At 43.3% G+C, this 564,981-nt stretch overlaps 7 protein-coding genes and 2 pseudogenes across 29 annotated transcripts; 5 read left to right on the top strand and 4 right to left on the bottom strand.

Moving 5' to 3' along the window:
- The first annotated feature begins 19,704 nt into the window (after positions 1-19,704).
- Positions 19,705-98,145, top strand: TMC5 (transmembrane channel like 5). 3 transcript variants are annotated; one of them, XM_027527663.1, is made up of 22 exons: positions 19,705-19,839; positions 33,924-34,146; positions 42,902-43,715; positions 47,083-47,243; positions 51,024-51,113; positions 56,231-56,330; positions 58,917-59,004; positions 59,767-60,015; positions 62,563-62,714; positions 66,653-66,797; positions 67,672-67,827; positions 71,138-71,289; positions 76,445-76,523; positions 77,764-77,861; positions 79,274-79,369; positions 81,253-81,328; positions 81,509-81,642; positions 86,931-87,104; positions 89,545-89,623; positions 95,562-95,666; positions 96,853-96,895; positions 97,658-98,145. In XM_027527663.1, the coding sequence occupies exons 3-22, from the start codon at positions 42,958-42,960 to the stop codon at positions 97,702-97,704; spliced, it is 2,982 nt and encodes a 993-aa protein (XP_027383464.1). In that variant the 5' UTR covers positions 19,705-19,839; positions 33,924-34,146; positions 42,902-42,957; the 3' UTR covers positions 97,705-98,145. The 3 variants fall into 3 exon arrangements, with proteins under 3 accessions (XP_027383464.1, XP_027383462.1, XP_027383463.1); XM_027527661.1 differs by lacking the exon at positions 19,705-19,839 and adding an exon at positions 24,598-24,734; XM_027527662.1 differs by lacking the exon at positions 19,705-19,839 and having other exon boundaries at positions 33,662-34,146.
- Positions 98,146-106,096: 7,951 nt separating this feature from the next.
- GDE1 (glycerophosphodiester phosphodiesterase 1) lies at positions 106,097-131,876 on the bottom strand. Of its 5 annotated transcripts, XM_027527229.1 has the most exons (7): positions 131,455-131,867; positions 131,144-131,230; positions 115,786-115,961; positions 113,915-114,020; positions 110,709-110,801; positions 107,931-108,142; positions 106,097-106,725 (listed from the first exon to the last, which is right to left on the bottom strand). In XM_027527229.1, exons 1-7 carry the CDS (start codon positions 131,713-131,715, stop codon positions 106,578-106,580), a joined length of 1,083 nt encoding a protein of 360 aa, XP_027383030.1. In that variant the 5' UTR covers positions 131,716-131,867; the 3' UTR covers positions 106,097-106,577. The 5 variants fall into 5 exon arrangements, with proteins under 5 accessions (XP_027383030.1, XP_027383031.1, XP_027383032.1 ...); XM_027527230.1 differs by lacking the exon at positions 131,144-131,230 and having other exon boundaries at positions 131,455-131,876; XM_027527231.1 differs by lacking the exon at positions 110,709-110,801.
- Positions 121,360-123,309, top strand: LOC113883481 (annotated as a pseudogene).
- Positions 131,877-137,531: 5,655 nt separating the features above from the next.
- CCP110 (centriolar coiled-coil protein 110) lies at positions 137,532-160,437 on the top strand. 8 transcript variants are annotated; one of them, XM_027526630.1, is made up of 17 exons: positions 137,552-137,741; positions 139,406-139,551; positions 140,734-140,781; positions 141,403-141,558; positions 142,013-142,141; positions 144,540-146,184; positions 148,456-148,586; positions 149,078-149,255; positions 149,807-149,946; positions 150,354-150,470; positions 150,811-150,912; positions 151,095-151,211; positions 154,005-154,078; positions 154,626-154,688; positions 155,329-155,388; positions 155,893-155,978; positions 158,266-160,437. In XM_027526630.1, exons 4-17 carry the CDS (start codon positions 141,418-141,420, stop codon positions 158,316-158,318), a joined length of 3,036 nt encoding a protein of 1,011 aa, XP_027382431.1. In that variant the 5' UTR covers positions 137,552-137,741; positions 139,406-139,551; positions 140,734-140,781; positions 141,403-141,417; the 3' UTR covers positions 158,319-160,437. The 8 variants fall into 8 exon arrangements, with proteins under 8 accessions (XP_027382437.1, XP_027382435.1, XP_027382434.1 ...); XM_027526636.1 differs by lacking the exon at positions 155,893-155,978 and having other exon boundaries at positions 137,532-137,741; positions 140,626-140,781; positions 158,266-160,037; XM_027526633.1 differs by lacking the exon at positions 140,734-140,781 and having other exon boundaries at positions 137,535-137,741.
- A 3,569-nt stretch (positions 160,438-164,006) lies between these two features.
- On the top strand, positions 164,007-302,317 carry VPS35L (VPS35 endosomal protein sorting factor like). Of its 5 annotated transcripts, none has more exons than XM_027528171.1 (31): positions 164,007-164,107; positions 173,979-174,078; positions 180,075-180,242; positions 184,029-184,151; positions 186,801-186,825; positions 189,945-190,021; positions 193,860-193,988; positions 199,881-199,965; positions 206,538-206,597; positions 212,193-212,289; positions 213,000-213,047; positions 214,246-214,339; positions 219,088-219,165; positions 219,634-219,756; positions 232,690-232,736; positions 233,547-233,658; positions 234,186-234,302; positions 237,504-237,557; positions 240,511-240,591; positions 246,228-246,290; positions 252,859-252,944; positions 254,060-254,140; positions 256,086-256,149; positions 258,585-258,683; positions 260,242-260,319; positions 261,147-261,261; positions 279,518-279,657; positions 287,573-287,738; positions 294,469-294,587; positions 300,943-301,089; positions 301,761-302,317. In XM_027528171.1, the coding sequence occupies exons 1-31, from the start codon at positions 164,091-164,093 to the stop codon at positions 301,857-301,859; spliced, it is 2,892 nt and encodes a 963-aa protein (XP_027383972.1). In that variant the 5' UTR covers positions 164,007-164,090; the 3' UTR covers positions 301,860-302,317. The 5 variants fall into 5 exon arrangements, with proteins under 5 accessions (XP_027383972.1, XP_027383975.1, XP_027383976.1 ...); XM_027528174.1 differs by having other exon boundaries at positions 300,943-301,094; positions 301,761-301,849; XM_027528175.1 differs by having other exon boundaries at positions 164,082-164,140; positions 301,761-302,307.
- On the bottom strand, positions 178,263-179,406 carry LOC113883951 (annotated as a pseudogene).
- Positions 302,318-302,916: 599 nt separating the features above from the next.
- On the bottom strand, positions 302,917-319,409 carry KNOP1 (lysine rich nucleolar protein 1). 3 transcript variants are annotated; one of them, XM_027528179.1, is made up of 6 exons: positions 318,994-319,319; positions 315,539-316,440; positions 314,375-314,485; positions 313,272-313,340; positions 309,743-309,820; positions 302,917-307,464 (listed from the first exon to the last, which is right to left on the bottom strand). In XM_027528179.1, exons 2-6 carry the CDS (start codon positions 316,436-316,438, stop codon positions 307,153-307,155), a joined length of 1,470 nt encoding a protein of 489 aa, XP_027383980.1. In that variant the 5' UTR covers positions 316,439-316,440; positions 318,994-319,319; the 3' UTR covers positions 302,917-307,152. The 3 variants fall into 3 exon arrangements, with proteins under 3 accessions (XP_027383980.1, XP_027383978.1, XP_027383979.1); XM_027528177.1 differs by lacking the exon at positions 318,994-319,319 and adding an exon at positions 319,326-319,408 and having other exon boundaries at positions 306,600-307,464; XM_027528178.1 differs by lacking the exons at positions 314,375-314,485; positions 318,994-319,319 and adding an exon at positions 319,326-319,409 and having other exon boundaries at positions 306,602-307,464.
- Positions 319,410-319,414: 5 nt separating this feature from the next.
- On the top strand, positions 319,415-482,715 carry IQCK (IQ motif containing K). Of its 3 annotated transcripts, none has more exons than XM_027528182.1 (9): positions 319,416-319,658; positions 336,549-336,613; positions 339,188-339,317; positions 340,080-340,177; positions 372,797-372,849; positions 372,985-373,062; positions 395,648-395,732; positions 444,802-444,913; positions 445,185-445,541. In XM_027528182.1, the coding sequence occupies exons 1-9, from the start codon at positions 319,475-319,477 to the stop codon at positions 445,244-445,246; spliced, it is 867 nt and encodes a 288-aa protein (XP_027383983.1). In that variant the 5' UTR covers positions 319,416-319,474; the 3' UTR covers positions 445,247-445,541. The 3 variants fall into 3 exon arrangements, with proteins under 3 accessions (XP_027383986.1, XP_027383983.1, XP_027383984.1); XM_027528183.1 differs by lacking the exon at positions 445,185-445,541 and adding an exon at positions 480,123-482,715 and having other exon boundaries at positions 319,472-319,658; XM_027528185.1 differs by lacking the exon at positions 372,985-373,062 and having other exon boundaries at positions 319,415-319,658; positions 445,185-445,550.
- On the bottom strand, positions 482,567-504,082 carry GPRC5B (G protein-coupled receptor class C group 5 member B). Of its 2 annotated transcripts, none has more exons than XM_027528180.1 (4): positions 503,897-504,082; positions 493,251-494,264; positions 485,443-485,555; positions 482,567-484,130 (listed from the first exon to the last, which is right to left on the bottom strand). In XM_027528180.1, exons 2-4 carry the CDS (start codon positions 494,254-494,256, stop codon positions 484,086-484,088), a joined length of 1,164 nt encoding a protein of 387 aa, XP_027383981.1. In that variant the 5' UTR covers positions 494,257-494,264; positions 503,897-504,082; the 3' UTR covers positions 482,567-484,085. The 2 variants fall into 2 exon arrangements, with proteins under 2 accessions (XP_027383981.1, XP_027383982.1); XM_027528181.1 differs by lacking the exon at positions 503,897-504,082 and adding an exon at positions 494,688-494,780 and having other exon boundaries at positions 482,568-484,130.
- Between the last annotated feature and the right edge of the window lie 60,899 nt (positions 504,083-564,981).

Raw genomic sequence — 564,981 nt, 5'->3', positions numbered from 1 at the left:
CTGGGAGGCTGGGTGAGAAAGGTTCAAGGAAAGATTTTTCAGTTTACCTCGTTTATCTTTGAACTTTATCCACGTTTCCTCTCTGCCTCTATCCGTGGATAGTTTAAAAGATAAAATGAAAACGAATTACGAAATATAAATGCCAAATAAAGAAATGTAATCGTATATGCAGAGTTCCGAAGAATAGCAAGGAGAGATTAAAAGAGCCTTCCTCAGTAATCATTGCAAAGAAATAGAGGAAAACAATAGAATGGGAAAGACTAAAGATTGCTTCAAGAAAATTAGAGATACCAAGAGAATATTTCAGGCAAAAATGCGCACAATAAAAGACAGAAGTGGTATGGACCTAACAGAAGCAGAAGATATTAAGAAGAGGTGGCAAGAATACACAGAAGAACTATACAAAAAAGATCTTCATGATCCAGATAACCACGATGGTGTGATCACTGACCTAGAGCCAGACATCCTGGAATGTGAAGTCAAGTGGGCCTTAGGCAGCATCATTAGGAACAAAGCTAGTGGAGGTGATGGAATTCCAGTTGAGCTATTTCAAATCCTAAAAGATGATGCTGTGAAAGTGCTACACTCAATATGCCAGCAAATTTGGAACACTCAGCAGTGGTCACAGGACTGGAAAAGGTCAGTTTTCATTCCAATTCCAGAGAAAGGCAATGCCAAAGATTGTTCAGACTACCGCACAACCGCACTCATCTCACATGCTAGCAAAGTAATGCTCAAAATTCTCCAAGCCAGGCTTCAACAGCATGCGAACCGAGAACTTCCAGATGTTCAAGCCGGATTTAGAAAAGGCAGAGAAACCAGAGATCAAATTGCAAACATCTGTTGGATCATAGATGAAGAGAGTTACAGAAAAACATCGACTGCTTTATTGACTACTCCAAAGCCTTTGACTGTGGATCACAACAAACTGTGGAAAATTCTGAAAGAGATGGGAATACCAGACCACCTGACATCTCTCCTGAGAAATCTGTATGCAGGTCAAGTAGCAACAACTAGAACTGGACATGGAACAACAGACTGGCTCCATATCAGGAAAGGAGTACATCAAGGCTATATATTGTCACCCTCCTTCTTTAACTTATATGCAGAGTACATCATGCAAAATGCCAGGATGGATGAAGCACAAGCTGGGATCAAGATTGCTGGGAGAAATATCAATAAGCTCAGATATGCAGATGACACTACCCTTATGGCAGAAAGTGAAGAAGAACTAAAGAGCCTCTTGATGAAAGTGAAAGAGGAGAGTGAAAAAATTGGCTTAAAACTCAACATTCGGCAAACTAAGATCAGGGCATCTGGTCCTATCACTTCATGGCAAATAGATGGGGAAACAATGGAAACAATGACAGAGTTTATTTTCTTGGGTCCAAAATCACTGCAAGTGGTGACTGCAGCCATGAAATTAAAAGACACTTGCTCCTTGAAAGAAAAACTATGACCAACCTAGACAGCATATTAAAAAATAGAGACATTACCTTGCCAAAAAGGTCTGTCTAGTCAAAGCTATGGTTTTTCCAGTAGTCAGGTATGGATGTGAGAGTTGGACCATAAAGAAAGCTGAGCACCGAAGAACTGATGCTTTTGAACTGTGGTGTTGGAGAAGACTCTTGAGAGTCCCTTGGACTGCAAGGAGATCTAACCAGTCCATCCCAAAGGAAATCAGTCATGAATATTCCTTGAAAAGACTGATGCTAAAGCTGAAACTCCAGTCCTTCGGCCACCTGATGCGAAGAACTGACTCCTTGGAAAAGACCCTGATGCTGGGAAAGATTGAAGGCGGGAAGAGAAGGGGATGACAGAGGATGAGATGGTTGGATGGCATCACCGACTCGAAGGACACAAGTTTGAGCAAGCTCTGGGAGTTGGTGATGGACAGGGAAGCCTGGTGTGTTGCAGTCCATGGGGTCGCAGAGTGGGACACGACTGAGTGACTGAACTGAATTGAATCATGTATAGGTTTGTGTGGGGCTTCCTGGGTGGCACTAGTGGTAGATAATCTACTTGCCAATGCAGGAGACATAACAGACCCGAGTTTGATCCACTCAGCACATAGCACACATACGTTTGTATATAATACAGGTAACTGCCAAATTAAATAAATGGGAAAGTGAAAGTGAAGGTCTCTCAGTCATGTCCGACTCTTTGTGACCCCTTGGACTATACAGTCCATGGAATTCTCTAGACCAGAATACTGGAATGGGTAGCTTTTCCCTTCTCCAGGGGAATCTTCCCGACCAAGGGATCGAACCCAGGTCTTCTGCATTGTGGGAGGATTCTTTACCAGCTGAGCCACAAGGAAGCTCCAGAATACTGGAGTGGGTAGCCTATCCATTCTCCAGTGGATCTTCCCGACCCAGGAATCAAACCGGGGTCTCCTGCATTGCAGGCGGATTCTTTATCAACTGAGCTATGAGGGAAGCCTAAATGGAAAGTGAGGTAAACTGCCTATGCAGAAGAATTCTAATAAGTTATGCAGATACGTCAAGGAGGTGGAGTGTGGCTACCCAGTCTTTAAGTGTGGGCTACACACAGGGCTCCCTTCCAAGGAGGATTATGGAAAGGGAGGGCGGGTTACGGCAAGTAACTACCTGCAAAATACCTGATAAACACTTCCTCAGAGAGATGATCAAGGTCAACATCAACAGCTGACATCTTCCCTTCCTCCCTAGAGTCCACTTCTCAGCCCCTGATCCCAGCCCACAGATTTAGAAGTAGATGGATGGAGGCTCCCAACTCCGGGTACTGTCTTCCTCCTATGTCTCACCTGGCACATGGTCCTGGCTTGGTCTGCATCCTAAGCCAGGAGAGGCCCTGGGTTCTCTCTGGGGCAGGGCAATGAGCCCCGATCCTGAAGGAGTGTGCAACTCATTAGTGTCTGACTCATTAGAAAACACCCTGATGCTGGGAAAGATTGAGGGCAGGAGGAGAAGGGGACTACAGAGGATGAGATGGTTGGATGACATCACCAACTCAATGGACATGAGTTTGAGCAAGCTCGGGGAGATGGTGAAGGACAGAGAAGCCTGGCGTGCTGCAGTCCATGGGGTCGCAAAGAGTCGGACACGACTGAGCAACTGAGAAACAACAACAATCCTGAAGGAGACTCATTCCTTTCAGGTGATCACTGATTTTACAGGAACAGAAATAGGGTAGTTCATTGGGAAAAGGTCACAGAACTCTCCTGTTGGGAGGAAGTAGAAGGGGGAGAAAGGCTGGTAGCCGGAAAAATGGAAATTCAGACGGAAGGATGGCAAGTAGGACAGAAAGGAGAATCCAACATGGAATTCTTGATTCCCTTTCAGTTCAGATCAGTCACTCAGTCGTGTCCAACTCTTTGCGACCCCAGCAACTGCAACACACCAGGCCTCCCTGTCCATCACCAACTCCTGGAGGTTGCTCAAACTCATGTCCACCAAGTCCAAATCTCACATCCATACATGACTACTGGAAAAACCACAGCTTTGGACGGACCTTTGTTGGCAAAGTAATGTCTCTGCTTTTTAATATGCTGTCTAGGTTGGTCATACCTATTCTTCCAAGGAGCAAGCATCTTTTAATTCCCCTTTCAGTTCAGTTCAGTTCAGTTGCTCAGTCATGTCTGACTCTTTGTGACCCTGTGAATCACAGCACGCCAGGCCTCCCTGTCCATCACCAATACCCGGAGTTCATTCAAACTCATGTCCATCGAGTCGGTGATGCCATCCAGCCATCTCATCCTCTGTCGTCCCCTTCTCCTCCTGCCCCCAATCCCTCCCAGCATCAGGGTCTTTTCCAATGAGTCAACTCTTCGAATGAGGTGGCCAAAGTATTGGAGTTTCAGCTTCAGCATCAGTCCTTCCAATGAACACCCAGGACTGATCTCCTTTAGAATGGACTGGTTGGATCTCCTTGCAGTCCAAGGGACTCTCAAGAGTCTTCCTCAACACCACAGTTCAAAAGTATCAATTCTTTGGTGCTCAGCTTTATTCACAGTCCAACTCTCACATCCATACATGACTCCTGGAAAAACTACAGCCTTGACTAGATGGACCTTTGTTGGCAAAGTAAAGTCTCTGCTTTTGAATATGCTATCTAGGTAGGTCATAACTTTCCTTCCAAAGAGTAAGCGTCTTTTAATTTCATGGCTACAGTCACCATCTGCAGTGATTTTGGAGCCCAAAAAATTAAAGTCTGACACTGTTTCCACATCTATTTGCCATGAAGTGATGGAACCAGATGCCATGATCTTCATTTTCTGAGTGTTGAGCTTTAAGCCAACTTTTGCACTCTCCTCTTTCACTCTCATCAAGAGGCTTTTGAGTTCCTCTTCACTTTCTGCCATAAGGGGGGTGTCATCTGCATATCTGAGGTTATTGATATTTCTCCCGGCAATCTTGATCCCAGCTTGTGCTTCTTCCAGCCCAGCATTTCTCATGATGTACTCTGCATAGAAGTTAAATAAGCAGGGTGACAATACACAGGCTTGATGACTCCTTTTCCTATTTGGAACCAGTCTGTTGTTCCATATCCAGTTCTAACTGTTGCTTCCTGACCTGCATATAGGTTTCTCAAGAAGTAGGTCAGTTGGTCTGGTATTCCCATCTCTTTCAGAATTTTCCACAGTTTATTGTGATCCACACAGTCAAAGGCTTTGTTTGGCATAGTCCATAAAGCAGAAATCGATGTTTTTCTGGAACTCTCATGCTTTTTCCATGATCCAGCGGATGTTGGCAATTTGATCTCTGGTTCCTCTGCCTTTTCTAAAACCAGCTTGAACATCTGGAAGTGCACGGTTCACGTACTGCTGAAGCCTGGCTTGGAGAATTTTGAGATTACTTCACTAGCGTGTGAAATGAGTGCAATTGTGCAGTAGTTTGAGCATTCTTTGGCATTGCCTTTCTTTGGGATTGGAATGAAAACTGACCTTTTCCAGTCCTGTGGCCACTGCTGAGTTTTCCAAATTTGCTGGCATATTGAGTGCAGCACTTTCACAGCATCATCTAGCACTTTATTTTTACTACTTGTTTTGTTTCTCACACTAGAATACAATGTGAATAAAACTATGGTGAGGTCTCTCTCTTATTATTAGAATAATAGTAATAAGTGCTGCTTATCGGGGACTTACTCTGTATCAAACTTTTATCATTCATTACCTCATTTAGCTTTCATCTTCCCTAAGAAGACAGGAGGAACCTTCAGTCTCCCTTTTTAGAAAAAAGAACCATGGTGTAGAGAGGCAGAGTGGAATCGGCCCACTGCCCTCCTTCCCCACCAGTGATCACCTAACCCAAAGCACCACCACCTCTACCAAGTCAAGGACTACCTCCTGACTGTCTCCCTGTCTTGTCCAAGCCTTGGTCACCCAGCAGTCAGAGCCAACTTCTCAGAAAGGAACTTGATCTTGTGATTTTCCTGCTTTAACATTCCCTTCTCTGGTTTCCTCTTGCTTGTTAGAACCTGCACTCTCCTTATCATGTGTGGAGCAGGCTTTGCAGGACCTGTCCAGCCCCACTTCCCACCATCACTACTATGGCTGACCTCTGTTCTACTCCTGTCTGTTCCTGCCTACAAGGTTATTTGCTGTTTCCCTCTTCCAGGAGCCACACCTCACACGTGCCCCTGATTTTGTCTGTTTCTGCCTTCACATAGCAAAAGATGGCCACATGGCAGCCCCAGATTGACATAAAGGCTGAAAAGATTGGTAAGAGGTCTCCGAGTCCCCACATTCTGGCAAGGACAGCCTGATGTGTTTGACTTGAATAAAAAGTAAATTCCTGACCTCGTTGACCATGTTCTCAGTCTAGATTGTCTTGGTGCATCCTGTTCCCTTTCCCCCTTCTTTCCATCCCCACTGACTGTCATTCCACAAATGATCTATTATGACAACAGAAATGCTTTGTAAACTGCAAATCTCTAAATAAATGTTAATATGGTAACTGTGGCTATGTAAGCCCTAACTGTGGAGTTGCATAATGGGACCAAAAGGAGGGCATTTTGTATATCATAGATGCATGCAAATAAAGTTCATTTTTAGTTCATTTATAGAAAAAGAATCAGCCAATACCTTTGCTACTCTGAATTTTCATGGAGAATTTGAGTTTGCTGTTGGTTTGCCTTTTTTTTTTTTTTTAACTCATTTGGATGATTTGTCTAAACAAAGCCTTTAGCAAAACATTTTCCTCATCTTCTAATGTGTTCTCTGTCTTGCACCAAAGTTCTGGCACCTGCTGATTAAAGAAAGGTTATTGTAAGGATCACAGCTCCTGTATTTGCCAATGATGATAACCCGGTCTGTTCTGTCAAGGGATAATGAGAATTTATTAGAAGAATACTGGGCAGGATGTGATTGACCCTCAGGATAGGAACCAAGGGCTGGAGGGAACCCAGAAAGACCATTCTCTCTCCTCTTTTCTGATTCCGAGGCTGCTTGTTCCTTCTCACACTACGCCCCAGCTCTCCACCAGCAGGGGTGGAAGATGACTAGCGGTAGCTGTTGGAGCCAACAGATCTTCGTTGTTGCTGTCTCTCTCTACTTTTCTGATTAATTTCCAAATCAGGAATTAAATGTGACACCAGCCTCATTTTAAATCAAGTTTGGGAGATATTTTCATGGAGGACTGTAGAATTTTCCCACATGTATCACCTCAGGAGGAGAAGACAGCTGTGGGTGCAGGTGTCCATTACCATGGACAGAAGAGGGAAGCGTTTGTTGTAAGCTTGTAGAGCTTGCTAAGCCTACAAGCTTGTTGTTGTTGCTAAGCCTTGGCCCTACCAGGGATCTTCCTCTGAGAGAGGCTGGAACAGAGCAGTACGTGTTGAAGTGTTGTGGCATACATTTGAGTCCAGGACTTGCTTTTTCTTCTTTGTAAGAAGCGTGTTCAGTAATTGCAAAACAAGTAAACATAAAAATAACAAAATTAGGTATATATTATTCTAAGGAGCCTGTATTAAGAATGTTTTCATTTGCAAGTAACAGAATGCCCATCTTAACCTTTAAGGGCATTTTAAGTTATTTAATAAGATATCTCAAGATGAGTTTGGTAGATCATCAATGCCATCAGAACTTATATTCTATTTTTCTGCTTTGTCCATAGCATGTTTGCTTTTTGTCTTCATGGTTGCAAGATGGCTGCCACAACTCTGAACATCTCATTGATGTTAAAGGTGGTAGAGAGGGATAAAAGACAAAGCCAGCATCAGTTCAGTTCAGTTCAGTTGCTCAGTCATGTCCGACTCTTTTCGACCCTGTGAATCACAGCACGCCAGGCCTCCCTGTCCATCACCAACTTCCAGAGTTCACTCAAACTCACGTCCATCGAGTCGGTGATGCCATCCAGCCATCTCATCCTCTGTCATCCCCTTCTCCTCTTGCCTGCAATCCCTCCCAGCATCAGGGTCTTTTCCAATGAGTCAACTCTTCGAATGAGGTGGCCAAAGTATTGGAGTTTCAGCTTTAGCATCATTCCTTCCAAAGAAATCCCAGGGCTGATCTCCTTCAGAATGGACTGGTTGGATCTCCTTACAATCCAAGGGACTCTCAAGAGTCTTCTCCAACACCACAGTTCAAAAGCATCAATTCTTCGGTGCTCTATACTGTCACCCTGCTTATTTAACTTCTATGCAGAGTACATCATGAGAAATGCTGGGCTGGAAGAAGCACAAGCTGGAATCAAGATTGCTGGGAGAAATATCAATAACCTCAGATATGCAGATGACACCCCCCTTATGGCAGAAAGTGAAGAGGAACTCAAAAGCCTCTTGATGAGAGTGAAATAGGAGAGTGAAAAAGTTGGCTTAAAGCTCAACATTCAGAAAGCCAGCATAGTTTGGCATTATGACCACCCTTAGTGTCTAGGAGGGTTGGGGAAGTGAGGATCTGGTTTTTTACCTTCTAGAATGGGGTTAGGAATAACTATTGGGTGGTCCAGCCAACATTGTCTTCTCTAGCTCTTCTTCAAAAAAAGTACTACAGGTGTTCATAAGAGGCGGTGATTGCATTAAACCATCTCTGCCCTGACTCCTCTTTTCAATCCTCTCACTTCCTGTTCCTAGAGGAGATGGGAAATCTTGGCATAAAGCAGTTTAAAAGGTTTCCTGGGCAGCAGGCCCTCTCACACTGACTGTGTTTTCTCTGAGGTCACTCTTTCTGGGACGTGCTAGGAACAGTGTTTCCGCTCCTTCTTTTCCTTATTGTGGGATCTTGAAGATGTTCTAGGGTGGTGAATGTAGAATTCCAGGGTGAAACAACCTTGGTACTATTCATGAACATCCGTGTCTGGTAGAACAGAAGCCAGGCTAATGTGGAAGAACATGAGCTCAAAAATACATCTCCAGAACATGTAGATCACTCACAGGGGCCATAGCAGGAAAAGTCAACTCTCCAGCTTGTAATAATTATGATAAATCTCAATTGCTGATCATATCACCAGAGAATATAAAAAGTCCTGTTAGCCTGTTCACTTTATTTTTAGAAATTTGCCTTAAGAAAACATAATGCATGTTCACAAAGAGTTACAAGGAGGAAGAGGATGGTGGCAATGACGGCAATGAAGCCACATTGAGTGACTCTGTTCTGAAGGCTAGACATCATTGTATGTACTTTGTGTGACTAATCCATTTAATCCTTGTAATAGTCCAGTGAGGTAGGGACTTCCGCAATCCCATTTCCAGATGAGAAAAAGGAGCTCCCAGAAGTTAAGTATCCTTTCCAAACTTCTGTAAGGAAGTGATAGAATTGAGCTTGGATCCCAGGAAGTCTGAATCCAGAATTCACATAGTCAACCACTGTGTTTTTATGATGATCCTATTTAAAACAGAGAACTCTCTGGAAGCCCAGTGGCTAGGACTCTGTGCTTTCACCACTAAAGGTCCAGGTTCAATCCTTTGTTGGAGAACTAAGATCCCAAAGCCACAAGATTCAGCCAATATCAGTTCAGTTCAGTCACTCAGTCGTGTCCGACTCTTTGCAATCCCACGGACTGCAGCACACCAGGCTTCCCTGTCTGTCACCAACTCCCAGAGCTTGTTCAAACTCTTGTCCATTGAGTCGGTGATGCTATCCAACCATCTAATCCTCTGTCGTCCCCTTTTCCTCTTGCCTTCAGTCTTTCCCAGCATCAGGGTCTTTTCCAATGAGTCAGTTCTTTGAATCAGGTGGCCAAAGTACTGGAGCTTCAGCATCAGTCCTTCCAATGAATATTCAGGACTGATTTCTTTAGAATTGACTGGTTGGACCTCCATGCAGTCCAAGAGACTCTCAAGAGTCTTCTCCAACACCACAGTTCAAAAGCATCAACTCTTCAGCACTCAGCTTTCCTTATGGAAAAACCATAGCTTTGACTAGACAGACCTTTGTCAGCAAAGTAACATCTCTGCTTTTTAATATGCAAGCGTCTTTTGAAATCATGGCTGCAGTCACCATCTGCAGTGATTTTGGAGCCCAAGGAAATAAAGTCTGTCACAGTTTCCAGTGTTTCTCCATCTAAGTCTTCCCAAGTGGTGTTAGAACCTGCTTGCCAATGCAAGAGACATAAGAGACCCAGGTTCAATCCCTGAGTTGGGAAGATCCCCTGGAGGAGGGCATGGCAACCCACTCCAGTATGCATGCCTGGAGAATCCCATGGACAAAGGAGCATGGCAGGTTACTGTACCTAGGGTCACAAAAAGTCAGAGAGGACTGAATCAACTTAGTACACACACACACACACACACACACACACACACATGTATAACAAAAAAGAATGTCCAATAGATCAGTTGGATCAATTATCCTTTGAAAGGAATACTAACCAATCCTTAACAATGATATTTTAAAAGAATTCACATAATGAGGTGAAAAAAATTTTCACAGTATTTAAGTGAAAAAAAAAGGAAACGAAATATAAAAAGAAATAAAGACTATAAAAGATATAATCCTATTTTAGTAAAAATGTGTGTGTGTACATGTTTGTATATAAATTAGAACAACCACACCAATACATTAGCAGTTATTTTTAGAAGTCATTTTTTTCTTATTGCTTTTCTGTATTTTCTAACTTTCCTACAAAATTGCATTCATAGTCAAGAATTGAAAGTTATTTTGAAACATATTATTGGACACCTGTGCTTTTAGCCCTATGTTTCATCTTGGATCATACTCGTAATAGAAAAACATGAAAATACTGAACATGTTTTTTTCCTCCCAGTTTTATTGAGATAAATTGACATACAGCACTGTATAAGCTCAAAGTGTACAACATAAGGGTTTGACTTATATACATCATAAATGATTGCAATAGGTTTAGGGCACATCCATCATCTCGTATAGATATAAACTTTTAAAAATAAGACAAAAAATTTTTCCTTCTGATGAGAACACTTAGAACTTACTCTCTTAACAACTTGCATTTATGGTATGTACTTGTGTGCTTGCTAAGTCACTTCAGTTGTGTCAGACTCTGCGACCCTATGGACTTTAGCCAGCCAGGTTCCTCTGTCCATGGGATTCTCCAGGCAAGAATACTGGAGTGGGTAGCCTTGCCCTTCTCCAGGGGATCTTCCCAACCCAGGGATGGAACCCAGGTTTCCCACATTTCAGGCAGATTCTTTACCAGCTGAGCTCCCAGGGAAGCCTAAGAATACTGGAGTGGGTAGCCTATCCCTTCTCCAGTGGATCTTCCCGACCCAGGGATTGAACCAGGGTCTCCTGCATTGCAGACAGATTCTTTGCCAGCTGAGCTACCAGGAAAGCCCCATACTGACTAAATTATTATTGTTTTTGTCCTGTTTGACTGCTTTTCTTTGTCTCTGCATTTCTTACTTCTCTGATTAAACTTATTCCTTGGTTAAAGTTTTTTTCACAGACAAAATGTGGGCTGAGAACATAGGAGCAAGAACCTTAAGGTCCTGTTCCTTTTCATTGCCATTTGTAAGATAATAATCTTTCAATCTTTAACTTAGGATGCCCCTCAGAATCATCTGGATTTTCAGCTTAATATTGCCTTTTATTTATTTATTTTTAATATAAATCTATTTATTTTAATTGGAGGTTAATTACTTTACAATATTGTATTATATCAACATGAATCTTCCATGGGTGTACACGTGTTCCCCATCCTGAACCCCCCTCCCACCTCCCTCCCCGTACCATCCCTCTGGGTCGTCTCAGTGCACCAGCCCCAAGCATCCTGTATCTGCATTGAACCTGGCAATTCGTTTCATATATGATAATATACATGTTTCAATGCCATCCTCCCAAATCATCCCACCCTCTCCCTCTCCCACAGAGTCCAAAAGACTGTTCTATACACCTGTGTCTCTTTTGCTGTCTCACATACAGGGTTATTGTTAACATCTTTCTAAATTCCATATATATGCGTTAGTATACTGTATTGGTGTTTTTCTTTCTGGCTTACTTCACTCTGTACAATAGGCTCCAGTTTCATCCACCTCATTAGAACTGATTCAAATGTATTCTTTTTAATGGCTGAGTAATACTCCATTGTGTATATGTACCACAGCTTTCTTATCCATTCATCTGCTGATGGACATCTAGGTTGCTTCCATGTCCTGGCTATTATAAACAGTGCTGCAATGAACATTGGGGTAATATTGCCTTTTAAAATAAAACTGTCTTTTGAATTTATAAAAATAATAATGCTTGTTCATGGACTTCCCTGGTGGCCCAGTGGTAAAGGCTCTGTACTTTCAAAGCAGAGGACATGGATTCAGTCTCTGGTCCGGGAACTGAGATCCCGCATGCAGTGTGGAGCAGCCAAAAAGAAAAAAGAAAAGAATGTTTGTTCAACTTTTCAGAAATATGTATAAACATACTTGTTTCCAATGACACAGAAACAAGAATAAAAACTAACATCCCTCTTCATACCCTATCCTGTTTCCCTCTCCAGAAGTAACCACTTTTAAGCTTGTGTTCTTCTGACCACTTTATCTTAACTTACACACATGTTATTGTTGTTGTTGTTGTTTAGTTGATAAGTCCTGTCCAACTCCTTGCAACCCCATGGATTGTAGCCCCCCGGGCTCCTCTGTCCATGAGATTTCCCAGGCAAGAATACTGGAGTGAGTTGCCATTTCCTTCTCCAGGGGATCATCCAGACCCAGGGACTGACTCGTGTCTCCTGATTGGCAGGCAAATTCTTTACCACTGAGCGACCATGCTGGTTTTGAGAAGATGGGATTCTAGTGTATATAAGTCAGTGGTTTAGAAATTGGTGGAACAGTTTATCTTGGAAATCATGCATGTTATGTCAGTGCATTCAGACATCCGTCAGTCTGCTGCTGCTGCTGCTAAGTCGCTTCAGTCATGTCTGACTCTGTGTGACCCCATAGACGGCAGCCCACCAGGCTCCCCCGTCCCTGGGATTCTCCAGGCAAGAACACTGGAGTGGCTTGACATTTCCTTCTCCAATGCATGAAAGTGAAAAGTGAAAGTGAGGTCGCTCTGTCGTGTCCGACTCTTAGCGACCCCATGGACTGCAGCCTACCAGGCTCCTCCGTCCATAGCATTTTCCAGGCAAGAGTACTGGAGTGGGTTGCCATTGCCTAGTCTCATTCTATTCCCTAGTGTCTGACCACTAGGGGATTTTTTTTTCTAGGGATTGGGGGGATGTTTTCATAATTTGTGATTCCGTGTGCGATAGAATAATGAAATTGTGACAAAGTTTGATGCCCAAACAGATCACTTGGTTTGACTCCATTTCAAGGCATTGATGTGAGTATTGGGGGAAATCTGTAAGTTCCAAGGTCAAGACAAGCCTGGATTTGAACACTGGCTCTGCTGTTTACTAGTAATGTGTCTTTGGGCAAGTTTCATTTCTCTTTGTATTCCTTCTCTATCCCTCAATCTCCATCTATTTAAAGCTACCTCATGGAGATGTTAAATGGGATCATGAGAGCATGAGTGCTAAATCACTTCAGTCGTATCTGACTCTTTGTAACGCTATGGACTGTAGCTTGCCAGGCTTCTCTGTCCATGGGAATTCTCCAGGCAAGAATACTGGAGTGGGTTTTCAGCTCCTCTTCCAGGGAATCTTCCCTACCCAGGGATCGAACCTGGGTCTCCTGCACTGGCAGGCAAACACTTTACCACTAGTGCCACCTGGGAAGCCCAAATGAAGTCACACCTGACCTCAAGTGCCTGGTGGGCTCTCAGCCTGAGAAAAGCAGTCTAGGTTGGTTCCCTTTCCCCCGCAGCACCTTCTGGACAGACTGCCGGGACTGCCCACAAGGGGGCACAGGTGAACGAAAGGGAGCGAATAGCAGCCCTTGCGCTGAGCACAGACCTGCTTCTGGAGACTCCCTGCTTCTCTATTCACTGGAAACATCCCTGCAGTGTGTAAACACCTTCCTCTCTGGAGACGGCAGAATAAAATCATGTCTTGGACATAATGAGTGCTCTGGAGGTGGGGTGGGGGAGGGTTGGCGGGCAACAGCTCTGCTTTGACCCTGGGGAGCCTGCCTTCTGGTTCCTATGGAAGTTTCACAGCCACTCTCCCCAAAGCACTGAATCAAATCCCTTTTGTGACCAGGAGGCTTAGTTTCACCACTTTTAAAATAGACGGTGTCATACATTCCAGTCCCTCCCTATCAGATTAGCTGAAGAAATCTGGGCACAGTTGGGGGCAATTCAAAAAAGTACTTGAAGGGACACAAAATAACATGCTTACATTTAAAAAAAAACAAAAACAAAAACAAAAACTAGTAATCATAACATTCCAGATCTCATCCTATTCAACCCACAGAACAACCTTATGAGGCAGGTACTCTTATTAGCCCATTTGGTGATTGAGAAAATGGAGACACAGAGAGGGTTAGCAACTTTCCCAATGTCATACAGCTAGACAGTGTCGGAGGCAAGTTTCAAAGTCTTTTCTGTCCTAACTCCACAGCTTGCAGGTCTAACTCCTGCACACATAGCCTTTCTACTTGAGATGAAGATGCCTTTATCAGAGTTAGAAGACATAGCTGAATCACAGTTCTTTTCTACTGAGTAAATTGGTCCTGAGCAAATCCCCTTGTTTTATCTATTTCTCCATCAGAAATTGGGGTGGAGACAATTTCCACTCCTGGATATGTATCTGAAAAACCAAAACACTAATTTGAAAAGATTCGTGCGCTCCAGTGTTGTAGCAGCATTATTTATAATTGCCAAGATACAGAAGCAAATTAACTGTCCATCAATAGCTGAATGGATAAGAAGATGTGAAATATGCACACACACACCACACACAATGAAATACTACTTGGCCATAAAAAAGAATGAAATTTTGCCATTTGTAGCAACATGGACGGACCTAGAGGGCATTATGCTAAGTGAAATAAGTCAGACAAAGATAGACAAATACTGTATGATATCACTTATATGTAGAGAAGGAAATGGCAACCCACTCCAGTGTTCTTGCCTGGAGAATCCCAGGGACGGGGGAGCCTGGTGGGCTGCCATCTATGGGGTCACAGAGTCAGACACGAATGAAGGGACTTAGCAGCAGCAGCAGCATCACTTATATGTGGAACCTAAAAAACACAACAAACCAGTGACTATAAAATGAAAGAAACAGACTCACAGATTTAGAGAACAAACTAGTGGTTATCAGTGGGGAACAGGAAAGGGGAGGAGCAAGATGCAGCAAAGGAGTAAGAGGTACAAACTATTAGGTATAAAATGAGCTACAAGGATCTGTTGCATAGCATGGGGAATATAGCCAAAATTTTATAACACAAATGAAGTATAACCTTTAAAAATTGTGAATCACTGTATTGTACAGCAACTATACTTCAATTAAAAATATAAAGAAAAACAAAAGGAAATTGGGGCCTGGGGGTAGTGTGACCCCCAGTCCACTAATATCCCTCTCATGGGATTGTGTGTAGGTATCAAATGTGATAAAGGGTGTGAAAGTGCTTTGCAGACTGTAAAGCGATGTAAGGGGCATGCTCACAAAGTTAAAGATGATGATGGTGAGCAAACAATTAATCATGGGCTGCAGGGTCCTTATTGCATTTGGGGGCTAGTTTATTTCCATCTGCAAGATGTAGATGTAACTAGAGGGACAAGGAAGACGGATTTTCGAGTCTGTCGTGAGAGTTGAGGGTGTTGGTGATGTAGATCTCTGCGGAAATGTTGCCTTAGGCAAGGAAACAATGAGTGCAACAGCCCTGTGGCAATCTGGTGCTGGAATGATCAAGAGCAAGGAGGTGCTGGACAGCGCTCTCCAACAGGAAAGGCCACTGTGATGGAGTTGATGAGCCAAGTGGGGAACAGTGGGGGATGAGGTGAGAGGGGTGATGGGTCAGAGCACCGGGGGCCTCTCAGGCCATTGTAGGACTTTGGTATTTGCTCTGGGTCAGGTGGGAGCCACTACAGGAGTGAGCAGAAGAGGGGCAGGACCTAACTGTGCCTTCGCAGCAGCACTCTGACTGCTGGCTTGAGAACAGACTGTGGAGGATAAGGGTAGTCACAGGGAGACCATGGAGAGGTCGGTGCAGTGATCAAGAGATGATGGCGGCTGGACAAAGGAGGCAGCAGTATGAAAAGAGTGGGAAGCGGTCAGATTCTGACACCACTTAAAGCTGGGCCACCCTGACAGAGCAGATGCTTTTGGTGCTTTAGTTGCTCAGTCATGTCCATCTTGCAACCTCATGCACTATAGCCCACCAGGCTCCTCTGTCCATGGGATTTCCCAGGCAAGAATACTGGAGTGAGTTGCCATTTCCTTCTCCAAACAGAGCAGAAGTGGGGAGCAAAAATTGGAAAGACATAGATGGAGGGGTGATTGAGGAAAGAACATGGTTGAGGAGAGAACTACAGGGATCGGTGTTCGCTCTGTTGAGCTCAGGATGTGCCATACTTTTCTAATTTTTAAAATTAACTTATTTATTTTAATTGGAGGCAAATTACTTTACAATATTACAGTGGTTTTTGCCATACATTGACATGAATTAGCCATAGATGTACATGTGTGCCCCATCCTGAACCCCCTTCCCACTCACCTGAAGCAGTTCTAATGAGGTAGATTAAACTGGAGCCTAGTATACAGAGTGAAGTAAGTCAGAAAGAAAAACACCAATACAGTATATTAACACATATATATGGAATTTAGAAAGATGGTAATGATGACCCTATATGCGAGACAGCGAAAGAGGTACAAGTGTAAAGAACAGATTTTTGGACTCTGTGGGAGAAAGCAAGGGTGGGATGATTTGAGAGACTAGCATCGAAACATGTATACTACCATATGTGAGATAGATCATCAGTCTAAGTTCGATGCACCCTACTTTTGATTCTGATTCTGAAAGGTCACATTGCAAAAGACTATGCTTATAGGGATGGGAGGAATTAATGACCTTTTTTTTTGCAATGTATCACAGTATGTAAATAAATTTTATTTAACAAGCACTTATATAGCTCTTACTTAGGATACAGTGGGCACTGTATATATACCATAACTTATTATATGTGCTCCCTCATTAGATCCTGGGAAATCCCATGGACAGAAGGAGCCTGGTGGGCTACAGTCATGGGGTGGCAAAAGAGTTGGACATGACTTAGCAGCTAAACCAAGAACAAAAAACTTACTGAATTAGCCACCTTAACCATTTAAAAGTGTATAGTTCAGCAGAGTTAAGTATATTCATATTGTTTAGCAACAGATTTCTGGAACTTTTTCATCTTGTGAAACTGAAAGTCTATACCCGCCAAACTCTATAATTTTCCTTCTCCCCTCCTCTGTCTTCCCAGCACTTTCTACTTTGTTTCTATGATTTGGACTACTGTAGATACTTCATATGAGGGGAATGATACACTATTTGTCCTTTTGTAACTGGTTTATTTTTTTTTCAATCAGAATAGTGTCCTTGAGGTTCATAAATGTTGTAGCATGTACTAGACTTTCCTTTTTTTTTTCTTTTCCTCATATTTTTTTAATCTAGGGATAACTGATTTACAGTGCTCCAGGTATAGAGCAAAATGATTCATTTATATGTGTGTGTGTGTGTGTGTGCACGTGTATTCTTTTTCAGATTCTTTTTCCATTATAGATTATTAAAGATATTGAATATCATTTCCTCCTTTCTTAAGGAGGAAATGCATAATACTTCATTGTGTGTATATAACACATTTTCTTTATCCATTCATCTGTTGGTGGACATTTGGTTTGCTTCTACCTCTGGCTATTATGAATAAGTGAACATGTGTGTGCAAATACCTCTTTGAAATCCTGCCTTGACTTTTAGATGTGTACCCAGAAGTGAGATTGATGGATCATATGGTAGTTCTACTTTTAATTTTTTAAGGAACTTCTGTGCATGCGTGCTGTGTGCCAAGTCGCTTCAGTCATGTTTGACTCTTTGCAACCCTATGGATTGTAGCACGCCAGGCTCCTCTGTCCTTAGGATTATTCAGGCAAGAATACAGGAGTGGGTTGCCATGCCCTCCTTCAGGGGATCTTCTTGACCCAGGGACTGAACCCACATCGCTTACATCTCCTGCATTGGAAGGCGAGTTCTTTACCACTAGCACCACCTGGGAAACCAAGGAGCTCCCATACAGGTTTCCAAATGCTGCGCCATTTTACATTCTCAGTAACAGTGCACAAGGGCTTTGATTTCTCCATGTCTGACTCAATGGACATGAGTTTGAGCAAGCTCCAGGAGATGGTGAAGGAAAGGGAAGCCTGGCATGCTGCAGTTGTACATGCATGAGTTGGACATGACTGAGCAACTGACCAACAACATCCTCACCAACACTTTTAATTTTCATTCTTTTTTTTTTTTAACAGTGGCTGTCCTAATAGATACGAGGTGATATCTCATTGTGGTTTTGATTTGCATTTCTTAATGATTAGTGATGTTGAACATACGGCTATTGGCCATTTGTACATCTTCTTCAAACAAATGCCTATTCAAGCTTCTGTCCATTTTTAAATCTGGTTATTTGTTTTTTGTTGTGGTAGTGGTAGTGGTGGTTGAGTTGTAGGACTTCTTTATATGTTCTTGATATTAACTCTTTATCAGGGATATGATTTGCAAATATTTCCCCCACTACTTAGCTTGTCCTTTCCAGTCACTGTGCATTTTATTTGCCAGCCCTCTCTCATCTGACTTGGCAGTCAGCTCTATGAGGCCATTGGTAGCATCTGTTTTGTTCACTACTCTGTTCCTCCAGTGTCTGGCTGTTGGAGGAGACCACGGAGAGGATGTGATGACTAGATGACCAGAGAGCTGGACTGGACAGTTGGAGGCTTCTCACTTCCCCAGCCCCTGCCACCCTCCCTGCCATCCTTGGAATGAACATTCTGCCTGCCCTTCCCATGGTAGGAGCTGGTTTCAAGAAGGCAACATTGACAGAATAAGATGCTGTTGAGACCATCGGGACAGTGCACCTGACTGAAGCTGGTTGAGATTTTTCTATAAACCACTGAGATTCTGGCAGGTACCTGTGGAGATCTTGCAGCGGCCAAGACAATCCTCTATCCACTAAAAAGATAGTCACAACCTAAAAGTTGAGAATTATGTTCTATTTGGTGGGAAATTTTAGGACTTCAAGCTTGGGGACAACATCTCAAGTGACTCTGAAAGAATTGCTCTGAGGAGGCTGGGGGTGGGGGGAAAGGGGGTCAGTTCATACAGAAGTTTGCAACAAAGGGCAGGTAGTCTGAACATCAAAAGTGGTTTTGTGAATTAAAGAAAACCAGATATCCCAAGTTAAGGAATTTAGCACTTTTCTATGTTTGGGACGATGCAAGTGTCTGGGCTTATTGAAATCACTCCTTTCATATGCATCTCAGCTATCTGGGGCCAGTACCCTGTTTAGCCTGCATTTTTCCTCAGTGCTCACCACGGGGAGTGGCTGCAGCCCAATGGCCTCTGGATTACAGGTATGCTTCTCCAGCCCTGGAGGGCTGGAATCACCGATGACTGTGACAGCCTTATTAGCCTGGCAGGAAATACTCCATTTCTCACCTTCATAGGTGGGTTCTCCTGCTCGTTAGGCCTGCCTGTTTCTCTGGCCTTCTCTTGCCTCTGTGTACCAGGACCAGTTTCAGATTTCACCCTGGAAACTCCTGAGTTTGTGAATCAACACAAGCTTCATGCTTGGTACACACTAGATTTCCCCCATGTGTTTCCTGGAGGAAATAAGGAAGGGCTGAATAAATTCTAGAAGGGAAAATTGGGACAGGTTATTTGGGAACATGCTGTGGAGTCCTGCCCCAGATCAGGATTATCCAATAGAAGTATAATAGGAGACACAGAATTCTAAATATTCAAGCAGCTGTAGTTTATAAAAGGGGAAACAGGTGAGATTAGTAATAATTTCATTTAAAAAACTATATCCAAAATATTATCATTTTAACATTGAATTTAACACTTTTTAATGAGTTGCCTTTTTTTTTTAAACCTCTTTTTTTTTTTTGGTCCTACGTCTTAAACACGTCTCTGTCCTTGGAGCCACAATTTCACGTGCTCTATAACCACATGTGGCGAATGGCCAACGTTCTGGAGAGCGGAGCCCTAGCCAGCACACCCTCCGGGTCCCCTGGGTGCCTGAAGCACGCGCGGCATCTGGTGGGCGCTCCGTAAGGTTTGCTCAATGGAAGCAAAAAATAAATGCAGACTCAGGGCAGTGAATAGAGGTTTCGGATACCATCAGGTGTGCTAACCCAGCGCTCAGAAGAACCTGGCTCAATTCCAGGAAAAAAAGTAGTCGGCCCTCCAGGAGGAAGTTCGGCGAGGGTGCAGGGACACACACCCTACCCGCTGCCCGCGGGTCACTCACGCTCCTCGCGGCTGAGCCAACCCGGCGGCGGGAGCGCCGGGCGCAGGGGACGCGAACGCCGGTGGGAGGTGAGGCCAGCTCTCCAGGGCGCGGGGCGGACGCTGGGGCTGCCTTCCCAGGTATCCGCCGAGTCGGGCGGCGTGGAGGAGCCCTCTTCCCGGCTCCGACAGGAGGTAGCCCTCTCCCCAGTGGGGCGTGTAGAGGAGGTAGCCCTCTCCCCAGTGGGGCGTGTCCCTAACGCGGGGCTGCGGCGGCTAGGGCCACAGGTGCAGCCGCGGCGGGGAGAGGGGAGAGAGCTGGGGAGGGATACGAGAAAGGGGAACCATCAGGGGACGGGAACTGGCAGTAGGGACTCAAGACAGTGGCTCTAGCTCCAGGCAGCCGCGCGCGGACTTCCGCGGTAGCAAAGTTTCCCAGGGATCACACTGTTTATGCGCTGTGCGCCTTTAGTTAAATCAGGTCTGTTTGATCATAAAGTCTCTGGAGTTCTGATGCCCAGTCCAGGTTCCATCACTTTCTAATAAGGTGAGTGTGGCAAGTTATTTAATTCTTCTCTGCCTCAGTTTCCTTATTCACAAAATAGGAACAATGATGATACCTATCCCATATCGTTTTTGTCTGGATTAAATGAAGATAAAACTGTCAGAATAATGCCTGGCGCTTAACAGGGACTCGATAAACATCTGTTACTGGACAGGGAGGCCTGGCATGCTGCAATTCATGGGGTCGCGAAGAGTCGGACACGACTGAGGGACTGAACTGAACTGAACAGTACATGCTATGTTTGCCCACTAGGGAGTGGGAAGGAGAGTCAGGGGGGCGAGGTTACCAAGGAGCTTTCCTGCCTTCTGTGTGATCCACAGAGTCAGGCTCCTGTTTGCCCTCTGGAATATTCCTGAGAAGCCCCTTTGCTCAGTGCAGAGGGAAAGGTGTCACCTGGCATCCCGCTGCCCATCTAGTATTCAAAGAGACAAAGGCAGGATCTGTTACCATTTTTGTTACACAAAGGGGTGCTGAGTCCTTCCTGCTTCAGTTGATTCCCATGGCAGCAGATGGGCTTTGGGGAGGATTTCAGGTAGCAAGAACAGTTATGTGGTGGTTGTTCTAGCTAGAGCTGCATTCAAATATCATCTTAAAGTGATTTCCAGCTCTGGGACTTTGGCAAGTCACTTTGCGAGCCTCAGTTCCATCATCTGTAGAATGGGCACAATAATAGGACCTCATAGAGTTGTTGAAAGGATAATCTGAACTGTCTCAAAAACATTTTGCACAGTGTCTTGCACATGATAAATGCCAGCTGTTGCTCCTATTATTGGATGTGTGGTGCTCTTTTCTATTCCTAGCCTTAGGATCTGCTGATGTGCAGGTAAAACTCTTCAAGGAAGAATAAATAAAGTGCCCTTTCCTTGACCCCTTCTCATCTTGAGAGTCTCCTGGGATTTTCACCCATCAGATCCTTGAAGAGCTTTTTATTCTGATAGATCAGGTGTTTCCCTTAAGTGTTCCAGGGCAGTTTCTGGGGACAGAAAAGCTGGCATATGATGGGAAGACCACTGTGCTCTCTGCCTGGGGAACTCCATCCTTTGATGTGGGCACTTGGCGGGGGCGGGGATCCTAGCCTTTTGGTATAATCAGTCATCCGTTTATAATCAGAGTCATTAATTTGTTCTGTGCTAGACACTGTGCTAAGCCCCAGCTCTAGTCATTGATGGAACCTGGGCTCCAAAGCCAGCCTGTCTGGGTTCCAGTCCTGCCTCTGACATTTTCTAGCTCTGTGACCTCTGGCCAAGCTACTTGAACACTCTACTTTGGCCACCTGATGTGAAGAGCCAACTCATTGGAAAAGACCTGATGCTGGGAAAAATTGAGAGCAGGGGGAGAAGGGGGCGACAGAGGATGAGATGGTTGGATGGTATCATTGACTCAGTGGACATGAGTATGAACAAACTCTGGGAGATAGTGAAGGACAGGGAAGCCTGGTGTGCTTCGGTCCATGGAGTTGCAGAGTTGGACATGACTGAACAACAATAACTTCAAAAGATTCATCTGTAAAATGGGATGATTTTAATATACATAAATCACAGGGCTGCCATGAGGATTAAATATAATTGACATATGTAGGATAAAACCAATGTGATAATAAATGTTAGTCCCTTATATAGTTATAATTATCTCATTTTATAGCAAAAGAAACTGAGGGAAATTAATAAAGGGTCAGACAAGACTGAAGGGACTGAGCACGACCTAAAGAATTACTGATTTGTCCTTCTTTTACTTAGTCCAAATTCACTCTGCTTGCTGCACAACAGGCCGATGAATCCGAGAGATGAGATGTTGAGGCAAGGAATACGACTTTATTCAGAAAGCCAGCTGACAGAGAAGATGGCAGACTAATGTCTCATAATAGCCATCTTGTTGGGGTCTGGATACCAAGTTCTTTTGTAGAACCAGAGAGAGAAGTGGTGAAGAACAAAAGTCAAAAGGCGGAATAGAGAGGGAGAGACAGTAAGGAAGTAAAAAGGGCCATCAGTCTTGCAGAGCATCTCCAGGAACGGCCAGCCTTTGGAAGGCACGTGTTAATCTCTTCTTTATTTCAGACTGTGAGCTGAACAAAGGCACTTTAGTCCAATAGTCAGGCAGAGGGGCACGGTCCTCAGAGGCAGGCCATTATGTATGATTATAATAACAACAGCAGGGAAAAGTGAGTCAAAGAAACAGTTCCATAATGGAGTCAAAATTGGCTCTTCTCTGCAATACTTTTGTCCCGGACTCCAATTTGCTTCAGCTCTATACTGCCTGGCAGGAGCCTGCAGTCCAGTTCTTCCTTGAGTCACATGCTGCCAGGTACTGTCCCTTACCCTAGGAATGAGGGTTCTGGAACAAATAAAGCCCTCTTCCTGGAGATCACCACCTAGCTTCTCTCATTTTTAGTCCTTTCCTCGATCAGACAACTTGTAAAGCCTGTCTCTCTCTAAACAGGAGAAAATTCTCCTTGTCTTTGGAGAGCCATTATTTTGTATTTATTGGGGGGGATGTTAATAACATATCAAAAGCTGGAACCAGTAGCTATGGCCCCCCAATTCTCCTTGTGAATTATAAAAACAGGACTTTCTTCTTTTCTTTTAAATGATTCAGATTCAGATACCATAGGAAACTTGTTATGGCATTTGTAAAAATATGGAGATCTTACCCAGCCCTGGATCATTTACTTCTTTCTTTCTTTCCATATGAATAAAGAGTCTCCCTTTTACACCTGGGGTTTCCCTTGTGGCTCAGCTGGTAAAGAATCTGCCTGAAATGCTGGAGACCTGGGTTCAATCCCTGGGTTGGGAAGATCCCTTGGAGAAGGGAAAGGCTACCCACTCCAGTATTCTGGCCTGGAAAATTCCATGGACTGTATAGTCCATGGGGTCCCTAAGAGTTGGACACAACTGAGCGACTTTCATTTTCACTTTCACTTTCTAGACCTGACTGTTCCTGGAGGATTAGCATTCCTGTGGTGGGAGTTTCTTTGTGGGAACTTGAACCTTCAGTGGCTGTTGCTAACTTGACCATTAAAATGGTCTAGCCTTTCTCAAAGATTAACCCATTAGTGAAAGTGAAAATTTGTCGCTCGGTCATGTCCGATTCTTTCATGGATTGTAGCCCACCAGGCTCCAGGCAAGAATACTGGAGTGGGTAGCCATTCCTTTCTCCAAGGAATCTCCCTGACTCAAGGACTGAACCTGGGTCTCCTGCATTGCAGGCGGATTCTTTACTGTCTGAGCCACCAGGGAAACCCTTAACCCATTTAGGTCTTACCACACTTTCGGGGGTAGATTATATTGTCCCCATTCTGAAGATAAGACAGGGGAAATTGAGTTTCAGAAGGATACACTTGGTTCAGAGTGGGTAGAGTCATAAAGTGCTGGAGTCAAGATGTGATTCAAGTCTGCCTTGAGTGTGAGCTGGTTCCACACTACTCTATGTCCCTGAAAGTCAGACCATCATAATTACGAAGTTAAACCTGTAAGGTCTGAATATATTGCCCCAGGGGCTGAATCTACAGGACAGAGTGGCCAGTGCCTGAGGGTGCCTAGTGGAGCAGTCTGTTCCAGAATGACCTTCTTGTAAAAATGAAAAGCTAAGCTTTCTGGGGGAAAAACCAAAACCAAAAACAAACAAACAAAAAAACTAACTTCCTTATAGTGTCCAAGAAATCAAATAACGTGTAGGAAGAACTTTGATCTTTTATTGCACTGATGCTGAAAGAACATTAATGAGAGGGTGGGGCTGGCATTCAGGAAGAAATAAATACACAAAGGCCCTGAGTTAGGGCTCTCCCCACCTTCTCCTCAAACCCAGCTCACAGAGGCCATGGTGCAGCCATGAAGTTGGAAGTCAAGGACTGATCTGTATGTAATGGGTGAGACCCAGTTATCCATTGGCTGACAAGGGGGGAGAAAATAACCAGGGTGGCATAAAACTGCCATAAGCTGGTAGGACATCCTCTCCCTGGGAGCTCAGAGGCATGACCAAGAGAGCAAGCAGGGCTATGTTTAAGGCAGAAAAAGATGGGTCTTATGAGTTAGTAAGAAAAGAGGACCCTCACTGTCTCTGCAGATTAGAGAGGAAATGCCTGCCTATTCCTGAAAGATGGGGCACAGGTAAGAGAGGGCACTTTGAAGAAGGGTTGGGGGTGGGTCACAGAAATGATGTGGAATGCTTGGGAACGAGTCTTGGGAGGGGCCAAAACTGGGGCTGTTCTGTTGCTTAGCACCAGATGCTATGTACAGAATAAATGCACAATAAATATTTGTGAGAGGAAAGAATCACTATGGGGAAGTGGGAGGCAAAGCAGTGTGCTGGCTAAAGAGAAAGCTCTAGAACTGTCTGCCTGCACTGGAATCCCGGCTTCTGGGGTCCTCACTGGGAGACGCTGGGGGAGGTGGACCTTTCTGGCTTCAGCTTGCTTGTCTGTAGGGTGAGTAGTGTGTTAAGAGCTCCCACTCCCATGTGGGGCTGTCAGGGCTAATCGGAACATAGGGGGCCCTGTCGGCACTCAGTAAATGTTACCTCTGACTCTTCCTTCTCATCCTTCCCTTCTTCCTCTGATAACAATGATGATGATTAAAATTCAGGCAGAAAGGAAAGAGTTTGAATTTCATTCTATCTGTAAAAGTGTGACCTTGAGCGAATTACTTAACCTCTCTGGGCCTCGATGTAATCATCATAAAATAGAGATAATAGTACCTCTTCATAGGTTGCTTGAGAATTCAGTTACAAATGCATAGCATGGTGCCTGGTGCTGAGTTAAGCTCTCAACAAATGGTGCTGTCTTGATGTGTTTTATTAGTTATTGTTGCTATTTTACTAGATTGCTTCTGCAGATTGGTAAATGGACCTCCAATGGAGTTGGATGTCAAGGGTGGGGTTTAGAGTCCTCTTATGCCAGGAACGGTTCTCTCCTTAGAGGCAGGGTCAGGTTGAACTTTCTGACAGTTCAGTGAGTCATATGATAGATCACGTTTGACAAGAGGTCCCGGAATAGAGTAAAAGGAGACTGGACTGTATTACTGCTCAGGTTATTCCCAGCTGCTGAAGGTTCAATGTTCCCAGAGACACCTACACGCTGATGGAATGCTAATTATTAGGCAAGGTCATTTCTAGGAAAGACACTTTATTTGTAGGGAAAGAAGAGACTGGGTAAGTCTTCTGGATTTTTCACAAGCCCAAACAAACAAGTTCTGCTTTCTATGGCATTTGAATCAGGGTGGATGGTTTTTAAAAGAAGGAAAGAATGTCCTATTTCTATAATTCAACGGAAGAACTGGGGACAATAGTTACTGCTTCCAATACTTCCTGTTTTTGCATCCCCAATAAATGCCAAATAATGACAAGGCAGACTTTTCTCCTGTGGTGGAGGGTTGACTTAGAATTGTCTGATGAGGGGAAAGACCTTAAAAAGAGAGGAGCTAGGTGGTGATCTCCAGTAAGATGACTTTCTTTGCCCCTAGAACCTCCATTCCTGGGGTGAGATGATGATATGTGGGAGTGTAACTCAGGGATTGTGGGCTCCTGCCTGCCAGGCAGTCCATACTCAGCCAAATGGGAGCCAGAGGACAATTTAGTAATCCTGACCTGTCTTTATTGAAAATGTTGATTTTTAGTTCATCATGGATTCTTGCATTTTTCCTACTTTAAAAAATATTGCATTAAAATGTTATTGATCCTGCTTACTGGATCTTTTGAACTTTTGGACACCCCTTGAACCTTAGATATGCAGATGACACCACCCTTATGGCAGAAAGTGAAGAGGAACTAAAAAGCCTTTTGAAGAGACTGAAAGAGGAGAGTGAAAAAGTTGGCTTAAAGCTCAACATTCAGAAAACGAAGATCACGGCATCTGGTCCCATCACTTCATGGGAAATAGATGGGGAAACAGCGGAAACAGTGTCAGACTTTATTTTTGGGGGCTCCAAAATCACTGCAGATGGTGACTGCAGCCATGAAATTAAAAGACACTTACTCCTTGGAAGAAAAGTTATGACCAACCTAGATAGCATATTCAAAAGCAGAGACATTACTTTGCCAACAAAGGTCCATCTAGTCAAGGCTATGGTTCTTCCAGTGGTCATGTATGGATATGAGAGTTGGACTGTGAAGAAAGCTGAGTGCCGAAGAATTGATGCTTTTGAACTGTGGTGTTGAAGAAGACTCTTGAGAGTCCCTTGGACTGCAGGAGATCCAACCAGTCCATTCTAAAGGAGATCAGCCTTGGGTGTTCTTTGGAAGGAATGATGCTAAAGCTGAAACTCCAGTACTTTGGCCACCTCATGAGAAGAGCTGACTCATTGGAAAAGACTCTGATGCTGGGAGGGATTGGGGGCAGGAGGAAAGGGGGATGACAGAGGATGAGATGGCTGGATGGCATCACCAACTCCATGGACATGAGTTTGAGTGAACTCCGGGAGATGGTGATGGACAGGCAGGCCTGGCGTGCTGCGATTCATGGGGTCGCAAAGAGTCGGACATGACTGAGCGACTGAACTGAACTGAACTGAATGTGTATCCCAGGCCAGGATCTTACTCCCTCACCCGGCTCCTGGCCCTGCTGCAAATTGACCTGAATCTAGAAACTTCCCACGTGTAACTTCATACTTACTCAGCATGGGCAAATAGATGACCATATTCAAAATGTGAATGCTGGACAAGCAAGTTGAAAAAGAGGCTTCTCTTCCCTAAGAGGAAGGGCCGTCTATGATACTGCACTTCACTCTGTATTGGCTGTGTTTCTTGGCCAAGTTACTTAGCCTCTCTGTGCCTTTGTGTCCTCAGTAGAATAAGGATAATAATAGCATCTATTACTAAGGCTATGGTGGGGATTTAATGGGTTAACACCTGTGAAGTTCTCATAACATGTCTGGCATATACGTACTTGTTGTTTTGTTCTCATTGGTTTCAGTTTCTCTTTTCCTGTCTGCAAATCTGGAATAATACTTAGACTGTGTTATATAATGTTTGTTTAAATAGGCCTTATAATAGGACTGTTATACTATACAAATCTGAATTAGTCTAAGAACTAAGCTTCTAGTGCCAAAGGTGGATGAAGCTCAACCTTTACTGGCCCCTCCTGCCTTTCTGACACCCAGTGGTAGAGAAGAGGAAGATCCCCAGCCCCAGGGGGGACAGGCACCAAGTGTTAGCGGAAGGAGAGTCTGGAGACCCTTCCTCCTGTGGGCCTCAGCTCTTGGTAAGGGGCAAAGCAGAATATGAGGTCTTACCCACCGCAAGAAAGTTTATTAATAATGACCAAAGAAAGAACAGGTTAGAAAGGATGGGACATGACTGAGCGACTGAGCTGCACTCAAAGAAAGAACAGAGAGAACACCTCAAGAGAGGTGGGCTAGGCCAAGGGAGGCAAATGGCCCTGGAGGACTGGGGTGCCTAGTTGTTAAGACAGGGTCGTTTGCATAATCCAGAGGGGTCATTGATTGACAGCCTTGACTCACAGCTGCAGGTTATGTAACAAGATCCTCTAGCATGCCTGGCCTTGCCATAGTTCTGTCTGTTATAATTAGATGTATGTATTCATGGAATATTTATGAGCAGTTAATGAGTCCAATAGCCACCAAAGGTTACTTTTGTACTGGATTAGTGGAAGGTGTGCGCATGTGCTAGAGTAAGGAAAGTCCTCCAGTCCACTGGTAAGGGGTTTTCTCAGCCCCCTCACTATTTTTGGAGTACTGGTGGGGGCATGTGAGGGGCTGGGCTGGTACACTGCTTGGTGGGATTGGGTGGCTATTGGGCGGTTAGCTGAAGGGGTGGCCTCCCATTGCTCTCAGCCAGCTTCCTGGCTGTCACTTAAGTTTATCATTTTTCCCTGCTCTGGGCAGGATTCTGAGCACATTGACAGTAGGGGAGGGGAAGAGGCGGGGTCTCCAAGAAGTGGGGTCCCTCTTTGGGCAGCAGAATCACCCACTCCTCCCAGTGGGTCTTTGCAGGTATAGGAGCCATGGTGGCTCCTTGTGTTGGGTCCAGCTCTCCCAGAAAGGGATCCTTGTTCTTCTGGGAAGGGCTGGGGCAGTCAGCCAGGCAGGAAGGCATGCAACTCTCAAACATCTCCTTTTCTCCTTCCACCTCTCTGCCTGCTCCTTGCTGATCCGTTCCCTGGCTAATTCACAGTGATTCTCAAACCTTCGTGCACGGAACCTGATAAAAAGGCAGCTTCCTAGGTCCCACCCCAGACCCACTGAATCAAAACTTCTGGGGATGGGACCCGAACTAGGGTGGTCTTCCTGGGACTGGCAGGTTTCCAGAACATGGAACTTTCAGTGCTAAAACTGAGAATGTCCTGGGGAAACTTGGATAAGTTGATCACCTGATGATCCACGGGTCCCCATCTCCCTTAGGCTCCTGGGTGACTCTCCTGGGCATCCAGCTTGATGGTCCCCAAAACACACAGATCAGCGATGCTTTAAATGTTGAAGTTCCTTTAGGCTCTATGCTTCACTGTCTTTTCCTTCCCTAGACTTGCACTGGTAATCCCATAATCACTCATGGTTATCTACATTAAAGTTAATGAAGGGTTAGTCACTCAGTCATGTCTCTTTGACCCCATGGATGGTAGCCTGCCAGGCTCCTCAGTCCATGGAATTCTCCAGGCAAGAATACTGGAGTGGGTTGCCATTCCCTTCTCCAGAGGATCTTCCCGACCTAGTGACTGAACCCAGGTCTCTTGCATTGCAGGCATATTCTCTACCATCTGAATAAAATTAAAAATTCAGTTCCTCAGTTGCACAGTTGCACTAGCCACATTTTAAGTACTTGCTAGATACGTGTGGTCAGTGGTTGCTCTATTTGACAGTATAATATAGAACTATTCCATCATCATAAAAAGTTCTACAAGCACACCTCAATTTATATTGTGTTTTTTTTACAAATTGAAGGTTTGTGATCACGCTGTATCAAGCAAGTCTATTGGTGCTGTTTTTCCAACAGCATTTGCTGACTTTGTGTCTCTGTGTCACATTTTGGTAATTCTTGCATATTTTAAACTTTTTCACTGTTATTTTGTTATGGTGATCTGTGAACAGTGATCTTTGATGTTAGTATTGCAAAAAGATTGACTTGTTGGAGGCTCAGATAACAGTTCCCATTTTTAGCAACTAAATATTTTTAAATTAAAATGTATCCATTGTTTTTTAAAGACGTAATACTATTGCATACTTAATAGACCACAATATATATAAACGTAAATTTTATAGGCACTGGAAAACAAAAAAAATTCACATGACTCACTTTATTGTAATATTCACTTGGTTGCAATGGTCTGGGACTGAACTCAGAAAGTATTAGTCTCTCAGTCGTGTCTGACTCTTTGCAACCCATGGACTGTAGCCCGCCAGACTCCTCTGTCCATGGGATTCTCCAGGCAAGAATACTGGAGTGGATCGCTAGTCCCTTCTCCAGGGCTACCTCAGTGCTACATGTAGCCCGCTAGACCATTCTTTGGATAGATTTTTGCCATGTCACGGTGATGTCCTTCATAGGATGAAAATTCACGTTCATTTTCTAGTCTTTGACACTTTCTTATGTGCTTAACAAGCTAAAAATCTTACATTCTTTTGGGATTCATAAAATACAACCACTGTTCCTTGGGAATTAAGTAAATCTTTTAAAATTTAGTAAATTCCTTGTTGAAAACTTGAAAAAATACAAGATGTTTTGTTATTTTTTTTTTTTTCCCCTTCTATTCATAGCAAACCAAATCTTATATTCTAAGGGCTCCAGTGTGTGGTCTTGAATGTGCCTGAGGCAAAGGCAGAAACAGTTTCTAAAATAATTTAGTTCCGGGAGAAGACTCTCATGGGGTGCTAGCTAACAGATATTTAGTTCCGGGATGAATTAGTTAAACGGGTGACTGAAGGATTTTTCCCTCACATGCTTTAAAGAGATTGATTTCCTTGGTTTTATTTCCTTGTTCTGCGCTTTCCCCGCAGATAAAGGATTCTAAGATATTTGTTTACAGTGGCTTCAATGATGACAGCCAAAGTAATCATTAAGCTAACATGACCAGCCCAGAAGAACAACAAGGCACTTGTGAGCAAATAAGATCTACGTCTCTGCTGATACGTGGATGTGTTTGAGCGTGTGGCCTCATGCCTGGACAACCGCTCTCAGACATGTGGCGGTCTTCGTTCTTTGTGTGGGAATTGACTTCCCAAGATCAGGTTCCTGAAAGGAATCGAAGCTTCTAGAACTGCGATTATGAGGGTTTGGCTCAAAAGAGATGCCTGGGAATGAGCAGTGTCTTCTTTTTGAATTCCTTTTCCTTCCCTTTCAGGAATTCTTAGAATTATGGCTGGTATTTCGAATGCATGTGGAGGGAAAGACGAGAGTATGTAATTATATTATTTGTATAATGTCCATTGTTTCCCTAAATATTGTCATTTGCATTCCACCTTCATACTTGTTACCCCCATTTTGTACTATGAATGTTATTATTTATCTTTTTTTTAACTTAATAGATTTATTTTAAAAGGAAATATGTCATTATTGTAAATGGAAAATTTGTATCACTTGCTTGTAGATATAGGTGACTATATAGTCATATTTATTTTATGAGCATTATTATATTTATTTACCTTTATATGTATTTATAGACATATATGAAAAAAGTGAAAAGTGTTAGTTGCTCAGTCATGTCCAAGTCTTTGCAGCTGCATGGACTGTAGCCTGCTAGGCTCCTCTGTCCATGGAATTCTCCAGACAAGAGTACTAGAGGGGGAAGTCATTCCCTTCTCCAGCGAATCTTTCTGACCCAGGGATCGAACCCAGGTATCCTGCATTACAAACAGATTCTTTACTGTCTGAGCCACCAGGGAAGCCCATAGACATACATACACAGAAGGAAAACCAAACCATGTTATTAAATTCTAGATTGTGAAAGAAGCATCTCAAAAGCTACATTCTGTATGATTTCATTTATATGACATTTTGAAAAATGCAAAACTATTGGGATGGAGAACAGACCCTTCTTGGGCTAAGGATGGGAGGAGGGGTGATTTCAGGGAATGGCAGAGGGGAGTTTAAGGTGATGAAACTGTCTGTATCCTGACTGTGTGGTTGTGCATGGGCTCACAGAACTATATATCCCAAATATTTTGTTGCTTGTTAATTTAAAAGTGAAATTGTTAGAGTCTAGTCATAAGTTGTAGCCTCATAAAGGTTCTAACTTGAGTTTTGCTCTCTCCTCGTTGAAAAAGAGACAATGGCCCATTCAGAGAGTTGTTGAAGAATCATTAGCACTAATGGAGATGATGTAGTTATTAACCTGAATCATTGAACAAGAAATAAAAAGGAAGGAGCTATCGCTGGGAAATAATAAATAATAAAATCTTGTTATTTTCCATGAGGAAATTTCTCCTTTCTAGAATCCCTGTGATGATCTGAAACCCTCAGTTTATAAATGGAATGTGTTTGTGGCCACAGGGGACCCAGGCCTGAGAAGGTCTGAGTGAACCTTTCCCCACTCCCCACTCTCCCAGGATGGTCCAGCAGATCCCAGTTAGATTGGTTTGCCCTCCCACTGGCTGCCAACAAGATAGGCTCCAGACAATGCATGTGATGAATGAGAACTTTGTGAGACAACCTTCCTTCATTCCTTCAACAAATATTGAGTGTCTCCTTTGTCTCCTGTGTGCCAGGCGTGGTGCTAGATCCTGGGGAGATACTGAACAAAATAGAACAACTCCGACCCTCACAGAGCTCTCAGTCAATGGAAGACACATTTTGAACAATAAGTGCACACAATGAATATATAATTACAAATTGGTAAGTCCTGTGGAAAAGGGGGCAGGATGCTATTAGAGAAACACAAGGAGAATTGTTTGGATGAGGAGGAATAAGGAAGGCCTCTCTGTGAAGGCAGATTTGAAGCTGGCTCCTTAAGGATGAGGAGTTAACCAGACCAGGAGTGGAGGGAAAAGCATTCTAGGTGGAGGGAGCAACATGTACGAAGGTCATGACCCAGGAAAACAGGCCAGGGTGTTTATAAAAGTTTGGCAAACTACCCTCCATAAATGCAACCCCTGTAATTGAGAATGATTTTAAATTATTGAAAAAAAGAAGATTGAGCACTGAAGAATTGATGCTTTTGAACTGTGGTGCTGGAGAAGACTCTTGAGAGTCCCTTGGACAGCAAGGATATCAAACCAGTCAATCCTAAAGGAAATCACCCTGAGTGTTCATTGGAAGGACAGATGCTGAAGCTGAAGCTCCAGTACTCTGGCCACCTGATGCGAAGAGCTGACTCACTGGAAAAGACCCGGAAGCTGGGCAAGACTGAGGGCAAGAGGAAAAGAGGGGCGACAGAGGATGAGATGGTTGGATGGCATTGCTGACTAATGGACTTGAGTTTGAGCAAACTCAGGGAGATAGTGAAGGACAGGGAAGCCTGGTGTGCTGTAGTTCATGGGGTCACAAAGAGTCGGACGCGACTTAGTGAGAACAACAAGAAAATGAGAGCATGAAGAGTCCCCCCGCCAAAACGAGTGAAGACTGAGCGAGCGTATGCCCCTGCTGCCTGGCTCCCAGCAGGCAGGTGGTATTATGTCTCAGAGGTATTGATACATCCCTTCACTTCCTAATCATACAAAATGTCCACTTCTTCCTCTTTAATGAAAAGATCTCACCTCTGTTTCCCTTTCTTTTCTTTTTTTCCTGCAAATTTTTCTTTATATCATGAACTTAGAGAGCTGGAAAAGCCCTTTTTTAGATCTCCTGTGTTAATATCAGTTTAACTCAGCCATTCTCAAACTCAGGGATGAGGTGAGGAGGAGGAACGGCTGATTTATTTCCCAGTGGACTTTGACAATGCCTGACAAGGTACCACAGACTGGGTGGCTTACCAGAAATGTATTGTCTCACAGTTTGCGGGCTGGAAGTCTGAAACCAAGGTGTTGGGAGGGTAATGGTCCCTCCTATACTTATAGTGGAAGGATCCTTGCTTGCCTCTTCCAACTTCTAGTAATCCTTGGCCTGAGGCAGAAGAACACCAATCTTCATGGCATCCTCCAAGTGTCTCTTCACACACTCTTCCCTGTGTGCATGGCTGTGTCCAAAGTTCCCCTGCTAACAAGGACAACAGTCATACTGGACCTCAATGACCTCATTCTAACTTGATTACCTGTTAGATCCTATGTCCTAATAAGGTCACAAACTGGGATACCAAAGGTTAAGTACTTCCGTATATCTTTTACTAGGGACATAATTCAACCCCTAATAGCGGTCAACATATAAACAATATGAAGTGGAAAATCACCAACCAAATTTAGAATCGTGCTGGCTTCTGGACAGAGAAAGGGGGAGGGGGATAGTGGTGGAAAACTGGGTTGAGAGGAAGCTTGAGAGCTTCCATTTTACCAGTCATGCTTTATTTCCTTGAGAAAATAAGCACAAATCTGGAATTAACATGAAAAAGATTAGTATCTGGTAGTATTTATTCTTTCGCTCTCTGTACTTGATTGTTGTCCATTTTTTAAAAGTCGTAAGAGGAAAGAAAATAAGAAGGCATTGAACTAGCGTGTCCTTCCTTCACAGGCACCGGTAAGGGGTGTGGTGTGACACCATCTCTTATAGAAGTCAAAGTCCTGTGTCATCTGATTTTCAGGATATATGGCCTGCAGTCAGCAGCTGGGAATTTTCAGACTTCAGACTCACGTTAAGGACTATAACCTTCTGGAAATCGTCCCGGATCCAGCTTCTATCAACAGCCAGTGGGAGAGAAAACACACATCCATCCGACCCTGTAGTTCTAACAGCATCTGCACGCCAAGTCGCTGTGTGTGAAGTTTGCACTCGTTTGGGACAAAGAGAAAAACAAGGATAGAGATGTAAGTTTTTAAGAAGGTTAATCTATTTGATGAAATGGACTGTTCTTCCTTTTTAGATTGGGATTTTTTTTCCTTTTAAAAACTGTCTATAAAATGTTTTATGAAATAACAGTGATCGTAGGTCATGGTAGCTGTTGTTGCTTTTAATGTCTTTAGTTAGCAAAATAAAATGTAGCACCCCACCACCGCCCAAAAAAATAAAAACCTGAAAAATTCGGTTGATCTAAATCAAAATGATGGTGGCTCTTTGGAACTAATTAAAAATTTCTACAGACTCACTTTTTAATAACTTTGGGGATCTTAAATTTGTATGTAGTATATACCATTTATAAGCACGTCAGTTTCATTTAGGTTGAAAGGTTGTCTTGTGTTTAAACAACAAAATTCACCTCATTAGAAGACAGAACATGCAGCTGAAATGAGAATTTGTGGCCTCATTTTGCCCCTAATGGGGTGATGTCCTGCATTTGGTGGTGGTCAAGTTAACTTTTACAAGGCTCTGTCCTCTCTTCCCTTGTCTTTCAGGTAATAACTGGCATTATTAGCAAAATTAACCTTTGTGCAGTTTACAACTGCCTCGTGATTCTAGCGTGGGGTTGGGCAGGAAACGGGAAAAGGAGATTAGAGAGAAGAGCCGTACAAAGCTGGCTGTCTTCTGCTGGAACATGGAGATCTAGAGCATTCCTTTTTAGCTCCACGATATTCCATTATGCAGGTGTGCTGTCACCGATTTGATCCATCCCTTGTTGATGGGTTTTTGGATTGTTTCCATTTTTTCTCATTACACATAAAGTTTGGCCTTAATGACTCCATGTCACTGTTTTGTGAGGTCATTTTGGTGGCTGCAGAACAAAGATCGTGGGTGACTTGCTGTGGCTTATGCTGGTTTAAGTCTGGGAAATATAAGAGGCAGTAGAGATCCAAATACATAGCCTGCCTGTGACCTTATCAAGATTCTAGGATTTAGTTTATCCTTTGAACATTATTGGACTAGCTAAATGCAAGGTTGTTATGATCATCCATTCAAATCAGGAGACTTGCAAGATGAAATAGGGAGCCTGCAATTAACAGATTCAAAAGACATATAATTGTGTGGGAATGTGACTGAAAACCAATGAAATAGTGAAGTAGGAAAACCTAAATAGATGTCAAAAGGAGGACTCAGAATTGATGAATCAATGGCCCTTATTGGGAAGATACTAGAGCAACAAAACTTAGAGGCAAAAAAATATATAATATACTCTATAAAATCTAAAACCCATATTTTATAATAACTATAAATGCAGTATAACAATTAAAATTGTACACCTGTAACTTACATAACTATAACTACATCAACCATATTTCAATAAAAAGGAAAATGTATATGTATTTGAGCTTCTTCCAAGGCACAAAGAGAAATTTTTCCTTGGAAAAGACAGGATGTTTGTACCTCTAATAGTCAGTAGGAAACTATGAGTAAATTTCTCAGAAGACCACTCCCACTTAATTTCCCTGTCAGCTCAAGACTATTTCCTTATAGTTATTTCCTCCTCTCTCTTTTCTTTGAGTCATTTTCTGTGGCTTATCTCTTTGCTTCCTTAGGGATTTGAGGTTACAGCACATTGGTGCCTGGTCTGTGAAAAAGACAAGCACACTGACAAACTCCTGTCGAATGACGTCAGTAGAACAGAGAATTGTACCAGCAGATTGAAACTCATTATTGGCTGATCACATATAGTGTCTATCTATCCATATTTGTGTTATATGAATATATTCATGAACTTACACATTCATAAATACATTCATGAATACATATATTACATATTCATAAATACATTCATGAATACATATATTAAATGTATGTGTTGTATGAATAAGTATGTTCATACAATACATATGCACAAACACACAGAGATAAACAGGTAAATAAGTGAATGATTGATAGATAAGTAGACGGGTGTTATATGTGATCAGCCAACAGTTCATTCATTCATGAATATATTCACAAATATATGTATTCATATAATAAACAAAGATATATTTGTCAAAGTTTCTAAATGATCTTGTACTGTCAGGCTAGGCTAGACTCTGCTGCATTAAGAAACAAACTCAAAATCTCAATGGCTTAACTTCTGAAAGTTTATCTCTTGCCCATGAAATGCTATTATGGGTTATTGGGGGTGGGTTATGCCCCATTTAGTCACGCAGTCTATGGGTGAAGAGTGGGTCTCCATCTGAAATGTCACTGGTTGCCATGGCAGCAGAAAGGCACTAAAAGGTTGTGTTTTTGACTCTTAAATTCTTTTGCTTGGAAGTAACACATGCTAACAAAAATAGCCCAATGCCACTGCCTTTATGGAAGGGGGTTGCTCATCTCACAGTGACCTGCAGGGACTCCAGAGCTCCCCCCAACTCTCCCCACCCCCAGCCCCAGCAGCTCATCCTGGAGTTGCTGGAGGGTCTGAGCTCTTTGCTGGTGACCCTGAGCTGTATTTTGTGGTCATCTGATCCCTTTAGAAGGTCCTCCTGACACATTTTTTTTTTTTCCAGAAATTCATCCTGGGGAGAAGCATGGACTTCTTGAAAAACTGACATACTTCCTTTTTTTCCCAAGAAATGAGTATCACATAACTTGTATGATTCTCTTTCAATCTGCACTAAAAAGAAGCTCACACCAAAATTTAGTTCTCATTTACAGTCACTATGTCAATTGAGGAATTTGCTAGAATTTCTTTTCCTTCTACTTTATTATAAAGGATTTCTATTTTTAAAAATGTCCTAGTTGAATGCCTGAATTTTTAAAAATTGATGTATAAGTTGCTTTACAACATTTTATTAGTTTCTATATATGAATTCATACACACACACACACACACACACATCAGTTCAGTTCCGTCGCTCAGTCATGTCCAACTCTTTGCGACTCCATGGACTGCAGCACACCAGGCCTCCCTGTCCATCACCAACTCCTGGAGTTTATTCAAACTCATGTCCATTGAGTCAGTGATGCCACCCAATCATCTCATCCTCTGTCGTCCCCTTCTCCTCCTGCCCTCAATCTTCCCCAGCATCAGGGTCTTTTCAAATGAGTCAGTTCTTGCATCGGGTGGCCAAAGTATTGAAGTTTCAGCTTTCAGCATCAGTCCTTCCAATGAATAATCAGGACTGATTTCCTTTAGGATGTACAGGTTGGATCTCCTTGCAGTCCAAGGGACTCTCAAGAGTCTTCTCCAACACCACATTTCAAATGCATCAATTCTTCTGTGCTCAGCTTTCTTTATAGTCCAACTCTCACATCCATACATGACCACTGGAAAAACCATAGCCTTGACTAGATGGACCTTTGCTGGCAAAGTAATGTCTCTGCTTTTGAATATGTTGTCTAGGTTGGTCTCACACACACACACACACACACATATTCTGTTTCAGATTCTTTTCAACTATATTTAGCCTATACATATAATGAATAAAGTGGAGTTGCTCAGTTGTGTTTGACTCTTTGCGACCCTATGGACTGTACCCACCAGGCCCCCTCATCCATGGGATGTACCAGGCAAGAATACTGGAGTGGGTTGCCATTTTCTTCCCCAGAGGGTCTCCTTGGGTCCAGGGATCAAACTCGGGTCTCCCGCATTGAAGGCAGACTCTTTTACCATCTGAGCCACCAGGGAATTCCATGTAGCTTATTATAAAGATATTAACATAGTTCCCTGTGCTATACAGTAAGACCTTGTCATTTATCTATTTTATACATAGTATTTTGTATCTGCCAATCCCAACTCCTAGTTTATCTTTCCCCCATACCTTTCCCCTTTGGTAACCATAAATTTCTCTGTATCTGTGGGTCTGTTTCTGTTTTGCAAATAAGTTCCTTTGTATCATTTTTTTTTTTTTAGATTCCACATGTAAGTAACATCACATTTGTCTGTCTCTGTTTGACTTACTTCACTTAGTATGATAATCTCTAGGTCCATCCATGGAATGAACTTTTGTTGTCCACCAAGCCTTCTTTCTTGTGAAACCTGCCAGGGTTTTCATTACACATAAATCAAAATAGTGGTAAATAATATCTTCTATTCAGTGAATGTTTCCTTGATGCCAGTTCTTTATGTGCCCCATATTGTTCACTCCTTCCAACTCTATGAGGCATTATTAGTCAGCATTGGATAAATGAGCAAATAGAATCAAAGAGATTAAGTGATTTGCCCAAGTCCACACAGCTAGCAGATAGAAACTAAACCCGATGCCAAGGGCTTGATTCCTAACCATTTCATTGCACAGCATCACATAGTCAAATCTCTTATGATTATGTAGTGGGAGTGACAAACAGACTCAATGGGTTAGATCTGATAGACAGAGTGCCTGACGAACTGTGGTTGGAGGTTCGTGACATTGTACAGGAGGCAGTGATCAAGACCATCCCCAAGAAAAAGAAATGCAAGAACACAAAATGCTTGAGCAGGCCTTACAAATAGCTGAGAAAAGAAGAGAAGCAAAAGGTAAAGGAGAAAAGGAAAGATATACTTGTCTGAATGCAGAGTTCCAAAGAATAGCAAGGAGAGGTAAGAAAGCCTTCCTTGGTAATCAATGCAAAGAAATAGAAGAAAACAATAGAATAGAAAGGACTAGAGATCTCTTCAAGAAAATTAGAGATACCAAGGGACAATTTCATGCAAAGATGGGCACAATAAAGGACAGGAATGGTGTTGACCTAACAGAAGCAGAAGATATTAAGAAGAGATGGCAAGAATACACAGAAGAACTGTACAAAAAAGATCTGCATGATCCAGATAACCATGATGGTGTGATCACTCGCTTAGAGCCAGACATCCTGGAATGTGAAGTCAAGTGGGCCTTAGGAAGCATCACTACGAACAAAGCTAGTGGAGCTGATGGAATTCCAGTTGAGCTATTCCAAATCCTGAAAGATGTTGCTGTGAAAGTGCTGCACTCAATATGCCAGCAAATTTGGAAAAGTCAGCAGTGGCCACAGGACTGGAAAAGGTCAGTTTTCATTCCAATCCCAAAGAAAGGCAATGCCAAAGAATGCTCAAACTACCGCACAACTGCATTCATCTCACATGCTAGCAAAGTAATGCTCAAAATCCTTCAAGTGAGGCTTCAACAGTACGTAAACCAAGACCTTCCAGATATTTCTAAAGCTGAATTTAGAAAAGGCAGAAGACCCAGAGATCAAATTGCCAACCTCCACTGGATAATCGAAAAAGCAAGAGAGTTCCAGCAAAACATCTACTTCTGCTTTATTGACTATGTCAAAGCCTTTGACTGTGTGGATCACAACAAACTGTGGAAAAATCTTCAAGAGATGGGAATACCAGACCACCTGACTTGCCTCCCGAGAAATGTATATGCAGGTCAAGAAGCCACTGTTAGAACTGGACATGGAACAATGGACTGGTTCTAAGTTGGGAAAGGAGTACATCAAGGCTGTATGTTGTCACCTTGCTTATTTAACTTATATGAAGAGTACATCATGAGAAATGCTGGGATGGATGAAGCACAAGCTGGAATCAAGATTGCTGGGAGAAATATCAATAACCTCAGATATGCAGATGACACCACCCTTATGGCAGAAAGCAAAGAAGAACTGAAGAATTTCTTGATGAAAGTGAAAGAGGAAAGTGAAAAAAGTTGGCTTAAAACTCAATTTAGAAAACTAAGATCATGGCATCCGGTCCCATCACTTCATGGCAAATAGTTGGGGAAACAATGGAAACAGTGAGAGACTTTATTTTCCTGGGTTCCAAAATCACTGCAGATGGTGACTGCAGCCACGAAATTAAAAGACGATTGCTCCTTGGAAGAAAAGCTATGACCAACCTAGACAGCATATTAAAAAACAGACGTTACTTTGCCAACAAAGGTCCGTCTAGTCAAGGCTATGGTTTTTCCAGTGGTCATGTACGGATGTGAGAGTTGGACCATAAAGAAAACTGGGCACTGAAGAATTGATGCTTTTGAACTGTGGTGTTGGAGAAGACTCTTGAGAGTCTCCTAGACTGCAAGGATATCCAACCAGTCCATCCTAAAGAAATCAGTCCTGAATATTCATTGGAAGGACTGATGCTGAAGCTGAAACTCCAATACTTTGGCTACCTGATGCAAAGAACTGACTCATTTGAGAAGACCCTGATGCTGGGAAAGACTGAAGACAGGAGGAGAAGGGGAAGACAGAGGGTGAGTTATTTGGATGGCATCACCGACCCGATGGGCATGAGTTTGAGCAGGCTCTGGGCATTGCTGATTGGCAGGGGGCGGGGCTTGTTGCAGTTCATGGGGTCACAAAGAGTTGGACATGACTGAGGGACTGAACTGAACTGACAACAGATGATTCAATTCAGATAACGTGTCCTGTCCTCGCCTAGTTTTTGCTTTCATCCACTCAGATGTTCTGTGATGCATATGTGAGAAAACTGGTAATGTTTGTGAGCTAGAGCCATTCATTTATTTTCAGCTAGTATAATTAGAAGGAAATAGAAGGGGAAATAGAAAGTTTCACATTATGGTTTCTGGTTTAGAGCTTTCTCATTTTCTTTTTCTTTTTAAGAGTAAGAGGTTGTATATTTATAGAGAGGTACACAGTTCTTACTACAGTCCATGAGGTTGCAAAGAGTTGGACACAACTGAGCAACCAAGCATGCACGCATCCACACAGTTCTTATGTGTCCTTGATGTGCACACACATGCCACCATGTAGCCACCACCCAGATCAAGAGGAGGACATTTCTAGAATCCCAGAGGCTTGCTCACTTATCTTGTTTCCCGTCTCCTCCCTTCCCCAAGGTAATCGCTATTCTGACTTCTAGTTCCATTATTTAGTTTGCCTGCTCTTGAACTTTGTATAAATGATATACAGTCTGTAGTCTTTTGTATCTGAATTGCAATCATCATTGCCTCTGTGAGATGAATCCATGTCATTGCATGTCACAGAAGTTCCATCTTTGTTACTGCTGTATAGTGTTTCATTGTATGAATATGCCACAATTCATTTACTTATTCTACTGTTAGCTTGTTTGCAATTTCTGACTCTTATGTAAGAAAAGCATCTATGAGCACTCTCATTACCTTTTGGTGGACATACTTCTTTCTCTTAGGCTGGTATCATACCAGGTTTTATTTTCTTAGATTTAGTAGGCACATTTAGTTTGTTAGATGTAATAGTAATAGCTAAGGTTTTAGTAGGGCACAGAAATCCTAAATCTTAAATATATATTAATTTCTAGTCTTACAATATAAGTAAATCAATGAGTTCATTTTCCATGTAATGAAAAATAAGTTGCCATAAAGCCCAGCATTTAGCCTTTCTAGCACTCAATTTGTGTGAATGTTTCTGTTTGTAAAACTCAGCATATTCATTGAAATTCTCTTTCATTTGTGTACGAGAAAAACCCAACCCAAACAACTGTAAGTCAAAAGGAGAATGTAATGACTCAAGCATCCAGTGGCTGGCTGCCTTCACGCATGGCTGGATTCAGGTGCTTAAACGATGTCGTAGCATTTGATCCTTCTCTGTTTATCTCTTGGTTCTGTTCTCTTTGCTGTGGGCACTACTCTCAGGCAGGCCTCCTTCCCTGGTGACCTCTGGCAGCTTCAGGCTTATAACTTTCTAAGTCCCAAGTCCAACCAAAAGAGAGAGCTTCTCTTTTTCAACATTTCTGATAAAACTCCCAGAATTGAGTCTTACTGGCTCTGACTCAATCACTGTGGCCAAGAAGCAAATAATTCTGATTGGATCACACACTTACACCTGGCTGACATGAATTGAGAGGGAAAATGTTACTACAAAAGAGACAGGTGGATGCTGGACAGGGACACAAATAATGAAAAACTTTCTGCTATGCTGAAAAGGTTGTAGATGACAGTGGCAGAAGGTTAATTCTTTAGCTCTGATTACTCAAAAAAAGTCTAACCCTTTTCGTTTTTATATAGAGAGAAATCTGTAAACATTGGCTGAACTTTAAAAGTGGTCTACTTGCTTCTTTCAAAAGTATCACCATTTATCTAATCATGCTGGCTCAAACTGTGAAGTTTATTTCTGATTTTTCCTTAGCTCTCACCCTTCCCATATTAGGTCAGTCCACAAATCTTATTAATCCTTTCTTTAAATTTTCTCCCCTCCTTGTACTGGAGTTTCAGTTTCAGCATCAGTCTTTCCAATGAACATTCAGGGTTGATTTCTTTTAGGATTGACTGACTTGACCTCCTTGTAGTCCAAGGGACTCTCAAGGGTCTTCTCCAGCACCAATAATTGAAATCATCAATTCTTTGGCCCTCAGGCTTCACATCCATACATGACTACTGGAAAAAACCATAGCTTTGACTAGACGGACCTTTGTCAGCCTAGTGATGTCTCTGCTTTTTAATACGCTGTCTAGGTTTGTCATGGTTTTCCTTCCAAAGAGCAAGCATCTTTTGATTTCATGGCTGCAGTCACCATCCACAGATGGTCCAAATGGCACCCCATCATTTCCACATTCCAGTCCACGGAAGTGGGAAGACTGAGAAAGGGAGGAATACCCCTACTCTTTTACAGCACAGCCCAGAAGGAATATACACCGCTTCTGCCCACATCTCATTGCCCACTCTCATGGCTGCACCTAGAGGCACAGGGGGCTGGGAGATATAGTCTCTATTTTGGACAGTTGTGTACCTAACTAGGAAGGGAAAAAGAACAGATACTGCAAGGTAACCATCAATTATTGCAGGGAAGACAGGGAAAAAAATCTGACGTTTTCTTCCTTTTGTTTTTCAGATAAAGAAAGAGATTGCTGAATAAATGCAGATGCATTTTAATGCTCCAGAGTAAACATGTTTGCCTACAGGAATAGCGCTTATGAGGAAGACCCAGATTACCCTGACTATTCTGGGTCTCAAAACCATACTCAGAGGTATTTGAAATCTCCAGGTCCTCTGAACAACTCAGATGAACCCAGCACCAGGAGCAACCCATACCCAGCAGAGTCCAGAACAAGTCCAGACTATCTTGGGTCTCTAGCAGAACCAGATTATCCTGGATGTCAGAGTAATCCAGACTACCCTGGCACCACGAGCCATCCATACTCTGCAGGGACAGACTATCCCAAACCTTTGGCAGAACCAGAGTATATTGGATCTCGGAGGAATCCATACCAACCAGGCTCATCTGGAGAGCCAGACTACTCTCAGTTTCAACAAAATCCTGATTTTCCTGGTTCCAAAGGCAGTGGAAACTACACAGGCTCCAGAATAAATCCAGATTATCTCGACTCCTTGGGAGAACCAGACTACCCTGGAGCTCAGGAAAACTTGAACTCTTCTGGCCCCAGGGCCAGTTCAAACCATCCAGGCTCCAGAAGGAATCCGGAGCATGCTAGCCCCAGAGTCAAGGCATACACAGACTCTCTGGGAGAGCCTGATTATCCAGGTGCTGAGAGTCAATCTAACCATCCACACTTTTTTGGAGAACCAGACTATCTGGGTGCTGAAGACCATCGGAACTCTCCAAACTTTTGGGGAGAGCCTGATTACCCAGGTGCTGAGAATGGTCATGATTATGGCTCTTCAGAGGACCCGGAAATGGCCAGGCAGTAAGTGCTGGAATCTCCTTCCAGTGGGGATGGGAGATGAAGGTTAGATCATTAAGTCAATTAATGTTTAACTTAATTGGGATAAGGACACATATGATGATGATTTCCATGACCTGGATTTATGGTGAAACTTTCACGCTTACCTGTATAACTCACCTGGGCCTTGGATTCTCAGCCTGAGGCTTCATGCTCTTAACTGATAATCTTTCATAACTTCTTGCTTGAATAACATCCTTCCCAGTCTCTTATCTCTTCCTGCCTAGTCCCTGCAAAACATTTAGATCGCACTGTTTTGACCCTGCTACTTCACCAATGAGATTAGGGTTAAGGTGATAATTATGAACCCAAACCTTTTAACCAGAACTATATCAACAGGAATGCACTTTAATCAAGAAAATCTTTTGAAATGGAATCCATCTAACTCAATTATTTTTATACAAGGTGATTGAGCCACTTCTGACTTTTTCTACTTTCATCTTTATTTTGCTGAAATTATTGCCAGAATTGACCACTTTCCATGTGTAGAGCAGATTTGGCTCATTGATCTTCTCCATTGCTGTTGCTTTCATCAAGTTTTATTGATTATAGTTTTTGCCATTGTTAGGATTCCTCTAAGGAGGTTTCTTTAAGTCTAATTTTTCCTGATTCAGATTCTGTAGATCTAAATTTTGTCAAAAAGATTTTAATCTTCCAACAGTTTTAGTCATTGACAAATTTTATTAGTACAGTTTGGGCCATTAACAGTGTTAACCTTGGGTGACAGTTCTACCAAATCTAATTTTTCCTGCGTTAAGTTTCTCAATGTTCATGTTGCCAACAGCATGTGATTATTTATTTATTTTTCAGGCTATTTTTAACCTGTAACAAATTTACTGTGTGAAATTCTAACCAATGTGAGTTTTATTTTGTATGTACTATTTCTACTGGTAATATTTATGAATTCAACATAAATCCTTCAGGATAGGCTTCAACAGTATGTGAACCGAGAGCTTCCAGATGTACAAGCTGGATTTAGAAAAGGCAGAAGAACCAGAGATCAAATTGCCAAAATCCGTTGAATCAAAAAAAAAGCAAGGGAATTCTAGAAAAACATTTACTTCTGCTTCATTGACTATGCTAAAGCCTTTGACTGTGTGGCTCACAGTACAGTGTGGAAAATTCTTAAGGAGATGGGAATACCAGACTACCTTCTCCTGAGAAACCTGTATGCAGGTCAAGAAGCAACAGTTAGAACCAGACATGGAACAAGGGACTGGTTCCAAATCAGGAAAGGAGTACATCAAGGCTGTATGTTGTCACCCTGCTTATTTAACTTATATGCAGAGTACATCATGTGAAATGCTGGGCTGGATGAAGCACAAGCTGGAATCAAGATTACCAGGAGAAATATCAACAACCTCAGATATGCAGATGACACCACCCTTATGGCAGAAAGTGAAGACGAAGAGGCCCAAAAACCAAAATATTAAAAAAAACCTAGAAGCAATATTGTAACAAATTCAATAATTACTTTAAAAATATATTCAACATTCAAAAAACTAAGATCATCGCATCTGGTCCCATCACTTCCTGGCAAATAGAAGGGGAAAAAGTGAAAATAGTGACAGATTTTATTTTCTTGGACTCCAAAATCACTGCAGATTCTGGCTGCAGCTACGAAATTAAAAGACACTTAGTCCTTGGAAGGAAAGCTATGACAAACCTAGACAGAATATTAAAAAGCAAAGACATTTCTTTGCTGACAGAGGTCCATCTAGTCAAAGCTATGGTCTTTCCAGTAGGCATGTATGGATGTGAGAGTTGGACCATAAAGAAGGCTGAGTGCCTAAGAATTGATGCTTTTGAATTGTGGTGTTGGAGAAGACTCTTGAGAGTCCCTTGGACTGCAGGGAGATCTAACCAGTCAATCCTAAAGAAAATCAACCCTAAATATTCATTGGAAGAACTGATGCTGAAGCTGAAACTCCAATACTTTGGCCACCTGGTGTGAAGAGCCGACTCACTGGAAAAGACCCTTATGCTGGGATAGATTGAGGACAGGAGGACAAGGGGAGACAGAGGATGGGATGGTTGGATGGCATCACCGTCTCAGTGGACATGAATCTGAGCAAGCTCTGGGAGATAATAAAGGATAGGAAAGCCTGGAATGCTGCAGTCCATAGGGTTGCAAACAGTTAGACATGACTTAGTGACTGAACAACCAGAAACAAAACTATGGGATTTGGGTGTGTAGTGGGATCAAATGTCTTCAGAACCTAAATAGGAGGATTAAAAGGACTAGGTCAAAATGTCCTCCTTGGTCTTATCCCCCACTGCCTGATTCATTATTGAAAATATACCTTTGACCTGTCACTCCCTTGTTTATTACCCTCCATAGTTCTCCATAATCTTTGAGAGAAAGACTCCACCACTTCACTTACGATATCCTAAGAATGAGGATGTGCTGGGCCAGTGTAAGATGCCAGCCAGAGCCCAGGCTGACTGGCCTCCTCCTGCTTCTGCTATCCCCTCCCTGTTGTTGTTGTTTAGTTGCTAAGTCGTGTCTGACTCTTCTGCGACCCCATGGACTCTAGCCTGCCAGGCTCCTCTGTCCATAGGATTTCCCAGGCAAGAATACTGGAGTGGGTTGCTATTTCTTGTCCAGGGAATCTCCCCAACCCAGGGATCGAACCCACATCTCCTGCACTGGTAGGCAGGTTCTTTACCACTGAGCCACCTGGGAAGCCCATCCTCTCCCTATCTCAACCCTATACTGTAGGTCAGTGGTTCTTAACCTTGGCTGATGCTTATAATTACCTAACTACCTGGGAGGCCTTAAAAATCATACAAATACCTGGGCCCAACTTTCAAAGCTTCTATTTAGTTGTTTGGGGTGAGGCCTGGGAATTGATATATACATAAAATTGAGAATCTTTGTTCCAGGTTAATTGACTTCCATAGCATTCCTTTTATATGTTCAGCACTTTCTGGTCAGCACTTTACTTGTGCTGTTCTTCATCTTTGGATGCCCTACTCCTAACTCTTTATGTATGGATTTATCCTTCCAATCCCAGGGCAGCTGTCTCTTTTCCATGTAGACTCCCTTCAAACTCTCAGCCCAAATTTTCTCTTTCCTGTGAACTCATTGGACCTGACTTCTTATATTCACCAGTTGCTACTTGTATTGTAATTGCTTATGGTTGTGTTTAAGAAGCTCAACCAGACTGTATGGAGGGTCAACAACCCATGTCTTTGTCTTTGTGTTCTCTTCCCCTCTCCCATGCATGGTTGGCATTCAGTGGAATGAATGGATGGGTGGATGGGTGGATGGATGACTGTCCTTACTGTGCTACCAGATGAATACTGATTCATCATTTTGGGATTGCAGAATGCTCAGCAGAACATCTTCAGTCCAGCCCCCGTTTCACTATGAGAGTGTCAGCCCCTTGGGCGTCCTTGGGAGAGAAGATGTTGATTATCCTGAAAGCATTGAAATGAAATCTGTGGGGATGGCAAATCCGTATCCAGGTGCTCCTGGCAATGGCTATGGTAAGCATTTGTTAAGAAGAGGATCATTTCCTGGGAAGAAAATAAAATTCACTGGGCTTGGGACCAGTCATTAAAGATCAGTGAGGGAAGTGGTTTACCCCTCTTCCTTCAAACACCCACTTTACAAGGGCTGAACCCTGAGGGTGTCGAGAAGAGAAGCAGTATCATCATTTATCTGAGCACTTTGGGCAGGAGTGGTGCCCGTGTGTGGAGGCTGATGGTCAGGTTCAAGCCCATGGTGGTTATGTGAGAAAGATGGTCTTAGTATGGCCAGATCCTCAGATTTTTCTAGAGAAGCCAGAAATCTGGGTTTTTACATGTTTCAAAATAACTTTTAAAATGAATAAATAAAATTCCTGTGCTGAGCAAACAAAACAACTGGTAGACTAGATTCAGTTTGCTTGGCTGCCAGTGGGCAGCTTTAGTTAAGCCCCTCCTAAAGGTGTTCACATGGTCAGCATTTGTATTTTTGGAACCTGCTAGGGACATGGAGAGTTAGAAGCAGCTCTGTCCTCATGGTACTTAAAGCCTAGATGAGGAGGTGACAAGAGCACATGAAGACTAAAGAAAATGAGCAAACAGATGGATAATATGTGAAAAATCACATCATTCTCAGAATCTGCTGTGTGTAAAGGTTTAGCTCTGGGAGGTAAAGATGATTCTACCAGTCTTCTGAGAGGAAAAAGGGGGACTTTTCTGATAGAGAAAGCCAGCTCGTGGCACAAGTCGACGTTATAGGAATTCAGAGCTGGAGAAGGGAGTGCTCAGCCTTGAACAGAGCATGGGGTCCAAGTGCTGGTTGGTGCATATGAAAGACTGCTCAGCCCTGACTGGTAGGGAAGAGATTGAAGAAGACGGGGAGGAGGAGATGGGATGCATTGCCACACACTCAGGAAAAATGCGGACTGTTACACATTTGCAGAGAAAACATTCAGCTGGGCTATTCCAAACCTTCATACCAGGCATTCTCAGTGGGGCATGTGTATCTCAAGGGGTGAAAATGTATTGAAAAGGCCAGAAAAAAACCTTCCTCTTTTTATGTATAAAGAAGATACACAAACACGTGGTTATACAGTATAACTATGGTATTAAAATGTCACGGGGGGACTTCCCTGTTGGTCCAGTGTTTAAGAATCCACCTGCCAGTACAAGAGACACAGGTTCAATCCCTGGTCCGTGAAGATCCCACATTCCACTGGCAACTAAGCCCAGGTGCCACAGTACTGAAACCCATGCACCTGGAGCCCACACTCCACCACAAAAGAAGCCACTGCAATGAGAAGCCTGCAGATCGCAACTGGAGCAGCCCCCACTTGCCACAACTATAGAAAGCCAACTACAGCAGCAACGAAGACCCAGTGCAGCCAAAAATAAATAAATCAATAATGTCGTGAGGAAGGGCAATGAGCAAGAAATATCTTAAAAGACTCCTTAGGTGGCTGGTAATGAAAAAAAAATGGATTGAGAAACACTGCCCCCTCTAATGCAAGCAGAGCTAATAACCTGTTGGGAGTGTTTCCCATGCTCTGCAGACTCTGCTAAGCACTTTACTTTTACAATCTTGTTTTCTCTGCAGCAGACACTACTGTTCTCCCTGTTTACAGAGAGGAAAACTGAGGTTCAGAGAGAAATGTGCTCAAAGTTACCTAGCTACTAAATCAAAAGAGCCTGTATCAGCCAATCTCTCTGACTCCACTTTACTGCTGGGTAGAAGCAGGGAAAATATGGATTGCTGACCACCAAGCTCCACAGAACACTGGAATTAAAAAGCTGTTTTTAAAAGTGGCCACATAAAGTGTGGCTTCATTCTCTGGGCTCCTTTTAGGACCAAGGTTGTAGCCCCAGCATTCTCTTGTCCAGGGCTATACCATCTTGTTAGACTATGCACTTCTTAAGGAGAACCCATTTCATCCATGTATCTTCCAAGGCTCCATGTGATTTTCCTAATGCTTGGCACACAGTAGGTGCTTGAGCAATGCTAACTGAATTAAAAGCAATAGCTGTAAGGGATGTACCAGTTAGCTGTTGCCACAGGAATGCTGCGTAACAAACAACTCTAAAACCCAGCGTTGCACAATCAGCATCATTTATTTCTCACCCACACATCTGTGGGTTTGCTTGGAGTTTAACTGAACCACATTGGGTTTGGTTGTGTCTGATTTGAGTTCACAGACTCTGTCTAGGCATAGTGTCCTTCTTGACCCAGTGAACTAACCTGGGCCATTTTCATCCCATGGCATAAGCTGGAAACACACAAAGTGGAGAGCAGAAACATATGATGTCTCTGAGTCCTTGGTTTGGAACTAGCAAACTGTCGTTTCTGCTGTGTCCCACGGGTAAAGGCAAGTCACATGACCAGTCCAACCTCAGTGGAGGTGTCCAAAGTGGAGGAAGTGTAATGTTTGCTGAAAACCAACTGGTTTACCACAATAGTATGTATTAAGAGTTTGTGGTGTTCTGGGATTTGTTTCAAGCACTTTTATACATAGTTATATCAGTTACATGTATTAACTGACTCAGTTTCCCCAACAAAAATTAACTGCTTCAGTTTCCTCAACAATCCTATGTGAAGGCCTATTATTATCCTGATTTACAGACTAAGATATTGAAACTCAGACTATTAAGTAACATATGCCAGAGAGCACACAGTTAATAAAGCAGCAAAGCTGGGAACTGATCCTTGGCAAGAAGTTCCAGAACCTCCCACAGTATAATTTCGTACATTTCCATCAAAATGTGCTCCAATTTTTCTGTTATGGAGTTCATTGTTTATCATGAGTTGAATTAGACTTCATTGTTTATCATGAGGTGAATAAAAATATATTGAAATGTGACACTGTCATGTAGATGTCAAAAGTAGACTCTGTCCCTAAGAAAATCATGCCAAATTCCAGATTTATTCATGTGTCATCATAAAAGGCTACAACTAGAAGGAAGCTTTGTAATCATCTCAACAAAATTTCTTTAATTTTTAAAAGCAGGACTTTTTTATAACAGAAGTTTTAGGTTCACAGTAACATCGAGGAAAAGGTGACAGAGTTCTCAACAACCCTGTGCCCCACACGTGCGTGCGTGTGTGCTCAGTCACTCAGTTGTGTCTGACTCCCTGAGACTCCTTGGACCATAGCCCGCCAGGCCCCTCCGTCCATGGAACCCTCCAAGCAAGAACACTGGAATGGATTGCCATTTCTTACTCCAGGGAACACGTGCATGGCCTCACTCATTATCAGGGTCCCCCACCACAGTGGGACATTTGTTACAACTGAACCTACATTGATATATCATTATCACCCAAAGTCCTTAGCTTACATTAAGTTTCACCCTGGGTGGTACATTCTATGGGTTTCAACAAATATATAATGACTTGTATCCATCATAAGGGTATCCTACCGAGTATTTTCACTGTCCTAAACTCCTCTGAAGCTTCCCAGGTGGTGCTAGAGGTAAAGAACCTGTCTACCAATGCTGGAGACAGAGACGTGGGTTTGATTGCTGGGTCAGCAAGATTCCTTGGAGGAGGAAACGGCAACTCACTCCAGTATCTTTGCCTGGAGAATCCCATGGACAGAGGAGCCTAGTGGGCTACAGTCCATGGGGTCACAAACAGTGGGACATAACTGAAGCAACTTAGCACACAAACCCCTCTGAGCTCCATCTATTCATCCCTCCAGACAAGTATTTTTCAAACTCTGAGTTATGGCCCACTAACAAGGTCCTGCTGACCATTGTGTGCTCAGTAGTAACTAGTGTGGGATTAATTGTCTTGTCTCTTCATTCCAGTGAATCCTGCTTATGTGGGTGATGAAGGTCCTGGCCCAGCTTATGGAGACCCACCCTTGTCTGGACATGATTGGCTCAGTTCACCCCAAGGTAAGGCTTCAGTGGACAGTGACCAAAAGCATCCGTCCTGCAGAAGGAGCCTGTTCAAGGCAATGCAGACATTGCCACTGCCTCTTGGCCTCTGGTGTAGTAACTGATGCAGCACTTCCTTAATTTATCACAATAGGTTTTATTCTAAACATGCAGAGTTTTTTTCTCCTTTAGATATCAAGGTGTCTTCGCTAGGACTCTTCTGGTTGCAAGTGACAGAAAGCCAGCTCACCCAGGCCCAAGGCTTGTGCTGTGGGAAGGATGTGGGTAAACAAAGAAGAGAAGGTAGAATTACCTTCCAGCACTTTAGTACAGAGCCTGGCATGGCACATAGCAGGTGCTCAGAGGTATTTGTTGGATGAGTTACAGGAACCAGGGCCTCTGGGTCTGAAGCCAGGAGCTCAGGGCCATCTGGACTCTCTTTTTCTCCATCTATCTCACAGACAGCTTCTCTTTAAGCTTCACCTCATTCATCTCAACTAGTCAGGCCTTCTCTGCAGCCAGGGAGCTTGACAGGAGACACACACACAGCTCAGCGGTCTCGGGGAAAATCTTCCTTTCTTTCCAGGCCTGTCGGTCATTATTGAGGAACCTCTCTCCAGCCCCATTTGGGACACATGTCTACACATGAACCAGTCACTTTTACGTAGGAAAGAAGGCTGGGTCACATGTCCATCCCATGGCTAATACATGTATTGGTGAGGTGGCATTGCCTTGATCAAAATTTTTCTGAATAATCATAGAATTATTATGATAGTGGAGGATAGGGGCAATCAGCTTGAAGAAGGCTTTGAAATCAGTTAGGAAGCTCTGTAAGGATCGCTGTGTGCTGTGAGGAAGGTCTGATCAGAGGCAGAGGCCTAGGAAATAAAAAAGCATCAGAGGAGAGAGGCCAGGGAATGCTGGAAGCTAGAGGCAAACCTGTGAATACCAAGGAATAAATCAAAGACATCCTCTGTGTAACAACACATATTGTCGGGGCCCGTGACTTGAAACCATCTCTCACCTTCTGACACCCGACCCTGTAGCTTCACTCTTTAAGAGGCTTCTTAAGAAGGCCTGTATCTTTCAAGAGGTTGGTGTTGCCACTTGGGAGAGAAAACCATGGGTATATAAACAATCATGCTCTCTGTCTGTCTTCCACAAGAGCAGGGAATGGCTTTAACTACTGGGGAAAAGAAATGCCTTCACACCTCTTAAGATGCTCTGTGGCCAATATGAAGATGAGTGCCTCTAGGTGGACGAGGAGTCCCCAGAAGGCAGAGAGAAGTAAGGAAATAGAGGACCCAGAGATGAACCTGGGTTTCTCTACCATTTCGCTTTACTAATTCTGATTCTCAAATCATTTACAATTAATTGATGGACAGTCTTCTGATAGAGTGTCCCTTTGGTGGATCATGCTAGCAGCTAGGAAGTGCCTGGTGCGTAGTAGGTACTCACAAATATTCATTTATGAATGAAGGATGTAGTGAATGATACATCAGCATTTGCTTACAGGAAACAACCAGGGTGAAGTAATTAAGGCACTGTGCTTTGGGACCAGACAGACTTCGGTTTGATCCTGAGTTCTTCTACTTGCTGGTTTTGTGGCCTTAAGCAAATTACCTTTTTGGGCCTCAGTTTTCTTAGTTACAAAATAGGGTTTATTACAGTACTTACTTCATGGGGTGATTGTGAAAATCAAACAATATATTCTATTTAAAGTAGTTGGCCTGCAGGTACTGTTACTGATAGTTATCATTTATTGTTTTTTACAAGGAACTTTTTTTTGCAGCTGCACTGGGTCTTTGTAGGTGTGTTCAGGCTTTCTCTAGTTGCGGCCGGGGGGCACAGCTCTCTAGTTCTGGTGCACAGGCTCAGTTGCTGCACGGCATGTGGCATCTTCCTGGACTAGGGATTGAACCCATGTCCCCTGCATTAGCAGGCAGATTCCCAGTACGAGTAATTATCATTGGTGTGGGGAGAAGGAAAGAGTTCTATTATTAGTCCAGTCCTGCCATTTAATGAGAGTATGATTAGGAGGGAGTTTATTCATTCCTTTGCACCTCAATTTCTCCAAATATTAAATAAACGGCACGGTGATTTCCAGATCAGGTCTGCTGGGTAGGGACTGCGTCCAGGTGCCCAGCACTGACATAGGACAGTGGTTTAGCAATAAAGGGATTTATTTTCCTCTTGTGACAAGAAGTATGCCAGGAACGAGTCCAGAGTTTTTATGGCACCTCTGCCTATGATACTGTCAACGCCCGGAGCTCCTTCTGAAGCATCTTTTCCCATGACCCTTGGCTGGTGAACGTTTTACCCTCTTGTTTTCCAAATGGCTGTATCTGGTCAGGAAGAAGGTGAAATGGTGAAATGCCAAAGGTTAAATCAGGCAAACTTTCACCCATTAAAGAGCGTTAATGGAAGCCACAACCTTGTTGACTAGAATGGGGTCACAGATCCATCCTAGGCTGCAAACGGAGCCACCCTTTGCCACGAAGGAAGCTGGGAGAGTTTTAACTGAGCACAGTGGCTGCACAGCAAAGAAGGCATCTGCTGATGTGAGAGAAAGAGAGAATGGGTGTGGGAAGCAGACAGACAGCAGTGGGGCCACCCAGGCAGTCAGGAGAGAGCAGCTGTTTCTCTCCTGGATTTATATAGGCACATAAAACCAAAAATATAACATAAGTCTTGGACCAGAGGCACCAGTTAAAGTGAAGACCTTGCCCTTTGACTGAATCATTTAGAAGAATCTCTGCCTTCTGTTTCTAGAATCCTATTGCTTTAATAAAGAATTCTGTTTCTGGCCTTTTACCTAGCTACTGGGACAGAATCTGCACAGGAAAACAACTCCTCTTCTCAGGGATCCCCCTCTGGTGTAGATGTGGGGAGCTGTACTGTGATTTGTGGGGGACTGGTTTTGTCCATCTCATCCTGGCATTAAAAACTGTGAATGGGGCAGCTCTCTGTGACTGTCATCACTTTTCTGGGCGGTCCCCAACAATGCCAGTGTGACTGCTATGTGAGGTCTTGGGAAGCTCACCTTGGTGGGACCTAAGGCTTGGGGGAACGAGAGATGCTTTCTGGTGGTCAAGTGAATGAAATCATTGTCGAGGTTGAGCATGTCCCTTCTGGGATCCAAAGCCATCCATCTTCAAGTCAGATTGTTCCAGAAAAGACACCGGTGAACTCAAACTCCATCCTGGTCTCCTCCATTTCTGACAGTGATGTGACAGACTCTCAGATTTTCAGCAATCGGAATGACAAAAAGGGCAAGCAGTTATTACAATTTGCAACACCTTTGAAGGAATCGTTTGCTCTGACCCTTCATAACTCAGAAAACACAGGCTTAGATACCCCTCATACTTCACACGAGAACATCCAAGGTGAGACCCTGGGGCAAAGGAGTTAGGATGGGAGCAACCCCTTCCGAGTTGCCCACAAGGCTGTGGTTTTAAAACACTGAATAGGGCAAAGGCTTGGTAGATGACCTGAGGGTGCTTGGGACTCGGAAGGGGTCACTTTGAGAGGATCTGACACCTAAGAAGGAGTTTTACCTTGATCGAGCTCATTTCATGTGCCTGGTGTTCTGCCTTTTTGTTATCCATCGAATTTAGTTTTATTTGCCTGCCACTCTCTGCCCGTGTGATAGAGGCACACCTGTCATTTCCATTTGCTGAGAGACTGAGGCTCAAGGAAATTAAAGATCTGGGGTCAAATGCAGGTCTGCCTGATTCCCAAGCCTGACACCTTAACCACTGTCCCGAACTGCTTTGCACCCAATCCCTAGGTTCAAGTATCATGGGATGCCTCTATTTATCAAGTCCTCCGTGAAACCAGGTCTTAACTGAGACCCTCCCTTGCCTTGCAGCTCCTAACATCAAACACTGGTTTCCCAGATGCTGTTTCTCTTTCATCCCATAATACTCCAGGCATGAAGTCCAGCCATTCTCAGTGACTTCTAAGAAGGGAGGGAAAAAAAAATCTATTCACACCAAAGCATTTTATGAGTTTGGCTCCTTTGTTGAAAGATGGGGCGTCTCTTGTCACATTGCTGTCTCCCCGAATTTCTGGGCTTTTTTCCTCCTTCACCTTTATTCCTCTATCTGTCCCCTTTTCCCTCTCAGGAGACGCTCAAATTCCTCATCTTCAGCCAAGTGATGTGGAGGCCCTCTTCTGGGAATTCTCCCTCTGCCTCAGCTGTGTCATTGAGAGGAGGAGAGGTTCCATGCAGCTCAACAACAGGGCCGGGAGCCAGCTGCTCCTGCCATGGGCCCAGTGACCCCCGCTGCTCCCTCCTGTTATGGATGGGGCACAGTGCCATGCAGACACAACCCACCCAGAGGGAGAAGGCACTGCCTTTTCCTTGTTTTTTGAGTCTTGCTTTTTTGAGGAGGAAGAAACCTTTTTCATGCAACCCCTCAGCAGACCACCTCCCATGTTTGCCAATGTTTCACATGCCTGGAGCTAAACAGGTCGCCTGCTGGGGGCTGGGGCCATCGAGATAGGCTCAGACTCACAGGGACCTGCCTGCTGCAGATGGGCCCTGGAGATGAGAACCTGGAGATGGACCCCACCCTGCAGAAGCCCAGGACCGTGGGAGGGAGGTGGGTAGATGCCTAACCTGAATTGGGATCCTATTAAAAAAGGAGAGATGACTGTGGGGTAGGTGATCACAGCATCTGCCATGTGGACCCAAAGTGTGAATCTGAGTTCTCAGGAGAAGGGAGGAGGACATTCCAGGGTGAAAGAGCAGAAGATAACAGTCAAGAAGAGTAAAGAAGATGCTTGGGCCTGGAGCTCAGAGGGGCAAGAGAAAGCTGTGCAGAAAATTACAGAGAGAAAAGAACCAGGCTGACCACACGTTCTGGCTTTGCTGAATGTACCGTGTCATAGGAAAAAGGAAAACATGGAGCTGGAATTGCATACGAACTGTCACGTGCTTTGGCTTTGCGATGTCACATGTATATGCACCATCTTCTTGTTTTTATTTGTGACTTTTTGGCTCACATATTCTGCATATTCTTTCCTGTGCACTCATAAAAACATGCTCTAGATCTTTAGCACCATATTTTCAAAAGCTATTATTCTGTTAAAATAAAAAAAATTAATCTCCATTTTTTTTTTTCCTGCAGGACAAAAGTTAATCGAGTCTCTGATAACCATGACATCTAGAGACAGAATTAAAGCCATTAGGAATCAGCCAAGGACCATGGAAGAAAAAAGGAACCTTAGGTATGGACCAAATGGTTTTTTCCTTGCACAGATTTCATGGAAATCTTAGTCTTCTACCTTTGTCTCATGTCAGAAAGATAAGAAATAAACGCAAGGGAAGAGGCAATCTTCCTACCGAAGAATTCCACGTAATGGGAGTTGGTCACCTGGACTGTGCGCTGTGCTTAGTCACCTGCTTCTAGAGAGTGGAGGATGGAAAGAGGGGGACATTGATTTCTGGGGTGAAGTCTGGCTAATCCCACCTGGGCCAGATGCTCAAGGCTAACATCCCCGGAGATAAGTCATGTGATCAAAGAGTCACCTCTGTGTGTGTGCGTGCATGCGTGCTTAGTCATGTCTGACTCTTTGTGACCCCATGGACTGTAGCCCACCAGGCTCCTCTGTCCATGAAATTCTCCAGGCAAGAATATTGGAATGTGTTGCCATTTCCTTCTCCAGAGGATCTTTCCAACCCAGGGACTGAACCTGTGTCTCTGCATCTCCTGAATTGGCAGGCGTGTTCTTTGCCAGCTGAGCCACCTGGGAAGCCCCCCACCCCCGTGTACTCTCTCCTAAAACCCACAACCCTAGTCCAACCAGAGGAAAAAAGCAGAGAAACCCTAATCAAGGGACAGTCTTCATAGTATCTGAGCAGTATTCTTCAAAACTGTCAAGGTCATCAAAAAGAAGGAAAGTTTGAGACAAGGTCAGACTGGAGGGTTCTAAAGAGACATGACTACTAATGCGATGTGGTGTCCTGGATGGGTCCTGGAATAGAAAATGGAAACGGAAAAACCAGTCAAGTCAGAACAGTCTGGACTTTAGGTAAAAGTTACACACCAATGTTGGTTCCTTAGTTGCAACTAACCTACCTTGGAAATGTAAGATGTTAGCAGAGGAAATGGTGAGTAGGAGATGGGGGTTTTCTGTATTGTTTTTGTAACTTCTCTGTAAATTTTAAACTCCTCTTAGAAAAAAGGTGTGTGTAAGGGAAGAGTTCCCTGGTGAGCCGGTGGTTAGGACTTGGCACTTTGACTGCTGTGACCTGGGTTCAGTGCCTGGTAGGGGAACTAAGATCCTGCAAGCCACGCTGTAGCAGGCAGGGGCAGGGGTGGAGGTTGGGGTTACAGAAAACTAAAACAAACAAAACCTCAGAAGCTTTCTAAGCCCAGGGGTTCAAAAGCAAGAGCGAGGGCTATTTAAGTCTTCAGCCCTTCTTACATTTATCACTTCTCAGAATTTTACTTTTTGCAATTTGTTGGAGTTGACAGGGCTTCCCAAGTAGTAAAGAATTCGCCTGCCAGTGCAGGAGACAAAAGAGAAAAAGTTTCATTCCCTGGATCGGGAAGATCCTTTGGAGAAGGAAATGGCAACCCACTCCAGTATTCTTGCCTCGAAAATTTCATGGATAGAGGAGCCTGGCGGGCTACAGTCAATGGAGTCACAAAGATTGGACATGGCTGAACACGAGCACAAGGAGCTGGTAGTAGAGTAGATGCAATTGCTAATAAATAATTGTATATATGTAAATAAATGATGCAATTGTTCTGAGGTCCAGAGTCTGGCAGGGAAAGTAGATTGGTCAACAAGTAACTTATAAATGATAGAAAGAATATCAGGCCAAATCAAGGGAGAAGGAGATTGCAGGGGGAGGACTAGGAGATAACAGGACTAGAGATAACGGTCCACTTGGGCAAAGTAGAGGACGTCTGTGAACTGAGCTTTGAAAGATGGTGTTGTGGGGGTGGGCCTTTGGCTGGGCCAAAGAAAAGAGCCCAGAGCAAAGAAGATGTAATGAGTTCATGGAAAAGTAAAGAGAACAACTGCAGCTGGATCTTTTTGAAAATACCCTTACATTTCAAACTCTGCTTGGCTCTGTCTGTCACACAGTGAGGGCCTTGTGGTGATCCAAAAGACTTCACAGCAGGATTTTCAATCTGACATTTGAGTTGGGATTATTCTATGTTTGGGGGGCTGTCCTGTTCACTCTAGGGTATACAGCAGCATCCCTGGTCTCTAGATGTCAGTGCCACTCCCAACCCCCAATCTGACAACCAAAAAAGTCTGCAGACATACCCAAATATCTGTTGAGGCCAAAAAATCTTCCTGGTTGAGAACCACTGACTTATAAGACCCCAGCCACCTACTCACGGTTATCACTCACACTCTCCACCCTTCCCCTGCTCATTTCTGCCCATCTCAGCCTCCTTGGGGCTTCGAGTTGGCTGTTTCCTGTGCTTGGATAGTCCCTTATCCACAGACTAACCCCCTCTTCTCCTTCCAGACTTTGTGCAAATAAGGAGCTATTCAAATCATAACAGGGTCTTCATCCCAGCATTTCCCGCCTCCTTACTCTGCTCTGTTTCCCCCTTCTCTTTCCCATAGTACCACTCACCTTCTATTATCTTATATTGTTTACCTATGTTATGATTACATTTCTTATTTATTTTCTTTCTCTCCCCACTAAGGTGCCAGCTTCATGAGCTGGGGACATCTGTGTCTCACCACCTGGGACTGTGCCTGGCACGTGGCAGGCACTCAAGAAATGTCAAGGGGATGAATGCATTACCACATTGGTGTCTCACTTTCTTCTGCCCTTTGCCACAGGAAAATGGTTGACAAAGAGAAAAGTAAGAAGTCCCGTCGTATCCTGGAGCTCAACTGCTGTGCTCAGTGTCTGAACTCCATTTCACTGGTAAGTTGGTCTTTACTGAGGTCAGTAAATGGGCACAGAGTAGGGTGAAACCAGGGAGCGGGGAGAGTGGTGGTAACAGGGGACTCACAGGAAAGAAAAACCAAAATTCAGGGCTGTTTCCTTGAAAGAACGTAGAAATTGGGTCAGTTTAGGTGTGGGGAAAACATGGGCATAGGAAGGTCTAAGGAGGTGCAGAGTTATTTAGTTATTTGGGCAACCTAGCTACTGTGAGTGTCACCTTCAACAGCAAACCTAGGAAGGTAATAAATAATAGTGATACCGACCTGGGTTCTTGGCCTTCCTTGATCAATAGAAATTGATAAGAGGCCAGACAAGAAAGTCAGGCAAGTCTTTACTAAGGCCACTGCAAAAACAAGTAGCAGGTTCTCTTGCTTGCTCCCCAAGTGGGGGCAGGCTGGTTCCTAATATGGGCTGAGAGTAGGGATATGTCCAGGGGAGGGGCGGTGATGGTGATGCTATCCAACCATCCCATCCTGTCGCCTCCTTCTCCTCCTGCCCTCAGTCTTTCCCAGCATCAGGGTCTTTTCCAATGAGTCAGCTCTTTGCATCAGGTGGTCAAAGTACTGGAGCGTCAGCATCAGCATCTGTCCTTCCAATGAATATTCAGGGTTGATTTCCTTTAGGATGGACTGGCTTGATGTCCAGGGGACTTAGAAGCGGTGGCCTGTTGCTACTGTCAGGCCTGCTCAGTAGATATTTGTTGAGGGGCCGTCCAGCCATGCGCTTTGTGTCTACTCGCAGGCCTACCGAAGGTTCAAGAACAACCTGTCGGAACTGCTCAATTCCATCAGCCTGTGGCAGAAGACACTCAAGGTCATCGGAGGCAAGTTCGGCACCAGCGTCCTCTCCTATTTCAACTTTCTGAGGTGGCTTTTGAAGTTCAACATCTTCTCGTTCATTGTGACCTTCAGTTTCATCATAATCCCTCAGCTAACTGTGATGGAGAAGAACCACCTCCAATTCACGGGACTGGAATTTCTAACCGGGGCGGTAAGTGCTCCCCCCACACCTGGAGTTCATACTTGGAAACCCAGGACATTCCTGCTCGTGCCCGTCCAGGCCTCTCGTTTGCCTGAGAGTCAACTGATGCGAAAGTAGGTGTTTAAAATGCTTTCTCTTTTTCTCCAAAGTGACACACACACAATTTCGGGAGAATTTCTGTCTCCTGAGGTGACCATGTTAACGGTTTCCGTTGTCCAGAATCCTCTTCTCTGCACACCTTTGGGCATGTTATGCACAGACATACACTTCTTATTTTTTTCCAAACAAAAGATGAATTATTCATATAGACTTCCTGTGACTTGCTTCCTTCCACCATCTTATTGGTGTTCATAGATCTACCTTTTCCTTTTTTTTTTTAAATTTTCTTTCTACAAAATACAGTGCTTCTTTAAAAAAAATTTCCTAGTGTAGAAGAGAACAAATTAAGAAAAAGTCTATTTCACCCTTGCTCTTTTGTCTACCTCTCTAGTTTGGAGTGTATCTTTATCCACCATTTTTCTTCCTATACAGTCATAGATACATAGATACACAAGTCGATAATACTAAAATATTTTTTTAAATAAAAAGAGGGTGAGATAATACAAGTCTTGCTTTGCAACTTTTTTTTGGCTCTACCGTGTATGTTGAGCATGGATATACATTCATGTTATTCTCTTTATTAACAACCACAGTGTATCTACCAAGCTCTCTATTGGAGCACATAGCTCCCACCTTGTGAATTTACTTTCTAGAGGAGGTTTCTGCCACTGAGATTCTATGGATAGACAAGAGCCAAATCTGGCTCACCGCCTGTTTCTACATAGCCTGCAAAATAAGATTGGTTTCCACATTTTTAAATGGTTGGAAAAAAATAAAATAAAAAAATAAAAAGGATAATATTTTTAATTGGAATATAATTGCTTTACAATGTGTTAGTTTCTGCTGTACAATGAAGTGAATCAGTTATATGTATACATATATCCCCTCCCCCGTGGACTTCCCTCTCACCCCCACTGCCATCCTATGCATCTAGGTCATCACGGAGCACTGAGCTGGGCTCCCTGTGCTATACAGCAGTTCCCCACTAGCGGTCTGTTTTATACATTGCAGTGCATACATCTGGAGAAGGCAGTGGCACCCCACTCCAGTACTCTTGCCTGGAAAATCCCATGGATGGAGAAGCCTGGTAGGCTGTAGTCCATGGGGTCGCTAAGAGTCGGACATGACTGAGTGACTTCCTTTTCACTTTTCACTTTCATGCATTGGAGAAGGAAATGGCAACCCACTCCAGTGTTCTTGCCTGGAGAATCCCAGGGATGGGGGAGCCTGGTGGGCTGCAGTCCATGGGGTCGCAGAGAGTCAGACACGACTGAAGCAACGCAGCAACAACAAAGTGTATACATTGGAGAAGGCGATGGCACCCCACTCCAGTACTCTTGCCTGGAAAATCCCATGGACGGAGGAGCCTGGTGGGCTGCAGTCCATGGGGTCGCACAGAGTCGGACACGACTGGTGACTTAGCAGGAGCGGCAGCAGCAGTGTATACTTGTCAATCGTACTCTCCCAATTCATCTCGCCTTCCTCTCCTCTACCCTCATGTCCACATGTCTGTTCTGTATATCTGCCTGTGTATTCTTGCACTGCTAACAAGTTCATCTGTACCATTTTTCTAGATTCCACATATATGCATTAATATACAATATTTGCTCTTCTCTTTCTGACTTACTTCATTCACCCTGTATGACAGACTATATCGATCCACATCTGTACAAATGACCCAATTTTGTTCCGTTTTCTGGCTGAGTAATATTCCATTGTATATATGTACCACATCTTAATCATTCATCTGTTGATGGACATTTGGGTTATTTCCGTATTCTGGTTATTGTAAATAGTGCTGCAATGAACAATGGGGTATATGTATCTTTTTGAATTATGGTTTTCTCAGGGTATATGCCCAGTAGTGGGATTTCTGGGTAATATGGTAGTTCTGTTTTTAGTTTTTTAAGGAAATAAGGGGCCTGTATAAATTAGAGGAACAAATTAGACAGACCCAGAGGAAACAATTAGACAATTGTAGAAGGTAGAACATTGGAATGTACATGTAATTGTTGAATTGTTTCTTCCGGGTCTCTCTAATTTGTTCCTCTGATTTGCACAGGCACCTTATTTCCTATAAATTGAAGTTTAAACCTAAAGACTTGGTTTGTTTCATTTTAAACGTTATACCATAATACTTAATAGATGACAGAGGCACGTAACAGCTAGCTATCCTGCTTTTAGTCACGCTTGGCTTGCTCACTGGGTCCAGGTGGTGATTACTGGGCCCCTCCATTGTAAAGTTGTGCTGCTTTGCAATTCCTTTCCACCTCTAAGAGCCTTGTGATAAGACATCTAGGTTCTCACTGGCCTTGTTTGCCTCTTTCCTGGCAAACAAATGGTCTAAACTGACCAGTGCAGGCTTCTTATATACGGAAAAAGGAAACTCTGCCGCCCATCGTCATTCATTGCTTTCTTGGGAGATCCACCTGACCTGGGATTTATTGTTCTTTTCAGGGTTATTTTACTAACACAGTGATGTACTACGGCTTTTACACCAATTCTACGATCCAGCATGACAACAGCGGGGCCTCCTACAACATGCAGCTGGCCTACATCTTTACAATTGGAGGCTGTTTGGTCGTCTGCTTTTTTAGTTTGCTCTTCAGGTATGGAATGTTTGCATTTTCTGATTCTAAGCTCTTTACAGTTTTAGGAAAAATTTTAGAGACTCAAAAGTTACCGGGAGAATAGTTTCTCCGCAATTTCAACTTTCTACTCCTGTCCAATCCTTTCTTGTCCTAGAACGTAAAGTGTAAGTTTGGACAGAAGAAGAGAAATTTTCATGTGCTTTTAAAGAAATTGGTCGGTCTGAAAATAAGGATGCAATGACTCAGGTAGTTTTGATGAATGGTTGTAAATTGACAGTTGTCAAATGTTCAGTGTTAAACCTGTTCATCTATTAGGTCTTGTAACAAAGTACCACAGACTAGGGGGCTTAATCAACAATTTTTTTTTTTTTTTTTCTCAAATTCCGGATGCTAGAAATCCAAGTTCAAGATGTTTCAGCAGGGTTGGTTTCTCCTGACGCTTCTCTCGCCAGCTTGCTGACAGCCACCTTCCCACTCTGTCCTCATATGATCTACCCTCCATGCATATCTGAGTCCTAATATCCCTTCTTATAAGAACACCAGCCATGTTGGATTGGGCCCACTGAAATGATCTCACTTTAATTTAACTACCTCTGTACAGATCCTATCTCAAAACCCAGTCTATTTCTGAGGTACTAGGGGTTGTGTGTATGTTAGTCTCTCGGTCATGTCTGACTCTGACTTTAGCCCTCCAGGCCCCTCTGTCCATGGGATTCTCCAGGCAAGAATACTGGAGTGGGTAGCCATTCCCTTCTCCAGGGGATCATCACAACCCAAGGATCAAACCCAGGTCTCTTGCACTGTAGTCATAGGACTTCAAAATATTAATTTTTAAGGAATACAGTTCAGCCCATAACAACCTCACTGCCAGCATGATAATCCAAAATAAAACAAGATTTTGTTTTGTCCTATCGAACTAGGAAATGTTTCTGTTTCTTAAGCTGTTATTACTTGATGGTGGCAAACTTTACAAAGGTAGTGTCCATTTTGCTCGGAATTTTTTCACATGCCAGGCTTAGTGCTAAGTGCTTCCTGGACCCAATTTCAATGAATCCTAGACATCTCCATGATAATTACAGCTGCCTTTATTGAGTGCTTACTGTGCTAAGGGCTACATTGACTCTTGCTGTGGGCTGAATAATGCTCCCTCTTCAAAGATGTCCATGATCTAATCCCCAGAAACTGTGACTATGGTGCCTTATCTGGCAAAAGGAATTTTCCAGAAGTGATTAAGTTAAATATCTTAAAATGGGCCATTGCAATCACAAGGGTCCTTTAAAGAGGGAAGCAGGAGAGTCAAAGTCAGGGAAAGAGCAGAAGGTGCTATCTTCTGGCTTTGAAGATGAAGGAGCCACAAGCCAGGGAATGCAGGCAGCATCTAGAAGGTGGAAAAGGCAGGGAAACAGATTCTCCTCTAAAGTCTCCAAAAGGAACATGACTCTGCCAATGCCTTGATTGTTGACCCATTTTCTGATTTCTGACCTCTAGTAAGAAATTGAAAAAAGTGGACAAAACCACTAGACCATTCAGGTATGACCTAAATCAAATCCCTTATGACTATACAGTGGAAGTGAGAAATAAATTTAAGGGACTAGATCTGATAGACAGAGTGCCTGATGAACTATGGATGGAGGTTCGTGACATTGTACAGGAGACAGGAATCAAGATCATCACCAAGAAAAAGAAATGCAAAAAAGCAAAATGGCTGTCTGAGGAGGCCTTACAAATAGCTGTGAAAAGAAGGGAAGCGAAAAGCAAAGGAGAAAAGGAAAAATATACCCATTTGAATGCAGAGTTCCAAAGAATAGCAAGGAGAGATAAGAAAGCCTTCCTCAGCAATCAATGCAAAGAAATAGAGGGAAACAATAGAACGGGAAACACTAGAGATCTCTTCAAGAAAATTAGAGATACCAAGAGAACATTTCATGCAAAGATGGGCTCAATAAAGGACAGAAATGGTATGGACCTAACAGAAGCAGAAGATATTAAGAAGAGGTGGCAAGAATACACAGAAGAACTGTACAAAAAAAGATCTTCATGACCCAGATAACCACGATGGTGTGGTCACTCACCTAGAGCCTGACATCCTGGAATGTGAAGTCAAGTGGGCCTTAGGAAGCATTACTATGAACAAAGCTAGTGGAGGTGATGGAATTCCAGTTGAGCTATTTCAAATCCTGAAAGATGACGCTGTGAAAGTGCTGCACTCAATATGCCAGCAAATTTGGAAAACTCAGCAGTGGCCACAGGACTGGAAAAGGTCAGTTTTCATTCCAATCCCAAAGAAAGGCAATGCCAAAGAATGCTCAAACTACCGCACAATTGCACTCATCTCACACGCTAGTAAAGTAATGCTTAAAATTCTTCAAGCCAGGCTTCAGCAATAAGTGAACCATGAACTTCCAGATGTTCAAGCTGGTTTTAGAAAAGGCAGAGGAACCAGAGATCAAATTGCCAACATCCTCTGGATCATGGAAAAAGCAAGAAAGTTCCAGAAAAACATCTATTTCTGCTTTACTGACTATGCCAAAGCCTTTGACTGTGTGGATCACAATAAACTGTGGAAAATTCTTCAAAAGATGGGGGTACCAGACCACCTGACCTGCCTCTTGAGAAATTTGTGTGCAGGTCAGGAAGCAACAGTTAGAACTGGACATGGAACAACAGACTGGTTCCAAATAAGAAAAGGAGTACGTCAAGGCTGTATATTGTCACCCTGCTTATTTAACTTATATGCAGAGTACATCATGAGAAATGCTGTCCTGGAAGAGTAACAAGCTGGAATCAAGATTTCCAGGAGAAATATCAATAACTTCACATATGTAGATGACACCACCTTTATGGCAGAAAGTGAAGAGGAACTAAAGAGCTTCTTGATGAAAGTGAAAGTGGAGAGTGAAAAAGTTGGCTTGAAGCTCAACATTCAGAAAACTAAGATCATGGCATCTGGTCCCATCACTTCATGGCAGATAGATGGGGAAACAGTGGAAACAGTGGCTGACTTTATTTTTCTGGGCTCCAAAATCACTGCAGATGGTGATTGCAGCCATGAAATTAAAAGACGCTTACTCCTTGGAAGAAAAGTTATGACCAACTTAGACAGTATATTCAAAAGCAGAGATATTATTTTGCCAACAAAGGTCTGTCTAGTCAAGGCTATGGTTTTTCCAGTGGTCATGTATGGATGTCAGAGTTGGACTATAAAGAAAGCTAAGCGCCGAAGAATTGATGGTTTGGAACTGTGGTGTTGGAGAAGACTCTTGAGAGTCCCTTGTACTGCAAGGAAATCCAACCAGTCCATCCTAAAGGAAATCAGTCCTGGGTGTTCATTGGAAGGACTTATGTTGAGGCTGAAACTCCAATACTTTGGCCACCTGATGCAGAGCTGACTCATTGGAAAAGACCCTGATGTTGGGAAAGATTGAGGGCAGGAGGATAATGGGACGACAGAGGATTAGATGGTTGGATGGCATCATGAACTCGATGGACATGGGTTTGGGTGGACTCCGGGAGTTGGTGATGGACAGGGAGGCCTGTCGTGCTGTGGTTCATGGGATCGCAAAGAGTCGGACACGACTGAGGGACTGAACTGAACTGAAGTAAGAATACATGTTGTTTTAAGCCAGTAAGTTTAGGGCAATTTGTTATAGCAGCAAGAGGAAACTAATACAACTCTCATAGTGAACTAGTATTATCCCCATTATACAGATGTGGAAACTGAGGATTAGGACCCTTAAAATGACAAAATCCCCCAGTTGACAATCAAAGATTGCAAAGTCAGATTGCAAAGTCAGTGCTGCTGACTATCATGTTTGCTGTTGCCCTGTTCGAACTTCAGGCTAACTCGTCCATGCTGCCTTTCACCATTAATGATGAAACTGTTCTTTGTTATAATCCCTGCACCCCCAGTGTCTGCCCCAGTAACGCTTGGGTATTTTGGTTTCTGCCTTTCCTAGTATGGCCAGGTATTTCCGGAACAACTTCATTAACCCCCACATTTACTCCAGAGGGATCGCCAAGCTCATTTTTTGCTGGGACTTCACTGTCACTCATGAAAGTGCAGTAAAGCTGAAACAGAAGAATCTGAGCACTGAAATAAGGGTAAGCAGAGCTAGCTTTAAACCCCTTCCCATGGCCAGTCCTCTTTCCTCCTTCAACATGCCTGTAACTTTTCTTAAAGTAATAACGTTTTATTTTTATTCTCCACGATATTGGCAAAAAAGAAAAAAAAAACACCCTAAAACTATTTTAAATGCCCAGTGCTGGTGATGGTGTAGGGAAATGAACATTTTCACACAATGTGGTGACTTTGTTATTGACATAAGCTTGCTAAAGGGCAGTTTAACAATTTATGACAAGATGTTAAATACTTATTGACCTCACAGTTCTAGGTTTAAAATGTTATCCAGTGGTTTTTGACTCGAGGCAGATTTGCCCCAGAGACACAGACCAATGTCTGGAGGCTTTTTTGATTGTTGCTGCAGAGGAGTGTGTATTACCAGCATCTAATGGGTAGAGGCTCAACATCCCACGGTGCACAGGACAAGCCCTCAACACAGATTTATCAACTCTGAATGACAATAGAGCTAAGGTTGACAAACCATGATCTATAGAAAAGTATTTAAGAGAAAAAAAGAGCAAGCAGAATTTATAAACTAATGGGCTTTGACAAGAGGGTTGCAGAGGGATCCTCAGCCTTATTCTTCAAGAAGGCCCTATGGCCTCAGTGTATTCTCTCAAGATCATGGTCCCAATCTCTTTCCCTCTGAGATGGAAAAGGTATTCAATGAAGCGATGGGGGGTTCTTGCCCATTAGAGATTTTCCTAGTGGTCTCCTAATCCAAGCTCATGGTGCTTTTTCCCACTCTCTCGCCTGTGGGTTTGTGTCTCTTTGAGAGCACCAAAGCCTAGGGTGGTCATCTTTGCTGACAGTGTAGGGGTTCTGCGAGTGAACTTGACTTCCTTGTGTTTACAGGAGAACCTGTCAGAAATCCTTCAGGAGAACGTCAAGTTAACATTCAATCAGCAGTTTATCCGCTTCTCTGCCCACGTGGCAGCCTGGGTTGTCTCTTCTGGAGTGGCCATCACCTGCTGTGCAGCCGTTTATTACCTGGCTGAGAACAATTTACAGGTAACCAGAGAGGCCAGAGATCCAGGGTCCAGAGCACAGAGAAGCAGGTGAAGGGACAAGATACAGGAGGGGGTGGGTGGGGTCCTGGTCACCACTCAAAACGAAGTCGTGGCCAGCAGCATCGCCACCAGGAGGAAGTTTGTTTAAAAGTGCAAAATCCTGGGTCCCTCTCTTGGTCCATGGACCCATAATCTGCATCATAAAAACATCCCCAGGGGATGTGTGCGCACAGCTCAGGGTGGAGGCTCTGGGCTAGTGGAGAGATGGGAACTTTGGCCCCAGACCTGGGATCAGGTTCTGGTGTCCTCCTTTATCATTATATCCCTAATGCCTTTTTGGCACCAATTAGACACTTAATAAATATTATGAACCAGTGGAATTTGGCTAGTGATTTACTCTTCCCATGGGCTTCCCTGGTGGCTCAGAGGGTAAAGAATCTGCTGGCAACCCAGGAGACTGAGATTTGATCCATGGGTCTGGAAGATCCCCTGGAGAAGGAAATGGCAACCCACTCCAGTATTCTTGCTTGGAGAATCCATGGATAGAGGAGCCTGGCAGGCTACAGTCCATAGGGTTGCAAAGAGTTGGACATGATTGAGTGACTAACACTTTCACTTTAGTCTTCCCAAGCCCCTAATTCCTTATCTATAAATTGGAATGCCTGTTTTGTAGGTGTGTGGTCTGGACTAGAGAAAAGTTATGTGAAGAGTTTACTTAGTACCTGGACTGTGGGTGATAAAGGAATGTTAGCTTTTTTTTTTTTTTTTTTGATATGAACTCTGAGACTAATTAGCTGGTGGGTGGAAAAGTACTGTTTCTCTGTGATTTTCAGTTACTCTTCTGTAAATAGGGCTAATTGTAGCTGATTTTGCAGACCCCTAGAATTGTGGTACAGGTTGGTCTGATTGTGTCTCTTTCTTTATTGTCTTCTCAGTACTCTAAATATAAAACCTATCCTCCATGGCACGATTGATAGATCTTTTGTGATGTGGCCCCTGCCCATATCTTTAGTCTCAATACCCCACAACCTCCTGTATACCACACCGGCAACACTAAATGATGTGCCCCTAGTTCCCTGAACACACCAGGTTTTCCCTTATCTCTAGATGGGAAACACGCAGTTCATTCTACACTGCCACCCCTCCCCTTCATCTGGCAAACTCCTCCTTTTCTCCATGAGTGACACATCCCCCAGGAAATCTTTTCTCACCATCACCTCTCTTACTAGACTGAATTAGGTGCACCTGACTCTGTAGTCTTTCCCTGTGTGCTTGCCACATGCAGCTTTGAAAATGCTTGTTTACACATTTGCTTCTTCAAAAGAATAGCCAGGCACCTGGCCCAACTCCTGATACATAGTAGGTGCTCAACCCAGTGGAGGAGGAGCCAGCAAGAAATGGGTGTGAAATGGTACAAACCTAAGGGTTCCTATTAAGGTTTGCCCTGAAAGATGAAACTGAGTCCCAGTGCTCCAGGGCCTGGCACTGCCTACCTGGGTTGGAAGCTGTGGCAGGGCAGCTGTAAGTATAAAGATGACTTCTGACTTTCTCCTTGACTCTGAAGGTTTTCTTCACACTCACCTGAAGTGAACGAGGTAGTGAAGGAGGAGGAGAAGAATCATTCCCATTGTTTGAACATCTGTGCCAGACGGGATCAACCCTCTGCACAGCTCGAGGAGGCACGTTCATTGGCAGCTACAATTTCACACGAATGGTGCCCCCAGCTGTGTCATTTAGCCACTCTGCAACTGGACCTTTCCTTATTTGAAAGTGAAAGTGGCTCGGTTGTGTCTGACTCTTTGCAACCCCATGGACTATGCAGTCCATGGAATTCTCTAGGCCAGAATATTGGAGTGAGTAGCCTTTCCCTTCTCCAAGGGATCTTCCCAACCCAGGGATTGAATCCAGGTCACCTGCATTGCAGGTGGATTCTTTACCAGCTGAGCCACCAGAGAAGCCAAGAATACTTGAGTGGATAACCTATCCCTTCTCCAGCAGATCTTCCCAACCCAGGAATCGAACTGGGGTCTCCTGCATTGCAGGAGGATTCTTTACCAACTGAGCTACCAGGGAAGCCCCTTATGCGGTCTCACTTAATTCTTACAGTGTCTCTGTGGGTTATATGATAATCTCCCCATCAGGCAGACTAGGAAAGAGGCTCAGAGAAGCTATGCTTATAGTTCCAAAGCTTCAGCTTATAAGCACAGGGAGGTCGCAGCATTTGACCCTAAATTAATCTGGCTCTAACTGCTGCTGCTACTGCTGCTAAGTCGCTTCAGTCGTGCCCGACTCTGTGCGACCCCATAGACGGCAGCCCACCAGGCTTCCCAGTCCCTGGGATTCTCCAGGCAAGAACAGTGGAGTGGGTTGCCATTTCCTTCTCCAATGCATGAAAGTGAAAAGTGAAAAGTGAAAAGTGAGAGTGAAGTCGCTCAGTCATGTCCGACTCTATCGACCCCATGGACTGCAGCCTACCAGGCTCCTCCATCCATGGGATTTTCTAGGCAAAAGTACTGGAGTGGGGTGCCATTGCCCTCTCCGATCTGGCTCCAAAGATACTGTGAAAGTGCAAGTGGTGTTTTCAAAGCTATCCAGAGGTAAATAGAGGCAGAGTCAGGCTTCAGGGTGGGAAATGAGGGAACTTTCAGACATCAGATAAATCCATTAGAATCTCTTACTCCAAGAGGGGCGGCATAGGCTTCACTCCAGACAAATGCCAGGGTGGTGTCCCCACAAAGGCAGGGGCACCCCTCTGACCCTCATAGAAAAGAGCAGCATGGGCTAGCAGAGGCTCCCTTGCCCCTAATTCAGCACCCAAGGACAGGCAAAGCTTGGTGAAATGAACAAGGGCACGCAGGAGAGCGGAGGAGAAATTCCCTTGAGTTGTAGCTTTGGTAACTCAAGCTTTTCATCCAGCAGCCTGGAGCACATTCTCATGTTTCCAAATCTCTTGGTGAGGAAAGTAAAGTCACAGAATGGCTGTTGGGCCATAGGTCCCTGAGTCTGATAGACCTGGGTTCAAATCTGCCAATTCCTAGCTGGGGAACCCTGGGTAAGCATCTTTGCCTCTCTGAGCCTCAGGTTGTCCATCAGTTAAGTCTATGAACACCCATCTATTGGGCTATAGTGGGAATTAAAGCATCATGTGAGTAATTCTTGGCCAAGGGCAAGTGCTTGGTAAGTGGTCCTTTAATAGCTAATCAGAGGAGCTACTTCTGGGGTTTTCCCACCTTGGGGGATCTTCTGAGTCAGGCAGAGAGGGGTCCAGTGTACGGTCAGCAACTTGATTCTCTCCCTCCATCCCCCTGCAGTTCCTGGCGAACCACAGTAACCCTGGGGCAGTGCTTTTACTGCCTTTCGTCGTGTCCTGCATCAACCTGGTCGTGCCTCGCTTCTACTCCATGTTCAGGCTGGTGGAGCGCTACGAGATGCCGAGGCACGAAGTCTATACCCTCCTGATCCGGTAGGTGTGGCTGTCACTTTTCACTCCAGCCTCAATTTTCACAGAGGGAAATGGGATGGAAACTAGAAAGGGTTACACTCAAGTATCACAGTTCTGTTTTCCAGAAAGAATTTCAAGAGTAGATTATGTTTTTATGGTATGAGTTACTAGCCATAAAGTCCAAAGAGCCCCGAAGAAATACAGTAATTGGGTACATCTGCCCTTTGCTTAAAGTAATGGCTTTTCTTTCCCAGATAAACTTTCCCAGTAATGGCTTATCTTTCCCAGATAAGCTTTCCCAGTAATGGCTTATCTTGCTGCCAGCTTGAGGAGCATGGTTCTCAGTTATGAGATGTATGGGTGAGTAGGTTATGCACTGCACAGACGTTCTTGGCTAAGAAGTCACGTGGGAACTGATCATCCAGAGTTCCATGAGTCTGACTGTGAGGCTGAGTACCCACTGAATCAGCCAGGAGGAACAGGTTCATTTCTGTCATTTAACCATCCAAATGGTTGGTTGGAGGGGGAGGTTGAAGTTGAGGGGATGCTTTTGGCAATTCATTGGCTGGGAAAGGATCCCTTTTTGTGATTCCCAGAAAGGCATTGTATGTGCTGGAAGTGACCCCACAGTCTTGATAAAGTATAAAGCTACCCAAATTGTTTTCTTTATTGCTTCTTCCTGGCTAGTACCCTGACCATTTCCTGGTTATGGTGGTGTTTATAGTGATGAGGCTGAACTACCAGATTGACTTTTTTTTACTGATCAATTTCAGAGTCCTTACTTTACCATTGCCTCTGAGATCTGGCTCCTGGTCAGTTCTTCAGTTTTATTTTCTACCTCTTTCCCCTTCCTCAGTGACCCCAGCCCCCAGCCTCACTCGCCTTCTCATTGTTCACAAACTGTATGCCCACCTCAGCACCTTTGCACTGGCCATTCCTTCTTCCTGGAATAGCAAATCTATACTTCTGTTTATGCTTATAGTTTCTTCACACAAATCTTAAGCATTTCTGTTACCCTTAAATTTGTAACAAGCATATTTTAAAACACACACACACACACATATATATGAAAGTTGAAAAAGTTAAGTCACTCAGTCATGTCCGACTCTTTGCAACCCTGTGGAAAGTAGCCTACCAGGCTCCTCCGTCCATGGGATTCTCCAGGCAAGAATACTGGAGTGGGTTGCCATTTCCTTCTCCAGGGGATCTTCCCAACCCAGGGATCGAACCCAGGTCTCCCACGTTGCAGGCAGACGCTTTAACCTCTGAGCCACCAGCGAAGCGTATATATGTATATATATATATATACTTATTATTTTAGATCAGGAGTTAGCAAACAGCAGCCTGCAGGCCCAGCCTGCCTCCCATTTTCATAAATAAAGTCTCACTGGAATGCAACCATGTCCACTGGTGACATATTATCTATGACTCCTTTCCTGCTACAACTGCAGAGTTGGGACACAAACTGTATGGTTTGCCAGGCCAAAAATATTTACTGTCTGGCCCTTCACAGAAAATGTTGAATGACTTCAGGTTAATGTTTAGGGTTATGTGTATATGTATTTGATATATAGGTCCAGAGTTCATCTTTATTTGAAGAGCTATGAAACATAAGGAATAGAAGATGATGTGTGCGTGCTAAGTCACCATATTCATGTCTGACTCTTTGCAACCCTATGGACTGTAGCCCTTCGGGCTTCTCTGTCCATGGGATTCTCCAGGCAAGATTACTGGAGTGGGTTGCCACGCCTTTCCTCAAGGGCATGTAGGAAATGGCACTCCATTCCAGTATACTCTTGCCTGGAAAACTCCATGGATGGAGGAGCCTGGTGGGCTACAGCCCTTAGGGTTGCAGAGTTGGACATGACGGAGCCACTGAGCACACATAGATACAAGTATCATTTTCCTGAAGAAAAAAATTTTAGAAAGCCTTCCTTTCTACCCACACTACACCTCTGGGCGCCTCCTCTCAATGGTTAGAAACAATCAGGGTTTTTTTTTATTGAGATTAAAAAAAAATTTAAACCATTTTCAGTGCACAGTTCAGCAGCACACTGGCGTCTTTGCTCAGTGTCTGTTAAATGTATCCTACTTACAATGTCCTCCTTTTGTGAGAGAAGATAAGACGTTATTTTAGAGTAGATCTTGGGGTGGTCAACTTTTTAACTACTTCCACGTTCCCACATATTTTTTATTTTGCCTTTCGATTTGAATGTGGATTTGCATAGGCCAAGGACTCCATATTCTAACTACCTCTTCTGAGGCCTACAGGTATGGCTTTGAGGGTTTCTGACATCTGGCATCACCAAACAATCACCCCGTTGTTCTTTCCAGACCCTTTGTATCTGCTGTCTCTAAGTTCCAGGCACTTTCAGAACTACCACCACCTCTGAGGCAGTCTTCTCCCAAATTTGTTTTAAATTGGGTTTTCTCCAGTCTTCTTCACTGACCCCTTTTCATATTTTAATCTTTGCGTCCTTTATTTCTGCTTTCTATTTTCCGTAAATTCCTCTATATTTCTGGTCTGTTCATGATGACTTTTTTGTTTCCCACTGCTTTATGGATCTTTTAGCTTTTGACTTTTTTTTTTCTTTCATCATTTCAGTAGAATGTGGATGTAGAGGTGATAGGTTCAGTATGATAGGTAATAGGCTCCAATGCTCAGCGTGTCATTTTGATCTAATCACTTTATTTAATTTGCATTTTTCTGATCCCAAGAGAAATTTACTCTTTTAATATATATTAGCCCTAGGTATTGCTTCACAAAATATTCAAAATCTTCTCTATATGCAGAGAAAATAAGAAAGCTCAAAAATAGGTTTAACCTGGAGTTACACTGCAGTTAATGTATTTAAGTTCTGACACCAGTTCCAACATGTGGGTTTTCCCACACCACCAAGCCATTCTCCAATACACACAGATGGGTGTCCTACAATTTATTTCAACTCTGACACTATGTACCTGAAGGCAGTGTCAGAATCCCACAGGTAAGGCTCAGCCCCACAGGACTGCCCCCACCCTCCCTTCTGGTACCAGTCGCAAATCCACATTGTCACCTGGGCTTCTGACGGACCAACTATAGCTTGGAGGTTCCAGTGACCCCCTGCTCGAGTTTGAGAATTTGCTAGAACAGCTCACGTGACTCAGAGAAACACTTTACTTATGAGATTACTGCTTTATTATAAAAAGCTATAACTCAAGAACAGCCAGGTAGAAGAGATGTGTAGGGCAAAGTCTGTGTATGTAGAGCTTCATTGCCCTTTCTGAGATTTTCAGTCTTCCAAATACCATCCTGTCACCAAGCCAGAAGCTCACCGAACCCGCCTCCTTTTGAGTTTTTGTGGAGGCTTCATCACGTATGCATGACTAGTTAAATGGCCACTGGTTCTGTGTTTTATCTCAGTTGTGTCTGCCTCTTTGCAACCCCATGGACTGTATGTAGCCTGCCAGGCTTCTCTGTCTATGGGGATTCTCCAGACAAGAATACTGGAGTGGGTTGCCCTGCCCTCCAGGGCATCTTCCCAACCCAGGGATCGAACCCAGGTCTCCTGCATTGCAGGCAAATTCTTTACCCATTGAGCCATCAGAGAAGCCCAATAAATTCAATCTCCAGCCCCTCTCTCCTCCCTGGAGTCTGCAATAGGCATGCTGAGTTCAGATCCTCTAAATCACAGGATTGGTTGTCAAGGCAACCAGCCCCTAACCTTAGTAGACCTAGGGGCTTCCCAACAGTCACATTAATATAACAAAAGACAACTTGATAGCTCTCCTCACTTAGGATATTCCAAAGGTTTCAGGAGCTCAGTGCCAGAAAAGGACAAGAAGACCAAATGTATATTTCTTATCATAAATGACAGTATCACTGTACAGTAAGGCATTAATCCAGTAGATACTGAGAGTCTATTATAGGCTAGGCACTGGATAAGAGATTTGGGATCTAGTGTTGAAAAAGGCAAATCCTGTCTCTTCCTTCACTGTGTTGTTTTGTCTAATGGTTGGTTCTCAACCTTTAACCTGCACCAGAATTGCTGGGCCCTATACTAGAGTGTCTGATTCAGAAGATCTGGGAGAGGGCCAGAAAGTTTGCCTTTCTAACAAGATTACAGATGCTACTGCTGGTCTGCGGACCATACTTTGAAAACGACTGGTGTAGTGGTACATGGTTCTTGGCACATCAATGTTGAAGACCTCTTAGAACCAGCAGTTACTGATTTGGGCAAAGTGACTAGGTTTAAGAACTCAGGCTGTTAAATCAGGTGGTCCTTGTTTTCAACCTTTGTCACGCCCCTAAGCAATCCGTGTGATCTTGTGCAAGTTATTTCATCTCTCTGTGCTTCAGTTTCCTCATCAGTAAGACAGGCATAAAATACTATCTACCTGATGGTAGAGCTGGAATGATTAAGAGGGATGATTCGAAAAAGTGTGTAGCATGTTTTCTGTCCCTGGTGGACCTGATGAATAGTATGTATGTGTACTACCATTACAGGGAGAAGTGAAATCAGGTAGTTTGGATATGCCCAAAAGAGAGTGTATCAGTCAGAATAAATGAGGTTAAACTGTGGTAACAAACATCCCTGCAACCCCCAACCCCCACTCCAAATTCACAGTGGTTTAGAACACAAGTATTTATTTCTTGTTCACGTTGCATGCCCTGTGTGGATTGGCAGGGAAATTTTGCTTACGTTAGTCACTCAGGGATTCAGGCTGATTGTCCTTCCAGAGGGAAGATGGTGAGTCTCACTGGCATTTAAATACTCTAGTCTAGAAGTGACACAAGATAACACACATTGTTTATGTTCACAGCCCATTTGCCAGAACTAGTCATATGCGCCCGGCCCCCACCAACCACAGGGGGCTTCCTTGGTGGCTCAGAGAGTAAAGAATCTGCCTGCAACATGGGAGACCTGGGTTCAATCCCCGGGTCGGGAAGATCCCCTGGAGGAGAAAATGGCAACTCATTCCAGTGTTCTTGCCTGGAGAATCCCCATGGACGGAGGAGCCTGGCAGGCTGCAGTTCATGGGGTCGCAAAGAGTTGGGCACAACCGAGCAACTAGAAGCACATAACTACAGGGGGCAGGAATTTCCATCCTACCATGTGCCCCAAATGAAATATTAGCAAGCATCTCCCATGACTGCCATGGAAGTAATGATAGTTGTTTTCTCTTCATTTTTTAGAAATATCTTTCTGAAAATATCAATCATTGGAATTCTGTGTTACTATTGGCTCAACACTGTGGCCCTGAATAGTGAAGAGGTAAGATTTCTATGCCGTTTTGCTTTAAGCTTGGCTTTGACCATCAGGGAGGAAGTGAGTTTCTCAACAGTTTCTGCCTATGATATTAGAGTAGATACCATGTTATTTTTCCCATCCATCTGTCCATCTACTTATCCATCTATTCATCTATCCATCTATCCATCCATTCACCCTTCCATCCATCCTTGGGCTTCCTACAGAAGTAACTAACTTCAAAAACTGACCATGTCGACCTTCCTGTTTATGCCAATCTGCTAAACCTCTAGGCCACTTTCTTAATCAAGAAGATATAAATTATTTTAAAATTATTGAAAGACACCAAACCATAGAAACAGGAAGCTCAAAGAACACTGAGCAAGAAAACACCCAAAGAAAGAAGTAAATTAAATTAAAAATTTTTAAAAACTCCAACTTGGCACATCAGATAGCATTACAGAAAACTAAAAACAAGGAGTAAGCCTTAAAAAAAACTAGACTATTTTTTAAAACTTTACCTATAGAGGATAAAGAATAGGAAAATGCAGGGGGTTACTTTTCATAGTACTCAAAAATTATTTTTTGAGAGTCTAGGACAATTCTTAAGTGTTGAAATAAAAAATACACCAACCAAGATTTCCATATTTGGTTAAATTATCCCTCAAAAGTGAAAGAAAAATAAAGACCTTCTCAGAAAAACAAATACTGCGGGAAATCATTTCCAGCAGACCTTCCACAAAAGAAAAGTTTAAAGAAGTCCTATAGACAGAGAAAAAATGATATAAATCAGAAGCTTCAATATAAAGAAAAATATAAAGAAAAGAAACATGTCAGAGAAGTATACATAAAAGTAAAATGAAATTAAAAAATTTTTTTAAGATATTGATTTTTCACAAGGTTAATAAGCAAAAGGAATGGAGGCATTATTAGCCATTGACACCTCCTGCTCTTCTTGGCTAAAAAACAGGATCCAGAAGGCATAGGACAAAGTGTTAAAGGGGAGAGGTAGTGAGACAGGAAAGTCTGGGTACATGAGGAGGGCAAGCCTTAATGGAGGAAGAAGGCGCACAGAAAGAGAATAAACACTCAGAAATAAACTCAGCCTAGAGATGCATTTCTGATGAGGGTGGGTCTGCTTTTCTGGGCACTCCAAGGCTCGATCAAACTAAGCTGCCAACTCCATTCTTATGAGACCAGGGGGGCAGCAACAGATGGCAACAGCCTCCTCCCGCATCCCAACCTCTCATTTGCCTTTGCTTTCCAGTGTTGGGAAACCCTCATTGGCCAAGAAATCTACCGGCTCCTGCTGATGGATTTTGTGTTCTCTTTAGCTGATTCCTTGCTGGGGGAGTTCCTGAGAAGGTAAATATTTGTCTGTCTTGAGTAATTAGTACCTGCTGCTGTAACTGAAGCCATAGCATTGGCTGAGCAGGAAGTATGGGTCCCTTCTGTACTCTAAGTGTACATTGTCCTAAGTCTGCCTATTGTCCTTAGGAATATTGTTTTCTTCTGAAGTAACTGAAATTTCACCTTGACAGTTCTGTTGTCAAAGTTCATTTAATTCAAGTGGCCCTTTATAAGCTCCTGAGAAAGAAAGTTCTATAAATGAAACACAGAAATGGAGTCGTTTGAAATCATATCCACCATAGATCATTTTAATCTTCTAGTGTATGTATATTCTTCCAGATTTTCTGTGCATGTCCTGCTCTGTATGTGTGTGCATGTTTGCGTGCTAAGTTGCAAAACTGCTGTGGAGTTGGTACAGTGAGAATACCTTGTCATCTTTCCATGTTTGTACCTATAGATTTATCTTATTGTTTTCATTGAATTTAATTAATAAATTAATTTTTAATTTAGACCCCAAGTGTGCAGGATTGGGGCAATATCATCATTGGCCCATGTATGGTCCTCTTTTATTTATTTACTCATGTATTTTATAATAATATTATGAGCATCTCATTCCTAATAGACATTTACTTATTTCACAAGCTGCCTTAGTAATAAGATGGCATGACGTAATGCTGATTCCTTCCTCAGTGGGTTGAATGCCAAATTTCCTCACTCAGTCTACCCTAACTCACTTTTAGTTCAGTCTCTGTCCAGAGTCTGGACATAAAGGTGAGAAAGTTTTGTTGTTATTTTTTTGTCTTTTATAGCAGTTTTTTTTTTTTTTTGGCAATTCTTCTGTATGAAAAAAAAATCAAAATGGTCTCAACTTTCTTCAGAATAAATGGGGACCTAGGTTTCCTCCTTGTGGATTTAGAAAACAGAAACACCATTAACTCAATAGCTGTAACTGGAAGCTGAGAATTTTTCAGTTTATTTGGGTTCAGAGGTGCTGAGTTTAAATATAGATTTAAACTATATTAAAATAAAGGTTTAAAAGAAAGATTTAAAAGCAAAAAGTGGTATAAAGAAGATAATAGGGTAATTTAAATAATCTCATTTAAATAATACCTATTTTAGTAAACCTATTAATAATTAGTTATCTGTTTAAGTAGTAGGTGGGATAATTTAAATAATGTTCTCTAGAAATTTTTGAACCACTTTAGCAGTATCTCCATTTGAATCCTTTGTGTTAATTCCATTTTCCCTTGATTCCCTCAATTATTTCTTCTAAAACATGCTCATACTTGGAACTTTTCGAAAACTTGCAAGGGTAATCATAACTTTATTCCAAACTGGTGAAAGCTTGTTCTCCTTTGTTGATTGTGGGGAATCTTTTGAAGGAGGGAGTTCATGGTTTGTGTACTAACCTCATCATATTTTCACAGAATCATTGGGATGCGGCTTATCACAAGTCTTGGCTTACAGGAGTTTGATATTGCCAGAAATGTGTTAGAACTCATCTATGCACAAACTCTGGTGTGGTAAGTTTTGAAATTCTTGGTTTGCTCAGTGGTTCCCACCTGACTGTGAACTTGGAGTTTTGGTGGCAATGCCCAGAACCTGTTGTTTTTCAAAGCTGCACAGATGATACCAAATTCAGCCAGTCTGAGGACCATGCATTCATGTCCCAGAGTGTTCTCTTCCTTTATGAGGACTTCAGCCAAGAATTGACACGGAGCAGGGACCCCAACCTGAAGGGCAACCTGGATAAACTTGGATTGTGGGGTTGGCTCTTCTACTCATTGAGGTCACTGAACTCTGAGCCTCAGTCTCCTCATCTGTCAAATGCACATAGTAAGAGCTGCCTTCGACTTAGTGGATGATTAAGTCAGGTGATATAAGAAATCTGCTCTTCAATCTCAAATAGGCCATACAACTGTAAAGCACCTTATTTCCCAACTCTTTAAAGTTGCCCTGGGTGATTTGGCTATATGCAAATAACTCAGTAATGTCAATGAATTTATTTTGGGGGATGGTGAAGACTTTTTCTTTATGTAGCTTAGGTGGTACGTTTGCTTACTGCCAAGACGCCACTGGCAACTGGACAGTTTACAAAGTCCTTTTACCCAATGAACAGGATGCCACTGGGCAAGTTATATATAAACTCTCGCTAAACCTTCATTTTCTAATCTGTTAATGGGGGAAATAGTAGCACCTACTTTATAGACTTTTGGTGAGGATTAAATGAGAAAATGCATGCATTAAATGCTTGGCGAGTAACTGACTCAGAAAGGTTTATTATATGACTGTTGTCATCCTTTTAAGGGCTCTTTTTTAAAATTTGTAGTACAAAACACATAACCTAAAATTTACCATCTTAACCAGCCTTCCTGTTTTGTTTGGCTTGTCTATCACTGGACTGTTTTTGACTTTATATTCTCTTTTATGTTGTTTGCTTTTTATAAACTTAAATACATTTAAATGAGTCTTTATCATCATCGATGGAAAATCATGTCATTTGACTTGAAATTCCAAGTCATTTGAAAAATAAAATCAAACCCATCATAAAAAGTAAAACTCTAGCTAGATGCTGCTATTAAGGCTCTCAATCTAAAGACTACCTGTTTTTTTTTGTTTTTTTTTTTAAGGAGGTTGGCAAGTGTTAGGATTTAAAGACACCAGCACCCAAGCTGATATTTTCTTCCTTTGGCCTCAGCATTGGGGAGAATTAAAGAGCGAGGGCCCTTCTCCTTTGTAACAATGCAATTTAATGCTTGTCCTGGCAGGACGTCAGGCCTTCTCGAATGCCAGATGAGTAGGCGGAGTTCACGTCCCGCATTTGGGACACCTGGGCGAGGCCTGCCCGAAGGCCATCTGGTGGTTTAACTAATTGCCAAGTGGGTAACGTTCTCTGCAGAATCTCTTTCCTAGAACTGTGGATTCTGGATATGGTGGGGATTTGCCGGGTTTGCCATATTGGAAGCAGTCCCCCTCTGTATGAGTTTTCTAGCGCTTTGATAATAAAGTACCACAGGTACTTTAAATGGTGGCTATTTATTAAATAATAAACCGCACGAATTTATTTTCTCACAATTCCGGAGGCTTGAAATCCCAGATCAAGGTGTTGGCAGGGTTGACTTCGCCTGAGGCTCCAACCTTGGCCTGTAGATGGCGCCTTCACCCTGGACCCTCACATGTCCTCTTCCCTCTGTGTGTCAGTTAGGGCCCACAGGAGGTGAGTGACCTCATTTTACCTTAATTGTCTCTTTCAAGGCCCTATTTCCAAACACATTCTGAGGTATTGGGGTTATGACTTCAACAAATGAGTTTGGAGGGACACAGTGCAGCCTGTAACACCCTCTCCCTTCCCCCCACACCCGTCGTTAACCCATTCCCTGCACCTTCCCTCCCCACTCTCTCATAGGATTGGAACCTTCTTCTGTCCTCTGCTGCCCTTTATCCAAATGATTACTCTTTTCATCATGTTCTACGTCAAAAATGTGAGTCAGTCTGAAGTTGGAACCAATTGGCTTTGCAGTCCCATATGACCCAGTGGTGGTTGAAATTGGGTGAGGGGGTGGTGGTGCTGGGAAGGGTATCAGGGAACTGGTGTCTAGCTGGAGTCCCCTTGGCCTGCTCCTCTGGCCGCACAAGAGAGGTGATTGCATCTCTTTCTTCAGATCAGCCTGATGATGAATTTCCAGCCTCCGAGCAAAGCATGGCGGGCCTCGCAGATGATGACTTTCTTCATCTTTCTGCTTTTCTTCCCATCCTTCACTGGGGTCCTGTGCACCCTGGCCATCACCATCTGGAGGTAGGAGATGGCAGCCTTGGAGGAGCGGGTGTTTTAAAATGTAGGTTTTTATCATTCTTCAGATATTGTGAGACCAACAGATCGGAAGGCCATTGCCACTGAAAAAATAATTGGTCAAGAAGCAACAGTTAGAACCAGACATGGAACAATGAACTGGTTCAAAATTGGGAAAGGAGTCCATCAAGGCTGTATATTGTTACCTTGTTTGTTTAACTTATATGCAGAGTACATCATGTGAAATGCTGGACTAGATGAATCACAAGCTGGAATCTTAGCCATCTTATTTAAAAGTGTATAGTTCAGTAGAGTTAAATATATTCACATTGTTTAGCTACAGACTTCTGGAACTTCTTCATCTTATGAAATTGAAAGTCTATACTTGCCAAACTCTGTAATTTTCCCTCTCCCCTCCTCTGTCCTCCCAGCACTTTCTACTTTGTTTCAATGATTTGGACTACTTTAGATATGTCGTGCAGAGTACATCATGAGAAACGCTGGGCTGGATGAAGCACAAGCTGGAATCAAGATTGCCAGGAGAAATATCAATAACTTCAGATAGGCAGATGACACCACCCTTATGGCAGAAAGAGAAGAACTAAAGAGCCGAAAGAGGAGAGTGAAAAAGTTGGCTTAAAACTCAGCATTCAGAAAATTAAGATCATGGCATCTGGTCCCATCACTTCATGGCAAATAGATGGGGAAACAATGGAAACAGTGACAGATTTTATTTTCTGGGCTCCAAAATCACTGCAGTTGGTAACTGCAGCCATGAATTAGAAGATAGTTGCTCCTGGAAAGAAAAGCTATGACCAACCTAGACAGCAAATTAAAAAGCAGAGATATTACATTGTGACAAAAGTCCATGTAGTCAAAGCTATGATTTTTCCAGTAGTCATCTATGGATGTGGGAGTTGGACCATAAAGAATGCTGAACACTGAGGAATTGATGATTTTGAACTGTGTTCCTGGAGAAGACTCTTGAGAGTCCCTTGGACAGCCTCTCTCTTTCTGCCATTAGGGTGGTGTCATCTGCATACCAAGTCCCCTTGGTAGCCAACAGATGCTATGATCTAGGGATTAATACATCCCAGTTTGGTCACCACCTGACAGGTGCCCAGTCTTGACTGGCACAGCCCCCTCACTTCCTCCAGGTCATGCAGGTTCCCAGCTGGGGAGAATCCAGGTCTCCACACAGAGAACAGAACATCCTCTAATGAACTGAAAGGTCCGTCTGGTCAGGCTTCTTCTTACCCCTCCAACCTCACTTTCACTTTCTTGATGAGAGCTATAACCAACCTCAGTTCAGTCCAGTTCAGTCGCTCAGTTGTGTCCAACTCTTTGTGACCCCACGGACTGCAGCACATGAGGCTTCCCTGTCCATCACCAACTTTCAGAGCTTGCTCAAACTCATGTCCATCAGGTCGGTGATGCCATCCAACCATCCTCTGTCATCCCTTTCTCCTCCTGCCTTCAATCTTTCCCAGCATTGAGGTCTTTACCAATGAGTCAGTTCTTCCCATCAGGTGGCCAAAGTATTGGAGTTTCAGCTTCAACTTCAGTCCTTCCAATGAATATTCAGGACTGATTTCCTTTAGGATTGACTGGTTTGATCTCCTTGCTGTCCAAGGGACTCTCAAGAGTCTTCTCCAACACCACAGTTCAAAAGCATCAATTTTTCAGTACTCAGCTTTCTTTATAGTCCAGTTCTTACATTCATACGTGACTACTGGAAAACCCATAGCTTTGACTAGATGGACCTTTGTTGGTAAAGTAATGTCTCTGCTTTTTATTATGCTGTCTAGTTTTGTCATAGCTTTTCTTCCAAAGAGCAAGCGTCTTTTAATTTCACGGCTGCAGTCATCATCTGCAGTGATTATGGAGCCCCCCCCCCAAAAATAAAGTCTCTCACTGTTTCCATTGTTTAGACAGCAAACAATGAGTCCCTTGGACTGGAAGGAGATCCAACCAGTCAATCCTAAAGGAAATCAGTCCTGAATATTCATTGGACGGACTGATGCTGGAGCTGAATCTCCAATACTTTGGCCACCTGATGCGAAGAACTGATTCATTGGTAAAGACCTTGATGCTGGGAAAGATTGAAGGCAGGAGGAGAAGGGGACGACAGAGGATGTGATGGTTGGATGGCATTACCGACCTGATGGATATGAGTATGAGCAAGCTCTGGGAGTTGGTGAAGGACAGGGAAGCCTGGTGTGCTGCAGTCCATGGGGTTGCAAAAAGTTAGACATGACTGAGCGACCAAACTGACTGAGTGCACAGCAAAGAGTCAAACCAGTCAATCCTAAAGGAAATCAACTCTGAATATTCATTGGAAGGACTGATGCTTAAGCAGAAGCTCCAATATTTTGGCCACCTGATGTGAAGAGCCGACTCATTGGAAAAGACCCTGATGCTGAGAAAGATTTAAGGCAGGAGGAGAAAGGGATGACAGAGGATGAGATGGTTGGATGGCATCACCGACTCAATGGACATGAGTTTGAGCAAACTCCAGGAGATAATGAAGGACAGGGAAGCCTGGCGTGCTGCAGTCCATGGGGTTGCAAGGAATCGGGTGTGGCCAAGCCACTGAACAACAGCAACAATAAATACAGATCCCAAAGGAGGGGACCTGTCCCACCATGGGGGCCACGTGGGGAGGAGGCACCGGCATCTGTCAGAGGCAGAGAGAGAGAGTAGTAAATGTGGGCAGAAGTCTTTACTGTGGTTTCAGTGGGAGGAGAAGGCAAGGCAGGGTCAGCAGGCTTAGGAGGGGCAAATGTGAATAATCTCATTGGGCTCTGGGGTGTAGGGGCCATCTGGGGTAGTCTGGTACCTGGCACTGGTGGTGGGGGCAGAGGAACAATGGCCCAGAGTGTGAAAGCTTGAGAGAGGAGGTGGGGTGGGATGTGGGGTGGGTGTTGGTTTGCATATGAAAGACGTGCTTTGTAGGCTAGCCCTGGGAAAGGCAGTCTCTCTAGCATCAGTAAGGCCCCAGATGTTACAGATCAGAATAAAAAGACATGCTTCATTCAGTGTTTAGCCCAAGTTCCCTTGGTAACCAACAGATGCTATCACCAAGGGAGGAATACATCTGAGTTTGGTCACCACCTGTCAGGTGCCCCATCTTGACTGGCACAGGCCCCTCACTTCCTCCAGGTCCTGCACGTTCCCAGCTGGGGAGAAGCCTGGTCTCCGCACAGAGAACAGAACTTCCTCTAATGAACTGAAAGGCCCCATCTGGTCAGGCTCCCTTTCACCCCTGCAACCTCACTTCCCATGGCTCCATCCTTCCCCAGTCTCTCAGTCTGTTCAGGGTCATCTGTTTGAAGTGCTCTCCCTGCTCTCTTTGCTTGACCTCTCCTCTCTCAGCTCAAAAGTCGTGTTGAAGATCTGCCCTTCGTGACCATCCCCATCTTCTGTGCATTCCCTTCTCCTCCCTTTCTCTCTCAGGGTGGTTTCCTTTCTTCATTTCCTAGTTCACGCCAGAAATGCCTTTGAATCTTTGTTTAGTTGTACCCTCACTGCTTGACCATCTTTCCCATTAGAACCTGGGAGGCAGGTATCATGTCTGTCCTGTTTACTGTGGGCTCGCCAGGGCTTAGTATCTAGCACAGTCCCCACTACTGATCTCGAGGAGACAGCAGTGAGTGGTGGCTTGAAGCAGGATCGTAGTTCCCTGCCCAGGAATTGAACCTGGGTAGCCTGGGTGAAAAGCAGGAATCTTAGCTGCTAGACCAGGAAGGGCTAGAAGCTAGAAGCAAAATTTCCCTGGCTCTTACCATGCCTGAAAGCAAGAGTGTTTTAAGGAGGCAAAAACTGTAAAACTACAGTTTTTTTCCCCTACAAAAAAAAAACTGTACAAAGTTTATTATTAGAGATGCAGTACAGTAAGTGGGTGAGCACACAGAGAAACAATTTTTTTTAATTTAAGACAAAGGCAAGACAGAGATACACACATGGAGAGAAAGGGTGTGAGCTTCCTCCAGTAAAGAGGATAAATCATTTATCTAGGGCATTTTTTCTGGGTCTTTGTTTACCTTTGGCCAATATCTTGTTTTTCCACAAAATACCTGCCCTGGAAACTTTCTCCAACATGCATGCTCACCTTTTAGCCAAGATGGATTCTAGCACAGAGGTGTGTGGGAGGCTTGGCATCACCTATTATAGGGTGGTGCCCCCTCCTTTTTAACCCCAAGGAGCCTTCTACAGATGTGTAGTTGGGGAGGTCTTCTTGACCTCAAGAATGAGAAAATGTGGTCTCTTTATCTTTTATCTGGGCAAGACTCAGCTCCTCTCTCCCTCTGCCATTGCGGGTGTGCTGTCACTTCAGTCGTGTCTGACTCTTTTGGGATCCCACGGACTGTAGCCCGCCAGGCTTCTCTGTCCATGGGGATTCTCCAGGTGAGAGTACTGGAGTTGGGTTGCCATTTTCTTTTCCAGCCCTTACCATTACTGTTCTCTCAAGTGTCCACTGGAGACAAAGTCCAGCTATTTACCCTGTTCCTGTGGTTATTTCTACCTGGATGTGTAAACAGAAGGCTGAGTGTAAATGTCTCACCTGGAGCCCATCTATGTCTTGCCTCGAGAAATATAAACAGGAGGCTAGTTGTAAATGTCTGGTCTGGAGCCCATCTATCTCCTGCCTCAGTTACAAGTTCAGTGGGCCTTTGTCAAATGAATGAGCAAATGAATGAGCAAATGAATGCACAAGGAAGTTGACTTTTTAGAATACTTGCAGAACTGGAACTTGGCAGCTTCAGGGCAGGCTCCTCAGTTGCAAGATGTTCTCAGTTGTCTCACCGCGTTGGCTCTTTTCTCTCTTCCTATTCAGTTCTTGGTGCCTTCTAGTTTCTGCTTGTTCACAACTGACTTCATGTGGCCATTATTACAGCTCTAGCTTCCCTAGATTACAGCCTCCCCTCTTTGTATTTCCTAGTTCAAGTTCCTAAGGAAGAGAGTCCTATCGCCCCAGTTCATTTCTTTGTGCCAGGACACAGCTAAGGTCACAACCTGGTCTTTGGATTGGATCAAGTTGGATCCAAGTTGGATTAGATCAGTTGGATCAAGTGATCCTGCTGTCCAAAAGCTGGTCCTCAGAATACAGGTCATGAGTACAAAACACACCAGCTGGGCCTGTGAGTGAAAGGGTTTCCTTTGGAAGGGGATATGGATGGAGCAGGCAAGGATCACTGGTTCCAGGTTAAGAGCCCAGAAAGGACTGGGCTAGTCTAGAAAAACTATACCTGAGTCTGGCGCTAGAGATGTTTCCCTGTCCCTTGTTTTATCAGATTGAAACCTTCAGCTGACTGTGGTCCGTTTCGAGGTCTGTCCTTCTTCATTGAGTCCATCTACAGGTGGATCAACACCCTGAATCAAACGCCCAGCTACCTGTGGGTTGTTTGGATCTACCAGAACCTCATCGGGAGCGTGCACTTCTTCTTCATCCTCACCCTCATTGTCTTGTAAGTGGGGTTCTTCGGAAGACTAGAGGGGGAAATACCAACTCAACTCAGCATGCGGGCGGCTAGGCTTGGGAGGGGCGGGTGTTCGGTGGGAAGGCGAAGACTGCAGCACGGCTCAGTGTTCTGCGTCATCCCAACTCTGCTCTTGAATTTTTCTAGGAGTTATTTAATATCTTGTCCTTTTTGGGGGGTCTGTTTATGAATAAAGGAACACCTGCTCTGCTCCCTCTTAAGATTTAACATGAAAACAAAAGAAAAAAACTGGGTGTGAGAATGCTTAGGGAAATTACTATGTGATTCTTTTTGAGGTTGTGACTATCTTAAAGTGGATTGGGCATTATTGATATATGGGTTAGTGTACTTTCATTTTCAAACTTTAAAATGATTTCTAACTTCTTATGAAAAAGCGGAAGATCTGCCAAGACTGGACTCCTTTTCCTGCAGGAACAGTAGGTCTGCTGACGGCTGCTCCTCTTTAGACCGAGAAGGCAATGGCACCCCACTCCAGTACTCTTGCCTGGAAAATCCCATGGACGGAGGAGCCTGGTAGGCTGCAGTCCATGGGCTCGCTAAGAGTCGGACACGACTAAGCGACTTCACTTTCACTTCTCACTTTCATGCATTGGAGAAGGAAATGGCAACCCACTCCAGTGTTCTTGCCTGGAGAATCCCAGGGACGGGGGAGCCTGGTGGGCTGCCGTCTATGGGGTCGCACAGAGTTGGACACGACTGAAGTGACTTAGCAGCAGCAGCAGCTCCTCTTTAGAAGCCAAATTCTGATGGCTGAGCTTGTCCGTCCTCACACAGAGACACAACTCAACAGCACAGCCTAGTGGAGCCAGCTGATGCCAATTGTTGAGTGACCCCTGGATTTTACAGGTGGAAGTGCTAAGACTTGCAGAGACAGGGATAGTTCCCATGCTGTAGAGTCTATTTATTGTAGAGGAGGCTGGAACCTGGGTCTCCTAGCTCTTGGTCATGCTCTCCCTCCCAACACTGGTTTGCCTTTGGCCTCCTTACTTAAAACCGGAAGTTCTTCTGTCTTGCTCTTCCAAACTTCTAATTCCCTGGGGAGCTTGTGAGAAATGCAAACTCTCAGCCCTACCCTGACCTATTGCATCTGCTTTTTAACAAAATCCCAGTAAGTCTATATCACACGGAAGTTTGAATAGCACTGTCCATATTCCCAAACTCTGGCTACACATTAGAAGCATATACACTGAAAAAATACTGCTCGGGAGTTCCCTGGTAGCCTAGTGGTAGGGATTTTGGGTTTTCACTGCTGTGCCCAGGTTCAGTCCCAGCTCTGAGAACTGAAATCCCACAAGCCAAGAGGCCAAAAAATAAATAAATAAAATAAGTTAAAAATACTGTTAAGGACTTCCCTGGTGGTCCAATGGTTGGGAATCTGCCTGCTAATTCAGGAGACACAGCTTTGATCCCTGGTCTGGGAAGATTCCAAATGCCTTGGGGCAACTAAGCCTGTGTACCACAACTACTGAAATTCGTACTCTGCAACAAGAGAAGCCGTTGCAATAAGCTTGTGCACCGAAACTAGAGAGAAAGCCTTGTGCCGCAACCAAGACCTAACGCAGCCAAAAATAAATAAATGTGTTGTTGTTTGTTGTTTGGTCCCTAAGTTGTGTCTGACTCTTTTGTGACCCAGGGGACGGTAGCCCATCAGGCTTCTCCGTCCATGGGATTTCCCAGGCAAGAATACTGGAGTGGGTTGCAATTTCCTTCCCCAGGCGATTGTCTGGATCCAGGATTGAACCAGGTCTCCTGCTTGACCAGCAGATTCTTTACCACTGAGCCACCAGGGAAGCCCCCAAATAAATAAATAATAATAAAAATACTGTTAAATGTTTTCAGCACAGAAAAAGAAATAATAATCATGTGACATGAGGGAGTGTTAGCTAACACCATGATAGTAATCATATTGCAATATATAAAGGTGTCAAATCAACACCTTAAGCGTACTCAATGTTGTATATCAATTCTATCTCAATTTAAAAAATTAAAGTAAAACTAGATTGGGGTAAAATTTGCATAACTATATGAAGTAACTAAAACTCATTGAATTACACTCAAAATGAGTACATTTTGTAGTATGTCAACCATGCCTCAACAAAGCTATAAAAAGAAGAAAAGATACTGATGCCTGCCCTCGTGCTCAAAAAAGCTCAATTAATTGATCTGAGGAGGGGCCACGGCAGGAGTCTTTTCTCCACTTCTCAGGTGATTTATGTGTAGAATCCTGAGGACTATTGCTATAATGAAGTTAACCTCTAAGTCACCCAGATACAACTTTGCAGGAACACTGGCTGGGCCAACATCCATCTGTACACAAATATACGCATTCCTATGTACCCAATTGAAATTAGGAGCCTGCAAAGCATTGGAGAGAGCGTCTGCCATTCTTTCTTTTCTTCTCTTCCAGAATCATCACTTACCTTTACTGGCAGATCACAGAGGGAAGGAAGATTATGATAAGACTACTCCATGAACAGATCATTAATGTAAGTCCCATTGGACCCCTTTTTTACCCTCCCCACCTTTAACATTCTGTAATGAAAATTTTCAAACATCATCCAATCTAGAGTATAGTAGAATGAACCTTCCCACCACCCAGCCCTGACCACCATCAACATTTGTGCACTCTTATGTCCTCTACACTGTCCCTTTGCTGTAAATCTCTGGGTTATTTTCAAGCAAATCCTGGCCTTTATATCATTTTATCTATAGACTCTTTCATATTCTTTTAAAAAACATAACCACAGTACCAATCATCACACCTAAAAAAATTAATAATACCTTACTATCATCTTATAGTCAGTCAAAGGCCAGATTTCCCCAGCTGTCCAGTTAATGTCTTTTTACAGCAGGATTACTCAAGTAAAAAATCTGGAAAAGTGTCACATGTTGCATTTGGTTGATGTGTCTTTACCGTTTCTTTCAATCTCTAACTGTTCACACCTCCTTCTTCTCTTGCCACTTATTGTTGAAGAAACCAGGTCATTTGTCCTGCAGTAGTTCCCTCATTCTGGATATATCTGAGTTTCAACTCTGCAGTGGTGTTTAATAGGTTTTTTTTTTTTTTATTTCCTGTAAATGAATGGTGAAATTCAAAGACCTGATTAAGTCCAGATTAAATTTTTTAGCCAGAATAATTCTGGCTTTAAGTCAATATTTCTCATGGGATTATCTCATAACATAAAATGTCTGATCGTCTTCTTTTTTGTATCTTAAGAACAATCAGTGGGTCCATGCTTGGTCAGCTAACCTATCCATCATAAAGCTTCCCAGCAGTCTTTCAGCTAATGGATTTAGCAGCCTTTGATGAGTATAGTCCATAGGGTTGCAAAGAGTCAGACACGACTGAAGTGACTCAGCATGCCCACATGCCTTTTTATTCATTGTCCATTTATTTCATTAGGGATTGCAAAATAGTGGTACTCTAATTCTAGAATTTATTCTGCATATATTAGCTGGAATTCTTCTATAAAAGAAGAATTTTTACTCATCAACTGTTAGAGCACCTTCAAATACCTTCAGGAGAGGAAAGATGAGGTTAAATACATGACTCCCTTTATTTACCTGTTTTCCAAATGATGATTCAGTCCTCCAGTGTATTTGTTTGCTAGGGCTGCAAAGCAAGTACCATAAATGTGGCAGCTTAAAACAACAGAGATGTATTGCTTCACAGTTCTGGAGGCCGGAAGTCCAAAGCCAAGTTGTCAGCAGGGTTGCTTCCTTCCGAAGCTCAGAGCAAGAGTCTCCTCCCTACCTCTCTCATTTTTTCTGGTGGCTGCTGACTAACCTTTGCGTTTCTTGGCATAACTTCATAACTCCCATCTCTGCCTTCATCTTCACAGGGTCTCTTTCTCTCTTTGTCTGTTTCTCCTTCTCGCCTAAGAACTTCTCACTGAATTGAAGGTTCATCCTCATCCACGATGATCTCATTAAAAAAAAAAAAAACTTTAATTTAATTACATCTGCAAAGACTCTATTTCCAATAAAACTATATTCACAGGTGGTGGGGTTTGAATAAGAATAACTTAAACATATCTTTTAAAAGGAAGACACTATTCAACTCACTAAACCTAGAACCTCCAAATATGGCCAATGAGAAGTTATTATGAATTAATAGATTTAAGTATGTGTTGGCATCTTTCAATTGTAACCATTTGTTTATGCTTAAAATAGTCTCATCCTTTGCTAGAAGAAATCCTTTTGAATTAGCTCCTCAGTTCTTTTGACATGATCCCAGGAGTCTTGGGTTGCTTCCTTGTTCTCTGGAAAGATAAGATGGTCTGGACTCATCTTGTTCATTTCCTGTCCCAGAATAGAAATTAGGCATTTCTTCAAGGAGTCCTGATCAAATGGTATTTAGAGATCAAAGTCTGGACACGGAGAGATGGTCATTGCTACTGGGCTAGTTCCCTTTTCTTCTAAATACCAATGTAACTGTGAGCACTTATGTCTGAAAATATGAGGAAGAAGCAGGACACTATAGGAGTCTATCTGCTTGAATCTTTGGGGCTTCAGATTACTTGAGTTGGCACATTTCATGTTGTAAAGAAAGAGTATTGGTTAGTTGTTGATGTTGGCCAGTCGCTAAGTTGTGTCCCACTCCTGGCAACCCCATGAACTGCAGCATACTAGGCTTCCCTGTCTTTCACTATCTCCTGAAGTTTGCTCAAATTCTTGTCTATTGACTCACTGATGCTATCTAACCATCTCATCCTCTGCTGCTCTCTTCTCCTTTTGTCTTCAATCTTTCCCAGCATCAGGGTCTTTTCCAATGAGTTGGCTCTTCATATCAGGTGGCCAAAGTATTGGAGCTTAAACTTCAGCATCAGTCCTTCCAATGAATATTCAGGGTTGATTTTCCTTTAGGACTGGCTGGTTTGCAAGAAGACTTGTGGTCCAAGGGACTCTCAAGGGTCTTCTCCAACACCACAATTTGAAAGCATCAATTCTTAGGGGCTCAGCCTTCTTCATGGTCCAACTCTCACATCCATACATGACTAGTGGAAAAACCATGGCTTTGACTGTATGGACCTTTGTTGGCAAAATGATGTATCTGCTCTTTAATATGCTGTCTAAGTTTGTCATGGGGCTTCTCAGGTGGCTCTAGTGGTAAAGAACCTGCCTGCCAATACAGGAGAGACATAAGAGATTGAGGTTTGATCCCTGGGTCAGGAAGATCCCCTGGAGGAGGGCATGGAAACCCACTCCAGTGATCTTGCCTGGAGAATCCCATGGACAGAGGAGCCTGGTGGGATATGGTTCATGGATCACAGAGTCAGTCACAACTGAGCCTGCACACATGCTAGATTTGTCGTTCCTTTCCTCCCAAGAAGCAAGCGTCTTTTAATTTCATGGATGCACCCAACATCCATGGTCATTTTGGAGCCCAAGAAAATGAAATCTGTCACTGTTTCAACTTTTTCACCTTCTATTTGCCATGAAATGATGGGAACCAGATGCCATGATCTTAGTATTTTTGATGGGTTAGTTAGCTAAGCTCTTTCCCACCTATCCCCAGAAGCATTACCCATAGTTTTCTGATGCAACATTGAATGTTTGGGGCAAGTCTTATGATGATTTCAATGTGGGAGGGATTTGATGTTAAAGCTTTCTGTTGTAAGAGTAGTGTCAGGTAAACTCAGGAGTTACTGGGATGACATCATTTCAGGAAGGCACCATAGACATCATGCAGATCTGCCTGCCTGGGAGTCTTGCCCGGAATGTGGACCACAAAGATGGGGTTGCTGTCTCTAAAAGAACTCAAAGAGACTGGGAATAGGCTCAGGAACAGTCCTTTCAAAACTCCTGGTTCCTTGTTAAAATTGCAAATTCTTATTACCCTTCCTTCCTCCAAGCAATAGAGGCAACAGATAACATTTTGTTGAGCACTTATTGATGCCTGGCATTGTGCTAAGTGATGAACAAAGATTCTTATTTAATTTTTACTACTCACTTTATAGCACATTCATTTCTTTAACCTCTATTTTTAAATTAAGGAAATGGATGCTTATAGAGTGAAGCAACCTTCCCAAAGTCACAGGGCTAGTAATAGTGGGATTTGAATCAGGCAGCTCCTAAGTTTATGCTCTCAGCTACAGTGCAACTTTGCCTCCTGAGTCAAAATTCTGTTGGGCAAAGCCTATGAGTTTGTAGTCTTGCAATCTCTCCAGGTAATTCTAATTCACACTTGAGTAAGAAAACAGTTGCTACAGACCAGAGATTTTCAAACAAGTTGGCCACATCCAAGACAGCTGGGGAACTTGTTAAAAGTACCAATTACCATGGACAGCTCTTTCTTACAGAAGAATTCAATTACTAAATATAGAAAGAATCAGGGAAATAGAAGGCCATTATAAACCAAATATCACAGTAATAATTGTTGCAAGCAAGATCCACGGGTGGATGCTAAAATGAGTGGGTGAAAGTTTAGGAAGAAACAAGGGCATGGAAAATGGGATTGACCTAGACTGGACAGACCATGAGGTGAGTGCTAGCTCATCTCAGCACTCTCTTATCTGTAATAGACTCATAGGAAAGTGATTCCCCTCCCTGGGGAAGGCATACCCCATTCCTTTGTTCTCTTTCCCAATTCAGGAATTATTTGTCAGGGTCTACTTCGTTAACACAGATAACTTAAAAAATTTTTTTAATATATTTATTTATTTTTGGCTGTGCTGGGTCTTCACTGATGTGTGGGATTTTCTCTAGTTGCCCGGAGCAGGGGCTACCCTCTTGCTGCTGTGTACGGGCTTCTCATTGCGGTGGGTTCTCTTTTTGTGACTCCCAGTGAAAGGCTGTTGCTGAACCATGAAAGATGCCAGGATTCTTGGCCTCTGGAGGAGAATTCAATCTGGGGCCAGAGATGAGGCTTTATCACTCAGACCTTTTGTGTAATAAAGTTTTATTCAAGTATAAAAGGGATAGAGAAAGCTTCTGACATAGACATCAGAAGGGGGCAGAAAGAGTGCCCCCTCGCTAATGTTAGCAATGGAGTTATATATATTTTTAATTACTTATTACAGTGAATCAAAAGAATGTCTGGAGGTTGTAAAGACCTTACTAGCTGCTGCTGCTGCTGCTGCTAAGTTGCTTCAGTTGTGTCCGACTCTGTGCGACCCCATAGACGGCAGCCCACGAGGCTCCCCCATCCCTGGGATTCTCCAGGCAAGAACACTGGAGTGGGTTGCCATTTCCTTCTCCAATGCATGAAAGTGAAAAGTGAAAGTGAAGACGCTCAGTCGTATCCAAATCTGGTCCCACTCCCATAATTGACATTTTAAGAAAACAGGATTAGCAAGGTTTTTTCCAGAGACCATCCTCAAGCAGGATACATTATTGTTATATAATCCTAAGGAATGTGGAGGAAAAAAAGTTTGTCCTTTCTTCCTCCTTGAGAATTCCAGACCCCTCTCTCCTTGGGGACCGCTGGACTTCTTATCAACCTGCCTAGGAACTGACTCTCTCACCAGGCTCTAGAGCACAGGCGCAATAGTTGTGGTGCATGGGCCTAGTTGCTCCATGGCACGTGGGATATTCCCGGATCGAGGATCGAACCTGCGTTTGCTGCATTGGCAGGTGGATTCTTTATCACTGAGCCACCAGGGATGCCCTAACACAGATAACTTTGACAAATAAAATATATTTGATATTCTTCACTGCAGAGCTATAAGCTTTGACATTCTCAGTGGAAGGACAGGGCAGACCCAGGCAATGCTGGGTGCCCAGAGAGTGCTCCAGGGCAAAGGGCATGCCAAGAGGAGGGATACTATAAACCGTTTGTCCTGGGCCGTCTGACAATGGTGTGTAGGTTGCTTCTCGCGGCAGACTAGAGAAAGCTACTACTCAGCCTGCTAGGATAATTGCTTTAGAGGAGAATATTACAGTTTAGGAAGGCTATGGGGGTTAATTTGGTTTTGCTGTGAGATATTTCTTTTCTCTCATCAATAGTAAACATGGCAGCAGTCTCCAGCCTCCACAGGGTCCAGGACCCTGTGCTGTGTGCTGTGCTTAGATGCTCAGTCATGTCTGACTCTTTGTGACCCCATGGACTGTAGCCCGCCAGGCTCCCCTGTCCATGTGGCTTCTCTAGGCAAGAATCCTGGAGTGGGTTGCCGTGTCCTCCTCCAGGGGATCTTCCCAACCTAGGGATCGAACCCAGGTCTCCCACATTGCAGGTGGATTCTTTACCGTTTGAGCCACCGGGGAAGCCCAAGAACACTGGAGTGGGTAGCCTATCCCTGCTCCAGGGAATCTTCCCAAGATTGAACTGGGGTCTCCTGCACTGCAGGCAGATACCAGCTGAGCTCCCAGGGAAGCCCGTCCAGGACCCTACCTGCCTAAAAATCAACATTTCCACCATTTGCTTCTCAACCCCACACCATCATCCATTCTCCATATTTTTGTTTTTGTTTTCCTTCTTGGCAGGAGGGCAAAGACAAAATGTTCCTGATAGATAAGTTGATCAAGCTGCAAGGTATGGAAAAGAGAGCAAACCCCACCTTATTTACGCTGGAAAGAAGAGATTTGGAGGTGAGGCTGCAGGCTGCCTTGGGATCCCTGTGACACGGATGTGCCCTCCTGTGAAAAGTGCATCAGGAGCTAGAATCACATCTGGGCCCTTCACTTTCTGTGTTTTAACATTTCTTTACTTTTATTTAAAAATACAGTATGCATTCACCATATTCTATGCCTGGCCATGTTCTAGGTAATGTAATATCATGGTAATATCGTGGCAACACAGTAAGGCCCTTCCCTCCTGGAGCTTGCATACATCTTCCTATTACCCAGCCATACAGAAGTGTCCCACTGGGATGAAAAATGCCTTGAAACTTCACCCCACTAGGTTAATGCTTCAGTGTATAGTCTTCCAGATCTTTCCCCCAGGCATCTGCATGCATCCATACATCTACTAACATTCTTGTTTATTTATTTATTACAAAAATGGGCTATATTTTATACATAACTTCCCCTCTCCCTGCTTAATACTGTATCTCAAACATTCTTTCAGTTTGTACATACTTGGACATTTGGGTTGCTCCCAGTTTTTTTTTTTTAATACTAAAGACAACGTGTAATGAAACTTTTTTGTTATAGTTTTTGTACGTGAGTGTTTTATCTGCCTCAGGCATATGCATGATAATGTTAATAGATATTGCCATATCATGCTCTTAAAAAGGTTTCGCAAATTTTATTCTTACCAAAAGGGTTTGAGAGATCCCTAGAACCCTGCTCTAGTACCAAAGCCTGCACTGACTTCACTGGTATCCTAGAAAATGTGGATAAACAGTAAACCCATGTTAATTCAAATGCTACTACTTTTGGAAGTTATGATCTTGTCCAAAGAGACTGCCAGGTTGTTTATTGTCTGTGCAAATTAATACCACCAGCACAATACGGGTAAGGGACTTAGAGGCCCAGCTCAAAATTCTATCACCGCAGGGACCATGAATATACCTTTGCAGCCACAGGTCCTAATATATTACCCGGTCTGTTGTAAATGTTCAGTAAATATCTGTGAAATGAAAGATTAAATGAATGGAATCACTGTCCATAGAAAATAGAACATGTTTGATATTTTTGTGACTGAATCTTGACCTTAATCTGTCACCTCTTAATTTTAAAATGGTGGGGCTCGCAAGTCTTATCACCTATGCAGCAGGATCTGAGGTCAACACAATTTTCTAGTGATGAGATTTCTTGTTTTCTTCTTTTTTAGCAATGGGGCCCTCAGCGTGTCAGGCAACATGATGCTCCTCGAGGTGAGTACCTGACTGGCACTGATGAAGGTCTGATTCATCCAGATGATAGATCCCAAGACAGAGGGTCAAAACTACTTCTAGATTAAGTCATCCAGTTGTAAGAACTGACCCAAACTGGCTTCAGCAAAAACTTGAGAATACTTCTTGCCTTAGGCATAGCCAGAAGCACGGACTCACAGGATGTCACAAGACCTGGTTTCCTTCTGTTCAGTTCTCCATGTTATTTCCTTTCTCAAATGATCTCTTGATATTACAAGACAACTTTATTAGCTTCTTGTATCTTTGCAGATTCAAGTCTAGTGGTCAGGAGACCCAGAATTCTCTTTATGTTTCATTTGATCTGAATGGGTGATATACTCATCCATGAATCAGTTGCTGTGATCAAGATACTGTGATGACTTCATTGGCCAGATCTGAGTCACAGGCCTCATCTTTAGGTATAGGCAGTACAACATAGAGACCACAGGGACTGAGAGAATGGATAAAGGTAGTTTTCCAAAGAAAACCTGTGACTGATGCCAGAACAGGAATGAATATTGGGGAGGAAATGGACAAACAAATAAACCCACTCATCTTTTTGGAATAGCATTTCTGATACCTCCGATGGTGGGAATTCAAGGGGCAAAGTTGAAGAAACTTAGAAGGAGGAAGCAGGGAAAGCCTGAGAAGCTGTGGGATCTTGAAAGCCACTTTGGTCTTTCCAGTGGAGATATGGGCCAGTGTGCATCTGTGCTAACATCTCTTCTCTTGTATCAAACCCAGACCTGAGATTCAGGCAATCATTTCAAGAAGATAATCCAAAGGCCTGATAATTATCGTGGCACCCAGACGCCAACCAAAGAAGGGAAGAAGATAAAGATGGAGCATCTTCCTCCGTGCCACCTGGGCCTTTAGGTGCTTCCCAGATGGGGAATTCAAACCTTTAGCCAGAAGTGGAAACTGACTACAATGGAAATACTGAAGTAAAATTGGGCATTCCCTGTTGGGATTTTTATACCTGAATTGCTGATTTTTCCAGACAAAATATTTTAGATTTTCCAATAAAGACAGTTGTAGTATTTGAACTAGTTCACAAAAACCTGGGAAGAGTTACAGTTTCTCTTTAAGAGCTATGTAATGAATTCTTGGTCCTTAGAAATCTCCCCTCCCAGTACTCCCAGACCTGGCAAAGGTTTGGAGACTGGTGCTAAGACAAGAGGTCCAGCCTGAATAAAAATGTGATCCTCAGTCAAGGATGTGAAGCCTCTAAATTGTGGAACCTGCATTTTTTCATGACTTGGAACTAAAAATAACCCCATGTTACCCCAAAGTGAAAGACAACCAGAGGTCTCATCTATGAACTTTGTTGCGTATTGAGTACATGAGTCTTTCAGATTGGACTGGGGTGGGGATGTGTGGACAGGGATTCTGTCCCTGTGAGGTTTTATACATGATCATCAGAGTCTTAGGTTGAACCAAACATGAAATCAGTGGTGATGTGTGGAATGTACGTGTATGTATATGTGTGTACATAGGAATGCATATTCATTGGAAGGACTGATGCTGAAGCTGAAACTCCAAAGCTTTGGTCACCTGATGCAAAGAACTGACTCATTGGAAAAGACCCTGATGCTGGGAAAGATTGAAGGCAGGAGAAGGGGGTGACAGAGGATGAGATGATTGGATGGCATCACTGAGTTGATGGACATGAGTTTGAGTAAGCTCTGGGAGTTGGTGATGGACAGGGAAGCCTGGCATGCTGCAGTCCATGGGGTAGCAGAGTCAGACATGCTTGAGCAACTGAACTGAATTGAACTGAATGAATGCATATACATATGAAGCATTCTTTTGCATATGCCAAATAATTCACAAGGCATGTGAACTTTACCTAAAACTGAAGGGCCCAGGAGAAAAGAGCAATTACCAAATTACTCCAGAGGAAAAATCTCTTGAGTGATCACTGTCATGAAATCCAAATGGAACTGAATTTAGAAAAAATTTAAGATGAATTTGAAATAAAACATCCAGTCAGTGCTCAATCATTGGTTCACATCATTGACTTATTTGTTCAGTAAGTCATTCATGAGTTTAATTAAGCTCTTTTAGTATCATCTTTGCTAGTGGTTGCTGTAAGTGTTCATTCATTTGTTCCACAAGGATGTGCCAAGTGGTGGTGAACAAGATGCTGCACAAGTCAAGACACAGTCTCCACCCTCACATGCTTATTGTCTAGCAGATCACTTTAATTTTAATTAATTAAACAATAATTATAGCAGGTGTCATGAAGGAGAAGCCCAGGGAATTATGGGAGACAACCTGTCCGTGGGGTCAGTGAAGGCAGTCTGTGGAATTGATATTTGAAGGGATTTTCCCTCTATGTGTTATCCTAATGCTGCTTGTGCCTCTTTGGCTTTTACACTGAAATGTGAACTCCCTCGGAAGCATCATTTTTGCTTACTTCCCATATGCTCAGGGCTTGTATCGGAACTTGTTCTCCATCCACCTCTTGTCTCCACTTCAATGTGGCCCCACTTCTCCTGGAAATTCAAGCCCGGGAGTGTTGTGTGTGCAGGTCTCACACATGGAGTTGAGTGTGCAATATCCTCACACCCATGGTCTCGAGATACATTTGGGGGATACATGAGTTCGCTAGGGCTGCCATAACCTGTACCACAGACTGGAGGTTTCAACAACACACGTTCATTTTTTCCCACAGTTCCAGAGGCTGGAAGTCTAAGATCAAGGCGTCCACAGTTGGTGTCCACAGTTTGGGTTTCCCGCTGAGGCCTCTCCCCTTGGCCTGTAGATGGCCACCTTCTTGCTCTGTCCTCATGTGGTCTTTCCTCTGTGTGCACACATCCTGGTGTGCCTTTGGGTCCCAATTTCCTTTTCTTATAAGGACACCAGTCAGATGGGATGAGGACCCACCTTGATGGCTTCACTTTAACTAACTCACACGTTTAAAGGATTTCTCTCCAAATGTGGTTCATTCTGAGGCACTGGAGGTTAGGTCTTCACGTATGAATTTTGCATCAACACAGTTCAGCCCTCCTGGGGCAACTTGCCCCTGCCAGGCAGGAATTCTCATCAGGCAGCTGGGCTCTCAATGCTGGCTGAGCTCAGGGTCACACAGGGAGCTGGCTGTTCCAATAGCCGGGCCCAGGCCTTGTGCCAGACCAGCTCAGTCAGGCATCAGTGTGTGCTGTGCTAAGTCGCTCAGTCATATCTGACTCTGTGTGACCCTATGGGCTGTAGCCTGCCAGACTCCTCTGCCATAGGATTCTCCAGGCAAGAATACTGGAGAGGGTTGTCATGCCCTCCTCCAGGGGATGGTCCCCATTTTTCCCTTAAAGCTCTCCAGATGGTGTCAGTGGGAACCCAGGGCTGAGAACAACTGAGCTAGGATCTAGAGTAGTTCTTTCTGAACTTGACTGACCATAGAAGTCACCTGAGGCACCTATTAAACATTTAAACAGTGAACTTAGAATATTGCATCAAATATTTCTGGGACCATTGCCCATCTTCCTCTTTCAAAACTTGTCTTAATTAGCTCAAAACGATCAAAGTAACATATGCTTTCCAAGAGTTACCTGAAAGCTGGATAATCCCTGAGGTTTTAAGTATTCAAAAAAGATTGTCTGTCTTGAATTTCTACAGGTTCTGATCCTTCAAATGTCCACAGTGAATCACCCAATTCATTTTTTTACAAGGCAATGAGATGACTTTGTGTGAAGTTCAATTATAAGGATTAAAAAAATCATGACTGACATGTTTTTATAATCTTTGAATTGAGGACAGGTGGTAAGAATTAAACTCATAAATAGGAATTGTCTCAATAGGTAGCACTTGATGGTACCTCCTTAAATTCCCACAGTGTGAACTTTTTCATAGTATTTATGTATCTGATCAGGGCTTCCCTGGTGTCTCAGATGGTAAAGAATCTGTCTGCAATGCAGGAGATCCTGGTTTGATCCCTGGGTCAGAAAGATCCCATGGAGTAGGAAATGGGAACTCACTCCAGTACTCTTGCCAGGAAAATCCCGTGGACAGAGGAGCCTGGTGAGCTACAATCCATGGGGTCGCAAAGAGTCAGACATGACTGAGCAACTGAGACACACATGTGTCTGATCGACAGTGAGACATGGACCACTGGGAGGAGCTCAGGTGTGGAGCAGAGCGGGGCCCTCTATTTCCTTCATGACTACACCTGCCTGATGCAGGTAACACCTTACACCTGTGTGGTGGTCTGATCCATCCAGTGCTTTCCCCATTTCAATCACCCAGGGATCTTGTTATACAGCAGATTCTAGGGAATCCCCTGGTGGTCCCTAGGGACTCGGTGGGGACTTGGCATTCTCACTGCAGGGCCATAGGTTCTGTCCTTGGTTGGAAAAGATCCCAAATGCCTTGCAGTGTGGCAAAAAAAAAAAAAAAGCAGATTCTAATCTGTGAGTTCAGGGATGAGGCCCAAGAGCCTGCATTTCTATCTAGTGCTGTGGGTCTGAGGTCTACACCCTGAGTATGGTTTTATGGCTCCTCCATACTTTAAAAACTTTTTTCTTTGTAACAACAGTATTATACTGTTGACACATTTCTCAAAACACATTAACATTTTTTCCCTCATTCAAATCTCTTAATATTATTGCTATAGGACAATTGGTACAAGTTTTATAATCTCCATTTGACAGATGGAAACTTAGGCGCACACAGGTTCAGTGATTTTTCTGACGTCTCATAGCAGGTTACTGGCAGAATTGAGCACTTTGTTTTCTTTGGCCCAGTGGTCCACAGACTTCAGCAAAGATCATAACCAACTGGAGAACTTGTTAAAACACATACTGTGAGCCTGACCCAGAGTTTCAGGTTCTAGTTGAATGGGCTCTAAGAATTTGCATTTCTAGCAAGTTTCCCTTTAGGCTGATGTTGAATAACTGTCTCCATGATATTGTGATTTATACGAAATGTATAAATATATATCATCTGAATGACCAATATATATACTTGGTCATTCAGATGACCAAAATTTGTCTCATGTCCATATAATCAAAGCTATGGTTTTTCCAGTAGTCTAGCCATGTATGGACGTGAGTTGCACCATCAAGAAGGCTGAGTACTGAAGAATTAATGTTTTTGAACTGTGGTGCTGGATAAGACTTTTGAGAGTCCCTTGGACAGCAAGGAGATCAAACCAGTAAATCCTAAAGGAAATCAACCCTGAATATATATTGGAAGGACAGATGCTGAAGCTGAAACTCCAATACTTTGGTCACTTTATTTGAAGAGCTCACTCATTGGAAAAGACTCTGATGCTGGGAAAGATTGAGGGCAGGAGGAGAAGGGGACAACAGAAGATGAGATGGTTGGATAGCATCACTAGCTCAAATGGACATGAGTTTGAGCAAACTCTGAGAGATAGTGAAGGACAGGGAAGCCTGGCATGCTGCAGTTCTAGCGTCATGAAGAATCGGACATGACTTAGCGACTGAATGAACAACAACAACATTTGGCCTTTGTCTATAGTTTCTGGCTTCAGTCTCCCCAAACTCTTGGAATCTCCTGAGCACTGAGTAATAATATCTTTTTGCTCTGTGAATGAGGTGACTTTTGGAAAGCACCTATGGTTGGGGTTCAGTTGGTCAATGGAGCCAACCACATGATTAGAGAGTTGGAATTTTCACTCCTGACCCCCTTGATTGCTGGGGAGGGGAGAGGAGCTTGAGGTTGAATCAACTGCATTGGCCAGTGATTTAGTCAAACATTGGGCTTCCCAGGTGGCTCAGCAGTAAAGAATCCGCCTGCAGTGCAGGAGACGTGGGTTTGATCCTGGGCTGGGAAGATCCCCTGGACGAGGTCATAGCAACCCACTCCAGTATTCTTGTCTGGAGAATCCCATGGACAGAGAAGCCTTGCAGGCTACGGTCCATAGGGTTGCAGAGTCAAACACGACTGAAGGAGCTGAGCATGCACACATGCAGCTATGTTATGAGGTTGTCTTAGAAACCCAAAAGGATAGCTTTTTGGCCTTCTTTTTGGAGAGCTTCCATGTGAGGGAAACAGAACACTTCTGTGTGCCCCCATGCCTGGCCCCAAGCTCTGCGAGGACAGAAGCTCTTTTGTGGAGGACTTTGCCGGATGTAGCTCTTCATCTGTATCCTTTAACATCCTTTCATAATAAATCCGTGATCTAATGAGTAAGCAAGTTTTCCTGATCATGTGAACCATTCTAGCAAATTAATCAAACCCAAGGAGGGGATCCTGGGAAGGCCTCATTATAGCCAGTCAGTCAGAAGTGCAGGTAACAACCTATGCTTGCAACTGGTGTCTGAAGTGGATGGAGGGTGGTCTTCTGGGACTGAGCCCTTTACCTGTGGAATCTGATTCTGTCTCTGGGTAGACTGTGTCAGAACTGAGTTGAATTCTGGAGGATCCTGCCTGCGACTGAAAACTGTTGCTGATGTGGGAAACTCTCCACACACGTAACACATTGGAGTTGGGTCCAGGAACCCTTTTCAGTCTCAGAGGACAGCATTCTTTGGGAACCCTCTGTCCAGCTGATAACCATCCTCTTAACACCTGGTTTCTGCTGTTAGCATTTGAGAATGAAGTTAGATAAAGGAACACACAGGGTCATTAATCTTCAGTATTTTTGATCAAAGAAATCAAATAACTTTGACCCACAAGTGGGACAGTGGTAAAGAATCCACCTGCCAAACAGGAGATGCAGGCGGGGCATGGCAGCCCACTCCAGTATTCTTGCCTGGGAAAACCCATGGACAGAGGAGCCTGGAGGGCTAGTCCTTGGGGTTGCAAAAGAACCATGACATGACAACTTAGCAACTCAACGATACATCACTCCATGCTAAAAGCTTGAGTGAACTTAACTTCCACCCTTCTTTGTCCTCAAAGCTGTGGTTAATTGTCCTATTGAAGCATTAGTCCCACTTTAGGAAACAATGTTATTTAGAAATTCATGTCTAATAAAGAGTATTTATGACTTAGTGAAATTCTTGTCAAGATGACTGAAGACACTAATTTCCAAATAAGAAAATGAATAGTTTTATGAAATAAGCAGTGTTTCTCAAGTCTTTTGAAGTAACCCTTCTATGTTATCTGTCTCCAGCATCCAAGGCAGTCCAATGAACAGCAGGGGGTGTGATTTTTATCCCTACTGATTTTCTTGGAAAGTGCGATATTTTGATGGCTCATTGTCAACCCTGATGAATCATTACACTCCCAAATCTTTACCTAACTCTAGCCCTGTTTCCAGTTTCCTAAAGGAAGTTTCCACTTGGGACATTCCACAAACCATTCAACTTTTATTGTCTACTGCGATAGGCACTGTTGGAGTGCTGGGAATGTTTCTCATGATTGAACTCTTGCTAAGAGTCAGACAGGATGATAAACCTGGGTTTAGAGTGGGGGCTCTGGAATTATATAATCTGAGCCCAAATCCTTTTTCTAGTACTGTTGCATGACTCTAAGCAAGTTACTTAACTTCCTGCACAACAGGATTGTAATGGTACTGACCTCATGGTGTTCTAATAGACACACAGAAAGGATCTGAAATAGTGTCTAGTAGATGGTAAGTCAATAAATCGCAGTCATCAGCACTTTACTTGCACTCTTTAATCACACCTACTCCCTGGCACAGTACTAATACTGCCCCTATTTTAGAGATGAAATTAAAGACACTAGCTATGTAACTTGCAGAGGTCATATACCCAGTGACTAGAAACTCAGATTTATCTGAGGCCAAATCCTTTTGTTAACCCCTTTACTAAGCTTTCCAAACTTAACACCTTTCTTCATCAGAATTCTCCATTCTTCAAGGCCCATGAACACCTTAAGTGGGCCTGAAGTGCAATACGGATTCGAGCCAAAGTCAAGACAGGAATCTTTGACTCTCAAAGGGTCTTCACACCACAGAAGCGATGCTGTGAACCCTGTACTGCCCCAAGATAATTCCTTCCCTGTCAGTTGCTGTGTGGTCTCTGCAGGTAGGCCAAAGGGGAAATTCAGCCCACAGATGTCTTCTTTGGCCCCCTTCTCGTCACTCCAGTCATAACTTGGCATGTGGATCATGCAGCTTAGATATGTTCCAGTCATTGGATCTTTGTTATTTTAAAATTCAAGAAAAATCATTTGTAAACATCCCAAGTGTGATTTACTGCCCTCCTGCCAACACCAACTATAGCAATCATCAGTCTGCTTCTCACCATCTAGCTGTGTGGGCTGATGGCCTTGCTGCTGCATGCGTGAGGCTGGGGACCCATTAGGATTCAGGAGGCAAGTCATGACGAAGCTGTGGGCCTGTGATCAAGGCTGATGGAGCTGAAAGGGGGGTGGAGTGAGGGACGGAGGTAGAGAGAGAACTTTGCAATTTTCACTCAACTTCATTTTAAATATTGCTACTTAAGTTCACAATGTGACGCCTGGGAGCTCTATGTTATAAAGGTAGACAAAGTGACTGGTTCTCTGAACTGACTGACCTGGATTTGAATAGCAGTTACACCAAGGAATGTGAGATCTGGGTAAGTGCCTCAGTTTTTTAACTTCGTAGTGCCTCAATTTCCTTATCAGTAAAAAGAGGTTAATCTCTCTTAAGATTTTTGTGAAGGCTAATTAAAATAATGCACATTAAACCACTAAAATTACTCACAAATAATAAGCAAGGAATTTTATCATGAGATCAGGCTCTACGTCACCAGCTGTCATTTCTGGGACCCTTCCCTTCCACAGATTTTACTTTTCTCATCTGTAAAATGAGGCTAAGCCTAGATGTTCCTGAAGTTTCTTCAAGTTCTGTCTGAACAGCTGTTGTAGAGTAGCTTGAAAGGGTACAACTCTGCCCCCTAGTGGTTTGAAGCTCTTATTTCTAGATACCATCAACAATCCCTCAGACTGGTGTCAAGACTTCCCTACCATTTTCATTTTCTTCCCTATCATTTGGCTTCCCTTGTCTCAGGCAGTAAAGAATCTACCTGCAATGCAGGAGACCTGGGTTTGATTCCTGGGTTTGGAAGATTCCCTAGAGAAGGAAATGGCAACCCACTCCAGGATTCTTGCCGGGAGCATCCCACGGACAGAGGAGCCATAGGGTTCCAAGAGTCTGAGAAGACTCAGCAACTGAACAACAATGTCTCATCAGCAGCCCTGGTCACTGGACTGACAATAGCAGCTCCCCTAAATTTTCCAGGTCAGGATATGATGCTTGGTCCACGGTTTTCCCTTAGTGCTCCTTTTAATGATTTTATTAGTATGGTCACAAGTTTGATGTCTACAGTACATTGATAATGTAGCTAGATACAAACATCTTAAATAAGCAAATTACATAAGTGTGTCAAGTTTTAAAATGTCTACTCCGAGTGATCATGCATTTCCCATGCATTTGCATCTGCACCCCCAAATTGCACAATACAATCTGTGCTTATCTTCACTGGGTCTTGAAGTGTGCCTCCTCTAAGTCAGGGCAGGAGTGTTGTGCCTTTTGCAGACCCAGACTTTGAAGAGCATCACTTTTGAACTCAGGCATTCCATGGAGCACGGTGGCTACACTGGGTTTTGCTTTGGTTCAGGTGAAAACCCAGTTACGACTATTGCTTATGGGAGCCACCCGATCCCTCAAGGGCTTGGGCTTGTTGATATCCCTGTGTGAGGCCCACAGACAGTTTCTGTAACTGTGTTTCCTCCCTGCGGGGGAAGTCTAGAATTCAGGTGTGCAGTCTTCCAACATGCTGTCAGTGATATAGCTGGAACCAAGATGAGATTCGTAGTAACTTTTTTCATCAAAAGTATTAACAGTCCAAGCAACAACCTGAATGCCTTTAGCTGACCACTTCTTCACATAGTCCCTGGAGAAAGAGGAAAAATCAACCATTAGAATAATGCCAACTGTCTCAGAAATCTCTAATGGTCTCTAAGTATGATGTTCACGGAGGACTAACAGCACCCAGGAGCCTCTTAACCGGCCTCTGCAGCCAGACTGTTCCAAGCCCAGCATGAGCGCCTCCCCAACACTGCCGCAGCTTTAAACACTTCAGCCACCTCCTAAAAACAATTCCTTGCGGCCACGCGCCCCTACTAGAGGCTGTAAGCAGTGGCCTAGCCCCACCTGTTTCTTTGGCCTCATCTTACGCCACATTCCCTCTTTCTTTTCTGTGTGTGAACTGATTTTTCATACAATTCCTTGCAAACAACAGGCTCTTTCCTGTCACAACACTTTGGCATGTGTTTTCCTCTGACTTGGATCTCGACCCCTACCCTCCTCAATTCCCTTCAGATCTTAGCTTAGTTGTTTAGCTGTTACTTCCGTAGGGATGTTTTCCCTGACTCCTTTCCTAGGAGAAATTGAACAGTATACATGTACTCGTTTCTCCTATATAGCATTTATCTTAGCCGTAATTTAATATTTATTGGGTCGCTTTTTGATTAGCATCTCTCTTTTCCTCTTGACTATAAACTCCATGAGGGCAGGCCATGGCTTCCTTTTTTTCACCACAGCCATCATCAGCTTCTTAATACAGGACCTTGTAATACCATAGGCATACACCAAATATCTACTGAACTGAATGCATGCATGCCTGAAATAATATAAAACTTAAAAACTATAACCACCTGAAATACACAGCCATAAAATTGCCAAAACAGATTCAGAGAATGCTGACAGTTTAGGGAATGGCAAGTTTCTCAGAAGCAATGAAGTGGAGCCTGTAGGAAAGCTAGGAGATGAGGCAGGCGCCCACAAGACGTCTTCCCTGGATCCTGTGTTGGTTTTTAAAGGCAGCCAATCACAAGGAAATACAATTTCTCTGTTTCTGTTGTCAGAGTTTGACACTACTTCTTTAAAATGCGCTAAAAAACAAGAATAATTGATCAGTATCTTTTGGAGACAGTGAAATAGGCCTGAACTCTTTCCACCTAAGCAGCTATTAGCATTCCAAATTAATAAAGGCATGGCTTGCTCTGTGGGTGGGAACCAATGCAGGTGTCCACTGTTAATCCTCCAAGAAGAACATTCAGGAAATGTGTCAGGAGAAGATAAAATCTTCCAACTTACGGGGATATAAAGTCCTTTTGTGCGAGGAAAGCTGAAACTCCACACAGGTACCACAAGATATTATGCATACTCCAATCGAGCAAAATGTCCAAGGCCACAAACATGGACTGTTTCCAGAAAGATTCAAAGCGTGGTTTCCCATCTCCTGTGTGGCTAAGGCTCCAGGGTCTATGAATTAAAGCCGTTACTACATTCTGATCTGTTTGTCTCATCTGAAAAGAAATTTGGGGAAAGAAAGCCATCATCACATCTTAACTCTAATACCTCTCATTTACTCTTTAGATTTAGCCAATGTACTCATTCTGAACGAGGAGGTCACGGGTGGTATGCTGCCCCCATGTCTACTAAATACTCTATCATACATCCTTTGAGAAAATAATGTGTGAGATGTAAAGACGTAAATATACAATATAGACAAGAACACTTCCTCCACAATCCTAAAAGAACTGCAATCCTATCTTTCAAATGAGAACATTACAATTTCAGGGTCAAATTTTAACAATGTCACAAAGAGTAACTTTTAATTGGATATGGATTTAAATTATGGCTAGAGATAATCAGAATGCAATTAGGATGAAACCATGACCATGTCAAGATAGGCTGGTTAGTTTTTGATACTTTTTAGAGAAAATGGCTAAAAAAAGGTGTGGGGTTGGGGAAACTGGCTGAGAGAAGAGAAAAGAGAGCAGTGGGGAAAGGGATGAAGACAAAGCAATGGGATGCAGTAGAATTCTTTAGTCTGTGCTCTATGCTGCTCTGGAAAACGTATCACACATTTTAAAGGTCTGCGGTTAAGGAAGTTTGGGAAACGCCGATTCAAATGTCTGAAAGCCCCATTACACTATTCATCTCAATGACACTATATCTCAGTAGGCGCCACCCTTACTGTAAAATTTTAAATATATGCTATGTTGGCCATTGTTGAGGAACCAACTCTTTGTTTTGGAAACTGGTGAACAAAGGGCAAAATTAAGCATTTATTTGCTACCGAGTAGCTAAATCATAGATGAGAGTGCCTTTCTACAGAAGAATTCTACCTAGCTAATGTGCTTAGTTGCTCAGCCGTGTCTGACTCTTTACGACCCTGTGGACTGTATGTAGCCTGCCAGGCTCCTCTGTCCATGGGGATTCTCCAGGCAAGAATACTGAAGTGGGCTGCCATGCCCTCCTCCAGGGGATCTTCACAATCCAGGGATTGAACCCAGGTCTTCCACATTGCAGGCGCCACCAGGGAAGCCCATGAATACTGGAGTGGGTAGTCTATCCACTCTCCAGGGTATCTTCCCGACACAGGAATCGAACGGGGGTCTCCTGCATTGCAGGCAGATTCTTTACCAGCTGAGCTAACAGGGAAGCCCCTAATCTAGCTATACATGAAGAATATATGACAGACTTAAAATACTGATATTTTACAACTGCTAGTAAATTGCCAGAACTGGCCACTGGCATCAACAGCAGCTGCTGACAACACAAGTCAGTAAGACATTATGTACCTCCTGATGGAAAAAGACCCTCACTTAAGAAATTACCTTGCCAAGAATAATTAAACCTAATCTGATTTATAGCCATCACTACCAACTTAAAGGAAATATACAGAGGAGACAATGTGTTCAATTGTATCATGGCATAATTAGCAAAATTCAGACTTTGGTAAATAAACTCTACAAAAGAGTCTGGTTTCTGCAATAAATATATCATGGGGGCGGGGGGGGATAAAATTTACAGGTTTTAAGATTTAAATTCTAACATGAAGTTCTTATTTGGGTCCTGATTCAAATTAATAATTTGTAAAAAAACAAAACCAAATAAAAAACTATGATATTTGTGAGACAAATTAAAATTTATACATTGGATATCTGATGATCTTAAGTACTTCCTGTTAATGGTTTTAGATGGGATAATGATATTGTGATTATGTTTTTTAAAGATGTTTAATACAATTTTTATGGATGAAATGTCTGGAATCTGCTTCCAAATAACATTGGGGATAAATGGGATTATGGATGAAACAAGGATTATTATTAAAGGAGGGCTCGCTCTACCATCTACATATTTCAAATTAAGGCATCTTTTAAATTGTCTAAGTAATTGACTTATTTTTTAAAAAGGTTTATTCTGCTGTTACTTAGTAAGATGCAGAGATATATAATTCTTTCTGTTCTGAGACTGCTTATCAAAGTAATCTGAATGAGTTATAAACATAAAGTGAAAGTGAAGTCACTCAGTTGTGTCTGACTCTTTGCGACCTCATGGACTGTAGCCCACCAGGCTCCTCCATCCATGGGATTCTCCAGGCAAGAGTACTGGAGTGGGCTGCCATTCCCTTCTCCAGGGGATCTTCCCGACCCAAGGATCGAACCCAGGTCTCCCACATTGCAGGTAGACACTTTAACCTCTGAGCCACCAGGGAAGCCCTTATAAACATAAACACACACACACACACAGAAGTCGCTCAGTCGCGACCGACTCTTTGCGACCCCATGGATTGTAGCCCACCAGGCTCCTCGGTCCATGGGATTTTCCAGGCATGAATACTGGAGTGGGTTGCCATTTCCTTCTCCATATAAACATAAAAGGAGGAGCTAAAAAGGAATCAAGGTACCTTAAAATGGGGTCCAAGTACCCTCCCCTTCCCAAATTTTTGTTACTTTAAAAGAGGGGTTTCTTTAATTGATTCAGTTCACTTTAATAGGCATCTATCTTATACTTATTTAGTCCACTGCTATTATCACCACCAACTAACAAAATATTACATACAACAAAAACCCAGAATTTTACCTTATAGATAACTTCTGGCAAGAAAGAGCAGACGATACTATTATTGTATAGTTTAGGAAATTCCATGTATACTTTTTTTAGAGCATCAGTAGCCTGTAAAACAGAGAGATTCATGTATTTAAAATCTATTACAATGTAGTCCCAGCCAGTAGCTACTGTATTATTAAGTACAACTCTATTAACTACATCAGAAGTTTACTAATATATGGGGATGTTCAAAGGAGTATTGGTAGGTTGCATTATCCACTAGGATGCATTTTAAACTCATACCAGCAGATAAGTAAGCAGCTGGGGTACTGCTGCTTTACTATTTTGTTGAGAGGCTCACCTCCTTCTGTCATACTTTGGAAAACTATGGCAGACTACAGGCCAGTGGAGGCTGCAAGCAAAATTTTAAAAGTCTTTTCCTTATATCCCAGTTTAGCCACTAGGAAAGGTCCTTTTATTCCTACAACTCTATCACGCTCTGCCTTTCCTGGCTGAAGCAGGAGTCAACCAATCTGGGAACTAGAAAGGATAGATTTTCTCAGTCCACAGAGAGAGGAAACGTCTGAGAGGAAATGTCACCCATCACCAGCATGGAGGGAGAAGCAATGGGACAGGGAGAAACTGGGGAGAGCTGGAAGTCTCCCAACTCTTCCCAGGATGAGCAGAAGTTTCTTTTTGTAGCAGTCCAGCTACTAAATGACAAGAAATGACACAAGTAAAATACTGGCATTGTGTAACTTTTATTGAATTAAGAGATCTGGCCATGGAACAACAGTAGCAGCTAACAACAGAGGTGTCCAGATGTTAAGTGGACTGTAATGTTGTTACATCGTAATTGTTGAAATACCCCTAAGTTTTGGGAAATCACATTTAACCTATAACCAAATATAAGCAATGAAATGCAATAAAAAAATAAGAAAGAAATTATTCATGTCATGCTTCCCCTCACTAATACCACAAAGTGCTAGAGAGTTGAGGTCATTTTCAACCAACACGCACTGTGTGTGATGTTTCATCTAGATTCTTTATCTAATTCTCATAATGACCTTACATGGTCATTTCTTATGTTGTTCCCTCTTTGCCCACCAGGAAACTGAACCCGATCAAGGTTAACATTACACTGTAGGAAGCGACAGTTTAGTCATATCTCCATTGCCCGTGATCTCGCTCCTGCACTGCATCTCCAACTGGCTGCTGACACCTGTTGCTTTATATTCCCGTCTTGGTGAATCAGATCACTATGTTCTATCCAAAGCTGCCCAAACCATCTATGAACACCCAGCCAAAAAGCTCAAATGGCAATACCTGGATTAAAAGACAAAATTTCTTCTCCTCCCTCATCTTAGTCTAAGAAAATAAGCAAGAAGGTCAGTACACTGTGGGTGAAACGTAGGGCCTATCAGGGTTTCCAAACGTGGGCCATATCATCAATAAAACCTAAGGTGCCCATTAAAAATAATACATGTTCCTTGAGCCCACAACCTGAGCCATTTTTAGGATTTAATCTCTGAGTGGGATGGCTTAGGAATTTGTATTTTCAATATGTATTCCTGGTGATTCGGATGCAGACTGACTGAAAAACCTAGATATAGAGAACCATCAGTTTACCAAAATAATAAATTAGCCAGAGCACCCTTCTCCTCTTTCTTCAAAAATGGGACTTTATTGTACTTAAGTTAGAAGTTCACATTTCAGGTTTTAACAATTATTTTCAATTTTAAACAAAAATTGTTTTCAACATTTTTTATTTTTAATAAAAGTTGGTATCATTAGAACTCTCCAGGATTTTACAGGCAAGGATAATGGAGCAGGTTGCCATTTCCTTCTCCAGGGGATCTTCCTGACCCAGTGATCAAACCTGTGTCTCCTGCTTTGGCAGGTGGATTCTTTACCACTGAGCCACCTGGGAAGCCCCTAGTTGGTCGTAACTGATCATAATCATCACTGGGGGAAAATACCCCAGAATAAATGCAGAAAAATGTATTTGTCCTTGAAAAGTTAAGAGAACAAACATAATATGAACCATATTTTCCCACTGATTTCCACTGCAATAATGTGTTTTTATGTATAAAAGTATATGTTCTAAAAGTTATGCAAATCTCATTTGAAATGTAATATCATATTTAAAAAAATTATAGTAAATAAGTACAACTATTCAAGTCACAGAATAAAAAACTGTATGTAAGGGGGACTTCCCTGGTGGTCCAGAGGTTAAGACCGCCTGTCAATGCAGGGGACATAGTCCACCATCTTCCCTGGCCCAAGAAGATCCCACAGGCTACTGAGCAACTAAGCCTGTGCACCTAGAACCTGTGCTCTGCAGCGAGAGAAGCCACTGCAATGAGAAGTTCGAGTACCGCAATGAAGAGTAGCCCCTGCTCGCTGCAACTAGAGAAAGCCTGTACGCAGTAACGAAGATCGAGTACAGCCAATTAAAAAAAAAAAAAACTATACATAAGGGACAGAAATCATACAAAAGGGGCAAATCTTTGTAGAAGATAAATATCCTCTTAGCTATCAGAAGCTTTAAATACAGGAGCTTTCTTTAAATTCAGTCCACAGCTCTCTATCTAAGACTCTTATTAGCCAGATCCAACTGGTCTCGTGTTCAACTTCTGAAATTCTTTTTATGAGGTTACGGCTAAGTTGCTTCAGTCGTGTCTGACTCTGTGCGACCCCGTAGACGGCAGCCCACCAGGCTCCCCCGTCCCTGGGATTCTCCAGGCAAGAACACTGGAGTGGGTTGCCATTTCCTTCTCCAATACATGAAAGTGAAAAGTGCAAGTGAAGTCGCTCAGTCGTGTCCGACCCTTAGCGACCCCATGGACCGCAGCCTACCAGGCTCCTCCATCCATGGTATTTTCCAGGCAAGAGTACTGGAGTGGGGTGCCATTGCCTTCTTGCCTCTTTACTATTTATTTAATATCTTTGGTGAATGTTTTATCCAAGTAAGAGAAACCTGACTCTTCCAATTCATGCTAGTTGTTGAGTATGAGGAATTAAACAGTTCCATCAAAGTTTAAAAAGTTAAAAGATTCCATACTTTACTGCTTCCTTGAAGATGTGGATTTTTGCTTTGTAAACTTCCATTACGCAAATAGAATTTGTAAAAATAATTTAAGAAGAAAATATAAATAAGAAAATATACAATTAATTTTCAAACAGACTAGCAAATAAAGAGGTATTTTCAAAAGAGAAGCCTATGGAATAAACTGTACCTTATATGCATGGCCCTTGACATCAAAGAAGATTGTGAGGTTATGGTTTAGGCACTCTGCAACGGCTTCTCTTAGGGTAGGGATCTTTTCATTAGGGAAATCATTCCTACAAGAGAGGGTAAAGGAACAGTACAATGTAGGAAAAAAGAAAAGATAAAAATTAAATGAAACAGACATCTGACAAATGTCTCCCAACCAAAGGAAGAGTGTTTTCACCAACTTCCTTTCTCTAACCACCCCAAAGTCCAAGGACAATTTACGATATCTTAAACCAAATTAAAGATATGCTAGGCCAAAGATCAGCAACAATAAAAATCATTCACTTTTCAGGCATTCACTGGATTTGTAATTAGTAACTTTAAAGGTCAGAGTATATGCCATCTTTGGAGAACTCAGACTTAATTTTAAGATTGTGACTTCCCCAATAGAGTCTTAGGCAGGAGAAATTCCTAGCAATACATATACATCTGTTAACTGTATTGTTGTACATTTAAGTGCAACTTTAAAAAATAATTTTCTAATACATAATTCTTAAAAGAAAAGGAAATTAAGTGCCTGACACACAAGAAACCAGCTTTTCTCACATAATGAAATTTCAGTCTACATGATTTAACATATGCTAATTCAACCACATTATTCCAGCGTTAAGATCTTGGTTTTAAAAAAGATAAAGATAACTTATCTAAGCATTTTTGCTTTAAGTGTTGACTTTGAACTTTACATCTTAATAGCTGCTGCTGCTGCTGCTGCTGCTAAGTTGCTTCAGTCATGTCCGACTCTGTGCCACCCCAGAGACGGCAGCCCACCAGGCTCCCCCGTCCCTGGGATTTTCCAGGCAAGAACACTAGAGTGGGTTGCCATTTCCTTCTCCAATGCATGAAAGGGAGAAGTGAAAGTGAAGTTGCTCAGTTGTGTCCGACTCTTAGCGACCCCACGGACTGCAGCCCACCAGGCTCCTCTGTCCATGGGATTTTCCAGGCAAGAGTACTGGAGTGGGTGCCACTGCCTTCTCCACATCTTAATAGCTACATCACTGTAATATGGAAACCAGCCTTTCCCTCCCCTTTGGCAGAGCCATCAAGTAACTGTACTAGTAGACAGCAATTTCAGCAGCCCTGACTCAGAACTTTCAAATGTTATCTCCTTTCTAAAGTATGGCTTCCTTTGGCTGACTTTTCCTTTCAGTTCCAAGGAAAACAAAGTCCAAGCCGTCTTGTGGGGAGGACTATAACTTAATCACTGGGTCAAATAAATTGACCAGAGAACTGATATAACATGAATTACAGTAAGAACACATTTTTCAGTATTACAAAGACAAGAGGAGAGGGATTTAAATAGTCACATTACAAAGTATATTATCCAGTATACCAATTCCAAGGTTTTTATATAGCTGTTAATGGTGGGATGGGCATGGGTTCTGTGGTCATCTACGTTTGAGAAACACTAAATTAAAGGTAAGAATTGACTGACAGGGATACACTGACAGATGTATCCCTAAGGGAAACATCTAAAGTATTTGATCTTATTTGATCATAGAACCCTTTTCTTCTGGAACATCTTACAGAACTAGCTCTGATATACATACATACACACACACATATATAAATTTATGACAGTACAAAGTAATTGCCATGTTAGAGTATTGTCTTGAGAACAATTCTGAATCAAATCTGGCCTCAGTGGGAAAAGATGAATAACATCTTATTTCTGTTGTTCCTGGCACGTGCTTGTTACTTGGGAAACCTGTATATAGTAGAAAACAAAACATAACAAAACAACGCTTCCTGGAGCAGAATCAGAAGGTGCCGGTGTCTTTATGTGATCTCCAACACAAGCTGAAAGATATGTTTAGGCGACAGTACACCACTTACCTTAATCTGTGATTTGCTGCAGGATTAAGCTTCCTAATTTGTTCAAATGTCAAATCACACAATCGACCGGTGCCGTCAGTCGTCCTATCTACTGTGCTATCGTGCATTAAGACAGGAATCCCGTCAGCAGTAAACTCAAGGTCCAGTTCCACGCCTGCTGCTCCGTTCTTAGCTGCCTTAACAAAAACACCGATGATTTTACTGTCAAGTGGCCACAGGCGTCATTCTGCAATCTAAGCACTCAAGATGACCGTCAGGGCTGGCTGTCCCTTCCTAGACCAAATAGCAACCCAACCTGTTTTTTTCATGGATGTTAACCTTACTTCAATACAAGTAAGGTTAGGTGGTGCTAGTGGTAAAGAACCCGGCTGTCAAGGCAGGAGACTTAAAGACCAGTCTGGGTCAGGAAGATCCCCTGTAGGAGGGTATGGCAACCCACTCCGGTATTCTACCCGAAGGCTCTCAAGGACAGAGGAGCCTGGCGGGCTACAGTCCATGGGTCACACAGAGTCGGACACGACTTAATGACTTAGTACGGCACAGCAAACGTTAAAAATGACAATGTAAGTAATCCATAAAAACTTTGACTTCCCCACTTTTCTCATTCTCAGACTGGCAAATGGGGAGAGTTTTGGAATTTGTTTTCTCTGCTTGCTTTAACTATATGGGCCATTAATGGCTTACAATTACAAATATTTAGTCAAATTTCACTGTTTACCCACACTCTCTGGTATAGACTCTCTGATGATTCCTCTGTTTGTTGATTAGTTGGCTACTGCTTTTTTCTTGGTCCATCCTCTAGAGCAGAAACACCTAGCCTGCTTCTAGGAGACACTACATTTATTAATGTGAGCAGCACTAGCTGTTGGCCAACAAGTTGGTGAGCCCAATAAGGCACAGAAGGATTTATCTAAAAATAGAACATGAACATAAAGTTTGAGGGGCCACGCTCCTCTGAAACGCACTGTCCAACATTTGCTTCCTTGGCTTCTTTGAGACAATGAAGATATGAAATGTTCAGTATGATGAAGACCTTAAAGTTAAAATAAATTTTTGTAACTATGCAAAAACATGAAATAACTTTTTTTAATTAGGCAAAAAAGACTTAATGGATATTAACATTTTGCCATATTTGCTTCAACCTCTTCTGCCCTAAAACAATAATATGTATTATTTTTCGTCACTATTCTAACTGCTTTAAATGTAGTAACTCATTTGCTCATCACGACCCTCTAGGAGGTACTATTAACAGGTTATTTAACTTATACACAGAGTACATCATGCGCAGTGCTGGACTGGATGAAGCACAAACAGGAATCAAGACCGCCGGGGGAAGCATCAGTAACCTCAGATATGCAGATGACACCCTTATGGCGTTAACTGAAGAGGAACTAAAGAACCTCTTGATGAAAGTGAAAGAGGAGAGTGAAAAAGCTGGCTTAAAACTCAACATTCAAGAAACTAAGATCATGGCATCCGGTCCCATCACTTCATGGCAAAGATGGGGAAACAATGGAAACAGTGACAGACTTTACTTTCTTGGGCTTCAAAATCACTGCAGATGGTGACTGCAGCCATGAAATTAAAAGATGCTTGCTCCTTGGAAGAAAAGCTATGACAAACCTAGACAGCATATTAAAAAGCAGAGACATTACTATGCTGACAAAGGTCCGTATAGTCAAAGCTATGGTTTTTCCAGTAGTCATGTATGGATATGAGAGTTGGACCATAAAGAAAGCTAAGTGCTGAAGAAGTGATGCTTTTGAACTGTGGTGTTGGAGAAGACTCTTGAGAGTCCCTCGGACTGCAAGGAGATCCAACCAGTCAATCCTAAAGGAAATCAACCCTGAATATTCACTGGAAGGATTGATGCTGAAGCTGAAACTTCAATACCTTAGCCACCTGATGCAAAGAACTGACTAACTGGAAAAGACCCTGATGCTGGGAAAGACTGAACGCAGGAGTAGAAGGGGACGACAGAGGATGAGATGGTTGGAGACCATCACTTGGTGGACATGAGTTTGTGCAAGCTCTGGGAATTGCTAATGGACAAGGAAGCCTGGCGTGCTGCAATCCGTGGGGTCGCTAAGAGTCAGACACGACTGAGCAACTGAACTGATTAATAGGCTCATTTTCAGATGAGGAAAACTGACAGATATTAAGAAACTTGCTCTGGGTTACACAAACAAGGATGTAATAGAGGCTGCACTTTCTTTCTTTTGAAAAAATATTTATTTACTTATTTGACTCCACCAGGTCTTAGGTGTGGCACATGGAATCTTCATCTTCACTGTGGCAATGTTAACTCTTAGCTGTGAGGCATGTGGGATCTAGTTTCCTGACCAAGGATTGAACCTGAGCCCCTTGAATTGGGAGCATGAAATCTTAACCACTGGACTACCAGCAAAGTCCCGAGGCTACACTCTTAACCACATGACCTTACTATCACACTACAGATACAACTAGGCAACCCACTCAAGTACTCTCGCCTGGAAAATCCCATGGACAGAGGAGCCTGGTAGCTACAGTCCATGGGGTCACAAAGAGTCGGACACGACTGAGCGACTTCACTTTCACAGCTAAATTTCTACCCTCTTTTTCTCAAAAGGTAACTGCCAAGTGGATGTGCATTATTTTCATATCAATCCCTTATAGGTCTTTATATATTTACTACACACTTAAGTATAAATAAAAATATATGGCGCTGCAGTAGTGCATAGTAGACGTTCAATAAATATTAGCTATGGTTATGATGTTCTTTTTAATGACTATAGTTGTAATACAGTCAAATTTATTATGTCCTTTATAGGTGGAGATTTGTCTATTTTACTTAAATCCTTTCTTAACCTCACTTATAAAGATAAATAACTGTTATTTTTTTTTAGGCTTCAAAGGTTGATTTTCACATATATTACTAAGTTTTCCCACTCTAAAAATTCCAATCCCAACACTAACTGGCTATGTCATCTAATTACTTACATTACTCTGGCCTGTTTCATCATTTTCATGATGATGCTTTTCTAAGGATCTTAAGAGTTGTTCTGAGAATTTAGAAATAATGCATGTAAATAACCAAGCTTGGTGCCTGGCTCAGAGACAGCACTCAATAAAAGCTATTATGACTAGAAAAACACTTATGCCTCAGCGAAAAAGTCATTATTTAAGATGTAATGCTTCAGTTCAGTTCAGTTCAGTTGCTCAGTCGTGTCTGACTCTGCGACCCCAAGAATCACAGCACACCAGGCCTCCCTGTCCATCACCAACTCCCGGAGTTCACTCAAACTCACGCCAATTAAGTCAGTGATGCCATCCAGACATCTCATCCTCTGTCATCCCCTTTTCCTCCTGCCCCCAATCCCTCCCAGCATCAGAGTCTTTTCCAATGAGTCAGCTCTTCGCATCAGGTGGCCAAAGTATTGGAGTTTCGCTTTAGCATCATTCCTTCCAAAGAAATCCCAGGGCTGATTTCCTTTAGAATGGACTGGTTGGATCTCCTTGCAGTCCAAGGGACTCTCAAGAGTCTTCTCCAACACCACAGTTCAAAATTCTTCTGCGCTCAGCTTTCTTCACAGTCCAACTCTCACATCCACACATGACCACTGGAAAAACCATAGCCTTGACTAGACGGACCTTTGTTAGCAAAGTAATGTCTCTGCTTTTCAATATGCTATCTAGGTTGGTCATAACTTTCCTTCCAAGGAGTAAGCGTCTTTTAATTTCATGGCTGCAGTCACCATCTGCAGTGATTTTGGAGCCCTCAAAAATAAAGTCTGACACTGTTTCCACTGTTTCCCCACCAAGTGTACACTAATTAAAGGTACATCTTTTTATAAAAGTGTACCTTTTCTAAGTTAAAGATATTTATTATGCACTGGTAAATCAACACTGGTTACATATTTTATAACATAAAACAAGAACACATTTCCAGTATTCACAGTGCATCTCTCTCACTGTAACACAAATGTTAACCTCATTCTTTGAGGCTAGTAATTAGGTTCAATTATACTTTTATTCATTACAGGCATTTTTATTTGGCTACCACACAAAAAATAACAATGGTGAGAGACTAGTACAGTGTAGTATAGTAACTGATAAATAACCATATAATACAAATTCTTGTATTTTAGCAATAACAATTAATAATAGAATAGTATAGCACAGTATAGTAACAGAAATCAGATCAATGATTGCCTTAGGGCAGAGGCAGGAGTAGAGGTTGACTCCAAAGAGAACACATATGGACATTCTAGGGTGATGGAAATGAACCGAAGTGGTGCCTGCCCAGCTATATGTTTATCAGAAGTCACAGAAGTGTATACTGAAATACACCTTTAATTGTATATAAATTATACTTCGACCAAACTGACTTTAAAGTATCTGCTTTAATAAAGTCATTGTATCCATTTATTGACCATGCCGTGCAGCTTGTGGGATCTTAGTTCCCCAACGTCCTGTGTTGGAAGCCTGAAGTCTTAACCACTGGACTGCCAAGGAAGTTCCAGTCATCAATATTCATATGGCTTTTGAGATACTATTCACATACCATAAAATTAATCCATTTAAAGTATACAATTCAATTTTTTAAAGCATATTTGCAATTGTGCCACCATCACCACAATGAATTTCCAAACTTCCTCATCACCCCTGCTAAAAAATAAACCATACCCATTAGCAGTCAGTCCCTACTTCCCTCTCCAACCCTCCCAGTCCCTGGCAACTACTAATCTACTTCTCTCTCTGTGGCTTTGCCTACTCTAGACATTTTCTAAATATAGAATTCTAAAATATGCAATATTCTGTGACTAGGTTCTTATACTTAGCATACTGTTTTCAAGGTTCATTAATGTTATAAGTGTATGAGGACTTCATTTCTTTTCCCTGTGAAACAATATTCCATTGTGTGGATACAGCACATTTTATTCACCCTTTCATCAGCTGATGGACATTTCTGTTGTTTCCATTTTTTTGCTATTATGAATAATGCTGTGAACATTTTTTGTGTGTGTGAACATTCTTGTATGATGCACATTTTTACACGGTGCATGTTTTCAACTCTTTTGAATATATACCTAGGAGTGGGACCGCTGCTTCATATGGTAATTCTATACTTAACTTTCTGAGGAACTGCCAGACTAGTTTCCCATCATCAGTGTATGAAGGTTCCAACTTCTCCATAATCTTGTCAATACTTCTAGTCTTTTTGCTTATACCTGTCCTAGTGGGTATGACAGGGAAAGGTACACCCAACTAAATGCAGAGTTCCAGAGAATAGCAAGGAGACACAAGAAGGCATTCTTCCATGAACGATGCAAAGAAAGACAGTAAAACAACAGAAGGGGAAACACCAGAGATTTCTTCAAGAAAACTGGAAAAATCCAAGGAGTATTTCATCCAAAGATGGGCACAATAAAGGACAGAAACAGTCAAGACCTAACAGAAGCAGATGAGACCAAGAAGAAATGGAAAGAATACAAAGAACTGTACAAAAAAGATCGTAATGACCCAGATAACCACGATGGTGTGGTCACTCACCCAGAGCCACACATCCTGGAGCATGAAGTCAAGCGGGCCTGAGGAAGCACTGCTGCCAATAAAGCTAGTGGAGGTGATGGGATTCCAGCAGAGCTATTTAAAATCCTAAAAGATGGGAGTGGCAGCTGTGAGGCACTGGAGCGACTTTAAGATGTCACAGCACCCCCAGTACCGGAGCTCCAAGTTCTGCCACATCTTTGGCAAACCAGCCAACAAGAACTGCTACGACTCTGTGCCCATCACCCACAGCGTCCCAGACAATCATTTCTGTGCTGTGAACCCCAATTTCATTGCAGTCGTGACTGAGTGTACTGGTGGGGGTGCCTTCCTCGTCATCCCCTTGCACCGGACAGGAAAGTTGGACCCTGACTACCTGAAGGTCTGCGGGCACAGAGGGAATGTCTTAGATGTCAGATGGAACCCTTTCAATGATTTTGAGATCACCTCCTGTTCTGAAGATGCCACGACTAAAATCTGGGGCATCTCCAAATGGCTGCTGACCAAGAACCTCACAGCCTTCAGGAAGGAGCTGGTGGGCCACGCCTGCAGAGAGGGCCTGGTGGAGTGGCACCCCATGGCTGCCAACATCCTCTTCAGCTCTGGCTACGACTACAAGATGATGGTCTGGAACCTGGATTCAAAGAAGTCTGTAATCATGAGCCCCATGAAGACAATTAACTGTCACCAAGACGTGATCCTCTCCATGTCCTTCAACACTAATGGCAGCCTGCTGGCCACTGCCTATAAAGACAGCAAGATTCGGGTTCAGGACTCCCGAGCAGGGGCCATCCTCCAGGAAGCCAACTATAAAGGGCACCGGGCCAACAAAGTGCTGTTTCTGGGGAACCTGAAGAAGCTGCTGTCCACAGGCACATCCCGAGGGAGTAACCGGCAGATGGCCCGATGGGACCAGGACGACCTCTCTGTGCCTGTCACAGAAGAGGACCTCGACGGCTCCTCGGCCGCGCTGTTTCCCTTCTATGACGCGGACACCAACATGCTCTAGGTGGTGGGTAAGGGAGAGAGAAACATCCGCTACTATGAGATCAGTGCCAACAAACCTCACCTGAACTACCCAATGGAATACCACTCCATAACCCACAGAAGGGGGTCGGGTGCCAAAGAGAGGTCTCGACGTGTCCTCCTGTGAGATCTTCCGTTTCTACAAGCTGATCACAACCAAAAGCCTCATCGAGCCCGGATCCATGATTGTATGCAGGCAGTCAGAATCCTACCAAAAGGACATCTACCCGCCTACGGCCAGTGCCCAGCCCTCTCTGACAGCCCAGGAGTGGCTCAGCGGGATGAATAGAACCCGTTCTGATGTCCTTTAGGCCTGGTGCAGAGCTGATGAGCCCACAGCCTCTGCCCTCAGAGAGACCCCTCTCTGTCCCCATGGCCCCCACCTCGCCTCTTCAACCAGACAGAAAGGCTGGTTGCAGAGGATGGCCGGAGGCCCTTCTCCCTGCTAGAGGAGAAGGTGCCAAGGTGGGCGGCAGAACACACACTGGAGAAGAAAACCTGGCTCACAGATGGCTTTGACATCTTCGAATGCCCCCCACCAGAGACAGAGAACGGGCTGCTGCAGATATTCTATTGGCTTTAAGATGAGATCCAAAGGCTCTGGAAGCTGCTGACACAGGACAAGGTCCAGGCCAAACAGCTGGAACTGGAGATCAGAAACTTGTGGGTGAGTTCACAGAGGCTCTGAGCAGAGTCCTCTGCCCTCCTCACCCTCAGGGACACCAATTGGTTCCATGGGGAGGTCCAGAACCAAACCACAGGTCCTCTGAGAACACCTACTGTTTCTATATTTTTTTACTAGAAATGAAACTCTTGGTCACTGAAAGATTCCAGTGGGACCTGCTGCTGATTTTCCATTTGCCTTCTTGAAACAATGGTGTCTGAACTGACTCTTTTTAGATGATACCTGGTAGCTCAGATGGTAAAGCGTCTGCTTACAATGTGGAAGACCCGGGTTCAATCCCTGGGTTTGGAAGATCTGCTGGAGAAGGAAATGGCAACCCACTCCAGTACTCTTGCCTGGAAAATCCCATGGACAGAGGACTGTGGTAGGCTACAGTCCATGGGGTCACAAAGAATCGGACACGACTGAGCAACGTCACTCACTCACTCACTGCCTTCGGTTTACTTGTTTTGAACGGTCCACGATAACTTCTGAAGGGGAAGACAATACTGTAGAAAGTTAGAGCTGGAAGGACCTAGGAGGTGAAGCCGCCTCTGGTTTTCAAGTTGTGGTTCACAGCAAGGCGGGGTGGGGAAGGTTAAGCCAGGAGGGCTGTTTTGTAATATTGGCTTCTATGAATACATAATTCTGCTACTACAAATTAGAAGTTTGCAAAGCAAATAAATAAATAAATAATCCTAAAAGATGATGCTATTAAAGTGCTGCACTCAATATGTTAGCAAATTTGGAAAACCCAGTAGTGGCCACAGGACAGGAAAAGGTCAGTTTTCAATCCAATTCCAAAGAAAGGCAAAGCCGAAGAATGTTCAAATTACCCTACAATTGCACTCATTTCACATGCTAGCAAGATTATGCTTAAGATCTTTCAAGCTAGGCTTCAGCAGTATGTGGACAGAGAACTTCCAGATATACACTCCGGATTTAGAAAACGCAGAGGAACCAGAAGTCAAGTTGCTGACATCCGCTGGGTCACTGAAAAAGCAAGGGAGTTCCAAAAAAACATCTACTCTCGCTTCACTGACTACACTCAAGCCTTTGACTGTGTGGATCACAGCAAACTGGAAAATTCTTGAAGAGACGGGAATACCAGACCACCTTACCTGCCCCCTGAGAATTCTGTATGCAGGTCAGGAAGCAACAGTTAGAACTGGACATGGAACAACAAACTGGTTCCAAATAGGGAAAGGAGTACATCAAGGCTGTATATTGTACAGCCTTATTATTTAACTTATTTAAATAATATATAACTTATTTAACTTATTTATAAATAAGTTATTATTTATAAATAAGTTTAAATAACATATAACTTATTTAACTTATATGCAGAGTATATAAGTTAAATCATGAGAAATGCTGGGCTGGAAGAAGCACAAGCTGGAATCAAGATTGCTGGGAGAAATATCAATAACCTTGGATATGCAGAAGACACCACTCTAATGGCAGAAAGCGAAGAGGAACTAAAGAGCCTCTTGATGAAAGTGAAAGGGGAGAGTGAAAAGTCTGGCTTAAAACTCAGTATTAAAAAAACTAAGATCATGGCATCAGGTCCCATCACTTCATGACAAATAGAAGGGGAAAAAGTGGAAGCAGCGACAAATTTCCTCTTCTTGAGCTCTAAAATCACTGCGGATGGTGACTGTAGACAGGAAGTTAGAAGACGATTGCTTCTTGGCAAGAAAGCTATGACAGACCCAGACAGTGTGTTAATAAAAAGCAAAGGCATCACTTTGCCAACAAAGGTCCGTATAGTCAAGGCTATGGTCTTTCCAGGAGTCACGTATGGATGCGAGAGCTGGGTCATAAAGAAGGCAGAGCACCGAAGATGCTTTCGAACTGTGGTGCTGGAGAAGACACTTGAGAGTCCCTTGGACAGCAAGGAGATCAAACCAGTTGATCTTAAAGGAAATCAACCCTGAATACTCACTGGAAGGAGATACTGAAGCTGAAACTCCAGTATTTTGGTCATCTGACACGAACAGCTGACTCACTGAAAAAGACCCTGATGCTGGCAAAGACTGATGGCAGAAGGAAGAGAGGGCAACAGGGGATGAGATGGTTGGATGGCATCACCGATTCAATGGCCATCTCCAGATGGTGAGGGACAGAGAAGCCTGGTATGCTGCAGTCCATGGGGCCACAAAGAGTTGGACATGACTTGGCGACTGAACGACAACAAAGGGTGTGTGAAGTAGTATTTCACTGTGGTTTTGATTTGCATTTTTCTGATGGCTGACTCTGTTGATTATCTTTTTTGATGGGCTACTTGTACACCACAATTCTTCCAACAAATGTCAATATTTATCGAGTGCCTACTACGTATCAGGCACTGTTCTAGGTAGTGAGATTGGTGAGCAATGAAAAAAAGGAACATGGATCTTACATTTTAGTGGGGAGAAAGAGATTATCAACATGTTACATGTCCTATGGTAGTGATAAAAGTTTGAAGAAGAAAATGGAGGGTAATGTGAGAGTTAAGGCAGGCAGGAGTCACTAGACAAGACAATCAGGGAAGGCCTGTTTAATATGGTATCTGAGAACAAGACAGAAAGCCCAGAGATAAACCCACACACCTATAGGCATCTTATCTTTGACAAAGGAGGCGAGAACATACAATGGGGCAAAGACAGTCTCTTCAATAAGTGGTACTGGGAAAACTAGACAGCTACATGCAAAAGAATGAAACTAGATAAATCAAAATGGATTAAAGACCTAAATGTATGATCAGAGACTATAAAACTCACAGGCAAAACATTCTATGACATAAATAACAGCAGGATCTTCTATGATCCACCTTCTATAGTAATGGAAATAAAAACAGAAATAAACAGGTGGGACCTAGTGAAACTTAAAAGCTTTTACACAGCAAAGGAAACTATAAACAAGGTGAAAAGACAATCCTCAGAATGAGAAAAAATAACAGCAAATGAAACAACTGACAAAGGATTAATTTCCAAAACAGACAAGCAGCTCATGCAACTCAATACCAGAAAAACAACCCAATCAAAAACGGGCAAAGGCCCTAAACAGACATTTCTCCAGAGAAGACGAACTGCTGGCAATTAAACACAAGAAAAGATGCTGAACATCACTCACTATTAGAGAAATGCAAATCAAAACTACAATGAGACATCACCTTCCATGTTCAGAATGGCCATCATCAAAAAAATCTACAAACAATAAATGCTGGAGAGGGTGTGGAGATAAGGGAACTCTCTTGCACTATTGGTGGGAAATGTAAACTGATTACAGCCAAAATGGAAGACAGCATGGAGATTCCTTAAAAAACTAGGAATAAAACTACTATATGACCCAATTATCCCACTACTGGGCCTATTCCCTGAGAAAACCATAACTGAAAAAAATACATGTACCCCAAACTTCACTGCAGTACTATTTACTAGGAGTACTAGGACACAGAAGCAACCTAGATGTCCACTGACAGATGAACGGATAAAGAAGCTGTGGTAGATATATACAATGGACTACTGCTAAGCCAGAAAAGAAATGATGTGTGTCAGTGCTAATGAGGTGGATGAACCTAGAGCCTGTTATACAAAATGAAGCTGTTACAGAAACTGTGGTGGCGGAAAGAGACAAGTGGCACTTGGAGATGAAGAAGAGGGTTTATTCAGCACCAGTGCGGGCTCAGCAGTCACCTCTAAACTCCCCCCACCCCCGCCTGCTCCCCTGTTCCCCCCAACCCTGGGCTCCACCCCAGGCAGAAGCAATGGGCAAGCAAGATTACAGAAGTAGAGGTGGTGAGTGGTGAGCAAAAGCTGTTTAAGCAAGATAACAGGCAGAAGGCAGAAAGTTGTTATTCTCGATGGGGGTTGGTATTCCAGTTGAGGGTTCCCACCTCAAACCAAGTCAGAAAGAGAAAAGCAAATATCATATATTAATATATATATATATGTGGAAACTAGAAAAATGGTACAGATGAACCTATTTGCAGGGCAGCAATGGAGATGCAGACACAGAGAAGAGACTTATGGACACTCTGGGTAGTTGGGGAAAGGAAGAGGGTGGGATGAATGGAGAGAGTAGCATGGAAATATATACACTCCCATATGTAAAATCGATAGCCAATGGGAATTTGCTGTATGACTCTGGAACTCCAACCAGGGCTCTGTGACAACCTAGAGGGGTGGGATGGGATGGGAGGTGGGAGGGATGTTCAAGAGGGAGGGGACATGTGTATACCTATGGTTGATTCATGTTGATGTATGGCAGAAACTCACACAATATTGTAAAGCAATTATCCTTCAATTAAAAATAGATAAATTAAAAAAAAAAGAATATGACATCTGAGCTGAGACTTTAGTGATAAAAGTCAACAATACAAAGATCCAGGAAAAGTTTTCTAAGTAAAAGAAATAGCGAGTATGATACAAACGCCACAAGGTAGAAAGGAGCCACAAAGTACCGACTGCCTACAGGGATCTGTTCCTCTTCTTCTTCCCTGCTATTACCAATCCCTCCTCGGGTGTGTGTGCGCGCGTGTGGGAGACAGAAAGACTGACAGAGAGTGACTGACTTCTGGAAAGACTTATGCAAGAGGGAGTGCAGTCTTTTCTTGAGGTCAGATGGTGATCCATAAGAATATGAGGCCTGGGGTTACAATGGTCACCTGGCAACTATCAATACAATGAGGGCTATCAATATAGTACAAATATGCTACAGGTGGCAGAGCAGACAGAGCTAGAAACTGAGTCCTCCACAATCACAAACTGCACAGCTGAATAAACCATCCTAGAAGTTCTCTCTCCCAGACGTACCTCTTATGGAATAAAGTCCGCTTATTGTTTGAAATATTTGAAGTTAGACTTTCTATTGCATGAAGCTAAAAGCATCATTAATAAACACCCAAGGTAGTTTAACCAGAAAGGTCCGAAATAGAAAGTTGTTTTGATTTTACCTAAGTGCAATAGAAAGACAACTGGAGGGTTTCCAAAACTGGCAGGATTTAACTTGAATTATACTTTTAAAGCTTCACTCTGGTCCCTCTGTGGAGACTCAACTGCAGGTTTAATTTCATGCTTCAGTCACTGGTTGTAATTGTGAATCTTTCTGGAATGCATTTATTTCACCTCTCTCAAGTTTCTCCTTCTCTAGCTATTCTATAACCTACCAGAAATTCTACCACTGTCAAAATGTCTTCCCTGAATTTTTACATATTGGAATGTTTAATATAAATTATGAGCTGCAAACAAGCACAGGGAGGAAGAACAGGACAAAAAACAACCCTGAAGGGAATAAACCACATACTTCTTTTGAAGTCAAGAGGGATGTCTTCTGCAGTCTGTAGTAGCTGTCTTCAGCAGCTAAATTCTATCGCGGCTAAACTGTTCACTGACAATGACCTCAAGCTAAGTGACATCTCATTTCCTCTTAAACCAGGAATCAGCTTGGAACAATGTTATTTAATTATAATTACATAAAGACATGTTCAACCTAAACACATAACGTATGAATGGAATTTAGCTGTAATTCCCTTGCAACACAACAGGATATGACACCCTATCCATGTATGTGTATTTTGCATACACATATTTCCACATTTAATATGGTTTATATTTAGTTGACATGTTCCTGGCCAAACCATGACATCCATTGGTAAATACTTATGAATACCTTCTGTGCTCAACTAACACTGAGTTATACTTTAAGGCATGGACATGAACTTGGGCAAACTCCGGGAGATGGTGAGGGACAGGGAAGCCTAGTGTGCTGTAGTCCATGGGGTTGTGAAGAGTCAGCTATGACTTGGTGACTGAACAACAACATACTTTAAGGCAATTTACATAAAGGTAAGTTGAAATGAAAGCCTGTAACAATTAATTTTTTTTCTATAGTAATTATTCCTTTTCATGACAATTTTATCTGTGTAGTTATGTTACTTCATCCAACCTTTCAGTTTGTTTAGAATGAGAAATACATCCTTCACCATCTTTAGACTTATTTTTGAAATTTATTTCAATTGGAGAATAATTACTTTACAATATTGTGATGGTTTTTGCCATACATTAGCATGAACTGGCCACAGGTACACATGTGTCCCCTCCCTGCTGAACGCCCATCCCACCTCACTCCCCACCTCATCCTTACAGGTTGTTAGAGCTCTGGCTTTGGGTTCCCTGCATCATACATCAACCTCCCACTGGCCTTCTATTTCACATATGGCAATGTATATGTTTCAATGCTATTTTCTCAAATCATCCACCTTCTCCTTCTCCTTCTCCCACTGTGTCCCAAAATCTGTTCTTTCTTTCTTTATTTTTAATTATTTTTGCTTGTTTTTTTTTTATTGTTTTAGTTTGTTATGTTTTTATACTTATTTTTAAGCAGAATGCTGAAAGAGCTGCTCTGTCTCCCTTCTGTCACAAAGAACTAAAGGCAAAGAAGCATAAAAGACACAACTTGGTTTATAAACAGATGCCCTTCACCAAATTAAAACTGCCTTCTGACCCTCTTCCTTCTTCAGACTTAAAACTTTTTACCTTTACTCTGTCTTTAGATTCTTGGCCCAAAGAGCTAACATTTGGGGAATCTTATCTTGGGCCGAGCACTTTATGTCGACTACTTTACTGAATCACAACTGATTAGGCGGATATTAACATCATTCCCACTTGACAAATGAGGAAACTAAGGTCAGAGCTAGGATCAGAGTTAGGCAAGGTATGCTATGCTTGCTACATCCTACCCGTGACTCTGACTGGGACACAGAGCACTTAAGCAACTCGCTCACCACACAAAACTGTCTGTCCCCTAGCTGGACAAAGAAAGGTCAGTCCAAATTCAACATCCTGGAACATGGATATTCTAATCTACAACAAAGAGCACTGGGGCTTGGAATCAGAAGGTGATACCACGCAGGGCCCTGTGGAGCTCGTGGGCACAAAGACTTATCTGAGTCCCCCCACTTCTTGTAATCCAGGAAACAGCTTTCAGTCTGCCTCCGTGACCTTCCCTGAGTTCCAAAGGGCAGATTCAAGCAGTTGTTAATCAGGGAAGGGAGTGGATGTGAGACCAGGGGGAAACAGTCAAGAGAAGTCTTGGGGCAAGGTCCTGTTTCCCTATCAACAGATAAATACAGCAGTATCTTTGAGCTATTTACAGGTACTGAAACCCCCTCCAGGTGGGAGCATTTATGATTAATGACAGTATGCTGCCCAGAAGCATGTAGACCCCAGACCAGTTGGACCTGAAGGTTGAAGATGTTGACTCCCACTTACCTCACCACCAACCCATCAGAAGAATGTCCACGAGCTGATCATGCCCTCTTTGAACAATTACTATAAAACTTCTCACTATCTTCCCAAAGTGGGGACACATGGTTTTGAGGGCATTAGCCCACTATGGCTCCCTTTCTCTTTCTACTTCACCCAAAACTCTGCCTCTGAGATTTCACTTGGCACCGGTGTATAGAGAAGCTGAGCTAACAGAATCAAAGGCTGAATTCGAGAAAGAGCTGTGTGTGTTTGAGCCAGTTTTCCTGACTCAATGTTAAAATGTTTCAGAGAAATGAGAGGATCAGATATATTTTCACAGATGCAATAGTGCCTAGACAACTGCAAAGCTCTCTTACTAAGCAAGCTATCATTATGATGAAGTCTGGAGACTGCCAAGAGAAAAGGAGAGGCAGAAATCATCAGGTGTCCTGCTGCCAGGGTTGTCTGACCATGGGGATCCTGATAAGGAGACGACCTGGATACTTTGGAGGACAAATAAAGACAGCCCCTGTGAAAGTGATCCACTTAGAATATATAAGCTAACCACTGACCAAGACTCTCCTTAACCAGGCCAGATTTCCTGCTTCATTCACACACCAGCCTCTGTTTAGCCCCTTGAAGTTAGGCCATATACTATTCTGTTCCCTAAGGATCCCAACATCATTCCCACCTCAGTACCTTTGCACTTGCTGTTTCCATTTCCTGGAGCACTTTTCCCCCAGATTCATGGGTGGCTCTTCATAATTACAGTTTCAGTTCAAAGGTCACTTTCCAACAGGATTTCTGTCTACAGTAGCCTGACTTCTCCATCTAGTCATTCCTTATTGCGCTAGCCTACTTCTTCATTGCACTCATTGCTCTCTTAAAAGTACCTCATTTATGTACTTACTTGTTTAAGGCCTGTCTCCCCTACTCCAACGCCAAGCTCTGTGAAAGCAGGGACCCCTTCTGTCTTGTTCATGACCATCCTCAGTACCTGGCATATAGCAAATACACAGGTATTTGCAGTGTTCCATAAATACTTGGAAGTCCGGAGATTTTCCGGCATTCAGAAGGATTGATGGCCACTTGAACGTATTCTTTGTGGACGAATGGGGAATGCTAAGACCATCATGAAGAGGCTGGGGAACCTTCGGAAAGGCAGGCAAAAAGTCCAAGCTCCCAGGAGGGGCGCAGGGGAGGGAGGCGTGGGGGACTCACCTGCCGAATGGCCGCCAGCGTGTTCTCGGGAGCGTCGTGGCTGCCTCCCCGGTGGGCGATAGCGGAAACGCGGTCCCGGGGCTTGAGCACCTGCATAGCCCTGCGGGAGGGCACTGGCTCAAAGCTGAAGAGGCGCAACAGGAGGTAGAGGCTGCCAGTGAAGAGGCAGGCATTGAAGGGACTGCGCGTTAGCAGCAGCAGCACCAGCAGCAGGAAGGAGAAGGGGCCCATGAGGCCCCCCTGTTCCTCCCACAGCCACATGCCGGCGCCCGCACCGGCACAGATGGGAGGCCCGGACCCGCCGGGCTCCCAGGACAGGAGAACGAGAAACTAAGACGAGAGCCCAAAGCGCCGGCTGCAGCCAGCACCCTTTGAGTGGACCAGCGCCGCACAATGGCGGCGGCCGCTACTTCCGGAGAAGGACACCGAGGCCCAGCCAATCAGGGCCGAGGATATCCAGAGCTCTGGGCGGAGCCGCTGCCACGGCAACGGAGGCGAGCTCAGTCTCCCGGCTGGCATTCCAAAGTGGCTTGGGGTTAATCTGCAGTCCGGACTTTTATCAAGGCTTTCAAACTCTAGAAAGAAGGGGAGGGATATAAGAGCAGTCTTAAGGTCGTAAGATTAGAAAAGATCTTAATGACTCCATTTTGCCATCAAGGGACCTGCCCAGGGTTCCTTTGAAGGGGCACGACGCTTAGACTATTAGTTTAAGATATGCAAACACCGGGGCTTCCCTTGTGACTCAGCTGGTAAAGAATCCGCCTGCAATGCGGGAGACCTGGGTTCCATCCCTAAGTTGGGAAGAGCCCCTGGAGAAGGGAAAGGCTACCCACTCTGGCCTTGGAGAATTCCATGGACTGCATAGTCCATGGGGTCGCAAACAGCCAGACACGACTGAGTGACTTTCACTTCACTTCATGCAAACACCAGTCCAGATGCTCAGGGCAACAGCAAGTGAACAGGACCGGCAGGGTCCTTGCTCTCAATGGTGCTTACATTCTCGTGGGGGAAAATAATAGAGTGTACAGCTAACATTTATAGAGCACATAACCATGTTATATGTTCCATTCCTGCAAGTGCTTTATGTATTATTTATTCTCACAACAGCTTCAGTTGTGTATTTTCTCTGGAGACTGAATTCAGTCGACTTTAGAAGGATGTTTCAGATTCAAAGGGAATAAAAGAACATGGCAAAGTAAACTACTGCAAAGTTGCATTCATTTCATATGCCCGTAAGGTTATGCTCAAAATCCTTCAAGTTAGGCTTCAGCAGTACGTGAACTGAGAACTTCCAGATATACAAACTGGGCTTAGAAAAGGCAGAGGAACCAGAGAGCAAATTGTCAACATCTGTTGGATCATAGAGAAAGCAAGGCAATTCCAGAAAACCATGTACTTCTGCTTCATTGACTATGCTAAATCCTTTGTGTGGATCACAATAAGCTGTGGAAAATTCTTAAAAGAGGTGGGAATACCAGAAAATCTTACCTGTCCTTTGAGAAACTTGTATGCAGGCCAAAAAACAACAGTTAAAACTGGACATAGGACAACGGACTGGTTCCAAATTGGGAAAGGAGTACATCAAGGCTGTATACTGTCACCCTTATTTAACTTATATGTAAAGTATATCACGCAAAATGCCAGGCTGGATGAATCGCAAGCTGGGATCAAGATTACCAGGAGAAACATCAACAACCTTCAGATCAGATCAGATCAGTCGCTCAGTCATGTCTGACTCTTTGTGACCCCATGAATCGCAGCACGCCAGGCCTCCCTGTCCATCACTAACTCCCGGAGTTCACTCAGACTCATGTCCATCGAGTCAGTGATAACATCCAGCCATCTCATCCTCTGTGATCCCCTTCTCCTCTTGCCCCCAATCCCTCCCAGCATCAGAGTCTTTTCCAATGAGTCAACTCTTCTCATGAGGTGGCCGAAGTACTGGAGTTTCAGCTTTAGCATCATTCCTTCCAAAGAAATCCCAGGGCTGATCTGTAGAATGGACTGGTTGGATCTCCTTGCAGTCCAAGGGACTCTCAAGAGTCTTCTCCAACACCACAGTTCAAAAGCATCAATTCTTCGGCACTCAGCTTTCTTTATAGTCCAACTCTCACATCCATACATGACCACAGGAAAAACCATAGCCTTGACTAGACGGACCTTTGTTGGCAAAGTAATGTCTCTGCTTTTGAATATGCTATCTAGGTTGGTCATAACTTTCCTTCCAAGGAGTAAGTGTCTTTTAATTTCATGGCTGCAATCACCATCTGCAGTGATTTTGGAGCCCCCAAAAATAAAGTCTGACACTGTTTCCACTGTTTCCCCATCTATTTCCCATGAAGTGATGGGACCAGATGCCATGATCTTCGTTTTCTGAATAGATATGCAGATGATACCACTCTAATGGCAGAAAAAGAGCCTCTTAAGAGAGTAAAAAGGGAAAGTAAAAAATGCCGGGAGCCGGCATATTGCATATTGAGTGCATATTGCATATTGAGTGCAGCACTTTTCAGGATCTGGAATAGCTCAACTGGAATTCTATCACTGCCGGTAGCCAGCGTGAGGAACTCCGCCCATGACAAAGGTCATGAGGAAGGAGGCTCGGCATACGCAAAGGCGGGATCGAGCTTCAGGAGTCCCCCTGGAAATTCTCGAGCATATACCCCCAAAACCAGAGTCTGCCTACTTTCTGCTTTGTGTTTTCACCTACACCTCTGACTTTACGGGGGGCTGTCCCCCACTACCTCTCTGAAAAAAGTTAGCTTACAGCTCCAGTTAATAATTCCTGGGTGTGACAGTGTTTAACCTACAAACTCCTTTGGAAATCCTCCAGCCTACCTGAATAGGTTTTTCCGGCCACATGTGATTGTTCAGAGCCTCCCAACTGTGAGAGGCAGGAGATGTTCTAAACTGTCTAAACACAGATTCTTTTGAGTAGTTAAAAGATTGATTAGAAATTGTATTGGTGAAGGGATTTTTACTTGTTGGGCCAATGTGTGCTGCTAAGTTTCCATATCCCTTACCTGCTGTGTCCCTGGCAGTGTATTGATTAATATAATTGGTGTAAGTAGTATCTTTAATGTTTGTAACCTGGGACCCTTGAGTTAATTCTTTTTCTTGTTATAGCCCACCACACCTTTGCGCTGTAGGAATGCAACTTTATCTAATGCTTTTGGAGGGTGGCTCCTGACCAATCACCTTTAGAGAAAAATACGTTTTCTGAAGAAAAGGTCTTAAAATGTTAACAGGCCTCCGGGCCAGAAGATGATGCAAATCACCTAAGCTTTTGCATATGATAAGTTTGCAGGAAGAAAGCCTGGTTTGCTGCAAGACTCTACCCCTTCCCCCATTATCCTCTATGCATAACTTAAGGTATAAAAACTACTTTGGAAAATAAAGTGCGGGCCTTGTTCACCGAAACTTGGTCTCACCATGTCGTTCTTTCTCTTACCTTCTGGCTGAATTATTCAGCCTCTTTTCTCCACTGAATTTCCTCACTGAGCTATCCTTATTTCAGCCTCTTTTCTTCACTGAATTTTACTGAGCTATCCTCATTCTATTACTCTTTATATCCTTAATTAACGTTTAATTAAGCAATTGTTTCCTGATCTTCGCCTACGCCATCTCTCCTTCGAATACCCTGGATCAGCCGGGGCTGGTCCCCGGCAAAAAAAGTTGGCTTAAAACTCAACATTGTAAAAACTAAGATCACGGCATCTGGTCCCATTCAGTTCAGTTCAGTCTCTCAGTCGTGTCCGACTCTTTGAGACCCCATGAATCGCAGCACGCCAGGCCTCCCTGTCCATCACCAACTCCCATTACTTGAAATCAAATAGAAGGAGAAAAAGTAAAAACTGCGGCAGATTTTTGTTTTCTTGGGCTCCAAAATCACTGCACATGGTGACTGCAGCCATGAAATTAAAAGATTCTTGCTCCTTGGAAGGAAAATTATGACAAACCTGGACAGTATATTAAAAAGCAGAGGCATCACTTTGCCGACAAAGTTCTCAATAGTCAAAGCTATGGTTTTTCCATAGTCGTGTACAGAAGTGAGAGTTTCTTCTCACAAAGAAGATTGAGTGCTGAAGAGCTGATGCTTTCAAACTGTGGTGCTGGCAAAGACTCTTGAGAGTGTCTTGGACAGCAAGGAGCTCAAACCAGTCAATCCAAAAGGAAATCAAGCCTGAATATTCATTGGAAGGACTGATGCTGAAGCTGAAACTCCAATTTTTGGCCACCTGATGCAAACAGCTGACTCACTGGAAAAGTCTTTGATGCTGGGAAAGACTAGGCAAAAGGAGAAGGGGGCAGCAGAAGATGAGATGGTTAGATATGCATCACCAATTCAATGAACATGAATTTGAGCAAACTCTGGGAGATGGTGGACAGAGGATCCTGGTGTGCTGCATGCAGTTCATGGGGCTGCAAAGAGTTGGGCAGGATTCAAGGACTGAACAATAACGAAACTGTAAAGCAGGTATAATCAGATTATAAAGCTGGAAGGGATTTCAATAACACCTTCCTTTGATAGACGAGGAAACTGAGGCCAGGAAAAGTGAAATGAAATGAGCTGATAATGGCAGAGTCAGGACTAGCATCATGCTGCCCAGTTTTATGCCATGAAATTTTTACTGCTACTCCTCCTAACCGTACTTCTTCTCCTGCTAACTGCTAAGTCACTTCAGTCGTGTCCGACTCTGTGTGACCCCATAGATGGCAGCCCACCAGGCTCTGCCGTCCCTGGGATTCTCCAGGCAAGAACACTGGAGTGGGTTGCCATTTCCTTCTCCAATGCATGAAAGTGAAAAGTCAAAGTGAAGTCGCTCAGTCGTGTCCGACTCTGTGGGACCCCATGGACTGCAGCCTCCCAGGCTCCTCCGTCCATGGGAGTTTCCAGGCAAGAGTACTGGAGTGGGGTGCCATTGCCTTCTCCAACTTCTTTTCCTACTAAGGTCTGATGATGGGGCTTCTGTACAAGGAACTGCAAGAATTATCTCAAGTATTCCTTACAAGTACTCTTGTGATAGGCACGTTTAAATCTTTTATACATGAGAAAATTGGCATGGGAAAGTGGGTAAAGAGAGGCAGATGGTAAGGCCAATTTAGGAAAGGGGCTAGCTGCTAAATCATATTTTGAAAATGCCAACAAAAATTGGCAGTTGCCTTTGCCTCTGTAAGGGTTAAATTATTAGCCACTGAAGCCACTGACCTTCAACACATCCTGAAAGGAGTTCAGGGTGGAGATCAGGAATAAGGCACTTTGTGCTCCGGGAAAAACTAGGTATTTTCAGATTTTATGAGCCCAATTCTTACATCTACTCCTATCTAGAAAAGCACTAAGATCATTAATGTTGACATCAGCTCCTCGTGACCAGCTGGAAGCCTCTGGCAAAACGTGTGCTTGACTTCACGTATCCCTTTTCGCTAAAATCGTATGTAATACTGACCTCTCCCTGCCTCTCTGGGGGCAGTTTCTCAGAACTATCTGAATTGCTGTCGTCTCCTGAGTAATAGTCCTCATTTTTGTCCCAAATAAAACTTAACCTACAACTCTCATGGTTTTTTTTTAAGTTGACAGAAAACTGGCAATATGTTTGGACAGAGAACTTTGGCAAAACATTCTGAGCTTTTCCTGCCATTCTGAACCTGCTGCCTTCCTTTCTTGGAGGTATTTTCCCTGTGATTTGCAAGAGTAGGGAAGTGTTGAAGCTTAAAATTGTGGCATCTAGGATTCAATCATTTTTTTATTTTAGAGAGAAAAAAATTTTAGTGCCTACTGTATGTATTCCAAGGATTGTACAGAAAGAAGTTATCTCTTTACAAATAAGTGAAAAATAGCAGCTTCAAGGAACATTTCTCGAGGCTTCAGTTCCTAAGGAAATAAAATTTGAAAGCTGTCAGTGAGGACTACGCTTCCCGGCGTGCACCGCGCCTCCCATAGGAAAAACGCCTTCTATCGCTGGGCGGGGACGCGTACCCAGGGGCGCACAGCAGCTCGGGGATTGTAGTTTTCTGAAGGCCCAACCGGTCCAATGGACCCGGAAGCAGCCACCGGAAGTTCCGGCCCTAAGAGGTGGAGTCCGGAGGTGGGGGTGCGGCTGCGGCGGCGGTGGCGGCGGCGGTTGCCAGGAGCCCGCGTTGCCGCCAGAGTACCGTAATATGGCGGGGAGGAGGAGGAGAAGGCGGCGGCGAACGGAGCTGTTTTCAGTCAGTACCAATTGAGCAGTTTGCTTCCTACCAAGGCCAGGAGCTAGGGGAGGAAATCTGCCGGGGCCGTGGGAGAACAGGTGTGTGCCTGAGAGTGGGCTTGACTCAGCGGGTCTCGGCTGCGAGGCCGCAGGGCGGGCTGAATTGGCGCGCTGAGGAGCTGAAAGGAACCCGAGCGCAGGGGCTTCCGGACCTCGAGCCCCTGGAAAGACTCAGGCTGTGTGGAGGCGGGTGCCCCGGGGGCCGGCGGCTTCGGTCGCGGAGGTGATGTTCAGATGCTGGCACCGCCTGGTGGGTCCTCGGGATGGAGCTTTATCAGAGGAGCTGGGGAAGGTGGGCTTGGGGCGCTGGGGAGACGGCAGAGGGTCCCCAGTAAATAAAATCGGACCAGAACTGGGGAACCATCTCCTGTTGATAGAACTGGTTGGGCCATTTTTTTTTTTTTCCCTGGCAAGGGGAGCGTCCCAGGGTGTGCACTGGCCATTTCTGAATGCCAGTTATCACCAGCTAAAGGGCCTAGGCGCATTCTTCACCCTACGTTTGTGACTCTCTGGGGGCATAAGCAGAAGGATAAAAAAGCAAATTATCTTTATTGGCCCTCATGCTACTAGGTGGTTTCCACCCTTTGCTTCTACCTGGTTATAACCCCAGTTCCCTGCTCCTAGTTTAAGCAAATGGCAGGCGCCTAGAGTTTGACTTAATGGGGAGGGGTATAAACGCAGCAAAATGAGGAAGCTGAGGTCCCCCTTTCCACGTTTTTTAAAAAAATTTAGTTTTTAATTGAAGGATAATTGCTTTACAGAATTTTGTTGTTTTCTGTCAAACCTCAACATGAATCAGCCATAGGTATACATATGTCCCCTCCCTCTTCAACCCCCACGTTTTTAAGTTCAATTTGAATCTTATCAGAAACCAACTGCCCTCTAGGAATTCATAAACTAGTGGAAAAAAAATAGTCTTCATCATTCTCTTCCTAATGAAAGTTGCTCCCATTCGTTGCTTTCTGCATGTCCTACTAATGAATCCACACAGAATCTCGTCAAAGCGATACTATGATTATACCTATTTTACAGGAAACTGAGGCATAGAGATGGTAAGTGAATTGCCAAGAACATACAGCTCGTGTGTGCCTGAAAAAGAAAGCTTCCCCGTTTTTTTGCCCCTTTGAAAAGACTGATGGGTAAACAAGTAGCTAGGATGTGTAAACAGGACATGTTCTGTGTTCTTTTAACATTCCCTTCAGTGACATTTCTGATGGAGCACTGATGAGCAGGTAGCAGAGTTGTAAGTCTATGGGGTTTGCAAAGAGGCTCATTTGGAGAAGGATCCGAGTTTAAATGGAGAAGACAGGTCATGTCTGAACTTGATGCAGCCAACAAATTATTAATTAAAGTGGACCAGTAATGCCTAGTGATAAAGTATGGGGCAGTAGGTTTGTGGTTGCAGTGGCCTTGTAATCAATGCTCCCTTAAAATAAAACCCTGTTGACAGAGGTAATTGTGGCATGAGAAACGGAGTTCCCTGTTGCTTAATTGTATAGGATTCCGGCTCTCAATTTTTGAATGGTTGCTTTGCAGTTTAGAGGTACCATTTTCTCTGGGAATAGGGTCATCTATGAAACTCCCATTCTCTAAATTCCATTCTTCCTTGCTAGCTTCTTTGCAGTATAGTCCACTGTCTTCTTTTTTCTGATTTACTTTATTGTTTGAGCTAACTATTCTGTTTATTCAATATTTTTATGAAGTGCCTCCTGTGTACAGACTTTGTCCTATGTAATGGGGATTCAGTGGTGAGCAAGACTGAGAAGGTACCTGTGCTTATGGAGATTACATTTTGGTGGAGGAAGACAGACAAAACCCAAGGAAATACACAAGATAATTTCAGATAGGGGTAAGTGCTATGAAAGTTGGGAAACAGCAGGATAGTGTGATAGTGAATGATGCAGGGTTCATGCTGTAGGGTCACTTGGTTATTTTCATCATCATGATATTAGACTTGTATTTGGATGTTTAATGCATTATTATAGGCCATGTTATGCGGAAATGAAAATATATTGCTGTATGACTGCAGTGTGTATGGCAAACATATACTGTTTAAGGGATGTGAATTTAACTTTCTGTAGCAATGGGGCATATTTATATGATGTTGAAAGAAATATAAAGCTATTACCATAAAGATATTTTATTTCCTTAAATTTCCCAGACCTTCCATGCTTTGCTTGTATATCCATTGGAAGTATATTACATTCATTGTATGAATAATCTATTTTTGTTTCTTGTAATGCTGGATGCGTGGGTTGTGTTAAAAATTCTTTTGAAGTATTTTAGTAGAGAGGGGATCATTTAACTTGCTCATATCTTAGCTTCTGCCTATTCTAATTTTTAATATATAATATGGGTTGAAGCCTAGACTAAATGAGGCCTGCTTTGGTTATCATGCAGTAAGCTGTTTTGTATTTTATTTTCTTGTTTTATGAATTTAAGTTTGCAAGATAATCTCATTTATACGCTAGAGAACCATTTCTTTGAAATTAAGCTCAATTTGCATAAATGAATATAGAAATAATTAGAATTGATGGGATGATAGGAAGAAGTTTTGCTATTAATAAGACTACCAGTTTGTCAAAACTAGCAATAGATCTTATTTTCTCATAATGTAATCATAATTTCATATATGATTTTCCTTCATTTCCATTTGTGCTATTGTTTGTTCCGGATATGTTATAGTACTAAATTTTTAAGTGCCTTGAGGCTTAGGGCAGTATCATATTGTATCTTATTTCATCTTTGCATATCCCACGTCATGAATTGAATTTCACTTCCCTCTCTTTTTTTTGTTGTTAATTGTTTAAAAATGAACACTTAAAGGAATATTATCGTATTAGTTTTTCAGTTTTCACAGTTCATATCCTTGTTGGTTATGAGTCCAGTGATAGCTCTCTTTCCCTTTCCCTTGCTTATTTAGGAAACAATGCCAGACATAATACTGTGAAAACAGGCAATCACATATTTAACACATGCTGGATGAATGAATTGTTAGCTAATCCTTCCTGGTTACCTTATATTTTCATAGCCACCATCACAGTTTTCCAGAAATTGTGAAATTACTGGACTGATTGTTGTAAGTAGTTTGGTGATGGTTCCATTTTTCAACTATAAAGTAGAATTAATATGAGGGCCAATAGATTCTGTTTTTCACTTCTGATTTGGCCAGTTATCATGGAGTCAAATTATATTCTTAAAGATATGCAAGTGATAGACTGGACTTTGTGGTAGAAGAATTTTTGAAAGTAAATATCTTTCTTATTTATCTAGCCCCCACCCCCCTTTTTTGTTTTGCTAAGGATTCCTACCTTTGTATTATATAGTTTTTCCTGTGATGTATAGATAAGTCCTGCTGAAGAAAAGATAATATTGTTTTAAAGTCTAAAGTTAGTTAGGTTGCATAGCGTTTCTTTTCAGAAGGTTTCATTGCTGAATTTTTTGTGCCTTTCTAAATTAATCACATTTAAAGATTGACTATATACAAATCTTCAGAAATATTTAGTACATGAAGCCAGGCTTAATTGGGCAGGGTCTTGAGGTCTTTTTTGTGCCCAAGAATTAGCTCCTGATCAGGAAAACAATTCTGGGAAGCCCAGTTCTAGAAATTGTGAATTCTAGAAATATTTCAGTGCCCTACAGATTTGCCAAATAAACTAAGATCAGCACATTAAAAATGGCTTTTTTTCCCCTGCTGTAGTGTGATTGTGGGAAGATGGAGGAGTATGAGAAGTTTTGTGAGAAAAGTCTGTCCAGAATCCAAGAAGCATCATTATCCACAGAGAGCTTTCTACCTGTCCAGTCTGAAAGCATCTCACTTATTCGCTTCCATGGAGTGGCTGTGCTTTCTCCACTGGTAAATGTTCTTTGATTTTAAATAATTTTTTTTTTTTAAATCGTGAATCAGTAGGGTTGTTTACAGAAAAATAAAAGAAAGGCTTATAAATATCTAAAAGATGCCTAACCCTTTTCAAAAGGAGAGACATGTTCACAGAAAAATAAATGAAAGGCTTATAAATACCTAAAAGATGCTTAACCCTTTTCAAAAGGAGAGACATAGCTTTTTTTTTTTTGAGTTCTGATATATGGCATCCATTTAGAACTCACACCAATACAGAACATTTTCATCACCACAGAAAGATCTCACATCTTTAATCCCAGTTATCAACCCCAACCATGGTTCAGATTTCTTTCACTGTAGATAGTTTTACCTGTTGCACACATCTTTAATCATTCTGGTTCAGAACTTCCTGAATTTATGATATTTTTACATTTAAGAGAAGTAATTACATATTTATGATGTTTTTCAGCTTAATATTGAGAAAAGAAAGGAAATGCAACAAGAAAAGCAGAAAGCACTTGATGTCGAAGCAAGAAGGCAGGTTAATAGGAAGAAAGCTTTACTGTCTCGTGTCCAAGAGATTCTTGAAAATGTTCAGGTGTGTAATATAAGCTCTTTTAAATTATAATTAAGAAATCATGAGGTAAGCATTGATGATATTTTTCAGAAATATATTTGCTTTAGTGGTTAATTACCAATATGCAGTTGTGTTTGAGAAGCTTCGTAATTTGCAATATTCCATTTCAGTTACTCTAAAGAAAATTCATTTGCTTGTTAGTGATGCTCAGTACTTGAATCAGAGGGTATTTAGACAGTGGACCCACACACTGAGTATAGTTGCTTATTGTCTGTGTCTTATGACTCTAAAAACATTGAATTCTCAGTGACAAAATGATAGAATTGGCCATTGTAGTTTACCTCTGAACTAATCAGTCTATTGACTCAGTGATCTTATTCTCATTCTCTGCTAAAGTAAATAACAGCTTCCAATATTTTTGGTGAAAATTCTGATCTTAGGTATACAAATGCAATTTAGATTACATAACAAAATTTTCTTGATGCATTTTAGATATAAATTGAAACTATTTAAACCACACGTCTTTACCTTTTGCAGTTACTTTAGATTTGTATAAACAATTGGTTTTAAGTTCTGGATCGTTTCATACTAAGAAGAAAAACTGAGTAATTTAATTTCTGCCATATGTAGCACTGTTTTTCTGGTTACATCTTTTAATTCTTTTATAATCTTAGAGGTTTGTGGTTCATGTAATTCATGCTAGATGATATTTCCCACTAACTCTACCTTCCTTTCGCTGTGGGTAGTTGATCTTAATTTGTAAAGTATAATTACTCCTCATATTGAATTTAAAAACTATAATGAGTAGCACAACAAGGGTGGGTTTTTGATTTATTACATATTTCCTATTTTTGGAACAAAACTAGCATATTATTCTTGGTCCATTGAGGGAACAATTCAAATATATTACTAATGGGATTATCGTTGAGTTTAAAAACTTTCTCTGCATGTACAATATAGAGTAATGAATTAATTATGCAGTTAGAGAAATTTTATCTTACACAAGAAGCTTTCTAAGGTCTGTTTTACCTGTAAAATCTGTGATTTTGTGGTAGATTGTTTTTGTTGTTGTTATTTAAATTGTATAATCAAAGGCTTATATTAGTGATGTATAAAAAGGATGGGTGCTGAATATCACAGATGTGAAATGTTTAGCTATTTTGAGGAAATAATTTTACTTAAACCTGTGAACACGTGTCCTGAGTATGTATTCCTTTTATTTTATTTCAGTTGTGAAGTTGTAAGTATATCTCATTGTATTGTTTATTGCAGAGTACCTGGAAACAATTGCATGTCTTGGGATTTGTAAGCTAAAATAGGAGTGCCATGTTGTCTGAGAAAAAAAAAACACAAAACAGCTTAAAAATCTTTTAAAATTCAGGATTCTGGAGTCTGTATTCATAAGATAATATGGTGATGATTTTTGCCAGTTTCATGTATGCTTGTATAATCTTTAGAATTATGCTCCGGGAGTTGGTGATGGACAGGGAAGCCTAGTGTGCTGCAGTCCATGGGGTTGCAAAGAGTTGGACCCAACTGAGCCAACTGAACTGAATCTTTAGAAAACATCCTAGTTGACTTTTTACTTAAAAATAATAGATCCAAAATGTAATTTTATTTTTTTTTCTGTTGAATCTTGTGTATACAATTGTTCTCTTTAAGTTTTTTTTTTTATTAAGTTTTTAACTTTGCTTGTTCAAAAACTCATTCGCAGGCAGTTGTTTTAAGTCATCAGTTAATCAAATTGGAATTTGCTTTAATGTATTGAGTTTTAAGTTTTTATTTTTCAAGCATTAAACTGCATAGCTGAGCTATCATTTACCACAAATTTGTCTCAACATACAGAGGGTTTTAGTTAAAATTGGGAGCAAGCATATGGGAGGCAAGAGTCTTGGTACTGGATTAATGTTGCTTAATCAATATCCTGGGCAAGTTAGTCTTTCTTAAAGAGGAATCATTTAAGTAAGGAATTTAATTACTTGCTATTTATCTTACACATTGTTATCCTTAGATGATAGTTCTCATAGGAGAAGCAGTTGGTGATGTTAATAACATATAACCAGAAGAAAGTTATGGAAAATACTTCTATTCCAAGATTAAATTGCACACTGGTATATGAATATATATGTGTGTGTGTATAGATGTGTACATACATTCATAATTTTATTAGATTATTTAGATGTTACTTTTTTTCTTATAATTTTTTAATAAATAGTCCAGCATGACCAGTAGATGCTTTTTATAGTAATTTGTGCTCCATATGATACAGAATACCATGGAAAATGTCATCTGAGCTTTTGTTTGTGTTTTTAAATATTAGAATTCTGAATCTTCAGTTTCAGTTTTGCTTTAGAAAACAATGAAATCAAAGGCTTTTTGTGTAGTGATGAAATGTTAATTTTTATATTTCCTTTTTCAGGTTAGAAAAGCACCTGATGCCAGTGATTTTCATCAGTGGGAGACTGAAACAGTTTACTCTAATTCAGAAGTCAGAAACTTGAATGTTCCTGCTATACTTCCAAATATCTTGCCAAGCCCTACTGAACACTCTACTTTAGCAAAGTTTGAAAAGATAACTGGAATTTTGCCATTGAATAATGAGGATCGATTTAAATCTAATGGAATAGACTTAGCTAGGGACTCGGAAGAATTGAGTTATCTGAAGCAATGTGATAGTTCAAATATTAGCCAGGCAGAAAATGAAGCTTCTTTAAAGACTTCCTCAACAGCAGCACAGGAGACACTTACTTCTGATGTTCTCTTTCCAACAAATGAAGAACAAGATCCATCACTTTTGGAGGAAGTTACTCCGGATCCCTACATAATGAGTCTTCAGAACCTGATGAAAAAGTCAAAGGAATATATAGAAAGGGAGCAGTCTAGACGTAGTCTGAGAAGTAGTGTAAAGAGGAGTGTTAATGAGAGTCATTCAGACAAAGAAAATGATGCTGTTAAAGTGACTGACAATGGAAAGGAGAAGTCCCCGTTGATAGGCAAACACTGTGGTTCAGTTATTCCTGACAAACCAAGCCTTAATAAATCAAATGTTCTTCTCCAAGGTGCTTTCACTCAAGCAAGCAGCATGAATACATCTGTTTTAGGTAACTTTTCTAAAGTGGACATATCTATACGAACTGGGCATACCACTGTTTTAGAGACTGATTCTAATTTCCAAGGCATTCCCACTTTTGTTACTGAAAATAATGTTATCAAAAGTCTTACTGGTTCATATGCCAAAATACCTAGCCCAGAGCCAAGCCTAAGTCCTAAAATGCATCGAAGGCGTTCTAGGCCATCATCAGCATGTCATATACTTATAAATAACCCAATAAATGCTTCAGAATTAAGTCCTAAAGGGAAAGAACAGGCAGTAGAGTTAGTTGTTCAAGAAACTGATGAAAAAACAAATGTACCTGAAACTGTGCCAAAGTTACCAGTTGATTTATCAGGAGTTTGTTCAAGTAAGGTTTATGTCAGCAAAAATACAGAAGCCATACAGGAAATGGTTTTAGGTAAATCAAATCAGGTATGTCAACCTTCAGGTAATCAATTAGAAAATAAAGTTATTCATGGACTTGCTATCATGGAAGGTCAGTTAATATCTGATGCGAGAGGACCGCACAGAGTGGACAGTACATGTACTGCAGGGGAAAGATTGCATGAGCCATATGCCACCAGAGAGTGTGTTCTGAGTCAAAACTTTGGTAGTGTGAGTGGAGTCAAGTCAACCAATGTGTTAGAGAAAAACTCCTGCAACTTACAGATGGAACTGAATAAGTCTTATGATGTAAAAAACCCATCTCCTTTACTGATGCAGAACCAGAATACCAGACAGCAGATGGATACCCCTACAGTGTCCTGTGGAAAAGAACAATTTTTGGATAACAGTTTTGGGAAAGTTAAACGGAGACTTGATTTAGATATTGATAATTTGCAAAAAGAAAACTACCCTTATGTTGTAACAACTGGAATAGCTGAACAGGAAAGGCAACATTTGCCAGAAAAAAGATATTCTAAAGGATCTGTCTACATCAAGAATAAGATGTTAGAAAGTAGTTCCAAAGGTAAGAAGGCTTTGAAGTGTTTAATATCTGCCAAACAGATGGCATCTTTAATACTTTTAATTGACAATATGCAGAATAATAATAATTGTCTTCACCTGTTCAGGTTACTTTCATTTATCAGAGAGCATAATTAGCTACAGTGTATTACCACTTGATAGGCTTTCTTAAAGGATTTTCTTATTTAAATTATAAATCTTTCATAGTCCATTTAGTATTAATAGAGAATATTGTTAATGACTGAAGGAAAAAGTTCTTGCATGAAGCATCATTCATAGTTTTAATCCATTGTATTGCTGTTATGTCTTCCTTTATTTTCACCAATATTCCTTCCAGTATTTTCACCAGTTTGCCCTTTGTTTTTTTTTTTTTTTTCAGTGTTACAGCTCTATTTTATTTAGAAGATAGCAGGAAAGTGAGAGAGAGAGAGAAAGACAGAGAGAGACAGAGAAGAGCACACACAGAGGGAGAGAGAGTCCCAGTTTGCCCTTTGATTTGTAATGAGATGCTTATGCAGTTGGCCCTTTGAAAAGTGAAAGTGTAGTTGCTCAGTCGTCTCTGATCTTCGTGACCCCATATGGACTGTATCCCACCAGGCTCCTCTGATCATGGAATTCTCTAGGCAAGAATACTGGAGTGGATTGCCATTTCCTTCTCCAGGGGATCTTCCTGACCCGGTGATTGAACTTGGGTCTCCCGTCTTGCAGGCAGATTGTTTACTGTCTGAGCCACAAGTTGGCCCTTCAGTAAACACTTTAACATCAAATTATTAGAGAAAATAGCACTGATAAGGCTCGGTATATTTAGTAGTGAAAATTATTTCAAAATTTCTGTTGCATCTAGTGTTATATTAACAGCAACTTGTTAAAACAAGTCTTATTACACCTTACTTTGTTGTTATGATTCATAATTCTTCATTACTGATAGTAAAGACTTATAAATCAAGTAAATTAACTTTTTAGACACAGACATTTTAACTAATGTGATATATAGCCTCCTGAAAAAAAACTATATTCTGTAAAATTGCACACTAAAAATAACAAAGTTTATCAGAAAAATAGAGTTGGATTGGGGCAGATCCTTTAATGCATGTGCAGCTTTATCAGAACTCTAATAAAGAAAACAGTTGATACTTGAGAAGCTGGCTTGGCTTCTCTAAATAGATGACACAACAGGCTAAGGCTGTCTTGGTGAATACCAAAAGTACAGGGACTAACTAAGTGGCAATTTTGGCATAAGAGGAAGGCCATGTGTGGGAGATCAGGCTGGTCATGGAGGCAGCTGGGTTGTTGTGGTGGTGGGCATGGTAGGCAGCACAGTGTGCTGAGAGCTGCCCATAGCTTGGCTGTCTACCTTGGGACACCTCCCAAAGAGGGAGCCCCTGGACAGGCACTCATTTATAAGTTTTTAAGGTAGAGCTGAACGGACTCCTGCTATTGGCTGAGTGGTTAAGTGGAGAGCCTTTTTCCTTTCTTGCTGAGAGTTAACTATTCTGCTTTTCCAGCTCCCCCTGTCAACCTATAAAAAATTGCCCATGTACAAATGCCAATTGTTACAGCTGAATAAAATGGATTTAGGAACAAATTATTGGAATACTACAGGAGTAAGACAAATATAATTATTTTCAATGAAAATCATTGTGTATTTGAAAAGAAGGATTCTTTGAATTTAGGGGAATTACAGTGGATCCCTGAATATCTGTACTACGTCTGTGTAATACTTGGTATTTCAACATTTCAGAGTATCTCACCACTTTCTGTTCAGTAAGTTGCATAGTCATACTGATTTAATATATTTTTTAGTAATTATATGGAATTTTAGTATTTAATCTTTTTTGGAACTTTATACTGAGTAGCTTTACACTATCAAAGCATTTATTTAAAAGAAAAAGCACAGGCTAAGCTATAATACTAGAGACCCTGGAAAAGGACAAGAGTGAAGAGAATAAATGGAGGTGAGGTGCACACGAGAACCACATCTTGAAGTTCATTGGAGTAAGGAGAGTCTGGATGGAACATACAGTCTTGTCTCCATCAGTTCAGATCATGAAGGGATCTGTTGAATAATTGGGTGAGGGTGATAAGATACAGACCTTTAGTAACCTGAAATGAAAGGAGAACAAAAGAGAATGTGGTTCAGAATGGTGATCTGGCTGTATCTTGATTGTACTATATTGGATCCAGGAATATTCTCTGGTTAGAAGCGTAATTGATGGTATAAATCATCAGATATTACTAAATTTTCTAAATTTGAGGGGACATGTTTTTTTTCCAGAAGGCGAGGAGATACTAAAAAGCAAGATACTAGCTTTTGAAGAAATGCGGAAGAGACTAGAAGAACAGCATGCCCAGCAGTTATCACTACTCATAGCTGAGCAGGAAAGGGAACAGGAAAGACTGCAAAAGGTGAGGAATTAAAATGTAGAGATATAGGGCTGGTGAGTGGAATTTTGGTCATGTAGAGGATATTTGTAATTGTTACTTATGTGTATCTTACTCTAAGGGGGTCATTGATTTTGTTACATGGATGGTATTTTTATTGCCAAAGTATGAGTTACAATATTTAGATGCTTATCTAAAAGTAAATGCATAGTTTATCAAAAGGATACTTAATTGAATCCTTGATTCAAAATTTTTAATATTTTAAAAGGTATTTTATAAGTAGATGCTGAAATATGCCTTCTGTAAGGGTGTATTAGAAGAGGAAGGACACTTGTTTTAAGATTATTACATTTTAGAATCAGTTAAACAAATTGTCAATTTTATTTGAGGGAGGAAAACCTAAAGTAATAATTTGCTGATAATCATACATACTTTTAGCTAAGCCTAAAATGATACTCTTTGGAGATGTAATTAAACAAAAGAGCCTACCACATTGTAATAAACTTAATCTGCAGGACATAGAAGAACAGGAGAAAATGTTAAAAGAGAAGACAATAATTACAGCAGAAGCCTCTGAATTGGACATTAGCAATGCTGTGGACTTTGGATGGAGAAAGATAAGTGACTCTGGTTTACTAGACACAGTGCTGTCTCAAGTGGACTCACTCCATACTTCGAATTCAAATAGTTCTGGTAAATATTAAAAAATAATTTAACATTTAAGAAAATTATCTTATACTAAGATATTTTGTTTGGCACACTTTAAAATTGTACCTCCTTTCTATTAGTCATCGAATGTCCAACCCGCTGCTATTTGCCAGCTGCTTACTAATTGATGAAAAATGAAATGATAGCAGCAAAGACCAGTGAGCAGGTGTTCATGAAGAAAAGCCACCTTAGCAAGGAAAATATCAGGAAATTTGACTCAGAGCCCAGTCTTTGTTCACTCATGCAGCAGGTGATATTCTTCAAGGGAAAACTCAGTTTGCTATCTCCTGGGTGATGTTGAATTACATCTCATTTCCCAGCCCCAGTAAGAGCTTATCTTCAATTATCCTGAAATGCTCTTTGTGTTGAAAAGATCCATCTGGTGTATAAGCTTGAAGTCCATAAATATTTTAAGTCTTCATGTGGATCAATTTCAGAGGAGTTGTTATTCTTAATGAGTGTCATGTTTATTTGGATGTTCTGTGTATTCTAATTGTTTTGACATCAAATACAATACTATGTGTATGTTTCTCAAGGTTTCACAAGTTCTGCCCTACAACATAGCTTTGCTTCTGCAAATGAAGTACCATTCTACCTCTGGGGATCATCAAGTAGTGGCTTGACCAAACTCTCAGTAACAAGGCCTTTTGGAAGGGCCAAAACTAAGTGGTCTCAGGTGGGCAAACTTAATGATATATGCATGCATGTCTGTCTGTCTTTTTAATTTAATTTTGTTTTTGGCTGTACCATATGGCATGTGGGATCTGGCATGCAGGATCTTGTTTCCCTGACCAGGGATTGAACCCAGGCCCCCTGCAGTGGAGGCACAGAATATTAACCACTGGACTGCCAGGGAAGTCCCTAATCTATCTTTTTTAAAGAGCTACATTATCTTAGGTTCTACAAGTGAACCATAAATATTTTGTGATACATCAGAAGCTTAGCTTTTATTAGATATTAAACAACACAGCAAACACATATAGAAGAATTTCATATGTACAAACTATTCATTGTAATAGATAAGAAAACAGTCTTGAGTATAATGTTCAGGTTATTAAATTGTTGTGTCTATACTATTTCTAGGTTTTCAGTCCAGAAGTACAAGCAAAATTGAACAAAGTAACTGCAGTGGCAAAAGGATTCCTTACTCGTAGGCTTATGCAGACAGATAAGCTGAAACAACTTCGACAAACTGTGAAAGTAAGAGGATTGTGTACATTGTATTGCATTTCCATCTCAGTTTCTATCAGTGTTCTGACACGGTTGACAATTGAGTTCAGTACTTAGGCAGATCAAATACTTTCAGTCCCTTTAAAGGCTTAAATTTTAGAAATTGATTAATCTCATTCAGATAATTTTTAAAAATAGGTGAATGAAGTAGGTTGTGCATTTTTTGTCTCACTTTAAAGAGAGTGCTGTTTGACTTCTGATGTAATAGTTTTATTTGCGTACTTACATTTGTTTTGACTGAAAAAAAGAACACAAACTCCAGTGATCATGAAATCTTCCTAGAAAAATGAAGGAGCATTTCTTTTTTCAGGATACTATGGAATTTATAAGAAGTTTTCAGTCAGAAGCACCTTTAAAGAGAGGAGTTGTTTCAGCACAAGATGCTTCTCTTCAGGAAAGAGTGTTAGCTCAGGTAATGCATGTGTCCTCAAGGCTCTTAGGAGATGGAAATGTTTTATTTCTCTCCCTTGATTGAACCACTGAGAGTAGGTTTCAGTTAAAACTTTAACCTTTTTCTTTAAGAGTACATAATATTACTGACCTCTAACCTCATCTTTTTTAAATTGGTATAATATTTTCTTCTTTTGAACTTAGTTGCGAGCTGCCCTGTATGGCATTCATGACATATTCTTTGTAATGGATGCAGCTGAAAGAATGTCTATTCTACATCATGATCGAGAAGTTCGCAAAGAGAAAATGCTCAGGCAAATGGTATGTTTCATGGGTTTTAAATTAGTGAATGATGAAAACACATTGCTTTCCTTTACACTCACAAGATACTTCTCATAGCAAATATGTGAGTTTTCCTCCCACACCAGATCTCTGACACCAGCTGGGTGTCCTATGATTCAGTTCAGTTCTGATACCATCTACCTGGTGTCAGTGTCAGATGCTACAAGATAGGGAGACATTCATATAAGACTGCGCCCCTCTTGAGATGCCAATCTCAGGTTCCATGTTGTATTTCTGACCAGTTGGCTATAAATTGGGGTTCCCATGAACACTTTCTGTACTCTGGTTTGAAGATTTTTCTAGAATGGCTTACAGAACACAGGGAAACCTTTGCTTACATTTAATGGTTTATTATATAATAAAGGATACAGTAACAGAGATGAAGAGCCAGAAGGAGAAATGCACAGGGTGCGGGGTGGAAGGGTCTTGAGAGCAGGAGCTTCCATCCTGTGGAGGCTGTGCGCCACCTTCTCAGCATAGGGACGTGTATTTTGGGTTTTTATGGAGGGTTCATCATGAAGGCATGATTGATTATTGACTCAATTTCTAGCCTCAGTCCTGCCCCAGATGATAGGGGGTGAGACTGAAAGTTCTAAGGCTGTAATCATGTTGGTGTTTCTGGTGACTAGCCCTTATCCAGAGACCCTCAGGTTTGTCTTATTAGAACAGAAGGTGCTTTGGGAAATTCCCTGGCAACCCAGTGGTTAGGGCTTGGTGCTTTTACTGTCAGATCCCAGGTTTGAAAAAAAGGAAAAAAAGATGCTTCTGTCACCCAGGAAATTCCAAAAGATACAGGAGCTCTGTGTCAAGAACCAAAGTCCAAGATTGAGCATTAGGAAAAAAGATGATCCTGTCACTCAGGATATTTGATTACAAGAGTTTTAGGAGCTTTGTGTCAGGAACTGGGTTCAAAGACCAAATATTAATAGGAACTAGGGGTATATTTATTTATCTATCTATAATTACTTCACAATGAGGTTCTTCTGGGTTTGGAGTAATTGATACTAAATATCATTCTTTATTGATTTTAGCACCCTTCCTACAATTCTTAAAACAGAGTTCTCAGGATTACCAAAAATAGTTAAATCTGTAGACAAATTGAAAAGAAACTGGTAAAAGGATTATATACTGTTTTGTGATTAGGTTTTTGAATTAAGCATGGCATGCTGCTTGGATGACTCATTAAAAAACTATTGACTGTTCTTGATTAAATATCCTTGAAACTATCATGTGCATAGTTCCTCTTTTATAAATGAGAATTAGAAAACAGGCTCCAAATTAATTTGAAATACAGTTGCTCCTTGAACAATGTGGGGGTTTAGGGGTGGCCCACTGGCAAAAATCTGAGTATAACTTTTGACTTCCCAACAACTTAACTACTTAATAGCCTACTGTTGATCAGAAGCCTCACCACTAGCATGAACAATCAACACGTATTTTGTATATTATATGTCTTATATACTGTATCCTTACAGTAAAATAAGCTAAAGAAAATAATAAAGAGAACGTATATTTACCATACTGTACTGTATCAATACCATAAATTTATGTTGTTTGTTTACAAGATGAATCCTGTCTTGCAGTACCTACAGCAGTATTGTCTTTTATGATACAAAACACTGAAGATGCTATATGTATTACTAACATTAGACATAAAAAATGAAAAGATAACATGTAACATGAAGAAGAAATTCATGTTTATTTACAGGTATAATGATTCATGCATTGATAATGAAGAGACAGCAATATGTTTGATTTCTGGGAGCCTAGTATAAGCACTGTGATTACTTCATAGTAGACTGGCCTGTGCACTAAATAATGTGCTGCTGTGCTGTGCTAAGTCGCTTCAGTTGTGTCCGACTCTTTGCGACCCCATGGACTATAATCTACCAGGCTTCTCTGTCCATGGGAGTCTCCAGGCAAGAATACTAGAGTGGGTTGTCTTTGCTGTCTTCCAGGGGATCTTCTCAACCCAGGGATCAAACCTGAGTCTCTTATGTCTCCTGCAGTGGCAAGTAGGTTCTTTACCACTAGCACCACCTGGGAAGCCCACACTAAAGAATAAATCGTTATAATTATGACCTACAGTGTTACAGCTATGTTCATAATACAGTATTGGAAACTGTTAGCCTTTTTCTTTTTTAACACCATTTACCTGTTATGATATGCTGCAGTTGAAAGAGAAGAGAGCAGGAGGGAGGGATAAAGAGAGAGAGGCTGGCATATTATATGGTAATGTAACTTTGAAAGCAAAGTTATAAAACAGAAAATAAACATTGATTTTATGTGAAATAGTCACACCTTATGCTTATAAGGATAGACCAGTAGATACATATATTTTATGCATTAATGACATACTTAATTTTTTTGGACATTTCTAGGTTATACAGTTCATCTTTGAATTTTTAAAAATTATCACAAATCTCAAAAAAATTTCCAATACATTTGTTGAAAAAATTCTGGATATATGTCACCTGGGCAGTTTAAACCTGTGTTGTTCAAGGGTCAGCTGTATATCAGAGTGTTGGAAATCTGTGGTTTGAATCAGTGATCTTAGTGGGGTTGGCAAAAGAGAAACAAGCCAAATTTATATTATTGGGAAAAATAATTTTAATTAATTTTGAAAAATCAGATTGTTTCAATTGTAAAGACTAGGTTAAAGTTCAAAATGTTAATAAGAGAAGTCTTTCCATACAATTTGAGATCATCCTATACTATAATACAGTGGTATTACTGATACCACTAGAGCTTCATGTTACTTTTGTCTTAAAGGATAAAATGAAAAGTCCACGAGTGGCTCTTTCAGCTGCAACACAGAAGTCTCTTGATAGGAAGAAGTACATGAAGTAAGTTTTTCATGCCTTGTCACATTCTAATTTCATTATTATCAGGCCAATTGATTTTAAGCATCTGTTGGTTTGTATTTTCAAATTAGAAATAAAGAACAATTGACTCTTCTTCAACTAGGGTGATAGAAGTTCCCTTGTATAGAGAGTTTTATTAAAATCAGGTGGGAAAATCTGGTTTTATCTGTAGATAAATGTATTAATAAAGTATGTCAACGTCAGCTTGTATAATTGATAGCTAGTCAAATAATCTTAAAAATACTTAATCCTTATGTTCAATGTTAATTTTATCTTTTAAATACATTCTTTTTCAAATATTCTAAAGACTTCATAGTGGGAAAAATTTAATGCAAAGAATATTCTGAAACTATCCTATTAAAACTCTTCTTTCTTAAAATTTGTCTTTAATATGCTTATTATAGGTCTTCCAGTAGTATACTGACTTTGAAATGATTTGTTTCTGTCATCCTGTATCACATTTGTAATCATGTATTTTCTCCCTTTCTAAAAACATTATTTGTATGTCCTTATTTTTATATTGTGTTAGGGCTGCAGAAATGGGAATGCCAAGTAAGAAATTTCTGGTTAAGCAAAATCCTTCTGAAACAAGGTGAGAAAAATCACAGTCTCACTGAGAGACTATTTTTTAACTATTAAGGAGAAGAAAATTTTATAAATCCCAAGCTTTTTATTAGCTTTGTTCTCCTTTACATCAGTAAATCTCTCCCTGTTGAGTTGGAGGCCGAGAGGATCAGAATCCACAGTAATACCTGATCATGTGCAAGGTCATGTGTCAGACCAGATGTTCCTGGAGCTTTCTGTAGGACATAGAAATTTGAGCCCCATATGTCTTTGAGTTCAGTTTGCAGTCTCAGGGATCTTGGATATTTACTTTAAAACCTTAGAAGGTTAAACTTAATTGTGACCTGTTTTGTGCTCTTTGTTTTATTTCTCAGATGTTTGAAAGGAAAAATTGGCTTTTGTAAAGTACACAAATAAATTATCTAAAAGCACAGGGTTAATACTTATGTTAGATATCTCCTGATAAAAAAACCAAGGTTTGGCCTCTTGGTGAGCATTTAGGTACCATATTAATATGCTTTAATCACTTCGTTTTCCTTTGTGGTAAAGTATAGGCCAGATCATTGCATAGTTGACTTCTTCCTCACTGTTTCTTTCATCTATTGAAAGATAATAGGAGAAAAACTGAATTTATCCTGTTGATTAATTTTTATTTACTTTGTCAACAGAGTCCTTCAGCCAAATCAAGGACAGAATGCACCTGTTCATAGGCTACTGAGTAGACAAGGGTAAGAATTCAACACACATGGGTATTTAAAAATATTCAAATCGAGATTAGATCTGAGAGGGAAAAATAACGTAGTGCTTTTTATGTAAAAGATAATTATTTTAAAATATGGTCTTTTTATAGCATTAGGAAGAGCTTTTAATGTTTTGTTCAAAGATAACCCTTTGGTGTACTGTTGTGTATTATATTTTAATTATCATCTTTTGTTGGTGTGTTTTTACTTTTCATTTCATACCATTTTGCTCATTAAATATTGTAAACATCCATATAGTACGTTCAGCATCACCAAAGTGATTCTCCAACAAAGCATAAGCTATAGTTTAGTGGTTATTGTCTCCTGCTGAAGCAAAAGTATAGTTTTCTTACTGTGCGCATGCATGAGACTTAAATTCTCTTCAAGCTTATTTGTGCTTTGAACAGTTGATGCAGTATGGTTGCTTTTTTTGAATGTTGAACATTTAGAACTTAATACAAGTGACTTATTAATTTTTTTATATTCAATTAGAACCCCTAAGACATCAGTGAAGGGGGTTGTGCAAAATAGACAGAAGTCTTCACAGAGCAGAGTGCCTAGCAGAGCGCCTGTTTCAGGTGTGTAACCAATTCCTGAAACCTGTTCGATAGAAAGACGTGCACAAGCTGCCCCGTAACGCAGGCCATACCAGGGGGATGCGGTGTCTTTCCTTGCCACCATGATTTTGGCATATTCACAGTCGTTCCTACTGGTGATCATTTCTATTAGTATCTTATGGCAGCAGGAGGTCTGAGTAAAATGGTGGTTCAGTGTAAATTCCATGAAGATACTATGTATTTTTTAATTTGAAAAATTTGTAGAATTATACACACTTAATTCAGAAGAGTTTTTATAAATGAGTAAAATATAATGATCTATCCAAATCTGTGCATGTCTATTCAGTTTTGGGGCAGTGCATCCCCCAGGAATATTTGTATCTGCACATAAGGGGAAGAATTTTTCCCTCTGACTACAGGGTCACATGTGAATATGCCAAGTGCGAGGGGGTAAGGGCTTAATCTTTTGCTCAATAAGAAGCTTGAGCTAAATGTCTTTATATTCATTACTTGAGAATTATTTAAGGATTAAACAAAAAAATGTGTTTTGAAATCCTATTTATGGTGGCAGAAAGACAAATTCGTTGTTGAGCTAATGCAAAACCTTTAAGCTAATGTTTTAATATTTTTAGCTACCTTTGTTAAGACACTATGATAAGCTCACCAAAAATTATGTGATCCATTAAAAATACTTTCAAACTGTTTTGCTTTAACTAGACTGCTTTCTAAACTTTTAAAAGACATCTAATCACCAGGCAAGGAAAATTAAATCTTTAACAGTTCTAATCTTCCTCTTAATATATTTTAGAGCTTTTATTGCTAAGTGATTTCCTCCAAATTAGGAGGGAACAAGCAACAAATTTTTTCATGTTATTCACATAAGTTCAAAGAAGGAACAAGATATTGATCACAACTTTGAATTGATTGCTCACCTTTTGCATGTATAATAGTTTAATTCATAATGTTGAATATGTAGATAATTTAAAAGGTCATCTTTTGGAATTCACTGCGAGTGACAGTCAATGGAGCTGTTTTAAAGGGATTAGAGAGTTGAAAATCCTGCTTATTCCAGAGGTTGATCAGCTTGTTTGAAAGATAACCATTTGGACCAAACACCAGATCTGTTGCTTGTGAAGTTTTGTGAAATTTTAAGACATTTTCAGTTTTTTATCATGTTAGCATTAAATAATTTGATAAATCTAGCTAGTTGGCAAGTTATTGAAGAATAAGTTTTGTTTTGCTTAGTATTATCTATTCCCACAGTGACTACTTTCCATATTCTTTTCTCATGCATTTCATCTCCACTATTTGTCACTTGTGAACCTATAAGAAAAATAGCAACTACTGTTTTCTTTTCAGTAATACGCAACAGTATAAGGGATGAAAAGAAAGTCATTGCAGTTAATGTGTACAATGAAGTTCAGTACTTAGAACTATTGTGGTTTAAGTGCATTGCAACATAATTATTAATAAAAATATACTTAACCCTTAATTATACATGTTCATTCAAACATGTATAATTAATATGTATCTAACAAGTACAAAAATTCTTTCCTATTTTTTCCTAAAGATTTATTTATACAAGAGTGCATATTTAGACAATTGAAAAAGACTAAAGAATTTTATCCTTTTAAAATTTCTGTTATGACTGACTAAAATTCTGTGAATCTCAACACAGGGATCCGTAGTTGCTTTTGAAAAGACTATTCTGTCTTCCTTAAATTTTTAATTGCCTGGATTATGTTTCAAAGAAATTTGAAATTATGCATTGATTTTACCTACATTACATGTTCTAATAAAAGAACATACCTTTTATTAAGCATTTTACAGAAAGTTCAGTTTTGTTAGACTATCAATCTCTCAGCTTGAAGTAGAGTTCTGAGGTGTTTGAACTGCAGTTTGCTGCAAAGCAGTTAAAGTTGTTTATAGTTTTTACAAACTAAATTGCAATCTCTGATCTCACATATTTTAAGACATAATTGTTTTTTGTCTTGTGCTTTAGAGTTTACACTGAAATTCAAAAACTGATTAGAGTAGGAGACAGTAATGCAAAATGGTTAAATAAAATAATGAATCAGGTGGAATTGGGTTCTCAGAGTTTCTACTTCTTATTCTGTTGTTTATACAAGTGACTGGTACCCTTAAAATAGTATAACAATTTTGACCTCATGATTATTTTACATAAGGATTAAATATGTTAATGTATTTTGCTTAGTTCAGTGCCTGGTACATAGTGAGCAGTCATTAAATGGTATCATTATAGAAAAACCGACATTGAGAAATAATATTAGTTTTGCTCTGTTTCCAGGAGTATATGCAGGAAAAATCCAAAGAAAGCGGCCAAATGTTGCGACAATTTAAGAAGACAACATTCATTAGGATAAAAACGGGGGGAAAGGTTAGGATTCGTATTATTTTTCCTGCTCATGATTTTTTATTTAACTCTGGCCTCTGTTTACACAGGCAAAGTGATGTCAAAGGGCTGAGAAATCATCTGGATATTTTGGTCTCTTTCTAACCACCTCCCCCCACCCCCCCCCCACCCCACCTCAAATTTTCCTCTTAGTATCAGTTTTTTGTTGTTGTTCAGGCACAAAGTTGCGTCTGGCTCCTTGAGACCCTATGGAATATACCCCCCAGGCTTCCCTGTCCTTCACTGTCTCCTGGAGTTTGCTCAAATTCATGTCCATTGAGTCAGTGATGCCATCCAACCATCTTACCCTTTGTCTCCTCCTCCTGCCCTCAGTCTTTTCCCACATCAGGGTCTTTTCCAATGAGTCTGCTCTTCAGTTTTGGGTGAAGACAAATTAGTGCTTAGTAACTGACTCATTTTTGTCCTTAACCTGTATAAGTTTATTTTATTACTCAGGTGTCTGTTGAGAACCTTTTTGTAAACTCAAAGGACATTTGGGTTTATTTCTATAAAATATTGAAAAGGTGTGATAAATTATAAATAAGTTCTGAAATACAAAGTTCATTCATCTTAGCACACTATTTGATAAATTAGATACTGTTCTGTTTAAGAGGAAATTATTGCAGAAGAATGTTTTTCTTTTGTTTTATTACTGCAAAAACTGATTAATCTCTCATATTCTTGGATTTATGATGTAATCTCATAGGATAACACACTTGCCTGCCTATTGTGGTCTACCTAAAATGTACCACAGAAGTAGCTGGGTGTCATCATTTTGGTCACAAGTGTACATTCTTCTCAAAAACTAGTTGTCTTACATAAATGTTAGGCTTAATGTACGTTACCCCAGTAATATCAGAAACATTTCTACTAAACTATGAAATCTGTTGAGGGTAACAAATTTGGGGAAGATAGCACAATCTTGAATGTAGTAGTGCTTAGGAATGAATGCATTATTAAATCTATTTCTGTAAAATAGAATAACATGTTGCATGCAGTTACATTTTCTATTTAGTCTGTTTATTTCTTCATACTCTGCTTTTTTTTTTAGCATGCTTGATTTAGGAGAGGAATAAAGGGCTATCTAATATGATAAATTCAGATTTTCAAATGGGATGATAATACTCTAGTTGAAAGGCTGCATTACATGAGACACTTATATTTAAGGTTTTTCATCACTAACATATTCATTTAAAATATAAACCAAAAAAGGTTACCAAGGGAACATGACTTTATAAAAAGAATATCGTTGTTAATTTATCAAGCTATTTCCAAAAGGGCTTTGTGCTTCTCACGTAAAATTGGGAACATTTATGTGTGCATTTAATCTTTCTGACTTGAATATTAAAAAGATACTGGTATTTTGAAAATGCAGACTGTATGTATTCTTAGTATTCTCTTAAGGATTTTGAGATAAGGATGGTTTTCTTCGATTTTCCACTCCTTTTAAAATTTAACTTTTCCATCCAACTGTAGACAGAAAATTGTAATCTACTCTGGGTGAAAACTTGATTTTCTTTATTGAAATGTATCATTTATTTAAGGAGTGAATCAGAAAATTAGAAATAGAACACAGTCAAAAACGTCTGAATTACCAATTTATATTTTTGGGCAAAGTATATCAAAATGATCTTAATATGATAAATTGTGCTTTATCATTCTGAAAACTCAGGATACAGATTACTTATTATCATTGTGGGTCTTTCCAGTATGAAAGATAGATGCTAAATGTTTTGTGTACAGTAATGCAGATTGGCTATAACAAATAGTGTGTTTCAGAGAAAGTTAAAACTAGTTTTGGATTAAGGATGCAGAACTTGAGTTTTTTTTTTTAAGGGTAAAGCTTGCATGTTTTACGAATTTTTTAATGTTCACAGCTTTTTCTCATAAAAGTGCCAGACATTGTTTTGTGCTTTTAATGTGCTTTTTATTTATATATATTATTTTTATTATTTTTACTTTGAGTGGAATGTCCATTAATGTAAATTATATTTATTTTTATACTTTAATTTTCACTAGTTTTGCTTCTAGGCAAAAGGCAAAATAAATTTTTCATTGTAAAAGAAATTTGGTGTGATTTTTTTTTTTTTATTACCAAAGAAAGGACTTTTGAAAAGTATGTGACCAAGACATTAATACTTTAATACGATGATTTTTTACAAGACCCGTGAAAAATATGTCACACTGTTTAATATGTAACCTGTAACAGTGCTTAGCCCAGCATCTGATTTTACATGAATTGGACTTCACAGAGGGCAGAAGTTTACTGGAGCTGGAAATGTCTTCAGCTGGAGCTGAGCCAGTGGGAGAGAACGCTAAGGTTGAAGCTCACATCAAGCTGCTAATTTTGCAGTGTTAAGACTCCAGCTCCTGATGCTGCCTGACTGTCTGATGTGAGGATAATCCAATGGTCCTTGTTTTTACCTCTTATTGAGGAGATACTGTGATAACCTGCATGGCAGTGTGAGAAGAGCCCCTCCCTTTTCCTATGGCTACCCTTTATTGTTTATTTCATATATTGGGAATAATGAGATGGCTGGGAACTCTTTATTATTCATATTGAGCTGAAAACAAGGATCCATTTTGGAGATGAAGATCTTTTTTTTGTTAGGTGTCACTGTCCCATGAACAACCACACACAACTCCCCTTCTTTCCCTGAAATGAAGAGTAGTAGTTATAAAAAAAAAAAAAAGTGAAGTTGGAAAGGTATTCCTAACAGACCATAGTGAGCATACATATAGGTTTAAAAATAATTTTGAAAAACAAAGGAGACTTTCAGTCATGGAATACAGCAAATCAGATTGGGATATGGTACAGTGGTGTCACATTGGTTAGGTTTTAAAAACAGGTCTGAGAACAAATGGTTAGGTTTTAAAAACAGCTCTGAGAACAAACACATTTAACCAAAGTTATACTTAACAGTAAAATAATACCTTTTCATTTGTTTAATCTGTTTTTCGTCAGTTTCTTGAGGTGGTACATAGTGTAGCCACCAGAACTATGGTTTTGCTTCTCACCTACAGTGGGAAAAACCTCTCATTCACATTTTACGTAACAGCCTGTTTCAGGATTACTTCCATTATTTGTGTAATACACTTGATAAAACAGGGTTAAGATTCAGTGATTGAATATGCTAAGGAGCAAATGATGTTGGTCTGCTCTACTGCCTCCTGAGTTATATGCTGCCCCTCTCAGCCCCCCACCCCACAACTTAGAGTCCCTTCTGTATCGAGAGACCAGCAGCAGGGCCATGTGGGGACTTGTTAGAAATGTAGAAGCCAAAGCACTGCTCCAGACCTGAATTAGAACCTGCATTTAACAAGATGCCCAGGTGAATCTGTGCAATTCAAATGGGAGAAGCTCTGCTTTATGATACACTGCATAGTCTGCTGCCATGAAAAGTAAAGCTCTGAAGACAGGAAGGTCACAGAAGGTACAATAAGATTTTTTAGCCTCCAAGTGAGTGATGTACTGCTTAACTGAGTGCTGATCATTTATTTGCTGGGCATTTTATAATCGTTTCCCTTCACCTCGGTCAGAATTATCATAATTTCAAATATGAAGAAACTAGGACTCAGCGTGGTAAACAACATATTCCGTTAGAGGGTTAGGGGTATGTTCTATTGTGTTTTCCTGAGGAGGTTTTTGAGAATGTAGTTTTCTGACCTCTTTATGTCAGAAAAGGACAAAAACTTGAAAAGGGAAAGTGAGGATCTGTTGCTGCCTTGTGATTAACCAACTGTTAACCAACAGTCTCCCCCATTAGATCTCTGTTAGATTAAACTAGTAGTCAGGTTTGGAGTCAGGTCAAATCCCAGTTGGGGCACTTAGTAACCATACTAGGTCATTCAATCAGTTCAGTTACTCAGTCACGTCTGACTCTTTGGGACCCCGTGGACTGCAGCACTCCAGGATTCCCTGTCCATCACCAACTCCCAGAGCTTGCTCAAACTCATGTTCATCGAGTCGGTGATGCCATCCAAACATCTCATCTGTCATCCCCTTCTCCTCCTGCCTTCAAGCTTTCCCAGCATCAGGGTCTTTTCCAGTGACTCAGTTCTTCCCATCAGGTGGCCAAAGGATTGGAGCTTCAGCATCAGTCCTTCCAATGAATATTCAGGGTTGATTTCCTTTAGGTTTGACTGGTTTGATCTTGCTGTCCAAAGGACCGACTCTTAAGTGTCTTCTCCAACACCACAGTTCAAAAGCATCAATTCTGTGCTCAGCTTTATGGTCCAAATCTCACATCCATACATGACTACTGGAAAAACCATAGCTTTGCATATATGGACATTTGCCAGCAAAGTAATGTCTGTAATACGCTGTCTAGGTTTGTCATAGCTTTTCTTCAAAGGAGCGTCTTCTAATTTCATGGTTCAGTCACCATCTGCAGTGATTTTGGAGCCCAAGAAAATAGTCTCTCACTGTTTCCATTTTTTCCCCATATATTTGCTGTGAAGTGATGGGACCAGGTGATAATGGTGTTTGTTTCAGAGGTTTCAGTTCAGTTGCTCAGTCATGTCCGACTCTTTTTGACCCCATGAATCGCAGCATGCCAGGCCTCCCTGTCCATCACCAACTCCCGGAGTTCACCCAAACTCATGGCAGCCCTTAGAGACGCACGTTATTATTCCTGGGAGGGAGCAGAATATCGGAAGTGCCTAACTTTTTTGGTGCACGGAGCGGGGCGTGGTTGGCTGGCAGAGGGGGCGTGGCTTAGCCAGCCAAATAGAATTAGCCTCAAAAGCCAGCCTAGGGGCACCTTCCCATCCTCTGCTGGGGATACCATCTTCCCTCGGTCAGTCGCTCAGTCGTGTCTGACTCTTGGCGACCCCACTGACTGCAGCATGCCAGGCTCCCCTGTCCTCCACAAACTTATGTCCATTGAATCCCTGATGCCATCCAACCATCTAGTCCTCTCTTTTGTCCCTTTCCCAGTTCAGTTCAGTCGCTCAGTCGTGTCCGACTCTTTGCGACCCCATGAATCGCAGTACGCCAGGCCTCCCTGTCCATCACCAACTCCCGGAGTTCACTCAGACTCACGTCCATCGAGTCAGTGATGCCATCCAGCCATCTCATCCTCTGTCATCCCCTTCTCCTCCTGCCCCCAATCCCTCCCAGCATCAGAGTCTTTTCCAATGAGTCAACTCTTCACATGAGGTGGCCAAAGTACTGGAGTTTCAGCTTCAGCATCAGTCCTTCCAAAGAAATCCCAGGGCTGATCTCCTTCTGAATGGACTGGTTGGATCTCCTTGCAGTCCAAGGGACTCTCAAGAGTCTTCTCCAACACCACAGTTCAAAAGCATCAATTCTTCGGCGCTCAGCTTTCTTCACAGTCCAACTCTCACATCCATACATGACCACAGGAAAAACCATAGCCTTGACTAGACGGACCTTTGTTGGCAAAGTAATGTTTCTGCTTTTCAGTATGCTATCTAGGTTGGTCACAACTTTTCTTCCAAGGAGTAAGCGTCTTTTAATTTCATGGCTGCAGTCACCATCTGCAGTAGGCGTCTGGATTCTTCACCGCCTCCAGAGGGCGCTGCGGACCAGACGTTCACCTGCCACAAAAGTCCCCACTGACGTCAGCGCAACTTCGGCGGCCCCGGCGCGTCAGGAGTGAGCCGGCCCCTCGCAAACATGGCGGCTGGGAGGGGCGGGGTCTGAGAGGGTGAATTGGGCGGGCGGTTTCAGACCCACCGGTCATGTGACTGGGAAGATGGCCGCCTTTCCCTGGTAAGGAAGAAGCGGCGAGTGGGCTTTAGGGAGGTAGTGGCCTTGGTTGTCTTTCGGACTCTTGTTTCTGGGTGTGTGTCTCCGCGAGGGAGTGTATGAACTGTTCTCCGTTGGGTTTGGTGAAGTCTCCCACCCAGTCTCCGGGTGGGGCGGCTATCCGGATTCAGAGGACATTCCTAATGCCGGACCGGTGGGGTCCTGGTCCTCTCCTCCTATCGCCCTCCCCGCTCCTTTCTCCACTCGTTTTCTTAAAAAAAACTCAAGTTCCCCGGCTTCCGCTTTCCCAGAAGTTGCCGTGGGTTCTGGGGGCGCGGATGCAGAGAATGGTGGACTCAGTTCTGGTCTGGACAACTCGGAGGGCCTGGCTGTGTTCTGAATGACTGGCTTCTTGTACAGGAGACTTGCCATTCATCCGATTCTGTGTAGGGCTCTCTCCCTGCACCGGGCGGGTGCAGAACTCGAGGATACAGAACCCTTAGATATACTCCTTGGATTCAAGGAGCTGCTGTTTAGCGGAGCAGATACGCAGAATAGAAGAATGACCAAAGAAGGCTTTGGGATGAGGCACACCTGACGGCTTGGGGAAGGCTTGAGAGAGGAAGAGTCATAGATTTGAGTTTTGCAGGATGAGTAGGAGTTCATCGAGAAGGAGCTGTGGGCGTGTGCGTAGGCTAATGAGTCCGTAGGGGCCGTTCTGGCTGGAGTAGCTAGGAGAAATTGGCGCTTCAGCAGTAGCTGAAGCCTTATGGCTCCTCTCTTTGTAAAGTGATATATGTATATAGTTTAGTCACTAAGTGTCAACAACTAGTTCCTAGGACAGTTATGTGAAGAACTGGAGCAAGTTGTGATAGTGGTGCAATCACATGGGCACGTGAGCTCTCCTCTACGTCTCAGAAAGGGAAATTACTTTCTAATCTTTCTCTGCAAGTTATGGGAAGTGGTTTACGTTAAATGAGCGAGTAAGTGAACAAATGAAAAAATACACAGCCCTGGACCTTAGAAATAATCAGATACATACTTCTGGTTTGTATTTCCTTCACCTGGATAACTCTTTAAAGAGTCTTCCTTCAAAGGCTTGGTACACTAAATTAGAATTAGATGACAGTGAGTCCTTATACGTCCTGCCCTGAGTTTTCTTTGACCTGGTCACGCAAAAGTCCTTTTAGGGAATTCAGTTCAGTTCAGTCGCTCAGTCGTGTCCGACTCTTTGCGACCCCATGAATCGCAGCACGCCAGGCCTCCCTGTCCATCACCAACTCCCGGAGTTCACTCAGACTCACGTCCATCGAGTCAGTGATGCCATCCAGCCATCTCATCCTCTGTCGTCCCCTTCTCCTCCTGCCCCCAATCCCTCCCAGCATCAGAGTCTTTTCCAATGAGTCAACTCTTCGCATGAGGTGGCCAAAGTACTGGAGTTTCAGCTTTAGCATTATTCCTTCCAAAGAAATCCCAGGGCTGATCTCCTTCAGAATGGACTGGTTGGATCTCCTTGCAGTCCAAGGGACTCTCAAGAGTCTTCTCCAACACCACAGTTCAAAAGCATCAATTCTTCGGTGCTCAGCTTTCTTCACAGTCCAACTCTCACATCCATACATGACCACAGGAAAAACCATAGCCTTGACTAGAGGGACCTTTGTTGGCAAAGTAAGGTCTCTGCTTTTCAATATGCTATCTAGGTTGGTCAAAGCTTTTCTTATTACTAAGACTTAAATGCCATAACATAAGGCTTCAGTGAACTTAGTTGGCTGGGGTTTTGTAATTAGAAGTTCCAGGAAGATGCTGTTTAATTTCAGAGCATTTTTACCTTTGGTAGATTTTACGTTGGGGCTTCCCAGGTGGCTCAGTGGTAAAGAATCTGCCTGCCAATGCAAGAGTTCGATCCCTGGGTCAGGAAGATCCCCTGGAGAGGGAAATAGCAACCCATTCCAGTATTCTTCATTAGAACTGACTCAAATACATGCCTTTTTATACCTAATATTCCATTGTGTATATGTACCACAACTTCCTTTTCCATTCATCTGCCAGTGGACATCTGTGTTGCTTCCATGTCCTAGCTACTGTAGTTAGTCTGCAATGAACATCGGGATACATGTGTCTTTTTCAGTTCTGGTTTCCTCAGGGTGTATGCCCAGTAGTGGGATTGCTGTGTCATATGGTAGATTTATCAGTCCTGTGATCTTAATCATTATTGTCAGCTGGTCCTTCAGCCTAGGTCGTGGGCTGAGGTTCTTGGGTTGTGCGGCTCCTGAATTCTGCTGTGTTGTCATGGGTCTCCCCAGAATACCTCTTTTTACCCACACTTTTTGTTACCACTGACTTCACTTGTGAGATGTCCAGTGCACTGTGGATGGCATTTCCCGTTCAATGCTGTGGTCATAGCACTGTTAAAAATACTGTTCTTTGGAGTCAGAATTTTTACATCATTTTAAGACTGTTAGGGAAGGGGAGTACATTGTAATTGGGGGATAAAAAGCTGTGTGGCCAGATTATGTCATTAGCAATTTAAAAATCACTTGAGAATTAAAAAGCAGTTAGTTGGAGCTTCTGTGATCTTTCAGTGTTGAAGAATCCACCTGCCAGTGCAGGAGACATGGGTTCAATCCCCGATCCAGGAGGATCCCACATAGCTTGGAGCAACTAAGCCTGTGTGCCACACAACTGTTGAGCCTGTGCTCTAGAGCCCGGGAGCTGCAACTGCTGAGCCCACAACTACCCAAGCCCACGACACGAGAAGCCACCACATTGAGAAGTCTGAGCACCAAAACTAGAGAGTAACCCCTGCTTGCTGCAACTAGAGAAAAGCCAGAGCAGCAGCAAAGACCCAGCACAGCCAAAAATAAATAATTAAATAAAATTATTAAAAAAAAAAGGAGTTAGTGGATTTTACTGTTTCCAGTATAAGGAGATTCATTTAGTAACTGGTAATAGAATTTATATGCATTCATGTCATTCATTGTAAATAATTTAAAAACAGGGCAGTGTTAATCTTTAATGTGCATTTAAATCACTTGGGCATTTTGGTGAAATACAGACCCTGATTCTGTAGGTGAGGATATTTTAACACTCCCCAGTGAAGCCCTTGCTGATGATCTGTGGGCCGTACTTGGAGTAGCCAGAGGTCTGACCAAGCTCAGAGTGGAGATATGAAATGTTGGCCTTTTTTCTGCGGCAGTGCCAAAGAACCTGACTAACTTTTTGCATTGCTGGGAGCTGGGATTTGGGGGGATTTTAACAGTTTATCAGGTGCATTCACAGGAAGAAGAAAAGCAAGGCTTTTTGAGAAAATGTCCACTAGAGGTCACTGTGAGCCTTATCAAAGGCCTAGGCTTTGGAGAAAACGCTTTTGTAGGAAATGGCAACCCACTCCAGTATTCTTGCCTGGAAAATTCCGTGAACAGAGGCGCCTGGTGGGCTGCAGTCCATGTGGCAACAAAGAGTCACACACGACTAAGTGCACATGCACGCATGCGCGTGCACACACACACACAGAAGGAACTGAGAGCAAAGCTGAGGACATGATGGAAGTAACAGAAGATGTGATTGAAAAATCAAAATAGCAACTTGACATGGACTTTCAGGAAGGGTAAATGTTTCTTCTCCTTTTTTTTTTTTTTTAAAGATTTTGTTTTCATCAGAAGCAGTATTTTTTCCCTGAAAGAATCCTTCCCTCAAACTTAAAAAAAAAAATCATTTCAAAGCTCAATCCTTAAAATGACAATTGCTTTTTCAGATTCTCAAGGTGACCTGTGGATGATCTATAGAACTGCTGAATCCTAGAGGCAGGCTGCCTCTATATACATCTGTCTTTGTCACATGCTCACCTGTCCCAAGTTAACCAACAGCATCAGCTTCTCCATCTGAGAAATGGACGTAATCATAGTGCCTACCTCATAAAGTTGATTAAATGTGGTTCAGTTCAGTTGCTCAGTCGTGTCCGATTCTTTGCGACCCCATGAACCGCAGCACGCCAGGCCTGCCTGTCCGTCACCAACTCCCGGAGTCCACCCAAACCCATTTCCATCAAGTCGGTGATGCCATCCAGCCATCTCATCCTCTGTCGTCCCCTTCTCCTCCTGCCCTCAATCTTTCCCAGCATCAGGGTCTTTTCCAGTGAGTCAGCTCTTCGCATCAGGTGGCCAAAGTATTAAATGTGGTAATAGAGGTTAAGGGCCTTGGCCTGCATCCTGATGTATAGTGTCAGGGAGGGGAAATCCCCCTCTGCCCCCACTCTCTTGATTTCTTGTGGCTGCACTAATAAAACTGACATAAGATAAATCAATGGGAGAAAAGTTTCAATTTATGTGTCTTGGAGGTCTCATAGAAATGAGACCTAAGAAGTGGTCACAATAGGCAGCTCTTATAGTTTTTTAGACAAAGAAACTATAAACTTGTGAGGAATTGACAGAACAAAGAAAGTTAGGCTTTCAGTCAGTTCAGTTCAGTCGCTCAGTCTTGTCAGACTCTTTGTGACCCCATGGACTGCAGCATGCCAGGCATCCCTGTCCATCACCAACTCCTGGAGCCTACTCAAATGCATTTCCATTGCGTCGGTGATGCCATCCAACCATCTCATCCTCTGTTGTCCCCTTCTCTTCCTGCCTTCAGTCTTTACCAGCCTCAGGGTCTTTTCCAATGAGTTGGTTCTTCTCATCAGGTGGCCAAAATATTGGACTTTAAGCTTCAGCATCAGTCCTTCCAATGAATATTCAGTACTGATTTCCTTTAGGATTGACTGGTTGGATCTCCTTGCAGTCCAAGAGACTCTCAAGGGTCTTCTCCAACACCACAGTTCAGAAGCATTAATTCTTCAGCACTCAGCTTTCTTTATAGTCCAACTCTGATTTCCATACATGACTACTGGAAAAACCATAGCCTTGACTAGATGGACCTTTGTTGGCAAAGTAATGTCTCTGCTTTTTAATATGCTGTCTAGGTTGGTCACAGCTTTTCTTCCAAGGAGCAAGCGTCTTTTAATTTCATGGCTGCAGTCACCATCTGCAGTGATTTTGGAGCCCAGGAAAATAAAGTCTGTCACTGTTTCCATTGTTTCCCCGTCTATTTGCCATGAAGTGATGGGACCAGATGCCATGATCTTTGTTTTCTGAATGTTGAGTTTTAAGCCAACTTTTTCACTCTCCTCTTTTCACTTTCATCAAGAGACTCTTTAGTTCTTCGCTTTCTGCCATAAGGGTGATGTCATCTGCGCATCTGAGGTTATTGATATTTCTCCTGGCAATCTTGACTCCAGCTTGTGCTTCATCCAGCCCAGCATTTCACATGATGTACACTGCATAGAAGTTAAATAAGTAGGGTAACAATATATAGCCTTGATGTACTCCTTTCTCGATTTGGAACCAGTCTGTTGTTTCATGTCCAGTTCTAACTGTTGCTTCTTGAACTGAATATAGATTTCTCAGGAGGCAGGTCAGGTCGTCTGGTATTCACATCTCTTGAAGAATTTTCCACAGTTTGTTGTGATCCACATAGTCAAAGGCTTTGGCGTCATCAGTAAAGCAGAAGTAGATGTTTTTCTGGAACTGTCTTGCTTTTTCGATGATCCAGCGGATGTTGGCAATTTGATCTCTGGTTCCTCTGCCTTTTCTAAATCCAGCTTGAATATTGGAAGTTCATGGTTCACGTACTGTTGAAGCCTGGCTTGGAGAATTTTGAACAATGCTTTGCTAGCATGTGAGATGAGTGCAGTTGTGCGGTAGTTTGAGAATTCTTTGTCATTGCCTTTCTTTGGGATTAGAATGAAAACTAACCTTTTCCAGTCCTGTGGCCACTGCTGAGTTTTCCAAATTTGCTGACATGTTGCGTGCGGCACTTTCACAGCATCATCTTTTAGGATTTGAAGTAGCTCAACTGGAAATTCATCATCTCCACTAGCTTTGTAGTGACTAAGGGTCACTTGACTTCACATTCCAGGATGTCTGGCTCTAGGTGAGTGATCATACCATCGTGATTATCTTGGTTGTGAAGATCTTTTTTGTACAGTTCTTCTGTGTATTCTTGCCATCTCTTCTTAATATCTTCTGCTTCTGTTAGGTCCATACCATTTCTCTCCTTTATTGTGCTCATCTTTGCATGAAATATTCCCTTGATATCTTTAATTTTCTTGAAGAGATCTCTAGCCTTTCCTAGTTAGGAAGGAAGAAAGATTAGTTCTCTAGTCTTTCCAAGTTAGGCTTTGGGTGCTTAATTAGTGAAGAATCTAAACAGCAGACCTGTGGTAGTAAAGAGATAATGAGGTTCATTTTATACACTGGAGAAGGGGACGACAGAGGATGAGATGGCTGGATGGCATCACTGACTCGATGGACATGAGTCTGAGTGAACTCTGGGATTTGGTGATGGACAGGGAGGCCTGGCGTGCTGCGATTCATGGGGTCACGAAGAGTTGGACACGACTGAGCAACTGAAGTGAACTGAACTGGCCCTGAATTCCCTGTCTCTGATGACAAGGGTGTCCTTCTACCTTCAGATTCAGGGAGAGCACTTCTCACATGGGAGACTTATTTCCTGCTTTCAGGAAGACAGAGAGGAGGGTCAAACTGTCCCTTTTTATATCATCTTTTTCTTAAGTAACTGTAATTCAAAATAATCAATATGCCATATTTTGGGGTGGCCTACTGTGGGCCCCAACACTAATAAGCACATAATAAATGAGAACAGATATTTAGTTGTATATCACATCATCTTGTTGTTTTGACTTTGTGCTTTTTGCAGCTGTTGATTTGCTAATAATTATTATAGAGGTGAAAAACACATTTGCAGTTAAATTTCAGGTCAGATTATATTTCTACTCATTCAATTAGCTTTGCAGAATTCTACTGATAAAGTTAAGAGTGATCTGAAAGGAGGAAAAGTATAATTTGATTTTTAAAACTCCATTAGGGCTGTTGATGACTAGTCTTCCAATTTATTCTTCAGGGTTTTGTTTGTTTTATTAATCAAGACTTGGTTGGTGGCATATTAAAAGGAGCTTGGAAGACTATTTCAGCAATGAATTCATCTGCAGTATTTTTGGAAGATGAAGGCAGTATATGATTAGTAAATGTGACCCAAAGGAACTAGGCAGATATATTGTGGTAGGAGTTTTCGTTTAAAAACAAAAACAAGCAGAGGCTGGTCTGTATTGTTCACTAGTTTTTCTCCTTTCCTACACCCAAAGTGAAATTTATTTGGAAAGGGATAGAAGTAAAATGACATGGGGTTTCATTTCTTTGGTACTGTGTTAGATTTCTGGGTTGGTGGGGCTTACTAAGTAAAGCCAGTTAACTGCTGACTAGATTTGGGGTTCATACAAATATTAATAAAGTTAAGAAGCTGCGAATGGAGGTGGGTTTGAGGGGGGAGGGATGAATTCAAGGCATTTGGAGGCCAAGGAAACAAAGAGGCCAGCTTCCTGTGCTGTGACAATTTTCTGAGTTTTTAAGTAGTATCTCTTCCGCCTTTTATGTTCTAGTTGTCATGCATTCTTACTCTGTGTATACTGTAAACACCATAAGAAGTTATTTTTTGTAGTTGATTTAGTTTTACCTGTACCTTGATCTTTTGTGCTCTTTTGTACATATTGCATATATGCATTGTTGTTGTTGTTCAGAAGCTCAGCCGTGTGCAACTCTTTGTGACCCCATGAACTGTAGCACACCAGCCCTCCCTGTCCATCACCAACTCCTGGAGCTTGCTTAAACTCATGTCCATCAAGTCAGTGATGCCATCCAACCATCTCATCCTCTCTTGTCCCCTTTCTCCTCCTGCCTTTAATCTGTCCCAGCATCAGGGTCTTTTCCAATTAGTCGGTTCTTCGCATTAGGTGGCCAAAGTATTGGAGCTTCAGCTTCAGCATCAGTCCTTCCGATGAATATTCAGGACCGATTCATTTTATATATATATACATATATATATATATAAACACATATACATGTGTATCACATATGCAGATAACACCACCCTTATGGCAGAAAGAGAAGAGAAACTAAAGAGCTTCTTGAAAGTGAAAGAGGAGAGAGAAAAAGCTGGCTTAAAACTCAACATTCAGTAAACTAAGATAATGGTATCCAGTCCCATCACTTCATGGCAAATAAATGGGGAAACAGGGGAAACAGTGACAGACTTTATTTTCTTGGGCTGCAAAATCACTGCAGATGGTGATTGCAGCTATGAAATTAAAAGATGTGCGCTTCTTGGAAGAAAAGCTATGACCAACCTAGACAGCATATTAAAAAGCAGAGATATTACTTGGCCAACAAAGGTCTGTCTAGTCAAAGCTATGGTTTTTCCAGTAGTCATGTATAGATGCAGTCCATGGGGTCACAAAGAGTCGGACATGACTCAGTGACTGAACTGAACTGAAATACATATTGTTGCTAAGTCACTTCAGTCGTGTCCGACTCTGTGCGACCCCATGGATGGCAGCCCACCAGGCTCCTCCGTCCCTGGGATTCTCCAGGCAAGAACACTGGAGTGGGTTGCCATTTCCTTCTCCAATGCATGAAAGTGAAAAATGAAAGTGAAGTCTCTCAGTTGTGTCCGACTCTGTGGGACCCCATGGACTGCAGCCTACGAGGCTCCTCCATCCATGGGATTTGCCAGGCAGGAGTACTGGAGTGGGGTGCCATTTCCTTCTCCAGAAATACATACACACATGCATATTTTTTGCTTTCAGCTGGGATAATTTTCCTTCTACTTTCAGCATTTAAAAAAAAATGTGTGGTTCTGCTACTGCTGCTTTTCTCCCTTTTCTTTGACGGGAAACTTCTTTGTTTTGCTATAATGTTTGCAAGATAGTTTAACTAGGTCTAAAATTCTTGGTTAGCAATTATTTTCTTTCAGTACTGTATTACTCCAGTATCCCTTTTCTGGATCCTTGTTCTGGATCCTTATTCTGGATCTCATTTTATGCAGAGATAATAATCTTAGTGTTGTCCTTTGGTAATAACGTATCTTTATTTCTCTTAAGAAATTCTCATTTTAGTTTTTAGCCATTTTACTATGAAGGCCCTAAGTATGGTTGTTTTTTGTTTTGTTTTTATACTCGTCTTGCTTGGGGCACAAGTGTTTCTTGAATCTCAGAATTGATGTCTTTAGTTTGGGAATATTATCTGTTCAAATGCTGCTTCTGCCTGTTCTTTCTCTCTCCTTCAAGATTCAGATATGTGTGTTAGGCGTTTCTTCGTGTCATTTTCGTCTTTTCCACTCTTCTGTGCTTTTCATGTTTTCTCCTTTCCGTGCCTCAATGTGAATAATCTCTCCCCCTTTATTTTTCTTTTCACTAATCCCTTCACTTGTTGGTTCTCCACCAGACTGGTGAAACTGTCTGCTCTTCATCTATTTGGCCTCTTCCTCTTGCTCCATACAGCTTAACTGGTGACTACTTTGAAGGGAAACCAGGACCAAATCTCTCACTTCTCAGCCTTCCCTTTTCTTCAGAAGCTCTTCCATTAAGCCCTGGCTGTCTCCATAGCCCTGAACCCCAGTTTCTGTCTCCAGCCTTGTGAGTTTTCCTTAAAGCTCTTTGGCTGCTCTGCCTCCTAGCAGCCGCCCTCTGCCTGGCTTCAGCCTCACGTCCCATGTCAAGAATCAACAGTGCCCAGCCAGAGATAGCCAGCAAGAAGTTGGCTTCACCTCACTGAACTTCCCTTTGTTCTGGTGTCTGGCCTCATGGGTTTTGTTTGCCTTGGCAGCTCTTTATACCTTCAAACCATTAAAAAATTAAAAAAAATTTACCATTACTTACTGGTCTTGGTAGAAATACTGTTCCACTGTCAATTGTCTCATCAAAAACAGTTTTTTTTTTTTTAGCAAAAAGTTTTTAATATGTATGCATCTCCAACTAAATTGGTTTCTGGGTTTTGCTGTTTACCAGGCATTCCAGGAATAGGAACTACAAGGCTGAGTTTGCGTCATGCCGATTGGAGGCTGTACCGCTGGAGTTTGGGGACTATCACCCACTGAAACCAATAACGGTAAGTTTTGTCAAGGGTCCCCCTGTGACATTCCTATTCCATAAAATTATAGACAGCGTTCCTGGTTCTTTCTCATTTTGTCAGCGGTAGCTGATTTTGGATTTTTAAATCTACCAGTTTGTTCTCTGCCCCATTTTTTGTGGAGGTTTCACCCACCATCATTTTGATTCCCTTTGTCATGTTAGTGAGGTGGTCACGAGTGTGGGATGCCTTTGTTCCTGATTTGGAGGCTCCTATTTAAGTATTGAGGTCACTGTAATTACTGTTACCTCCATTGTACGGGTGTACCATATTTTGTTTATCCAGTCACCCAAGTGACGTTTTTGACTATTTGTACTTTTTGCTTTTTTAAAACAGTTCATTTATTTAGTTTTTGGTTGCACTGAGTCTTCGTTGCTTTGTGCCAGCTTTCTCTGGTTGTGGTGAGTGGGAGCTGCTCTAGTTTTGGCGCACAGGCTTCTTATTGCAGTGGTTTCTCTTCTTGTGGGGCACAGGCTCTCGGTGCACAGGCTTCAGTAGTTACAGCGTGTTGGCTTCAGAAGTTCCAGCACATTGGCTCAGTACTTTTGGTCCACAGGCTTTGGTGCTCTGCGGCATGTGGAATCTTCCCGGAGCAGGGATTGAACCCACGTCCCCTGCATTGGATTCTTATCCACTGTACTACCAGGGAAGTTTCTGTTTATAGTTTTTTATTATTATGAATAATGCTGCTGTAAACATTCATTATGTCTTAATTTCTTTCAGGCAGGTTTATGGGAGAGATCAGAAAGTTGTAAAAGTTTTGATTCCTCCTGCTCTTAGTTTTCTAGCAATAAGTTGTTTATTTATTTCACTAAATGAAGCTAGGGTGCCAGTAGGGGTTTTGAGGCAAGGAATATGGTTAGGGTTCATATTCTAAGGGAAGTGGGAAAGAGAGCAGACCAAGGGCTTGTAAAAGGAATGTTAAGTGGCATACAGATGCCTGCTGAAATTGGAGACCCTTGGATCTTTGTGGTTGTGAGATATTCTTAGATGCACTAGCTGCCTGGTGGAAGAAGCAGAGAAGTCTCTGAGCTCAGAGAACAGATTTGGTCAGAGTGAGAGTGTGAGAGCTGGAAGCGAAGGAAATTGTGATCAGAATATTATATTGTTGTTAAGATTCTGACAGGGTACAGTTTTGGGGTTGAAAATGTTGTGAATTTGTCATATGGACATTATTTAACTGAGGCTTCTTTTTGCAGAGTCGCAAAGAGTAGGATAAAGCATGGAAAATTAGATAAATGTCCAGAGCAAAAATAAGGCGGGTAGTAGAGGAAATAACCACATGTCAGTGGCAAGGCAGATCAGTCAGTCAGGGGCCAAGTCAGGCAACAGAAACGATAGAAGATTTTTGAACAGAGAAATTTAAAGAATTGTTAATTAGTAAAAGATAGTTAATTACTATAAAGGATGAAACAGGGCTAAAGCAGGAGTTGGCATTATTACGGCCAGTAGCCCAGTTTTGTAAATAAAGTTTTATTGGAACACAGCCATGATCATTCATTTATATATTATCTGTTTTCATGCAGAGTTGAATTTGGACAGATTGTTTGGCCCACAAAGCCTAAAATATTTGCCTTATAACAGTGCCAACCTTGTTGTAAGAAGTCCAAAAGTACCAGGTACAAAGATGCAGACATCAACTCCAGGTTGAGGAACAGTGGCTAGTGAAGGAACTTTGAGGACTTATGATAGAGCCTCTCCCCCAACCCCAGGCTGAAATTCAGCATCGTTGAAGAGGGTATGGCTGTCACAGGAACACGCAGGTTGCCTATGTCAAAGAAACTTGATAGAGCTGTCAGATGGGAAGAGCGTGGCCTGAGGGTACAGCTGGAACTGGTCTTTGAGGACCACTGGGCTTCTATACTGAATTTTAAAATGGACTGGAACCCTGATGAGAATATCTTCCTGCTGCTGTTGCCTTTGAGTGCCCTCTATTCACGAAATCTAACACTGTGCTAGCTGGCAAGGAGGAATGTTTATAAGGTCTAGTTCTAGTATCACAACGTACAGCAAAGGGTGGATTTGGAACTGATACACAATAAATTGATAACTGGTGCATAAAAATGATGAACAGTATAGGAGAATGGCATGAGCCTCAAAGGTTTTTGCGTGAAAGTGGAAGGATAAAAGAAAGCAGAAACATAAGTAAGCAAAAATGGGGAGCTTCAGGATCTGAGGACTACAAGGTAATTAGGTGTTTGAGAAAATGAGGTGGTTTCATTTAAGCATGAACATAAGAGAAAGAATATTTGGTTTATGGTAGCTAAGCCTCAAAGGTGAAAAATTTAAAAATTTTAAGGGATTGTACAGTACTGAGTTTCAGCCCTTCCTTGCAGTACTTGGCGTTTAAGTTTGGTGTAATACTTGATGAATTAATTCATTATATAAACACTTGCCAGGTGATGCTAGTGGTAAAGAACCGGCCTGCCAATGCAGGAGACATTAGAGGTGTGGGTCAAACCCTGGGTCGTGAGATCCCTGGAAGAGGGCATGGCAACCGGCTCTGGTATTCTTGCCTGGAGAATCCCGTGGCAGGCTACAGTCCATAGGGTCACAAAGAGTGGGACGTGACTGAAATGACTTAGCACAAACACTAATTACTAATATGGAGTGCTGTCTTAAGTAGCATCTTAGTCTATTTGTGAGTTTATTTAAAAAACAAAACAAAAAGCAGGCAAGAGATATAGATGGTCCCTCTTGGGTTAGCACTTTTTTTATTAGCAAGTAATAGATGCCGTGTGGTTGTCATCTTGGTTGGGATGAGGTTGACAGATGCCAGTGGATATTAAGGACGTTAAGTTTCTGAATGACAGAGAACCTGAAAACGTGGGGGTGATTCCATAAAGCAGGCGATCATAAGACTGAGCTTCAACCTCACAGGGCCCTCAAATCCCCATGGGCTTATGTGGCTGCAGCTGACCCACCAGTGAGTTGGTTCCAATCTCAGGAGCTCAAACCCAGCAGCAAGGAGAGTCTTCTCTGCGGTTTCTGTGTGCTCAGTTGGGATACATGTCCTTCCCCGAATCAACCCTGGTGACTGGGGTGTAGAATATGCTGGTTGATTGGGTTGGGGCTCGTGCCCACCATGGGAACCGGGAGTCCACTCCACCAGGCCTGTAAGAGCTGAGAGTCAGGTAGGGCTACTTTCATTTCCAAAGAAAATCGAGACTGTTGAGCCTAGGAGATGGGGGAATGGATGCCAGGCAGGCAGGAACGACAGACATGCCCCAGTGGAGGCACTTCACCCGACTCCCCGCATTTAGACCACAGGGTTAGGGCAGGGCCTTCAGTCAAGCAGCCCTAGCTTCAGACTCCAGCAGCAAATTTGGGGGTCCCTTGGCCACCCACACTTCTGATCAACTGGCTCCAAATCCATGGTTTCTGGAGATCTCCCTTTTTTTTATGAGTCAACTTTTCATTTCCCTGACCAATACTTCCAGTTGTGTCTCTGATGCTGTGTTTAAAATCTTTAGAGTCCCTCAAAACAGCATTCAGGCTTCCTGTATCCAGAGACAGGGACCCAGAGGCAAAAATGGTTGGGCTCCAGGCTGTTTTCAGGTGGGACAGTGGCAGACATTCCTGTGCAAGTCTGTGTCAGCTTTTAACTGAAATGCCTTTAAGTTCTCCATCCCGAAAGTCTTCTGTGGCATCTGTGACAGAAATACACCATCCTCATATACACAGCTCCGTGGGGGTGGGGGCAAGGTGGGGGCATTACATCAGTACCATCCAGACTTCTTATTCAGCTGGAAACTGGACTTCTGGTTCAATTTAATAACAAGAAGATGTGCAAAACTGTGGTGAGTATCCTGGCTCTTCCTCGAGCTAGAGCTCAGTGTGAATGGAAGCACTACCCACGATAAACGTGAATTAGGCTCTATTAAAAAAAATAAAAATAAAGTTGCTGCTGTCTCTGTGAGTACTTCTAAAAATCCAGGGATGCCACATCTCATTCCTCATCCAGATGTGGCCAGTTCCTCAGGCAAAGCTACATGGGAAGCATAAAAACCTTTTGTTAACTTTTGAGGGATATAGATTTTTTTTTTTTTTTTAATTATTTAGTTAGCCGTACTGGGTCTTAGTTTCGGCATATGGGATCTTTTATCTTTAGTTGCAGCATGTGGAATCTAGTTCCCTGACCAGGGATCGAACCCCAGGCCCCCGGCATTGGAAGCATGGAGACCTCACCACTGGACCACCCGGGAAGTCCCTATAGGAAGGATTTTTTATTCCCCCAACCAACAAAAATTATGTATCCACACACACACTCAGACACATACATATCCATATTTAAGGAAGGTTTTCTTCCATGAGTTCAGGACTCCAGAATCTGGCCTCCCCCAGGCCGAGAGACACTGCCTATTAACTGCACAGATCCGATAAACTAACGTACTGTATGTGGCTCCTCACAACTGAGAGGGCAGGGGCAAAGAGAGTGGCTACTTCTGGGGGACTTGCTTTTTGTCTGAAATCCAGTCTGCTCAGCAACACTCCAGGGTCTGGGAGAGGTTCTGTGGGTGTGAGATGGTGGATGACCTGATGGTCCCAGCCCACTGTGATTGGGTACCAAGTAGCATCTCTCACAAAGTCTCTGTGGACTTGGCTTCTAAACACTCTGGAAAGGCCTCAGTCCATAGCGAGTGAGCAGTGCTCACTGACAAAAGCTAGGAAGGAGAACCGAGTGGGGAGAACACCAGCCCAGTGACACCCTGGGAGTGCGCAGCTAGCTGAGGGCACAGCTCGCACTCTTGGTGTCTGCAAGGGAGACAGTCCCATTCTCAGCACCGAAGACAACTTCGTTCTGCTGAGGAGGCCCAGCCAGCGAGGTAGGAAGGTAGCCAGAGGCACTGCAGTCCTTCTGTGGTGCTGGCTTGAGACAGCCGGTATCCTGCAGTAAAATTCCATTGTCCTCACCACCTGGAAGAATCCTTGTGGGGAGAGGCAGCAGCGCAGGTGACCTGCCCAGAGTGAGCTCGGAATGAATTCAAAACTTTGATGCAGAAGTCTTCTACTGCGGACTTTTCTGCTGTGTGCTAGAACTCAGGTCACTGACTGTAGACACAGTGTCATCGTGCTCACACTTGCAGAACTTGCTGACAACAAGTGTCTCCTTCTCATCCAGCTCCTCCAGTTCAACAGTGCCTGAATCAGAAGCCACTAGGATACCCCTGTCCTGTACCCAAGTGAGGCCAGCCTCCCTGGCCTCCGTTTGGGGGTTTGGGGGTGAGGTTTCCTTCCTCATCTCCACAATTCCAACTCCAACCTAGAGTCAGACTGGATGCCCATTGGAGATTCAGCTCTGTGACCCCCGTGTCCCTCAGGTTTGATAATTTTCTAGAACAACTCACAGAACTGAGACAAGTGCAGTACTTACGCTTACAGTTTTGTTATAAAAGATGCACATGAGGACTAACCAAATATAGGGCAAGGTCTGGCAGGGTCCCAAACACAGAGCTTCCGTGCCTTCTGCCTGTGCAGTCAGGGTGCATCACCTCCCAGCACATCATCTATTTGACTGGGAAGCTCCACTGAGCTTTGGTGTCCAAACTTTCTGTTGGGGTTTTGTTTACATAGGCATGATTGGCTGATTCCTTGGCCGCATGATCGAACTTTATCTCCAGCTTCCCCCAGCCTCCACTGGGGTGGGGCTTGGGAGTCTACATAAGCCACCAGGTGCAATGGATGCTGCTTGTCCAGAGACCACACTTTTGAGTAAGAAGGCCCCATGAAAAATCAGTTATATCATCACCTCCTAATCTACAGAGGCCCCGTCTCTCCCTTCCTAATCCTAGCTTCTCAGCTTCTCTTCCTCAACAGCTGGGATTCTGAGTCATGTCAGCTTTTCATGAAAAATAAGGGTCTCTGCTGCAAAGGAATGGTCAGTTCATAATGAAACAAGGGAAAACCCATTTGAGTATCTCATTGGGAGAAGTCATAGGAGACTTCCATTTTACCTCCCCAATTTTTCTCCACAGGTCACAGAGTCAAAGACAAAGAAAGTGAGCCGGAAGGGAAGCACTTCTTCCACATCCTCTTCATCCTCCAGCTCCGTGGTGGACCCGCTGAGCAGCGTCCTGGATGGGACTGACCCCCTCTCCATGTTTGCAGCCTCTGCTGACCCTGCAACCCTGGCGGCTGCCATGGTAACGCTGTCAGCTGGATGGGTCCTGTGGGTGCCAGGATGGGGGTTTTCATTCAACAAGTAATGCGCAGCAGAGTCTGATGGCACTGCTGCTGAGAGGCTGGAGTAGATCCTGGAAACTACTGCAACTGCTTTTTTTTAAAGTGTTTAAAATTCTTCATTTCACTCTTTTTATGTTCTTTCCTTTGGATTTTATGTAATTATATGAGTAATTCACTAATTTTTCATTTAAAAAATCAAATATTATCAGTGAAGTCAACCCATCCTCACTCTGTTCTCCACTCTGGAGGTCAGCAGTATTACCAGTGTAAATGCATATCATTAAACTTTTTGTTTGTATTTTCATAGATATTTATGACAGTAGTTTCTGAGCATTTACATACATACTCATATATAAATAATAGCCACAACAGTAATAACAGTATCGGCTAACAGCATGGCTGGAGTTTTACAGTAAATTCCAAGTTTAGTTCCCATGCTGCCTTGTGCAAGAGGTATTATAAGCCTCATTTAAAGAGGACCACACAGAGGAACAAATAAGTTAAGTCACATCCAAGCTAGAATTCAAGTCCTGGCCTGACTTCACCATCACTCTTTGCTGGCATTGCATACATCTGTTTACTTTCTTTTTCTTTTTTAACATATATATATATTTTTTTAACTTGACCACATGTCTTGGAGAACTTTCTATATTAGTACTTATAGAACAACTTTCTTATTTTGAATCCGGCATTGTATCATAAGGAGCAGGACATGCTTTAATTTGCCACGATGGACACGTCAACTGTGCATGTGGTGTTTGGTGGTACAGGCAGTGGTGCATTGGTCCTTGAACGGACGTAGATCTTGGTGCCCACGCACAAGGGTTTCTATAGGGTAACTTGTTAGGAGTTCATTACTGGGTTAAGGCAATGTGTGTATAAGATTTTGATGGCTACTGCCAGATTGTTCTCCAGAAAGGGCTTACCAGTTTACACTTTCATTAGCATAGCAGTATTTTGGAGTGCCTGTCCCCTGTATCCTTGCCAACTAGGATTATTATGAGTCATTGAAAACCTTGTTTTTAAATCTTTGGCCACACCTTGTGGCATGTGGAACTTCCCTGACCAGGGATCGAACCTGCACCTTCTGCCATGGAAATGTGGAGTCTTAACCCCTGGACCACCTGCAAAGTCCTAAATCTTGCCATTCTGATTGTTGAAAAATAATCTCTTTTACTTTGCCTTTCCTTCATTCTTAATGAGTTTGAGCATCTGTTGATAGGTTTGTTGGCCTTTTGTGGTGAATTAACTTGAAAATTTTTTATCATAGTAAACCTTTAGATATATCTATTATCAGTTCAGTTTAGTTGCTCAGTCATGTCCGACTCCTTGTGACCCCATGAACTGCAGCACGCCAGGCTTCCCTGTCCTACACCAACTCTCTTGCTCAAACTCATGTCTATTGAGTCAGGGATGCCATCCAATCATCTTATCCTCTGTGGTCCCCTCCTTCTGCTTTCAATCTTTCCTAGCATCAGGGCCTTCAAATGAGTCAATTCTTCCCATCATGTAGTCAAAGTATTGAAGTTTCAGCTTCAGCATCAGTACTTCCAATGAATATTTGGGACTGATTTCCTTTAGGATTGACTGGTTGGATCTCCTTGCAGTCCAAGGGACTCTCAAGAATCTTCTCCAACACCACAATTCAAAAGCATCAATTCTTCGGCGCTCAGCTTTCTTCATAGTCCAACTCTCACATCCATACATGACTACTGGAAAAACCATAGCTTTGACTATAGGGACCTTTGTTGACAAAATAATGTCTCTGCTTTTTCATATGCTGTCTAGCTTAGTCATAGCTTTTCTTCTAAGGAGCAAGCTTTTTTTTAATTTGATGACTGCAGTCACCGTCTGTAGTGATTTTGGAGCCCCCCCAAAATAAAGTCTCTCACTGTTTCCATTGTTTCCCCATCTGTTTGCCATGAAGTGATGGCACCAGATGCCACTATCTTAGTTTTCTTAATGCTGAGTTTTAAGCCAACTTTTTGACTTTCCTATTTCACTTTCATCAAGAGACTGTTTAGTTCTTCTTTGCTTTCTGCCATCAGGGTGGTGTCATCTATGTATCTGAGGTTATTGATATTTCTCCCAGCAGTCTTGATTCTAGCTTGTGCTTCATCCAGCCTGGCATTTCACATGATGTACTCTGCATATAAGTCACATCAGCAGGGTGACAATATACAGCCTTGACATACTCCTTTCCCAATTTGAAACCAGTCTGTTATTCCATGTCCAGTTCTAACAATTGCTTCTTAACCTGCGTACAGATTTCTCAAGAGGCAGGTCAAGTGGTCTGGTATTCCCATCTCTTTCAGAATTTTCCACAATTTGTTGTTATCCACACATTCAAAGGCTTTGGCATAGTCAGTAAAGCAAAAGTAGATGTTTTTCTGGAACTCTTGCTTTTTCAACGATCCAACAGATATTGGCAATTTGATCTCTGGTTCCTCTGCCTTTTCTAAATCCAGCTTGAGCATTTGGACATTCACTGTTCACATATTTTTGAAGCCTGACTTGAAGAATTTTGAGCACTACTTTGCTAGCGTGTGAGATGAGTGCAATTGTGTGGTAGTTTGAGCACTCTTTGGCATTGCCCTTCTTTGGGATTGAAATGAACACTGACCTTTTCCAGTCCTGTGGCTACCTTTGAGTTTTCCACATTTGCTGGCATATTGAGTGTAGCACTTTCACAGCATCATCTTTTAGGATGTGAAATAGCTCAACTGGAATTCTATCACCTCCACTAGCTTTGTTCATTGTGATGTTTCCTAAGGCCCACTTGACTTCATACTCCAGGATGTCTGGCTCTAGGTGGATGATCACACTGTTGTGATTACCTGGGTCACGAAGGTCTGTTTTGTCTAGTTTTTCTGTGTACTCTTGCCACCTCTTCTAATATCTTCTGCTTCTGTTAGGTCCATAACCATTTCTGTCCTTTATTATGCCCATCTTTGCATGAAATATTCCCTTGGTATCTCTAATTTTCTTGAAGCGATCTCTAGTCTTTCCCATTCTATTGTTTTCCTATATTTGCATTGATCACTGAGGAAGACTTTCTTATCTCTCCTTGCTACTCTTTGGAACTTTGCATTCAAATGGGTATATCTTTCCTTTTCTCCTTCACCTTTCTCTTCTTTTCTCAGCTATATGTAAGGCTTCCTCACAAATAAGGAGGTCTCCTCCTTGTAAGGCTCAGAGGGTAAAGTGTCTGCCTGCAATGTGGGAGACCCAGGTTCGATCCCTGGGTTGGGAAGATCCCCTGGAGAAGGAAATGGCAGCCCACTCCAGTACTCTTGCCTGGAAAATCCCATGCACGGAAGAGCCTGGTAGGCTACAGTCCATGGGGTCGCAAAGAGTTGGACACGACTGAGTGACTTCACTTTCACTTTCTTTCCTCCTTGTAAGGATCTATTATATTCTATAGTAAAGGACTATCGGCCTTCTGTTCATGCTTTTTTTTTTTTTTTAACCTTGTTGAGGCATAATTGACAAATAAAATTGAAATGTATTTAAAATAGCCAATGTGATGGTTTGATACACATATACATTGTGAAAACATTCCGTACATTGAGTTAACTTGTCTATCACCTCACATATTTACCCTTTGGTTTTTTTTATGAGAACATTTAAGTTCTACTGTCTTAGCAAATTTCAGTTATCCAATACCGTTATCAACTATTATCACCATGGTTACTTATACTTTTTAAGATAATTGCTACTGAAGAGATTGTCTTGCCTTTCCTTAGGACAGCTCCAGAAAGAAACGTGACAGGGATGATAACTCCATTGTAGGATCAGATTTTGAGCCTTGGGCCAGCAAACGAGGAGAAATCCTTGCCCGGTACACTACCACGGAAAAGCTCTCTATTGTAAGTACCAGTACACTTTTCTCCCAGTGTCTACTTCAGATGTAGTAGTCATTTCTTTTTGTTACTACGATTCTACGCCTGATTCCAGCATATAGGTTCCCAGTCCTCTGCCCCTGACCCCGCCAGCAATTCTTCAGTACAGCTCAGTGTCCTGTAAATCAACTCAATTGTGATCCTGGAGAAGGCAATGGATCCCACAGGTTAAGGGCTCAGTCCCACATCCGACTCCAGTCAAAAGTCCATGTTGTTACTCTGCTTCTGACCAACTAGCTATAAATCAGAGGTTCCCATGACCACCCTTTGGGTTCACTTATTATTAATTCCCTAATGATTCAGATGGTAAAGTATCTGTCCAATCCCTGGGTTGGGAAGATACCCTGGAGAAGGGAATGGCAACCCACTCCAGTTTTCTTGCCTGGAGAATTCCATGGACAGAGGAGCCTAGTTGGGCTAAAGTCCCTGGAGTTGCAAAGAGTTGGACACAACTGAGCATCTAACACTTTGGGCTTCCCTGAAGGCTCAGTGGGTAAAGAATCTACCTGCAGTGCAGAAGATACAGGAGTGGTGGGTTTGATCCCTTGGTTGGGAAGATCCCCTGGAGGAGGGAAATGCCAATGCATTCTTGTATTCTTGCCTGAAAAATCCCATGGACAAGAAGAGCCTGGTGGGCTACTGTCCAAAGGGTCGCAAAGACCCAGACACAAGGACTAACCACACAATAATTTGTTAGAATGTCTCACAGAACTGAGAAATCGGTTGATTCACTAGATTACTGGTTTATTACTAGGAATATTAAAGGATATGAGCCAATAAGCAGACGAGGAGATAACCTAGAGTGAGGTCCTGAACAAAGGAGCATCTGTTCACATGGAGTTTGGGGTGCAGCATGGCAGCATGTGGGTGTGTTCTGGTTCACCAACCTGGAAGCTCTCTGAACCCCATCTTTCTGGGTTTCTATGGAGGCTTCATTACATAGGAGGATTTGTTAAGTTGTTGGCCACTGGTAATTGCCCCTAGTCCCTCTCTCCTTTTGGGAAATCAGGGAGGTGGGACTGAAAGGTTGCTTCCCCTGATAAACAGCCCTCATCTTTTGGTGCTGCAATAAACCCACCTCATTAACATAACAAAAGACTCCTGGATTGTTCTCATCTAGGAAATTCCAAGGATTAGGAGTTTTGTGCCAGGTATCTAGACAAAGACTAAGCATGTGTTTCTTATTATAAGTCACAGTATTCTTATTATAAATTATCTCTCTTCATAACTCGTCTGGTTATTGGTTCATATCTTTTAATATCCTTAGTAATAAACCAGTCATCTAGTGAGTCAACTGATTTCTCAGTTCTGTGAGCCGTTCTAACAAATTAATTTCTTTTTTTTTGCCTAGTTTCTTTTTCTTTTTGCCTAGTTTCTTTTTCAGTTGGTATGTCATTATTAGTTAGGAAAAACATGTTGATTGGTTGCTCAAAAAATGTGTTAAGAATTAGGTATCAGGCACAGTTCAGAAAAAGAATTGGAGTCACACAGTCCCATCTCGGGGGGAGGTGAGAGTTATGAAGGGTGGAGAGAGCCATCCTGAAGGTTAACTTCTTACTGTTCTTCAGAGAGTCCCACTGGTGGATTTTCTGCCAGGGCCAGAAGTTCACTGTTTCTTTAGATGATGGCCACTGGGTCAAGTTGTTGGCTCGTGACCGGAGTTTACCCCGTACTCTGCAAGTTGCTCAACTGGGGTAAGCAGGTTAATGCTTACGTACTTGAGGACTAGATTGTAACTTAAGCCTTCCCTAAGGCTTCATCTCTCTCCACACTGGAAAGATGCCTGCAGGCTGGTGGTCCAGGGCTGTGTGGCACCTCTGAAGTCATTAGGAACCCGACTCTTTCTGTCTTGCTGCTCTGTCTTGTTCAGTGTCACCTCATGTCCAAATTGTTAGACAGTGGAAGGGAAGAAGTGGGATGCACCCTCTCACATTCAGGAACACTTCCTGAGTTCACTCAACACGTCCAGTTACATTTGTCTTGAAGGTCGTCATGGGCTGTTCACAGTGCATCCATCAGAAATTGGGTCTGTGAGCAGGGAGGAAGGGGTGAACTCAGCAGCTAGGACGGTTCAAGTCCCTTCTTCCAGAGTCTGTACTTGTTAAAAAGAATGGTGGCAGAATTGCTGGTCTATTTAAAATTTTTTCTTACTGTTTTCTGATAGCATTGAGTTAATGTAGAGCCATGATTCTTAACCAGGTGACATGTGGCAATGTCTGGAGACATTTTGGTTGTCATAGCCATGGCGTGCTACTGGTATCTATGTGGAGAAAACAGAGATCATGCTAAACATCCTGCAGTGCGCAGGACAGCCCCCCCACAACAGTTTTCCACCCATTAGCGTCAGTATTGCCAAGGTTATGAAACCTTGATTTATTAGAGTGCGCTGAAGGCTGTCACGTGCCACCATCGTTCTCAAAATCTTGCTCTTTGTTGTCTCGCTTTGAGAGTCTTGAATTGACTAGAAATTTGAATCTCTAGTAGTTTCTAGTGAGCAGTATTTTCTTCCTTTGAATGAATATTTCTGTTTTTCATTTGGATAAGTAAATGGTTTTATCACATAATGATGACTCCTGTGGAATAACTTTTTTTTTTTTTTTTTTTTTGCCTCTGCAGAATCTTTTTATGGGATCTGAAAAAGGTGAGTTTTTGATGTTGTTACTGTTTTGGTGGAGAATTCTCCCATTACCTTTGAAATAGCTTTCCAAAGAAAAAAAGTTTGTAGTATCCAATTCTGATGTTTAATTCAGTTCAAGCTATTATTTCCTAGATTATATATAAAGCAGTAGAATTGAAATACATACTTAAATGATGAATGAAAGAAAAAAAGACCAAAGAAGCTACTACTAGGAGTAAAACAGAAACCTTGATTTTGGGGTTACAGAGCGGTAGTCACCCCTCTTGTATGCCTCCTCACTGGCTGGGGAATGGTTGAAATTCTCCTTTTTAGAGATTCTTTCCTTTGCTTTACATCTTTATCCCTTTTGAAAACACAGATCTGCCAATAAGGGGAATCACACATTCAGTTTTACCAGCCACTGGTCCCTAAACACAGCAGTTCTCAATTTATTCTGCCAGGAGACATTGTCTGGACCAGAGCATCTCATACTAGCTTTGCAGCAGGGTCATCTGGGGATAAATATATATTTATATATATATATATAAATAAAATATATATTGCATATATAATTATATATATATAAATAAAATATATATTGCATATATAATTATATATATATAAATATATATATAAATAAAATATATATTGCATATATAATTATATATATATAAATATATATTTATATTTCATGCAAATATAGACCACTGGGTCCTACTCTGCTTATCAAAGTAATCTTGGAGAATGGATCCCAGGAATTCCATTTCTGAAGCTCCTGGGTGATTCTGAAGCCACTGACTTAGCTTCTATATCACTGGGGCGCAGAGGAGCACAGGCGTGCTGTATTGCAAATTGCTGGTATGGCAGCTACAACTCTGTGTGTTCTCTGCAGATTGAAACAGCACATTAGAAATCAAGAGAGTGGGGGCACCTTTGTTATAGGCGTAACTTTGACCCCAAACCATTAAAAAAGTAAATCATAGCGTTGCATATCTACCAGTTTGGAGAGCTCAGAAAGTGACCCTATCACTAGCTGATGAGAATGTAGAGCAACAGGAACTGTCATGTGGTGCTGCCGGGAGTATAAAATGGCACAGCCACTGTGTGACGCACTTTCGTATTATCTGTTAAAATTGAAGATGGCCCAGCCTTTTTCCTTAGCGGTTCCACTATTAGAATATACCCTAGATCAGAAAGTGGCAAACTGTATCCTCAAGGCCAAATCTGGCCCAAATCTGGTTTAATTTTGTAAATTATGTTTTATCGGAACAAAGCCATGCCAGCTTGTGTGCACACTGTCTGTGGCTGCTTTTGTACTCTGATATCATAGTTGAGAAGTTGGGGCAGAGACTGCATGGCTCACAAAACCTAAAATACTTATATATGGCCTTCGAGAGAATGCATTTTTTCAACTCTGCCCAAGTCCATGTTTCTTAAAGTGTGGTCAGTGATATCACCTGGGAGCTCATTAGATATGCAGAGTCACAGGCCCTGCTGGACCTACTAAAAATCAGAATCTGCATGTTAACACATTCTTAAGTGATTATTGTAAAAGTTTGAGCCGCATTGCCCTGAGGAAATGCATGCATATAGGAACCAGGAGACACGCAGAGAAATGTTCATAGCGGTGTTGTTCACAGTAGCCCCAAACAGGATACAACCCAAACATCCATTGATGGTAAAATAAGAAATAATTTGTGATGTATTCACACCATGGAAAATACTAAGCAGCAATGAAAATGCGTTAGCTGCAGTTCTGTGCAACGACGTGGGTAAACTTCATGAACTAAAGTTAGCGGTGAGTGAAAGAAGCAAGAGAATATACTATTTGGGTGGTGGCCGCAAAGGTTTTATGTTGTTATTGTTCAGTCACTAAGTTGTGTCCAACTCTTTGCCACCCTATGAACTGCAGCACACTAGGCTTAACCTGTCCTTTGCTATCTCCTGGACTTTGCTCAAACTCATGTCCACTGAGTTAGTGACGCCATGCAACCGTCTCATCCTCTGTCGCCGTCTTCTCCTCTTACCCTCAATCTCTCCCAGTATCAGGATCATTTCCAATGAGTCAGTTCTTTGCATCAGGTGGCCAAAGTATTGGCGCTTCAGCTTCAGTGTCAGTCCTCCCAATGAAGGGTTGATTTCCTTTAGGACTGACTGGTTTGAACTCCTTGCTGTCCAAGGGACTCTTTACAAAGGGTGTATGATGGTCTGCTAAAATGTACATATATGCACGTTCTGTGACATATTTCTTTTTTTTTTTTTTTGTGACATATTTCAAAATGAAGGGGAAAGTAGAAACCAGGTCAAAAAATAAAATTATTTGGAATCTTAGTAGTTGTTAGTAATTGAATAATTGTACCATGCTCTCAGCTGATCCCAGCAAATCTGTGCTTTAACACCAGAGCTATGAAACCAGTGCCTTAAAAGAGTAAACTTTAGTTCTTGAGAGTGAGTTCGGTAGGCAGGAGCAAGCGGGCCTCTGGTCTAGAACAGAAACCCCCTTAAGATGGAGAAAGGGTCCTGAAATAGAAGGCTCCGGAGGACAACAGGCTGCTGGGCAGAGAGCCCCGCCCTGTGACTGGCCTATGGCCTGGGGTCCTTTCCTTCTCCTCCCTCCAGTCCCTGCTGATGAGAATCGTTGTGTTGATGGACGAGGAATGGCGGCTCACAAGTCCTGTTTGCTTGAAGAGAGGGCTTTGAAGCCCTAGTGTTTCCACTTCTGGACAGTGGGATTGTTGTTCTGTTAATTGTTAGTACAACAATTCTACACTGTGAGTAAAGCCTGAGAGGGCCTTTTGTTTGAGGAAAACAACTAAATGATGGATTCTTGGCATCCTTATCTGGACTGCCTTTCTTTAGGAATAAACAAATGATTTAGTGAAAAGTTTGTAAATATCAAATGTCATGGAACCCTTTTGAGGTTGGCCCGCTGCGTTCCCACGAACAGCTCCTGGGCAGAAATGTTTCTAATGAAACTTGGGTTTCGTAAGGATGTTGCTTTCAAAATCTCAGGGAGTTGTCTGTAATAAAATTGTTCCCCAGCCTGTTTATTCATGATGAAGCGTAGAGTGACCGATGCATTCTTTTGGGGGTATTGGTGACAGAGGAAAGCCACCTGTGTGACATAAATCCGTTCTGTCTAGGCAAAGCTGGGACCGCCACATCTGCAATGTCAGAGAAGGTTCGGACCAGGCTGGAGGAGCTGGATGACTTCGAGGAGGTGAGCGAGTCATTTGCTGAATCCCAGGAGCAGTGATGCTGCCGGTGCTTCTGCCAAGCGAAGTCAATCTTGGTGGCTGCTCTCTGATTAGTCCTCGAGCTGCGCGTTGTGTTCAGGCCTCCTGAGGCACTAACCAATCTGGGGAAAGATGCCAGCGGTGTGGTTGGCTGAGCTTGCAGGAGTCTGCCTCGAGCTGGTTTTCCAAAGGCATCCTTCTCACTGTGATACTTGAGCAAACCCGGGGCATCTGGGGACGGAGGTTAACTGGGGAAGCCGACTGGAGCCATCTCCTGGGAAGCCGCCTTGTGTAGTGTGGCATGGTCATGCCTGCTGCAGAGGCTGCTCGTAGCTGCTCTGCTGCTGGAATCTTTCATTAGCCTGCCCGTGCTTTTAAAGAACACGACTCCTTTGCCAACTCATAAAAATTAGTAAATTTAATGTATGAATCTAGATTTCTGGATTCTCTTAAATTCCACCTAACTGTGGGCTCACAATCTCATGTTTAACGTGGATGTGCACCACCCAGATTGCGTAGTTCTCCCTGGCAGAGTTCACTCATAAACATTACTAGCCTGGTTCCTGGGGAGGGGTGAGACTGGTAGGTAAGAGGGGAAACTCTGGAGCCAGACCTTGGGTTTGAATCCTGGCTCTACTATTTGGTAATTCTGTAATTTGGGACAAGGTGCTTAAGAACTTGAGCTCTGTGCCTCAGTTTACTAATCTGTAAGGTGGAGGTGCTACCTAGTATCTGCCTCTTAGAGTGAATACAGAAGATTACATGAGTTAATGCATGTGAAGTGCTTAGACCAGCACCTAGCACATTCTACATGCTTTGCAAGTGTTAGCTGATGTCACTACCATTCTGAGTCTAGAGGCCTTAGCTTGACTGCTTATTAACAGGGTAGCCTCAGGCATTCATCTTACTGTTCTCATTTCCTCATCTGTAAAATGGAGATAATACAGTTGTGTGGGCTGAATGGGAATGCCTTGAAATTCCAAAGGTCCATGTAATAGCTGCTTCCCTGGTGGCTCAGATGGTAAAGCATCTGCCTACAATGCAAGAGACCTGGGTTCAATCCCTAGGTTGGGAAGATCTCCTGGAGAAGGCAATGGCCACCCACTCCAGTATTCTTGCATGGAAAATCCCATGGACAGAGGAACCTGATAGGTTACAGTCCATGGGGTCACAAAGAGGTGGACACGACTGAGCAACTTCACTTTGACTTTTTCTTTCCGTGTAATAGCAGTTGCCATTGCTCTGTTCTATATTTTGCCTCTCGTTTCTGGGTCCTTCTAGCCCTGAGACCAGAGTTGTTAGCTGCTCAGCAGAGTCTCATAGTCCAGTATTTTTATTTCTCAATTCAGTAATGACGTTTTGAATTAGGGTGCTGGAGAGCCCCAGTCTGCATGTCACCAGCCAGCCTTGGCTGGTAGGGAAATGCCAAGGGTTTTATCAAAGCTCTGTTGTCTGTTGAGTAACTGAAACTCACTTGAACTGGTTTATGTGGAAAATAAGGACTGTATTGAAGGGTACACTGCAAGGGCACACAGGCCTGGAGGCGGGAACTGAAAAACCGCCCGGAACCCCGGCAGCTGTCTGCTGTCTCTCTTGGTTCTGTGTAGCCTCCAGATTTTCCTAGTTCTCCTTTTTTTGTTTTTGTCTTTGTTTTTCTGCAGCCTGGTTACCTGGCTTCTCCCTGCTCACAGCAGCAGATGGCATGGCTTCCAGGTTAACATGGCATATTTGCCAGGACAAGGCAAGGTTGAAAACAAATGAACCCCAATGTCTCAGTGGCTTAATAAAGGTTTATTTCTTCTCGCATTACTCATCCAGTGTAGGTGACAGGCATACTACCATCTCATGGTGCTGCCATCTCAACAGATGGTTCCAGGGTTGTCAACAGCAGAACTGGAGATGGGGGTCACTTCTCACTGCTTCAGCCCAGAAGGGACACGTGCAGCTCGGTTCACCACCCGTTTGTCCAAACTAGTCATGTGGCTCCTCCTATACCAAAGGGGCAGGGAGAATCCTGTCTCATTGTTCAAGTGACCAGTTGGGATCAGTTCACATTTCCTGAACCTCCTACTTGTATTTCTTTAATAAAGAGTTGTTCCACCAATCCCACTCCTGGGCATGTATCTGGAGAAAACTCTTAATTCGAAAAGATACATACACCCCAGCGTTCATAGCAACACTATTTACAATATCGAAGACATGCAAGCAGTGTCCACCAACAGATGAATGGATAAAGAAAATGAGGTACATATACACAACGGCATACTACTCAGCCATAAAAAGAATTAAATAACCATATGCAGCAGCATGGATGGACCGAGAGATTATCATACTAAGTGAAGTAAGTCAGGCAGAAAAAGATAAATATCATATGATACCACCTATACGTGGAATCTAAAATATACAAATGAACTTATTTGCAAAACAAAAACCAGCTCTAGACTTAGAAAAAACATTTTTTTTCCCCTTATGGTTACCAAAGGGAAAAGGGTGGGGGGATAAATTAGGAGTTTAGGATTAGCAGATGCAAACTACTATATGTAACATAGAGAAACAACGAAGACTTACTGTACAGCACAGTAAGCAACTATACTCAGTATCTTATAATACACTGTAATGGAAAAGAATATGAAGAAGAATATATATACATACGTGATATAACTGCATCACTTTACTGTACACCAGAAATGAACTCCATGTTGTAAAGCAGACGTGATGACCACCACACTACAGAACCCTTGCCAGAAATGAACTCAATGTTGTAAATTAACTATACTTCAATTGAAAAAAAAAAAAAAAAAGAGTTTTTCACTTTGGATTCCAGGGAACATTCATATAAAAAGGATTTGGTTCCCTGTCTCCTCATGTGGGTTGTTAGCATGACTTTCACTCCTGTGAACTGTGTAATCAGCATCTTAACAATAAGCCAACGATTAATAAGCATGTACTGTGTGCCAGTGGTACTGGTCTTTACATATGTTGTTATTTCATCCCAGTGATGACCTCACCCGCTTCTGCCATGGGTTTTTGCTCAGTCAGCTCTCTGTCCTGAATGCACTCTTCTTGGTCTAGTTAATACCCCTCCATGGCCTAGTTAATACCTGCACCCCACTGAGAATTTGTTTCAAGCATCACTTGCTCCAGGAAACCATTCTTGACCACCAGTCTAGACTAAGGTGAACCTTTTCCTCAACATTTGTGTATCCCTGAAATTGAGCTGTCTCTCTCAACTGGTGGATGTCCACCATCAGCATTTTTTCCTCCTTAGTGATACATAAAACAGTTGTGCTTCTTACAGTGGACACCTCAGATTTAGGTACACTGTGATATGTATCTTCGTAGAATTGGTTTCCCTGAATATTTGTCTCTGTATTAGGGTCCATCTTGTCCTCTGTACCTTAAACTCTGTTAGTCCTGAAGTAATGTCTCTTTGCACAACTTTGTATCTGGGACATCTAGTATACCATACTTGCCTAGCGCAAAACATGCCCCATTAACTATGTGTTGAGTAAAGGTAAGTCCTGTTATCACTGTTCACAAAAGAGACTTAGAGAGGAAAGCAGCTGATCTTGAGTCATATGGCTAGAATGTGACTGAGCTGGGAGTGGGCTCAGGTCTGACTTACGTTCCAGGCCAGTCTCCCAATCATTGCCCTCTGCCCATCTTTGCAGAAAACTCAAAGAACTTCTTTGATCACAAGACAGAACTGTCGATCTTGCTTGGGATATGAGGACAACCTACAGATCAAAACTAATATCATGGGGGTGGGGAGTCCAAAATGTTTTTCTTCTGTACATGTACCTTTCTACTTTCTGCCCACAGGGATCCCAAAAGGAGCTGTTGAATTTGACTCAACAGGATTATGTGAACCGCATAGAGGAGCTCAACCAGTCGTTGAAGGACGCCTGGGCCTCGGACCAGAAAGTGAAGGCTCTAAAAATAGTCATCCAGGTCAGGTTGAGTGATTTTTTTTTTTTTTTTTCCCTCCAGAATTTCCTTTGTAAAACTCCTTTGTGGATAATTAGGGTTTTCAAAGGCCTGCCTTCAGGGTCTTACCCTAATTTTTTCACCTGTTCCATTTTCACCTACCTCCTGTGAAAGTCCATGATTATGAGTCCGTGTTTTTTAAGAGATGGCTAATCCCAGGGCCACCATGTGCAGCTGTATAGATTATGCACAGTGTAATTCCAGGAAATTTCACCCTAGATTACAGAATTACTGATGTCCCCCTAGGGTTGTGCAGTTTGTTGGCCCTGTTACAGCCCCTGACATATTTATGATCTGTATAGACTAAAGATTGAGCAACTAACTGTGTTTTGGGTTTTCTTAACCAGATTTTCTTTGTGTCTTTGGGACCAATGGTTGTATGTTCCTGATGTATGCATTTTGGGGTCATGTTCTGTATGATGATGTGGCATAGACAATGTGTTTATAGTGTCAAAGGTGCATTTGCTGAGTCCTGTTTGTTGATCCATGAGAAGCTTTGGATTACAAGAGCAAGTTCTGTAGGGAAAACAGCTTATCCTGTCTCTTGAATCATAAAAACATCCTGTCTTGGCAAAACATGTCCAGAAGTACACTATACAAGGACTGATGTATGCGTTATGATTTTCAGAGCAGAGGTAACAGAATTGCTGAACAGCCATTTTAGTTCAGAAGTACTAGCTCTCATTCTTGTTTATTGTCATGGGAATGTGACATTTGTTTTCTTGCCTTTTTTTCTGAAGGAGGGTTAGGAGAATCTGAGAGTCTTTACACTGGGTACTTGAAAGTGTTTAGGATGACACTTTGTGTGGCTGCTGCTGCTGCTAAGTCGCTTCAGTCGTGTCCGACTCTGTGCGACCCCATAGACGGCAGCCCACCAGGCTCCCCCGTCCCTGGGATTCTCCAGGCAAGAACACTGGAGTGGGTTGCCATTTCCTTCTCCAATGCATGAAAGTGAAAAGTGGAAGTGAAGTCGCTCAGTCGTGTCCAACTCCCAGCGACCCCATGGACTGCACCCTACCAGGCTCCTCCATCCATGGGATTTTCCAGGCAAGAGTACTGGAGTGGGGTGCCATTGCCTTCTCCACTTTGTGTGGCAGGTACTGCTTATTTTAGTGTTCATGATAGAGGCAAACCCAAGCCCATTTCCCTTCCATCACAGTTGTTGACAAAGTAAATATCTGAAGGTTTCTCTCATCTTGGAGGCACTTGATGGAAGTTGCTTGCTGAGTGATTCAAGTGAGAAAATAGCTAAACTAACAAGAGCTTCTTCAAAATGTTTTCGTTGGCAGCATCTCTCCATAGAGTTTTGTAGCACAGAACTGTGACTTCTAAGAGGTTTACATCTGGAGATTTGATTCATGCGTATCCAAAGAAAAGAACCATAAAAGTGTTTAATTAACTCCACATCTGGTTAATAGTAATTATTTGACTTTCAGTACTTTAAAGGCTACCTTCTTTATCCAAAAAAGCTGGTGAAGGCGCAGAGTATGGAGAAAGGAAGCGCAGTTCCCTTTATTTGCTCTGTAGTAAGATTTTATTTTGTTTTGTTTTTTCAGCTTTATTGAGATAATTTACATGTCCTAAAACCCACCATTGTAAATGTACGATTCAGTAAGTTTTAGTGAGCTTACAGAGTTGCACAGCTGCTCCACAGTCCAGTTTTAGAACATTTTCCTAGCTACTGCCACTTTCCGCTCCAGAAAAACCACTGATCTGCTTTCTGAGTCTGTGAATTTACCTTTCCTGGACATTTCATATACGTGGGGTCATTCTTTTGCCTCTGGCTTCTTTCACTTACCATGTTTTTGATGTCCATCCATGTTGTTAAATCAGCACTTTTTTTTTCCTGCAGGGTAGTATTCCACCGCAGGCATAACCACATTTTTCTTATCTATTAGTAAGTTGGTGGCCATTTAGATCATCTTCACTCTGACCGTGATGAGTAATGCTGCTGGTCACAGTTGCATACAAGTCTTCGTGTGGACATATATTTTCATTTTTCTTGAATTAGATTCCTAAGAATGGAATTGCTAAATAATATGGTAAGTTTATGTTTACCTTTTTGAGGAATGGCCAGCTTGCTTTCCAAAATAGCTGCAGCATTTGCATTCCCACCAGCAGTGTACGAGGATTCCAGTTCCTCTGTATCTTCTCCATCACTCGTTTCATTATTGTCTGTCTTTTTGGTTATAGCCATCTGATTGGGTGTGAAGAGGTATCTCATGCCATTTTAATTTGCATATCCCACCTGACTAATGATTTTGAGCATCTTTTCATGTTTATTGGTCATTTTTATATCTTCTTTTAGTGAACTGTCCATTCAAGACTCGCCCATTTAAAAAGTCATTTCGTTTATCTTCTTTCCCGAGTTGTAACAATTTTTTATCCTTGATATAAATTCTTTATCAAATACATGAGGTACATGTATTTTTCTCCTGGTCTGTGGCTTGTCTTTTCATTTTCATAATGTTATCTTTTAAAATGTGGAAGTTTTTAATTTTAATAAAGTTCAGTTTGTCAGTTTTCTCCTTTTTGGCCCATGCTTTTAGAGTTGTATCCAAGAACTGTTTGCATAACCCAGGGTCATGAGAATTTCTTCCTATTTTTTCTACTGAGTTTTATAGTTTTAGCTCTTACATCTAGGTTTATGGTCCATTTTGAATTATTATTTTGTATGTATGGTGTGAGTCTCTAAATTTATTAATTTTTTTTTGCTTTTGGATATCCAGTTGTCTCAGCAGTATTTGCTGAAAAGACTTTTTCCTGTTGACTTATCTTGGCATCATTGTTAAGTCAGTTGGCCATAAATGTAAGGGTTTATTTCTGAACTTTCAATTCTATTCCATAGATCTCTAAGTGTATCCTTAAGCCAGTACCACCTGTCTTGATCTATAGCTAGTTTTAAGTTTTGGAACTAGGTAGTATAAGTCTTTTAACTTCTTTTTCAAAATTGTTTTGGCTCTTCTGGGTCTTTTGTGTATCCATGTGAATTTTAGGGTCAATTTCTACCAAAAAAACAAAACCAAAAAACCTTCTGAGATTTTGATAGGGATTGTGCTGACCCTATAGATCAGATCGAGAGGTTTGCCATTTTCTTCTCCAGGAGAATTCATCTACTGGTGCATGAATTATGTATCATTCATTCTGTTGATGAGTTTCCAGTTCTTTCCTTTTCTTTTTCCTTTTTCATTATTATGAACCATGTGAACACTAGTCAAGTCAGCTGGTGGCCATATAAAGTGTTTCTCTAATGAAGGCCCATACCTAAAAGTAGAATAGCTCAGGTGTGTGGTGTGTGCCTCGTCCACTTTGCCAGATGATGCCAAGTTATGTTCTGCAGTAGCTGTGCTAGCCTGCACCGTAGTGGCAGAGTGTGAGAGTCTGCTGTTCGGCAGCCTACCAACATTTGGTATGAGCAGACTTGCTATTTTAATTGTTTCAATTTAGGAGGTAATAAAATCATATTTTATTGTGATTTTAATTTGCAGTTCCCTGATTGTAATAAGATTGAGCATCTCTTCAAATGTTTATTGGCCACTGGAGTTTCTTTTTCTGTAAGATGCCTTTTGTTGATTCCTTTTGCTCATTTTTCCATTATGTTATTTGTATCTTTCTTACTGATTTTTAGGATTTAAAAAATATATGTTCTAGGCGATAATTGTCCTCTGATTAGTCTGCTTCCTTCCTTCTTTGCTCCCATTCATCCATCCATATAGTCATGGTTTTTTAGTACTCAGTCATAGGTTATCTTTTAATTTATTCATTTGCTTTGGTTTAAATTTTTGTTTTTTTAATTACAGCTTAGTTTTTGAAATTGTTAGTTTCTTTCTAGAATATCATTAATTGGCAACAAATGAAAAACATTCCTTTAGTATTTTTTCTGCAGTGTTGATAAATTCGATAGCAAGTATTTCAGGCAGGTAATTGACCAGTCAGTTGCTCAGGAAATGTTTATAACAATGGTTCTCAACCTTGGCTGCACATTAGAATCACTTGGGAGCTTTAAGAAATCCTGTTTTCCAAGCTGAACACTGGAGCTGCTCGATCAGAATCCCAGGCACTGTTATTTCACAGAGTTCCCCAGGTTATTCTGAAGCTGAGAACCCCTGGTTTGTAGAGCGCTTATTCCATTCAGAGGGTAGAACAGATTGTGGATTTCACGAGCCCAGTGTCACGGGCTTGTGTTAGTGCAGCACCTGGAGCCCTTGTTTAAAATGCTGATTCCCTGGTGCCTCCATGGGTGGTTTTGACCAGTAGGTTTGGAGAGGAGCAGGAACTCTGTTTTTAATACATACCACGGGGTGCCTGATTTTTATTAGTTTAGGAAACTGCAGCAAAGCTTTAAAAAAATAGCTGTGGAATCTTCAAAATAGTGACTTCAGTTTATAACATTATATGACTTTAACTTTGGATTAAAAAAACCTTACATTCCGTGACACCAGCTGGGGAGACAAATCAATGCAGTGTTGGGAATCGCCAGCTGTGTTTAATTTGAAATCTGTTTGAATTCTCTCTCCCTCCCTCCTCCCCACGGGCAGTGACTCATCTCTGAGGGGCTCTGGTCGAAACTCAGGAGATGTCACATCGCTAGGAACCAAGCGCTGTGTACTGTAAACAGTCTCTAAGATTCAGAGCTGTTTGTTTTCTCCAAGCCCTGAAGTCTCATGGGGTAATTGTTTAAGTTGGAGCTCTCATAAAGGGCATGTGAAAAACACAAAGCAAGGTGTCAGGAAATGGAGTTCTGTGTAGATACAAATGCCACGCTTGGTGTCGATGCCATTGTTTTCACAGCTTACGTTCCCCTCACCTCCAACCCCCAAGTAACATTTGGGCTATGAGAGGTTGCTTCACAAATTGGACACGTTATTTACTTCTAGTTAGATAATGCTAAAGAGAAACTTGATAAATCTAATAATTTAGATATTGGGTAACAAAGCCAAACTGAAAACACATGCCAGTCTACCTCTTGATGAACTTTCTAGCCATTCACTGCACGTTGAAAGTGCATACATATGAAAGGACTCTTTCTAAATGTCCAAATAGTCTTGGTTTTTACGTGACATTTTTTATCTCTGATAAACTATGGCAAGGTTATCTAGTTACTTATCCAGACTTTTGAATCTGTCAAGACTTCAGGGTATCACTTTGCATTCTTCAAAGTAGAGATAGATTTTTGTTTTTGATTATACGAGATGACTTCATCTGGGGTGTTCGGGGCCACGTTGTGTGGCTGTAATCTGTTTTGAGTCCTGAACGTGTCAATGGCCTTCTGGCGTAGGTGATGCTGGAGGGATTGAGCAATTTCCTGCAAACCCAAAATGTTCCTGGTGTTGCAGAGCACAGTTCCAGAGAAACATGTAACTCTTTGAAACTTGTCGAGTTTCCTTTTAGAAGGAAATTTAAGAGTGAGTATAAATAATAGATGCTAGTTAAGAAGCCCTGGAGAACCTATGGGGTCATTTCATAGAAAAGAACATTTAAGAATCAAGACCATTCTGAAATAAACCAGAGGAGGCCATACTGAAAAGATGGAGTCACCTGCAAGGATGCTGGCTGACTTTCCTGGTGACTACATATTGATCCTAGTTCAGACCCTCTGGATAAGATTCCTGAGTTGTGGCTTTTCTGGAGGCAGATGATGGTGCCATTCCTTAAGAGGCTCTGTTAGGAGCAGAGTCGATTCCCTTTGTCAAAAGCACAGTGGTATTTCTTGTAATTATACCTCCAGAGATTAGCACCAGGCCTGGCCCATGGTAAAAACCTGTGCTTGTCTGTAGAAATCCTTTCCTTTCCAGGCTTGGAGTGTTTCAACCCGGTCAGACATGACAGAGTGACTTTTCCCTTCTCTTTTTCTAGTGCTCAAAGCTTCTTTCGGACACAAGTGTTATTCAGTTCTACCCAAGCAAATTTGTCCTTATCACTGATATACTCGATACATTTGGTAAGTACTAGTTTTATTCATCTTAAATCTAAGAAGTAGTTTGTTTTGCCAGAAGTTGGATGGTCGAGTTGCTTTAAAATACGTTCTGTTGTGGTTTCATTTTTGAGGTAAGTCACGAAGGAAATCAAAACCCTCACCCTTACCCTTGCTCACCTGCTCATTAATAAGAGTGCTGTTTTTGAAAGAATTTTATTTTTTTAACTTAATTTTTATTGGCGTATAGCTGCTTCATAACATTGTGCTTGTTTCTGCTGTGCGGCAAAGCAAATTAGCTACACATATACATGTATCCACTCTTTCCCAGATTGCCTTCCTATTTAAGTCACCACAGAGCAGTGAGCAGAGGCCCTGTGCTACACGGCGGGTTCTCTTTAGCTGTCTGTTTTATATATAGGTGTGTGTGTGTGCATGTGCACATGTGTGTGCTCACGCTCTCATTTGCTCAATTGTGTCTGACTCCTTGTGACCCCGTGGACAGACTGTAGCTCGCCCGGCTTCTCTGCTCAGGTCATTTCCCAGGCAAGAATACTGGAGTGGGTTGCCATTTCCTCCTCCAGAAAGAATTTTACATTACTTGTTTCCCACCTTCTGATAGGCTAGTAAGGTGAGTGAGCGAAGTGAGGCGGGCTGGGGAGCACACGTCCTATCTAGGCCTTGATCCGTTGCCAGCCAGCTTATGGCATCTGGAACCCACTTTGTTCAGAACTCAGCCCGGCATCTCTTCCCAGCCCTTCCCCACCCATGCTGGGTTTCTGTCCTAGGGAATGGCAGTACCATGCACCCTGTTGCCCACTCTGGAAATCTGAGCATCTTCTCGCCATGCCCCACGTACAGTCCATCACCAGGTTCTTCTCTTCAGCCTCCTCAGTTTCTCCCCAGAAGACAGTTTCTGTCTTCTCTGTTGAAACCTTAGTCTAAGCCTCCAGTCTCTGTCCCTTGGATGATGGCTGCAGCTCCTATGAGGTCTTCCTGCATCATTGTGGCTGCCCCTTGTCACATGCTCAACCCCTCAAGCCAAATGATCTTTGGGAGCCCAGCAGAGAGATCTAGATGGAAGAGATTAATTAACCAGGAGTCCCTTGGAGAAACAGGAGGTCTCCATGCTGCTTGTGATGGTCAGTGGCCAAGACATCATGCCATTAGCAGTTTGCCCAGAGCAGGCAGCCTGTGGGTCGTATGTGACGTTCAGCAGTGGGGTGCCCTGCAAGAACTAGGAGACAGTCTCCTTCTGAGAGCTGAATGCAGAGGATGTTGGCACATAACGTTAGCTGCCTTGCCAGTGGGCTCCCAACCTGGCAAGTCTAGCCTGTAACCCATTGAAAGGTCAAATGTGTTAGGAAACAAAATGTCATTCAGAGTGACCATATATTTCTGCATAGGAGACCAAAGACCTGAGTGTATTAACTGGAACAAGTGATAGAGAAACTAACTCATACTAGTCTTGGAGAAGGGAGGGTATTTATTGGCTTATGTTGAAACGTCCAGGGGTCATTTCTGGCTTCAGGTACAGCTGGATTCAAGAACTCAACCAATATCTTCAGAACTGTGTCTTTTTCTAGTACTTTTTCTTGGGTTGACTTCATTCTCAAGCTCCACAAGGTGTCCCCAGCTTCTATCAGCTTTGCTGCTAGTAGTCCCAGGAGAAGGAAGGGAATTCTAGCCACACTTTCCAGCAGAAGTCTTGGAATTCATTTCATTGATTTGGCTTGGATCACTCGTCAGTCCCTGAGCCAGTTATGGGCTCTGGAGGAGGGAATATGCAGATAATCCAGAGCTGGGATACCCCAAAGAAGAAAGGTTGATGCTCTTTCCAGGAGAAAAGGGAATAGGAGCTAACTGAGGCAGAAAGACATCTAGGATCTCTGGGTTCAGATGATCTGGGGAGGTGGTGTCGGGCGCTCTGCTAGGCGCTGAGGATGTCAGCAAATAGGAAACAAAAATCCAGGCCTTTGTGGGCTGTGCCACAAAGAGGAGATTCACAGAATACATAAGTAAACCTGATTGTATATTAGATGAGGACTGGTGCTATGGAGGGAAAAAAAAACCCAAATCAGAGCAGTGGGTGGCGGTGGGCTGCACTTTTAAATAGGGTGGTTGGAGAAGGCCTCACTGAGAAGTTGATGTGTGAGCAATTACTTGAAGTACATGAGAGATGAACCACATGCTGGCAACGTGGAGCCAGTTATGACCAAGGAATAGCCAGTGCAAAGGCCCTGGGGTAGGAGCAGTCCTGGCAGGTTTGGAGAACTGAGGCCAGGGTGCTGCAGGTGGTGTGGAGTGGTAGTGAGTGGGAATGGAGACATGGCCAGAAACCTGGTGGGCCATGTAGGCCTTTGAGACAACTTGGGCTTTGACCTGGAGGATGTGAGGAGCCACTGAGGTGTTACGTAGAGTAAGTGGAAGTTCTGATTTAATTTTTAATGTGCTTCCTCTGACTGCTGTGTTGAGACTAGATTGTAGGGCAAGGGCGGGGCAAGGGGCCCAGTTGTGAGTCCAATGCAACATTTCAGGTAAAAAATGAGGGTGGCAGGGACCTGGGGAGGCAGTGGGGATGGAGGGGGGAGTGATCCAGAACACACAGACGCTTTAGGCTCTCAGAATAGACATCAATTACACACCCCTTGGGCCTCAGCTTGTCCTCACGCCCAGCTTGCCTTCAGGGAGCTAGGGTGTGAGTCAGCCAGAGAGGCTGGTGGCTGTGTCTGTTTCTCCTGATGGTTCTGTTCTCATGGTGAATTGACACATTGACCTTCTGGTTTCCCTCTCCAGCCTCCTGCAAGTCTCTTTTGCCTGAGTCAGCATCCCTGGGTGAGACTAGTTCCAAGAGGCTGATGAGCCCGCAAACCTGGCCAGATCCAGACATTAACCCTGTGAGAATTTGGGGCAGTCATTCTGTCAGCCTCTGTGGTGGCAGCCCAGCCCCACACCTCAGCCAGCAGGACTGAGGTATGGTGTAGATGCCTGCTGTCCTTCCTGTATTCTAGGAATTAGCTGGGCTGGCGGTTGAGAATAACAGTGAGAAATCCTCAGCAAATTTGGGCCTGACTGTTTTAGGTTCTTTAGTGATATTCAGTCACACTGTCTTTGTAACAGCTCTATGAGGTAGGGTCTATGATTATCCCAGAGAAGGCAATGGCACCCCACTCCAGTACTCTTGCCTGGAAAATCCCATGGATGGAAGAGCCTGGTAGGCTGCAGTCCATGGGGCCGTGAAGAGTCAGACACGTCTGAAGCGACTTAGCAGCAGCAGCTATAATTATCCTCACTTCACAGATGAGGAGGTTGAGGCACAAGGAAGTAAAGCAGCTCATCCACTTCCCCAGGGTAATGAGTGGCAGAGCTGGGGCTCAAATTGAGTTCTCTCTGAGCAGTCAGAGCACCTGCTTTCTTGCTCTCCAGTTCAGTTCAATCACTCAGTCATGTCCGACTCTTTGCTACCCCATGAATCACAGCACGCCAGGCCTCCCTGTCCATCACCAACTCCCGGAGTCCACCCAAACCCATATCCCTCACTTGGCTTATGGAGGAAATTCTCTCTGTGAAAACTACAAGTGGGTGTAGCTTTGACCCAGCAACTCACCTCTGGGAATTCATCCCAGCAACCCGAGTGACGGACCAGAGGGGACCAGTTAAACAGAAGATGACACGTCTGTGCACTGCAGCTCTAGGAGCCTCTGAGAAGGAGTGAAGCCGTGCTGTGTTCCGGTGTGGAAAGTACCCAGGTTATGTCATTGGGTGAAAAACTCAAGATGCAGAACAGCTGTGAGAGTATGTTCCATTTTGTGTAAGAAAGAAGGGAAAGTTAGAACACTTGCTTGTTGTCACTTGTGTTTGCCTGAAGAAACATTAGGAGGATACTCAAGAAACTAGTAAAAGTGCCTCTCTGCACCCCAGCCCCCCCCAAACGAGGGTGGTCCAGGCAGTGAGCATCATTCGGTGCCTCCCGTAGCCTTTTTGAATTTGGAACAGTGGGCATGTTTCACCTATTCAAAGGATTCCCAGAGTCAACCTTGTCTGGATCTGTTGTGAATAGCTTTCCTCAGGCCTGCGAGGCAGCCTGCGTGTTCAGGGGCTGGAGGATACTGTGTTAACACTTTGGGGCTAGAAAGCCACTCTCACCTTTTACAAAGGGGGCGGGACTGGCCTTGCTTGAGTGGCAGCTCGGAGTGCTGAGGTCCACTGTGCATGTGTCACTGTTACCCTCGGCTCCACAGGAACACGTGCTACTGTTGGGGGGCAGGTGGTTTGTGGTGGTGGACGAGGCTGACGGAGCGCAGGAGCATCTAGCTGGGCAGGGATGCGGAACACCGCCCTGGGCGTCTGCAGTGCACAGGTGTGGCGGTGCTTTTGCTGGGACTTCCCTGGAGGCAGTGAGCGCCGAGCTGGGAGCTGGGAGCTGGGCTCTGGCATCTCTCTGCCTGCATTCCTTGCCTCTCCTCCAGGGTGGTGTGAACCTGAGCCTTGATCTCTTCACTTGTGGAATGGGAAGTGGAACTTCCCATTGTGAAGTTCCCACAACTTCACTTGTGAAACGTAGACTTTGCCTCTGGGAACTTCTGGGGAGAATTTTAATTGGGAGAATGTGCAGGAAACACATGATGTCTGTCCCTCTCTAGGAACTGGCAGGGTCAGTGTCAAAGTAAGGTGCTCAGAAAATGTTAACTGTTGTCCCTTGTTGTTACTGATCTCTTGTATTTCAGTGTCCTTGGTTTATAAGAAAGTGAATCAAGAAAGGAAAGGAATCTAGGATCAGGTGTTATTTCTCAAAATAGTTGTCCACTAACTTAACAGTGATGTTGAAGCTGAAACTCCAATACTTTGGCCACCTGATGTGAAGAGTTGACTCATTTGAAAAGACCCTTGATGCTGGGAAGGATTGAGGGCAGGAGGAGAAGGGGACGACAGAGGATAAGATGGTCGGATGGCATCACCGACTCGATGGACATGAGTTTGGGTAAACTCTGGGAGTTGGTGATGGACAGGGAGGCCTGGCCTGCTGTGGTTCATGGGATCGCAAAGAGCTGGACACGACTGAGCGACTGAACTGGACTGAAGTTAACGAAGGGAAATAAATGTTCACCAATCTCTTTGGGCCAAAAATGGTTTAATAGTTAAAGGCCCCTTAGAATATGAAGATGAAATACAAAAAGTCTTTTTTAAAAAAAAAAGGCCAGTTTTGGAGAGATGGTAAGCTTTTCGTGGAGGAGTAAAGGCATTGGGTTCTCTGAAGTTGGGTCCACACACCTGAGGAGGTGTGAGAAGTCACACAGCGCCCAGCGTGGCCTGCTGTGCTGTGCGCATACAGTCCCAGTGCTTGGAGTTCTGTGCTTATCTCAGGAGGCCTCTCTCCACATCAGGTGTGGCTGCCTTGGAGAGCCTGTGACTGCCGGTAACCAAATGCTTCCTGCCAGGAGGTCAAAGGCAGATAGCTTTGAGAACTGGGGCTCGATCCCTGAGGCTTCCTAGGAACTTCTAAATTGAATCCATGGTTTGGGGCCGTGGTTCTTATCTTCAGTTACATGCCTGGAGAGCTTTAAGAACACTTCCAGTGGCCAAGCTGTGCCCCAGACCATTTACATTAGAACCTCTGAGGACAGATTCCACACGAGCATATTTTCAAGTGCCTCAGGGGCTTCCCTCGTGGCTTAGTGGTAAAGAATCCACCTGCAGTGCAGAAGATCGGGAGACCTGGGTTCTATCCCTGGGTTGGGAAGATCCCCTGGAGAAGGAAATGGTAACCCACTCCAGTATTCTTATCTGAAGAATTCCATGGACAGAGGAGCCTGGTAGGCTACAGTCCATGGGCTTACAAAGAGTTGGACAACTAAGTGGCTAACACTCTCACTTTCAGCCTATCAGATATGCCTGCTAGTATTGGAGAGTCTCCTGTGGAGACCTCGGAGGAGGTGGCTCACCTTGGGGATGGGTACTGGCCGCTGCAGTCCTGGAAGGTGCCCCTTGGCGTAAGCCCTCTTGGAGGTCGCCATTGACCCCACCATAGAGCCTGTAGATCCCAGGCTCTGCTTGTTTCTTTTTGAAGTATAACTGACCTGTGTTAGTTCCTGTTACATAACACAGTGATTTCAAAATGATCACCACAATAAGTCATTAGTATTTGTCATGATATAAAGATAATACGTAGTTATTGACTATATTCCCCATAACTACATTTCATACCCATGAGTCATTTATCTCTCTCACTGTTTCATTCTTTCCCCTCCTCCCTGGCAACCACGTTTGTTCTTTGTATCTATTACTCTGTTACTTTTTAAATTTCTTTTTAGATTTCACATATAAGTGAAATCATATAAGCGAAAGACAGTATTTGTCTTTCTCTGTCTGACTTACTTTGCCTGGCATAAGTGAAGGATCACTTTTCTGCCTCTTCACAGAAAGTGTTAAGTTCAAAAGAATCATGGCTTAAAAATTTGGTCCACTAGGTGGCAGCATACTCTCACAAGTTGAAGCTCATCCTGGCTCTGTCTCCATCTCTGTCCCTAATTAAGAAATGTTAATTTAGTGTTTGCACCTGAAGGGCATGATGCTGACACCATATGTCCTTTTCTCCCCAGGGAAGCTGGTGTACGAGCGCATCTTTTCCATGTGTGTGGATAACCGCAGTGTCTTACCAGGTAACGTCATAGCTGTTCCAGCGGGTTTCATTCTGCCCTCAAGTCAGGGTTAGAAGGTTTATATCAAGTTAGGATTTATTGAGACCTGAAATTTTTTGTGTGTGGAAAGTTAAAGAAACACTCTTACTGATCATCTCAGTCTTTGAAAAGCAGATTTTTCCAACAGCCAGCTAGGGATTTGAGCAAGTAATTTGAATCTGCAAGAATGAAAAGGTCCTATGATTAGATTCAACTGAACTTTTATACCAACTTAAATTTCTCTGGTGCTTGACATTTTAATATTTTTCCTGTATATCTTTCCTAAGAAGCAAATTGCTTTATAGAGCTAATTTTATATTAAAGAACAATATCAAATAAATCAATAATAACAGATGCTTTGCATCTACAGTATATGCCCAAGTGATGTTTGCATTAAATTTATTGCTGCTCAATTTGAACTCTCAGGAGGTTATAATGGGACAATGAGATCACAAATTTATTTTGTCACATAAATGAAAGATGACAGTGAGGCTAGTATGGAACTCGCAGCAACAGCATCCATTCTCTCTTACTCCTCCTTCTGAGTTCCTAGCACTGCTGGGAGGAAGTGCGCTCATCTATCTGTTCAAGTTAGAACAACAGGCTGTCTTCACTTTCATCCCACCTCCTCCTGCTCCTGCTTCCCTGGAGGATGAAGAGATGGCATCGGACAGACCTGTAATTTGACTTTTCTTTTTGTCTGTTAATCTGTCTTGTCTTGTCTTTCGGGTTTTCTTTTTTTTTTTTGTCTTTCTCTCTCTGTGTCTCTTTCTCTTTTGCTATTTCTTTCATTGTCTCTTTTTTGTCTCTTCTCTTTCTGTTTCCGTCTTTTCCTTCCTTCGATCATCTGTATTGTTAAAACTAGTTAATATGCACATTTCTCAGAAAGCAAGACAGAACTCTACAGACCTTTAGGGCTAGAAAAGCTCTTTGGAATCACTGCGTCTCATTTTAGTGGGGGCCCACCCAGTGGGAAAGAGCCAGGAACTTGGCACAGTCCTGCCACCAGCAAGTGAGAGCCTGGCTCTAAGTGCTGGACGTGCACCATCCATTATGCTGGCCACTTGGTCCCATGAGGCTCTTGTGCACTAGAGATTGGCCAGTCCAAACTGAGATATGCTGTGAGTAAAAAAAAAAAAAAATGTTGGATTTCAGAGGCTTAATGCAAATAGAGACCATGAAATATCTCACTGATTTTTAAGTTTACATGTTTACATATAGAAATGATGTTTAGATGAATTAGATTAAATGAAGTATATTTTAAAATTACACGTTTTTGTTTTAGCTCTTTGAATGGGGCTCACATGGTATTTCCATTGAATAGCACTGCATTCCACCCTCCCCTCCACCACATTCCCACCTGCAGTGGTTTTTAACAGCTCCTCACACATTCTACGGAGAAGGCAATGGCACCCCACTTCAGTACTCTTGCCTGGAAAATCCCATGGATGGAGGAGCCTGGTAGGCTGCAGTCCATGGGGTCGCTAAGAGTTGGACACAACTAAGGGAATTCACTTTCACTTTTCACTTTGATGCATTGGAGAAGGAAATGGCAACCCACTCCAGTGTTCTTGCCTGGAGAAGCCCAGGGAGGGGGGAGCCTGGTGGGCTGCCGTCTATGGGGTCGCACAGAGTCGGACATGACTGAAGCAACTTAGCAGCAGCAGCACACATTCTAGGCTTCTCAGGACTGGGAGGCAGGGGCCAGCCTGATGGAAAGGCCTTCTCTGTCAGCTTAAGGATTTGGCAAATTTGGTGCATTTATTTTACACTTGCCAGTGTTTCTTCCATGTGTTATATCAGCAGCAGTAAACTCTCAGCCCGCAGGCAGAATTAAACCCAGTTAGGTGTTTTCTTTGGCTACCAGAGTATTTTTTAAAATGCTATTTGGTATAGTTTCTACTTCCTCCTATTGTTGTATACCTAACTATTGTTTATATCACCTGCCTGGCCCCTAGGGGCATTTATGTTCATACCTCCTGCAATAATTTTCTTTCCTGTCAGTTTTCACTAACTATACCAACAACATTTTAGGGCTAGTTAAGGAAAAACTGGGCTTCCCAGGTGGCTCTAGTGGTAAAAAACCTGCCTGCCCATACAAGGGACGTAAGAGATGCAGGTTCGAGCCCTGGGTTGGGAAGATCCTCTGGAGGAGGGCATGGCAACCCACGCCAGTATTCTTGCCTGGAAAGTCTCATGGACAGAGGGCCTGGTGGGTCCATAGGGTTCCAAAGAGTCCAGTACAACTAAAGCAACTTAGTATGAATGAATGCAAGGAAAAATTACTAATAGCTTTCTCCCTACTTGAACTATAAAACTATAAGTTCAAAATAAAAGGCTATTTTCATATTCACTTTTAGTGCTTGTCTAAATGTGCTAATTAGCATGTTTATTACTAAATTCTTGCTTTCCCAAATACTTGCTGTTTTTTAACCTTGAATTAGGCTTTTGTTTTCTTGAAAAGAATTTCATTTCTCCCCTTTCAGTTAAAATCTTTATCTGCATGTATCTTCTGTTTCCTAGAACCTGAAAAGGAGCGGGGCAAACTTTTCTCAAAAATGTATTTAATCTTGGGGATGACTCTTAACAATATTTATAAAGAAAACTTACGAAATCTACTATGCAGAATTCTGCCTAAAGAAATTATGTGTAGAGAGAAGTCTGGTGGCATGTGTACTGATTCTTTCCATTTGAATCAAGTTCAGACTGTGATCTTAGTATTTGAGCCCTTTACCTTCAGGAGCTTTAACTGAAGCATAGCTCTTACCGGTTTGGAAAGATACTGATGTCCTTTGGGTTCACAGAAAGTACATGTTGCTAGATATGGTAATTTTCCCCCAACATTTCTTCATCCAGCATATGAGGGAAGAGAGCTTGTACTCTAAGTGGTAAAACAATTTCATTTCCATCTTGGGATGAGTGACTTGGGTTTCTTGTGTTGTGGTTCTCCTCATTAGCCATGGGCATTCCTGTCTTTGGCTTTCCCTGTGGCTGATATAGCCGCCTCTGGATAAGCAGTGTCCTTAGCTGACCTGGCCTTTCAGGTCATCATATTAAGATGACGTGGCACCCCTGTGAGCCCTGTTACGTAAAAAGATGTCTCACTGCCATGGTCGAGACTTGACAAATGGAAGAGAACCAGACTCACTGGTCTCCTCCCTTCTCTTAAAATATCCACAGAAGTTCAGGGTTGAAAAAAGGAGCCCATAAAGGAAAAATAAGTGGGAACTGGAAGAAAATGTCTCAGCTCTTCTTTACATTGAAGCTTCTTCTGAATTAATTTCCAGATTCTAAATTCATTTTCCATGTAGCAGCCCAGGCGCTGAAGTGTAATTGATGTCATGTCATTCCTTTGCTCAGAGCTCTTCAGGCAGCTTCCGTCACACTTAGAAGAACGCCCAGACTCCTCGCCAAGGCTGCAGCCCCTCCTGACCTGGCTACTTTTCCCTTTCCTCTCACATCTCTTTGGCTCACTTTCTTGTTCTTTGACCAGACCCACTGGAATGTAAGCTTCATGAGGGCAGGGTCTCTCTTATGTGCTGTGCTCTCTTATCTTCTAATTGGTTCCTGAGACGTTCGTCATGAGCAGACGAAGTAATGAAATGTACTGTTGAGCTTGCTATAACATTTTTTTCTTCCCATTTCATTTATTTACTTTTTTCTGTAAGATTTTAAAGTCCTGTATGACATAATCCTTTTCCTAAATGATCTCTTGAACTGGAAGGAAAATATAAAGCCTTTGTATTGCATATGTGGATTATTGCATAGCTGGCTGTTGGTGTGTACACGCAGAACAACTTGCCTTGGTGTGATGTCCCACTTTCCCTGGCAGCCATATTCCGTGTCATCCCACCCTTTGTTGCACCTCCGTTCCCTCAGCTGGAAAGCAAAAGTTTTTAGTAGATGACCTCAGAGACTTATTTTTGCTTTTGGATCTCAAGTCACATGATTCAGTCACATTAAGGGAAATTAACCTCACCCCTCCTCTGTTTTCCAAAAGGCAAGACTGACAAATGAATTTAAGAATAGCCCTTATCTTTTCCTATCTAGATCTCTTGGAACTTGAAAAAAAGTTACTTTTAAGTACATGGATTCAGGCCAGGAGAGGAAAAATGGTAATTTCCCTTCTCTTAGAAAATGGCAAGTGAATAATTCTCCAATGAATGAAGCATGCCAGAACATCCAAAAATAGATAAATACTTGAGATTGCAGTTCTGAAATATCTGCAGTTGTGATTACTGACTGTTCTCTGCTAGTGAAGTACCTAGAATTTTATTTTTTGCTGATTCCGTAGATATTTTAATCACTTTAATGGTGTACCACCAAGTAGCAGAAAGTAGAACCAGGGATGAAAAATGACTCACTGAGCAACATGATGAGGGCGACAGGCTAACATTCGTTTCTTATGTTCTATAGTAATCAGTTTCTCCCTTTTTGGTTGAATCATAAAAGTGTAAAGCACACCGAGGGGTGGGATCGGGCTCCAGTTTGTGCAGAAATCATTTAAATGTGAGAGTTCAAGAGTAGCCTTCTTGGTGTTGAATAGTTTTTTTGTTTGTTTTCATTTTTCCGTACTCTTATCCATTTCTTACTAAGACGTATGTCATTGATTGGGCTTGGTCATCAGTTCCAGAAAACACAAAATCACAGTAAAGAGAATCACAGCTGGCAGGCAGCCTGTGGTGCCAGCCGTCTTGACTTCTCTTGCTCTTGTGGTTCAAGATGGTTATGGAGGTTCCGGCCTTTGTATCTGCATTCTTGCCAGCGGGAAGGAAGAAGAAATGAAGATCACGCCCCTTCCCTTGGAGCTGATTCCTTGCGCTCCTGTGTATGTCCTGGGACCTGAACTTGGTCACATGGCCACACTGAGCTGCAAGGATGGCCGTTTGCCCAGCAGAAAATGAGAGTCTTATTATTAAAGAAGAAGAGAGCAGATAGTAGGGGAAAGTAGCATTTTTGTCACAAGGTGACTCAAGTCTTCAAGTGGTATGGCAGCCTAACTCTGATTTCTCACCTCAGGGTCTTGACTTACCATACACGTCAGGTCCATGTGATGGACCATCGCATTTCATGTTACAGTTGCAGATTCCTCAAGCATCTGGAATTCTCAGCAGTATCTCTGTAGTTACTGGTGGGTACACCAAGAGCCTCTGGATTAAATTAAGGGCAGTGGCTAAGAATATAGGCTGTGGAGCCAGACTGCCTGAGTTGAATTCTAGCTCTTACGTCTACTTGCAGCGTGCCCTGGGCAAGTCCCTAAACTTGGCAGTGCCTCACTCTCTGTGTCTGTGAAAGAGGACCGTATGAGTACATGACTTGGAGGGCTTTTGTGGGGACCGAGTGAGCTGATGTCTGTAAAGCGCTCTGAGTGGCGCCTGGCCCTTAGAAAGCCTCTGTGTGTCCGCTCTCATCGTCACTGGTTGTTTCCTAATAATGATATTTGCAAGGAAAGCCATGGAAGGACTGGGCGCCCCACCCTTCTGCTGCACTGTAACTGTTTTTTGTCCCAGGACTCAGAGCAGCTGTAACAGATCCCAAGAATTAGGAAGGCTGATGGGTATTATTTTTGTTTTACAGATCACTTCTCTCCAGAGAATGTAAATGACACAGCCAAAGAAACATGCTTAAATTGGTTTTTCAAGATTGCTTCCATCAGGGAACTCATTCCAAGATTGTATCCTTTTTTTCTGTCTGATGATTTTAAAGATAGGCTGCAAGAGTTGCACTGTTAATAGAGGCGGTGTGAGGGGCTGCCCTGAGATTCCTGTTGAAAATGGGATCCTGTCAGGGTTGCTCTCCTGGAAGCACAGCACCAGCCACAATGTCCAAGAAGCCCTTGGATCTGGCTCTCTCCAGTTCTCTGGAGAGAGAGACTTTGACTGTGGTGCTGTGTACCAGGCTTTTGTTTCCCTGAAGAACATTCCCACATTAATTTTCTTAATTAAAATGCTTTGGGGGTTTTTTTGTGTATGTTTTCTCTGGTCCCAAGACCTTGAAAAGAGCAGGGTCCAGCTTCTCTGCACAAACACCAGTGTTGAAGAACAGACAGTCCAGCTTATACACAAAAGGAATCTTAGTTCTCTAAGTTTCATCCTTTCCCCATAAAGCTTCAGCTGGAAGTGCTCAAAACCCAGTTTAAATTTCAGCACATAAACATAAATCAGCGTATAACGTTTTCCAAATTTTATTTTAAATAAGAATAAAATCTTGAAAACCAAATGTAGAACCCACAAGCCACTCACTGATTGAATTCTTTGGATTGTCAAGAGCTGTCGTGGCCCCTCTCCTGAAGACACACCTAGCTCTCTGCGTGAACAGTTAGGCTTTTCCCCGTGGGGAACAGGCAGTCTGGAAAATGTCTTCCTTAACGGAATGTTTCTGTAGCTACGTGGAAGCTTCCATCCTGAAGTGTAACAAGTTCCTCTCCAAAACGTAAGGCTCTTCTTAAATGTCCAGAGCCATACATTTCCAAAAAATTTCTCTCTCGCACACGCCCTTGTGAATGGCGCTGCAGTAGCAGCTATCATTCTTTGACTGCTTAGTGTGTAGCAGATCTGGTGCTAAGCACCTTCCGTCCATTTTCTCATTTAATCCAAATGAAAACTTAATGAAGTAGATATCACTTTTTAATCTCCGTTTTACGGAGAAGAAAACTCAAGCTGGGAGAGGTTGGTTGATTAGTTCATGGAAGATCAACTGGATTTGACATCCTAGCTCTGCTGTTACTGGCTGTGTGGTCCAGAGAAACTTATTTAGCATCTCTGACCCCCAGTCTCCTCTGTGTGCAAGCCCTGTGAAGGGGTCTGTGAGCGTTCATTGAGCTGCACACACCAGACTGGGAGCGGCACCCACGAGCCCTCATTCAGTGTCTTTGTGGCTGCTGTCCAAGATGATGAAGAGGTCAGAGATGTCAGAAGGCAAAGCCCTTACCCCTGAGCCCCCTGCTACTCTGGGTCACCTCGGACGTTGTTTTGAGAGTAGTTTTGCGGAGCCAGGAGAAACCAGATCCGCTTTCTGAGTGGCGTTGGAAACCATCTAGATAACTCCTCAGAGCCACGGGCTGACTTGTGCTCTGAGTTGGATTTAAAATGTGTACCAAGTGTGTTTGATCGAGGTCTGGTGATGCCTGGGGGAGTTTTCGTTCACCAGCTGGGGGAGAATAAGGCTTGGGGCAGAGGGAAGTCCCATGTGGCTGGAAGAATAAGGAAGTCACAGTTCACTTTGAGGGGGATGCTGGGGTCAGGCGTTAAGAATGGGTGGAGCACGGGGCAGTAAATCCATGCCAAAGGGATATAGATAACAGCCGAAATATTGAGAAGGGTGAGGAGTGACCTAGTGACCTGTCAATGGACGATAACTGGGGATGGGACAAAAATAGTTAAATTAGTAAAAGTGACCTCAAACAGGAAAAAAGTAAAGATTAGACTCCAGCACTGAAAAGATGGTAGAGATGAAAGAAACCATTCAAAAAAATGAATAATGGCAAGAGAGAAAGACTTGGTACATGGCCTTAGAAAACATCAACTTTGACCTTGGTTTGTTTCTGAAACCTGATTTTGCCCCCCTACCTTTAGGAAGTCGAAACGTAGACTTTTGGGTGTAAATGCTGCTGTCTTTTCATCTCTCGCAGGGGGATTTCAGAGTGTCTGCCGCGGCTGACGTGCATGGTCCGGGGCATCGGGGACCCACTGGTGTCAGTGTATGCCAGGGCCTACCTATGCAGGGTGAGACCACCACATCCTGCCTCCTCCAGCGTTTGTGCTTCTCCCTCCCCGCCACCTCACGAGTCACTGGACGAAGGACTTCATTAGCTGCTAATTTTAGAGCACAGCTTGTCCACAGAAAGCAGGGCTGTAGGATTTCTGTTTAAAATTAATTTCTAAGTAGACCCACTTACCCGTAACTCTAATTAGGGTCATCATCTCACAAATGAACTGGGTTTCAGAACTAATTGTTTCTCCCTTCTTGCTGGGAAGGAGGCTCCCAAGGCCTTTCGGGTGATAGGTTAACTTCTCATTGACTCAAAATGTGCTTTCCCTTTGTCTTTGAATTTGATTGTTTTATCAGATTTGTGGTCTCTGTATTAAAGAGCTGGCTCAGAGTGCGAGTTGGTGAGGGCTGTCTGGCAGGGAGAGGCACTCCTGGTGATGGCAGGCATCATGGTCTGTGTTGCCTGGCCTTGGAGGGCTGCTCTGATGGGTTCAGATTGTGGGTCACTCAGCCTTTTTCTCCTCAAAGCACCGTGAAGCTCCTGCTTAAAACTGCTACTACTACTACTATTACTAAGTCGCTTCAGTCGTGTCCGACTCTGTGCGACCCCATAGACGGCAGCTCACCAGGCTCCTCCGTCCCTGGGATTCTCCAGGCAAGAACACTGGAGTTGCCATTTCCTTCTCCAATGCATGAAAGTGAAAAGTGAAAGTGAAGTCACTCAGTTGTGTCTGACTCAGCAACCCCATGGACTGCAGCCTACCAGGCTCCTACATCCATGGGATTTTCCAGGCAAGAGTACTAGAGTGGGGTGCCATTGCCTTCTCCACTTAAAACTACTAAGTTTTCATTTATGAAAAATGCACCCTGTGGAGAGTTTACAGTCATTTTTCTTCAACTCACTTGGGGCCATTGCCTCTGTCAGCTTTCATGGGAGTCCCCCTTACTGGTTCCTTGGGCATCGTTTACCTTCAGAGGGGTTATTTCCCCTATTCTGTAGGGTCCTGGACCTGTAGGGTCCAGACTTCTTGAAGACAAAGCTACTCTTAGAGACATATCTCTCCCCTACTGTGAAAGTGAAAGTCGTTCAGTCATGTCCGACTCTTTGCGACCCCATGGACTATACAGTCCATGGAGTTCTCCAGGCCACAATACTGGAGTGGGTAGCCATTCCCTTCTCCAGGGGATCTTCCCAATCCAGGGATCAAACCTAGGTCTCCCACATTGCGGGTGAATTCTTTACCAGCTGAGCCACTAGGGAAGCCCAAGAATGCTGGAGTGGGTAGCCTATCCCTTCTCCAGGTGATCTTCCTGACGCAGAAATCGAACCAGGGTCTCCTGCATTGCTGGTGGGTTCTTACCAGCTGAGCTACTAGTGATCATCAGTACTATGAAATTAGAAGGTGAGGACTGCAGCCTTTGATCAGCTTCTTTTACCTGACATCTAGCATATGATAGAAGCCCTGTGGTCTCCAGCATCTCAAAGAAATCAAAATCATTTCCCTCAGAGTGAGAAGCAGACATCCTTAGGAAGAACACTTTTTATAGGTCTATTCCCTAATGAAGGAGAAAAGAAAAAAAAAAGAAAAAGCTTTCCAATTAAGGGCACCTGCTCCCTTGTAGTAACTGAGGCCAAAATATTTATGCATTGCCATCTGCTTGAAACTGGCATAGATTTTTCATAGAAGAATATCAGATATATTTCCTCCAGCTTCAACTCTGTAGTATCATGAAGTTTGAATGCTCCTCCCTTGTCAAAGTTTGCTAAGGGCCTAAGCTTCAACTCCAGTATCACGAAGTTTGAATGCTCCTCCCTTGTCAAAGTTTGCTAAGGGCCTAAGCTTCAACTCCAGTATCACGAAGTTTGAATGCTCCTCCCTTGTCAAAGTTTGCTGAGGGCCTTTGTGTGCAAAATTGGACTGGATCCTGTGGGGTAGGGTGGGGAGGATGTAAAGATAGCCTTGTTTGTGTATTTGTGCTCAATGGCAACCTACTCCAGTACTCTTGCCTGGAAAATTCCATGGATGGAGGAGCCTGGTAGGCTGCAGTCCATGGGGTCGCTAAGGGTCGGGCACGTCTGAGCGACTTCACTTTCACGCATTGGAGAAGGAAATGGCAACCCACTCCAGTGTTCTTGCCTGGAGAATCCCAGGGACGGGGGAGCCTGGTGGTCTATGGGGTCGCACAGAGTCAGACACGACTGAAGCGACTTAGCAGCAGCAGCCTTTCCTCTTGTAGCATTCTTTGAACTTACCTTCACATCAGTAATAAAGACCCAGAATCTTAGTGTGTCTAATGACACACAATTATTATATAGAAATCAGAAAGTGAGGGGAAAATTCATTCCCTGCAAACCTCCTCAGTTTTAAAGTTTGAAGGAAGGTACACAAGCTGGTGAAAGATGATATTTGTTGCGTATAAAGTGCCTCCCCTGTTGGCTCAAATGGTAAAGAAGCAGCCTGCAATGCAGGAGAAATTGGGTTTGATCCCTGAGTTGAGATGATTCCTGGGAGAAGGGAATGGCAACCCACTCCAGTATTCTTGCCTGGAGAATCCCATGGACAGAAGAGCCCGGCAGGCTACAGTCCATGGGATCGCAAAAGAGTTGGACAGGGCTGAGTTACTAACGCTTTCATTCACTTTCACATTCAAAGTACCTTTGCATGGCAGATGCAGCTCTATAACTCAGTGGCAATGAGGAGAGATTATAGACATACCCCAGGAAAGCTGGGTGAGATGTCCTGTATCTGAAATCAATTGTGCCAATTCAGGCAGAGCACCCTTTCCTCTGGTTGGGTAGTTACTGAAAATCTTTTGATATAAAAAGAATAAGAGACAGTGTGCATTAGTAAGGACTCTTTCTATTCCAAATGGCAAAACCCCAGTTCATAGTACTCTGAAACAAAGGTGGAGATTTGTTGGCGCTCGCATCTGAGGAGCCTGGGGTAGTCCCGGCATGGCAGACTCAGGGACCCTGAGCTGTGTCGGGAGCTGTCTCCTTCCTTGTGGCTCAGCTCTGCTCTCCTCTGGGTGACTTCAGTCTGCAGCTTTCTCTTTCCATATGGTGGAAAGTCTTCCAGCCTCTCAACTTAGGAACCTCAGTGACAAGATTATCTTTTCACCAGTGGTTCTAGCCAGTTTCTGGGCAGAATCTCATGGAACCACCTTGGGTCCTTAGTCCGTACATATGCCAGTTGCCTGCTGACTGAGCCTGGGTCATGCACCCACCCTGGCAACCCAGGGTTGGCTGGGTCCAGCTGCCGCAAACCTCTTTATCTGAGAGGTAGGTTTGAGTCCCCAAAGAGAAATCCACTTTGCTGATTCCAGAGACAGAGAGAATGAGTGCCAGGGAGGCAGAAACAACAGATGGATATCGTGAGTAACTACCCTTGCTACTCTAGGTAGGAATTTTTTCGACCTGAGCAGATTTCCAAGCTGCTCATTTGGTTTTATGGAAAGAGATAAACAAAACACAAAGGCAGTGAGTAGGCAGGGCGTGGGGGGTGCTCAGAGCTGTTTATTAAGGGAAAGTATGATTAACTCCTCTTCTAAGTCACAACCCCTTCAATTCATCTCCACTGCTCGTCCACTGGGCCTTTCTTTGCTGTCGCCTAACAGGTAATTATTGCTTTTTCTACGGAATGATTAGTAGAAGGAAACAATAGAATCAGAACACAGTAAAAAATGGATCTGACAGTTGTTGTTAATATTTTTTTAAATCCCTGTACTTGTCCTTGGAAGCATCTCCAACAGCTCTAGAGAGCTGCCCCTGGAATTTACCGCCCCAGTGGATCTTGCATAATTTCCCTCAGAGGAATTCCTTACAGACATCTAAAAACCACCATTATCGTTAATCTTCATGACTTCTGGGTAGCTCTGGGGGGAGGTGAGTGGTGGATATCTGTCTTCCTTGGAAGAAACCAGGTCCCAGAAAGCAACTCCTCTTACAAAGTTGTTTCTGTGCTAAAGCAGCTGTGTGGAATTGAGGTGCATTTGAGGAACTCAGTTTAAGGAACCTTATGATGCTTTGTTTTAAATCCATGTAGTCCCTGCCATATTTGTGACCTGTACTCTTCCATCCGACTCTAGAGCCCTGGCCACCTACTCTGTGATTAGCAAATTGTTTTCTAATAAATATTCTGAAAATATTACATATCTTTTTAAAACAATGAGTGAAGGAGTCGATGGATTATAGTTTTGTTAGGCTTCATGCTTGTGTAATAAAAAATTTGCTTAAAATACATCAAAATTTATGTCTGCTTCCCTGACTGCCCAGCAAAGAATGAATCCGTATATTTTAACAATGCCACAGTGAAGTCTCAGCTGACTCTCTTACATACCAGAATCTTTTTGCTTCATTTAATAAGTACAGCAATGTGTGTGTGTATCATTTTGTAGAGAGGAAAAGAATGTCGTATACACTGTCTTGAGAGTACATTTCTCCTTAGTGCTGTATTGATTTGTTCCCTTGGTCATCTGTTCAGAAATACTTTCATTACCTTTGGGAAACTGCGAAGATGATTACTGCAAATATTGCCCTTTTTTTCATTAAAAATAGCTCCTGTGGTTTTTCTTATAAAAGCAAGATATGCTTGTTGAATAAGAAAATAAACAAAAAGACTGAAAGTTAACTTTCTGGACCTCTCTATGCTTATATCTACCTATATGTATATTTTTAATTTACAAAAATGCATCACACTGTATATGTTATTTGCAACCTGGTTTTCCACCGTCAAGGTTATTTCATTTTGTTTGGCTACAGGTGGGCATGGAAGTGGCTCCACATCTCAAAGAAAGCCTAAATAAGAACTTTTTTGATTTTCTCCTCACATTCAAACAGGTAAGAGAATATTATCAGAAGAGCCAATTGATGTGATAGTTACATGATCACAGATTCGTAAAACCCAGTTGGTTTTCCAAGTCGAGATTGCCTTAAAGCTCTTTAGATGTGTAAACCCTACAAAATTACACTCGTGTCTGTTACAGACAATTAAAATGTGTTGATTGTACTGAAGAAGCAAAGAGGATTAATATGCATGTGTTAATAAGAAACGTCTCCGGTTGATCAGACTTTCTTCTTCGTGTCTGCTGGGTCCATTTTATCAGGTTGCCTCTCTTCACAGCACACATTCCCAGAACAGCTCAGCCTGGTGACATGGGAAACTGTGTGAGTTTTTTTCTAGTTTAAAAAAACCTGAGAAACCAAGCAGTTTCTCTCGGGGCCATTCAGGTGCTTGCAGATACGCTCACATGTTCTTTGTTCTGTGACTTCCCTTCCTTTTCTGAGTGTTTATTTGGTCTCCTATAGATTCACGGGGATACGGTCCAGAACCAGCTGGTGCTCCAGGGCGTGGAGCTTCCGTCCTACCTCCCCTTGTACTCGCCTGCCATGGACTGGGTCTTCCAGTGTGTTTCCTACCACGCCCCCGAGGTAACTGCCCTGGGCTTCAGTGTGAAGTTCACTCCCCTCTTCTGCGTCGTAAGGACCCTGACACCTGAGTGCCCGGTAACGCCATCATCAGGGCCCTTTCATGGCGATTCACTGTGGGGTCTGGTTCCGTGCTCAGCCCTTGTCCTGCACCGTGTGTATCCTAAGTGGTGGTTTGGGCTGCTGTTCACGCCTGAGCCCTGGGCTCAGGGAGCCTGAGTCTGAATCGCAGCTCTGTCGCTTGCAGCTGTTGTTACTAAAGCAGAGCTCAAGTCACTTGTCCCTAACTGCGCAGCTTTTTTTCTTTATCAGTGAAATGGGAGCAGTAGTAATTCCTGTCTTCTGGTCTTTTGCGTGGATCAAACATGACGGTTCACGTATGGTGCTTGGGTGAGGAGGGCCCCACACACGGTGCTTGAATGTTTGTTGTGTCATTGGGATTGCAAATGTGGTTTTTATATCTGCACGAGAGGACCAGGAAAGAGATAAGACAAAGTGTCACTGGAGGGCAGAGTTTGGATTGTTTTAACTTATTTTTCTTGCCAAATCTGTTTTTTAACTTTTCAGCAAGTATAATGCCTTGCTTATATTTTAATTTTTGCAAATCCTAAAGTATGAGGAGAAAAATAGGGCCATCTTGTATTCACGTAAAAAATAGGTGAATTTTTTATCAAGTAAATTGATTTTAAATAAAATCAGTTTAATAGAAGATTCTTTGAAAACGTGTGGCCATTCTCTCTGATTATAAGGGTAGTCTCAGCCACCACATGCTTGCCCAGGCTCCCAGGAAGAAAAACCAATGACTTGACTGATTCAGCTTAATGACTGAAACCCATGAGCAAAACTGATGCATTTGAAAATAAGAACACTTATTCTTTTTCTCCTTAAAGAACAGCAAAATTGGATTAAAAACAAAAAGTACATGTCATAAGGCGTTCTTCCTTTATTTTAAGTGGCAGTAATCTCAGAGGATGGCAGAAGCTGGGAATAGAGCTTTCCTGGGAGTAAAACTCTAGGAAATCATTATTGCACCAGAAGAAGTGATTAAAAAAATTAGGTCACCTGAATAATAACAAACTCTGATTCTTGGGGCATTTAAACAAGGAACTTAGAGTGTCTCATAAAAAAAAAATCATTTTCAAAATGTGGAAGAATTAATGTCAGTGTGGAGGGTGGTGTTGAAAAGGTGTGTGACAAAGTGATACCTAAAAAGCTCTTTGACGGTGGCTGGGATGTGTCCCCCAGGGAGTTGGAGATATGTGTGTCTTTAAGGGGCCACACCTCTAGAATGTAGGCATTTGTCTGCAGCTGTTAGTAACACCCAGGACAGGCAAGTGAGAGGGGAAGGGAGAATCATCTAGATGAGAGAGGGGAGAAATGCCTCGAGCTGCAAATACCTGACATACGAAATTTCATACTGAAATCCCCAGTTCCCTCCCTCCCCAAATCAGGGAATGATTATTCAAAAATGGTTCTTGTTGTTGTTTAAAGATAAGATTCCCCCCGCCCCCACCATTTATACAGTTAAAATTAAGTAAAAAAATCTTTATGCCCCCAGTTTTAGGAACACTTTGCAGAGAAAAGCAACTGTTTCATAAAACATGCTTTGTGCAATGAAAACAAATCCCTGTAAGCTTGCCATTTTCAGCAGCTTGTTGTCTGGGTCTGGTACGGAATCCTGTAATGCAGCTGTGTGATGCAGGTTGTCACAGTTGAAGGAAAGAAGAGGAAGGTGGTAGAGGCTGGGGCAGGTAGTGAGGTAGAACTGAGTTCAGATTGTGACTGTGTTGCCTTGGGCTGCTTGACCTCTTTGTGCCTCAGTTTCATCAGCAGTAAAATGGGGCTAATGAATGGACCCTTCCTCAAAGGGCTCTCATGAGATGACTGTAATAGTGCACGTCAGCACGTGACCAAGAGCTGGTGTGAAAGGCAGCAGGCAGATGGGGGTGGTCATCATCGTTATCTTTGGTCTTAACAGGAGATGGGGCCTGGACTGATTTGAAGGCCAGGAGATGAGTCAGGGCAGTAAGGAGGGGTTGAGGGACGAGACCTGTATAGACCGACAGGCAAGAGGCATAGTTAGGAGACGAGCATGACTGGAGAAGAGTGAGGAACTAGGCCGCCTGGGAGTGGCCCAGGCTGCAGAGGCTGTTGATCATTGTGTCATGGAGACCAGGCAGCTCTTAAAGATTTTTGATCAGGGAGATGATTTGAAAAAAGTGGTGCTTGAAGATCAGACTGGCAGAAGCATACCAGATGGATTAGAAGAGTACCAGTTGGCAGCCATGGAAAAAACAAGAGGCAGAATGGATAGGAGAGGATTTTCATAACCAGAAAACATTGTTTAATAAGTACATATTCATTGGAAAGACTTTGGAAAAGATAGGTTAAAAGGAGAAAAAGAGCCGCCTAAAATTCTGTCACGAGTAACTGGCCATTGTTAACAGTCTGGTGCATTTTCTTTTTAATGCTTCTCTCTCCACTTTCACTCTTGCTCTGTTATTACAATTGTGTTTTGCACATGAGAAATTTTTCCCGTATGCCTTTATGATGCTTTCCCCTCACTTAACATTATAACAAATGCACTTTGTTAGAGTTTTGTGACCTTTTGGGTAGAGAGTAGAAGGCAGTGTTGGTTGGCTGTGAAGAAACGGAGCATGGAGTTGGGTCAGAGATGCTGCTGAGCTTGGAGCCCGTAACACAACTGCCTCTTTCTGAGGCTCCCTCTGCGCTGCGCCCCACAGGCAGCCCTGGGTTTGCAGCACTGTGCTGTGTTGCTCTGTGCAGACAGTTCCTTTTTTCCACCTCTGCATTAAGCAAGTCTGTTGGTGCCATTTTTCCGACAGCATTTGCTCACTTCATGTCTCTGTGTCATTGTGGTAATTCTCACAACATTTCAGACTTTTTCGTTTTATTTGTTATGGTGATCAATGATCAGTGATCTTTAATGTTACTGTTGCAAAAAAAAATTACGACTCACTGAAGGTTCAGATGATGGTTATCATTTTTTAGCAATAAAGTGTTTTTTAATTATGGGGTGTGTGTGTGTGTGTATATATATATATATATATATATATATACACACTTATTTTTAGACATAATGCCATTGCACATTTAATAGTGTACAGAATAGTATAAAGCATAGTTTTCATATATACTGAGAAACCAAAAACCTTGTGTGACTTGCTTTATTGGGATATTTACTTCCTTGCAGTGGTCTGGAACAGAACCTGCAATACCTCTGAGGTCTGCCCGTGTTAGGTACTTCATTTGTGTCCGTGGCTCAGTTGTTCAGTCGTGTCTGACTCTTTGCGCCCCCATGGACTGTAGCCCTCCAAGTGCCTCTGTCAATGGGATTTTTCAGGCAAGAATACTAGAGTGGGTTGCCATTTCCTCCTCTAGGTGATCGTCCTAACCCAGGGATTGAACCTGAGTCCCCTGCATCTCTTGCACTGCAGATGGATTCTTTACTGTTGAGCCATTGGGGAAGCCCAGTTACTTTACTTGGCTGTGTTACTTCACTTTCAAAGCTTCCCCAAGCTAGGTGTTGCTGTTATTGCCATTTACAGATGAGGCACCTGAGGCTTAGAAACTTGTTACAGTCACACAGTTAGAAGGAAGCCGTGTAGCCATTTTCAGAGTGACTCTGAAACCAGCAGATTTGTTTGCTTGACTACTTTGCTTTAGACTTTCATTCTAGGTCTCTCCTGTTAACTGCTATACTGCCAAAGTGAGACTTAAACAAATTGACCCATGGACTGCTGTTCCAGTGGTCTTACTATTAATATAAGTACAGTTCAGTTCAGTCGCTCAGTCGTGTCTGATTCTTTGTGACCCCATGGACTGCAGCACGCCAGGCTTCCCTGTCCTTCACCAACTCCTGGAGCTTGCTCAAACTCATGTCCATCGAGTCAGTAATACCATTTAACCATCTCATCCTCTGTCGTCCCCTTCTCATCCTGCCTTTGATCTTTCCCAGGATCAGGGTCTTTTCCAATGAGTCAGTTTTTCGTGTCAGGTGGCCAGAGTATTGCAGTTTCAACATCAGCATCAGTCCTTCCAATGAATATTCAGGACTGATTTCTGTAGGATTGAGTGGTTTGATCTCCTTGCAGTCCAAGGGACTCTCAAGAATCTTCTTCAGCACCACAGTTCAAACATCAGTTCTTCAGGTCTCAGTTTTCTTTGTAGTCCAACTCTCTCATCCATACATGACTACTGGAAAAACCATATCTTTGACTAAATGGACCTGTGTCGGCAAAGTAATGTCTCTGCTTTTTAATATGCTGTCCAGGTTGGTCATAGCTTTCCTTCCAAGGAGTAAGCGTCCTTTAATTTCATGGCTGCAGTCACCATCTGCAGTGATTTTGGAGCCCAAGAAAATAAAGTCTGTCACTGTTTCCTTTGTTTCCCCATCTATTTGCCATGAAGTGATGGGACCAAATGACAGGATCTTAGTTTTCTGAATGTTGAGCTTTAAGCTAACTTTTTCACTCTCCTCTTTCACTGTCATCAAGAGGCTCTTTAGTCCCTCTTCACTTTCTGCCATAAAGGTGGTGTCATCTGCGTATCTGAAGTTATTGATATTTCTCTCAGCAATCTTGATTCAAGCTTGTGCTTTATCCAGCCAGCATTTTGCATGATGTACTTTACATATAAGTTAAACAAACAGGGTGACAATATACAGCCTTGACATACTCCTTTCCTGATTTGGAACCAGTCTGTTATTCCCTGTCTGGTTCTAATTGTTTTTTCTTGACCTGCATATAGATTTCTCAGGAGGCAGGTAAGGTGGTCTGGTATTCCCATCTCTTTCAGAATATTCCACAATTTGTTGTGATCTATACAATTGCACTCATCTCACACGCTAGTAAAGTAATGTTCAAAATTCTCCAAGCCAGGCTTCAGCAATACGTGAACCGTGAACTTCCTGATGTTCAAGCTGGTTTTAGAAAAGGCAGAGGAACCAGAGATCAAATTGCCAACATCCATAGGATCATTGAAAAAGCAAGAGAGTTCAGAAAAACATCTATTTCTGCTTTATGGACTATGCCAAAGCCTTTGACTGTGTGGATCACAATAAACTGTGGAAAATTCTGAGAGAGATGGGAATACCAGACCACCTAACCTGCCTCTTGAGAAACCTATATGCTGGTCCGGAAGCAACAGTTAGAACTGGACATGGAACAACAGACTGGTTCCAAATAGGAAAAGGAGTCCATCAAGGCTGTATATTGTCACCCTGTTTATTTAACTTCTATGCAGAGTACATCATGAGAAATGCTGGGCTGGAAGAAGCACAAGCTGGAATCAAGATTGCCGGGAGAAATATCAATAACCTCAGCTATGCGGATGACACCACCCTTATGGCAGAAAGTGAAGAGGAACTAAAAAGCCTCTTGATGAGAGTGAAAGAGGAGAGTGAAAAAGTTGGCTTAAAGCTCAGTATTCAGAAAATGAAGATCATGGCATCTGGTCCCATCACTTCATGGCAAATAGATAGGGAAACAGTGGAAGCAGTGTCAGACTTTATTTTTCAGGGCTCCAAAATCACTGCAGATGGTGACTGCAGCTATGAAATTAAAAGACGCTTACTCCTTGGAAGAAAAGTTATGACCAACCTAGACAGCATATTGAAAAGCAGAGACCTTACTTTGCCAACAAAAGTCCGTCTAGTCAAGGCTATGGTTTTTCCAGTAGTCATGTATGGATGCGAGAGTTGGACTGTGAAGAAAGCTGAGTGCCGAAGAATTGATGCTTTTGAACTGTGGTGTTGGAGAAGACTCTTGAGAGTCCCTTGGACTGCAAGGAGATCCAACCAGTCCATTCTGAAGGAGATCAGTCCTGGGTGTTCTTTGGAAGGAATGATGCTAAAGCTGAAACTCCAGTACTTTGGCCACCTCATGCGAAGAGTTGACTCATTGGAAAAGACTCTGATGCTGGGAGGGATTGGGGGCAGGAGGAAAAGGGGACGACAGAGGATGAGATGGCTGGATGGCATCACTGACTCGATGGACATGAGTTTGAGTAGACTCCAGGAGTTGGTGATGGACAGGGAGGCCTGGTGTGCTGCGATTCATGGGGTCGCAAAGAGTGGGACACGACTGAGTGACTGAACTGAACTGAACTGAACACAGTCAAAGGCTTTGGTATAGTCAGTAAAGCAGAAATAGATGTTTTTCTGAAACTCTCTTGCTTTTTCTGTTGTCCAACGGATGTTGGCAATTTGATCTCTGGTTCCTCTGCCTTTTCTAAATTCAGCTTGAACATCTGGAAGTTCACGGCTCACGTGCTGTTGAAGCCTGGCTTGGAGAATTTTGAGTGTTACTTTGCTAGCGTGTGAGAAGAGTGCAGTTGTGTGGTAGTTTGAAGATTTTTGGCATTGCCCTTCTTTGGGATTAGAATGAAAACTGACCTCTTCCAGTCCTGTGGCCACTGCTGAGTTTTCCACATTTACTGGCATATTGAGTGCAGCACTTTCACAGCATCATATTCTAGGATTTGAAATAGCTCAACTGGAATTCCATCACCTCCACTAGCTTTGTTTGTAGTGATGCTTCCTAAGGCCCACTTGACTTCACACTCCAGATGTCTGGCTCTAGGTGAATGATCACACCATCATGGTTATCTGGGTCATGAAGATCTTTTTTGTACAGTTCTTTTGTATATTCTTGCCACCTCTTCTTAATATCTTCTGCTTCTGTTAGATCCATACCATTTCTGTCCTTTAAGTGCTCATCTTTGCATTTAATGTTCCCTTGGTATCTCTAAATTTCTTGTAGAGATCTCTAGTCTTTCCCATTCTATTGTTTCCCTTTATTTCTTTACAATGATCACTGAGGAAGTCTCTCTTATCTCTCTTTGCTATTCTTTGGAATTCTGCATTCAGATGGGTCTATCTTTCCTTTTCTCCATTGCTTTTCACTTCTCTTTTCTCGGCTATTTGTAAGGCCTGCTCAGTCAACCATTTTGCCTTTTTCCATTTCTTTTTCTTGAGGATGGTCTTGATCACTGCCTCCTGTACAATGTCATGAACCTCCATCCATAGTTCTTCAGGCATTCTGTCTATCAGATCTAATCCTTTGAATCTATTTGTCACTTCCACTGTATAAAGCATCTGCCTGCAACGCATGAGACCTGGGTTCTATCCCTGGGTCAGGAAGATCCCCTGGAGAAGGAAATGGCAACCCACTCTAGTACTCTTGCCTGGAAAACCCCATGGACAGAGAAACTTGGTAGACTACAGTCCATGGGATCGCAAAGAGTTGGACATGACTGAGCAACTTCACTTTCACTGTATAATCATAAGGGATTTGATTTAGGTCATACCTGAATGGTCTAGTGGTTTTCTCCACTTTCTTCAATTTAAGTCTGAGTTTGGCAATAAGGAGTTCATGATCTGAGCCGCAGTCAGGTCCCGGTCTTGTTTTTGCTGACTGTATGGAGCTTCTCCATCTTTGGCTGCAAAGAATATAATCAATCTTATTTCAGTATTGACAGTCTGGTGATGTCCATGTGTAGAGTCTTCTCTTGTGTTGTTGGAAGAGGGTGTTTGCTATGACCAGTGCGTACTCTTCGCAAAACTCTATTAGCCTTATCCCTGCTTCATTTTATACTCCAAAGCCTAATTTGCCAGTTACTCCAGGTATCTCTTGACTTCCTACTTTTGCATTCCAGTCCCCTATGATGAAAAGAACATCTTTTTTGGGGTGTTAGTTCTAGAAGGTCTTGTAGGTCTTCATAGAACCCTTTCAACTTCAGCTTCTTCAGCATTACTGGTTGGGGCATAGACTTGGATTACTGTGATATTGAATGGTTTGCCTTGAAAATGAACAGAGATCATTCTGTCATTTTTGAAATTGCACCCAAGTACTCCATTTCAGACTGTTTTGTTGGCTATTAATATAAACTGCCCTTTAAACATTCTAAAATACAATTCAACTAGCAATTCACATCTAAGACCAGTGTTGGTGATTGATAAATCCCTCTAAAGCATACTTGTGTGTTATTTTCATTCTTTTGAATTAGGGAAGAAACCCCAGAGAAAGGTAAATAATAGAAAAAAGAATAAAAAATTCTCCTTTTAATGCCTGTGGTATAAAAGTTCTTTTTATTCACATTGACATATTTTATTCCTTTGAGAATTAATCACATTAACTCTGGTTTAGAGGAAAGAGGTTTTATCTTTTAAGATTAGTTTATGATTTTGTCTACAGTTTACATGTTTGTTTCATCTAAAAAAACAATGAAAATATGATATATGTATTATTTAGTTTACTTTTTAATGGGGCAATAATTATAAAGACTGATTGTAAGCATATTTACTTATTAAAAGTAGAATTACACATCTCTAGAGCAGTCTGGGCTTCATATGAGTTAATCTTAGCTTAGAAAATATATTATTTTTTCAAGATAATTTAATTATTTATTATTATTTGCTTTTTGCTGAGTTGTGCCGTGTGGGATCCTAGTTCCCAGATCAGGGATCAAACCCATAGCCCCTGCAGTTGGAAGCGCAGAGTTCTAACCACAAGTTCCGTCCCTGTTAGAAAACAGAAATGTGTTATTGACCCAACTTCTTTTTTCTTTTCCTGTACTTTGGGAGTGGGTGAATAACCCTAATCTGGAGACAACCTTAGATATAATGGTGGCTATGCAAAGCAAAATATGTTAATAAAATATCACAAAGATGTATCCTTTCCGCCACAAAAAAAGGTACATGAAGAGTCTGGTGAAACAGTCTGGTTACTTATATTAATATTATACCAATGTCACTTTGTCAACTTTGACCGTACACCATAGTTACGTACGATGTCACCACTGGGGGAAGCTTAGTGATGGGTAACCAGCACCTGTACTATTTTTGCAGTTTCTCATGAGTCTGTAGTTGATGACAAATAAAACTTGTCAAAAACTTCATCAATTTGGAGCAGTTTGAAAAATAATGTTATAAACATGGTATGGAATCCTCAGGCACTAGAGAGATGGATTTATGAGTACTAACATGGGAGGAGGGAGCCCCGTGCCAGATTCTAGAGCAAAAAAGGCAAGTTGTCTCTCCATATTGATAGTCCATATAGCGAGTGTCCATTTTTGTAAAACAAAAGTCTTCTACAACAAAAGCTGTATATTCATAGAGCATAGACAAAGGCCTTGAAAGATTAGACACCAAATGTTGACACTGATGATCCCTAGGAAGAGGGAGTTGGGAATGAGGGCATGCATATTTTACTTGATACATGATGGTATTGTTTGAACTTCTGTCCAAAGGCACTTCTTATTTTTATAATTTTTATAAAAAGCAAATATATAACCAAATAAGTGTAGGGGCCTAGTGAAACTTTAAGTTCTGATGTGTCTGTAAATATATATTCTGAGCTGCAAGTTTTTTAGTGTTTTATCTCAGCCAACAATAGGCTTGTTTCGATCTCAGACTGGTTTGAACTGTTGTTTCTCTTGTTCTTGCCAAAAGTAGTCAATTCTGTCACTTCTCTGGAAAAAAAAATTAATAACCGCTAATAGATCTTCCTGGGGTCTATAGGCATTTGGCTCTGTGGACACTTAGGGTAATGACAGTGGAGCCTTTTTTGTTTTTTGATTTATATTCTTGGATGCATTTTTAATGTATTCATCTCCTGTGAAAAGAGAGCTTTTAAGGCATTTGTCTTAATGGCCAGAGCATTTTGTCCCTATGTTAGCATTTGTCCTATTTTGTCTTTTCAGAAGTGCTGGACCAAGGTTTTCTCATTCGTGTGTGTGTGTGTGTGTGTGTGTGTGTGTGTGTGTGCATGTGCACACACATGTGTGTGTATGAGATAGAGAATAAGCCGCCCAAGGGCATGGATTTCTGTCTTGATTTCCTCACTGCCCTATTCCCAGTGCCTAGAATAGTGGCTTATTGGAAATTACCCTGATGCTGGAAAAGATTGAGGGCAGGAGGAGAAGGGGGCAGCAGAAGATGAGATGGTTGGATGGCATCACTGATGCGATGAACATGAGTTTGAGCAAACTCAGGGACATGATGAAGGACAGGGAATCCTGGTGTGCTGCAGTCCATGGGGTTGCGAAGAGTCGGACACAACTTAGTGACTGAACAACAGCAATAACATCACTGTTGCTTCACAGGCAGGTGTTGAATGAGTAATTATTTGTGTGTGTTGAGGAGTATCAATGTGATCGTTATAAGAGTATCTCTTTTTCAGCTTTCCCAGGAACCACTTTGATACTGTTCTTCCTGAATGACTTTTCAAATATTGAATCCCCTATGAATGGGTTAGGGAGGCCTTTTGTGACATTGTCAATTTTATCATCAGTTGGGATGCTCTGGCTGCAACTTAACTGGCCTTACAGAGATAACTCAATGTGTTCTCTTGAATAACAAATGGCCCTGGGCCAGGCAGGTTCTGTTCTCTCTGCTCTGCCATCACCAGATAGCAGCATGGTGGCTGTAGCCATTCCAGGCATCATGCCCAGACATGGCAGAATCCAGAGGCAGGAAGATCAGGAGTCTTCAGTTCCTCCAGTTCCTGTTTAAGAACAGGAAGACTTTCCTCTAAGCCCCCATCTCAGTAGCAAGAAATCGGTCATGTGCCCTGTCTAAACCCACCACTTGCAAGGGGAAATGAGACCACCGTGACTGACTTGGGGCTGTGTTAGTTTGCTTAGTATATTCAGGCAGCTGTAACAAAATACCACATAGTGGGTGTATTATAAACAACAGAAGTTTATTTCTAATGGTTCTGGAGGCTGGGAGTCCAAGATCAGGATGCTGGCAGATACAGTATCTGGTGACGGCCTACTTCCTGGTTCATAGATTTTATCTTCTGGCTGTGTGCTCACATGGCAGAAGGGACAAGAGAGCTTTCTAGGGCTGCTTTTATAAGGGCACTGATTCCATTTATGAGGGCTACACCCTTAAGACCTAATCACCTCCAAAGGCTCCACCTTCTAACACCACTAACTTGGGAGTTAGTGGTGATTCAGATATTAGCAGGCTTCCTTGATAGACTGAGTGGCTTTAAACAACAGAAAGTTATCTTCTCACAGTTTTGGAGGCTGGAAAGTCCAAGATCAAGGTCCCAGCAGGGTTGGTTTGTGGCGAGACTTTTCTCCTTGGCTTGCAGACCAGTCTTCTCACTGTGTCCTCGCCTGGTCTTGTCATCTCTGCACGTGTGTCCCTAGCCTCTCTTCCTCTTCTTATAAGGACAGCAGTCCTATTGGATTAGGGCTGCGCCCTTATGACCTCACCTGGTATTAACTCCTTTAAAAACCCTATCTCCAAACACAGTCACATTGCGGGTTAGGGCTTCAACATATGAATGGGGGGAACATAATTCACTCCAGAACAGGACCCAACCTGATTTTTGTTGGACAGAGACAGAAATCTGAATAAAATAGGGGTTCTAGGGTATTGATAGTATCCCCACAATCAACAGTCACCTTAATTATTCAGGGACACCCAGGACACAGCTGAAAAGAGTGGAATTGCACTAAAAAAGACTCATTTTATTTTTTGATATCCAGGCCAGACTTAGGTACAAATCTCATTTCTGCCACTTAGTAGGAAGTGGCTCAACCCAGCTGAGTTTTGGCTTCCTCATCTGTAAAGTAGGGATAACAGACATGGTCTCAAAGGCCATTGTGAAGAGTGAATGGGAAAAGGTATATACAAGTGAAAGTGAAAGTCGTTCAGTTGTGTCTGACTCTTTGCGACCCCATGGACTATCAGTCCATGGGATTCTCCAGGCCAGAATATTGGATTGGGTAGCCTATCCCTTCTCCAGGGGATCTTCCCGACCCAGGAATTGAACCAGGGTCTCCTGCATTGCAGGTGGATTCTTTACCCATTGAGCTACCAGGGAAGCCCCGTGCCTAGTGCTGGGTGCCTGGTGAGTGCTCAGTGTCAAGGCTACTGTTCTCAGCTCTTTTGTCTTGGGATTGACCTTGTCTGTGCTGTTTGAAACTTTCCCCAAACCACTGCACTACGGGATACTTCTTTCTATTGATTTTCTTAACAACAAGAGCTCTTTTAAAGATGCATAATTGTCCTAAGATAGCTCTAAAGCCATTAATAGTATTCCAATGAGTAAAACATTTATTTTCTTTTGGGGAAAAAAATGCTTCAAAATGCACTTGAGAGGAAGTGTAGTGAAGCGCATGGCCTTTGATGCCAGACTTCCCAGGTCACGTCCAGCCCACCATAACTAGCCATGTCATCGTGGGCCAGCCATGTTGCTGTTCAGTAGCTTGGTTTCTCATCTGTGAAATGGGAGAATTGAAGCCTGCCTCATAGGGGTTGTGAGAAGTGGCAGCATGACTGTCAAGTGCTTCTCCCTGTGACTGGCCCAGTGTTATTCATTTTACTTAGAGTTCCACAGGCACCTCGTGAAAGGGGAGGAACACTGGGGGTCTAGAAGAGGTGGAAAGTAAAAATGAAAGTCGCTCAGTTGTGTCTGACTCTGTGCAACCCCATGGACTATACAGTCCATGGAATTCTCCAGGCCAGAATACTGGAGTGGGTAAGCTGTTCCCTTCTCCAGGGGATCTTAGGAGAGGTGGGGAGTAAAGCAAATTTCATTCTTACTGGTACCCTAGAGCACAGGCGGTACCACTCTCATTGTCCTGTAGGAATCTGCAGGTGGCATGGTACCACCTGTATCATCTGCCTACAGATGAAGAAAAAGTAGTTGGTGAGACTGGATTTGAACCCAGCGGTGCATGAGCCCAGGGCCCTAGCTCTTACCCATTATGCTAAATGCCACAAGAGTGAACTTGTTTTCTCCTCCATCCTCCCCATGCTACCAAACACTGAGAATTATAGAAATGGGTATGTAAATGACTACCTTTATTTTAGAGTATTACTTTGCAAATCTGCTCATGAGAAGTGTTACTTTAGATCCCCCAACTTGATGGTTTTTATTATTTTTTTTTAATTAGGCTCTGCTAACAGAGATGATGGAGAGATGTAAGAAGCTAGGAAACAAGTAAGTATTTTGAAATTCATAAAGCCTGTGTTTGAAAATAGAGTCAGTTGCTTTTTTTTTTTGAGCTTGGCATGCTTGCATGGGCAAGAAGCCTACAGAGCAGCAGGATAGCCCCTGACCTCAAGAATGCTGGAGTCCAGTTGCCTGGCTTCTGATATTGGCTCCACTCTTTCTTAGCTTTATGACCTTGGGTCACTTGCTTTGACCTTTCTGTGTCTTCATCTCTTCATCTGTAAATTGGGTATAATAGCAGTGCTTTCCCTGTGGGGCTGTGATAAGTGATAAAGTCAGGATAAACTTGAGTTCTTATCTTCTAGGCATAAGAGGTTTCTCCTCCACTCTGCTTTCAGTGGTAGATGGGGAGCCTGGAGTGGGTTTTCTTTACCACTGTGTCCCTAGGTCCTGGAACAGTGCTTTTCATAGGAGATGTGGATGTATATTTGCAGCTTGGATCAGTATTGTTACTTAATGTTTAGTTTTATTAGTGCACTGAAGGCTCCCTCCATTTCTTCTGTTTAAATGGATTTGATTACTTTCTTATTTACTATCCATCCATTGATCTGTGCACCCATTCACACATCCATCCACCCATCTTCCATTCTTCCAGCCAATTGAATATTTATCAAGCTCTGAATATGCACAAAACCCTGTGTCAGTCTCTAGAGGTTGCTTTTTTACTGCAATCTTTTTTTTCCCCCAACGCTACCATTAAAGGGCTGTCAGTCATCTTTTCTAACAGCATACATCCTAAAATGAAAGCGACTTTCTTAAAGGAAAGCTCTGCTGACGTGGGGCATATGTGTCTTGCAGTGCCTTGCTGTTGAACTCCGTGATGTCAGCTTTCCGGGCTGAGTTCATTGCTACAAGGTCCATGGATTTCATTGGCATGATTAAGGAGTGCGATGAGTCTGGTTTCCCCAAGGTAGGCTCTTGACTTAATCCTTGGTGGAGAATAGATAGGCAGCGTTTGCCTGACAGCTCTCCAGGGAGAGGGAATCTGGTGTCGGGGGCAGCTCGGGCCAAGAGGAAACCAGGTGAAGTCTGTGTTTCTGAAGAGTGCAGAGGAAGACGAGTGAGCGACGGGTTGAGAGACACATGTAATTGCTGAGAGTCAGGGTTCTGTGAGTCCTAAATCTACCCAGTTAGCTCACTATGAAGTATTTGGGAAAAACTTTGGTCTTACGCCTTTAAAACTGTATCTTCATCCATTAATTATGCAAAACTTTGTCCAGGAGAATAGTATCGCCCACAGGTTGGACCCGTACACAGAGCCAGCTCTTTGTTCTGACCTTCTCAGTCTAACTTGCATAAGTTTGTGATAGAACTTCAGAAAATGGTCGTTGGAAGATTAACCTTGAGATAGGCCGACTGTGACAGCCTTTTCCTTTATTTTCTTAAGTTACTCTGATTTTTAATTTCTGAGATCATAATGTTTGCTATATTTCTTAGCATCTCCTTTTTCGCTCCCTGGGGTTAAACTTGGCCTTGGCTGATCCTCCTGAGAGTGATCGACTTCAGATTCTCAATGAAGCTTGGAAAGTTATCACTAAATTGAAAAATCCACAGGTGGGTGACAATTTAGACCTTGTTTTGACTGCTTTGTGCCCAAGTTATGTAGTATGCTCTTTCTTTAAAAAGTTTCTCTGTCAACTAATCATCCTTATTTTTTAAAAAATGAAATCTACTCCGTTTAATTGTATTGTTTGTCAACCTGTAATGGAGAACTTACAACTTTAAAGATGTATTTCTTGATTTTTGTGTCCCTATTATGTCTTATTCTTGTAGCCTTAAGATGAATGAGAAATGTAAAATTATGAATACTTGAAACTTGAAAAGACCTGTAGCTCTGCAAAGAGCATTCTAAGTGCAGCAATCGATAGCACCGTTGACCCTTGAACAAGATGGATTTGGACTGCACAGATCCACTTATACGTGGATTATTTTTTTTCAGTGGTAAATACCATGATATTATACAACTGTTGGTTGGTTAAATGCATAGAAGCGAAATTGCAAATACAGAGGAATCATGGATACAGAAGGCTGACTATAAGTTATACATAATTTTTGACTGCATAGAGGATCAGTGTCCCTAAACCCTGTATTGTTTAAAGGTCAAATTATATTTGGATTTGAAAAAACAATTTATTGAGATAACCCTATATTGCAGATCAGCAGTCAAGCCAGTAATTAGCAAAAGGGAATTCCAATTTCCATCCCTTGAATGGACAGCTGAAGCCTCTTTCTCCCCATACTTCTGACATGGAAAGTCTTAGGAGGAGGAACCAACTGATTTTAGTTGCTATAATGCATGTAGTCAGAGAAGGCAATGGCACCCCACTCCAGTACTCTTGCCTGGAAGATCCCATGGACGGAGGAGCTTGGTAGGCTGTAGTCCATGAGGTCGCTAAGAGTCGGACATGACTGAGCGACTTCACTTTGACTTTTCACTTTCATGCATTGGAGAAGGAAATGGCAACCCACTCCAGTACTCTTGCCTGGAAAATCCCATGGATGGAGGAGCCTGGTGGGCTGCCGTCTATGGGGTCACACAGAGTTGGACACGACTGCAGCGACTTAGCAGCAGCAGCAGCAATGCATGTAGTGCTGGTCATCATTTTGTAGGTTTGGTTTTTATGCCTCACTTCCTTTTAGGGACCATGCCAGCAATTTATGTGGGTGCCACTAGGGAATGGTATTGGCTGTCTTTGTGTCCAAAGTTCACCACACTCTGCACTTCTTCTGTCCTATGTACCTGTTCATTTGGTTGTGGCTTCTATACAATAGAAATTTATTTCTCACAGTTCTGAAGGCTAGAAGTACAGAGTCAGGGGGCCAGCATGGTTGGTTGGAGAAGGAAATGGCAGCCCACTCCAAGATTCTTGCCTGAGAAATTCTGTGGACACAGCAGCCTGGCGGGCTACAGCCCGTGGGGTTGTAAAGAGTCAGACATGACGCAGCAGCTCAACAGCAGCAACATAGCATGGTTGGGTTCTGATGAGGACCCTCTTCCCGGTTGCAGACTGCCAGCTTCTCCTCGTCACATGGCAGAAAGAGGGAGGAAGACCTCTGGGGTCCCTTTTACAAGGGCACTAATTCCATTCACAGGGTCTTCACCCTCGTGACCTAACCACTGCCCCAAAACCCTACATTCTAATATCATCACATCAGGGGCTAAGATTTCAACATATGTGTTCAAGGGGGATACAAACATTCAGACCATAACACAACAAGTAAGTGAATATTGGAGGTAGCATTTGATTGGATCATTTATTGAGAAGGAAGTGTTAAAATGAACCCCGTTATAAACCCCTTACTGGGTATTTCCCTGGTGGTCCAGTGGCTAAGACTATGTTCTCCCAATGTGGGGGGCCCGGGGTTTGATCCTTGGTCAGGGAACTAAATCCCACATTGCACAATTAAAAGATCCACATGCTGCAACTAAGACCCGGTCAAATAAATAAATTTTAAAATAAGCCCTTGTTAATCACCACATTTATGATAGTGTATTAAGAACAGTGGTATAATTTAGAAAAATTAGAAGCTTATTTACACAATTGTGTACCTATGTTGTGCTCAGCCATGTCTGACTGACTGCTCCATGGAGTATAGCCTGCCAGGCTCCTCTGTCCATGGAATTTTCCAGGCAAGAATACTGGAGTGGGTTGCCATTTCCTATACCTATGTTCAGCAAAATCCTTGCTAAACTCCAGCTATTGAAATTCCCTGTTTAACTTAAACTGATTGATAATGAAAACAGCTTATTTAGGATATTTAAGTCAAAAGCCTCTGGGCCTCTGGTGCCTGTACTGCAGGACTTAAAAGCAACCTTGCATCAAAAGCTCATAATAACAATTTTCTCCAGATTTTAACTTCATACTCTCCTCATTAAGTCCTTCTTAGCACTTCTGTTAGACCTTAGAATGTTCTTGTCTTTACTTGTGTGAATGAGATAACTGTTTTCTCCCCTCCACTTTCTTCTTTCTTTTCCGTGGAGTGTCAGAACAGAAGAGGCATCCTTGCAGACTCTTATTTTTCCTTTCTTTTTTGTTGGCTGCACCTTGTGGCATGTGGGATCTTAGTTCCGTGACCAGGGTTCAAACACATGGCTCCTGCATGGGGAGCATGGAGTCTTAACCACTTGACTGCCAGGGAAGTCCGAGATTCTGTTTTTCCCTGGACATTTTTTCCCATTTGCCTGTTTTCTGGAGCACACAGCCTTACTAAGTTGATCATCACTGTTTCCATGGCCATCTCATTATCTTTCCTACTTGAATCTAACACATCCTTTCTTACCTAAAACCTTTGTGCTTTCTTAACCCTTTTACAACATATATACATCTCCCCTCTCTAGGACAAATGGTTTGTTTTTAAAGGCAGGAGGCCTTTTTTTCCTCAGGACATTCAAATGTCACATCTTAAATAATGTTTGAATTTTCAACCAGATCTGTGGTCCTTGAGATGTGATGAGTACTCCCCACCGTTATCTCTGCTCCCCTGCGGTTCTTCCCATTCTCCAGGTGGGGCAGAGCTTCCCAGATTTCTGTTTGGGCCCAAGTAGTCATTCTGGAATGAAAGTCTAATTAGTTTCAGGCAACTCATGTTTTCTCATCTCACCTCTCAGGGGTAGAATCTATCAATGGGCCAGGGTTTTCTGTATGTGACTGTTGAAATCCCTATCAGTAGTTTCAGAGCCCTTGAAGGAATTGGTACATTATGAGTTTTTGCCATATGGTGAATTGTAAAGCCGTCTTTGCTTTTTCTTTGTAGGACTACATTAATTGTGCTGAAGTGTGGGTGGAGTACACCTGCAGGCATTTCACGGTATGTGTACTGTGGTATTGTTTTTGTGGTATTGTGTGCTGAATATTTTTTTCATGTTCATAATTGTGACTAAGTCTAGCATAGACCTTTATGCATTTTGTGATGCTAATTATCCTTAATTTATGAAAATTGCACCTTTTTCAGTATAATGTAATGAAGTATTAATATGTGAACTATAACAAAAGGGTTCACACTTAAATGTAAGTTTGGGAAATACTACATTTTACAAAGTTAAGCAGATTTTTTTTTTTTCACCACCATACACCTTAGATGCTTAAAGTTCATTGTGACTTTCCATGGAAGTCTAATCAGCAGTGTTTCCCAAACATATTTGATTTGCTTGTAATTTAATTTTTTTCTAAGCAAGCAAAGATGCTGCTTTCCCTAGGCCCAGACTGGAAGCTCAGCTTGGAAAATACTGGTCTTGTCAATGAGCAGAGACTTTAGAAGCAGGTGGAAGTGGTTTCAAATCCTGTTGCCAGGTGTTTATTTTAATCAACTTTAAAAAATATTGAAGTTTAACCTATATGAAGAAAGCTTACAGAAACAGTAAGTTTGCTTTTCAGTGAATCTTTACTGATATACCCAGGGAATCATGGTCTAGATGAAGAAATAACTCCCCATCCCCACCCCAGCCTGAAGCCCCCCCATACTTTCCTCTCAGTCATGGCTTTAGAAGTTGAACATAAACACCATCTGGCCTCTTATCTCCAGAAATGGTTTTGCCTCATTTTGAGCATTATTGTAAATGTTAGTCTGTTAATTTTCTTTCTTTCATCCAGTTTTTGTTTCATGGAAACTTCTAGCACATGATCTCCCTTGTATTCATTACCCAGAAGTGACCAACTTATGACAAATGTTGTTTCATTTGTGCCTTACCCCTTCTCCCCACCCCTGGATTATTTTGAAGAACAGCTTAATCATCGTGTTTCACCAGTCAGTATCTCAGTGTATGGCTCTGATATAGAATTTCCTTTTCTGAAACAAAATCTCAATATGTTATCCTAACCGAGAAAATTAATAATCTTTTAATACCATTGAAACCTGATATTCCGATTTCCCCTAGTTTTCTCATAAGTTTTTCATACTTTGTTCAGTCAGGATTAAAATGGGCCAAGCACATACATTGTAAAACACTTTGAGGCCTTTTAACCTTTAAGTTTCCCTCTTTTCCCCTCTTTCTTTCCTTCCCTCCCTGTTCCCCTCCTTTTTGACTCTGTTATTTATTTATTGAAGAAATCGGGTCCTTTGTCCTGCAGAGTTTCCCAGTCTGGACTGGCCAAAGGCATCCCTGTGGTGGTGTTAGCATGTTCTTCTGCCTCCAGCCTTCGTGTAAATCGGCTGTTAGTTCTGGAAACAGGAGACTTCATCAGCCTTATATTTGACTTTCGGATACCATGGCTGCTGATGTGGTGCTTCTCCTGGAAGGCTCATGGTATCTGGTTGTTTCTCCATAACACGAGCGGCCACCAAAATGCATTCATCTCATGGTTTATCATGGGTTGCAAAATAGTGGTTTTCAGAATTATTATCATTTCTCCTATATTTGTTAGCTGGGATACGTATTGATATGAAGAGAAACTTTTCACACCACATATTTGGTTACCCTGAGGTACAGTTTGTACAGAAAGGCAAGATGCTCATTTTTGTCCTTGTTACTTACTAGTTGTTAGAGTGAGTCAATCTCCTAGCATCCCCAGAGGTGACCAGTGAGTGGTAGTTGCTGTTGGTATCTTTAGGGATTCTTGGGTTGAAATATATTTGCTCTGTATCAATCCTCGCAATTATATTATTCTTACTGATGCTCAGTGGTCCCATCTTGATCCAGTGAGTGCTTTATTAGGTTGGCTTCTGAGTCCTCACATATTCTCTGTAGTCCTTGATACCTTCTTTGGTTTCTATATAAGATGCTCCAGCCTCCCTTGTACTTTCTTATCCCACATTTGGAATCAGCCCTTTCTCTAAGAAGCTTTGGTTCCTTTCATTGCCAGTGTCAGATTTTATTTTAGTGCTGTGACACTGGCTAAGCCATTTAACTTCTCTGAGCCTTAACTTCCTCATCTGTAAAATGGGGATAATGATGTCCATGCTGGGGAGTTTAATGAGCATTAAACGAGTACTTACTGGCGACTGTTTAGATGGTGTGCTATGTGCCAGGCATCTTACCTCTACGCTGCACGGCTTCGTATCGACCTTGTCAGTAAACTTCACTGTTCCGGTTATACAGACCAGACATCAGCTTGCTTTTTCTGTAGAAGGCCACTATTCCTGTATTTGAGACTCTGTGGACCATGTGATCTCTGTTATGGTACACGCGTCCGTCATTGCCACTCACTGTACATGAAGCAACCGTAGACCAAACATGAGTGAGTGTGTTCTAGTAAGTTTTATTTATGCGCACTGAAAGTTGAAGCTCATACCTTACAATTTTGCCTTACAATTTTCCTTGTCACCAAATATTATTCTTTTAATGTGAATATAAAAATCATTCTCTGCTCCTGGGTTGTATGAAAACAGGTACCAGGGTGGATTTAGGCTGTAGTTGGCCGGCCCCTAACACAGCTGAGAAAAGTGCGGTGCAGTGGGCAGTGGGTCACCCAGCCCGTGTTCTTCTCGCAGAGCCTCGCTGCTCTTTGCAGCACCGGGGAGGGGCCCAGGGTGGGCGGGCAGAGAGTGGCACGTTGGATTTCACCAGCACTCAGGGAAAGCTGGGACAGTAATACTCCAGAACCCTGAGATTGGTGTTTCAGTCCTGACTTGGTGCAGACATAGATGTCTTTAGGGCTGTAATATGGGTGGAATTTTCCCTCTGACATTACTTGTAGCAGAGTAGTTGAAACTGTTCCCTGGAAGGTGTGTGCTATGCTCTGAAAATGTTAGTTCTTTCTACCAGAAAAATGGTCAACAACTGTCATTCAGTGTCTAATACAGGTCTGCTTTTTCCCCCTCTTAGAAACGAGAGGTGAATACCGTTTTGGCCGATGTCATCAAGCACATGACTCCAGATCGTGCCTTTGAAGACTCCTATCCTCAGGTGACAGCTTTATATTTCTCATTTCTACATTGTTAGGAATTTTATTCTGTTGCATTAAGTAAGTATTTTGCATGGGGGTCAGGCTGTCAAGTCTGCCACGTCCCAGCCATGTGCCCTTTAATCAGTTACTTTGTCTTGCTGTGCCTGAGTTTTCTTACCTGTAAAAATGGGAAAAATAGCAGTCCTATCGGAGTGGTTGTGAGAATTGAGTGAGGTGTGATGTGGGATGTACAGCTGCTTGGCATGAGTAAGTAAGATGGCTATGTTCTTCAGTTAAGCTAACCTTTTATTTGGAAATAAATTCAAATTTTATTGGGAAGTTAAAAGAATAGCTCAGAAAACTCCCATTATCTTTTACCCAGATTCACTAACTGTGAATACTTTCCATGTTTACTGTATCATTATCATTGTCTGTATACATATGCACACATATTCCTACATGGTGTATGTAAAATTTTTTAAAACCAGTTGAGGGTAAATTGCATACGTCATGCCATTTTTGCCTCTAAAGAGTTCAATTAGTATTTCCTAAGAACAAGGACATCCTCCTTTATAACCAGAGTTTAGTTTATCAACTTCAGGGAATTTAACATTAATATCTTACTTTTGCCTGTCCACAGTCCATATTCCAATTCTGTCAGTGGATTCAGTGTCCTTAATAGCAGATTTTTTGTTTCCCCTCTAGTACGAATCCAGCTCAACTGTAAAGTAACTTCAAACCTAATTAAGATTTTATTTTTTATTTGAAAACATGATGTTCTGTACTTATCGCCTATGATTGGTTGGTGTCCTGAGTCACTTAATATAAGAAAATTAGTTCCATATTCTTGTACAATTTTAGAATTCTTACATTTTACTCATTTAAGAATTGTTCACCACTTGCTAATTAAAATGGCTCACTATTACAATTTACTGAGCAGCCACTAACTATTTGTTGATGGAATGAAAAACGACACAGGTGTGCACAGCAGGCTTTGGTCAGTACAGTAGGGTAAATAAAATGTGTAGAGAAGATAGGTCATGATTTTGTGGGTGGTCAGGGTCTCGGGCTCATATGAAGACTGATGTGCATTAAAATTTTAGTTGGGGAATTCCGATAAGACCTTAACTGCCAGTGACCCAATTCACCAAAACTTGAACATAATAATTTTAATGCCGTTCATTCCTAAGAGACAAGGGAATTATACTATACTGTGATTCTGTTATATGCAAAAGCAACTTATAAAAGATGCCCAGGGGTGAGCCTATGTTCCAGACAGCTACCCATATTGGTTGTGAGCCCTTTGTCTTCAGTGGGGGCCACATCAGGAGAATAAAACTGCAAGAGTCTGTGAAGAATTAGCTTACTCCAGGTCTAGGATAGGGAAGGTGCAAGGTGAGCCTGAAACATTTTCTTGTGCCAGGAAGTAAGGAAGAACTGCTGCGGGCAGGTGAAATGAGCACAGGAGCAACTTTAAAGGGGCTGTCATGGGCCCCGATTGAACATCAAAAGAAATAAATACAGTAACGAATTATAATCCGTTGAGTAAAATAGGAATGCAGGAGTTGGCCTCTATGATGAATAGGTAAATAAATAGATTAGGGGTAAGGCGGATAAAGGTGCCATCAGCGAAATGTGAAAGAAATGGTAGAGTTGAAAAATCACTGTTTGCAGCCATCTCAGTAAAGACAAGAGTCATTCTTCATCCTCAGGCAAGAATCATCAATGAATGCTAAATCTGGAGGGGATGTTTGATGAGGAGCAGGATATTTTCGTATCTCTTCCTGTAGAATGAGTGTTAGTTGTAAGGGGGAAAATATTGACTCTATGGTGGAGAATTTGGACAGCCATTGACAGTCAAAATCCATATCAGCAAGTGGGATATCACGTGCTTCCAGATACAGTACCCTGAGAAAGACACAGCATCATCCATGTAGCATTCCAGTCAAGAATGCATGGCTGACTCTAATCAGGAGGTAACACTAGTCACGTCCAAATTGAGTTGCATGCTAAAAAGTAATAGCCAAAGCATTACCAAATCATTGGCATCAGCGCTACAAAGGTTAAGGAACTGTTTCAAATCAACTATAGAGACATGAAAACAGAATGCATTGCATGATCCTGAACGGAATCCTGTGCTGCAGAGTGGAAAAAATAATGCTGTGAAGAACGTACTGACACAACTGACAAGACTGGAATGCAGATGAATGATTAAAGTGTTAAAGTTATATCAGCATTAACTTTTCTGAATTTGATAATGGCAAAATGGAAGTATCAGAGAATATGTTTATTCTTGGGAAATACAAATGAAGTATTCAGGGGTGAGGGACATGACACATGCAAGCTACTTTAACATGGTTCAGGAAAAATGTAATACGTCTTACTACATAGATAGGATAATAGAACAAAGTTCAGTTCAGTTCAGTTCAGTCGCTCAGTCATGTCCGACTCTTAGCGACCCCATGAATTGCAGCATGCCAGGCCTCCCTGTCCATCACCATCTCCCGGAGTTCACTCAAACTCACGTCCATTGAGTCGGTGATGGCATCCAGCCATCTCATCCTCTGTCGTCCCCTTCTCCTCCTGCCCCCAATCCCTCCCAGCATCAGAGTCTTTTCCAATGAGTCAACTCTTCACATGAGGTGGCCAAAGCACTGGAGTCTCAGCTTTAGCATCATTCCTTCCAAAGAACACCCAGGACTGATCTCCTTTAGAATGGACTGGTTGGAACTCCTTGCAGTCCAAGCAAAATACTAAAAATCAATGACTTTGGATAAAGAGAGCATGGGAGTTTTTTTAAAGCGTTTTTAAAAATTATGAAAGTATAAAAACACATTTATTGGAAACTTGGAAAATGTAGAACAAAGTTATATATAGTTCCACTGTATATTACAGTTGTTTTTTTAAGTAGATAAGTTAAGATTTTTAGTTGGAGTTTTAATATCAAACTCTCAAAAATTAGTAGAATGAATACACAGAAAAATAGAAGGATATAATAGACCTGAAAAACACTATGAACCAATTCAACATAATTAAGATGTATATAATTTTCACACAACAGCAGGATACAAATTCAAGTTCCCATAGACTGTAAATCAGGAGACACTGGAACATATCCAGGAATGTAAAACAAGGGGCAAAAATTTCAGAGTCTAAAGGTATTGAAATCATACAGAGTCTGTTCTCTTATCACTGTGGAATTATGTTAGAAATCAGTATCAAAAAATATTTGAAAATAACCCACATATTTTCAAGTATAATGTAACATTTACCAAGAGAGATCTTTGGCTTAGCCACTGAAAGCCTCAGAAAAAAAAAGACTGAAAAAATGCAGAAGGTGATTGCAGAGAAGAAAGCACTTAAATGAGAAATAAACATCAAAATGAGAAATTAATATCAAAGGATACTTAAAAAAAAAACCCCAAAATTTAGAAATTAAATGTCCACTTTTAATTAGTGGATGTATCTAAGAAACTATAACAAGGAAAATTAGAAAATATTTGTAACAATAAAAGTGAAAAGAGAATTTATCAGAATTTGTTGTATGCAGCTGAAGTTGCTCAATGCAGCTAAATACAATGTGGAATCATGATTAAGGTATCATGAAAACAAATAATGGACACTAGCATAAAATTTTGTAAAATTTGAACAAAATCTGTATTTTAGTTAATAAAACTATATTACATGTTAGTTTCCTGTTTGGAGTTTTTTTTTTTTTTTTATGACGTAGTATTTCTTTAGAGAATTTGTGAGTTTTTTTATACTGTTCTTTCAACATTTCTGTAAGTTTGAAATGATTTCATGGTAAAAAGTTATAAATACACAATCTACACATATTTTAAAAATTCTACCACTGGATCAATTAGATAGGTGAGGAGATAAAGCAAATAGAGCAAAACGTTAGCCCTTGTAGAATCTCAGTGCTAAGTGGGTGTTTTCTATATTTTCATTGAATTTTCTTTGTGTTTCAGCATTTCATAATGAAATACTGAAGGAAAAAAAAATCTCTTAAACATTATTTGTAAGTGTGTTAGTGTTAGTCACTTAGTTGTCTCTGACTCTTTGACCCCCGCCAAGGGCTATAGCCTGCCAGGCTCCTCTGTCCATGTAACTCTACAGGCAAGAATACTGAAGTGGGTAGCCATTCCCTTCTCCAGGGCATCTTCCAGACCCAGGAATTGAACCCAGTTTTCCTGCATTGCAGGCAAGTGCTTTACTATCTGAGCCACTAGGGAAGCTCATTTGTAAGTGTACTTAAGTAGTAAAAAAAGATTTCTTGTTCTAAAGGGTTTGTTGCTGTGGAGAAGGTTTCAGGAGCTATTTCAACCAGACCATATTGCACTATCTTTGAATGCTCTGTGTCAGAACATTGTCATGATGTTTTGAAGTCCTTTTGCTTGATGATCTAGTCAAGTGTTTAATTATGAAACAGGGTGTGTACTATTAGTATTCTGTATTTTTGACCATGAGCCATTTACTTTGCAGATGATTTAAACACCAGTGTTTTTAGTATAAGCAGAATAGTTGTCAGTAAATTTTCCCTCCTTGGTTCTCCCATGTCAAGGCTGTGTCACTAGACTCTATGCGTGTCAGGGTGAGGGGTGGTGGACATCAGTATCTGGGTATCCAGGACAGGCCTCACAGAGTGTGCCATCATCTGTGGTTAGTGCCAGGGCCTTTGACCCCACTGTCAGACTCAGACCAGTGTCTCTCCACTGAAGTAGTCAAAAAACCCAGGACTACCATGGGCTAGAATTGTTGTTGTTCAGTTGCTAAATCGTATCCAACTTTCTGCGACCCTATAAATTGCAACACCCCAGGCTTCCCTGTCCTTTACTATCTCCCCAAGTTTGGTCAAACTCATGTCCATTGCATCCGTGATGCTGTCCAACCATCTCATCCTCTGTCGTCCCCTTCTCCTCCTGCCTTCAGTCTTTCCTAGCATCAGGGTCTTTTCTAAGGAGTCAGTTCTTTGCATCAGGTGGCCAAAGTGCTGGAGCTTCAGCTTTAGCACTAGCCCTTCCAATGAATATTCAGGGTTGATTTCCTTTAGGATTGACTGGTTTGATCTCCTTGTATCCAAGGGGCTCTCAAGAGTCTTCTCTAACACCATAGTTCAAAAGCATCAATTCTTTGGCACTCAGCCTTCTTTATTGGCTAGAATAGGGATCTATAAATCATGGCCCATGTAGCCCAAATAGTTTTATCGGAACTCACACACAGCCATCTGTTTACATATTGTCAGTGGCTGCTTTCCAGCTACAGTAGCAGAATTGAGTAGTTGTGATGACTTGTATGGCCCTTGATAGAAAAAGTTTGCCCACCTCTTGAATATTCATAGCTGACTTGATCAGAGAACTTAGAAGGGCAGGCACTGCTCTAAGCACTGTAGCCGAGCCATCCCATTTAATCCTCCCAGTGAGCACGATACTGCTTTGGAGAAGAGGAGGTTGAGGCTGAGAAGTTCTTCCTCTAAGTCTAGAATAAAATGGGTAAACTCAGATTGAGACAAGACTTAACCTAACCGAGTAATTCCCTGTTCTTGTGCACTCCAGATTTCCCTAATTGTAATTGTGATTGCATGTGATGAGACAGGGTTGCCTTTTTAAAAATATCCAAGTTTTGTTAAAGATGTGTGTTTCATTTTGTTTTGCAGCTTCAGTCAATAATTAAGAAAGTAATTGCACACTTTCACGATTTCTCAGTTCTTTTCTCAGTGGTAAGTAACTATCTTTAACTATTTTAAAAATTTTATATCTGAGTCAGAGGTTCCTTTAATGTCTCAGTAAATTTTTCATGGTATCCTCGACCAAAAAAAACTTAACAGTTCCTTTTTTTATTAAAAAAAAAAGTTGGTCTAAACAGTTCAAATATTTATATCATAATGACTTAAGCAGCTTAAGCAATAATATTTCTATTATTGTGAAAATAATGGGCATAGACTGATAGAAAAATATTGTTTTTATTTCATTCATGACTTTCTATGGGATGTGTGTGCCTACTGGGTATCATACAACTTCTGAAACCTTGGAACTAAACTGAACATTGATTTTTTTTTTTTGCATTGTATCTACTTTTTATCATACAATTTAATGTTGAAACTCAGAAATATATCAAGCTTATAGTTGTCTCAGTGTCTTGACAGAGTTGAGATTTATTATATTTCCTTAGAAATTGAAAATATCCTGTGACACCCTTTTCATTTGCTGCAGTGCCCTGGGTACGTACCAGTCTAGTGCATACCAATCTAGTTACATACTTCTCTGCAGTAACACTCTCTGGCCCTTCCTTCAGCTTCCCTCTTCCTTCTTCCTGTTTCTGCTTCTGTTCTCTCACAGGGCTGTAAGCTTTTGTTTATTTAATAATAGAAATTGTTATTTATTGGATTTTTGCCACACTCCACGCCCTATGCTAGAGCTTTTATAATTTTTTTTAATTGAAATATAGTTGGTTTGCAGTGTTGTGTTAGTTTCAGGTGTATGGTAAAGTGATTCAGTTACACATAGACACATATTCATTCTTTTTCAGATTTCTTTTCCCATGTAGTTTCTTATAGAATACTGAGCAGAGTTCCATGTGCTATACAGTAGATCCTTGTTGGTTATCTATTTTATATATAGTAATGTGTATGTTTTAATCCCAAACTCCTAATTGATCCCTCTCACCTCCTCCCCTTTGGTAGCTATAGTTTGTTTTCTCTGTGAGTCTATTTCTGTTTGTAAATAAGTTCATTTTTATCTTTTTTTAGATTCCAGGTATAAGTGATGTCAAGTAGTAGTTGTCTTTCTCTGTCTGGCTGACTTCACTCAGTATGACAATCTCTAGATCCATCCATGTTGCTGCAAATGGCATTATGTCATTCCTGTTTATGGCTGAAATATTCCATTATATATATGTACCACCTCTTCTTTATTCATTTATCTGTTGATGGGCATTTAGATTGCCCCCATTTCTTGGGTATTGTAAGTAGTGCTGCAATGAACATATTGGGGTACATGTGTTTTCTGAATTATGGTTTTCTCAGGTTATATGCCCAGCAGTGGGATTGCTGGGTTATATGGTAGTTTTATTTTTAGTTTTTTAAGGAACCTCCATACTGTTCTCTGTCGTGGCTGTACCAATTTACATTCCCAACAGTTTAGGAGGGTTCCTGTTTCTCCACACTCTATCCAGCATTTATTATTTGTAGGCTTTTTGATGATGGCCATTCTGACCATTGTGAGGTGATGGCTCATTGTAGTTTGATTAGCATTTCTCTAAGAATTAGCAGTGTTGAACATCTTTTCATGTGTGTTTTGGCCATCTGTATGTCTTTAGAGAAATATCTTTTTAGATTTTCTGCCCATTTTTAAATTGGATTATTTGTTTTTTGATGCTGAGCTGTATGAGCTGTTTGTATATTTTGGAGATTAATCCCTTATCAGTCGCATTGTTTGCAAATATTTCCTCCCATTCTGTAGGTTGTCTTTTCATTTTGTCTATGGTTTCTTTGCTGTGCAAAAACTTTTAAGTTTAGTTAGGTCTCATTTGTTTATTTTTGCTTTTATTTCCATTACTCTGGAAACAGATCCAAAAAGATATTGCTACAATTTATGTCAAAGAGTGTTCTGCCTGTATTCTCCTCTAGGAATTTTATAGTACTTAGCCTTACATTTAGGTCTTTAATTGATTTGGAGTTTTTTTGTGTGTATAGTGTTTTCAGTTCAGTTGCTCAGTGTCCGATTCTCTGTGACCCCATGGACTGCAGCTCGCCAAGCTTCCCTGTCCATCACCAACTCCCAGAGCTTGCTCAAACTCATGTCCATTGCATCTGTGATGCCATCCAACCATCTTATCCTCTGTTGTCCCCTTCTCCTCCTGCCTTTCCCAGCATCAGGGTCTTTTCTAATGAGTCAGCTCTTCATATCAGGTGACCAAAGTATTGGAGCTTCAGCATCAGTTCTTCCAGTGAATATTCAGGATTGATTTCCTTTAGGATTGACTGGTTTAATCTCTGCAGTCCAAGGGACTCTCAAGAGTCTTCTCCAGCACCACTGTTCAAAAGCATCAATAGGATGTTCTAATTTCATTCTTTTACATGTAGCTGTCCAGTTTTCCCAGCACTGCTTATTGAAGAGACTGTCTTTTCTCCATTGTATATTGCCTTCTCTGTTGTAGATTAATTGACCATATGTGCTTGGCTTTATTTCTGGGCTTTCTATGCTGTTCCATTGATCGGTATTTCTTTGTGCCAGAACCATACTTTTTTGATGACTGTAGCTTTGTGTATAGTCTGAAGTCAGGGAGCCTGTTTCCTCCAGCTCTGTTTTTCTTTCTCAAGATTGCTTTGGCTATCTGGGGTCCTTTTGTGTTTCTATACAAATTAAAAATTTTTTTGTTTCTAGTTCTAGTGAAAAATACAATTTGGTAATTTGATAGAAATTGCATTGAGTCTGTTGGTTGCCTTGGGTAGTATAGTCATTCTGACAATAATGATTCTTCCAGTCCAAGAACATGGCCTGTCTTTTCTTTTGTGTCATTTTTGATTTCTTTCATTAGCATCTTATAGTTTTTGGAGTACTAGTCTTTTGCCTTCTTAGGTAGGTTTATTCCTAGGTATTTTATTCTTTTTGATGGCAGTGGTAAATGAGATTGTTTCCTTAATTTCTCTTTCTGACCTTTCATTGTGTATAGAAATACAACAGATTTCTGTGTATAATTTTTTATCCTGCAACTTTACCAAATTCATCGATGAGCTCCAGTAGTTTTCTGCAGTGTCTTTAGGATTTTCTCTCTGTAGTATTGTGTCATCTACAAACAGTGACAGTTTTGCTTCTTTCCCAGTTTGGATTCCTTTTTTTTTTTCTTTTTCCTTTTCTGATTGCTGTTAGGACTTCCAAAACTGTGTTGAATAGAAGTGACAAGAATGGACATCCTTGTTTTGTTCCTGAACTTAGAGGAAATACTTTCGCTTTTCCCTGTTGAGTATGATGTTAGCTGTGCGTTTGTCATACATAGCCTTTATTAGGTTGAGGTAGGTTCCCTCTGCCCACTTTCTGGAGAGTTTTTTTTAATCATAAATGGATGGTAAATTTTATCAAAAGCTTTTTCTTCATCTGTTGAAATGATTGTATGGGTTTTATTTTTCCATTTGTTAATGTGGTGTATCACACTGATTGATTTGCAGATACTGAAAAATCCTGGCATCCTTGGAGTAACTCTCACTTGATTCACGGTGTATGATCCTTTTAATGTATTGTTGGATTTGGTTTGCTAGTATTTTGTTAAGGATTTTTGCATCTATGTTAATCAGTGATATTAGCCTGTAATTTTTTTGTATGTGTTGTGTCTTTGTCTGGTTTTGGTATCAGGGTGATGGTGACCTCATAGAATGAGTTTGAAAGTGTTCCTTCCTTTGCAATTTTTTGGAATAGCTTCAGAAGGATAGATGTTAGCTTTACTCTAGATAGTGGATAGAATTCACCTGTGAACCCATCTGGTCCTGGACGTTTCTTTTTTGGGAGTTTCTTAATCACAGATTCAGTTTCAGTGCTTGTGATTGGTCTATTCATGTTTCTGTTTCTTCCTGGTTCGGTCTTGGGAGATTGCACCTTCCTAAGAAGTTCTCCATTTCTTCTAGGTTGTCCATTATGTCGGCATATAATTGCTTATAGTAGTCTCTTACAGCCCTTTGTATTTCTGTGGTGTTGGTTGTAACCTCACTTCTTCATTCCTAATTTTATTGATTTAGACTCTCCCCCACTTTTTTTTTTTGATGAGTCTGACTAAAGGTTTATCAGTTTTGTTTATCTTTTTCAAAGAACCAGCTTTTGGTTTCATTGATCTTTTCTATTTACTTTTCTGCATTGCCTCAGGTCATTTTTAGACCAGCACTGGGAAGCAAGGGTAGAAATGAGTCCCACTTTACAAATGAAACTAATGCAAGAAGGGGTGGAGAGCCGTGCTTAAGGTCACACCGGCACTGAATGTGGAGGCTGGATGCAGAAGTCACTGTGTGAACAACTCTGACTCTGCTTTCTCTGTTCCCCTGTACAATCGTAAAAAGCCTGCCTTGCCTTCGGGTACTAAGAAGAGCTTTGTTGCTGTTCAGTCACTAAGTTGTGTCCAACTCTTTGCGACCCCATGGACTGCAGCACGCCAGGCTCCTCTGTCCTTCACTGTCTCTTGGAGTTTGCTCAAATTCATGTCCATTGAGTCGGTGATGCCATCCAACCATCTCATCCTCTGTTGCCCCCTTCTTCTGCCCTGAATCTTTCCCAGCATCAGGGTCTTTTCCAGTGAGTCGGCTCTTCACATCAGGTGGCCAAAATATTGGAGCTTCAGCTTCAGCATCAGTCCTTCCAATGAATATTCAGGGCTGATTTCCTTTAGGATTGATTGACTGATTTGATCTGTTTGTTGTTCAGGGATCTCAAGAGTCTTCTCCAGCACCACAGTTGAAAGCATCAATTCTTCAGCAGTCAGCATTCTTTATAATCCAACTCTTACATCCATACATGACTACCGGAAAAACCATAGCTTTGACTAGACAGACCTTTGTCAAAAAAGTGATGTCTCTGCTTTTAATACACTGAGTTTTATAGCTTTCCTTCCAAGGAGCAAGTGTCTTTTAATTTCATGGCTACAGTCACCATCTGCAGTGATTTTGGAGCCCAAAGAAAATAAAATCTGTCACTGCCTCCACTTTTTGTCCTTCTGTTTGTCATGAAGTGATGGGACTGGATGCCATGATCTTAGTTTTTTGAATGTTGAGTTTTCAGTCAGTTTTTACCCTCTTTCACCCTCATCAAGAGGCTCTTTAGTTCTCTTTCATGGATCACAGCCTTGTCATGGTGAAGGGGCTTGCATAACTCACTGAAGCTATGAGCCATGCTCTGCAGGGTCACCCAAGACGGACAGGTCATGGTGAAGAGTTCTGACAGAATTGGTTCACTGGAGGAGGAAATGGCAAACCCACTGCAAGTATTCTTGCTGTGAGATCCCCATGAACATTATGAGCTTATACTTACCTAAAGGTTTTCCAGGACTTCCCCGGTTGTACAGTGGATAAACATCTGCCTACCAATGCAGGGAAGACAAGTTCAATCCCTAGACCACAGCACATGCCACGAAGCAACTGAAGCCTGAGTTGTGTGCCACAACTGCTGAGCCCTTGTGCTGTAACTACTGAAGCCTGCACACCTAGAGCCTGTTCTCCGCAACAAGAGATGCCACTTTAATGAGAAGCCTCTACGCTGCAACGAAGAGTAGCTCCTGCTCTCTGCAACTAGAGAAAGCCCATGGCAGCAATGAAAATGCAGCACAACCAAAAATGAATAAATAAATAATTTTTTAAAAAGGATTGCCCAGGTGATTCACCAAAATAGTAACTGGTCCCAGCCCTGATCCCTGGGCACATGTAATTTATTTTAATAGTAATAGTTTTAAAAAACCTCAGGGTCTGGGACTTCCCTGGTGGTACAGTGGTTAAGAATCCACCTGCCAGTGCAGGGAACACAGGTTCAATCCCTGGTCCGGGATGATCCCACGTGCCACAGAGCAGCTAAGCCGTGTGCCACAATTACTGACTTGAGCCCTCTAGCTTCAACTACTGAGCCTATGTGCCACAAGTACTGAAGCCTGCATTCTCTAGGGCCTGCGAGCCGCAACTAATGAGCTCCTACGCTGCAACTGCTGAACGCCCAAGCCCTGGAGCCAGCAAGTTGCAACCACTGAGCCTGGGTGCTGTGACTATGAAGCCTGCACTCCACAGCAAGAGAAGCCACCACAATGAGAAGCCTGCACTCCACAGCTCAAGAGTAGCTCCCCACTTTCCACAACTAGAGAAAGCCCATGTGCAGCAACAAGACCCAGTGTAGCCGAAAATGAATAAATAAATAAAGCAGTGTGTGCGTGTAAAAAATAAGAAATGATTAAAATGGCTGGTGTTCTGTGACAACTGGAAGGGTGGGATGGGCTGGGAGGTGAGATAGAGGTCTAAGAGGACACAGGTGCACCTGTGCCTGACTCGTGTTGATGTATGGCAGAAACCAACACGCTATTGTAAAGCAATTATCCTTCACTTACAAATAAATAACTTTTTTTCAAAAAAGGCCCATGTTATGTTAGAAAAAAAGTAATAAAAACACCTCAGAGTCTTCTCCTTGCTTCCACGAGTCCTGATTAGACCTGCCTCAGAAAGACAAAAAAACTCCTCTTCCTCTGTTTTGACCTTCAAAGAAAAAGTAACCTATAAATCTCTTCTAGTAACTTGTGTAAATTGCAAGTAGAGTGCTTTTTTTTTTTAGGAAAAATTTCTGCCATTTCTGGACATGTTCCAAAAAGAGAGTGTCCGGGTGGAGGTTTGCAAATGCATCATGGAAGTTTTTATCAAGTAAGTATAGCACAAAGTAATCAGAAGCTTCGATTCCCACTGCCCTTGTGAAACCTGTTGATAAGAAATCAATTTATACACTTTGAGGCCCTATGATGTAATGATGTGTTTATACCTAAAATAACATTGAGAGGAGAACCACATTAAAAGGAGTAGTCATGATAAAAGTTTATAATTAGCTCTTAAGAAGACAAAGTAATAAATATAAATATTAGATGGGCTGACCATCACCCACAGTATCTCATTCCTGTGAGTTTTGGGAAGGAGCAATCTATTGATGTACTATTTATTTAGGGAGTTTTAAGATTTTAAGATAGTCATACTTATCTTCTCTCATACCAGAGCTTGAAAGATTTCTATCTTCAATGTGTAGATTTATGATAGGTTTTCAGTTTAATTCCTTTCCTTTTATTGATTAAATCTCTTTCCCAAAACTATTGCTGGTGGTACATGAAATACTTTGATAGTACATGGAAGAGAAACTTTTATTTTAAGAATGTATATTTATTTTAAAGTATATTAGATAATATATAACTAGTTTAATCAGTGACTTCTAATGTATTTTTCTTTAGAACAGGGTTAAGTTAAAAGTTAAACTGACTTTAAACATTAAGTATGTAGATATGATTAAAAAAAAAATGTGTGTTAAAATGAAGCTCAAATAGCAGAGTTTGGAAAATTGAGTTAGAAGTTAGTTGAGTATATGTTTTAAGCTTTCCTTGTATTTTCTTTCTAAAAGACTAATTCCATATGCTTGAAATGAGTATACCTACTTTACTTTCATGAAGATTTGTTGTAAGAGCTTGTCTTTTGAGAAACTAAATTAATAATTTTGTCTGCACTTAACACAGTTGTAGACAGCTTCAGGGGTTCAAGAAACATGGTAAGAACACAGATTTGCTGTTGGGAGAAGTTACGTTAGAAGAGCAAACTTGTTAGTTAAAGAAAAATTCAGAGAAAACTAGAACATTGCCCATTGCTGGTGAGCTGAGCTATGTTAGATGCCAACCAGATAATTTACTGCTTCTCACATATGTCCCGTAGATGAGAACTAATTCCATGCTTTTAGTGCTTGGTGTAGATGACTTTCACTCTTATCCCCAAATGTCTCCCAGGCATCAACAGGAGCCCACCAAGGACCCCGTGATTCTGAACGCCCTTTTGCACGTTTGCAAGACCATGCACGACTCTGTGAAGTAAGCCATGCTTAAGGCTGAAACGAGCCTGGATTGAGTCTTAATGCCACATAATAGTGCATTAGGGAATTACTGCTTTAAGCGGCCGCTGTGAATAATATTATTTTATGGGGTCTATTAAGATTCTTGTTAACAAGGACATTCCAATCCAGGGGAGGAGGGAGGCTGAACTGAGGGTAATCTTCCTGAGAAAATGAGATGGCAGATGTTTTTACAAAGGGATTTCTGTTGGGAGGAAAAGGCTGGTTTCATCCAAATGAACTCATGCTACGTGTCTCCTGGAGATTTCTGAGAGCAGCAGATAGTATAAGAATGAGTTCACTCATCCAGTAACATAGCCTTTAAATTTTTTCTCATTATTAGCCAGTTATTTGAAATTCAAATGAAGTTGCATATATTCCTTACATGAAGGACCTTATTTGTTCAGTATACTTGAGGCTCAGACCTAGTCACCGGCCTTACCTTTGGGTCAAAAGCCAGATTATCTCCTTTGCTTTCTAGTTTGATGTATTTCTTTTTTTTTTTTTTTCTTTTTCATTACATGTTTCCATTTGACTGTGCTTGAGGCAACTCCTGCTTCTCTGTGGCTGAAATTTTGATCCCTAAAGAATTTTTAAACACAGCAGCTTGATTCACTGGAAACTGTTACAAGTACTGAGAAAATTGTTTTGGAACTTAACCATCAGCTAGATGAATTGAGTTTCTTTTGTTTTATTTTTTTCCCCCTGAATTGTAGAATCTTTATTTTCATGACTTGTGCTTTCAACTTCGTTAGTTATCAAAATCAAAATATCAAGAGTTTTCATAATAAGTAGAACTGCTAGACTTTTGTTGCACAAAAATACGTAAAAACCCAAAAGACATTTAGGAAAGTACTTGTATTAGTAGGACATGTGTTTTTGGCCTAAATAAAATAGCAGATGTATTTCTCTTGTGAGAAGTGGAGCCAGAAGGTCAGGGTAGGGTAGCTCTGCTCTGGAACATCATCCAGGAGCCCAGGTTTCTTGTCCTCCAGCTCTCCTGTCCCTCTAGGGTGTTGTTCTTGTCTTCCTGGTAGAGATGGCACCTCAGCCACATTCATGGTGCAGCCTGCAGGCATCAGAGGACAGCAGCTTCCTTTTAGGGACACGGTTTGGGAGGCTTTGTACATCACTTGCATTCGCATCCCATTGGCCGGAAGTGTCATGTGGCTTCTTGTAGCCTCAAAGGAGCTTTGGGAAATGTAGTCTCAAAGAATGAAGGGGACGTTGCATATTGGAGGACAGAATGCTGATTTTGCCAATACAGACTTGTTTTAGAACAAGAACCTTTGTCTTTGACTCTTAAATTAAAAAAAAAATAAATTTGGGAAACCATTTATAAACCTTCACATATATTATCAAAACTATAAGGACTTGACATTTTCTCATTTATATTTATACTAACTTTGCTATCAAACCGAAGCAGCTGAGATCTGTGGTTTACTTTAAGCTATATTTCCAGAATAAGGTAGATTGATGAGTGGAGGGTGGAATGGAGAGTTATGTGATAAAGCAAATATTATAAAATGATAAGATAATAGTAGGGTGTATTGGTGTTGACTATATAATTTTCAACTTTGCTACATTTAAACCTTTTTATAGTAAACTGTTGAATGAAAGTTCTCTGGAATACAAAATTTGAAGTTGAACTTTGCTATCCAAATTCCAAAGAAGGGAGAATTACCTTCTCTTTTGCTATTAATGAATATATCTTGAGAACAGTGTCTCTAAGAGAGATGAGGAACACATTTAAATTATGTTAATTTAGGTTACATATTTTCATCAAAAGAAACACAAATATGGAAGTTTTTTAAATCTAGAAAATGCAGAATGTTCTTACCTGTTAAATTACTTATTTCTCATTTATTTTTTCCTTTGGAAACTTTATTACCTCAATGTCAATTATGTACAATTATTGATTTTAGTGCACTCACTCTTGAAGATGAGAAAAGAATGCTGGCATATTTGATTAATGGATTTATAAAAATGGTAAGTATTGGGGAAGAAGTTTCAGTGTACTTAGAAATGTGATGTAATTGTTTATCCTTCCTCTGGTGAAAGCAGTTAACATTATGTTCCCTGGTGCTTTTCATTTTTATGGAGATAAGATGAAATTAGAAAACAACTTATATTAGCCAGCACTCCCCTGGGGGCAAGAAGAGCCAAGACAAACTGGCTTAAGGAAAAAATAAAAAGGGGACGGTGGGAGGGGGACTGGCTGATGTGACATAAAGTCCAGGGGTGGACCTCTCGGAAGGAGCAGCTGGACTTGGGGTCTCCGTAGTGTCATCAAGAACTGCTGTGTGTGTCTTTGGCTCATGGCTCTTCTCTCCTGGCATCCCTCCCAGGCAGGCTTGCTCCCCACGAGAGCCCCGGGTTTCCATTCCTTCCAGTTCTGCAGTGCAGCAGGAAGAGCTCCAGCAGAAGTTCTAGGGCTGAGTCTTTGGAGTAATTTGGGCCACTGGCTCGTCCCTGAGCAGATTGCTGCTGTGAGAAGGAAGGAACACACCGGCCAGGCCAGGGAGACAGGCTCCCCTGGGCGGCCAAACCATGGGGACCCAGAGTGGGAGAAGAGGCCTCCTCTTTTTCTTTTTTCAGTGAAGCCAATTTAAATTCTTTCATTTGTATTTTTTAAATTATTGTTACATTTTTTGGCTGTGCCATATGGCTTGCAGAATCCTCAGTTCCCTGACCCGGGATTGAACCTGGGCCACGAAAGTGAGAGCCCAGAATTCTAAGCTGTAGGCTACTGGGGGACCCGTGGAGAAGGGGCTTCCTGAAGCACCTGATGTGCTGCTCTTCAGATGCTGCTGAAAACGATTTGGGGAGTGGGTGAGGGTGAAATGTCAGGTGTCCACTCTCCATTCATCCTCGTTACTCAGCGCTACACGACAACTCATCCCAGACTTAGTGGCTTAACATGACAATGTTTTATTCTTACAAGTCTTTGGGTTGACTGGGTAACCAGGCCTCTCCTTGTGATGTCAGAAGTGTGGCAGAACTGGGGCTGGAGGATCCAGGACAGTCTTGAGCATGTGTTTGGGGTCTTAGTGCTGGCTGTTGACTGGGGCAGCTCATTTCTCAGTCATGGGACCTCTTTCTCTCCACCATTCTCTCAACATTTGCTCACGTCTGGGCTTTTGCCTGGTGAGGGCAGAATCAGAAGCTGCCGGGCCTTTGGAGGTTTAAAAATCACACAGTGACCAGTGCTGCCTCCTGCTTCATTCTGTTAGTCAGAGCAAGTCCCAGGGCCAGCTGTCTGGAGGGGAGGGAAAGCAGACCCACCTCCGGCTGGGAAGAGTCCACAGGGACACTGGGGAGGGACGAGCGAAGTGGGCAGCATTGTTGCAGGTTTCATCAGGAACAACCACCTTTCCATCCTAGCCAGAACAACCTTTGCCTTAAATCTTGGTGCACGAAACTAAAATACCCACTTCAGCCAGTATCTCCTGTTAGAAATGTCAAGACAAAAGCTGACTGAGATGAAAATAAGTAGGTCACTTTGAAAATCACCTTGAAAAACGTGACTCATTCAGTTACAGAGGTTGATTTAACTATGGTAAAATACCAATTTTGATGAAAATTCAGGATAAGCCTTTTAATTCCCATGTTAGGAAATGTACCTATGATTGATACTAGGTGCCTCTCTTGTTCCCTTAATTTATATGCTGCTCTTGTGATATTTATCCTTTTATGGGTTTGTCTGAAAACCAACAAGTTTTAATGGGAAAGAATATGAGAAAATAAGATGTGAAACTTGATAGCTGTAGTGGAAATTATGACTTTAAACCTCTTCTGGACAAAAATGATTGTTGTAGCAGTAAAGTTTGTCCTTCCAACCAGCTGTTCATAAATTTGAAGAAATAGGAGAAGAAGAAGTTTTTAATGGTGGATTAACATCCATCAATGGCTCCAGCAGCCACCAGTGAGCTGCTAAAGGTTGGAATCCCCATCATGAAGCAGAAATGTGTGGCCCTTATTAGAGAATCCCTCTGACAAATGACTCCCAGTCGCCAAATCTATGTGAAAAGGCTGCAGCTGACACCCAAAATGCCACAATTTCCTTTCCAGTGGTTTCCTTCTAGCCTAGGAAATCCTCTTTGCATTTTGAGATTCTGTTTTATACCCTTTGGTCTTTTTATGTTCTGCTCCAATGGCCATGTCATGAAGATGAGGTGGTAGTAGTAACATTTCCGCTGTATGCTGGGTAAGGTAATGTAACATCTGGTTAGAGTTGTATTTCCAGTTCACAGATGTGTGTTTGCTTACATACCCTTGAGATACCACCTATCTATATCTGTGGAATTTTTGGTGTCTTGTCATCGCAGCACCTCCCCTGTCCCCACAAAACTCCAGAGGAACTTTTCCAATTGTGTGCTTACAGCTGCCTAGAGATAACATTGTCACTTATTCCTTGATTCTAGGTATCCTTTGGCCGTGATTTTGAACAACAGCTGAGTTTTTATGTTGAGGCCAGGTCAATGTTTTGCAATCTGGAACCTGTTCTTGTGCAGTTGATTCACGTAAGGATTTTCACTCATTCATTTATTCTCTCAATACATGTTTATTGATCATTGATAGGCCACACACCAGTTTTAATCTGAGATTCTTCTGGCCCCATATTGCTTCTGTTCCCAAGGCATGAAAGATGTTTTCTCAAAGGTTAATAAAATCTACAACTTTGCTTGAGCCTTAGAGTGGTTTCATTGGCCTCTTTTTCTCTGAAATTTGCATATTCTCACTCCTGCATGTCAACAGCAAAGAGCTGAGTGAGTTGTAGTGATTATTTAGTTACAGAAATTAATCTAGTTGGAATTCCGTGTTGCCTAACCAGAGTCCCAGTTTTCTTGGTTCACAGTGCCTTGCAGTAACTTTTCAGGATGCCCTTAGGCAAAAAGGAAGAGAACAATTCTGTTTACTAAGAAATTAGGTTCAAGCAACTTAAGAATTTGTGCTCTAACAGCTTGCTCTCTGAACCAATACTTGATGTAAATTGAAAGAAAAATAGTATATATTTGCATTCCGTTTAAAATCATCATAATTACTTACTAATGAAGTATATGTACCTCTAGGCATTGCTTGACTTCTCAAACCTTGAAATCAGATGGGACACCACTACCCAATTTCCTGTTCCAGATAGATTTTTTTCCCCCTACATTAATGTTTGCACAGTACTTTTTGTCATAGCAGTTGCTAAAAACCCAGTTTTGCAAAGATATGCCATCACTGCAAGGAAGATACCATGTCTGTGAGCTACCGTACACAAGAGCTTTGCATAGTGTTCAACAGTTGAGTCCTTCTGTGGTTGTCCAAAACGTGGGATGCCCCTCTGATTTTCCTGTAACACCCTGGGGTGACATGGTACACATTTTGGGAACCATAGGTCCAAACTTTTAATTGTTGTGAAAAGATTCCCCAAGGCTCTTGAGTTGCTTCATGTAAATTTAAGGAAAATGACTTTTTAATATATTTGTTTGCTGATTATCAGATTTTGTAGCATTAGTAAACTTAAGACCTAAATGTAGAGACTTGTAAGTCAGGGGAGTTAATAGTACTCAGCCTGTAAAGTCATGAGGAGTAAATGAGCTTAAGAATGTACAGCACCTAGAAGGGCACCTGCTGTGCTATAAGTGATAACGTGGCTGCTGTTACTTTCTTACGGTTAGCGTCAGTGTGGCAGAGGTATTTTGTATGGTTTATCTTCAGGTTTGGAGGTATCTCTTAAGATCTCTAAGATCTTAAGCTTACTTAGTGTGTGGGATTTCTGGAAATGGAATAAGTGAACCCTGGCTATTCATTAAGCCAGAAAATGGTCATTTATCATGCTGGTTGATAGGCATGACTTAACTCAGTGAGTGCCCCTTGGAGATGTTTGCTCAAGCTGAGGTTGATTCTGGCCTGATGGCCCCTTTGCCATTTCAGGGTTTGGTGCTCACCAGTTTTGGTTCCGGAACCAGTCTGGGTTCTGGTTAGCTTATTCTCATTAACTTGTATACAGTCAGCGTTCAAATCTCTTTGGAAGATGTTTAATCTGAATTAACCATCATTTCATTCCCATTTCTGTTTTACTTTTTAATCTAGAGTGTGAACCGGTTGGCAATGGAAACAAGGAAAGTAATGAAGGGAAATCATTCTAGAAAGACTGCTGCATTTGTCCGGGTATGTTTCAAAGATAAGATTTACTTTGAACTCCAGTGGGCTGTTTCTTACACAAGTTTCTGAATTGTTCCTCCCAGAAAAAGATTAAGGGTGATTTAATATTGATTTTCCAGATTTTTCCTTATATATTCATGGACTGACCGATTTTCTTAATGTTTTCAAAAGAAACAATCAAAGGAGTCTGAATTTTGATATGCATTAGGGGAGGTGGTTGAGATGGATTTGCATTTTTGTATGCCAGCTGAATTATATCTGGCTCATGCCAGTAACTGGGAAGCCTAGGACTTTTTTTCCTCTTGTCAAGTTCCCAGCTTTGGAAGAAATTTGTTTCTTGAGTAAGCTGCTCAAAATTTTATCAAAACAATACATATCCATGCTTTAAAAATAAAATCATACTGAAAAAATTATAGTGAAAATAAGCTTCCCAGCCCTGCCCTTTCTCACCATATACCTCTCTCCTCACAGTCTCTTTTTAGCAGTTTCTTCTTCAAATTACCAATTAATTCATTTTTAATTGGTTTTAAAAATGGTTTTAAATTTTGGTTTTAACAACTGCTTCTTTAAATGATCAATATTAGGTGTTATCTATTCACTTCCTGTGATGACAGATGAAGATTTATTTTTGTACACCATTACTGTCCTTGGTTGCACCTCCTGTTCCTCCCCAAAAGGGAAATACAGCAGAGGCAAGGGGGAGAAATTGGGGTTCATAATGGGGAGATGAATTAAGTGTTTTTACTTGAAAATATATGATGGATGAAAATGAGAATATTAATCCACTGTGATGGCATTGCCGCCTAACCTGCTGTTCGTCCCCTTTCTTCTAGGCCTGCGTTGCCTACTGCTTCATTACCATTCCCTCCCTGGTGGGGATCTTCACCCGCCTCAATCTCTACCTGCATTCTGGTCAGGTGGCTCTGGCCAACCAGTGCCTCTCCCAAGGTGAGCCCGTCACTCACTCTCTTCTCTCAGACTCTCCCTGGCTCCTTAGGAAAGCTGACTCAGCAGTGTGTGAATGTGTGCAGAGAGCTTCCTTTAAGGAGGAAAGAAAAGAAAAAGTGATCAATAAGTGATGAATTTTTTCTTTAGTAGGAAGCACCTCGGACACATACACATTTATAGAGTCAGACAGATTACAGAGCCTGGGTTATTTCCTGTAAGGACCTTCCTACATCTGTCTCAGGCATGTCAGGTCAGGTGGCTCAGACATCCCTAGAGAGTTTTAGAACTTAGGCCTGTTCATTCACAGCAGATTCAAGATTATTTATTGTTGTCAGAGTTTGAAATTCCAGAGATACAGGAGTAGCATCTAAGCAGTATGGAATGAATACTCTCTATAGTTTGCTGTTAGGGATAAAAATTCTGCCTAAAACCTGTTTCTGTAAGATGTACAGAGCTGTCCTGGAACCAGGATTGTGTGAGCGGTTTATTTGGGAGGTGAATCTAAGAAGTGTCAGGAGGGTGAGGTGAGGTGAGATGAGGGAGGGAAGGATGCCAGTGAAGGGTGTGCTGGTGGAGGGTTAGGGTTCATGGCAGCTGGGTCCTTCCCATCGGACCCTCAGTGTCACCAAAGTCTTCAAACATGATTGCTGTCTAAAAACCTTTTCAGACTCTGCTTGGTTTTATTCTCAACTCCTGGGTGTTCCAGTAGCCACTCAGCACCTTTGGGATCAAACCAAAGACACCAGACAAAGACACCAGACACCTGGCCTGAAGTCCCCACGTGATCTGCTGTATCTAGCAGCTGCCTTCTGTCCTTAGCTCAAACCATGCCTTAGCTGCACTGGCTTTTTTTCTGTCCTTTGAACATACTAAGCCATCTACCAGTTCAGAGCCTTTGCCCTTGCTGTTCCCTCTTTCTAGAATGATCATCCTCCCAGATATTTGTATTTTCTAAGATTACTGGGCCAGAGATGAGATGCGAAGCCTCGCCTCTTTTGGTGTCCTTTCCTGTCCACCCTCTCTAAAGTAACCCCACCTTCCCAATCATACTCCGTACCATCCTCCTCATGTCGTCATTGCACTTGCTGTCATCTGATGCTTTCTTACTGTGTGTATCTGTTTGCTTATTGTCTGGACGCTCCCTTCCCCAACGAGGACTGCAAATCCCATTCTTACTATGTGTATTTGTTTTCTTATTGTCTGGACACTCCCTTCCTCCACGAGGACTGCAAATCCCACAAGAGCCGGTATGTCCTTATTACTCGTCAGCAGATGCGGAACTTATTCCTAATGCCTGCTTTGGTAAGGATGATGGGTTTTCAGGAAACAAAACGAAAATTAACAGCTTCTGCCAATAACCCAGTGATGTGCAAAATGAAGGTTAGATTAAATTAATTAATTAGATTAAATTGATGTTCAGTTCAGTTCAGTTGCTCAGTCATGTCCGACTCTTTGCAACCCCATGAATCGCAGCACGCCAGGCCTCCCTGTCCATCACCAACTCCTGGAGTTCACTTAGACTCACGTCCATTGAGTCAGTGACGCCATCCAGCCATCTCATCCTCTGTCGTCCCCTTCTCCTCCTGCCCCCAATCCATCCCAGCATCAGAGCCTTTTCCAATGAGTCAACTCTTCGCATGAGGTGGCCAAAGTACTGGACTTTCAGCTTTAGCATCATTCCTTCCAAAGAAATCCCAAGGCTGATCTCCTTCAGAATGGACTGGTTGGATGTCCTTGCAGTCCAAGGGACTCTCAAGAGTCTTCTCCAACACCACAGTTCAAAAGCATCAATTCTTCGGCGCTCAGCTTTCTTTACTGTCCAACTCTCACATTCACACATGACCACTGGAAAACCATAGCCTTGACTAGACAGACCTTTGTTGGCAAAGTAATGTCTCTGCTGTTGAATATGCTATCTAGGTTGGTCATAACTTTCCTTCCAAGGAGTAAGCGTCTTTTAATTTCATGGCTGCAGTCACCATCTGCAGTGATTTTGGAGCCCCCAAAAATAAAGTCTGACACTGTTTCCACTGTTTCCCCATTTATTTCCCATGAAATGATGGGACTGGATGCCATGATGTTAGGAAAGTTTAAATCTTATGAACTGATGCCCTCTTAGAAAGGTCAAGAATAGTGTGTGGGGACCCCTGTGTGGGGGACCCCTGAGTTTGATGTCACCTGTAGCATTAGGAATGAGTTGTGAGCTGGAGATGCCAGAGCTGTGAGCTGCATGTGGAGGCCCCAGAAGCCTAGATCTTCTCCCAGCTTGATAAGCTCAGGGCCACGTCTTGAATGTTACAGATCCCAAACAAACTCAGCGCCCCTGTGTTAGAGCTCTGGCCTCCTCCTCTGCCTCCCCTGCACTTTAAACTGCTACAAGGTGGGGGGCAGGAATTCAGTGTCCACTTCATGCTTAATAATTTATCCAATGATTTTGCTCAAGTCTCTAAATGCTGTGGTGCTAAACCTTAAAAGCTTATTGTTGTTGTTCTGAAAGCCACATGTGGCAGTTGCTGGCCAAAATAAATAATATATTCAATTACTGAGAAGGGGAAAGCTAAATATAAATTAAGTGAAGCTTGTGGAAGTGGGCTGATTGGGTTTGTTTGCCTCCTTAAACATCCCCCCCACCCCAGCTGGTTATAAAACATCCCCCCCACCCCAGCTGGTTATAAAACATCCCCTCCCCCTTATTCATTTTCTGGCCTCCCTTGATCCAGCCTCTGCTGTACCTTCTTTATCAGCTGCAGCTTTGCCAGGGCTGGCTCAGCCCAACAAGTAAACTCCAGTTGAACCCTGAGCCAAGCCAGCGTGGAGTGCTGACGAAGGCTTATTACAGGGAGGCCCGTTCTGGTCCTTTGGACACATTGATTCAGCATGTAGGCTGGATCATGCAGGGGGTTGGTCTAGGACCATCCATTGCTCCCAGATCTTTAGGAGAAATGAAGGACTTGCAAATCAGTTGTCAGTCACATCTTCTGACCCAGAGATGCCTGTTCACTGTCACTGGGGCTAGCTCCTTGTCCTTGTTAGTCAGTGATTCTTTCTGGAAGGTTATCACCAAGCCACAGCAAGAGTGAATTCTTTTCTGTCTATCTTGGTTCCTTTATCTTTACAGTTCCTCACCTCAGAAAGGAGGATGTTTTATAATGAAAGTATTATTGTTAAAGGTGGCTTCCCTGGTGGCTCAGTGGTAAAGGATCCACCTGCCAATGCAGGAGCCACGGGTTTGATCCCTGGGTCGGGAAGATCCCCTGGAGAAGGAAATGGCAACCTGCTCCAGTATTCTTGCCTGGAAGATCCCTTGGATAGAGAAGCCTTGGTGGGCTACAGTCCATGGGGTCGCAAGAGTCGGACACAACTTAACGACTAAACAACAACAACAGATGTTAAAAGTGGGTCTTGAGAGAAGAGCATTTGTTTATCAGGGAAGGACTGTGGGGAAAGGAAGAAGGAATAGTTAGCGTTCAGGTAGAGGAGCCGGCCTGAGCAAAAGAGGGGATGTGTGGGATCATATGATGTATTAGGGATGAGGCCCTAATGACTGGTGAGTTTCAAACCTCCTGAGTGTGCTGGTCCCAGTCCTGATTCTGCTGCTTATGAGTTGTATGCTTTGGACTGATTGGCTGGATGGTGCCTCGGTTTCTCCATCTGTAAAGTGGAGATGATGGCGGTGGTTCCTGTGTTGGACTTTCTTTTTTTAATTCTTGGCTGTACTGGGTTTTCCTTGCTGTGCAAGGGCTTCTCTCTAGCTGCAGCTGTCAGGAGCTACTCTCTAGTTGCAGTGTGCATGCATCTCACTGCGGTGGCTTCTCCTGTTGCAGAGCAGGGGTGTAGGTGCGAGGGCTTCAGTGGTTGTGGTGTATGGGTTCAGTTGCCCCATTGCATGTGGAATCTTTCTGGACCAGAGATCCAACCCATGTCCCCTGCATAGCAGTCAGACTCTTAATTAAAAAAAAAAAAAATTATTTAGTTGATTTATTTGGCTGTGCCAGGTCTTACTTGTGGCATGCAGGATCTTTTGTCTCCGTTACAGCACCTGGGATCTTTAATTGAGGCATGGGGCCAGGGGTGGGGTGGGGGCGGGCCAATCTTCCTTTCCTAGGGTTTGAATCCAGGCCTCCTGCATTGGGAGCACAAAGTCTTAACCGCTGCACCACCAGGGAAGTCCCTGTGTAGATTAACTGAGAGAAAGTGCTTGGGCACTCGGTCCACTGGCACATGGTGGCGGTTCAGAAAGATTAACTTAGTGTAACCATCCCTCACAAGATGAGAGTATGCTGTGGGGTTTAGGTGCTAACTGCATACAGTGCAGCTCTGCAGCTCCAGAATTCTGAAAGCCAGTTCTCATACTCAGAAGCTTGAGAAATCTGCAGGAAAGCTGTTCATTTCAAGACTGACCTGCTGAATTATCCTGAAAATAACAAATCTGCAGTTCCTCCAAAGATGAAACTTATAGTGAGAACAGTTAGAGCGAAATAGTGGTGAAAAGAATGATTTGTGTTCTTATCGTTAATAATAATGCTTTTTCCCTCCTATAGAATTCTCTCCCCCTCCTTTGTTTGAAAACATTTTTTCCTTCCAGTTTTTTTTTTTTTTTGAGATACGATTGACATACAGCACTGTGTAAGTTTAAGGTGTACAGCATAATGATTTGACTTAAATACAGCATGAACTGCTTACCACAGTAAGTTTAGTGAACACCCGTCAGCTCATATAAGTACAAAATTAAAGAAACTTTTAAAAGTATTTTTTCTTTGTGATGAGAACTCTTAAAATTTACTCTCTTAACAACTTTCATATATAACGTACAGCAGTGTTAATTATATTTATCATGTTGTACAGTACATACGTAGTACTTACCTTATAACTGGACGTTTATTCCTTTTGACTGCCTTCATCCAGTTCCTCCTCCCCCCATCCCTCACTTCTGGTCACCCCAAAGCTGACCTACTTTTCTAGGAGTATTTTTGTTTTTGTTTTTTTTAAACTATAATTGACCTACAACACAGCATGTCGTTCAGTCACCAAGTCATGTCTGACTCTCTTTGACCCCATAAACTGTAGCACGTCAGGCTTCCCTGTCCTTCACTGTCTCCCTGAGTTTGCTCAAACTCATGTCCACTGAGTCAGTGGTGCCATCTAACCATCTCATCCTCTGTCGCCCCCTTCTCCTCCTGCCCTCATTCTTGTCCAGCATCAGTGTCTTTTCCAATGATTCAGCACTTTGCATCAGGTGGCCATAGTATTGGAGCTTCAGCTTCAGTCCTTCCAATGAATACTCAGGGTTGATTTCCTAACTTGCCATACACAGGTACTACATCGTAATTTGCCATATTCCCTACACTGTGTGTTTCATACCCTTGACTCATTTACTTTGCAGCTGAAAGATTGTACCTCTTTATCTCCCTCCCCTAATTTCTCTCTTCCCCTCTCCACACTCCTGTCTGGCAACCACTTGTTTGTTCTCTGTATCTTACTTTATTTCCATTTCATGTTTGTTCATTTGTTTTCTTTTTTAGATTCTACCTATTTCTTTCCTCCTCTCAATGCATCCGCCCTTAAAAATCTAACTTTGTTTTACTAATTTTTTTACATCTTCATCTTGGAGAGCTGTGCTCACAAACCATGTCTTAAGCAAAAGCCCCAAACAAAGTTAGGTCAGATTCTTCTGTAAGACATACTATCCTCACACTATGCACTTTCCCTCATTGCACTTATTACTGTTGTTATTTAACAAATAAATATGTAAAGAATTGTACGCTTCCCTCCCCTGAAGAGTGTCAGCTCCACGAGGTCTCATCTTCCTTATTCCCTGTGCTGTGCCTGGCTCCTGGCACATTGCCTACTACATGGGCACTCAGTAAATGATGAAGGAATGAATGACACCACGTGGTAATACTGGTTGATAACTCTTTACAGTATTGATGAATGTAAAATGGTACCAAACCTTTTATGGTATGGACCTAACTCTTAAGCAACCCTGTTGTTCAGAAGAGTTTCATCAAAGTCCTCTTGGTAGGTTTTAAATAATTCATTTTCCTATTCATAGAAAAAAGAAAACAAGGTAAGCTCAAACATATGTCGAAGCTCATAGACATGTTGAACGCAGCCATTGTGCTGGTTTGGTCCATGAGGAACATGGGGATGCACAGAGGAGAGGCTAAAGCCAGCTGTTATGCAGCCCACTGGCTACTGTGAATTGTAACTACTGATGGAGGAAACCAGGGCAGTAGAATGGACGAGAAGATAATTTTGTATTTCTGCCTTTTGGAGAGTAAGGAGTGGCTTGTAATGGAGAAAAATGATCTCTATCCACTTAACAAGTCTTTGGAGTTTATGCTTAAGGTCATATTTATTTGTTCTGTTGACAAACCATCTTCTGAAGAACGTGTTTGATGTGACTCTTTTCTCTAACTTAAGGCCACTCTGGTGATTATGGATGAAGTAGGTTAATTTTGCTGTAACAGTTCACAGGTGGGCAGATGGCATGAAGTTTGTCTGAATGCACATGATCCATCCACCTTAGGGGAGGTAAGGGCTGGAATGGAACCCACAGAAAAGACTAGGGTGTGCCCCCCACCCCTTAAGTTCACTCAGCTCCTTACAATTGTAAATGCCTGTGATTTGGTTCCTCCTGCTAGTAGTTCTTGGCCATTTTTCACATGCAAACCACTGTGCCAAGCGTTGTGCTAAAACAGGAATTCATTTAAAGAGACTTCATGCTCACAGGGGAGAGTGGGTCTGTTTACAGTTATTGCAGCACGTGATGAGTGTCATGCAAGATGTTCATAACATGTACCAGGGAATTTTAGAAATGACCCTTGACTTGGAAGAGGAATTAAAAAAAAAAAAGAGTTGGCATTGAAAAGTCTGGAAGGTAAGGGGGATCTGTAGATGTTGAAGTGAGGCAAGGGGGTGGGAGGAGGGCATTCTGGCCTAGGCAACAGCAAGAGCAGAGGCCTAGAGGCTGGAAAAATGGTGCTTCTGGAAGGACTAAGTGGAAGGTCAAGTTAGGAAGACTAGTTGTTGAGAGAACTGAATTCCAAGCAAAGCAGTTTAGTTTTATTCAATACATGTTATTAGCTGGGTGGCTGATCTTTTTACAAAAGAGGAAACTGAAGCTCAGAGGTGTGCAATGACTTGCCCAGGAGCACCTAGCTAATAAGTGACTTCAAGTGCTCTTTCCACCACTGTGTTTCTCTATAGTTAGGTTGGTTCCTCTAAACATAATCTGGTGGGGTTTTTCTGTTGGTTTTTTTAAGTATTTATTTATTTGTGGCTGCACTAGGTCTTTGCTGCATGTGGGATTTCTCTAGTTGCAGAGCATGCAGGCTTTTCATTGCAGTGGTTTCTCTTGTGGTGGAACATGGGCTTTAGTAGCTGAGCACATGGGCTCAGTAGCTGTGGCTCTCGGGCTCTAGAGCGCAGGCTCAGTAGTTGTGGTACATGGGCTTAGTTTCTTGGCAGCATGTGGGATCTTCACGGATCAGGGATTGAACTGCTGTCCCCTGCATTGCAAGGCAGATTCTCAACCACTAGACCACCAGGTAATCCCCTAATCCAGTGTTTTATTTCTAAGGATTGAGAAACCACAATCCTTGGTGTGTGTGGTTACTAGAGACCAGTGAGTATAGACTGAATAGATAACTTATTTAGGAGACAGTCAGAATTAAGGTAAGGAATGCCTAATCCTTTCTGCTTAGGGAAACCCAAGCTTAATATCCACAGAAAGACCTTCACAGCTTCCTGTGAACTCATGCAGGGTCAGCAGTAAAGTGTGTTACCCTTGCAGGACCCAGAGATGTGAGTCAGGTGAAACATGGGCTGAGTGTGCTCGACTCGGAGAGAGGCTTTGCCTATCGGAGAAGAAGAGAGAACTTATAGGCACCTCCTATGGTGCTGCCGAAACTGAGAAGTCATCTGTGTGTCTGGGTGGACTTTTCACATTAAGAGTCGACATTCTGCATAAACCAGGTGGCAAAGTCAAGGGTAAATTAATGCATAAGTGTTACCACTGACAGTTTCATGTATAAGGTATTTAATTGTCCTTTGGCATTCATTATTTCTTTAAATTTTGCTCTTTACACGTATCATCAAAGCAATGGTCCTTAAATCCTCAAACTTAATTCCTGTAATGACAAGTTCTATTATAAAAACATAGTTTAGTAATAAATGGTATTGAATATCTATAAATAACTTGCCTATGGATAATAACTGGGCCATTTGGACTATGAGGCTTTAGCCAAAGACACCCCTATCACCTGGTGGTGGCACACCTTCATGGCAGACTGCCTTAGTCTGTTTGGGCTGCTGTAACAAAAATACCATGGACCAGGTGGCTTAATCAACAAACGTTTGTTGCTCACAGCTCTGGAGACTGGAAGTCCAAGATCAGGCTATGACTGATTCATTGTCTAGTGAGGACTTCCTGATTCATAGACTGTGATCTCATTGTGTCCTCACATGGCAGAAGGGAGGAAGGAACTCTCTGGGGTCCTTTTATAAGGGCACTAATCCCATTCATGAGGGCGACACCCTCATGACCTAATCACCTCCCAAAGTTCCTACCTCCTGATACCATCACCTCAGTGTTTAGGATCTCAGCATATGAATTGGTGGGGGAGAAACATTTAGTCCCATAACAGAGTGAGAGAGAGTAGACCACGCCCTGTTGTGGCATTTTATATGGTAGTTTCCACTGTATAGATATTGTCCAGTCCAAACTTAAACTTATCCAGAGACGGAAAATGCTGAAGACTGGTGAAAATGTTCAGCAGCGGAGCTGATAGGACTTGAGAGAGAGTGAACCGTTCTTGTAGCCTGAACCCTGCTTTAATAAGGTATACTCAAGGCACAGGAATCTTTCAACCACTCATGACATTTTTCCTTAAGAAACGTGATGTTTCCTTTCTTGACATTCCCTGGATTAGGACAGCTGTCCTTCTGAGTTGTCCAGGAGGGCATATGGTAGCTGAAGGTCTGGGAATGGAATGGGGTAGATTACTCTGAGGACTTGTTTAGGAGTTTATGACCCTGAAAAGTAGTAAAGATTTCCATTAGCACTGACTCACTGCACTGTTTAAAAAATAAAACGCCACCTCTGAAGGTGGCCTGCATTATCACTTCCTGATCCTCTCTTATGACTCAGGTACTGAGTCGTATTCTGTATTGACAATGCCAAGGACATAGAGGATGAACTTACTGTCAGAGATCACAGTTAAACTTGAGTTTTATCATGTATGACATGTGTTTGAGGAGACTGTCCTGTATCCTGTTGAAAAATAGACAGCCTGTACTTTATTTTAAATCTTAATGATTTTTATTTTAATATTCCATGCTCATTTGAAAAAAATTCTGACAATATAGAATTGCAGATCTTAAAGAAAGTAAAAAGCCCCCAGATAAAAGTTACTTGTTACTATACTCTTTCTCCTCACTTCTGAAAAGTCCACTGTTTACAGTTTGTATGTTTGTCTTGATTTTTTCCTTCTATATATCCATTTGAAAATGCCCTTTTATTCTCATACACTCTCTGCCTCTCTCCTCTATTCTTCTCCCTATATGCTCTTCTAATCTATCTATATTCTTATATAAACATGCAGTCCCACCAAGCCCCACCTTAGAAATGGGAATGTGACTTCCCCAGTGTTTTTCAACTTGCTTTTTTTGCTGATCAATAAATTTTGGCCCCTGTCCTCACACCTTCTTCCTGCCCACCATGTTCATACATGTAGATTCACCCCATTCTTTGTAATGATTATTCAGTATCTATTTCTTTTCTTTCTTTCTTTTTTTTGGCAGAGCAGGGTGGGCTATACATTATTTCCCCAAACCTCGCTTCCGTTTTTTTCCCCCAAACTCCTATTGAAAAACATTTGAACTCTTTCTAGTTTTTTGCTCCTATAGACAGTGAGCAACCTGCATCCTAACTGAGCATTTTGAAACTTTCTGACCATTTTCTGATTGACTTATACGTTCCTCTCTTAGAACCTGAAACCTTGTTCAGAGAGTCCTATGCAGAGCTTCAGTGCACAGAACAGATAGCAGTGGGGCTCCTCAGGTGGGCATGTGTGTGGGAGGCTGCTGGCCCCTTAGTTTCTGCAGGAGCTGGAAGATGCCTCAAAGCATAGGGTGAACAAAGCCTTTTCAAGCCTTGAGAAGAAATGAAGCTGTCTAGTGAGCATGCTTTAACTCCCTTTGTAGAGCAGAGAATCACTGACTGTGGAGTGCAGTGCAGCACCCGGAGCCCTGGGGGCCCTGGAACCTGTGTGTTACCCTCAGCCTAGTGCCTGGCCTTACGCAGACGAAGGGGGTGGGCGACCCTCAGGGCGTGACAGGGGTGCTAGAGTCCACAGTGATCCTTCCCCAGCTCTATCCTCAGCGTGCCCTGCTCTAGTAAAGAAGGAAGGGGCTACTCTTCAGAACGCCCTTTGACGTCCTGCCTGTCTACCTCACTGCCCCTTCTGTCGTGTACATTTCCGTGACTGAAAATTTTGTAATAAAATTGTATTGACTTTGCTAAAGAAAAATTATTTTTGGAAATCTATAAATAAAAATTCCAAAACAGTAACCTAGCAGTACATGAAAGATCCTGGTTTTCTTCGCTGTCAGCCAACACTCCTGGATAACACTTTGTAGTTTGGCATTATCTTGGAAATGGAAATGGCAACCCACTCCAGTATTCTTGCCTGGGAAATCCCATGGGCAGAGGAGCCTGGCAGGCTGTAGTCCATGGGATCACAAGGAATTGGACATGACTTAGCGACTAAACACAAAAACAACAAAAATACATGTGTATATATACTTCTTTTCTTATAAAGATAGTATCACGCTATATACAGTTGTATAACATTTTTCTTTAATATATCATAGGTATAATGTATTATACTTCAAAACATACCAAAGTATTATTCTCTTTATTAATGATATCATTTCCACAGTGTGGCAGTGCAATAATTCTTTAACTAGTCACTTATGGTTGAATGGAGAAGGCAATGGCACCCCACTCCAGTATTCTTGCCTGGAAAATCCCACGGAAGGAGGAGCCTGGTAGGCTGCAGTCCATGGGGTCGCTAAGAGTCGGACGCGACTGAACGACTTCACTTTCACTTTTCACTTTCATGCACTGGAGAAGGAAATGGCAACCCACTCCAGTGTTCTTGCCTGGAGAATCCCAGGGATGGGGGAGCCTGGTGGGCTGCTGTCTATGGGATCGCACAGAGTCGGACACGACTGAAGTGACTTAGCAGTATGGTTGAATTGTTTTCAGTTTTTCTCCAGTCAAGCTAAATTGATGTAAAGAAACCTTCATGCATGGAGAACCGTTGACTCAGTTATTCTCAGTAGCAAGGCAGCATGGGTAATACAGGTAATCCCAACATACCCAGTTTACTAGTGCCTTCAGCTGAGCCCTTATTTTCAGCTTCTCCCAGGGTTTGCTAGTGGCAGATACTTTAGTGACCGTTCTGTAGTTTCAGTGGCTGTGTGTTTGGGTGTGTTTGATTTCTCCTCGTCCTGGTAGAGGGTTCTAGAATAACATCCTCCTTTGGTATTCTGCAGACCCTTTGACTCCCCAGGTTGGGAAACAAGAACTTGTAACTTCAAACAGAAAATCATCAAAAGTTCAATGCTAGGCCTCCCTGGGAAATAAGGAGGTAGCCTGCCCTGGCTGAATTTCATTGTTGCTTACTACTTCTATTTGCTTCTGGCAGAATGTCTCCGGATTAAACCTTTCAGAATGTGCCATTTGCTGTTAGAAAGTCATATTCTGCATTTAGCTGAAGGATTTAGAACGATTTTTTTCAAACCCATTGAATCATAAAATTCACTGGAGAAACTTGTTTCTTTAAAAAAAAGATGAATCAAATGATCAGGATGGTAAATTTGATGTTGTGTGCTTTTTATCTCTTTAAAAAAAAAATGGAGGAAAAAAGGAAATGGACCAAATACCACTTTTTGGCTGTAAAAGAGAACAAAAATGTGCTTTATATAGATGAAGGATTAATCTCCAAGACTGTTATTAAGTAGTGGGTGAGGAGTTGCACAATGGTGTCTACTGTATGTTAACTCTGTAAAAAGAGGAAGAAAGAAAGAAAAAATAAAAGGAAAACGTATTTGTTTCTGTATACTTGGAAGCATACCCAAGCAGCAGATAACAGTCTTTGCCTTTGAGAAGGGAAACTGGATGGCCAGAGGCAGGAGTGAGAGGAGAATTACGTGACTCTGTCAGTTATTGAAAGATAAATATATTTTTTTTAAGTTAGGTTTCTGAGTCTCTGTCTTGGATGGTCTGATTTAATATCATACATTTAAGGTGGAGCCTGGGAACCCATATATGTATTTTAAATAATAGCTTTATTGAGAATTGATTCATGTAGCATAAAATCCATCCTCTTAAGGTGTACAATTCAATAGTTTTTAGTATATTTGGAATTTTGTGATCATGGTCATTAATTCCAGAACATTTCCATCTCCCCAAAAGAAAACCCCAAATCCATTAAGCAGTTATTCCCCACTCTGCCAACCACCAGTCTTCTTTTTGTTTTGATGGATTTGCTCATTCCAGTCATTTCATATAGAGTCGTACAATGCAGATCTTTTATGACTAGCTCCATTCATTTAGCATAATGATTTTCAAGAGTCATTCACATGGTAACGTGTGTGTCCGTATATATGCAGCATCCATGTAGAACTGGAGGAGCCACCAAATTATTTTGCAATATGGCTTTACCATGTTCCATTCCCCTCAGATTGCAGATGGTTGTTTGGGGGCCTGGGAGCTGTATTTTTTTTTTTTTCTTACAAGGATCTTGTAAGGATTCTTATGGGATTTTTTCTTACAAGGATTCTTATGATCAAGCGGTTTTGGAGAACACCGTCTCTGAGAGTAGCACGGTCCCTCTTACTGTGACTGCTGGGATGGTGGCTGTGTTTCTCCTCCACCAGTGCCCCGCAGTGCTTGAAGGACATGCTGGTTACTGTGCAGGGAACAGCAGCAGAATGCCTGTCTGCAGAGCAGTCAGCACCTCAAGAAAAAGGATCTCAAACAGAGTGAACTCGGGTGAGATCAACCAGGCCTGAGTCTATTTTTTTCTTTGTTTTAATTTTTTTTTTTTTTGAAGATGAAATATGGAAAAGAAATCTAGGTATCCCTTGAAACCTCAGAAGATTCAGATGGAGGAAGGCATAGCATGGTGAAGCCAGTGCATATATTGGGTTGGCCAAAAAGCCTGTTCAGGTTTTTCTGTAAGATCTTATGGAAAAACCTGAATGAACCTTTTGGCCAACCCAATACATGCTTTTTCTTCCCCCAGTGGAACAAGGGTAATAATAGTCTTTATGAATTGGAATCTGATTTCTCCTTTTCCTAGAGGTCTTTAAAAATTTTTTTTAACCCATTTTATCTGTAATTGTCTTCTCTGACTTTTAATAGCCACAATGAGTCAAGTGTTACTATGTGCTGTAGGTTATATAGAAATAGAGGTATAATGTTGTATACATGAAAAACTCACATAATGTTATAAACAAACTTCAGTTTTTTAAATGTTATGTTATGATTATTCTGAACTCTAAACTATGAGAAGAAAACTGTTTTCATACACACTAGAATGGCACCCCACTGCAGTACTCTTGCCTGGAAAATCCCATGGACAGAGGAGCCTGGAAGGCTGCAGTCCATGGGGTCGCTGAGGGTTGGACACCACTGAGCGACTTCACTTTCACTTTTCACTTTCATGCATTGGAGAAGGAAATGGCAGCCCACTCAGGTGTTCTTGCCTGGGGAATCGCAGGGACAGGGGAGCCTGGTGGGCTGCCGTCTATGGGGTTGCACAGAGTCAGACATGACTGAAGTGATTTAGCAGCAGCAGCAGCAGCAGCAGCAGCAGCAGCAGCATTTGAGTTCTAATTACTAAGGCAAAATTAAGAAGTCTCCTAGACAAGACTATATATGGGGCAAGTCTTCTGAGGTTAGACATCTGCTTTGGAGCATTTCCCGCCTCAACCCTTAAGTAAGTATTTCTTGTAGCTCCCTCCTCTGGATGGGGCTTCAGTGGGGCGACTGTGAGGAGCAGAGCACTCAGCACATAGTGGCCCCCTCCTTAATGAGTCATAATAAGGGGCACTTTTCTCAGGGCCACTTGGTAACAAGCACATAAATAGAATAAATAGTCTTTCAAGTTGTTCTGAGCAGAATTTTAGTTCCTGCCAAGAGAAGCTCTTCACCTTGTTTTCTAATGGACTTAATGTCCTCACCGGAAAGCGGTGCCTGTGGAGCCAGGAGGAAAATGCCAGACGTGGTGGAGTCCGGACCTACCTGTGCTCTCAGGGCGGGGGCAGGGGGTAATGTCAAGAGCAGGCTCAGCTCTTTTTTAAAATTTTTTTATTGTAGTTAAGTTTACACAACATGAAATTTACCATTGTAACCATTTTTGAGTGTACACTTCAGTGGCTTTAAGTACATTCACAACCCTGTGCAACCATCACCACTGTCTGTTTCCAGAACTATTTCATCATCCCAAAGAGAATGAAACTCTGTACCCGTTAAGTGATAATGTTCCCTCCTTCCCATTCTTCTTTATCTCTCAGAATTTGACCACTCTGAATACTTCATACAAGTGAAATCAGATACTGTTCGTCCTTTGGTCTGACCTATTTCGTTTCATTTCAGTTCAGTTCAGTCACTCAGTTGTGTCCTACTCTTGGTGACCCCATGGACTGCAGCACTCCTGTCCATCACGAACTCCTGGAACTTGCTCAGAGTCATGTCCATTGAGTCAGTAATGCCATCCAACCATCTCATCCTCTGCCGTCCCCTTCTCCTCCTGCCCTCAATCTTTCCTACCATCAGGGTCTTTTCTAATGAGTTGGTTCTTTGCATCAGGTGGCCAAAGTATTGGAGCTTCAGCTTCAGCATCAGCCCTTCCAACGAATATTCAGGACTGATTTTTTTTAGGATTGACTTGTTTGATCTCCTTGCTGCCCAAGGAACTCTCAAGAGTCTTCTCTAACACCACAGTTCAAAAGCATCCATTCTTCGGCACTCAGCTTTCTTTATTGTCCAACTCTCACATCCATATATGACTACTGGAAACACCATTGCCTTGACTAGACAGACCTTTGTTGGCAAAGTAATGTCCCTGCCTTTTAGTATGCTGTCTAGGTTTGTCATAGCTTTTCTTCCAAGGAGCAAGTGTCTTTTAATTTCAGGGCTGCAGTCACCATCTGCAGTGATTTTGGAGCCCCCCAAAATAAAGTCTGTCACTCTTTCCATTGATTCCACATCTATTTGCTATGAAGCGATGGGACTGGATGCCATGATCTTCGTTTTCTGAATGTTGAGTTTTAAGCCAGCTGTTTCACTCTCCTCTTTCACTTTCATCAAGAGGCTCTTTAGTTCCTCTTCACTTTCTGCCATAAGGGTGGTGTCATCTGCATATCTGAGGTTTTTGACATTTCTCCCAGCAATCTTGATTCCAGCTTGTGCTTCATCCAGCCTGGCATTTCTCATGATGTACTCTACATATAAGTTAAATAAGCAGGGTGACAATATACAGCCTTGACATAACTCCTTTCCCCATTTGGAACATTTTCAAACTTTGTCCATACTTCTAGCACATGTAAGAATTTCCTTCCTTCCTAAGGCCTTGTAATACCCCTTTGTGTATATGTACCATGTTTTGTTGGGCTTCTGCTGTGACACTAGTGATAAAGAACCTGCCAGCCAGCGCCAGAAACATAAAGGGACTCGGGTTCTATACCTGAATCGGAAAGATCCCCTGGAGGAGGACTTGGCAACCCTATCCAGTGTTCTTGCCTGGAGAATCCCATGGACAGAGGAGCCTGGCAGGCTACATTCAGTATGTAGGGTTGTGAAGCGTCGGACATGACTGAAGTGACTTAGCATGCACACACATGTACTGTGTTTTGTTTATGTGTTCATTGGGTTGTTTCCACCTTTTGACTTTGTGAATATTGCTGCTGTGAGCATTCATGTATAAATATCTGTTTGAGTCCCTGCTTTCATTTCTTTGGGGTAGACCCCTAGAAGTGGCATTGCTAGTAGATGGTAATTCTATGTTTACCTTTTTGAGGAATCACCAGGCTGTCTTCTACAGCAACTGCACCAGTTTAGATTCCCACCAGCAGTACGTAAGAAACTTCAGTTTCTTTGCTAACACTTGTTATTTCCTGGCTTTTGTTTCTGTTTTTTGTTGTGGTGGGCATGCTCATGGGTGTGAGATGATATTTCACTGTGTTTTTGATTAGCACGTCTCGTGATGAATGATTTGAGCATCTGTTCATATGCTTGATGACCATTCGTGTATTTTCTTTGGAAAAAAATGTCTATTCAGGGTAACCTTTAGTCAGGTAACTTGTTTTCTCATTGTTGTAGAATTTCTTTTTGTGTTCTGGATGTATGACAGCTAGCATTTGCAGACTTGGGTTTCTGTTAAAAAACGCAAATCTGATTGTATTGCTCAGCGTTTGTGCTAGTAATGGCCTTTAAATTCTGCTCAGCTCAGTCTTTTACCATCCATGGGTTACTTTCACCTGGCCACTCACTTTTTGAGCTTGGCTTGTTATCTGGGTGTGGAAATAATTGTACCTTCCCCATAGGCCTGCTTGAGGACTGAGAATGTAAGTTGCCTTAAGACACAGCCTAGGAGTTCCTCTGGTTTCCATGAATAGTGGCACTTACTACTGTCTGGAGGCCAAGGCAGAAGATCCTGCAGCTCTGACTCTTTCTGGGAGGTTCATCTACCAGAACCCCTATATTAGGATGAGATCAGCTGCTCTGCATCCCCCTTAGAGCAGAGCACAGAGCAGGTTCCCAGCGGATCGGTGTTAACGAGTGTGATCACATTGGGCTCACCACCACACTGCGTGTTGTCAACTCTTGACCCTCTGTATTGATGAACGTGCTAGGGTACCACTGCAGGGTCCCAGAAGCAGCCTGGGAGGCAAGTTTCTGGAGCAGAGGGAACTTCAGGTAGTAAACCTGGTGTCTTTCCGTATTGTGATTTTTTCCCCCCTTTGGAAGAAGGAAGAGAAGGCAAAACCCCACTCTCCAGCTTCAGACGCAGACTCTTCTCATTAAGGGCTGGCCTCTGTCCCCGGCCAGCCTGGGCGTCTCTTGTTGCATCTGCCCCTCTGCTGCGCTGGCTGGGCTCCAGTTTGAACTCGGGGTGCTGCTGGCCAGAGAGCTGTTCTCTCTGCATCACTGCAGGCCATTTCAGAGTGGAAGTGTATTTGGACCATGCAAACGTTTGATCTTGTCGGGTAGTTTAAAATTTCATTTGTCGGGTCAGTGTTCTGTCTGCTTTGACCCTGAGGCTCTTTCTCATGGTTAATACTTTGGCAGTTCTAGAAGGAACTGTCTCTCTCCCTCTCCATCTCACTGCCCCCCTCACCTCCAATCCTCCCCCTTCACCCCTTCCTCCCGCTCTGTGTCCTCCTGTTGCTCCCTCTTTCTCTGCACCCCACTTCCTCTTCATCCCTCCTCCTCTCTTCCCCCATCCTCTTCCTTCCTCTCACCCTTGGAGGTCTTCTTGGTTTATAGACTATTACATATTTCTTAAAATGCCTTCATTTTCCAGATGATTCCCTGGAACTGTCACCTAATCAGAGGTCTTTAAAGCTATATGCGCGTGTGTGCACGCACACACACTTTGCTTCAGACATTTCCATTGTTATTTCCTCAACAAATACAGCATGCATTAGAGTAGATTCAGACAAACCAAAGCTTGACCTGGGCTCCACCAGCGTGGCTGGACCCTCCTGCATGCATTGGCTCTGTCATAGGACCAGGCACGTCTTGTTCCACAGCTGTGGAGTGGGCCTTCGGACAGCACTGTCCTCCTGGGCTGGACAGGAGGGTTGACCGAGCCAGTTCAGATGAAGCCTTCAATCCCTACAACTGACTTCTGTACTCTCTGTGATAATTTGCTGTGTACTTTTTTTGCTTACTATCTAAAGCCAGTTTGACTGAAATTCTTGGAGCCAAATTGCTCCAAGAAAGAAGGAGGAGAAGAGAAGAGCTGGGAGGCAGCAGCAGCGCCTCTAACCCAAATGTTCCACTGAGTCAGTCACGGTGCAGAAACCCTCTTCGAAGACCCGCCAGCTGTCTTGGGCCCTCGGTGTGGCCTGACTTCCACATACCTCTCTCAGGCTTGGCTTCTGGGCTGCGTGAAGAAGAAAGCAGACCCTGAATTTTTCGACATTCTCATATGTGGACTTCTCTTCTGTCTTGCAGCTGATGCCTTTTTCAAAGCCGCCATAAGCCTCGTTCCAGAAGTTCCCAAGATGATTAATATTGATGGAAAGATGCGGCCCTCAGAATCATTCCTTCTGGAATTCCTCTGCAATTTCTTTTCTACATTATTAATAGTTCCGGTACGTTTCCCCAGAAGACCTGTAGGTGATGTCTTTCTTTGACCTGTTTTATATACATTCTTTGCCCTAGAAGTGCAGGGATGTTCTATCTGTATCTTTGTTGGTTTTGTAGTCAGATATTTGCATTTCTCAATGCATTTCTATTCATCTATGTCCAGGGCGTATAGTCAAGGCTCTCTATATGGCGAAAGAGGTACTACTTGTTCAGGGCTCGAGCCACTGGATGAACAAAACACCCAGGGTGAAATCCCTTCCTTCCAGCTCTGCAGTGTCAGGTGATTCTGTAACATCACCAGGCTGCAGTTTCCTCATTTACAAAATGGGCATAATAATAGCATCTACATGTCTAGGTTGAGGTGAGGATTAAGTGAGCAAATATACGTAGGTGGTTACAACAGTGCCTTGTGGTGTGCTTAGTCACTCCGTCATGTCCAACTCTTCATGACCTCATGGACTGCAGCCGGCCAGGCCTCTCTGTCCATGGGGATACTCCAGGCAAGAATGCTGGAGTGGGTTGCCATCTCCCTTCTCCATCAGTGCCTTTGTACATAGTAAGCACTTGAAGAGGTAATGGTGATGTTATTTTGATGGCAAAGACCAGAATACACAACAAGATAGTGAAAGTCAAAGGGCTATTGTTGGAAGATGCTGGGGTTTCTTGTGGAATATAGGGAATGAGTAGTCAGATTTGGGCTGGAAGGAATCAGGGGCACTCCCAGGATCCAGCATTAGGGCCCTCACCCTAGTTGGGGTTCTTAACTTGGGGTCTGCCTAACCCATGGGGATCTGGCAGAGCAATCACGAATTCAGATGAAAAAAAAAACCCTTTTTTTTTTTACAAACCTCAGTGAAATTTAGCCTTTCACTTCATTACAAATCACAGGCAATGAACCACAGTACTAGTTGTAGTAACTGGGACTTTGTCACCAAAGTAATCAGCAGTATGTTCACATAACATTTCAGGTGTGAGAGATATTTTAGAGGACTATCTACATGTTTCCTTCCTTTACAAGTGCAATAGTTATTAGGCCCATTGGCTAGGTCTGTTATTTAAATGTATTCACCAAGAAGTAATAGATTACAGTATAACAGATACGTTGAAAAAATATTTTGACAACTGTATTTTAGCATAATTGATTTCCTTTGTGGTCTTATGTATTTTATTTTCTGCTTTAGAAATAGAACTCTGAGCTGTGTGTAGGCTTCACCAGGTCATAAAAAGTCCAGGCACAAAATGGGTTGGCTCATGGTGAAGCCAAATGTGTGTAGGAACCACGGATGCCCATCCCCACTTCCGTACTGAGAGTCTCACTCCCTAGGTAAGATTGGCCCTGGAATCAGCATGTTTGAAAGCTTCCTTGAGTCAAGTATAGGTGGTCCTAGGACCACACTTTAAGAAACGTCCCTCTGGTCTCAGGCCATGAACCATTCAGCTCCCACAGGTATGGGCTTACTTTGGGGTGATGAAAATGTTCTAAAATTGTGATGATGATTGTGAATATATGAACTCTGAATATACGAACAACCAACGAATTGTGCATTTTACGTGGGTGAATTGTTGGGTGTGTGAATCATCTCAGTGACGTTGAGAGAACAAAAACTGAGTTGCTCCCAACTTTCCAAATTCAAATCCCAAATTCTCTGAAGAGAGCCTGGGATGTTCGGGAGGCAGGCTTGGTGCTCCACTTCAGTGTGTTCTGGTATTCTTCTTAGTAGTTTATAATCAATCTCTCTCGTTTTCTGATAGTCTAGTTATTTATCAGGTGATAAAATCAGGGTTTCTAATGAAGAAGTGGATCAGTGTCACTGTTTACTGATTAATTGGCTTGCCTTTTCCTTCTGCATATGGGGTTTTCTCTGTTAAAAATCACTGGAGCCTTGTGCTTGGAGTCAGAAACTTGTGTTAGTCCTGAGCCAGTGACCAAACAACCTTGTGGCCTTGAGAAAGTTTTGTAGCTTTCAGAGTCTCCATTGTCACCTTTCTAGAACATCATCCAGATACACACCTAGCAGAGCTGCTTGAGGGTCGACTGAAAAGATCGCTGTGAAAGTGCTTCATGAACCGGACGCTTGGTCCCTGGGATCACAAGCTGATGACCAGTGGGTGGAATCTAGCCTGGAGACACACTTGTTGGCTGCATCATGATGGAAAACATTTGGAACGAATTACCCCCATTTAAAATTTGTAGATCACAGAGAAACCCAGATTTCCAGTTCCTTGAGAAAAAATCAGGTCCAGCCCTATGAGGCCTGCATTCCCTGCCTGGCCAGTTGTCCTCAGCTGGAGAGCAGCTGCCTGTCCTAGGGGGGCACATGTACTCTGTCCAGGTCCCTGGGCGCCTCTGGGTCCATTAAATCCTTTTCTGTTGCTTACCTGTTCCCTTAGGCATTCAGGTAACCCCACCCCTGCCAGACTTCATTGTTCCTGATAGTGCTCTGGCTTTTGCCAGGATTTCTCAAGCTGTTAAGATGGGTCTAGCCACAGTTCAGGACTTCTTACTAGGTGCTCCGTCCCATGCTAGCTCCCTTTGTCAATACACAGTCTCTAGGATCCTGCAAAGCAGGACCTGGGAGGCTTGCCTGGGGTTGCACCGCTGGTGAGAAGCAGAGCTGGGAAGTCTGTGCTACCCCAGCCTGAAACATTCGCAGGAGGCTTTATTGCTCAAGATAGTTGGGACTTTACAACCCTACATCCCTCCTATGGGACACAGTGTAGTAACTACTGGCTGGCTCTCCGGGTGCCATGAGATGTTAAGTCTAAAGAGCCAAGGTTGAGTGCTCACCCAGCTCAGAGGCCAGAGGCTGCGTGCGAGCCCCACTGTGGTCAGTAGGTTCAGCAGTAGATGACTCCCGTATCCCTCTTTTACCTGGTTCACATTGCTACCTTTCTTGTCATAACTTTTATAATTTTACTTTTAAAATTTAATTCTTTCATTGTAAGGACACTTAACCATATCTGCCCTCTTAACACATTTTTAAGTGTATGACGTAACTGTTGACTCAAGGCCCAACGCTGTACAGCAGATCCCTACAGCTTATTCATCTTCCTTAATTGAACCTTTAAACTCATTGATTAGTGACTCCCTGTTTTCCTCCCCCTCCAGCCCTTGAATTCCACTCTTTGAAAGGACTGTTCTAGATGCCTTATGTAAGTGGAATCATAGTGTATTTGTCTTTCTGGCCTATTTAACTCACCATAATATCCTCAAGGTTCATCCATGTTGTCATATATGATGGCATTTCCTTCTTTTTTATACAGCTGAGTAACAGTCTGTTGTATGTGTATGGCACATTTTCTTTATCCATTTATCTGTCAGTGGACATTTTGTTTGTTTCTACCTCTTGGCTGTTGTGACGGCGCTACAGTGAACATGAGAGCACTAGTATCTCTTTGAGATATTAGTGATTTCAAATGTTTTGAATAAGTACCCAGAGGAGGGACCTGCTGCATTACATCACAGTTCCACTTGTAATCTTTGAAGTACCTGTGTACTGCTTTCTGCAGTGGCTACACCATTTTGCATTCCCACTCCAGAGCACAAGACTTTTTTAAAGAATGGGTTTGAAAAGTTTTGACTCATTTTATTTGTTTAGAAAAAAAAAATGGATGCCATTTTTAGGCCAAATAAAATAACGGGTCCACTTTATTCATACTTACGAATACAGAGGTGAACATTCCCCCAGGACAGCCGTCTCTCCTTAGCAAGCAGCCCCACTCTTGGAGCATTCTGAAGCATTCTGCTCTGGTATTAGCAGTGGTCAGCTTCTTGGTGGACTGCAGAACAGTTTTCTCCATAATCTTGAACTAACATATTTCTTTTAACAACATTTGGTAGGACAAGGAAACAAGAATGAATTGAACAAGTTTGGTGTGAACCACTGCAGATGCCTAATTTTGATTCAGTTGAAATTTGTAGGCAATGGAAATGTTCTCCCTCAGTTTTCTGGCACTGATCACCAGGACACAGCAGGGAAATGTCTTCTCTCCTTCTTATCTTAGTGAAAAGGTCCAGCCGTCAGCATAACATGGTATCCAGATGCAAAGCTTCATTCATTCCATCTACCCTGCAAATATTTGTTGATCTGGGAATGGAGGAGTGAACAGAAATGTATGCTTCCATGCAAGGAGACAGACTCTAAGCAAATCAATACTTAACTCCAGTTGTATAAAGTGTCATAAAGAACTACAGGCACTTCTGAGAGCCTCAAATTTTGAAGGGAAGTGGGTCAGGGAAGTGCCCTGAGAATGTGTGATTTGAGCTGAGCTCAGAGGAAGACTGGTAGTTCTCTTAAGTGCGGGGGGTGTGGTGACATTCGGGGTGGAGGCAACAGCATGGGTAAGGCCTTGAGGTGGGCAGGGGCACCCAGCAGCACTGGACTGGAAGAGAGCCGTGGTGATGAGAGCCTAGAGGGGCACGAGCTGGCAGGACAGGTAGGCTGGCAGCAGTGAGGCCAGGGAGCGCCACCGACCCCAGACTCACCCACAGCTTCCCGTCTCCACGGTCATCTGTTTCCTGCTCTCCACCTGCTCTGTGGCTCCCTGCCCCCACCCCACCAATGCTCCACTTCTCTTTCCTGCACTTCCTCCCAGCCCCTCTGTGTTCTGGCTCCTTTTGTAAAGGACTTGGATATTTATTTAACACACAGAGAGCCAGCCAGCAGTTCACCAGTATTCACTCCAAACATCCCTATAATTATCCTCCTCTCACAGAAGCATGCCCTGGCACAGAGAGGTCAAGTGACTTGCCCAGGGTCACCAGCCAGTGAGCGGCCAAGATAGAATTCAAAGCCAGGATGTGTATGCTCGGTGCTGTCTTCGCTGCCCCTCAGCTTTCCTGGGAAGTTAGTTGTTTCCAGGGTATTCTTTCTCCCAAACAGTGATGTTTAATAGAAGGATTCCCGCAGACCAAGGACCCAGAGGGACACTGCAAATGGTGGGAGCCAGGCCCCCTTTCCTCCAGCTGAGAGAGAGAGGGCTGCCCTCCCAGGTGCCCCTTGGGAGCCACCTCCTGGGCGTTTGCTTGCTGCCAGGGAGGCACCCTTGGCAGAGACCCCGGGAAAACCTTTTCCCACTTGGATTGCCTACTGAATCCAGGATCTTTTCTTATTTTCTTTTTTAAATCTGTATTTGCCTTGCTTCAGTTGCTGGCACTGATACAATTTCTTTTGAAAATGTTACAACCACTGAAGCATGGCTGTCATGTGGAAAATGTTTTCCTTGTAGAGAAGGTTGGAAATAATCTGTCTCTTCGGTTTAAAGCTCGCGGGAACGGCTTCCTACAAACCTTCACGTCTCCGTTACCCCTTCTTCCACCTTTTTGAAGGTGTGTCGAATGCTCTCTCACGATAGTTATGGCAGTTTGTATTGAAAGTTACTGGACCATTCACATTGTTGTCTCTTTCCAGGGCAGATCCTGAAATAAAATATATTTTGAGCATCCACATAGCGGAACAAAATAGCCTAGTTAGAAACAGCTGCTAGCAAAGAAAGGCAGTAGTAAGCTGCCAGCTGAGCCTGACTCTGGCAATGGAAGGCGGACCACAGCATGGGCAATTTTACTGTGTATCGTTTGAGGCATTCAGATGTTGGAGCATGATGTGTCTTCTTTCGTGCCGATACCGTAACAGCAATTCCTGTAGATGTTATCAGCAGTACAAATCATCTCAGGCCCCTCTACCCTCATTCTTACCCACTGGAAGCATTTCTGCTGTGGATCCACACTTAGGATTACGAAGCCATGAACTCCCACCCACCTTGGTTATCACACTTCTACCCCAGGCCTGAATTTAAGAGAGCCGACTAAGTGCATGCCTTTCCCCAACTAGCCCACTCCATAAAGTCTAGTTCATGCCTAAGTCATCTGTAGAGAGGCATTATATAGAGTATTAGCACTTAGGAATGTCCGCTCTGGAGCCAGACTCCCAGGGCTCAAATCCTGGTTCCCCCATGTCCCAGCAGTGTGGCTGATTTCCCATCTGTGAAATGGGGTGGGGGGTGGTCATAAAAGTATCTTTCTGAAACAGAGAAAAGCTATGGTAGCCATGATAGCTACCATAAAAGTTAGCTACTGTTTTTGTAGCCACCTCAGTACCTAGTACATGGAAGGTGCTCGAAAAATGGTATCCTTTCAACATCATTTACCTACCAAGTGCCTGCTGTGTGCCCCACACTGTCCCAGCAAGCAGACAGGAATAAGGGCACCATGCACAGTACGTTCCCTGGGTCGTCCTAGAACTGTATTATTGGCAAACTCAGAAGATAAACTACCTGCCCTCCTAGAGGTTTTTAGGCCAGGAGGCAAAAAAGATCAAGAGATATTGTTCACTAAAAGAGTAGATAAAATCAGATGCTGAGAACTGCTCTGAAAATATGAGATGGTTGACTTGACACAAAGACTAGGAGAAGGTGCTAGGGGCTCTGGATTAACTATCACAGGAGGAGCTAACATGTAAGGTGAAGTACAGCAGCTGTCAAAGGAACCAGTGTGGCCAAGTCTCGCAGATAAAGGTTCCAGCAGGGAGAGCAGCAGAGCTGGGAGGCCAGAACCCCCTTGGCCTATGCCTGCCCTCTGGAGCATCCTGTGTCCTGTCTGGTCTGTGTGGGAAACTGGCCTCTGGGCACTGAGCCATTGGGGCTTCCTTCCTACTGGCTTCCAACTGATTCAGTCCTTGGGAGGCACTCACATGGACTGCGAGGCAGGAGGAGGCTTTCTGGGCCCTGGTTCGGCAGGGGCTTTGTTCTTCCATCCAAGACTGCGGGCTCCAGCTGTAGTTCCTCGCTCCCCATCATGTGCTTTCCACCCGAGGATGGTACCGGCTTCCCTGTGTTGCCAGGCCCCGGGTGCCTCACTTTGCTCACTAATTGCCTTCATCCTGAGAATCCTTTGTTAAAGAACCTCATTTAACCCTTGTGAGCATGCCCTCTGTGTCCTGCCAGGCCCCTGAGCAGTCTAGCTGGTCCCAGGAGCAATAGAGGTGGTGCTGGACCGAGTGAGGGGCAGGCTGCACCAGCTGCGTCAGTGGGTGACGGTGGCAGGAGCCGGGGGAGGGGGAGTCTTTGGAGAGTGTTCAGCAGGGGAGCCACAGCATCACCTAGACCTTTTTGGAACAGAATTGAAGCTGCTGACTTTTTCTTTGCATCCCAGCATTAATTCAGTTTAGCATCTGAGAAACACTGTTATAAACTCTGTGTTTTTTTCTCTGCCAAGAGATGGGCCTTCCCTGGTAGCTCAGTGGAAAAGAATCCACCTGCAAATTCAGGAGACTCAGGAGACTCGGGTTCCATCCCTGGGTTGGGGAGATTCCCAGGAGGAGGAAGTGGCAACCCACTCCAATACCCTTGCCTGGAAAATCCTGTGGACAGAGTAGTCTGGGGGGCTGCAGTGCATGGGGTCACAGAGAGTTAAGCAACCTAGCACAAGCATGATCTCCCAAGAGAGGATCCTCAATTTAGCTGCTAATGTTGCTGAACGCCCTAAAGAGCAAGGCTGTGTTTAAAGTCGGTGCCTTTGGTGGTGACAGTGATCATTTGGGGGTTTACCCGAGGTAGGTGGCTTCTACTGTGCCATCTGCTGCGAGACCTGCAATCTAGCTTTTGTAGTTGGAAAAACAGGGCTTTTTACTGTTACACACATAAGAGCAAGGTTGTAATTTTGGAAACAGGCCATTAAACTGACAGGTAACTTTGCTTTCTTTTCTCAGACTGTAGGCTCTCAAACCTTGTCTCCCCAGACTAGTGTGCTGTTTAGTAAAGTTAACAGCGTTTTGCCACTTTTCTCTCTATTGTTTAACCACAGCTGGCACTTCAGTTACTCTGTAGCTGCTAAAGGGAGGGACCTGGGTTTCTGTCTTGATTTTTCCCCCCTTCTGCTTCACATTTAGGATTATTTATTCTTTTGTTTTGGTTCTCCACTAGGACCACCCTGAACACGGAGTCCTGTTTCTTGTTCGAGAGCTGCTCAACGTGGTCCAGGACTACACCTGGGAGGAGAACAGCGATGAGAAAATCCGCATCTACACCTGCGTCCTGCACCTGCTGTCCGCCATGAGCCAGGAGACCTATCTCTACCACGTAGACAAAGGTAGCCAGGTCCCCCCGCCAGACTGCACTGTGTTTGAACTCCTGAGCAGCAAGTGCGCAGTTTTCATTTTCTCTTGTGTTTACCCACCGTGAACTTCTAGTCCAGGGCCTTGATAAATTTGTCCAATGTAAGAATTACCTGGGGCAACTCAAAACACAGATTCCTGGGTCCTATCTATCTCTTGTAAATTAGATTGCCCAGGAAGAGACCTGAGAATTTGTATCTTTCATGAGCATCCAAGATCATTTTGACACACAGATGAGTTTGGAGAAGCACTCTTGGATCGGTGATGCCTTGCGTGTGCCACAGAATTTCTAGAACGGTGGTTACCTATGCACATGTGTGACCTTCACCCTGGGCCTATTCCTTTCCAGTCTCACTTGGGTCCTGGCCTTAGAGCAGTTGCTTGGAGGAAGGAGATGGCCTTGTTCCCTCATGTGCAACCAGCCGTTTTGAGGTTGCTGTTGCAGGTTTGGGGGCAGCCTCTTCACGTCATGGAGATAACATGGGACAGTCCCAATTCCAGATTGACACCCACTGAACCTCAGCATCTCCCTACTTGTCAGAGCCTCAGTTCCTATTTTTGGTTTCCAAAAAAATGGACCTATTGTTAAAAGTGCTTTGGCCAATACATATATACTTTAGGGTTTAAGCAACTATCTCTACACTCGGAAATTTTAGGGAATGGATTTGGAGTGCTGAGAGTGGCCTCCTGTCATAACTCTCAGGGGGTTCCTCAGGCTGGGATTTAGGGGCTGAGGTTTTGTAAGGACGTAACTTGGGGAGGCTGGGTACCATTGGAGATAATAGTTTCCATGGTCTCAGCTCCTCCTGCATGCCAGGTACGGCCCCAGGCTTGGTGGGCCTCTTTCTCCTCTGATCCTGACAGCGCTGTAAGGAGAAGAAGCAAGGTGTCCCCTTGCCCCACCTGAGCAAGAGGAGACTCCAGAAGACAACAGGATTTTACCAGCCACGTGGTTTCCAGAACTCGGGGCCAGTCGGTGCTGTGAGTGGAACTCACTGTGGCACATGAGTTATGCTGCCTCCTTGATTGCAGAATAACAGTGTTTTAATTAAAGTATATGGTTGTGCATGGGTGCCTCAGTGGCAGTCTCCCTGCCTGTGTAGGAGACATGGGTTTGACCCCTGAGTCAGGAAGATCCCCTGGAGAAGGAAATGGCAACCCATTCCAGTGTTCCTTCCTGAGAAATCCCATTGACAGTAGAGCCTGGTGGGCTACAGTTCATGGGGTTGCAAAGAGTCAGACCCAACTTAGCAACTAAACAACAGCAATGGTTGCATACACAGACAGTAAACCATAGAGCTGTGAATTACCACGTAATGAATACCACCTGGTAACCACCACGCAGATCAAGATATCAAACATGACGAGCTCTCCAGAAGTTCCCTGTGTGCCCCTGTCCAGTCAGCACCACCACTTGCCTCGCTATGGGTATACTGCTCTCCTGACTAATATTACACATTAGTTTGTTAGTTTTTTACTTTTCCATAAATGGACTCATTCAGCAAGCATTCTAAATGAGAGTCTGGCTTCTTTCACTCAGTGTTATGTCTGTGAGATTCTTCTGTGTTGTGTGTAGCTGTTGTTCGTCCTTTTGCTTTGCCGCATAGTATTCCACTGTATGAATATGCCAGAATTTATTCCTTCCCCTGTGGATGGAGTTACGGACTGTTTACGAGGAGTGCTGCTGTGAACATTCCTGAATATGTAACTCTCAGGGTTCATGTCTGTTGGGCATATCCCTGGGGTGAAATTGCTGGCTTGTGGGATTTCCTTGTGTTCTGGTAGGTACTGTCTCACAGTTTTCCAAAATATTTACACCAGTTTACACTCTCACTAGGCATAAATGAGGTTTCCAATTGTTTCCTTGATGTGGTCTGTCTTGTTCATTTTGGCTCTTCTGATGAGTGTCATTTGCATTTCTCTCGGAGAAGGCAATGGCAACCCATTCCAGTGTTCTTGCCTGGAGAATCCCAGGGACAGAGAAGCCTAGTGAGCTGCCGTCTGTGGGGTCACACAGGGCCGGACACGACTGACATGACTCAGCAGCAGCAGCAGCATGGCTAATGAGGCTGAGCTTTTCTTGTATTTCTTGGCACTTTTATTTTCTCTCTTGTGAAGGGTTCATGGAGGACTCAAAACAGTAGAGAAACTTTTGAAGACCAAACGCCATGGAAGTAGGTCTGGAAATCCTGGGCCCTGTCAGAGGAGCAAGCCCTCTCCTCGCTTTTTGCTTCCTTCAGTGGATTCCCTGAATCCTATCTCTACAGAACTCAGCAGGGCAGACTGTAGGAGCTGGAGCACCAGCAGAGGAGGAATCTAGTTTTCTAGCTTTTAGAAATGAAAAGAGAAGGGTGGGTTTTCTCTGCTGCCTTCTTGGCCCAGCTCTATTCACTTCGGATGCACAGTTGTGACCTGACAGTTGTCTTAGTAGGAGAGAGAGTCCTGGGGGGCCATATGAGGCCCCCAAGATGGGGGCCCCATTTTCCTGTCTCTCTCATATTGGAGGCAGCCTTTTTTGGACAGTGTTAACAAACGTTCGAACTTTTGAAAAACTGGGGTCAGATTTTTTTTTTTCTTTTGTGTATGAAGTATGCCTAGGCTGTTTTCTTTCCAGATGAAGAAGAGAATGTTCTGAAATTACCTGCAGCCATAACTCCAGTGCTTTCACGCGAGCGAATGAGAGAGCGTGCTTGCTGTGGAGAGGCAGGGCACTCCTGACACTGATGTTTAACGTGCAGATAGACATCCAGTTGGAAGAGTACAACCCAGGGCCCGTGGGAGGTCGTCACAGCCCTTTCACTCCTCCACATCGCCTGCCAGCCCTTGAAGCATTCGGGGTCGTGACCCCAAGGCCAGACAGATGCAGAGATCCTGGGCTATTTTTAGTGGCCATTTGCCAGGGATTTCATTTCTCCCCATTGCGAGCACCCTGTCTGGACTCTCCAAGTGTTAGAACAGAAACGGAGGGAGGGGGAGAAGGGTGACGCGGAGAGTCAGGAGCTACTAGGCCGGAATGCAGAGCGGGTCCAAGTTCAGGTGTGGCATTCTTAGCACTCCTGACCCTATTTTTCACTTTCTCTGTGAATTTTCTACCTTCAGGGTTCAGCCTAGATCTCACTGATTCTGTAATTCCATCCCAAGCCTGGATTTTAGGATCTGGAGCCCCCAGGGTTGCTGTCTCCGGACCTGCAGTGCATATGGTGGCGATCGTCCGTTTGTTCGTCTGCATCTCCTCATGGGCTGTGTGGTCTGTGAGGGCAGGGCCGGGTCGGCCCACCCCCCACCCACCAGGTCTCCAGCTCCTGGAACCTGGCGCAGAGCAGGTTCTCGCCCAGGCCACGCTCTGTGTGTGTGAGCGGCCTGCTCCGAGCACGCCTCTGGCCCCTCTGGGCGGGGTGCCTGCAGCTTGGGTGGTTGGCCACAGGCGGGCCTAGGGCTTCTGTCTTCTCCGCTGCTGCTGGGCTAATCTGAATGAGAGTAGGTTCCAGCTCGGACTGAAGACGGGGAGTTTATGCCAGGAACTATCCTAGTCCTCAGCAACAGGTGTGAGAAATTCCTTCACCAGCTGCAGTTTTGCCATCCCGCAAAATCTGATGGTGGTGAATGGCTGAATCAAATTCTTTCTCTTCTTACAAGAATAACTGCCATCTTCTGCATCATGGACCGTTGAGACACAGCAGCCAGAGCTGACTCAGAAATCCTAGGACGGTTGGTTGCCTGCAGCCCAGGGCAGTTCACTACCAACCTGTGTTATGGTAACAGCTACAGAGCCAGCAGCCGACCTAGGAGAGCACCCCAGGACAGTCCCCACCAACGGGCAGTTCAGAACTGGAGTGGAGGCTTCATGCGGACAGAGAAGCAGGGGAAAAAGACCAGCTGTTGTCCTTATTTGCAGGCAATATGTCTGCAGCCTGCTTACAAAAGTTTCAGCCCCCAAAATGGCATGTATGTCTGTGTGTATGTGAAAGTGTGGAGAGAGCAAGCGAGAGCTTCACAGAAGGGCTAAATGGCGTCAAGTGATGCTGGGCGAGAGAGGGCGTTGGCCAGTGTCCTGTTATCCTCCTGTTGCACAGCCTTGACATTTAAGTAAGAATCTGGGGATAAACGGAGTTAATTATTCTTGAAGTAGCAATCAGAAATGTACATGAAGCATCTCTGAAGTTACTTTACCAATTAGTTAATCACTGTGTACCTGTCCCATTCCCCCCAAAATTCAAGACAGTTTACAGGAAATATATAAAATAATGAAACATACTTGTCTTTTATTGAAAAAGTTGGTTCTTAGAAGTTATAAATGAGGAAATACATGGATTTAATGTCTATGTGTGATATATATGGGGCTCCACTATGTATACTGTTTTGTCACTTTATTGATAGTATATTATAAGTATTTTTAAGTAGTAGTAGCCGTAGTATAGTGCAGTGTAGTACATGGTAGTTAACTGTAGATCATATAGTTTTATTGTCTTCATAATATTTTATTTAATGCTAATGCCACAGAGCATTGAGTCAAAACTCTTGGTATACATTTCCATTGCTTCTCTTCTCACCTTTATACACATTTATGATGAACATAAATTAAACATACAATGAGCATTGTTCTCTATAATGTGACAGTGACTATCACATACATACATCTTTGTGCACCTGTTGGATTATTTTCTTAGAGTGGGTTTCCCCAAGTCAAAGATCTGGCCTTTTTGTAAGACCTTTTTTTTTTTTGGAGTAAAATAGATATAAAGTTTACCATTTTGGCTATTTTTAAATAGTTCCATTTTATTAAGCATATTTGCAGTGTTGTGCAACCATCACCATTATCCATTTCCAGAGTTTTTTCATCTCCCCAAACAACTCTGTATCCAGTGAACAATAACTGCCCACGTCCCCCTCCCCCAGCCTCTGGTGGCCTCTGTTCTATTTCCTGTCTTCATGAATTTACCTCTTCTAGGTACTTCATACGAGTGGAGTCATACAGTAGATGTCCTTTTGTGTCTGGTACATTTCCCTTCCCGTAATGCTTTCAGAGTTTACCCATGTTGTAATATGTATTAGAATTTCATTCCTTTTCAGGATTGGATAATATTCCATTGTACGGATAAGCCACATTTTGCCTACCCATTCATCCATCAGTGGATACTTGCATTGTTTCCACCTTTTGGCTCTTGTGAATAAGGCTGCTATGAACATTCATGTACAAGTATCTGTTTGAGTCTCTGCTTTCGGTTTCTTTGAGCATATCTAGCATTGGAATTGCCAGATCCTGGGCAGTTCTCTTTAACTTTTTGAGGAACCACTGAGCTTTTCCACAGCAGCTGTACCATTTTACATCCCCACCAGCAGTGTACGAGGCTTCTAGTTTCTCCACACCTTCATCAACACTTTGTATTTTCCTTTTTGTAGTTGCTGTTGTTTTTAAATAATAGTGATCCTAATAGATGTGAAGTAGTATTAGACATTTCTCAAGGCTTTTCTTACTGATTTCCAAACTATGATACTCCCACCAGTCGCTTCCCCAGGCCTACATCAAAGCCAGGTATTCTTTTTCACCTTTGTTAATCTGATAGGCGATTTTTTTTTTTTAAGTCCTTCTGTGGTGTTAGTTTTCTGTTCTTTGATTTCTAATGAAATCAAACTTTTTTTCCATAAAATTATAGGCCATTTAGATGTATATCTGATACATTGACTATTAATGTATTTGCCAATTTTCCTGTAAGTGACCCTAATGGGGTCACTTTTTTAAAAGTTCAGAAGCCATCCCTGCACATTGTCCCTTGACTGTTCTTGTCCTCGTGGCCAGTACCTATTGAATGTGCTGCCTTGGTTCTGTAGCCTGTTGTTAGCAGTCCAGGAACAGTTCTATGCAGACCCTGTCCTGTCCACAGCTGGTGACTTTGACCATGATAGGACTGGCATTCCCATCTCTTTAAGAATTTTCCAGTTTGTTGTGACATCCATTTATGCTTATACGAAAATAGCTCCAAGAATCATTAAATGGAAAAAAAAATGCAAAACAGCACCCTGTAGAGTCTCTCTCCTTCCTGACCCAGAGGTCATGCTCCGTGTAAAGGTCAACAGGAAAGAGGGAGAGGGAGGTCAGACTCAGGCTGTTCTTGTGTCTGGTCTTTCTACAGACAGCAGCTGTGATAGGAGGTGCCCAAGGAGAGAGGGGACTTTGGTGAGAAGATTCAGGTTTGCAGGAAGACATAAGAGAACCTTCCATGCCGCCTGCGGGAGTTTTGAGGAGGAGCGACAGGACAGGGGGCTGGGGGTGGTGCCAGGCTTGAAAGGAGCCTCCTCCTTTGGGATCCTGGCCGGGGTGGGCTCTGAGCCTCCATGGCCCCATCTGTTATCTCTTGCCTGTGCTAGTTATGAGAACCCTGTAATAATGGCCTGTGAAGTCCTGAGCCCGGTGCCTGGCCCACGGTGCTCAGTATTCACAACCATTCTGATGGTCACTGCAATGCTTGCTATCCCCTCCATGCCAGGCCAGAGGGGACAGATAGACTTCCATGCTCCTGCTGTCTGGCTCCATCATCCAGAAGGCCAGGTAGTTTTTCTGTGATTCCCAAGGGCCCAAGTCATCAGGAGATTCTGGCCATTTCCATTTGCCGTGCCGTGCGTTCCTGCCATGTGCTGATACTGGTGCCACGCGGCTGCCTCTCCCTGGCCTTGGGAATGTCTCACAGCTCTTGTTTCTTCCATCAGTCGACTCCAACGACAGCCTGTATGGGGGAGACTCCAAGTTTCTGGCTGAGAACAACAAGCTGTGCGAGACGGTGATGGCTCAGATCCTGGAGCATCTGAAAACCCTGGCCAAGGATGAGGTAGGTGCCCACTGTGGCCCCCCACCCCTGCCACTTGCCCCCAGATCACAAGTTCCCAGGGTGCTTGGACACTGTTTCGTCCTGAGAGTAATGTGCTTGTGTGAAGACTGTTCGTCGAGGGCTCAGGGGCCTTTGTTGCCGCTGTTTTCTCTGCCTGCACTGCGCCTCCCAACCCGGGGTTCCCCTGGCCGCCCCGCTCATCATTCTAGTCACAACTCAAGTACCTCCTCAGAGTGGCCTTCCCTGACCCCTGTCTCAAGCAGCCACGCCCTCCTGCATCCCTCTGAATCTCTACATGTGTCCCTGTGACGCTTGGGTGTGCTCTGAAACATTGTGTGTGTGTGTTCACTTGTTAGTCACCCGCTGACCCCACCAGAATGGAAGCTCCACGTAGCTAGGCCCTGGAGACCTGGGTCTTGGAGACCTGCCTGTGCTGGAGACGGGGTCCTGGGATCCCTCTGTCCCTCACCTCAGCATCCTCCCCTGAAACCTGGTGTGCAGCGGGCACCCACTTGCACACCTTAGCTCTTTTGACGCCCTCAACAGGCCTATGATGTGGTGCTGTGTTTATTCTCCTTGGATGGGAAAGAAAACCGAGGCTCAGAGAGGTTTCCAGAGCCCCCGGTTTCCTCTGGTTGTGACAGAATAGGGTTCCTGGCCCAACCCCCAGGCCTGAACCCTTAGCCACTGCACTGCCCTTCCCCTTATGGAAGTGGAAAGTGGCGTATGGTGTCACCCAGCCACAGCAACGGGCTGTGCTTTCCTAGCCTTTCTGTTTTGTTTTCCTTTGCCTTGGCTGCACATTGCAGATTGCTAGTTCCCCAACCAGGGATTGAACCCAGGCCCTTGACAGCAAAAGCTCGGAGTCCTAACCACTGGACCACCAGGGGATTCCCATTCCAGCCTCTCTTACACAAAAGTGTAGTGTGGAGAACTTTGTGTGCATTGTTTCAACTGATTCTCATGACGGTCCGGTGAGTGGGGACAGCTGTTATTCCTTTATACTGTAGAGAAACTGAGTCCGAGAGTGGCAGTGTGGTCAAGGCAGTCTTGTAGAACTCGTGCTCTGATCCCTGAATATGTTCTTTTATCAGATGTTGCCTTTTCAGAGTGGTTTTTTCCATATTTTCCATATAGATAGATGGTTGATTGATTTCAAAATAATTTCCAAATTATCCTACAGTCTAAATAACTACCTGGTACCCTTCCCCAGTATTCCATTTTTGAAGCTTCAGCTCAAACATGTGGGTGACAGATGGATCCCAGAAGCCCTGTCTTAGGCTTGGTGGGGATGGTTGTTCAGACATTAAGACTAATTCCTGTTGTGTAATCAAGGTGGGGAGGTTGGCAGGGTAACTCAGATGGTAAAGAATCTGCCTGCAATGCAGGAGACCTGGGTTCGATCCCTGGGTTGAGAAGATCCCCTGAAGAAGGGAATGGCAACCCACTCCTGTTTTCTTGCCTGGAGAATTCCACAGACAGAGGAACTTGGGGTCGCAAAGAGTCAGACCCACAGCTGAGCGACTAACAGACACTTTGACTTCACTTTAGGTCAAAGCCAGTTCCTGACCTTTCTCTGTGTCCTTCTCTGGTTCAGTTGTTGCCAGACTTTCTGCTTCTGTGTTCCCCTGCCATACCCCCTTCCCACCCCAAACTTTGTTACTCCAGGCTGTCTGCTTACATCTCTGAGCATTTCAGTTTTTAAAAATCCCATCTAGCAAGAAACAACCTGAGCCCTCGTTCCTGATCCCCCCTGCAGCAGACCCTGTTTCCTCTCACTGCCACTCACCCCTACCCCACTCCCGTTCCCTTTCCCAGACCCAGGACAGACTTCAGACTGCCTGGTTCCCAGCCCTCCCCTTCCTTCCACAGACTTCCCCAGCTCCCTCTTTCCCAACTTGAAGTCTCACTTTCCTCGGATTTGCTTCTATACCCCCATCCACCAAATCCTTTGAAGACAAAATAAGATCAAACTGGATTTTTAATTTAATTCTTATTCACTTCTAGGACTGTATAGCATGCTACCATTGCCCTTACTGCCCTTCCCCACCCCAACACAAAGCCACAAGAATATTGTGTAGCTGTGAGTGCACACACACACAACACACATATATGTCCTGGGTTCTTATTCTCTCCAGGGTATTCAAGCAGGTCCGAGAAAGAGTGGAGCGTTTTGCGGACTCCATTCCCCAGTGACCACTGCCAAGGTCGGGGGTACAGCATAAAGGGCCAGCCTTACGGTTAGCAGTCCAGAGGGCAGATGGAAAACCCAGAACCATGCCACCCTGGGGGCCCTGAGTGCCTCCTAGGGCCCTCTATAGGGATGGGAGGGTTATAGGTGGGTCCCACTGGCCCGGGACCCATGGGGTGCAGGGCTGCAGAACTCTGGGGAAGTTCATGCATGAAGGGCGTTGGCTGTCAGTGGAGGGGGCAGCATTAGAACCCCAGTTAGAAGAGGTAACTCCCCTCCTTCAACCGAAAGGCCTTTTTTTGAATGGATGTCAACTTGGTCTCTGCACTTGGCAGTCAGAGAGAGCTCTCACCGCCCTGCAGAAGAAAGGGGAGTTCTTCACCTTCAGTCTGCAATGACCACACTGATCACATCCCTTCTGCTTCCCGGCTCTGAAGGATCCTTAGCACCTTCCCGATCCCTGCAAACATGGGCTCTGGCTCTTGCTTCCTGCCAGAGCAAGGCTGTGTATTTAATTGAAAATACCTTTCTTCACTCAGATGCCACAGGCTAGGTCTAATCAGAGGTGGCTGCTGACAGCATAAATGACCACAGTATAGGACCTCCAGGCTTACAATAAAAATGAGCCCCAAACCATATAACCTGGAACTATTTTAACCTTTGTCTCTTTTTCTCTTGGGGGAGGAGGCATTGACGGTGATAACAGCTGAAATACTTCTGAAGGAATAGCAGGGCTGGAATGTTTCCAAAGAACATTTCAACTCATAAATACCAGGGATGCTCACTGGAAGTGTCTGTCCATATATGCACATTTATTAGGAAAAACACGGGTGGACCAAGCTAAGAGGGAACATGTCATCCTTCATTTTAACAATGTGCTGTGAGATTCGGCACAGGCGGCCCTGGGGGGTGGAGGCTTCTAGAGCCTGGAGCAGAAGTGCTCTGAACTCTCCGCTGCAGGGGAGCCGGGCTTGGTGCCGTGAAAGCCGTGCGCCGGCGCCTGAGCTGAGTGTCTCACTTCTCAGCACTGACTGGTGTCAGCCCTGCCTCCAAACTGCCCTCTACCTGCACGTGAAGGAGCCAGCCCTGCTCTAGTCAAGAGCTTCACGAAGCTGTTTTTTTGGGTGTGGTGAAGCTGGGAACCACGCCAGACCCTTACAACTTCCTGGAAGTGACAGTTCCCCTAGGCAAAGAATCAGAAGGAGCCCCTTTCTATTGAAAAACTCTGTGGAGACAGGAGGGGCTTGAGGCCTGGGTTTGGTCCTGTCTTGTGTTCAGTTTCCTGGGTCTCTCTGCACGTCGGCCGGCCTGCCTGCTCATTCCCAGACCCTTCTCTAATGATTTCATTGTTAATGGGCGGTGCATTTAAAACACCCAAACTGGGCTTTTAGGGTAAAATGCTTGAGAAGACACAGAACAGAGAAAAAGCCAGGGAGATACTGTTTTCCTTGTTTGACTTTTTAAAACTCTGCTCTGCTTCAAGGAAATGTAGTTAAAAGGCACCTCTCAGAAGAGTTATTTGAGAGCTTTCTATGAGGTTGGTCCTCTGGATCTGAGTAGAAATTAGGGCCCTCGTTTTCAGGCATCTCCGGTTTAAAGGGAGAGCAGGATAGGCTGGAGCCCACTGAATGATCTCTGCCTGGTTGCTGGCTGGGGCAAGCTCATTGTCTGATTAAACAAAGGAGCCCAAAGTAGGCAGTGGCCAGCCAGTGGTCTGCTGGCCAGGTGGTTGCCGCCTTCCCTCCACACCTGCAGCTGGGGACCTCACAGCACGACCCCACCCCTGGACGGCAGTGTTTTTCCTGCTTCTGTGATGGTCACCTGGTCCAGACTGTTGCCAAGGCAGGCTCAATTTTGGGGGGCCTGAGTCTCTTCACTGTCACACAGACACGCTCACCCAACTGCATTCTTAGCTGCTCCTTGGCAGTTTTCCTGTCTTGCTTTTTTTCCTCCAGTAGATTTGAAATTCTCACCTGGGAGAGGGCAACAGGAGGGGATGACTAAGTTGGCTCAGCAGTTAACTTAGAGTCTGTTGCTCTGTAGGCTCCACACATGGAAGGATGGACAGTTAATAGGTTGTTTGAAGAAAGCAGGAAAAATATGTATTGGTCTAAACCACCTCAGACCATTCCCACTTCCCTGGATAAATCTGTAGCTGCACTGGGCAAATCTCTTGCCCACTTCAGAGTTTGATCCCTGATCTGTGCTGTGTGTGGTCCTGTCGACTCTTTGCAACCCTATGGACTGTAGCCCACCAGGCTCCTCTGTCCATTGAATTTTCCAGGCAAGAATACTGGAGTGGGTTGCCATTCCCTCCTTCAGGGGATCTTCCTTCCCGCCCCAGAGATCAAGCCTGCATCTGTTGCATCTCCTGCATTGACAGGTAGATTCACTGCACCACCTGGGAAGCTCTTTGGATCCATAATGTGATGCTAGCCATGGGTTTGTGGGAATATCTTATAATCTGGGGTGGGTGTGAATTGCACAGGCTCAGAATTGGACAACTGGAGCTCAGAGTCTCACTCTGCATTTGCTAGCTGCTGTCCTTGAACAAGTTCCTGAAGCTTTCTGATCTCATCAGCAAAATGGGAATGTAGTGGTTTCCTGTCAGGGCTTTGAGTCACCCCAAACTTAAAACCACCATTTATTATCTCACAGTTTGGGAGGTCAGAAGTCAGTGTTGGCTGGAGCAGTTTCTGTGCTCCTGGTTTCACAAGGCCAAAATCAAGGTGTTGACTGGCTGGGCTCTAACGAGGAGGCACCAGGAAGAATTTACTTCCCAGCTCATTCGAGTTGGGCGCCTCAGTTCATCCTAAAAGCCAGCAGTGGTGGGTCATGTCCTTTTCAAGCTTTGAATCTCTTTAGTCTCCCTTTCTGCAGCACCTTTCCTCTGCTGCTGGCTTGTCTCTGACTCCAGCCTGAGAAATTTCTCTGCTTTTTAGGGCTCTAATGATTAGATTGGGCCCACCCAGATAATCCAGGATTATCTCCCTAAGGTCCATAACCTTAATTACACCTGCAGAGTCTTTTCACAGTAGCACCTAGATTACTGTCTGAATAGCCAGGGGGTGAGATCCTGGAGGACAGCTCTAGAATCCTACCTACCTACAAAGAGTTGTTGTGAAGATGGAATAAGTTGTGTAAAGCACAGAGCTCATACCTGGCACAGTGTAGGGCCCTATACCCTACATTGTGCAAAGCAGACCCTCAAGGCTCCTGGCAGCACTGATGTTTGCAGTGCCAGCCAAGAGCGCCCAGCAAAGGCCCAGGCATCAGCTTTCCAGGGCCCACACAGACCTGTGATCTGACCTGGTCCCTGCTCAGGCCCACCTGCTGACTTGGGCCTTCCCAGTGCCTCTGTTTACCTTTGGGAGCTGGCATCCTTGGTCCTGGGCCTGCTGCATTTTGGAGATTTAGTTTCCGTTTTTCCTTTACTACTTAAAGCTGGGGTTCAGGCTTGGTCTACTCTGACATTTTGGTTAGACTTTCCTTGTTTGAGTACCTCTTATATCAGATCATCGAGCAAGAGAGGAAAGATCTGGTGTTAAGCATATCCAGTGGTTCTTATGGGCTTCTCTGGTGGCTGAGACAGTAAAGAATCTGCCTGCAGTGCAAGAGACCCAGGTTTGATCCCTGGGTCGGGAAGATCCAGGAAAGAAGGGAATGGCAACCCACTCTAGTATTCCTGCCTGTTCTTATAAGAGCTGGGTATCAGGGTGCATTGTTCATGGGAAGCTGAGGTCTTTTGTCTTTATTCCTGGCAGCCAGAGGGTAGGAATAATGACAGAAACTTTGGGTGGCTTGAGGACACATCTGTGAGAGACATATTTTACCTCCTGTACTGGCATTAAAGCAAGAAGGCTGGTCTCTGGTGGCCTATGTCATTCCTCTAACCCCACTGAGCACTGAGTCTCATGCAGCCCTGCCTTCTGCTTCCAGCCCATGAGTAATGCCCAGGTGGGCTTCACACACAGCATCTCGTTTTAGTCTCATTTACCCTGTGAGCTGGTATTACCTTAATTCTCCTACAGATGAAGCTGGGAGGTTAAGCAGCTTGCCCTCCAGAAGATCCATGGCAGAGCTGGCCGTGGCACCCCAGGCAGCGTCAACACTGGGATGAGTATGAGCCCAGTGCCCGGTAGTAACCTCTTTTTTCTATTTCAGGCCTTAAAGCGCCAGAGCTCGTTGGGCCTTTCCTTCTTTAACAGCATCTTGGCCCACGGCGACCTGCGCAACAACAGGCTCAACCAGCTGTCCGTCAACCTGTGGCACCTGGCACAGAGGCACGGCTGTGTGGACACCAGGACCATGGTGAGGTGCGGGGTGGGGCAGGGCGGCCCTCAACAGGCCCAGCGGGCACGGCTGTCCCGGCGAGTGGTGCACGCCCGCTGGCCAGGCACAGGCGGTCTCAGTGCAGCCTCAGGGCCTGGACAGCAAACGGCCCCCATCTCCCCTTCTAGAAAGGTGCCGGGCCCTACAAAGGACAAACAGCTGTCCATAACTATAGGTTCAGCACCCTCAGATTCAACCAACCACGGCTCAGAAATATTCAGGGGGAAAAAAGCTCCAGAAAGTTTCCAAAACCTGAATTTGTCGTGTATCTGCAACTACTGACATAGTGTTTACATTATAGTAGGTATTATAAGTAATCTGGAGATGATTTCAATATATAGGACGGTATATGAAAGTTACATTCAAATACTGCCCCAATTTCTATAAAGGATTGTGTACCCTTGGTTTGGTATCAGCTGGGGATCCTAGAACCAAGGGACCACTGGGTAGTATTAATTCCCTGTAAATAAAAGCCACACATATGAAAACATCAGTAATTCTTGGTGATTTTAAGAGCAAGTTGTAATCTAAGAAGTCTTATTTAAAAACTGCTGGCTTCTCCTCTACTCTAAGAAAAAAAAGCCTAAGATTTGTCAGAGCCTTGAGAATTATGAACCACAAAGGAGATGAGTCTTTCTCTTTCCTCCTAGGTGAAAACTCTGGAATACATCAAGAAGCAGAGCAAGCAGCCAGACATGGGGCATCTGACTGAGCTGGCCCTCAGGCTCCCTCTGCAGACAAGGACCTGACTCCAGGGTCTCTGATGCCAATGCAGAAAGACCTGTTTTGTATTTTTGTTTTCATTTTTATGCACATACAGATTGGTTTCTCTGCTCTTCTGCCAGTGAAGTGAAGAAGTGGGAGCTGTCAAGAGTATTTGAATCTATTCCTGCTCACTGAGCACGAAGTCTGCTTCTTTGCACAACTGGCCTTCACATGGGCCTTTAGAGAAAAACAGAGGAATGCAAGTAACATCTCTCTTTTCGGGAAGGTTTAACTGAAAGTTAATTGAAAAAAGAACCTTGAAAAGCAGTCCACTTTGAAAGAGCCGCTGTGCCCTTTCCCTGATTTGCTTTATGTCAAAACCGGCTCTTGACTAGATTTTAAATATGCTGATAGATTAAAGGAGAAAACAAGTCAGAGTTGAGATTCTCTGGGGCTTCGATGGAAAATATACTGTAACTGAATAAACCTCCCGGAAGGAATATTTATGTTCATGACTGTTCATTTAATTACCACTGACTCTCACTCATCCAGAAGAGAATGTGTCTCAACATCCTCAGTATGTGTCTAAACATATGCCTGGTTTTCTTGCAGCTGTAACCCTAAACAGCATGTGATTCAGTCTGCTTTTTTACTAGTTTGGTGGAGTTTGATTCTTGGATTACCAATAATGAGCTTCCACTAACATTTTATTTTGAATCCGTAAGATCATGAATATTGGTCATAGTGGTGACTCACAGCCTAGAATCCTTTGTGTAGGAAAATGGATCCAAGTTGTGGATTGAAAGTGGCCCCAAACCATTATATTTTTGGAAGGTATCCACTGAGCAGACTACATTTCACTTCTACTCTGTGAAAAGCCTGATTACAGTTCGCACAGTAGAAGTAGCTAACATAATTTTTTAAAATTTATATAAACTCATGCTTTAACTGAATAGTTTGGGACCAAGAATATGCTGTGGATTTACTGCCAGCTTAACAGTGAACCCCACCCCACCCCCAATCCAAGAAAATGGCCTCCATTGAAGAACAGTGTGTACTGAACAAAACACATTGAGAAAGCATGGTGGCGTTGCTCAAATATTCCCAAGTGGCCTTTATTACACAAGATTATTCCATTAAAACCATTTCCTATACCACTTTTACTATATGATACTGTTCAAATGAAAAATCAATTGGCAGATGAATGGTTAAGAAAGCTGTGGTACATATACACAATGGAGTATTACTCAGCCACTAAAAAGACATTTGAATCAGTTCTAATGAGGTGGATGAAACTGGAGCTGATTATACAGAGTGAAGTAAGCCAGAAAGAAAAGCACCAATACAGTATATTAATGCATATATATGGAATTTAGAAAGATGGTAACAATAACCCTGTATGCAAGACAGCAAAAGAGACACAGATGTATAGAACAGTCTTTTGGACTCTGTGGGAGAGGCAGGTGGGGGATGACTTGGGAGAATGGCATTGAAATATGTATAATATCATATAAGAAATGAATCACCAGGCCAGGTTTGATGCAGGATACAGGAAGCTTGGGGCTGGTGCACTGGGATGACCCAGAGGGATGGGATGGGGAGAGAGGTGGGAGGGGGGTTCAGGATGGGAAACGTGTACACCCGTGGCGGATTCATGTTGATGTATGGCAAAACCAATACAATATTGTAAAGTAATTAGCCTCTAATTAAATAATTTTAAAAAATCAATTGGCAAATTCAAATTATGCACTTTTAAGTCATTTCTCTGAGTCTGTATACATCAGATGGCATCAGTGCCCAAGCCGTGAGTCAGTGAATTCCTACTGCTCTTCCATTAACCTGGACTTGGACTTTCACATTAGGTCAGAGATACGTTACACCAAAGCAGCTTCTGATTCACATTTCACTCTGGCCCAGGTGAAAGCTGAGATTTTCAGTGTTCTCATGTGGGTTCCCCAGCCTGTTAACTAAATTAGCCAGTCTCTGAAGACTGCGGCCTACATGGCGTGAGGTCTATGATCGTGAAGAATGATGGAACCAGAAGAATAAGAAAATTTTTAGGAAATAAGGTAAAAATGAAAACTTCTGCATGAGACCTGTATTAATTTTGTTATTGCTGCTTTAAACTGCCATACCTAGGGGTTTAAAATGTCACAGTTTTATCACCTTACAGCTCTACTGGTCTGAAGTCCAGTGGCCTTTCCTTCAAAATGAAGGTGTTGGCCAGGCTGCGTTCTTCTGGAGTCTCTAGGGGAAAATTGGTTTTCCTGCCTTTCCCAGCTTCTAGAGGCCCCCTACATGCCTTGGCATGGGATCCCTTCGTCTTCAAACTAGTGACAGCTTGTTGAGTGTTTCTTACAAATCTCTTGACTCTTCTCTGTCTTCTATTGATACTTTTAATGCTGGATTATCTGGGTAGGCCCAGTCAAATCATACTACTGATTAGCAACCTTAATTCCATCTGCTACCTTAAACTCCTGTTGGTTATCACAACATATTAACAGGTTCCAATGAGGACTGGGGTGGGCGGGGGGTTGGGGGAGTGCATAGAACCTGAACAGTTCTGTTTGTAGAGCTAAACACACACATTTTTAAGGGAAGAACTCTAATCTCGCAAATACTTTTGATGGGCCAATCTAGTTGCAGAAGGGTGGCCTCAGGGAGGAACTTAGTGGGAAACAGCAGGAAATCACCTCAAGGAATAAAGTGGTTAAGAATCCTGAGGTTTGGGGAACAGCTGGATAAAGGCAATTGTAAGGAGGGAAGGCCCTTGCCATACATAGGAGGGTCAGTCTGTGAGAAATCCCCAAGGGAGAAAAGGCCAACGCTTTTGAGAGCAGGGTGGTTATATATTCAACTAAGACCTTGGCTGTGCTTACATACCAGACACCCCCACCCACCTCTCCCAGATTCTGAGTAAAAATCCAAAAACTGCCTTGTTCCAGTGGAGGCAGGCTGTGTTACACAGAATCAACAAAGAACATGGGAAATCACACCAAAAAAAAACTTGCAGACAGCTTGAGGAGGACCCAGGACACGGGGCAAAGTGGAGAGGGGTGACTCAAGACAGTGTTCAATTTACAAAAGGACAGAGGTCCAGTTAACCTCAGGGCTGGAGCCGTCACTAGGGCAGCATGGTCTGCACCTACGAGAGCAGCCGAGACAAGGCCAAGTTCAATCTGAGGACACCTGGCATCCTGCCGTCTTGGCTGTCCAACCTTCTCTGCTTAGACCCTGCTTCAGGAACAGACTAATAAGCCTTCCCAAGCCAAGTGGAATCTTCAGCCACATTGTGCTAGAAAGTCAAATCCTATCAGAGAGAGACTATACCCTGAACGGCAAGAGGGGAACGGCCTGACCATCACAGCCCTAACGAGAGGGACCATGATGGGGACAGGTGGGGGACAACTGCTCATCCACTCTCCAGAATCACACAGTAGACGGGTGAGCACGGTCCTTACTGGCAGCCAAGCAGGCCCAAACTGTGATGTGAGCTCTCAGCAAGACACAGGGATCAGAGACGTGGTTGGTCCTTTCACACTGGGCCAAGTTCCTATAGGGTGAATTAAGACCACCCCTGTTGGAAGAGGACATGCCCTGAAGAGCTAACTCAATGCAGAACCTTACCGTGTAGGCCTCTTCTGTTATGTATCTCAGGACTGAATCCGTGGAGGGCCACGTTCAGGTTCTGAGGGAGGTGGCCCACCAGAATCATGGCTAACGCAGGTATCAGGACTCTAGACCTGGCCAATGGTTGCTGGCCTCCCCTCTGCCGCTGGGGCAGTAGTGCACCCACACTCACCTCGCCAGCATCTGAACCTGTCTTCCTTCCTGACTGGCCTGAGTATTTCCCTCCACATGCCAGGGGCTGGCTCAAGAATGGGTGGGCAACGCTGGGCACCCAATGCTGGGCACCAAGTTATGGCAAAAGGGCTTCTGGAAGTTTCCTTGAACCACAAGAAGCTTTCTCTTCTCCCTCTGGAATGGTCCAGTGTCTTGGTTTGCTGCATGGAATTGCTATAGCCATCTTTCCACCAAGCTGATGAAGCCAAGGTAGGATGGTGGAGCAAAGAGGAAACATTTGTTTCCTTCATGGAAAGCTGAACCAGCTCCCTACACAGGACTCCCTTCCATGTGAGACTGAATTTCCTGGCTGTCCAGGCCTGCCTGAGATAGCATGTCTGGTGGGGCAGTTCAAGCCAAGTGGCATGAAAAAGGCCCATGCAGAACTTATATTCTGGGAAGCAGAATGTTATGTGAATGGAGAGAAGGTAGTCACATGTCACTCGGGAGGGTGGTACCGGGAGTTTGTGGGGCTGGCTGCTGCATCAAAGCTTTGGAAACACTGTTCCCAGGCTGATGAGGCAGCGCCCTGTCACCCCCATGTCTGTGCCTCCTGACATTCCACCTCCTCCATGCAAGTCACTTAGGATTCTCTTCCTTGTGGTTGGAGAGAATCCACCAATCACGTCCCTGGGAATGAACGTGCCATTCGTGCATGTGGAAGATTAGCCAACTGCTTTCTTAAATGCCTTGCTCAGAATCCAGTTAAAGCAGAAAGATTAAGTCCCAGCACAGCCCTGGGGATGGAAGGAACACAGACTGCAGAAGGCAAGATGGGTTTAGAAACAGTTTTCCAGCAGCGGAGGCAGCTCAGCCACATCTGTTTGGTGGGAATCCTCTCTGCCTGTGACTACTCCAACCAGGGTGAGGGGAAACAAGCTTGCTCTTGCCCGTTTACATTAATCCTACTTCCTGTATGAGGTGTAGACATGTAATATGCCTCTGTTTCTTCAATCAAAAGACATTTTAATCCCCATGAGTATTTTGGGTGAAATTCCCTAGAGGGGACATTCAGTGTAGGGAATAGTTGACACAGGCCTTGGGGCACAAAAGTGCACTTGGCACTTACTCGTTGAGTGACCCAAGGCAGTATTATTACTTTATCCCTAAACCCCAGTTTCCTCATCCCAGAACCCCATTTCCTAAGATGAGGATAATAATAGCACCTGTTTCAGAATCATGACAATCAAATACATGAATGCAGGGGAGACAGGTAAGTGCCTGGCACACAGGAAACACTGGGTAACTGTGAGCTACTGCTAGTTACACTGTCTTCAGCAGGAATGGAAGCATCACACGGGAAACAGTAGCCACTCGACACGTTCTCCTGCTCTTGAAGGGAGCTGCCCTCACCCCAGTCTGTCCAAGCACATCAACACAGTTGTCCTTAGTCTTCGCAGGAGTTCGATTCGAGACAACTGTCCTATGGCTTCCATCTGCCTGACAGAACAATAAAAGCAACGTTGGGTGATTTGGGGGACGAGACAGCAGAGTTTAATCTTCAAACTTGATTGACTTGGATGCGTTCCTGTCAATATAAAAGACTTTGGCCGGGGCGGTGGAGAAGCCGAGGCCGGCCCCCCGGCTGTACTTCCAGCTCAGGGCCCGGTCGTAGTCCTGCTGCAGGTTCCGCTGCAGGGTGTCGGCCGCCTTCTTGCTGAGAGCCATGCTGGGCCTGGCCACCGTGGGAGAGGGGCGACTGAAGGAAGGGGGCAGATTTTTAAAGCCACCCATGAGTTTGAGAAATTTCAGTTTCTGTTCCTCATTTTCAAAACCAGCAGTATCCCATTGGCCAAACTGGGTTCCCTGTGGTAAGAGAAAACAGGTGGTTACTCTCCTGGCTTCCAAAGCCTGGTCTTTCCCCAGTCCCCAGCCAGGGAGGATCCAGATGATCAAAGGCTTACTGGAACTACTTCTTAATTCCAACCAGAGCCCTGTGAGGAGTGCTGTTGGTTCCCACTCCACTGATGAGGAAATGGAGGTCTGCAGCTGGAGGGGACTCAGGCCTACTCAGTAATCCTGCTGGAACTGCGTCTTGGGTCTGGCCCTCACCAAAGCCACCTTTCACACTGAGCTGCCTGTCTGCTTAACTCCTTCTCCCCCGGTTCATGGCAGTCAGTACGACACACCTCACCAGCTAGCTACTCATCCGTCAGCCTAAGGTGGAAGTGGAGAGCGCAAGCAGGAGTCTGAAATGCATTTATCTTTGCAGAAGCACTGCATTTTCTAGCAGGAAAGGCATGGAGGCCTGGAGAAGTAAAGGGTCACAGGAGTCGGAGGCAGAGTCAGCCCAGGAACCTGGGGTTCCAATTCCTCTCCAGAACACTCTACCACCCATGCACTAATCACCCATGTTCGAGAAAACGCAAAACAGCACCTTGGAGAAGTGGCCCAACAGAAGACTCCCTTCCCAAAGAAACTCTCTTCCCAAAGAAACCCCATGAAGACTGACTTTGAAGACTCAGGATCAAACCCCACCTGTGTTACCACGGTCAAGTTACTTAACCTCTCTGAACCTTAATGTCTTCATCTATAAAGTGGGGGTGTAACACTCCCCCCATCCCTGACAGGGCTTCAGTGAGGCTCAGATCAGACTTGATACCAACAACCCAGAGCAGGATTCCTGGTTGGTTTTAAATCCTCAAGAATTGGCTGTTCTACCTCACCTCCTACCCACCCACCCCACCAGGACTGCTGACCTCCGTGCCACCCGGGAACTTTCCGCTTGTAAGCCAAACGCTAGCGGAGCTCTTAATTCTAGGTCAGCTTTGAGAGAATAATAGGAACCAGTCATCACTACAGCTGCCCTGAGTGAACTGGTGACAAGTTCCCCCAGCTTTACAGTGGCCCCAATACAGGACCAAAGACAGCTTCCCAGGCCTTCAATTTCTAGAATAAGGCCACATCTGACAACCTCACGCTCGGTCTGAGGAGAGAGCTGCCAGACGCTGACCAGTCCTGGGAGCCAGCTCCTGGAGGGGACCCGGTCTCACATGCCCACCGTGTGCCTCAGCAGGCAAGTGGCCCTGGGCCCTGGGGCAGTGCCACTAAAGCATGTGCGGAGGACCCCAGCCCCCGAGCAGCCCCCTGTGGTCAGGCCCACCAGTGGAGCTGCTGGGCTGCGGCTCGGGGTGGCGCCGGCCTGCTTCTGACCTTCCTCATTCAATCATGGACTCATATCAGCTCTGCCCAGCTCAAGTGGGTGGAGAGAAAGGAGGCCCTAGAGGAACGACACGCGACAAGCCGCATTCCATACTCCACTGGGCCAGGGCACCAGTCCCATTTTACAGGTGCGGAAACTGAAGGTCACAGGAGGGAAGTTACTTGCTCAAGTCTCATAGCTACAGAAAGTGGCCGAGCTCAGAACGGATCTCGGGTCTTTAGATTCAAATCAACTGTCCTTTTCTGTGTTACGCTATGAAAGCTTCACACAGCACAAGCAGACACGCCTTCCTGTCATCTGGATCCTCTTCCCCCAGATCCACGTCTGTTAACAAGTTCTTTTCCCTCCCCTCTGCCCCCTCCTAGGCCTCAGGCCTGCACACTGAGCCTTCTACACCAGCTCCCTGCTTCCCCACACACATACCCTCCAGCAGTGCCCACCACACCCTCCCATCCCCCGCTTCAGCCAGATCACGTGCCCCATGCTATACACTCTCCTGTCCCATCTCCTCAGCCCTGGTTTGGAAATTTCCTATTCCAACTGGACCAGAGGCCTGCCACACACACCCCCACCTCTGCCCCCTCCATCTGTGTCAGCAGCCTTCTGAGGGCACCGCCCACTGCTGGGAAGGGCTCGCCATCATGTGCCCCAAGAAACTGGTGCCCAGGACATCCTGCCCATCCAGAGGAGGAGACAAAGGTCCAGGCAGCTTATCTCAAGCAGCCAGCTCTCCAGGAGGGAGGCAAGCGCCTCTTGCAGAAGGAAGGAAATGAGCTGAGGACGAGCTCTGTGGAGAGGGAGCCAGATGGCGGGCTGGGGCTGCCCCTGGGCCAGATGGACTCGGCCTCCTGTCCCTCCACTCCACAAGGTGAGAAGGAGGGACGCTGGAGCACCCCTCAAAGAGCCCAGTGGCGAACTTACTGTCCACTTCTTGGTGTCATAAGCTTCTGTTTTACCCGACTCACGATCAATCTCTTCTTGCAAGGCTTTTCGCCTCACCTGAGCAAGGGAAAGGAAAGGGAAGAGAGCAATGAGACAGACAGTTTCCTCTGAGCTTCAAAGCCAGGACAGAGATGCGGTGGGAGTCGGGGGGAGACTGAAGGGATCTTCACCTGAGGGATCTGGTGGTATCTCAGGCAGCTTTGTTCTGCTGCAGACTGTGGGAGGTATGGCAGCTCCAAGCCCCCTGCCCTGTGAATCTCATTCTTCCGGCTGCCCCTGAGTTATATCCCTTTAGAATAAACCAGTGATCTATCGAGTAAAGTGCCTCTGTGAGTTCTGAGTTGCTCTGGCACATTAATTGAACCCGAGGAGGAAGTCTTTGGAACCTCTGATCTGTAGCTGGTTGGTCTGAGGCACAGCTGACAACCTGGCTTAAGACTGACATCTGAATGTGGGGGGTGGGGGTGGGGAGCAGTCTGGTGGGACTGAGCCCTTCAGCTGAGGGATCTGACAGTATCTCCAGGCAGACAGCGGCAGACTGAGCTGAACTGCAGGACACTGAGTATGTCAGGGACTTACTGGTTGGTGTGAGAGTCCCCCGCTCTCACAATGAACTGTGGTACGGAACGTAAGACTATCAGCCCCCGGCACAGCAGGGACCTCACACACTGTGAGCAGAGCGGCTCAAGGCCACAGTCAGCGCACTAATGATGCTGCAGTTGGATACAGAAGCTTCGAGGGCCTGCCCCTTCCCCCCAAGGGTTCAGTTGTAATTTAGCTGCCCCGAGTTTGTGGCCTTTCCTCCTCTCTTCTCATCTGCCACAGGCTGAAACGAGGTGACTGTTTATGTAGTTCAAAACTACATAAAACAAAGTCGAGTGGCAGCTGCAGGGATGAAAGAGAAAGTGATGGCAGATTCCTCCAGGGGAGTCAAGCTGCCAGCGGGGAACCATGTGGAACTCAGTGGATGTGCACTCAGTGAAGCGGAAAGCAGTTCACCTGCTAAGTGATAAAAGTGAAAAGAACAGTATACGGCTCATGACTGCATGCTGCTCTGAGATCACAGGTATACTGTTACAAAGGAAAAGCCTGGAAGAATAGAACGACAAAGCGGTAACAGTGATTATTATTAGGTCGTAGGATTTCAGGTTGCTTCCCCCACCTTTTTTTTTTTTTTTAACATAATGAACTTTTTACAGGAGAAATAGAGGTGAGGCAGAAAGCTTCACTTACATTGAGGCCATCTGTCACCCAAAACAGTTTTCTTAGAAACTGTGAAGTATTTAACAGGCACAGATTCATAGGAAGCAAAGAGGTGGCTGGTGAGCTTTGCATGGACAAGTGGCATGTGAGTGGCTGGGACACCTGGGAGAAGAGGAGGGCAGGGGCTGGGCCTAGACGAGTCAGTGCCCACCTGTCTTCTCTGTGAGGCCCCACCAGCCCCTGCAGCCCAGCCTCCCTGCTCGCCGCCAATGACTGTGCCCTGCAGGAGGCTGGGCCTCCCCGCCCCCAGAGACTCTGCCCTGCAGGAGGCTGGGGCGCTCCTGGTTCTGGGAGGCCCGTGCTCTGTGCCAGGCCTTGGAGCGGGCTCTGGCAGCAGCAACCTACTGATCCTCTCTGCTCCTCCTCCAGGGAGAAGGGCCCCAAAGGCATCAGGTTGGGAATTCTCCATGAAACATCTGGCAGGCCTCCCTCCTCGTACACGGCTGGCTTGCCAGCACTCCTCCATTTCTCTCTCCTGGAGCAGCGGGGCCACCCCCGGGCTGTGCCCACCTCACACCCTGCGGCTTCTGTCCAGCAGTGCCTCCCTGACGCGGCCTGAGGACACAGGCAGGTGAATGGCTCCCGCTTACTAAGCACAGATCCTGGGCCAGCCCTTGCTGAGCGCCTCCCCAGTGCAGCCTCGTCTGGTCGTCACAGCCCCCTACATGGGGTCGTGAGGCTGGTGACTGCCAAGGTCACCTCACCAGCAATGGCCCAAGGCCACATTTATGTGGTTATTTACTATGCTGTTCTGATAAGCCTTGGGGTCCAGGATCACAAAATACCCAATTCCAAAAGTCCGGCTCCCACATAGGATCTGGGCGTGATAAAAGCAGAAGCTGGTCCACAATAAAACCACCCATCCTAAAGCTTCTGTACAAGAGTTGTATTTCTACAGACTAGCAATAAAGGCAACAATGGAAAACTGAACTAAAATACTATTTACAACGGCACCAACAATATAAAATAATTAAGGAAAACTTGACCAAAGATGTGTAGAACCTGTACACTGAAAACCATAAAACATTACTGAGAGAAATTAAAGAACACCTAAACAAAAGCATGACAAAGATGCCATGCTTATGGGTCACAGGGCTTCATACTGTTAAGATGTTAATTCTTCCCAAATTAGTCTAAAGATTCAAGGCAATCCTAATAAAAAACCCAGCGGTATTTTCTGGTAGCACTCAACAAGTTAATTTTAAAATTTATATAGAATCATAAAGGCCATGAAATAGCCAAAGTAACTTAAAAAAGAATGACGCTAGAGACTTACACTACGTGCTTGAAGACTTATTATACAGTTACAGTAATCTGGACAACGAGGTACTAGTGTAAAGACAGACACACAGAGCAGTGAATCTCAATGGAGAGCCTAGAAATAGAGCCACACCACACATCAGACACACACAGAGTCAAATGATTTTTGCCAAAGGCAATCTAGGCAATTCAGTTGAGAACTGAAAATGTTTTTAACATCAAAACAAATAGAACTAGGAATACTGGACAGCCAATAACAACGAATAAATTATTGATACATGCAACAATATAGATAAATCTCAAAATGATTAAGTGAAAGAAGCCTGTTTAAAAAAGAACACTGCTGTATAATCCCAATTATATACAAATTCTAGAAAACATAAACTAATTCACAGTCACAGAGTAGAAGCAGTTACCCGGGGATGGGGAAGGGTGGGATGGATTACCAAGGGGCACGAGGAAACTTCTGGAAACGGTGGGTATGTTTGTTATTTTAATTGCTTAGCTGGTTTCCTAGATGCATACATATGTTAAAACTCATCAAACTGTACACCTTAAATATGTGTAATTTTTGTATGTCAATTATATTTAAATAAAGTTGAAAAAGAAAAAAAAAACAAACAAAAAACACTGCTGCCAGGAGCCTAGGAGGTGGCACATGGGCCAGGCAGAGACTGTCTCCCCTGCCCAGCCTGTGGGTTCTGGGGACACGTCCCCTCCTCCCCCTGCGGCAGTTAGGAGGAGGACAACCTCAGCCTGGGATGCTGCAGGACCGGATGCTCCTCAGCCAAGGCCATGGCAGTCAAGGGCTCTCCCAGCATTAAGGGTAGCCACAGGCTCCCTGCCCCTGCAGATGGGGCAGAGGCCGGCCTGGGGGCCCGTGGAATCCCCAGCGCCTCTGGGACCAGGCTCCTGTGGCCAGTTAGGAGGCAAGCCTGTTTCTGGGGGTCTGGGGGAGGTGGGGGATGACGGGGACCGCCCATACCTGGTCTATGTGCGCCTCGTCCATGTTGCCCTTCTTTTCCAACACCACCTCCAAGTCCGTGTCGGGCTCCTGCAGAGAAGGCGGAGGAAGTAAGGCTCAAGTGGACCATGGCCTCCACTGGGGCAGCCCAGCAGGTGAGACTGTGCGAGTCCAGAAAAGATGGAAGACAGCAGCACCACCCCTCTCCCAGCCCCCCACCCCCGCCAGAACACCTGCTTTCCCCTCTCTTCCACTAGTGCTAAGTCGTAGCGGACTCTTTGCGACCCTATGGGCTGTAGCCCACCAGGCTCCCCTGTCCATGCAATTTTCCAGACAAGAAGATTACAGTGGGTTGCCATTTCCAACTCCAGGGGATCTTCCCAACCCAGGGATCAAACCCACGTCTCCTGCATTGGCAGGTGGATTCTTGACCACTCAGCTACCTGCGAAGCCCTTCTCTTCCACCACGCTCCCCAATTCTGGCCTCAGAACTGTGGCACTGACCTATTTGCCAGATGAAGAAACTAAGGCTCAGAGCAGTGAAGGGGCTATCACGAGGTCACCGCACAGCTCAGGGACAGGACTCACACTAACCCAGATCTCCTGACTCAAGGCGAGAGCGCGACCTTCCCTGCCAGACGACACCTCACTTCCCAGGTGACGCCAAACCAGCCAGGAGCAAGGCCAGGGCCCCACTGATGGTGGGGGAGGGGCGGGCAGAGGCAGGGGATGGCGGCCCTGCAGCGAACCTGAATCCCCCCAGTCCCCTCTTCAATACCATGCCCCACGCCCCCCAACTCTGAGTTCCAGTCAGGACCTTCTCTCCTGCCTGAACCACTAGGACAGGCTCTGCCGCTGCTTCCCCACCCCCAACACCGGTCCATTCCACACAGCAGCTCAGGGACATCCTGAACTTACAGAATGCCCTATGTCAGCTCTATCTCAATTAAAACGTAGTAAAACCACCACACCTGGACCACACCACCCCATCCTCCCAAACCCTCCCGGGGCTCCCATCTTATTTACATGAAAATCCAGACCCCTGCAGCTGCTGCAGTCAGCCAAGCCCCAGCAGTCCCAGCCCCTGCCACCCCTGCCCCTTCGCTCCTCCCAGGTCTCCGCACCTGCTGCTCCCCGAGCTCAGCCGGCCCCTCACAGGTCTCAGCTCGCACACGGTGTCCTTGCCGGGCCTGCATGGGCCACGCTCTCTCAGTGACCTCAGCCCCTTGCAGACCCTGTGACAGTGAGATTTGGGGTGGCCACTTTCCACGAGGTCTTCAGCAGTGACAACTGCTACTTCCGTGCTTCGGGTGTGCTCTGCCTGGCCCCCCAAGTCCCATGTGCTGAGCCCTGGAGGGCTCTGTTCGCTCACATCACCCCCGGGCCCCTGTGCTCAGCCCACCTCCTCCCTCCCCGCCCGCATCCCGGAAGCTGGTCTGGATGGACAGCACATCTCTGCCGTCTCCACCAGGTGGCCATCCCTTCCCTTCCTCCTGGTAACAGGACCACCACCTCCCCCCAGCTTTGGACAGCGGGGTGCCAGTGGGTCGGACGCTGTCAGCCTCTGCCCACGGGCTTCAGACCAGGGCTTCTGGTTTGTGCGACCCAATGGAGAGCTGGGAGAGCAGTGCCAGGACGCTTCCTGTAATCGTTTTGGAGGGGCTGCCCTTCTCCCTGTGCCGGTGGCTTAACTACTATGATGAAAGCCTGGAGGTGCTGGGACCATCTCACCTCGGGGTTGGGGTGGGGAGGAGCCTGAGACTAAAACCAGCACATAAAGATACAAAGGCCAGAGCGAGGAAAAGCCACATAGGCATCTTCTGGGATCCAAATTTAATTTGATCCCTAAACTGTGTATCTTGAGCTCAGATAGCTCTGGACATCGTATTATCTCAGGAACTATTTGGGTCCTGAGCTTTAGATAGCAAGTAGTAAGAGTTTAGAAAGAGGAATTGATCTGAAAAACTTATTCCTATTAATAAAATTTTAATAATTAATATTAATTAAATCCTATTAATAATTCAAAAACTTAATCCTATTAATCCAGATCCTGAGTGCAGAATAGTGAAAACTTGGGTAAAGTTTCAATAGCAAGGGATATATACCTGTACTACTGAGGATATTACACTAGTGCCCAGATCCAGCCATACCTGAAGCTAGACAGTTATCAAACTTTCTAGTTATCTGTGTCAATAAATCCCCGTTTCCTGACTGATTACACACACGAAAACACTCCGAACTTCCATCCTTATTGTCCCCAAGCAGTTGGCTTCTGAAGGAAAGCCTACCTCTTCCCAAGGCTCCTCTGCTACTTCGCTCTGCTGCCTCTTCTTCTTCTTCTTCTTCCTCTTCAGAGCTGGCTCCTCAGTGTCTGCCTGCTCCACCCTTTTCTTGGACTTCACTTTCTTCTTCACAGAAGCCCTGGAGCCATCTCCTATGGGGATGTATTCTGGAGCTTCAACTCTGACTGGCTTCTTTTTACTTCCTTTCGTAGGGCTGCTCTCCAGGGACCAGGAGCACTCAGGGTGCCCCAGTGGGGGATCTCCCTCCCAGTGGATTTTCTTCTTCTTCTTCATCTTCACGCTGTGTTCCCTGGGACTCCCTTGCTTCTGTTTCTGTCCCAAGGCTGCCTGCTCCCGGACGCCATCCTTCCCAACTGAGTGAGTATACACTATATTCCCAGCCTCGCAGAACCAAGGATCCCTGCCTGAGAAAGCTGTAGCTTCCTTGGCCTTTTTCTCCTTCTTGTGTTTTTTGAGCTTCTTGCCAACTCTGGTCACTTCCTCGTCCTGTCTGGGGTCTGGAGAGGTCTTCACCCTTGAGCCAGGGGACATGGACTTCCTCTTCTCTGCACTGAGGGACTTAGACAGACCAAGTGCCTGTGTCCTGGGGCTGTGTGACCGCTCAGTCCGTCCAGCGCGTAATGTGATCTCAGGTTCAAGGTGCTCCTCACAGATGGTGCTGTGACCCTTCTTTTTCTTCTTTTTCTTCACGAGAGGCATTCTGGGTGCCTGTTCTTGGATCACACCCTTCAAGGGTGGTGTGGCTCTTGGACAAACCTCTGCGAAATAATTGTCACTGTTTAAAACTGAGTATTGAGTCTTTGGTTCTTTAACCACTTTCTTTTTCTTCTTCTTTTTCTCTGGGAGCCCAAGGCCCACCTCTCCTTTGTGAGCCTTAGTGATCATTCCTGAAAAAAAAAAAATGGTTCTAATTATCCCACGTGAAGTGGCCTTGAGTACAACTCCACTAGGTATGACCGTGAGTCACGCTTCTTGGAGTGGATGGTCTGAAAGGTTAGGGGCTAGGAAAATGGGCACGATTCCTGGGGAGCAAAGGGAAATATGATGGAAGAAGCAGTGCATGCGACGTGGCTTCAGTTGTGTCCGACTCTGTGACCCAATGGACTGTAGCCCACCAGGCTCCTCTGTCCATGGGATTCTCCAGGCAAGAATACTGGGGTGGGTTGCCATGACTTCTCCAGGGGATCTTCCCAACCCAGGGATCGAACCTGAGTCTCTTAGGTCTCCTGCGTTGGCAGGCAGGTTCTTTACTACTAGGAAACCCCCAGAAGTTTAAATCCTGACAGCCTCAGGTTCAAATAAATCCATGTTGCTCCCTCATCTTAAGTCAATCACCTATCCTCCCCAGGCCTTAACTTCCCCATCTGAAAAGGAGATAACCTGTCCTTTCTCAGAGAGCTGTTGGAAAGAATAAACAATAATCCATGGAAAGTGCTTGGCAGATTGTTGATTGCTTTCCTAACCCCCTTCCTCAAGCCTCTTAAGCCTAATCATTCATTCCACAGAAATGGACCCTGTGCCAGCCACTGAAACACCTGCACTCAAGCCACAGGCCAGGCATTGCCCCTGGTGTCTTACCTTTTACTGGATGAAGGGGACAGGAATCTTAGGTTAACTCTTCTTGCTGATTCTCACCAGAGGTAGTAACTGTGATATCACTAACCCTTGCTTCATCTGAAGAGCTCTGTTGCTTTGCATCTGGAAATTAACTGCCCCAGCCTACACCTAGGGTAACTCTCTTCTAATTACCTTCCTAAGAATGAGAGCAAAAGTGAGGTATGGTGAGGAGCCCCAGTTGGGGCTCAGAATGGCTGTGTTCAAATGGTGATTCATGTAGTCTTGCCACCCAGCAGTGGCTTCTCTGGGCCTCAGTTTCCCCATCCATAAGAGGCAATGAACCAGATGAGATCAAAGGCTCACAGGTGGTGGTGGGAGCCATATCCAGTCTACAAGTCTGTTTCAATGTTTTTAATTTTTCAAACAAATTGGCAACATTTAATGACCTTGAATGCTCAGCTTTTTTTTTTTTTGGAGGGAGGCTGTCATGGAGGCACCTATGAGAAGGCGCTGGGTGGGCCCTCAAATACATTTCAGCTTCCAGTTGGACTAGTCTCTCACTCCAGTCACCAGCCCAGGTCCTGGTTCCTGGACTAGATGACATGGAGACACTCAGGGAATCCAGAAACAAATGGCTCCTCACAGGAGCTTTGGACAGTGGGCAGGAAAGGCCAGGAGCTGCTTCAGTTTTCCTCAGCCTCAGAGCCCAGAGGCTGGGCATGCCTCACTCTAAACTGTTTCAAAGAGCCAGGCCAGCCCTGTTCTGTAGCTCAAGTTTACTCATAATTGGCTCCTATAGCACCTGGAGATCTGAGGGATCAACCACAGGCTTCCTCCTGGCTGGCTGGCTTTCTGCTGTATTCCCAGGGCCCAGCTTTGTACCTAGCAGGGTGGGTGCTCAGTAGATGCTCACTGGATGAAGGAAGGGATGCTAGAGACACACAGATGAACAAAAGATGACCCTGCCATCAAGAAGCAAGTAAGTGTGGATGGAAAAGAGTTGTGGTAACAGTGATACATGTGATAAAAGCAAGCACAGTGGTAAGGTCAGAGTAAGAGAGGTCATTAAATCTGGCCTACTAGTTGCCAGCAAACTTTCTGAAGAGGTTTCCAGCTTGGGCAAGCACAGGATGGAAATGCTAAGACCTAAGACAAAAAAACTGAAGTGTAAGGTGACTGCGGAGAGGTGACTGAAGGCAACAGGCTGGTTGGAATAGTTCAGTCACTCAGTCACGTCTGACTCTCTGTGACGCCAGACACCTTGAGACATCCATGGGGAGATGTTGGTGGACTGCTGGCTGTATGAGTCTGAGGCTCAGAGGTGACTGGGCTGATATGGGTGAAATACATTCAGAAATATATGGATGGTATATAAGCTTTGAACAGAACGAGCCTGAGACAGAACCTCAGAGAATACTAACGTTTAAATGGGTGGGCAGAGGAAGAGGGGCCTGCAAAGGAGAGAGAGAAGGTGCCAAACCGGAGAGGGTGGAGTCAAGGGCGCCTCAAGTGGAGGAGTGGTCTAGAGATCTGTAACAATGAAGAAGTCAAAGGGAGTTGGTCGCCAAATTAATCCCTTTCTCTTCCTATCTCCGTTTAAAACACTGCAGCACTGTCCTCTTCGGCAGTGAAGAAGAGCCTTCCCTTCAAACCCGACATCCCAAGTGTATTCATTCCTTCAAGAAGGGAAGAGGAAATAAACCTTACAGCGTCTCCTGCGAACGCAAAATGCTTTCTCCAAAAGCGCTTTTAAATTCTCGAAGAAGCCCCATGAGGATCGGTGTAAATAACCCATCTCAGAGACGTGCAAACCGAGACTTGGAGACTTTAATTCACTTGCCCTGCGTCCCAAAGCCAGCAAGGGGTAAAACAAGGATTCGAACCTAGCCCGCAGAACTTCGGAGCCCGTGCTCCAAAACCCAACTCCCACCGCAGGCTCACTAACAGGAAGCAAGGGAGCCGCGAGGGGAGACTGCCCCCTCAAACACCCGACCGCACCAAGGTTTCCGCACAGAGGGAGGGATTACGCCGGGTCCCAGGTCCGCTCCAAGGCGGGAGAACTTCCTGAAGATGGCGCCTCAGACCGGCGACGAGAGGAACGTGGATCTGAGGGTGTAAGTCATCCTTGTCCGGTCCCTCGGATCGCCGCGCAAATCCCCAGACCCAGTCTGCACTCCTGGTTCCGTCCCGCCCACGACGCGCTATCCGAACTCACCCAAAGGCCAATGTTCCCCGCCTCCACGTGAAAGCCCGCGCCGCCGTGACCCGGAAGTCAATCTCGACTCGCTGGCCCGTCCCCGCAAGAGACGGTTTCTTCCGGGTCGCGGCCTTTTTGGGCGCGCGGTTGCCGTGGAAACGGCGGCCATGGCGGCGCCCGGACCTGTGGGCCGAACCGCCCAGCGCTTGGAAGGGACAGTCTCCAACGAGTCGTCCATCACTGCCAGGACGCCAGTGACCGTAGTGTCTCCCGAGCCCCTCGATCTGCCCGCCTCGCCGGTGCAGGTTTCGGACCTACCCAGCAAGAACCTGTGGGAGCAGATCTGCGAGGGTAGGCAGCCCGGGCCGGCCGAGAGGGATGGGACTCGGGCCGCCCGGCAGGGCTCGCGCTTGCTGGGCGCCTACTGTGCGCCAGGCGGCTGACGTGCGAGGCCTCCAGGCAGCCTCGCCGCGGGCCCGCCGGGCTCCCCGTGTTATGTGCCGGGAAACTGAGACTCTTGAGAGGCTTGCCCGAGGTTACGCAGCGCAGCCTCCAGCCTAAATCCATAGTCAGGTCGAAGGCAAGAGAAAGAAGGGAATAAACGGGACCTTGGCCTGAACCAGTGATGCTGAAAACTCCTTTCGATTCAGTCGCGCAGTCGTGTCCGACTCTTGGCGACCCGTGGACTGCAGCACGCCAGGCTTCCCTGTCCATCACCAACTTCTGGAGTTTGCTGAAGCACATTTTCATGATGCTTCGGTCGGTGATGCCATCCAACCACCTCATCCTCTGTCGTCCCCTTCTTCTCCTGCCTTCAATCATTCCAGCATCAGGGTCTTTTCCAGGGAGTCAGTTCTTCTCATCAGGTGGCCAAAGTGTTGGAGCTTCAGCTTCAGCATCAGTCTTTCCCATGAACATTTCCTTTAGGATTGACAGGTTTGATCTCCTGTAGTCCAAGGGACTTTCAAGAGTCTTCTCCAACACCACAGTTCAAAAGCATCAGTTCTTCAGTGCTTAGCTTTCTTTATAGTCCAACTCTCACATCCATACATGATTACTGGAAAAACCACAGCTCTGACTAGATGGACCTTTGCTGGCAAAGTATTGTCTCTGCTTTTTAATATGCTGTCTAGGTTGGTCATAGCTTTTCCAAAGAGCAAGCATCTTTTAATTTCATGGCTGCAGTCACTATCTGCAGTGATTTTTGCAGTCCAAGAAAATAAAATCTGTTTCCACTGTTTCCCCATCTATTTGCCATGAAGTGATGGGACCAGATGCCAGGATCTTAGTTTTCTGAATGTTGAGTTTTAAGCCAACTTTTTCACTCTACTCCTTTCACTTTCATCAAGAGGCTCTTTAGTTGTTCTTCTCTTTCTGCCCTAAGGGTGGTGTCATCTGTGTGTTTGAGGTTATTGATATTTCTCTCAGCAATCTTGATTCCAGCTTGTGCTTCATCCAACTGGCATTTTGCATGGTGTACTCTGCATATAAGTTAAATAAGCAGGGTGAAAATATACAGCCTTGATGTACTCCCTTTCCAATTTGGAACCAGCCTGTTTTTCCATGTCCAGTTCTAACTATTGGTTCTTGACCTGCATATACATTTCTCAGGAGGAAGGTAAGGTGATCTGGTATTCCCATCTCTTTAAGAAGTTCCTACAGTTTGTTGTGATCCACGCAGTCAAAGGCTTTGGTGTAGTTGGATAAAGCAGAAGTAGATGTTTTTCTGGAACTCTCTTGCTTTTTCGATGACCCAGTGGTTGTTGGCAATTTGATCTCTGGTTCCTCTGCCTTTTCTAAAACCAGCTTGAACATCTGGAAGTTCACAGTAAACGCACTCTTTAAGCCCAGCTTGGAGAATTTTGAATATTACTTTGCTAGCATGTGAGATGAGTGCAACTGTGTGGTAGTTTGAACATTCTTTGACATTGCCTTTCTTTGGGATTGGAATGAAAACTGAGATTTTTCCAGTCCTGTGGCTGCTGCTGAATTTTCCACATTTGCTGGCCTATTGAGTGCAGCACTTTCACAGCATCATCTTTTAGGATTTGGAATAGCTCAACTGGAATTCCATCACCTCCACTAACTTTGTTTGTAGTGATCCTTCCTTAGGCCCACTTGACTTCACATTCCAGGATGGCTGACTCTAGGTGAGTGATCAAACCATCATGATTATCTGGGTTGTGAAGATATTTTTTGTCTAGATCTTCTGTGTATTCTTGCCACCTCTTCTTAGTATCTTCTGCTTCTGTTAGATCCATACCATTTCTGTCCTTTATTGTGCCCATCTTTGCATGAAATGTTCCCTTGGTATCTCTAATTTTCTTGAAGAGATCTCTAGTCTTTCCCATTCTATTATTTTCCTCTATTTCTTTGCACTGATTGCTGAGGAAGGCTTTCTTATCTCTCCTTGCTATTCTTTGGAACTCTGCTTTCAAATGGGTGTATCTTTCCTTTTCTCCTTTGCCTTTTGCTTCTCTTCTTTTCTCAGCTATTTGTAAGTCCTGGTCACACAACCATTTTGCCTTTTTGCATTTCTTTTTCTTGGGGATGGTCTTGATCCCTGCCTCCTATACAGCGTCACATACCTCCCTCCATAGTTCTCCAGGCACACTGTCTATCAGATCTAATCCCTTGAATCTATTTGTCATGTCCACTGTATAATCGTAAGGGATTTGATTTAGGTCATACCTGAATGGTCTAGTGGTTTTCCCTACTTTCTTCAATTTAAGTCTGAATTTGGCAATAAGGAGTTCTTGATTGGAGCCACAGTCAGCTCCCGGTCTTGTTTTTGCTGACTGTATACAGCTTCTCCATCTTTGGCTGCAAATAATAGAATCAGTCTGATTTCAGTATTGACCAACTGGTGATGTCCATGTGTAGAGTTGTCTCTTGTGTTGTTGGAAGAGGGTGTTTGCTATGAACCATGCGTTCTGTTGGCAAAACTCTTAGCCTTTGCCCTACTTCATTTTGTACTCCAAGGCCAAACTTGCCTGTTACTCCAGGTATCTCTTGACTTCCTACTTTTGCATTCCAATCTCCTATAATGAAAAGGACATCTTTTTTGGGTATCAGTTTTGAAAGGTCTTGTAAGTCTTCATAGAACTGTTCAACTTCAGCTTTTTCAGCATTACTGATTGGGGTGTAGACTTCGATTACTGTGATATTGAAGGCTTGCCTTGGAAACGAACAGAGATTATTCTGTCGTTTTTGAGATTGCACCCAAGAATTGCATTTTGAACTCTTTTGTTGACTATGAAGGCTACTCCATTTCTTCTAAGGGATTCTTGCCCACAATAATAGATATAATGGTCATCTGAGTTAAATTCGCCCATTTCAGTCCATTTTAGTTCACTGATTCCTAAAATGTCAGTGTTCACTGTTCACTCTTACCATCTTCTGTTTGACCATTTCCAATTTACCTTGATTCATGGACCTAGTATACTAGGGTTCTATGTAGTATTGTTCTTTACAGCAAGGAAGGAGGTTGCCATTATTCATTAACTCCACCATAGTTTGGTCTCAGATCAAACAGCGGGGAGGGAACACAGCCCTGCCCAGCAACAGAAAATTGGATTAAAGATTTACTTAGCATGGCCCCGCCCATAAGTACAAAACCCAGTTTCCCCCACAGTCAGTCTCTCCCATCAGGAAGCTTCCATAAGCCTCATATCCTTATCCCTCAGAGGGAAGACAGAATGAAACCCACAATCACAGAAAACTAATCAAACTGATCACATGGACCACAGCCTTGTCTAACTCAATGAAACTATGAGCCATGCCATGTAGGGCCACCCAAGACAGATGGGTCATGGTGGAGAGTTCTGGCAAAATGTGGTCCACTGGAGAAGGCCATGGCAAACCACTTCAGTATTCTTGCCTTGAGAACCTCATAAACAGTATGAAAAGGCAAAAAGATAATGACACTGAAAAATGAACTCCCCAGGTCCATAGGTGCCCAATATGCTACTGGAGAAGAGTAGAGAAAAAACTCCAGAAAGAATGAAACCTCCTTTAGTGAGCAGGAAAGAAGCACTGAGATGGAGACAGGAAGCTTCTTTGAAACAAAGTTCCCCAGGCCTGGCCCACAGGGCTCCTAATGGGGTGTAGGAGGTTTGCACTTTTAAGGAGCACCCCAGGTAATTCTGATGTAGGTAATCTGTGGCCCACGTGTTGAGCAACCATGGTCTAGACAGATTTGGTTTTAATCCTTCTCTACTTCTGTGGTGGTGGTGGTTTAATTGCTAAGTCGTTTCTACTCTTGCAACCCCATGGGCTGTAGCCCACCAGGCTCCTCTGTCCATGAGATTTTCCAGGCAAGAATACTGGAGTGGATTGCCATTTCCTTCTCTAGGGGATTTTCCCGACCCACGAATCGAACCCGGATCTCCTGCATTGCAGTCAGATTCTTTACCAACTGAGTTATGAGGGAAGCCCTGTCTACTTCTGACCTTCCTTAAAATCCCCAAATGGCGTTTAGCTCACCTTCCTTTGTTGGCCTGCAATGTTCCCTTGGTCTTGCTGCCCCATATTACTCTTTACACACCTTGAACAAGTTAAGTATACCTGGCATACTTCCGAGTTACTGGATTCCAGACCACAGCAATAAACAGACTCACAGGAATTTTTTTGTCTTCCTACGCCACTCCAGTACTCTTGCCTGGAAAATCCCATGGACAGAGGAGCCTGGTAGGCTGCAGTCCATGAGGTCGCTAAGAGTTGGACACGACTGAACGACATCACTTTGACTTTTCACTTTCATGCATTGGAGAAGGAAATGGCAACCCACTCCAGTGTTCTTGCCTGGAGAATCCCAGGGACGGGGGAGCCTGGTGGGCTGCCGTCTGTGGGGTCGCACAGAGTTGGACACGACTGAAGTGACTTAGCAGCAGCAGCAGCAGTACCCATAAAAGTTCATTTACACAATCCTGTAGTCTATTAAGTGCGTGATAGCATTATATCTAAAAAAACACTCCGTATATGTCTTAATTTAAAATACTTTATTGCTGGGGAATTCCCTGGTGGTCCAGTGGTTAGGACTCCGAGCTTTCACTGGAAAGGGTCCGGGGTTCAATCCTGGTAGGGAAACTAAAATCCCACAAGCCAGGGTGGCCAAAAGTAAAAATACTTTATTGCTTAAAAAAAACGCTGTCACCATCATCTGAGTATTCCATGAGTTATGGTCTTTTTGCAGTACTAATGTCAAAGAGCACATATCACCTTGACAAATACAAAATAAAGAAAAAGTTAGAAATATTGTGAGAATTCCCAAAATGTGACACAGACACAAAGTGAGCAAATACCGTTGAGAAATGACTTGCTTGACGTAGGTGGGATTGCCACAAATCTTCAACTTGTAAAGAAGAAAAAGTCTACAGCTTCTAAGTGCAAAAAGTGAAGCACAGTAAAACAAGATGTACCTGCATCTCATCCTGTCAGTAAAATAAGGATAATAACAGCACCTATTTCTGGTGTTAGGAGGATGCAGCTAAAGGGCCATTTCCGAAAGGGCTTAGCAAAGTGCCCGTTTTGCAGCAAGGGCTCAGTGTGTGTTACTCTTAATAAATAATGCTGGATGTTCCATTTTCCTCTCTAAGATTGTGTACTCCTCAAGGTCAGGAACTCAGATTTTTCATTCTTGTGGCTACCGTCACTACCTCAACTGTCTGAAAGAGTGCTGTCCAATAGAACTTTCACAGATGGGTATTGAGCACTTGAAATGTGATTAGTGCAACCTTGGAACTGAATTTTTTGTTTTGCTTCTAATAAGTTCTGATAAGCTAACACAGCTGCATGTGGCTAATGACCACTATATTGGACAGTGCAGGTCAATAAATGTTGAATGGAGAAAAGACTGAATGTGCCGGTATATTGGACTAGGTAGCGGGAGAGAGTGGTGAGTTGAGAGAAGTGGAAAATTCAAAGAAAGAAGAGAATAATGGACTCAGAGGTGATAGATATCTATTTGACCATAGAAATAGATGAAATAGATCTCCAGTCTATTTCAACTCCTACCCAGTGCTTAAATTCCTTCTCCCATATTGCATTGTATCTAGAAAAATCTTTTTCATCTTGGATGTTTTCCTTGTAACGTTTGCCTCTTGGTCCTTACCCTCCTGGTGCTGTGATCCAAGTTGCTAATCACAGTACCATTATGAAAACACTCAAATGTCAATAGAAGGTTGTTATTGCGGCTGTCTTTTCCCAGGAGTGTGCCCTTCTTCAGGGCAAACAGCTCTTCACAATGCAATTGACTAGTGGTGTTTTGTTGGGGAAGCTGCTCAACAACTCAAAGAGGGGATAATCCTTGTACCTACCACACAGGGCTGTTGTGACGATGGCTTAAGATGACATATGCAAAGGTGCTTGGCACTGCCTGGCATTTACAAAGTGCTCAATAAATGTTCTGATATTGACAAAGAAGCATGCTTTGCATTTGTTTTAGAATCATGGAATTTATTTTTGTCACACAGGCCTGTAGCAAGAAGGTAAAGACAAGTGTTTTGTTGCTCTCAAAAGCAGCTAATTTGATGTCACTTAGAAAGTGGTAGAGTTACAAATATAAGTTAATGAGGTCAAAGATGGTGAGTTTATATACACAGGCCCTGAAATGATTTTTATAACATGGATGATAGATCCAGTTTCTTAAAACAAACATTCTAACAAATGTAATTTTCTATAACAAACATAGTAAATTCAGTTTCTTGCAGCAAACATGAAAAGCAGGCTTGTTTGAGGTTAAGTATTACATTTTGTAAGGATATCTCCATTTAAAAAGCAAATCATCACAGCTAACAGAACTGTCAGAAACTCAATTTCATGAAAATGAGATTAGGTGTTAAGACCTTTATTCTATCTGGCTAGTCCTGTGCGTGTGTGTGTCTGTACGATGACTTACTTTCAATATTCTTCAGTTTTCTCATCTTTCCAGTGACAGCTAATCCAGGGCTTTTTATTTTCAAAAGCACCTGCATTAGTATCAATAAACGTCTTTCCTGCTAAGGCTTCTAATTAAATCTTGTGATTGCTTATGACTTAATAATTTTTAACTATGGTTTTAGCCAAGACTGAGTCAAATTATTTGCAGCTTCATTTCAGTTCAGTTCAGTCGCTCAGTCGTGTCCGACTCTTTGTGACCCCATGAATCACAGCACTCCAGGCCTCCCTGTCCATCACCAACTCCCGGAGTTCACTCAAACTCATATCCATTGAGTCGGTGATGCCATCCAGCCATCTCATCCTCTGTCGTCCCCTTCTCCTCCTGCTCCCAATCCCTCCCAGCATCAGGGTCTTTTCCAATAGGTCAACTCTTCGCATGAGGTGGCCAAAGTATTGGAGTTTCAGCTTTAGCAATGAACACCCAGGACTGATCTCCTTTCAGATGGACTGGTTGGATCTCCTTGCAGTCCAAGGGACTCTCAAGAGTCTTCTCCAACACCACAGTTCAAAAGCATCAATTCTTCAGCGCTCAGCTTTCTTCACAGTCCAACTCTCACATCCATACATGACCACTGGAAAAACCATAGTCTTGACTAGACAGTCCTTTGTTGGCAAAATAATATCTCTGCTTTTCAATATCCTATCTAAGTTGGTCATAATTTTCCTTCTAAGGAGTAAGCGTCTTTTAATTTCATGGCTGCAGTCACCATCTGCAGTGATTTTGGAGCCCCCAAAAATAAAGTCTGACACTGTTTCCACTGTTTTCCCCCATCTATTTGCCATGAAGTGATGGGACCAGATGCCATGATCTTAGTTTTCTGAATGTTGAGTTTTAAGCCAACTTTTTCACTCTCCTCTTTCACTTTCATCATGAGGCTTTTTAGCTCCTCTTCACTTTCTGCCATAAGGGTGGTGTCATCTGCATATCTGAGGTTATTGATATTTCTCCCAGCAATCTTGATTCCAGCTTGTGCTTCTTCCAGCCCAGCGTTTCTCATGATGTACTCTGCATTTAAGTTAAATAAGCAGGGTGACAATATACAGCCTTGACGTACTCCTTTTCCTATTTGGAACCAGTCTGTGGTTCCATGTCCAGTTCTAACTGTTGCTTCCTGACCTGCATATAGGTTTCTCAAGAGGCAGGTCAGGTGGTCTGGTATTCCCATCTCTTGAAGAATTTCCCACAGTTGATTGTGAGCCACACAGTCAAAGGCTTTGGCATAGTCAATAAAGCAGAAATAGATGTTTTTCTGGAACTCTCTTGCTTTTTCCATGATCCAGCAGATGTTGGCAATTTGATCTCTGGTTCCTCTGTCTTTTCTAAAACCAGCTTGAACATCTGGAAGTTCACGGTTCACATACTGCTGAAGCCTGGCTTGGAGAATTTTGAGCATTACTTTACTAGCGTGTGAGATGAGTGCAATTGTGCAGTATTTGGAGCTTACAGTCTTCTATTCTGATATTGCTGTTATTATCATTTTGCCATTGGCATCCTCATTATTGCCGTTAGTTCATCATTCCAAAGCTAGTCGCTGGCCTCAGCTCTCAATGCTTTTGTGAAACCAGGTCCCTCATGGCACCTGCTAGGTAACAACATGGACCAGTTCTGAGTCAGTGCTTGTTCCCCCAGCACAGCCGCTGAGCAGCTGGAGAAAAATGGCAGCAGATGGCTTGTCAGCAGTGCTTATCAGGCAGCATCCATCAGCGCCTTCTTACGTTGCCTACGTGTGCTGGTCCCAAGTGTTTCCTCCACTCCTCTGACTTGGTGAAACCATTTGACAGATGAAGGAGGCATTCACTGAAACTAGGCAGGTGATCAGGAGTAGGGAGAGAATCCTCCAACTTGCAAATACCAGCAGACAGATTTGTGTCTGCATACACAGAAGAAGTATTTATCTCGCTTCCCACACAGCTCAGCCCTGCATCTGTGCTTTGGTACCTTCCTCTTGGTGTCCTCGGATCCTGCTCTATCACTCATCTCTCCTACATCTTTTAACTCCACTGCTGGCTTTTCCCTCCAAGCATCCTGTAGTCAGTTAGCTTGGGGAAAGCCTCTCCCTTGGCCCCTGTCGTCTTCTAGCTCTTGTCTGTCCCTCATGCCCTCTCAGCTGAACTTCCAAAAAGAACTCTTGTTTGCACTGCCACCAGAAGTGGGGTCTGGCTACTCATCACTCAAAAGCCAATAAAGAGGCAAGTTTGGTGGAAAGGAAAGTATGCTTTATTTTGGATGCTGGCAACCTGTGGGTGGGGGGTGGGGGCCGTGGGGGAGGCAGACTCCTGTCCAAAGGCCAACTCCCTACCTCTGCCCCCCACCCCTGCCCAACCAGTAGGCTGAGGGAGAGGGCTACATGCAGAAATAGCACAATCAGCTGTGACAGTCATCTTGAAATTGGTCACCAGTGGTCAGGCCAGGATCATCTTGATTGTTTGGTAGAGTACAGTTAATCTTCAGTTCCAGGGTTGGTTTGTTCCCATTTGCTTGAGGTCAGTTCTTGGAATTGTGGCAGCTTATGGCTGCAGTCTGGTCATCATATAGTTAACTTCTTCCCCTGCGTGGTGGGTATATCAGTACTTGTAAGACAGCTTACAGAATATGGGTCAGAATATTATCTATAGTCCTTCTTGAGATGGAACTAAAGGTCCCTGACTACGCTTAATGACTAAACCATTATTATTTAGTTTTGTTGGACTGCTTTCCTCCGTTTCTGCATTTTCTCACTTCTCTGATTATTTTTTGGCTAAAGTTTGTCCACAAACAGAAGGAAAGTGGAGGAGATGGTGGGCTAATACCATAGGGTCTTGCTTGATTTCAACACCGCTGTCATTCCCATTCCTCTATAAGCCCATCAGCTCCTATTTCACGGCTCTGATGAAATCGTTCTCATACGTCAGTCATCATATCTACCTGTGTTGGGCCAGGCATTGACCCCAGGCACTGTTCAAGACACCAACAATTATTTTCCATCATAGACTGCCAGTTCAGAAATCAGCAGTTCCTCTTATATGCGTCCCTTTCACTTTTCATGGTCCCTGCATTGATTCTCTAATCCCTATAGATCCTACTGACTCCACATCTCCTGTGAGCCCCAACTCCCCACCCCCTGGTTCTCATGGGCCCTTACCACTGCCTGTTTAGATCACTGCTGTAGCTTTATAATTGGGAAGGGCTTCCTTCCAGACTATCTTTCCACAAGAAGCTCTCTCAAAATCTGATCACATCATCCCATGACCTAGAATGATTATCACAGCTTTCATGGTGAATATAAGCTTTTTAGCTTAACATCTAAGCCCTTTAATAATTTGGTCTCAGACTTCCTTGGTGGCTCAGTGGTAAAGAAACCACCAGCCAGGGCAGGAGGCATGGGTTCGATCCCTGATCGAACATGTGGGAAGATCCCACATGCTGTGGAGCAAGTAAGCCCATGAGCCACAACTGTTGAGCCTGTGCTCTAGAGCCTGGAAGCCACAACTACTGAGCCCACGTGCCGCAACTGCCGAAGCACATGGGCCCGAGAGCCTGAGCTCCACAGCAAGAGAAGCCACCACGACGAGAAGCCAGCGCCCCGCAACCAGAGGGTAGCCCCTGCTCACTGCAACTAGAGAAAAGCCCTCGAAGCAACGAAGACCCAGCCAATAATAAAGAAAATCAAAAAACAATAATTTGGTCTCTGTCTCTCTTTTTTTAGGTTCATCACCTACCATTTATCCGAATCATCCTAATGGTTAACATTTACAGAGCTGCCCTTTATGTGCCAGGCACTGTGCTAGGTGCTTGATTTTCCTCTTGTCTAAACCTCATAGCAACTTGGTGGTTTAAACAGATAAGGAAATTGAGGCATAGAGAGCTTAAACTTGCCCCAAGTGAGTGGTGGAATCAGACTCCAACTCGGATATGTGCGACACTCAAGTTTAAGCCCTTAAGCAACACACCAGCGTGGTTCGAAGGGTAGACCTGGGGCACCTATGTCACAATCTCCCAGACACTTGCTAATGTGCAAGTTCCTTTGGTGTGATGACTCACCCCTGTTCCTTGGGGGTGAGTCCCTAAGCTCTGCATTTTAAATAAGCTCTCCTGGCAAGTGACTAAGCCCCAGTACCACTGTCCTGTGCTGTGTACCTTTAGCCATAGGAAACCATGCCTTCCAACACACCGTGCTGTTCCATTCCTCTGAGCCTTTGCACAAGCTTTGCCTCTCACTGGACAATCTCTGCTTTCTTCTATCTTTATCTTTTAAGACTCAAGCCCAAGTGACCTCTCTTCTGGAAAGCCTTCTATTATTCTTCACACTGATTTTGAAGCCTCTTCTTGGTGCTTCCTGAGTGCAGCCCTCTACAACATTGCTTTCACACTTCGTAACCGCTGGCTCTTACCATCCATCCCCTCACCAAACCAGCTCATCTGCCGTCTTCATCTGTCCCTCCAGCACCTTGCTCAGCCCTTCACCACAGTGTATGCTGGCCAAGTGTTCACTGGATTCACTTCCAGCCTCCACCTTCCTGGTTCATCCATTTCCAGTAGGCCACTGTTGGGGAACATTGCATTTTAATGGCTGTTTCAGTTAGAAACATGTTCAGCTGCAAGTCACAGAAAGCCCTACCAATAGTGGTCTGAGCAATAAAGACATTTCATTACGTCACATCCCTCGAGCATGGCAGGGTGGGGAGCAGGATCCAATTTGAGCGCAAGGGTTCTGTTCCACCAACAGAGTTACAGGCTGTTTCTGCTCTGCCTCTTGCATAATGTTGCCTTCATTGTGTAAAATGAACATCTACTTTTATTTGTTCTTGGATTACTGTTTGTTTAACAAATATGTAACATCAAATTCTCCTAACCAATTTCAGGTTTCCCCTGCTATCCAAAAGTAGAGAGAATTCCTATGCAACCTTTCAAAAGCCAAAACGGCATAAGTGAAGAAGTAATTATACCTTAGGTCACATCTTGCTAAAGGATGCATAAAATAAATCGAGAAAAAGCACAGTGTTCACAGAGAATTCAAAGCTATGGCAGCTTGATGCTGAGTTCAGTGTAGTCCCAGGGAAGAAGCATGGCATCACCGACTTAATGGACATGAGTTTGGGTAAACTCCGGGAGTTGGTGATGGACAGGGAGGCCTGGTGTGCTGCGGTTCAAGGGGTCGCGGAGTCGGACACGACTAAGCAACTGAACTGAACTGAACTGAACTCCACTGCTTGGGGTACACACTTCCTCTACAACAGTTCACTGCACAACAAACTGAATGTTCTTTTTCAGTTTTCATCTTTTCTCATAAAAACAACAATGCTCTTTAGACTAATTTTGGTTAGTGAACACAGGTAGATCTTTTGTCAAAGTGAAGTGCATAAAGCAAACTTAAAAAGTGGGAGAGACCTGGAATCCAGTTTATAAGCTTAAGTAACTAAAAGATTGTAAACATTAGTATACTGTATTGGTGTTTTTCTTTCTGGCATACTTCACTCTGCATAATAGACTCCAGTTTCATCCACCTCATTAGAATTGATTCAAATGTATTCTTTTTAATGGCTGAGTAATACTCCATTATGTATATGTACCACAGCTTTCTTGTCCATTCATCTGCTGAATACAGTATACTAATGCATATATATGGAATTTAGAAAGATGGTAACGACAACCCTGTATGTGAGACAGCAAAAGAGACACAGATGTATAGAACAGTCTTTTGGACTCTGTGGGAGAGGCGGGCGGCAGGGGGGATGATTTGGGAAAATGGCATTGAAACATGTATAATATCATATAAGAAACGATTCGCCAGTCCAGGTTTGATGCAGGATACAGGATGCTTGGGGCTGGTGCACTGGGATGACCCAGAGGGATGGTATGGGGAGGGAGGTGGGAGGGGGGTTCAGGATTGGAAACGTGTACACCCGTGGCAGATTCATGTTGATGTATGGCAAAACCAATACAATATTGTAAAGTAATTAGCCTCTAATTAAATAAATTTAAATGAAAAAGATTGTAAACATTTATACACATAATACACCTGATTTTCTTAAAAATTTCTAATGCCAAACCAGCAAATTTTTCTTCAGTTCTCTTTACAAAGTTAATCAAATTCATAAAGCTTTCAATGTAAAAAGCATCAGTCTTTAATCAATTATGTTTTAATTGAAATCACAAAGTGATAGCAGTGTTAAATTCTCAAATATGCCAAATTCTCTTAAACATTACAGAGGCTTGAAATAAAAACATCAGATCATCCTGAAGCTAATTATTTCCCCATACTTCTGCAGAATCATATGCAGAATCATAACTATATCTTTCGTGGTTGTATGATGAAAAAGTTTGTATATTTTCCATCAAATTTCTGCTTGGGAAAAATATAAATGGCAGATAAGTAATGGTTAAAGAAATATAGATAAAAGTAAAATATAATTTTAAATATGTGTAAGATAGATTATACCTGAGAAGAACAGACAGGTTTAGGAGTATGAATTACTGTAAACCTTTTGGAGGGCAATTTGGCCCAAAATTTAAATCATTTTTTCATTTGAAAGAACAATTTCACATCTAAGAGTTAATCCTACAAAAGCACCTCCTTTCTGATCGATGGTATAATGTATAAAGATGCTTACAGCGGCATTGTAATAATGAAAAATTGGAAGCAATCTAAAAGCCCACTAAGTACACTGGTTGAATAAATGAGGCACACTGTATAGTAGCAGCACTGAAAGAATTCCACGTCAGGACATAGAATGGATCCTGGCACACAATGGGCTCTCACAAATACAGTGAATTGACGAAGAGTCAGAAGTAACTTGCTGTAATATTTGCTTTGTTCATGCATTCATTGATTGCATCATTCATTCAGTTTCAGAATTCCCTGGTAGTCCAGTGGTTAAGACTTGGCACTTCTAATGCAGGGGCATGTGTTTGATGCTTGGTAGGGGAACTAAGATCCCGCATGCTGTGCAGAATGGCCACAGTTTTTCTTAAAAAAAAATATATTCATTCAGCTTCATATTCTTTGGGAATATGATGGTGAGCACAAACAGACCAGGTACATCCCTGCCCACCCCCCAAAGAAAACCAGTCTATTAAAAGATATTCGATAATTTTTATAAATTTCAAATAAGAATAAGACTTGATATAAGCTTTGCAGAATAAGGACATGGTGTTTATCAGGTTCTATGCTTGGATGATTTGACCTAGTCTAGGAGATATAAAGTAAATGAATGTATTTGTGAAATATGTACAAATGTTAGTAAATGCATTGAAAAAGACTTGGATGAATCTATGCCAATTCCAACAATATTTATGAGTCGGAGACGACTGAGCGACTTAACTTTCACTTTTCACTTTCACTCAATGGAGAAGGAAATGGCAACCCACTCCAGTGTTCTTGCCTGGAGAATCCCAGGGACGGCAGAGCCTGGTGGGCTGCTGTCTATGAGGTCGCACAGAGTCAGACACGACTGAAGTGACTTAGCAACAGCAGCAGCAGCAGCCATAATGGGATAAGACATCTCTGTGTTATTTGGAATTTTTCTCACAATAAACGTGTTGCTTTTGTAATCAAAGCTATAAATATATGCTATGCTGTGCTTTGTCACTCAGCCGTGTCTGTCTCTTTGTGACCCCGTGGACTGAAGCCAGCCAGGCTCCTCTGTCCATGGGGATTCTCCAGGCAAGAATACTGGACTGGGTTGCCATGCCCTCCTCCAGGGGATCTCCCCAACCCAAGGATTGAACCCAGGTCTCCCACATTGCAGGCGGATTCTTTACCAGCTGAGCTACCGGGAAACCTGTAACTGTATATGTATCTTAAATCCAAACAAACAATTTTTACACCACATTGGTGATTCTCAAAATGTTGGAGGACGACAGTAAATTTACATTTTTTGCTTGAGAGGAAAAAATAAAGTGGCAGAACTAGAGCTACTGTGGTGGGCAGAATTCTCAGATGGTCCCCAAGATTCCTGCCCCTAGTGCACATACCTCCCAGTTGTCCAATCAGATACTAATCCAGGGATTAGTGTCAAAGGATTTTCTATATCTAATTTAAGTGTATAATCTATTGAGATTATCTTTTTTTTCTAAATTGAATCTGTAGTTTTGTTTTGTTTTTGGCTGCACCGTGCAGCTTATGGTATCTTAGTTCCCCTGGCCAGGGATTGAACCCAGAGCTCTGGCACTGGAAGCTCAGAGTCCTCACCACTGAACCACCAGGGAATTCCCTCAATTGACTCTCAATTGGGGAGATTATTGTAGGTGGGCCTGGCTTAATCAGGTGAGTCCTTAAAAGAAGTCAGATTCAAGCAGAAGAGACTTCTGCTTGCTTTGAAGACGCAAATAACCATGAGTGAGCTATTGTGGCAAGGATCTGAGGGTAGCAAGCCTTTAGAAGCTGAGAGCAGTTTTCATAACAACCCAAAAGAAAACTGGGACTTCAGACCTATATCCACAAGAAACTGAATCCCACCAACTATCAGTGAACTTGGAAGAGGACTCCAGCTGTCAGATGAGATCACAGTCATGGCTCACACCTTGATTTCAATCTGATGAAACCCTGACCCTCGGGAAGTGTGAGATAATAAATCTGCATTATTTAAAGTTGCTAAGTTTGTGGTAGTTTGTTAGACAGCACTAGAAACCTATTAAATTGCTAATAACCTGCATCCTGACGTACTTGTTCCCAGTCTGATACCTAAGAGTTAAAAAAAAGTTGAGAATTTCTCTACTACTTGATAAGGAACTGCTGCTGCTAAGTCGCTTCAGTCGTGTCTGACTCTGTGCGACCCCATAGACGGCAGCCCACCAGGCTCCCCCTTCCCTGGGATTCTCCAGGCAAGAACACTGGAGTGGGTTGCCATTTCCTTCTCCAGTGCGTGAAAGTGAAAAGTGAAAGTGAAGTCAGTCGTGTCTGACTCTTAGCGACCCCATGGACTGCAGCCTACCAGGTTCCTCCGTCCATGGGATTTTCCAGGCAAGAGTACTGGAGTGGGGTGCCATTGCCTTCTCCAGATAAGGAACTAGATGATGGAATAAAATTTGCCTCCAGTACAACTGCAACAGTTCCATTTTACCCAGAAATTTTGTTTTCCCTCATCACTACAAAGCAACTATGTGATTGCCTTTGAAACACTGACCTTTCCAGAAATATTTTACCGGTCTTTCCCTTGGGGGCGGAACTAATACAGCCATGGGCATTTTCTGTTTCAGCAATAGCTGTCGTAGAACTTGTGCAGAATGTTCTTTGCATTGAGCTCCGCAGCAGGTTAACTGTGATCAGTCTTGAAACCTGGCAATCATTCTCCATCTCACTGCATGTTAGAATCAGCTGACTATAAAAATATTGATCTTCTGATTCTTGCCTCAGACCTATTGGAATAAAAATTTCTGGGGTTGGGCCAAGACATTAGCATTTTCAAAGAGCTACCAGGTGATTCTAATGTATAGCAAAGATGGAAACTTAATGGAGGTTGCAGTAGGACCTCTCCAACTTTAGTTTCATTATATATATATTATATGTGTACATATGTAATATATATATAATTTTTATTTATTTATTTTTGTCTGTGCTGGGTCTCCGTTGTTACCTGAGGGCGTTCTCTACTTGCAGTGAGCAGGGGCTACTCCCCTGTTGCAGTTGCACAGGCTCTAGGGCACAAACTTAATAATTGTGGCACACGGGCTTAGTTGCCTCAAGGTGTATGGAATCTTCCCAGATCAGGGATTGAACCTCTGTCTCCTGCCCTGGCGGGCAGATTCTTTACCATTGAGCCATCAGGGAAGTCCCTTAGCTGTGTTTTTAATTCCCCAGGAATGCTGATGCTGCTGGTCTGTGGGCAATGCTTTGACTAGCAAGGGTTTATGGGATTGCTTTTCTAGCTGTGTGTCCGGATCTGGCAGTCTTAACTTCACGCCCATCCCCAGAAATGCCTGAGATGGCTCATCTTGCCTCTGTCTCTTTTATTCTGCCCTCCTATACACAACATTTTCTTCTTCCTTTTCTCCCCTCTCCTTCCTGTATGCTGAGCCATGCTCTTCATTTTCTTCCTCTTTTATCCCTTGTCATTAGCATAACTTGGGAGGCAAAATCTAAATCTACCTGCTTAGGAAGAGTCTCAAACTCTTATATAAAGCCTAGACTATTTCATGCAAGAGAAGAATCATCTCTCAGCCATTTAAATAAACACCCTGTTTGTTGTTTTTTCACTTTTGTAAACCACTAACCAAAATAAAATTTAAGAATATTTTATTCAGAGGAAACGAAATAACATCAAGCTTTAATGAAGTATGGAATTGAGGGTCTTTTTTTTTTTTTTTTCCTCCACTCCCTGCAGAGTATGAAGCTGAGCTTCCTCCCTTTCCTGAAGGATATAAAGTCAAACAAGACGCTGTGGTTACTGTGAGTATCACCTGGGCCCCAACCTAACTGAAAGGTTCTAACTGGAGAACAGCATTGACAACTGGTGAGCATCAGACAGTGTCATGAATCGGGAAGTGGGGAAAGGAAAGGCCCTGGAACCAGAACCAGAAGTGGCCAGTCCCAACTCTGCTGCTTAAAGGGCATCACATAACCACTCTGAGTCTCAGTTTCTGCATCCGTTAAATGGAGCAGGTCATCCTTGACTGACTCACAGGGCCTTTGTAGGGCTCAAATGAGATCCTAGATGAAGAAGACCTTTCCAGTGAATTCAGTGTCGCTTCCATGTTGGGGGCAGTTTTGCAGATGGAGCAGATTTCTTTTTGCATAGCTGGGTGGGCTAAAGTTGTACTAAGGAAGAGAGAGGGCCAAGGACAGGGCATCAGAAAGGGAGGCCCTAAGGCAATATTGATGCTTCCCTTGTAGCTCAGTCGGTAAAGAATCTGCCTGCAGTGCAGGAGACCTGGGTTTGATTCCTGGGTTGGGAAGATTCCCTGGAGAAGGAAATGACACAGAGGAGCTTCATGGGCTGCAGTCCATGGGGTCGAGAAGAGTCGGGCACGACTGAGTGACTAATACTTACTTAAGGCAATATACTTGGGAATAAAATAGGTCTTAATGGAGTTTAAAATAAAAAGGTAAGGCTATGAGGGATGAGCAGTGTCACTGGAATGGGTCCAAAACCTAGTCTCCTGGAAAATCCCATGGACAGAGGAGCCTGGTAGGCTGCAGTCCATGGGGTCGCTAAGGGTCGGACACGACTGAATGACTTCACTTTCACTTTTCACTTTCATGCATTGGAGAAGGAAATGGCAACCCACTCCAGTGTTCTTGCCTGGAGAATCCCAGGGAAGGGGGAGCCTGGTGGGCTGCCGTCTATGGGGTCGCACAGAGTTGGACACAACTGAAGTGACTTAGCAGCAGCAGCAGACTTCCAGTATCTCACTACAGCTGCCCCTGTTAGAGATTCTGTGTCTAAGAACTTGCATGGCCTGTGATTTTTCCTTTTTCCTAGCATCCTGTTCTTGCTTTATGGATGCAGTGCTTTTTCAAGTTTCTCCGCAAATACTAATTGCAGTTTTCTTCCCTGAATTATTTGTGCCTTTTCACAAATATTCTTTATAGATCTTGATCTTTGTCTTTTATGCTGTTGATGTTCCTCACCTATGTAGAAAGTTCTGCTTTTTTTATTCAAAATTTAAAATGCAGGCCTTGGTGGATTTTCCTACAAAGAGGTGGGTTTTTTTTTTTTTCCCTGCCATACAGGTAGGTTTGTTTTCTGGATGGGTCACTTCTATGAATAGAAACACTGACTGGGAGCTCATGGTGGAAGATTGTCCTCTGGAGGACTTTTCTTCAGGGTTGGCAGGCAGGGAGTCCCTATTTGGGAACTGAGCTGGGAGACTCCAAATCAATGTTGGGGTTTGTGTTTTTTTTTTTTTTTTTTTATCTTTTGACTGCCGACCTGGCACCCTGAGTAGTTGTACTCTTTCCCAGGCTGTTTGTTTAAATTGGTTACAAAAGATTCATTGGAAAGGAGGGAGAGCAAGATACAACCGGCTGCTGTGAATGTAGCGTTATGTACGCTGACCGGGGCAGGGGGAGGGGTGACGGAGGGGCAGGGAACCCCAGCCGGATTTTCACATAACCTCACCTGTATATTGCTTCATTGCTCATCTCCACACTCTGTGGAGTTGAATTTTGGAGCACTGAAGCCTCTGAGCATTCTGGTGGGAACATGGACTCTTGCCTTCTGAGGGCAGTTTCCTCCTGTGGATTCTGAGCTGCCGCTCCTCCATTATCGGACAACAGGCTTTATCCTGCTTCTTTTGGAAATGTTTGAAGATCTCTCACCTACTGACAGCCCTCCTATTCTTTCTTGTTGTTTAGTTGCTAAGTCATGTCCGACTCTTGGCGACCCCATGGACTGCACCACACCAGGCTCCTCTGTCCTTTACTGTCTTCCAGAGTTTGATCAAACTCATGTCCCTCGGGTCGATGATGCCATCCAACCATCTCATTCTCTGTCACCCCTTTCTCCTCCTGCCTTCAATCTTTCCCAGCATCAGGGTCTTTCCCAATGAGTCAGTTCTTCGAATCAGGTGGCCAAAGTATTGGAGCTTCAGCTTCAGCATCAGTCCTTCCAATGAAGATTTGGATTGATTTCTTTTAGGATTGACTGGTTTGATCTCCTTGCAGTCCAAGGGACTCTCAGGAGACTTCTCCAGGACCACAATTTGAAAGCATAAATTCTTCAGCACTCAGCCTTCTGTATGGTCCAGCTCTCACATCCATACATGACTAGTGGAAAAACCATAGCTTTGACTAGACGGACCTTTGTCAGCAAAGTGATGTTGCTGCTTTTTTGTTCTTTGTTGGGGGTTTATTTCTTGATTGTCATTTATAGGTGTCTTGGGAGAGAAGAAATAGAAAGATTTGTGCTCAGTATGCCCCCTCGAATCTAAAGTCTGACACAGAATTTTATTCTTTGTTAGATTATAAAAGAAAATACAGTTATTTAAACAATGTGAATTGATTCTCGCACCACCACCCCAGGTGTCGCCATTGGAGGAAATGGTTTTCCATGGCTTCAATGCAGAACACCTTTATCCAGTTCCTCGTCTAACCGTGGCCTCACAAGCATCCTGTTCTCAAGTGAAACGGGAAACAGTTGACCCAAAAACATGTACGTAAGGAAGTGAGATCTCAGGTCTATGGTTTGGGACTTGTAACTTTGGGAAATCATGGGGTGGGGACCGGGTGGACAGATAGAACTCAGGGAGACCACATAATAAGAAAGAATGTGTTCTTGTTTTAATTAAAGTGTCCTTTATTCCACTGATGTATCTTTAAGGTTGAAATGTATTAATATAAAGATGATCAATAACAAGCATACCTAGGTTCTACGTTAAATACAAAGGGGGAAAACGTACAGAGTAAAAGAAAATATCATGCTGTCTTGCTTGGTGTGTAGAAGCCAGAGACGTAGGTGTCCTTGTCTTCCTCCCTGAGTTCCCATTCCTCCTCCCCGCTGGTGCCAGGCCCTCTCCTGCTGGCTTGTTCTGTTCCCTCAGCCAGTGTACTTTGGGCCTTGGCAACCACCATCACCGTGCCCTAAGGAGCCTAACCTCGTACCCTGCCCTGTTCCCCTGTGGCCTCAGTTCCCACCACGCCCCCCTTGTGTATTTCCCTCCAGCTGAGCTGGGCCCCTGGCTGTGCCTGTGACCCCAACCCTGAGTGGGACCCGGTCTACAGCCCCACCAGACTCGGGGATATTTTAAGTTTCTTCAGTAATAGAGCCCAACTCAGCAGTCTGGAGTCAAATGTAACATTTATGGTCATGTTGTTTAATGGAGAGTACCTTTTTTTGGTTCAGAAGCAAATGTTCCTCCCAGATTAACTTGGGCCATTTGGGATTTGGGATGGGAATGTTTTGTTTTTTTTTTAGGTTCCCCCAAAGAGTTTTTGGAAATGTTCATCTTTCCAGTTCTGCTGCCCGGAATGGCTAGCCTGCTTCACCAAGCAAAGAAAGAAAAATGTTTTGAGGTCAGTTGTTTGTTTATTTCTAAATAATAATTCATTTTTATCAGATGATAGCTCATTATACCATCAGGTGGTTGTTTTCAAAACAATCCCTTTGGGAGAGAAAGCCTGTGTTTTGGTCACTTACCCAGCTCCAGCCAGGACGTCTAGCTGTGCACACACACGCACTGCCATCTGTCTGGCCGCCTGGCTATGGGGAGGTTTTCTGCTTTGCTTGGCCTCCCTGCCTGCCCTTCTCCTGGGCATTTGGCATCTGCCGGGTTTCTTGAGTTGCCTGCTTCTGTTAGGACAAGCCCGTATTATAGCTCTCCTTACCTCTTATCTGGCTCCAGATTGACCTTCCCAGCTTGGGCCTCTTCCTACTCCACTTCATGCCAAATGCCATGAATGTACTTGCTTCTTGCCATGCTTCCCCTGGCGCAAATGGAGTCCTCAGTGACCAGTCATTATCACACTGTAGCTAGCTAGCTATCTGTATGTATCAAGTTCCAATTCTGGTGCCCCCCCACATGAATACCCCAAAGTGAATACTCTCTTCTGCTGTTGACAGGATACATTGGGTATGTGTGTTCGCTGCACAGGACTAGAATTTTGGATGGCCTGCACGCAGAGAATAAAACAACAATTAACGTTGATCAAGTGCTTGCTCTATGCTGGGAACTCTGCTTCAGCTGCTAAGTCGCTTCAGTCGGGTCCGACTCTGTGCGACCCCATGGACTGCAGCCTACCAGGCACCAGTCCATGGGATTTTCCAGGCAAGAGTACTGGAGTAGGGTGCCATTGCCTTCTCTGCTGGGAACTCTGCTAAGGGCTTAATCATCAATGACCTCATTTACTTCTCTCAACAGTCCTTTGAGGTTCCTGTAATTCATATCATCTGCATATTTGCAGATGAGAAAACAGAGGAATGGAGAGATTCAGAAAGTTGATCAAGGGTGAATAGCAGAGCTAGGATTCAGATCCAGATCAAATGATTCAAAACGATGTTTTAAAATATTGGCCATAACTACAATGCAAACCCCAATCTGCTGGACAGATGTCTTTAAAGCATTCACAGTTGATGTTATCATCTGCTTGGTTGCCCTTCAGCATGGGATCTCTGTAAGAATAGGAGATAGACTGTCCTGATAATTTTATATGTTGAAGAGAGAACACTTTCACATGCTCTGGCAAACACTCAATTTTGCTTTAGCACTGCCCCTCCTTGTCTTCATTTCTTAGCCTAATTCACTACAACTTGATCCATTCAGCATAACATTCCTTCTGACAGGCCTCACCATGACAGTTGTGTCTGCAGTAGGAGAAGAAATGAATTATGAGGCATTGATCCGAAACCAGGCAGCGTACCTGTGAAGGAAGAGTTTAGGGCACACTGCTGGGCCATGGCACACCATTTGAGAACCATGGATCCACATAAGGAGGCCAAGACCCCTCAGCCTGTCTTTCAGGACCCTCCACAGGTTTTCCCCTCTTTCCTTCCAGCCTCATCACTCTGTTCTCCTTCCTGGATTATACCCTCCATTCCAGCAGATAGACCCACTTGGAGGTCCCTGTACCAGTCCCACACTTCTCTGAATATGTTCCTTCTTCTTCTTTTTTTTTAGGAAAAAATCCTTGAGTTCTTTTTCTCTGCATATTTAAGTTTTGCTTGTTTTTCCAAACTCAGTACTGTGGCTTCTCTTTCAGGCCTACTATTCCAAAACTGGAAGCAATTGAACCCAGCCCTCAGATTTCAGAGTATTTCATCTATTTCTCTTCTTGTGGAAAATTAAGACATCCTTAATTAAGACATTCTTGATCCATAAATGCACTTCATATTTTAAATGTCTGTTTCTCCAGCATTTTAAGTTCCTTGAGGACAGATACTCGGATTTATTTTTGTATCTCTATTTAGTGCCTCGTATATTCTACCCAGAACCATAGCCCCTGGTGAACATACAGTTGGCCCTCACTAAATGAGTGCATGGTTGGACATCAGGGGAGCACCTCCACTACTATGTCCTTGACCAAGACTCAGCTCTCCTCTGCCTAGGAAGGCTGTTCTCCTGGGCACATCCCTGGGGGGACACCATGAAGTGGGAGTGAGAGAAGACTTCCATCCACTTGGTGAGTTTAGTCAATATAAGAAAGCAGTTGGTGGCAAATTGCACTACCTAACCCTCATTATATGTTAATTATGCAATTAACAAGTAAATTGGGCTTTGGTTTGTAGCATCATGGCTCAGAACTCATCTTTGGAGTCAGGGTTACCTGGTTTTGACATTTACCTCCACCTTAGCTGGCTGTACAGACTTGGGTAAGTCATTTCATCCTTCCGAGTCACCATCTTTTCCTTACATGTAAACTGAAGAATAGCACTCGCTCGTGGTGTCACTGAACCCGGTTCATCTGCCTGATGCACAGCAAGGCAAACAGTAAGATGCCAGTGTTTACAGCAGAGAAGGGGTTTCTTCACAAGGCAGCCAAGCACGGAGATGGGAGAACAAGGCTCAGATTCACCTCCCCAAAGGCAAGGGGCTTGGGATATTTATCAGTGAAGAGTAGTGGGCCTTAGAAAGCATCACTACGAACAAAGCTAGTGGAGGTGATAGAATTCCAGTTGAGCTATTTCAAATCCTGAAAGATGATGCTGTGAAAGTGCTGCACTCAATATGCCAGCAAATTTGGAAAACTCAGCAGTGGCCACAGGACTGGAAAAGGTCAGTTTTCATTCCAATCCCAAAGAAAGGCAATGCCAAAGAATGCTCAAACTACCGCACAGTTGCACTCATCTCACACGCTAGTAAAGTAATGCTCAAAATTCTCCAAGCCAGGCTTCAGCAATACGTGAACTGCGAACTTTCAGTTGTTCAAGCTGGTTTTAGAAAAGGCAGAGGAACCAGAGATCAAATTGCCAACATCCGCTGGATCATCAAAAAAGCAAGAGAGTTCCAGAAAAACATCTATTTCTGCTTTATTGACTATGCCAAAGCCTTTGACTGTGTGGATCACAATCAACTGGAAAATTCTGAAAAAGATGGGAATACCAGACCACCTGATCTACCTCTTGAGAAATTTGTATGCAGGTCAGGAAGCAACAGTTAGAACTGGACATGGAACCACAGACTGGTTCCAAATAGGAAAAGGAGTCTGTCAAGGCTGTATATTGTCACCCTTCTTATTTAACTTATATGCAGAGTACATCATGAGAAACGCTGGACTGGAAGAAGCACACGCTGGAATCAAGATTGCTGGGAGAAATATCAATAACCTCAGATATGCAGATGACACCACCTTTATGGTAGAAAGTGAAGAGGAACTAAAGAGCCTCTGGATGAAAGTGAAAGAGGAGAGTGAAAAAGTTGGCTTAAAACTCAACATTCAGAAAACAAAGATCATGGCATCTGGTTCCATCACTTCATGGGAAATAGATGGGGAAACAGTGGAAACAGTGTCAGACTTTATTTTTTTGGGCTCCAAAATCACTGCAGATGGTGACTGCAGCCATGAATTAAAAGATGCTTACTCCTTTCAAGGAAAGTTATGACCAACCTAGATAGCATATTGAAAAGCAGAGATATTACTTTGCCAACTAAGGTCTGTCTAGTCAAGGCTATGGTTTTTCCTGTGGTCATGTATGGATGTGAGAGTTGGACGGTGAAGAAAGCTGAGCGCTGAAGAATTGATGCTTTTGAACTGTGGTGTTGGAGAAGACTCTTGAGAGTCCCTTGGACTGCAAGGAGATCCAACCAGTCCATTCCGAAGGAGATCAGCCCTGAGATTTCTTTGGAAGGAATGATGCTAAAGCTGAGACTCAAGTACTTTGGCCACCTCATGCGAAGAGTTGACTCATTGGAAAAGACTCTGATGCTGGGAGGGATTGGGGGCAGGAGGAGAAGGGGACGACAGAGGATGAGATGGCTGGATGGCATCACTGACCCGATGGACGTGAGTCTGAGTGATCTCTGGGAGTTGGTGGTGGACAGGGAGGCCTGGCGTGCTGTGATTCATGGGGTCACAAAGAGTCGGACACGACTGAGCGACTGAACTGAACTGAACTGATAGGGTCAGAGGTATGGGGCAGGTGACTGGAGGCAGGAAAAGGGAGATTGAATTTTTATTTCTTTGATATTCGACATAGTGTAGACATTTTGCAAATACTGGATTTGATTTTCCATCCCATAATACTAATAATGCTAACATTGGGCACTTACTATGTGTGTAGGCAGTATAAGTGCTTTCCATGCATGTCAGTCTTAATTTTCCCTAACAGGATTAAGAGTATTTACCTCTCTTTCACAAATAAGACAATGAAATTCAGAGAGTTTAAGTCCCTTGCCTAAAATCATAGCCAGTAAATCATAGAGCCAATTTTAACCCAGACAGACTACTCACTTCAGTTTAGACTCTTAATGCTTTGGCCTACTAACTTTGTTAAATGGTATTTTTAATTTTAGTAAGACCATGCTGGGCTTCCCTGGTGGCTCAGTGGTAAAGAATCCACCTGCCAAGCAGGAGACTTGGGTTTGATCTCTGGGTTAGGAAGATCCACTGGAGAAGGAAATAGCAACTTACTCTAGTATTTTTGCCTGGAGAATCCTATGGACAGAGGAGCCTGGTGGGCTATGTCCATGGGGTTGCAAATGAGTCAGACACAACTTAGTGACTAAACAAGAACAAGACAAAAGACAGTCACTGTTCTACACAGGTATATCTGAGTTATATGCTTCTTCATGTGACACATGTTCAGAAAATAGAGGTGGTAGCCTGATCTGAGGGTAGAGTGTTTGGCTCTCTGACATCAAAAGGTCATTCACTGGACACCTGTGTAGGTGCAGTTTTAGCGTCGGCTTGAACTGGACAAAAACTGACTCCAAATTTCTGAAAAACAGCTCAAGCCACTGTTATTATAGCAACTTGTACATCAGAGGTGTTATCTACAGGGAGCAGTGATGAAGTCTTCTGATATATTATCTAGGCTAAATGAAGCTTGGAGGATATGCAATCTGCAAAAATAATTAAGGCAAGCTTGATCAGTGAAAGCAGGTTCTAAGCAGAGGAGGTTTTCACAAGTAGTTCCCTTATCTGCTCAAGACAAGCTCAAGAATTTCTATTAGTCACCAGTTTCTGTTAACCCTATGGAGCACAGTTTCACTGGGATATCATGCTGATGAAATGAGGTAGTGCATACAAAGTGCTTAGAGCAGTCCCAGGAATGTGGGAAGAACTCAGTAAATGTTAACTGACTGATCATTAGTATTACTGGGCTACAGGTACTCCCGAGATAGGATGGGTTATACACGTTACCTGTTACCTAAGTGGGCTTGCTTTTATTCCTTGGCTACCTGAGGCCTTATTTAGCACTTGGTCCCAGCTTCCCTCAAACATCTAATTACACAAGGACTTCAAGAAGGTTTATTTTGCTGGTAATTTCATAGGGATGTGGGAAGAGGGCTTTGTTGGCATCTCTTAAGCAATTCTTATTTAATCCTCTCTAAAGCCATGTCTGTTCTCTCCAGTCACCTCCTCCCACGCAAGCCTCTCCAGACCCCTTGGATCCTGAACAATTCAGATCTGGCTGCGTGACCATGTCATGTCAGGCTGCTTGACCCACTCAGCAAAAAAAAAGTCCAGCATTCGGCTTACCCTTCCTTCCTTGAAATGCAATTAAACCGATACTTGGAGCCTTTGGTGGGTGGGGTAGTGGAAGGAAGCTTCTCACCTCTCACCCAAACAAAGACAGAATTGTAAGGTTTTCTTCATATTGCTCCAGCAGAAATGCTTGGTTGTGAGACACAGGCCTAGTGAATTCAAATCTGGGAAACCTTGATCCTACATCGTTCTCCTGATATGCTGGTGCAGACCAGTTGCCCTGACTGAACCAGAAAAACTGTAGTGAGCAGATCCCTATTTTAATTAACTTGAGAAGTTGCTCTGCTGAAGGGTCTATAAACAGAAAAAGCTGGTAAAACGAATGTCAGCAGTTCAGTACTGACTATCCGTATTCATCCAGGTCATGGCACTCTTGAATGTCAATTTCCTACCCCACCTTCCTGCAGTCTTCATCTGGAAGCTTGGTATCTCAAATAGGCAAGATGGGTGAATTGTTATTACTTCTTTCATTTCTTGATTCAAGATTTTAGAATTTCTTAATTAAATTTAATTCCCTCCCCTCTCCACCCCCATGTCACATGCTGGGTTATTTTTTGTGGGTTATTTTTGCAGGCTTAAAAATTACATTATTGCCATCTCAACATTTGTCAGATCCTAGTGGAGCTCCTCTTATCCAGATATGCACAACAGATTTGCATTTTCTCCATTCAGCTGTTCCTCACATCCTGTCGTCGGGAATAGATGCTTAAACCGAATGATAACCAGCCTCCAGCCAGAATTACATAACCGGAGCATTCTTATCTGTAACCTACAATTGAACTTGCCTCCAAATGACTCTGAAACAGCAGCATAATTCATTGTTTATTAGGGCCATTCAAATTATATCTTGAACAGCAGCTTACAAGTAATTGCTGACTTGTGTTTTGCCTTTAAAATGCTGAGTTCTAGTTATTTCTTCTTGCTTTCCTTATTTTCTGTTTTGTTCTATGATATTGTTTCAGCAGTGCCTGGAACATAGTTGTTGTTCAGTCGCTAAGTCATGTCTGACTCTGCGTCCCCATGGAATGAAGCATGCCAGGCTTCCCTGTCCTTCACTATCTCCCGGAGTTTGCTCAAACTCATGTCCATTGAGTCAGTGATGCCATCTAACCATCTCATTCTCTGTCGCCCCCTTCTCCTCTCCTTAGTCTTTCCCAGCATCTGGGTCTTTACCAATGACCCTGGTCATTGGTAAAGCTCTTTGCATCAGGCTTAAGTATTGGAGCTTCAGGCCAAAATATTAGAGCTTCAGCTTCAGCATCTGAGCTCTGCATCAGGCTGAAGTATTAGAGCTTCAGCTTCAGCATCTGTCCTTCTGATGAATATTCAGAATCCTTTAGGATTGACTGGTTTGGTTTCCTCACTGTCCAAGGGACTCTCAGTCTTCTTCTTCAGCACCACAGTTTGAAAGCATCAATTCTCCAGCACTCAATCTTCTTTATGGTCCAATTCTCATATCTGTACACATGGATATGAGAAAAACCATAGCTTTGACTATACGGATCTTTGTCAGCAAAGTGATGTTTCTGCTTTTTAATATGCTGTCTAGGTTTGTCATAACTTTTCTTCCAAGGAGCAAGCATCTTTTAATTTCATGGCTGCAGTCACCACCTGCAGTGATTTTGGAACCCAGAAAGGTAGGGACTCACTAAATATTTGTGAGATAAATATATGAATATGCGAGCATGCTAAGTCACTTCAGTCATGTCCGACTCCGTAACTCTTTGGACTGAAGCCCAGCAGGCTCCTCTGTCCATGGAATTCTCTGAGCAAGACTACTGGAGTGGGTTGCCATGCATTCCTCCAGGGGATCTTCCCAACCTGGAGATCAAACCCATATCTCTTATGTCTCCTGCTTTGGCATGAGTGTTCTTTGCCACTGCATCACTGATTGTGCAAAAGTCAGAGTTTACTTTTCAGATGGCAATTAAGTTATAGGAGCACATAGCTGTTACATGCAAGAGGTTGTTTACTAATTGTACCTGCTCTGTCTGGATTTGCCACCCCTGGAGGGAGGTAGACCATGGGGAGGCTGCTCTGATCTGTCCAGTGCCCTGGAGCTAGAGCTGAGTAAGGAGCAAATCCTCTAAAATTGAAGAAGCCTCATAGCCAGTAGAGAGCCAGAGTTGAAAAAGAGACTGGAATTCAAGAATAGTAGTTTTCCAGCACATTGAGAGCCAGTACTTTGTGCCAGACATTGTTCTAAGCACCTTAGCCATAGAAGTTCATTTAATCCTCCCAATAGTCTTCTGATGTGGGTGCTATTCTCGCTGTCTTACAGATGAGGGCCATGCAGCACCAGGGTTAATCAACAAACCAAGTGCACAACTAAGTAAGTGGCTGAGCCAAGATTCAAACTGAGCAGCCTGTTTCCTGGGTCTAGGAGTTTGGCCCCTGCACCACACTGCCAGCCACTCTAACGGCTTCCAAAAGCAGAGGCCAGGTTCGAATAGGAAAGATGACCTGGAGGCTCTGGAGAAGGAGACTGAGGCACTAGACAGGCCTGGGGCAGGCACCTCGTGGAGCCGAGCCCTTGATTAGATTGTCATATGGGCACCAGGACACTTCATGGGAAACCAGAGAGTAAAACAGCGAAAGGGATGTGGGGCGAGAAAGAGACAGCAAGAGGCGACACCTGAAGACTAGGCCATAGAGCATTTGGCCAATTACACACATGCCTGGTGCTTGTGTGTGTGTCTACGTGAGTAAGGAGGTCTGTGCTACATGGTCCAGTGGTTCAGGACCTGGCCTATGGAAGCAAACAGACTCTGCCTGGGACAGAGTGTGTAAGCTTGATAATTTTGACTTTGATTCATAATAACATAATAACTTTGAGTCATGTAATTCATTATATATGTCATTTCAAATTTTAATTTTTAAAAACATGTACTTATTTTTATTTGGCTGCATCAGGTCTTAACTGTGGCACACGGAAACTTTTAGTTATGGCATGCAAACTCTTAGTTGTGGCTTATGGGATCTAGTTTCCTGATTGAACCCGGGCCCCGCTGCTCTGGGAGTGCAGAGTCTTAGCCAATGGACCTCCAGGAAGTCTCTACAGCATTTTAGATATTATCAGTTAGGCTGATGAATTTCATAACCAAATAGTTTGTTTGTCATTAGATGTTTAAATCTTTCAAATGTTGAGAATAAAATCCAGATTATTTAATAAGCAGATATTTCTCTGTTCTTTAACTTTTGGAGAACATAGTTGGGGGGCTAAACCATAAGTTTATGATTTCCCTCAATTATCTCAGCCTTAGAATTAGATGAAGACCGTGCTCATTGCATGATATGAATTTAGCAAGTGAAATAGATTTCTTTAACCCTTTCCCAGATAGTTGTTTTCAACTCTGTGTAAAAAGATCAGGCTGTCGTTGTTGTTTTTGTTGTTCAGTTGTGAAGTCATGTCCCACCTGTTGTGACCCCATGCACTGCAACATGCCAGGCTCCTCTGTCCTTCACTGTCTCCCAAAGTCTGCTCAAATTCATGTCCATTGAGCTGATGATGCTATCTAACCATCTCACCCTCTGCTGCCCTCTTCTCCTTTTGCCTTCAATCTTTCCCAGCATCAGGGTCTTTTCCAGTGAGTTAGCTCTTCGCATCAGGTGGGCAAAGTATTGAAGCTTCAACATCAATCCCTCCAATGAATATTCAGTGTTGATTTCCTTTAGAATTGATTCGTTTAAAATTAAATCATCCATACTTTGCCAAAAGGTCATTCTAAAAGTTTAAAGTCAATAAAATGTTTATGTTGTTATGATTTTGTAAAAAAAAAAAAAAAAAGAAAGAACTGACTGGTTTGATCTCCCTGCAGTCCAAGGGACTCTCAGATTCTTTTCCAGCACCACAATTCAGAAGCATCAGTTCTTTGGTGCTTATCCTTCTATATGGTCCTACTCTCACATCTGTACATGACTACGGGAAAAGCATACCTTTGACTAGAGGGACCTTTGTCAGAAAAGTTATGTCTCTGCTTTTTAATATGCTGTCTAGGTTTGTCATAGCTTTCCTTCCAAGGAGTAAGCGTCTTTTAATTTCATGGCTGCAGTCACCATCTGCAGTGATTTTGGAGCCCAAGAAAATAAAGTCTGTCATTGCTTCCATTGTCTCCCTACCTATTTGCGATGAAGTGATGAGACCGGATGCCATGATCTTAGTTTTTTGAATGTTGAGTTTTAAGCCAACTTTTTCACTCTCCTCCTTCATCTTCATCAAGAGGCTCTTTAGTTCCTCTTCACTTTCTGCCATTAGACTGTTATCATCTGCATATCTGAGACTGCATTTTTCCTGGCAGTCTTGATACTGGCTTGTGGTTCATCCAGCCTGGCATTTCACATGATGTACTCTGCATATAAGTTAAATAAACCTGGTGACAATATATAGATCATAGAGAAAACTTAAGTGGCATCTGTACATAGAGTCAATGAGTCTTTTAGTTTTGCTGTGAAATTGGCTGGGTACTAGCAGTGGTTTTGTTCTTCAGTCACTCAGTCGTGTCTGACTCTTTGCGACCCCATGGACTGCAGCACGCCAGCCTTCCCTGTCCTTCACTATCTCTCGGAGTTTGCTCAAACTCATGTCCATTGAGTCGGCGATGCCATCCAACCATTTCATCCTCTGTATAAATGGGGCTTTATATGTTGTTAAACAACTATACTCTGTGAAAGATAATGACTGGAAATGATTAGTTTGTACAAATAGCTGGTGGAAGCATATCTGTGGGCCAACAATAGATATTGTACAGGCACTTTCTGAATTTAGATAATAGTATCCAAATCTGTTAGCCAGTAAGTGAAAAATCACATGTAAGTCAGGGGAGAGAGGACACGTTTGGAGCCTTTGCTCCCCTATATTATTTTCCAGTATAGCCATGGCAAGGTTGCTCTGCAGCAGCCTTATCATACAGGCCAGTGAAGAGTGTGGGTTTTACTTTAAGAACATGGGAAATCCTCATGGGAAATCAACCTTGTTGGGGCCTTGTCATCATATTTCATGGTGCCCTCCTTACTATTCTGAAATGAAATGCTTAGTAATACTGCATATTTATCAATTACCTGACTGATATATTACGGACAGTAAACTACCTGAAAACCCCATAGGTTTTCAATGATTTATTATTTCTGTGGGCTGACTGGGCAGTTCCTCTGTTGGTCTCACCTCAGCTCCCTCATGTGGTTGCTCTCAGCTGGTGTCGGGGCTGTGCTGGGAGGTCCAGGCTGCCCTCACTCCCCTATCCGGGGCCTCTCTGCTGGCCCTTGGCTGCAGCTTTTCAGCTCCCCTCCACATGGCTCTCATCCTCGAGGAGGCCAGACCAGCTGCTTCACAGCCTGCTGGTTTCAGGCCCGCCTTTCAGGAGGACAAAGGCTAAAGCCTAAGGCCTGGGCTCCAAAACTCCAACAATATCACTTCCACTGCATTCCATTGGTCAAAACAGCTCACAAGGCCAGCAACTCACAAAGCAACTCAGAAGTGGGTGAGAAACGGACTCCATGTAGAAGTAGCAAAGTCACATTGCTAAGGGGCGTGGTCCCAGGAGGCATGATCACTTAGGGGCCATTGTCATCATGATCTATTCATACAATAAACTCAAACATGTATGTATAGTGGTCATTTAATTATCATGGACCATTATATAAGGGAGAAATGAAAAAAATTATTTGTAATATAGGTAATATGTATTTCCTTTTTTAAAGCTCAAATAAAACTACACTAGAAAAGGGACTTCCCTGGTGGTCCAGTGGCTAAGACTGTGCTTCCAATGCAGGGGGCCTGGGTTTGATCCCTGTATCAGGGAACTAGATCCCACATGCCACAATAAAAGATCCTGCACACCATAATGCAGGTCAAAGGTCTCGCATGCCACAACTAAGACCTGGCACAGCCAAGTAAATAAGTTTGCTGTTGTTTAGTTGCTAAGTCGTGACCAACTCTTTTGCGACCCCGTGGATTGTAGCCTGCCAGGTCCATGGGATTTCCCAGGCAAGAATACTCAAGTGGGTTGCCATTTTCTTCTCCAAGGGATTTTCCCCATGCAGGGATTGAACCTGGTTCTCTTGCATTGGCAGGGGGATTCTTTACCACTGAGCCACCAGAGAAGCCCAAACATATAAATAAAGATTAAAATAAACTACACTACCAATAAAGGTCCGTCTAGTCAAGGCTATGGTTTTTCCAGTAGTCATGTATGGATGTGAGAGTTGGGCTATAAAGAAAGCTGAGTGCTGAAGAATTGATGGTTTTGAGCTGTGGTGTTGGAGAAGACTCTTGAGAGTCCTTTGGACTGCAAGGAGATCCAACCACTCCATCCTAAAGGAAATCAGTCCTGAATATTCATTGGAAAAACTGATGCTGAAGCTGAAACCTCAATGCTTTGGCCACCTGATGGGAAGAACCGACACACTGGAAAAGACCCTGAGGCTGAGAAAGATTGAAGGCGAGAGAAGGGGATGACAGAGGATGAGATAGTTGGATGGCATCGCTGACTCGATGGACACGAGTTTGAGTAAACTCCAGGAGTTGGTGAAGGACAGGGAAGCCTGGTGTGCTACAGTCCATGGGGTTGCAAAGAGTCTGACACAACTGAGCAACTGAACTGAACTGAACACCAGAAGATACTGTGAGATGGTCAGAGAATCACCATGAGCACAACATCTACAGAAAGCAGAATCACGTGTGTTCTATCAGTCACTCAAATAATGTGATGTTTTCCCTGGTGATGTGATTTTCTGAAATGGTGAGAAACTCAGGTTCTGAATTAAAAAAATAAAAAGTACAATTTTCTCTTAATATACATAGTAGTTGCTCTTCTGAAAAAAAAGTCAATGTTTATTATTAAAACCATGCAGAAAGTCTTGGTGTGTACATATTAAATGGAGCTAAGTTCCAGATTCAGATCACTGTAAACAGTTTTTTACCTGATAAGCATCCAGTGAGATATCTGAAAATATTTAGTCTTAAGGAGAGGTTTTTTTTTTTTTTTTTGTATGCAGGACTCGTAATCAGAGTATAGAGTATCTCTGGTTCAGAAATCTAAACTGGGTCTGCAGGACTGTGTTCCTTCTAGAGGGCCTCGGGAGGATCTGTTTCTGTGCCTTTTTCAACTTCTAGAGGCTGCTGCATTCCTGGGCTTGTGGCCTTCATCTATTTTCAAAGCCTGCAATAGTATCATTCTTACGTCTGCTCCCATCTTCATATCTCCTGGTCTGACTCACCCTCTCTCCTCCCTTACAAAAACTCTTGTGATTACATTGATCCCATCTCAAGAGCCTTAATTTAATCACATCTGCAAAGTTCTTTTGCCATGTAAGGCTTTGGGGGATTAAGACATGGACATCTTTGTGGGGTAATTATTCAACCTACTATACCCAGTGCATCAACACAGTTTATCTTAAGGGACAAACATTCAAAGGGCTGCAGGGCCAGATAGATATTGAAACAGGCATGGAATAACAAGGTGACACCAGGGAATGGTCAGGACTGTGGCCACCACAGAAGCTCACCCACTACAGGGGTGGCTGCCCCATTTCTCATTGCCTACTGTGGGCTCCATGCTGACTGTGGGCTCAGTGTGTCCATATCTCCTGAGTTTTCAATAGAAGCCCCCGGTTCAGACTTTGCCATGAACTGTCCTGATCAATTTTTAATAAAATTGTTGACAGTTTTCAAAAAGATTAGACACAGCATGCTAAACATTAGAGCACATTTGTGAGCTGGATCTCAACAACTGGTGATCTCTGGTTTGTACCCTTAGCTTCTCCTATGAGTTCCTGGTCTGCATTTCTTCCCTATTTACTATCACCCTGCCTTGGGCCCATCAGGACTTACTGAACCCCACCCTCTGACCAGACTACACCCTTAGGAATATAACTACTTCCCTTTAGGATGTCCCCTTTATGCCAGGCTCTGTGATGCTCAACATTTGTTTACAAGGTCTCACCAATTTTTAAGAACAGTCTTCTGCTGTAGGTGGTGGTCTTTATCATTTTATAAATGTGGAAACTGCAGACTAGAAAGAACAAAATTCACTTGCACACACAAGGTCGCTGAGCTAGTTCGAGGCATAGCCAGGATGCTAATCTGTCCTTCTGACTCTAAGGCTTAGCCCTTAACCACTCCAGGAAGTCGACTCTTGACCCAAATGATGGAGGCTCACGTACACCCTCCCCTACCCCCAGGCTGTTTGCAGTGCCCCATGGGGCTCCTGCCCTCCCACCGGACTGGACTACATCAGCTTGATCTGGATTCAGGCCCCGAGCTTGTCTCACCTTCCCTTTGTTTTTTTTTTTTCTAATTTTATTTTATTTTTAAACTTTACATAATTGTATTAGTTTTGCCAAATATCAAAATGAATCCATCACAGGTATACATGTGTTCCCCATCCCGAACCCTCCTCCCTCCTCCCTCCCCATACCATCCCTCTGGGCCGTCCCAGTGCACCAGCCCCAAGCATCCAGCATCGTACATCGAACCTGGACTGGCAACTCGTTTCCTACATGATATTTTACATGTTTCAATGCCATTCTCCCAAATCTTCCCACCCTCTCCCTCTCCCACAGAGTCCATAAGACTGTTCTATACATCAGTGTCTCTTTTGCTGTCTCGTACACCGGGTTATTGTTACCATCTTTCTAAATTCCATATATATGCGTTAGTATACTGTATTTATGTTTTTCCTTCTGGCTTACTTCACTCTGTATAATAGGCTCCAGTTTCATCCACCTCATTAGAACTGATTCAAATGTATTCTTTTTAATGGCTGAGTAATACTCCATTGTGTATATGTACCACAGCTTTCTTATCCATTCATCTGCCGATGGACATCTAGGTTGCTTCCATGTCTTGGCTATTATAAACAGTGCTGCGATGAACATTGCCCTTTGGATTTGGAATTTGTTCTTGAGATCTCCTGCTTTGAAACCCAACTCCTTTAAAGGACTCTAAGCCTTTGCCCTTTTTTAAAAAGAGAAAAGAAGGGAATGGTTATTGTGCGAGCAATACTTACTCTGTGTAGAAAAATTAGAAACTACCAATAAGAAAACCAAACAAACAGAAACCTTGCATCAGTCATAATTCTAGCCCTGTTAGTGTTAAATAGCTTTGTAGGCTTTTAAAAATTAATATAAACTCATACATACATATTTAGTACATATTAATGTGGCTAATACCTGGCACATAGCAAGTGCTCAGTAAATAACTTGATATTGTCATGATTACTCTTGGGCCCTGGGGGAAGCACATGGGGAATAACAGCAGTGGGTATCGAAGTGGCTCTGATGTCAGGCTATCTACTTCCCATCTCATATTGATCTCTGCTCTTATTGACTCTTATCTCTTAATGTTTGCTACCTACTTGCACCATAGACAACAGGTTAGTATCCAGGCTTTAAGGAATTCCTATAAATCAATAAGAAAAAAGAGAACAACAACACATTAGAACTATGAAAAAGAAAAATAAACAAGGATAAGATCAGGAAGTTCACAAAAAAGGAGACCCAGAGAGCCAACAGCAAATCGAAAGATGCTCAGTCTCACTAATGTTGAAGGAAATAAAAGTAATAGATCATGTCTCACTGTTGTTTAGTCTCATCTGATTCTTGGTGACCCCATGGGCTGTCGCCTGCTCGGCTCCTCTGTCTATGGGATTTCCCAGGCAAGAATACTGGAGTGGGTTGCCATCTCCCCCTTCAGGAGATCTTCCTGATGCTAGGGTCTAGTAGACCTGAGTCTCCTGCATTGGCAGGTGGATTCTTTTTGCCACTGAGTTACCAGGGAAGCTCATCATGTCTCATAGATTAGCAAAAATATAAATGTTTGGCAATATTAGAAATGGATGAACCTGGAGCAGAGAGAACTTTCATGTACCAATGCATAACTAGTATCCCCCGCTTCTGGAGAGAAAGCCAGCAGAACCTAATAAAACAGAGAATAAATGTACTCTTTGGCCTAGAGACTTCTCTTCTAAGGTTGTATGCTGTTACAAAAACTCTCAGTAGTTGTATAGAAAGTGCTCTGAGGAAGGATATTAAATGCAGCATTGTTTGAAATATAAAGAAATGAAATTGACTTCAAGATGCTTTAACAGGATAATATATAAATAAAGAAAACTGAGTCCTGAAGAATTGATGCTTTTGAACTGTGGTGTTGGAGAAGACTCTTGAAGTCTTGAAGACTCAAGAAGTCCCTTGGACTCCAAGGAGATCCAGTCAATCTTAAAGGAAGTCAGTCCTGAATATTCATTGGAGGGACTGATGCTGAAGCTGAAACTCCAATACTTTGGCCACCTGATGTGAAAAACTGACTCATTAGAAAAGACCCTCATGCTGGGAAAGCTTGAAGGTAGGAGGAGAGGGGATGAAAGAGGATGAAATGGTTGGATGGCATCACTGATTCGATGGACATGAGTCTGAGCAAGCTCCAGGAGTTGGTGATGGACAGGAAAGCCTGGTGTGCTGCAGTCCATGGGGTCACAAAGAGTCAGACACGACTGAGCAACTGAACTGAACCATAAATAAAACTTTTTGGAACAGCTTTGTTGAAGTACAATTTACATACCATAAAATCCACTATTTCCATAGGTGTCCATCATAGATGAATGGATAAACAAAATATTTATCCATACAATGTAATATAATTCAGTCTTAAATGAAAAGGAAATTCTGTCACATGCTACTACATGAATAAAACCTGAGGATATTATACTGAGTGAAATAGTGCAGTGTAATGCTCAGTCATGTCCAGGCCTTTTCAACCCCAAGGACTGTAGCCCACCTGGCTCCTCTGTCCCTGGAATTTTCCAGGCAAGAATACTGGAACGGGTTGCCATTTCCTACTCCAGAGGATTGTCCTGACCCAGGAATCAAACTCACGTCCCTTGCATCTCCTGCATTGGCTGGTGGATTCTTTACCACTGCACCATCTGCAAAGTCCTGAGTGAAGTAAGCCAGTCACAGGAAAAGACAGACATAGTATGATTCTGCTTATATGAGACACCTAGAGTTGCAAAATGAAAGGAATTCTGGAGATTGGTTACACAATTATGTGAATGTACTCAACACTAGTGCATTATACACTAAAAAATGTTTTAGATGATAAATTTTATGTTGTGTGTTTTACCATATGTTTAAAGAAGTCCACTCATTTTAAGTGGAGCAAATTTACAGAGCTGTGCAAACCATCACCACCACCTAATTTTAGAACATTCTCATTGTCACAAAAAGACCTCTAAGTGATCATTTGCCGTCACTTCTCATTCCTACTCCTGCCCTCAGGCAACCGCTACTCTGTTCTTTATCGCCATAGATTTACCTTTTTGGAGGTTTCATGTAAATAGAACCACACATGATAAAGTCTTTTGCATCTGTTCTATTTCACTTAGTAGTGTTTTTTTTAATTAATTTATTTTAATTGGAGGCTAATTACTTTACAATATTGTAGTGGTTTTTGCCATACATTGACATGAATCCACCATGGGTGTACATGTGTTCCCCATCCTGAACCCCCCTCCCACCTCCCTCCCCAACCCATCCCTCAGGGTTATCTCAGTGCACCAGCTCTGAGCACCCTATCTCATGCATCGAACCTGGACTGGCAATCTGTTTCACATATGGTAATATACATGTTTCAGTGCTATTCAGTAGTGTTTTTTGAGGTCCATTTTTGTTGTACCAGAGAGTAGCATGTTATTCATTTTTTTGTTGTTGAATAATTTTTTATTGCATGGATTTTGTTTCAGTGTTTTTACATTTTTGGCTATTACGAATAAAGCTGCTATGAACGTGTGCATACAAATCTTTGTGTAGACATATGTTTTCATTTCTCTTTGATAGGTACCTAGGAGTGGAGGAAACTGAGTTTTAAACCTTATCTTATTACATTTGATTGCATGTCATGACATTTTATTAAATGTTCAGACAGCGGATCTCCATTTCACATTTTGAATTTAGAACCTAAATAGGATATTTGGCTCCAAGTTAAGGGCTGTTTCATAATGACCTATTGTTACCAAACAGTGCCCATCTATGTGATTAATCAATAGTGATTGATGGCAATTACTGATAGTGTGCATGAGTGTGCTCGTGTGTGCATGTGTGTGCTCAGTCGTGTCTCTTTGTGACCCCATGGATTATAGCCCAACAGGCTACTCTGTCCATGGGATTTCCCAAGCAAGAATACTGGAGTGGGTTGCCATTTCTTTCTCCAGGGGATCTTCCAAGCCAGGGACCAAACCCGAGTCTGTCTCCAACATTGGCAGGTGTAGTCTTCACCACTGAGCCACCTAGGAAACCCCCAATCACTAATAGAATATTTCTTAAATGCCAGACATTACTTTACATTGAGATCTCACTTAATCATTACAGTAACACTTTGAGCAGATGCTTTTATTGTTCCATTTTGTTGCTGAGGAAACTTGAGACTGAGAAGCTCATATGACTCCTAAAAGGAAGAGCCCAAATTTGAACAAGGAGTTGGGCTTCGGAGCTTGGCACCCAGTTCTACTATGTCAATAAGGCTGCTGGTTCTGAAAAGACTTCCCTTTGCAACTCTTGGAATTGCTGTCAGATCCAGTTTGTAAACCATGCAAGAAAATCTTATAGCTTTATAGTCATGCTTCTTTTCTTTCTTCTTTTTAACAAAAGCGGCATTGATCTCTTCATTCTCCAAGCTTGGCTAGGAGTTGCTTTTGTTTCTAAAGATCAAAGTTATCCTTAAAAGACAAGACTTTAAAAAGAAAGTCAACAGACTCTGACCTGAGGGTGACCCCATGGTTGTCCTACAAAATAAAGGCTGTGGCTTTGTGACAGAATTTTCCTTCTTTGCTTTTAAACTTTGTCCTCTTGCCTGAAAGCATGGTTCTGTGCCAGGCGGCTGTGGTAGCAGTCTTGACTGGCCGCTTGATAGGGAGAACATTATCATTTGACCATAAATTGTATATCATTTTTTGTACTTGGGCATCAGTTAACTTTTTGCTACATAACAAACTACCTCAAAAGCTAGTGTCTTGAAACAACAATTTATTTAGCTCATTGTTCTGCAAGTCAACGATTTGGACTGGGCTCAGCTGGGAGGTTCTTCTGGCTTTGGCTGGGTTTGTTCATTTGTCTGTGCTCAGCTACCAGGTAGGCTGGGTGTTGCCTGGTCTAGAATGGCCTCAGCTGGGATGGATCATCTCTGTCCCACTTGGTTTCTCATCCTCCATCAGATTAACCCTGGATTGCTCAACATGGCAGCTGGGCAGAGTTGCAAGAATTTGAGTCACAGTCCTCAAGATCTTGAATCTGAGGCCTGGATTTGGCAGAGTGTCACTTTTGCTGTGTCACATTGGCCAAAGCAAGGCGTGAAAAGCAGCCCAGATTCAGGAGTGAGGAAACTGAGTCCATCTCTTGGTGGGAAGACACATATACAGAGACAGGTGGGAATGGTGGCCTTTTTTGCAATTTACCTTTTACAGTGTATGGTCACAAAGAGTTGGACATGACTGAAGTGACTTAGCAGCAACAGCAGCAGAAGAAGAAATAAAATGGGTTTGGCAGTAGATGGCAGATTTGACGCCTGACTCTAGCCTAGCATCTTAAACTTCTTCCTTTCCTCATCTGTAAATCATAGGCAGGATGACTGAGGGAATGGCATGAGGTAATAGGTGAAGAAGTTTGCTCTAGAGTCCAGCTGGGTTCTAATTCTTATACTTCCATTTACTCTTTTTTAAAATATATTGTTAGAATGCAATACTTTATTTATTTTTTATTTATTATTGTTGGTTGCAGTAGCCTTCATTGCTGTGTGAGTTTTCTCGAGTTGCAGTGAACAGAGGATACTCTTCATTTTGGTGCTCAAGCTTCTCATTGCAGTGGTTTCTCTTGTTGTGAAGCACAGCCTCTAGGCACGTGGGCTTTGGTAGTTGCAGCATGTGGGCTTAGTAACTGTGGGGCATGGGCTTAGTTCCTCCTTGGCATGTGGTATCTTCCCTGACTGGGGATCGAACCCATGTCCCCTACATTGGGAGGCAGATTCTTATTCACTGCACCACCAGGAAAGTCCCTGTTCCATTTACTCTTAAATAATTTTGAGGACAGTATTTAGCCTTTCTGTGCCTCCATTTCCTAATCTGTAAAGTGGGAATAATAAAAAAACAAACTTAATAATATGTATTTGTTGGAGGATAAATGAGTTAAGTAAAATTTAAGTAAAATTTAAAAGGGTGGCTGGCACTTAGAAGGCATTCATTATGTGTTAACTGTTGTTGACACTATTAACGTTATCTTGGAAAATAGCAACTCTATAAAAGGAATGTCATTCTCCATGGCCCCTTCAGGATCACCAACTGTTCTTTTGGATGAGTGGAGTTACTTTCTGGATATTACGCATGGCAAAGAATGGACTTCCCTCATCCTTAAAATACTAGTACCTTAAAGAAATTTAAAATCCTGAAAAATGATGCTGTGAAAGTGCTGCACTCAATATGCCAGCAAATTTGGAAAACTCAGCAGTAGCCACAGGATTGGAAAAGGTCAGTTTTCATTCCAATCCCAAAGAAAGGTAATGTCAAAGAATGCTCAAACTACCGCACGATTGCACTCATCTCACATGCTAGCAAAGTAATGCTCAAAATTCTCCAAGCCAGGCTTCAGCAGTATGTGAACCATGAACTTCCAGATGTTCAAGCTGGTTTTAGAAAAGGCAGAGGAACCAGAGATCAAATTGCCAACATCTGCTGGATCATCAAAAAAGCAAGAGAGTTCCAGAAAAACATCTATTTCTGCTTTATTGACTATGCCAAAGCCTTTGACTATGTGGATCACAATAAACTGTGGAAAATTCTGAAAGAGATGGGAATACCAGACCACCTGACCTGCCTCTTGAGAAACCTATATGCAGGTCAGGAAGCAACAGTTAGAACTGGACATGGAACAACAGACTGGTTCCAAATAGGAGAAGGAGTCCATCAAGGCTGTGTATTGTCACCCTGCTTATTTAACTTAAATGCAGAGTACATCATGAGAAACGCTGGGCTGGAAGAAGCACAAGGTGGAATCAAGATTGCTGGGAGAAATATCAATAACCTCAGATATGCAGATGACACCCCCCTTATGGCAGAAAGTGAAGAGGAACTCAAAAGCCTCTTGATGAAAGTGAAAGTGGAGAGTGAAAAAGTTGGCTCAAAACTCAACATTCAGAAAATGAAGATCATGGCATCTGGTCCCATCACTTCATAGGAAATAGATGGGGAAACAGTGGAAACAGTGTCAGACTTTATTTTGGGGGGCTCCAAAATCACTGCAGATGGTGACTGCAGCCATGAAATTAAAAGACGCTTACTCCTTGGAAGGAAAGTTATGACCAACCTAGATAGCATATTGAAAAGCAGAGATATTACTTTGCCAACAAAGGTCCGTTTAGTCAAGGCTATGGTTTTTCCAGTGGTCATGTATGGATGTGAGAGTTGGACTGTGAAGAAAGCTGAGCGCCGAAGAATTGATGCTTTTGAACTGTGGTGTTGGAGAAGACTCTTGAGAGTCCCTTGGACTGCAAGGAGATCCAACCAGTCCATCCTAAAGGAGATCAGTCCTGGGTGTTGTTTGGAAGGACTGATGCTGAAGCTGAAACTCCAGTACTTTGGCCACCTGATGCAAAGAGTTGACTTATTGGAAAAGACTCTGATGCTGGGAGGGATTGGGGTCAGGAGAAGGGGACGACAGAGGATGAGATGGCTGGATGGCATCACCAACTCAATCAACATGAGTTTGAGTGAACTCTGGGAGTTGGTGGTGGACAGGGAGGCCTGGCGTGCTGTGATTCATGGGGTCACAAAGAGTCGTACACGACTGAGTGACTGAACTGAACTGAAATAAATGATATTTATATGTAAAAATCTAAACATAACTCTTAGAAATTATGGTGGGCTCAGAACCTGACAATGAAATATAAAGTTAAGACTTCCAAGGATTAAAGAGATGCTAGAATCACAATTAGTGAGAAAGAAAGAGAGAGAGAGAAAGGAAGGAGGGAAGGAAGGAAAGAAGGGACAGGAAAGGAAGGAAGACAACCAGCATGTATCCAAGACTTCTCTTGAGAACTTATGTCTTAAAGAACTGAAGCCATTTTTTAAAACAAGGGAAAATAGATTCAGTTGCTTGGTTTTTCACAAGAACATATCTTAAAATAAGTCAGTGAGTCTCTTGATTATTTTATGGAGAGCTGCATTTTTGCTGCCACTTTTTAGGAACAGAAAACCCAAGTCATAAACTAGCGTTAGACTTAAAAGATGTTTAAACTGTTAGTCCCTTAGAATAAAGGGTTACTGTGCGACCCCACAGACAGTAGCCCAGAGGAGCCTAGTGGGCTGCTGTCTGTGGGGTCGCATAGAGTCGGACACGACTGAAGCGACTTAGCAGCAGCAGCAGCGGCAGGAAACAAAAGAGGTGAAACAGAGCCTTTTTTTTTTTTTTTTAGTTGTAATAATAAGTACTTAATAAAATGTACTTGTTGTGAGGATAAAGAGTTAGTCAGCCTAATTAACTAATCACATAGCATGTGAGATCTTAATTCCCAAACCAGGGATCAAAGCCATGCCCCCTGCAGTGGAAATAGATTCTTAACCACTGGACCACCAGGCAAGTCCCAAAGCAGAGCTTTCCTGAAGTCAAACATCTGTGTCAGAAACCAAATACAATGGATTTTTCCATGAATCCATGTGAAAGAGTAATTTACCTGTAACTGATAATGTTCTGAAGCACAGGGCTGAAAACTACAGCCCCTGGGGTCCACCCTCTGTTTTTGTAAGGGAAGTTTGATTGGAACACAGTCTCACCCATTGCTTTCCATACTCTATGGCCAAATTTGTACTATGGTGGCAAAGCTGAAGAGTGTAACACAAGGCTAAAATATTTACTCTCTGACTCAGAAAAAGTTTGCTGACCTCTGTTCTGAAATCCTGGAACTAATCAGATTTCTTTTTCTTTTTACATGATAACTGCTGTTGTCACATGGAAGGCAGTTTACGGGAAACTTAGCATAGAATCTTTTAGGGCCATGCTCACCTGAATTCAGGACCAGCTCTACCTCTTCCCAGATATGCGGCCTTGGACCTTGCCAGCAAGGCAGCCTTGTAACCTCAACCTTTCTAAGCCTCAGTTTCTCCGCTTGTAAAATGGAAATAATGATAACAGTAATTGCTTCATGTAGGGAATTTATGAGAATTATAAAGATAATGCATTTAAGCATTTAGCCCAGTAACTGGTACAGCTATAGTGAAAAGTAGCAATAAAATAAAAAACAAAATTAAATTGGGGAAAAGTTCCTTAGACCTGTAATGGAATACTGAGGGCAGTGTGTAAGGAAGAGGTGGGCCAAATCAGGCTACGTGGGACTTGCATGGTGGAAGATTAGACTGAGAAAGGTGGATACTCTGGCAGGACAGGGGTGCTGAATTGCCCTCTGGGCCCCTAGAGAGATTCCTCATTCTGTAAGCCTCAGTTTTCTTATCTGTTAAATGGGAGGGTGATGATCATAGTGCCCAACTCCCCGTGACTGTTGGAGGACTGCATGAGATGATGTAGTTACTGCACTGAGCTCATAAAGGGTTAGCTGTTGTTGCTAAGAATTGTGCTTGAAGGAGGGATTCATAAAAGAGGCAGATGTCAGCAAGTAAAAAGCCAGAGAGAGGAGAGTTGGGTCCAGGTGGATGGTGAAAGAATAAATCCAGTTTCAGGCAGGAATAGTGAGACCAGGACAGACATACCATCAGAGCCTCTGCCGGAAGCTTCCTTTTGCATAGGCCCTGACACACCTTCTCCATCTTCTCTGAGCAGAGGGCATATCTTGAAGTGACTATTCCAGACCCTTTGGTCTGTTGGAGATATGACTGTAAAGCTAGGTTTGCAGGTAATTCTGGTACTAAGATAGGAGTTTTCATGGGAGCAGAGTTTTCATGAAGACCTGCCTGTTCCTCATGGAGTCTCTGTTGACCTTGAAGTTCCTGATCCTCCATTTATAGTGATAACTGCCTTCCCTGGTTCCCCTGGGCTGCCACAGTCTCTGTGAGTAGGAAGGAGAAAGGTTTTAAGGCAGGAGATCAAGTGGGCAATTGTTAAGATAGACCAGCAGTCTCTTTAGACAGATGGTTGATTAATAGGCTATAATACCACTCCTGTTCTCTCCTGAAGTGGGTCGTATTCCACTGGAGCAAACTAAGTTTGAGACATGTAAATATCGTTATAAAGATTAGACATTACAGTTGATGATGTTCTTAACTGATCCCCTGACATTCAGCCATGCCTTTGGGTTAGCATAATTGGAACATGAGAGGTCAGACCTTAATTAGAGCTTAAGTGGACTGCTACATTAAACATAACTGGCTTAGTGGCTGTGTTGTAAACTACACTTGCAAATTCTTTCCAGTGCTTCTCTAAATATATTTTGGGTACTCAGAGTAAAGTTAATGATTTTTTTCAGTTCAGTTCAGTTCAGTCGCTCAGTCGTGTACGACTCTTTACAGCCCCATGGACTGCAGCACACCAGGCATCCCTGTCCTTCACCAACTCCCAGAGCTTGTTCAAACTCATGTCCATCAAGTCGGTGATGCCATCCAACTATCTCATCCTCTGTCCCCTTCTCCTCTTGCCTTCGATCTTTCCCAGCATCAGGGTCTTTTCAAATGAGTCAGTTCTTCGCATCAGGTGGCCAAAGTATTGGAGTTTCAGCTTCAGCATCAGTCCTGCCAATGAACATTCAGGACTGATCTCCTCCAGGATTGACTGGTTTGATCTCCTTGCAGTCCAAGGAACTCTCAAGAGTCTTCTCCAACACCACAGTTCAAAAGCATCAATTCTCTGGCACTCAGCTGTCTTTATGGTCCAACTCTCACATCCATACATGACCACTGGAAAAACCATAGTGGAAAAACATAATGATTTTTACTGTAAGCAATTTTTGATATGAGGTTTTCTGTTAGCAGTAAAAAGTAGTATGAACTGAAGGGTTTATTTCAGCTGGATGTGTGAAGAATGCAAATCTAATATTCCTATATTTGCTGAGGCTGAGCAAGAACAACAAAAACTCCTTGAGGCAGCTCGTGCAAGTGAAACAAAGCCCCCATCCAAACTGACTTAGGTAGAAAAGGATTTCTTTTGTTGTTCATTTATATAGACAAGAGGCCCATGGGGAGACCTTCCTTTACAACTTGATCTGGGGGCCCAGTGAAGGCTTCACGACTTAGTTCCCCCTCCATCTCTTGATTCTGTTTCCTCTGGCTTTGCTCCACCCTCAAACCTTCCCTCTCCTTGTGACACCAGCCCATGTTTCATAGGGCTTGAAGGTAGCAGAAGAAGAGAGTCTCTCCCAGAGTTTCTCTCATCAAACTGGCTCAGGTCAATGACCTAGTTTGGAATCAGCCCTTGGAACTAGGAGGATTCAGTGGGATATTAGGCAAATGGAAGGAGACTTATCCAAGGCACACAGCTTTAGAGTTGAGAAGGGTGGACCCCAGTAGGAACTCGGGGCACTGTTAGACAAAGAAGGCAGAAGGGATAGGGGGCAGCTATCTTAGCTATGGTTCATTATGTTGAAACTAGCGGGAAAGTGGCTTAAATAATAAAGGGGATTTATTGGCTTAGGAAATTAGAAGTTAGAAGTTTCTGAGATGAAAGAAGGCTTCGGGATTGGGTTGATTCAGGTGCTCGATGATGCAATCGAACACTTGGTTCTCTTCTTGGTTCTCTTCTCTGTCTCTCTGCTTGATCTCTTAGAGAGTCAGTTTTATCCATAAGTTGGCTTCTCTGAAAATAGTAGCACAGCAATGGCCACTGGCTTAGGTGGCCAGAAGGAGAGAATGCTCAAAATATTTCAGAAAGGCAAACAAAATGGCTTCCCAGGAGCCCCAACACATCTCTTATCATGATGGAATTGATTACATGCCCATCCTGAGTCAGTGAATCCCTTTGGACAGGGTAAATGTGGACCTCGTTGGTTTAGGTGTAGGTGGCAGGTGAGGTGGGATTACCTGTACTGCTTTATCAGGGTTCGTACCTGGAGCTGGAGAGGGGTTCATCCTGCATACTCGCTGCAGTCACTGCTCACCTTGGGGAGGGAGGGCGGGTTGCTGGACATTGTGCGGTGTGCGGCTGTGGCCTACTCATTTCTTCATCTCTAAGATTTAGCACGGGGCCTAGAACATAGTAGGTGTTCGTGTTAGTAGCTCAATCATGTCTGACTCTTTGTGACCCTTGGATTGTAGCCCACCAGGCTCCTATGTCCATGGAATTCTTCAGGTAAGAATACTAGAGTGGGTTGCCATTCCCTTCTCCAGGCAATCTTCCTGACCCAGGGATTGAACCTGGGTCTCCCACATTGCACGCAGATTTTTTTACCTGAGCCACCAGGGAAGCACATAGTATGACTTCATTAAATGTGTACTGAACAGGGCCAAATTGGAACAGCATACCTTGCTTAATTTGGAAAGAAATCAGGAGTTTTATACATGAATAAAATGATGGCTGAAAATAAATCTTATCTCAGCTTTAAATACAGATTACATGCAGAGTCTGGATAGAGGTGATAAGACTTTCCGCCTCTTTCCCCATCCTATCCCACACAACGTAAAATTTTCCCTTTTGGCTTTTGGTTACTCATCAAATTCCATTACGGTGAAGAGAATTGTAAACAATTGTTGGTATCAGGAAACTATTTCTAACTCCTGATAAGTCCTCTGATGATCTCATGACATTAAAATTTGTTACTATGAATAATTCAGTAAAGCAAAACCTTTTTTTTTCTTTTTATATACCTTGCTTATGTAATAGTCATTTATTCTAGTGTTTTTTTTTTTTTAATAAAATACCTGAATGTCTTTTTAAAAAGTGCAAGGACTCTGGTCACTGAAGGAAGAAACTCCATTTCCTGGCCTTGACCCATAAGGGAAATTAGACATACCATCAGCTTTTGTTTGAAAACAAATTTCTAAGCAGTGGAAAAAATAGATTCTTGCAGGAAAGGTGTGGTAGAATTACGTTAGTGTTACCAAATTTTAAAATCTAAAACACTTTTAGAAATGACCATGTGGCCTGTGCTGGAAGCCTTGGTCAATATTTTGGGTTACAAGTATATGATTTTAACTTCTTTTTAGAAGTATTATTTTTTGCTAATGAAATTCTAATGCAATGGGAGAAATAACAAACCCCTGTTTGAAGTTTGCCGTGATAAGCGTTTTGGCAGCTGGTTATAGTTCACGTGTGTACATTTCTAGATTATAGCTACTGTTCAGTATTGTCATGTTTGGAGAGGGTCTCAGATATCTGGAAGTTTCTTGTGGAGACTATCTATGTGACACATTCTAAGTGGGTACCATGCCCACAGCCTTAACTGCAGCCCCTTGCCCCTACTTTGTCCATATCCCCATCACTCTGGCCACAAATGAATGAGCCAGGAACAAGTGTCAGGCCATCTGGGCAGCCACTCAGGGATGGCAAGTGGCATTGAAATGGGCTGGCATTGCTCTGCCCAACAGGGATGGTCCATCCGGGGTAGTGTCTAAGCAGTCCAATCCGATTCTCCAGTCTGGGGATTGAGGATGTCAGACAAAGAGAGAAAGGGCAGCTCACAGTGTGGGTAGAAGGGGAGAGATACCAGAGAAGAGGAGAAAGCTTGAAAATTCATAAGTCAGGAGACCCCGAAGCAGAGAAACACCCAGATAGGAGAGAGCAGCAGAAAAAGCAGCAGCAAGTTGAAAAAGAAGCCACAGTCAAAAACAAAAGAGTCCCTTGGACAGTAAGGAGTTGAAACCTGTCAATCCTAAAAGAAATCAACCCTGAATATTCACTGGAAGGACTGATGCTGAAACTGAAGCTCCAATACTTTGACCACCTGATGCAAAGAGCCGACTCATTTGAAAAGACCCTGATGCTGGGAAAGATCGAAGGCAGGAGGAGAAGGGGACGACAGAGAATGAGATGGTTGGATGGCATCATCAAATCAAAGAATATGAGTTTGAGCAAACTCCAGAAGATAATGAAGGACAGGGAAGCCTTGTGTGCTGCAGTCCATGGGGTCGCAGAGTCAGACACGACCGAGTGACTGAACAACAACTCCCTTAGGGGATCTTGACATCACTGATTTGGTCAGCGGAATGAATGCATGTGTCACTTCAAACGTGCTTTAAGGGTCAAAACATAGTTCATCATATTTGTTTCATTTGCCATGACAATCAGCAACATCTTAGGGCAAAGACCACATGGAGCAGAGAACCACAGCTGGTGGAAATGTGCATTTTTCATGTAACACAAGTGAGAAACCATCAATGTTACAAGCTTCTCAGATTTGAGGGGCGTTTGTTACAGCCTAAACTTTTTTTTTAAAGCCTAGGACTTCCCTGGTGGCACAGTAGATAAGAATCCACCTGCCAATGCAGAGGACTTGGGTTCTATCCCTGGTCCAGAAAGATTTGACATACAGAGGAGCAACTAAACTCATGCTCTAGGGCCCACGAGCTGCAACAAGAGACTCCACCACAGTGAGAAGCCCGTGCACCCCAACGGAGAGCAGCCCCCTCTCACGGCAGCGAGGCAAAGCCCTCCCAAAGCAACAAAAACCCAGCAAGCCAAAAACAAAAAGATAAATAAAAAGTGAAAAATAAATATCAGTATCTAAAATAAATAAATAAAATAGGTTTTCTTTCTTTTTTTTTTTTTAACAAAGCCCAGTAACCAAGGTAACCCAAGCATCTTCTTCTCTCTTGCAAACCCAAAGAGCCTCAACACAATGCTATAGGCAGCCAAGCTTCACTAACCTCACAGCCTATTCTTTTGACCTTGGTGGAGTAAAATTGCACTCATTACTGGAAGAGAGTCAGTGACTTTCTAATGCAAGTTGTTCCTCGTCCCTGTCTTCAATCCTCGAGTCTTTCTCCTATGTGTGTATCCAGCATAAAAACTGGTACAAAATACAGTCTAATTTCTGCCTTTTTGTCTTTGGGGTTTGTCTTTTATCATTTGTTCTCCTCCCCCATTGCCCCTCCCCTCAATGTTGTTACAAACTTTCTCCCAGCATGTAGAAGAATGGGAAGAATTTCAGACTAAACACCCAGGTTTTTGCCACCTAGATTTCATGGTTACCACTTTGCTTTGTTTGCTTCATCACTATCCCTAGCCCTGGCCTCAGGCGTGGGGAGCTCCTCCCGGCCTCTGCCCCTAGCCATCACCTTATCCCATTTTCCATCCATCTTGCTTTCTTGGATGCAGAACAAAGTAATTCGCGGGTTCCTGATGGCATGATGATGTCTTATCCCTTGACACTCAGTCTTTTTCCTTTTAATTCTGGACTTTTTAAAAAAAATTGTTTTTTAACTTTGTATAAGGTTGCCTTAACTGATCACCCTGCTTGCCCAAACTTGGACATTTTTTCCCCTTTAACAATCATGAACTCAGTGTATTTGTCTACATTACATTAACCTGGGTGCCCATACTTTCTTAATCTCACTCTAATTTTTCTCTGTATTACTTCCTCTTTTATCTCTTCACTCACCACAACTTTTCATTTGCTTTCCCTTCTCCCTTTCAGCTCCCCGAAGATAATTTTTAAACTAAACAACAGCTGAACAATATCCCCACTGTTCCATGTGTCTGAGTATGCACAGCACGTCCACACTTGCCCAGGACAGAAGGAAAACACAATTTCTTCCATTTTATTTCTTTGCATCAAAATGATTAAATCTGTCTGCATGACCTTCATACATAAGACCATTTGGCTATTTTAAAAGCCTTTTTAATGGAGTAAGTCAAGCTGCATTCCCTTCATAGAAAGAATCTTTACCACCAAAGGGTGCACTAAATGCCAAGGGAACAATGTATCTTTTGTAGGGAGAGAGGGAGAGACACTGCCATCCTACAATTGCTGGATTGTTTAAATTATTAGATGGCAATTCATGCTAAATACATATTTGCATTGTTGTACAAGTATTTTCTTATTTTGGTGAAAGATAGCTTTTCAAAGGGAATCCTACTCTTGCAGTGCAAACTTAGAAGACCCCATTACACGGTCGAGTGCATTTAATTTTATTACTGTGGCCAGCAGTGTTTCAATTTTTTAATAAAAGTCTATCAGCAGTGAGGGAAAAGACTGCAGACAATCTCCAGCAACTCAGGCACCTCTATATTTTATTTACTAACAGCTGTAGTAAAACTTTCAGTGAAAAATCTTAAGTGGCACTTTCCTTTGTGGTGAGAATCAATTGCACAACAATCTTTTAAACCTTATTTAAGCCTATAAAGCTAATTTGGCTACTTCAAAGTAAAGGGGGGGGAAGAAAAACAGAAGAAAAATATTTCTCCTAATAAATAAAATATTAGAAGAAGAAAATAAAGAGGAATTGTCCAGAATTTATTAGCAATGCCTACTTAATAAATGTCAGAATTCTTGTACAGGAGTTTTTTCTTGCTTTTTTTGCTTGAGTTGCATGGGGAATGCATTCATTCACTTACTCACCTGTCATTGATCACCTGCTCTGTGCCAGATACTCAGTTAAGCACTGGGAAGATAGAGAAGACACATGTCCTGTGCTCAGGGAGTTTATAGTTTGGTAGAGGGGTTGGACATGTGGGCTAGCAGTTATATTACAGTTATACCTGAGGTGCTACAACAGAGGGGCACGTAGAACCAGTGGTGGCCGGGAGAGGAGAGCTTACTCTAAATTGAATAGGGTAAGAATGCTCAGAAAGGCTTCCAGGAGGCATCTTGAAAGACAAATGGAGTTAGCCAATGAGAGAAGAAAGGAATTAGTTAAGAAATTAGTTAAAACTCTTTCTGTTGGAAGCTATAAACAAAACAAACTGGCTGAGTAAGAAAGGGGGAATATATTGGCTTATGAAAGGCTTCAGGCATAGTTGGATCAAGGGTCTGGTACAATGTCATTAGGGATCTGCCATTGGTGGTCTGTTCTTCTTCCTTACTAATAAAGCCCCAGATTTGTTCACTCTCATTAGACTTGTTGTGCCCTTCAGGAGTGGCAGGGCTTAACTAATTTTATTTGTACTCATCCAATTTTGAAACAAGGTCACGTTCTGAAGTGTTAGAGGTTAGGACTTCAATATATGAACATGGGGCAGAGGGTGGGGGAGGAGACACAGTTCAGCTCATTACCCCCCTGCCTCTCTCTCTTTCCCCTCTCGGATTTCTTGCTGGTACCTCCAGTGACTGGACCCAACAAAAGAGTAAGCAAGCCTGGTTGATACGAACCATAAAATCAGCCTCATAAGGCACAGAGTGAGGTGGAGAAGGGTACACCTGGGAAGGGAAAAGAGAGGATTTCCATCAGAGTCTGTCTTGCCTTCACTCTTGGAAAGGATCTTTTCACATGGTAACCAACAATCGGGTCTCAGCCCCTGCTATTTAAAGGAGAAGCAGATGGGCCTTCTATCTCCCAGTTTCCATAATAATCTTCTAAAAGGGATTAAATAGTTCTCTTTGGGTTATAGGACATTTTAAACGGGACTAGGAGGCAGGGCAAGCAATGCTCTACCCCATATCTGTCCTGTGAGCCTTCAGCCCTGTTACTCCAGGATGTTCTTCCCCTTGTGGCTCGTTAGCTACCTATCACCTAGGAACCACACTGAGCTGCATGTTATGAAAAATCAAGAACAGTGGCAATAATCCAAATGAAGTTGATTTTCCTTTACATATCAAGATATCCAGAGTAGGTCAGCTGCAAGCTGGTGCATTGACTTAAGGAAGTCATCAGAGGCCCAGGTTCTTTCTAATCTCCTGTTTTTTGGCCTGTTGGCTTGTAAGTGCTGCTTTGCTTCCAGCCCCACACCTGTGTTCCAGATGGAAACAAGCGAAGGAAACTTTAAGGAAGAGAGCAGTAGAAATTGGGAAAGTAGCATTGTCCCGTGGATGGAGGAGCCTGGTAGGCTGCAGTCCATGGGGTCGCTAGAGTCGGACATGACTGAGCGACTTCACTTTCTCTTTTCACTTTCATGCGTTGGAGAAGGAAATGGCAACCCACTCCAGTGTTCTTGCCTGGAGAATCCCAGGGACGGGGAAGCCTGGTGGGCTGCCATCTATGGGGTCGCACAGAGCCAGACATGATTGAAGTGACTTAGCAGCAGCAGCATTGTCTCAGAAATCTATGAGGTATGTCAATTTCTACCTCAAATATCAGAACTATGTCTTATGGTTGTCCCTTGCTACTTGCTGTTGTTCTGTTGTCTGACTCTGTGACTCCATGAAGTCTGCAGCACGCCAGACTTCCCTGTCCTTCACTATCTCCCTGAATTTGCTGAAACTCATGTCCATTGAGTCAGTCATGCCATCCAGTCCTCTCATCCCCTGTCGCCCCTTTCTCCTCTTGCCCTCAATCTTTTCCAGCATCAGGGTCTTTTCCAATGAGTCAGCTCTTCACATCAGGTGGCCAAAGTATTGGAGCTTGATGGAAGGCTGGGAAATGTAGTTTTCCCCCTGGACTGATTGTTGTTGCTGCTGCTGCTAAGTCGCTTCAGTCGTTTCGGACTCTGTGCGACCCCATAGACGGCAGCCCACCAGGGGCTTCTGGTAATAAGGATGAAGTGGAGAGGGGCTATATGGGTGGGCAGCAAGTCAGGGTCAATGCACTGGCCAATGGCACCCGGACCTGATGTACTGACTTCTGAGGATTTGAGCGGAATGGGGGAAAGCAATAAATATATTTACTCCAAGATAATGTCTAGATTTAAATAAATCCTTCTGAGGCGAGTCCAAAATACATGTAATAAGGCTCCTACTATGTGCCTTGTATTTTATTAGTTCCTGCTAATATAGTCAGAAAAGATGCTTACCCCAAGATGACTGGAGAAATGTCATCAGTATTCTTTACTTTGCCTGAGTTATTGTTTCTTGATGTACTTATAAGCCTCATCAAGGACTTATGCATATTTCATCTAACACAAGCAATAAATTAACCCCTATTCCTTTGTCCTACTTAACTATGTGGGCAAAGAATATAATTTAATTCTCTCTTCTCTCTTTAGAGGAAAAGAACCAAATTCATTGCCTGCGATTTTCTGACTGAATGGTTATACAAGTAAGTTTTTCAGTCTTTGAATATTCAATGACCCTAAGAATTCAATAGCATTAATTTGCCAGCAGAATAGCAACAATTGACTTGAGTTCTTGTTTATTGTTTTCTTGTCAATCAAACATATGGTGTCGTGACCAGTCAAAATCCAAAGAGGATAGGGGAGCCATTCACAGAATTCTTCTCCATTCCATTTGTGGAAGAGTGGCTGAAACTGCAGTAAGTAATGGCACAAGTCTTTGAATAATTTATTCCTAACTTTAAGATTGTGTTAATGATCATTTCCTCTTTAATGATAGTTCTCCTAAGAGAACTAATTTATGTAATCCATCCAGGATCCCGGGTCAGTTATATAGGTAGGTCTTTTCTCCGGTTAATTTTAGCTAAGGGCATCCTATCCAGGCAGTGATTATTCAAGAAGCACTTCAGAAATCAAATAGAAAACCTAGAACATTTCTTATCCTAAGTAATTAATCTTTCCATTTTCTCTTGCTCTCCAGTTCAGTTCAGTTCAGTCACTCAGTCGTGTCCGACTGGCCTCCCTGTCCATCACCAACTCCTGGAGTTCACTCAGACTCACATCCATCGAGTCAGTGATACCATCCAGCCATCTCATCCTCTGTCGTCCCCTTCTCCTCCTGCCCCCAATCCCTCCCAGCATCAGAGTCTTTTCCAATGAGTCAACTCTTTGCATCAGGTGGCCAAAGTACTGGACTTTCAGCTTTAGCATCATTCCTTCCAAAGAAATCCCAGGGCTGATCTCCTTCAGAATGGACTGGTTGGATCTCCTTGCAGTCCAAGGGACTCTCAAGAGTCTTCTCCAACACCACAGTTCAAAACCATCAATTCTTCGGCACTCAGCTTTCTTCACAGTCCAGCTCTCACATCCACACATGACCACTGGAAAAACCATAGCCTTGACTAGACGGACCTTAGTTGGCAAAGTAATGTCCCTGCTTTTGAATATGCTATCTAGCTTGGTCATAACTTTCCTTCCAAGGAGTAAGTGCCTTTTAATTTCATGGCTGTAGTCACCATCTGCAGTGATTCTGGAGCCCCCCAAAATAAAGTCTGACACTGTTTCCACTGTTTCCCCATCTATTTCCTATGAAGTGATGGGACCAGATGCCATGATCTTTGTTTTCCGAATGTTGAGTTTTAAGCCAACTTTTTCAGTCTCCTCTTTCACTTTCATCAAGAGGCTTTTTAGTTCCTTTTTACTTTCTGCCATAAGGGTGGTGTCATCTGCATATCTGAGGTTATTGATATTTCTCCTGGCAATCTTGATTCCAGCTTGTGCTTCCTCCAGCCCAGCGTTTCTCATGATGTACTCTGCATAGAAGTTAAATAAGCAGGGTGACAATATACAGCCTTGACGGACTCCTTTTCCTATTTGGAACCAGTCTGTTGTTCCATGTCCAGTTCTAACTGTTGCTTCCTCACCTGCATATAGGTTTCTCAAGAGGCAGGTCAGGTGGTCTGGTATTCCCATCTCTTTCAGAATTTTCCACAGTTGATTGTGATCCACACAGTCAAAGGCTTTGGCATAGTCAATAAAACAGAAATAGATGTTTTTCTGGAACTCCAGCTTTTTTGATGATCCAGCGGATGTTGGCAATTTGATCTCTGGTTCCTCTGCCTTTTCTAAAACTAGCTTGAATATCTGGAAGTTTATAGTTTACGTATTGCTGAAGCCTAGCTTGGAGAATTTTGAGCATTACTTTACTAGCGTGTGAGATGAGTCAGTTGTGCAGTAGTTTGAGCATTCTTTGACATTGCCTTTCTTTGGGATTGGAATGAAAACAGACCTTTTCCAATCCTGTGGCCACTGTTGAGTTTTCCAAATTTGCTGGCATACTGAGTGCAGCACTTTCACAGCATCATCTTTCAGGATTTGAAATAGCTCAATTGGAATTCTGTCACCTCCACTAGCTTTGTTCATAGTGTTGCTTCCTAAGGCCCACTTGACTTCACATTCCAGAATGTCTGGCTCTAGGTGAATGATCACACCATCGTGATTATCTAGGTCGTGAAGATCTTTTTCGTATGGTTCTTCTGTGTATTCTTGTCGCCTCTTCTTAATATCTTCTGCTTCTTTTAAGTCCATACCATTTCTGTCCTTCATCGAGCCCATCTTTGCATGAAATGTTCCCTTGGTATCTCTAATTTTCTTGAAGAGATCTCTAGTCTTTCCCATTCTGTTGTTTTCCTCTATTTCTTTGCATTGATTGCTGAGGAAGGCTTTCTTATCTCTTCTTGCTATTCTTTGGAACTCTGCATTCAGATGCTTGTATCTTTCCTTTTCTCCTTTGCTTTTCACTTCTCTTCTTTTCACAGCTATTTGTAAGGCCTCCCCAGACAGCCATTTTGCTTTTTTGCATTTCTTTTCCATGGGGATGGTCTTGATCCCTGTCTCCTGTACAATGTCACGAACCTCAGTCCATAGTTCATCAGGCACTCACTGTGTCTATCAGATCTAGGCCCTTAAATCTATTTCTCACTTCCACTGTATAATCATAAGGGATTTGATTTAGGTCATACCCGAATGGTCTAGTGGTTTTCCCTACTTTCTTCAATTTAAGTCTGAATTTGGCAATAAGGAGTTCATGGTCTGAGCCATAGTCAGCTCCTGGTCTTGTTTTTGGTGACTGTATAGAGCTTCTCCATCTTTGGCTGCAAAGAATATAATCAATCTGACTTCGGTGTTGACCATCTGGTGATGTCCGTGTGTAGAGTCTTCTCTTGTGTTGTTGGAAGAGGGTGTTTGCTATGACCAGTGCCTTTTCTTGGCAAAACTCTATTATTTGCCCTGCTTCATTCCGTATTCCAAGGCCAAATTTGCCTGTTACTCCAGGTGTTTCTTGATTTCCTACTTTTGCATTCCAGTCCCCTATAATGAAAAGGACATCTTTTTTGGGTGTTAGTTCTAAAAGGTCTTGTAGTATTTATAGAACCGTTCAACTTCAGCTTCTTCAGTGTTACTGGTTGGGGTATAGACTTGGATTACTATGATACTGAATGGTTTGCCTTGGAAACAAACAGAGATCATTCTGTCGTTTTTGAGATTGCATCCAAGTACTGCATTTTGGACTCTTTTGTTGACCATGATGGCTACTCCATTTCTTCTGAGGGATTCCTGCCCACAATAGTAGATATAATGGTCATCTGAGTTATCACCCATTCCAGTCCATTTCAGTTCGCTGATTCCTAGAATGTCAGTGTTCACTCTTGCCATCTCCTGTTTGACCGCTTCCAATTTGCCTTGATTCATGGACCTGACATTCCAGGTTCCTATGCAATATTGCTCTTTACAGCATCGGACCTTGCTTCTATCACCAGTCACATCCACAACTGGGTATTCTTTTTGCTTTGGCTCCATCCCTTCATTCTTTCTGGAGTTATTTCTCCACTGACTCCGGTAGCATATTGGGCATCTACTGACCTGGGGAGTTCCTCCTTCAGTATCTTGCTCTCCACCTAGCCCCAAAGGTCATTATGTCTTATAACCAAACTTTTCTAAATTTTAACTTTTAGTTATATGCATCAATTCTACATTTAAAATATTAGAACATGACAGATAAAGTTAACACTCTCTTTGACCACCATTCTAATCTGAGTCTTATCACAGAATTAATGTTTGGTCTATATTTCATCCCTCCATATTCTTAAAATTAGTTATTTAACTATATAAACAGATTATATCATACAAAATTAGTAGTATTATTTTATGGGAACTGTTTATCATCAGTGATAAAGCAATAATGTCCAAAGTGTGAAGTGAAAGGGTTAATTGGTCAGTCATATCCGACTCTCTGACCCCATGGATTGTAACCTGCAAAGTTGCTCTGTCCATGGAATTCTCCAGGCAAAAATACTGGAGTGAGTTGCCATTCCCTTATCCAGGGGATATTCCCAACCCAGAGATCGAACCCAGGTCTCTTGCATTGCAGGCAGACTTTTTGCTATCTGAGCCACCAGGGAAGCCCTAATAATGATGACAACTAACATTTATTGAGTGCTATATCACTGGTCTCAGCATTTAATGCTAATGAACTAACTTGATCCTTGTAACAATGCTATTACCAGCCCTATTTTGCAGATGAGGAAATTTATGCATTATCCTGCAACTTGCTTTTATTTGACTAAAATACATTTTGAGATCTAGCCATGTTTATTTAATTACATCTGATTCATGCCTTTGATATCTTTATAGTATATGTCATTTCTAGATTTGCATTATTTGTTCATTCATACAATACATGTTTATTGAGTACTACTGTGTGCCAAACATCATTCTAGGTGTTGGAGATAGAGTGGTGAACAAAGCAGCTAAAACTCCTGCCTTAATGGAGCTTATGTTCTGGTGGAGGATGATAGACAATTAGCAAATAAATAAGTGTACTATAAATAGTTGCTTATAGGGAAAAATAAAGCAGAGTGGGATAAAGCAGATGGGGATAGAGTATTGAGGGGGACCTAACTTTATATCATGTGGTCAGGAAACACCTTACTTGGAAGATGACATTTAAGTAATGAACCATAATTTTAAGCCAAAAGTGGAAGAATGACTACTCAATTTAGAGAGAATAATATTTAACCTATTCTTTGGAAATGTTTTCACATCAGCCCTTTGTAAGAACAATGTCAGGAAACTGAGGCACCAGGAAATTAAGCAAGGTTTGTAAAATCCCGTATCAAACAGAGTATGAAACACGAAATTAGACACTTAGCCCACAAATATCACATCTTTTGCTTAAATCCACCTTTCTGGGGAATGCTAAATTGAATAGATTCTTGGCTGACTTTCTCAGTTTTGAGAGTTTGAAAGACTCCAGGTATTACTAGTTTTTAAAAATCTGAAACTATACATTAAAAGGAGGATGATACTAGAAGATCTTGTTTCTTATTAAGCTTCTAAGCTTGTACCTAATTTAGTCCACTATGAAAATGAAAAGCCTTTGTTGACTATAAATGATCAGTAAGTGAAGGATTTACATATGTTTTTCTAAGACAAGGGTTTTTGATATCATTCTCCAAGTTGAAAATGAAACATTTTTTCACTTGCAATAACCAATGAAAAAGAATCTGAAAAATAAGAGAATTTCTCCAACTGAGTTCTCTCAAATCCCTAGTTATTTACTGTACAAATACCTAAATTTAAAATTGTTGCTAACTTCCGCTGGCAGCTCATATAAATATACTGCAAAGTAGCAATTGCAAGCATATCAACTGGAGTCCACAGGAACAAAACATAAGAGCTCTTGATTTAAATGGTGTTTGTTCTCTGCTTTACAAAGGGATGCCCAGAGCATGATAAAAATTTAAATGATACTAATCTAATTTGATGCAATAAATATTTATTGAACACCTCCCAAATGCAACGCAGAGCTTGGTGCTGTGGAGAAACAGAGATAAATAAAATATGGCTCCGACCCTTGGGGTGAGAGAGAGGTGTTTACAACTAGCTATAGATTCTGTAGTGAGTGTTGTAAAACAGATGTTAACAAAGCATTATAGGGAAATGCAGATGTACAAGACCATGTATGCTCCACCCACTCCACCCCCCCAGCAGGCCTGGCACCAGTCACGTGGGGCTAGTGCTGGTTGGTGCCCAGGATTGGTCTTGAAGAGGCCAGACCTCAGGGGCTACATCCTTCCTGGGAATGCTCATGAGCAGGGAGAGCAGAGAGCCAGGTAAGGTAGGAGATGATCTCTACTCCAGGTTTCCCCAGCCTCAGCCTTACTGACATTTGATTGTTGTTGTTGTCATTTGTGTGTGTGTGTGGTCAATCGCTCAGTCCGGTTGGACTCTTTGTGACTCTATGGGCCACCAGGCTCCTCTGTCTGTGGGATTCTCCAGGCAAGAATACTGGAGTGGGTTGCCATTTCCTACTCCAAGGGATCTTCCCAACCCAGGGATCGAACCTGCATCTCCTGCATTGCCAGGCAGATTCTTTACCGCTGAGCCACCTGGGCAGCCCTGCTGACACTTAGCACTGGGTAATTCTTCTTTGGTGGGGGGAAGGGTGGCCTGTACACAATAGCATGTTGCACAGCATCTCCAGCACCCCCACCGCATGCTGGTAGCGCCCCCTGCAGTCATCACCATCGCGCCTGTCTCCATGTGCTGCCAAATGTGGGATGCGGGGAGACAGAAGGGCCCCTGGCTGAGAACTTGTGATTGCATCCAGAGGGAAAAGTGAGAGGAATCTGAGCGGGGAGGGAGAAAAGCTGAGAAAGTTCATGGTCGGTGCTGTCCTGGTCATTCATGTGGATGTGAAGGCATCTGCTGAGAGGGAGGCCCAGGCAGGTTCCGAGGCTCGTGGGGGTGGGGAGGAGACAGCAGCAGCTGCTATGGTGAAACTGATAGGGAACCAACTAGGATAAATAGAGATGGCCCAGCTGATGGTCTGAATTTGTGATGCATACAGCAGCCTGTTTAGGAGATTATTTCCAACAACCCTCTGCAATCCTGGAAAGCGGGTGGAGGAAACAGATGGTTGGGAAGACTCAGGATTGAAGACTGGCAAAGCTAATATAGCAAAAGGTCTAGACTAGGCCCAGAGGATCCTCGGGGAGGGAGAAATTTCCCCCTACCCTTCTAGGTTCTTCTCACTGGTGTAAGAATTAAATTGACAGGAGACAGATTATCAGGAGGAAATCAGACAAAAGTTTCATAACATGTGTCCACGGGAGAGACCTAGAAGAACTGAGTAACTTACTAAAATGGCTGAGACCCTCACCTTAAATACCATCTTCAGCTAAAGACAAAAGAAGATGTTAAGGGTAGGGATCTGGGACTTCAAAGGGGAGGAAGGCAATTGACGCAAAGCTGGAAAAGCAAATGTTTGGTAAATAAATGTTGGAGCAGCCCTGCAGAGACAATGGGCCAGAGAGTGACCTCTGATCTCTATGTTTCCCCACCACACCCCACTCACATTCTCTGCAGACTTATCTGGTGATTAACTCTATTCCAGGCACAGGCCCTCTATCTAAATTCTTTGAGTAGTTAGGAGGAAGGTTGAAGTTTCTTCCTGAGTCTTCTGGGCCTTGATTGTTTTCAGCTCAGAATAACCCTCACGGCACATGGCAAAGAGACATTTTGGGGCTGCAAATTTTATTTGCAGGATCTTAGGGATGGGAAAACATTGTTAACATTTCTAAGAATAATGTCTTACAGTTTTCTCATGAAATACCATATCTTCTGAATTATGTTAATGTTTAACAATCAATTTTTGGAAAGAGAAGGAGCACTACGTGACGTGTTCATGTTGGAAGTAACCAACTTGGAAGCACTAAAATGGGAGTGGTAGGGTCCATACAGTTTTAGAAATTTCAATGAATCTTATTTGAGCCCTGATTCAAAGAAACAAATTAGAAAGAAAAAGTAGGAGGCAACTGGAAATCTGAACACTTCATAAATAATTGATGATATAGGGAATTGTTACACACAATGATTGCATAGTCATGATTAAAAAGTTTACTTTTTAGAGAAACATGCTGAAATACTTATGAACTTATGAATGAAATATGTAACCTTATGATGTCAATGGATGGAGCTGGGGGAAGTTACACTGAGTGACTGAAATGGAGAAGAATATAATTAAGTTTGGATGGTGACCTGGGTTAATTTTTTTTTCTGCTTACTTTAAATATATATATATATTTTTTTTTTTTTTTTTTGGCCTCACTGTGTGGTATGTGGGATCCTAGTTCCTCAACCAGGGATCGAACCCACACTGGCAACAGGGCAGTCCCAACCACTGGACCACCAAGGAAGTCCTTCTGCCTACTTTTTATATCTGAAATGTTTGATAATAAAACACTAAAAGGAAGAGAAATAACAAGATGCTTCAAAGCTCCTCGTGAGCAGCTGATTGAATAGCGGATGGGCTGTGTCAAGGAGGCATCTATTGACTGGTGGTTAACCGGGAGGGCTGTGGGCTTTTCTCCACTGGAGATGGCTGGAGTGATGGCGGAGGAGACCGAGTTTTCAGGAAAATGGCCCTGGGGTGGGGAGGGGAAGAGTGACAAGTGTGAGCCCAAGTGAGAAGCCTCACGGTGTGAGGAGGCCCCGGTTACCCAGGTTGAGACCTGGCTCCGATCAGACACAGCTCACCAGCCAGTTCCCTTACCTCAGCCTCGTTCTCCCTCCCTGCGGCCCTCCAGTGCCAAATCCAATTTTCCCAGTGACAAGGAGGAGGATTAATATAATCAGAGCCATGGGCTTGCCCTAAAAACATGGCTCCTGGGGAACAAGGAAATGACTTTCTAGGTCAGGTCAGCATAGTAAATCTTTTAGGCTTTGCAGGCCACATCATTTGGTCTCTGTTGTAACAACTCAGCTCCAGACTCGTAGCATGAAAGCAGCCATAGACAATATGCGACACAGGGGCATGGCTGTGTTCCAACACAGCTCTCTTTACAAAAGTAGGTGCTGGGCCATATTTGGCCCCGGGCTCTGGTTTGCTGAGCCCTGTTCTAGATGGACACCAATAACCCAAGTCATAGTCTCATGCAGGAGCGACAAATAATATAAATAGAAGTGAGTAGGTGGAAAAGATGAAAGGACAGGGAAGGTTATGATCAGATCAGGAATTTGGGAAGTTGAGATGTGACGGTCTTCAGGGGCGACCCATTCTAAGATGTGACCGTTCTGTTGGGTGACTGTCACAAAGGAAGATGGGGGTCATGCAATCACACGGCCTGGAGGCCTTGGTGTCGGAGGTGTCATCAGTATGAATAACGACGTATCTGAGAGGCTTATGGGGTGGGTTGAAGAAGATGCTGCATGTGAAATCCAGGAGCTGTCAAGGGTGGAGTAATAATGGTCTGGAAGTCAAAGTGGAGATAGTGCAGTGTAGGGGTTGGGACCCTGGGCTCTGGAATCACAGTTCTGCATACTAAACCGTGCTCTACCATTTCCAGCCATGTGACTCAGCACACATGACTTAAGCTTTCAGAGCCTCAGTTTTTCCATCTGTAAAATGGTCTTTCATCTAAACAAAGCTGGTTCCTTACCTAGGAGAAACTCTGGTGCCAGCTATTAAGGAAATACATCTTTCCCCACTATTGACACATATGTGAATGGGTACATTTCAGTTGTTTTGAAGGGAGTTATTTTTAATTTATTTGCTTATCTATTCAGCTAATATTTATTATATGCTTAATTGTGCTCTAAAATCATGAGGCAGGCATTTTCATAAATTGGCTGGCTACCATTTACTGGATGCCTACTATGTGTCATGGAACCATGACACAGACTAACATGGTCATTTGTCTTCATGGACAGATTTTATGCACAGTTGGAATTGCAATGTATGTGGACTTATTTATGCTAATTCAATGTGCTTTTGGCGGAAGGAGAGATAGGGAGAGGGAGAGAAATAGAGAGATACAAGATCTTTTAAAAATGCAGGCAATTTCCCCTGCATTTACTCTGGAGGTGAAGCATAAAATGGGACACAGTATTTAGCTCTCTCCTTAGTGTCTTCAGTTTTATGTGACACTTACCATATGAGCAGCCTAGAAGGCGACTGCTTCCTTCTGTGTCTGTCTGTCTGCCTACATAACCGACCTACCTACCTACCTACCAACCAAGCATCTATATAGTGTTTATGTGTGTGCTCAGTCGTGTCAGACTCTTTGTGGCCCCACAGACTGTAGCCTGTCAGGCTCCTCTGTCCATGGAATTTTCCAGGCAAGAATACTGGAGTGGGCTGCCAGTATATATAGTGTTTGAAGTGAAGTGAAAGTGTTAGCCGCTCAGTCATGTCCAATTCATTGCGACCCCATGGACTGTAGCCCACCAGGCTCCAATGTCCATGGAGTTTTCCAGGCAAGAATACTGGAGTGGGTAGCCATTCCCTTCTCCAGGGGAATCTTCCTCACCGGAGGGTCAAACCCGAGTCTCTCGCTTTGCACACAGTTTCTTTACTGTCTGAGTCACCAGGGAAGCCCTGCTGTTTACTCAGGTACTATTTGAACAGTATATAAATATTACCTAATTTAACCCCCATGACAACCCTACAAAGTGGGAACTATTATTTACCCACTGTGTTAATCAAGTTAGCCTAGACTAGGTTGCAGTTACAAACAACAGCAGAAAGAACAGTTTATTTCATACTTATGCAAAGACTGATACAGGTTGGACAGCCTCTTATAATAAATTAAATTATATTTGGAACATCTCATTTTTGAAGTCACTAAAACAAAAAGAAGAAAAGAATGGAGGAACCACCCTCGTTCTTAATCTTCTCGCCTCTCCTCACAGAGCAAGGCCTCAAAACAGCTGTAAGGAAGGGTGAGATATGTAAGGAAACACTGGAGAGCCCATGGGTTCTAGCTGTGCCGGCAGCAGCCGTATGTCAGAGAAAAAGCTGAGGCGCAGCGATGTACGTTACTTCCCAAGGTCGAAAGCTAGGAAATAGCAGGGGTAGGATTCGGACCGAGGCTGCCTGGCTCCAGAGTCAGTGCTTGTTGGAGCACGACTGCTTACTCCGCCCTTCTGCCTATCACCTGGTACTTAGCGATCAGTACTAAGATGGAAAACACAGGCTACCTGAGACCACTGGAAAGATGCCACGTCTTTATATGGGTAATTTAACGTGTGCCAAGGGAAGGTTTTGGCTAAGTGTGATTTTCATTTTAGGTGTTCATTTTAGAGTCAGCTCCTGTGTCAGATGCCGCTCCTTTGTATATATTATGTGTCGTAGCATTTATTGCCTCAAATAATCTTAACTACCAGCCGAGGGAGCCATCTAAAGTATGAGCCTGGATTTATTTTAATGTTCTGCTTAAATAAATTCTCCCAAGTCCAGCTGTCTTTGAGACTTGACATCATCATATTGTCAGATCACAGCTGGGAGGTCGCGATCATTTCTCACCGGCGGACCAGTAGCTGCCTATTGCTTATCACATAAATGATGGGTCCTTGTCCCATAGGTCCCAATAATTTAATAAGCTCTTCACGCTGCCCATCGCTTTTCAGCTACTCATTTCTTTTCCATGACTCTTTGCTTTAAGATCTGCACTTTTATGTAGCTGTTTTATATAAACATTGACCACCCTTTAAAAATTCTTAGGTTTATACAAATAATGAAATTTTACAATATATAATCTATACATATCTGTTAAACTATACAGTGAAAGGAAACATTTTAAGTCAAGGATCATCATAGAATTAAATAACTCTAGATCTAAGTTCTTTCAAAGGGATGTTTCACTCCAAATGGCAAGACTATGGCTTTTGTCTTCCCCTCTTCATTATTTTGTAGTTTTCATATTGTCTACAGAGTTACATTAAGAACTAAAAAGAATTGCAAAATGAAAGAGTATTTATTCTATTTCATTTCATTCCATTTTCTTGTTGTATTTTAGACATTATGTTTTTTCCAGCCCTGCACTGATTTCCCCCTTCTTTTGGTTACAGTACTCCCTGTGTTTTTGGAAGGATCATCCCTCTCCCCTTCTCAGTTCAAGCACAAAGTGAACTGACTCCACCTCTGGCTCTGGGCTGAGTTTGTGACCCAGTATGTGACCAGAGCAGTGAATTCCCCTGACCACCACGGTTAAATGAGAGACAAGCCCAGAGACAGCCCCAAGATTTTTCAAGAAGCAACCAGGAAAACTTTTCTGTCTTTTCCTCTAGATTTCAAACTTTGAGGTTATAAGCCTTGAGCAGCTGAGGGCAATTATCTAAAGAGACTGTACCTGGGGTAACAGCAGAACTGAGAGGCGGCCAGAGTCTGAGTCCCTACGGCACTGTTTTGAACCTCTCTGACCTCATCTAAAGCGAACTCTACCCCTATTAGTAAAGTGAATTAATAAATACCTTTTTTCTTTTCCTTTTTCAAGATAAATACTCCCCCCCTTTTATTCTGTTTTTGCTTAAGCCATTCTGAGTAAGAGTTATGATACTTGCACGTGAAAGAGCCCTGATATGTTCTCCTACATAATATTTACCCAGCTACCCTCTTGAATTCCATATTAGTCAGCTCTCTCTAGATTTTGCTGTAGTAACAAACAACCCTTACATCTCAATACCTTATAACAACAAAGATTTATTCTTCACCCAGTTTTGTTGGCTATGTTTCCTCTTTGCCCTGCTCCAAGTCTCTTTTCATTCTGGGGCCTGGGAAGGAGGAACAGCACCTTCCTCAGTCCCACGGCAGAGGGAGAAGGGCAACGAGCAACCCAGGCCAATATTACTTCTGCTCACACTTCATTGTTCAGTACAGGGCCCGTGAGAAAGCTCAATATCAGTGTTATAGGGAATTGACACCACCTGCTTCGGGAAAAACTGCAGGCGAATGGAAGAGCAGGGATGCACGATTCTCTTATAGACAAAGGAGTGATAGTTGGGAGAAATGAAACAATCTGCGCATGTTCCAATCAGCCTGAGGAGGGGGGTCTTCATCCCCACCTTTCAGCAGCGGCAGATTACATCATTTCTCCTCTTTTCCTTGCTCCTGTTTGTGAATCCAGTGCTGTCCTCTTTTATTGAATGGAGTCCTGATTTAACCAGCCCATAAGAAACAGTGAAATTGTTTGCTATCATACTAAGAACAGGAAACATTTAACTTTTTATTTTGACCAAAAAGTATTAGTCCAGTTTGCTTGCACAGATCAATCACTAAATAAATACAAGGAACAAAAAGCACGCTGCTGCCTCTCTGGCCCGGTGTCCCTGGGGAAAAGGCTCATGAAAAACATCATTAAAACTGAGACCTTCAATGAAACAAAGATTATGTTATAGAAGAGAAAAGAAAAGTTTGCTTTGGGCGAAATCTCTTTTCAGCTAAGTTCTACCGTTGGATAAAAGAAAAGAAAAATCCTCAATACTTTCAGATTGGTGAAAGGTATCTTATGACCAAAACCCGAGATGAAAACAGAAGACTCACTGTGCCGTTTGAGGACAAACACCAGCGTTTGTAGGATGGTCTGTGCTGAGCTTAAGCGTTTTGTGAGACCCAAAACGCTCATGCCTTCAGAACGGCACAGGAAACGGCATGCATTCTGCACTAAAGATCATAGTTAGATGGTAGCCTGGCAGAAAATTTGTTGTCATGCCCTGTTGAAAGGAAAAAATCCTTTAGATTCATTTTGTCTTATAGAAGATTTCTGTCTCAGTAATTCCAAAGGCCAGAGTATCCTGATAATCTTTTTTTTTTTTTTTGCTCTTTATGTTAACTTTCGTCTTCAAACAGGAAGGAAAGAGAGCTGCTTCCTGAATTCAGGACATGCTGAGTGCCTCCCTCTCACTGGAGGTGTGTCGTGGGGGTGGCCCTTTCCCTGGGGCACACAGTCTGCTTCCTCTCCTTTTTCCTGTCGTTTCTGTGTGGCTCTTTGGGGACAAGCTCTGGGAGCCTGCGTGAGGCAGCATGGCAGACACTTCTGGGTTCCAGTCTGAGCTCTGACATTTAGGAGTTGGAGTATTAGTTTCCTATGACTGTTTGGTAAATTACCACAACCTTGGTGGCTTAAAGCAGCACAGATTTATCTTTTTACAGTTCTGGAGGCTGCTGGTACTGCTGCTAAGTCTCTTCAGTCGTGTGTCCGGCTCTGTGTGATCCCATAGACAGCAGCCCACCAGGCTCCCCCGTCCCTGGAGTGGGTTGCCATTTCCTTCTCCAATGCATGAAAGTGAAAAGTGAAAGTGAAGTCGCTCAGTCATGTCTGACCTTCAGCAATCCCATGGCCTACAGCCTTCCAGGCTCCTCCGTCCATGGGATTTTCCAGGCAAGAGTACTGGAGTGGTGTGCCATTGCCTTCGTTCTGGAGGCGGAGGCTAGAAGCCCAAAATCAGTTTCACAGGGCTCAGGTCTGTGTTGACAAGGCTGGTCCCTTCTCGAGACTCTAGGGGAGAATTCTTTTCTTGTCTTTTCTGGTATCTGGAGGCTGCCTGCATCCTGGAAGGCTCCTGACCCTTTCCTTGCATTGCTCTGACCTCTTGTTCCTGTTGTCATGGGGCCTGCTTCTGTAGCAGTATCTCCATTTGCTTCCCTCTCATAAGGACCCTTGTGATTATATCATTAGGCCCACCTAGATAATCCAGGATAATCTCAAAACTATTCATTTAATCACAGCTACAAAGCCTTTTTTGCCATATAAGGGAGTATATGTACACACACACACACACACATATATATATATTCACAGAGTCTGGGGATTGGAGGTGGATGTCTTGGGACCTGTATGCAGCCAACATAATGTATGATGTTAGGTGACCTGGAGCTATCCCTTCACACCTCTGGACCTTACTTCTCTCTTCTGTACTATGGGGATGGTAATAAAACCTACATCATAGGGTTGCTGTGACAGTTAAAAGATGGCATCAGAGTTTTTTTGTTGCAAGCAATGGAAAGTTAAAAGCTACTTGAGAAAAAGGGAATGTATTGAAGGTAAAAAGGTAACCCACAGACACAAAAGGAAATGTAAGGGTCTGGCCTAAGAAGCAGGTTTAGGGACCCAGGGTGTATAGACCCCTCTAGTCTCTGACATTCCACTCAAGATTCCTGTTCCAGGGAAAGGGCATCTGCTTGGCTCACCCTGGGTTTCAGATGCACACCTTGGCCTGGGGATGGCAAGGCGCCGTAACCCACGTTACCCCTGACATGGGGTGGGGAGCAGTCAGAACAAAATCTGAGGGCTGATACCACAAGAAGGGGGAGGGTACGAAAGGCAAATAAAAATGAAAGACAGTCTTACTGCAGAGGGCTTGCGGTAGGTATTCAAAGAATGATAGCTTTTATCTTATCCTTAATCTTAAGAGAATAGTAACCGTTGCTTTGGCAAGATGAAACATGGGGAGCAGCATGACCAGGCAAGAGGAAGACAGAGTTATCTGCCTTTAACCTCAGCTCTGCCACTGATACATTCTGACATTAAGGGAAGCCCTCTATTTTCTTATCTATAATAATACTTATTCACTCAAAAATGCTTATTGAATGCCTGCCTTTTTCCAGGCACTTTTTCTAGGTACCACAGATACAAGATACCATAGGTACAAGAGACAGAAAGTCTTGGCTCCTGTGGAATTTACCTTGTAAGGACAGACAATAACCAAACTCACAAATAAACATATTGTATAATGTAAAGAAGACCCAAGTGCTTTGAAGAAAAATAAAGCCGAGTAAGTGGATTGAGAGTCACAGGCCTGGGGTAAGAGGTACTAGTGTTTTTAGGGAAGGCAGGGAAGCTCACTTCTCCAAGGAGGTGACACTGACACCTGAATGACACGCGGAGGGAGCCAACTTTATGAAGACTGGAAGGAAGAGTGTTCCAGGCAGAGGAAACAGCCACTGCGAAGTCCCAGAGACAGGAACATGGCCAGTGAGGCACAAAGAGATGAGGGAGGCCGAGAGAATGGGAGGACAAGAGACAGAGAGGCTAGAGAGGCTGCCTCTTTGGTGGGGCCTCGGATGCAGTGATGAAGAGTTTGGATTCTTCTTTTTTTTCTTTTGAGCATGATAGGAAACCACTGGAGGGTTCTGAGCAGAAGAGTGAAGTAATCCAATTTATCTTTTAAAAAGATCACCCTGGCAGCTGGATGGGGAGTTGCATTACTAGTGCGAACAGGGAGGCCAGTGAGCAGGCGCTTGCAGGCAGGAGATGATTGTGGCTTGCAGCGGAGAAGGTGAGAAGAGGTCGGATTTGGGATCTATTTTGATGTTGGATGCGGAGTGACAGAGAGCTAAGGCAAGAATGACTTGGAGATTTCAGGCCCAAGCAAGTAGCTGAATGGGAAACCATTTACTGAAATGCTTTGGGGAAAATTAGAGTTAGATATTGAAAGTTAATAGGTTTACTGAAGAATCACAACTTACTGGGAATAAAAACATGAAACCTTTTTTTCTCCAATAACTACATCACCATATTCCATTGAATCTCTCTTCCCTCTAGGAAGTAGCCCTTTAATAACCTTTTGGTCAAATTCCATAACTTCCTACTCACTGTTTTTAGATAGTCTAATTTCACTGTTTGGGTTCATCTTGTTTATTTTTAAATCCTGAGTCTTTAGTCTCATCCTGTATGCAAAACTCATCTTTCCTGGTTCCCAGCTCCAGCCACAATTGTCTATGATTCAGGGGTCCTTGACCTTGGACGATAGAGAAATTACCTCTTTATTTTCACTGATCTCTAACTGAAATTTAGCCTCTCTTTTACTTATGAATGTAGGACACAAACTTCAATAGTATCCACAGTAACTGTAACTTTGTCTCTAATAGCAACCATCAGATGTTTTCACATCCAGCTATGGTTGTTACAGTGATCTTGAAATATCATTTACACTTGTCTCTTTCTTCAAATTATATTAGTTAATGGAACTGCCATTAGCAGTTTTATTTACAGTATGATTTAGAAGCAAGTACATTAGTATTTTACCAACAGTTTTAAAAAATCTTTTGATAACTATTGTTGTTGTGTTCAGTCACTCAGTCGTGTTCAATTCTCTGCAACCCCATGGAGTGCAGCCCACCAGGCTCCTCTGTCCATGGATTTTCCAGGCAAGAATACTGGAGTGGGTTGCCATTTCCTCCTCCAAGGGATCTTCCCAACCCAGAGACTGAAACTGTGTCCTCTGTGTCTCCTGCATTGATAGGCTGATTCTTTACCACTGCACCATCTGGGAATCCCATTTTGATAACTATATTTTAATATAATTGGTTTGCTTAAAAATCTTATGTATTTACTATTGTATTTTTAAAAATATTATTCAGAGAAGAAATCCAAATTTCCAAAATGTAAAGGGATTATGGCACAAAACAAGCTAAGATCCACTGTAAGAAGTTTGGAAGAGATGAGGAAGGAGGTGGTCTGCTCTTCTCAGACACCCCTGGAGCAGGAAGAAGGACACAGGAAGAGACAGGTCTCCTTAAGTTTCTCCTTAAACCAGTTTGGAGAAAACATGTACTCAGTTACGAAGAGACTAAATAACACAGCAATCTGGGCATATTTATCGAACAGCATAAAATAACCAGCCCTGGTCTTGAAGATGGTTAAATCTGCAGCCCAAGGGTGAGCACAAGGTCTCGCAGTGTATTGTTAGGGAGCACTGTTGACTGGACCCTTATGTGGCTTCCGATGATGGGGTTGGTAAACTGGGACTTGACCCTGTGTTTATGTGGGAGAATGATTCAGCCCCATGCTGGGTAATAACTGTTTTGTTCGTCTCTCAGAGTGGAGTTGGTGGGCGGGTAAGCAAGAGGTTTCTTGGAGCCATTCCTCATGTCATGAAAGGCTGGATTAAAAGAATCCTAGGAGATTCTGGACCTAATGACTAGTCTGGAAGTCCCATTCCAGATAACTTCTACTGCAGGGGTCCCCAACGTCCAGGATCTAATGCCTGGAGGCATTACTAATCACTGATCTGAAGCGGAGCTGATGTAATAATAATAGAAATAAAGTGCACAGTAAAGGTAACACACTTGAATCAAACCACCTCCTACCCCTGGCCCATGGAAAACTGTCATCCACGAAACCAGGCTCTGGTGCCAAAAAAGTTGGGGACCACTACTCTATTGTACTTCTTCCAAATATTTGAGGTTCATTACTCAAGATGGTGATGCCTCCAACATAGAATGTCTGGGAAACCAATTAAGGCTGAGGGCAGGGACTGGGTAATCTCTTGCTGAATACCATGAGTAGAGATTTTCAAATGCCGGCCCTATGAATTGGTGAAAGGTTTTATGAATGATGGTTGATTTAAGGCCTGTGTCATTTTGTAAATGACTGCATCTAGCTTGTTCTTTCATGTTACAAGAAAACAGCTTTATCTTTTACCTAATGAAAAGTGGAACAAATTTTGATTTCAAGATTCAGTTTCAATATAAAGCAAGCCATTCTCCTTTCTGCTTTCTTCTTCATAAATGCCATTTCGGACGAGATCAGGCGCATTTAGAGTGGAATGGCCATAGACCATAAATGCCATTTCAGATGGTAACTTTCATCTTGCAACTGGATGGAGAAATTAATAAAGACTAACTTCTCAGATTCTCTTGTGCATTTTGTGAGTATGCTATAACTTTTCTAGGTCCTGAAAAAGTTTACTGATCCTCCCAAAATTGTGGGGAGCGGGGGAAGAATTGTGTGTGTGTGTGCATGCACATGTGTGTGTATTTATACACACATGTGTACACAGTCAGAAGAATAAATTCTTGTTCCTTCTCAAAATTACAGAATCAATTGTGATTCAAATAGATTTAATTCAGGTTTGAGGGGAAAAAAAAGAGAGGACCTGACAAATGTGCCAATAAGACAATTCTTGGAAACACTTGGCAGTGCTGTTGCCCCGCTGGAATGGTCAAACCTGTTTGCTCAGGGGTGGGGGTCGGGGGTCCAGTTTAAGCCCCTGGGAGCCTCAGCTGCCTTCTCCTGGGATTGACACTCTTGTTTCCCCTCGCCTCCCCAGTTCCCCAAAGATGAGCAGTCACCTCTACTCCATCTCAATTTTTATTTGACCTGAAGCCAGTTGCACTGATTCCAAGAGAGAGAAAAGGGCTTGGCATGGCTTCTATCCTTTTGAGCTGGGCTGCTGAAATGACTAATAATTCATAGGGACTCCTCTCCAAAGATTAAGTTCTCTTCATCTGCCCTGATTCACACTTATTCTTGGTTTGGGAACTAGACAGTTCAGTTCAGTCACTCAGTTGTGTCTGACTCTTTGCAACCCCATGGACTGCAGCACACCAAGCTTCCCTGTCCTTCATCAACTCCCAGAGTTTACTCAAACTCATGTCCATTGTGTTGGTGATACCATCCAATCATCTCATCCTCTGTCGTCCCCTTCTCCTCCTGCCTTCAATCTTTCCCAGCATCAGGGTCTTTTCCAATGAGTCGGTTCTTCGCATAAGATGGCCAAAGTATTGGAATTTCAGCTTCAGCATCAGTCCTTCCAATGAATATTCAGGACTGATTTCCTTTAGGATGGACTGATTTGATCTCCTTGCAGTCCAAGGGACTCTCAAGAATCTTCTCCAACACCACAGTTCAAAAGCATTAATTCTTCAGCACTCAGCTTTCTTTATAGTCCACCTCTAACATCCATACATGACTACTGGAAAAACCATAGCTTTGACTAAACAGACCTTTGTTGGCAAAGAAATATCTCTGCTTTTTAATCTGTCTAGGTTGGTAATAGTTTTTCTTCCAAGGATCAAGTGTCTTTTAGTTTCATGGCTATGGTCACCCTCTGCAGTGATTTTGGAGCCCCCCAAAATAAACTCTTTCACTGTTTCCATTGTTCCCCCATCTATTTGCCATGAAGTGATGGGACCGCATGCCATGATCTCAGTTTTCTGAATGTTGAGTTTGTAAGCCAACTTTTTCACTTTCCTCTCTCACTTTCATCAAGAACTAGACAGAGCCCCATTATTTCATCATGAAAGCCGGGGTGTCATTAAAGGTGGCCTCACATTACTGCTTAAAGGCCTAGTAGAAATCTCATTTCACTTTTTGGAGATGCCATTGTGATGCAAAGTGATTTGGGGTCTCATTATTACCGGAAGCCCTTTGTTGGACTGACTGGGCCTGTCGTGTCCCCAGATTCTCCGTCTCCTCTCCTATCCTACGATTATTCCAAAATGGGGATACAGATACTTTGAGGATTTCTTGGTGTCAGTGCAGAGAAACATACTGAAAACAGGAAAATTGCGGCTCCACAGAAAGGCCCCAGCAAGCCTGCCCTCAGATACCCATGACACACTCCACGTTGTTCTGCTGTCCTGACACTGGATTTCTCAGGCAAATGAACACCTGCCAAGTTATTGCTGTAAGAATTAATCAAGAGAGCATTTTCAATGATTACAACTTCTCCTTGCTCATTTTTTTTCCTTCCAGGCAAATGGCTGTGCTTTCCTCTGTTGAACACTCACAGCTGCTAGACCCTGAATTCTATGTGAAAGAATTTTTGAGTTGTCCTCCTCTTTTCTGTGGACCACTTCCTGTGGCCCCTTTCCTGGGCAGTTTAAATTCTCAGCAGGAAAGGGTCAGTGACCTTGAATGACCCGTGTCACCCCTCTATGCCTGAGTTTCTTCACTCTAAAAGAAGGACAACAACAGCTCATTATTAACGTGAGGATTTAATGAAACAGTGCGTGGAAAGAGCCCAGCACACTGGGCCAAGCAGAGGCTCATCCCACAAGGATTTATTGAGTGTCTTCTATGTGCCAGACATGCTCCCAACTGCTGGAAATGCCAGAGGAGCAAACGCAGGCCCACTTTCTGCTCTCATGGAGCTTTCAGTCCAGTTGAGGATTTGGGTGTTAATTAAACAATCACACAGATTTGTAACTCCAAATTGGGCCAAGAACTAGGAAGGAAAATTATACAGTGGCCCTGATCTAATCAAAGCACATCGTTTCATAACGTTTGAGTGGTGATTAGAAGAAAGAATACGAGTAAACTGGGAGAAAGAGGTCTCAGCCCCAACGCGCCTTTGAGCACATTAGGAAAAAGGGCCTCTGCCCTGGAACAGAAGTGGCAGAGCATGTGCTGGGGCTTCAGTGCCTCTGGCCCATCTGCCAGGAGCCCTTGAGCAGAGAACAACTTGTACAACTATATGCCGTGATCTGGCTGGAAGTAAGAGGATATTGGAGACAGAAGAAAGCCCCTCTGCCAAGGCCCTGAGGTGGGAGGGCACACTGGGGGAGATGAAAGGGGCCCCTCTGGTTGGAGCCAAGGAGCAAGGCTGGTGGGAGGGGAGTCAGGGTGCTCTGAGCACATGTCAGCTGGCATTGATGCATGATAGCATTATTCTCACGAAGTCACTGCCAGCCCACCAAGGTCTCCTCAGAAACACCAAGGTTTCTCTAGACGCTGTTGATTTTTAACTAGTGAAAGCAAATTCATTCAGGGGTGTGATTTGCTGGCGTCACAACTGAGATTTATAGAATAAGGGCAATGTACAAGGAGGGACGTTTAATGGGAAAGCAGGGAGACCGTGTGCCTCCAGAAAGACAGAAATGCTCTCTTAAAGCCCAGAAAACTAGATATTAGGCAAAAAGAAGTGGGAACAAAAAACAGAACAAACAAACAAAAAAGCAAATAACAGCACAGCATTAGGGAAAGGTTTCTCACAGCACTATCATTTGGAGGTTGTAATTCTCTCTCCAAAGAAGTAGACTCTCCTTTCCTTGGCCTCTTAAAAAAGACCCGCCCAGCTGGAGACCCAGGACCTGGCAACACTGCCTTTGCTAGAAATGGTCCTGATCGCCCCTCAGGTTCTTTCTGGCTTTGATGTCTTTGATTTTGGAGTAATCCAAAAGAGTATTCATTAATTCACACAAATATACTGTATCAAGGGTGGAATTTTTTGTTGTTGTTTTTAAGTCTGAGTGTAGTGGGAAATAAAACCCCAGATCCTAGAGAATTGTGCATTGTTGCCTGTTAGCTCTGGAGTCTGTCGGGCTGGACATCTGCAAACGGTGGCCCAGCAGAGTTCTGGTGTCAGCACAAATTGTGAGGGAAGCCTGGGCTTGGGGAACTGGGTGAGTCTGGATCCAGATGCTGATAGGCCACTTACAAGCTGTGTGACCCTGAGCAGGTTCGTCAACCTCTCTCCATACTCAGTGAGAGTGGCTGTAAACGCAAGTGATGGCTGTCATTAGGGAGAGCCTTGCAGCCAGGACTCTCAGGGATCCCCCACATGCAAAGTCATTTCTGGGGATCCTGCCTGGAAAGCAGCCTCCATGCCACCTACATTCTTTCAGGGATTTATTTCTTTGCATTATATCTGAAAAGTCTTGACTTTGGGTCTTTCAGAGATAGCAGTGCTTTGGGGAAACATAAGGAATCAGAATTAAGTCAAACTTGTAAAATCTTGTCAGCAGTTAGTAATCTCTAAACAGCTTTTAGGAAATAAACAACAACAAAAAAAAGAGCATTTAGTCATTTTAAATGTGGTATCCATGATCAGAAATCCCATCATAGTCATAGAATTCCACAAGAGCAGACACTGTCAATTTATCCAGCATTTGAGATATTTTATTGCTCGTTAAGATGTAATAGAACTTAACTTTAAAATGTGCTTGACTTAAAACCATATTAAACCGGAATGTACATCAATCAGACAAAATTGAAATATTTCAGGAAAGAAATGAGCTACTTAATTTCCCTCCCAAAAGAGCCCTTTTTTATGTCTCAGTCATGATGCTATATCTAAAGGTGGCTTCTGCTTTTTCTTTTACTTTATGGTCACATATGCAGCTTTCCAGGAGAAGGAAATGGCAACCCACTCCAGTATTCTTGCTTGGAGAATCCTGTGGACAGAGGAGCCTGGCAGGCTACTGTCCATAGGGTCACACAGAGTCGGGTACAACTGAAGCGCCTTAGCATGCATGCATGCATTGGAAAAGGCAATGGCAACCCACTCCAATATTCTTGCCTGGAGAATCCCAGGGACAGAGGAGACTGATGGGCTGCCGTCTATGGGGTCGCACTGAGTCAGACATGACTAAAGCGACTTAGCAGCAGCAGCAGCATGCAGCTTTCCAACCTGAGGCCTTCAAAGCAGAGCAGGCTAATAGTGATTTAAGAGTATGCTGGAGGGTATGCTGCTAGTAAGAGCCTAGCAGAGCAGGCTAATAGTGATTTAAGAGTTAAAAAAAAAAAAATTCCATCCAAGATTTTAAAACAAAGAAATGCTAACTCAAGCCTAAACTTTTCTATGAAAAATGACATTGTTGCTTTCTAAGAATGGGACTGGATGAGGCACTTAATCAGAGAGGCCATTATGTTGTCAAAGGCTCTGCTGAGGCTGTAAGACAGATTCTCATGGGCTTATGATCATTTTATTGCCTTTCAGCCCACGGCCGGCAATCCCACTCTCCCTCCTGCTGACAGAATCGGAAGCGGCACTCTACATTCAGTCCTTCTGGAGAGCCTATCTGGTAAGCGTCATGTGCAATTTTGGCATTTCATCTGATGGGGAGTTTGTGTACTGTGAAGGACTCAAGGGAAAACCTGTAGATGAATTTGAAACACAGGTTAGGATAGCTAACATCCAGACCTTGGAAATAGGATTCTCTGTAAAACAGGTCTTAAAGAGTAATTTAGAATTTCTACCAAAACTTATTTCACAATTGTCATTAAAGCTACCCTGCAACCTTTTTAAAATTTTACTTTTTATTGAGGTAAGAGTTGACTCATTGGAAAAGACTCTGATGCTGGGAGGGATTGGGGGCAGGAGGAGAAGGGGATGACAGAGGATGAGATGGCTGGATGGCACCACTGACTTGATGCCATGATGGACTCGATGGACGTGAGTCTGAGTGACCTCCAGGAGTTGGTGATGGACAGGGAGGCCTGGCGTGCTGCGATTCATGGGGTCGCAAAGAGTCGGACACGACTGAGCGACTGAACTGAACTGAACTGAACTTTAGTTTATAACACTTTTTATGTTTCGTGTGTATGACATATTCCTGCCTTATATGCACTACAGCATGCTCACCAACAGAAATTTTGTTTCCATCCATCACCCTACAGTTGATCTCCTTTACCCTCTTCACCCTCCCCCAGCCTCTTCCCCTCTGGTAATCTATATCAACATATTGGTTTGGTTTGGTTCATTTATTTTATGTTTTGGTTTGCCTGTTTTTTTTTTTTTTTTTATTCCACATATAAGTGAAATTATACAAAATTTGTCTTCATCTTACTTAGCGTAATACCCTCAAGGTCTAACCATGTTATTGCAAGTGGCAGGATTTCTTTTTTTGTGTGACTGAGTAATATTTCAGTGTGTGTGTGTGTGTATTACATCTTTACCCATTCATCCATTGATGGGCACTTATTTTGTTTCCCTATCTTGGCTATTGTGAACAATGCTGTGGTGAAAATAGAGGTGTGTATATATATATATATATATATTCAAATTAGTGTTTTCATATTCTTTGGATAATTACCCAGAAGTGGAATAGCGGGATCATATGATGTTCTATTTTTATGTTTTTGAGGGATCCTAATGTGTTCCACAGTGGTTTCACCAGTTTACATTCTCACCAACAGGGCACAAGGTTTCCCTTTTCTCCACATCCTTATCAACACTCATTATTTCTTGACTTTTTGATGATACCCATTACAATAAGGATGCTGAACATCTTTGCATGAGCCTATTGACCATATTTATGTCTTCTTTGTAAAATATCTATTCATCTCTCTGTCTTTTTAAAAAGAGTTTTGCTGTTGTCATTGTTGAATTGTGTAAGTTCTTTGTATATTTTGGATATTAACCCCTTATCAGATATATGATTTGCAAATACCATCTCTCATTCGGAAGATTATCTTTTTGTTTTGTTGATGGTTTCCTTCTCTGTGCAAAAGCTTTTGAGTTTGATGTAGTACCATTTTTTTTTTTCTTTTGTCTCCCTTGCCTGAGGAGACATATCCAGAAATATATTGCTAAGACCAAAGTCAAAGATCATACTTCCTATATTTTTTCCTAGGAGTTTTATCATTTCAAGTCTTGCATTCATTCAAGTATTTAGTTCATTTTGAGTTGATTTTTGTGTGTGGTGAATATTGGACTACTTTCCTTTTTTAGTATGTGACCATTCAGTTTTCCCAACAACGTTTATTGAAGAGACTATCCTTTCTCCACTGGATGTTCTTTGCTCCTTTTTTTTTTTAAATTTATTTATTTATTTTACTTTACAATATTGTATTGGTTTTGCCATACATTGACTTGAATCCGCCATGAATATACATGTGTTCCCCATCCTGAACCCCCCTCCCACCTCCCTCCCCATCCCATCCCTCTGGGTCATCCCAGTGCACCAGACCCGAGCACCCTGTCTCATGCATCAAACCTGGACTGGCGATTCGTTTCACATATGATATTTTACATGTTTCAATGCCATTCTCCCATATCATCCCACCCTCGCCCTCTTCCACAGAGTCCAAAAGACTGTTCAATGTATCTGTGTCTCTTTTGCTGTCTCGCATACAGGGTTATCATTACCATCTTTCTAAATTCCATATATATGCGTTAGTATACTGTATTGGTGTTTTTCTTTCTGGCTTACTTCACTCTGTATAATAGGCTCCAGTTTCATCCATCTCATTAGAACTGATTCAAATGTGTTCTTTTTAATGGCTGAGTAATACTCCATTGTGTATATGTACCACAGCTTTCTTATCCATTCATCTGCTGATGGACATCTAGGTTGCTTCCATGTCCTGGCTATTATAAACAGTGCTGCGATGAACATTGGGGTACACATGTCTCTTTCAGTTCTGGTTTCCTCAGTGTGTATGCCCAGCAGTGGGATTGCTGGGTCATATGGCAGTTCTATTTCCAGTTTTTTAAGGAATCTCCACACTGTTCTCCATAGTGGCTGTACTAGTTTGCATTCCCACCAACAGTGTAAGAAGGTTCCCTTTTCTCCACACCCTCTCTAGCATTTATTGCTTGTAGACTTTTGGATCGTAGCCATTCTGACTGGTGTGAAATGGTACCTCATTGTGGTTTTGATTTGCATTTCTCTGATAATGAGTGATGTTGAGCATCTTTTCATGTGTTTGTTAGCCATCTGTATGTCTTCTTTGGAGAAATGTCCGTTTAGTTCTTTGGCCCATTTTTTGACTGGGTCTTTTATTTTTCTGGAATTGAGCTGCAGGAGTTGCTCGTATATTTTTGAGATTAATTCTTTGTCAGTTGCTTCATTTGCTATTATTTTCTCCCATTCTGAAGGCTGTCTTTTCACCTTGCTTATAGTTTTCTTTGTTGTGCAGAAGCTTTTAATTTCAATTATGTCCCATTTGTTTATTTTTGCTTTTATTTCCAATATTCTGGGAGGTGGGTCATAGAGGATCCTGCTGTGGTTTATGTCGGAGAGTGTTTTGCCTATGTTCTCCTCTAGGAGTTTTATAGTTTCTGGTCTTACATTTAGATATTTAATCCATTTTGAGTTTATTTTTGTGTATAGTGTTAGAAAGTGTTCTAGTTTCATTCTTTTACAAGTGGTTGACCAGTTTTCCCAGCACCACTTGTTAAAGAGATTGTCTTTTCTCCATTGTGTATTCTTGACTCCTTTGTCAAAGATAAGGTGTCCAAAGGTGTGTGGATTTATCTCTGGGCTTTCTATTTTTTTCCTTTGATCTATATTTCTGTCTTTGTGCCAGTACCAAACTGTCTTGATGACTGTGGCTTTGTAGTAGAGCCTGAAGTTAGGCAGGTTGATTCCTCCAGTTCCATTCTTCTTTCTCAAGATTGCTTTGGCTATTCGAGGTTTTTTGTATTTCCATACAAATTGTGAAATTATTTGTTCTAGTTCTCTGAAAAATACCGTTGGTAGCTTGATGGGGATTGCATTGAATCTATAGATTGCTTTGGGTAGTATACTCATTTTCACTACATTGATTTTTCTGATCCACGAACACGGTGTATTTCTCCATCTATTTGTGTCCTCTTTGATTTCTTTCGCCAGTGTTTTATAGTTTTCTATATATAGGTCTTTTGTTTCTTTAGGTGAATATATTCCTAAGTATTTTATTCTTTTTGTTGCAATGGTGAATGAAATTGTTTCCTTAATTTCTCTTTCTGTTTTTTCATTGTTAGTGTATAAGAATGCAAGGGATTTCTGTGTGTTGATTTTATATCTTGCAACTTTACTATACTCATTGATTAGCTCTAGTAATTTTCTGGTGGAGTCTTTAGGGTTTTCTATGTAGAGGATCATGTCATCTGTAAACAGTGAGAGTTTTACTTCTTCTTTTCCAATCTGGTTTCCTTTTATTTCTTTTCCTGCTCTGATTGCTGTGGCCAAAACTTCCAAAGCTATGTTGAATAGTAGTGGTGAGAGTGGGCACCCTTTTCTTGTTCCTGATTTTAGGGGAAATGCTTTCAATTTTTCACCATTGAGGATAATGTTTGCTGAGGGTTTGTCATATATAGCTTTTATTATGTTGAGGTATGTTCCTTCTATTCCTGCTTTCTGGAGGGTTTTTATCATAAATGGATGTTGAATTTTGTCAAAGGCTTTCTCTGCATCTATTGAGATAATCATATGGCTTTTATTTTTCAATTTGTTAATGTGGTGTATTACATTGATTGATTTGCGGATATTGAAGAATCCTTGCATCTCTGGGATAAAGCCCACTTGGTCATGATGTATGGTCTTTTTAATATGTTCTTGGATTCTGTTTGCTAGAATTTTGTTAAGGATTCTTGCATCTATGTTCATCAGTGATATTGGCCTGTAGTTTTCTTTCTTTCTTTCTTTTTTTTTTCGTGGCATCTTTGTCAGGTTTTGGTATTAGGGTGATGGTGACCTCATAGAATGAGTTTGGAAGTTGACCTTCCTCTGCAATTTTCTGGAAGAGTTTGAGTAGGATAGGTGTTAGTTCTATAAATTTTTGGTAGAATTCAGCTGTGAAGCCATCTGGTCCTGGGCTTTTTGTTTGTTGGAAGATTTCTGATTACAGTTTTAATTTCTGTGCTTGTGATGGGTCTGTTAAGATTTTCTATTTCTTCCTGGTTCAATTTTGGAAAGTTGTATTTTTCTAAGAATGTGTCCATTTCTTCCAAGTTGTCCATTTTATTTGCATATAGTTGCTGGTAATAGTCTCTTATGATCCTTTGTATTTCTGTGTTGTCTCTTGTGATCTCTCCATTTTCATTTCTAATTTTGTTGATTTGATTTTTCTCCCTTTGTTTCTTGATGAGTCTGGCTAAGTCAATTTTATATATCTTCTCAAAGAACCAGCTTTTGGTTTTGTTGATTTTTACTATGACATCTTTTGTTTCCTTTGCATTTATTTCTGCCCTAAGTTTTAAGATTTCTTTCCTTCTACTAGCCCTGGGGTTCTTCATTTCTTCCTTTTCAAGTTGCTTTAGATTTAGGTTATTTATTTGATCTGTTTCTTGTTTCTTGAGGTAAGCCTGTATTGCTATGAACCTTCCCCTTAGTACTGCTTTTACAGTGTCCCATAGGTTTTGGGTTGTTGTGTTTTCTTTTTCATTCGTTTCTATGCATATTTTGATTTCTTTTTTATTTCTTCTGTGATTTGTTGGTTATTCAGCAGCGTATTGTTCAGCCTCCATATGTTGGGATTTTTAATAGTTTTTCTCCTGTAATTGACATATAATCTTACTGCATTGTGGTCAGAAAAGATGCTTAGAATGATTTCAATTTTTTTGAATTTACTAAGGCTAGATTTATGGCCCAGGATGTGATCTATCCTGGAGAAGGTTCTGTGTGTGCTTGAGAAAAAGGTGAAATTCATTATTTTGAGGTGAAATGTCCTATAGATATCAATTAGATCTGACTCATCTATTGTATCAAGTTTGTGTTTTCTTGTTAATTTTCTGTTTAGTTGATCTATCCATAGGTGTGAGTAGGGTATTAAAGTCTCCCACTATTATTGTGTTATTGTTAATTTCCCCTTTCATACTTGTTAGCATTTGTCTTACATATTGTGGTGCTCCTATGTTGGGTGCATATATATTTATGATTGTTATATCTTCTTCTTGGATTGATCCTTTGATCATTATGTAGTGTCCATCTTTGTCTCTTTTCACAGCCTTTGTTTTAAAGTCTATTTTATCTGATATGAGTATTGCTTTCTTTTGGTCTCTATTTGCATGGAATTTATTTTTCCAGCCCTTCACTTTCAGTCTGTATGTGTCCCTTGTTTCGAGGTGCATCTCTTGTAGACAACATATATAGGGGTCTTGTTTTTGTATCTATTCAGCCAGTCTTTGTCTTTCGGTTGGGGCATTCAACCCATATACATTTAAGGTAATTATTGATACATATGATCCCGTTGCCATTTACTTTATTGTTTTGGGTTTGAGTTTATACACCCTTTCTGTGTTTTCTGTATAGAGAAGATCCTTTAGCATTTGTTGGAGAGCTGGTTTGGTGGTGCTGAATTCTCTCAGCTTTTGCTTGTCTGTAAAGCTTTTGATTTCTCCTTCATATTTGAATGAGATCCTTGCTGGGTACAGTAATCTGGGCTGTAGGTTATTTTCTTTCATCACTTTAAGTATGTCCTGCCATTCCCTTCTGGCCTGAAGAGTTTCTATTGAAAGATCAGGTGTTATCCTGATGGGAATCCCCTTGTGTGTTATTTGTTGTTTTTCCCTTGCTGCTTTTAATATTTGTCCTTTATGTTTGATCTTTGTTAATTTGATTAATATGTGTCTTGGGGTGTTTCACCTTGGGTTTATCCTGTTTGGGACTCTCTGGGTTTCTTGGACTTGGGTGATTATTTCCTTCCCGATTTTAGGGAAGTTTTCAACTATTATCTCCTCAAGTATTTTCTCATAGTCTTTCTTTTTGTCTTCTTCTTCTGGGACTCCTATGATTCGAATGTTGGGGTGTTTAACATTGTCCCAGAGGTCTCTGAGGTTGTCCTCATTTCTTTTAATTATTTTTTCTTTTTTCCTCTCTGTTTCATTTTTTTCTACCATTCTATCTTCTACCTCACTTATTCTATCTTCTGCCTCTGTTATTCTACTGTTGGTTCCCTCCAGAGTGTTTTTGATCTCATCTATTACATTATTCATTATATATTGACTCTTTTTTATTTCTTCTAGGTCCTTGTTAAACCTTTCTTGCATCTTCTTGATCCTTGTCTCCAGGCTATTTATCTGTAACTCCAATTTGTTTTCAAGATTTTGGATCATTTTCACTATCATTATTCTGAATTCTTTATCTGGTAGATTCCCTATCTCTTCCTCTTTTGTTTGGTTTGGTGGGCATTTATCCTGTTCCTTTACCTGCTGAGTATTTCTCTGCCTTTTCATCTTGTTTATATTGCTGTGTTTGGGGTGGCCTTTCTATATTCTGGCAGTGGTGGTTTCTCTTTATTGTGGAGGTTCCTCACTGTGGGTGGGGTTGGATAGGTGGCTTGTCAAGGTTTTCTGTTTAGGGAAGCTTGTGTCAGTGTTCTGGTGGGTGGAGCTGGATATCTTCTTTCTGGAGTGCAATGAAGTGTCCAGTAATAAGTTTTGAGATGTCAGTGGGTTTGGTGTGACTTTGGTCAGCCTGTGTATTGAGGCTCAGGGTTATGTTCCTGTGTTGCTGGAGAATTTGCATGGGATGTCTTGCTCTGGAGCTTGTTGGCCCTTGGGTGGTACTTGGTTTCAGTGTAGGTATGGAGGCATTTGATTAGCTCCTATTGATTAATGTTCCCTAGATTCAGGAGTTCTCAGGATTTGGACTTAAGCCTCCTTCCTCTGGTTTTCAGTCTTATTCTTACAGTAGCCTCAAGACTTCTCCATCTATACAGCACTGATGATAAAACATCTAGGTTAATGATGAAAAGTTTCTCCACAGTGAGGGACACCCAGAGAGGTACACAGACTTACATGGAGAAGAGAAGAGGGAGGAGGGAGATAGAGGTGACCAGGAAGATAAAGGGGGAATCAAAAAGGGAGAGATCAAGCTAGCTAGTAATCACTTCCCTATGTGCTTTCCACAATCTGGATCCCTCAGAGATGTTCATGGAGTTACACAGAGAAGAGAATAGGGAGGAAGGAGACAGAGGTAGCCAGGAGGATAAAAGGGGGAATCAAAAGAAGAGAGACAGATCCAGCCAGTAATCAGTTCCCTAAGTGTTCTCCACAGCCCAGAACACCGAGTTGGGTAGAGAAGAAAAGGGGGAGGGGGGAGATAGAGGCAACCTGGTGGAGAAAAAGGAGAGTCAAAAAAAGGGGAGAGAGCAATCAGGCCAGTGATCTCGCTCCCAAGTAAAAATCGGTATTGAAGATTGGGTTCTTAAAGGTACAAATTTGATAACAAATACCAAAAAACAAAGAATAAAAATCTTGAGTAGAGCTTAGATTCTCAAAAATACAATAAAAACAAACAAAAACAAACAACAACAAAAACAAAGTCACAGAAGTTATGAAATATATATATATATGAAATTTGCTTTAAAAATGAGGTCTTTTTTTTGCAAGGTAATAGTAGGTTATAAAAATGAAAATTAAAGGAGTAATGGGGACTTAAAAATAACAAATAAAATAAAATAAAAAAATAAAATGACAATAGTAAAAGTATATCTAAGACTTTTTCTGGAGCTGTTGCTTACAGTGTGGGGTCAGTTCATTTGCAGATAGTTCCTTGGTCCAGCTTGTACTTCTCATGGTCTGTAGGTCCCTTCCTATGTAGTCAGTGCTAAGTACAGGGTTTTAATCTATTGCACCTGTCACTTCCAAAGCAGTTCCCTCTGCTTATTTTAGCTTCTTCTGTTTGCTGGTCTCTTAAGTGTCTAATTTCCGCCCTAACACAAAGGGCGCGATGGTGGTCACTTTTTTTTAGGCTCGCTTGTTCAGTTGTGCTTTGGGGAGGGAAGAACACTGCAAACAAATATCACTGGTGTGTGTTCACAGTGATTCAGCCACACTGGGTTTGCCCCCGCTCATGGCATGTGTGCTTTCCCAGTCTACACTGCTCAGACTCTAGGTTGCTCTGCCAGGAACTGTCTGATGCAGGCCCTGGTTTTCATGCACTTCTCAGGTCTAAGCTACTCAGGTTCAGGTTCTCAGGTACTCCACAAAGGCACAGACTTGGTTGGGCCTGCGTTTTGCTCCCGTCCCAGGTCCAAGTAGGTTAGGTGACCAGTTCCTTGGCGTGCGTAGTCGCCCCCAGTTGAAGTCTGTGACTTATCCCCTCCCCTATCCCAGCCACTTGGTTTTCTGGGTATACAATGGGCACACCTTGTGTCTCTTCTGGGAAGCTGATCTCTGGCTGTGACCCTCCTGGCAGATGTGGACCCTCCAGAATCCCAAGAAGTCTTGGTTAGCAATGAAGTCTGCTTGCAGTTTGATATAGGATGCCTCTCTGGGGTCGCGATTGCCCCCTTCTGGCTCTGGCTGCCCTCACCTGCCTGTCTCTGGTGAGGGATGGGCCAGTCCACAGCCGGCTGGCTCTGCTCAGTCCTTTGTTCTGTGAGCATGCCTGGCGGCGGTTAGGGCTTTTCGCGGGATCGTAGGATAGCTATCCCACAGTCTGGATTGCTATCTCAAGCTAGTTCCCTCAGATTGCCCTCAGGGCATTCAGGCCTGGTCCTTATCGTAAGCAATGCTGCCCGCTCCTCCCTGTCTCTCCCCCACTTGCTAGTGGGAGATGCGAGCATCTGGGCTGTTGCACTGCTGAGAGTTGCTGTTAGGCACGTAATCTGTGGGTTTTAATTATTTATTTATTTTTCCTCCTGGTTATTTTGCCCTCTGAGATTCCAAGGCTTGCCACAGACCCGCTGGAGAGAGTGTTTCCTGGTGTTTGGAAACTTCTCTCTTTTTCAAGACTCCCTTCCCGGGACGAATCTCCATCCCTACCTCTTTTGTCTCTCTTTTTATCTTTTATATTTTGTCCTACCTCCTTTCGAAGACAATGGGCTGTTTTTCTGGGTGCCTGATGTCCTATGCCAGCATTCAGAAGTTGTTCTGTGGAATTTGCTTGGCGCTCAAATGTTCTTTCGATGAATTTGTGGGGGAGAAAGTGGTCTCCCATCCTATTCTTCTGCCATCTTAGGACCCCTACCTGCTCCTTTGTTGTAAATTAGTTATCCATATATGTATGGTTTTATTTCTGGGCTCTCATTTATGTTCCATTGATCTGTGTAACTGTCTTTCTGCCAACACCATGCTGTTTTGATTACTATAACTTTTTAATATAGCTTGAAATCAGCTTTGTTCATTTTTCTCAGGATTGCTTTGGCTATTTGGAGTCTTTTGTGATTCCATATAAATTTTAGGATTTTAAATTCTATTTCTGTGAAAAATGTCCTTGGAATTTTGATAAGGATCATATTGAATCTGTCTGCATAGGTAATATTGACATTTTAACCATGTTAATGCTTCCAATCCATAAGCATGAAAATCTGTCCATTTATTTGTGTATTATTCAATTTCTTTCAACAATCTCTTATAGTTTTTAGACTACAAGTCTTTTGCCTCTTCAGTTAAATTTATTCCAAGATATTTTATCCTTTTTGTTGTTATCTTAAATGGGATTGTTTTCTTAATTTCTCTTCCTGCTACCTAATTGTTTGCATGTAGAAATGCAATAGATTTTTGTATATTGATTTTGTACCCTGTAACTTTACTGTATTCATTTATTTTTTTATTTATTATTTTTTAATATTTTTTGTAGCATCTTCAGGATTTTCTATATATAAAATCATGCCATCCTCATGTTGTAGCAGTTTTACTTCATCCTTTCCAATTAGAATGTCTTTTATTTCTTTTTCTTGCCTAGTTGCTTGGGTTAGGACTTCTAATACTATGATGAATAAAAGTGGTGAGAACGGGCATCCTTGTCTTGTTCTTGATTTTAGAGGGGGAATGTTACTAATCCAAACTCAGGTTTTCTCACCAGACGCACAGCAAAACCAGTCTACTGGCACTGGGCTGTGGTGAAGGAGAGTATAGTATTTATTGCAGGAAACCGAACAAGGGGAATGGGCAGCTAATGCTCAAAGACCCGGACTCCCTGGGAAAGATTTATAGAGACAGTGTTAGAGGTGAAAGTCGCAGGGAACCTAATCAGCTCATAGGCAATTTTCTGATTGGTAGACAGCGAGGGTGGAATTTCAGGAAGCTCCATCATCAGTTTTCCAACTCCAGCTGGGGTCTATGAATATAGGGCCAGTGGTTTTGACCTGGTGGGGATCTAGTTTTTACTACCTTTAATATTAATTTTTTCTTAAAATTAACAAAAACCTTTACTTCCTTAAACACTCTGAAGGAAAAATATAGTCTCCCACTATAGGAAGTAAAAAATTCCTGAGTGTAGTATTGTATACATAAGATTTACCATTTTAACCAATTTTGTGTACAGTTCAGTGGCATTAAGTACACTTGCATTGTTTTGCAATCATCACTACCATTCATCTTTCTAAACTGAAACTCTGTATCCATTAACTCCCTATTCTTCCCTCTCCCAGCCTCTGGCAACCACTTTTCTACTTTCTGTCTCTATGACTACTCTAAGAACCTCAGGTAAAAGTGGAGTCATATAGAATTTATCCTTTTGGTTTATTTCACTTGGCAAAATGTCCTCAAGTTTCATCTATATTGTAGCATGTGTCAGAACCTCCTCCCTTTTTAAAGTCTGAATAATATTCTTGCCAGGAAGTTTTAAAATCCAGAAATCTGATACCCTCACTTGTTGTCATAAAACCATCCAGACATTCATGAAATATTTTTAAACTGACCACATGAACAGAAATGTCACATGGTATGAAGAACTATTTGTAGTAAACCATTCTTGAGAGTTGTGATGATATAATCAGCATTATAAATAGGTTCTGATAGTTACTTCTTGACATTAAGCACTTCTGTAGAAGCAGACATTTTCTTCTTTCAAAATACTACATTAATGGTTAGAAAGCCAGATTGTTTCAACATGCAAAACTGGAGTTTTTAAAAATCTATTTGGATATTGTGAATGAAATCTGGTCCTTTCATAGTCTCCTTTCTGAAGTGTGTTTGGTGATAAGCCAAACTACCACATCAATGGTGCCCTTCTGCTTATGAAATATTGGATGCAATAGGTACCAACTGATAGAGAAAACTGTTCTTTTGCGATGTTCATATGAGGTTCTCATGGGCCATAACGACTGAAATTTCTTTAATGATTTAGGAGGCAGAGACCAGATAAATCCACTGAATATTTATTCTGTCTAAATAAGCACCTGGTATCATGCCTTCTGCCCATTTGTTTTGTTTTATTCTGTCTAACTCAGCCTAGACACAAGCGTGGCATGTAGTCTTCCCTTCCTCCCAACATCAATTCCCCCTCCACTGTGACAACTGAGAATCGCAGAGGTCATCAATCATTAACATTATTTGATGAACAATACAATGCAAAGTTGCTCCAGCAGCTACCTTTGTGGCTTTGCAAAGTTAAAAAATCAGAGATCCTGCAAAGAACAATGAGAATCTGTGCAGTTATCCCTTTGTTAATAGTGAACTGACCTGGGGCAAATGAGGTGCCCCTAAAGAGAAACATCTTGGTGTAAACAAAGCATAAAAAATCTAGAGTTGTACAGGGTCCCCCTTCCCCTCTGGCCTGAGACAGCTTGGGTGCAATTCATTCAGGAACATGGACACTCAAGTATTGCATTCCCCTGGCTACAGGGGTTAGTTTGCGATAAGCAGGGGAGGCCCAGTCACGCCAAGTGAAACTCCATTCTGGGATTCTACTAGGAGTTGTTGCGACAGAGCAGCTTGATAGCCTGCTAAGAGACTAGGCTATTAACAACCATCTCACCACTGTGTGAAGAGCCTTCAGGAGAAGTGACCGCAGAGGCAAGCAAAGCTGAGAGACCAAGGAAGGGGCCTGAGTAGTCTGGACGAGGATGTGGCTGAAGCATCTAGATTCAGCTGTGCCACTGAATCCTCTCCCAGATGGATTTCTGTCACAGCTAAAGTCCTCACAATTACAATTTTCAACATAAAATTTCTAGACTGTTGATTACTTGCACATGAAAGAGGTTCTTAGCACAAAATAAAAATCTGGGTTCACTTGTGCAGAGTTACCATCCCAGTTTGTCCCAGAGAAAGACTGGCCTGTATCAACTGGAGGCTTGACTAGAGAGGGAACACTTACCCCAAGGAAAACCTATCTATTTTTTTATTGTGTAAGTAATACTTTGCTATTGTGGAAAAAGATAATACTTAAACTTTTAAAAATTTATGATTCATTCATCCTTTTAGAATTTTTCCTATCCATATAAAAAGATTTTTTAAAAACCCCAAAAAACTGTGCTGATAAACACTGTTTTGTGCCTGCTCTCTTCCTTTAAAAACATATTGGGAATATCTTTGCCATTGCACCAAGTTCTATTGCACACATTTAAATGACTCTGTGATAGTCCTTTCTGTAAGTGCACCAAACCATGATTTAACCATAGTTGTTTGGACATTCTAGTTTTCTCTCATTTATAAGATATATTATGAAAAGCATCCTTGCTCATATGTCTTTGCATACATATCTGATTTTCTCTGTAAGAATAATTACTTGAAGTGGAATAGATGGCTCCAAAAGTAAGCACCTTTTTTAGGAGCTTTGGTTATTATTGCTAAATTATTCTCCAGAGAGGCTAGAGTTTTATTAGCCTCTAGACCTACTTTCATGCAGCAACAATGTATGCAAGTATGCACTAAGTATAGGTTTTGATGGCAGAGTGGAGAGAGGAAGAAGAAAGATATTGGGAGCATGAAGCGCTCCTAAGAAGGATAACGTTGCATGGCTATTGTACTGGAAGAAAATATTTTAAAATCATATATCTGATAAGGAATTAATATTTAGAATGTATAGAGAACTCACAAAACTCAACAACAGCAACAACCAAAAGAACAACCTGATTCAAAAATGGGCAAACAACTTGAATGGACTTTTCTCCAAAGAAGATATATGAATGGCCAACAGGTACATGAAAATATTCTCAACATCACTAATCATTAGAGAAATGCAAATCAAAACCACATTGAAAAGCAATCTCACACTCATTAGGATGGCCATTATTAGAAAAATGGAAAACAATAAATGTTGGCAAGGATATAGAGAAACTGGGATCCTGTGCACTACTGGTGTGAATTTAAGATGGTACAGTCATTATGAAAAAAGAGTATGGAGGCTCAAAAAACTAAAAATAGAATTACCATGCTGCTAAAGTCGCTTCAGTCGTGTCTGACTCTGTGCGACCCCATAGACGGCAGCCCACCAGGTTCCCCCATCCCTGGGATTCTCCAGGCAAGAACACTGGAGTGGGTTGCCATTTCCTTCTCCAATGCATGAAAGTGAAAAAGTGAAAGTGAAGTCGCTCAGTTGTGTCCAACTCTTCGCGACCACATGGACTGCAGCCTACCGGGCTCCTCCATCCATGGGATTTTCCAGGCAAGAGTACTGGAGTGGGGTGCCATCACCTTCTCCTAGAATTACCATATAACCCAGCAATTCCATTTCCAGGTATGTATCCAAAAGAATTGAAAGCAAGATCTTTTTTATTAATTTATTTATTTTTAATTGGAGGATCAGTTCAGTTCGGTTCAGTCGCTCAGTTGTGTCCGACTCTTTGTGACCCCATGAACTGCAGCATGCCAGGCCTCCCTGTCCATCACCAACTCCCGGAGTTCATCCAAACTCATGTCCATCGAGTTGGTGATGCCATCCAGCCATCTCATCTTCTGTCTTCCCCTTCTCCTCCTGCCCCCAATCCCTCCCAGCATCAGAGTCTTTTCCAGTGAGTCAACCCTTCACATGAGGTGGCCAAAGTATTGGAGTTTCAGCTTTAGCATCAGTCCTTCCAAAGAACATCCAGGACTGATCTCCTTTAGAATGGACTGGTTGGATCTCCTTGCAGTCCAAGGGACCCTCAAGAGTATTCTCCAACACCACAATTCAAAACCATCAATTCTTCAGTGCTCAACTTTCTTCACAGTCCAACTTTCACATCCATACATGACCACTGGAAAAACCATAGCCTTGACCAAATGGACCTTTGTTGGCAAAGTAATGTCTCTGCTTTTCAGTATGCTATCTAGGTTGGTCATAACTTCCCTTCCAAGGAGTAAGCATCTTTTAATTTCATGGCTGCAGTCACCATCTGCAGTGATTTTGGAGCCCAGAAAAATAAAGTCTGACACTGTTTCCACTGTTTCCCCATCTATTTGCCATGAAGTGATGGAACCAGATGCCATGATCTTCGTTTTCTGAATGTTGAGCTTTAAGCCAACCTTTTCACTCTCCTCTTTCACTTTCATCAAGAGGCTTTTGAGTTCCTCTTCACTTTCTGCCATAAGGGTGGTGTCATCTGCATATCTGAGGTTATTGATATTTCTCCCGGCAATCTTGATTCCAGCTTGTGCTTCTTCCAGTCCAGCATTTCTCATGATGTACTCTGCATATAAGTTAAATAAGCAGGGTGACAATATACAGCCTTGATATACTCCTTTTCCTATTTTGAACCAGTCTGCTGTTCCATGTCCAGTTCTAACTGTTGCTTCCTGACCTGCATATGGGTTTCTCAAGAAGCAGGTCAGGTGGTCTGGTATTCCCATCTCTTTCAGAATTTTCCACAATTTATTGTGATCCACACAGTCAAAGGCTTTGGCATAGTCAATAAAGCAGAAATAGATGTTTTTATGGAACTCTCTTGCTTTTTCCATGATCCAGCAGATGTTGGCAATTTGGTCTCTGGTTCCTCTGCCTTTTCTAAAACCAGCAGAACATCTGGAAATTCACAGTTCACATACTGCTGAAGCCTGGTTTGGAGAATTTTGAACATTACTTTACTAGCGTGTGAGATGAGTGTTGGTTTCTGCCATATATCAACATGAATCAGCATTGGTATATATATGTCCCCTCCCTCTGGAGCCTCTGTCCCACCTCCCATTCCATTCCACCCCTCTAGGCTGTCACAGAGCACTAGGTTTGAGCTCCCTGCATCCTACAGAAAATTCCCACTGGCTACTTATTATACATATGGTAATGTGTATGTTTCAGTGTTGAAAGCAAGGTCTTGAAGTCACATTTGTACACCCAGGTTTGTAGCATTATTCACAGATGCTAAAATGTGGAAGCAATGCAAGTGCCCATTGGTGGGTAAATGAATAAGCAAAATGTTGTACTATACTTACAATGGAATGTTACTCAGACTTAAAAAGGAAGGAAGTTGTGATATATGCTACAACATGGGTGAGCCTTGAGGACGTTATACTGAGTGAAATAAGCCAGTCACAAAAGGACAAATACTGTATGATTCCACTTATATGAGGTGGTTAAAATAGTCAAAATCATAAAGACAGAAAATACGATGGTAACTGCCAAGAAGGAGGGGTGAATGGAAAGTTATTGTTTAGTGAGTACAGAGTTTAAGTTTTTCAAGATGAAAGGATTATGAGGGTGATGGTGGTGATGGTTGCACAATATTATGTGGTATTTAATATCACTGCACTGTACACTTAAAAATGGTTAAGATGGTAAATGTTATGTAATATATATTTTACCATAGTAAAGAAAAGGAAACAAACAAACGAAAGATATGGCTATTCCAGGGTGTTTTAATTTGATTTGTCTTGACTTTTTCCCCTAAGGAAACACTTCTTTCTTAGGTCATTCAGTTCAGTTCAGTTCAGTCGCTCAGTCGTGTCCGACTCTTTGTGACCCCATGAATCACAGCACACCAGGCCTCCCTGTCCATCACCAACTCCTGGAGTTCATTCAACTCATGTCCATCAAGTCAGTGATGCCATCCAGCCATCTCATCCTCTGTCGTCCCCTTCTCCTCCTGCCCCCAATCCCTCCCAGCATCAGAGTCTTTTCCAATGAGTCAACTCTTCGCATGAGGTGGCCAAAGTACTGGAGTTTCAGCTTTAGCATCATTCCTTCCAATTAGAGATGACCTAATGGAGAAGGCAGTGGCAACCCACTCCAGTACTTTTGATTGGAAAATCCCATGGATGGAGGAGCCTCGTAGGGTGCAGTCCATGGGGTCGCTAGGAGTCGGGCACGACTGAGCGACTTCACTTTGACTTTTCACTTTCACTTTTCACTTTCATGCATTGGAGAAGGAAATGGCAACCCACTCCAGTATTCTTGCCTGGAGTATCCCAGAGACAGAGGAGCCTAGTGGGCTGCCATCTATGGGGTCGCAGAGTTGTACACGACTGAAGTGACTTAGCAGCAATAGCAGCAGCATATAGTTAGATAGAAAATGAATGATGAAAACAGCCGAAGATAAAACCAAACAACTATGAAAAGGCTTTTCAAAGACGTCAAAGGAATGGTTTTGTAGTTCCTCCTATATTTTTCTGCAGAAATTCCAACTTGAGTCTCTGTACTTGAAGGAAGAGAAAATTTTCTCCACTCCAGACAGCTGGCTGGGCTATTAAGCATGACAGCCTTTTTTTGAAAGATCACTTGAAGTTCTCATTATTAACCCTAACTTTTTTATTCTTGAATGTTATGGATGAATGGAAGGACTTTATTTATCTTTCAGTGTAAAACATGCCCTATGGCAACTTGTTAAAAATGTGGGCTCTCCTGGTATGTCTTGTCAGATTATTAATAACTCTGTGTAGGTTATTTAACTTCTGGGCCACAATTTCCTGTCTGCCAAATGCTAATAATAATAATAGCTCCTGCTTATGAAGATTGAATCAGATAATTTGTCCACATGAGGGAGGTTTGCATGGTGCCAGGTACATAATAAATACACAACTAATATTAGCTGTTGTTGTTGGTGGTGGTGGTGGTTCTGTTTTCCTAATTAGAGGATCATTCAGAAAAGCTAGCTTGTTGCTTCCTTGTGGCTCCTCGGGGAGCTACATGCTCCTGGCTCAGGGCCTTTGCACTTGCTGTGTATTCGTTGCATCAACAGCTGTCAATCACATTACCCTCCCTGCCTCATTCAGGGTTCTTCTTGGATGTCTCTCCCCATCACCATTTCCCAGATAGCACCCCATCATCACTCTGCAGCCTCTTCCTATGCTTTATTTCCTGCTGATCACTTACCAACTATGACATTGTGTTGGATATTCACTTGTCTACTGCCTGTCACCTTGACTAGAATGTGAGTTCCAGGAAGGTAAAAGTTGCTTGACTTATTCATCCTGTATCCCAAGCCCCTAGAACACTGTCTAGAACATATATTAGGCACTTCATAAGTATTTTAGTGACTAACTGAATCCCTTAAATGATCTCTCTAACCAGGATATCTGAAAACAAAGAGGAGCAAACTGGATTATTCTATTTTATAAGCCCTTCTCGGGGGCTTAAACAGGCATTTAAATGTGGACTTTTGGGGGAGTTGCTTGTGTATCAGAATCCTTGAACTCAAAAGCTTGCTTCTTATCAATAATTTCCCAGAGGTTATACTTGAGAAAAATGTATTCATTTTATCATTGACCTTCATGAACTAGCCCTTCACCAGGCCTTGTAATGTGAAGAAATGAAGTTTGCTATGAGAAATTATTGCAATAAAGAGCTCATGATCTGAGCCACAGTCAGCTCCAGGTCTTGTTTTTGCTAATTGTATAGGGCTTCTCCATCTTCGGCTGCAAAGAATATAATCAATCTGATTTCGGTATTGACTATCTGGTGATGTCTATGTGCAGAGTCGTCTCTTGTGTTGTTGGAAGAGGATGTTTGCTATGACCAGTGTGTTCTCTTGGCAAAACTGTTAGCCTTTGCCCTGCTTCACTTTGTACTCCAAGACCAAACTTGCCTGGTTCTCCAGGTTTCTCTTGACTTCTTACTTTTCCATTCTAATCCCCTATGATGAAGAGAACATCTTTTTTTTTGGTGTTAGTTCTAGAAGGTCTTGTAGGTCTTCATAGAACCAGTCAACTTCAGCTTCTTCAGCATTAGTAGTTGGGGCATAGACTTGGATTACTGTGATATTGAATGGTTTGCCTTGGAAATGAATAGAGATCTTTCAGTCATTTTTGAGATTGCACCCAAGTACTGCATTTTGGACTCTTTTGTTGGCTATGAGGGCTATTGCATTTCTTCTAAGGAATTATTGCCCACAGTAGTAGATAAAAAGATAATCTGAATTAAATTTTCCCACTTCAGTCCATTTTATTTCAGATTCCTAAAATATCGATATTCATTCTTGCCATCTCTTGCTTGACCATGTCCAATTTACCTTGATTCATGGACCTAACATTCCATGTTCTTATGTAATATTGTTCTTTACAGCATCAGATTTACTTTCACCATCAAGAACATCCACAACCAAATATTGTTTCCATTTTGGCCCAGCCTCTTCGTTCTTTCTGGAGCATATTGGGCACCTACTGACCTGGGGGGCTCATCTTCTGTTGTCATATCTTTTTGCTTTTTCATACTGTCCATGGAGTTCTCAAGGCAAGAATACTGGAGTGGTTTGTCATTTCCTTCTCCAGTGGACAACGTTTTATCAGAACTCTCCTCTATGACCCATCTGTCTTCAATGGCCCTGCAAGGCATGGCTCATAGCTTCATTGAGTTACACAAGGCTGTGATCCATGTGATCATTTTGGTTAGCTTTTGGTCATTGTGGTTTTCATTCTGGAGATGTGATTGTGGGATTGTGATCCTTGCTTCTTCTGTTTTCTAATGGATGAGGATAAGAGGCTTGTGCAAGCTTCCTGATGGGAAGGACTGGCTGTGAGGACAACTGGGTCTTGTTGTGGTGGGCAGGACCATGCTTAGTAAATCTTTAATTCAATTTTCTGTTGATGGGTGGAGCTTTGATCTCTCCCTGTTAGCCATAGTCAGCAAAACCAAGACCTGGAGCTGACTGTGATTCAGATCATGAGCTCCTTATTACAAAATTCAGGCTTAAATTGAAGCCTGTGGTCTAGAATGGTCTAGACCACTAGGCCATTCAGGTTTGACCCAAATCAAATCTCTTATGATTATACAGTGGAAGTGATGAACAGATTTAAGGAATTAGATCTGGTAGACAGAGTGCCTGAAGGACTATGGACAGAGGCTGGTAACATTGTATAGGAGATGGTGACCAAAACCATCTCCAAGAAAAAGAAATGCAAGAAGGAAAAGTGGTTGTCTGAGGAGGGCTTCTCAGCTCCTCCAAATAGCTGAGAAAAGAAGAGAGGCAAAAAGCAAAGGAGAAAGCGAAAGATACACCCAACCGAATGCAGAGTTCCAGAGGATAGCAAGGAGATATAAGAAAGCTTTCTCAAGTGAAAAATGCAAATAAAAAAAAGAGAGGAAAATAATAGAATGGGAAAGACTAGAGATCTCTTCAAGAAAATTAGAGATACTAAGGGAATATTTCATGCAAAGATGGGCATAATAAATGACAAAAATGGCAAGGACCCAACAGAAGCAGAGGAGCTTAAGAAGAGGTGGCAAGAATACACAGAAGAACTATACACAAAAGGTCTTAGTGACCCGAATAACCACAATTGTGTGGTCACTTACCTAGAGCCAGACACCCTGGAATGTGAAGTCAAGTAGGCCTAAGGAAGCATTACTATGAACAAAGCTAGTGGAGGTGATAGAATTTCAGCTGAGCTATTTCAAATCCTAAAAGATGATGCTGTTAAAAAGCTACACTCAATATGCCAGCAAATTTGGAAAACTCAACAGTGGGCACAGGTCTGGAAAATGTCAGTTTTCATTCCAATTCCAAAGACAAGCAATGCCAAATAATGTTCAAACAAGGAGTACGTCAGGCTGTATATTGTCATCCTGCTTATTTAACTTATATGCAGAGTATATCATGATATGCTGGCTGGATGAATCACAAGCTGAAATCAAGACCCTGATGCTTGAAAAGATTGAGGGCTGAAAGAGAAGGGGGCAACAGAGAAAGAGATGGTTGGATGGCATCATTGATTCAAAGGACATGAGTTTGAGTAAACTTCTTGAGATAGGGAAGGACAGAGAAGCCTGTGTGCTGCAGTCCATGGGGTCGCAAAGAGTTGGATACAACAATGAGAAATTATGATCCCCAAGCAGGCTTTTTATTTTATTTATTTTAGTTGAAAACTTTATTCTGGCTGCTCTGGGTCTTTGTTGCTGCTCACGGGCTTTCTTTAGCTGCAGCGAGCGAGGGTTACTCTAGTTGTGGTGTGCGAGCTTCTCATTGCAGCGGCTTCTCTTGTTGTGGAGCACAGGCTTTAAGACACACTGGCTCAGTAGTCGTAGCACACAAGCTTAGCTTCCCCATGGCAAGTGGAATCTTCCTGGAGCGGGGATCAAACCCATGTACCTTGCATTAGAAGGCAGATCCTTAACTACTGGACCACCAGGGAAGTCCCCCAAGCAGGCTTTTTAAAAGAGAGCATCAGCTGAAGTTATGTTCTGTGCTTAGTTGCTAAGACGTGACCAACTCTTTGTGACTCCATGGACTGTAGTCCACCAGACTCCTCTGTCCATGGGATTTTCCTGCATTGTCAGGCAGATTCTTTACCACTGAACCTCAGGGAAGCCCAGTGAAGGCACACTGACAGTGAAAGTTACTCAGTTGTGTCTGACTCTTTGCAACCCCATGGATTATACAGTCCATGGAATTCTTCAGGCCAGAATACTGGAGTAGGTAGCCATTCCCTTCTCCAGGGGATCTTTCCAACCCAGGGATCGAACCCAGGTCTCCCCCACTGCAGGCAAATTCTTTACCAACTGTACCAGAAAGCCCGAAGGCATACTGGGCATGTCTAATTCATCTGAGAATTGACAGAAAAGATTTTCTTCATTAGGAATTTCTCTTCCAGTTGCTGATATCTACTGGCAGGTGAGCAGACTTTGCCAGGAAAAGTCAGACATTGTTTTGTACAAAAGGAATGCTAGAAATGGGGCATTGCAGCAGATTATCACCAGTTCCCCCTCTTGATGGTGCACAGTCACTTCCAGTTATCCTCAGAGGGGTTGGCTGTGCCCTTTGTGATTTGATGAGAGCTCCCAGGGCTCCCCTAGTGGGAGCTTCCATGTGGAAAGATCTGTCTTCTCTTTGGAATGTTCTTGTTTGTTGGCTCATGAATCCAGTTTCAGTCCATTTTTTATTGCCACATTACCAAGCAAAAGACTCAATCCCCAAGAATCTTTTTGTTAGGCCATCCTAGAGTAATTGTGAAACCCACATATTTGAAATTGATTTTTAACATTTTCTAACATGTGGAAAATGTTTATAGGCTTTTAGGGAAGCTGAGACCACCTATACAAATTCCACTGAACAGGTAGAATAAAACTCCTGATCTTCTCAATGATGTAGAAGTCCTGGTTTTGGCTGGGGATTCAGACATTAGGCCTGGGACACTCGAAGCGGAATGCTCCCAAGGACGGGTGGTGCCAACTCTTCTGCCATTCTACTCAGACAGAGACCTTCTGTCTTCCATTGCACGCAACTTCATTTGTTCATCCTCTCATTTGACAAACATGTTGAGGGCTCTCTACTTGCCAAGAACTGGAGACACAGAATCCATCCATTTCTGGAGGAACCCAGAGACAGCTATACCAAGGAGAATGATAATAATATTAAGAGTAGCCAAATCTGATATTTTTGGTCACTTGCTATATGCCAGGCACTGTGCTAGCACTTCACAAACAACATCTCCTTTATGCCTTATGCTGATTGTATAAAATAGGCAGGAATGTACTTCTATTATCACATATATATATATATATATATATATATATATGAACCAACCAAGGCCTAAAATCCTGTAGTGATTTGGCCAACATACAGTGATAAGTGACAGAGTCTGACTGTCCTCAGAACCCCATCTCTCCTTTTTTTTTCTTTTTAAAAACTATTACTACCAGCAATATCTGAGAGTTTCCATTGCTCCATGTCCTGATCTATTAATCTTGATATGATCAGTCTTTTTAATTTTAGCTGTTTTAGTGCATGTATAGTGGTATTGCATTGTGTGTGTGTGTGTTCCAGTCAAGCTTACTGAGATATATATATATATATATATATATATTACATACAATAAAATTTACCCTTTTCAGTGTTGTTGTTCAGTTACTAAGTCATGTCCATCTCTTTGTGACCCCATGGATTGTAGCACACTGGGCTCCTCTGTCCCCTGCTGTCTCCCAGAGTTGGCCCATGTTCATGTCTGTTGAGTCAGTGGTGCTATCTAACAATCTCATCCTCTGCCATCTCAATCTTTTACCTTCAATCTTTCCCAGCAACAAGGTTTTTTTTTTCCAGTGAGTCAGCTCTTAACATCAGGTAGCCAAAGGATTGGCGCTTCAGCTTTAACAACAGTCCTTCCAGTGAAAATTCAGGGTTGATTTCCTTTAAATTGACTGGATGTGTATAGTCTCTCAATTTTGCCAAATCCATACAGCCTAATTGCTCCCACAATCAAGATACAGAAATGTCATCCCCCAAATTCCTGCATGCTTCCCTTTGTACTTAACCTCTGCTTCCCTTACCAGGGCCTGGCACTCACTGATCTATTTACCCCTATGGTTCTGCCTTTCCAGAATGGCATACAAATGGAACCATAAAGTGTGTAGCCCTTGAGTCTGACTTCTGTTGCTTGGCCTGATGCATTTGAAGGTCTTCCGTGTGGTTGCATGTATCAGCAGCCCCTTCCTGTTTATTACTGTGCAGTATTCCATCAGGAGGGAGGCCTTCACCTGGTAATGAATAAACACATGTGAGTAACATGAGACTGGCTTCTTTATCCCTATGGATTGCAGTGGTCTCAAGCTCACTATGCATCAAAGTCATCTGTGGAAAGATTTCGTTTAAAAGTTCTAATACTCAGGGCCTCATTCTCTGAGATTCTTGTTCAGGTGGCCATGGTGAGAACAGGAGCTGGGCATTTGTTTAAAGCACCAAGGGTTTAGACCCACAGATGAACTGGAATCATCTTTGCTACCTACTAGTTGAACGGTCCAGGACAAGTCACTGAACTCAGAATCTCAATTTCTTTTTCTTTAAGTCAAGAATAATAGTAGCTGCCCAGTCTATTTCACTAGGTTATCAGAAAGATCAAAATGATTTTTAGTGGCAATGCTAGAGAAAGTGTTCTGTGAACTGTAGATGCATAAATATGGATGTCATTACGTATCAGTGTCTTTCCTCTTGGAAAAATACCAGAAGTTCTAGTTCTGAAACAAATGAGAGGTTTTAAAGACCAAAGGGAAAGAGCAGGCTTTCTTTGCCACTTCTGTGTGTGCCTCAGATGATTGCTTGATGTGTGACAGTAAGTGTAATGCCAACACACAGAAGGAGAGAAGACTGGGATAAATACACTCCTTCTTGAGACTGTGGTGATGTTGGCAGAACTGGGTACCACTGCAGACCACGAATCCTTGGCTGGATAGGTTAAGTCACTGTGTTTGCAGAAAGTAAACACTGATGTAACTGGAAGGACAGGCAAGCAGGTATGTGTTGCCAAGGATACAATTACAGAGCAGCTCATGATCCAGTCCTTCCCTCAAGGCAAGTGAGAGGAGGTCTGCTTCTCAGAGAAGGGCCCCTTGTCCCTGGCAAGCATCATATGAAGCAAGAATCCTGTTACAACCACATCTGACCACCTTTGAAAATATTGCAAGGAGTGGCATGTCACCTCTGGTACAGAAAAAATATGGCCGTCTTTGGACGAAAAATTCTTTTATTGGTATTTTTATTGTAAAAGGGCCAATACTCCTTGTAAGAAAAAGTGAAGCCATATAGAAGTAATGTCTTAGTTCAGGCTGCTCTAACAACACCACAGACTGAGTGGCTTAAACAACAAACATTTATTTTCCACAGTTCTGGAGGTTGAGAGGTTCAAGATCAAGCTTCTGGCAGATGCAGAGTCTGCTAAGAGCCCTCCTGTAGGCTTACAGATGGCTGCCTTCTCACTGTGTCCCCCCATGGCAGAGAGAAAAAACAAGCACTTGATGGTGACTGCAGCCATGAAATTAAAAGACGCTTACTCCTTGGAAGGAAAGTTATGACCAACCTAGATAGCATATTCAAAAGCAGAGACATTACTTTGCCAACAAAGGTCCATCTAGTCAAGGCTATGGTTTTTCCAGCGGTCATGTATGGATGTGAGAGTTGGACTGTGAAGAAAGCTGAATGCTGAAGAATTGATGCTTTGAACTGTGGTATTGGAGAAGACTCTTGAGGGTCCCTTGGACTGCAAGGAGATCCAACCAGTCCATTCTGAAGGAGATCAGCCCTGGGATTTCTTTGGAAGGAATGATGCTGAAGCTGAAACTCCAGTACTTTGGCCACCTCATGCAAAGAGTTGACTCACTGGAAAAGACTCTGATGCTGGGAGGGATTGGGGGCAGGAGGAGAAGGGGACGACAGAGGATGAGATGGCTGGATGGCATCACTGACTCGATGGTCGTGAGTCTGAGTGAACTCCGGGAGTTGGTGATGGACAGGGAGGCCTGGCGTGCTGCGATTCATGGGGTCACAAAGAGTCGGACACGACTGAGCGACTGAACTGAACTGAATCACACCATGAGAACCCCACCCTCATGACGTCATCTAACCTTAATCACCTCGCAAAGGCTCCGTCCCCTAATACCATCGTGTTGGGAACTAGGACTTCAATACAGGAATTTTGGAGGGACATAAACATTCAGTCTATAACAAATAATTTAAAATAAAATGTTAAATCTCATGTCCTGTCCTACTCTAAACCTGTTTCCCAGATGAAACCATTGTTGACAGTTTCGTGTGTGTATTTTCAGTGTTTTTCCACTGTGTATGTGAACACTTCTGTATATTTATTGCACTTTTTACAAATATGGTATATTTTTATAAATATGGGCTCACACTTCACAGCCTGCATCCGGACCTTTCATTTAACATCAAGGCTAGCTTTCCACAGGAGCACAGGTAGATCTTTGCAGAGCATTTGTGTTTTAAAGAAAACACATTTCTAATGTAGTTTGCAGGTAAGAATTTGGTCAAACATTTCTCATTGAAAATACTCCCAATTCAAAGTGTTCTGAGGTGGCAGGACTGAAGAAAACTTTCGGGTTAGTGTTGCTTTTTATTTCCTCAGCAAGTCCCGACAGTGTGTGATCTAAGGACCAGCTTCTTTTTCCCTTCTGCTTTCTCGTGAGTGTTGGCTTCCCCAGATTGTTGGTCAGCTCTGTAGCTTTGCTGACTTCCTCTTCCTCCTCTCCAGAAAGGGGTGTCTCCTGGTGCAGCTGTTCTGGGGGTGGGGGGCATTTCCTCTCTTTGTGTGTGTTGCTAGCTGTCTCCCTGGCCTCCCTCTAGGGACAACGGCCCAACCAGGTGAGCAAGTGTCGTTTAAAGCAGCACTTCCGTTCTCAGGCAGGGGCGGGTTGTCGTTTCTGGATGGCTCCAGATGTGGCCCAGGTGAAGAGGGATGGCACCTGGCACAGAGACAAGGCTGACACCTCGGGGTGAGTCACATGCTCCTCATGACGGATACGCTGCTTAGAGCTCCCATTCAAGACAATTAAAAAAACTACTTGGCAAATTTTTGAACTGCCCTGAAAGCAATCTAGCATAAGCAGGCAGGCTCTACAGTGAGATCAATTCACTCACTGATATTTGTTCACTCTTGTTTATGGAGTACCTATGATGTAGAAGGTGGGCAGTGGTCTAGATGCTGAACATGTTGTAGGGAATAAGACCAAGACCCTATCCTCCTGGAATTTGCACTCCTGTCATTGACTATCAACAGAAATATACGTATATATATGTGTGTGCGTGCACACGCGTGTGTGCTTGTTGTTGTTTTAAACCACTCGGTTTTGGGGTTCATTTTCATTTATTATACACAATGGAAACTAACCCAATAATTCAGGTTGCTGTGGAGAAAGCAGATTGTAGGAGGTTGAAAGTAGAAGCAGGAACACTCATCCTTGCTGCTCAAAGTGTGGTCCTTGGACCAGTGGTATCATCTTCAAGTGGCAGCTGGTTGGAAACGCAGAATTTAGGCCCCACCACAGACCTCCTGAATCAGAATCTGTATCTTCACAAGACTCCCAGGTGAGTCTTAAACGTCAGCGTTGACGAAGCAGTGCAGTAGGTGATGGCCTGGGCATATGGAGTGCTGTGATGCGAGTTTGAATCCTGGCTTATCAACCCTGTGACCTTCAATCAATTACTTAATTTTCCCAAGCCTCAATTTCCTTTCCTGTAAAATGGGGATAATAATAGTGCTGCCCTCATAAGGTTGTATGCTGCTGCTAAGTCACTTCAGTCGTGTCCAACTCTGTGTGACCCATAGACGGCAGCCCACCAGGCTCCCCATTCCCTGGGATTCTCCAGGCAAGAACACTGGAGTGGGTCGCCATTTCCTTCTCCAATGCATGAAAGTGAAAGTGAAGTCGCTCAGTCATGTCTGACTCCTAGCGACCCCATGGACTGCAGCCTACCAGGCTCCTCCATCCATGGGATTTTCCAGGCAAGAGTACTGGAGTGGGGTGCCATTGCGTGAGGATGTAAATGAGATGGTACATGTCAACCACTTTGCACAGTGCTTGATGAACTGTTAGGTCTTTATTGACTTGATGAGATCCATGCATTTTCTTCCCTAAGATTGTGTTCCTGGTCATGGCCTGACACTTCCTTAATTTTTAAAAAATTCTCTTTCAACGAAAATCCTGTTTTTCAAAATGTCCTTGAGCTCATCAGAAAGGCCTTTGTCTGTGCCCAGTGTGATTCCAGCCACATCCCAGAATGAAGGCGCCTGGTTTCCAGCATCAGTTCCAGGCCCAGTTCTCAGGGCAATTTTCAGGGCCACCCAGCAGGCCAAAATAGGCCACAGCACTATAAATAGGGAGTCTGGGCTGCTCAGAGCCTAGCTTCCCAGGCCAGGCCCTTCCCCTTCCCCCCTGCCTGGGCCTGTAGTTGTTTAAATATACTCTGGATTTTATCAGCAAGGGGATTCTCCTTAATATGCCCCGTAAATGCTTTGCCAACTTGCCAGACTATCTGCAAAGCCCCTCTTTTTATTTGCTCACAGCATATCCCAAGTATGTGATGAAAGCTGATAAACCCAATTCCTAGGATTTTTGTGAGGAATAGATGAAAAGGCTGCATTTAACAGGACTGGTTACATAATCTGCAGGGCCCTTTGTTGAAAGTTATTATGAATTTCCAGATGGCAACAGCGGAGCCTTAGAACAAGTGTGAAGCCCTTCGAAGCGCGATGTGACAGCAGTGCAGGGAAGTGCCCAGGAGCCAGCCCTGCCCCGAGGCACCCAGTACCCTGTGGGCAGTCAGGACCGGCCACATTCCCCACTTCCCGAGAGACTTTTGCTTTAAAGGGCTGACTGAGTTCCCTTCAAGGCAAAGTTTAGGGGTAAATTGCACAGCGGCTACTTAGTCCCAGTGACTTAAAATCCTAGCAGTTGATTATCTTTCTTGATTCTGTGGGTCAGCCATGTGGTTCCTCTGCTGGTTTCTTCTTGGCTCACTCACTGCATTCAGTCATTGTGTTTGATGGTGGACACCGCGTTCAGGAGCCTCAGCTGCAGGGTATCCATGCTGGGCTGCGGGTTCAGCTTCCTCTGCATCCCCTTTAGCAGGGGTTCTTCCCTGGAAGGCCTCTCGGCTGCCCTAGAAAGTCCAGGGTGGTCTCATGCATGTGTTTGGGATGTTGGTGCCGCTCTTGGCTAGGGCACTTTAGTTCTCCTCCACGTGGCCTAAGTTGGCCAGACCAGCTTCCTTGCATCATGGAACATTCTAAGAGGGCAGAAAATGGGAGCTTCAGGCCTTCTTGAGACTGAGACTCTGGAATTGGCACAGCAGCACTCCAGTTCCCTGCTATTGGTCAAAACAAGTCACAAGGCTCACCCAGATTCAAGAGTGGGGGGAATAGACTCCTCACTTAATAAGGAGAGTGGCAAGTTTTCAAAGGAGCAGGGACACACTGGGGGCACAGTGCAACAATTCTCAAACATTAGCCTGCATCAGAATTACCTGGAAGGCTTGTTAACACATGGCGTGCTGGGCCCCAAGCCCAGAGTCCCTGAGTCAGTAAGAGTGGAGTGGGACATTTCAAACGAGTCCTCAAATGATGCTGATGCTGTTGGTTAGGGATAGTACTTTGAGAGCCACTTGTGGAGGGGAGCAGTGGTCCTCAACCTTGGCTGCACGTTAGAGGCATCTGGGCAGCATAAATGTCAGATCTGGGTGTTGATAGGAAGGAGATCAAAGCTTTGTGTAATAATGTGGTCCATAGCATAGCAAACTATGCTGTAATTTTACCCTATAAATCATTGGAAGGTTCATCAAATACCTTAAATGCTTTTGCAACTTACTCATTCCCTGATTATTTGAGTAAACAAGTACCAAGAAAAGTTGGATGAACTTTATCTCAACTGTCATCAACGAGCTGTTGGGGGAAATTCCATTTTTCCAAGTATGTACTGTGATATGGCTTTATTATTAAAGGGACTTGATTTAAAAGATATAGGTGTGGCTTCCTGAGAGAAGGACTTTCTAGAATTGCACTGAAAGGATTATCCTGCAAAAAGCAGCTGCTATTCATGAGTCACACAGATCCTGCCTCCTGACCACACACTGAGAGGCTGAACTGTCCTTCCTGACTCTGATTTTAAGGACTTGCAGTAATCAACGTGGCATTGTGTGAGTAAGAACTGAGACTAAGTTGTACGGTCTTGTAACATTAAGTTCATTCTTCACCTTCTCTTCCATTAGAGTGGGTTTTGCAAACTTTTTGAATCATTAGATTACCTGGGGTTCTTACTAAATATATTCATGTTTTTTTCCACCTCGCACGGATTGAATCAGAACCTACAGGGCAACAACCTGTGTAGTTAAAGAAATGATCTTAAAACAATAATATTTATGAACTACACAGAAGAAGTAATTAGGGAGCTATATTAAAACATGCCCACTCAAGGATAAGAGCAACGATGGGCAAACCATAGCCTGTGGACCAAATCTGGCCCATTTTCTATTTTTATAAAGTTTTATTGAAACAGTCATGCCCATGTTTTTAAAACAAGTTGGCTATGGCTGCTTTTGTGTATAATGGCAGAGTTGAGTCACTAGGAAAGAGACTATATTGTCCATAAGCCCAAAAATATTTACTATCTGACCTTTAACCAAAAAAAGTCGACTGATTCAGATAAAAGACATGACCTCAGACCTGAGCAAACTTGAAACTGAAACTAGGGCCCTCAGTGATTATGAACTCATATAAAAAAATAAACCAACAAGGAAGGAGATAATCAGTAAATACAGCCAACTGGAGAATCCAGGCCCCCGTGAGTGGCCATTTGAAACATGAAATAATATGTTTAAGACGATTATAGAGAGCTACAAAATTATTTTTAAAAGAATGTAAACTTTGCTGAAAGAACAGGGCTATAAGGAAAAAAAGATCAGGTTTGAAAAAGAACTAAGTACCTCCTGTAGAAATAAAAATAATTTAGTGAATTGCCAGTCAGAATGGCTGTGATCCAAAAGTCTACAAGCAATAAATGCTGGAGAGGATGTGGAGAAAAGGGAACCCTCTTACACTGTTGGTGGGAATGCAAACTAGTACAGCCACTATGGAGAACAGTGTGGAGATTCCTTAAAAAACTGGAAATAGAACTGCCATACGACCCAGCAACCCCACTGCTGGGCATACACACTGAGGAAACCAGAACTGAAAGAGACACGTGTACCCCAATGTTCATCGCAGCACTGTTTATAATAGCCAGGACATGGAAGCAACCTAGATGTCCATCAGCAGATGAATGGATAAGAAAGCTGTGGTACATATACACAATGGAATATTACTCAGCCATTAAAAAGAACACATTTGAATCAGTTCTAATGAGATGGATGAAACTGGAACCGATAATACAGAGTGAAGTAAGCCAGAAAGAAAAACACCAATACAGTATACTAGGGCATATATATGGAATTTAGAAAGATGGTAATGACAACCCTGTATGCGAGACAGCAAAAGAGACACTGATGTACAGAACAGTTTTTTGGACTCTGTGAGAGAGAGAGGGGGGTGATGATTTGGGAGAATGGCATTGAAACATATATAGTATCATATATGAAACGAATCGCTAGTCCAGGTTCGATGCAGGATACAGGATGCTTGGGGCTGGTGCACTGGGATGACCCAGAGAGATGGTATGGGGAGGGAGGAGGGAGGGGGCTTCAGGATTGGGAACACGTGTACACCCTTGGTGGATTCATGTTGAAGTATGGCAAAACCAATACAATATTGTAAAGTAATTAGCCTCTAATTAAAATAAATAAATTTAAATTAAAAAAAAAGAAAATAATTTAGTGAATGAGCTAAAGCAGTGCCTCTCAAACTTCAGTGAGCATCAGAATCACCTGGAGTGTTTTTTTTTTTAAATAAGAAAATTTAATAATCAAAGATTTGTATGTTAGTACCATAAATTAATATATCTCTCAAATATCACACAACTTATATTTAGGGATCCAACCTAAGTCACATTCTTAAGCTATCAGGAATCTACTCATAAAAATCTCCTAAGGATTTGGTAGCACCAGCCAAGAGATCTTTCTCAAAGCATCTATTCCTTGGTCTGAGAGCAGTTTAGGAGAAAGTTCAGTACTGCTTAAACTATCATAATGTATTCACAGCATTGTCTAATAGTCACAAATTTGAATAAAAGAAAGACCAACTTATGAAAGGTACTACAGTGAGATAACTACTCCAAGTGACAAATCTTTCTATCATACTCATGATCGGGCTTCCCTGATAGCTCAGCTGGTAAAGAATCCACCTGCAGTGCAGGAGACCCCAATTTGATTCATGGTTTGGGAAGATCCACTGGAGAAGGGACAGGCTACCCCTCCAGTATTCCTGAGCTTCCCTTGTGGCTCAGCTGGTAACGAATCTGCCTGCAAGGCGGAAGATGAGTGTTTGTTAAAACACTGATTTCTGGGCCCCCATTGCTAATTCAATTCTGACTTCATAGGTCTCAGGTGGAGCCCATGAATTAACATTTCTAACAAATCCTAGGTGATGCTGATGTTGCTGATGCATGAGCCGTATTTTGGGTATGAGTTAAGTAGCAGATAAACACAGCTGGAAGAGTAATTAGTAAGCTGGGGGATAGATCTGGGAGACAGAATGTAGCAGAGAGAGAGAGGTGGGAAATGTGGAAAAGCATTGAGACAGAGAGAGAGTGAGAAAAGGTTCAACATAGGTCTAATAGAAGTTTCAGAGGGTGACAACAGAATGAATGGAAAGAGGCCACTTTCTGAGTTGAGATACTGAGTGAGAATATTACCAAGTTGAAGGAAAGTGAATCTTGGACTGGATAGAACGTGACAAAACCACATCAAAATGTTTCGTGGTGAAACTAGAATACCAAAAGCAAAGAAGCCTTAAAGCTATCTTGAAGGAAGCATTACCTACGAAGGAAAAACAATGACGCTGAGACTTCTAATCAGCGGTAGTACGTGCCAGAAGACAGAGAAGTGTATTATCATCTAATCCTAAAGGAAAGTAACATTCAACCTAGAATTATATGCCCCGTGAAATTATCATTCAAGAGCAAGAGTAAATACATTTCCAAACACATCTCTTACTGAAAGAACTGCTAAATGAGGTTCTTCAGTTAGAAGAAAATTGAACCCATAAGGAAGGAGTGAGAATGGGATGCAAGAAGCAATGGTGAATGAAAAAACTGTTAAATCTAAATAGGCACTGACTATTATATATGCATATATGTGTAATACAACATTTATACACTATGTAATATATAAAATACACATACACACACGCATGCACTCACACACACACACACAGATCCCAATGGGGGATAAGTTAGAGGAAATGGAAATTCTAGACAACAATCATAGGAAACTTGAGAGTAGAAAGACTGGAGTTAAAGTGTTCTAAAGTTCTAAAGAGTGTCCTTAATGATAAAGGAAAATTAGTTTTCTATCAGATTAGACTGATATGTAAAAATGCTATTCAACCCATTAAATTGAATTTACTACTTACTAATGTGCTACTCACCCACCATTTAAAAAATAATTTTTTAATGGAAGCAATCTAAGGGCCCATCAAAAGATGAATGGATGAAGAAAATGTGTATATGCATATATACAATGGAATATTACTCGGCCATAAGAAAGAATGGAATCTTTCCATGTGCAACAACATGGATGGACGTAGAGAATATTAAGTGAAATAAGTCGGGGAAAGACAAATACCCTATAATTTCACTTATATATGGAATCTAAGAAAACAAAATACATGAATAAACAAAAGGGAAAGAGAGTCATAGATACAGAGAACCAGCAGGTGGTTGCCAGAGGGGAGGTGGGTGGCCAGAGGAGAGAAATAGCTGAAGGAGATTAGGAGGTACAAGCTTCCAGTTGCAAAGTAAATAAATTAGGGATATAAATGTACAGTCTGGGGAATGTAATCAGTCATTCGGTTCAGTTCAGTCGCTCAGTTGTGTCCAACTCTTTGTGACCCCATGGACCGCAGCATGCCAGGCCTCCCTGTCCATCACCAACTCCTGGAGTCCAGCAAAACTCATGTCCACTGAGTCGGTGATACCATCCAACTATCTCACCCTCGTCCTTCAATCTTTCCCAGCATCAGGGTCTTTTGCAATGAATCAGTTCTTCACATCAGGTGGCCAAAATATTGGTGTTTCAGCTTCAGCATCAGTCCTTCCAATGAATATTCAGGACTGATTTCCTCTAGGATTGACTGGTTAGATCTCCTTGCAGTCCAAGGGTCTCTCAAAAGTCTTTTTCAACACCACAGTTCAAAAGCATCAATTCTTTGGTGCTCAGCTTTCTTTATGGTCCAACTCTCACATCCGTACGTGACTACTGGAAAAACCATAACTTTGACAATATGGACTTTGTCAGTAAAGTGGTAATGTCTCTGCTTTCTAATATGCTGACTAGGTTGGTCATAGCTTTTCTTCCAAGGAGCAAGTTTCTTTTAATTTCATGGCTACAGTCACCATCTGTAGTGATTTTGGAGCCAAGAAAATAAAGTCTGTCACTGTTTCCATTGTCTCCCCATCTATTTGTCAGGAAGTGATGGGACTGGATGCCATGATTTTAGTTTTCTGAATGTTGAGTTTTAAACCGGCTTTTTCACTGTCCTCTTTCACTTTCTTAGTTCCTCTTTGCTTTCTGCCATAAGGGTGGTGTCATCTGCATATCTGAGGTTATTGATATGTAATCAATAATTATGTAATATCTGTGATGAAAGATCATAATATAAACTTATCACGATTAGTTTGAAATGCATAGAAATTATTGAATCACTATGTAATAGGAACTAAAATAGTGTTGTAGATCAATTATGCTTCAAAAACCAACTTATAGAAAAAGAGATCAGATTTGTGGTTACCATAGGTGGGGGTGGGGGAGGGGGAATTGGATGAAGGATGTTCAAACTCCAGTTATAAGATTAAATAAGCACTGGGGATGTCAAGTACAACATGATAAATATAATTAACACTGCTGTATATTCTGTATGCAGAGAAGGCAACGGCACCCCACTCCGGTACTCTTGCCTGGAAAATCCCATGGACGGAGGAGCCTGGAAGGCTGTAGGCCATGGGATTGCTGAGGGTTGGACATGACTGAGCGACTTCACTTTCACCTTTCACTTTCATGCATTGGAGAAGGAAATGGCAACCCACTCCAGGGACGGGGGAGCCTGGTGGGCTGCTGTCTATGGGATCGCACAGAGTCGGACACGACTGAAGTGACTTAGTAGTAGTAGTAGTATATTCTGTATGAAAGTGAAGAGAGTAAATCCTGAGTTCTCATCACAAGGAAAAAACTTTTTCTGTTTCTTTTATTTTGTGTCTATATGAGATGATGGATGCTCACTGAACTTATCATGGTAATCAGTTCATGATACATGTAAGTCACACCATTGTGCGATATACCTTAAACTTATACAGTACTATAGGTCAATTATATTTCAACAAAACTGAAAGAGAACAATTTTTAAATAAAAATGCTGCTCTAAACACACTTCTAATTCTCCCTGAAAGCCCAAGTAACTCCTAAGAAGCATATTGTCATACCACAGATGAATATCTGTATTTCTACAATACCAGAAAATATGTGAAATCTGTGGGTTTTTATAACTAGTTCCTAAAGACAATAAGGAACACTCATAACCACCAGAATGAAACCAAATTTGTTTTGTTTTGCCAAATATCTGAGAAGTCACAAAACTTACCTACATGAGAGAGTTGGGAACTCAGAATATTTCAGTAGGTAATTGAAAGAGATTTCAAAAATGTATGTTTCCTCGATGTTGAAATCTGTCTTTCTAGAGCATAAAACCTTTCAATATAGTCATTAGGATGTCACGTCATGGCAAAGATGTAGTAAGGACTTGTGGGCACCATGGGAGGGCTGCCCACCGTACTACTTCTCTGGCATCTTAGCAGCAACTGTAATGCATTATCTTGCTCCAGAGTAATTAGCAAGTCTCCAGGGAATCATCCAGAGAGGCTCGTTATTGCCATGTTTTTGCCAAGAAGCAAGGAAAACAACTGAGCTAAGAGGAATTAAGAAGTATAGTTATGTAGGGTAGTGTCAGTCTCAGACAGCCTCTCTCTCTCTGCCTGCAGTCGCCACCTCACAGATCCATTACCTGTCTACCAGCTGACCAATGCCTAAAGTGATGCAATTATGAAATCCTTTATGTATTCAATATGTTGTAAACCCTTGGGAGAAGGTCTCACTTTCAATTTTATGAATCACTGGCTCTTCAGTCTCTTGGCTCCTAAACAGCAATTTTATGATGCAACCTCAGAGCAGGATTCAGATTATTCTCATTACTTTATTAATTGATTTAAGAAATTGCTAATACCTTGAGAGCTTACTATGTGCCAGACAATATATCATCTTGTTTTCATAATGACCCAATGAGGGAAATATTTGCATTACTCTATTTTATAAATAAGGAAATGGAGGCTCAGAGAGTTTAAACAACATGTTCAAAGATGTCTCAATTTATAATTTTCAGAGCTGAGATTCAACTTCAGGCTTTCTGGTCCAGAATTGGCGATCTTCACCCTATGTTGGCTTTCATTGAAATAATATATAATTAAGAGAATTTGATTGCTTCATGGGCATTTGGGAGGGGGGATTTTATTTCTGTTTCTTTTCTTTTTTTCTTCCAGTTTTATTGAGATGTCATTGACATACAACATTGAATAAGTTTAAGGTGTATAGTATAATGATTTGACTTACATACATTGTGGAATGATGACCGCAATAAGTTTAGTGAACATACATTATCTCATATATATATACAAAATTAAATAGAAAAAAAATTTTTTCCTTGTGATGAGAACTCAGGATTTGCTCTTTTAATGGGCATTAAAAAAAAAATTCACATCCACATAATGGTGTTTTCTTCCTAGTCTTACCCAAAGTCAAGTACACAATAATGTGTATAAAACTCAGTGTGCCTATCCTGGAAGAGCAGACGGACTCCGCGTGGTAATTTAAAGAAGTAAAAGTAGAAAGCCACTCGAAAGGGAGCCTTTGTTTGCAATGAAATTGTTTATGTGTTAAACATTACTCTGCACTCTGTGGTATTTGCTGATTGGTGCAACCACCACCATTTAAATGGATTCCCTAATCATGACGATAATGACCAGGATTAGCCCAGTTCAATGGGTGCATACTTTCCCCAGGGCTTACAAAAGCCTTCTCTAGGGATCCAGGCTTTCCTGGTAATAAGTTAACTACAAGGCTGCTGTATTCTGCGCTGGTAAACAGCAGTCCTCAACTAAAAATGATGGAAATCAAAGAAAAGATGAAGGTCTCGGCCCAGACAGAGGAAAATCACCCTAACCTGTTCAGTAGAACCCTGAGAACAACTGCAGACTTCCTGAGTGGTGGGCAAATGGGTGTTTGTTTGTTGAGTACTTAAGTGATTGAGAATTCAAGGGATTATAGCAAAAAATCCATCAATGATTTTTAAGTTAAAGAACTCTTGTTTGCCTCTCAGCAGCCTGCTATTTAAAATTAAAACACGTGTATTCCTAAAACAATATGTGGTCATTGTAAACATCCCAAACAATTCAATCCAGAAAAACATGTAGTGAAAAATGAAAGTCCCTCTCCCCACCAATTTCATTTTCTCCCTAGTCAGTTCAGTTCAGTTCAGTTGCTCAGTCGTGTCCGACTCTTTGTGACCTCATGAATTGCAGCACGCCAGGCCTCCCTGTCCATCACCAACTCCCGGAGTTCACTCAGACTCACGTCCATTGAGTCGGTGATGCCATCCAGCCATCTCATCCTCTGTCGTCCCCTTCTCCTCCTGCCCCCAATCCCTTCCAGCATCAGAGTCTTTTCCAATGAGTCAACTCTTCGCATGACCAAGTACTGGAGTTTCAGCTTTAGCATCATTCCTTCCAAAGAACTGGAGAAGGAAATGGCAATCCACTCCAGTGTTCTTGCCTGGAGAATCCCAGGGATAGGGGAGCCTGGTGGGCTGCCGTCTATGGGGTCGCACAGAGTCGGACACAACTGAAGCGATTTAGCAGCAGCAGCAGGAGCTTCCAAAGAACACCCAGGACTGATCTCCTTTAGAATGGACTGGTTGGATCTCCTTGCAGTCCAAGGGACTCTCAAGAGTCTTCTCCAACACCACAGTTCAAAAGCATCAATTCTCCAGCACTCAGCTTTCTTCACAGTCCAACTCTCATATCCATATATGACCACTGGAAAAACCATAGCCTTGACTAGATAGACCTTTGTTGGCAAAGTAATGTCTCTGCTTTGGAATATGCTATCTAGGTTGGTCACAACTTTCCTTCCAAGGAGTAAACATCTTTTAATTTCATGGCTGCAGTCACCATCTGCAGTGATTTTGGAGCCCCCCAAAATAAAGTCTGACACTGTTTCCCCATCTATTTCCCATGAAGTGATGGGACTGGATGCCATGATCTTCGTTTTCTGAATGTTGAGCTTTAAGCCAACTTTTTCACTCTGCTCTTTCACTTTCATCAACAGGCTTTTGAGTTCCCTTCACTTTCTGCCATAAGGGTGGTGTCATCTGCGTATCTGAGGTTATTGATATTTTTCCCAGCAATCTTGATTCCAGCTTGTGCTTCTTCCAGCCCAGTGTTTCTCATGATGTACTCTGCATATAAGCTAGATAAGCAGGGTGACAATATACAGCCTTGACGTATTCCTTTTCCTATTTGGAACCAGTCTGTTGTTCCATGTCCAGTTCTAACTGTTTCTTCCTGACCTGCATATAGGTTTCTCCCTAGAGGAACCCACAACTCCTTCCAAATTTTAAGAATAAACCAACTGTAAAGAAATAATTTGACTATAGTAAAGCAACTTGCTGATTATAATTAGTATTAACCCTTCTTTAGTGATTCAGAAGATTCTCCAAGTTTATTCTCATTTAGGGTATGAGTTGTCACAGGGAAGAAATGTAAGGATATCTGTGTTCTTGGATCCTGATAAACAGAAGCTTGTGGGAAAGTTGTGGATAACCCTCTTTTTGGCCTTCTGGAAGAATTTGAGCTTGCTCAGACCACAGCTGATAATCTTCCTATCCAGATCAAAGATGTTGAAGGTACCTAACCTTATGAAATAAGACTTTGGGGAACACTATAAAAGTGTTGATTTGTAACTTAAAAGATTTGGGGGATTATTTCTATGACATAAATATTGGGTCATTTTTATTCTCTGAAATTTGCATCACTTTATAATTTATAGGTAGATACATATATAGTACTTTATATGTATATATAATTTTTAAAATATATGTTTATAGACAAATTGTATTTGTTTAAGCAAGAATAGTTTTCATTTATAAATTCAACTGAAAACAGTCAGTCTTCTTTATTTTGGAAAAAGAAAATTACTTGAGTAGTTATCTTAAAACAAGTGAGGCACACTATATCCCATACCCTGGGAGAGGAAGTAACAGGAAGAATTTTATTTTTCTTGAATTTGATCAGGGCAGTTCTCCAAATTCCTCTTGGTGAGTAGAGCTCTGGGGTGCTTTGGATTGATCTGCATAAAGAAACTAGAAACTTTCTGGAAGGGAAGGGATAGAAATCATCCCAACCCCAACATTTCTCAAGATTCCTAGTTATAAAAATCCATGGGAGAATCCTTCTGGAAGACAGCAGGACTGTTGGGAAACTAATCCAGGAAGGTAAAAGGTTAAAGGATGTTCATGACAGCAAGTTTGCCATGACTGGGCTCCCTGCCAATTTAAAGTGGTTGTTTTTGCTTTGAAACTGGAAAAAAAAAAAGTACAGTCATCCCTCAGTATCTACAGGGGATTGGCTCTAGAACCTGCATAGATACCAGAATGGGAGGAAACTCAAGTCCCACAGATGCTGCTTGGTATCTGAAGTTCCACATCTATGGATTCAACCTACTGTGGATTGTGTAGTACTGAACGGTGTAAGTGGATACAAGCAGTTCAAACCCATGTTGCTCATGGGTTAACTGTACTTCCATATGTTAGTGGTGGATCTGGATCTGAATAGATTTTGCTGCTTGTTCTTTTGTTTCAACTTCAACTTTTATTTTTCCAAAATAAAGAAGACTGTTTCTAGTTGAATTTGTAAATGAAAACTACTCTTGCTTAAAAAAATATAATTTGTTTATAAATATATATTTTAAAAATTACATATACATGCAAAGTACTATATATGTATATACCTATAAAGTTATGCAAATTTCAGAGAATAAAAATGACCCTATATTTATGTCATAGAACATAATCCCCCAATTTGCAAGAGGTATGCAAATCTCTTTGGATATCTAGGAGACTTATAATGTGCTATATTCAACTAAACCACATTGCCACATTTAAATAATAATCTTTCAATCCAGCTGTGATGAGCATTTTGGGAAGAAATTCATATGCTAAACTGTAAGCAGCATTAAATATGTCAGGATTTAATAAGTGTATACTAAGCTTTATTCACAATCCCTGTACCTTATTTAGGAGGTGAATAAATTTTAACTTAAAGAAAAAAGCATTAGGGGAATAGAATTGAGAGGTTGGAAATGAAACCATACAACTGTGGTCAGATGATTTCTAACAAGGATACCAAGACTATTCAATGGGGGGAGTGACTGTCTCTTTAACAAATGATGCTGGGAAAACTGGATGTCTACATGGAGAAGAATTAAGTTGGACTGTAGTTTTATGGGCTTCCCTGGTGGCTGAGACACTAAAGAATCTGCCTGCAATGCAAGAGACCCAGCTTTTGAAAGATTGTTGCTGACACACAAAAAGATGCTGGGATTCTTGGCCTCCAGAGGAGAAGAATTCAATCCAGGACCAGAGATGAGGCTTGATCGCTCAGAGCTTTTGTGTAACAAAGAACTAGAGCTCCAAGCATCCTTACCTTGTCCTGAAGAATCCCGGAGGAGCCCCCAAGATGAAAGGTTGTTGCTGAGCCACGCAAAGATGCCAGGATTTTTGGCCTCCAGAGGAGAAGAATTCAATCCAGGGTCAGAGACGAGGCTTGATCACTCAGAGCTTTTGTGTAATAAAGTTCCATTAAAGTATAAAGGAGATAGAAAAAGCTTCTGACATAGGCATCAGAAGGGGGTAGAAAGAGCACCCCTTTGCTAGTGTTAGCCATGGAGTTATATACTCTCTAATTAGTTATTACAGTGAATCAAAAGAATGTCTAGAGGTTGTAAAGACCTCACTAGACCTACTCCCATAATTTACAACCTTAAAATAACAGGATTAGCTGGAAGGTTTTTTCCAGAGACTGTCCTCAAGCAGGATACATTATTGTTATATAATCCTAAGAAATGTAGAGGGACAAAAAAAGTTTGTCCTTTCTTCCTCCTTGAGAATTCCAGACCCCTCTCTCCTTGGGGACCCCTGGACTTCTTATCAATCTGCCTAGGAATTGACTCTCTCACTTTGATCCCTGGGTCAGGAAGATCCCCTGGAGAAGGAAATGGCAACCCACTCCAGTATTCTTGCCTGGAAAATCCTGTGGATGGAGGATCCTGGCAGGCTACAGTCCATGGGGTCGCAAAGAGTCGAACACAACTGAGCGACTTCACTTTCTTTCACTTCCTAATGCTATACTGTGTAAAAAATTAACTCAGAATGGATCATAGAGCTAAATACAAGGTCTAAAGCTATACAACTCTTGTAAGAAAACATACAAGTAAATCTTTAAGGTCTTGAATTCAATAGTGATTTCTTAGATGTGACACCCAAAGCACTAGCAACAAAGGAAAAATATTCAATTGGACTTCATCAAAATTAAAACCTTTGTGCATCAAAGGACACTATCAAGAGAGTTAAAAGACATTTTACAGAATGGGAGAAAATATTAACAAGCATGTATCAAGTAAGAGTCTAATATCCAGAATATATAAAAAATATAATTCGACAAGAAAAAGACAACTCCATTTTATAAAGAGCAAAGAACTTCAGTAGATATTTCTCTGAAGAAGATATACCAGTGGCCAACAAACACATGAAAAAATGCTCAATGTCATAGTCATCCAGTTCAGTTCAGTTCAGTTCAGTCGCTCAGTCGTGTCCGACTCTTTGTGACCCCATGCATCACAGCACGCCAGGCCTCCCTGTCCATCACCAACTCCCGGAGTTCACCCAGACTCACATCCATCAAGTCAGTGATGCCATCCAGCCATCTCATCCTCTGTCGTCCCCTTCTCCTCCTGCCCCCAATCCCTCCCAGCATCAGAGTCTTTTCCAATGAGTCAGCTCTTTGCATGAGGTGGCCAAAGTACTGGAGTTTCAGCTTTAGCATCATTCCTTCCAAAGAACACCCAGGACCGATCTCCTTCAGAATGGACTGGTTGGATCTCCTTGCAGTCCAAGGGACTCTCAAGAGGCTTCTCCAACACCACAGTTCAAAAGCATCAATTCTTCAGCGCTCAGCCTTCTTCACAGTCCAACTCTCACATCCATACACAACCACAGGAAAAACCACAGCCTTGACTAGATGAACCTTTGTTGGCAAAGTAATGTCTCTGCTTTTGAATATGCTATCTAGGTTGGTCATAACTTTCCTTCCAAGGAGTAAGTGTCTTTTAATTTCATGGCTGCAGTCACCATCTGTAGTGATTTTGGAGCCCAGAAAAATAAAGTCTGACACTGTTTCCACTGTTTTCCCATCTATTTCCCATGAAGTGATGGGACCGGATGCCATGACCTTCGTTTTCTGAATGTTGAGCTTTAAGCCAAAGGAAAAGCAAATCAAAACCAAAGTGAGATACCATTTTACATCCACTAGGATGGGTATGATAATAAAATTTTTTAAATGGAAAATAAGTATTGGCAAGGATGTGAAGAAATTAGAACCCTCATGCATTGCTGATGAGAATATAAAATGATGTAGCTACTGTGAAAAACAATTGATGACTTCTAAATAAGTTAATCATAAACTTACCATACAACCCAGCAATTCCACTCCTAGGTATATACTAAAAAAAAATTGAAAATAGATGCTCAAGCAAAAACTCATAAACTTATGTTTGTAGCAGCTCTATTAAGAATAGCCAAAAAGGTAGACACAACTCAAATGTTCATCAGCTAATGAATGGATAAACAAAATGTGGCATGACTATGCCATGGAATATTATTCAGGAAGGAAGTACTGAAAATGTTATAAAGTGAATGAACCTTGAAAATATCAAATCCTAAGTGAAAGAATCCCCTTCATGGATCACAGCCGTGGGATCATAAACAAAGGGGCTTATGTAATTCAAATAAGCTAAGAGCCAAGCTGGTCAGGGCCACACAAGACAGATGGGTCATAGTAAAGAGTTCTGACAACATGTGGTCCCCTGGAGGAGGAAATAGCAACCCACTCCAGTATTCTTGCCTGGAGAACCCCATGGACAGTATGAAAAGGCAAAAAAGATATAACACTGGAAGAGGAGCCTCCCCAGGTTGGAAGGTGTGCAATATGCTGGGGAAGAGTGGAGAGCAATTATTAATAGCTCCAGAAAGGAAGAAGTGGCTGGGCCAAAGTGAAAATGATGCTCAGCTGTGGATGTGTCTGCTGGCAAAAGTAAATCTGATGCTGTAAAGAACAATATTGTATAGGAACATGGAATGTTAGGTCCGTGAATCAAGGTAAATTGGACATGGTCAAGCAGGAGATGGTGAGACTGAACATTGATATCTTAGGAATCAGTGAGTTAAAATGGGTGAATTTAATTCGTATAACCATTTTATCTACCACTGTGGGCAAGAATCCCTTAGAAGAAATGCAGTAGCCCTCATAGTCACCAAAAGAGTCCAAAATACAGTATTTTGGTACACTCTCAAAAACAACAGAATGATCTTGGTTCATTTCCAAGGCAAACCATTTGACATCACAGTAATCCAAGTCTATGCCCCAACCACTGATGCCAAAGAAAATTAAGTTGAATGGTTCTATAAAGACTGACAAGACCTTCTAGAACTAACACCAAAAAAAAAAAAAAAGGTGTCCTTTTCATTTTAGGGGATTGGAATGCAAAAGTAGGAAATGAAGAGATACCAGGAATGACAGGCAAGTTTTGTCTTGGAGTACAAAATGAAGTAGGTCAAAGGCTAACAAAATTTTGTCAAAAGAACACACTGGTCATAACAAACACCCTCTTCCAACAGCACAAGAGATGAGTCTACACATGTACATCACCAGATTGGTCTACACCAAAATCAGATTGATTATGTTCTTTGCAGCCAAAGATAGAGAAGCTCTATACAGTCAGTAAACACAAGATCTGGAGCTGACTGTGGCTCAGATCACAACCTCCTTATTGCAAAATTCAGGTTTAAACTGAAGAAAGTAGGGAAAGCACCAGGCCATTCAGGTATGGCCTAAATCAAATCTCTTATAATTATACAGTGAAGATAAATAAATTCAAGGAATTAAATCTGATAGACAGAGAGCCTGAAGAACAATGAAAGGTTCATAGCATTGTGCAGGAGGCAGTGACCAAAATCATCCCAAAGAAAAATAAATGCAAGAAGGCAAAGTGGTTGTCTGAGGAGGCTTTACAAATAGCTGAGGAAAGAAGAGAAATGAAAGGCGAGGGAGAAAACAAAAGATATACCCAACCGAATGCAGAGTTCCAGAGAACAGCAAGGAGGGATAAGAAGGCCTTCTTAAATGAACAATGCAAAAAAGTAAAAGAAAACAATAGAATGGGAAAGACTAGAGATATCTTCAAGAAAATTGGAGATATCAATGGAACATTTCATGCATGGATGGGAACAATAAAGGACAGAAAAGATAAGGACCTAACAGAAGCAGAAGAGATTAAGAAGAGGTGGCAAGAATATGCAGAAGAACTATACAAAAATGATCTTAATGACCCAGATAACCACAATGGTGTGGTTAGTGGTCACTCACCTAGAGCCAGACATCCTGGAATGTGAAGTCAAATGGGCCTTAGGAAGCATCAGTACGAACAAAGCTAGTGGAGGTGATGAAATTTCAGCTGAGCTATTTCAAATCCTAAAAGATGATGTTGTTAAAGTGTTATGCTTAATATGCCAGCAAATTTGGAAAACTCAGAGGTAGCCCCAGGACTGGAAAAGGTCAGTTTTCATTCCAATCCCAAAGACAAGCAATGCCAAAGAATGTTCAAAGTACTGCAGAGTTGTGCTCATGTCATATTCGAGCAAGGTAATGCTCAAAATCCTTCAAGCTATGCTTCAGCAGTACATGAACCGAAAGCTTCCAGGTGTACAAGCTGGGTTTCAAAGAGACAGAGGAACCAGAGATCGAATTGCCAGCATTCATTGGATCATGGAGAAAGCAAGGGAGTTCCAGAAGAACATCTTCTGCTTCATTGACCATGCTAGAGCTTTTGAAGGGGGGCAAGCAGAGGATGAGATGGTTAGATGGCATCACCAGCTCAAAGGACATGAATTTGAGCAAACTCCGGGAGACAGTGGAGGACAGAGAGCCTGGCGTGCTGCTGCTCATGGGGTTGCAAAGAGTTGAACACAACTTAGTGGCTGAACAACAACAATAAATGAAAGAATCCAGACACAAAATGCTACCTACTAATGAGTTTATTTATATAAAATATCCAGAATAGGAAATCCATAGAGACTGTGAATCTACAGATTAAGATGAGACTGTGGAGACTACGGGCTTCCCTGGTAGCTCAGCTGGTAAAGAATCTGCCTGCAATGCAGGAAACCCCGGTTTGATTCCTGGGTTTGGAAGATCCCCTGGAGAAGCGATAGGCCACCCACTCCAGTATTCTTGGGCTTCCCTTGTGGCTCAGTTGGTAAAGAATCTGCCTGCAATGTGGGAGACCTGGGTTCAGCCCTTGGGTTGGGAAGATTCCCTGGAGGAGGTAATGGCACCCCACTCCAGTACTCTTACCTGGAAAATCCCATGGACAGAGGAGCCTGGTGGGCTGCAGTCCATGGGGTCGCTAAGAGTCGGACACGACTGAGCGACTTCATTTTCACTTTTCACTTTCATGCATTGGAGAAGGCAATGGCACCCCACTCCAATACTCTTGCCTGGAGAATCCCAGGAACGGGGGAGCCTGTTGGGCTGCCGTCTATGGGGTCACACAGAGTCGGACACGACTGAAGCGACTTAACAGTAGCAGCGACTAAGCACAACACCACACATGGAGACTACAGCAGATTAGTGGGTGCCAGGGGCTGGGGAGAGGGGAGAATTGCAAGTGACTGCTTAATGCATTTATGATTTCTTTTTTGGATGATGACGATCTTCTGGAATTAGATAGTGGTGATGTTTGTACAATATTGTAAATACACTCATGCCACTGAATTTTATACTTTGGTTAAAATGATAGATTTTATGTTATGTGCATTTTACCGTAATTTATAAGAACTGGAGTTCCTGGTGACTTGACTGAAAATCTAATGGGAGGGAAGGGCAACAGGCTCCCAAAGTCAAGTTACTATGAGAGAAGTAAGAGGTAGACTCTCCCGATGGGGGAGGAACACAGAGGAATGGCAATGAGGTGGCTGGTACTGTGAGTTGGGACTCAGTGTAGCTCTTTCGAGGACCGTGTTCTTGCCCTGGAAAGGTGGATGTGTGAGTGACTTTGAATGGTTCAAATCAAAGGATTGCAGTGATCACAGTAGGAAGCCTGGGTTCCAATGATCAGAGTAGGAAGTCTGAAGACCCAGTGGTGTCCGGGAAAATCGGGAGGTTGGGTTCTGGCTTGGAGGCGTCGCCTGGATCAGCAGAGCTGGGGGCAGCTGCCCCTTTAGAGGAGCCTGTGCTCTCCCACTTGCCCGCTTCCTGGGCTTTCTTTACTCATTTTCCTTAAATGCCAGGTCCCCAGGACGCCATGACACTCCACTCGCCTCCTCTCCACAGCCAACTCCAGGTTGTCCTTCCACACTCAGCCCAGAGGCGATCTCCTCCATGAAGGCTTTCCCGACCTCTCCAGGCTGAGTTCGCTTCCCGCTCTGTGTCCCCTTGTACTCACTGATATCCTTACTCTTACCACACCTTACTGATCTTGCTCCTGTGAATCCTGTGTCTCTCAAGGGAAACTGGAACATCTTGCCTATGTTTGAATCCATTTCCTAGCTGTGAGATTACACAAACCACTTAAACTTGGTTTCCTTATCTGTAAGATGGGGATAATCTGCTTTTGATGGTTAAAATATATAAAAACCTAAACAATGACTGAGACATAAATGTTCAATAATTATGAGTTATATTAATGGTTTAATAATTATTATTATAATTACCACTAGTTATTTCTTTATTCCCAATGCCTTGTACAAAGCCCAGTATGCAGTAGGCACTCAATCAAATAAAACTGTTTTGTCTAGAACTCTGCTGTCCTGTACAATAGCCACCAGCTACATGCAGCTATTGAGCACTTAAAAATATCCAAATTTAAATATTCTGTAAGTGAAATACATATCAGAGGTTGGATACTTAGTATGGAAAACAGCAAAATAGTTCATAAAAATATTTTATATTGATTATGTGTTGAAATGATATTATTTTGGATCTTTCAAGTTAGATAAAATGTATTCCTTTTTAAATATTTATTTATTTGGCTGCATCAGGTCTTAGTTGCAGCACTCAGGATCTTTGATCTTCATTGCACCATGTGGGGTATTTAGTTGAGCCATGTGGGATCTAGTTCCCTGACCAGGAATCAAATCCAGGCCCCACTGAATTGGGAGTGTAGAGTTTTAGCCACTGGACCACGAGGGAAGTCCAACAAAATGTATTCTTAAAATAATCTTGCCAGTTTATTTTCACTTTTTGAAATGAGATTGCAATAGAACTATCATGTAATCCAGCAATTTCACTTCTGGGTATTTACCCTAAGAAAACAAAAACACTAATTCAGAAAGATACAGGAATTCCTGGTGCTCCAATGGTTAGGACTTGTGTTTTCACTGCCAAGGGCCTGCATTTGATCCCTGGTTGGGGAACTATGTTCACTGCAGCATTATTTACAATAGCTAAGATTATGGAAGCAACTGAAGTGTCCATGGATGGATTAATGAATCAAGATGTGTTATATATATATATACTGGAGAAGGCAATGGCACCCCACTCCAGTACTCTTGCCTGGAAAATTCCATGGATGGAGGAGCCTGGTAGGCTGCAGTCCATGGGGTCGTGAAGAGTCAGACACAAATGAGTGACTTCACTTTCACTTTTCACTTTCCTGCATCGGAGAAGGAAATGGCAACCCACTCCAGTGTTCTTGCCTGGAGAATCCCAGGGACAGAGGAACCTGGTAGGCTGCCGTCTATGGGGTCGCACAGAGTCGAACACAACTGAAGTGACTTAGCAGTAGCAGCATACATGTGTTTCAGTTCGGTTCAGTCGCTCAGTCGTGTCTGACTCTGTGCGACCCCGTGGACTGCAGCACGCCAGGCCTCCCTGTCCATCACCAACTCCCAGAGCTTGCACAAACTCATGTGCATTGAATCAGTGATGCCATCCAACCATCTCATCCTCTGTCATCCCCTTCTCCTCCTGCCTTCAATCTTCCCCAGCATCAGGGTCTTTTCCAGTGAATCAGTTCTTCAAATCAGGTGGCTAAAGTATTGGAGTTTCAGCTTCAACATCAGACCTTCCAATGAATATTCAGGACTGATTTCTTTTAGGATTGACTGGATCTCCTTGCAGTCCAAGGGACTTCTTGAGTCTTCAAGACTTCAAGAGTCTTCTCCAACACCACAGTTCAAAAGCATACATTTTTTGGTGCCCAGCTTTCTTTATAGTCCAACTCTCACATTCATACATGACTACTGGAAAACCATAGCCTTGACCAGATGGACCTTTGTTGGCTTTTTAATATGCCTGCCTAGGTCAGTCACAACTTTTCTTCCAAAGAGCAAGTATCTTTTAATTTCATGGCTGCAGTCACCATCTTCAGTGATTTTTGGAGCCCCCCCCCAAAAAATAAAGTCTGCCACTGTTTCCCCATATTTGCCATGGAGTGATGGGGCCAGATGACATGATCTTAGTTTTCTGAATGTTGACCTTTAAGCCAACGTTTCCCCCTCTCATCTTTCATCAAGAAGCTCTTTAGTTCTTCACTTTCTGCCATAAGGGTGGTGTCATCTGCATATCTGAGGTTATTGATATTTCTCCTGGCAATCTTGATTCTAGCTTGTGCTTCCTCCAGCCCAGCATTTCTCATGATGTACGCTGCATATAAGTTAAATAAGCAGGGTGACAATATACAGCCTTGACATACTACTCCTTTTCCTAGTTTGAACCAGTCTGTTGTTCCAGTTCTAACTGTTGCTTCCTGACCTGCATATAGATTTCTCAAGAGGCAGGTCAGGTGGTCTGGTGTTCCCATCTCTTTCAGAGTATTACTGAATCATAAAAAAAGAATGAAATCTTGCCATTTGTGACAACGTGGATAATTCTAAAGGATATTAGGCTAAGTAAAATAAGTCAAAGAAAGACAAATACTGTAAAATTTCACTTATATATGGAATCTAAAAAAACAAATGAACAAATAAAACAGACTCACAGATAGGGAGAACAAACTGGTGGCTGCCAGAGGGGAGGTGAGTGGGGGAATGTGCAAAGAGGTGAAGGTGACTGAGAGGTACAAAAACTTCCAGTTATAAAATAAATGTCATAGGGATGTAACTTACAGCCTAAGGAATATAGCCAATAATACTGTAACAATTTTGTATGTGACAGATGGTTACTAGACTTATGGTGATCATTTCATAAGGTATTTAAATGTCAAATCACCTGGAACTAACATATTGTATGTCAATTATCCTTCAATAAATAAAGAAATATTTTTTAAAAATAAGATGAGACTTCAAGGAAATTTATAATTACACATGTAGTTTCATTATATTTCTGTTGAACAGCACAGATCTAGAAAGTTCTCAGCCTGCCATTAGTATAGCAAACCTTCATCCAGCCTCATTTACTCTTGAATATTACGTGAGCTTTAGGAGTATAGTTAATTCATTTAGAACAATGATTAATTTGGAATCAAAAGTAATCCAGGTGATTTACAAAGGATTTTCCTTGCAGGGCTAGCAAGTTAATGTGTAGAAGTGTGTAGAAAGGGAACTAAAGCTTTGCGGGAATTTTCCAGGTTCGCTGCGATCCTGAGATTCAAGAATTGCGTCAGTGGCAGAAGAAGCTCCGTGAGGACAAGCATATTCGCCAGCGAGTCAAAATCTTCTGGGCCAAACAAGAACAAAAAGGTCAGTTGTATGATTCACAACCTGTGGTTTATTCAGGAAAAGCCTGAGTCTTGCTCCAGGATCAAGAAGGAAGCCCTGCGCGGTTTCCTGGGGTCCTTGTTCTGCACGGAACTCCACTGGGGTAAGGGAGGGGGCGGCATGTTAAAGAGTCGGCTCCTGAATGACAGCGGTGACGCGATGTAACTGTTCCAGCTGTTCCCCTCACTTAGGTACACGTCAGTGTCATCCCGCGTTTGCAGCTCTCTCTCTCTCTCTCTCTCTCTCTTTTTAGCTACAAACAAAAAGAATAACCCATCATTTTGGAAACACAGTGCCCATCAGTGTGATGGGTAGTTATCATCTAAGCTGTTGATTGTGTGTCTGAACTTAAGTGCTGTTTTATGCCATCCTAGCCCCTTTTCTGAGAAATTAAACACATGTACAGAGTGAAGCGCTAGGAATAACAGAGCAAGCACCCTTCACCTGTCTTGTATATGTCACAATTTTGTCCTATTTGCCTCCCTTTTTTTTTTTTTAAACTTTGTTACTACATATTTGTGGTAGAAAAATTAGGAAAAAAATAACCAAAAAAGGAGAAAAGTCAGAAATGTCACCACTGTTAAAATTTTGGTGCACATCCTGCTATACTTTTTCCAGTACAAAATGATGCAAATAAATATCCATTTGTATATTATTAAATGTGGGTTTTTGCATTCTACTTCCCATATATCTGTTCATTCTATTGTGTTATCTACACTGTCACTGAACACACTCAGAACGTCATTCTGGTCAGCCCTAGAGAGTGGTATTGTGATGTCTAATAGCTGTGTGGTATTGATTTAGTGTCATTTATTTAACCAACAACATGGAATGAGACTCATGATGGATTGTCAAGGGGAAAATAACTGTAGGACAATAAATTTTCATTAAGAAAATTAAGATTCATTAAGAATCCCCTTGCAAAGCAGGAGACCAGGGTTCCGTCCCTGGGGTGGGAAGATCCCCTGGAGAAGTGAATGGCTACTCACTCCAGTATTTTTGCCTGGAGAATCCTATGGACAGAGGAGCCTGGTGGGCTCCAGTCCATGGGGTCACAGAGTTGAACACGAGTGGCTGACTAACACTCACTAACTAAAATACGTGCTTGGAAATAGAGATGTCTAAAAAGCCTGGAGAATACGTTAGTGTTAGTTTCCTTTAGGAATCAGGACTAGGGAAAATCTTGCATTTTGGGAATTTTTTAAATTATGAAAGCCAACGGGAAAAAATGATCATACCTCCCTCAACAGACCACCATCCTCTCACTGTCCATGCTCTGACCTCCCCATCCTCCCCGTTCCTTGTCCCTTTTCACTAGACTGCAGTCCCCCTAGTCTCTCTTGTTCTGCTGTATGTCAACACCTTCCTCACCTCGCGGACTGCACTTTCAATCCCTTTCCTGGCAAATCATCCTCCCCAGGCCGCTCTGTGGCCATTGCTTCTCACCCTCGGCTTAGGGGCATTAATGCCTCAGAGGGGCTGCCCCCACTCGCCTCTCCTAAGGGGACCAGGAACAATATGGAGCAATCTCAACATGGTGGAATCTAGAAAAAAGTCTTCTTTTTTTGCCCAGAGACTGTCTTCAATTCTGTTCTCTCAAATCTCTCTTTCCACTTCCTTCATGGCATGTCTCTGAAGTATGTTCTGATTTCATGAAGTCCAGCCTACTTAAAAATCTCAATCTCAGCTCCGATTTAATGCTCTGACTCAGTGGGGTTGGGAGTGGGAGGGAGGGAGATCCGGGGGCATCGTCCCCTCACTTCCTATGTGGTCCTCTCTTGGCTGCTGTTGCTTCTCTGGCTGAGACTGTGTGGCCATCTGTGTCCTGTGGGCAGGCGTCCCCACGCTGGCTCTCTGACTCCTACGTTTCACATGAGCAGTTCCTCAGAGCTCACAGGGCAGAAGCTTTGGGGGTCTGGTTCTGCCGCTCCCTCTTCTCCTTCCACTCAGACCCTACTTCTGCCAGCGCTCTCCCAGCGCTCCTGGGGTCTCCTTAGCCAGTGGCCGGCCCTCTTGATCCCAATGGAACAGTGTTCACTTGACACAGAGGAAACCGGGAGCCGACACGCAGACTTCTCCACTGCCCCCTTTTCTCCACCTCGCACGTCTCCCCAGTTCACACTGAACTTCCTCTCCCAGGCACGGTAGATTGAAGTGTGTGGAAATCTACCCTTAAAGGAGATGACCAATCAGATAATGAGGAGCCCCTAATCTTTCTGAGTTGTTCTCTTGGATCTTCCCTCCCCTGCCTTGGGCTTGGATGGGGGAAGCACCCACTTCTGTCTAAGGGAAGATAGAAAAATACAGCATTCTCCTTTAGGCCAGCAAGTCTCAACATTTTTGGATTGTGAACCAGAAAGAAATAGTTTTATGTCACAATCTATGACATATGAATATACTGATGGTTTCATATATACATAGCTAAAACAAAAGTTTTATAAAAAATGACCTTATTATATGGGCTTCCCTGGTAGCTCAGCTGGTAAAGAATCTGCCTGCAATGCAGGAGACCCCTGTTCGATTCTTGGTCGGGAAGATTCCCTGGAGATGGATAGACTGCTCCCTCCAGTATTCTTGGGCTTCCCAGGTGGCTCAGCTGGTAAAGAATCCACCTGCAATGTGGGAGACCTGGGTTTGATCCCTGGGTTGAAAAGATCCCCTGGAGAAGGGAATGGCTACCCACTCTAGTATTCTGGCCTGGAGAATTCCATGGACTGAATAGTCCATGGGGTCCCAAAGAGTTCGACATGACTGAGTGACTTTCACATACAAACCTATTATATGTAATGCCCTCTGGTATTTTCTAGTCTCTTGAGTTTTTAATTTAAGCATCAAAATTAACTGACAGCAATGAATGGACTAAAATAAATATCCAAATTTCCATAGGTATACAGAAATAACCAAATAAATAAATGTGGGAGAAGAGGAGGCTTTTCTCCCACATTAGAATGACAACTAACATGTTTAGAAGATATAATGGAATTTAAAAGTCACCATTTTGTAACCATATTAATAAATCAGTTGACTAAAGCAAGAATCATCAGTAGATGCTAAACCTCTGGGTGAAAGTTTATTGAGGGACATGATAGTCATAGTCTTAAAATATCTCTCCACAAGAGAAGGGAACCTCCTACACTATTGGTGAGAATGTAAACTGGTACAACCTTTATGGAGAACAGTATGGATGTTCCTTAAAAAACTAAAGCAGAGCTGCCACGTGTCTCTGACATCCCACTCCTGGGCATGTATCTGGAGAAAAACATGATCTGAAAGGATACATGCACCCCAGTGTTCACTGCTGCACTGTTTACAATAGTCGAGACGTGGAAGCCACCTAAATGTCCATTGACAGAGGAATGGATAAAGAAGATGTGGTAAATATATACAACGGAATATTACTCAGCCATTAAAAGAAGGAAATAATGCATTTGCAGCAACAGATGGACCTAAAGATTGTCATACTCAGTAAAGTAAGTCAGAGAAAGAGGAATATCAGATGACATCCCTTGTATGTAGAATCTGAAAGCAAATGATACAAATGAACTTATGAAACAGTAAGAGACTCACAGACTTCAAGAACAAACTTTTGGTTGCCAAGGGGGGAAGGGATATGGAGTTTAGGATCGATGTGTACACACTGTTATATTTAAAATGGTTAACCAACAAAGACCTCCTGCATGGCACATGCTACTCTGCTCAACGTTATGTGGCAGCCTAGATGGGAGGGGAGCTTGGGGGAGAATGGATGCATGTGCATGTATATGGCTGAGTCCCTTTGCTGTTCACTTGAAAGTATCACAACATTGTTAATCGGCTACGCCGCAATTCAAAATAAAAAGCTTTAAAAAATATCTAAGAAAATAATAACTTTGCACTAAAGAAACCTGGCAGACCCACCTTAACCAAGTGCTGAAGATTAATGTTACCAATATTGGGAAAAACTGACATCACCTGCCTCCTGATGTGATGTACTGAGGAAGACACACATCACACATTCTTACACACAACTCCTGTCAAAAATGCATGAGTGGAACCTATCTAATTGCGAGGGAACATCAGATCAACCCAAACTGAGGACATGCTTCAAAATAACTGGTGTGGACTCTTCAAAAATGCCAATGTTGAGAAAAACAAAGATTAAAGGAGACCAAAGAGATGTGATAGCTGAATGCTGTGCCTGATCTTAGATTGGATCTTGGATGGGGGAAAATTCTATAAAAGACATTACTGAAACAGCAAACTTTGAATATGGCTTTATGTTAATTAATGGTACATAGTATTATTAAGTTTCCTGATGTTGATCAATGTTCTTGGCCAATATCAGAAACCTCCTATTCTCTTTGTTTGTTTGTTTGTTTTGGATATGGATCATTTTTTTAAAGTCTTTATTGAATTTGTTACAGTATTGCTTCTGTTTTATGTTTTGATTTTATTGGGGGGATGTGGGATCTTAGCTCCTCAACCAGGGATCAAACCCACGCCCCCCTGCATTGGAAAGTGAAGTCTTAACCACGGGACCATGTCTTAACCACTTAACCACTGGACCATCTATTTGCCATGCTATTTCATGGCAAGTAGATGGGGGAACAACGGAAACAGTGAGAGACTTTATTTTGGGGGGCTCCAAAATCACTGCAGATGGTGACTGCAGCCATGAAATTAAATGATGCTTGCTCCTTGGAAGAAAAGCTGTGATCAACCTAGACAGCATATTAAAAAGTGGAGACATTACTTTGCCAACAAAGGTCCATCTAGTCAAAGCTATGGTTTTTCCAGTAGTTATGTATGGACTATAAAGAAAGCTGAGCACCGAAGAATTGATGCTTTTGAACTGTGGTGTTGGAGAAGACTCTTGAGAGTCCCTTGGACTGCAAGGAGATCCAACCAGTCCATCCTAAAGGAAATCAGTCCTGAATATTCATTGGAAGGACTGATGCTGAAGCTGAAACTCCAACATTTTGGCCACCTGATGGGAAGAACTGACCCATTGGCAAAGACCCTGATGCTGGGAAAGATTGAAGGCAGGAGGAGAAGGGGACGACAGAGGGTGAGATGGTTGGATGGCATCATGGACTCAATGGACATGAGTTTGAGCAAGCTCCGGGAGTTGGTGATGGACAGGGAAGCCTGGCATGCTGTAGTGCATGGGGTCGCAAAGAATTGGACATGACTGAGTGACTGGACTGAACCCCTGGACCACAAGGAAAGTCCCAGAAACCTATTCTTAAGTTGCATGCTGAAGGTTTTATGCAACTTAAACTCCAATGATACAGAAAAAAACAATAACACACATGCACACATATCCATACACATAGAAAATGATCAAGTATAAACAATGTTGAATCTGAGAGTTCTTTGGATGATTATTATGATTATGAATGAATGGACAGACGGGTGGAGTTCTGAGCTTTGTATGAGTTCACATACAGAGCCTGGTGCAGAGCAGGGGCTCATCACATCGGTGTTCTTAGTGTCCCTTTTTAAGAAGTAGGTTGAGCTGTAACTGTTTTGACAGGCTCATCTCTGGACAACTGCTGGCTCCTTTCATTTCAAAACTAGAAGACAATCAGAACTGTAATCAGATTAAAGATCAAGGAACATGCGGCAGTGTGCCTATTTATTTCTGATTTTACTTATTATTATTATTTTTTTTAGTTGATTTGCCACTGGCTCACTGATTAGTCTGGCTTGCTATGTGACAGTGAGTGCAGGCTGGACTTAATGCAGTGATCCAGCCAGCAGCAGAGGGCAGAATGACTGGTCCCATCTCGGCCACTTGCTGCCCATGTCCCTTGCCGTCTTTCCACCTTCCGAGGGTTCCAAAAGGAGCAGTGCTTTCCAAACAAGATGAGGTTTTCCGTAAATGTCCCATTGTGAACTTGTGGGTAAATTTCTCATTTGCAATGAAACTGTAGACATGGCCCTTGGGAAAGAAAACCGTTCTAAACACGGTCCCCAGATCTGTGGTCAGTTCAGAAGAAAGTCAGTGCAGAACAGTGGAGTTTTGGAGTTGGCAAGACTTGCCCTTGGAATCTTTTTGCTTTTATCTGTGTGACCCTGATCTAGTTCACTTCATTCAATCTCAGTATTCCCACGTGCAAGATGGAACTATTAATAGTCCTGTCTCATACAGTTGTTAAAGGATTGCAAGAGATGATCTTTGGAATAAGTCCTGGCACATAGTTCCCATACATGTTGGTTATTGTCATTTTAAAATATGTCTATGCTTCAAGCAGTTTTGCATTGATTTCCTCTACTAGACTCTAAGCTCGAAGGGGTTTCGTGCAGGGACTGAGTGTCTTATTCATCATTTAGCACAGAGCCTGGCACAGAGCAGACAGCCTATACATATTTGGTGGATGGAGCTCTGGTTTTCATTTTAAAGATGAATAAGTAGAGGGCCTGGAAGGTCGAGGGCTTGCCAAGGTCACACAGCCGGGGAGGCCCTAGGGCTGGGACTCAGGCATGCCCTTTCTTTGTCCTGTGTTCTGACACATCCCAGAGGAGAGATGCAGCGAGACAAGACACTCTCTTGGATTCTACCATCAGACCCAAAGCTCTCAGGAATCCTCCCGAATATGATACACGGCTTGTCTGATTTCTTATGACCTATGGTTTCTTGCTGTTTGTGTTTGCGATGACTGAGGCCCTTGCGTAGCGGCTGAATTGCCAGGACCAGGGTACAACCTGCTGCCCATAAAGTGAAGTAAAACTTTCTGTCTCCTTCAAGTGTCACTGAGCTGATTTACTTTGTTAAGTTCATGTACAACAGATTTATTCCTGTTGAAGGCCTTATGAATCTGGGTAGTGTGGAGGTTTTGACAATCAACTCCTTCCAGCCAAGGTGACATTGTAATTAGACCCCCAAAGAGCTCTGATGAAACAATTTGAAGATGAATGTTAAACACACGTAGTTCTTTAGATTTGTGGTAAAGAAAAAAAGTGGAGTGATTGCAAATAAAAATGGGTTTCATCTTCATGTAAAAAAAAGGCACTACAGACTCATCTATGTACAAATCCATCATACAAGCATAAGATTTTTTTTTTTTAGTGGATGCCATTTTATCCATATTGTTCTCTGGTATTTATAGTATGAATGGGTTTTGCCAAGTTCATTCCTTGGAGCAACCTTGGTGCAGACAGGAGGTCTGAAGGAGAGGAGCGTCAGCTGTCAGGGTAGAACCGTGGTCATTTATAGCCTGTCTCATGTTACACTGAGTCAGAGGCTGTCCTGCAGGATTTTCTTCTAGGACAGAGCGGTGTGAAGTTATTCTTAAGTCTCTATCCATCAGGACAGTTGCAGGAATTATTTTTAAAGCGTTTATGACAAGAATTATAGCCAATATAATCCAAAAGAAGATGCCAAAGTCATTTTTGAGATATGGTCAAAAATCTCTTCTTGATTAATAGCGTATTTTTAGCTTCATATAATTGGTAATTGTTTTCAAATGTGCTTTGTAACTGAGTATTCATATTTTATTTGGAAATCTGGTATGAGTAAGGAGAAAGAAACCATAGAAACTGTTCCATAACATCAGATTACATTTTTTATGTATACAACATCAGATTACGTATATATACAGCATCTGATAACAATTTTCATATGTGTGTGTGTATTCTGCATATTTGTGTAAATACTCTTTGAATAACTTTTATCTCTTCTTGATATTTTTTTGTGATTTTATTTCTATCATTGTAAGATTGACAGTATTTTAATCTTTAAGAGTGGGATGAATTGGGAGATTGGGATGTATACACACTACTATGTATAAAATAGAGAACTAATTAGAACCTGCTGTATAGCACAGGGAGCTCTACCCAATGCTCTGTGGTGACCCAGATGGAAAGGAAATCCAAAAAAGAGGATATATGTATACATATAGCTGATTCACTTTGCTGTAGAGCAGAAACTAACAACACTGGAAAGCGACCATATCCCAGTTTTAAAAAATAGTCATTTACCTATAACTTTCTTTTTGGAATTTTTGCTATTTTAAATATCACTTCTTGATACTAAAGGAAAGGGTGGGGGAAGCTGACCTGTCAAAGGAAACAGATTCTTTGGTTTGCTCACCTTTTTATTCCCTATGTCAGTCCAAGAGTGGTTTATAGTCATTTACAGAAACACATAATATAACATTTTAAGGTAAATGTGTAATTGGATTAAGGAAAAATTAAAATTAGAGAAAAAATAAAGCCATTAAATATAGTAAGCAAAATACGTACTCCAAGTCTGTATTTGCTAGAGATTTCTTAGGGACAAAGTAAAGAGGGAAATAAGGTCTATTACATAATTCACAGTATCCACAAGGAAAAAAAAAAAAGTGAGCCAGTGGTTCAGGAAATACTGGGTCCTTCCCTATACATTATGCAATGTGAATAATAACCTCAAAAATGTTCCTACAATAAATAGAAATGTCTGAGCTTCCTAGAAGCCACAGCAGTGAATGAAATAGGATCATTACATTGTTCATTGTCTTCAAATATAAAAAGTTTCTGGGAAGCATGCTTATTCCTGGAGCTAATTTTTCTCTCATAAAGAAGGTACTATAATGAGGTGAACATTATCTTTTCCCTAAATATAATGAGTTTCTTAGTAGGGCATGGCTTCTGGAGGAAAAAGATAAAAGCCTGAGTGCAGGCTGGGGTAGAAAGCAGAGAAATTTCTTTTCTTGATTTTAAATCTAGTATTTAAGTTTAGATTGTAATGACAAATCTTAACTATTAGGATTAGGGTTTTAGGATATTCTTAAAATGAGTGCCTTGTCTTGGTCACACCCTGGAAGTTGGTTCTTAGAACAGAGAAGGCTGTCTGGAGCTCAGGAACAGTTATGAGTAGACGAGCATATGCTGCGTGCCAGGCCCTGTACTAAGCACCCGTGTTCCCATGTAGCCCTCATACTTCTCTCCCAGAGGAAGGATATTACCTCCATCGTACAGGTGAGGAAACTGGAGCTGGAGGTTACATGACTCACCCAGGTCACACAGCCAGGAAGGCCAGAGACCAGGGATTTGAACCCAGATCTGCCTGATGCCAGGGAATCTCTGGCCATCTCCTGCCATAGTGTCCAGTTATTGATACCTTAAGCTGTGTGTCCAGTAGGGCTGATCGGCCCCCTGCAAATCTTCCTATCAGGGTACCAGGACCCCCAGGCTGGACAGTGGGCAGCATCTGGCTGTACCTTCCACTTGACACTAGCTGAATCGATGGCAGGCCGCTGGAATAGGGGGTATCTGAGGGTAGGGAAGGCCTAGTCCCCAGTCTGAAGGATGCAGGATCTATAACTATGTTTCTAGGAGACATTTCCATTAGAAGTGGAAGCCAGGGGTGAGAAGATGAGGATGAGGATGCTTTGTCTCCCTCCTTCCATACTCCCTTCCCATCTACAGATGAACAGAGAAGGCCTTGACCACAAAAGAGGGGCCCAGGTGCAGAGAACACTCTGGCCTGAGGCTCAGGAGGTGGGTTCTGGCATTAGGTGTGACCTTTTGTGATTGACAAACATGATCTATCATATAACAGAAAGGGGCAAATTTTCAGTGACTTATTTTCCAGAGACAACCACTGTTGAGTGTATCAGCTCATAGAGTTTCTTCATCTATTAATATTTAAATATATATACACATATTTATGTTTATAAACATGAGCTATGTTATATATAGTATCCTGTAACTTGCTTTTTTCTTCACTTGACAACATATCATTGACATCTTTTCATGCCACATATACAGAGACCTCTCTCATGATTTTTTGTGGTTCCATAAAAATGATAAATCTATGCTGCATGCTGTGTTGCTTATTTCTGTCTGACTCTTTGTGACTTTATGAACTGTAGTCTGCCAGGACTCTCTGTCCGTGGGATTCTCCAGGCAAAAATACTGGAGTGGGGAGCCATGCCCTCCTCCAGGGGATCTTCCCAACCCAGGGATCAAACCTGCATCTCCTGATCTCCTTGCATTGGCAGGCAAATTCTTTACTACTGAGCCACCTGGGAAGCCCATTGATAAATCTGTACCATATTTTTTTAAAAACAATTCTCAATGAACGGATATTTGGCTTGTATTATGAACAATGTAGGGGCTTCCCTGGTAGCTTCAGCTGGTAAAGAATCCAGCCTCAATGCAGGAGAGCCCGGTTCGATTCCTGGGTCTGGAAGATCCCCCGGAGAAGGGATAGGCTACCCACTCCAGTATTCTTGGTCTTTCCTGTTGGCTCAGATGGTAAAGAATATACCTGCATTGCGGGAGACCTGGGTTTGATCCCTGGGTTGGGAAGATCCCCTGGAGGACGGCATGGCAACCCACTGCGGTATTCTTCCTGAAGAATCCCCATGGAAATAGGAGCCTGGTGGGCTACAGTACATGGGGTCAGACAGAGTCGGATACGTTGAGCGACTAAGTGCAATGCAGCACAGCATGACTAATGTATTGAAAGGCTTTTGTAGATATATTCCTGCTTACTTATAAAAGTATTTCTATAGGATAAATTCCTAGAAATGGAGTTGCTGAGTCAAAGGATAAAATATATTAAGTTTAGACAGTGATCACCGTACTGTCATCCAAAAACACTACAACAATTTATGCTTAATGCATAACCAAGTCACTTTGGAACTTTTGATGGGTGATGTAATCTTTGTATTTCATTTTCCCCACTTGTAAAATGAGAATGATTATGCCTCAGGAATAATTCTAAATGAGGTCATTGCTTTGATATCACCATGGGTCTTTAAGAAGAAATACACTGTTGGGAAATCTAAGGTGTCATTTTCATTTTAATTTTTTCTCTCATATCTCCTCAAACCTTAGTTCCTTTTCTATTTTAACCAGCAGAAGAAATAAAAATTTGATTAAAAGAAGTCTAGTGACTTCATGCCTTGAGATTACTTTCATCAGTTCTATTTTTAAGACTCACCAGTGGGTGAGGATATTAGGATGACATCAACTTTCATACATATCTTTTCATTTAAAATTTGCAAAAGTCTGCACAACCCGGACATGCCTTTGCTTAAAATGCTTGATGTTCCCCTACTATTCTACTGAAATGTAAAGTAAAATAAAAGATGACTTCCTTTATTAAATGATCTGCTCCTAAAGTTTTAGTCCCCAGTTTAAACTTTTGTAAATGGATGCTTCCGACCAGTAGCTTCATTCTGTCATCTGACTTTTCAGCATTCTTTGCAGTTATATAGACGCAGAATGCTCTTGTAAGATCTAGATGTATCCACAAACACCTGGAAGGCTCAAGGAACCAGACTGGATAAAGTTTCCCATTTATCGGCTGTATAACCTTGTGCTGGTTGCATAACCTCTCAGTGACTCAATTTGCATGGCAATAAAATAGAAACACTAATGTTAGTAACCACTCCATAGGGTTTTTATAAGGATTAAATGAACTGGAATAGTGCCTGGCTCAAAAAAAAAAAAAAGTGATCAATAAATGATAACTATTATTAGTAATATAAATGCTCAACATATGGCTAATATATGTTATTATTAAGAATACTTGCTCTGAGGTCTGAATGAATCCTGCCTCTAACATCAGCATGGGCAGGGCTCATTCTCTTGAAGCCCAGTTTCCTCCTCTGTTATGTGGGGACAGTTAGGGCCCATCACACAGAGCTCCTGTGAGAATTAAATAATATTTAATATCATGGATGCTATTAAATAGATCCTGGTACAAAGGGAATGATCAATAACTGGTGGCTGGTTTCTGTAATATTTTTTGAACTGTCAAGAAAGAGAAAAAAAATGTATTCCAGGTGATCCACTCCAGTACTCTTGCCTGGAAAATCCCATGGACGGAGGAGCCTGGTGGGCTGCAGTCCATGGGGTCACTTGGGGTTGGACACGACTGAGCGACTTCACTTTCACTTTTCACTTTCATGCATTGGAGGGGGAAATGGCAACCCACTCCGGTGTTCTTGCCTGGAGAGTCCCGGGTAGGGGGGAGCCTGGTGGGCTGCCGTCTCTGGGGTCACACAGAGTCGGACATGACTGAAGCAACTTAGCAGTGGTTCTCAATCCTGGCTGCAGGTTAGAACCCCCTGGGGGAAATTTACAAGGATGTGTCAGGCCAGAGGCCAGAGAAAGCGATTACATGGGTTTATTCTTAGAAGAGAATGTGTTGTAACCACATCAGCACAATCCTAATACTATGGATTAGCTGGAGGATCCCAGTAATAGCTTTGGATTCAAAATCTTCCTTTGTGGGGCTCTTCTCACTAATGCAATTTCATTTGTATTAAAATTCAGGGGATCTGAGTTCCTTCAGTTTACCAACTAGCTGGACTTTGCTTTCCCCTTTGAAAAGTGGAAGGAGTGAGCAAGGAAATCTCTATAAAATAGGAAATCTGATACGTGTTTTGCTATAGAATCTCCTGCCTACAGGGCTAAGAGACCTATTGTTGACCAAATCCAAAGCCTGGAAACCTATTGCTGTTGTCTTGGTGGTGGTTGTTGGTTTGGGGAGTTTGGTTTTAAGATTGAAGCCAGGAACAATATATGAGGAACATTCTGGGTTTTGCTGTGAAGAATGAGGTTAGATAGGGCCAGAGAGTAACTGGGGAGGGGAGAAGAGCAAAGGGTATTTTGGGGATTTGGCAGTTTGAGAGAATTTGAGGGGAAAGAGTAGGGATGTTTAAAGGCGCTTTCTGTTTGGTCATATACTTGAAGAGTTGGAAGATGTCTCCTAGACTGAGGGATTTCTGTCATACCCAGGGTGACTCCCTGAGTGAAAATCAAGCTCACAGAGGGAGGGCCATGGGAAACTGCTCCTGCTGTGGTGTCCAGCCTACAGGATAGCGTTGTCCTTACCCTTAGCTGCCACACCTTGGTGTCTGCAAAGATCCATGGTCTTTATGAATGCCTACCACATGCCTTAAATATATTATTTTAATCTTCATAACAAATGTAATGAGAATAACCTATTGTTACCCCATCTCTTGTCTCAGATGTTAAGTCACTTGCTTTTGGTCGACAGCTGCTAAGGAGCAGAACTGAGGACGTTTAGACTTCCACAGCATCATACTGCCTTGCTGTCCTCATACCCTTTCTTTCTGACAGTCCCCCCGATTAGGCTGAGGGAGAGGTCTGGAATTCATGCTCTCAAAAGTGCAACAGATGTTCAATGCAGACATGAAGGCCACCCCATAAAAAGCAATGAAGGACTGATAATGCTTGAATGTGGATGAACCTTGAGAACTTGAAAATTTGCTAAGTACAAGAAGCCAGACACAAAAGACCACATATTATGTGATTCCCTTTATGTGAAATGTCCAGAATAGGAAAATCTGTAGAGATACAAAGCAGATTAGTGCTTGCCTGGGCCTGGGAGGCTGAGGGAATGGGGGTGACAGCTGAGAGGTAAGGGGATTCTTTAGGGGAATATGAAGATGTTGTGAAGTTGACTGTGGTGATGGTTGCACCTGTCTGTGAATATGCTAAAAATCATTGAATTGTGTACTTTAAATGAGTGAATTGTATGGCATGTGAGTTATATTTCATAAAGCTGTCATATAAATAAAAATGAAGGCACAGACTACCTTACACCCATTAAGATGGATACTATGAAAAAATAGAAAATAATAAGTATTGATGAGAATGTGGAAAAAATGGACCATTTTGCATTATTGCTAGGAATGTAAAATGATATAGATAAAGTGGTTCCTTAAAAAATTTTTTTAAGGAATTACCCATGAGCCAGAAATTCCACTTTGGGGCATATACAAGAAAGAAGGCAGGGCCTCGATGAGATGTTTGTACACACATGTTAATGGCAGCATTAGTCACAATAGCCAAAGGTAGAAGTAACCCAAGTGTCCATCAATGGATAGGACATATATGGTGTGTCCATACAGTAGAATATTGTTCAGTCCTAAGGACGTTCTGACACATGCCATAACGTGGATGAGCCTTGAGGACATTTCGCTAAGTGAAATAAGCCGGTCACAAAAAGATAAATACTGAATGATCCCACTGAAATCAGACACTTAGAGTAGTAACATCCATAGAGACAAAAAGGAAGATGGTGGTTTGCACAAGCTGGGTGGAGGGGAGAAAGGGACGTTCTTGTTTAATGAGTGCCGAGTTTCTGTTTTGCAAGATGAGGAGTTCTAGAGATGGATCGTGGTGATGGTATGAGTGTACTTAATACCTCCAAATGGTACACTTTAAGGTGGTTAGGATGGTAAATTTTATCTTATGTGTATTTTATCACAGTAAAAAAATTAGGAGGAAAAAAGTGAAGGCGCAGATCCCAGATTCCCTCATGGCTCTCTCCCTCACCTCCATCAGACTCTGCTTAATTGTTACCTTCTCAGTGCCTTCTCCCTGACCACCCCCATCCCTCTGCCCTGCTCATCTCCATCTAACATGTTATCTACAGGGTGATTCAAAAGGAACTGGCCACTTCCAGACTTGTATTAAAACACGCATGGACATAGATGAAGAACTTAGTGTTGGTGCCATTTCTTCTTTGCCACTTTGGAGAAATAAAGTGATTGCCCTTCAACTCTGATTGTGATGAAGGATATAGGACAAAGCCAGCTCCAGGATGACGGGGTGCCCTGAGTCCAGTGTATGTTCTGGGGGCTGCACCATAGAGAATCGATTATATTGTAATCACTGTATTTCCTTTACAAACTGTCTTTGACTATGTGATGTATTTAATTATATTTAGTCACTGGTTAATAATTTTTCAAGTTTTTAATTCTTCTGACTTGCCCAGAATTTTAATAATTTATTTTGTTTATTGCATATTATTTGCTTATTGTGACTACACTGGAACATGGACGCTTCCTGTGGCAGCTTGGGGATTTTTTCCTTTCTGTGTCATTTACTGCTCTATCCAAGCTCCTAGCACAGTGCCCAGCATACATGTGATAGATGTTCAAGAAGTATTTGATTCAGTGAATGAATCTGTGTTACACAATCCCCTTCCCAAATCATCCAGCTTGACAAACACCCTATGGACAAGGTCAGTCTAAGGTAATCAGAGTTGTTTCCAAGCAACCAACCAAACAAATAAATAAAAGGAAATATATTATCCATCTTTTCTAAAATAATAAAAAGGACTGTTCACACTCCCATATGCTTCCTATGAAGCAACCACTGTTCTAAGCATATCCTTAGTAGGGACTCAGTCTTCTCAGCAGCCCTTTGACCTAGGTACTGTATGGTCTCCACTCTATAGATGAAGAAACTGAGGAACAGAGAGGTTGAACAATGTACCCAGGGTCACTCAGAAAGGAAGAGGGCTTAGAAATCCTTCCTTTTCCCCACCTCCTTATGCTGCAATGCACAGATGTTATTTATGGAGTTAAGCTCTGGAGAAATCTGCTGGTGTTTGGTTTTTTGCGAAATCCATCAGGACCCACCCTCTGATTAAACTGCTGAGGGCATGAAGCACATGTTCCTTTACACCCGTTAGCCTGGTTTAAAAGGCAATGGTTCCACCCACCTAATTGTCCCGTCTTCTCTCTGTAAGCACAAGTCCAACCCTGGCTGATGCATGGTATTCACCCTGAGGATCTAAATTTAGGATCTGAGCAGCTAAAATGTCTTCCCAATTTTTAGATTAAACTCTCATTAGTCCAGGACATGGAAAAATTTAAAGGTGTAGAGCTATGGAGGCTAATCTGATTCTTTTTAGAACTATAATTTAAAAACTGTCCCGTATTCTCATTCTGAAAAATACAGAAAAGTTTCAAGAGATCAAACAAAACAAAACTACCCACTGTGCTGTCCCTGATAATATTTTGGTGTATAGGAAGACTTAGAAAGACTTTTTAGAAAGTGTTTTATTTATCCCATCTGAGCAGGTGGGAGGTAGAGGAGACTGAGTCTTTTGCATGTATTATACTTTTGCCATGTGTATGGGAGTTGCCCTCATTTGCTTTTTGTGGCATCTGAAGACTTGTCATTTAAGAGGCTTTGGAATGATATTTGAAGCTGTTCCAGAGTGAGCAGCTTATAACAGCAGGAAAAGTCCTGGGCCTGGAGTCCCAAGCTTTATATTCAAACCCTGATTGGAGGTATCCTAGCTGTGTATCCTTGAGCAAAGCACTTAACTGATCTTTTAACCATCTTTTAACTATAAAATGAAACTAACATCCTCCTAAAGGTCCAACTTAGAGACAAGGTTATTTGAGTTAAAAAGACTTGAGCTAATGCTCATCTGTCAATTCTCACTGATTGTGGGATCTTGAGAAAGTTATTTAACCTCTCTGACCTTTAGTTTCTTCATCTGTACAATAGAAATGATAAAAGTACTCCCATCAATGGATCCTAGAGAAACTCATATGAAATGGTGCATGTAACATGTTCAGTCCAATGCCTCCCAGACAGTAGGGGTTCAATGATGATCAGTGACTATTGTAAGTCATACAGTTTTTGACTCCTGTTAGAGCAGTGTTCTTCCCACTGTGGATGGTGAAATCAATTAGTGGGTTACCATATGCATTTTAAAAACTGAAGTAATTTTAGGTCTTAAATAAGTCATCTTTAATCCGTTTTGAATTTATTTTTGCATATGGTGTGACAAAGTAGTCCAGTTTTATTCTTTTAAATGTAAGACCTAAAACTACTAGAAGAAAACATAGGCAGTACATTCTTTGACATCAGGCTAAGTGATTTGGGAGGGGGCAGTATGTCTCCTCAGGCAAGGGAAATAAAAGCAAAAAAAACCCAAATGAGACCACTTCAAACTAAAAAATTTTTGCACAGAGAAGGAAACTTGAAAAAATGAAAACACCACCCAGTGAATCTGATAAGGGGTTAGTATCTAAAAGATACCAATAATTCATATAACTCAACATCAAAAAAAGAAAAACCTCAAACATTTAAAAACGGGCAGAGGATCTGAATAGATATTTCCCCTCAGGTAACCACCAACCAACCAGCTTAGTGCCAACATTACCGTTATTTGTGAAGGCTCCTCCATACCCATCCCAGTCAATCCACCCCACCCACCTTCCTAACCTCTCACCTCCCTGACCCCCCTAGATAATCACTGTTTTGATTTTTATCATCCTCAACTAGGTTTACTGTGTTTTGATCATCATTTAAATAAAACTCATGTAGTGTGTTCTCTTTTATATCTGGCTTCCTCACTCCGTATTTTGTGTGACTCAGCCATCTTGGATATATCAGTAATTTGTTCTTTTTCACTGGTGGTATAGCATTCCATTGTATAAACATATTACAGTTGTTTATCACTCTACTCTTGAAGGATATTTGAATTATTTCCAACTTTTAGCTATGACGAATGTAACTGCTATGAACATTCTAGGTATATATCTAAGAGTGTCTCTTGAGTATACACCTAGGAGTAGTATTCCTGGGTCGTGGGCCATAAAATCCTTTTACAAAAATAAATTTCCGCATGAGAAATGTTATCCGGCAAACAGTACCAAGAAAAATGTAGCTCCCCTTGGGAAATGGTTCTTTATTCCCTAACTTTTCCTTTTTGCCTTGTCTGCCAGGAAGCTCAGAGTTCAATTTAAAGCTCATTTATAGCAACTTATTGACTCTTCCTGGTTAGCATATCTAAGTTCTCCATTTCTCTTTAGATCTGCCTTTTTGTTTTCTGTTTTTGTTAACTGTATTTTATTGTACTGGGTTGGCCAAAATTTTCATTCAGATGAAATGAAAGGACGTTTTGGCCAGCCTCCAAAATTATCTGAAATCCTTTTAGGGAGGAAAAGGACATAAATAGATTCAGAAAGAAAATAGGTATTTGCCTTGCTTACAACACAGAGAAGGTGTGAATCTCACAAGAGATAATGTACATGAGAGAACAGGAAACCCTGAGAAGCCTGCCCTGGAGGAGTTATCATTAGTGTGCATTCAACTCTTGCAGAGGTGTAAGCTTTATCAGCTTTGTAGAAAAGGAATATGAACACTGCTAGCACTTGTTCTAACAGAATTTTAAAAAATAACTTTCTTCTTAACTTTCTTTCTGGAAGGTTGAACAAAAAGAGTATTGGGTTGGCCAAAAAGTTCATTTGGCTTGTTTCCCATAAGATGGCTCTAGTGGTGCTTGCTGTTGTTTAGTCTCTAAGTTGTGTCCGACTCTGCGACCCCATGGACAGCAGGCCTCGCTGCCCCTCACCATCTCCTGGAGTTTGCCCAAGTTCATGTCCATTGAATTGGTGGTGACATCTTACCATCTCGTTCTCTGTCACCCCCTTCTCTTCCTGCTCTCAATCTTTCCCAGTACTAGAGTCTTGTCCAATGAATCAGCTCTTTGCATCTAGTGGGCAAAGTATTGGAGCTTCAGATTCTGGATTAGTCCTTCTAAATGAGTATTCAGGGTTTATTTCCTCTAAGATTGACTGGTTTGATCTTTTTGCTGTCCAAGGGACTCTCAAGAGTCTTCTCCAGCACCACAGTTTGAAAGCATCAATTCTTTGGCAGTTGGTTGGCCTTCTTTATGGTTCAGCTTTGTCTTTAACTTCATTTGAAGTGATTTCATTATATTGTACTATGATAGCTGTCATACCTGTGTGCATTTTTTTTTAAAAAAACAACTTATCAAAATTGGTGAATTTTGTGTAGCCATTTTAATATTGAAGAAGGAAGAAAAAACATTTTGGCATAATATGCTTTATTATTTCACTAAAGGTAAAAACACAACTGAAACACAAAAAGATTTCTGCAGCTTTTATTTTCTCGGGCTCCAAAATCACTGCAGATGGTGACTGCAGTCATGAAGTTAAAAGGTTCTTGCTCTTTGGAAGGAAAGCTATGACAAACCTAGACAGCATATTAAAAAGCAGAAACATCACTTTACCAATAACGATCTATAGGTCAAAGGTCAAAGCTATAGTTTTTCCAGTAGTCATGTACAGATGTGAGAATTGGACCATAAAGAAGGCTGAGCACTGAAGAATCAATTCTTTCTAATTGTGGTGCTGGAGAAGAATCTTGAGAGTCCCTTGGACAGCAAAGAGATGAAACCAGTCAATCCTAAAGGGAATCAGCACTGAATACTCATTGGAAGGACTGATGCTGAAGCTGAAGCTCCAGTACTTTGGCCATCTGATGTGAAGAGCCAACTCATTGGAAAAGACCCGGATGCTGGGAAAGATTGAGGGCAGGAGGAGAAGGGGGCAGCAGAGGATGAGATGGTTAGATAGCATCACCGACTCAATGGACATGAATTTGAGCAGACTCCGGGAGATAGTGGGGGACCAAGGACCTGGTGTGCTGTAGTCTGTGGGGTCCCAAAGAGTCAGACACAACTTAGCAACTGAGCAACAACAGCAATGAATTGAGAAGGTGCTGTGACTGACAGAACATGTCAAAAGTGTTTTGCAAAGTTTTGTGCTGGAGATTTCTCGCTGGATAACACTCCACAGTTGTGTAGACAAGTTGATGGTGATCAAATTGAGACATTAATTGAAAGCAATCAACATTATACCATGCAGGAGATAGCCGACCTACTCAAAATATCCAAATCAACTGTTGAAAATCATTTGCACCAGCTAGGTAATGTTAGTCACTTTGATGTTTGGGTTCCACATAAGTGAAGAAAAAAAGCCTTCTTGACCATATTTCCACGTGTGACTTTCTACTTAAAGGTAATGAAAATGTTCTGTTTTTAAAACAAATTGGAATGGGTGATGAAAAGTGGATACTATACAGTAATGTGGAATGGAAGAAATTGTGGGGTATGCGAAATGAACCACCACCAACCACACCAAAGGTGGGTCTTCATCCAAAGACAGTGATGTTGTGTATATGGTGGGATTGAAGGGAGTCCTCTATTGTGAGCTCCTTCTGGAAAACCAAACGGTTAATTCCAACAAGGACTGCTCCCAGTTAGACCAACTGTAGGTGAATTAGTCAGCAAAAACCGCATAATCTTCCATCAGGGTAACACAGGACAGTATGTTTCTTTGATGACCAGGCAAAAAATGTTACAGTTTGACTGGGAAGTTCTGATTAATCCACTGTATTCACCAGACATCACATCTTTGGATTTCCATTCATTTCAGTCTTTACAAAATTTTTTTAATGAAAAAAATTTCAATTCCCTGGAAGACTATACAAGGCACCTGGAACAAGTGAATTATTTGCTCAGAAAAATAAAAGCTTTGGGAAGATAAAATTGCCTGAAAAATGGCAGAAGGTAATAGAACAAAACAGTAAATATGTTGTTCAGTAAATTTCTGGTGAAAATGAAAAACTTGTTTTTTATTTTTTACTTGAAAACCAAAGAAACTTTTTAACCAAGGCAATAGATCATTCTAAGTCTCACCATCCAGCGATGATTGCTATTAAAATGTGATCTTTCTTTTGTAAAAATAACTTTAGATATAATTCAGGGACTTGCTTGATGGCTCAGATGTTAAAGAATCTGCCTGTAATGGAAGAGACCCACGTTCAGTCCCTGAGTCGGGAAGATCCCCTGGAGAAGGGAATGACTACCTGCTCCAGTATTCTTGACTGGAGAATCTGGCAAGCTCCAGGACAGAGGATCCTCATGGGCTACAGTCCCTGGGGTCGAAAAGAGTCGGACATGACTTAGCAACTAACACACAACACAGATGTAATTCATGTATCATACAATTCAGTGACTTTTGGTATAATTCACAGAATTTGCAACCATTACTGCAATCAATTTCAGCACATCTTCATCACCCTCAAAGGGAACCCTACTCAGCTTAACCATAGCTTAACCATAAGACTCCCATTCTTCCCAGCCCCAGACGACTACTAACAGACTCTCTGTCTCTATAGATTTGTCCTTGTGACAGGCTTCTTCACTTTGCACAATGTTCTCAAGCTTCATCCATGTTGTAACATCATTTCTCTTTATGGCTTGATTACATGGCTGCAAAAAACTGTAGACTAGGGGACTCAAAACAGCAGACATCTTTTCCCCCAGAGTTCTGGAGGCTGGATTTCCAAGATCAAGGTGCCAGCATGAGTGGGTTTAGTGAGAGCTCTCCTGGCTTGCAGAAGCTGCCTTCTAGCTGTTACCCGCACAGTGTAGAGAGAGTTCTGGTATCTTCTCCTCTTCTTATAAGGGTTCCCGTTCTTTCAATTTACATCTTATGACCTTATTTAACTTTAATCACCTCCTTAAAAGCTCTGTCTTCAATTCATTCACATGTGGGGGATTAGAGCTTCAACATATGAATCTGAGGAAGACACAACTCATGTTTCCAAATAGTATTCCAGTATATGGATGTATCACACCTTTGCATCCGTTTATCAGTGGACAGATATCTGAATTGTTTCCATATTTTGGCTACTATGAGTAATGCTGCTATAAACATTCATGTGAGAGATTTTATGTGGACACATGTTTTCATCTCTCTTGGGTGTATAACCAGGAGTGGAATTGCTGGGTCATATGGTAACTCTACGTTCAGTTGGCTGAGGACATGTCAGATTGTTTTCACAGTGGTTGCACCATTTTATATTCCCACCAGCAGTGGATCAGGGTTCCGGTTCTTGCACATCCTCACCAACGCATGTTATTAACCGTGTGCTGGATTATAGTCATCCTTGTGGATGTGAAGTGGTATCAGTATGGTTTGAATTATGTTTTTCTCATGCTTAACTGTGGAAAATTCTTAAAGAGATGGGAATACCGGAACACCTTACCTGCCTCCTAAGAAACCTGTATTCAGGGTCAAGAAGTGACAGTTAGAACTGGACATGGAACAATGGACTGGTTCCAAATTGGGAAAGGAGTACATCAAGGCCGTATATTGTCACCCTGCTTATTTAACTTCCATGCAGAGTACATCATGTGAAATTCCAGGCTGGATGAAGCACAAGCTGGAATCAAAATTGCCAGGAGAAATATCAACAACCTCAGATATGCAGATGACACCACCCTAATGGCAGAAAGCAAAGAGGAACTAAAGAGCTCTTGATGGAGGTGAAAGAGGAGAGTGAAAAAGCTGGCTTAAAACTCAAATCATGGCATCTTGCCCCATCACTTCATGGCAAATAGATGGGAAAACAATGGAAACAGTGACAGATTTAATTTTCTTGGGCTCCAAAATCACTGAAGATGGTGACTTCAGCCATGAAATTAAAAGATGCTTGCTCCTTGGAAGAAAAGGCAATGACAAACCTAGATAGCATATTAAAAAGCAGAGACATTACATTGCTGACAAAGGTCTGTTTAGTCAAAGCTATGGTTTTTCTAGTAGTCATGTACGGATGTGAGAGTTGGACATAAAGAAGGCTGAGCATCAAAGAATCAATGCTTTTGAACTGTGGTGTTGGAGAAGACTCTTGAGAGTCCCTTGGACTGCTGCTGAAGCTGAAGCTCCTATAGTTTGGCCACCTGATTCGAAGAACCAGCTCTTTAGAAAAGACCCTGATGCTGAGCCAGATTGAGGGCAGAAGGAGAAGGGGAAAACAGGGATGAGATGTTTGGATGGCATCACTGACTCAATCGACATGAGTTTGAGCAAGCTCTGGGAGATGGTGATGCACAGGGAAGCCTGGCATGCTGCTGCAGTCCATGGGGTTGCAAAGAGTTGGACACGACTGAAGGGCTGAACAGCAACATGCCTAATGAAATGATTGAGCGTCTTTTCAGGTATTTATTGGCTGTTTGTGTAGCTTCTTTGGAGAAATGTCTATTCAGATCCTCCACCTTTTTAAATTAGATTGTCTTTAAATTAGATTGGAGAATGAAATGGCAACCCACTCCAGTGTTCTTGCCTGGAGAATCCCAGGGATGGGGAGCCTGGTGGGCTGCCGTCTATGGGGTCGCACAGAGTCGGACACGACTGAAGTGACTTAGCTTATTGAATAGAAAGGATTTTTTAATGTATTTTTTTAATTAATTTCTTTTTTTTTTGCTGCAGCCTATGCATTTTCTCTGATTGTGACACAAGGGCTCCTTGTTGCAGTCTGTGGGCTTCTCTAGTTGCACAGCACAGGCTTGAGCACAAAGGCTGCAAGTCTATACCAATGAGATACTTCATAGCACTTATTTCATGTATCCCTGCTTTTTCTCATCTAACTTTATGTGGTAGACCTATCCCCCTATATTATAAAGTTGTTTTACATGATTAGCTACATAATTTAATTATTTTCTTATTGGAAACTTCTTTTTCAGTTTCACCATTATAAATATTGCTGCCACGGCTGCCTTCACTCCTAAGGGTTTAATTTCGTTTGTGCAGCTTTTGAAGATATTTTTACATATTGAAAACATGAATCTTTAATTCAAACTTTGAGTTGATTTTCTTAAAAGCAGTAGAACAGGAACAGGCAAATGAGGTGTCGAATCCCACACTTGCACCTTAGGGAAGTCACTTAACTTTCAGAGCCTCGGTGTTCTCATCTGAAAAATGGAGATAATGATACCTTCAGAGAGTTGTTTTGAAGGTTAAAGACAACATAGGGATGTATGTGCTTGCATATATTTTAAGAACTCAATAAATAGTACTTATAATGATTATCATTATTTTCATCATTGTTGTTCTTGTTGCTAGCACTATTAAATTTGCAACAGGCAGTGGAAACAGAGCAGAATACCTGTGAGGAGATGGTGGGGGGATGTGCAGGTCCTTCCTACCAGCCTGGGAACTGCAATCAGAATAAGCAGACATTAAATGTTTTCTCACCTCAGCCAAACAGAAGTGTTTTGGTATCACACACCAGATAAGTGTCCACACTCTTAAATCTTTGTATGTATCTAAGATCAGTTTCTTTGGATCATTGCCCAGCAATGTCTGTGAGAGGGTTTAACCCAATTCATGTAACTGTTGAAGATATTGTCTGCATATTGAAAACACTTACCTTTTAGTTGAAACATAGATTAGCTCCAAGAGAGCATGGCTCTGTCTGGTATGTTCGTCATTTTATGTCTTGCATCAACAAACACACGAGAGGTGGTGGCCGAGGAAGGTAAGAAGGAAGGCAGCAGCCCCTGGTTACATTTTGTTATATTTTGCCTAGAAGACCAGAGAAATAGCCATCTGAATCCTGAGAAGAACCGCCATTTATTAAGCGTCTGTCGCATCTGCTGTGTGCCAGGTACTCTTCTGGTGGATTTGTGTATGTAATCTCAGTTAATGTATTTAAATATCAAGATAACCATGTGCAATACGATCCACAAAACCCCCAGTTTGAGGGTTAGTGACTAGGCCAAGGGTGTGCTGGTAGTAAGAGCTGGAGCCTGGATGCAAATACTTCAAACACTTGCCTCTCCGATGCTAAAGTCTGGGTATCCCCACTGAACTAGAGCATCCTTTCCGTTGCTGGTAAGCATGTGTGTCCTTTTGATAGTCTGGAGGGAGGCTGAGAGAGAAAGGCCTGGGGGCTTCCAATTGACTGAGCGCCTGCTCTGGGTACAGGACTGGGCCTGCCTGACGCTGGAGGTTCAGTGGCGAACAGAAGTGAACATCTTGCTCTCCTGGAAACTTAAGCCAGTTGGGGAAGCTAGATGCTGTTCCAGTAATCACGTGCATCCTTGATTACAGACTGTGACCAGCGCTCTAAAGAAGTTCTGAGGCATCAGATGGATGCTTTGAGAGACTTTAACAGGAGGTTTGAATAGGTTCCCCTAGTAATTAACTAGACATGAGTGGCAGTGAGGGCTTTCAGATGAGGAAAGGATGGAGGCAAAGACCTTGAGCCTGGAAGGGGGACTGAAAGAAGGCTTAAGTGATGAAAGCAGGTGTGAGGTGATGGGGAGCTGGGAGAGAGCAGTGGCCTCAGGGGCCTGGTTAAGGACTTTGGCCTTGATCCTAGGGGCAGCAGGCAGCATTTAAAGGGCTTTAGCTGGGCATTGGCATCATCAGATGGGCTTTATAGAAGGATGAGCATGGCTGGAGGTGGGGGCTGGATCGGATGACCTGGTGGCAGTGGAATTCGACAGAAGTGGATGGGTTTAGGAGATGTTTAGAGGGTAAAAATGACATAGGTGATATGAAAGATCCTTTCTAAAAAGTAGCTTTGTTTAGGAGTCAGTATGTTTCTCTCCAAGGTCAGAGTTTGAGAATATTTGATTTTTTATTTTCAGTACACCAGAGAGCTTCCTTTTAGAACTCTGTGCTGAAACTCTTGGAATGCTACTTCCCATCTCCTTCTTTTAAGGTTTGATAAAACTGTCTTCCTAGTCCTGGATGTTTCTTGTCTAGAGCTGTGTCAGCCCAGGGTTCCGGACTGACCACCAGATAATAAGTGAATACTGTCACGGTGCCTAAGTACAGACTGAAATAGTTTCTCAGTTAGTTATTAACTTGTTATACTTACAGAGGAGCTGTGTAAAAATAAACTGGGGGATCTGTTTCCATTTCACTTAAAGACAGCATTCAATATACAGAGCTTCTGCCAGTCTGAACTGGATGAGAACTGTTTATACCCCAAGTTCATTCAGAATGCCTGGGATATTTCTAAAGGTTCACTCTTGGCGGCAGCAGCTGAGAATGCAGAGATAAATAAAAAAGTCATGAGACACGGCTGACAGGGTTCGTCTGTGTTCATTCACACCCCGGACTCACTAGGCTTTTGAAGATGCAGAATTTCGAAGGACAGCCTACTACATGGAGGCTGTTTAAACTGCTGTGCTAAATCTCCAGTCTTGATAACTTCAAAATGGAACTGCCTTTGTAAATTCTGATGTAGAAAGAAAATACTAATTGATATATAAATACATATGAGTAGCACAAAAGCTCACCTACATAATTTAAAGAAAATTTGTTTAAATATTTATTTCCAGTTGTTCTAAAGTCACCACATTGTTGCTGTTCAGTTGTCCAGTGGTGTCCGACTGCGACCATACGGACTGTAGCATGCCAGGCCTCCCTGTTCCTCACCATCTCCTGGAGTTTGCCTGGAGTTTGCATTACCTGAATAATTGAGAAATAATTTTATTGGGCATCAACCACGTGCCAGGCAGGCTCCATCTCTTCACCCTTTGCACTCTATTACTAACCCTATTTTATGAGTGAGGGAGCTGAAGCTTCAAAGAGGTTGGTTAAGAAACTTGCTCAGGTGATTTAGTTGGTAAATGATGGTGGGATTCAAAGCCAGGGCCCCTGGTTTCAGAAGCTGTGCCCTGAACAACTAAGCCACGCTCCGATGGCCCCATCCCTTCCCCTGGTGGAGCCTCAGTTTCTGTTATCTATGAAAAACAAGTCTTTTATTGATGGTCTCCCTTTCCAGGGTCAAAACTTTATATTGAGATTCTGTCTCAAAATAACTAATATTGTCACTTCCAGCACCAAATATTTCCACTTACAAAATGCTGCCTCCCAGGAGACTTCATTCGGAGTTTACATTGTTTAGAAGTCAACACCAGTAATTACTGCACATTCAAGACTGTCCACCCCAGTCCCTTGTGGCTTCCAAGTTGGCTCAACTTTCCTCAAAAATAACACAACCCAACATCTGGCACCATTAGGAAAGGGAGGGAAACGTACCAGAGCACTCACATTACCCTCTGCATGTCAGCATCTTCCAGCGGGGACATGTGGAGTTTTTTTCACGTTTTTTTTCTATATTTTTCAGACTTTCTATAATGACTGTGAACTGCTTTTATAATCAAAAAGCAGTCTTATTTTAAAAATTCAGCCCAGTAAAATAGAAAAGAAATAGAACCTTGGTAATATATATTGCACAGTCCCCTGCCTTCCTAACTGGAAAGTCTGGAACATGACTTTAAGCTCTGTCGGCTGATTCTGGGTCATAATCAGGGGCCCGGTTCTTACTCTACACTGGTATGAATGGTGGTTAAGACCATGGATTTTGGACTCAGATAGACCAGGCTTAGAGTTCTGGCAGGGCCATTTCTTTTAGCTCTGTGACCTTGGGCAAGTTGCTTAGTGTCTCTGGGCCTTAATTTTCTCATCAGTAAATGGAAATAATACTAGAAATCTATCTCCCGGAATGACTAGGAATATTAAGTGAGGTGATAAATTTGTGTAAAGCCTGAACATAATGTCTAGCATTCAGTAAATGCAAATTTTCTAATTAATTCTGTGATATTGTTAATAATCTGTTGCAAGTGTGGAGCCCTCAGGGACTACCGAGGCACCTCAGACTCTGCCCTGGATCTGAATGAAAAAGTCCCCAGATTCTGGTGCCTGTTCTCTTCCTCCCTGTTTTCCTATTTTGTTTTATTTTATCTTTTGTTGAGGTGACACTCAGCAGGATGTACTAATTCTCAGCGTACAGCGCAATGAACTCGTCTGTATGTACATACAACGTAACAGCACCCAGATGGTTGAAGAATGGGCCCCACCTTCCAGGGGCCTCTCTCAGGCCCCCACCAGGCAGCAGCTGATCCCAAGGCAAACTGTATTTGGATTTCTATCACTGTGGAAAAGGTTTTGCTTATTCTTAAACTCCATATAAATGGAAACTCAATATAGACTCTGTGTCTGGTTTCTTTTGCTGGACATTGCATCTGGGAGACTCAACCAAATTGTGGAGTGCAGCAGCAGTTTGCTCTTTTTCCCTAAACTGTAGCATTCTTTCCCTTGAATACCATCACAGTTTGTATATCACTTATGGATAGACAGTTGAGTTGTATCCAGCTTTTACGAACATTCTAAGCGGGTCTCCTGCATTGCAGGCAGACTCTTTACCATCTGAGCCACCAGGGAAGCCCATGTGTTTTTTGGTGGATGTCAGTACTCACTTCAGTTGAGGATTAGCCAGGAGTGGAATTGATGGGCCTAAGAGTGTATAATAATATTTAATTTGGCAAGATACTTTCAAATAGTTTGCTGAAGTGGTGGGACGGTTTCCCATCTCCATAGTGATGCCTGAGCATTAAGTTGTCCTGCATCCTTGTCAACACTTAGTGTGATGAGACATTTTCATTGTAATCATTCTGGTGGGTGTGTCGTGGCTGTCCCACTGTGGACCCTCACATTTTCATGTGCTTATCAGCCACTGGGACACTGTGTATGTGCATGTGTGTGTGTGTTAATCGCTCAGTCATGTCCAACTCTTTGCAACCCCATGGACTGTAGCCTGCCAGGCTCTGCTGTCCAGGGAATTCTCCAGTCAAGAATACTGGAGTGGGTTGCCATTCCCTTATCCAGGGAATCTTCCTGACCCAAGGATTGAACCTGGGTCTCCTGCATTGCAGGCAGATTCGTTACTGTCTGAGCCACCAGGGAAGCCTATTGGGAAACTAATTCATTCCTAAATTCAGTTATGCTCCAAGGATAACTCAGCTTGCCAGTATGATGCTTTAGGAATGGGCACACTGCTCTGAGAGGGGTCTCAGAGACTCTCTTGTGACTAATATACCAGAGTTTGGGGAACACATTCCAAAGCATCTACACGGCTTCTGCTTACTTTCAGGCCCTTGACTGTGTTTGATAGCTGAGCTTGAAGATAAATAACTTTCAAATGAGTGACATGAGTTTTAATGATGCTAAGTGAACTCTTTTTTTGGGCTCCAAAATCACTGCAGATGGTGAGTGCAGCCATGAAATTAAAGGACACTTACTCCTTGGAAGAAAAGTTATAACCAACCTAGATAGCATATTGAAAAGCAGAGACATTACTTTGCCAGCAAAGGTCCGTCTAGTCAAGGCTATGGTTTTTCCAGTGGTCATGTATGGATGTGAGAGTTGGACTGTGAAGAAAGCTGAGCACTGAAGAATTGATGCTTTTGAACTGTGGTGTTGGAGAAGACTCTTGAGAGTCCTTTGGACTGCAAGCAGATCCAACCAGTCCATTCTGAAGGAGATCAGCCCTGGGATTTCTTTGGAAGGAATGATGCTAAAGCTGAAACTCCAGTACTTTGGCCACCTCATGCGAAGAGTTGACTCATTGGAAAAGACTCTGATGCTGGGAGGGATTCGGGGCAGGAGGAGAAGGGGACGACAGAGGATGAGATGGCTGGATGGCATCACTGACTCGATGGACGTGAGTCTGAGTGAACTCCGGGAGTTGGTGATGGACAGGGAGGCCTGGCGTGCTGCGATTCATGGGGTTGCAGAGTCAGACACGACTGAACTGAACTGAAGTGAACTCTTTAGCAGCACTTCAGCTTGTATTTCTACAGGCCACTCAGGAAAGAAGAAGTTACATTTGTTGAGTACCTGCTACATATCAATTCCTGCACTGGGCACTTTAGGTACATTATCTCCCTAATCTTCCTAAGGACTCTGTGAGGGCAAGATTATTTCACTTATTTCAAACGAGGAAATGAGGCTGGGACTGGCTCACCCAGCTATTAGATGGAAGAGCCAGGATTCAAACACTGGGTCCACTTGTCTCCAAAATCGTCCCTTCTGTGAACAAGCAAACTGTTCTAGCATACATTTCATTAATATTTTTTGATTGGTCACCTCTACTAAGGCTTCCATGAAGACTCATTTGGTAAAGAATCTGCCTGCAATGTGGGAGACCTGGGTTCAATCCCTGGATTGGGAAGATCCCCTGGAGAAGGAAATGGCAACCCACTCCAGTAATCTTGCCTGGGAGATCCCATGGACAGAGGAGCCTGGTGGGCTACAGTCCATGGAGTCACAAGAGCTGGACATGACTTAGCGACTAAACCACCACCACCACTCTACTAAGGCAACTCCACCCTGGGTAGAGCTCTCCCTGGGGTCTCCCAACATCCTAACACTGGGTCTGCTGATACCAGGAGGCCAGCACCCCGCCCCTCCAAGCTCTGCAGCTCCTCACCTTCCTCCTCTTTTCCTCTCCCCACCTCTGTGCTCTGCCTGATCACAGTAACACCATGCACCTGTTGATGCTCTGACAGTCTGTTTTTCTTCTGCCTGGTATATTTTCTGATAATTCTTTTAGAAAAATTTTCCCAACAGTATAGCAATGCATGTATATTGTAGACATTTGGGAAAACGAAAATTCACCCATTTCTTTTCAATCATTTAATCTATGTTTAGTTTTTTGTTGTTGTTGTTTAGACAGTTAAAAAGCTGGGCTACAACTTAGTTATGAATGTAACTTTTTTTTATAGGGCAGTCACATTTAAAGGATGTACTATGAACAGCTCACTCAGGGACAAACGTAAACTAGGAGTCACGTGTTTTAATGTTTTTTCACTTGTGTTTTTAAAAAAATTTTTTTCAGAAAGGCAAGAGGGAAAACTGGGGCAGAGATGGCTGAGTGGAAGAAACTAAATTCTGCTTTACTTTCAGAGGAATCAGCTTGGTTGGCTTTCGACACCACCAGACAGAAGCCACAGTGTCCCCTCTGGGGACATTGTTAACTTTGGGAATGGAGCAAGAAATGTGCATAATCAAAATGTACAGGAATTTTATAAATTCCACTGTATTTTGCCCTTGGCTTGTCTCCTTGTTCCTTTAAACTTTGCAGAAGCACATTTGCAATGGCAGCCTCCTGTTTTATGAAGTTTATAAAGTATCAGATATCTATTCATTCCCCAGGGGTTGGGCATTGTGGTTGTTCCTAAACTGTCTATGGGGGAAGTGAACTTTATTATGTCTTTATTACAGAAATCATCTCGCTAGGGGGAGACCAAGACCCTGGAGAGGGTAAGGGCGTGAATGCGGGAGCCAGGCAGCCCACAGTGTGACCCCAGGCCCCTTGTGCATGCCTCCGTTTCCTCATCTGTACGATCACTGGGAAAAGAATAGCATGTACCTCACTGCTCCTTTGTATGTGCAAAGGGCCCAATGAGCACCAGAGAAGTGCTGTTTTATTATTTACCTGGAATCCTAAAAACTGAGTGCTAACCAGATTTAAAAAACATATTTTAATCCTTATACGCATACTGCTGACTTGAGAGTGTGAACCAGTCTCTGCTTTGGGCAGAGATGAAGCAGCTTCTCTCTCTGGTTTGTAAGCATCTCTGTGCTGTACTGTGTGCTGTGCTCAGTCGCTCAGTTGTGTCCGACTCTCTGCAACCCCATGGACTGTATTCCGCCAGGCTCCTCTGTCCACGGGATTCTCCAGGCAAGAATACTGGAGTGGGTTGCCGTGCCCTACTCCAGGAGATCTTCCTCATCCAGGGGTCGAACCCAGGTCTCCTGCATTGCAGGCAGATTTTTTTTTACTGTCTGAGCCACCAGGGAAGCCCATGAGTACTGGAGTGGGTAGCCTATCCCGTCTCCAAGGGATCTTCCTAACCCAGGAATCAAATCCTCCTGCATTGCAGGTGGATTCTTTACTAGCTGAGCTACCAGGGAAGCATCTCTAATTCCTTGTTAATTTTCCTGCCTCTCCCTCTAGGCTGTGAGCTCCTTGAGGTCAGAGACTATGCCCTGAAAATAGTAATGGCTAATGTGCAGTGCGTGTTTCTGTGGATCTGACTCAGTGCTGAGTGACCCCTTTGCGGGTCTTGTCTCAATTGCCGCCCCCCAAGCCTTTAGGAGGCAGGGCACCTCTCAAACGTGGGCCCTCGGGAAACAGGCCCTGAGTGATGGCTGAGCGATACCGTGCTCTTTCCCAAACTTGTCACATCCAGAAGGATCACTCAAAGCACAGTGGTGGGAGCAGTCCTGATTCCCAGGCCTCACTCTCCGAGATTCTACTTGTCAAGGTCTGGGACCCTTTGCACTGAGGCCACACGTGGGCAACTCTGAATGAGCATCTGGGTGACCCTCCCTGCATCTTAGGCAGCTTCTCTAACCACGTCTGGAGTTCTCAGCTCTGTGACCGGCTGGAACCGGAGAGTGTAGGGGGGTGATCGAGAGGCGGAGAGTGTAAGCGGGTCTCATTAATATGCGAGGCCTTTCTTGTCACAGTTCCTTTGACTGAAGCTGAAGGGCTGGCGCATCACCCGGGATTTTCCACTCTCTCAAGCCCTTCCGGAACTGGCTGCTCACCAGCCTGCCGAAGGGAGACAAGGACAGCACAGGGGCACGGAGGCAGCCGTCCATTCGTGATGGAAGCCAACCTCAGGATGTCTCTAAACTAAGGTGGAAACTGGGGTCTCTCATCTCCCCGCCTGCTCCTCCCCGCTGCCTCTTCCCTTGCTCTGTCTTTCTCCTGAATAACCTATCTGTGCAAGGTTCTGTTCCATCAAGACCAGGAGGAGAAAAACCACTAGGGAGAGGTTTTATGTTTCTTAGTTTTTCAGCAAAGTCATCCTTGTACATGGTTCCCCTGGCTACGGGTATATAGGATAAAGCAGGAGGCTGAATGAGCATCAGTGCCGTCGCCGTCTTCTCTGGCAGTCACTTTGAGCTCTCAGCTGTCTCTCTGGGTGGTTAAGGGTGTTAGGGTCAGGAGGCGTTTAGACACTGTCTCCTGATTTCCTGCTGTGACTGACACATGAGAATCAGCTTGCTTCCACCCCATTCACGCCCTCCCAAAAGGCTTAAATTGCTCCTTTCCATTCCTTTATTAGTTGACTTTGTAATTTCAAGTAATACCCTGCCATCTTCTTACCTTTTATTTGAGGGGGGAGACATATACATAATAACAGCTACCATAAAACACATATAACTTATAAAGCAATTACTCATGTAACCATCATCCCAGTTAAGCAAGTGGAACTCTGTGGGCACTTTTAAGGCTCCCCTCCCCCTACGAAGCCACTCACCCTAACCTTAGTGATGATCATGATCTTGCTTTTCTTTAGAGTTCTTCTCATCTTTATAGGTATCCCTTAACATCTAGATGTGTTAAAAGTAGGATCACACTCTGTGTTACTCTGTGCCTCGCACCCTTTCCTTCAATACTGTAAGCTAACACAAGCTGACATGAGTAGTTTCATTCGGGTTCACTGCTGTATATTCACCAATCCAGGAAATCAGCGTTTATTGATGCAGTCAGCTGGTGATGGACTTTTGGGCTGTTTCCAGTTTTTTCTGCTGTCATGAACATCTTCATTCATGTGTGCCAGTGAGCAAGGGCTTCTCTAGGGGCTGGATAAAGAAGTGGAATCACTGCCTTGTGGGGGATGCACACACTGTTTCACTTTAAAATGTCAGTTTGCCAGTGTGTTTGCACCAATGGACTGTCCCGACCTCCAGAGAGTCTGACTCGATCGGCCAGCGTGAGGCTGGGCACCAGGAGTGCTCAGAGTTCCAGGTGATCCCATCAACTCCAGTTAGTGTCTTGACACTCCAACTTGGAAGGATTGTCCCTAGCATCCCTTTTGACTCTTCTCCCTCAAGATTTTTGTATAATGATCTGAAAGAGAGAGGAGCTTTACCCAGGCAAGGTCAAAATGTGGAGCTGGGGAAGAGCATCTCAAGGCGTGACAGGACTGGTTAAAATCCTGGGACAAAGGAAAGGCATGCGGGTGGATTCTCCCAGCAGGGTTGAGGAATTAAAGAGTTCCCAAGGGCTGGGAACTCCTCCTGTCAGCCAGTTCCTCCTTCCTCCCATGCTACCAGTAGCCTGAAGGGTCTGTCTGACACTTGTAGGCCAGAGAGAATGTCATTCATACGGCTTATATATTGAGACATTGAGGCTCCTGTGACCTGCTCTTAGGGTCTTTGTAGTCACGTTTCCTTAAAGAAACCCTGGTTTGGGTTTCTTGACCCTGCCTGAATCTTAGCAATATACAAGAGCTTTGAATGAATACTGATGCCTAGGCTCCAGACCAATTACATCAGAATGTCTGGGGAGAGACCTAGGTACCAACAGGCTTCAGAATCTACCCAGGTAATTCTTAAATGCAGCCAGGATAGAGAACCAGTAGTCAGTGGGTCTCAGCTTTATCCAGTGTCCAACAGAATCACCAGGGGACTTGTTAAGAACACACATGGCTGGGCTCCGCTTGCCTGGGGTAGGGGTCTGGATGTGTATTTCTAGTAGGTTCCCGGTAATGCAAACATTTCTGGTCCCCAACCACCTGTGGAAAACCACTGTACACTGAGGGTTTCCCTGCGTATTTCGTGGGGATCCAGGGCTGCCATGTGCTGAGCTGCTCCATCCGGCTGTGTGAGCCCCCTCCTACCTCAGTATTACGTTATCAGGCTGGTAGCTTGAAATCAGCCATGGAAACTGGCAAATGCTACAAATCAAAACTCTGCCACCCCAGTCTGTTGCTAAACATTTCATATCCTAGTTCATGTTATGGGCCCGCAGGATAATTTTCCCATGCCTATAGGTTCCTAGTATTAAAAATATTTTTCTGGTTTGAGTTATTAATACAACTAATAGTAGTTCACAAAGCCAATTAAACACATTCTAAAACTTGGTAGTTATTACATATGGAAAGTGAAGAAGACTCTGGGGGACACCAGCATTTCAAACTGCATCCCTGTTTGGCCCCTGGGGATTTTTTACGCCCTGGGCAATGCCAGGATGCGGAAACTAACACTGTAGGCCCACTCAAGGAAGCCAAGATTTGGAAATTGATTGTCTTTGAATAAAACATGACCAAGAAGTCTTGGGAAGTCTTCGGGTAGCCCCAGTCTGAAGTCCGCTGGGCTAGCCTGTCTAGCCCACTGCACTGCATGTGATGGGGTCCATGGCCAGCCTGTGACCTCAATCACTGGGAGGTCAGGCTTGATTGAAATCTCTGCTGTACATGGTACCAACCCCCCAAATACCCTTTCCAACTTGAACACTGCTCTCCACACATGACCAGAGCCTGTGGCCTTGCTCTGAATAACCCTTTAGGCATTAACATCGGGGGCAAGCACTTGGACACTAGAAGCAAAGATTTATTAAAAAGAGAGGGTCTTTCCAAATGGATCCCCACCCGCCAGGAGATTGGATTGCCGTGCATCTTGGAGGAGGGCTTTTTATCTATCGGGACAATTTCCCTTACAAAACAGTCCCCGTTGTGTGTTCACCTAACTTTCCTGTTTGGCCAACTCAGGAAATCACCCGGATCACATTCTCGTCCGGTCCATGAAAGACAAGAAAAGGTTCTCTTCTGGCCGTGCATTGACCCCAGTGTTGTCCTGAGTTTTTAATTTTGGGTGGTGGGGGGAACAGGGTGAGTGGTGATAGATTCGGTTGAATCGAGAGCTTCGAATCTGTCATCATCTTTAGTGAAACTTCCCTTAGTGCCCCTGACCTGCCAAGCATACTTTTGACCTTCTTCTGAACTGAACTCAGAACAGCTGTGAACATTTTGTGCAGTTTCTTTGAAACCTCAGGTGCTGCCAGGGGAGGACAATGGCCCTGTGTTCTTCCCCGGTGGATCTGTGGGCTCAGAACCATTGCAGGCGCTCAGTGGGATTCAAAGCAACTGACTTCCGTGTATCAAAGTTTGCGGTGTCCAGGTGCCACTTCTGTCTAGGTGTGTGTTGATAAATCAGCCCTGACTTTCTCCTTCTTTTCTTTGCAGTGAAATGCAAAATGGAGGATGAGGAAGAGGCCTCAGCTAAGACTCCACAACCTTAACAGCTGTCGGCGTCTCTCCCACTCTAAGCTCCAATTACCCACCTGGAGGACAGTGTTCTAGCTATGCTTCCGCTGTCATGTTTTCTTGAAGGACTAGATCTGGTATATTCGGATAAGGGTCTTTTTGTCGCAAACATATTGTAGTGCAAATAGTTTATCATAAAAAAGTAGTAGTTTTAACTTTCTACATTATCCCCCGATTTTATTCTTTCATCTATTTCTTCAGCAATCTACTTCTGCACCACCCACTGCTAAACTGTACAACAAACTCTATTTCCAAGGGATGTTGAAATGTTCTAGTTACCAGCTCCCCACTTTTGGTCGCCTTTGCAAAGATCCATGTTTAAAACAAAGTCCCAAACCTCTGCAGCGGGTTTAAGTTTATCCGCTGAGCATGCTTAAAAAAAAAAAGAAGACATCATTGCCTGTGATCCTTTCACAAGGAGGTTGACCCTGAACTTTGACTGCAAACCTAGCAAGATGAGGTGCTTAAATACAGGCACCTATAACAGATAAATAAGTTTTGTTGTCTATGCTCCAAAACATTATAGAAAATTCCTCATTTCATGGGTAAACTGAATTATTATCTTCAATTGTCCCACAGTTTGCTGTTACCCAGTTTTGAACGGGTTTTCCCATTCAAAATGCCACAGACTTAGCCTCCAGGCGGATCTGAAAGCCAAACAGTTGTATGGAGTTGTTTTGACAAGCTACCACACGTCTTAAGTAAATAGTAAAGCCTTTATTTTTTTGTGTTAAGAATAGCATTTTGAAAATAAAACCTATCTGCCCATGCTTTACAACCTTTTAAATCTGTAATATTTATTATATACAGTCATTTATGATACATGTTGATTGTCTTGAAATTTCTTTAACGATGTTTTTTTTTAAGTATGCAACAGTCAGCCAGGGGAGGATAAAGGTACATTATAAAACACACATTAATACATTTAATAAATATATATTATCTATCAAAAACGAGCCTTAGCTCTTTATCAATTAATAAAAAGCACCTGCTGAGAACTCCTGTAAGCTGGTATAATCATTGCATCATTGGATTATAAAAGCCACAATGCTCCCTTTCGGTTCAGGGTTCAACTCGGCCTTGCCTAACCAGGAAGACCACCCCAACTTTGCCCATGATCCCTGGACTCTGACAGAAACTGTGCTAAAACAATGGATGCCCAGCTTGCAACAACCAAATCTGCAACCCTTGAGACACACAGAACTTCCCAGTCTGTCCTTCCCTCCTTCCCTCCCCGCTTCCATCTCCAGGGGAGGAGTCCAGCACAGAATAACCATTTCCTATTAAAGGGGAGGAAGAGTGGCTGTTATAGTCCCAAGGTGATTTTGATAACTGGATCTGGAAAGCGTTGTGCTTACAATGAGGTGTTTTGATCACAGAAGCTCTCCTTCCCGGTCATTCTCCCCAACGTCTTGTTTACAACAGATCTGAAACAGCGGTGCCATTTAATTTTGTATTTAAACTTCACTCAGTGGGGGCGGGGGCTGCCACCGTCTCTTGGCAAAGATGTCTCTTCATACCCTTCAGGTGAAGTCCTTAGAAAGAGAACAGTTTACTGCCCTCCCCCTCACTCCCTGCCTCCCACCCACCTCCACTGGGAGAGCACTCAGCCCCCTCTTGACCTTAAAGCCAAAATAAAATAAAACCCAGAAGCGCAAAAAACTATCAGAAACTTGAAAAGAAAAAGGTCTCATTAAGTGAGGTTTCTTGTGGCTCAAAGCCAGTTCTATTTTTGCGGTGGTGAAACATTGCTTTCCGCTTGGAGTCATCTCTGCTGTGTTCACCGTGCATGCTTAGACCACCAAGAACTTAGAACATGATCGTGTGAGTTCTCCGCTTTGCAAGGGTGGGGGCTCTTGCAGCCTGAGCCCCTGATGGGATCAGAGAGCTCCGAAGGACTCCAGGGAGCGGGGGTGAGCCACTGTTTCCTGGCATGAGAACATGTATCGTGGCCGCTTTTCACCGGACTGGACCGAGGTGTTCAGAGAGTTCTGTGATTTTCAGAATTCTAGGTCCACATGCATCCTCCCGCACTCCCAACCCCAGCCCAGGTCTTAGCTTCTCCCCTCTACCCCAATACTTCCCGTGGCAGTCCCCCACCCCGCCCCCGCCCCCGACCCCAGAGGCATTCCTGGCACAGAGGTCTCGGATCTGACTCTCTAGAAGCAAGCACGTGCTCCGGGTGGGTGGGTGCTTCCCTGCTTCCCCGGGTCGGGTATGCCCCCTCTTCCCCTTGCTGGCAACATGTGGAAATGGGCTACCTTGGAGGAGGGCCACACGGGGGCCAGATTGGCCTCCCTACCTGGGTGCTTTGCAAGGATGGGGACAGGGGAGGGCGAGGATGGGACACAGCAGACTAGGGCCTCAAGAAAAATCAGAAGGTTTATTAAAACATACTCAGCTCAGACATATTGGCTTTTGAAGAGGTCAGTTTCCCCCCAAACACTAACCTTTTTCATTTTCTGTAAAGGTTAAAGGCTTATGGGTTGTTTTATAGAAAAAAAAAAAAAAAGCAATACAGTGACTAGAGTATATGCAAAAAGACCCACCCTCATTTATACATTCCATGCCGTCAGGTTAAAACTCTTTGCTTTGAATCATTGCCTGCGATTATGCTGGCCAAACAGTGCAGAGAACATGGGGCTTTTAATGGCCGAGATGTCTGAAATGCCAAAGAAAGGAATGACTTGCTTAGGACAGATGGAAACCATGACAGAAACAATGGGCTTGGAAGAGAACCATTTTCATGAGACTTGCAGAAAACCGAGACAAAAATGTCCCCCACGCCCTCCCAAAGCAGCAAGAAACCCTCATGAGCTCCACCCGACCCTGGACCTTTCACTACGTCCGCAGAGAAGACCCAAGAACTCACTGCTTGCTAGGCAGCAGGCATTGCCTCTCCACCCTGGGGTACCCCTGCCACGTGACAGCATCGTGGAAAATCCACCCCGGCATCCACCCCCTGGCCAAGCCACGGGGCTTTGAGCTGCTGGCTCCACGTGAGCCTTGAAATGGACATGGCGGGACAGGTGGGGAAGGGCTGGAGGAATACTCATGAGGTGGGAAGAGGGAAGGGTGATCAGGGGAGAGACGGCTGCTCCAGTCGGAAACTGCCCCTTGGAGGCAGGCAGGCTTGCTTCCTGGCAATGATGCCAGAGCAAGAGGCCCAGAGAAGGAGCAAAGGCTGGGTGCTACTTTCTAAGTGTGACGGTCCCTTCAACTCCCAGACTGCCTTCTCTTCTTTGGCACATGCCAGGCTTCCTCCACCACTGTTCATAAAGCTCTTCCCCTGATACAGCTGGGCTGGGCCTCGGAATCACACGCACCAGCTCCTCCACTGCTCCTGACCCCCCTGAAATGTGAAAACCCACAGGCAGGGCAGTGGGAAAGCCCCTATTCGCCTTCCTCAGTGAAATGACTGTCTCCAAGAGGCCACCTGGGGTCTAGCCCTTGCTGGGGAGGGGTGATGGTGTGGGGCTCTCCGTGCTCAACCAACACTGGCCTGGCCTGCTGGCTGTGAACGCAGTTCTGCTCTTACCCCAGAGGATGAAACAGTCTTCCCAGCCACATTTTCGAGTGAGCCTAATCCTATTTGCAATTAGCTTTGCTTTAGTTTGCGGGGTTTGAGGTTGGTTTGGTATTATGTGTGTGTGTGTGTGTGTGTGTGTGTGTGTGTGGCAGGGGCGGGGAGGGCAGTTGGTGTTAGCTTTTCAGTTCAGCAGTGTTCACATTTACACGAAATCCCCTTGTCTAGGATTTCCAAATCTCCTGGCTGCGAGGCGGCCTTGTTCAGCTACTGTTACTGATTTCTCCCTCAAGAAAGACACGACCAGGGAATAAAATTGGTAAGAGAGACTCTTATTCTCTGGAACTTAAAGTCTTTCACCAGAGGTGTCTTCCAGTGTAACTTGGCGGAGCGGTTGGGATCTGGAAACAGGAATAACACACTAAGAACTCAGCTTTGCAAAGTCAATGTCAGAAACCCATTTGTTAACAATGTACCAAAGCTAAGTTAGCTTGCCTTTTCCTAAAGCGCTGAATAATTCCCAAGAAAAGCAGCAACCCCTGTGTGTTACCTACAATACTCTGCTCCTGGGAAGGCTGTCTGCCCCTTTTCTATAATCGTGCACCCGCACAAATACGTTTCCTTACCCAGAACCCACATCGCTTTCTAAGTCCAGGGTGTTTTTATGCACATTGGCCTTGACTGGACACAGAGGGTTTACGAATGACTGGTGGGGCTGTTTTCTAACAAAATTTATTAAAACCCATAGGTCAAATGCTTGAAATTCAGCATTTTCTTGGTACCCAATGACAAACAGGCCCACGGATGGCTGGTGTTCTTCATGACTGCAACCCGTGAGCCTATTGCTTTGAGCCCCTGCCATACCAGTGCAAATGATGCCTCTCATACCAGTCAAAGGCCAGGAAAACCCAAGTTTCCTCTAGAGACCAAAGACCATCTCTGACTCACATTGAAAATAAAAAAGTTCAGGTTGAGTTATGGAATTGGCACATGATATAAAGAATGGAAATCCAATTTACACGTGTAAACTGGTTCATGTGTTGTTTGTGAAAGAAGCATGTAGCTATGTTTGAAAATTAAATGTGGGAATGAGAGTGCAATTTTGGACCGCTAGAGAAACAAAATGATGTAATTGCACAGAGGCAAAATGTAAATGATGACGATTCTGCTGAAGGTCTGTTTGGCATCAGATAGTATCTGTTTTTGTGTTTGTGGGAGAGAAATGATAATCACGTCAATTTCTTAAGAAATCTTTTAAGGATTGGGGGTTGGGGGGAACGTGGTACCCAGCTGGGGCATGGGGCAGGAGGCTCAACTAGGTTGGATGCCAGCAAAACCTGCCAGGGTTTTGTAACTCTGGGCTTTTCCTAAAAGTCACTTCCCAAGGAAAGCGTGGGTAGGGGCACCTCCTGTACGATGAAAAATAGAGAATTCACTGGGTACAAGAGCCCCAAGAAACAGGGACTCGTTCAAATGATCTACAGATGGTCAACTAACTACAGGGAAATGTCTCATGCATGGAGAAAGTGGGTGGAGAGGAAAGAAGAGAAATGGAACACTGCATGCATCCTAGCTGCGAGGGGTGTCGACGTTAGCTGCTCTCTTTGCAGCCCCGTGAGCAGCCTCCACAGAGTGGTGTGTCCCTGTCGAAGCTGCCCCCCAACGCTGACCACTCCAAGGCTTCCTGCCAGAACATCACCTCCTGATACTTACAGTCCCCCCGTTGAGCACAACGGCCATCTCAGTTGGCTGATACACGTTGCTTCTGAACGGAGCGCTGGGTCTGTTTCCCAAGCTGCCATTGCGAAATCCTGCAGTTCGGAGAGCTGAGGGAGGGACAGGCAACACCACACACAAAAAAGACACAGTTTTGAGTTTTGTTTTCTTCCCTTGCATCAACACCATGCTCCAGGCACACGTCCCCTCCCCGCTCCTCCCCTTTGTCACAAGCCAGATTCAAAACAAAGTCACAAAGGCGCTTTGTTCTCGGGTTCTCTTGGAGCCTGACCCATCTCAGTGGGGTTGGGGAGTCTGCCGAATCCAGGGCGCAGGCAGCTCTCGGGGAGGGGACCCGGGGTGGAGCCTCTCCCCGCACCCCCAGAGGGCCATGGGGGACAAAGACAGCGCCTGCATCTCTCACAAGGTCTCTTCCGACAAAAGACCTGCTCACTGCTGAGTGCCATCCACGTCAGGTTCAACACCATACTGTGCAACACGGTTTCTGGATACACACAGAGGTGGGCAAGCCTGAGATGCTGGGCCCCAGGCTCATGGTCGAGGTCGGACATCTTCCTGGGAAAGTGACGCGGGAGAGGACGGAGGGGCCCCAGGCCTATAGATGGGGTCATTTCTAGACAGGAAAAAAGGGAGATCTGAAGCAAAGGCAGCAAAATAGGTCTGTTCGTTTTACCTCTGAAAGGTAAATGATGTTTCTTATTTGCAATGTATTTTTATACATCTAAATTTCCTCTTTTGGTGAAGAAAAATCAAATGACACAAAAAGACTTGGATGAACCATGAATGTGTATTACTAAGTGAAAGCAGTGGGCTATAAAATCTCACATTATATGATTCCGACTATAATATTCTGCAAAAGTATAAACTGTAGAGGCAGTGAGAAGATTAGTGATTGGCAGGGGTTTGAGGGGAGCACAAATGGGGACTTTCCTGGTGGCTCAGACGGTAAAGAGTCTGTCTACAATGTGAGAGACCCGGGTTCGATCCCTGGGTCGGGAAGTTCCCTGGAGAAGGAAAAGGCAACCCACTCCAGTACTCTTGCCTAGAAAATCCCATGGACGGGGGAGCCTGGTGTCCATGGGGTCGCAGAGTCGGACATGACTGAGCGACTTCACTCACTCACTGGGGGGAGCACAAGGCATTTTTAGGGCATCGGAACTCCTCTGGGTGATACTGTAACAGTGGAGACATGACCTCATGGATTTGTCCAAGCCCACAGAACTGTACAAAGCGACCTCTAGAAGGCAAATTATGGACTTGAGTTAATAATAATGTATCAATATTGATTCATCCATTGCAACAAATGTAACATCAATGCAAGTTGTTAATAACAGGGAAAACCAGGAGGGATGGGGCAGGTGGGGACTCCATGTACTTCCTGTTCAATTTCTCTGTACCTAAAACTGCTCTAAAAAATAGTCTATTAAAAGATAACAGAGAAAGAAGAAGCACTGTTAAAAAATCAAAACAAAAGTCTGTCTCAATTGCGAGCTGTCGCCTTCATTATCTTCCTTCTCACTGAAGGCACTTATCTTACTTTGCTGAGAAAAACCTCAATTAAAGTCCTCCCTGAAGAGAGTCTTTTTTTTTTTTTTTTTTCTGACTAAAAAGTAGTAAGAGGACTTGGGATTTTTACAAATTAAATTACTTGGGGAAGGGACCAAAATCACCTTGATAGTACAGTTAACCTTCACAGAGTGCCAACCAAGAGCCAGGGCTGGTTATAAAAATACTTTATATGTCTTATCTTATTTAATTTTTATAGCATAGTAGGTTCTTTTAGTATTTCCATTTTACATGGGGCACAGAGTGATTAGGTAACTTGCCTGAGGTCACACAGCTGGTAAGAACCAGCATTTGAATCCAAGTAGAGAGAATTGGTTTCCTTGACCATCACACTATTTTGGGTCCAAATATGATGTTTTTAATGACTGCACTCAGTTACTTAGGAGCAATTTGAATTTAAGTGACATTTGGGGGCAGATCGGCCCAGACTGAACCAAGAAAACATAGGCAGAGTGGTTAACGCATGTTCTAAAAGACTTGTGAAAACCTCTTTGCTTTAGCATCTCCAAGCCTTCAATAGCTCCCACACACACACTGACAAGGACATGCCCTTCCTGGGGACCTGAGAAGAGGGGACAGGGTCCCGGGGACATAGAGTCCTTGGACTCTCACCCTCACTAGTCCCAATTCCTAGCCAAGACCTCCTCGAAAAGAGGGAGAACCCTGCAGCACAGCTTTCCTCATAAAGCAGAGACTGGCCAGCTGCAGTGGGGGAATGTGGCTCTCACATTCTCTTCAAAGAAACAAAGTCTCAGCCGGGTCAGTGTCTGTGGGGTGCCCTGGCCCAGCGATCCCTCTGTGTAGTGGTTATTTGGACTGGTTCTCCTCTGGTAAACATCCCTCCCACATTCTGGGTCCTGAGTACTGGCTACAACTGCCTCCTCCCCGCTTGAGGTGGGCATGGGATTTAAGCCTGGCCAATCAGGTCCAGTCAGAGCTAACGCTGGGATTTTATACTCAAGCATCCTGGGAAACGTGCCTTTTCTCCAGTGGGACTCTGTGTGAGTCCAGAGCTGCTGTGATTCTAACAGAGCCAAGAGATGGAGAGAGACCAGATCTTGGCATCACTTGAGCCTCCTGGATCTATCCGTTTCTGAAGCCTGATCCCCAGTACATTAGTTTTGCTGTTGTTTTGTTTACTTAAATTGCTTCAGATGAGATTCTTTTTTTTTAATTAACTTGCATTTTCAAGAATAACAACTGACAGCCCACTCTGACCAAGAGGTGAGCCCTCTGAAAGGCAAGCAGGGCTCACCCACAAGGAGTCCCAAGAGGAATCTAAGGGCATAGGCTAAATGCCAGCCCTCTCCTGCCAGCTCTCACTGCAAGTGAGGCAAGATTGGGTCCTGTCCCCAAAGCTGACACAAGGCCTTCTGCTGGGCAGCAAAGGGGCAGAGTTTAAATCGCCCTTGGCCTAATGAGATCAGAAAGCCCAAATCCCCTCATGGAGGAAAGAACACTTTTCCTTCCTGCTCCTTTGGAAGGTGAACATTCAATGCGCCTTGTTAGCGCTTTCCAAATGTGATCTGAAGTGCTATATCCTTCAGTGTATTTTCATCTTCTGTCACATACCTCATGCCTTGTTGATACGTATTAAGAAACAGCAGGCTGGTGAAGTCCTACATATCTGGGGTCCCACTGGGGGAGGGAAACAGGCAGCAGAGGCTGAGCTGCAGGCCAGCCTGGGGCATATTCCTCCCGTCTCTTGACCTCAGGGCTGGACTCTCAAGGGTAGAGAGCCTGAAGGGCTGGCTGGTTAAAATGCAGGAGAAACAGCGCCAGCTGTAGCTCCCGGGTAAGGCCCCGTGTAGGGCCTGGTTCCCTAAAATACAGCTGGCTGAGGTCAGACCAAAGATGACAACAGCTGTTCTCACCATGGCCAGGAAGGGTGCCCAGGCATTCCCCAGCCAGCAAAGTAGGATTTCTCGAACAAAGGCAATCCTAGCCAGGATGACTATTTATTCTCTCTCTGTGAGCCTTCCGAGGGGATTGACTTTGCCTGGTGCCCACGTGAATTTTGGTGGACACACATTTGGGAGAATGCAAAACAGGGCTATTAAAAAAAAGTCTGACAATATCCAAGGTTGGTGAAGAAGTGGGTATGGGGGCTCTCATACAGTTATTCAGGGAAGACTAAATCAGTCCACCTTTCTGTGGGGAGGGGGGGATCTGGCAGTATATATGTGGATTGAAAGGTACAGATTCTGACCCATGTCTAGGAATTTTTTTGCAAGGAGGTAATTGATCAAGGACACAAAGATGAATGGATAAGAATGGTTATTCCAGCATAACTTGTATGGAAAGCCAGAAACAAGCAGAATACTCACCAGCTAAGATCAGAAATAGCTCAGCTGGTAAATCATCTGCCTGCAATGCAGGAGACCCGGGTTCAATTGCTGGGTCGGGAAGATCCCCTGGAGGAGGAAATGGCAACCCACTCCAGTATGCTTGCCTAGAGAATCCCAGAGACAGAGGAGCCTGACAGGCTACAGTCCATGGGATTGCAAGAGTCGGACATGACTTAGCGACTAAACCACCACCAAGATCAGGAAAACAAATTATGGTGCCTCCTGGAAAGCTCTGTCTCGTGAAAAGGACAGCTCTGCAGTTGTTGACCTGGAAAGGCCTCCCTCTGCGATACACTGTCGATTTAAGCAAGCGCATTGCAGACAGCCTCTTAGATAACCAGTGCTTTCAACCTGGTTACATCCTAGAAGCACTTGCAGGGCCTACAGTACTTGAGCCCAAACAGACTTACTCAATCAGATTGAGGGGGCAGGCGCTGGTAATTTGTTTAAAGCTGCCCAAGAGACTATAATGTGCAGACAGGTTAAGAGCTGCTCTGCTGGATTGGGGTGTGTGTGTGTGTGCGCGCACGCGCGGGATGGGGGTACTGTGTCTGGCAAGACACGAGCAAACAGTCAGCAGTAGTTGCCTTTGGGCAATGGGATTCTGAGTAATTTTTATTATTTTCACTTGCTGAACTCCTGATTATTGTTGATCTTCTGTCATCAGAAAGGAATAAAAAAGTTATTTTTGCTTTGGAAAATAAAGAGGGGAATGGGGGACAATGTCCTTGGCTCTGGAACCCAGAGTAAGCCCCATCACCCCCTATGCCAGTCCAGGCACTGCTGGTTCTGACATGGGTCCCAAATCACTTTGATCTCTAGATCTTACAAGGATATGACATACTGACTGCATTTTCACAAGAAAGGATGCAGGGCATTCAGAAACCCAACCTTCCTTCTCCCTGCTCCACTGTGAGCCTGAACAAGTTGCTGGACACTCCTAGACTCAGTTTCCCACTCTGTAAAATGGGACTGATAATCCCTGTCTTCTCAAGGCACAGAGTTGCTCTGACACACCTCTGAGACGAGGGACGCTGAAGGGCTTTGAGAAGTTCTGTGGCAGAGTGGGCTCTGGAGCCAGGCTGGCTGGGTTCAAACCCTGGCTCTGCCTCTTAGGCAAATTATTCAGCCTCTCCATGTCTCAGTTTCCTGTCTGCAAGATGGACCTCACTGGATTATTGCAAGGATTAAATGAGATTAGTCACTAAAATGCTCAGAATGGTACCTGTCCATTGTAAGCACCCAGTAAAGGTTAGCCGTCTTTAACTTCTGACGCCCCTAATACTTGTAGGTAGTTCTAGCACCCCACTCCTCGTACTGCAGGTAAACCAGACCATGAGGTTCAACAAAAATGATTCTTAACCTTCTAGGGATCATAAATGGCTTTGAGAAGTTGACAAAGCAATAGACTAATTGCCCAGTGAATGTATAAAGCTCTACAACCATTTCAGGAGTTCCTGTTACCTTTAAGGTCCAAGGGGAGTTTGTGAGTGTCAGATAAAGAGGATCCTATTCCAGGAGAGGCCAGGGAAGAGGTGGCTCCACCAGGACCCCAAGAACTGGTCAGGTGCCTGGCCTCTGCTTATCATATGCCCTGAGGGACCCTCTGGGCTCCCGGTAATGACCCCCATCTCCTGGCAACCAGGAGAGTCAGCCCACCAGAGCTGTGGCTCATCCCTGTCAAATCTCTTGACAAACACAAGCTTGCTGGTCTGGGGCTTCCAGTAAGAAGGAGACTGCTCTGATAAAGGCCACCCCAGGACTGTGATTCTACCCATGGTGGGGAGGGGGAACGAGCAGGGTGCAGGTCTGTCATTCTCCCGGGGGTCTGAGCAGGAGCAGGGTGCAGAGGCAGCTGGGCACCTCCAGTGGTGGGAGGGCTGCAGGTGGCCTTGGAGGACCTGGGGGCTTGATGTGTTTCCCCCTGCCTATGGGGGCGGGCGGCTGTGCTGAACCCAAAAAGGCCAACTCTGCAGTATGACCAGACCACCGCCCAGGAACCTGGGTGAGCGTCATAGAAAAGAGGACTCAAGCATTCGGAAGGGGCCACCTCCTATGTCACTGGGCAAGACTGAATCTCTTACAGCCTCTACTTACTCCTCTGTGAGATGGGGATAATAACAGACCCTACCTCGTCAGCTGGAGGGATGAAGTAATGCGATAATGCAGGTTAAGGAGTAGGGTCTGGCATGTAGCTAGTGTTCAAAAAATGACGATTATACTAGGTAATTATTACTACTGCGGCTGCTACTGCTACTATTATTATTATAGCTCCTGATAAATCTTTAGGTAACTGAGAAAAGGCACTTTTAATTAATCTCAAGTACTGGGAATGCAGCCGACTTGCTTTAAGCAACAACTGTAAGAGACACTTCTCCAGCATCTCTAGCAGGGGTAGCTGGGGCCTGCTGCTTCTTCTCGGCTCACCTGGGGATCCCACCTCTGCCTGAAGTGCCTGTCGAATCTCTGCTTTTCTGTTGACGGAGCTAATAGAACTTGATTAGCCCATTTATGGGAGCCCTGGAGGACATTCATGGCAGCAGGAGATAGGAGTTGATGGACAGATGCTGCAGCCTCCTGTCCTCCAAGGATCAATTCTGAGGCTCGTTCTACATGTGTCTCTGGCAGGAATGAGCCCCAGCTCCCCAAGGTGGTAACCAGCTCTTGACACTCTTGTTCTGGCGTTTCTGCCTTCCTGGTCTCCTTCTCCCGGGCAGGGGCGACCTCCTAAGTAAACCACCTGCAACAAGTTTCAGGCTCTGCTTTCAGGGGAACCCAACCAAGATACACATTCAACAAGTCAGGCGCCGTGGGGGCCCCTTGGTACATCAGGACTCACAGCAGCTTTATGGGGTACACAAAGCCTACATCTGGGAAGGGGCAGGATCCCAACCCAGACTCTGACTCCAGGGCCCAAATTCATCCACTCCTGGAGACAGAGCTAGAGGAGAGAGCGTGAGCATTGCCTCTTGCCATACCCTGCATCCAGCTAGCACAGGGGCTGCAAACTCAAACAGGCAGGAAGCAGGGAGCTGATGTTGATATGCTATAGTGGCTGGGACAGGGAGCCACGGGAAGTGTGAAAAGTGAAAGTCGCTTAGTCACGTCTGACTCTTTGCGACCCCAGGTACCATACAGTCCATGGAATTCTCCAGGCCAGAATACTGGATTGGGTAGCCGTGCTCTACTCCAGGGGATCTTCCCAACGCAGGGATCGAACCCAGCTCTCCTGCATTGCAGACAGATTCTTTACCAGCTGAGCCACCGGGGAAGCCCAAGGGGAGTGTAGTGAAAAGAAAATGGATGCCCACCTAAAAGTCCACCACCACCTGGGAGAGTAAGAGACAGGGCCTTCCAGCCAGCTGCAGACAACTGGTGCCCGGTGGGAATGGCAGCCCAGCACTGCCAGATCCAACTTTTCAAAAAAGGCCAGGAGCCTGACTTTTTACATTAAATTAGTTGAAAGTGCTAATTAAGTCTCTTCCCAGGTGGCTCAGTGGTAAAGAATCCGCCTGCCAATGTAGGAGACACAGGAGATGCGGGTTTGATCCCTGGCTCAGGAAGATGCCCCAGAGAAGGAAATAGCAACCCACCCCAGTATTCTTGCCTGGAGAATCCCATGGACAGAGGAACTTGGAGGGTCACAGTCCATGAGGTTGCAAAGAGTCAGATACGACTGAACATACATGCAGGCATGCATGCTGAATAAATTGATAATGCTGAATCTCTGGGGGCCAGTTTCAGCACAGGGGTCAGTGTTTGTGGACTCTGATTTGCCAGGACTACCCCCAAGGCCCCTGATCCCCAGTGGGGGAAAAGGAGCTCTTTTGGGAGGAACAGCCTAACCCAGTGGGACAGTGTCCCCTTTACCTGCATTGTGTTCATCCATTGAGAAGGCTTTGTTCTCCATGTAGGTCCGTGGCAGCTGCACGTCCTCCTCAAACGCCGTCTCCCGCATCCTTGGCTGTGACGTGTCGAAGTAGTTGGGCGTGTTTTCCTGCGGGGCTGGCAGAATGGTGCAGTGGATCTCCGGGATGGCATGGAAGATGACGAAGACCCAGCCACTGGCCACCAGCGTGATGGCCAAGGTGGGGTCGCCCCAGGCATCTCCCTGTCGTAGCTCAGCGTTGCCAAAGAGGTACATGGTCATCCAAGCCACCCAGATGAGCACGGAGAGGAAGGCCGTGACCAAGATGCAGACTCCATTCTGCTTCCACTTCTTGAACTTGCCACACAGTGAGAAAAAGGCCAGCACCAGGGTGGCCACGAGCAGTACCATGTCGTAGATGAGGGCCATCGTGAAGTCCATGGGCTCGTAGGCACAGGCCGGCTTCGCGTCTCGAAGCACGGTCAGCACCAGCCACTCGATGGCGATGATGACCTGCACCAGCATCAGGCACAGGGCCATGCCCACCAGCTGCCAGCCCGAGGGGCTCTTGCCGTGGCGCACCAGCCTCCTCACTCGCCATGCCTGACTCAGCAGGCAGGAGAAGCAGAGTGCGAAGAGGACGCCCCAGAGGAACCGGCGGACCGAGCAGATGGTCTCGTCCTCCCGGATGATAAAGGCGAAGGTCAGCCCAAAGAGACCCAGGGTCCCCAGGAGGAAGAGGAAGTGGAGGCCCACAGGGTCCTTTTTCTCCTTGTCCTTGATGAACGGCAGCCGCACCAGCAGGATGAGCATCAGGAGCAGTGTGATCAGGGCGCCTGCCCCGGCCACCGCCTCCACCACGATGCCCCAGATGGTGTCCAGGTCGCACAGGGACACGTACTGAGGGAGAAGGTCCAGCCCGCAGCCCCGGGATGTGCTGGCGTTCTCAGAGGCCCCGGAGGCAATCACGAAGAGCAGGAGGAAGGCGAGCGCCTGGTGGGTTCTCATCTTTCTCTCTGATGCCGCCACGAAGGTTCCAGAAAAGTTGGGGGGAGAAGACCAATTCATGGTGAGACTTCCACTCCCCTGACTTCTTTAAGGAGACCCTACGTCCCTTCAAACCCACCACCAGCCCCTTTCTCCAGGCAGCACAGCCTGGCACCAGGAGTGGGTGAGGATTTCTGTCCCCATCTGCCCCCTTGGCTGGGCCCGGTAAACAACCATGAATCGTCAGTGCTAGTGGCTGGAGGAGAGGGTGGGAGGGAGACTCCCTTTCTCTGAATACCCTGTCTTCTTCTTTGAACGTGAGGCCGTGTCTGACCTCTTTAAAAATAAGGGAGTAAAATGAGACTCAAAGAGATGCTCATGGACGGAGCGCTCGCTGGGAGAAGGACATGCATTGTGGTTTTGGTCCCTCGGTGCTAACAGCTGACACTCACCGATGACTCAGCCTCGTCCAGGGACCCGACACAGCCAGTTCTCACGCCGGTGACAACTGTCTTGAGGAGGCTGGGACACTTGCCCAAGGTCACACACTCAGCTCCTAGAAGCACCCCCTCTTAGAAGCTTCCCAGCATATCAAACACAGTGTCAACTGTCTTCCTGGGTTCCACCTTTTCCCCCTCCCCTCACACATCCTACCCTTCTCACAAAGATCTGAGAATCCATCCTCTTGCTCCAGGGAGCCCCCCGTCTCCTGGAGATGCCTGCAGGACACCCCCAAGGACTGTACCCAGCAGCCAGAGACGGGCTTATTAACCCAAGTCTCCTCTTCCCCCACTGCTTCCTCTGCCTAGACCCCTCCCACCCCCGCTTTCATGGAAAACTGCTCCTCCGCACACTGGTCTCAGCTCTCATGTCATCCACTCACACCCTGGCCAAGGTCACACCCCCCACCCCCCCAGCGTCTCTCGTCTATTTCTTAGGTCTAATCGCATCTGTCATCCTTTTGCCTGCTTACTTTGTTTCTCTGGTCCCTTCCTCCTCTCCTCCCTTCCTGTCGTTCTTCACCACCAGCTGCAGGAGGACAGGGACACTGTCTTGTTCATCAGCACAAAGCAGGGTGTCCCGGGATAACGGACACTTTGGGTCTGAGCCTCCCTTGTTTGGGGGTCTGTCCTGTGCATTGCAGGAGGTGGAGCAGCACCCCTGGCCTCCACCAACTAGGTGCCTGAAGCACACCCTCTCCCCTAGCAGTGACAACCCCTCAAATTCTTAGACACTGCCAACATTCCCTGCGGGGTGGGAAATCACAGAATGAGCACCACTGGTGAAGAACTAACACCAAGTAGATGCTTCTTAAATACTGTGGGAATGAGACTTCTCAGTAGGGCTCTCCTATACCCACTGCCTCCAGGTCCTTGCTTTTGGAGGGAGCCTGGCCTTGGGAAAGCCCTGCCTGCCCAGCTCTGCTGTGCTGTGTTTCTGAGCATCTTAAGCCAGACTTAGCTCCGCCCACAGTGAGGCTGTAACCAGCCACCTCTCAGGCAGTTCAGCACATCCCTGGGGCTTTCTTAAGTAAATGTGGTATCGACCACTTCTCTCTCTCAGCTACTTGATGGGATATAGTGAGCAGCTCTGATCCTGCCTTGGCCGCAAGGCCATTGACTGGGATAAATTATTGATACCACAGAATGAGAAGGAGCATGGTGCTACAGGGTGATCCTTCCTTTGCCAGAGATGAGAGGAGGCAGGAACAGAGGGTATCTGACAAGACATGCTCCTGAAACAAGCACTCAGACATTGGTAATCAGGCTCCTGGTCCCATCACTCTTCATGCCGTGTCAGTCACGAGAGCGCCACCTCAGCTATTTAAGCTTTGTCTACATACTCCCTGTAAGTTATTTACTTAACTGACTCACCAAGGTCTTGAAATTGACTCAGAAGAAAGCTCAACACATTGGAATACCTGTTGATGGAACTCCTGTTGCATCCCCATTGCCATATCCCAATGTACCACCTTTGGAAAAAAATGCTGTCCTAGTCAGAGCTGCTTATCACAAGAGCACACTTGGAATCAAAATTTAAGAACCAACAAGCCCAGAAAAAAAAAAAATTAAGAACTGGATATGCTGGAACAAAATGCCATTGGCCCCTGACACAGTATAGTGGATTTCCTCTAGACTTCTCATCAATGGCAAATGTGTTTAAGAGACTTCTCAGCAAGTGACAATGGAACACACCGCATGCAGACTTTCTAGTTCACACAGTGGCCAACAACCCTCAGGGCGGCTGGGAGGAGACAGGGAGGATGGTGCTTCTGGAGTCTTGACCATCAGTCCTCTCACCAACTCTCCCCACACACCTCCAGGCCAGTGGTTCTCAACCAGGGTGATTGTGATCCCAGGGAACACTGGGGCATATCTAGGGATAGTTCTGCTTGTCACAAATGGGGAGGGAAGTGCAACTGGCCTCTAGCAGGTAGAGTCCAGGGTAGCCGCTAAGCAGCCTGTGCTGGAGAAGACTCTTTAGAGTCCTCTGGACTGCAAGGAGATCAAACCAGTCAATTCTAAAGGAAATCAACCCTGAATATTCACTGGAAGGACTGATGCTGAAGCTGAAGCTCCAATACTTTGGCCATCTCATGCGAAGAGCTGACTCATTAGAAAAGACCCTGATGCTGGGAAAGACTGAAGGCAGGAGGAGAAGCGGATGACAGAGAATGAGATGGTTGGGTAGCATCATCGACTCAATGGACATGAGTTTGAGTAAACTCCGGGAGATGGTGAAGGGCAGGGAAGCCTGGTGTGCTACAGTCCATGCGGTCACAAAGAGCTGGACACGACTGAGTGACTGAACAACATGCCTGAGATGGCCCTCAAACACTAAGAGTGATCTGGCCCCACATGTCAGCAGTGCTGAGGATGAGAAAGCCTGGTTTATACACTTGAGAACAGACTTGATGAGGAAGAAGTCAGGAAACCAGCCAGGTCTCTCAACCTCATGCCTGCACCCCAGGTCCTTTCCTTGCAAGAACTAGACTTTCTTTAGCTGCCTCCACTCACTCTCAGAGGACTCTCCTCTCTCCAGACCTGCCTACAAGTTGGAACTTGGTTCTGCCAGTTCATTCCTCGGTTCTGCCGGCTCATCTCTCTTCCTGACTGACCTTCCACAACAACAGGAAACCAATGTGAAGAAAATATAAAGATGGCAACCAAGCTTCTGAAATTGTGTGGTTTCTTCTGGCTGCGGTTCCGTCTCTAGCTCCCACTCCTTTCTGACACGGGAAATAGATACACTCTTGCTTTCTGCTTTCATTCCTGAGGATGGAACCCTCTCCTTCCTCCAGTTCTGAAAAGAGCTCCTGATTTTCCTCTGCAGAGCCCCCTTCAGCCCCAGCTGTGAGCCTCAGACCCAGCCTGGCCAATCGAAGCATTTGTCCCACCCTCTGGCCGCACTGATTGGCTCAGGGACAGGCACTTGGCCTCATCCAGACCCATGAGGATCACTCTTAGGATTTTTGCTAGAATTAACTGGGAAGGAGTTTTTCTCCTGTTACCGGGGTTAATAAGCTGAAAGGAAGGCAAAAGGAGAAGAGGGCGGCAGAGGATGAGACGGCTGGATGGCGTCACTGACAAAATGGACGTGAACTTCGGCAAATTCCAGGAGACACTGAGGGACAGGGAGGCCTGACGTGCTGCAGTCCACGGGGTTCCAAAGAGTCAGACGCAACTGAGCGACTGAACAACAACAAGCTAAAAGGATATAAACCTGGAGCTGGAGAGGGCATATTTACCATCACAGGGAAAGAACCTGCCTGGGAGGAAAGCTGGCCCACAGGAAATCGTCACGCGATGCACAGGAGTCCCAGTACACTGCAAGGCTGGATTCAGTTATGCCTGAAGCCAGATACCCTGGTCTTTGCACCTCCAGCAGTCAATTAACTTCTCTTTTTTGGACTAAGCCATTTTGAGATGGGTTTATGTAACTTGTTAACAAAGACGTTCTATGATGTATCCCACATGAAGTGGTCCTCTTCTTCCAGGAAGTCCTCGCTAATCAACATCTAGGCACCACGGGCTTTGGAAGGCTTCAGTTGTCCTGAGTAGGTCATATCATTGCAAGGGATGCCCATGAGGTGACAGTCATTGTTCTACAGAACTCTGTCCGGGATGATCGGAAGGAGGGCTATACCACCTCACATAATGAAGCAGAGTCCAGCTCATCTAGGCTTTCTGGGGAATTCAGAATTGCCCTGTGGAGTTCTCTATTACTGCCATAGTGAATATAATAATGACTGTTAACTCTCACAGTGCTTACTATGCTCTAGGCCCTCTGCTGTGCACTTCACATACATTAACACCTAATCATCTGGACAATGACACCATGAGGCAAGTGGTATCACTATCTGCATTTTACAGGAAATAAAACAGACAGGCCAGTTGGCTTGTCCAAGCTAGGACAAGCTATACAGCTAGAAAGTCGTGGAATCAGGAGACAAATGTACTATTGTTACTGGGGTCTTCAGACAAACCAGGGCTCTGGAAATGTCACCGGCTGAGCCCTTTGCTAGCCAGTCTATCTAAATTAGGTTCCTTTTGCCCCTTTATGCTCTATACCAATACTCCTGATCTTTATCTTTGCAGCATGTACCACAATTTTCATTGTTTTATTTTATTACTCTTTTGGTCTGTCTCCCCCACACCCAGGCTCCTGTCTGTTTTGTTCTGCATCGATTCCCCAGCACCTGGCACGTGGGCAGTGCTCACGGCCCAGCTGCTGAATGAACTGATTAAATATGGTCTCCAACCCTCATGTCACAGGGTAGGAAGATGCTCTCACGGTCATCTTATAGAGGAGGGGACTGAGGCTTAAGCCAAAGTTTGATCCTCAGGCTGGCAACAGCAGCAGCATTGCCTGGGAGCTTGTAAGAAATGCAGACTCTCCAGAGTGGGCCCGGCCACCTGTGTTTCCACAGCCCTCCGATAAGCTCCAGGTGTGCTCAGATGCTTGCGTGCACTGAGGTTTGAGAAGCAGGAACATATGCAGCTGGGGAGCCAGAACCATGGCCCTGCACCTTCTGCCTTCCTACCACTTCCCCAGACCCCACTCAGGCTCCAGTGCATCCACTGTCAGGTAAGCCCCATCCAGCTCCACCTGAGGCCTCCCCCTGCCAAGTAGGGAGCTCTCCAGGATCCCCAAACTGCACAAAACCTGATTAGAGGTTTGGAGTCAGCCCCAGGGCAAGGCTGACTGAGATGGGATGAATATATGGCAACAAACCCATGGGATGTAGGCATGCAGCTCCTCAAAAGGAGTAATGAATAAAGTGACGAATGTGCAAGACTCGGCTCACATACTAATTACTTTGCTGCCGGCCAGGCTCCCAGAAATGTGACTCATTCAGATGCTCTTAAATACCCTGCGTCGCACACGCACGCGCACACACGCTCTCTCTCCCCACCGAGGGGCCAGAAACTGCCGGCAGGTGGTGGAGCAGCACGCTCCATTTCTCACAAGCTGGGGCCTGCAGAGGCTGGAAAGAATGCAGGCAAGATTCCTTGTGTGAGGACAGTGCTGCTGCCTGCCTGCAGGCCACAAGCAGGGCTGGTTCTCCCAGCCTTGATCTTCACCAAGCAGCATGAACTTTGGGTTTCCGATTCTGCCCCTGGTATTTGCTAGAACCTTGTGACCGGGGGCAGCAGACTTAACCTTACTTGCCTGTTTCTTCATGTGCAAAATGGGAGTGATAACACCCGACTTGCGGGGTTCTTGTGAAGATTAAAATAATAAGTAGGGTTTAGGACTATAGCCTGGCATGCTGCGGTTCATGGGGTCGCAAAGAGTTGGACACAACTGAGTGACTGAACTGAACTGAACTGAAGCACTCATATAAAGTGTCTGTCAAACAAATAACAGACTGGCAAATGCCCTGAGGTTACGAACTTTTCTGACTTTCCTGTTCCAGGAGGGGCAGTTGCCATGGTGATGGGACTGAAACCGGCTCACCCAAGTGTGAGTCCACCACTGTTTCCAGCCTCCACCATCACACACTGAGAAAAGAAGTCCCTGAGGGGGTGGGAAGGGGAGAAGCCTCTGGGGTGTTCTACCTTCAGTCAATTCAGTTCAGTCGCTCAGTCGTGTCCGACTCTTTGTGACCCCATGGACTGCAGCACACCAGGCTTCCCAGTCCATCACCAAGTCCTGGAGCCTACTCAAACTCATGTGGTCTACCTTGAAAACTCCCAAACTCTCCTGATTCCCGCAGCAGGTGCTCTAAATGGTGGCCTGACTGCACAGGTGGTTTTCCAGAGGGGAACTGGGCGCTGGAAGACCGGAGGCCAGTCTGCATGCCCTAAAACTGGGTGCCCCTGCTGAGGAGTCAGAGGCAGACACCCAGAAACCAGACACCAGCCATTCTCCTGGGAACCAGCATCCTCACCTTCCCACCCACCCAGATGACAGGAGATACAAGACGTACAAAACTTCTCTGGAACATGCCATTCTGACCTGCTTCCCCTTGGCTACTGCAAACAGAGGCACCTTTAACCCACCTTCTCTAAAGAAGTGGGGAGGAGGCGGTGGAGCATGGACGGGAGAGAAAAACTAAGCAGGTCTGGAGGGCCTTTCCTAGCCCTGGGCATGTCTAAAGTACCAATGAATACCTGGCAGAGAATTTACACTCCCATCCGTGTCCTCAGGAGTGGAAGACCTCAGCTGGAGGAAGTCAGACAGAACTGAGTGACACAGGGCATTACTTAACCTCTCTGACCTTCAGTCTCTTCTGTAAAACAATGATAGTAACAGTGCTGCTTTCTCAAAGCTGACGTGCAAAGTGCTTAGAAAGTACCCAGCCCGGTGCCTGGCAGACAGGGAGCAGTGGGTCCTAACTTGTTACAAAAACAATGACAATTCTCAGCGTCCTGTTGGGAACAGGAAGTGGTAATGACACTTGGCCAGAGGCTTCCTAGAAGTGACGGATGAGCTGGGACTAGAACCCACTGCTCCGGACTCCTGACCTCAAGGCCGCTGCGCCCCAGTTGGACTCCCCCATGTTCGGCAGACGGCCAGGATGAGGCTGCGGAGCCTGTCTCCCACGCACCCCAACACACTCTGTCCTTGCCCACTCCCCTTAGAGCCGCTGGTGCATTTCCTGCTCCTGAAGGATTAAACTGTTACAAGGTTTCCTGACATTAAAACTCTTTCCCAGACCTGCAATCTTATCCTTTGATCTCTTTTCCAAGTTATACCATCTCATAATCTTTAGTTCCCAGCACCATCCAGACCACCAGACTATCTGGGAGCCCTTGAATTTAATAACCCTCACACATTAGTAAACAGGGTTGTCAGAACACAGGCTCCGTGATCCATGAATATGCAAAGCAGCTCCAATCCTGTAAATAAAAGCAATCATTTAAATGCAAATTGAATCCTTGGCTGCCCGTTCCAGGGTGGATGGTTCCTCTCAGGCTGTAATTCCGAGAAGAAAATGTGACTAACTCAGAACCCCCAGGAAGCTCTTGCGTGGACGTGTTTATGGAGCCGTGGGCTCTGGGTGGGGGCTGCTTAGGGTGGACAGAAACTGCCTAAAAGCGAGAAGTGGGTTTTAAAACCTGACCCATCCCTGGCATAGGCTCATTCAAAGCAGTCCCCACAGGTCCGCTTCGGCGGCTCCCGGCGCCTTGCCATCCCCAGAGGCAGAATGAAAGGGGAGCTGCTTTTCCTCTCCTTGTTGAGGTCAGGGGAGCTTTTAAAAATCAGATCTCATGGCTTTGTACTCCAAACCCTCCCTCCAAGGATTCATTGAAGAGAATAAAACCTAAGCTCATTTCCATGGCCCCCCCAAATCGTGGTTTGGCTGGTCCCTGCCATCCCCTTTCAGACCCCCACTCTCAACATCTGCCTATGAGCTCCAGCCACAATGGCCTTTGTTCAGTTCCTCTAAGCTCATTCCCACCTCCCAGTCTTTGCACTTGCAGTGCCCTCTGCCTGGTTCAGTCTTCCCCCAACATCTGCCAGTGGCGGGGGATGGGGGGGTGGGGCGGCTCTATCTTGCAAAGCTCCACTAAAATTTCACTGCGCAGAACTCTTGTCACTTTATTTTACATCACCCTGTTTTATTTTCCTGGCAGCACTTATCCCAATTGGAAGTTCTATCCACTTACTATTTATTTACTTATTTAGTGTTCACCCAACTCCCCAGTGCTCTAAGAGCAGGGGCTTATCTGCCAGTTGTGTAGCTGGCCCATTTACCAAAATAATACATTAACCGATCAAGATTTTAAGCTTCTCTCTCTAACAAGAATGCTTGTCTCGCTGCTTGTGCCCTAAATGGCGACTCCTTCCCACTTCCATTTTTCCCCTTCCCAACTCAGTTGACCCCTTTTCAGACAGAGCAGGAACAGATAGGAAACAGTTCACTCCACAGTCCAGATACAAAACTGGCCGGGTGGAGGGCTCCCAACCAACAGACACCGATTTGCATTCTATTTACATCCTATTTGCATGCAGTTTAACTCAACGTCTTGAGTCCTCCAGAAAGCCTCCATCCCTGGGGAAACTTATGAACCAAGGTTCCTCGGCAGAAGTTCCAAAGCTTTTGTGCCAAGCCCCTCCCCCACTTCTCGCCTCTTTGCGAGGACCCCCAGTTCCTCCTGGGCTCTGTTCATGTCCCCCCCACCCCCCATACTGGCGCAGTTGGGCAGCCAATGTGGCGCGTGGCCCGGGGCCCCAGGCGGGGACGCCGCTGCCCGCCACACTCCAGGGGCCTTTGTCCGCGCTCCAAGGAGCCGCCCCCTTAGAGAACTGGGGACAAGTTGCGTTGGGGGGTGGGGGGGGGGACGATTGGCTAGGCCTGGGAGTGACATAGCCGGGGAATGAACCCACAGGCTGCGCTGGACCCGTCCTCGGTGGCAACGGTAGCCCCTCCCTGGCTAGTTAACCAGCCCTCCGGCCGAGGCGGGTGCGGGCGGTAGGGGTCCCGGGATGCTTGGGACTGGAAGCCTGTGTCCCCCAAAGGGTGGGGACGCAGCACAGGGCTGATCATCGCCTCTAGCCTGGCCGGAACACAAACGCTAACCCTCGCGCCATTGTATGCAGCCGCCCCTCACTTGTACCCCAGCTCCAGGTCCCAGTTCTGCCTCTTTTCGCCCGCAGTGTCCCCTCCTTGTCCGGCAGTGCGTAGCCGCGACCCGCTGAGAGCTTGACCCCCAGTCCCTACGGCAGGTGCCGCAGCTCACCTCCAAAGCTCTCCCCTTGTGCCCCCGGCTCCGCCTGCCCTGTCTGCGGTCAGGCCCCGCGCCTGCCACGCAGCCCCCAGACCTGCCCGCGGCTGCCCTCACACGAGTCACTCGGGCACGCCTGAAGTCCCTTACAGTTCCAACGGCCCTTTGCCTGATCTGCGATCGCCTCCAGACCCTCCTCTGAGACTTTGATCTCAGCCTGGTCCGGGAACACCGCCCCCGCCCCATTAAGGTCCCAACCTTCTCCGCCCTCTGCCCCGCGGTCTGCGGGCTCCTCTCTCCCGCCAAACTGTGGTCCTCCAACCCGGAAACCCCAACTCCCCCAGCAGACTAACCCCTTGGGGAAGAGGGGGGACTCAGAAAAGCCCAAGAAGCAGACCCCATCCCAACGCTCCCAAGTCCACCGGGGGAAAAGTTTCTGGGGTCACCGCAGGGCCCTCCACCCCGCCGGCGCGGCTGGCACTCACCGACCCCCGCGGCCCCGCAGCGCCGACGCTCCCGCTGGCCCTCGGCCCGAGTCACATCTCTGCAGCGCCGCCGTGGCCCTAGCCCAGCGATCCCGCCCGCCCGCCCGTCCGGCCTCACTGCATCGTAGTCGCGAGCCGCAGCCGCGCGAGGCGCCCCCTGGCCCGGCCCGTGCTGCTGCAGCCGCCGCGGCCCCGCCCCCTGAGGCCCCGCCCCCAGAGCCTCCGAACCCCGCCCCCGTCCCGGCAAGGGCTGATTGTTCCAAGCAGAACCCCGCGCACGCTCCTTTCTCCCCGCTTGCAGCGCCGAGACGAGCCCCCTCCAGTGTCCTCATTTAGGGACCACCACCCCCACATCCACAGTGTGTCCAAAAGCACTCTGGATGCGCCGGACACTTTCCTCCGTTGATTCACTTGCAGAAACACACATAGAGAGGTTTTCTAACTGTGGGTTCCTAAACAGCTGTTGTTCTGTCGCCCAGTCTTGTCCGACTCTTTGCAACCCCCTGGACTGCAGCACGCCAGGCCTCCCTCCTCCCTGTCCCTCACCATCTCCTTTAGTTTGCCCAAGTTCATGTCCATTGCATCGGTGTTGCCATCCAGCCATCTCATCCTCTGACGCCCTCTTCTCCTTCTGCCTTCAATCTTCTCCAGCATCAGGGACTTTTCCAATGAGTCCGCTGTTCGCATCAGGTGACCAAACTACTGGAGCTTCAGCTTCAGCATCAGTCTTTCCAACGAGTATTCAGGGTTGATTTCCCTTAAGATTGACTGGTTTGATCTCCTTGCTGTCCAAGGGACTTTCAGAAGTCTTCTCCAGCACCACATTTCGAAGGCATCAATTCCTTGGCGTTCTGCTTTCTTTCCGGTCAGTCCAGCTCTCACAAGAGTACCCAACCACTAGGAAGACCATAGCCTTGACTATACGACCTTTGTCGGCAGAGTAGTGTTTCTGCTTTTCAACATACTGTCTAAGTTTGTCATAGCTTTCCTGCCAAGAAGTAATCATCTTCTGATTTCATGGCTGCAGTCACCATCCACAGTGATGTTAGAGCCCAAGAAGAAGAAATCTGTCTCTACTTCCACCTTTTCCCCTTCTATTTGCCATTAAGTAATGGGGCCTGATGCCACGATCTTAGTTTTTTGTAATATTTAGTTTTAAACGGGCTCTTGCACTCTCCCCCTTCACCCTCATCAAGAGGCTCTTTAGTTCCTCTTCACTTTCTGCCATTAGAGTGGTATCATCCACATACCTAAGGTTGTTGATGTTTCTCCCGCCTATCTTGATTCCAGCTTGTACCTTATCCAGCCCGGCATATCTCATGATGTGCTCGGTAGATAGGTCAGACAAACAGGGTGCCAGCAGACAGCCCTGTTGGACTCCTTTCTCAATCTTGAATTCTAAACAGTTACTTCCCCACAGTATACCAGTGCTGGATCCAGGGTGCAGAGAGGATTCTGCTGAGACTGTTCCAGAATCACTAACACCCCAACTTCAGCCATGCAGCTCTTCCTGCCTGGGCACACTCCAATCCTGCCACCTCCTGCCACGTGTCTTTGTCCCTTTATGCACCATGAGCCCCACATCCGTGTTCTTGGCCACCCCAAACATACTCATACGTCTACCACAAGCATATTCACAAGTCCACTCACCCCTCACATGGATCTGCGTGCAGGATCCCACCACCGCTACCGCCCTCATCACTCACATACACACGCACATTTCCACGATTGCCCCGAGCACACACTTGGGGGCCTGGGGCCGCCAGTCTGGCGCTCAGCCGACACTCAGAGCTCAGGCTGCTCACCCGCCCACAGCGCAACCGTGAAACGCTCCTTACGAAAAGGGTCTGGGCCAGCTCGTACCTCAACACTGAGTATGGCTCCTAGTCCACCTGGGCTATCTGAGGTCTGCATTGCCTCAACCCTGCCTGGGGGCTGCACTCCAGCTTCAGGCCAGCTTTTCCCAGTCGTCTCTCCACAATCCCCCCCTCCCCAGAACTTTAAGGACCCCGCTGTGGTGTGGGTAAGACCCCTCACCCCATCCCAGCCCTACATGACAGAGAGATGACTCCTGTTCCCCTGCTTCCTGTGTGGGGAAAGGGGGTTGTGGAGAGGCAAGCAAGATGGGTTGTGGAATAGCACTTCCTTCTGGGCGAAGCTGCAGGCCTTGATCTTTGGGGATGGTGGAACTTTTGGATATTCTCACACCTTCCTGCGAGTTTCCTGCCCTGCCCAAACTATTTTCTCCCAGGCAGGCCACATATCTTTGGGTAGGCCTCTCTCCAAATACCTTATATTAATTTTAAGAAAAAATGGAGGAGAGAAAGCACGAAAACTAAAAAAGTTCCCAGTTTCATTGGCAGACGTATTCTCAGAGCCTAGAACATGCCTGGCACTCTGTAGGCCATCTTTAAATGTTTGTGAGACAACATTTAAAGTGGTCCCCCAGACTGTGGAACGGAAAATGGGTGGGCACTGCCACCTGGTGTTGTGTAGTGGAACTGACATCAAGATGCTTTTCCTTCCCTCTGTGCCTGCATGCTAAATCCCTGCAGTCCTGTCTCTTTCCCACCCTATGGACTGTAGCCCACCAGGCTCCTCTGTCCATGAGATTCTCCAGGCAAGAACACTGGAGTGGGTTGCCATGCCCTCCTCTAGGGAATCTTCCCGACCTAGCGATCGAACCTGCATCTCTGACGTCTCCTGCATTGGCAGGTGGATTCTTTACCACTAGGACCACCTGGGAAGCCCCTCTTTCCCTCTGTAAAGGTGGGGAAATTCAGCTTTGTAAGTTTCAATTTCCTCATATGCAAAATGGAGGATAATTTTAGCAATGCATGCTTATTGGTGTTGTTGTGAAGATTAAACACATATTACAGGGAATCCCTTGGTGGCCCAGTGTTTAGGACTTGGCACGATCACTGTCAACGGCCCAGCTTCCATCATTGGTCAGGGAACTAAAATCCCACAAGACTTGCCTAATGGCCAAGAAAAAAACAATACCTCACATAAGAAAAAAGGGCTTCACACTGAGCCCGGCCTGGAAAGCTGTTAGTGTAAGTTGGTTAATATTACAATTACGGTTATATTCCCCTTCCTGGCTCATTTTACAGAGGGATCTGACCGTGGCGATCAATTTAGCTTTGAGTGATGATACTTTGAGAAGTAAAGGGTGAAAATGAAGGCGGTTGTTGAGACGCAGGTGCATCCCCCCAAAAAGGTTCAAAGGCCCCAATGACCCATCATCACTGTGAGCCAGAACTCTTCTAAGTGCTTTATATTCTTTAGAGTACTTAATCCTCCCAGCAACTCTCTATGCCAGATACTGTTATTTACCCGTTTTATAAATGGAGGCACTGAGGCCCAAGGTGTTAATTACCTCCCACAGTTATATAGTTGGCAGAGCTAGGATTCCACCTACACCCTTCTTCTCAACCAGTGGCTAAACTTGTGTCATTTGCTGCAAAGTCAGCTATCGTCCTAGACAAGCCTTATGTCCATGGAGGGCTTCCCTGGGCTCCAGCTCGAGAGAACAGCTCTAGGAGGTGCTGAGAGCTACATCAGGCTCTCAGATGCTCAGTCCACTTTGAGCTAATTGCTTGCCAGGCTCTGTTTCTCTGAAAAATGGCAAGAGCACTGCCTGTGACTTTTCTACTGACAAATGTCCTGGTGCGTAATTAGGTGTTTGTGTGGCTCTTTTTTTAGTGTCTGTCTGCCTACTAGGCTGTATCTCAGTGCTTTCCAATAAGAACTTTCTACAATGATGGGAGTGTTCTCTACCTGTGCTGTCTGATATGGTAGCCACCAGCCACATGTGGCCATTGAGCACTTTATATGTGACTGATATGACTGTAAAACTCAACTTTCAGTTTTACATGTTCCTAATTAATTTAAATTTCAGTAACCAGAGGCTCTAAGCACAAAGAAAACAGGAACGATGTCCTTTGTCATCCCCGTATCCCGTGCCCAGTACAGGGCATCGTTCACTAGATATTTGTTGGCTAAATGGATAAATTCCAGCCTTGCTTTCCCCTTGGAGGTATGTCTATTCTTCATCCAAACCTGTAAATAACCTCTTTTCTCCGCTAAATAGATCATTTTCCAAAGGAAGGTGCCACTCAGGATTCTGGAGTCACCACGTCCACTTCTGTGGATCAACCAGCTCTAACCAAGGAACTTTCTGAGGTAGATATTGGTGTCTTGCTGTGACAGCATTGAGTCTTGGAAAGGCTGAATGACTTCTCTGAGGTCTTATGGCTGGTACGTGAGCAGAGGCAGGATGTGAACTTAGCTACACGTGCTCTTCCCATCCACTGCACTGCCTCACAGGTGAGAATTCTGGAAACATCAGGAAACTCCATGGAGAAGTGAATTTGAATGGTGTGGATGCAGACACCAGGTGACCGCCTGAATATCAGACCTTGATGGATCACTAACACTTTCCTTGGGTGTCTGTTAACTAAGTGCCGGGCTTTGTACCTGATCTTATTGTGATTCACAGATGGACACGAGGTGGATCCTACCTCAGGGAGCTCCAGTGAGCAGAGGAGGCAGGCTGTCTCACTAGAGTGTGAGAGAGAGGTGGTTAGTCCAAAGCATGTGGGAGTACCTCAAATTAATGGAGTCCTGGGAGCCCTTGTTTGGGGGCTCAGCTTCCCCAGAGACTTCAGAACTTGACTTTCCCTCCAGAGTGGGAATGAGGGACTTTGAGGCCATTATCATGTCTGGATGTGTTTTTTGGAGTGAGCATTCAGGAGTAAGCGAGTGTGGGATGCATCATTCTGTGGGTTTGTGCCTGTGACAGACATCACTAATTGATCATCACACTCTTTCTTCTCTCAGTGTAACTTATACTGCTCATTATGTGTTAGAAGATTCGGTCACTCTTGCAAAGTGCTCCTCCGTTATTTCTGGAGTCCCTATCAGGGTGCCTCACAGGTGTCCACAAACCAGGATATCAGCTGCCATCACCGTATGGCAACCACCTGCTCTTTCTTTCCTGCATTGGCTTCCACAGGTCCTTGTCTGTAGTCCATAAATTACTTGGAATAGTCTCATAATGGCCCCTCTGGTTCCCTGTGAGGTCAACATGGGGACATTCTCCAAATGCCCCTAAAGCTGTCAGTTAGGCAGTATTCAAGTATTAATACAGAATAAAAAATGGCCTGAACAATAGAGATTCTTGTTATCACACAACAGTAAATTGGGATGAGTGATCTCTCAGTTGGTTCACAGCTCAACAATGTCAACAGTGGCCCAGACTCTTCTCAGTCTTCTGTTCTGCCATACTCAGGTTGGCACCTCATGGTCACAAGATGGTTGCCAAAGCCCCTCAAGTCTTCACTTGATAGTCTCCAAATGTAGGAAAGAGGGAGTCATGAGAGAGCTCTCCTTATGAGCCTCATGTTAACCAGGAAAGAAATCATTCCTAGAACTGCCCCTCTCCCCTTCGCCTTTCAACTATAAACTGGCCCTTATATTTCATTGGCCAGAAATGGCCTAAGCTAGGTGGGAGGAGACATTAGAACTCCATGTTTCAGAGCAGGCGCTCCTAAATCAGAAACACTGGGTACTGAATAGCCAGATCACTGTGCGTCCTTGGAAAAGTCACCTAGTGTCTCTGTGTCTAGGTTGGTTTCTGATGATAACAGGTCCCACTGATTGAAGCTGAATGAGCAGTAACTGAGCTGATGCCTGTCAAGGGCTTTGTATCATTGCCTTGTCAGAGCTGGTGCCCAGTGAACCTTCACAGATTGGGAGAAGACATGAAAATATACCTGTTTTCTCTGCTTTCTTCCTCTCCTCAATATACCAGGTGGTTCCCAAAATGAATTCCAGGGAACCTTTCACGGGGTCTGCCAGATCAAAACTGTATTCATAATAGTCAGTTCAGTCGCTCAGTCATGTCTGACGCTTTTTGACCCCATGGACTGCAGCATGCCAGGCTTCCCTGTCCATCACCAACTCCCAGAGCTTGATAATAGTGCTAAGATCTTATTTGTCCTTTTCATTGTCACTCTCTCACAAGTATATAGCGGAATTTCCTAGCATCTTCAAGACATGTGATATTGCAATAGGCTGAATGCAGTGGCAGATGTGGCATTCAGCTGCATTCTATTAAGTCAGATCTAACAGATTTTAAAAAACATAATATCACTACGCTTTTCACTAGTGCTTTTTGTCTTGGGAAATATAGGAGTTTTTTTTTTTTTTTTGTAAGATTTTGTGTTAACATGTAATGAATTTATTATTGTTATTTTTAGATGAATGAGTAAATATTTAAAAAAAACTGTTTGGCTTTAATTTAAAATATGATAAATACTGATAGGTAAAACCCATCTGCTGCTGCTGCTAAGTCGCTTCAGTCGTGTCCAACTCTGTGCGACCCCATAGACGGCAGCCCACCAGGCTCCCCCGTCCCTGGGATTCTCCAGGCAAGAACACATCTAGACAAAAACTTTTTGAAGTCTTCTATCAATTTTAAGAGTGTAAAGGAGTTCTGAGAAATAAAGTTTGAGAACCACTGATCAAGACACAATTATTTAGAATCCATTTCTCCCTTCTTCCCAAAAGCAAATAGTTCTTTAGTATTTTATTGAGTGTCAGGCAATGTTCTAAATTAATTATATATATCAGTTCAGTTCAGTCATTCAGTCATGTCCAACTCTTTGCAACCCCATGGACTGCAGCATGCCAGGGTTCCCTGTCCATCACCAATTCCCGGAGCTTGCACAAACTCATGTCCATCGAGTCGGTGATGCCATCCAACCATTTCATCCCATCTGTCATCTCGTTCTCCTCCTGCCTGCAATCTTTCCCAGCATCATGGTCTTTTCCAGTGACTCAGTTCTTCCCATCAGTTGGCCAAAGCATTGGAGTTTCAGCTTCAGCATCAGTCCTTCCAATGAATATCCAGGGCTGCTTTCCTTTAGAATGGACTGGTTGGATCTCCTTGCAGTCCAAGGGACTCTCAAGAGTCTTCTCCAACACCACAGTTCAAAAGCATCAATTCTTCAGCGCTCAACTTTCCTTATAGTCGAACTCTTACATCTGTAAATGACTACTGGAAAACCATAGCTTTGACTAGATGGAGCTTTGTTGGTAAAGTAATGTCTCTGCTTTTTAATATGCTGTCTAGGTTGGTTATAACTTTTCTTCCAAGAAGCAAGTGTCTTTTGACTTCATGGCTGCAGTCACCATCTGCCATGATTTTTGAAGCCCAAGAAAATAAAGTCTGTCACTGTGTCCATTCTTTCCCTTTCTGTTTACTTTGAAGTGATGGGACCAGATGCCAGGATCATAGTTTTTTGAATGTTGAGTTTTTCACTGTCCTCTTTCACTATCATCAAGAGGCTCTTCAGTTCTTCACTTTCTGCCATAAGGGTGGTGTCATCCGGATATCTGAGGTTATTGATATTTCTCCCAGCAATCTTGATTCCAATTTGTGCTACATCCAGCCCAGCATTTCACATAATGTACTCTGCATGTAAGTTAAATAAGCAGGGTGACAATATACAGCCTTGATGTACTCCTTTCCCAATTTGGAACCAATCTGTTGTTCCATGTCCAGTTCTAACTGTTGCTTCATGACCTGCATATAAATTTCTCAGGAGGCAGGTCAGGTGGTCTGGTATTCCCATTTCTTTCAGAATTTTCCACAGTTTATTGTGATCCACACAGTCAAAGGCTTTGGAGTAGTCAATAAAGCAGAAGTAGATGTTTTTCTGAAACTCTCTTGCTTTTTTGATGATCCAGCGGATGTTGGCAATTTGATCTCTGGTTCCTCTGCCTTTTCTAAATCCAGCTTGAACATCTGGAATTTCTTGGTTCTTATACTGTTGAAGGCTCACTTGGAGAATTTTGAGCATTACTTTACTAGCATGTGAGATGAGTGCAATTGTGCGGTAGTTTGAGCATTCTTTGGCATTGCCTTTCTTTGGGATTGGAATGAAAACTGACTTTTTCCAGTCCTGTGGCCACTGCTGAGTTTTCCAAATGTGCTGTCATATTGAGTGCAGCACTTTCACAGCATCATCTTTCAGGATTTGAAATAGCTCAACTGGAATTCTATCACTTCCACTAGCTTTGTTCATAGTGATGCCTCCTAAAGCCCACTTGACTTTATATTCCAGGATATCTGGCTCTAGCTGAGTGATTACATCATCGTGATTATCTGGGTCATGAAGATCTTTTTTGTACAGTTCTTCTGTGTATTCTTGCCATCTCTTCTTAATATCTTCTGCTTCTGTAAGGTCCACACCATTTCCATCCTTTATTGTGCCCATCTTTGCATGAAATGTTCCCTTGGTATCTCTAATTTTCTTGAAGAGATCTCTAGTGCTTCCCATTCTATTGTTTTCCTTTATTTCTTTGCATTGATCACTGAGGACGGCTTTCTTATCTCCCCTTGCTATTCTTTGGAACTCTGCATTCAAAGAGGTATATCTTTCCTTTTCTCCTTTCTTTTCATTTCTTTTCTTAGCTATTTGTAAGGCCTCCTCAGACAACCATTTTGCCATTTTGCATTTCTTTTTCTTGGGGAGGGTCTTGACCACTGCCTCCTATACGATGTCACAAACCTACATCCATAGTTCTTTAGGCACTCTGTCTATCAGATCCAATCCCTTGAATTTATTTGTCACTTGCACTGTATAATCATAAGGGATTTGATTTAGGTTATACCTGAATGGTCTAGTGGTTTTCCCTACTTTCTTCAATTTAAGTCTGAATTTTGGAATAAGGATTTCATGATCTGAGCCACAGTCAGCTCCCAGTATTGTTTTTGCTGACTGTATAGAGCTTCTCCATCTTTGGGTGCAAAGCATATAATCGATCTGATTCTAGTATTGAGCATCTGGTGATGTCCATGTGTACAGTTGTCTCTTTGTGTTGTTGGAAGAGGGTGTTTGCTATGGCCGGTGAGTCCTCTTGGCAAAACTCTGTTAGTCTTGCCCTAATTCATTCTGTACTCCAAGGCCAAACTTGCCTGGTACTCTGGGTATCTCTTGAGTTCCTACTTTTGCATCCAATCCCCTATGATGAAGAGAACATTTTTTTGGTGTTAGTTCTAGAAGGTCTTGTAGGTCTTCATAGAACCATTCAACTTCAGCTTTTTCGGCATTAGTAGTTGGGGCATAGACTTGGATTAATGTGATATTGAATGATTTTGTCTTGGAAATGAACAGACATCATTTGGTCATTTTTGAGATTGCTCCCAAGTACTGCATTTTGGACTCTTTTGTTGACTGTGAGTGCTACTCCATTTCTTCTAAGGGATTCTTGCTCACAGTAGTAGATATAATGGTCATCTGAATTAAATTCACCCATTCCAGTCCATTTCAGTTCACTGATTCCTAAAATATCGACGTTCACTCCTGCCATGTCCTGTTTGACCACTTCCAATTTACCTTGATTCATGGACCTACCATTCCAGGTTCCTATGCAATATTCTTCTTTACAGCATCGGACTTTACTTCCATCACCAGTTACATCCACAACTGGGTGTTGTTTTCTCTTTGGCTCCGTCTCTTCATTCTTTCTGGAGTTATTTCTCCACGTTTCTCCAGTAGCATATTGGGCACCTACTGACCTGGGGAGTTCATATTTCAGTGTCCTATATTTTTGCCTTGTACTGTTCATGGGGTTCTCAAGGCAAGAATACTGAACTGTTTGTTGTTCCCTTCACCAGTGGACCACGTTTTGTCAGAACTCTCTTCTATGACCCGTCTTTCTTGGGTGGCCCTACATGGCATGGCTCATAGTTTCATTGAGTTAGACAAGGCTGTGGTCCATGTGATCAGTTTGATTAGTTTTCTGTGTTTGTGGTTTTTATTCTGTCTGCCCTCTGACAGATAAGATTAAGAGGCTTATGGAAGCTTCCTGATGGGAGAAATGACTGTGGGGGAAACTGGGTCTTGTTCTGATGGGCTGGGCCATACTCAGTTCAATTCAGTCAGTTCAGTCGCTCAGTCATGTCCGATTCTTTGCGACCCCATGAATCGCAGCACCCCAGGCCTCCCTGTTCATCACCAACTCCCAGAGTTTACTCATGTCCATCAAGTCGGTGACACCATCCAGCCCTTTCATCCTCTGCTGTCCCCTTCTCCTCCTGCCCCAATCCCCCCAAGCATCAGGGTTTTTTCCAATGCGTCAACTCTTCGCATGAGATGGCCAAAGTATTGGGGTTTCAATTTAGCATCCGTCCTTCCAATGAACACCCAGGACTGATCTCCTTTAGAATGGACTGGTTGAATCTCCTTGCAGTCCAAGGGACTTACAAGAGTCTGCTCCAACACCACAGTTCAAAAGCATCAATTCTTTAGCACTCAGCTTTCTTCACAATCCAACTCTCACATCCATACATGACCACTGCAAAAACCATAGCCTTGACTAGACAGATCTTTGTTGGCAAAGTAATGTCTCTGCTTTTGAATATGCTATCTAGGTTGGTCATAACTTTTCTTCCAAGGAGCAAGCGTCTTTTAATTTCATGGCTGCAGTCACCATCTGCAGTGATTTTGGAGCCCCCCAAAATAAAGTCTGACACTGTTTCCATTGTTTCCCCATCTATTTGCCATGAAGTGATGGGACCAGATGCCATGATCTTCGTTTTCTGAATGTTGAGCTTTAAGCCAACTTTTTCACTCTCCTCTTTCACTTTCATCAAGAGGATTTTGAGTTCCTCTTCACTTTCTGCCATAAGGGTGGTGTCATCTGTGTATCTGAGGTTATTGAGATTTCTCCCGGCAATCTTGATTCCAGCTTGTGCTTCTTCCAGCCCAACATTTCTCATGTTGTACTCTGCATAGAAGTTAAATAAACAGGGTGACAATATACAGCCTTGACGTACTCCTTTTCCTATTTGGAACCAGTCTCTTGTTCCACGTCCAGTTCTAACTGTTGTTTCCTGACCTGCATATAGATTTCTCAAGAGGCAGGTCAGGTGGTCTGGTATTCCCATCTCTTTCAGAATTTCCCACAGTTTATTGTGATCCACACAGTCAAAGGCTTTGGCATAGTCAATAAAGCAGAAATAGATGTTTTTTTTTTTTTGGAACTCTCTTGCTTTTTTGATGATCCAGCAGATGTTGGCAATTTGATCTCTGGTTCCTCTGCCTTTTCTAAATCCAGTTTGAACATCTGGAAGTTCATGGTTCATGTATTACTGAGGCCTGGCTTAGAGAATTTTGAGCATTACTTTACTAGTGTGTGAGATGAGTGCAATTGTGTGGTAATTTGAGCACTCTTTGGCATTGCCTTTCTTTGGGACTGGAATGAAAACTGACCTTTTCCAGTCCTGTGGCCAATGCTGAGTTTTCCAAATTTGCTGGCATATTGAGGGCAGCACTTTCACAGCATCATCTTTCAGGATTTGAAATAGCTCAGTTGGAATTCCATCACCTCCACTAGCTTTGTTCATAGTGATGCTTTCTAAGGCCCACTTGACTTCACATTCCAGGATGTCTGGCTCTAGGTGAGTGATCACACCATCGTGATTATCTGGGTCATGAAGATCTTTTTTGTACAGTTCTTCTGTGTATTCTTGCCACCTCTTCTTAATATCTTCTGCTTCTGTTAGGTCCACACCATTTCTGTCCTTTATTGAGCCCATCTTTGCATGAAAATTTCCCTTGGTATCTCTAATTTTCTTGAAGAGATCTCTAGTCTTTCCCATTCTGTTGTTTTCCTCTATTTGTTTGCATTGATCGCTGAGGAAGGCTTTCTTATCTCTCCTTGCTATTCTTTGAAGCTCTGCATTCAGATGCTTATATCTTCTCTTTTCACCTTTGCTTTTCACTTCTCTTCTTTTCACAGCTATTGTAAGGCCTCCTCAGACAGCCATTTTGCTCTTTTGCATTTCTTTCCCATGGGGATGGTCTTGATCCCTGTCTCCTGTGCAATGTCACGAATCTCTGTCCAAAGTTCATCAGGCACTCTGTCTATCAGATCTAGGCCCTTAAATCTATTTCTCACTTCCACTGTATAATCATAAGGGATTTGATTTAGGTCATACCTGAATGGTCTAGTGGTTTTCCCTACTTTCTTCAATTTCATTCTGAATTTGGCAATAAGGAGTTCATGATCTGAGCCACAGTCAGCTCCCAGTCTTGTTTTTGCTGACTGTATAGAGCTTCTCCATCTTTGGCTGCAAAGAATATAATCAATCTGATTTTGGTGTTGGCCATCTGGTGATGTCCATGTGTAGAGTCTTCTCTTGTGTTGTTGGAAGAAGGTGTTTGCTATGACCAGTGTGTTCTCTTGGCAAAACTCTCTTAGCCTTTGCCCTGCTTCATTCCGTATTCCAAGGCCAAATTTGCCTGTTACTCCAGGTGTTTCTTGACTTACTACTTTTGCATTCCAGTCCCCTATAATGAAAAGGACATCTTTTTTTGGCGTTAGTTCTAAAAGGTCTTGTAGGTCTTCATAGAACTGTTCAACTTCAGCTTCTTCAGCGTTACTGGTTGGGGCATAGGCTTGGATTACCGTGATATTGAATGGTTTGTCTTGGAAACAAACAGAGATCATTCTGTCATTTTTGAGATTGCATCCAAGTACTGCATTTCAGACTCTTTTGTTGACCATGATGGCTACTCCATTTCTTCTAAGGGATTCCTGCCACAGTAGTAGATATAATGGTCATCTGAGTTAAATTCACCCATTCCAGTCCATTTTAGTTCGTTGATTCCTAGAATGCCGACGTTCACTCTTGCCGTTTCCTGTTTGACCACTTCCAATTTGCCTTGATTAATGGACCAAACATTCCAGGTTCCTACGCAATCTTGCTCTTTACAGCATCAGACCTTATCTCTATCACCAGTCACATCCACAAGTGTGTATTGTTTTTGCTTTGGCTCCATCCCTTCATTCTTTCTGGAGTTGTTTCTCCACTGATCTCTAGTAGCATATTGGGCACTTACTGACCTGGGGAGTTCCTCTTTCAGTATCCTATTATTTTGCCTTTTCATACTGTTCATGGGGTTCTCAAGGCAAGAATACTGAAGTGGTTTGCCATTCCCTTCTCCGGTGGACCACATTCTGTCAGACCTCTCCACCATGACCCTCCCATCTTGGGTGCCCCCACATGGGATGGCTTAGTTTCCTTGAGTTAGAAAAAGCTGTAGTCCATGTGATCAGATTGACTAGTTTTCTGTGATTACGGTTTCAGTGTGTCTGCCCTCTGATGTCCTCTCGCAACACCTACCATCTTACTTGGGTTTGTCTTGCCTTGGACGTGGGGTATCTCTTCACAGCTGCTCCAGCAAAGCACAGCTGCTGCTCCTTACCTTGGAGGAGGGGTATCTCAGTAAATACTTTATCCAATTTTCTGTTGATGGGCCGGGTTGTGTCCCTTCCCTCTTGTTTGACCTGAGACCAAACTATGGTAGGGATAATGAAGATAATGGTGACCTCTTTCAAAAGGACTTGACGTATTTAGTGCCTCTGATGCTGCAGCAGGCCACTTTAATGCCTCCACTGTAGACTCCTGGACTGTCTGGGTCACAGGCATGTCTGGGTGAGTCTCTTGTGGGGTCACTGGTCCTTTCTCCTGGGTTCTAGTGGGCACAAGGTTTTGTTTGTGCCCTCCAAGAGTTTGTTTCCCCAGTCCTGTGTAAGTTCTGTAGTCAGACTCTTGGAGGGCACAAATCACACACACACACACACACACACACACACACACACACACACACACATATATATGTGGTTTTCTCAGGTCAAACCACTCAATCCTAAAGGAAATCAGTCCTGAATATTCACTGGAAGGACTGATGCTGAAGCTGAAGCTTCAATACTTTGGCCACCTGATGCAAAGAATTTACTCATTGGAAAAGACCCCCAGGCTGGGAAAAACTGAAGGCATGAGGAGAATGGGACGATGGAAGATGAGGTGGTTGGATGGCATCACCGACTTGATGGACATGAGTTTGAGCATCTCTGGGATTTGATGATGGACAGGGAAGCCTGGCGTGCTGCAGCCCATGGGATTGCAAAGAGTCAGGCACGACTGAGTGACTGAACTGAACTGAAATAGATGCATACATATACACATACAGTTTTCTGATCCTGTGGACATCTTATGAAGCAAACTATGTCCACATTTAACTTTATCAAAAATTTTCCCCAGCTTTTTTGAGGTACAGTTGGCAAAGAAAATTGCACTTGAGGCATACAACATGATGATTTGATATATGTATACATTGTGAAAAGATTACCATAATGAAGCAAATTAATACTCTATCACCTTACATATCACCTTGCAGTTATCATTTCTTCTTGAGGGTGTCTGAGACCACTTGAGATCTATTCTCTTAGTAAATTTCAAGTATACAATTCAGCATCATTAACCACATCTCTAGCCTCACTTTGCAGAGGTGGGAGTTGAGGCACAGAAAGCCAGCTTGAGTCTCCTGACAACAGGCCATGGGCCAGGGCTTCCCTTGCAGAACCAGCCCCTCCAGAGCTCCTGCCTGCCAGGGAGCCTCGTCCAGCCCCTGCTGGGGAGAGGAGTGGCCTCTCCCTCCCTCTCACGGGCTCCCTCTCTCCACATTCCTCTTGAGGGCTTGGCCCAGCCAACTGTGAAGGATTGTACCTGACAAGCGAGGCCGAGGTGGGAGCTGTGAGGTGGGGATGGGAGCCCGAGGTGACTTGGTTACATAAGCACTCCTGGGACAGGGGACAGTTACATAAGGGGGAGGCAGGCAGGGACGAAAGTGAGTTAGGGCAGAGGAAGACGCCAGGAACAGAGGGAAAAGAAAGAGGACAGAGCAGAGGAAACATGTCCATCACTGGCTGGGCAGCTGCCTTGCAAGGGGGACACCAGAAACAGCCCAGGGTGGACCTTCCTCTGGCCTGTCCCTTCCCCAGTTCCTCTGCCTGGGGAGACCCCAACTTCTCTTGTCTGGGCCCCATTGGGGGGCCAGATGATTCCAAAACCCCTCGAATAATTTTTTATTTTTTAACTTTACAATATTGTATTGGTTTTGCCATATATCAACATGAATCCGCCACAGGTATACACGTGTTCCACATCCTGAACCCTCCACCCTCTTCCCTCCCCGTACCATGCCTCTGGGTCGTCCCAGTGCACCAGTGCCCCCTCCAATAACTTTTGATCAAACACCTTTATTGCTTAATTAACCAGAGCCAGGTTCTGTTGCTTGAGCAACACAGAGCCCTTTCCTCCCCAAATACCAGAATCCAAGGGGGTCTAGAAACTTCTAGGCACATGGTAGTTATTCAATATGCATGTTAAGTGAATAAGTGAACAATGGCTACTTAATACATTCTCTTGTAATAGTTTTACTGTCATATTTTTTCAACCTGAAGGTCACTTTGGTGGGCAAGTAGCCCAGTGGGTTATTCTCACCTATCTCTTCTCTGCCACCAACAGGACCACAGTCTCACTCTGACAGCCGTTTCATCTGTGGACAAACGTTACCCAGGTACTGCACTGGGAGCCAAGGAGGCAGAGAATAGGATGCTAGAACTGTTGACCCAATATTTCCAGCTTGCTGCATTCTGCATGCATGGTGGAATCTGCACATCAGTCTCTTTGTGGGTGGGTGTGGGAGTCCTGATCATTCCTGGCCAGTGAGTTTATAGCGGGAATGGCTGGTGTCACTTCCAGGAGAAAGATTGCATGGTTGTCACGAGGCCCTCCCGGGCTTTCTTAGATTAACACTACAAAACTGTGGCTTCCCTGCCAGCCTTGGGACCTCTGGGGTCTCTGGGTGCCTGGGTGACCATGGTGAGCAGACATCCATGAGGTACATATGCATGAACAAGAAATAAACTTCATTTTTTCATGCAACTGAATGTCAAACATTGTGTGTTTCTGCAAACAGCCTGGCCTCACTTGACTGATTAAATGTGCTGTCTTCCAGGAGTTTACAGTCTGGAGGCAAGGTGGACACATATGCTGCATCTCTCTGTCCCCCCAGATCCACTCCCCACCCCCTTTTTGTTCCAGGAAGCTGAACTGTGTAGATTCCTCAATGGGCTCCCTGCCGTCTGGCTTCTGATTGGGTTTGTTCAAGTGGGAGCCCCGGCAGGACATTGGACAGAGATTGGCAACAAAGGCCAGGGTATTTATCCCAGTGCTTTGGGCCGGTGATGGCCCTCAACTGAAAGGCACTCTTCTTTGTGAGGCAACCATTTCCATGCAAATCTCTCTCCTTTGGATTCTGGTAACCACTCTTTCCCCATGACCACTAACCCTGGGTGACACACTGCCCCATAGGGCACCCCTGCACCTACACTTACGTAACAGTCCCTTTGTGAACAAACATTTGTAGTGGATTAGCAACCTTGAGGGCATTATATTCAGGCAGGGAGGTAAATCAGATGGAGAAAGACAAATACTGCATGAAGTCACTTATGTGTGGAATTGAAAAAAGCCAAATTCGTGAGAGCAGAGTCAATTGGTAGTTACCAGGGGCTGGCGGCTGGAGGGATAGAAAAGATGATGTTTAAGGGCACAAACGTGCAGTGAGTAGTAATTAAGTCCTATGGATCTAATGCACAGGACTGTGACTCTGTGTGTGTGTGCATGCTGAGATGCTTCAGTTGTGTCCAACTCTTTGGGACCCCATGGACTGTAGCCCACCAGGCTCCTCTGTCTCTGGCATTCTCCAGCAAGAATGTTGGAGGGGGTTGCCATGCCCTCCTCCAGGGGATCTTCCCTACCCAGGGATCAAACCTGTGTCTCTTACATCTCCTGCAATGGCAGGCGGGTTCTTTACCGCTAGCATCACCTGGGAAGCCCGTGTGACTCCATAGATGACTAAATTGTGTTATCATCGTTAAACTTGATGAGAGACTAGAATTTAATTATTCCAGTCACTAAAAGGGAATGATAATTATGTGATGTGATAGAGGTACCAATTATCTCTACAATGGCAATCATGTTGCTAAATATAAATGTATCAAACAAATACCTTGTACACCTTAAATATACACAACGTTATATGTCACATGCATTTCTTTTTTAAAATTATTTACTAATTTTTTTCATTGCACTGGGTCTTTATTGCTTCGTCTGGGCTTTCTCTAGCTACAGTGAGTGGGGGCTACTCTTCGTTTTGGAGCACTGGCTCTAGGGTGAGTGGGCTTCAGTAATTGTGGCACAGGGGTGCAGTTGCTCTATAGAAAGTGGAATCTTCCCAGACCAGGGATCAAACTCATGTCCCCTGTATTGGCAGGTGGATTCTTAACTACTATACCACCAGGGAAGTCAATATCAAATGTATTTCAATTTAAAAAAATAGGTAAGCTGTAAATTCCAGCTATTCCTTCTGTCAGGAGGTGGAGTCTATTTCCCGAATCAGGGCTGGCCTCATGAATCTCTGCCCAGTGGAATGTGGTAGTAGTGATGCTGTGTATTGTTCAAGGCGGGATCAGTAGAGATCTGTAGCTTCTGCTTCTACATGCTTGGGAACTTTTTTTTCTTAGAACCTAGCTGCCGGGCCGTGAGAACCCAAGTTGCATGGAGAGGCCACAGTTTGGAGAGCTGCAGTACTCTGATCGGCAGCACCGGTTGAGCTTGAAGCCACCAGCCATGTGAGCGAGCCACTGGACATCCAGCCTGAGCACTCAGATGATTGCAGCTCCAGGTGACAACATGTATAGCAGAAGAATTGCCAGCTGAGCCCAGTCAATCCCTAGAGTCAAAAGAGATACTAAAACTTTATCATTAAGTCACTACATTTTGGGGTCCTTTGCTACTTGGCAATATTAACCCAAACAATATTTTCTGCTAATACATTGTCCTGTTTTGAGAGTATCATCTCTTCTGTTGGGACTGACTCATTTGTTGTGGTTTTTCAGTTGCTCAGTCATGTCCGACTTTTTGTGACCCCATGGACTGCAGCACACTAGGCTTCCCTGTCCTTCACTATCTTCCGGCGTTTGTACAAACTCATGTCCATTGAGTCAGTGATGCCATCCAACTTTCTCATCCTCTTTCATCCTGTTCTCCTCATTGTCCTCGATCTTCCCCAGAATCAGGGTCTTTTCCAATGAGTCAGCTCTTCACATCAGGCGACTGAAGTATTGGAGCTTCAGCTTCAGCATCAGTGCTTCCAATAAATACTCAGGATTGATTTCCTTTAGAATTGACTAGTTTCATCTCCTTGCAACCCAAGCGACTCTCAAGAATCCTCTCCAGCACCACAGTTCAAAAGCATCAGTTCTTTGGTGCTCAGTCTTTATGGTCCAACTCTCACATCAGTATGTGACTACTGGAAAAACCATAGCTTTGACTATGCGGACCTTTGTTGGCAAAGTAATGCCTCTGCTTTTCAATATGCTGTCTGGGTTTGTCATAGCTTTTATTCCAAAGAGCAAGTATCTTTTAATTTCATGGCTGCAGTCCATGGGGCCGCAAAGAGTTGGACATGACTGAGTGACTGAACTGGATTGAACTGGAAACAAACTAGATAAAAGTAAAACAACATCATATAATACAGTTGTTTTTAAATAAGGCTGCTCATTGGAAGCATATCTGGAGCTTTTTGGTAAAAAAAAAAGCAAGAGCCGAACATTAGTACTTTTCAAAAAATTCCAAAATAATTCTGATATTCCTCTGGATTTTAAAACGTGATTACAGGTTTTTCTATCAAATGGTAGTTTTGGTGATATCAGATCAGATCAGATCAGTCGCTCAGTCGTGTCCGACTCTTTGCAACCCCATGAATCGCAGCACGCCAGGCCTCCCTGTCCATCACCAACTCCCGGAGTTCACTCAGACTCACGTCCATCAAGTCAGTGATGCCATCCAGCCATCTCATCCTCTGTCGTCCCCTTCTCCTTCTGCCCCCAATCCCTCCCAGCATCAGAGTCTTTTCCAATGAGACAACTCTTTGCATGACGTGGCCAAAGTACTGGAGTTTCAGCTTTAGCATCATTCCTTCCAAAGAAATCCCAGGCCTGATCTCCTTCAGAATGGACTGGTTGGATCTCCTTGCAGTCCAAGGGACTCTCAAGAGTCTTCAACACCACAGTTCAAAAGCATCAATTCTTCAGCGCTCAGCCTTCTTCACAGTCCAACTCTCACATCCATACATGACCACAGGAAAAACCATAGCCTTGACTAGATGAACCTTTGTTGGCAAAGTAATGTCTCTGCTTTTGAATATGCTGTCTAGGTTGGTTATAACTTTCCTTCCAAGGAGTAAGTGTCTTTTAATTTCATGGCTGCAGTCACCATCTGCAGTGATTTTGGAGCCCAGAAAAATAAAGTCTGACACTGTTTCCACTGTTTCCCCATCTATTTGCCATGAAGTGATGGGACCAGTTGCCATGATCTTCGTTTTCTGAATGTTGAGCTTTAAGCCAACTTTTTCACTCTCTACTTCCATTTTCATCAAGAGGCTTTTTAGTTCCTCTTCACTTTCTGCCATAAGGGTGGTGTCATCTGCGTATCTGAGGTTATTGATATTTCTCCCGGCAATCTTGATTCCAGCTTATGTTTCTTCCAGTCTATTATTTTTCTGTTGACTAATCATTATACAATGGTATTAAGTGAATAATAGTTACATAATCACAATGGTAAAAGATGTTTATAACTTTTCACAATCAATAGCCAGGCAAAAAAAAAAACCATAATGCAATTGTAAGCCATAATGGGAACATGATTAACCTAACAATATAAAATAATTGCATTCAATTTTGGGGGGTCAAGCAGAATGATGTGGTAAGTGGAAGTGCATACATGTTTACATGTTTACAACAGGCATACATGTTTTCATCCACCCAGCCAGCCTATGTCTTTTGGTTGGTGCATTTAAACCATTTACATTCAAGGTAATTATCAATATGTATGATCCTATTACCATTTTCTTAATTGTTTTGGGTTTATTTTCTGTAGGTCTTTTCCTTCTCTTGTGTTTCCTGCCTAGAGAAGTTCCTTTAGTATTTGTTGTAAAGCTGGTCTGGTGGTGCTGAATTCTCTTAACTTTGCTTTTAACTTCTCCATCAAATCTGAATGAGAGTCTTGCTGGGTAAAGTATTCTTGGTTGTAGGTTTTTCCCTTTCATTACTTTAAATATATTGTGCCATTTCCTGCTGGCTTGTAGAATTTCTGTTAAGAAATCAGCTGATAACCTGAGAGGAATTCCCTTGTGTGTTATTTGTGGGTTTTCCTCTGTTGATTTTAATATTTTTTCTTTGTCTTTAATTTTTGTCATTTGTTTACTATATGTCTAAGTATGTTCCTCCTTTGGTTTATCCTTCCTGGGACTCTCTGTGCTTCCTGAACTTCGTTGACTATTTTTTTCCTATGTTAGGGAAGTTTTCAGCTATTATCTCTTCAGATATTTTCTCAGGGCCTTTCTCTCTCTCTTCTCCTTTTGGGATCCCTATAATGTGAATGTTGTCCCAGAGGTCTCTTAGGTGGTCTTCATTTCCTTTGATTCCTTGTTCTATATTCTGTTCTGTGGCAGTAATTTCCACCATTCTGTCCTCCAGGTTACGTATCCCTTCATCTTCCCCAGAATAGTCATTCTGCTATTGATTCCTTCTAGTATATTATCCATCGCTGTTCATTTGTTCTTCAGTTTTTAGTCAACATTTCTTGCGTCTTCTCCATTGTTTTCCTGAGATCCTGGGTCTTCTTCAACTATTCATTATTCTGAATCCTTTTTCTGGAAGCTGCTTATCTCCAGTTCATTTAGTTGTTTTTCTTGGGTTTTATCTTGTCCCTTTATCTGTGACATAACTTTCTGCTTTTTCAACCTGATTAACTTTTGTAATGTGGCTCTTTTTTCTTTAAGAGGGCTCACATCAAGGGGGACCTTCCCAGACTGCTACTGTCAGTGCCCCCGTCCCTGTGGTGAGCCCCTGCTGACCCATGCTTCCACGGGAGGCCCTTCAACACTAGCAGGTAGGCTTTATTCAGTCCCCTTTGGGGTCACGTCTCATTTCCTCTTGGCCATTGCATGCAAGATTTTGTTTTTACCCTCCAAGACTGGAGTCTCTGTTTCCCCTAGTTTGTAGAAGTCCTATAATCAAATCCCACTGGCCTTCAAGGCCAGATTCCCTGGGGACTCCCAGTCCCTTTGTCAGATCCTCAGGCTGAGAAGGTTCAGAACCTTCACAACAGAGGGAGAACTTCTTTGGTATTATTGTTCTCCAGTTTGTGGGTCACCCACCTGGCAGGTGTGGGATCTGATTTGATTGTGATTACATCCCTCCTACCATCTCACTGTGGCTTCTTCTCTTTGGATGTTGGGTATCTATTTTGGGTTTCAGCCTCCTCCTGTCAATTGTTGTTCAAGAGATGGTTGCAATTTTGGTCCTCTCAAAGGAGGAGATGAGCACAGGTCCTTCTACTTTGCCATCTGGAACTAGAAGCTTGTAGATATTTCTTATCATTGTGCAATCAGATTATTTCTAGATTCCCACTGCTCATCAACAGTCCTACAGGAAATGTACTTATTTGCATTTTTCAAAAACTTATTTCCTTAAGCTTGATTTTCGTTGGCCACACCTCACAGCATATGGTTCCCTGACCAGGGATCAAACCTGCACCCCTTGCAGTGGAAGCATGGAGTCTTAACCATTGGATGGCCAGGGAAGTCTCTAAGCTTGATTTTTAAAAGCAGATTTTTAATATTGAGACATATGAAGACTTGTTGGCAACCCACTCCAGTGTTCTTGCCTGGAGAATCCTGAGGACAGAGGAGCCTGGTAGGCTATAGTCTGTATGGTCACAAAGAGTCAAGTGTGACTGAAGCAACTTGGCACGCATGCATGAAGATTTGTAAGATTCAGAAAGTTTGTAATAGTATACGTACACGCTAAAATGAGGTTGTTTTTAAAATTTATTTCTTGTTGGATAATATGTTCAAGTGGTTAACAAACAGCAATGCAAATGTTACTGAGTCCAAGCTTGCTCTGTTTGCCACACGACAGGCCAATAAATCCAGGAGAAGACGAGGTGTTAAGGCAAGGAATACAACTTTATTCAGAAGGCCGGCTGACGAGAAGATGGCAGACTAACATCTCAAAATAACCACCTTGTTGAAGCCCAGATGCCAGGTTCTTTTATGGATCAGAGATGGAGGGAGGTGAAGAAACAAAGGAAAAAGACCATTTAATTCTTGCAAATGTCTCCTAGAATGGCAAGTCTCAGGCAGGGGGATGTGTTAGTTTCGCTTCCTTACAGTCATTTCATGGGTGGTGTGAAATGGAATATCTCCTGCCATATTAATAAACAAGGATGCCACAGCTACCTGCAATTATGGTCCCCCAGGTGTGAATTTCTGAGCCATGTTGGTAAACAGCAAACAAGGGGGCACCCTTTCCCACACAAAGAACTCAAGAATGTCACAGTCCCTCCTAGGTGGGCAGGGCCAGATGATCTCCCTGAGAGGTAAACACGAAGCACTTTAGTTTAAGGATCAGGTGGAGGAGGGCTAGGGCTCTCTGAGGCAGGTGCTATGTATGCCTATAATAACAAAAGCGGCAAAATAAGAGTTCAAGTCACAGAAGTAGATTCAGCATGGGGTCAAAATTGACTCTTTCTGGTTCCACAAAATGATACCCAGTGTAAAACCCCATCTGCAGGGGCCTGCAGGGAGCTTTCCATGGACGAGGACAGGTGTCACCTCTGGTGGGTGCAGCCAGGGGCTCAGTGAGAGGAAAGTGGCATTTCTTCCTCTTGGGTCAGTGACTCTGGTGTGGTGGATGCCCTCCAGCCTCCATCTCAGCCCCTGTCTCCCCTCAGCCTATCCTTCTTCCTATAGCCATGCACCCAGGTCATCTCCCACATGGGTAACCACTGCTCTTCATATCTTTTGCAGGCTTCCTGAAGTTTTCATTTTTAAAAATTCAAGTCCAAGGTGTGATGCTGTGATTGGTAATACGAAATATATATTTGGTCCTCATCTCTGCTCCTGGCACAGATCTCCTAAAAAACCATGGCTTTTCCTGTGATGAGAGGAGAAAGAAGTCTTTTGTTATGCTAGGCACCTAGGGGCGGGGCTGGTGGTCAGGGGAAGCAACCACATGTTAGAGGATAGAAACTTTCAGTGGCACTTTTCTGAAGGGAGAGGGGCTGGACTGAATCAATCACCAGTGTCTAGTGATTTAATCAACCATGCTTCTATAAAAAAGTCTTCATAGAAACCCCAAAAGGATGGGTTTCAGAGAGCTTCTGGGATGGTGAACGTAAGAAGATTGGAGAGAGAGGTGTCCTCGGAGACGGCACCGAAGCTCCACACCCCTTCCTCCATACCCTACGTATCTTCCACCTGGCTATTCCTGAGTTGTATGCTTTTGTAATAAGCCCAAAATGTTTCTCTGAGTTCTGTGAGCTACTCTAGCAAATAAATCAAACATGAGGAAGCTCCAATTTCTAGTAGAGCACTCAGAAAGAAGCAAGGAGACAACCTGGATATACTATTGGTATCTTGGCAAAGGGCGTAGGGGTGAGGGGGTCTTGTAGGACTGAGCCCACAACTTGTGGGACCTGGTGCTATCTCCAGGTGGGTTGCGACAGAATTGAGTTGAATTGTACGACATGCAGGTGGTATCAAAGAATTGCTTGGTGGTGTGAGGAAAAAAACATTGTAATTGGTGCAGAATCACTACAGGCAAATATGAACAGAGTCACACTTTTCACCTAATATATCCTTTCTGCACGATTGCAAGAAAACTTCTCCCATGTACTGGAATGGTCTTCCATGAAACTGGAGTCTGAGTTGTGTACTGGGTTCTATGTTAGGGCTGGGATTTTGAGGTGGTGGTGGAATCTTCTGACCCATTGAGCAGCTGGAGCTGGGAGCCCCTCTGGACTCAGCTCCCCTGGCTGGTGCAGTACCTGGGGGAGCAGTGGCTGATCAGGTAGGGGCATGGGTGAAGGGAATGGGGTGAGGAAGGGTCACCCCTCATGTGTGGTGGTGGAGGGTGGGGGCAAGAGTTCTTGATGAGTTTTCTCTCTTGACTCAGAAAACAAAACAGAAGCAAAATTCCTTCCACCCCTTCCATCGCCCATAAACTCTGTCCTTGCTTAATCAATCCCACTTCCCTTGGTTGCAGGCTAAAGGAGGGGATATTAACATTTCCTTTGGTAGAGGGAAGAGCTGTGTGAGGGGAAGGCCTACCTGACAGCGGCCTGTGTCCCCTGGGAGGGCACTTTGTCCTCCTCTGTGTCTCTTGGGAGGTGTTGTATGAAGCCCAGGAGTGAAGGCAATGGTGTCTGAACAGACTTCTAGGCTTCAGAGCCCATTGAGAAGCAGTTAAATTGTATGAAAGGTGTCTAAGCTTGGGTTGCTAAAATACCACAGCCTGGGTGTCTTAAACAACAGACGTTTATTTTTCACAGTTCTGGAGGCTGGGAAGTTTGAGATTAGGATGTCAGCAGATTGGGTTCCTGAAGAGATCTCTTCCTGGCTTGCAGATAGCCACCTGCAGATGGAGAGAAAAGGAGGGCTATGGTCTCTTCAGCTCCCATGAGGGGGCCCCACCCCCATGACCTCATTACCTCCCTGGGCTCCACCTCCAAACACCATCACACGGGAGGTTAGGACTTAAATGTATGAATCTGGGGGAAGGACATAAACATTTAATCCATGACAGAAGGACCACAGTCCGTATGCAGAGGACCCTGGCTGGGCAAGAGGAGAGGGCTGTACACTGGGGAGAGTTAGGTTGAGAAAGCCAGGCAGCTCTACCTGGACTTGAGGGGCAGAGGTGAGTGCATTCAGGCAAATACCCACAGGTGGCAACTAGCACCTAGGAAGTCAGAGGGGGGTGTTCTTGGGGGCACCGCTCAGGGAACAAGGAGGGAGCAACAGGCAGAGGGAGAACGGGGCCCTCTGTGCTTTACCAGGGGCCCCAGCCCACCTCACAGGAGCAGAGCTGTCCCATGCTGGGGCCAGGACTGGGCCTCTGCACCCCATGTCAGCTGGCTGACTGCAGACTCTGGGTGCATCTGCCTACCTGCTTCCTGAAGAGAAGAGGCTGGGGGGGAGACTCAGCTTCCAGCAGGCATTCAGTGTCTCTGTTCTCTCTTATCCACTCTCCATCTCCTTGTCTGGGCGGTGTCCCTTGCCGGTCTCAAGGCTTTACTTGAGGGCTGGCCAAGACCTTCATTTTCGAGGTCTCCACTCCCTACCTAGGCTGTGGCTACTGTACTATTTCCCATGTGCCATGGACTGAGTTATTTGTGTCCCTCTAGATTCATATGCGACTTAGCAGCAGCAGCAGCAGATTCATATGCTGACATCCTAACTCCCAGTGTGATGATATTAGGAGGTGATTAAGTCATGAGGATGGAGTCCTCAGGGATGGGATTAGTGCCCTTATAAAACATCCCCAGAGACCCCCCTCTTTCTGCCATGTAGGGATACAATGAAGAGTTGACATCTGCAATCCAGAGAGGCCCTTACTAGACTACAACTCTGCTCTCAACCTGATCTTGGCATTTCCAGGCTCCAGAACTGTGAGAAAAAAATTTCTGTTGGTGAAAAGCCAGTCTGTAGTACTTTGTTACCACAGCTGAACTAACTAAGACGCTATCAGAGGCTGGCACGAGGTGCCCAGCTGTTGTCATGGGGACGCTAAGCATACTCGCCCCTGACCCCTTGGCAGGAAGGCACGCTGCCTCTCCCACTAATCCGAGGTGGTTCCTCCTGTCCAGATGGGCTCCTTTCTTTGCCTGCTCGTCTCTCACCACTAGGAGCTCAAAGGGACCAGATGGCAGCTGTAGTTTGAAATTTAATGGGACCTTTGCTGTCCCCTAGTGGAAATGTCCCCTCTGAGATCAAGGCCCTGCCATCCTGCAGAGCCCAGAGCTGGAGCTGAGTGGGAGAGCTGCCCTGCCCCCCAGGTTTCACCCAGCCGGCTCCCAGGATCCACCCCCTCACCTGCCCCGGGGGCACTTGAGTTTGCAACTTGATCATGACTGTTTTCCGGCTTCACTTGCAAGTTCTCACTCGGAACAATTTGCACAAGACTCCCTTTCTCCTTCCTCCAGACGGCATTTCCTGAGACTCCCACTAGGGGGCGACGTCTCTTCATTCTGTTACATTTGTTTCTGGCCAGACATGTTTTGATTCTGACAGTGTCTCTGGCGGGCCCCATGCTTTGGGATTTGTTATAAAATCCGAGTACCCTGACAGCTTTCCGAACTGACAGCCCCGCACCTCCCAGGGGCCCCTGTGGCCCTTGGACCCCTGGAATCTGACACACCACATGGGACACATTTTTAAAGGTGTGTGAGAACTTTGAGGATTAATGATGTTATTTACAACGTGTGTGCATATGTATTTATTTGTTAATTCATTCAATTATTCATTCATTCTTGGTCCTATTCTTTCAAGAACCAAGGTAAATCTATTATTTATCCAGCAGCTTTGTAAACAGCATCATAAACACAAGAGTCAGCCTGCTTGCAGCTGAATTTGCTTGGGGTCTGAGCTGTCAGAATTGCATAATAAACTACTACAAATTTATTGCAAAATAAACTACTACAAAGCCATTGGTTTGCTCACAGCTGTGTCACAGGTCAGGGCTTGTCTGTGCTCTGGGCTGGAGTGTCCGAGGTGGCCTCTGGAGCTCTGAGGCTCTGTTCACATGGGTTTTCTCTGCATTAGAGCAGTTGCCCTGTTTCTTACCATGAGGCTGGGTTCCCAAAGGAACCAATCCAAAGGTCCCACAAAGCAAGCATCAAGCTTGCCGACATCCTATTGGCTGAAGCGAGTCCCATGACCACGGCCAGTGAGTGTGGAAGGAACTGCACAAGGGCATAGCAGTGGGGGCCACCAAGGCTACATCACTTTCATCTTTCTTGCAGTGCTGCGTGTCCCACAGCCCTGGGTTTGAATCCCGCCTTTGCTACATGCTAGATTGTCTGGGTTGACATCCTCCCACACTCCTATTTCATATGCTGAAGTCCTAACACCCAAGACTGCAGAATGTGGCCCATTCGAAGACAGGGTCTTTACAGAGGTAATCAGGTTGAAGTGAGGTCATCAGGGGCCCTAATCCAATCTGACAGGTGTCCCAATAAAAGGGGGAAATTTGGACATGGACACACAAGAGGGAAGAAGTGAAGACAGAGGGAGATGCAGCATCCACAGCTGAGGAGAGAGGTCCGGGACGCCTGCTTTCTCACAGCTCGCAGGAGGAGCCACGCCTGCTGACACTGTGATCTTGGACTCGTAGCTTCCAGCACTTCCAGAATTTAAACCCAGGATTTGGTACTTTGTTCCGGATAGCTCTGCAACCTTGGACAACTTATAGAACTTCTATGTACCACAGTTTTCTCCTCAGTAAGATATGAGTAGTAATAATACTTGTAAGTATTATTACCTTTGAGGCTTGTTGATACAACAGGCGATTAACAAGCACCTCTTACTTGCCAAACAGAGTGGTCAGCATTGGGGCTGCTGCAGCAAAGAAGGCAGGGGAGGCTCCCAATCTCCCGGAGCTTACCTTTCGTACAGATAGAAGGTAAACAAGTAAATAAAATAGTTGAGATGACTCCAGATAGTGATCAGTGCTGTGAAGAAAAAACAATAAAATCATGTGATGGAAAACAATGGGCATGATGGGGGCTCCTTTGGAAACGGTGGTCAGAGAGTACCTCTGTGAGTGGAGACCTGCCACACAAGAAGGAGCCATGGGGCGAAGGTGAGAGGGAAGAGCAGTTCATACAGTGGAAACAGCAGGTGCAAAGGGCCTGAGGTGGGAATGACCTTCTGTGTTTGAGGAACAGAAAGAAGGAAAGAATGGTTGGAGCACAGTTAGCATGCTGGAGAGTGTTGGGGCCACGATGTTGAGTGAAGTGGCCAACGTCAGATCTGTAGGACCTTGTCGTCAGAAGTTTGGATTTTATTCTGAGTGGTGAGAAGATGTGGGAGGTTGCCAACGAGGCAGAGGCATAATCTGTTCTGTGAACTGAGGAACTCCTTCTGGCTGCTGGGCCAGGGAGAATGCTCTGAGGGACCATGGGGGATGTCAGGGGGCTTCTGTCTGACCCAGACTGCATGCTGGTCTTGACCCTCTTTGTCCTTGCACTACTGAGGTCAGCAAAATGATGTCCCCCTTCTCCAAGGATGCCAATGTACTAATCTCTAGAATGTTACCTTACGTGGCAAAGGGACTTTGCAGACATAATTGACGATCTTGATATGGGAGATGATCCTGCATTATCCAGGTGGACACCATGGATTCACAAGGGTCCTTATAAGGGAAAGAGGGAGACAGGAGGGCCAGAGTCAGAGAAGGAGATGTAACAATGGGAGCAGAGGTTGGAATGTGCAGGCTGCTCCCTGGATGGGGCCACAAGCCAAGGAGTGTGGGCAGCCTCTAGAAGCTGGAAAAGTCAAGGCAACAGATTGTCCCCTAGAAGCTCCACAAAGAACCAGCTCTACCAACATGTTGACTTTTAACCTGTTTAAGACTCCTGATCTCCAGAACTGTGAGATGATAAATAAGTGTGGTTTTACTCATTTTCTTCTGACTATTTTTTAATAATTTTGTTTACTTATTTATTCATTTCATCTCTTTATTTTTGGCTATGCTGGATCTTTGTTGCTGCACGGGCTTTTCTCTGGTTGTGGCAAGTGGGGGCTCCTCTCTAGTTGCGGTGTGCAGGCTTCTCATTGCAGTGGCTTCTCTTATTGTGGTGCACAGGCTCTAGGGCATGTGGGCTTCCGTAGTTGCCACACTTGGGCTCAGTAGTTGTGAGTTTGTGGCTCCTGGGCTTCAGAGCACAGGCTTTAGTTGCTCTGTGCAGCGCACGGGCTTTAGCTGCTTTGTGACATAAAGAATCTTCCCAGACCAAGAATCAAACCTGTATCTCCTGCACTGGCAGGTGGACTCTTTACCACTGAGCCTCCAGGGAGGCCTAAGTGTGGTTTCAAGTCATAAATTTCCAACTTGTCATAGCAGCAGTAGGAAACTGACACACCCATTTCCTTGGAGAACCCTGGAGCTGGTAGAAAATGTTACCTCCCTATTAGGCCTGGCTTTCTCACCAGTGTACCCCTGATGCTCCACGACAGGTCAGAATCATCCACCAAACCCAACAGAAGCAGGAGAAGGAGAGGTGGGTGCAGAGTGAGCCATACGGGGAACCAACAGGGAACCCGCACCTCAGGAGCGCCCCTGGAGCCTCCTCTTTGGAGACCACTTGCAGCGAGAGCTGCTCAAGCACCTTGGCTAAGAGTGTGGAGCCCCGCCTGATGCCCAAGCTCACTGGCTATGTGCACATTTGTATTCAGCATGGATAAATAACTAATGCAAAGGGATTTATTTTTAAAAGAAAACATTTCAGAGAAAAATACATATAAAGAATCCATGCTGGCTGGACTGTGGGGAACAGAGTATGCATGTAATTCAACTACAAGCATCTGCTTCGAGCCTTCCAGTGTGTTAAATAGGAAGCTGCCTAGTTTCCTGTGGCTGCCACAGTGAAGTGCCACAAAATAGGTGGCTTAACATGGCAGACACTTGTTCTCTCACAGTTCTGGAGGTGAGCAGTCCAAAATTACGGTGTTGGTGGAGCCACGCTCCTGCTGAAGGGGGCACTGTTCTTGCCCCTCCCGCTCTTGGTGGGCCCAGGCGGCCCTTGTCTGGAGGCAGCACCACGGCCATCTCTGCTTCTGTCTTCACACAGCCTTCTTCCCTGTGTGCCGTTGGAGTTAGGTCTCGTTCTAACCCAGGATGAGCCCCTGTTAAATAATCACATCTACAAATTTCCAACTAAGATCATATTCTGAGGTTCTGAGTGGACATGAACTTTTGAGGGACACGTTCAACTCACTAGTTCCGATGCTCAGCTGTGCCCCACTCTTTGCAACCCCATGGACTGTAGCACGCCCGGCTTCCCTGTCCATCACCAACCCCCGGAGCTTGCTCAAACTCATGTCCTTTGACTCGGTGATGCCATCCAACCGTCTCATCCTCTGTCATCCCCTTCTCTTTCTGCCTTCAGTCTTTCCCAGAGTCAGGGTCTTTTCCAATGAGTCCATTCTTCGCATCAGGTGGCCAAAGTATTGCAGATTCAGCTTCAGCATCAGTCCTTCCAATTAGGATTGACTGTTTTGATCTCCTTGCAGTCCAGGGGACTCTCAAGAGTCTTCTCCAGCACCACAGTTCAAAAGCATCAATTCTTCGGTGCTCAGCCTTTTTTATGGTCCAACTCTCACATCCATATATGATTACTGGAAAAACCATAGCTTTGACTAGATGGAGCTTTGTTGGCAAAGTAATGTCTCTGCTGTTTAATATGCTGTCTAGGTTGGTCATAAGTTTTCTTCCAAGGAGCAAGCGTCTTTTAATTTCATGGCTGCAGTCACCATCTGCAGTGATTTTGGAGCCCAAGAAAATAAAATCTGTCACTGTTTCCATTATTTCCTCATCTATTTGCCATAAAGTGGTGGGAATGAATGCCATGATCTTCGTTTTTTGAATGTTGAATTTTAAGCCAACTCACTATAGAATCCATGGAGTAGGAACTCATTTGATCTTCACTGCAATCCTTTGATGCAAATAAAGAAGGGATTGCTTTGTCCTTATTTTACAATTGAGGAAACTGAGGTTCAGGTGCCTTAGCAGCTTGCCTTAGCCACTGAACCCATTCATTCAATTAAAAAATAAGTGTTATAGGGACCAGGCACTGTCCTAGGTGCTGGCAATACAGTCACCAGCAAGACCGAAAAACTTCTTGTCCTGTTAGAATACACTTTCTAGCTAGGGAGAGACAATTAGCAAGACCTGTGGTCTAAGGCACTAAAGCATGTAGCCCTTTAGTTGGAGTGAGTGCTACAGTGAAATGCAGAGCAGGGGGCCGGGAGGTGTGCTGATGTTGCTATTCTAGATAGGGCATGGAGAGACACTGCAAGCTGAGGCTTGGAGGAGTGAGAGGAAGCCTGTCTTTATATGGTGAAGAGCATTCCAGGGAAACTGCCTTTGCACTTCCCAGCATGCCATGTTGCCTTCTCTCTCCTCTGGGCCAGGTTGAATTTTGCCACCCCTAAGGGTCGAAGGTGCCCTCCTCTCCACCATTTGAAATGCAGCCCTTGAGCATCTGGCGGACCACTTGCAAATCGCTGAAAGTGGCTTGCAGTGGAGCCCAGTGGCCACAGGGTGGCAGAGCTTCCCGCAGAGATGGCTCCTCACCCAGCTCGGGGGCGGTTGTAGAATAAGCGGTTAACCTAGAATCCGTTTCTCTTTGTCCTTGAAAGGACAGCAACTTTGGGCGCCAATGAGCAGGCTTCTTTGTGTCTTATGGCTCCTTGTGTCTACACCTCTGAGGGTTATGGTGAGGAATGGAGGGTCAGGGTATGAGAGGAGAGTGGGACTCTCCCAGGGGACTGTTGAGATGACCGCAGATGCAGGGTGAGATGAGGAATCTGGGGCTTAGAGAGGGCAAGTTAGTGACCCAAGATTACACAGCTGATTGTGCCAGAACCGCATCTTCTGGTCCCTGGACCAGTTCTCCAGTGTCACTCCGCTTGCTTCCCCAGGCCTGGGGCTCAGTATTGGCTCAGTGCGGGGGGGGGGGGGGGGGGGGGTGTCGGGGAGGGGTTTCAAGGCTGAGTGGAGAGAGGAGTGGAATGAGCACCGGATGGTGAGTCCAGAGATATGAGCTTCACACTCAGCTCATGGGATGTGGGATCAGAAAGGAGATCCATCTCTGCTGGTGGGATAGACCATAGGACTCAGCTTTCTTATTTGCAGAATGGGAATAAAAATATTGGGTGATACCTGTGTGCAGAGACCAAATGTGGGCTTGTCTTTGGGATGAGATCTTTATTCTGAACTTTCAATGCCTATGGTAGGAGAACTTTTACAATGATTCCAACTTTGGGGAATCAGGTACACCTGGTTTCAAAGCCCATCTGGTAGGTGTACAGCCTTAACTTCTCTGAGCCTCAGAGAAGTAAAATGGATCTAATAATATCATGGATTAAATGAGATAATCCAGGTAAAGAGCCCAGCCCAGTTTTTGACATTATAAATGCTCACTCTGTATTAATCCTGGGGTTGGTTGGGGAGGGGAGGGCAGCTAAGAGCAGAATGGAGGTGAGGACGCTCAGAAATATAGTCAGGATAAAAGCTTGAGAACACCTAGTCATTTTGCTGGGTGGCAAGGGGAAGCTGAGAGTCCAGGTTTTAGACTTAAAGTAAAGATAAAATAGCCACAGTATCTACTGTTTGTTAAGCACACATGTAACTTTATTTGTTTCTTACAATCATGTATAATCATGTTCTTAAAGTGCTGCACTCCATATGCCAGCAAACTGGAAAACTCAGCAATGGCCACAGGACTGGAAAAGGTCACTTTTCTTTCCAATCCCAAAGAAGGGCAATGCCAAAGAATTTTCAAACTACCATACAATTGCACTCATTTCACATGCTAGCAAGGTAATGCTCAAAATCCTTCATGCTGGGCTTCAACAGTACATGAATCAAGAGCTTCCAGATGTTCAAGCTAGATTTGGAAAAGGCAGAGATCAGATTGCCAACATTCGTTGGATCATAGAAAAAGCAAGAGAATTCCAGAAAAACATCTGGTTCATTGACTACGTTAAAGCCATTGTGGATGGCTATGAGCCACTATGCGGATCACAACAAACTGGAAAATTCTTAAAGAGAAAGGAATACCAGACCACCTTACCTGCCTTCTGAGAAACCTGTATGCAGGTCAAGAAACAAGTTAGAACTGAACATGGAACACTGGATTGGTTCAAAACTGGGAAAGAAGTACATCAAGGCTGTATATTGTCACCCTGCTTATTTAACTTCAATGCAGAGTACGTCATGCAAAATGCAGAGCTGGATGAATCACAAGCTGGAATCAGGATTGCCAGAAGAAATAACAACCTCAGATATGCAGATGACACCACACTAATGGCAGAAAGTGAAGAAGGACTACTAAAGCGCCTGCTGATGAAGGTGAAAACGGAGAGGAAAAAGCTAGCTTAAAACTCAACATTCAAAAAGCTAAGATCATGGAATCCAGTCCCATCACTTTATGGCAAATAGATGGGGAAAAAAATGGAAATAATGGCAGATTTAATTTTCTTGGACTTGAATAACTGTGGACAGTGACTGCAGCCATGAAATTAAAAGATGCTTGCTTATTTGGAGAAAAGCTATGGCCAACCCAGACAACGTATTAAAAGGCAGAGACATCACTTAGGTGACAAATGTCCATCTAGTCAAAGCTATGGTTTTTCCAGTAGTCATGTACGGATGTGAGAGTTGGACCATAAAGAAGGCGAGCATTAAAGAATTGATGCTTTTGAACTGTGGTGTTGGACAAGACTCTTGAGGGTCCCTTGGACAGCAGGGAGATCAAACCAGTCAGACCTAAAAAAAATCAACCCTGATTATTCATTGGAAGGACTGATGCTGAAGCTGAAGCTCCGATAATTTGGCCACCTGATGCGAAGAGCCAGCTCACTGGAAAAGACCCTGACGCAGGGAAAGGTTAAGGGCAGGAGGAGAAGGGGGCAACAGAGGATGAGATGGACATCAACTCAATGGACATGAGTTTAAGAAAACTGCAGGAGATAGTGAGGGACAAAAGCCTGGTGTAAGGCAGTCCCTGGGGTCAGAAAGAGTCAGACATGACTTAGCAACTGAACATCAATCATACAAGAGGAGGGCGCTGTTATTAAACTCATTTGTAGACGTGGTGACTGAGGCTTAGAGAGGTTAGTAACGGGCCTGAGGTCACACACTTGATAAATAGCAGAGCCTTAAGTTTTAGCTGTCAAATCACTGGGCTCAGCCATGGGGCTGTAATGTCTCTTGGCTTCTCTGATATTCCATTACCCTCATCTGTACTCTTGGGATGATAAAATCTACAGGAACCTACTTTGTGATGCAGGTTCCAACCCTCCAGGATAGTTTCCAATATTTCTAAAAAAATCCCAATAAGAATTATAGCCTAGCTCCAGGAGAGAAGTGAATCAACTTTTAAAAAACAATTACCCTTCTAAAATTTCACATATTTTCACCTTTCTACTATGATAATTTTTACAATGGTATACAAATATTATGTGTAGTAGATTCATTGCCCAGCTTCAATGGCTATCAACATTTGCCATCTTGTTTCATCTATCCCCACAGCTGAAATTCATTTTTTTTTTCTCAAGAGGGATTTCTCAAGATTTATCCTAAAAGAAAATCTTGTCAACTCCACCCTATTCCTCCCGTAGCACAATTTCCCCCTCAACCTGATTGTTATATTATTGACAGATGACATTGTGTAAGTGTCAAGTGTAATGTAATGATTTGATATATGTTAATATTGAAAAGTTATTGCCACAATAAGGTTAGTTGACACATTCATCACTTCACATAGGTTTTTTTTTTTTTTTTTTCTGGGGGAGGAGAACTTTAAAAATCTACTTTCTTAGCAACTTAGTAACTTTCAAATGTACAGTACAGGATTATATAGTCACAATGCTATATATTACAGCCTCAAAACTTATTCATCTTATAACTGGAAGTCATTTTGTTTGTTTTTTGCTGGGAGTATTTAAAATCTGAGGCATCATATCATTTTATGGCCTGGATCTTTTGTATCTGCCTTATTGACTCATGCTGGCCTGTGGAGGTCTACCTCTAACAGTAAAGGTGTGTTCCATTGCAAGAAAGAGAAGATTCAAATAATAGAGCTTAACCAATAAAGGCATTTGATTGATTTGTATCATGCGAAGCCTGAAAGTAGGCGGTTAAAGGATTGGGGAAGTGACTCACTGATTGTTAGGCACTAGAGTGTTATCTCTATGAAGTCTTAGTCTTTACCTCATGGCCCCAAGATGGCTGCCAAAGCTCTAAGCATATGTCCTCACACGATAGCATTCAGAACACAAAGCGTAGGAGGAAGAGATCAAGAGATCAAGGTATTTTCTTATTGGAACCTGCAGGAATAGTAATGATCCCACAGAGTGTTTTTGAAAAATGTATGCAAACATTGATGTCGTCACAAAGACCTGGGGGTGCCCAGGGCGTTCAGAGCATGGGGGCCAGAGACGCTGCGTATCCTGCAGTGCTTGGGACAGTCCCCCTAGTGAAGAATGTTCCCACTAGACATTCATTATAAGCATCTGAAACTAGAAACTAACTCTACTTTCCATGTAAACACGACATGCTTTGAGGGTTTTAATGTTGACCAATTTTTCCAGGGATGCAGCTACAGGCTGTCACAGAGATAGCCTGGACTTTGTTTTATTGAGAATGTTAACAAGAATTGCTCCCTGTCTTCTTCAGGAGCTCACATTACTGGTGGCAACCAGCTCAGTGTGTTTGAGGGACTCCCCACGGCCCATGCCTGTCCATTCTTGTGGTGTTTATGGTCATTCCCTTTATGGTGATTTTGCGTCTTGCTGTCAGCACATGGTGGCTTCATCCTGATGACTTCCAAGTGGTGGTGTCTGGGTATCAATATATTGAAATGCCTATTATTTTTTAGTATAGATATCATTTAATTTTTTTCTTTGTATTGCAACTAGCTTATTGTTCTGATTTAATGAAAAAATTACGTGTATGGGTATCCTTGAATGTCCCTTCATGGTAGTAATATAGGGACAACAAACATTTTTATTATAATAAAGGAACTATTGGGTCTGAAAGGTTGTGGCCTCTTAGCTTGGAAGCTTCTCCTGGAGTTGAGCCACCTTCCTTGAGAGCTTGGCCATTCCATCCTGCACAAGACTGGGGAGCTGTTGGCAAGGAAGAAGTGGTGGCTGTTGGGAGGAGACCACTGGTGTCTATTCTCTACTGACCATGGGCTGCAGAATCTCAGCAAATTTCCTGGGGTCCAGGGTGGCTCAGAAAGAACAAAGCTCCTAACAACTGAGTAGGAGCAGCAGCGGGGAAGAGAGGTGTACGTGTGTGCAGGGTAGGGCAGGAGGTAGTGTTCAGGAAGTGTTGCTGCTGCTGCTGCTGCTGCTAAGTTGCTTCAGTCGTGTCTGACTCTGTGTGACCCCATAGACGGCAGCCCACTAGGCCCTGCTGTCCCTGGGATTCTCCAGGCAAGAACACTGGAGTGGGTTGCCATTTCCTCCTCCAATGCATGAAAGTGAAAAGTGAAAGTGAAGTCACTCAGTCGTGTCCGGCTCAAGTATTATGAGTGGCTAAATATGTAGGTGTACATGGTATATACTTGTATGTGTGCCATGTATCTGTATATATGGCACGTGTACACATGTATTATATATGCATTTGTGGTATGTATGTGTATGTGGTATATATATGTATGTATGCAGTATGTATATATGTGCATGGTATGTATAAATGTATGTGGTATGCACCTGTATATGTGGCATGCATATGAATGTGTGGTATATAAATGTATATATGTTGTATGTATATATTTTTATTTTATTATTTATTAAAATTTTTATTATATGTTGAAGTACAGTTGATTTACAATGTTGTGTTAGTTTCAGGTGTACAACAAAGTGATTCAGGTATACATATACATATATCTATTCTTTTTCAGGTTCTTCTCCAATTAGGTTATTACAGAATACTGAGGAGACTTCCTTGTGCTTTATAGTAAGTTCTTATTGACTGTCTATTTTATATGTATTAGAGTGTATATGTTAATCCCAAACTCCTAGTTACTTTTCCCACCTTTTCCCCTTTGATAATCATAATTTGCTTTCTATGTCTGTAAGTCTGTTTCTGTTTTGTAAATAGATACATTTGTATCATTTTTTTAAGATTCTACATATAAGTGATATGATATGATATTTGTCTTTGTCTGGCTTGCTTAACCTAGTATGATAAACTCTAGGTCCATCCATGTTATTGCAAATGGCATTATTTCATTTTTCATGGCTGAGTAGTATTCCACTGTATTTATGTATAACATCTTTTTAATCCATTCCTCTGTCAATGGACATTTAGGTTGTTTCCATGTCTTGGTTATTGTAAACAGTGCTGCAGTGAACACTGGGGTGCATGTATGTTTTTGAATTATGGTTTTCTCTGGATATATGCCCAGGAGTGGGTTGTTGGATCATAATGGCAACTCAATTTTTAGATTTTTTTAATAATTAAAAATTATTTATTTGGATGCATTGAGTCTTAGTTGTGGCATGTAGGCTCTTCTTTGTGGCACAGGCTTCTGTCTAGTTGTAGCGAGTGGGCTGTAGAGCTCGTGGGCTCTGTAGTTGTGGCTCATGGGCTTAGTTGTGCCACAGCATGTGGGACCTTAGTTTCCTGACCAGGGATGGAACCCATGTCTCCTTCAGTGGAAGGCAGATTCTTAACTACTGGACCACCAGGGAAGTTCTGATTTTTATTTTTTAAATTTTATTTTATTTTTAATTTGTCAACAAAGGTCCATCTAGTCAAGGCTATGGTTTTTCCAGTGGTCATGTATGGATGTGAGAATTGGACTATAAAGAAAGCTAAGCACTGAAAAATTGATGCTTTTGAACTGTGGTGTTGGAGAAGACTCTTGAGAGTCCCTTGGATTGCAAGGAGATCCAACCAGTCCATCCTAAAGGAGATCAGTCCTGGGTGTTCATTGGAAGGACTGATGTTGAAGCTGAATCTCCAGTACTTTGGCCACCTGATGCGAGGGGCTGACTCATTGAAAAGACAAAGATTGAAGGCAGGAGGAGAAGGGGACGACAGAAGATGAGATGTTTGGATGGCATCACCAACTCAATGGACATGGATTTGGGTGGACTCCAAGAGTTGGTGATGGACAGGGAGGCCTGGCGTGCTGTAGTTCATGGGGTTGCAAAGAGTTGGACACGACTGAGCAACTGAACTGAACTGAATTTATGGCCCAAGATGTGATCTTTCCTGGAGAATGCTTCATGTGCACTTGAGAAAAAAGTGAAATCTAATGTTTTTGGATAAAATGCCCTGTAGATATCAATTAGGTCCAACTTGTCCAATGTATTGTTTAAAGCTTGTGTTTCTTTATTAATTTTCTGTTTAAATGAGCTGCCCATTGATGTGAGTGGGGTATTAAAGTTCCCCACTACTACTGTGTTACCATCGATTTCCCCTTTAACAGTTGTTAACATTTGCCTTATGTATTGACATGCTCCTATGTTGGGTGCATATATATTTATAATTGTTATATCTTCTTTTTGGATTGATTTCTTGATCATTATATAGTGTCCTTCTTTGTCTCTTTTAACACTCTTTATTTTAAAGTCTATTTTATCTGATATGAGTATTGCTACTCCTGCTTTCTTTTGATTTTTGTTTGCATGGAATATCTTTTTCCAGCCCCTCACTTTTAGTCTGTATGTATTCCTAGATCTGAGATGGGTCTTGTTTTTGCATCCATTCAGCCAGTCTGTGTTTTTTGGTTGGAGCATTTAGCCCATTTACATTTAAGGTAATTATTGATATTTGTGATCTTGTTATCATTTACTTTATTGTTTGAGATTTGTTTTTGTAGGCCTTTTCTTTTTATGTTTCCTGTCTAGAGAAGTTCCTTTAGCATTTGTTGAAGAGCTAGTTTGGTGGTGCTGAATTCTCTTAACTTTTGCTTCTCTGTAAAGCTTTTGATTTATCCTTTGAGTCAGAATGAGATCCTTGCTGGGTAGAGTAATCTTGGTCGTAGATTTTCCCTTTTATCACTTTGAGTATATCTTGCCATTCTCTTCTGTCCTGTAGAGTTTCTGTTGAAAGATCCGCTGTTAGCCTTATGGGGACCACTTTGTATGTTATTTGTTGCCTTTCCCTTGCTACTTGTGATATTTGCTCTTTGTGTTTAATTTTTGTTAGCTTGATTAATACGTGTCTTGGCATGTTTTTCCTTGAATTTATCCTCGTATGGGACTCTCGGGGCTTCCTGGACTTGGGTGGCTATTTCCTTTCCTGTTTTAGGGAAGTTTTCAACTAGAATCACATCAAATATTTTCTCCTGCCCTTTTATTTTGTCTCTTCTTCTGGGACCTTTTTGATTTGAATGCTGGGGCTCTTAGTGTTGTCTCAGAGGGGTCTCTGAGATTGTCCTTATTACTTTTTATTCTTTTTTCTTTACTGTGTTCTGCTTCAGTTATTTCCACCATTCTGTCTTCCAGCTCACTTATCCCTCTTCTGCTTCAGTTACTCTACCATTGGTTCTCTCCAGAGTATTTTTAATCTCAGTTATTGCACTGTTCATTGTTGATTGTTTATTTTTTAATTCTTCTAGGTCCTTGTTAAACATTTCTCATATCTTATCTATCCATTTATCTTATATCTTATCTTATATCTTATATCTCATATCTTATCGATTTATCTGTGTGTACATTTTATTTTCAAGATTTTGGGATCATCTTTATTATCATTACTCTGAATTCTTTTTCAGTTAGACTGCCTATTTCCTCTTCATTTTTTTGGTCTTCTGTTTTTTTTTTTTTTAACCATGCTCCTTCATGTGCTGTATATTTCTATGACTTTTCATTTTGTTTAATTTACTATGTTTGGGGTCCTTTCTGCAGGCTGGAAGGTCATAGTTCCTCTTAATGGTGGAGTCTGCCCCTTGTTGGTGGGGTTGGGCCAGTGCCTTGTCAAAATTTCCTGGTTGTGGTGTGGGAAGGACTCATGCTTGTATTCTGCTGGATGCTTGGGTCTGGCCTCTCTTGAAGGCAGTGCCGTGTCCAGTGGTGTGTTTTGGGGTATCTGTGGGTTTGGTATGGCTTTGGCCAGCCTGTATGCTAATGTGCAGGGTTGTGCTCCTGTTTTGCTGAGGGATTGGTGTGGGGTATCTGGCACTGAAGCTTACTGACTTTTAGGTGTGGCTTGGTCTTAGTGTTGAGATGGAGGCTTTTGGGAGGGCTCTCTCATACTCATGTTCTGTGGGGTTGGGAGTTCTCTGGTGGTACAAAGTCCTGGAGTTGAGTCTCCTGCATCTGGGGTTTGGGCCTGACCTCTTACAGTAGCATCAAGACTTTAGAGGCCACACAGCACAGAAAACAAAACCCCGAGACTAATGGTGAAACAGTTGTCAACAGCCAAGATCACCCAAAGAGATTCACACACCTATACAGGGAAAAGAAGGAAGAAGGAGAAAGTAGAATAAAAAAGGACAAGAAGAGGAGTCAAAAGAGAAGAGAGCAATCAAGCCAATAATCAAACCCCTAAGTGAAAACCAATACTAAAAATTAGACTCTCAAAAATACAAAATTAAAAACAAAGGATCAAAAAACAAAATCAAAAACATGGGGGGAAAATTAGGCCCTCAAAAATATAAAATCAAAAGCAAAAATAAAAAACATGGAATCGTTTTAAAATAGGATTTTTTTAGAAAAGGAAAAAGTAGGTTATAAGGAATAATAAATAACCATGTTATACAATATGAGGGAAAAAAAGGGGGAAAAGGGAGAGACTATATATAGAGTGGTAGTGAGAGGAATGTCTATAATTCTTCCATTTTTCCTGCTCCAATTGATTGACAGAAAGTCCTTCAGTATATCTAGAAAGTCTCTGGATCTGTTGTGGCAGTGTGGGGTCAGCTCAGACTCAGATCTTCCCTTGCTCCAGACTGTACTTGCTTTCAAAGTCTATGATTACCCCTAAAGTGCATAGTCTCAGGCTAATTGTGGGAGTGTAAGCCATCGCACCTGCCACTTCTGGGGCAGTTTCCCCTTCTTTCCTTAGTGTACATAGCCCCTGGCATTCTGCTTTGGTTTTGGGTCTGCCTCTGCTTTTAAGTCTCTCTCCAGTGTCTGTTCTCTACCCAGACACGAGGGGGCAAAAATAGCCACTTATTAGGGCTCACTTGCTCCGTTGTGCTCAGCAGGGCGAGTGGTACAGCAGACACTGCTAGGGTGTGTGGGGAGTGCCCACTGTGCCTGGTCCCTGGAGGAGGCTGCCACCATCTAAGGCAGGCCACACATTTCCCCAGGGAGTTGGTACTGGGTTGTGGGACCCTTGGCAGAGCCAAGCCAGGCTTCCGGGAAGACATGGGTAGCAACCTATGGCAGTTCACAGCTTGGTGGTAACTGCAATCTCTGGAGTTGGGACCCTGCCTTCCGCCTCTGGTACTTGCACCTGCTTCTCTGTCTCTGGGCTATAGACCACAGTCGATTCACTCCCCCTTTAGCATTCACTAGAAATGGCAACCCACTGCAGTACTCTTGCCTGGAAAATCCCATGGACGGAGGAGCCTGGTAGGCTGCAGTCCATGGGGTCGCTAAGAGTCAGACACAACTGAGCGACTTCACTTTCACTTTTCACTTTCATGCGTTGGAGAAGGAAATGGCAACCCACTCCAGTATTCTTGCCTGGAGAATCTCAGGGACGGTGGGCTGGCGTCTATGGGGTCGCACAGAGTTGGACATGACTGAAGCGACTTAGCAGCAGCAGCAGCAGAGCACCATTCTTTGTTCTGTGAGAGAGTGGGGGTAGAGCACGGTGCTAGAACCTTCCTTCACGAATGATCTTTTGCTTCTCTGGCAGTCCCAGGGTTTTTCCTGGCCTGTCTCTGCAGCGTCACATTAGCCCCCTCAGACCATTTTCATGGCCATCAACCTTGGTCCTTTTCCTGAGGACTGACCCCCAAAGGCCTGAGCCTCAATAGCCAGCCCCGGCTTGCTGTGGACGGACGTGAGCACGTGAACTGCTTCTTGGCTGGGAAATGCCATTCGATGTGATCTCTGTGGTGAATTTTCGCTCTTTTGCCCTTGGAGCACGTGTCTTGCTGCACTCCCCTCTGAGATTCTGAAGTTCCCCCTGACCCTGCCTGTGAGGGGGTTTCCTAGTGTTAGAAAACTTCCTGCTTCACCACTCCCTCCCCAGGCACAGGTGCCTGTCCCAAACTCCTTCGTCTCCCTTTTTTGTCTTTATCTTTTGCCCTACCTCATTTGGGGGAGTTCAGTTTGCCTTCCTGGGATTCGGGGATCCTCTGCCAGTGTTCAGAAGATGTTCTGTGGAAATTGTTCCATGTACAGGTGATATTTTGATACATTTGTGGGGGAGGAAGGTGGTCTCCCCATCCTGTTCCTCCACCATCTTGAAGGTTCCCCAGTCCTGATTTTTAGAGCTTTAAGGAATCTCCATACTGTTCTCTACCATGGCTGTACCAGTTTACATTCCCACCAACAGTGCAGAAGGGCACCCCCTCTTCAGAATTCATTGTGTATAGACTTTATGATGATGGCCATTTTAATTGGTGTGAAGTGATACCTCATTGCAGTTTTGATTTGCATTTCTCTAATGATTAGTGATGTTGAGCATCTTTTCATGTGACTTTTGGCAATCTGTATGTCTTCTTTGGGGAAATGTCTATTTAGATCTTCTGTCCATTTTTGTGATTGAGTTGTTTGCTTTTTGTTATTGAGTTGTATTAGCTTTTTGTATACTTTGGAAATTAAGCCCTTGTCGCTTGCATCATTTGCAAATATTTCCTCCCTTTCTGTAGGTTGTCTTTTCTTTTTGTTTATGGCTTCCTTTAGGTCCCAATTGTTTATTTTTGTTTTTATTTTCATTACTCTGAGAGGTGGATCCCCAGGTAGATCAACAACCTCAGATATGCAGATGATACCACCCTAATGGCAGAAAGTGAAGAGGAACTAAAGAGCCTCTTGATGAAGGTGAAAGAGGAGAGTGAAAAAGCTGTCTTGAAACTCAACATTAAAAAGACTAAGATCATGGCATTTGGTCTCATCACCTCATGGCAAATGGAAGGGGAAGAAGTGTTAGTAATGACAGATTTTTTTCTTGGGCTCCAAAATCACTGTGGATGGTTACTGCAGGCATGAAATTAGAAGATGCTTGCTCTTTGGGATGAAAGCTATGACAAAGTTAAATAACATAATAGAAAACAGAGATATCACTTTGCTGACAAATGTTCGTAAGTCATGTACGGATATGACAATTGGATCATAAAGTAGGCTGAGCACTGAAGAATTGATGCTTTTGAACTGTGGTGTTGGAGAAGACTCTTGAGCGTCCTTGGACTGCAAGGAGATCCAACCAGTCCATCCTAATGGAAACCAGTCCTGAATATTCACTGGAAGGACTGATGCTGAAGCTGAAACTCCAATACTTTGGCCACCTGATGTGAAGAGCTGACTCATTGTAAAAGACACTGATACTGGGAAATCTAAGGCAAAACGAGAAGGAGGTGGCAGAGGATGAGATGGTTAGATAACATCACTGACTCAGAGGACATGCTTTTGAACAAACTCTGGGAGACAGTGGAAGACTGAGGAGCCTGGGATGCTGCAGTCCATAGGGTCACAAAGAATCAGACACAACTCAGTGTCTGAACAACAGCAATGATATGCATGTATGGTATGAATGTATATGTTATATACATATGCATGTGTAGTGTGTATATGCATGTGTTGTATGTAAATATATATTTGTGGTATGTATATATATTTCAATATTCTCTGATTTAGTTTATTGTCTAAATAAACAGGTGACAGAGGAAATGTTAGTTTGGATGTAATTAGTTAGAGAAGCTCTTCAGGGAAGCTGTGTGCCGTGTTCTGTGGTTCCTCAAACAGCATCTGGAACGGAATAGTAAAAACCAGGAGGTGAGAGCCTGGTGGTGGAGGTAAGGGGTGGGGTTTTTGGTTCCCGATATGATATTTCTTTTACCCAGTGTTGCCCTGATTTGCCTGAGGCTCAGAAAGTAGTGGGCTGAGGAGAGGATTTTGGATTTAATTCAAAATTAAATGGGAGTTATTGGTAGTTTGAGCAGGAGAGTAAAGTGTACTTGGTAAAAATGTACACTCCCAGGCCCCAGTCCAGCCTCTGAGAATCAGAATCTGGGTGGGGAGGTGTCTAGGGATGATAAGCACCGCCCCCCTCGCCCCCGCAGTGATTCTTATCATCATGCACGTTAGAGGAGACTGTGCCGCATAGTGGAGGCTCTTACATTTAAATCTGCTTCAGAATCTGCCAAAGGGCTTATTGAACCACCACCGTGTGCTGGTCCCACCCCCAGAGTTCCTGACTCGTAGGTTGGGGAAGGACAGACCAAGAATTTGCATTTTTAATGAGTTCCTAGTGATACTGATGCTGTGGGTCTCTGGACCACGTTTAAAAGCACTGGCTCATACCTGGGGTTCTCAACCCTGGCTGTACATTGCAGTTAACTGGGAGCTTGAAAAATAATCCTAATGTTCTGGCCACACGAAGGCCCCAAGAAATCAGAATCTCTGGGGGTAGGATCTAGCATTATAAAAAAAGGAAAAACAAAACCCCTAACCTTTTCCAGGTGATTCTAGTGTGTAGCCAGGACTGAAAATCGTGGTTTTGAAAGTCTTAAACCCTGAATTGGTTATCAAAAATGCAGTGTCGTCAGTCTCCCTGTTGAACACAAAACGCTGGGGCTGGGTCCTTGCATTAACAAGTGTCCAGGTGCACTGAATTTTTTTTGCATTAGTCTTTTTTTTTGTTTACTTTATTTTATATTGGAGTATAACTGATAAGCAATTTTGTGATAGTTTCAGGGGGACAGCAAAGGGACTCAGCCATCCATATACATGTATCCAATCTCCCACAAAGCGCTGAAATTTTAAGACATTTCTCAGGTCCCATGGTCATCACTGGGGAAATGCTGTGGAAATGACCCAACTCGTCTAAGATGACAGCTGCCATGTGCTGAGCCCCAGTGCAAACCACAACATTCAAATTCAGCATCCCCTAGTTCCCAGGATAACCGTGCAAGAGGTAGAAGTTATTAGCTCCACTTGACACGTGGGTAAACTGTGGCTCAGAGAAATGAAGTGTCCCCTTGAGGCCACTTGTCATAAGTGGCAGAGCCAGGATATGACCTCAGATTTCTCCAGCTTTAGTGTCTACGTCCTTTGTGCTAAGCCTTCTTGCCTTCTCCTTGGAGTCTGTTTTGTGCAGGAGTGGGATAGAAATTGGGGAGACTTGCAGGAGAACAAATTATTTTGTATTGATGAAATAAAAATGCATGACCGCCAGCCATCTTGCCTCTTTCTTCTGGAACTGGCTCAGTGGTATTAAAAGGTGAGTGGGCCTCACTCAGGCAGTTGTGATTAACTTGCTGACTGCTGAGAATGCCATAAAGCATTGTTTAATGCGGCATGTCTGTTATGCTGCTCTGGCTCTCAGGCTTGGGAAGAGCCAGCCCCAGGCTTGGGTGGTCAGCAGAAATGAAGGCCTGTTGGCATGTGCAAACCGTCGGCTGTTAGCATTTCCTTGCCCGGCCTGGCATCAGGTCCAGAAGCTTGATTAATGGAGACTGAGGGAAGCAAGGCATTTGGGACGTTAAGTGGAGTTTGGGTTTGTAACCACATGAGCTGCTTTGAAAGTGGTAATTAAGACTTTGGATCAGAGAGCCTGAGGTTAAATCCCTGCTCTGCCTCTCTCTTAAAAAATTGAGATATAATTCATTTAGCATACAATCACCATATTAAAGCACACAGTTCAGTGGATTTTAGTATATTCATTGTATTGTACAGCCTTGATCACTATCTATGCTGTGCTGCTCGCCGTGTCCGATTCTTTGTGACTGGGCTGCAGGCGGCCAGGCTGCCAGGCTCTTCTACCCATGGGATTTTTCAGGCAAGTATACTGGAGTGGGTTGCCATTTCCTCCTCCACTATCTATTGCAGAACATTTTTATCACCCCTAGAGGAACCCCATCTCCCCATTCCCTTCGATCCCCCAGCCCTCGGCAACCACCGACTGCTTTCTGTCCCGATGGGTTTTCCTGTTCTGCATTTCATATCAATGGACTCATACAATGTGTGGCCTTTTTTCACTGAGCATCATGTTTACACGGTTCATCCACGTTGCAGCCTGCATCAGTATCTCATTCATTTTTATGGCTCAGTGAGATCCCGTTGTGCGGATGTGTAACATTTTGTTTACCCATTTGCCTGGTGATGGATATCTGGACTTTTCCTACTTTTTGACTATTGTGACTGGTGCTTCCGTGAACATTCACGGGCACATTTTTGTGTAGCTGTATGTCTTCATTGCTTTTGTGTAGATACCTAGGACTGAAATTCCTGGGTCATACGGCAACTACATGTTTAATGTGTTTTCGGAGCTACCAGAGTGTTTCCATAGCATCTACTCTGCTCACCACCTCTTTGCACCTTGGTCTCCTCTTCTGTCAAATGGAGATCATTAGAGTGCCAGCCTTACTGGGTTCTCGTGATGGAATGAAATATTGTAGGCAGAGTCCTCCAGCATCATCCCTGGCCCTACACCAGTCACTTAATGAATGTTAACTCTTAGTATTAGTATTTACCAACATATTTACTTATTTATGAAAGGAACACAGTCCCCAAATATATACAGCCCTCACCGGGAAGAGGAATAATAAAAATAGGCTTAGAAAATCGATGGGGATATAAATGGCGATGGTTCCTGGAGTCTAAACAAAAGGTTTTATTAAAGTTCAGTGCAGTAAGCATTTATGCAGCAGGGCTGAGCCAATTCACTCTCAAAGCTTGAGCAGAAGGGGGAGACTGGGCTCTACCCAGGCACCTGAGGGTCTATTAGCTTCCTGGGGTGGCAACTTTCAACCCTGGCACTCTCACTTCTGGTTTGCTAGGTGGGTAACCTGAAGACTGGATTGATCTGTGATTGGCTGGCATAGGGGGAAGCAGTCAAGAAAGAGGCTGGAAAGAATTCTGATGAGCTGTCTGTCCTTGGCAATAGTCACAAGAGGAACAGCTATCATTTTTCCGAGCAGTAACTATGTGCCAGGTGATTGGTTGAAGTCTGGAGATAAAACCTTGACTGTTGACTGTCACAGTTACACAAGTCTTTTCGGTCAAGGATGTAATTAACAACTAATAATGTGTGCTAAATATGTGCTAGGTACTGTGCTAGCTTCCTTACATGCATTTTCTCATTTAAGTCACATAATAAATCTGTAGATTGTTTCTGTGCAATTCCTGTTTTGCAGATAAGGAAACAGAGGCTCAGACAAGAGAAATGACTTACTCAAGGGTTCTCAGTGAGTAGTAAGTGAAGTTAGAATAGGAGCATGGGTCTGTTTGACTCCAAGGCTTTGCCCAAAGAGGGAGGTAGGCACCTGGGTTTGCACATGTGTGTAAGGGGGCTGGGTCCTTCTCCTTTTCCTGGTTCCTCATCTCCTCCCATTCAATGTACCCCACCTCGGCCTCCTTTCAGTTTTGAGAACACACCAACATCCTTCTCTTCTTAGAGTCTTTGTACTTACTACTCCTTCTACCTGGAACCTGCTCCCCACAAACTCTCAATTAACTCCTGTTATTCTTGAGTTTATAGCAGGGGGCACTCATTGCCTCTCAATAACAATTCCCCCCTTTTAGTAACAACTCTGGGAAACACCTTAGAGACTGCATTTCCCAGCCTCTCTTGCAGTATGATATGTTCATAGGACCAACTTTTGGCCAATGAGATAGAAATGGAATGTTCTATAAGACACAGCTCCTTAAGTAGGTGGAGGTGTAGTCCCTTAATTTTTTAATGCTCTTGCCCTGTCCTGTTGTCTGTGATGTAGATTTGGTGGCTGGTGCTCTAGCAATCATTTTGGACTATGAGGCAACCTTGAGAATGAAAGTCACATATTAAGGAATGTGAAGCAGAAAGACAGAAGGAAGCTGGACTCCTGATAACTGGTGGAGTTATCAAATCTGTCCTGTGTTTATTATGGCTTTTCATGGAATGAGAGAAAAAGGAAACTGTTTTGTTAAAGCTACTAAGTTGTTCCTAGCAAATAATGAAATTCCTAACTAATACAATTTCTAGTTTAAAAATGACTTTCTCAGAATGACTTATGTGAAGCTCAAAATAGTTCCCTCTTTTTGTTTTCTCTCATACACCTAGTTTTTTTTCTTTCATTGCCCTGATTCCAATAAAAAGAAATACATGCTGCTTTATTGGAGAAGGCAATGGCACCCCACTCCAGTGCTCTTGCCTGGAGAATCCCATGGATGGAGGAGCCTGATGGGCCGAAGTCCATGGGGTCACCAAGAGTCGGACACGACCGAGCAACTTCACTTTCACTTTTCACTTTCATGCATTGGAGAAGGAAATGGCAACCCACTCCAGTGTTCCTGCTTGGAGGATCCCAGGGACGGGGGAGCCTGGTGGGCTGCTGCCTATGAGGTCGCACAGAGTCGGACACGACTGAAGCGACTTAGCAGCATGCTGCTTTATTTATCTTCTCCCCTGGACTATTGGACACATGGACAGTGCCACTAGGTATAGACAGGTTGTGTACTGCACAAATCCAGGGGTACCAGTTAAGTAATAGTCTATGTGAGTGGCACTTCCTAAAATTCTATAATGCACAGCCTCTGTGGCTGTATATAGCAGCTCTGTCTACAAGGCCAGGAGGGACTTTGACCATGAGTTTATTCAGTGAACTCTTGGCTCTTAGCCAGAATGTCTCAACAAATATTGGTTGCAAGATGAATAAAAATGATGGATTCCTTGATCTGGGTACTGAGGGTGCAGAGATGGGCAAAGCATGGAAATGATGGCAACAAGGTGTGGTCAGTGCTTTAACCCAGGGAAGAGAGAAGGATTCTGGGCTCAGAGGGAGCTTGGTGGGGACAGAGGGGACCGGAAGAGGGGCTGGAAGCTTTGTGGGCAGGAGGCCCTCCCCTTTTGGCCTCAGATTTCCATCTGTAAAATGTAGGCCTTGTTGCAGAAAAGTGGTTTTGTTTAACATTTAATTTTCTCTTTTATTTTACATCTTCATTTGTTTTATGTAGGCCATGCTTGCATGATAAAAGATGCAAATAGTACAAAAGGCATAGGAAGAAAAGTAAATTTCTTTTCACTCCAAATTCCCCAAATCTGCCCCCTACATACCCTCTGTGCCTGCCTTTTCTTAAAAAAAAAAAACTGGTCACCACTGTAATCAGTTTTTTTTAAAAGGGAATGTATTCATTTTATTTCATGAAGCTATTTTTATTTTTTTGGTGTGTGCTTGGTCTTTTTTATTTTAATTAGAGGCTAATTACTTCACTGTATTTTAGTAGTTTTTGCCATACATTGACAGGAATCAGCCATGGGTGTACATGTGTTCCCCATCCTGGCATCCACCCCCCCCACCTCCTTCCCCATCCCATCCCTCAGGGTCATCCCAGTGCACTAGCCCTGAGCACCCTGTCTCATGCATCGAACCTGGACTGGTGATCTATTTCACATATGTTAATATACATGTTTCAATGCTATTCTCTCAAATCATCCCACCCTCACCCTCTCCCACAGAGTCCACAAGTCTGTTCTCTACATCTGGGTCTTGTTTGCCGTCTCATATACAGGTTCATCGTTACCATCTTTCTAAATTCCATATATATGTGTTAATGTACTGTATTGGTGTTTTTCTTTCTGACTTACTTCGCTCTGTATAATAAGCTCCAGTTTCATCCACCTCATTAGAACTGATTCAAATGCATTCTTTTTAATAGCTGAGTAATAGTCCATTGTGTATATGTACCACAGCTTTCTTATCCACTCATCTGTCACTGGACATCTAGGTTGTCATGAAGCTATTTTTAAAGAGGAGCAGTGTGTGAGGTGAGGCTGTAGCTCAGTGGTAAAGGACATGCTCAGCATGCATGAGGTTCTGGGTTCAGTCCCCAGCATCTCCATTCTGTCATGTCCTTCTTCGAGACACATTTTTCTTCTCCGTTGCTGTTATATTATAGCCCATTCCTGTAGAATCTGGAAAATTAATGACCTTGCTTCCAAGTACTTATATGTTCCTCTGGTTATGCTTGTTAACTTTCTGTTTTATTTTCAAACTTTAAATTGACTTAAAATTGTATGTCTTCTTTGTAAAAGTGTCTATTCAGATCCTCTGCCCCATAACCAATTATCTTTGTATTTGCACCTTTCCAGAATTATGTGTATAATGCAAGTATACATATGCTATACATGCATATACTGAATTAGAGTATCCCCTTCATGGATCGCGATCTTGTCATGGCAAAAGGGCTTGTGTAACTCAATGAAACTATGAGTCATGCCATCCAGGGTCCCCCAAGACAGACAGGGCATAGCGAAGCGTTCTGACAAAATGTCGTCCACTGGTGGAGAGTGAAACGGCAAGCCATTCCAGTATTCTTGCCTGGAGAACCCCATGAACAGTAAGAAAAGGCAAAAAGATATGACACTAGAAGATGAGACACCCTTCCTACTCCCAGGTCAGAAGGTGTCCAATATGCTACTAGGGAAGAACAGAGGGTAATTACTAATAGATCCAGAAAGAAAGAAGTGGCTGGGCCAAAGCAGAAACAATGCTCAGCTGTGGATGTGTCTGGTGGTGAAAATAAAGTCCGATGCTGTAAAGAACAATATTGCATAGAAACTTGGAATGTTAGGTCCATGAATCATGGTAAATTGGACGTGGTCAAGCAGGAGGCAAGAGTGAATACTGACATCTTAGAAATCAGTGAACTAAAATGGACAGGAATGGGTGAATATAATTCAGGTGACGGTTATATCTACTACTGTGGGTAAGAATCCTTTAGAAGAAATGGAGTAGCCCTCATAGTCAACAGAAGAGTGTGAAATGCAGTACTCAGGTACACTTTCAAAAATGACAGAATGATGTCATTTCATTTCCAAGGCAAACCATTCAAAATCACAATCCAAGTTTATGCCCCAACCACTGATGCTGAAGAAGCTGAAGACCAGTTCTATGAAGACCTAAAACACCTTCTATGTTTTTGCTGTTTAGTCACTAAATTGTGTCCCAACTCTTTTGCAACCCCGTGGACTGAGGCCTGCCAGTTCTTCTATCCATGGGATTTCCCAGGCAAGAATATTGGAGTAGGTTGCAATTATCTTCTGCAGGGAATCTTCACTAACATAAAAAAAAAGTTTTCATTTTCATCATAGGAGATTAGACTGCAAAAGTAAAAAGTCAAGAGATAACTGGAATAACAGGCAAGTTTGGCCTTGGAGTACAAAACAAAGCAGGGCAAAGTCTAACAGAATTTTTCAATGGAACACACTGGTCATAGCAAACATTCTTTTTCAACAACCCAAGAGATGACTTTACACATGGACATCAACAGATGGTGAATACCAATATCAGATTGATTATGTTCTTGTAGCCAAAGATGGAGAAGCTGTATATAGTCAGCAAAAACAAGACTGAGAGCTGACTATGGCTCAGATCATGAACTCCTTACTACAAAATTCAGGCTTAAATTGAACAAAGTAGGGAAAACCACTAGGCCATTCAGGTATGACCTAAATGAAATCCCTTATGATTATACAGTGAAGGTAATGAACAGTTTAAAGGGAGTAGATCTAGTAGACAGAGTCCCTGAAGAACTATGGACAGAGGTTCATAATATTGTACAGGAGTCTGTCTAAAACCATCCCAGAGAAAAAGAAGTGCAAGATGGCAAAGTGATTGTCTGAGAAGGCTTTACAAATAGCTGAGGAAAGAAGAGAAGTGAAAGGCAAAGGAGAAATGGAAAGATATACCCAACTGAATGCAGAATTGCAGAGAACAGCAAGGAGAGATAAGAAGGTCTTCTTCAATGAACAATGCAAAGAAATAAAGGGAAATAATAGAATGGGAAAGACTTAAAGATCTCTTCAAGAAAATTGAAGATTTCAAGGGAATATTTCATGCAAGGATGTGCATGATAAAGGACATAAATGATAAGAACCAACAGGAGCAGAACAGGTTAAAAAGAGGTGGCAAGAACACACAGAACTTCTAATATAAGAAAGGTCTTAATAAACAGGAAAACCACAATGGTGTGGTCATTCATCTACAGCTGGACATCCTGGAGTGTGAGGTCAAGTGGGTCTTAGGAAGCATTACTATGAACAAAGCTGGTGAAGGTGATGGAATTCCAGCTGAGCTATTTAAAATCCCCAAAGATGATCCTGTTAAGGTGCTGCACTCAATATGTCAGCAAATTGGAAAGCACAACAGGGGCCACAGGACTGGAAAAGGTCAGTTTTCATTCCAATTCCAAATAAGGGAAATGCTAAAGAATGTTTGAACTACCATACAATTGTGCTCATTTCACATACTAGCAAGATTATGCTTAAAATCCTTCAGGCTAGGTTTCAGCAGTACGTGAACTAAGAAATTCCAGATGCACAAGTACCAGAGATCAAATTGCCAACATTTGTTGGATCATGGAGAAAGCAAAGGAGTTCCAGAAAAAGATCAACTTCTTCTTCATCAACTGTGTCAAAACCTTTGACTGTGTGGATCACAACTTGCTGTGGAAAATTCTTAAAGAGATGAGAGTACCAGACCACCTTTCCTGTCTCCTGAGTAACCTGTATGTGGGTCAAGAAGCAACAGTTAGAACTGGACATGGAACAATGGACTGGTTCAAAATTTGGAAAGCAGTGTGACAAAGCTATATGTTGTCACTTTGCTTACTTAACTTATATACAGAGTGCATCATGCGAAATGCTGGGCTGGATGAAGCACAGGCTGTAATCAAGATTGTTGGGAGAAATAGCAACAACCTCGGATATGCAGATGATCCCACTCTAATGACAGTGAAGAGGAACTAAAGAGCCTCTTGATGAAGGTGAAAAAGAGTGAAAACCTTGAAACTCAACATTAAAAATATTATTACTTCCTGGCAAATATAAGGAGAAAATTTGGAAGCAGTGACAGATTTTCTTTCCTTGGGCTCCAAAATCACCGTGGACAGTGACTGCAGCCATGAAATTAGAAGATGCTTACTCCTCGGAAGGAAAGCTATAACAAACCTAGACAGCATATTGAAAAGCAGAGATATCACTTTGCCACAAAGGTCTGTATAGTCAAAGCTATGGTTTACCCAGTAGTCACGTGTATACGTGAGATCGGACCATGAAAAAGGCTGAGAGCCAAAGAATCGATGCTTTTGAATTATGGTGCTGGAGGACTTTTGAGAGTCCCTCAGACAGCAAGAAGATCAAATGAATCAATTCTAAAGGAAGTCAACCCTGAATATTCATTGGAAGTATTGATTCTGAAGCTGAAGCTTCAATACTTTGGCCACCTGATACAAACAGATGACTCATTGGAAAAGACCCCTATGCTGGGAAAGATTGAGGGCAAAAGGAGAAGGGGGTGGAAGAGGATGAGGTGGTTAGATAGCGTGGTCGACTCAATGGATACGAATGTGAACAAACTCCGGGAGATGGTGGAGCACAGAGAATCCTGGTGTACTGCAGTCCATGGGGTCTCAAAGAACTGGACTCTACTTAGTGACTGAGAAATAACAAAATCAACAATCTTTAAAATAGAAGCTTATTATTTTATAATAGTTAAATATTTATTTTAAAATCTAAAGTATAAATTGAGAAAAGTGATTAGTAGTGAAAATAATATTGTCATTAATCACACACTATTTTTCACCTTGTAATTTTTTTCATTTAATAAAATGTCTTGGGATTGTTTTATGGATAAGACCTTTCTTTCATTTAAATGGTTGTCTAGTAGAGTATTCTACTATATGGCTCTACTCTGATTTAACTGGTCTTCTGTTGGGAAATGGGCTTCCCTGGTGGCTCAGATGGTAAAGAATCTGCCTGCAATGCAGAAGACCTGGATTCGATCCCTGGATTGGGAAGATTCCCTGAAGGAGGGCATGGCAAACCACTCCGGCATTCTTTCCTGGAGAATTCTCATGGACAGGGAGCCTGGCGGGCTACAGTGCATGGAGTCACAAAGAGTCGGACACGACTCAGTGACTTTTACTTCACTTCACTTCACTTCTGTTGGGAAATGGGTTATTTCTGATCTTTTGCTGCTACAGACAGCACTGAAAAAATGAATATTCTTGTACTGAAATCTTTTCACACATATGCAATTACATCAGATGGTTAGATTCCTAGGAGAGGCATTGATGGCTCAAAGAGTAATTGCACTTGTCATATTATAGATATTGTCTGCATAGGGCCCTGTCTGTCTGTCTTCTCACCAGCCTGCTCCTGGATGACCTTATCAGACTACTACCAAACTATTTGATTAGATTTTTTGGTTACATACGAAAAGATCATCTTTTCATATTCTTGAGTCAGTCGTATTTCCCTTTGTGTCAGCTATCTGTTTTCTCTGCCCCTTTCCTATTGAATTGGATTATTGGTCTTTTCATTATTTATCTGTAGAAGTACTTTATAATCCAGAGGGATTAGCCCTTTGTCTACAAGTATCAAACTTTTGATCTTTGCCAATCTGATAGGTGAAAAATATGATTGCATTGCAGGGTTCCTGTCTCTGGGTGAGATTAGCATCTTGTGTCTGAAATCCCTTGGTCGTTCTCCTGTAAACTCTACTCATGCTGTATACAGCAGTGGATCTTAACTGTTTCTTAACTTTATCACTTAAGTGGTTCCTAACTGCATGAAACTCACCTGGCGGGACATCTTTTAAATACCTGAATGCAGTCCTAGCCTTGGGTATTTTCACGCACATGCCTGTGTGTGCTCTGTTGCTTCAGTTGTCCTACTCTGAGACCCTGTGAGCTGTTGTCTGCCAAGCTCCTCTGTCCATGGGGAATCCCCAGACAAGGACACAGGAGTTGGTTGCCATGCCTTCCTCCAGGAATCTTCCTGACCCAGGGACTGAACCTGAGTCTCTTATGTCTCCTGCATTGGCAGGTGGGTTCTTTACCACAAGTGCCACTTGGGAAGCCCTTTCATGCCATGCTGCTGCTGCTGCTAAGTCGCTTCAGTCATGTCTGACTTTGTGCGACCCCATAGACGGAAGCCCACCAGGCTCCCCCGTCCCTGGGATTCTCCAGGCAAGAACACTGGAGTGGGTTGCCATTTTCTTCTCCAATGCATGAAAGTGAAAATTGAAAGTGAATTTGCTCAGTCGTGTCCGACTCTTAGCGACCCCATGGACTGCAGCCTACCAGGCTCCTCCGTCCATGGGATTTTCCAGGCAAGAGTACTGGAGTGGGGTGCCATTGCCTTCTCTGTTTTATGCCATCAGTTCAGTTCAGTTCAGTCGCTCAGTCGTGTCCGACTCTTTTTGACCCCATGAATCGCAGCACGCCAGGCCTCCCTGTCCATCACCAACCCTCGGAGTTCACTCAGACTCACATCCATCGAGTCAGTGATGCCATCCAGCCATCTCATCCTCTGTCATCGCCTTCTCCTCCTGCCCCCAATCCCTCCCAGCATCAGAGTCTTTTCTAATGAGTCAACTCTTCGAATGAGGTGGCCAAAGTACTGGAGTTTCAGCTTCAGCATCATTCCCTCCAAAGAAATGCCATAGGTCAGTGCAATTCTAAAGAGCACCTGAGCTGACACCGAGGTGCTCCCTTAGTTATGAATCCAAGCATCAATGATTCAGGGTCCCTTTTCTGCTCGGTATGGCTGTGGAGTAAGTATGCAGCAGTGGCAGGAAGGCGAATTATGCAGGAGAGAGTCGATAACCCTCCTCCCTGTGGAGTCCAGCAGGCGTGGCTCAGCTCGCGTTGCCATGGTAGCTGGTCAATATGTGGCACTTTGTTTGGGAATCAGTGCCCCTGTGTGCCTGCCCTGGGGTTCATAGCCTGATAGGCATGTGGTTGACAGACAGTGGGTCTTCAGAAAGATCTTGGAAGACAGTCACAGGCGGGGGAAGCCCCCAGTCACAGGGACCATGGCTGGAAGCTCTGTGAAGGAAAAGGTTCCCCTACACGCCTCAGCTCTTTCTCTTTGGGGGAATTTAGTGCTTTCATCATTTTATTTTAGAAGAAGCAGCCAAAAAGAGAAGGTTTAAGGAACTTAAATTCCCAGTACTGCTGTTTTGTCTTAAGAGGAAAGCTCGAAATAAAGTCTGCACAGAAAGGTTGAAGGAAATTAAGTTAGGGAGGACATGATTAGAGAAGGGAATTTTGCAACTAAAATTAGACCTATTCTGTATTTCTTTGTGCTGTTTGACTTCAAATTGCTTTAATATATTGAATAAACAATAGAATGAGGACAAATCTAATGTTACCATCACTGAGTGTACTCCCCAGTGGCACACCTAATATTTTACACTCAGGGTATATTATTTTATACTACTTCCCTCTTGTATTCAACAAAGCTACTTTGAGTAAGGATCATTTACTACTTAGTAAAAATTTTTCTGATTCATATTTAGATTTAGAATAAACAATTAAAAAGAAATACATTTCTATTTTAAATGCATTATTCAAATTAAAAAATATTTAATATATTTATCAGAAATTGGAAATACTAAAAAATTTAACCTTTGTGAATTTTTTTTCAAAAAATTTTTTTCACTGTTTAAATTTTAAACACAAATAAAAACTCCAAGTTGTCAGATAGAAGGACAGAAGTGACAAACTCAGAGAGATTAGAGATATGAAATGTACCTGAAACAAACCCAAACTAATTTAAACTGTTACTAATTTACAACTGAAAATAAGAAGATGTCACTGAATCTGCTGTGTATGTTAAAGACTGACTGTGTAACTAATTCTTCAAATTAACTTCCATATAAAAGGTACATGAACCACAGTGGTCACAGCAGCACTGTTTACAATAGCCAAGACGAGGAAGCAACCTAAGTGTCCATTGACAGATGAATGGATAAAGAAAATGTGTTTTATGTATATATATGTGTGTGTGTGTGTATAAGTGCAATACTACTCAGCCATAATAAAGAATGAAATAATGCCATTTGCAGCAATAAGAATGGACCTAGAGATTATCATACTAAGTGAAGCAAGTCAGACAAACACAAATATAATATGATGTAACTTATATGTGGGATCTAAAAAAATGATACAAAGGAACATATTTACAAAACAAAAACAGGTTTACAGACATAGGAAACAAACTATGGTTATCAAAGGGCCAAAGAGGGAAGGGGAGAGGGGAGGAATAAATTAGGAGTTTGGGATTAACAGATATAAACTACTATTAATATATATAAAATAGATAAACAACAAAATCCTACTGCAGAGCACAGGGAACTATATTCAATATCTTGTAATAAACCATAATGGAAAAGAATATGAAAAAGAATATATATGTATAACTGATTCACTTTGCTGTATACCAGAAACTAACCAAGCATGGTAAATCAATTGTACCTCAATAAAAAAATAAACAAATTAATTTCCCTGTAGAACACAAAGTTTATTAATGATTCTGCCCACCAGGGACCACTCAGATGACAATTACCACATCAGTAATTTGTATAGGGAAAATTTTATTAAAAATTATTAACTACAAGAAGGGATTAACTACAAAGAGGGGTAAAGAAACTGTAAACAATAAGGGACTAGTAGATGGAAGCAGTTATGATTTCTTGAGCTGAGAGAGAATACGCAAGTGTATTAGTTTTCTATTGCTGAATAACAAATTAGCAAGAAGGCAATGGCACCCCACTCCAATACTCTTGCCTGGAAAATCCCATGGACGGAGGAGCCTGGTGGGCTGCAGTCCATGGGGTCGCTAAGAGTCGGACACAACTTCACTTTCACTTTTCACTTTCATACATTGGAGAAGGAAATGGCAACCCACTCCAGTGTTCTTGCCTGGAGAGTCCCAGCGATGGAGGAGCCTGGTGGGCTGCCATCTATGGGGTTGCATAGAGTTGGTCATGACTGAAGCGACGCAGCAGCAGCAGCAACAGTTTAAAACAACCTTTTTAAGCTGCCATGGAAAACAGTATAGTGATTCTTCAAAAAATTAGACATAGAATTACCATATGATCCAGCAATTCTCCTTCTGGGTATATACCCCAAATAATTGAAAATAGAGACTTAGAGATATTTGTGTACCTATTTTCATAGCAGCATTATTCACAGTAGCCAAAAAGTGAAAGCAACCCCAGCATCCATCAATAGATGAATGGCTAAACAAGACGTGGTATAACGAACTATACTATGGAATATTCTTCAGCCTTCAAAAGGAAGGCTCTTACATAGGACTCATGATACAGCAACCTCGAAAATACGTTAAGTGAAATAAGTTCAGTTGCAGAAGGACAAATAGTGTATGACCCCACTGATGTGAAGTATCTAATAGTCAGATTCATAGAGACAGAAAGAATATTGGTTGCCAGAGGCTAGAAGGAGAAGGCATGAGGATTTATTATTTAATAGGTTCAGAGTTTCAGTTTGGGATGATGAAAAGTTTTGCAAGTGGATGGGGGAGATGGTTGTACAACAATGTGAATGTATTTAATCCCACTGGTCTGTACACTTAAAAATGGTTGCAATGGTAAATTTTATATTATGTGTATTTTACCACAATAAAGAATATATATATATTTTTTTTTAAAAAAGCATTTATTTGTTAGCTCACAATTATGTAGGTTATCAGTTCTTTGCCTAGGATATAGCAAGACTGCATCAAGGTGTCTGCAGGACTGACTTCTCATATGGAGGCTCATTCTGGTTCTTGGCTGAGTTCAATTCCTAGTAGTTGTTTGTAGGACTGATGTCTTTATTTCCTGCTGCCTCTCAGCTGGGGGCCACCCTCAGCTCCAACTGCCACTCACATCCTTGCCAAGTGGCCCCATCTATCCTCAAGCCAGCAATAGCAGGTTAGATCCTCTGTGCTTTGAATCTTTATTTTTCCCTGTCTCTGACCTGTAGACCCAGACTTAAAAGGGCTCATGTGATTAGGTCAGGCAATTATGGTTTATGCCATAAAACACTATCTAACCACAGGATTTGTCATAAGGATTATACAGGGCAGGGACACAAAGGGGAATCCTTAGAATTCCACCTACCACACCAAGGAAGGAACAGATTGGAAGATGCTGCTTTTAGACTAGGGGAGAGGAAGGGCTGAGGTTCACTACACAGTTCACTCATGTACTTGCACGACAGGGCTGGTGGCAGCAAATGATCAGTCAGGACCAGCAGAACTCACAGGGAAGCCTCCTGGGGGCCTCCTGAAACCCCCTGGAACACCTCCTGCTGGAACCAGGGAAAGGAAGCAAGCTCCTTCCTTCTGCAGTGTCCCTCCAGCACCTTCTACTAACAGGCAACATTGTGTCAGCTGAGAAATGTTTCCAGTCCCAGCTCCAAAATCCCAAAACAAGTGAGAGAAGAATGGATTTGGAGCTGAGAGATCAAAACGAAAACAAACAAACAAAATTGATAACTGGCTCAAAGTATAAGGGATAAAATGTGAAAATTTGAAGTTTACACATACATATATATGTATGTATGTATATCCCTTATGATTATACAGTGGAAGTGAGAAATAGATTTAAGGGCCTAGATCTGATAGATAGAGTGCCTGATGAACTATGGAATGAGGTTCATGACATTGTACAGGAGACAGGGATCAAGACCATCCCCATGGAAAAGAAATGCAAAAAAGCAAAATGGCTGTCTGGGGAGGCCTTACAAATAGCTGTGAAAAGAAGAGAAGCGAAAAGCAAAGGAGAAAAGGAAAGATATAAACATCTGAATGCAGAGTTCCAAAGAATAGCAAGAAGAGATAAGAAAGCCTTCTTCAGCGATCAATGCAAAGAAATAGAGGAAAACAACAGAATGGGAAAGACTAGGGATCTCTTCAAGAAAATCAGAGATACCAAAGGAACATTTCATGCAAAGATGGGCTCGATAAAGGACAGAAATGGTATGGACCTAACAGAAGCAGAAGATATTAAGAAGAGATGGCAAGAATACACAGAAGAACTGTACAAAAAAGATCTTCACGACCCAGATAATCACGATGGTGTGATCACTGACCTAGAGCCAGACATCCTGGAGTGTGAAATCAAGTGGGCCTTAGAAAGCATCACTATGAACAAAGCTAGTGGAGGTGATGGAATTCCAGTTGAGCTATTCCAAATCCTGAAAGACGATGCTGTGAAAGTGCTGCACTCAATATGCCAGCAAATTTGGAAAACTCAGCAGTGGCCACAGGACTGGAAAAAGTCAGTCATTCCGATCCCAAAGAAAGGCAATGCCAAAGAATGCTCAAACTACTGCACAATTGCACTCATCTCACACGTTAGTAAAGTAATGCTCAAAATTCTCCAAGCCAGGCTTCAGCAATTTGTGAACTGTGAACTTCCCGATGTTCAAGCTGGTTTTAGAAAAGGCAGAGGAACCAGAGATCAAATTGCTAACATCCGCTGGATCACGGAAAAAGCAAGAGAGTTCCAGAAAAACATCTATTTCTGCTTTATTGACTATGCCAAAGCCTTTGACTGTGTAGATCACAACAAACTGTGGAAAAATCTGAAAGAGATGGGAATGCCAGACACCTGATCTGCCTCTTGAGAAATTTGTATGCAGGTCAGGAAGCAACAGTTAGAACTGGACATGGAACAACAGACTGGTTCCAAATAGGAAAAGGAGTACGTCAAGGCTGTATATCGTCACCCTGTTTATTTAACTTCTATGCAGACTACATCATGAGAAACGCTGGACTGGAAGAGACACAAGCCGGAATCAAGATTGCCGGGAAAAATATCAATAACCTCAGATATACAGATGACACCACCCTTATGGCAGAAAGTGAAAGGGAACTCAAAAGCCTCTTGATGAAAGTGAAAGTGGAGAGTGAAAAAGTTGGCTTAAAGCTCAACATTCAGAAAACGAAGATCATGGCATCTGGTCCCACCACTTCATGGGAAATAAATGGGGAAACAGTGGAAACAGTGTCAGACTTTATTTTTCTGGGCTCCAAAATCACTACAGATGGTGACTGCAGCCATGAAATTAAAAGACGCTTACTCCTTGGAAGGACAGTTATGACCAACCTAGATAGCATATTCAAAAGCAGAGACATTACTTTGCCAACAAAGGTTCGTCTAGTCAAGGCTATGGTTTTTCCTGTGGTCATGTATGGATGTGAGAGTTGGACTGTGAAGAAGGCTGAGCGCGGAAGAATTGATGCTTTTGAACTGTGGTGTTGGAGAAGACTCTTGAGAGTCCCTTGGACTGCAAGGAGATTCAACCAGTCCATTCTGAAGGAGATCAGCCCTGGGATTTCTTTGGAAGGAATGATGCTAAAGCTGAAACTCCAGTACTTTGGCCACGTCATGCGAAGAGTTGACTCATTGGAAAAGACTCTGATGCTGGGAAGGATTGGGGGCAAGAGGAGAAGGGGATGACAGAGGATGAGATGGCTGGATGGCATCACTGACTCGATGGACGTGACTCTGAGTGAACTCCAGGAGATGGTGATGGACAGGGAGGCCTGGTGTGCTGCGATTCATGGGGTCGCAAAGAGTTGGACACAACTGAGTGACTGATCTGATCTGA

Source organism: Bos indicus x Bos taurus, chromosome 25 (genome assembly GCF_003369695.1).
Source record: "Bos indicus x Bos taurus breed Angus x Brahman F1 hybrid chromosome 25, Bos_hybrid_MaternalHap_v2.0, whole genome shotgun sequence".
Classification (NCBI taxonomy): Eukaryota; Metazoa; Chordata; class Mammalia; order Artiodactyla; family Bovidae; genus Bos; species Bos indicus x Bos taurus.
The sequence above is the reverse complement of the archived record's forward strand: the minus strand, read 5'-3'. Positions and strand labels throughout refer to the sequence as shown.

What these genes read in the sequence shown, in the direction of transcription:
- TMC5 (XM_027527663.1), top strand. Translation starts at nt 42,958, where the DNA reads ATGTTTGCCTACAGGAATAGCGCTTATGAGGAAGACCCAGATTACCCT. An exon ending in GTCTATACCCTCCTGATCCG is followed by an intron (nt 71,290 to 76,444) that starts GTAGGTGTGGCT and finishes TTCATTTTTTAG; the next exon opens with AAATATCTTTCTGAAAATAT. An exon ending in TGGCCCTGAATAGTGAAGAG is followed by an intron (nt 76,524 to 77,763) that starts GTAAGATTTCTA and finishes TTTGCTTTCCAG; the next exon opens with TGTTGGGAAACCCTCATTGG.
- GDE1 (XM_027527229.1), bottom strand. Translation starts at nt 131,715, where the DNA reads ATGTGGCTGTGGGAGGAACAGGGGGGCCTCATGGGCCCCTTCTCCTTC. An exon ending in CGCTGGCGGCCATTCGGCAG is followed by an intron (nt 131,231 to 131,454) that starts GTGAGTCCCCCA and finishes GCTATATGCCAG; the next exon opens with GTACTGAGGATGGTCATGAA. An exon ending in TCAAGGGCCATGCATATAAG is followed by an intron (nt 110,802 to 113,914) that starts GTACAGTTTATT and finishes TCTGTTTTACAG; the next exon opens with GCTACTGATGCTCTAAAAAA.
- CCP110 (XM_027526633.1), top strand. Translation starts at nt 141,418, where the DNA reads ATGGAGGAGTATGAGAAGTTTTGTGAGAAAAGTCTGTCCAGAATCCAA. An exon ending in AGATTCTTGAAAATGTTCAG is followed by an intron (nt 142,142 to 144,539) that starts GTGTGTAATATA and finishes TTCCTTTTTCAG; the next exon opens with GTTAGAAAAGCACCTGATGC. An exon ending in GTTAGAAAGTAGTTCCAAAG is followed by an intron (nt 146,185 to 148,455) that starts GTAAGAAGGCTT and finishes TTTTTTTTCCAG; the next exon opens with AAGGCGAGGAGATACTAAAA.
- VPS35L (XM_027528171.1), top strand. An exon ending in TCTCTACCACGTAGACAAAG is followed by an intron (nt 287,739 to 294,468) that starts GTAGCCAGGTCC and finishes TTCTTCCATCAG; the next exon opens with TCGACTCCAACGACAGCCTG. An exon ending in AAACCCTGGCCAAGGATGAG is followed by an intron (nt 294,588 to 300,942) that starts GTAGGTGCCCAC and finishes TTTCTATTTCAG; the next exon opens with GCCTTAAAGCGCCAGAGCTC.
- KNOP1 (XM_027528177.1), bottom strand. Translation starts at nt 316,438, where the DNA reads ATGATCACTAAGGCTCACAAAGGAGAGGTGGGCCTTGGGCTCCCAGAG. An exon ending in CTGAGCTCGGGGAGCAGCAG is followed by an intron (nt 313,341 to 314,374) that starts GTGCGGAGACCT and finishes CCTTCTCTGCAG; the next exon opens with GAGCCCGACACGGACTTGGA. An exon ending in ATGACACCAAGAAGTGGACA is followed by an intron (nt 307,465 to 309,742) that starts GTAAGTTCGCCA and finishes CTCTTACCACAG; the next exon opens with GGAACCCAGTTTGGCCAATG.
- IQCK (XM_027528182.1), top strand. Translation starts at nt 319,475, where the DNA reads ATGGCGGCGCCCGGACCTGTGGGCCGAACCGCCCAGCGCTTGGAAGGG. An exon ending in AGAAAGAAAAATGTTTTGAG is followed by an intron (nt 340,178 to 372,796) that starts GTCAGTTGTTTG and finishes TTCTCTCTTTAG; the next exon opens with AGGAAAAGAACCAAATTCAT. An exon ending in CCTTCTGGAGAGCCTATCTG is followed by an intron (nt 395,733 to 444,801) that starts GTAAGCGTCATG and finishes GGAATTTTCCAG; the next exon opens with GTTCGCTGCGATCCTGAGAT.
- GPRC5B (XM_027528180.1), bottom strand. Translation starts at nt 494,256, where the DNA reads ATGAGAACCCACCAGGCGCTCGCCTTCCTCCTGCTCTTCGTGATTGCC. An exon ending in AATGGATGAACACAATGCAG is followed by an intron (nt 485,556 to 493,250) that starts GTAAAGGGGACA and finishes TCCCTCCCTCAG; the next exon opens with CTCTCCGAACTGCAGGATTT. An exon ending in TTGTGCTCAACGGGGGGACT is followed by an intron (nt 484,131 to 485,442) that starts GTAAGTATCAGG and finishes TCCTGTTTCCAG; the next exon opens with ATCCCAACCGCTCCGCCAAG.